This window comes from Cygnus olor, chromosome 8, assembly GCF_009769625.2.
Source record: "Cygnus olor isolate bCygOlo1 chromosome 8, bCygOlo1.pri.v2, whole genome shotgun sequence".
In the NCBI taxonomy this organism is placed as follows: domain Eukaryota; kingdom Metazoa; phylum Chordata; class Aves; order Anseriformes; family Anatidae; genus Cygnus; species Cygnus olor.
The window spans coordinates 27577964-27998854 of NC_049176.1; the positions used below are offsets into that span (position 1 = coordinate 27577964).

At 44.8% G+C, this 420891-nt stretch overlaps 3 protein-coding genes, 2 long non-coding RNA genes and 1 other non-coding gene across 10 annotated transcripts; 3 read left to right on the forward strand and 3 right to left on the reverse strand.

Moving 5' to 3' along the window:
• Window positions 1-1167: 1167 nt before the first annotated feature.
• DHCR24 (24-dehydrocholesterol reductase) lies at window positions 1168-11052 on the reverse strand. The gene is made up of 9 exons (XM_040565416.1): window positions 10711-11052; window positions 10142-10297; window positions 9598-9703; window positions 9205-9323; window positions 8851-9114; window positions 7906-8049; window positions 6738-6935; window positions 5787-5965; window positions 1168-3498 (listed from the first exon to the last, which is right to left on the reverse strand). The coding sequence occupies exons 1-9, from the start codon at window positions 10939-10941 to the stop codon at window positions 3345-3347; spliced, it is 1551 nt and encodes a 516-aa protein (XP_040421350.1). The 5' UTR covers window positions 10942-11052; the 3' UTR covers window positions 1168-3344.
• A 21010-nt stretch (window positions 11053-32062) lies between these two features.
• TRNAG-CCC lies at window positions 32063-32133 on the forward strand. Its single transcript has one exon. It is a non-coding gene; the product is annotated as a tRNA-Gly (tRNA).
• Window positions 32134-32763: 630 nt separating this feature from the next.
• On the forward strand, window positions 32764-39244 carry PCSK9 (proprotein convertase subtilisin/kexin type 9). Its single transcript, XM_040565259.1, has 12 exons — window positions 32764-33063; window positions 33150-33338; window positions 33523-33646; window positions 33792-33925; window positions 34120-34261; window positions 34342-34538; window positions 34626-34809; window positions 35169-35339; window positions 35419-35567; window positions 35648-35813; window positions 35907-36088; window positions 36200-39244. The coding sequence occupies exons 1-12, from the start codon at window positions 32899-32901 to the stop codon at window positions 36365-36367; spliced, it is 1971 nt and encodes a 656-aa protein (XP_040421193.1). The 5' UTR covers window positions 32764-32898; the 3' UTR covers window positions 36368-39244.
• A 258-nt stretch (window positions 39245-39502) lies between these two features.
• On the reverse strand, window positions 39503-100633 carry USP24 (ubiquitin specific peptidase 24). 2 transcript variants are annotated; one of them, XM_040565257.1, is made up of 68 exons: window positions 100197-100633; window positions 88793-88958; window positions 87763-87830; window positions 86350-86493; window positions 85682-85804; window positions 84784-84819; window positions 84139-84204; window positions 82726-82791; window positions 81708-81782; window positions 80718-80876; window positions 79391-79505; window positions 78774-78877; window positions 78118-78225; window positions 77509-77604; window positions 77245-77406; window positions 75974-76018; window positions 75325-75432; window positions 74549-74698; window positions 73871-74002; window positions 73219-73330; window positions 72904-72980; window positions 71907-72047; window positions 71701-71754; window positions 71392-71507; window positions 70712-70778; window positions 70437-70547; window positions 69963-70061; window positions 69716-69886; window positions 68959-69044; window positions 68717-68810; window positions 68302-68457; window positions 65909-66006; window positions 65065-65160; window positions 64681-64909; window positions 64183-64342; window positions 63770-63925; window positions 63131-63201; window positions 62205-62365; window positions 61302-61363; window positions 60382-60573; window positions 60065-60182; window positions 59049-59193; window positions 58516-58635; window positions 58066-58191; window positions 57788-57886; window positions 57484-57566; window positions 57120-57261; window positions 56592-56711; window positions 55982-56202; window positions 55457-55581; window positions 54699-54840; window positions 54201-54351; window positions 52837-52932; window positions 52074-52177; window positions 51832-51945; window positions 50980-51076; window positions 49448-49564; window positions 48769-48861; window positions 48321-48423; window positions 47310-47431; window positions 46673-46786; window positions 46386-46451; window positions 46036-46102; window positions 44378-44456; window positions 43701-43776; window positions 42555-42641; window positions 42116-42226; window positions 39503-41950 (listed from the first exon to the last, which is right to left on the reverse strand). In XM_040565257.1, exons 1-68 carry the CDS (start codon window positions 100527-100529, stop codon window positions 41888-41890), a joined length of 7866 nt encoding a protein of 2621 aa, XP_040421191.1. In that variant the 5' UTR covers window positions 100530-100633; the 3' UTR covers window positions 39503-41887. The 2 variants fall into 2 exon arrangements, with proteins under 2 accessions (XP_040421191.1, XP_040421192.1); XM_040565258.1 differs by lacking the exon at window positions 75974-76018.
• Window positions 100634-100742: 109 nt separating this feature from the next.
• On the forward strand, window positions 100743-419975 carry LOC121073763. 4 transcript variants are annotated; one of them, XR_005821924.1, is made up of 6 exons: window positions 100743-101391; window positions 101530-102626; window positions 137492-137679; window positions 170466-170568; window positions 342240-342305; window positions 419717-419975. It is a non-coding gene; the product is annotated as an uncharacterized LOC121073763 (long non-coding RNA). The 4 variants fall into 4 exon arrangements; XR_005821922.1 differs by lacking the exons at window positions 342240-342305; window positions 419717-419975 and adding exons at window positions 172790-175727; window positions 177071-177697; XR_005821923.1 differs by lacking the exons at window positions 342240-342305; window positions 419717-419975 and adding exons at window positions 172790-172873; window positions 172976-177697.
• Window positions 146236-147446, reverse strand: LOC121073764. The gene is made up of 2 exons (XR_005821925.1): window positions 147379-147446; window positions 146236-146793 (listed from the first exon to the last, which is right to left on the reverse strand). It is a non-coding gene; the product is annotated as an uncharacterized LOC121073764 (long non-coding RNA).
• Window positions 419976-420891: the final 916 nt, after the last annotated feature.

Below are 420891 nucleotides of genomic sequence, written 5' to 3' on the forward strand. Positions count from 1 at the left end.
CGGTGTAATCACTCCAACTTTTGTAGGGTATTAAGACCTGGAGGCAATGAACAAAGTGAAATGAACAGAAAGTTGTGTCGGTTGTAACAAAGGATGGCCATAAAGGTATACCATGAGTACGCTGGTTCACTTAGAGTTAACCTTTACGAAGTCTCATACCAGTGTTTAGACCGGACTGGAATAACTAAATTTAGGTGTAATTACATGTTAGTTGTGGCTGATTAAGCATGCTAATTGCAGATTAATTACCCTTTGGTGGGAGAGAGAATTGAATGCAGGTAAAACTATAGTAATTTAAAGAAATAGTGATTATTGTAAGAGAAAGGCAAGCAAAGGAAAAAGGAGGCCTCTGAAGGGAAATGCCTGAGCAGTGATGTGGGTGAGTACAGGCTATACAAATCCTGCTGGGGTAGAAAAACAGAGGATTGCGAAACACAGCGTAAGTCAGGGCTAAACATTTATTTGGTTAAAGGAACATAGGACTTTAGCACCTAGAGTGACGTTTCAGGGGACTTTAGGCATTTGGCAGCCTGGATTTTCAGGAGAAAGCACAGGAACTTCTGCCTGGAAGGAGCACAGGAAGAAGATGTGAAAGCTGTGAGCAAGGTGTACCAGCAGAGGAATAGCTCCATCCACGCTTACAGAGTTGCTGTAAAGGCGTTTTTCAAAGAAACAGAAGATGTGGATATAAGCTCCTCAGGCTGAAGAGGGCACTGTGTCTTCATCCTCACCTCTGCGGCTGGTCCTTCAAACCAGGGATCAGTTTTAACAGTGAGAAGAATGAGATAGGTGCTACAGCTAAATCCAAAATGTAGTTTTGTTCTCCTGTGCCACGAAGTCACAGGCAAAGGGTGAGGCAAGGGGGAAAAAAACACTCAGCATCATGAGGATCTTAGAAACATTTAAAGTTAATGTGACATAATCAAAGGGTTAAGGCTCAGCTATAAGGCGTGTCTTGGGGCAGAGATAAGGGGTCTTCGACGATATTCCTCCAAAGCTGTTTGCAGCGTTAGGCTGCTCACCTAACAGCCTCACAACACCTCTGCTTTCTGACCAAGACAGCAGCTTTTCTCTGTAATTGCTGAGCACTTGTAACAATACAATAAGCAAAAGAAAGAACAAACAAAGCTGTTAAAAAGTTATAATTCATTAGAAGACACCACTTTGGACAGTACACGGGCGACATTTTTATTTTAAACAGTTTTTACAGCCAAAAATCAAGACCAGCAGCAATTATGCATGTGCGGGACTGGTACGGTTGCAGTACCGAATCACACCATACCAAGTTTGCCAATAAATAAAGGAATGAAAAAACAAGTACAGTGCATACCTAAAGGTGATCAGTACATAAGTGTGAGAAACACAGCTTAAGTAAAGGTATTTGCATATTCTCTAGCTGCTTTAACGTTGCCCTTTAAAAACTAACCAAACCAATTCTTGCTCTGCACAGATCATCTCACAAGCACTGGGCTAAATCATAGCTTTGCACAGGAACAAAGAAGTTGCTCTTGTGCCATTCCCTCGCAGGGATGGGAAGAGAAGATCACAAGTCTGAGGATCAGCGTTTGCCTTCCCAGGTACCCCGAAGCCTGGAGCGGTGTAGCGGACACTCCTGGATCACTGACACAGCTCTGCCTCCTGCCTGGCCAGCTCCGTGGTGTGGGCAGCACCGCAGGCTCTGCGCTGGCTGTGTCTCCCCTTGGCAGGCTGCTCCTGCTACCAGCCACCCGGCAGGGCTTTCAGGGGTACCTTATTCGCACAGAATTTGCCCGGCATGCATCACTGAGTAACAGGCCGAGCTTAATCTCGTTACTGCTTTATCATTGGTTTCATCTGGACCATAAACATCCATCTATCAATAAATAAACTCATTGGTTTAGCACTCAAATAAAAATTACAAAGTTTCCCACTGCAAACCATTTAAAGAGGTCTTCACGTTATCCTCTGTGCCACCCTCAAAAAAAATTACTCCCTCAAGCTCAGCAGGGTTTAGGATAACAGATTTACGTACTGCTTGGACAAGACACGGGCTTAGTTTGGCACCACGTTTCCAGCTATGGAGTCAAAGCACTTCCACGCCCCTGCACCTGACTGCACGAAGTGCACATCTATGCTGTTTTCACCAGCATGCATCAAAAGGGGAAATCCAACAGTGCTTACTATTGATTTCCTCCCCAGGTGACGGAAACAGTCCTTTTACAAAGCCTATCAATCTAATCTAGCTAAAATTCAAAGCAAAAACGTTCTTCGAGTCAGAACCAATGCCTGTGTAATACTGAGCTTCCACAGCAAGATTTCTTCTTACCCACAGCCACTTGCTCTAACAAACCTTGTAAAAATAAAGCCTTAAATTGTGAGGACACACTTCCTTTTCCTGCTGGACAGGACAGAATGGTCTCAAATGACCCATGTCCTCCTCCAACTGAGTATTTATAAGGCACTAAAATTAAGCAAAAGCAAAAAAAAAACCCAACAAAACCAAACCAAAAAACAACCAACAAAAGGCAAAACCAAAAAAAATCCAAATAAACTGACCCACAACAAGTAAAAAACTGAAATTAATACTTGCCTATATGAAATAGCAGCATTTTTTTCAGCTGTACAAAGCCAGAACAATGACAGTTTGAGGCAAAAAACCAATATACTATTAACCATTAAAGAAGGAACCCTATATCCACTTACATTTTATAATCAAAATCAGCACAAATCTGACAGGCACAAGTAAAAAGCATTTGCTTCACACCTCAATGCTCAGTTTTGGAACCGAACCAACTGTTGGGGAGTTTAACTGAGACTGCAGCACGGGATAACCCAAGCAACCCAGTACCACGCAGCATCATGCGGCGCTGCACAGCCAGGTCGCGGTACTGTTACTAAGCTGTCCTACAGGTTACTGACTGGGGGCAAATGTTTCCAACGTCATGATTAATTTGACAATTAATTCAGCTTTGGCACCTATTTCTGTCACCTCCTTACCATTTTCAAAAGTAATTTTAAAAATAGCTGTAGTGTATAGCCGGTGTTGCTTCGGTGTCATCTTTTCCAGTTATTTTTCTGGTGTTTGGAACTGGGTGAATTCACCCATGTTACTAAATTAGATCCAAGATACAAAGGCTAGCACTTCAGATCTCTTAAAAACGATCACTTCGAGTTTGGAAAAATGGTTTTAAAGCATCCTAAGAAATACTAAATGTAAGTTTATAAAGCATGAATTCATATCTTTAAACGTCAACAAGAATGAGCTTATTTGGAGGCAATAAAGCTTTTCTTTAAAAAGGATATACTGACTAGCTAGCTATAGGTAAATTCATCTTTCCCTGATTGCTTAATTAGGTCATTCAGGCTCAGTGCCTGGCAGCTTTGCAGATTTTGTCATATACTTCTGGAAAGGCATCCTTGCAATTCATTTGCTCCCTCAGCTTGTGGTATAACGAGCCATCAAACATATCCCAGAACTCCTCACGGGTCATATAGCAATCTGCATACAGCATCTGGAAACTGAAATGAAAAAAAAAAAGGAAGAAAGAGACAGATTCAGTATTAATTGTGCCGCAGGGTTTGAAACAGAATCAAAAAGAAAACAGGGCAAGCTATGAAGAGCAAACATTCAAAAAAAAAAAAAAAGGCTTTTTAAAATCAAGCAAATCTAATTGCTCACATGGATTGTGCTGGGACACTCAGCCAATTATATTTTGCGGATTTAATGTTATCATGATTTCTCTTCCAAGAGTAAATAACATTTGATGGTGTAAACAGCAGAATACTAATACAGTCATTTTGGTAAAGATGGGAAAAGAAAGCAACTGAAATTACTGCTGCTTTTAATATTTTGGTTCAGAAAATGTCTTCAGCCATCAGTGTACCGCCACTTTTATTAGTTTTGCTACTAAAAAGAGAAAAGGAGAGGAACTAAAAAATGTATGTAAAACAGTGGTTCATGTTTAGACCTCCTAACTATCTGCAGCCAAATCTTCCAAAAACATGTATTCTCACAGCTTGTGCTCACAGAAACACAAGTCTGGAGAGAACTTCAGAAGTTGCCCCAAACCAGGAGTCTGGCCCCCCGCACCAAAAACCACACATGACCTAAATGATCCCTAACAAATACTTTTCTATCTGCTTTGGAAAGCCTGCATTCCTTTTTCTTCTGTTGAAAGCTTTTCAATTTCAGCTTCAAAAAAAAGAAGTTTTTTTTTTCCTGCATGCTTTCTTATGATCCATGGAGATACAGTCATGGCATCTCATACCAGCCAGCATTACAAAACGCATTCAAGACAGTGGTGTGTCCTTTTTGTTTTTAAGATTTCTTTGAACTCAACACCGAGACTAGAACTGTGAAGGAAGAAGCCTGCCAAATTAGACTAGGGCAAGACTATAAGTTTATAGGGTAAATGAGGCACGGTGTAACAGAAGTCCATTTACAAAAACAAACAGAATCATTATTTAGCTGTGGACTCTTTCTTACTCACTCACTCTTCTCTCCAAAATGCAGCTAGCATCAGAGTACAGCAGTAAAATACAGGTACATAAAAGCTCTGTTGTGGTTATAAACTGTGAGATCAAGCTTTTATACATTGTTTATTTTCCAGTGACAGGTACAGAAGACACTAAACTCGGTTAGTAAAGAGAATTGAATTAAAAGCTTAATTTCAAGTTAATTAAAAAAGCTTAAAATTAACTTTTGGTTGCTTTGTTCTCTGGCAGATGTAAAAGTAAGAGGTAAAAGTTATTTACATTCTCCAAATCACGTAGAAGCAGACTCGCCACTGTTACTCAGACACATGGGACAGAATCACTGTTAGACTGAGGAATAGGTCAAAACAGAAATGGAGTTATCCTGATGGCGTAAAAATACGACGTAGTTGGTTTTTTGTTCCTGAGAAACAAGTAACTGCTTCTCTACTGACACTACTACAGCAAATTAGGCTGGCACGAGTCACTGACAGATGGTGGGTGCATATCTCACTGTGGTCCTGTGTAACGAGGAGTGGGGCAGGGAAAAGGAGGCTCTGAGAGTGCCACTTGTGAGAGGGAGGGCTCCCACCGCCGCCTAGGGATCAGGGTGAACAGTCAAGGCTCAGCTCCCTGCACGAGGACGCACCAGCCAAGGACAGGGCAGAGCTGCCACATGCGCTGCCAGGACCACAGGGAGCAGGACAGCCCCAAGGGCAGGCCGGGAAGCTGTCCAAGCTTTAACAGCCTGCGGGATTCCTGAAGGGCCTGTGGCCAGCTGCGGTCAGACCAGCACTTGTGCTGCCCCTGCTCTGAGCCGGCCTCCAAACCAGTCAGCCTCAGTGTGCAAGCTCAGCGGCTGCCTTCCCAAGGACGGGGCTAGCTAGCCTTGCTGAGTGGTCACCAACCCACGCTAACACCCGTTCAGCACGGCAACTGGTTTACAACTGGTTTACATACCCGTCAGTGCAGACCCGCTGAGGTCTTTCTGCTTGCGTGGACACATTTTGTTGCAGCACATTTTACTCCCAAGTAGCCCAGAGCTGCAAGGATGCACGGGTGACACGTTTGGAAGCTATCTAGCTCCCAAACACACTGCCAAGAACTTCAGCCAGCGAGCCCGTTTATTAGCTTGGTTTTGCAATCAAATCACTGAAGTCACAATTGTATTTAAAAATTGTAACATCAAACCTAGTAATTAAAGTTAGCTTTTCATTATTGTGGTTGTTTAATTATTGCGATATCAAAGTGCTGTACTGTGAAATAAATGCGATTAAACTCCACAGCTGTAAGTTATACGGCACTATTACCACGCTAACGAGTGGGAACCTTACCCATGCACGCTTCTTACAAACTTTTCCATTTGCCTCATTGAAGCCCTGGCTTCAAATTGTTTCCTTTTGGGCTCTCCATAAGCTCCGATATCCACGTAGAGCTCTGTTTCGTTCCCTTTTGGGTGGACCATACCAGGATTATTGGGCAATATGAAAGGGCATAACCAAAGAGGGTATACCTGCAGAGGTAAGAAAACATCCCGTCACTTAGCTTAAATGGCTGTTTTGTTGAAAATATCTCTTAATAAAGGTGACAAAATGAAGAAAGAATTAAGAGGACATTGTCCCAGTTTGGGATCAGATCTTACACAGCTCTTCCTTTCCCGTTCTCTAGCTGTGGTTTTTAGATCCACTTTCTAATGACTGTAACGCAAACTAATTAAGATGCCCAGAATATCTGCAGTGTGCTCCAGGAATTACATCCGCCCCTCGCCCCCCCAAATCCTCAAAGACCAGAATGTACCTTTAAAATAGAAATGACCCCCCCACCTCGATCCCAAAGCAAAAGCTGAATACATTCTGAATAAAAAGGGAACGAAGTGTTTTCTTTATCAGGTCAGTCAATTGAAATAGCCAAACTTGTACTTCTTATACAAACTAAAATAAATCCAGAAATAAAAACAAGAAAGGGAAAATAATTTCCACAATACGATTTTAGCATGACTGCCAGTGATTTACGTGAAAAAAAAAATCAATTCAAGTCTTCCTAAGTGTTGAAATCTTTTAGAAGTGCTGGCCTTCTACTAGAATTTGAATGTCATGTTTATATTCTTCAGAAAGCTATGTTCACTCCTTCTGCAGCCTTGTGTCATGGACTTGGAAAGAACAGTACCACCCTGATAAGATAACGACCTTTCCCACAAGCAGACTATTACGCTTTAAAACCAATAGTCACAGTCCTTGTGATGCGCAATTTGAAATTCACTGCAGTTTAAAAATGGGTGTTCTTACATTAAGGTCAACGTGGAAGGTTTGGATAGATTTTTCAAGGCTCTTCATCGGGACCAGCATGTCTTGTACAACGTGATGCTGCTCGTACAGCTTTCGGATCGCTTCTCCTTGGGTGAGTTTTAACAAAGAGATTTTTGGAGGAACCATCCAGCCAAACAGGTAACGGAAAACGGGGTTATTGCCAAAAGGAATGATATCCTTTAAAGAGGAAAGAAGAAAAGTTTGACTTAGGAACGCGTAAGTGAAGCAAAAGACAATGCCTAAGAATCCTCAGAGCAATACTAAATGAGATTTTCAATAAATTTAACTGCTGATACTTTTGCTGAGCTATTATAATACAAACAGGAACTAAGAGAGGTCTGGACTGAATTTAGCTATACAGCCCATTCCTAAGCCTCTTCTGCTTATGATGAGTGATTTTCAGAGCCATACGAATCCCACTACACAGTCAGCCCCAAATACTTTCAGAAAATGAAGTTCCAAGAAAAGTAGGCTATTATCTTAAAAACGGGTGGAAGGAGCTCATAAGAAGCTAAACTTGCAAAACTCCTGCAAGAGCTGACACGTGCAAGATCAGGTCTTAAAAGAATGTTACAGCTGTAAAATGTGAAGTACTTTCTGCAGAGCAAACTCCTGCTTAACTTCTCCAGCAGCTGAAAGGATTTGGTATCTCACTCCGAAGATTCAAAATGTAGCAAAAGTAATATTCCAGCATGCCAAATAAAAGTTTTGCATAAATGCACATCACTACAAATGCGTTCATGTAATTAAAATTAATGATGCAACTAAATAATGAGCATTATGAGTTTAGCCAGGGCACATTTTCAGCCACAATTGACACATTCATGGTTTTTCCACCGTTTGTCTTTGGAAATCACTTAGTAGGTGTAAAATCTTAATGCTTAAGTATGTATTTACATTTTAAATTCAGAAAAGCACTAAAACCGAAATTAGGAAGTTATGATACAATGCCTTAAATATAAAGTAGTGACTTTGGATTTGTGTTGCCCAAATACAGGACTTTACATTTGCCACGGACTTCATTGTTTTTTTTTCTGCCATTCAAGACAGAAGTGTTGCCAAGGGGAAGAAGGCACATTGTACCTACACGGGGAAAGAGCGGAGTAGCTTTCCATAGATGTTATTTTAATTTTGGAAGTGGTCTTACCTGGAGTTCCCAGAAGATGCTACGTGTATGTCTATGGTAATAATGTCTCGAGGGAATGTATTCAGTTCCAGTCCTGTCAGCTTTCAAATACTTCTCCACATGCTTGAAGAACCATGGCTTGTAGTAGTTGCCAATTCTGTTTATCTACGAGGAAACATACACTCATTAGCAAATCCCAACATAGAAAGACAATGACACCTTACCAGACAACATTAAGTACGTTCCCGAAATTCCTTTACCATGAAGGATCAATGTTATATCTTCTGTGACAGTTCAGATGAGATTGTCTCAAGAAATCTAGAAAACCTTCATTTCTCCTTCTTCCAGCCACATGCGTGGCTCCCTCTTACCATTCTTCTCACGATGGAGAATTTAAACAAGGCTTGCATGTTATGACACGGTAATAAGAGACCATGAATGTGACAGAACCAGATTCCTAAGACACTGACCTCTCAACCCATCATTAACCCAAAGCCCCATTATGGCAGAGGAGAAACATCCAGGTTGAGCGATGCAGTGAGCAGACAGCACGTCCATTCTATAAACATGCCTGATTTGTCTTACTAGTAGTATTAACTGCGTTAAGAGCATGCTGGGGAAAGAGTTACTCTGAATTACTGCAGGTTGAAACAGAGTATATGTAAAAAGATACTTCTCTTCCTCCCTGGGTACTGCAAAGCAAAGGCAGATTAAATTATTTGCAGTAATAAAGGAAATCAATGGGTCGCTTCCCATCAATTGAAGAGATTTGGAGTACAGACTCTGTTGTAATAACAAAGAGCTGCAATTTAAAACATCCTGGCGGACAGACCTAAGTTTTCATCCCATATTAAGAGATTGTTCTAATCTTATAATGATTCTAGTTTTATAATGTCATACGGTAGCGTAGCTCCAATTAAACCTTGGGGGCATTGTTTTCATTGTGAGTAACTTCCCTTTAGTTACCTTGCTTTGTTCAGCTTCATCAGTCAGGACTCCTGTCATGATGACTGCTTCGTCCAAAGAATATACAAGTCCTTCCACAAAATTATTCTCCTTTTTCTTAGACTCTTCGGTAAACTTTTCACAAATATTTTGCAGTCCTCTTACAGGCTTATAATGGATTTTGACGTATTTCTTGGCAGGAATCATTTTTATTTCTGCTGCAACCAGGAAACCCAGAGTACCACAAGACCAAGGCACTGCATAAAATAGGTCTGAATTTTCAGTCTGCAAAAAGTATGTCATACTAAATCATATATCCATACTGACAACGGTCAATGACATTGTAAATGATAGCAAAATAACATTTTGTCTTACTGGTGAACATCTCACAAGGCTTCCATCAGCAAGAACAAGTTCATAGGCCACACAGGTATGTTGAAAAAGTCCATAGATATGGGATGAAGACTCAATGCCGGTTCCCATGATCAAACCACCTTGTTGAGAGAGCACATAACAAATCAAATGAAACACACTTCAAAATGAACATGATTTACGAGAACAAAGCTTTGCTTTTAAGCTCTGGGTGTGGCTTTTAAGATTATTTGGAAAAAGGAAAAAATAAGTGCTTGTAACACAAATGCCTTAACAGAACACAGAGTTCAACAGAGTATTTCAGGAAACTTTTAAATAATGCAAGGTGTTACTGCATAAAAGCAAATGAAAATGCAGCAAAATCAATCAGTTTCTTGTCAACACAACAACCCTTACCTACTGTAAGGTCATCGAGCTCTGGCACCACAGGAATAGTCCAGCCCATAGGATTCAGGTACGCAGTCAACTGGCCCATGGTGACCAAAGGTTCCACACGAACAACCTAAAAAGCCAAAAAAAACAATCCTCCCATCAGGCATAAGCTAAGTGTTTGGCATTAATGATGACAAACCACAGCTAACTGGATTGTACACCCATCTGTTATCAGAATTCAGAGACTTACTTCCCCAAGAGTGCTACTAAAAATAGTTGAAACTGTTTAGTGATTCCTCCTCTGCCTCAACATCTTGTTGCTCAGTCCCCAAGCCCATAAATCAATCTGGGCTTTTAGACTTCAGCACATAAAACTAAGCAATGCCATATGCTGTTTTTTTGGACAGAGTGATCCAAGCGCACGTTGTAAAACCTGAATATTGGTGGGTCTACAAAACCTACCGCCACAAAAATCCTTTGTTCTTTATGGGATCCTGCTCTTGAGCTACAAACACAGTAGAAAACGCTGTAGGCTTCAGTTTTGTGGAACCGTCGCGAGGAACGTTACCTGTCTTTCGCTGTCCACTTCCAGGACATCCATGAGGTTGATCATGATGTTCTTGTGGACCTTCTTGTACTTCCCCACACGGAGCGACACAGTCAGCCAGCCGGGCCGGCCGGTGCACATGTACCTCTTGCTGCCTTCATTTTTCCACTCCCGAACCTGCAAGAAGCAACAACGCAGCAACGCTTTGAGAACTCAAACACCCCCAACAGCGTATTTTTCCTTCAGCGTGAAAAAACGTTTATAAATATTGCCATTCCCCAACGGGCGGGTGACCGACCCCGGCTGCCTCAAAGCGGTGAGGTCCCCCTGCAACCCTAGAGACTCAGAAGCGAAATACCACCGGAGGGGGGCAGTTATGAAGGGGGAGCGTTTCTAAAGCCCTACAGCTTTGGGGTTTTCTCCCGGGGCCCCAAAATCGAGCCATAAACCCATTTAAGCCCCCCCCAGGGCCCCCGGCACGGGGCGCACAGCCCGTTTCACGCCCCCCCCCCCCCCAAGCCCCGCGGGTGCCGTGCCGGCCCTGTCAGCCCCGGGGCGCTGAGGGGCCCGGTGCCGCCCCCCGGCCCCACCTGCCCCTGGATGTGCCGGACCCGCTGGGCGTGCAGCCGCGGGGCGCTGTGCAGGCGCCGCACGGCCCAGGCGCGCAGCTGGTAGTACACGTCGAAGAGGATGGAGAGCGGCAGGAGGAAGAGGCAGACGAAGACCCAGCGGTGGTGCACCAGCACGGCCTCCAGCCCGCGGTGCCGCACCCACAGCAGCAGCAGCAGCAGCCCGGCGCACAGCGACCACAGCGCCGACATGGCGGCCGCCCGACCCCCGCCTCGCCACCGGCCGCGATCGCGAATCGCGCCCCCGGCCTCCCCGGTTCCCCGCTCCCCGGCGCTAGGACCCGGCGCCGGAGCCGCCCCCGCGCGCCCCGCGCGCCCCGCGCCGCCATTGGCCGCCGCCCTGAGGCGAGGGGAGGGGAGCGGCCAATGAGGGCGCTGCGGGGAGATCGGACCAGGCGCGGGGGGCGGTGATTGGCTGGGAGGGGGCGGGCCCCGCTCGGCACTCGGCGAGGCGGGACCGGGAACACCCCGGGGGGGGGGGGAAGCGGGGAGGGGCGGGGCTGGGGGCGGGGTCTGGGGGAGGGGGCGGGGCTGGGGAGGGGGCCGGGGGGGCACCCCCAGGGGAGGGGGCACAAGGCGGGGGGGGGCACTCTTGGGGGGGGGGGGGGCACCGTGGGGGGGCAGGGATGGGGAGGGGGCGAGGTGGGGGCACCCCCAGGGGACGGGGATGGGGAGAGGGCCCCAAGTGGGGGCACCCTTGGGAGACCAGGAATGGGGAGGGGGCAAGGTGGGGGCACCCTCAGGTGCCACCCTGTGCCACACACCTCAGGTACCACCCGAGGCAGGGGCACCCCCAGGGGGGCGAGGCTGGGGTGGGGGCTCCAGGTGGGGGCACCCATGGGGAGATGGGGATGGGGACGGGGCCTGAGGTCCTGGGACCCCCCCCGGGTCAGGGGCTGGTGCCATCGGGGGACAGGAGCCCAGGCCCATCAGGTTGCAAACAGCCCAGGTCCACCAGGTGACAGACGAGAGCCCAGGTCCATCAGCCTCCGTGCCAGGGAGCAGCCCCAGTGGCACAGGGACAACCCCGTCACAACGCTGCGGGGTCCAGAGCCCAGCCAAGGAGGTGCCCCGTGGCCCCCCGCCACAGAAACACGGCACTGAGGTGTTGCATGAGGATGCCACCAGGGCTGAGAACGTTGTCACCCCACGACATGGCGTGCTGGTGTGTCGGGTGCTGCCTCTTCCCCTCTGACAGCAGGATCAGCGCATTTGGCTGCCGCAGGAGGTACCGAGGAGCACCAGACAGGGAGGGGTTGGTGCATCATGGTTCAAAGCTCAGCTGCAGCAGGCAGCCACACCTTGTCGTCTCCTTCGGAAAACTTGGAGCCGCTGTTCTCAGCCTTGTTTGTTCTTCTGTCCCCCTGATTTTATCAAAAAAACTGATCTGCAACTTCACTGCTCCGACGTTTTGAAATGGCGTCCCGATTTCCAGCCTAACTTCATTCACAGACAAATTGCATTTATTGCATTTGTGGCCAGGCTGTACATTGGTGCTTTTCCTTCTTGTGTCTGAATTGATGTTATCTGCTTTTGTTTACCGATTTGCCTGCTGGCTGGAATTATGCATGACAAAGAAGTTTCCCGTGCTCTAGGAGAGGTTATTTTAACCTCTCTGAAGGAGCTAAATAATTGTGCTTGATCTGAGAGTGATCAAGTGCAGGGCTTATTGGGTAACAACATCATTTATTCATAAGGAGATATTTATACCTTTGGTGTAAATACTACTTTGAAATTGTTTTTTTATGAAGATCCATTAAAAGCGTTTATAACATTTTCCATGCTCTGCTCTTGTTTTTGTAAGGCCCTAGGCAGCGGGAAGGGAGCAGGTGAGCTTAAAGACTGCAGTGCGAAAACGTGCTTTGAAATAGAGAAATGAATCATTGTTAAGATCACAGTGAAATTGCCTGTGTACATACCGATGCCAAGCACAGAAGATACAGGAATCGGGAGGGGATGAGGGAAGGGAAGGGAGATTTTTTTAAGGCTGGTATTCTTCAGTTTTAGTTATTTTAGGCGTGAGCAAAACATCATCCAACAACCGATGTAGGCTTAGTAAAACATCATCTACAAATATGGTCTGAAAAGCTGAGATTCCCCTGGTATCTTCTGTAAGACTAAAACCCCAATTCTCTTCAATTACCATTTTATGTGTGCTTAAGCTGTTGCTGCTTCTTAAAAAAGCAGTCCTCTTCCCTTCCTCCCCGCCCTCCCTCGCCTGCCATCCCTTCCGCCCACTCATGCTGTTCTGGGCATGCTGTGCAGTACAAATGCTTCTGCTGTCACTCTGTACAACGGGTTGGAGAACCGATCCGACTGAAGAATTAAACTGGTTTTTAAATTAATCTTTTCCTGCCCGGATCAGCTCTCTGATGGAGTTCAGCCTGCGTACACACTTGTGAGGCTGGAGCGCAGGGAGCAGAGCAGGGGCTTCTCACTGCCTGCGTGGGGTCACCTACATCCTTGGTGAGAGCTCATCACAGATCGCTCTGGCAGGACTTTGTTCACTACAAAAGCAGGTCTTAGCAATAACTATGCAAAGGCTTTTGGACAAAGAATTAAAAGATGCAGCTATTTTTCGAAGGAGACAGCTAAAGAGACATGATAATAGTGTACAGAGCATTGGAGCTGCAGAAAAAAGTAGGCTGATAACTTCTGTCTCCGTAAGAAAAGTATCAAGAGGCATTCAGTGGTAGCAGAGAAAGGCATTGAAAACAGTGAGAAAGCCCTTTTTTCATGCGATCTCACTTAGCCCTGGTACTGGCTGCCACGGAGCTGCTGTTGGGTGGCACCAGGACATCGAAAGGATGGGCATTTTAATAGCAATTACCATGAAAACCGAACGAGAATTTTGGAAAGGCTGCAAGCCTTCTTAATTCAATAAATAAACTAGCCCATGGGTACTAGGGGCTAGGAGTACATTTCCCTAATCGCCTACCACCACATTTCCTGCATGTTTGTTTGTTTGGCACGGGGTTGGTACAGTCAGAAATGGGACGTGGTTTCAGAGGGTTCGACCACTGCGGCGCTCAAACTGGTATGTGAGAAGCTCCCTCTACTGAGAAAACCAAAGTATTTTCAGTCGCCTTGAATAAAAAGTCTGTCGGAGGCCGTAGCTGCAGTGGGGCTTTCTGTGTGACACCAGCAGGCTGACACGTGCTGTTTGGGCTATGGGCTGAATGAATCCTGAGCAGCTTTCTTTCATCCTGCAAATGAAGGTAAATGTAAAATTTCAGCCTCAGGGCTTTAAGGAAAAAAATACAGGGGAAAATTATCAGCTGTTTTATAGACTGACAATATCAGAACAAATGCCAGAGTATTCCAGAGGGATGACTCGCAGTGCTGCATGACTTCTGAAAGAACAAAATCACTTTATGGCACTTTTTTAAAGCAAAATTCAAAGCCAGCCTGGTCTGGGGAGTGCTGTGTGCGGGGAATGTGTCTTTCTCAGGGCTGTCCGGGCAGGGAGGCGTGAACCCCACCTTACACCTGACAGCCGCATGCAGGGCTGGGGGGCACTTTCCAGGGCAAAGAGCACTAAACCCTGTAGACAGAGTAGGTGTAAATGGAAAACAGCCGGTGTGAGGGGCCAGCCTGTCTAAAGAGCAGGGACTTAGGAACCGGAGTGGCTCCGTGTGAACCTCCTACACCTGGATGCACATTTGGGAGGCCCAGTAGGGCACAGGAGATTTCAAAATATAAGGAGACATAAGGACCCATTTTCTATTGATGTTTGATTCATCAAACCTACATGCTGCACCTTAGAAAACCTTCACTTTAGAGAATCTATGTGAAGAATGTGGTTTATCTTACGTTTCACTCATACTTCAGGTGAGGGAGAAGAGATGCCCGACGACTTGAGGAGGAGGAGGACAGCAACTGTGGTGGCTGTTGGAAAGCCCATCAAAAAGGGACAATGGGATTGTAGTTGCTTTATAAACTGCTGAGTACATCTCAGGGAAAGTGAAATCTCATGTGAAGACTTAGACAAGGACCTTTGGGGTGATTAGGCTATTTGAGGTGTCAGTGGGTTGAATGTAACATGGAAGATCTTGTCTGACACCTGTGATGGCAATGGAAGAATTGGGATAGGGTCTTCAGGTGGCTGTAGCCCGGCCTGCTCTGTACACCTAGACCTCAGGTTGACGTTGCTCCTTCTTCCTTGTGTTCCCCTTGTCCTGTGAGGGCTGCACTCACCCTGTTTGCACCGGGAAGGGCTTCACCAAAAGAAGGAATATCGCTGGTGCTGCAAGGCAGGACAAAGAACCAGAGATGCCCGGGCTGTACCCTGTGTGCTTATGTATTGGCTGTGCTCCTCCAGCAACGAGTTACCGGGGATGGCTGGTGGGATCCCGGCAGTCGTCCTGGGAGGAATCAGACGTAGGATGAGAAGTCTGGGACATAAGCAATGGGGCCCAGCCTTTGGTGGCCGTGCACTGTGGTAGGAAACAAGGTCAGCTACTGGCCAGCACGTTCACGGAGCTGCTGAAAAAATGTGCCACAGAACTTGCGAGAGCTCTCGTGTATTGTCTCTGACATGCATTAAATCCGGCTTCATAACTGCCTGTGAAAAGATACTCTGCCTGGGATTTATAAAAAGAATCACTTAGCAAAACAGAGAGCTGGGCTGGGAAAGGAATTCAGCCCTGCCTTCATTGTCACTGGGGCCGGTGTCCTCAGCCACAAAACCAAAACAGCTGTGACAAGGTGGCTGCGTGGTGGTGGTGGTTGGTGAAGGAGCTGGGGATCCGGCTCTGGAATTGCAAGCTGGGGTGGGCCACCACGCTCCTTGGGTGTGAGTGGTGGAGGAGAGGCAACTCTCAGGCAGTGCTGGTGAACCTCGAGCTGGCTTTGTGGCCCACTGGGCACGCGGGTGCCCGAGGGTGAGCAGGGGCAGCGGCTGGAGAAGCTCATGATATAGCGGACACGTGTGCCCATGGCCTCCAAGATGCCCAAGGTGAACTTTCTGTGAAGGCAGTTGTGGACCACAGCTGGTGGGCAGCAGGTTTGGGGGGAGCCTCTTCCACCGCTGGCCTCCAGCCTCCTCCTGCCTGCAGGGGCAAGCGCTGTGGGAACACACAGAAAGCATTCAGGGCTAATGTGATGACAAAGGCTTCCAGAGGAAAACACTGCAAGATATTTTACTGCTAAGGCCAAATTTTTCTCCTGTTCTCAGCTCCTAGCACGTGTGTTTAGCCTCCTAGTGCTGGATGTACTTGTGGGCCCTTTTCCTCCAAATAAAGCTACGACTTTTGCTGCCTTGGCTGTTGCTGTTCTCCCCGTCTGGTGCTGTCACTCAGTCACCTGTCTGCTTTCATTTATTTCAACATTTTAAACATTTTATGGGCCCACTCCCAGATGATGTAAAGTGCTAAAACTCCAGGCCACGCTCCAAAAACATCAAACTGCAACTCAGTGTAGGATCTAGACCTTTGGGTTTACTTACCTAGGCGAAAGAAAAATGGAAATGTTTTATGGAAAGCAAAAAATGGAAAAGAAAGCTGAAACCAACAGTTGAAAATGTTGGCTATATAAGGATTGCATAACTATTATAGCTACCTCGCATATCCTTTTTATAAGTGAAGCCATCACAGCCAGATAAGTTAATAATTAAGGGTGACAAAAATATACCATTGTTCCAATGATAAGGAACTGTATTAGTCTTATCAAGGATAAATGGAGGCATATTTAGTACGGTTCAGCGTTGTGCTGATGGACCACAAATGCCCTTTTTTCACTAGAGAGCTCAGGTTAGAACCAGGCCAGAAGCTGATTACTGGTATCTGTTAAGTCATGTCACTTCCCTCTCAGTTGCTCATCTTCTTTCGATTGCAGATGTGCTTTTGTCACAGCCCACGTTGTGAAGCAGCTCCCAGGGCTGTGAAGCTGAGCAGGAGGAAGCAGGAGGCTTTGGGAAGAGGGTTATGCCCCTTTCTATCAAGTGATGGGACACTCTCCTGTGTGCACATCATCTCACAGAGATCCAGAACTCAGACTGAAGACTGGATAAACAGGCCAGCCCTCACCCCTGCAAATAAATGATTGGCAAAGGTCTGTGCGTGGGAAGGTGATGACAGTGTGGCTGATCGGTCTCTTAATACAAGAGCTTCCTGTAAAATTCTTGGTTATAGCACTACCTACTAAAGCAAGACAGCAATTCCAGTACCTCCCAACATGATCCAAAACAATATTTTCATACCTTTATCAAGTGCACAAATGTGATGGCCACAAAATAGTGCCTTTTCTATACCCGCACTCAAATTTTGTGACTCTCGAAACAGCTCTGAGGATGGGTGAGCACATGGATCCTGTCTCCAGCCCGTGTTAAAGCCTGGGCTCACTTCTCAAGTCTTGCGTACTGAGCTGCAGACTCACACAGCCGTTTTCTGTCTCTTTCCGCCCTCTCCATCCACAGTGAGGCCCATTTATTTTTACAAAACACTTAAGAAAAGCCAATCAGCCTCTAATACCAACCAAGAGCCTGTAGTAAGCTCTGAACTTCATTGTATTCAGGTGTCCGACCGCATCCACATGAATGCTGATGGCAGGGCTGGCTCGAGGCATGTTGTGCTGGGGGTGGCACAGTGAATCACCGGAGGAGGAGAGCCTTCTGTCCAGAGAGAGCTGACAGTTTCCTGGCACAGCGGTATTTACACCTCCGGGGAAGTGAAACTACACCACACTACACAACAAGATGAACAGCCAGACTAGCTCCTAGCTAAGGAAAGGACAGGGTATGTTTTGGGGAGGGATGTTAACTCTCAGAGTCCTGGAAGGCTTCATATGGAGATGGAGCAGGGAAGCCCCTGAGCTCCATCAGGAATGGCACATCTCCGGCTCAGGGATGCCACTTTCTGGGGGGACTTTCCCTTGCTCAGTCTGGCTCTGACACATTTAATGCCATTATGGAGAAGTTTCAGCTCTTTATTTCCCAAGCTATCATTTTTGCAGGATTTAAAACTTGTCTGCAGTTACCTAGAAATACGGTTAAGAAGATGTAAATGCTCCAGGTAAAAAGCGAGGCAAGGTGTGCAGGGAGAAATTACAGCTTTTAGTAGGCCAAGAGACAAGGCTGCGGGCAGGCTTTGAAGGCAGCAGACAAGCTCCTGGTCACAGCAGTACAGCTGGAGCAGCTTCACTGCTGCTGGATGGAAGAGGGTGATCTTTGCTGTTTGCAACAGAGACCACGCAATGTGAAGAAAAGAGAGCCAAACGAAGCATCTACTGCCTACACTTGTGGAAGAAACAGCACCTTTCCCAAAGGTCTCGCCCCCTGTAGCCTGCAAACTACCAGGTGCTAACCAAAAAACTCCGACCTGCAGAAGGGCTTCCCTGTCTGAAAGTGTGTTTGTTTTTTTTCCAGCCATATATTCCTCACACTGATAAAAGGTGCTCCCTCTCCTTTCAGCCATACTTTGCTTATCTCCTCAGGCCACCACGGCTAAAACACAAGTTTTTCAGCATTCACTGGTGGTGTGATATCCCTCTGCAACCACACAGATCATCACACCAGAGCCAGCAGTGCTTATAGGCAGCCCGACACGAGGCCAGAAGGTGAGGTAGTGCAGGAGGCACTGGGCAAGGAAAGCAGCTGTGGAGCATCTGGGACTGGTTTTACTGGGTGCTGAGGTCTTCACACACTGTGGCAACCAGAAGAGCTAGATGGCTGCTTTATAGATTTTCTAAAAATTGTAATTAATGCTGCTTTTAAGCTTCTCTTTTGCATTTCTGTGCTAAAAAGAAAAGAAAAGAAAAGAAAAGAAAAGAAAAGAAAAAAGAAAAGAAAAGAAAAGAAAAGAAAAGAAAAGAAAAGAAAAGAAAAGAAAAGAAAAGAAAAGAAAAAAGCCTATTACTGGCTCCCTGGAGTCTGCTGTAATGGTTGAGTGCTGGGAGACATTCAGACCTCACGGGGCTCTTGGGAATGTCCGTGTAGCTGGAGCTCATCCCTTGTGTAGTGCTGCATTTGCTGGAGCTCCGCTGAAAGCAAAGTTAGCCAGTTTTGTCTTTGGTTGTATGTGTTTGCTGCTATGTTGAACATTAGCATTTTAATCAAGGAAGCAGAGAAGCTTCAGCCTCATTTATTCACCATGTGACACAAAGCTAACAGTTGCCATGATTTAGCAGCCAGCGCAGACCTTTGATGCCTTCTCTGCTCAGGTGGCATAGCTGTGCTCACGGCCAGCCTCAGGCATGGCTGTGGGGTTTCCAGTGCTGCAAATTAGTGTTTTTTTCACCACGAGCCCAATATCAGCTGATACTCCATCAGAGCTGCAACATCTGCAGCATGTAAAACACTCCGGGTGGTGGGGCACATGTGTGTTAGCCCAACTGCTGTGCCTCTTCCCAGAAAAAGGAGCTCAGACCTGAAATGTGCAGAGTGTGTGGGGCCTCCCTATGGGAAAAACTTCCAGCAGCTGAAGAAAAGCTTTGCCTGACTAAGAATTGAGCAGGGACATGATGATTCCTCTCTTCCCTACCCCTTCTTAAGGCAAATTTAAAATCCTTTCTAGGTTTGTAGATTTTTCCACCATTTCTTGGTGGAAAGAAATGCTCCTAGGAAGCTCTTACCGTCTTCCATGTTTGCAAAATGGAAATTTCCCTTACAGGAATCCCACAGCTTTGACATGCCCGCTTACCTACCACAGCACCAGCAGAGGGCCGCACACAGGCCTGGTGCTGCTGTGCTAATTCCAGTCCTGAATGAAGAGCGGATGGAATTTCAGGCCATTGCTCATCCATAAATCCTTTTGTGGATGAAATTATCAGTACTTCTCCTTTTCTAGGACTTCCCACCACAGCCATGTTCCTCAGTGTGGTGCAGCTTTACAAACCTCTGGTTAGGACCACTGCAGTCCTGTTAGTGCATTACAGGCTTCAAAACATACAGGTTTTGGGGCCAGAGTCTTGCTAGATGATGGGCATTGCTAGTGCAGAAACCACTTCAGAAACTGAACTTTAACAAGTGATGGAGCTGAAAATATCATAGGATGTTTATACACATCTTGTTCTTCTATTGTAATTCAAATCCAGTAAAAGCCATTGGAACTGAAAAATGTGTTATGTAAAAAATGGGCTTTTGGAGTAAGTAAAGTCCCAAGGGAAAAAAAAAAAAAAAAAGCACTCCACAGAAAGAATACCTGTTGGTGAAACTGGAAATGCCCACAACAATCAAACACCATTTTGTGGCTGTAGGATTGATCCCCTTTCACAGCCAAATGCTAGGCTTTTCCTACTGGAGAGCGAGGGTGCATGGTCCCAAACCCTCTGGTTTCCAATACAGCAGAACCACCAAAGTGAGAGCTGTGGACATTTGCAAGTTCAACCCCAAATAAACCTAAGGTCACAGGTGAAAATTTCATGATTTGAAGAAGTAGAACAAATATTTTCCGTGCTAAGATTTACTTACTGGATTAAGTGGGAGTGCCTGAGCCAGTATATCAACAAACACATCTAATCAGGCATTTTAAGAAGATGCAAATTAAGGCAGAGATAAACAGCAGGAGGTTTCTCCCTTGCTGTACGCGTGCTGGGTGTAGGAACGCCTTCCCTTGTGCGCACTGTAGGGTGCAGCGGCTCAACAGGCTGCACCCTGCTCTGCTGGGCCACCTATGGGCACCTCACGCGTCCCCGAGGCCTCGCCAGCGGCTTTTAGTGGCCCCTCTATGGGAAGGCAGTGTCCTGTTGAGCAATTCTTGCATGTAGAGAGCCCAGACCTCCCTCCCTGTACAGGCACCGGGCGTGTGGGTGCATGGCACGGGTGCCATATCGCTGGTGGAGGCCTGCGGCCTGGCCCGCGCTGTGGACGCTCCTGGCCTGGTACGAGGGCCTGGCAGCCTCACCCCAGCCCACAGGGCTGACAATTGAAATGTATTGAAAATTCTGGCTTATTTAGCCTGACTGTACAGCAAAATACACTGTTTTACATTCGATTTGCTGCAGCAGCAAAATGCGGTGAATGGAGAATCAAGCAGCAGCACTTTCCCCAAGCAGCGGGAGGGAGAGCTGCGCTGCTGAAGCAGCACGAGGATCGGGCTCAGCAGCCTTACCTGGGGGAGGCAATTACAGGAACAATCTCGCTTTCTCTGTTCCTCTTTGTTCCTGTTCTTGCAGGGGGCTGAAGCTGTCTTTTATATCTTCTTGTTTCTTCCACCGTGTTCTCACCGTGCGCGGGATGTTTTGCATATATTGCCCAGAGATTCTGCCTTTATCACAGAGAATCCCTTTGTGCCCTTACCCCAGCTGTGCTGCAGCACCTCATGCACCAGCAGGAAGGAGAGGAAAGATGTCAAGGGGCCAAGGCCATCCAGGAGTTGCCAGCTCTCTGCCACTTGTGTCACTGGCACACTCAGCACTTACAGCCTCTAACCTCTTGCAAAGTGTGTGCTTTGGGTTTGTGTCTGCCTGTAGGGCAGCTCTCAGGGAGCGAGGGAAGATCCCAGCTGGTTGGGGGCTGGAGGAGCAGTGTTTTGGCATGGAGGGGCCTCTCTTACCATGTCTCCCTGCAGTCCCGTGCACACAGAGCCCTGCGCAACAGCTGCCTAGGAGTGCTTCAGAAACCTGTTAACCAAATCTCAGTTAAAAATAATACTGAGCAGGTGACAAGCAGAAGAACATGTGTCATTGTCCTTTGATAGGGGAGCTGGTGATTCACAGTGCCCGCGTTGCTCACCGACGGCAGGCGCTGATACGGGTGCCTGCGGCAGAGGAATCCAGGTGTCCTCTGAGGCTGAGCTATGTCCTGTCAGGGAGTGAGGACCACAGTGTGTGGAGAAGGACTGGGGTCTGCTACTGGGGGGACTGGGCCTCGGGGTTCGAGGCTCTTGCTGCATCCCAGCCTGGGGGGTGAGGCTGTGTTGGGGCACGGCTTTGGGGCCCACCTAGTCCCTCTGTTCTCTGGCACCACTTGGACAACTCCTCTGTGTCTGCGAGCAAACAGGGTCATGTACCCACACGTGTTCAGCCAGCCAGAGTGGCTACCAAAAGATGTGAATTACGTGATGGGGCTTTGCAACAGCCCCTACAGCCCGTGCAGATAAACCCAGAGCTGCTTTTGAACCAGCAAGATGAGGAGCTGCAGGCAGTGCAGGAACAGCAGCCCGGTGCAGATGTATCCATAGAAATGTCTTCATCTGCCAGTGAGGTGCAGCTGTAGCTCGAGAGCAGCACAATGGATCTGTGAGGGCGCACGGCAATAGCACGGAGCGGCGTGACAGCTGTTAATGAAATCTACCTCCACCTGGGTGATTAGGAAGCGTGCACAAACCCAGCTGCCAGTCATACAGCTCATCCTGAACCTTAGATCAGAGCACACTTGGCTTGTTTAAAATCCAGATATACCCATGATTGCTGCAGGGCAAAAAGATCCAGCTGGAACAGGGGAGAGGGGAAGTATTGGTATCTGACAGGGAGATGAGAACTGAAGAGGTCACAAAGTGGTGGGGATCCCCCTGTGCCGCAACGTGGGTGTCCCACTGTACTGGTTTCAGCTGGGATAAAGTTGATTTTCTTCATAGGTACTGGTATGTGCTGTGTTTTGGATATAGGAGAAAAGTAATACTGGTAAGTATTATTATATAAGTAATATATAATACTCCTCTCCGCAGCCTGATGCTGTCTTTCCAGGTTCCCCGACTCCTGCGCCCCAGGGACCACTGGGTTCTGTGTGCTCACTGCGCTGTCTCTTAGACGCACATGCAGCACTGTGCAAACCCACCCAAAACCCACAGAGGAGAGCACAACTCACAGCCCCAGCCTTACTGGCCCTCAACTCCCTGGCACCCCCCAGCAGACCATGACATTGGCCCCCCCAGGTGTCTGCCATAAAAACCACAATACTCTGCATTTCAACAGATGTTCCTTTTTTTCCCTTTATTTTTTTCCTTTCCTTTTTTCCTTTACCTTTTTTCTCTTTTCCTTTTCCTTTTTTTCTTTCCCTTTTTCTTTTTTCTCCCTCTTCTTTTCCTTTTTATCTTTTGCTTTTCCTTTTTTTTTTTTTCTTTTTTTTTCTTTTTTTCTTTTTTTTCTTTTTTTTTCTTTTTTTTTTTTTTTTCCTTCCTTTTCCTTTTACTTTTTTTTTTTTTTTTTCTTTTTTTTTTCTTTGTTCCTCTTTCTTTTTTCTTTGCTTTTGCTTTCTTTTTTTCCTTTTTTTTTTTTTCCTTTTCCTTTGTTCCTCTTTCTTTTGTGCTTTTGCTTTTTCCTTTTTTTTTTCCTTTCTTTTTTTCTTTTCCTTTTTTTCTTTCATTTTTTTTTGCTTTTGCTTTTTTTTCCTTTGTTTTTTTTTTTCTTTTCCTTTTCCTTTTTTTTTTTGCTTTTTGCTTTTTTTCCTTTTTTCTTTTTCTTCTACTTTTTCCTCCTTTTTGCTTTTCCTTTCCCTTTTCCTCTTTTCTTTTCTTTCCTTTTATTTATTTTTATTTATTTTTATTTTTTCGGGGGGGGGGGGGGTGCCTTTCCTTTTTTCCTTCTTTCCTTTTTCTTTCCTTTTTTTCCCCTTTTCCCTTCCTTTTCCCCTTTTCCTTTCCCTTTCCCTCTTTCCTTTTCTTTCCCAGGCGTTCCTCCTCTCCTAACCCGGCAGCGGAGCAGCCCCGGGGGGGTCCCGGCAGCGCCCCGCCCGCCGCCCCCCGCCCCGCCCGGCCGCCGCCCCGCCCGCCCTGGGGCCGTGCTCCGCGGGAGCCGCCGGGCGGCCGGAGCGGGGCTGGCGGCGGCGGGGTGAGTACGGGGGGACCGGGGGGGCAGGCGGGGGGCGGCAGCGGGGTGCCCGCAGTCCCCGTGCTGCGGGGCGGGGTGGGCTCGGGAAGCCGGGAGATGGAGGCGTGCGGTGCTCCGGGGGGCTGCGGGTAGGGACAGGGCATCCCGTCCCGTCCCATCCCCATCCCCATCCCCATCCCCATCCCCCATCCCATCCCATCACCCATCCCATCCCATCCCATCCCATCCTCATCCTCATCCTCAGCCCCATCCCCATCCCCACCCCATCCCACCTGCACTGCCTGTGGGATAACATCAGGGCCGTGCAGATGCTCTTAAAAAACTTATTTAGCACAATGTTTTGGGGCAGTCCAACCCCTAACTAATGCCAGCGGCAGCACAGCAAAGTCCGAGAGAGGCAGAAAGGAGTCTTAATTACACGCCCGTGCCTCGGTGTGTCTCCGTGGTGTTCCTCCTGGCACGTCCGCGTGTGGCTGCAGGTCTGCAGGTGTAAAGGTGGCTGGGAGCGCCGTGGAGGTGGATTTCTGCCTGCGGGCGCTGGGAGAGATTCAAAACTCTTCTCATTTCTTGCGTCTCCGGAGAAGAGTGTTTTTCTGAGTAATGCTTAGTAGCCCCTATGAATCACCGTCTGCATAACTTTATATGGGGGCTGCTATTCTCAGCATCTCCCTGGAACTATGCAAACTATTAACCTTCCTATCTGCCTGGAAGCTAAATGTGCAGACCTTTTTTTCCCAGGAAAGCCTGCTGCGGAGCGGGTCAAGGAGATGGGGCAGAGCAAAACGCAGCTTGGCAGGTGGGGGTGTGGGCTTGGAAGGAGACACTCGCTGTTTTCGGAGGGGCAGCACCCCCTGGAAGCCTGGGCAGGAGATGTGCAGCAGGAGACCCGATGTGCCGGGTGCTGCCTCCTGCCCCGGCGCACCCCTCGCACCCACCCACGCTCCTCTGGCCTCTTCCTGCAGAAGAAAAAACCTCACGCCTTCGAAGGGCTTTCGAAGATGCCCGGGAGAGCCGTGCCAGCCCCACAGGGGCCAGGAAGGGTTTTGGCAAGGGGACATTGGCGATGGCAGCACGGAGGAGCCGCCCCTGCACGGGCACTGCGGGAGCACGTGCCGGGTGGGCTGGGGGAGCTCTCAGCGCTGCTCCCCGTGCTGCGCTGCTTGTGTCAGGAGAGAAGGGTTTATTCTCCAGCTGTCACTCTGCCACCTTCCAGAGGCTCTCCCTCCGCCTTCCTCTGCCTCCCCCTCGCTCCCAGATGTGTGCAGTGCGGGGGCCAGAAAATTCCCCGCACCCGGGTGGGGAGCTGCAGCATCCCCCAAAGCTCCCCACACCGACCCCAAGCACGGGGAGGGTGCTGACTGCAGGAGCATTTCAGCACTTGGTGATGCTCCAGTCCAGGCTTCTGGCTCGGAGGGACCTGTAATTTCCACGCAGTTGGATCAGGAGCTTCACTGGGGGGGGGTTCTGGGGCTTTTTATTATTATTTTTTTCCAAATGGCATTGGGTGAAAAATTTCCAGGAAAATGCAGTGTTCTCAAAGGCACTCACAGGTCAGGAGCGTCCTTGTGCCCCCAGTCCTGCGCAGGTCCTGCGAATTTCCAAGCTCCCCCTTCTCCTTGGATTTCTTCATTAGAGGTAGATCAGATCAGATGGGGTTTCTTTCACTACCAAGTAATTCAGCTTTCCATGGAGCGAGCCCATCTGATAAACGGGGTCAGCCAGAGCTTCGTTTTCTCAGTGCTTTGTGGCCTCGGCCCCGCTGCCTGGCATAGCAGAAGCACCCACGTCAGCGGCAGGTCGTGCCCTCTGCGAGGGCTGAGCTCGTGTCCAGCAGATTCCTGGCTTTTAACGCAGATGGGGACTGATTCCTGCTCCCATCCCTGCCCCGTGCTGGGCGGCAGAGGGGAGCAGCTCCTGGGGGCTCCCACGGGACAGCTCCTTGGGGACCCCGCTCACGTGGTGCCTCGGGACCAGACCTTCGTGAGCTCGCCTGGTTTGCCAGGGCTCTTTGGCTTCCAGGGGTGTCCCTTGGCCACCTTCCCTGAGGACCCTGAGGATGCAGGAGGCAGCACAGCCCCTGGTCTCCGGACTGGGGGCTTTTGAGCAGCGATGCCGGGCACTCCTGGCACCGCAGGGCTGGTTTGTGTCCAGCCTGAGATGAGAAAACATGCGCTGATAATTCTGGAGTGGTGACATCTGAAATTTACGTCCCTCCCCTAACCCCTCTCGTAAGCCTTGCTTTGATCAGAGACCCAGCTGGCGTTTTTCCGAGTCTGTGAGGAAGGCTGGAAGAAAACCCAAAGACAAGAGCTATGCACGTCCCTGGGGCTGCCTCCTGAGCTCCCCCGGCTGGGATTTTCATCTGCCGGGATGGGAGCGCTGGGTCATTCCTTAAAAACATTTTTATGGGAAAGGTTTTTTGGTCCAAGGGGGCGGCTGTCTTTGCTCTGCACGAGGGCTTCCCATCGGGGACAGTGGAAAAGCCCCTTCTGGTGGTCGGTGGTGAGCAGCTGAGGAGGACGCACCGCCTTGCCCCTCTCCAACCCTTCCCTGTGTTGCAGGACGCGGCGTCTCATGCGCTGCCTCGCTCTTCTCCCCTCCCTGCCTTGCTGAAACCCGAAGGATGGCAGCCGCCTCGCTGCGCTACGGCGTGACCATCACCGGGGCCGTGCTGCTGGTGACGGGGACGCTGTGCTTCGCCTGGTGGAGCGACGGCGAGGTGGGCTCCTCGGCCGGGGCTCGCCTCCTGCCTCCCCGCGAGGCCCAGGCGGTGCCCAGCTCCTCCAACGCGCTGCTGCGCTCCGTCAGCTTCTTCTGCTGTGGCATCGGCGGCATCCTCCTCCTCTTCGGCTGCTCTGGTCCGTCAAGGCCAACGCCAGGGTGGTGTCCCGGCGCTACCAGTACCACTTCCCCCGGGACCTGCAGTACTTCACCGCGGAGCCCCTGGAGAAGTGGCACTGCAGGTGGGTGCCGCGGGTCCCCCCGTGGCTGTGGGATAAATCAGGAAAAAAAAAAAAAGACTAAAAGAAACTAAAAACATAAAGCCACAAATGTTCTGTCGGGGCGGGAGGCAGCATTCCTGCTTCTCCGGGGCTTTTGGTGTCCATCTGACCCCAGGGGTGAGATGGGGAGCTGCTCTGGGTGCTCCGTCAGGCTTCGCACCAGTTTGTTCCCAGTTTGATTCCTGTGCTGGTGGGGTGGCATCGCCCCGGCACTGCTGGTGCTGTGAGAGCTGGAGCCAGCAGAAAACACTGCAGTGAATGCCTTGGCATCCTGCACGGGGAGAATCAGCCCTCTCCAAACCGCCGGTGCTGCGCAGGGCAAAGGTTGAGCGGAGGTTTTCCCTGTACACATGCTGTGTTTGCTCAGCACAGAGCGGCTGGAGGCGGCAGCAGCGGGGCTGGTGCGCGGAGGGCTCGGGAGGGCACGGGGTGGGGTGGGACTGCACCGAACCAGCACGCCTGGCCCTCGCCCCGCCGCTCGTGGCAACGTGCTGCCCGGCTCCCGGCAGCCTCTGTGCTTTTTGGGGGTGGTTTTGGGGCTGCAGGTGGGGTTAGGCAGGTGGTGGGGATGCTCTTCTGCCCGTGGGTGTGGAACGGGGGCTGAAAGCCAGCCCTTCCGCTGCCACACAGCCAACCTCACGTGTAGTCATAGCCCTCGTGCCAGAAGTGGCAGCTTGCCTGGCTGCCTTTCCTCTTCTTGGGTGAGAGCTCAGTGGGAACGGGGTGACACTGCCTCGTTGCAAGGTCTCATCGATGGCTCCTCCTGCGTGGCTCCCGCTGCGTGGCTCCCTGCCCTCCTGGTGCCAGGCAGCACCTGGCACGGTCTCCGCTTGTCTCCAAGCGTGCAGAACCTGCCCGTGTGCCACCGCTGGCACACACATCCCCATGCTCAGGGCTTGTCTGTCAGGGCAGGAGGATGCTCCAGGTGACGGGGAGCTGGGATGCTCCAGCTGGTGGGCACTGGGATGCTCCAGTTGGCGGGATGCACTGCCGGGTGTCTTCTCCTTCCCTCCCAGCTCCTGGGACTCCAGCGCCATCCCCACCTACGAAGAAGCCCTGACCTGCAGACCTGCCCACGGCGCCCCAGCCTTGGTGCAGCCGGCGGCGAGGAAGGAGGAGCGGACGCCGCCGCTGTACCACTACCTGCAGGAGGACGAGCGCTGGCAGGGCGGCCGCCGCCGCAGCTCCTCCGACAGCGCCCTGTTCCGCCCCAGCCCCTCCTGGCTGGAGGCCCAGCGCCCCGGGGAGCCGCGGGCAACGCCACCACCCAGCTACGAGAACATCAGCGGCCGCGGCGTCTGAGAGGGTGGCGGCGCGGGGCCGGACTCTGGGTGGAGGCGCGGGGGCTGTCCTGATTTCCGAGCGATCGGCCTGGGGCTGCGGGTCCTGCGGGTGATGCGTTTGGGTAGCGGCATGCTGGGAAGCCTTTGTATTTTTAATAAAACCCCTGGGGAGCTCTTATCGGTTTTTGGCGGCGCACGTTTGTGACACCAAAGGGCGATGGTGGCTCCAAGCCTGTGCCAGTCGCTGTGCCACGCATCGCTTGGGCACCCACCAGCACCGATCCACGCTGGGGGCTGCCCTCTCAAAGCAAGAGCTGTGCAATAAAAACTGCAGCAAAGAACAAGGGGGCTGCCTGGAGAAAACGCAGCCAGCAGCTGGGACCGAAGGCAGGCCAGGACCCGAGGTCTGGGCTGTTCCAGGGAGACCAGGGGCAGAGAGATGTGGAGCGTGCAGTGCCTGCTGCCTCCCCTCTGCTTCTTTCCCCTCGTCGTTTTGCTTTGCACGTCCCCATCAGCCAGCCACGTCCCCGTGGAGCGATGCTGCTCGGGAAGAAGCACACATCCCGTGCCCACGCTGCCATGCTCCGAGCCCCCTCAGCCTTCTCAGTGCCCTTCCACCCATATCTCTGTCTCTTCCACCTCGCTTTCCCTGCGCATTGACATCCCATGCCTCGCTTCATCCTGCTTAGAGATGCTCAGTGGCTCGTGCGTGCGCTCAGGGCATCCGTGTGCACTTGCTCTTTCAGCCAGCGCCCTATAAAAAAAGACATCCAGGGCTGCTCAGCCCCCCTGCCCTCAACGAGCAGCTTTGCATCTGTGCCCAGCACCAATATCTGCACGCACACACACATATATAATGTAATACAGCCCTTTGAGGCTGAGGACACCCCAGTGCTGAGTCCGCAGGGGCTGAGCTCGTTGAGCAGCCCCGTTATTTACCCTGGGCTGTGCAAGTGCTCACGGTGGTTGAGCCCCCATGCTGCCAGCAGCGCCGGGTCCCCTTCCCACGGCCGTGTGCCCCCAGGGAAGGTTAGCCGGGCACGTGCCGGGCAGCGTCGCTGGAGTGTGACCGGCGGGCCGGTGTTTGCATTCATCACAAACCCATTAAAAACTGGCTGGCTCAGCCCTGGGCAGGACCAGCCCCATGTGCGGCGGCTCCTCAGCCCCTGGCAGCCTCTGGAGGAGGAAGAAACCACTCCTCGCCCTGCCCCAGAGCCGTGCTCAGTGCGGCCGGGGGGAACAAGGGCTTCCCGGCCCCCCGCCCCACCGCCGCCCATGGCCGAGGAGAAGACGTTTCGCTACGGGTTCATCATGCTGGGCTTCTTCCTGGTGATGACGGGCATGTTCATCATGAGCGTGGAGAAGCCCCAGATCTACATCACCTTCTGCGCCGTGGGCGTGCTGCTCGTCGCCGTGGGCATCACCTGGAGCATGTGCCAGTGCTACCCGAGGGTAGGGCGCGAGGGCCGGGGAGGCTGCGGGCTGCTAGGTGCTGGGCTTGGCCGCAGGGAGGGGAAAAGCTCAGGGGGCTCTGGGTGCTTTGGGGAAGCTTTTCAGAAGCCCCAGCACTTGGGGTGGGGGGCGTTGGGGTTTGGTAGCCTGGGAAAAGCTGCCCCCCCCGACCTACAGAGTCTCCTTGGCAGAGGGCATGGCCAGCACGGCGGGGCAGCCATGCGTCCCTCCCCGGGGACACAGACCTGGCACAAAAGGCTTTTTTTCCAAGCGCTGTTGCTGCTCTGGGAGGTGCAGAGCTGTTCTACATCAGGGCTGCAGAGAGGGGTTGGGGGGCTCCCAGGACCCCAGCGGGGATCCCCGGCACCGGGGCGCTGCTGGCCCCATCCCCGCAGAGCCCCCGCGCTCCGCGCAGCCCCCCGGGCTCTGCCTCTCTCCCCCCCCAGGTAACGTTCGTCCCCGTGCACCCCGAGGCCGAGTGGTTCCTGGCTGACAAACCCACGCTGCCGCCACAGAGGGACAGCCCGGGGAAGCTCTGGTACGTCCCGGCGTTGCTTTTGGTGAGGGTTTCCAGCTGTGCTCAGGGCTGTCTGCCTGCCACCGGTGGCAAAGGCAGGGGCTGAGCATGCCAGCACAGGGGACAGGCACATGTTTTGGGGCACAAACCAAAAAAACAGCAGGGGAAGTGGTGAGGGGGGGCAGGGCCCCCACTTAATGCCGGGCAGGACCTTCCCATGGCCACTGGTGCAACGCTTCCAGCTGGATCCCCACGGGCATCCCGCCCCGGGGATGCTCTAGCCGGGTGTTGGCCACAGCACTGGGGGCAGCCCCATCGTGCCGCAGCTCCGTGGGGCCGGATCCTGCCCTACACCCTCTCCTCCTTCACCCCCAGCCCGCAGGCTCCCTACAGCAGTGCCTACGAGAAGAGCCTGCCCTCCTACGAGCAGGTCCAGAGGCAGGCGTCGGAGCAGCCCCGGCCCCGCAGCTGCTCCCAGCCGGCCGTGCAAGCAAAAGCAGAGGTGCACCGGGAGCTGGGGGGCGGCCAGGATCCCCCCCAGGAGCCACAACCTTGTCTGGAGACCAGCAGCTGGTACGTGACGGTGGCGGGCTTGGGGTGGGATGCGCGGTGCCCACACGCACCAGTAAAACCAGTGGGGGGGGGGGTGTGAAGACGTGCTGGGAGGGGGGACCTCAACGCCAAATTATTCACCGCGGTGAAATCAGGAGGAAAAGGGGCTGGCTGAGTGATGCTGAGACCAACACCGCGGGGCCCGCCTGGGGTGGGGGAACCCAAAAATTAGCGTAACCCCCCCCCAGCAGCCTTCAGCCTGCTCTGTCCCCACAGCCCCCCCCGGCCACCCCCGGGGACTGCGCCGCTGGCGTCCCTCCTGGAGGACATGGACACGGCGTCGCTGGAGGGCTCTGTGCCCGGCAGCCCCGTGCCGCGGGGCCGGACCCCTGGCTCCCCCCTAAAATCCACCGGGCAGGAGGATGACCTCTACTACGGGCTGAGGGAAGGGCCGGACACTCTGCCTGAGGACGGCGATCGCCTTTTTGAGCCCGAGAACTGATGTCCTGGGGGGGGGGGACGGCCGCTTGGCACGGATCCATTGCGTGGAGGGAACGCAGCGCTGAGGAGAGGGGCTGGGGCTGACCCCAAAAATGCAGCTCCAGTGGTGTGGGGGAGTCCCAGCACCCACCCAGCTGCTCGGGGGGGGCTGCAGGGTGGGCGCGGGGAGGTGTGAATGCCAGCCTGGGCAGGATCCGGGCTGAGGAACGTGCTTAGGAAGGGGAAAGGAACCTGGCTTCGCTGCTTGAAGCAGGCGCAGCGGTTAGGTGGGCAGCGGCGCATTCACCCCAGGTGGGCTTTGCGAGGCAGGGATGTCAGCAGAGCCTTTTCCCCACTTACCAAACCCTCCCCCCAAAATTAAAGCCAGATTCTGAGACTCCGGCAGCCGGCAGCGTTCCTGTTTGTGCCCTGGAAATGCTCTCCTGGTCATGTGGGAGCCAGAGGAGGGCAATGGGGCATCCCCGTCCCTCCTGCACGGGGCCAGCAGGAGGGCTGGCAGACCCCAAACCCCACCCTGGTGTGTTGCTGCCCTTTGCCACTCTGGCGCCAGGCAGCAGCAAGGTGAAAAAGGGCAGGCATGTGTGGGGTGGGAGTGGAGAAGCTGCTGTTTGCTAAATATTGCCAGCAGGAGTGTGAGCAGCCCTCCAAGAGGACGTGTTTGTTGCCCAGGTGTTTATACATGATCCGCTCCTGCCCGTCCCTCCTGGCTCTGTGGGGTGGCTCACATTCAGTTTAGGGCTCTTCCCCATCTCATGTCGCAGGGCTCACCACCGCCTTCACCTTTGAAAACTTCACCTTTGAAAGCCCCTGCCCCAAAGCGGGGGGGGGGTGGATCTGGGTCCCTGCACCCACCAGCAAAGAACCCCGCGAGGGAACACTGTGGGCACTGGGTGGCCGGAGCCGAAGGCTGCGCCCTCAGAGCCTGGCTGCGGTTAAACATTGCGAGACGCGGGACATTCCTGCATAGCATTACGAGCTCCGGGACCTGCACGGTTGCAGCTGGGGAGCCCGGCATGGTGGGGACGTGGGGAGGGCACAGAGGGCACAGAGGGGACGGGGACACCCCAGCTTGGTGGCAGCACTGCTCAGCGGGGTTTGCTCCCTGAGCCCCGCACCGACTGTGGCCGCATGGCACATGCCTCAGTTTCCCCATACGCATCCCCTGCCTGCACGCGGACTGCACTGCACGCAGTTAACCCGGTCCGTCGCAGCACAGACGTCTTTCCCCTACTACACAAACCTTTTTATCCCCTGGTGCTGTGGCTGTGCACCTTGTGGCAGGCTCAGCCCCACAGCGCACAGCACCAGTGGTGTAGTGGTATCATGCAAGATTCCCATTCTTGCGACCCGGGTTCGATTCCCGGCTGGTGCACGGGATTCCTGCAGCTCCTCCGAGCTTGTCCCCGGGGAGAGGGGCTCTGGGCTGCTTTTTGCATCCTGGGAACCAAGATCAGACCCCTGCAACTTTTTTTTTTTTTTTTGGCTTTTTCTAAGTGATTTTTTTTTTTTTTTAAACAAAAACCCATCTTTCAGAAACTGATGACGCAGAGGCGGGGAAGGGCTGTGCTGAAGGACACATACACACACACACTGCACACACACATATATCAATATTACACACAAGCATATACATTACATATATCACACACATATATTACATACACACATATATATATATATATATATGCGTGCTGCTGTGACAGCTCTGTAAAAAATGCCTAAACAGGATTAGCAGCTTTCTCAGAAATCCACCTCCGACCTCCGTCAGCGAGAGGCACATAAAAGCTGCCAGCCCCTTCCCCGCACAGCCCTCCAGCCTCAGCGCTCGGCTTGCTGCAGCGGGGGGATCTGGGGGGGGGGATTTCTCTGCTAAAAAGGGCTGAGCCTGACGGATTTACCGGCTCAGCGCCTCTCCCCAGCGCTGCCGTGTCGCTGCCCTCCGCGGGCTGTGGCCCCGTTACTGGTTAACTCGCCCCGGTGGCCCGATGGGGCTGGCGGTGGCGTGATCCTCACCGCACCCGCCCCGTCGCACCGGCAGCGACCGTGCACCCAGCGGGAGGCACCGGCTCCGAGGGGCTTCGGGCTGCCCGGTGCTGAGGTTCCCGGCTGGGTCGGAGCCATCGGGGCCGTCGAGGCCATGGTGCTGGTGCTGCCGCTGGTGCTGCTGCTGCTGGCGGCGAAGGCGGTGGCGGTGGAGGAGCTGGCGGAGGAGCTGGTGCTGGCCCTCGGGGCCGCCGATGAGGTGGTGGCGGCCGTCGGGGCTGCCCCGTCGGGGCACGCTGCCTTCCATCGTGCTGCCAAGGTGAGGAGCGGGGTGGTCGGGGTGGTGGTCGTGTGCGTCCTCTGTCCCCTTCACCCTCCCGACGCCGAGTGCTCGTGTCCCCGCAGGCATCGTGGAGGCTACCCGGGCGCTACGTGGTGGTGCTGCGGGAGGGCAGCGGCGAGGCCGAGGTGCGGGGCACGGCGCGGAGGCTGCAGGCCCGGGCGGCACGGCACGGCTACCTCACCGAGCTGCTGCACGTCTTCCACCTCCTGCCCGCCTTCCTGGTGAAGATGAGCAGCGACGTCCTGGACATGGTACGCAGCAGCACCCATCTGCTGGGTGTGTGGGTGCTGGGTGCTGGGGTGATGGGCACCCACCTCCACCCCCAGCCCTGGAGCTTTTCTGAAAGGACCTGGCTTTGCCCGGGCTTTTGCCACCTTCATGAAGCCTTCAAGGCGTAAGCTGGGTGGTGAGGGAGGGTCCTGTGCCTCCCTGCAGGCCCTGAAGCTGCCACACGTGGAGTATGTGGAGGAGGACGCGTACGTCTTTGCGCAGAGCATCCCCTGGAACCTGGGCAGGATCGTGCCACCGCAGCCCAGCTCGGGTGCCTACAGCCCTCCCAGTAAGTGTTGGGGCACGGGCAGGGCCGTGGGGCTCTGGGGAAGGATGCTGAGCTGTCTGCTCCCATCCCGATTTTGGGAGCATCCCAGAAGGCCCGGGCTGACCGTGCTGGTTGTTGCCTTTTCTCCCGACCCCATCCGTGGCAGATAAAGGCGACCAGGTGGAGATTTACCTGCTGGACACCAGCGTGCAGAGCACCCACCGGGAGATCGAGGGCAGGGTGCTTGTGACCGACTTTGAGAACGTCCCCGAGGAAGATGGCACCCGCTTCCACAGGCAGGTGAGCCTGCGGGTGCTGCGTGCTGCAGCCTGGCGAGGTCCCCGGGCACCCACTGGGCTGGGGCACTGCAGTGTCGAGCTGTCATTGCCATGGGGAAAAAGCAAAGCACAAGGGGAGGGATGGGGAGGGCACTGGGGTGTTACAAACCCGCTCTGAGGCAATGGGTCGGAGCGTAAAAACCTTGCCTGCGCCAGGCCAGCAAGTGTGACAGCCATGGGACCCACACGGCCGGGGTGCTGAGCGGGCGCGACGCCGGCGTGGCCACGGGTGCCAACATCCGCAGCCTGCGCGTGCTGAACTGCCAGGGGAAGGGCACCGTCAGCGGGACCCTCATCGGTGAGTGCCCCGGATGGGACAGGACAGCGCTACCTGAAGGCCTGTCCTGTCATTGTTCCATCCCTCATCCCGTCCCCCAGGCCTGGAGTTCATCAAGACGACGCTGGAGGCTCAGCCCTACGCGCCGCTGGTGGTGCTGCTGCCCTTCGCCGGTGCCTACAGCCGCGCGCTGAACGCTGGCTGCCGCCGGCTGGTGCAGATGGGGGTGGTGATGGTTGCGGCCGCCGGTAACTACAAGGATGATGCCTGCCTTTACTCGCCAGCATCTGAGCCAGAGGTAGGGGCTGGGTGGGTTCCCCGAGGCGTGGGGACACGTGGGGATGTGCTGCCAGCCTGCATCCCCCTCTGTCACCCCCTCCGGCAGGTCATCGCGGTCGGGGCAACCAACAGCGAGGACCAGCCCGCCTCCATCGGCACCCTGGGCACCAACTTCGGCCGCTGCGTGGACCTGTTCGCCCCAGGGGACAACATCATCGGCGCCTCCAGCGACTGCAGCACGTGCTTCACGGCGCAGAGCGGCACATCGCAGGCGGCCGCACATGTGGCAGGCGAGTGGGGCACTGGGGGGGTGGGCCAGTTGGGTTGGGGGCATTTATTTGCCAGCCAAGGTTTTGGCATATTTGGCTCGTTTGGGTGCTGGGGCCCACATGGACCTCTGATGCCCCATGTGTGCAGGTGGTGGGCTGCAGCAAGTTCTTCTCGCATATCACCTCCTGTGGTCCTGTAGTCCCCTTTCTGGGTCCCAGCTGGGCCCCCATCAAGTCCCTGGGGGCCCCAGCCCTGACCCCCGTTGGTCAGCGGCGCCGTGCTGATGCCCACGCTCCTACCACCCCGGCATGCCAGCATCTCTCTGCAGTCACACTGCATGTCCCCCCGGTTCTCACCGCGGCCCCTCGGCTCCCTGCAGGCATCGCAGCCATGCTGCTCAGCGCCGAGCCCAGCCTGAGCCTCGCCGAGCTCCGGCAGCGCCTCCTGCACTTCGCCACCAAGAATGCCATCAATGCGGCGTGGTTCCCCGAGGAGCAGCGGCTCCAGACACCTAACACCGTGGCGGGGCTCCCCAACCGGCTGGGTGCAGGTAAAGACCCCGAGGTGTCCCAGGGCCTGAGCATGGCTCCAGGTGCCACTAAGGGCTGACACCGCCTGCCCTGTTGCAGATGAGCAGCTGTACTGCCGCTCAGTGTGGTCGGCACGCTCGGGGCTCACCCGGCACGCCACGGCCGTGGCTCGCTGTGCCGGCGACGAGGAGATGCTCAGCTGCTCCAGCTTCTCCCACAGTGGCCGGCGGCTTGGCGAGCATATGGAGGTGAGGTGTGGTGCGTGGCACCCCAAAAACGCTGCCCGTGGGGGGCACCCCGGTGATGCTATGTGCTCTCTCGGCCGCAGGACAAGGAGGGGAGGAAGCAGTGCGTGGCCCACAACGCTTTCTGGGGCCAAGGCGTCTATGCCATCGCCAGGTGCTGCACGTGGCCCAAGGCTGAGTGCCGGATCAATGCCAGCTCGCAGGCGGCCGAGGGGGCTGGCTGCTCCCCGCAGGACCACGTGTTGACTGGTAAGGCCTGAAACACGGCTCACAGACCCTTGGGGCTGTGGGCATGGGTCTCAGCAGGGACATCCCCTCTGACATCCCCTCTGCCCTTGGCAGGCTGCAGCTTCCACTCCCCCTCTGCCACCCTGGGTGATGGCAGCAGACCCGTGCCGGGGCCAGGGACTGGGCCTGGCCGCTGTGCCGGGGGAACGGAGGTGACGGCACACGCGTCCTGCTGCCCTGCTGCCGTGCTGGAGTGCCGGGTGAAGGAGCACGTGCCTCAGGGCTCTGCCGAGAAGGTAGGGAGGGCGTCACGCCGACCACCTCACCCCGAGCCCCAGAGACCACTGGGGACGGGCAGACACCCCCACTTTGGTGACCCGTGGAGGGTGACATCCTTCCCCGGCTAGGTGACGGTGTCCTGTGACGACGGCTGGACGCTGACGGGCTGCAACGCCTACTCCCAGGGCCCCGGCACCTTGGGGTCCTACGCTGTGGACGACACCTGCGTGGCAGTGAGTGCCGCCGGCAGCTGGGCAGCCGCGGCCGTCGCCATTTGCTGCCGGAGCCGGCAGTAGGGACAGGCCGAGCTGCCACCAGGGCGGCTGTGCCATGCTGCGAGACGTGGCTGCTCACGGGTGCCAGCCTGTCACTTGTTTGGTGACAGGACGGGCTCCTGCTAGTGCAGGGCATGGAGGAAGGAAACACCACAGGAGCACAACTGTGTGGCGGTGGAGGCCCAGCCAAGCCTCCCGGTACAAGCCATGGGGCAGCTCTCCAAGCAGCCACCATGCATCCAAAGCCCTGCTGCCCTTTCCCTGCCGCATTTCTACACATTCCTATACCTATACCGACTGTATAAGCTGTCTTGAGGCTATTTGTTTGTGTTGTCACACAGCGTATGACAAAATCCCCACCTTTATATATATATAAAAAAAAGTGAGGATTGCTCCTTTCTCTCCTGGCTGGTTGCTCCTTAGGCTTCAGCTAACACAGCTTTGCACTCTGTGAATCATCATCCAGCCATTTAGGGTGGTTTTAAAATTGTGTGCTCAGGTATTTGGGAGACCTCTTTACTTTTTAGCCAAGTGTAAGAGTTCTAGTTTAAAAAGTCTGTTTAATTAGATTTTAATCTGCATTGCTACAGAATCAGCTACTGCTTTGTTAGTGTGGCTTTTTGTTGATGTTGAAGTCAGAGTTGATGACCTGCTGGTGCTATGTGTTGCTTTAGTGGTTTCCCTTTCAGGGCTTCCCAAGTCATACAGAACTGGCTGCAAATTTTTTTTTTTTAAAGAAAAATGAAAGAAGAAAATCTTTCACAGTACTTCAGTTTTTACCTTTGTACCTTATATATTTATTCAGAGTTTTATAAATAAACATTTATAAAGTGTCTTCTAAAAATAAAACTCAGAGACCAGTGCTTAGTAGACACAGTCCATGGTCTGCCTTCACGTACATCCCCACGGGGCAGCGGGACACGGGGCTGCTCACCTGGACGGGGGAGCTGGCACCCATCCCGTGGGACATGGGTGCCTGGACACCTGCATTGCTCCCCCAGACAAGCTCTGCTTTGTTAGTGAGACAGCACCTGGGGCTTGATCATCCTTGGACACCCACTAAAGGATGGCCAGCATCCTCCGAGGCCAGTGCAGACGGCGCGGGCACCCTCGCCTTGCCCCTGGCTGGCCCGAGCTGCAGCAACCAGGGGCCGGTTGGTGTTGCCCTGTGCAGATGCAGGAACTGCACAAGTTTGTTTTCAAACAGGGGTGGAACAAGAGGCTCCAGTTATGGAAATAAAGTGTCGCCCAGCTTTGGGGAATGTGTCCTTGAGCTTTCTTTCTGCTGCCGGTATAAACACTGGGCTTCCCTGGGTGAGGCCTGAAGCCCCGGTGGGAAGGTGAAGGGTAGCTGCTTGGAAAGGGACAGCAGTGGGCAGAAGTGCCAGGAGCCACCAAAGCAGCGTCACGCTGTTTGGGGTGATTAGCAGCCTCCTGTTACCTCAATACCTAATTTGTGTGGCGTTACCTGAGGAAAGATGAAAAAATAGAGCTCACCAGCACAAGCCTGAGGTTAACCTGTCAAGCTTTGGGTGTGTTTTCCCCCGTTAAGAGGCCCCTTACAGAGAGGAGCCGTTACTCCAGCTTTAATTGGCCATAGCAGGCAGAGGCCCGGCAGGAAGCACCACTTTGAAAGGCTTAAACACCTTCTAACTCTTTACCTAAAGATGGCAAAGATACCTCATGTAAGCATGCAATTACATAACACGTGTATATAATTACAACCCGTAATTTTATCAGCTCTAACCTCACTTTCACGCAGGGGGACAAAAAGAGAGGGCTGTTAGCCTAAGAGGAGCTCTGACAGAGCCAGCACTGCTCGGATGAGAGGTACGAGCTACTTAAAAACACACACAGCTTCTTCACCACTGCTGGCTTCCCCAGGAGGGCAGGTCCTGCTCCCCACAGGGGTGAGGATGCTCACACAGCTGTACGCCAGATGCAGCTTTCACGGCTCAGGTCAAGTCTGCTCACGTAAACCCAGTGAAGAGAAGCAATATTGAACAAGATTAGCTCTTGCTTAGGACCCCGTGTGTGGATAAGCAGAAAGATTGTTCTTATTTGTTCTGGAGATCAAGCATTAAAAAAGCAAAGTAAAGCTGAAGGATCCTGAGCTCCTGCGGAGGGATAACCAGGCAGCCTTTCCCCTTCACTGCCCACACAAGGCCAGAGGCCTGAAAATGCTTTTTATGGAGGGGAAAGCAATGGACCACAAAAGAAGGTGCTAGGCCATAGCCTGTGGCCATTAATTAACCCCCAATATTTGTGCTGCTTGCTGTCCTGATGCTCTCCCAGCGACAGCTCTCAGGTCCTGGCCTACCTCTCATGACGAGCACAAAACATTCATGTACTGGGGTTGGAGGACCTTGTGTTGGCTGTGCCTCTCAGTGCCCCTTCCTCAGCCCCCATAACAGCCCGTGCTGTGGTTAGCAGCTGGTAGCATGCAAAGGCCACCTTCTGCTCCAGGACGGAGCTCTCTGTTAAAACATACCAGCACTTTTCTCCGTCTCCTGTCGTGCAGGAGAAAGCAACATCAATCCCCAGCAAGCTGTGGGCAGTCCTGCCAGCAGGAGCAGGAGCACATGTTGCTTGCAAGCCCCAGCCCCTGCTCCCAGGACAGGCACTGCCAGGGAAGATTACAAGCTAGGTGATGCTTCAAATACAAGCCCTTGTGCTTAGACTGGAGGACAAAGCTGCCAGGAGGGCACAGCTGGGGCTGCAGCCTCTAGTTCTGCTCACAAAGGGAGGGAGAAAGGTGACCAAGGGATACCAGCACAGCAGCTCTGCCAAGAGACAAGGTAGTACTAGTGCGAGCCCAGCTCTCCTGCTAATCTTGCTATCTGACACACAAAAGCCAGTCTAATCCCTGACTGCAAGCGCAGCCAGGGTAAATCTTTCTGCTAAGAATGTCAGGAGAAGAAATCACACATGGTACAAATCTGATGGCACATCAGAACATGCCGTAGCATAAGGGTGTGCAGCAGCGCAGCACTGGAGACCACGCAGCTGCTTTGCTTTCCTCTGGGCAGGCACCGAAACAATAAGCAGGGTAACCCCTCAGAGCTCCTTATCAGGAGGAGCAGCTTAAGTAGTTCTGAGATAAGAGGATCAACAAGACAGTGGTGTAGTGTATGTGCGGTCTAAAGATTACACTAGTTTTCTGTGAAAGGAATAACTTTATTCCATTGACCAGGAATCCCAAGACTGTTCATCAAGACTGCCTAATTTTTCCAGTGCCAAATGTCTATGTATTAATCAGACAGTATCTCCCCGACTGCTCACAGGCAGGCTGCGGCTGCTCCTCACTGAACATTGTGTAAGCTGTATAAAAACATTTTCATCCAAAAAGATTGGCAGTAAAAATTACAACATAGAAATGCATCACAATTTACACAAAAACTAGTTTTGTTGAACTCTATTTTCCAAAAAATAATCTTCAGCAGGTTCAAATGACAGCAGCTGGAAACCAAAAGAATTGACCAAGTATCATCTTATTGCAAATTATAACCATCGACTTTGTACAAGCATGAGCAGAACCATGAAAAAGTTTGTATTGGTTTCAAGTATACAGTGGTGATGAGCCATCCTGATGTTGTTCTCCTAGCAATGCTTCTCTGGGCCTGCAGTAATCGAGGATGTCGTTTCCATAGGAAATAACAGGAACCTGAAGTGACAAGTGGTGCCAACCCATAGGAACGGTACCAGCTTCTTCCATCACCATCACCGCTGTGTACTGACTACTCGTGATGTTTTATGACCCATTACAAAGTATTAGGGGTGGGGGAAGGAAGAAGGGGTATCTGTAAGAAATGATTCATTCAAAATTAATTTAAAATATCACATTTAAAATGTCCCAGCACATTATCAGAAACATTTATAAAATGCTAACTCTGCCATGTGTCTATGAAGACATTGTTTGGAAAAGAAAGCGAGAGATTCACTACAATGCCACCCTTGCTTCTTTGCAATTTATGACAACAGTTCTCCTAACCCGCAATAAGTTATAAAGCTGTACAGCTGAAATCATATCAGATGTTTACTTCCAACAGTGAAATGACTGGTTAATTTCAATATTAGTGCACAACAGTGAAAAGCTGGCTGCTGCCTCTTGGTTCAGCAGCAGCATGTAGAAAGAAAAAAGGCACTTTTTGGCTGGTTGTGCCTTTAACTTGGCAAATTTGTCTATTCTGGAGGTACCCAGGCACTCCTTAAGATGCCCCCCATTTCTGTGCATGTTTGTTTACATAATTTTTAAAGTAAGGCAGAATCTATAAATAAAGGCAAAAAGCAGTGCAGAAAATGTGACAAACGTAAAATGTACAAAATATGAAGTTAGTTGGCACAAAAGAAGCTAGCATCCAGAACCAGAAGTCACTGAACTAAATTTGACATGGAAAACAAAGCTGTGCTCAAGTTATCCCAACTGGTTTCCAGTTGTTTATGAGCAAATCAAAAGAGCCGTGATATTTTAAATGTTGCCTGGTCAAGTGAAAATACAAACAAAGCCAAATCATTCTTTCCCCGTGTTAAAATTGCTATAAAATCTGCACAACAGTGTCCCCACCTCACGCAAGGAATTATCATATACAACCAATACCAACTTTCTCAGTAATTTCAAAGCATAAGCAAGTGATTGCAGATCACATGATTGAGACTACATTTGATTCAATATGTCTCCAAAAGGTAAAAAATTTAATGAGTAAAACTGCAACAGAATTCCATTTTAAAGTGCTTTTCTTTTAAAACTACTCATTAACTTTTTTTTGTTAAATCCACCAATATCCTTTAATAAACACTTGCATACCTAGAGAACAAAGCTTTTCTTTTATTGCCCTTCCCAGTTGTCTGTGGTTTTAGGAAAGGTACCAAAGAGACAACCCATTCCAGAGCTCATTGACCAAACCTTTCTGTAAGGAGTCACTCTCCTCACAGAGCAATCTTACTGATCCTTCTAATAAAGAGCTTTATAAATGAGCAAGGAGACATATTAAATACAGAAGTCCTTATGTAAACTGATTCTTTAACTAATATTTTACAATGAAATGTAAGTCATCACACATCTTTACAGAAATTTGAATATTCCTATTCAATATTATCAGAAAGATTAAAAATTTGCCCTCCATACATAAGGGCAGTCTGGTTTTCCTCTGTATAAAAACCAAAAGAATTTTTTTTTTTGCAGCATCACAGAAAAGCAACAGTTTTACATTCACTCATTTAATGTTCACATAAAAATTCAACCACTAGCGTTTGTGTATTTGATAAAATCTTCTTGACAAACTGTTTTCGGTGTCTGGACTGTCATAAGCTACTGCAGGTGAAGATGCAGTTTTCTAGAGCGTTTATCAATCTGAAGCCTTCGTGGCTAAAAATGCTTTTAGCTTTCAGGGAAACAGCCTCCTCCTCCAGCGTTGCCACCGACCCTGTAAAGCCATTTCTCTTCCAGACTTTTCTAATGGCTTAAGCAATGGGACTCCAGTTTCAATAGGTACCAGGCATTAAATGTTTGAGTTGATCTGCTCTTGTGTTCATTGGTATCCTTTATGGGTCAACATCATCAAGGTCACTCTTAGACTCACCAATCATCATAGGAGACTCTGAGCCCTTCCAATACAAAGAAGGGGTGGGGGAGAAAGATACAGTACATTATTTTTTGTACAGCACACAATTATTGTGTCTACATTCAGCGATGGTCCTGACCCAAACCCCAGGCACAAGTTGTCTAACAGAAGGCACCAGAAGATAAACATGCCCTTATTTTATAGTTACCTGCTGTAGATGTCTGTCTCCGTTCTCGTTAGCTGGACTACTTTCTGACCCGTTACTGCTTCCAGACTGATCCTTCTCATTCAGCAAGGCTGTGGCATAGGCCAGCGTGTCCTGATTTGGAAACAGTTCAGCATTCAGTGTCAGAAGCCCTGCTGATACCTTTATTTCACAATCACTTTTTTTTCCAAGCTTATTCTAAAACAATATAGCTGCTGTAGTGAGATAACTGATTCACCACAGGTAATTGTATGGTATTGACTAATAGCCTTTAAAGGTTAGTTTTTACAGAGAAAAACACAAGATCTAGGCTTGTCAGGGAAGAATGGCCTTAAGTGCACTGGAATATAGTAAAGTTGCCACAAACAAAGCCACTAACTGAAAAGTGAGAGAAGAAAATACCCACAAGTTTAACACCATCTCCCAGGACTGACACACTTACCTGTGCTGAAATAGTGCGCTGGAAGGTTTTTGCAGTTGATGTTTCATTGGATACGTTACTCTGTGGAGCCCAGTAATGTTCAGACATCTGCATAAAAAGCCAAGAAAGCCACAAAAACGTAGTATGAGTTTTACATGTGTAAAACCTCATCCACTTGTGCTGGTAGGCAAACTACAAGTCTTGAACAAGCCTCCTGAATCATTTGGCAAACAGCTAGAGATCTGGGGCATTGACAGGCAGGCACTTCGGGATGTAGTTTCAGAAACTACTGCCCTTCAGCTGAAACCTACTAACCAGCTCCCTTTTTGGCACCTGTACACGTGTGCAAGTTACTGGATGCCAGCTGAAGAGTGGTAGATTCAATTTTTCAACAAGGGTTCATATGAGCTTGTACAAAGTAAAAACAGGTACAGCAGGGCTATCCACACCCGTCAGCTTACTGTATTTCAAGAGAATGGCAACAAGTGCCAGCTGCACTGCAAGAATCCCAATAATGTTGCTTCCAGTATTCAATACAGTGCTAGTTTACGCATCTGGTATCTTATTGCCCGGCAGCAGCTGTCAGGACAGAAAGACAGCCTAGATCTGAGATGATTTCTCAGACAAGCATAGAGAGAACAAGCATGGCCCTGCTTGTCAGCAGACCTGGGCCGCTTCTGCTGAACTTTAGGTTTTATAAGTGTTCTTGGATATTTATTAAGGGATGTACTGGTCAGCCTACGTTAAGTTTAGAGGGAAGAACCAAAAAATGTATGTGGGAAGAAAAAGCTGTGTCAACAGCTGTGTTTTGTGCAAAGCTGTGAAGATTCCATAAGAAATTCACCTTGCAAGGTGTTCCCTTGCATCAACACATAAGCAAAAAGAAGTGTAACCTTCTAACATGAATACAGTGACACAAAGTTTCCCACATGCAAAGGAAAGGTAATCATAACTATTCACATTTAGTTATATTTACTGAAACACTTGGTGGCTTAAAGTTCTTGAATGCACCAGATTAAACTTCATTCAAACTGTCCTTGTTAAAAATAAAGTAGCTTGTATTTTTGTCTTAAGCCTCCTCTCAAAGAGCAGTAGATAGAATGGAGGTTTCATAATTCTCATTGTGACTAAGGTGTCAGTTTTTCTGTGAAGTTACAGACAAACTACCTTTTTCTGTAGCCACTGCACAGCCCAGCTCCAGTGGTGGGAATTCTCCTTGAAATAATCTTTTGCAGTAGGGCACCTAGGACGTTGAAATTATATTCATTATTACTGGACAAAGTATTCTGGCAAAGTTAAAAAAAGAATAATCTAAAGGCTTCGCTTTCTTTATGCTGCTGCCTTCTGCATGCACTGTTATCATTGCAAATGCTGACTTAAACTAAATAGCTCTGTTATTAACCAGACTAGCAAGAACAATAATGTTTAGTAAAGTTTACTCAAAGTAGTCTACTATACAGATACACTTATTGCAGAACTATGCTTTAGCAGGACATGTGCCAAGTTCCAACCAAACAGAATTTAACAGTCACAGTATTTCAAGAAAGCTGGGACAGTTTTCTTATATTTATCTTGGTCTTAGTACTAGGCATCTACTCCATGGAATGTAGCTGACCACTGCCTTTAAAAACAGCAATTATTGGTTTTATATAAGAAATCCATTTCAGATACTACTTGGTACAGATTTCACACTGAGGCACACAATATCAAGACCTCTGAGCACCACTTTCATCACAATAACAGAAGCTAAAGCTGATCAAAAGTGGAAAAAGCAGCAGCCTAAATAGTAACAGAGGGCTCTAAGGTAGGGATAGAAGTTAAACTCTGAAAACCTTAGTACTCACTTCTGAGCCAAAGTAACGAGGAACTTGACACACTGGTAACACCGACTGCTGTCCACATGGTTGCTGTGGTGCATCAAGGCTGTAAGGAAAAACAAGTGGATTAAAAAAAATAAAAATCAGATTTCTGTGTACCAACCAGGCTGAAAACATAATGAAGATGAAGCTAACATTTTAGCTTAGGTGGGGAAGTTATTTCTACAGATGTTAGCATGAGTATGTGTTAAACACACTACTGTATTGCTGGCAGTTTTGACTATTTCCGGAACTCTATTGGATTAAAAATAGATCAAAGTGAAAACGCAGTAATTCTTTCAAACATGGTACCTGAATTTTAAATAACCCTCTCCTAATGCAGTTTTCCTCTCCTATAATCCATTCTATATTAGATAATTGCTATGGTTACATGTATCTGAAGTTGAAAAAAACAAAAACCGTTCAAACCCACTATAAACAGATCAGACCACCAGCTTCTCCTGGATCAAAACTTGCTAAGCTAGAAGAATGTTTGGAGCTTCTTCACACAAACAAGCATAGCAAAATTCAGTCATGAGACTCTTCTATGGGAGATCCAGGCAAAACAACAATGTTCCTAGTCAGGAATTTTTCTATACAATGAATTCCCATGTAACAAAATTCTTTGGCTGAGAAGCAAATTTTCAAGGAGCTGCCACAACCAGATTTCCCACTCAGAACTCAGAAGTTGCTCTGTCCTTTTCACTCCACATCAAGGGATACTGCAGTGAAACCTCTAAAGAAGGCAAACAATTGCCAGGGACCTGCAAATTGCTGTGTTTTACCCTCAAAGCACAGCAGATAATTAACATCTCAGTACTGGCATACTGCAAGTTAAGCACAAACACCCGTGAGGGCCACAGAAAACTATTTGCTGGTTTCTTTCCTTGGAGTAAGACCAGTCAATGTGACTGATAGATCTTGGGCCACGTGCAGTGAAACTGGAAGCTGTTCAGTGCTGTTGCTAGGAGACAGCAAGGTAAAACTACAACATTCACTCCCAAAACTCACAGCAGTTCTTGTAAAATATGTATGATTTAATACCAAAACACAATAAGCCTTCAACATAATCTAATTGAATAATTGCATCTCTCCTCTGTAGAGGAAGAGCAAAAGGTCACATATTGCCCAAATTACAGAATAGGATCAGTTCAAATGGGACCACCTAGAAAAAAAGATAACCACTTAATCCCTGACACTACTTCATGTTACCTTCTCTTCTATCAGTCATACATGGAAATGAGTAAACAGAAGAGCACTGAGGCGTAAGAGAAAAAAACTAGATATCATTTCTCACTAAACCAGAATCCAAAATAAATTCAGGTAAAAGCCACAGTCTGAAGCAGCTCCTCATCCAGACAGCTATGAAAGAGATACCCAAGCTGCACTCGTTGATTACATGTGCTCTTTGAGCTCTATGTGGCTAATCTACATTTGTTACACACACAAAGCCTCTTCTGATTCACATGAAATAAGCTCTCATCATTCTGGGCCTTCTTTTATCAATTTTAAATGCTTTGGTAACTTTGCTTCAGTAAGGTCAAATGGAGATGCAACGCTTTTAATGAGAAGTAACAAACCAGCATGAATTATCAACATACAGGTCAGTAGGAGAGACAGTAACATTCACACACTGGCTTACTTGCCTATTAATCCATTTTCCGTTTCAAAAGCAAATTTGATGCGTTCTACTTGTAAGGGGTCTTCAATAACCTGGCATGAAAGAGAAAGGTCAATAGAAGTTACGCTTGATACCTGAGAATCTATACTATGAAATGCTTTTAATCACCTCAACATGAAAAACAGGAGACTTATGAAGTTTCATATAACACCAGATTATCAAGAGAGCAATTTAAAAAGTAATAAAAACCTCAAACTGAAGGATCAAAGATACCTGGATGTTAAAATTATCAATGCAGTCCTGTTTTTTTTCCATCATACAGCGATAAAAATTTGCTCCTGTACTTAAGTGTACAAGTCTTTACCATTCACCTACCAGTATCTCATGGAGTAACTGGAATATATTTTTCAATTCATGAGGTGGAGCAGTTTCCAGCTGAGTCTGCAAGTAAGAAATATAGAATTAGATAGTAAAACGTGTGGATGACAGAATTACTAGACTTTCTGAAAATTAGTTACTTTAAACAGCAGAAGTTAAACAACCACAAAAAAACACCTCAAATCCCGTGATTTGTACTGTTCTTCTGCAGACCCTAGCACCATTTTAACACCTAAGACACAGTATGACGAAAGCCTAGAAGAAACAATCTTGATCATCTCTACCTTGATGAAGTGTAGCACAGTAAAGGAGAAGTGCTCATTACAAAAGCAGCAGTACACCACCATCTCAATGACAACTGACAGGGATCCAGTTAGCTCTCGTAACGCATACATCACCTAACAAAAAGATAAACAATTTCAGACACAGCCATATAATTATTTTCAAGAGATGGATCATGTTTATAATAGAATGTTAGGTTTTTCCAGAAATGGTTGCTTTTTCTTTTCTTCCCAGCACCTGCATGGCCCAGTGAGCTGAACCTCTTCACGCACAGCACTCCACTCAGCTCCTGCTGCCCGCCTCTAAGGGTCTGAGTCAAGCATGACCCATTAAGTCACAGCGATCCAAGTTAGCACCTCCAACTAACATATGGTAACTGACTGCATGGACACTTGTAAAATACGTTCTTTGCTAACTTTGTAAACACTCATACTAGACCTTAAAGCTTAGGGATTTACTAGAGTAAGGTGTCAAGAAGAAACAAACCAAAGGTGCTTTCTTCTTTAGGCTCAAAATAAAACCCACATACTCCCAGCTGGCTGCTTTTTAACATTTAGTGCTTTTCACATAAAGATACTTCAAAGAACTAATGGCAGACAAGCCTTTAGGTTCAAGCAGGGTAGAATTTAGAACAGATACCTCCATTAAGTAAGGTTTTCCTTCAGACAGGAATAACAAGGCTTCCACTTCCCCATGGAGCGTCAAAAGTGGACCTGAAGTAGTTATGCTTAGAGGTGGACGCTGCTTAAAGAGACCAGGAGCTGTAACAGCAAATAGAAAAACAATCCAGCAATAAATCAGACTGTTCTATACACCTTGAAGACACTGCCGCTCATCTGGCATCCTGTCACGTCTAATGACGGTCACCTCAACTAGCCTGTATGGTACCACTCCAAATAAATTTTTTTTTTTTTTTTTTACACTAACGTGCCATTTACATTATTGACAACACTGGGAGATGAACCACTAAAAAAGCAAAGCAGGATGTTCATATTTACTATCAGGACTTTGAGTCTTAATTTCACTCCCACTGTTGCACATTCCAAACATTTATTATTCTTCTGTTACTTTACAGTGTTTGACTGCCCCCAACTCCAGAAACTTTAAACCTTTGAAAAAAACATCAAATGATTCTTTCAAAAAGAAAACTTCAAATGCTTCCTTCAGAGCACTGAAGATCTGAACTCATTTCTTTATTATGAGTATTTAGATATCTGTCTCTTGTAAAAAATATCCAGGAGAGCATTCTATTGCTTATTATTCAGTAGCTTGGTCCAAATATTCCCCTTAAAACTAGCAAAAGACATAACAAATGCAGGCAAAGTACAGCCTGGCAGGCTGCAAGTCTTTCCCAGACAAGTTGATTCATCCACATGAAGAAAGACCTTTTAGGCAAATGCGGCTGTGTGTGTTGGAGGGAAGGGCATAATAATGTTCATCTCAAGATTTTTTTTCCCCACCCAATGCCTGTAAATGCTGTTTGCTACAGCCTCTCAGTACTTGTACAGAAAAATAAAGAGTAATCAAAGGTACCTGCAAACCAGTGCCTTAAATCTGAAGTGATTTTATTTCTCCTTGCTGATGCCTAAGTTACTCCCATTTAAAGTAACCAAAATGAAATGTCACAGAAGGCAAAAATGCAATTCTTACCAACATTTCTTTGTGAGGAGACGTCAGAGTGCAAAACAAGTAGCGCCACAGTATTGTGAAGATATCCAAACTCACGTGCTTGTGCTGAACTCCATCTGCGGTTCTGTTTGAGCCAAAGGAGAGATTTAATTAAGTTTCAATTAATTGATTTAGTCAACTCCTGTTAAGTCAAAACAAAGCAACGTCCTTAACAGCCCACCTCTATGTTTCAAGACTTTGAATGCATTAAAAATTTTATTATCCCAAGAATGACACTCACTTCTGTCCATACAGACATTTCTCCACGTTAACTACTATGTTTTCTATGTTAACTACTATGCACACACGCAATCTTTAAGACCTGCATGAAGTTTGCAGAATAATCCATGGAAGAGTCTATTTTATCACATGAAAAGTATTTGCCCATAATGTAAGCATCTTAAACCCTGAATGACTACATAAGCTTTACCTGATTACTCTGACGATTAGGACCAAGGAGAAAGTTGATCATGTGCCTCAAAGCAGAGTGTCTGAGAAGAAGACTGCTAGCCCTTATGCCCTGCTGTTTAGACAATAATAAAAAGTTACATTCCTATCCAGGCGAAGAACTAGTGCTGTAAGGCACAAAAGAAAAACAGTGCTGAACACTGCACCTTCCCTTAAAAAGGTGTCTCGTTATATACAGCACATTATATAAAGTAGACCAGAACTGCCACATGCAAAATAACTGTCATATAAAAGAAAAAAGAATAGAGGGATAGAGAGAACTCATACTGGGGTAAACAGCACAGTTCAGTCGTTCATTCTGCTTCCTATACGACAAAAACTATCCCAGACCATTAATATGTTTTAGAGGAGACAAAGACCAAACAACCAAAAAAATCACCAAGAAACAACACCCCAACATTCAGAATCTGGACATCTCCAATAAGCATGCACTGCTTGTATATTTTTGGATGATTTTATCCTAAATCAGTGTTCAAAGCCACTTATTAAAAAGAAAAAAGCAACCCTGAAACAAAAATCAAATACTCTTCTAGAGGAATTCCACTGTGCTGTTGAAACCTTCTACTAAGATGGATGACTAGCTGTTTTACTACAGTTCGTTAAAATTAAAGTAACATGAAAAAATATAAATGGTTGCTTACCTTCTGCACAAAATTGTTGAATAGCAAAAAGTACTGAGCACAGTTTTTGCAGTTTTCAGGAACATCTTTATCCAGTAGAGCAAGTAGCACCTCCAGTAACTGATGTAGACTTTTTAACTGTGAAAACAATTAACTTGAATTTAAATGTTTGTCTCCTGCTTAAAATACAAGAATTCCTACGTTTTAAATTTTGGGTTTGATTAACAAAACGGTATGTATCATCAAATATGCTTGCTGTGATTAATATTAATAGTTAACATAGGACTGCAACCTTACCATTTTTAACTCTGAGTTAATGTACATATATTAAACAGGAAAGTAAGGAAAGCATTAGCATGCAGGTTAACTTGCTTAAAGAAACGGGACTCAGTGGTTACATAAGTGTGCAATATTCTTAAAGCGATTCAAATTACTCATCAGTCAAGTGGTAACTGATGTTTAAATGTTCCTGTCATTATAGTAATATAAAATAAACCGGATTAGAAGTAAATCATAACTCAGTATCTCAGGCTAACATAGCACCACATTCACATATGCAGAAAGCAATTTTAGTGTTTACTTTACATCAAAGCACATGAAAGGCATTAGGATATTATTACATCTTAGTTAACAGATAGCAACTAACAGCCAAGAGGAAGTAACCAGAAGCTCTCAAGCTATACTGTAAGTGTTCATCTCCCTACTATCCTACTCAACTTGGAGGACTTTATAGCAATCTTTCCTTAAAGCTCTAAATAAGAAAAACTTTATCACAGCCTGTACAACAGCGGTGCCTAAAATCTGATGCAAGAAAATTACTTCAGACTAAACAAGACTTGGACACTCAAAAGTCCCCACTGAGAGCTCAGTCAGTAATGTTTTCTGTCGTCTACTATATTTCTTTGCATTCTTTATACAAATGGTCAGGTGTCCCAAGGGCAACAGATGAATCTCAAGCTTTTTTTTTTTTTTTTTTTTTTTTTTTTTTTACAAGTGACCCCTTTTCACATGTTTCCTGCTGGGTTTTCCTACAATGCTAAAATGAGCCAAATAGAACAACGCTACACTTCCCAAACTTACTTGCCAAGATTTTCTAACAGAAAATTAAACCTTTGAATAATAACCATAGTTCTAATCTCTCCTTGGAACAAGGTGCCCAGTTACTACTGCTATGGGCTTCTGACTGAGTGAGGAAGGAGAAGTTAAAAATTAAAGCTGATTTCTAGGATCTCTGAGTTACAGAAAAAGAATAAATTTCATGAAAACAGTTTCCAAACTTTCAAACAGAATGTGATGTCAGTTTATAAAACAAGCTGAAGTGAGGCAGAATTGTTTACACCTTCAAACTTAAATTCTAAGAATAACAGCAGCATATTACCTTACAGGGTAGGGACAAACAAGAATTAACTTATTCAAGAAAGAGCTACAAGCCTGTCAAGTGTGTGAGCCTTCCACCTTGTCATTTACAAAGTCATATAGCATTGCCTTCAAGTGGAAGCAAGAGCTGAGGTAGAGACAATCAACAGCATCACTGGTGGGGAGGTGTCACTAACCTTCTCTTGATAAAGCAAGGCACTGTCGAGAGTTTTTTCGAGAACAGTGGCTACAGCAACTCGCACCTCTCTCACACTGCATTCCAGGAGGAAAGTTCTGGAAAATAAAAGGTGAAGATGCAAAGGGAACTGAAATCAACGTGTACATTCAATTGCTATGGTTAAGCATGGTATTTATCATTTAAAAAGGATAACAGTTCAAATACTCCTGGATCATACTTCTGTGGATAAGCTTTAACTTATTTTCCTATACTCCCGTTTGTCACAACTAAAACCTATAATACTACTATATAATTACTTTCAAAGAACAAAAAATCTAAAACCAAGAGGTACCATATCTAAGAGGTACCATATGATCCTGTCTTTCAGTGAAACTTCAGAGATACTTTTCTTTAGATTGACACATCCCTCTCTTTTATCAGTTTTCCAAGAGTTTGACATAGGAGTTTTGAAAACACCTATTAGCTGATCTTGATGGTGAGAAAAACGTTGTAGTTTGTGATATGTCAGATATGTATTTAACTTATCTTACCCCAATTCACCACATTCTCCTTTCCCTCTATTTGCAGGAGTGACTAGACACACACACTCCACGGCACTCCTCTGAATTAAACACCTGCATCCTTCACATACACTGCACCATTTTATTAGATTTTCAGAATCACTGAAAAAGCTGGACAGAGGAAAATACTAGACATAAAAACCTAAGCGATAATTTAGAGTGCCTGTTTAAAGAATGCACACAGTCAACTCCTTGGCAATGCACCAGTGTAGGCCAGATCATGTTATTATGAAGCTTCATCCATACACAAGACACAAAACACCACACAAGTCTGAATTACCAGTACTTACTTCACAAGCTCCCGTCCCTCTGTCCCAACGAAATATTCAACTAACCACTGACATGCATCAATGCTTTTGGAGAGCAGTGCATCTATGGTTGCAATCCACTCTTCCGTATCAGCCCTTTAAAAAAAAAAGGGGAACAAAACCAGGGGTAGTAATGAAAATCACCTCCAAAACCTAAGCAATGTTTCATATTATGTATTCCTTTTTGGTAAACCAGAAGTGGCTTTCCCACAGTCAGCTCTTACCTGAGTTTCTTCTTGGTTCGGAGATAGGTTTGGAAGAGGAATTGGACTGCCAGCTGTAAGCTCACCTTTGCCATGCATGGATAATAAGGATGTTTTACCTTAGTCTGAAAGAAACATTAAATTTACTCCAGAGCATAACTATGCCTGCAGCACTTATGCCATCTCCTATATATACATGAACATGTTCTATTCAAGTAATTGGCTTCATTTGGAAAACAAAGCAAACCATATTCTTCTGTGCTAAAACCAGTCTCCAGTGCTGACTATGCTAATCTGACATATGCTAAAACAGGAACAAACTTACTGTAAGGCCCACTAAGTCTGTAGATTTCATAAATTTAATAAATGATGGTTTGTTTATTAATCAATAACTATATTCAGAAAAACTTTAGTAGACTAAACTGTATTGAAACAAGTGAAGGTCTATCAACTTCGAGCTGACTAACACTGGTTTTTGGATATTCGATACAGAGGGGAATTTCTGTCCCTCTAGAGCTTAGTTTGCATCAATTTAAAAAAGTATTATTTCATAAATTTTACTATGCATTTACACAATGGCATTTTCCCACTTCTGTAACAAGAGGCTGGAGTCAGCTTTGAGACAGATGCTATCAAAGTGAAGAATTATAGGTGTCAAGGAATTTCTCAGCTGGAAAAGCAAAGTCACAAAATATTTCTCGTTTTCTTCTTGTCATGGCTCTTCTGTGGCCCTGTCTACCCAATATTTTCCCAAGTACTCCAAGATTAAAATCTAGTTACTTACAGCATTCAGTGAAGCTAATGATAGAACAAAACTGAAGTAGTCACTACTGTATACATCTCTATTCTTCATAAATTTCAGGTTTTCGTCTCTCACCATCTGTAGAATTTTTTTTTGAAGTAAAAGAACGCAAAAAAAAGAAATTAAAACAATGCCAAAGAACATTTCTCTAATGCTTCATCTTACCCATAAGATATGTGTGGTGTCTAAAAACCAGTATCAGACCTATTCTGTTAATACTACTGTTCTGTTATCACTGCTTCGGTGGAGGGCAAAACCACATGGGAAGCTTAGATTCATATAAACCAGTGATTTTCTTCAAAGGACATTGCAAAACACAGGATAACTGACAGACTTAATCACTGGACCATTATGGGAAAGGAAAAGGAAGAAGCTGCTGCTAAATTCCATTTTTTTGCTTGCTTTTAACAAAATACCCCCCAAAAATACTTCAAATCTGAAAGCCTTGCTTAGCAAATTTACACGTACCACGGTATGCCAGTGATGTACTAACATGCCAAGACCCCCATCAAACAAGATCAACAAAAATCAAACAAGATTTTGCTGAAAGACTCTCAATAAATTTGAGCCAAGTTATGTTTATTGTAGTAACACAACCCCAGATACTGGAATGCCTAAAGTGAGTACCAGTGCCCTGGTACAGGTGGAGGGCCGTATATAGCCGGCACAGTTTACTCGGTGTAACATTGGCATTCCTGCACCCAGATCAGCAGGGTGGTCTGTGCTCAGAAGGCCAAATACATGCAAGATTGCACCCCCACCACACCTGCAGGCCTGCAGACACAGACCTTCCTCCTCTCACTGCTCTGTTAGTGCCATCACACCTCCGTTATCAGCTCTGACTTGTAGTGCTGTCTTCAATATCTTTGTTCTCCCATTGGAGAACACAGAGAGGATTACGTAAGCTAACAGACAGAATTAGCTGGCTGTGGTTTCTCTTAGTTTTCCTCCCTTTTACATTGCTGTGAAACTTGAGAACTAGAGGATAACTAATTTGTGAATTCTCCATTCTTCTTCAAACATACTTTAAATGAAGCATCTTCTCTGCTCTCATCTCTCCCTGTCTGCATGCTAACTGCTGCTGCATCTTATGTTTGACTACTTTGCCTGCAGTTTTTTCAAAGCAAGGAATGATTGGTCAATATTGTGAAAAGGGACAGCAAAATGTACAGTAACGTATCACTGAACAGCTTGTTAAGAATTTCATATTAGAATCTAGAGTTACTTTCTAGCTTTGTTTTCAATAACTGAATTACTTCAAGGCCACCTTCAAAATTGTCATCTTCTTCCTATGAGCTTAAGTTTTGTATGAATAGCATTTATTTGCAACTTGCAGAGTTCTCTACCTGATATATCCGTACAGGCATTTTCTCTACAAAAAGCCCCTTTTTTTCTCCTTTCCGAACCAGCTTGGTTAAGATGGATAGGCGATCACTGTTGGGCCTGTGAGGTCGAGGTGATGACTGGGGTGAAATTTCTGGTGAAGATGGAGCAGATCTAAAATATATAGAAGCTCAAGGTCAATAATGAAATTCTATGACAAATCTGCAGTTCAAGTTTTAAAATAACAATAGAGCCAGTATCATCTTAAAGCAAATTCAGATGACAGTCTAAGTAATTTATGAGGCTGTCAGTCAGCCTGAATTTCTTATTCCAATGGTGACAGGAGTATGGAAGAGGAACTTATAAAACCAATAAAAGAATATTCAATTAAGCAGCTTAAAGAAAACCAGAAGGATTGGTACACTCCTGTGTTGAACAAGAATTATTCAATTCCTTAGCTCTGGAGATAGGGTCTAGACATCAATATAGGATAAGTCTTTACAGACACAAGAGAAACTTACAAGGAGAGGTCCTCAGCTTCCTGACGCACAACACTCACTCGACTTTTCTTTGGTAAGACTGGAGAGTTCTGATCAGACACTCTCTGGTAAAACAGCATATAGGCATTCCAGTACCGCCGACGTACATCAGGGTAAGGATTAGCTGATGAGAGAAAAGGCATTCAACAGAAGCCTTTGAAGGTTTAGCACCCTCTTCACTCCTACAGGGGAATGAAACTGGGTGTGCGAGCAATACAGACTGTGCCGTACGAAGTTATTTCTCAGATCAAAGCATCAGTCTATGTTAGTGAATAATAAAAAACAGTGCACACACAAAGAGCATATGTATTTTAAAAAGATAACTATTAGAATTACAAAGTAAGTGAATAATGGTGGAAATACGTTTGGAATTAATTCCTTAAAGCACTGCAAAGTTCAACTATACAATCCCACACCATGTTCTACACGCATTTTGACTAGCCTAAAATAAGGCCTGTTTTGTGTTTTCTTTAAACCATTTTTAATAACATGCCATTTTACTTCTGAATCTCCTCTGCTATTCAGTTCACAAAGAGCTGAACAACAGTGAATATGGTTCAATATTTTAGGCCATAGCAGAACATATTAGGACATAACAAGTGATGTCCTTCAGTAAATCAGAAAACAAGTTTGGGAAGGATTATTAGATCATGTCACTCTAAGTAGATATAATCAACTTAGCTCTATTGAGAACTAATATGAAACAAAGCTACTGTAAATTCATCTTCACTTCTGCTTACACTGATCATAGACTTTAGGTCTGTACTCTCCACCAAAACATTCATATTCCAAGGTTTCATCAGTTAACTCAAATTCTTCAACAACGGTGTCATTGAATTTATACCACTTTCCTTTTCCACATCCTCTGTAATAAAAAAAGAACAGAAACAGAACAGAAGCAATATTATTTGATTGTCTAGCAAAAAAACAAACCACCCCAAATACCCTAGCAATGAGAACCTTGAACTCACATTTGTTTTGACAAGAAATAGAAAGCTTAACTCAATGATAAAATTGGATTCCAAAAACCAATTGATTAAAAAACAACAGAAGCACATCACCCACAAGTAAGTGTCACAGGAAGTCCTCATTGCAATACAAGGCACATAACAATTCCTGATATTTTGATAATGTGGACAACTCTGCTAGGTGTTAAGAAAGACCAGTGCTTCCAAAAGAGCTCTGAATGGCTCACTATACCTTCCCAAAACAAGTAGTCTTTAGACTGCTCTCAAAGCCATTATGCGAGTCTTCTTGGACATTACCTCCTGTCCTTTATAAAAGAGTAGTAATGCCCTGCATGTGCCTGGCCACTGTGAACAATCACACCAACAAGCTCATAGTTTTCTGTAGGTGCAACTTTCTTCCTTGGGGAGCCTCCGCTTCCTTGATCCGCATTTCTACCATTGTCCCCCACTTCCGAAGACGAATCCTGACGAGCCATCCCTGACACAGTGTAAGGCTCCATGTTTAGCATCCAGGGAAACTGTGAAGAGATATTTTAGATTAAACAGAGATTTTGACATGCACTTGCTTAATGTAATTTTTTTTTTTAAGAGTTGTATTAATACTCCCATATTGGAAGTGCTAAGGGAAAGCATGGTAGTACAACTTTTAATCCTTATGACACAGAAGTTAAGATGTCTTTGCAGAGGCTTTTGCTTTCTGAAAGTACTCTGAGAATGCTGCAGGCAAAGTTTGTAGAAGTACTTATTTTCTGTACCGTGATCATATTGTAAGCGTTCTACATATTCAAGAGTCCAGCATTGAAATGTGGAGGAAAGAAGGGAATATGAATAGGAAGGGTGAGTGCACCCCACTCCACTGAGTGGAAGGGATGGTGGGAATGGGGAGCATAACCAATAGTTTTCTTACCCTTATTTGTTCATCATATTTAATAGAACGACCGCTCTCCCAGTCAAAGCCAAATCTCATCAGGTGAATCACCAAAAGGCTTGGTAAGACCTTAATGCATGTGCGCTTCACTGTAGTCCTCTTAAAGAGACAAAAGAATATCACCTCTACCTATATAGCTCAAGCAAGCTCTAACATTTTTCTATAGAAGCCTGATTCCAACCATCTTGAACTGATGCACAATACAGCTACTGAAGGTAGGATGACCATAGGATGACTGTTAACACCTACAGACAGGGTACTGTGGCAGTTATGTTTGTGCAGTGGTCTGGTACATTACAAAACATTGTACCATCCTGCCATCCCTCTAAATGTTTAGTCCACAGTATGAGTTACAAGAAACGAAGAAAGCTATTTACATGGAATTTGGATTTAACTTTTTAATTAAAAAGAGTAAGTTGTATTTAAATACGGCTTCATGTGACCGTGCAATGCTTAAGAAAACATCAAGCTACAGCTGAATACTGTTACATACATTAAAAACAATACCTTTTCTTTGCATTTTTCACAGTAGTATGCATTACTTCCTTCCAAAACTTCTCCTCTAACAAATTGATCCAACGATATTTCTAAACTTTGACATGAAGTCACACCTAAGTTGAGAGCCATGAAGGCTTCCTCACGCTCATACCTAAAGTAAAGAAGAAAAATGGTAAAGACATTGACAGAGAAGAGCCTATGTGAAGCGCATTAACAAGACATGCGTAGGAAATACTGTGTTTGCCCAGTAGCTATCAACAGCAACGATGCTTACAGTCAAAGGCATATTACTTTTTGTGCTATTTTGACCTACATATTGTAATAGTTATGGCAGCACACAACAAGTTACCTAATGCACTAAAATTAACATTACCTGTGAGGACAGTCCTTGCAGATCTTCTGATCAGAAAAGATACCTTGAAAAGTATTCTTAAATATTTGGTCTCTTCCTATTTTCTGTTGAAGATAAAAAATTAGACATCAGTTATATATATCTATTCAGAATAAAAGACCAAGTATACAGCATGAAATTTAAGCCTCTGAATATTACTTAGATCACAAAATAGTCAAGTGGTTCTCTGCCTTCTTTTCCAAAGAAAAAAAATGACTGACAGAAATGAATAGACTTGACTACCAAGAGAAACATGTAAACAAGGAAAGAAACCTGAGGTTTTTACCTTGAGGTACTCATCCATTTGATCTATAAGACTGGTAAAGAACTCGTAAGCATCCTGTTGCTCTCGAACATAAAGTTCCTTATTCCACATCTTGAAGATCTATATCAAGTATAAAGAGGTAGCAGTTCCATATAAATATTAAAAAAAACTTCACCGATAAGCGTTATTTCTACATATTGACTTTTTGAGGTAGAACTTTATCCCTAGAAATTCTGCAATGAGAAAAGGGTAAAAAAAAGTTTAAGTAGGAAAGTATATATTCTAAACAAAAATAATACCTTCCAGAAGTTCTCAGGTACATAATACTGTAGCTTGCTTTCCATCAAGTGACCAAAAAGAGACTGAACTTGATAGAACACATTGTCATCTGGATTGTCTGTATCATCATCAATGGAAAGCAGGGCCTGGGAAGAAACAAATAACTTTACTAACTTTGCCAAGAACTAATACTTCTAATATTCTACTCCTGCTCGTACTAATATTCTCCTAATAATACCAATACTAGGTTTTCATGACACAGCATGACAAGTTAAAAGCGATCATTTGTGTGAGTGTATATGTGCTATGTATATGCACTATATATATTTATACATAGACACTATGTATATACACACTTCTTTCTTTAAGGAAAAAGAAGAATTCATGTTACAAATAGGGTGAAATGAACTTGCAGCTCAGTTGACAGTTAATTTTGAAAAAAGGACTTTACAGGACACTGAACCAATCACCTCTGGGAGACCAGGTTGCATATATAGCTGCTGGAAGACGGCATTCATGTAACAAGTAGCACCACCATTCTTCAGTCCCACAAATCCTGAAATGGAGCGACTATCCACTGGGGGAAGATACTAGAATGAGAAACATTTTTTGTCTTAGTTACAGGACACGTGAGACTCCAACATTATCTCTTTTTATAATCACCTTTATAAAATACTGTTGTGCTATTTTATGGAAAACCAGGAAAATTCTGAAATATCACAAGAGCTGTATTTGCTCATTTATACAGTTAATATTCAGCATAAAACTGAAAAAGCAGCCTAAAACATATCTAAATGAAATTGGTGATAGTTAGGCAACACTTCTTTCTTATACAGATAATTGACAAAGACTCACAAGAGTATTTGCTTCTCAGAAAGATCAACTGGGTCTTCATTTACTCGTCTGCTTTTTTGTAATTTTAAATTGAAGACCGTGTTCAGTAGATCATACAGTACTAATGCTATCACGCTAATGCAAATTAAAAAAAAGGCTTCTTGCTTACGTCAAACTCCTTGGTAAGTGCAGGGTCACACTGGTGATGCATAGAAAGCAGCTCTTTTGTAATAAGCTGAAGATTGGAAGGTGAGCTATCAGCCAGCATTACCAACACTTCATAGGCAGCTAATCGGCTATCTGCTGTACTGCACCTAAAAAGCAAACCACAGTTGAGATCTATTTTTAAAGATTACTCAATTATTTCTAATTCTAGAAAGCCATATTACTCAGAACAAGTGACAATTGTTCCAAAGGACTAGTTTAAATGCTAAAAAAAACTCCTCAGAGACTGCAGAGTGTTTTCTTCCTTCTTCTTTCTTGGGGAGGCAGAGGGGAAGGAAAGCAATCAGAGGATGAGCAGCCCCAGAAACACTCCTTTAAATAAGCCTTTCTTACTGACATGAAGATGTCTGTGCTTAACATTCAGTAGCAAGGAAGCAAGGTGCCCAAAAAAGAAGACAGTTTGTTCCACCTCTGAGGACTAACAATCAGATTCTCTCTATTACTGTAACACTGGTGGAGACAAAATGACTCACGTACACTGAGATGAGCTTTGGAAGAGCTAGACCAGACAGCTTCCTTGCTTGGAAGTGGCGACCTTAGACCTACAGTGTGCCAAGCCAGTAGAAAACACTTTTACTTAACTCTTCAATGGATCAAGCACACTAGCCCTTTCTTCTGAAGGCCGAAGAAAAGACTTTATTTAAGCAAACGAGAGAATGCTTGAGATGAACAGCAATGGAACAATACATTAAGGTATAGTTAATAAAATGTAGTTATAGTTAATAAAAATGCCAGTTACTTACATGAAACTTTAAAAACCTATTAAAGATACCAAGAACATGCAGCTTACAAAAAAACACTATTTGGACACTTATGTAGGAAATGTATAAATTGGGAAGGTATGCTCTGGAGAAAGCTCCGACATTGGTATGAACTCCATGTATCTACAGCCCCAGTGTGACATTTACATTCATGAGTACTTGGACAAAACCCATGGCAAACAAAAAAAGCAATTTTTACTTTGGATGAAAGTCTTGTTGACTGATTGCAGCACTGCCTGCCGGGGAATGGCTGTTCAGAATAATCCTGGACGCTCTGAAGAGGAAGTCATCCAACAACGGCTTAATCAAAGATGAACCTGTAACACAGTAATCCACATCTACTGTTGAACACATTACATACTGAACTGCCAATGCTATTCCTTTCAGCTCTGTCACTTCTAATGATATATTATTATATCTTCTACTTATATCTTCTACACATTTCCTACGTAATTTTTAACACTGTGCAGAATTCATGCTGGTCTAGCCACTTTAGAATGAAAAAGGAATACTTACCAACCATTTCCTTCTCTGCTCCACAAAGTGAAAGGAGAGTCTTGATGAGCCTTAAGTGTCCTGCTAACAAGATGTTATCAGCCTCGCTGGTCTCACACTCAGCTGTGCGATTGGGTTCAAAGTTGTCTAGCCAGGTGATCTCATCCTCTAACATGGCAGCCGGGCTTATCTTTAGCTGCTCCATTTCTGATGCTACAAGATAAAAAGGGACACCCCCACAAAAAAAAAAAAATCAGCAGTTCTATGTATGTATAAGTGTAGAATTTAAATACAAAGGTCTCAAACAAGAGTAGACAGCTTTTGAACTGGACTTCCACTCATGTGCTGCTATGTTACCGACTAGGAAAGAATCAATGAGAGAATTTCCCAGGAAAGGGAATAGATTCTTGGAAAGGTTTCTTGAATTAGGTCAAACTGACTTCTGAGAGGGTACAGGCAGTGTGGAGCGGTAATATGTTTATATATATATTCTCCTTATGGGGAAGGTGCTGCAGAGATTGATTTACTCTGCAAGCTGAGTATACAGGTAGGTATTTCATAGCTCCTCATGGGGGAAACTGACATAAATATAATACCTAACTTAAGGCTCTTGATTATCTTACTATAATTTTTCATCTCTGAACTTCCATCTGAAAGCCTAACAGATGGTCTAATTTCCCCTCACAATATGTAAAAAGTGCACCTTCTGCAAAGGAACTCATTTCACTTTCCAAGAGGAGTAATTGCCTTGCAGTTACCGAACACCGAGAATGGCCCGCGTCAGGCATTAACAACACAGAATGGCCAGCACACTGGCAAGTCACAACAAAGTTAATCCTCATAAAGTCTACATTCTGCATCTTGTCAACAGAAGGAAGACATGTCTAGAAGCTGCAATCTGAACAGCATGTTTGTCTGGGCAGTAACCTAAATGTACTTACATGTCAGGTCATCCAATAACTGACATCTCAGGTCAAAGTATTCTGTACACTGGGACAAAAGTCTAGAAAAGATACAAATAAAAGAATATTTTAGAAAAAAGTTTCTAATTTTAGTTTAAGCAGTTACCTTTAAGGCCCACGTGCTCTGTCCATCTAATCCAAGCATTGTAGCTGTCTCAGTAGTGCTTCTTTATGCATGTGCTGCAGCTTTAAAACAATTGCTTCTGATTTATTTATTTTTGGAGTAACATTTAACATTGCTTTCTTCCCTCACCTCATAACAGTTAGATATCAAATGGTAACACCAACATATTTTAGCTTCACAGTTACTCCTCTACTCAGATTCTTCTAGAAATTCTTCTAGACAGGTATAATCAGTAGTCTTTGGCCAGTCAGGGACATGTCAACAGGACTTGAGTCTTTGCAGGTATAATGGTTAACAAACAAGAAAACAGGTGAGGTTGGTTGTTCAGACATTATTGAAAAAGCTGGGCCCTTCTGCATCAATTTCTGTTCTGGATCTATACAACGCTATCAAAAAAAATTCCATGTTACTGTCATACATCCCATCACCTCTTCACCTCATTCAGGACTCTGGCCTCATTTTGACTACCACAAGAAAATCCTAGAAAGAGAATGCCTATTTAGCAACTACAGCCTCCAGGACGTTAAAGAAAAACAAACTGTATGAGTTCACAGAGGAAGAGCTGTACATTAAAAATCCAGCTTTACTTCCCTCCAATTTACATACTTCCTGAACTTTCTGGGGTATGACAGGCATGTCTACTTTTCAGAGAATTGCAAAAACAAAGTCCTATTCACTTACACCTCAGAGCTTCCAAAGCACTACTGATTTAAAAAAGCAATAGGTTTCCTTCCTCAGTAAACACACATCTGCCTTACCTCTGGTTAATTCCTCTCATGATGCTGGTTGGTGACCAAAGAGGCAGCTGGGCACTGAGAATCACACTCAGGAGAAACTGGTTTGGCTTCTGTACATCTGGGTGAGTTGACGTGTCAGTCTGACTAAGGGTGTACAACTGGTCACAGGCAACACGACGAATCTGAAAAAGTATCATTGTCAAACACTAGACCTTACTCAAAGGCTGCCAAAAATACACTTGTTTGGTTAGAAATCTGACAAAACCCAGACACCGAAAATCTTGCGGAAACTAGAGCATGAGCTCCACACCCACCAACCAGGGCTTCTCTATTTATAGGGATGCAGCAAACCACTTTCGTCCCTCTGCTAACAGCTCTGATGCTTTATTAAACACAGACTATCAATTCAGATAAAGGGTGAAAAGATGCAACAACTTCATACAAAATAGGTGGGATGCAACGAAATGAAATAAGTGTGGCTTGAAAAAAATCTCTGAATTTTTGAATATCCAGAATAATCTCAAATCAGAAAAAATAAATTTTAATAGGGTTCTGACATTTGGAAGATTTTTTCTAAAAGTCCAGAAGAGTCCATTAGATCTTACCCAAATCTTTTGAGACAATATTCCCTCGCGACTTCCCCTTGTTGAGGAGGTGAAGGTACTAGTATTATAGCATCTGTCTTACCAAAATTAAAGTTTTTTCAGACTATTCAAATCACAGCTGTGTGCCTCATGGATTATACAAGCCTAAAGAATGCAATACTTCAGCATTTGTTATCAATACAGCACTAAGTACTGGAATCGCTAGTCATTACACAAAGTAAAATTATGCAAACAATATTGGAATACTTGTAATGAACAATTTTATCTTCAGACCACATGAAATGGACAAAGTGTACACATTTCACTGAAACATTTAAGAAGTTTTCAGACAAAGACCCTTACCTCAGCACTTGGTGATCCAAGCAGTATGTCAATGATAAAATCAGCAACACAAGGCAAATTGTAAAAAGATCCTAGAACAGAAGAATACGAGGTTATCTTTTCTAGAATAATCATTTAAAATCACTCAGTTACAGTCTTACATTAAAATACCATATAGCACTTATATGAAATACCCTCCTATCAATACCGAAAAGCAGGAACGGGTATTTGCATGTTTCTCTATCTCCTGCTGTCAGAGATGGGCACTACCTCATAACAGCATTTTCCTTCTCCTTCCACCACCGTTTACATTTCTTGTACACAAAGGTTCAAGTACTAAACATTAGCTGTGCAAACAGCAGCATGTGCAGAATTATGTCCTTCAGAGCCAGTACAAATATTTATATACTGGCAGTAAGTTAGTTTTCCCAGTGCATTTCACTAAGGCACAGCACCACATGCCTTGTTTCATGCCACCTAGTGTTCAGTCCTGGGTATAAAAAAATTGCATTTTTTAAATGAAATTGTGTTTCTCACTTGAGCTGAGAAGGTAACTTATAAATTTAGGAGTTTCTATGTTTGTTTTTTAAACCATCTTCAAAAGCCTTTTCCCCCCCTACTTATACTCCAAATACCAAGCAATCCAATTCTATTTCATACCTAGCTGTTGACTGCGTAGCTGAAGGCAGGTTACTAACAGAGACAGGGCTTCTCCAGCAATCAAAGCATCTTTGGTAGATACAGACTGCTGTCTCACACAGATACCAGCATGCAGGGCTGTTGGCTCGCCTTCACTTCCTGAACTGCAATTACTTCCTGTATTAAGAAACGAACAAGTGCTATAATCCATTACATTTTTCAGTTATCTTCAGCCTCTGGTCAGTTACCTGCAACTTAAGTCTTCTCTAAGAGAGACATGAACATACAACATTTTTCTCAGATTTACGTAATTCAGCTTCACACTCCACAGGTGTTAAATTAAGAATAAACCAAGTACTTTCATCCCTAAAGATGGCTTCCAAATGCTTTCTTCAATAAAGATGTTTTAAAAGATGTTAGGCACAGTAACCTACCTGAGCTGCTAAGTCTGTTTCGAATCCCTGCAGGAAATAAAGTGTTACTTTCTTTTATTGGCTGACTACTTCCTACGAGGTCCAGTCGTCCTGCAGCAGCTGCCCACGAAAGTCGCATGAAGCAAGCCACTGTGGAAGTGAAGTCATTCACCTCCATAGTCTGAAGGAACAAGAAACAGTGTTAATTCTATGATGGTCGACAGCCTTTGTTAATCATAGGGATAAGAGGAATGTATCTTCTGGATCATGTCAAATTCACATTTGGATTTGTTCTTCTCTCTTCTCTAACCAGGCTTAAGGATGCCTTAAGTTAGATGTTAAAATCCAGATAAAGGTAGGGAAGACAGACTGATAACATGGATTTTCAGAGGCTTTTAAATAGAGCCCGGGCAAGAACTAGTATAGAAGGTGGACTTTTGACTGAAAATCCAGGAGTTATACAGCTGCCACCAGAGATCACACTGCTACATCACCATAAATTATCAAACGCTTCCTTACTTGTATGGCAACTCTTGCTGCTGGTATGATTTCTTCTACCCTAATGGAGGATCTATCAGACACAGAGAGCTGTCGGTAGGATGACTTCTCAGGTGTTCCACAAATGGACATCTGCCTACTTCCTTGCCGGCTGACGTTACGGAAGGGGCGTGAGGACAATGCTTCTACCCCATCTTTAATGAAATCCTCATCCAGTAAGGTAGGCATTGTCTGGCCAACAAGCAAGAACCTACATTCACAGAGCAGAAATGTCAAGCTTATTTTTGAATGTTCACAGCAAGTGAATAACTGATACTTTGAGTTCTATTTCAAACTTAAATATTATAAGGGACACTCCAAAAGCCAAGAAAGTAGCACTCAATCTGATGAGAAGCAATTACTTACCTTGCAAGTTGCAGGCAGATGGAATAGACTCCCTGTCTGGTTTCATAGTCTACTTCTGATGGGATGGAATCTCTCTGCATCACATTCACCACCAAACTTAAAAACAAATCAATAATACAGGCTCTGTTTCAAAGTATTTTACTTAGGAAAGAGGTGCAATTAATTTATCTCCATCCTTCCCTCCTCTTATTCACTCAATTGAATGCCAATTAAAACTGCCAAACTGGCAGCTTTGGAGACTAACATCCCTATTTTCCCCTCCTGCATTTACAGATTGGAGATTTCTGTTCCTGCTGGTAAATGCTTCAGGATCTATGGGGTACAGAAATTGAAGAGCAACTCATACTTGACAATTTTGACACAATTATAAGCAGTGTTGCCAGGTCTTCCAAATGCCTGTACCTTACCTGAAGGGTCTGGATTTTGGAGATGGTCAAATTTAATTTGGTTCCCAATACACAATCTACGCTTTTGACTGCTAAAAACTGTCTGCTGGTGTATATGCAGGACATAGTATGTGTAATGTAGCCACTTACAAATTTGAACTGAAATAACGGATATTTTAATAGTTAGCATGTAACTACCTCTGTGTAAGCTACACTTCATAGGCTTATCTGTGCTTATCTTTATTTTGGTGTTAACATGATATACTCAGTTACATTACTATGGTAGCTATGGTATCTTTCCAGGCACTCGCTAATGAAAGGATAGCTTTGGATGGACTTTTCCTCTAAAAATAGCAGCTCAAAACCATACAAGCGTGCTACAGCATGGAAAGCAGAACCACAGAGAACAGCTAACTAAATGAAGTGTTACAAATAGAGTCAAGATTTTGAAATCTAACCTCAAACCTCCTGCTCTGAGGAAATTTTCACAGAAAGACTTGGCACAGTTTCTTGCCATTTCGTCATCTGCAGTTGGCATCAGCTTGGAGCTCAGTACCTAAAATAAAGTATCCACACATAAATCTTAGTATTCCTTTACTGCTGAAGGTCAAAACTATAGCAGAAAAAATCCACTACTAACGGAATTAACAATACAGCTCTATGAAGCTCTAGTTTGTAAAGAAATCATACTAAAAATATCCAGGACAGCAAAGACTACTACAGATATTTATCCTGTATCAAAGGGCATTTTTATCTTCACTGCTGTTTATTTACTAAGAGGATAAAGTACATACTCTAGCCTGTGAAATGTGTCTTCAGGCTCAGAAGGAACTCCTTAAGAGCACAAATCCTTCTCCTTTCTAGACTTTCAGTTGACAGCAGGCCATAAGCAAGCCATTTCTAGGGTATTTTATTAACTCATGTCTTCTGAAACACAACTGTATTATTATTTACTTTTTTTTTTAAGAGATTGTCCAGATAATTCTACAGCCCTTGTGAACTTCACCTCTGCATCATCCCTCTTGTTTTAAGTCAGCACTGAACTTCACAGAATCCACTTACACTCGGAAATATGGACGTAGAATTCTGCAGTCTGTTGGTACATTTATAATCAATTTCACTTTTTTTAAAACCAAAATAAATAGAAAAAAATATAGGAGTTATTTGGTTTCTTGAAAAGTCCCTTCAGCATGTACAGCCAAAAATGCTGCTTATGGAAAAACAAAATATACCATTTCCATGCTCACATAACAGAAGCATGGCTTACAGAGTTCCAGGTATGAAATCTTATTACAACACTGCATGATACAACATTATCTGTTTCAGAGGTTCAATTTTCATCTTTCACATGCTCTAAAATTTGCTGTGCACATTCTTCAGAAAGCAGTTACCCCAATGTTCCAGACTGGTTTCCTCATGTTTGAACAGGTTACCAACTGGGGGAATAAAACACCATGACATCTTTTTCTGACAATACGCATCTTCCAACTGGCTTGACTGGATTTGAAGAGCAAGTCCACTCATAAAATCTACGCATCTAATCCAATTTACTACTACTTATTCCTTGCCAGAAAAAACAAACAATTTATTGCTTGCTTTCATTATTTTCTCTGGCATAGAAGTAGATAGCCATCTTGTCACACTGTAAGATAACCTGCCAGTTCAACAGAGTATCCTTGCTGTGATAAGTTAAGCCATTTGCTTTCAGTTGTAGAACTTAACACATTTTAGAGACAAATATATTTCATTCCAGCTTGACAGAAAAAGGAGGAACCCTACCACTGCAATGGGATGTCAGAGCGTAGGATGATCAAGAGTGAATGTTAAGACTGCAGAAGTCCAAAGGAAGGCAACTATAACAAAATTCCTACAGCAATCTTGGCACACGCTGAAAAGGACAGAACAGTAACTTTGTCCACTGTTTTTGAAGCTGCTAGCAATGGTCCTGCAACTTCACATTGTTCAGACTGCATTTGTAACGTGTCCTTATTAACAGTGGGATCTGTGAGCAGAACTAGACACTGCCCAGTTTCCTAGAGTGTGCAGATTAATGTGACGTAAGAACACCACCAACTGAACCCTCTCATTCTCTTTAAAATCCATGCACTGAGCACTTGGAAAGAACCTTTTTACAGTGTCCAACCCAGTCTTTCAGACTTCTGGATAAAGAACTTACGGAGGAGAATACTTAGGGTTAAAAAAGTTGTATGCATTCCACTCACTTTGCATGCACAGTTAAAACAGGCCAGAAGCTCCTGGGTAAAAGCCCTGCGCATTTGGATAGTGAAAATTCTTCACAGCTGAATGCTTCAAGAAATATTCCTCCTTAGCCTCTACAGACAGAATATGGTAGACTTATGTAGAAGGAAAATTAGCATTCTTTTTGCCAGCTCCCTCTGAATCTCTAGTATTATTCTCCCTTAAAATAATCAACCTTTCAAAAGGATTTGAGTAGAAACAATTAAACTAGACAACTACTCCCTTTCATTTTTAAAAGGACCAACATTTTTATATGACAAAAAATTCATTAAGTATCTAGAGATTCAGGCAGGAATTGTACCTAAACGGTAAGGATTTCAACATTTCTCTGCTTCTCTCCACATAAATTAAAATACTCCTTCCACCTTACGATCACAAGAGGCATGGCTTCACAGTAAAGTCTCTAAAATGGAACTTTTTTACCCCTTCTGTTATGGGGAATTTATTGTATACAGAAAAACAGGCTACAACTCGACATGTGCATTTTCCATAACGTCATGGTGAACTTGAGGCCTCCTGCCCACGAAAGTTTGATCTACTTAAACCTTAGCACTCAGAAACAAGTATGAAAGAAGAAAATTTGTTTTCTTACCTCTAAATTGTAGAGTACTCTAAAGGTGGACATGCCTGGAGCAAAAGATCTGAAAAGACTTTCTAGTATTGAACTAGCACTGGGCTGATGTTGGTGTTTTGAAGACAAGGAAGGGGATTTTGAAGACTGAGAACTTGATTCTGAGAGCAGTGTTTTCTAGGAGGAATAAGTCACAGAAAAAAATATTTTTAGACTACTGCAGTTTGTTATAATTGGCAACGTTATATTATCTCATATAATCCCTATAACAACCCTTTCATCTCCACATGCTCAGAAACATGTCATTAATCCTTAAGATGAGCATTGTTTTGCAGTAGCTTCAAACCCAAAGATTGTCATTTTACAGATAAAATAAATCTGCTAGTAAAACCCTTTTTGTTAAGCTCACCAGCATTTGGTATTGTTTAATCCATACCTTCCTTCCCAGGGAATCAAGCTGATCAAGTGCCTCTTGAATAGCTGGGTCAGTAGGAATTAAAAGCAGAAGTTTTCTCACTCGCAGAGTTATTCTGAAAAGTTATCAGAAATTACTTAGGCAAAAGAGGGCTCAGCCACCCTGTGGCCAGGTGAATACTTACACACTATAAAATAAGCAACTATTTGAGCTTTGCAACGTGAGCATTTCTTCAATATTTGATAACCACTTTGCTTGCTTACCTTGGCTCCTCTAGATTGGCAAGCTGGTAAAGCATATCAAACACATTACACACGAGAGCCATGACTACTCCAGGGAGGGATTTCTCCTGAGAATTAAGCAAAAATACAAAGGTGTTATTTTTGTCCTCCGCACTCTGTTGTAAGTAATTTAATAGAGCTCTTCATTGAAGCAACTGACCCAGACGTCAACCTGGCTCTGTGAAATCCATCTACCTTCCAGACTGAGACTATCTGAATTTTGCTATTACCCCATTTCCCTTTTAATAAGCAAATTTTGACATCAACTATTATTTAACGTCCACATACAAAGCAGGCTAGGAGTGGTCTGAATATGCTAGTTGATACTTTCTAGTTTATTTTCATACTGCAGCTTTATTAATGGTGAAGGATGGTGAAGGTCTGGAAATCTCTGCTCCAGTCAAGTATCTAACCTCAAAATTAAGTCAAGAGTTGCTTGTTCCAGGATTTAACAAAAAAGACTCAGAGATTAGTGTAGCCTGCTTGGTACCTAAGTGATGAAATAGTTTTTAAAAGTCAAATCCAAATGTGTAAGACAATTGTGCATTTAAAAGCTTTGTTTCAATTGCTGTTGGAAAGGAAACCTAGGCTAAGGACTGGATACTGAAGCTGATGTAAAAAGCTTCTGTTCCAACTTCCTGTATCTGTTCCACCACCCAAGCTGTGTACTGCCCTACTACCCCCTTGCTACCTCATCCCCTTCAAATCCAAGGGCAGTTTTCAGACTACTACACTGTACCTGTTCCATTGCATAGGATGAACTAAATACACCACTGCTGTTGCTGGAAGTGGTTGAGGAATCTGCTGAGCTCCCTGATGGCGTCCCGCTTCCTGATGTTTTTACTGTAAGGACTTGTTCATCAGAGAAGCCCAATTGGTGGAGTAGTTTCTGATCTTTATTTACTGTTAGCTGCAAGAAAATATCTATCATTTAGTTCTGAAAGAGATTCGATTTTTATACATAGTGAGAATTCTAGTTAACGTACCAGGCTGTCATTGGCAAATATCTGTATATTATCCACAGGAGAATTCAACATCTTTGCTATCTTCCACCTGACGCTCCCTACAGTTTCATTGCTATGAGCCTGTAAAATTAAATGGCATTTGTTTAGTATGCCTACTCAAGAACTCAATCCTGAAAGCAAAAAAGAAACCTTTCAAATAAGTTCTCCTGCTTCCCTGCATAGGATGGTAAAGGTATTAAGGCATAAAAGAGACTACTGGGGTAGGACAGTACTAGAAATGCTCTATCATTAACAGCAAGGAAACAACTTTTCCTCCTTACAGCGACGACCAAAACCATTTATGCTACAGACATTTCCATTACTGTAAGCTTATACACACATTTAGCATTTTTAGATAGATTTTGCAAGCTGAGTCCTTAAAAACAGCTGCCTCTATTAAGACCAAGTAGCTACAAGATCAACATGGCATGAAACACACAACCTGTACATACATACCTCTATGGTGAAGGTATCTTTGGTAGATTCATATGTAACATTAAGAGTTAAAATATGTCCATGAAAAGAGGCACCATGAGGTAGAATAGTTCGGGGAACAGAGTAAAGGTCCTGCCAGAAGAGAAGGACAATGGTAAATACCATCCTCGAGAACAAAGACATTTTTATGATGACATGTAACAAATTTACTACAGTTACATAGGTTTAAATTACTTTCACTGTTTTTAATAATATTGAAAGTTGCATTCTTGCCTAGGAAGAAATTTTTATCTTACCTCTATTGTTATCACATAACGCTCTGCCAATAGCAGCAGTCTCTCAATTATTACAAGTTTAGTTGACCTAGAGATAAACATCCAAAATAAGTTACTTGTCTCGGAGATTAATTTTCAATGCCCACGTATAGCAATCATGAATTAACTGGTTTCAAATGCAGCTCCTTAACATTAGGAATAAATCAGTTGTAACAAACTAGGAAAATAGGTCAAAAATCTTGCATTACGCTGCTTGAGACATACTGAACTTCAGAAGAAGCTTCATGTTTCCAGAGGTCACCTCTATGCTCATATATTTAAGCTATAGACATTTAAGCAAGCATAAATTAAGGGGAAGGATGAAAAAACCTCCTTTTCTCTCCCAAATAAAAAACACATTGCCCCAGAAACAAAACCAGTAGGACGGCAATTTTGAGAACTTCAGCACTCAGGCTTTCAGTCTTTTTATTTATATGTTATTTTTTAAATACTATTTTTTTAAAACAGGTTTTGTTAAAATCTTTTTGGAACTCCAATTACATTGTGACAGAATACACAACTACCAGTAATGAGAAATGAACGCTGAACAAAATATTGCTGGCCAACAATAACTCAGCAATTTTGATTATCACTCAAAATCAGTCAGGAAGTTGCTGCGAGCAAACATATGGCCATATTTGCCTTTTTGAAAACAAGCTTACCTGTAAGGAGATTGAACTGATGTTGCTACTGTAGGCATAGCAGTTGCTGTAAGCATTTTTGTAGCTCTTGTAACAGCGTGTGTTAGTGTTGGACCACCGAGTGCTGAACTGGCAGCCTAGAATACAAAGTGAAATATAAGTGGTCGTTTAAATGGACCATTAGTATGTGCCAGAGAGCTACAAGGACAAGAAATACCTGTGGAATTATTTTTTTCTTTAAATAGAATTACCATAGTCAATTATTCTAATCCTAAGATAAAAAAATGGAAGAGGACATAGGTACAAGAACAATTAAAATTTGTCTTTTACCTCCAATCGTGTGTAGCAATCAGCAATGAATTTCTTGTGCAGTGATACTGAATCCTGCAGATACAACAGGCAAATGATTTAGAACTTAATACAAAAACATAGAAATTACTTATAAACTGAAAGAACTCAACAAACTATACATTTTAACATGCAGAGTGTCAAATTGCTCTGAATGTCAAAGCATTTTCATATACAAATATGCTTACCTTTTTCAATCTAGGAGTTAGGTTAATATAGCTGTAATTTATTATCAATTGAATAGCTTCATTTGCTATTTCTTCATCAGGTGATTCCATTGCAATCTTCCAAATGAAATCCATTCCTATTAATTCCAGTTTTTCTACACTCTATGCGAAAAAGAACAACAGTAAAACATGACTGATTTCTTAAGTAAAAATGAGTTCAAACAGGGGAATGAAATAATTTTTCATCTGCTGGGAAAGTACCTTTCGATTAAATCTTAATTTTCTTTTCCAACATGTTGCCAAGTTTTGCCACATTGCAAAGTGACATCAATAGCTGGAACCTTACATATTTATACTAGAAACAAAACATTTGTTTACAGGTGAAGTTCCAAAGAGCACTTCCAGTCAAGCCATGTGAAGAATTTTACAGTACAAAACCACTGAGAAATGTAATTGGGAATGGAATTTGTTTCATAGAGGTCAATGTGGTAACTAACCACATAATAAAACATCATAAAACCTACTAAAATACTTGGCAAAAAAAATCTGCATTTGAAGTAAATTAACTCTGTGATAGAGATCTAGAATGCCTACGGAAAACTACTTAACATAAAACCATTAGTTTAACAAAGCCAGTCAAGGATCACAAAGTTAAAAAAGAGCTGTAGGCTAGAACTTGACTATGATAAGCCTAAGTCCCTTGTAAAGAATTAAAAAAAACATTTTCCTGCCAAGGAGAAGCAAGAGAAATTCACACTAAAATTCACGATTGTTACTAGACCTGTGCAGAATTTTAGAAGCTACATACCAGCTTCTTGTTATCAATGGCTGAATTTCTCATATAGTTATTTCAGTGTTTTAGCTTCAGAATTTAACAACATTAATGCTAGAAGGACGATCTGAATACTAACACAAACACGACCATATCAAACTGCTGATACAGAAGCCTTGTCTAACCTCCTCCCTTCGTCAAGATGCCACAAGTAGTACACAAGAATGAACTTGACAGAACACTCACCAACTGAGTCCCTTGCCTCTTTAGTCGATGGTCACACAGATTCACATTTTCAAAGAACGTCTTAAATAAACTAAAACCTGAAAGTGAAAAGTGATGCAAGCTTTTTATTCAGGTCAAGACAAGTTTCTATCCTTTTTTAAAAGGGATATCAAATGCAAGAGATGACCTTTTTTTTCTGTAACTATTAAAACTCAGAATGATAGAAAAAGACCCCTTTATTTATAGAGGGGCTTGATATTTAATTTGAAGACTTAGAAAGCAAAGTGCTGGTATTTATTTAAAAAACAGTTCCGTTGACCAACATAATTTTCATACCATTCATAGTAATTTCATACGACTCCAGTTTAAGAATTTTCTCTTTGAAGAGCTGTTGCTGTACATCACTCTCTAGATCATGTTGTCCTTTGGTAAACCACTCAAAGCACATCTGTGAATGAAAAGCAGATATATTTTTACCCCATTGTCATTGCAAGTATTTTAGATTGTCATTGCTGTATAAAACTACGTCAGATGATATAGTAACTTATCACACAAAAGTTTGATCTGCAGCAAGAAGTTCAAAATCTCACAGTAACTTTATTATACCAGCTGTACTGCAGCATTGGGGTACTTAATCTTGACAGTCATCTCGGACCCAAATATCACTGAACATCTCTTTTATGACTCTGCAAGCTTTCAGGCAGTAATTTTCTAGCTAGCATCCATAAACCTGCAACTAATCTCAGCAGCATTTCTCTTCCAGTCAAGTTTAATGTTCAAAGAGCATCCTGGTCATAAGCAAACAAGTAACACAACAGTGGTTTCATTAGCTTACACAGCAAGCATGTAATGCCTTATTACTTAACATTTACTACTTCCATGTATCCATGTATCAAGTTCCATGTATCTCCACAAATAAAGGTTCATGAATAGCATATGTAAGATTCACTCTGCAACCACAGACAACAACTTTTTGAGTATTTCTTACCTCTCGATCTAACTCGCAAACATCCTGGCCAGTTACAAGGCATTCCCAGATCTCCCTGGCACGATTCCAGCCCAAATAAAGAGTGGCTTCTTGCAGAAAAAATGCCAAAAATTTTAGATGTGCTTCCAAATACTGAAAAAGGAAACAAACGCAGTTTTAAGATATTTCTTCCCATAACAAGAACTCTGAACATTCTTTTTAGTTTTGACAAACTTAGTGATTGAATACGAGTACCCTTTGCAAAGCCCGAGGACTAGAAACTCTCTGAAATGAGCTTTGTTTCTATTTCACACAGTTGTTAAAATTACTGCTTTTTAATTATCTTTCTAAAAAGGCTTCAAACTGAAGCTTGCATAGAAGCTAAAAGCTGCACAAGCTTGGAGACAGGAGCTCCTGGAATAAGGAGATCATATTCTCAACACATTAGAGACTCTGCAAAGGAACTTGTAGAGTGTGATGTTCCATCACCCTTGCTACATAATATAACAAGGCTGTAATAATTCCCAACAGATGAGTGTCAGAATTATGAATAAAAACTAGTGCAATTATTCTCCAGACAGAACATATTCCAGTGAATTCCCAAAATGAAAAATCAACTAATTTTATGAGACTTGGTCAGTGATACACTACATCATGTTTTCAGTCCCCTAAGGTAGTAAGAAATGCAGGGTTCAATACCTCCCGGTATGTGTATCGGCCATCCACCAACGTTCCTCCAACAAGCCCTCCAGGACCTGCCACAGACGCAGCCAAACGGTGGCATGATATTAAGCTTCCTGTCACCAACTTCACTATTTCAAAATTCTTCTTTAGATCTTGAATAATGCTCTTTGTAAAAAAAACAAAGATCAATAAAAGAGGTTTTTAAAGAAAATATATAAACAGACACATGCATTCAGCAGTCTGGTCTTTTACAGAGAAGTGTTTTTTATGGAAAGGATAATGATCCCCTCTCACTAAAGTCAGCTGTACCCATTCCAAATATCCAAAGCCCTCTGGCAATACCATTTTCAGCATGTGCTGAAATATGCGTGCTGCAGATTGCAAACAAAGTCCCACACCTCCACTTAGCCACAGAATAGCACACATGAGTTGCTGGTATTTCAGTCTGTTCTCCAACTGTCAGTGTCAATACAATTACAAATTAGCTGCTCTAAACATTAGCCATGGTAACTTCTTAACAGAGACATACTTGTTAATTATTTTACAAAAAGCTGAGAATAAAATAAACTAGTCCTGACACAGCCAACAGATTTTATTTATACACATACGCACACACACACAAATGGACAGCACACAACACAGCCTCTCTACTTGTACATTTACTTTATGCTACATCTCTAAGCTGTACTTATCAGTGTTTTTTTTTTTCTCTCCTCTTTTCTAAACTCTAGAGAAGCAGAGCCATACAGACATAACAAGGGTGTCAAAACAATCTCAGCACATATTCTTACCTTGTCTTGTTTTTGGTAAGTTTGCTTAATAAATGAACGCGTGATTTCATGAAGCTGACGTAATGCTGGCACCACCCACACAAACTGAGGATTGTTGTGCTGGGATGACTAGTAGTAAGAAAGGTAAAAAAGAATTATGCATGCGTACATGCTCAGCAATGTATTAACTCTCCTCTTAGACTCCTAAAGAGTAATGATTTCCATTAATACCCCTGTTTCAAAACAACGGTTACAAGCTCAGAAGGGTTCAGTGACTTGTTCCTGGTTCCCTTCCAAACACCGAAGGCACCCCTTTATCTTCAAGCTGTCCTTTGAAACATTTTGCTATGATTATTAAGCCCAAAGTACCACCTCCTTGCTAGAGAACATGCAAATTTAGTACACAAAAACTCAGTTGCACCAGAGGGATAATAACCACCACCTTCCTCAATTACAGGAGACAAAGCGGGCCAGTTAGGGCTTTAAAGGGCAAATACAGTCAAATGAGGTTACTTATTGTTAAGGTGAGAATAACAGAAGAAAAAAATCTGAAGTACTACTGAGGGTTAAAAGATAAGAAATTTCTGATTTGGTGCTGCAAGGAGCCCTCTGATAGGAAGCAAAGGCTATTTAAGCTGCATTTTGAAAGAGATCCTACAAAGGATCCTACCTCATTGTTAGAACTGCTCATCACTTTTCTGGGAGGCTTCATGTTCTGTAAAGTTTGATCACACAAACCAGTACTGAAGTGTTTCGTTCAGATAAGTGATGTCTGGTTTAAATATCGACAACAACCAATACCACCTGCTCACTTAGAGACATTAAAGTAACCTGCCCTTAATAGCGCTCTACTGAAGACTCCCTCATGTAGCTGAGAATGCTGTCTTAATATTACATTCCCTCCCAATTTGTCTCCATCTTCCCCTAACACAGGGAAATAAGCAAAATGATGTATTGTATTTTTAAAAGTGTATTGTATGTTTGCCCCATTTTTTTCCAGCCTATAGTTACAGCTTTCCGTTAGCGTTCCCCACTGCAGCACCTTTGTTAAGGCCCTCGGCAGAATGCAATTAAAAAGAATGCAAGAACAGGAAAGCATAAGATCAGAGAAGACTGCAATTTTGCAGACATTAAGAACCCAAACTTCGAAATCTGTATTCACAAACACAGGCAAAAAAGAAAAAAAGTGATCAATATCAAGAAACAACATACTATGCTTCCTAAAGAACTAACATCCTCTACAGATGCTGCATGACAGACAAAACCTAATTTACCATGAAAGAAGTATATGAAAAAAGTATAAACCTTTAGTATTATGGGCATATTTCCAATTTAAAAAAACAAAATATATAACAGAAGATAGAATTCTTGCAAATCTCAGAAAATTGCCTGCTATATGAACAGTGCAGGATAGAGTAGGTACAGTCTATTAAGCGATACATGTGTCCGCTGCTGCCAGACCCATCTCAGCACAGGCATGCCCAAGAATGGCTTCTTCCATGTTAGATGAAAAGCTATTTTTTAAAATTGAAATACAAAATTCCTATGATTTAAATATTGATTTGTATTTTGAGACTTAGGGGACGTGCTAGAAACACATGCTTAACTCAAAGAAAACTAATTCAAGCTTTCACATGAACGGGACAGTTAAAATACTGACATACCTTTTTAGTGGTTCCATTTGCAAATTCTAACCTTGGGCCCATCCTGGTAGTTTCCCATAAACTGATCATTCCTTGTGCTGAAAATTTGTTTAAAACAAAGGCAAGAGACTTACTACAAGTCTCAGGGTCAAACTGGCTCACACAAAGCCTACCCCTCTCATGGACTCCCCAAGGTAAGAACTTACAGATGGGACACAATTTGCACATCCTGAAAGAAGAGGGCAACATCAAGGCTAAATAATGTTTCATTTTGGAAGAGACAAAATAATAAACCAACCCTTTTAATATCCTCTATGCATTTAATGATGTAACTTCTTTTGATCGCCTCTTTCACTGCATAAGCATCACTGAGGATTGTCAGGTGTTCCTCCAAGGCCTGCTGTATAAGACTACATGGTAATGTTGGAAGATGAGCCAGCTCCCAAAGGACCTCCAGAACCTACAGGAACAAATCCAGAATTGATCAGGACCTGGAAAGTGCAAAGACTACAAACCCTATGTTTAATAAAGGAAAAAAAAAAAGAAAGTCACATCCACATGCCTTTCCAGTGGTTGTCTCCACCCGCGCTTCTCGACCAATGCGCCCTATCAGGCTCAAGAGCTTCTGTCGCACTCTATCACTCTCCGTTTCCCAGCTCTGCACAGCAAAGAGATAACGTTTACTATTACAGCAGCAAAAACTGTCAGTCTGTTAAGTCTCAAGTGGATGCAAAAATATAGTTTACAATTGTTTTGTGTTTTGATTGTCCTGCAGTAAAACAAGTATGTTTCTACCACGTGTAGTTCCTCATTTTTGTTACTGGCAATTACAGTACTATTTTGCCCTATTGTTTTTTCAAATACAAGCTGTAAGAGCTCAGATATAATAAAATCTCATTTTTTAAGTGTTTTTTCACTGAATATATAACATAATTAAAATCTAAGTCAATTAGTAATATAGTAGCAACCATGTTTTTGGGTTAAAAAATCAGTATTATAAGTGTTGTTCTACAGCCAACTTTTTTTTTTTAAATATACACACAAATATATTTTACGTTACATTTATATCTAAGATATAAATGTATGCAAGGCACTTGCCTTTTGGTAGGCTGGATGTAGAAGCATTTTTAAGTACTTCTACTAAGGAACGTAAATTTATGTTAGAACTTACTTTTTGAATTAGAACAAATAAATGATTAAGCTGGTCAGAGCTAAACTTCACAGCAGCTGCAGCAATAATGGTATGTATGTTTTCAATCACAGTGGAGGATTGTCCTGACTGGAAAAAAGAAGGAAAACACAAGAAGGTAGGTTTTAATCCCAAGTGAGGTAGTGAAAAGTCTTCAATGTAAGCATTATTCTACTATTTCTATTAATGAGAAAGGATAACAGCTTTGGATGTGTTAGAAACAAGCCAGGAATAACTGACTCTGCTCCTTGTTCCGATGGCACAGAGGTCATTCATTAGAAGCAACTCAAAAGCAGGAAAGAACAATGGTCCAAACTGGTCCACCATGGCCCCGCAGCAGGAGCAAAAAAATAGCTTCCTTGCAAAAAGGGAGGAAGGTCAAGCCTGTAAGACTTAGAGTAGACAGCCCAAGGCTTGAAAACATTAAGTCTTGTTTCACTGATTCTTTAATATACAGATTTATACTAACGTTCAAGCACATTGACCACCTCTTATGTCTCTCATGGAAGGAGCCAAGCAAATATAAAGCACAAAGACAAATGAACAGCTAACATTCCACCAGCTAAAGAACTTGGTAATAAAACGTACTTATTTTTCCAAGGCAGCCTAAAAGCATTGGCCTAATCTTGATTGCTTACCTGTATTCTCCAAATTTTAGTAAGCTCGTCTAAAGATAATTTACTGCCCAGCAGTTCAATAATTCCCTTTATACGGTCACAGTATTGCGCTTGGTCTATATTACCTATGAAATAAAGAATGGCAATTGAATTATTTTAAATCATTAGACACATTAAATGCATAAGAATAAACACATTACATTAAAGGGGACAAGAATAAAGTTATCTTTATTCTAAAATTCTCAATCTACTGCTACAGAAAAATCCAGTCTAAAGAAGGAAAAAGAACAAGCTTCCTTCTATTCTTGTTTTACTTCATACATCTGATAGCAATCTACTCCTACGTGGCCTTACTGTTCGGAAAAAAAAACTTTTCTCGCTCTTCTACAGGTTTAAAAATATAGGTAAGCTGAGAGTAAAAACCTCAGGTACAGAAGATGTTTGCACAAATGTCAAAGAGAAATCTAGATGATAGTAGCAGAAATCTGCTGGGTTTCCTCACTCTGTTTTGACAGTGACAAAATCCTTGAACTCCTTTGATAGTAATGCTTCACTAAAATGTATTAAAAAGGACGGACCAAATTTTTAAGTTTAAGACATTCAAAGCACATGCCAAAGATCTCTGTGAAAGCGCTTACCTTCTAGAGCAATCGACAGGACAGAATTTTCTACTAGCCAGTTTAGTAAGCGGTCTGTATCTATTGCATTCTTCACCGACTTGGACACAGTGCTGTCTTCTATTAATTTGGTTACCTAGAAATTGCAAAATGTGAGATTCTAATGATGCACATGCATCATAAGTGCTTATAATGAAATCTATTCAAAAAGCTTTCTATGAAGCTTAAGTGTGAATCCTGAAATATTTTGAGAACAGGAGAATTTTTCTTTCAATTATTTTTTAAGTAAACTGTTTAAAGGTAAATTCCTAACCCACCTCCTAGGAATCAGTCTGATGCAGCAGATTCTTGTTCCCAATCTGACACAGAAAAGCTTGCCTGTGCTGCATATTGCTACAGATATACCAGAAGTGGGTTATCTCAGGCTTCTGCCTATGATACTCAAATTAGTGTCCTATTTTTATCAAACACAGAACCAATACAGGCTCATCGCTCTAGGGAAAAGGTGGAAAAAGTACATTTATGCTAGAGCCTTCAAAAGCTGTGCTTTTATAACTTCAAAGATACACAGTGCTTAAGATTAAGAACCACAGAGCAGTGAGGCTTAGTATCTCAATTTTCCCTTAAGTAGAGATGCAAAAAGCCCAGAAGAGGAAATCTAAAACACCTTAGAATGTCTGCATACTAAAAAGGTCTTTTTTGAGACACTGAAGTTGAACAATTTCTGAAAGGAAGAAGTGAATGAACTCCTCTATACTTAAACCACAGGTTCCAGGAAAAATAAAATGTTTTCTCCTACTTTTATCTAGGAGCCTAGCAGAAAGAGCCCTGCTCCATAAACTCCAGCTCCTAGACACTACTACAATGCCCATACACAACCATAATAAAAAATACAACTACATAGTATAATGATCTGATACATCTGGCCTGAGAACAGCAATCTAGGATTAAGTTGCCTCTCCCTGCCCTTTTTTCCCTCCCTTTTCCTCACAATGGGAAAAAGAGAAAAGCAATACCTCAGAATTATGAGCATGATCTCAGAGTGCCGAAGGAATTGTATACACCATTGCTTATAAACGAATTTTTAATTGTCATTCTTAGAAAAGGTTCAAATTATGTGTAGTTTTCTAACTAGGAGACCACAGTCCTTTCAGTAGCTACTAATATTACCAGCAATTCCTGTCACATGAATTTGTTTTGGTATTTATGAGCTTTTGCTAAGGCAACATAATTTGTAAGATGTTGCACCCTCTTTTTAAGGTTGTGGCTTCAGCAACTTACTAACAACCCATCCCACCCACACACATGCATGTGTGCACACAAACACACCCACATGTAGCAAACCTACTTCTTTGAGGGAATTCATTTTTGCACTGAAGTGAGGAGATTTTAGCATGCGCAACAGAATGTCCAGCCGTAAGTCATCCACTGCAGTTACTAAATCGGGTTGGAAGCGCATACACAGCAGTTTGATGCCAGACAAGAGCTCAGGGATACTGACTAGTCTCTGTTGAAAATGAAACAAACAACAAAAAAGGACAAATAAAGGCAGTGCTGCTTTTAGTATTCTGTTTCAGACTTCAGTGATACACAAAGAGTAGGTTTAGTGATCCAGCACAGACTGTTTAAGCTAGATATCTGAAAGTATTACTTATACATCGGGAATTCTAAGACAACAAAACCTTCCGTTCAGTGACCTCTCCCGCTACAGTTTGGTGCACTGAATTGCTCCGCTGTTATGCACAATTTCCAGTATGTAATTAACAAAAGTAAGTCTAAGTAAAAAGTCAGTACTCAAATTTATTACAGCCAGATGCCAAATTCAGTGCAATATGAGGCAGTCACAAGTTACATGTATATTTTCAGAGAATTATATGGTTTTGGTTGAAAGGGACCTTAAAGATCATGTAGTTCCAACCCCCCTGCTGTGGGCAGGGACACCATTTTAAACAACAATTACCAGATTTTTAGAAGCAAACAGATAACACAACAGTTGTATGCACAGAAGTTATAAGAATTTAACAGAATGCATCTTCAAGCAAATTAGAAAAGTGAGCAATCAGTACACTGCAGAAGGGGACCAACAAAGATGTATTTGATAGTAACATTGGGAAGATACTTTTTAAAGGGTGAAAACATTAAGTATCTAATTAAAAGGGATTTATGAAAAATTGGTTAAATGCAGGCTAGCTACTTTTCAATGTTTTGAGCTAAGTCACTCATAATTCAGAACAGGCTGTATTTTTGTAAGTGAGAATAAGATTATGTTCTAGTCTACACAGACACCATTTCCACAACATACGGGAAGTTCTTAAGTATTTAATTTATAAATCATTACCTTGTCTTTCAAGTCCTTCTCTTCTACATTCTGTACGTATTTAATCATTTTATGAATGACTGGGTCAAGCATGGGCTAAAAAGAATGAGAGAAGAAGGCATGATGATCATTTTATGTTTCCTGAAAACAATTACATTACTCAGCATATCTGGCTGCAGCAAAATGAAATACTTAGCTGAAAGTCCAGTTATCTTAGACATAAAGCAACACATGCAACATATACAGAACTATCCTGCTAGGTAAGTCCAGAAAAAGAAGCAACTAGACTAAGAAGCTACTTGAGACCACAACAGGTTTACAGATGACCCCAACCTGCCCCAAACCCATTTCAAAGTGCATCAATTATTAGATGCATATGCCCCTTTGACCCTCATTAACTCCTAAAATATATCCTTTTCAAATAAAGGCTTTGTCATTTATTAAACCAGTACTTTGTTAGTGAATGCAGATGTGAAACCTAGAGCACATTTGCAAGTTTACAGAGATCATGGTGGTTTTTTTCTTGTACCACACTTTTTCCAGTCTAAACTCTCATAACCATGAGCTCTTTCTCTGCCGGAAGAAGAAATTAAAAACAACAATCTATCCATCATGTTATATTCTTTCCCTGCATGCTTTACACTGATGAAGCTTACTAAGAGCAGTCCCAAAATTTCTCACCATTGCAGATGTTGATAGACAAAGATCACTGTGCTTGGAAAAAGAATTTGAATGTTGTCTGAGCCCTCTATTCATAGCCTTCAGGATTCTTAAAATGGTTCTTGTACTTTACTCAAAGTGAATTTGGGAGGCTTTTTAGAATTGGTCACCAGTTTCACAGCAACAGTCAAACTAATTTTCAGTCCTCTTATTTTTCAAATTACTATGATGAAAAAACAGATTCTCACATACTTGCATTTCTGACACTATACTGCCTAGGATTTCTGTGTTAAAATAGATCTAAATCTGAGCAAATGACCAGTCACATTTTTCAAGGCTTTTATGTTTGCTGAAAAAGAATTTGTAACACACATTTTACCTGTACTACAGAAGAGTTAAGATATTCTGCACAAACTCCAAATGGTTGAACTAATGCAGAGATTGCCTGAAGAAAAAAACAACAGTACATATAAACTGATTTTAGCGTGCAACTCCTTTACAACAATACATGGTTCAGGAAATAGACATTACTGTATGCTGTAGAATATAATACGTATTTCCGCCTGAAATTAAAAACACCTTCCCATTTTTCATTAGCATCAGTCCTCTCATCATTCTGTCCAGTCTTCTCTGTCTAATCCTGCTTCCACCAGAGAAATAATCAGACACGAAAAGGACACATCACATTTTGGTTGCTTAACAGCAATGAGAAGTGTGAAGACAAGATTTAAGTTTAAAGCCATATGGTGAACTTCATTTCCAAAGAAAGAAGTGGCAGAAAGCTTTTGCAAGTGTGTCATATACATGTCAAGCTCCTTTCAACCCAAAGTTTTCAACTGATATCCATCATCAGGAAATTAAACATGTAAAGACATTTGCCAATGACAAATATCAAAACTAGCTTCTTCTAAGAGTGGGTCAAAAATTATGAATGAAATTGAATATGCCCTACTGCAATCAAAGGCCTAAGTTTAGTGATGCTGAACGAGACTCCCTAAACAAGCAGTTATTACTCATTAAACAAAGTCAAAGTTTCTATTGGAGTATTAGGATTTAAATTGAATTTTCTTACTCTTCTTCCACGCTTATATAAGAACTTATCTTTTCTTAGAGTATTAATACTTGCTGCTTTATGAAAAGAAATTCAATTCTCCCAATATGACAGTTCATTGAAAACAGACTAATTTTATACTTGGAGACAAGATTCTAGATTACATTGTTTTCCCTTGGCCTCCTTGTTCTTCACAGCTTAAAAAAAGATACAAAGTCAAGTTAGGAAGCTGAAAACAAGTAAGTTAGGCTTTGCCAACAAAAAAAATAGTTTAGAACTGTTAAGACTGGTTTTAAACACAGCTCTTGAAAAGTTGCTTAAGATTAGACAGTATCTGTCTTCCTAAGGATTTTTTCTTAAAAAATGATTTCTATAATACACAACAGAAGTTAATTCACTTCCAGCTAAATGCAGATAAAGCTGAAGTAAACAGAAAACCAGCGACCTACTGGTGAATATACAGTGAAACTAGACTGATCGATGTCTAACTGGAAGGCTGAACATTAGAAAAGCATGCTAACCCTTCCCTCTTTCCTCTGAAGTCTCAAAAGGTCTCTTTAGTCAGGGCTCTTACACACAGCCTCATGTGACCTCCAGTGTGACAGCATTTCTCCAGGGCTATGTGGGAATATTGCTCTCGTACCAAAGTAAAGGTAAGAGCACTGCCAAAAGTGATGTTACTGGTTCTATATGAAGTGAGTAATGGAAAGAGAGAAGCCTAGTGACAAACAATGAACTTACCCCAAGCTCAATATCTTCTGAATTGAGTTTGGACTGAATTGCTGAAAATCCACCCAACTCTGCAAACTGAAATAAAATAATCAATATTATATTAGCAAACTACAGCATTTTATCTTTCAAATATGCTATTATAGAAAATACTCCACTAAAAGTTCCTGGGGTGACAAAGAGTATCCTTCACCATATAACATCACATGCAACATAAGCTTTACATTTTCATGAGAATTCAGGGACACAGTGGGAATGCAATGTAATTATATGTGGTCCTGGCTTAAACATCAAGCTAGTAAGCGTCCTGGGTAAAAACGGATATAGTGACGAAAGCTAGACCTTATAAAGCACTAGTAGATTGGCCTGGCACATTTGACTGAGAAACATCACTGAAGCCTAAGCTGAACTCTAATCTCTTTTAGTGATAGCTATCATGTTATGGTAAAGGTGCTCAAGGAGAAGGCAGCAACACAAGATCTATTTAGCAAGGTCCTTTCCCTAGATGCAGACAGCATTAAAATTTTAAACCATTTATTGTGGTTGTCACTCTGAGGAAAGAAGGGAAAAAACAAGGGTGGGGAGAGGAGGAAATTACTTGGAGAGCAATGAATTCAAGTGACAAGTAACATTTCTGCTTGGTTTGCATTTACGTACCCTGTTTACCAGATCCACCAGCCACCCATGAGGTTCCTTGAAAAATTAAAACATGAAAAAATTAGTAGCTGCAACAAACATTTGTCTTCTGGAACAGATGTGGACAGACACATTCAGTGCATTAACCCACACTCTAAAAGCACGCACTGTTATTTCACAGAACACAGTGTGTTTACAACAGCTCCTTTGCTAAGTGTGTAGCTGGAGCTCTGGGAGGTTCTCATTAGCAGTATCCGTTTTTGGATTCTACCTGACATCACTGACCATGTGCTGTGGTAACAATACACACTGTGGCTGCTGACTCACAAGCAACTGTATTTATAGCACATTAGCAGTGTGGAACATCACTAAAGGATCTTTTCCAAAGCAGCAGATGGAGAATTTTCTTTCTACAGCCACAAACATGTTTCCTTCAGGAAACAATCAACAACATCGAGGCTCTTTTTTAGACCCTTTTTAGACCCACCTGTCTGGAGCAACCACAAGACAATGCAAACCTCAAAAACTGGCTTCTCACCAGTGTTTGATGAAGATATCCCAAACTTGGGTGACAGAAAAGCATGAATTCTCTGCTGGAACTATACACCTTGAGTTATCCCGGTCATTTCATACTCAACAGATGTCAGTCCTTAGATACAACAGATCTACCCATCTGATTGTTGTGTTACTTGACAGGATAGCACAGCAATTTCTAAATCCAGTTTCCAACAGAGAACTGGGACAATCTGACAGGAAAAAGGGAATTCATTTCTACAGACCAACATAGACTGAAGATCTGTTTGTTGTAATTCTTGATCACACTTTTAAGCTTTCTTGAGTTACAAGTACCTACTAACCAATCTTTTCTGAAACAAAAGCATCTACCCTAAAAATAAGCATAGGGCATGGCCATGCTCACCTTCTGAAATGTGGATATGGGTGAGACAGCATGCATGTTGCCCTCCCCGAAGACTTCTGCCCAGTTTCTCTGGCACACCTTCATTCGATTTTTGAAATGATATTCATTGTCGGGGTTAAATGCCTTGAATGAAAAACACCGTGGAAATTAACAGCACAGCTTACACCACAGTCTCAGAACTTGCCCTGATAATATTTGACTTTTTCAGTTGAACATTCTTCTAGTTGGCAATTAAAGATCTAGCAAAAACTAAAGTTCAACAAATGACCCCTGCCTCCTGCCCCTCAGTTCTTACTGTACAAAGGATTCTGAAGTTTCAATTCTATGTAGACAATATCCAATATCCATGTGAGCCAGCTATCCATATAAAGGGATAGATGAACTCAATGTACCAGTTTTCAAAAAATAAACACTGACTTGACAGCAGTTTTGAAGTATTTTTGACAATATACAATTTAAATAGGATAAAAAGAAGCAGCAGCTTAAAAATGAAATACCCTAATATTGCACACAAAACACAGGACAATTTATGACAGTTATTAGTGGAGACTTCTACATTTTGAGGATATTCACCAATGGACTAGTATACCCTCATTCACCATATTACTTAAACAGATCCCAAAGTTCAAAACACCATAGTTATTAAAAACTGCATCAGGGACAAATACCATCGTAAGCACACCGAGCAGGCCCACGGGAATAGGATCTTGTTTTACTCTTTCTGCAACCAGGTCTACTAGCAGCATAAGCATGTTGTATATTCCTTCATGGATTTCAGTTCCCCATTTGTGAACAGCACTGGATGTCAACAGCTACCAAAAAAAAGAAGAAATTTCTTGAAGTTTGAGCAAAGTCATGTAAAACGGGAGAAATTTATCCACCCCCCAGACTGTTTTCAGAGCAAACGTTTCCTTAGAGTGTAATAATCAATGGGTGGTGTGCTATTTTGTATCTTCTTTCCACATTAATGGCTTAAGAGTTAATTAAATTTGTAATTTAATTGAAGAATGCCTTACGCCTTACATCAGTTTGTGACAGAAACTAGTATGTATCGAAGCAAACTGATTTCCATTTCCACTCACTGGTAAGATTATAACCTTTGTAAAGAACAGCCAATATGCAACTGTTTGCAGCATGAACATATGACTATTAAATCTTCAAGTACACGTTCTGCAGAGCTGCACTGATTCATCTGTAATAACCATTTACCAACTCACACTTTTTGAGCAGTTTCTGTTGGAAAACAAAGAACATGTACCATGAAGAGAGAGCTATTATTGCTGCTTTCCCACCCACTGAAACACGCTCTTTAAATCTGGTCTAACCTAGCTGGTTAAAGAGGACCTGAAGCTTCCATCTGCAAGCATTATTTAATTTCTGCTAGCTCTGAGCATTAGCTGTCTTTACAGTTAAAGAGCTTGATATTTTAAATACCATTACTTTTTGTACCATTTTAAGAAACAATAGAATCAGGCTCAATTACTGACTTGCAAAAAATTCAGCAAATTGTAACTTAGCACATTCTGAACTTAGATTTTTACAGATTCTAGACTGTAGACTACATTTTTATTTAAAGTGCAGAAAGTGTTGAGTGAAATGAATGATATGCAAGGTTATTACTCTAATAGCCACATGGAAAAAAGATTTTTTCGCTTAAATCTTCATTTTCTTTAAATATACTTATGCCTCAGTATTTTAAGATTAGGACTAATTTTTTTTTAAGAGGTGTATGCATGTTTTTGTACGTGATGTAGTCTAAAAACTGGGCAGTGTCCAAAATGGACAGAATAGTGGGAAGAAAACTGGTTTGGGGAGCTCTGTAGAGAAGATGCACAATAACCCAGAGAAGAACAGCCAGAGAGGCACGTTAGGCATTAAGCACTGAGGTGAAAAGTAGTGAAAAAAGAAAAAATACATATAAGAGTTGCAGAACTGCAACTTCAGAGTATGATTTTAATTTAGCAACACACTCACTGGTTACCGCAGTTTCTAAAGTATGTATCAGTCTGGATTACAAGACACTATTTCCACCATGAACAACTCAAAGACAAGCAGTGAATTAGTGTACTGTACCTACTTACCTTTTTGAATGCTTCAGGCATGCATCTGTCCATAAACCTCTTGCAATTCTCATCAGAATCAGAAAGACCTTTACAGAAAGGAAGAAGTAAATGTTTTAAGACTACCTCAGAAAATTCAGTGCAAGTTTTTGGGTACGCCAACCAAAACCAGCAGCAACAAAATAGCTACGATTAATTGATTATTAAGCATTATGCTATTCTGAGTCACAAAAGAATGTGAACCAAAAGAACTTGCCTTTTAGAAATAAGAAGTTTCAAAATGTTTAACCTTTTACAACTTCTTAAACTGTGATTAGTACCACACACATTTCTCTCTTCAAAATTTAATACTAAGTGGAGATCATTCCTGATGCTTCATATCCCTCCCCCCCCCCAAAAAAAAACCCTACAAATCTACACACAGCCTTTTAACACACGTTAAAAATCAACAAAGCAAACCAGAATCACTAACCACTTTTATTCTTCCTCCATATTATAACCTCCCTTTCGTCTGCTGTCAGGCATGTTGGAAAAACTGCCCCATACTCTCATTACACCATGAGTTGGGCATGTCATCTCCATAACACTTAACCCCAGCCAAAGTACTGAATACAGAACAGTCAAATTCAGGTCTAATGCACTATAAGCACTTCACTAGGGAAAAACAACCAGTTACACAAGCTTGGTACAGCATGAATTTAGATGACAGCTTGTTTTTTACAAATGGAAAATTACCAGCACAATGAAAAATGAGTCGGTAATTCAGCTCTGAAAAAACAGTAATTCCTACAATCATTAGAACATAAAGAAACATGTGCTCCATTTTTTTCCCCTCCAAAAAAGCTTAAGTAAACAAATTACTTTAGAAAAAGAGATCAACACTCCTTTTACAGCATTAGATAGAATAATTCATTGGTAACCACTTTCACAGAGATGTGATCACTCTGCTGGGTGCTAACGACTGCAAAATTAATACAAAAGGCATAACTGTGCACCATATGTCTATGAAATCCGAGCAGATTATCTTTAGGTGTGTAGAAATAGAACTTACCTAGTCTTGCTAGATAGGTGGATGCAATTAGGCACTTGCCTAGAGATTCTTCCCGCTTGTAGGGTATGGACCAGTGATCTGTTAGAACTCTGCTCTCCAGCTCATACAAGTTGGTGGTTGGAAACTCAATGCCTTCTCCAGAGCAATTCCCGTTTTCATCATTTTTCTGTGAATAAAAAGTTCAAGTGAAGCAATTTTTTAATCCATCCTTGACACTTTAAAGGATTTACTAGCTTCAGAAGAGATGGCTGTGCTTATAAGCAGCATGTCAAATTCTCAGCAACCCTTAGGCTGCTTCTGTTTTTCAAAGTAGAATTTAATATTTCTATTTGAATTGATTACATACCTTTATTATCTCGTGTAGGTGATAACTGCTATGTTTACACGACTAATTGCTAATCATCTCTAAGTGGCAAGTTTTCTTCCTTAGCATATCAGATCCTAGAGCCAAGTGCTAAGAGCTTCTAGTCCCTGAGAGACTTTAGAGTACAAGCCCTGATCTTCACAGAAGTGCGCATATTAATCTTCTGTTCAACAACTGCTGAAGATTATGAAATAGTTTATTTTAAGGGAGGCCAATTTTACCCCTTCACCCAATCACATTGAAAATAAACTAGACTAATCCAGTTGATCAGGATTTTTTTAGTAGCTAATCATGTAAAGAAAATATCAAGTCTCAGATATAGTTGCCCAGCAAGGAAGCTGCTATTGTCCTTCTCCTGAAGTCAAAATAAGTTACTGGAAAGCCTTCTGGAAGGCGAACGGGGAAGAAGCAAGTACAAGCCTGCAGCTCAGTTTTTCAGGTTTGTTGCCCATGTCACTAACGGCAGCTATTTCTGTGCACAGGCAGCACTCAGAATTAGCCCCGTTCTTCGTTAAGCGCCAGATGAGGTAACTGCCTCAGGAGCGCCAAACAGAATGCTACACAAGTTATGTCTTTTTTTTTTTTTTTTTTTTAACTTCACGTTGATGCTGGCTATCCCACGTGTCAAAGACATCCCATGGGCTCTCTGTGGCTTCCAGAAGGCCGTGAATCCAGGTGGGAGGAAGGAGCACGCCTGGAGCAGGCCTGGCAGCGGCTGCCAGAGGCCGAGGAAAACACGAGTGTGTGGTGGTAACAGGAGAGCGGCCAGGGACACGCCGGGAGAAAGGACAAGCAGGAAACACATCTGAGAGTAAAATATAGCATCAGGAAAGCGAACGGAGCGAATAGAAAGGAAAAAGTCCAAAGAAACAACTGAGCTCGGGAGGATGTGGTGCACAAGGAAAGAGATTTATATAGAGAAGTGTGCGTCCAACTCTTCCTGCACTTGCTATTGCAGGATTAGACCTGTTAATTAAGACATAAATGCATCATACTCACTTTCATAATGACTCAAGAACGTGACACCAAGGGAACAGCAGTTGTATAGAGCGCACCCCATACAGTTCATTAGCTCAGGTGACAACAGCACACGGGCTGTACCTAATAACAGGTTCTGGAGAGCAGCAGTAACATTTACAGGAGTAACACCAAATCGTACTCAGGCAAGAAAACACAGCTGGGAAACAAGGTGCCACCTTCCCCAACCCTCTACTAAACATTCAGCCCCAAGTTTGCCACTACAGGGTGCCGTACTTCCTTTGAGAGAGCTGGATATCCAGCTTCGTTGTTTGATCTAGCAGATCACCCCTTGTTTAAATACATGAACTTTTGGAGAAGAGATGTCCAAAGGACCAAATGAAATGACCGAGGGTATTTAAAAGCAAAAGTTCTCCAAGAAATATCCCGTTGTAGTGATTAAACAAACACTTAAGTCTACAGCTTTTGTAGAGGGTACCCAACCAGAACATGAATCAATTTCTACAGAAAATGAATGCGCATTTATAAAGAAAGCCCTTATGGCATCAGTACAGAACACAACAATTAGTTTAATAAAGGAAGACTGACTGGAGTGCGCACATCCAGTCACTAGGTAACAGATAGCATTTCAGCCTAGACTTGTGGCACAGCAAAGAAGCATCTCAACAAATGGTGACATTAACGTAGCTATGGTTTCTCCAACCCTTAAAGGAAGGTAACTGTGTTAAATAAAAATATCTGTTATTTGCGTTAGTGTTGGAGAGGTGCAGCCTAACAGCAGCGCAGACCTTCTACTGTTGCTGAAAAACTCCACGTGTTGTTGTTCTGCTTCCCCATCTGCATCTCAGGGGAGCTGCTCGTTATTTCTCTCCCCACAGGCCATGGCCAGTGCCTGCAGTACTACGGAAATTCGCAAGGAGTGAAGTAATAACTCTTCTTCGCTGTGCACTCACATATACGGACATTACCAAAACAGCTGGGCTAAGAACACAACTGGCCTATCGCTGTATTGAGTCTACCAGCTACATAGCTAAAAGATCTTTTACACAAGCAATAACAGTGGGTGCAGTACTGGAAATATTGCCCTAATAACAAAGGGAACCGTCTGCACTGAAGGAGCATGTCTTTGGCACGTTCTGTTAATTACAGATGACAAGGCATTCTTACACATCAGTTTTCTGCTACTAAAATCCTTCCCAGAAAGCGTCAAGATTAATTATGGATTAATTTTAGAACGTAACACATTAAAGCAGCTTCACAGCTAGCATGAAACCTGCAGCGTGCTCAAATCCATGCCCAGGTAGTCTAAAAGTCAAACTCAAACTCCACTTCAGACCATTAATAACGCTAATGCCCCTGGAGATTATCTCCATGTTCAGTGCATATTTCTGCGGACTGAATCTCGTTTCTTACAACATACCTAGTCTGAGTAAGTCTCTCTAAAACATATTGCTGCTCTTTCATAATTAGTGTCTTTCTGCACAAAAATCAAGCAGCTCCCCATCCAACTTTTAAATCAATTTGTGCACCGCTCTTTAAAGTGAAGGATTTATTAAGGTTGCAAGGTGCAACATAAGCTTTTCCACAACTTTATATTGGCTCACTAACCAACACCCACTTTTCTTCAGAGAAACTGGCACCTGACAAGTTCAGGATTGGTAGGGATCCTTTCCAACAGCAGAACAGTACAAAAGCAGTGAGACTAGTCCTGGCAGTTAACTGGTCATCCAAAGACTGATTGTTCAAAAATTTTCAGGAACCATCTGTTTTCTGAGATAGAAAATCACGTTGCACATCACACGCTCTGCAATAATTCTCCCTTCTGCAGCTCAAGTCCTGAGACCAAAAAGCATTTACTGACAAACCTTTAACATCATCTTCCATGCCTGTATCTCTTCCTACACAAGAGCCCTGAAGATTCCTCCATTTTAGCAGGGTCACACGGCTATTTTTGGCTTATTTTCAAGGTGTCCAAATGCAGTTATACCCACACATGCACACAGACTCCCAAGAAAAATATTCTCACTTAAACAGTTTCAAATGCCGATTCACGACTGTCACTCTGGGGGCCTGGCACCTCCCCAAGTTGTTTGCAAGTCTGAATAAAGATTGTTAAATACCTGATGAACAATGTGTTGCCCAAGTTTGAGCATAAACCCTTCCAAGGCAAACTAACACAGAACAAAGACTAACCCTCACATAAGAAGTGAAATATAAATTAACTTCAATTGCCAAAAGGTCATAGTTCAAAGCTTCAAGATGTATTCCCGTAGCATTCAGCTAATTAACTCATCAAACAGCGTTTAACTAAAGCCACTGACGCTTACCATGCCGGTCACTTTACATAAAATAACAAGGAGTTTAAGAGAGTATTTTGATGTTAATTGGCACTCTTAGCAATGAAATTACAGTCAAGTTACAAATTAAATTTGTTAATTTGATTTTGATAGAAGGCTACCAGCGCAATCTAGTGTCACTAGAGCCAAGTTCCATTAGGTGCTCTTGAATCTAGTATAATTTCTGAAACGGAACCAGAAAGCCGTGTTTCTTTCAATAAGAAATAGGACCAGGGTTTGTAAGATACCAGCAGATCTGTCTCCTTCCCTCGTGCTTCTCCAGTAAGTGATTTTCACGTGATTTCAGATTTTGCAGCCAAGAAAACAGGATTTTGATGTTTCACTGTATTGCTAAAAAAAACTTGTATATTATTATATACCAACAAACAGAATCAAGTTTAATTGCTCTGAAAAGCAGCAATGAAAAACAAAATCCTTAGAGCCAGAATTAGAAGACAAAAAATCCTAGATCCGCCTTTCACTTTTATCACAGATATACTAACCAATAATGAGGAAATCAATTTGTGAGTGCTTCAGCTTCCCCAGCAGCAGAGTGGCAGTAACGACACTTCCCTCTGCCACAGCAGGTTGATGCACGATTCACTGGTGTTTTGCAAAGTACCACAAAATGCTCAGACGGAGGCAATACAGAAGCAATACATCAAATATCCATAAAAACAGAAAGAGCAGCTCTCTACTCCCTGATCTATTATGTCCATCAACTTCTGGGAGAAGCTATGAATCCTGAAGTCATGACTTGACAGTCCTGTCTGCCAGACTGCTGATTAAAGCAGCTTTTACTTTTGTACCTGGATGGCATTTTTTCCCCTTCATTTTAATTAACTGTTAGGAGGAGGATATTCTGTTGCCTAGAATTGATTCACTGGAGTACGAACATAAAGGTTTTCAAATAAATCAAAGCCACTGCTTCGCACTTAGGCTGGAAAACACCAGCATGAGGTAGACAGTGATTTTTAAACTTATATTTTCTTATTTGAACAGAAGTGTTTTTTATAAACCGGTACTCCCAGAGCTTCAGGAACTTCTTTAAACTCCAGTTAAGTGGCAGATCTGGAAAATATCCCTACATATTTTATTGAGGAACCGCTATTTATTTTCAAAGCACAGTAATAATCTTTAACTGTTTTATACCTTAAGCAGTTATAGTATCTTGCCCTTATTTTTTTCTGCAGATAAAAACGTATGCGTATGCAAAGTTTTTGAGTAAAATGACAGAAAGGAATGTTATTTGTTATTTATGTTCTGCTAAGAGAAAGTAACCTTGTTGGTTAGATATATCACAGGTTTTTTTTCACATAGAAATTAAGTCATTTAGCTTGTATTTCTGCTATGCACTACATTACACGAAGTGTTAATATTAGTAAATAGTACTTAATCATGTTAATAGGAAGTAATGATCCTAGTCTACCACTAAAGGAAAATAAATCCTGTGTTATGCACCCCATCTAATCAGAGCTGATTCAGATTCTCACCTCACTGTAAATCCCTTCCAAAAAAATTCTGATTTATTTAGTGACTGTTTTCACACAATGTTTTGGAACCTGATCTCAACTGAGAGTAATATGAGTGCATTGTCGGGAATGCCTGGTTGGACTAAGCCCTCCTTAGTACGCGTGAAGGATTATAACAAATCATCTAAAACAAACACAGCTTCCTCCCCACCTCTCAAACCCCAAGAACTACAGAAAATTGGGAAGAAGAACACAACGTGAACTGGATGTTGGGAGGGGGAAATCAGTAAAGCTAGAAACTAACTAGGATTTTCTAAAAATAGTGCTTGAACTGTACCCCTGCTTTCCAGAGTGATGCAATGTTACCATGCAATATTCCCCAATGTACTTGCCTAGTTGTTCGGAGATGAACTCAGCGCTAAGCGTTACAGCAACAAGAATCAAGGCTCTGTAAAAATCCTGTTTAAATTAGAAGATCCATTCAACTTAAAACAAACCAGAAACCTTTTGTATTACAACTACCCCAGCATTCAGTGGAATCAGAGAGGTTTGTTACGAGCACTTTCAGCAGTGCATTTCCAAGCTCAATAACAAGCTGTAGGCCAGGGAAAGGTCACGGAAAGCTCTGTTAAGAAAGCCACTCGTAAGAAATCAAGGAAAAACACACGCTTATCTTACACGTGTTTGCAGTATTGTCTGAAATATTTAAATAATTTATTCCCTTGGCGTAAGTACAAACATCCAGGCACTGAGTTGATACCATTATTCCTCCCAGCCCTCGAGTTTTCATAAGCACAAAAACACTGCTGATTTCCAAATACCTCAAAATAACTTTGCGTGGTATCAGATAAACATTGTGCTTTAATACAATAAAACAGTGAATCACAACTGTTTGGCATTTCAGTGCCTAAAACTAAGTCATTCCTTCTATTCCCCTTTGCCAGAACACCAGGCATTAACAGAGCAGTGCTGCAGAAGCACGAGATAAAGGATTTAGCACAACACTTCTGCGACCAGTGTTCAAGATCTGGAAGGGAGAGCTCGTTCCCTGACACTGCGTACAAGGAGGTGTGGTGAGACACAAACTAGTACCACAAAAGCAGCTGGCAATGAGCTTGAGTGCAAGTTCCGCAGCGCACCATTCGTTGCAAAGTTGTGGTTAACAGCTAGGACCAAAACCTTTAAGCATCTCCCAAGACCACTCCGCCGGGCATCGGAACAAAAGAAGTGAGAACTGCTGCACAGCAGCGAGCAGGAAGGGCAAGCAGCGAGAAGCACTGAGCACACCGGGGCTTTAATTTGGCCCACGAAGCATAACTGAAACGCACATACCAAAGGCTACTCCTATGGCAGCAGAAACGCGTGGTTTTTTCGAGTTGAGAGTTTACAAAAGAAACAGGCACTTCCTTTCCATCTTTGCCCTCTTCATACAAAGAGCTACTGTGCCTTAACCCAAAAGCAATCCAAATGATTTGCTGGAATTAACTTCTAACACTGGCTAATTTGTTTTTATTCTCGTTCTTCCTCAGCATTTCACTTCCTTATTAAACAGCTGCCACAGAACAGCACTTTAAACTGGGAAGATGACCAGCAAATGCCTCCAGAGAACATTTTATCAGAAGCTTCCTGCCCAGCTGAGGAGCCGGCTGCAGAGCTGCCCGCTACCTCCATGGGCACCACCAATGCTCCAGTAACCGCAATGTGCTGGTCTCAATCTAAAAATTCCTCCAACAGCCATATTACATGGTAAGGGGCTCATAAAGTATTCAAAACAAAGCTTGCTCTTAAAGTTAATGAGCCATCCCTCTCAGTATTACCCCCATTCTCGCCACCTTCTTGTAGCATCTCTGTTACTATCGTGCCGGATAAAACACTGACAAAGCAGTGATTTTTCTTTCGAAACCCAAGAAAGCACTGATGTAGAAGCAGCACCTCCTTTCAGGTTCTGGCTACCCCAGGACCACGGGTGTCATTTTTGAGAGCAGAGATGCTGAAACCCAGGAGTGCTAAAGTACTAATTCCACTTGACGTTGTGGTGGCAGCCCGCCAGGACCCAGCGCCAGAACGCAGCACAGAGCTTTATTTGATTGCTTAATTGCTTTACAAGGCCAATTCCTAGACAAGCCACACTGTAAAACTTCCACACGAGAATGCCAGCAGCAGTCACTTTTGCGAAGCTCAACTCTACTTACAGGACAGGAGACTGACTTTACATTTATAAAGCTGCACTGTAAAGTCCATCGCGTTTCCTAAATAGCTTATTTTTGCCTTGAAATAAACACAGCTCCTTCCATCCAAGGACCAGAGACTGTCACAAGCCCAGTGTCTGCAGTATTCCCACACGGCACGGACCATTATCCTCATTTTACACCCTAGAAGCTCAGAGAGGTTCAGAAAGAGGCAGAGGGTTCGCACACCGAAGTCCCGCAGTGTGAGCAGTGAGTGAGAAGCTGCTGCCGGTGCCAGTACTCGCTGCTGCTGCTGGCACGCTCCTTCCACACAGCCCCTTCTCCTGAAATCAAACATAACTTCTAAGAGCGATTTCTGACAAGTTTTATGTTAAACATTATCTAGTAAAATCTGGTGTATGTGAGCTTTTGATCCCGTTCAACTAAAATAAAAAAAAAACACATCTAAAGAGCACATGCTGAAGGAGACAGGAATAGCTGGAAGGTAACACAACCCGCTAATCACAATTTACCCAAAAGGTCAGAGTAATGACTCGCAGGAGCTGTTTAAAAACAAGTCAAGATTTCTTTTCAGGAAGGGTTATACAAACAGCGTAAGTGGGTTCCCACCCTTAACACAATTTTAGGCTCTCTGCTCTTATTTGCCTGGCCTGCCCCTCTCCATCCTATTCCTGCCCAGCTTGTGAATGTCAGCACTTAGTGCCCTCGGGACAGTTTGTGGACACTGACAAACATTGTCATCACGTTCATTTTTAGTTTCATCATAAATTTTAAGGACTTAGCAGCAGTTCACAGAAGAGCTTATCTGTCAGTCACATGAAAGATGAGTATAACCTTCCATCCCACTCCAGAGATCACAGTGTAAAAATCTGTACGTTGCCTAAGGAATAAACACAAGAGAATCCCAGATTCTTGCCAAAACGTACTTATCAGATTCACTTCAGCCAACAGACAGAAACATAAAAGTTGTGTCAAACAGGCAAAGTAACCTCCTGGAAAAGCAGCCTGTCAAAGTGGTTTGGCACCGCAGAGGGCAAAAACATCAAGCCAACTGGAAACCTAACGCTGAACTTCCTGAGATTTCAGGAAGAAATGTGAAGCCCCCTTCCTACTTGCAAATTAATTAAGCACGGTCACACCAGCAGCACCAACTCCACAGACCATGGTATTAACTCAGAACTGAATCAGTTGTGCGCTCCGTGGAAGACATGAGCCTGCTGAAACTCAAGTTTCAGCCCTTGTGAAAATGAGTTTATGCATGTCCTTCCCTCAGGTCTCATAAAATACAGAGCGCATGCTGGGCCAGTTCACAGCTGCTGTCTTCCAAATTCAGCCTCCTATAACACCTCCAGAAGCCCCTGAAGCAGCCTGGACCACCGAAACAGGATTTGTGATGGCTTTACTATCCTATCCAAAGGGAAGATGATTTTATTAGTAAGATACATACCGGGTTGCTGTGATACGCTCAAAGAACACCAACAGACAAACCCTTCTTTGATCACCGTGCTTACTGGACGGAACAGGCTAACATTATGTAACAGAACCAAGCATATGCAAACATAACGGTTCATTACTGATTAGAGAAAATGTAAAGTGTCCGATCATTCATAAAGCTACCCTTCTTTGCACAGTAAATTGCACTCAGCCAAAAAAAAAAACAAAACACGTACAAAGTATAGAGCTGTTACACACACATCTTGGAGCACGGCTGAAGTTGTCCTGTTATTTTTAAATTAATAAATCCAACCCTAACTTTTGTTCATTTAATGATGAAAAAAGATTACTAGACCAGAAAAAGTTATTTAGGGGAAAAGTAGGGCTGTGCTCTATTTCATTTATGTTTGTGCACATTATTGATATATACAATCTAAAAATCAAACCAAGAAACATCCCCACCTCCCCATTAAGCAAGCATTATAACTGGCATTACGATGACAGGGAGGAACGTGTGCTTTCAGAGCATGGGAGAGGATATTGACAGGAAGATAAACAGAAATAACATCCGAATTGTGTTGCCACAAGATAGTACGGGTGTACTACTCACAAGGTTTCAACATGATGTGCGTGACTACAACAAGTAATAGGGGCGTCTGTGCGACGGGCTCTCTGTAGGGCTTCACAGGCCACGAGCTCGTTCTGAATGGAAAACTTCTTACTAATTAACTACCTAAATAATCATGCAGTTTATTAAATACAGTTCCACGTTACATTTGGAGAATAAAAAGAACAAGAACTGATCATATACGATCTCTCTTTTCCCCTTTTTATGAAGTATGTCAAAAGCTGCTAGGTTGCACTGCAATATTAGGCAAATAAACAGAGGAAATAATCCCAAGTCTTAAGACTTTTACATGGATAACTCTTGCATGACAAAAATGTAATGCATACACGTGCAGGAGTTCACAGATGTTCATATGCAAATGGATCCAATTACTAAACTGAGGCCTGAATTCATATAAAGGTTCATGCAGTAAGATACTTCAATCCTTCTATGCTTATTTTGTGGACTTGCAGTCATTTGCATATATTCAAATATTTTGGTTTCCCTCCTGGGGGTTAACAAGAGCACAAATCAAAGCAAACAAGAACACGGGTGGCAAACGAAACTGAAGTATAAGTAAGTTTGATCAGACATACAAACTGAAATAACAGAAAAAAAACTCTTATAGCTGTCAGCGTCACTTGTAATAGGAACAGAAGGGGAAAAAATGCAGTTGTCTGAAGCTTACACTGACAGCTCCTCTTTAAATGTCACACTGACAGCCCAGATAGTCCCATCCGGAACCACGAGATACCTGACATGGAAATCCACCCTCTTCACAGCTAACAAGCCCTGAACACCAACCAGCAGAACTCTCATTCACTCACAACCCTCCAAAGCAAAAGCCAGAAACTCATTCCCTATTACTTCAGTCAGGGAATTTAAAGCAACTCCTCTTCTGCACAGCACACGTGCAGCCCTACAGATCAGCTTACTCCACAAGCATACATCGCTATCGTACACCAGCAAAGGATCTAAACCAGTTAATTCAGCGAACAGGATCGCGTATCGCTGTTCTGCAAGAGGGGACTTCAGGTAACAAACCAAGACTGGATGTGGATGATCCGTGCAAGTGTAGCTACGTACAAGTAGATACGTGCATGTATTCTTCATACATGTTTTTATAGGTAAATGCACAGAAAGATATCCCTTCTGGCTCAGTATCCCCAGGATACTGTTCGAGGTGCATGAGTCTGTTGTTATTCACGTGCTTAGGCATTTGCTATGGGCCACTGAAACAGACCGTGCAAGGTGGCCCTTTGGTACCACACAGCAGGGCTGCTCTGTTCTTCTGCTCTCACCCCTTGGGCTCCTGAGTTGGACTTAGCTCTTTTCATAGGCACCTGGGAAATTTTGGAGAAGAACAGACCTGGAGGCGGAGAAGGCTTTACAGGTAAGTGCTGCAAGCGCGTTCCAGGCAGCGCAGCAAGAGCCATCAGCGAATTTGCTGGCCAAGGAGCTCCGAGTTCTGGAAAAGCGTGGAAGAGGAGGGAAAAAAGCAGAACAGGGAGGAAGGGGAAGAAGCGTGAGAGGCTGACATTTGCCAGCCCTCCTGCTTCAGGCGTCTTTTTAAAACACAGCTATAATTAACGAGTTAAAGCCTTTGTTTTAAAAACACTTGAACTGGTTGTATTTCCAAGGGCAAACTCGTGGCCTACCCAAACAAAACCCAGGATTTGCACCCTCCTTCGCGTCGAGCAAACGGCGTTTAAAAAAAAATACGCTCTGCAGTCAACTATGGGGTTATGCAAGAAGGCACGGGACTGGGGGGGGGGATTGTGGGGCAGCGATGCATTCCTTGAATGCCAAGAAAAATAACGAGACACCGGGCGCTCTTCACCTTGCAAAAACACACAGAGAGAGACAGAGGGACACGGACAGACGGAAGGACACGGACAGAGGGACACGGACAGAGGCCGGGGCACCCCAAGGGGCTGCCGGGGGGCTCCCCGCACCCCCCCCAGCTCTTCACCCTCCGCCGGGAGGGCTCGGGGACAGCCCGGAGCCGCCGTCCCGGGGCTCACCTCGGTGTCCACCACTTCGTGGTAGGCGGGCGGCGGGTCGAAGCCCCCGCTGCCGCCACCCCCACCGCCTCCGCCACCGCCGGTGCCGCCGCCTCCGTCCCCGTCGCGGGGTCCCGGCCCTCCTGCGGGGGAGCCGTGGCCGCCGGCCGGGCCGTGCCCGCTCTCCATGGGCTCGTAGCCGCCGTAGTGGAGGCTGGGCCGCTCGTTGGTGAGCAGCGCCACCGCCTCGTTGATGTCGTTCTTGGCCAGGCGCAGCGCCTTGCGGATGGCGGAGGCGTCCGAGAAGCCCATGCAGAGCAGCGTGGTCATGTGCTGCTCCTCCTCGCTCTCCATGGCCGCGGTCCGGGGGCCGAGGCAGGCGCCGGGCTCCGGGCGCTGCCGGGCTCCGGCCTCAGGCGCTGCCCGCCCCGCGCGCCGCCATCTTGACGGCAGCGCCTCGCCCCCCTCCCCGCCCCTCCCCTCCCCTCCTCGGCCCGGAAAGGGGGGGGGGGGGGAGCGCGGCGGTGCCCGCGTCACGTGACGGGGGAGGCTCGGCTCAGGGGATGAATGGAGTGTGCGGGGCGTTGTCATGGCGACGGGAGTGGCCGCGCTGGTCACGTGGCGGGAGCGGCGTTGCCATGGGGACGGCAGCGCCGGGGATGGGGTCGGGGCTGGTCGCGGCCTGGTCGCGGCCTGGTCGCGGGGTGGCGGGGGGCTCGGCCCGGTGCCCGCTGCCCTGCGGGTGGCTCCTCCGGCAGGGAATAAACCCCGTAAATAAGTGCAAGAAATAATAATAAAATTGCTGCTGCCCAAAGCAGAAGTGAATTGAATTTGTGTATGATTCTTAAACGTACTTGCCCAAACTCTGGCACCGTATGGAAGAGAGTAGATCTGAATCTCTTAGGCTATCTAGGCAACATTTACCACTCCATTTTAACAAACGCTTTAATGGCCACAGAAAAGGAGGAAGCTGATAAAAGATTTGTGAAGATCGGTGCTGGTATCTTGTGTTAGCAGTGGCTGGCATCACTAAGAGCACCGGGGTTAGGAAACTACAAATAATTGCCTGAAATCTGAGACACAGATTTACATTCAGCGTAAGGGAAGCTTTCTAGGGAACACCAACAATATTTGAACTTTCAGACCTCAGCGTCCATCGCTGCTCCTGATGGCGTTTGTAGAAAGAAACAGACTGACGGATCTGCCTGTTTGACTGGTAAGGTTTTTGATTAATTTTTAGATGATAGTATGCCAACAGTGGTCCCACGTTCTTTGTATGCTGACCCAAAAGGTAGTCACGACTCTTTCATCTTGCTTATTCATATCCTGATTTTTATTTATTTATTTTCTGTAGGCGACATTCAGTGGAACGTAGGTAACGCGCCCGACTCAACTTCAGCGTCTGGATTGAAGGAGGGTTCTTCAGTCACGCTGATCTCCAGCTATAAAAGTAACTGTTATGGCTCAGTCTTGCCAGGCTCAAGAAAAAAAAATCTATCACTTCGAGTGCATTCAGTTAATACGCTGAATATTGACTCGCTGCTTACTCATGTGCTCAACGTTTAAATTACACTTTCTCATTTTTGAAACATAAGTAATGATTTAATCCTCACAGGCTGATGAAGTCAGTTGGCATCATTTTCCTTTACTAGCGGAAGACAAGAGTGTACGAAAAAGTACTATCTTTTATTGGATGTCATTATTGATTTCAGATTGATTTCAAGGAAGGGGTGCTGTAAATTCGCACTGAGCTAATTAATGAAAACATACCAAAAGTAATGGAGGAACTGATTGTAATCCCAGATGACTGAGCACAGAAGAGAATGCTTTACAGTTAAGTTACCAATGCTTTGCTGTCCTGAAAGAAGTTTGAAGGGAATTTGAATTTACCAATATGGGATGGTAGCACTTGGACACAGGAGCTGAAAATAACCTTGGCAGTGAGGTATACTGATCCTAAGGTTTTCACAGAGTTCCCTGACAGCATTTCTCTTGAGACTGCATAAAGGACAAGACTGTATATTCCAGTTTATTGAAAGAAGGGGTTCATCTTTTTCAAAGTTATTCAGCCTGAAAGTCCCAGCTGCAAATATTGTTCATGCATTGTTATTTGAAGAAAAGTTTCAGCGAGACGCACAGCAAACTTTTCTAACTGAGAACAAGAAATGTAGAGTGAGTCTTTCCTGATGGGGCATCACAAGGTGCAAGGAGACAAGGGAAGGAAAGAAGCTGAAGGAGGGAGCAATACCCTCAAGATCTGCTTTTGGATAACTTGGAGTTTACAACTGTGTAGTTGCCAGTTTGATAAGACGTGTTTACTATGACTGTGTTACTTTACAGAAGGTAGTGACTTTCTACAAAATTCATCATTTATGTATCCTAAAGTACCTCCGGACATGAATAACCCCTGTATTACAACAGAGACATTCTGGAACAGAAACTACTTTTTTGGTAAGTGACTTTCAGTAAGTTCAATGCTGTAACATCAGACACAATTTTTGGGTTGACTGTGGAGTTTCCAGGCAGCCTGAAAATAGGGTTTGATGGAACATTGCAATGATTTCTGTGGAGATGTTACAGTAGGAGTGCTTGGTTAATTTGTGTTTAACTGAATATACTTTTATGATTTTCTTCATAAAACTGTTTTAAAGCCAGTCCTGTGTTTTACAGCTCACTGTTTAAACAGTGAACGCAGTGTTTTCACTCAAAGAGAAACATCTGTATTGTTCTGGTGGAACATACACGTGCAGCCAAACCAAGAGTTAACTCTGGCTTGTTGGAGATTTCTCATGTTCGCAGCTGTTAGGGAATTCTGACCAAAATCTCTGAACTATTTGGAAAACATCCCTTGCCACCCTGATTCTGTTTCCCTCTTTGTTGCATCTTCTCAGCCACAATTATTACATACATACTTAGAGACTCTGCTAGAAGGGAATGGGAAGTTTGTTATATTAGCACCAGGTCTTAAATTTGACGCGTGTTTTACTCAAGATGAAAGAGCATCTTTCTCGTCATTTGTTAAGACATTTCAAAGCAGTATGTTACTAAGGGAAGCTTTGTACGAGCTAAAACTTACTGTTCATAAATCTTTTATGACTAAATGTGTGAAATCAGGACAAAATTTAATCACAGTGCCACACCAGTAGATGGTGCATAAGCACAGAAGGAGCACTATGAAAATGGGAGTTGCAGTAGCTAGAAGAAACTCATTTGCAGTCGTTGCATGAGTTGGTGTGTGTCTATATGAAACACAGCTCGTTTGTTTGAAAGGGAAGAACCCTGCTTCTCTCACTGATGTTAATGGCTTAGGATTAGGCAACTAGTATAGTTGGATCTCATGATGATAAGAAGAGGCTTCTGTGCTGTCTGCCAAGCGAACAGAAACACTCTCCACAGGCTGCAGGGTAAATATTTTTTGTGGACTTGAATTACAGTACCAGAAAAGGCAGCAAATCAAATGGCATCGCCTTGCAGGAGATCTCACCACCCAGTGAGTGATGAGAAAGTAACTTTCTGGTGAGAAATATCCTGACTCTGTACCTCTAAACATACCAAGCACTAACACGAGGAACATATTTATGAAGGTTTCCCCCATCTTATGTTTTTGGTGGACGAGATGCTTCTGGCTTTTAGTATAGCTGGCAGTTATGGCACAGGAAGTCTTCACTGCTTAAAGAAAGAGTGAGTATGTGAGATGTTGCAAAATCCAGCTTTATGTATAGCGTTGTGCAGAACTAATTTAACTTTTCTGAAATGTTTTTTTCCTTCCTTCCATCTTTCCTTCCTTCCTTGTCCCACCCAGTCTCTTCCAGTTTCCCGCTTCTACTTTATTTATAGCTAAATGTAATAGGTGGGATTTGAGGAAGGGCCTCAGCAATCAGTTAGTGCAAATTCACCTGAATTAATGAAAATCATAATTATGTTATCATACAGATAACAGAGCAGATGCGTAAATGTACTTGACTCCGCAGAGAGAGTGCAGCATCCCAGAAAACAATTTTAGCAAACACGTGTGAGTCCATTCACAACCACCAGCTGACAGATTCATGTAATATACTTTTAGACTTTGCCTGCACTGGGGATTTTTGCTGCCTTCACGGCTTTTGGCCAGCTAGAAAGGAGATCTGTACTGGGATAACCTCCAAGGCAAAGCCTGCTGTCAGCAGCAGTTTGCAAAGGGGCGGCTTACCTTGGTTTCACGCCGACATTACTCGTGTATGCTACTAATCATAATGACAATATTTAACTCTATTACTGTGCTTTTAAGATGGGTATCTAACACACCTCATAGGGGGATGGGGTGGTATCCTTGGCTCCTCAGCATATAGTAGTTTTTGCACTGCTACTAACTGTAGTGGGACTAACAGGGCAAACAGGAAGGTGAGCAGATCTCGTGGTGTTGACGTGCCTCCTCCAGTAATCCCTGTCGTTATTCCGGTGTCCAAAGGGAACAGGAGCTGAGCCACGACTGTTTTTCCTTCAGCAGCTGAGTACCTGCTGGTCTCCCACATACAAAACTGAAGTTTCATACTGTTTCTCTTGAATGGAAGCAGCATGACGTGAGTGTGAAAAGAGCGGAGCAGCATGGTAAGGGCAACACAACCAAAAGGAGAGAACAGCTGACTCCAGGGTCGGATCAGATTTGTCCCCTCTGCTTCACTGCGTGGGTTTGTTTTCAGCTCTTCAACTCAGACCGTCCCGTGGGTCTTACAATGCATCTCCACAGCTCTGGGCTGAGAAAAGGAACCAATTGCAAGGGGCTTGTTCATTCTTCCTAAAACAGGCTTCACAAGCTATGGGAAATGAAGGCTGAGGCTGAACTTTAAAGCAAGCTGAAAGCACTAAGATGCAGAAATGCAGAGTGAAACCATTCTGTAGAGTAAAATTTGGAACAGAGCCCTGGAAAAATCTATAATTATGACTAATCCATTTTTTATGTGTGTGGTTCCAGGTAAATTACTTTTAAAGATAATTTCTCTACCTATATTAGTTACAATTCTTTACTGTCATTTTAGATAAATGGCACGCTGACGTGTGAGCCCAGTATCAGATGAACTGCAGTGACAGAACTATTTCTGATGCCGAGTGGCCCGAGCTGAGCTGCTGGTGGTGCAGAGAAACAATACAAACAGGATATTCAGAGTCAAGCCGCAGCGGCACCCTGAGGGACCCACCCAGAGGCAGGCACTTGAATGCAGACTCTATCCTTCAGCCAAGTTAGCTGAGGAAACTTGACATAATGGCAGGCTGTAAGCTCAGTTTGAGCAGGGGCAAACACACTCAGTCACATTTTGGAAGTGGAAACAATCCGGAATGCAAACTTCAGGTATTCCTGAAGCACTGAACAAGGCTGGGAGCTACCGCAGAGTTTTAAACGATAGCCTTTGGGTGCTTTTATTTTGTCAAATTGTCCCAGCCTTGCTTGCCGGTCCCTTCTCATGATCCCTCCCATCCTGTGATAGAGGAACACTGAAGTTAACACACTGCTGGAGGGAGGGGAGCGGTGGTAAATAACACTCCTTGTGTGTGAGGTGGTAAATAACACTCCTTGTGTGCGAGGGCCATGGCTGTTGTGATACAAATCCAATCCTTTACAGGCTTTGCAGTCCTTACCATTAGTAGAGCTGTAAATAGGAAGGAGCATGAATTCAGTGCAAACCAGGAACAGACCATGGAAGGGAACAGCGTGGAGATTGCTTAGGCAGGTAGGAAACAAAGCAGTGGATCCAACACCATGGGATATGTTCCGTTTACAGGGTATAGCAGCCTAGCTAAGGGCAGGGCAGCGTGGCAGCAGAGCTTGTAGGAACACGCAGTGCTGAGGGTGAAGGCTGTTTTCGGTGGTGTGTGTGTATCTGAGAGCCAGTCGGCATCTCCCTGGTGTAGGCTGTGATGTGGTGCGGTGCGATAGAGCAACAGGGAACTCCTTGCTGGCTCTCTGCCCGGTGCAGATTCCTTTTGAATTATGCCTTGACCTTTAAAGCAGGACCTGCTTCTTTAGTTTCTCATTGTCTAAGCTCTGCGCTGAAGCTTGAGAAACAAGGCTGTAAACACAGCAGGTAGGAAGGAGTCTGCCGAGGGAGAGCCACCAAATGGACCTGAGAGGTGAGGGAGTGCTTCACAGCAACACAGGCCTGGTGGTGCCAGGCTTAAATCAGCACAAAAGACTGGTTTATATTAAATACTGGTCCACAAATCCTCTCCTGCTCTTAAGAGCAAGCTCTGCCTCCTGACGGGAACACTACCTGGTCTGTCCTCAGTGATGTGGAAAACCTGGGGTATGGATGTAGAGGGTCTGGGGTGGGACAACCTCTCTCCCATCCAGAACTTCTTTAACGTTGCCATTGCTTCAGTTGTGTTTGCACAGGATTTCTCATTTGGGCAGTCTGTCACGTGCAGATTATTAAATGCAGACTGACGGGCAACTGGAGCACAAACTGGGCTCTGGCCTGGGAGGCAGCAGCCACTCTGTGCCGGACGAAGGCCTTGCTGCTGCTTTTAGGGATACGCAGGAGTGTATGCACGTGGTTAAGGTTCAAACACATGGCTTAAGTTCTGAAATATCAAGAGGTTCTTCAAGGCTGTGAGAGCCTAAAGCCTTGGATTTCTCCTGCCTCATCTGCCTGCTGGCACTCGCAGCCGTGTTGTCCCTTTAACGATGCACTTGATCTGTGGTGACTCATTTGAAGCCTCTCTTATCTCCACCAGGGAGGTGCTTCAGGGCTGAGTCTCACCCACGTATCAACTTGGTTACTGTACGGTGTTATTAGCTGCTCTTTTCACTCCTCGGGTGCTCCCAGCCTTTGATCTGTTACCATATTGCAGCAGAAACTCCCTCCCCTCCACAAGATTTTTTTTTAATGCTGCATTACGTTGTGCAAGGCCATCGGCACTGCAGGAATGGCGCAGTCTCTACTGCCTGTTCGCTGTTCTCACAAACAGATCCATATGTTCATGTGTGAAATCAGCTCTGGTCGATTTCCTCAATATCCTCAAATATATTAATAATATTCCTCAATATCCAACAGTCCTCGGATAATCACAGTGGAAGTCACTCTCCGTTCTCCTCCTGCAGCATTTTACCACAAGATGGCAATTTCCACCAGACACCCAAGTAGCCTACAAGTAACGTGGAGTTATAAAGATGTGGTTAGCTCTTCCCTTCCTTCTCCCTGATGCATTTCTCTGGCTGTTTGTTGCTTTTAGAAAACCGTGGGGCAGGAGCTGTTTGCTCCATCCGTACAGCAGCTGGTGTCGTGGGCCCTGACTAGTCTGTAAATCCCGATGTTACTGGGCAGTGATGAATCCTGCCCAGCAGCAGAAAGTCTCCTCTTGCTGGTCAGGCTGGATCTTGTTTAATTTGAGGTTGGTTCCGTCAGAGCTAGGGACCTCGATGGGAAGAACGGTGCTGTCTGTGCAGCAGGACTGATGAAACCTTGTTTTGCCTGTTGTACAGTGGTTTTCTTGTTAAGCTGACCATCCTGCCTGATGCTGGAGACGTTAGAGAGGCCAGACAGGAGAGACTCCCTTCCTGAGAACAGGGGGCTCTGCTGCCCAACACAGCACAAGCGTCCAGCAGAGCTCTTCTGGTAGCTGACTCATTCGGACATGTGGCTTCCTTCCACACAGGTTTTCTGGTGCCCAGTAGCTGAGCTCACATTGCAGCCTCAGTTGCAGCCTCACTGCGTCTTTGAGGCTACCTCAACAAAATATATTGGGTAGCTTATTTTCATTATATCTGTCAGTGCTCGGTAGCTCTAAGACCTCTATTCGTGTGTCAAATTTGGCTGCAGCTGGCGAATGGATTAAGAAGTTATTGGGGCATGGGGCAGTAAGTGACAAAAACAGAGGCAGCACACTAGTTCAAAACATAATCGCTTGAAATCAGCTAAAACCCAAACAGCGTTGTAAGGAAGACCAGTGGCAGCATCTGAGCCATTTCTGCTGGGTCAGATGACCTAGCAAAGCCTTCCTGACCTGTAGGATTTGGGGCAGAAACTGGCACAAGAAACACATGCCACCCCACAGCCCGTGGAGCAGTCAGTCCCTGCTGTTGTGCTGCGGCTCAGTGATTCAGCTCGTTTCATCTGTATGTTCAAGGATGGGCCTTGCTGGGCTATGTGGTGGAGGATATCCCTGCTGCACCTTGATCATGCAATACAGGGAGGGCTGTGGCTGTAGTATTTATCTCCTATGGGGTCTGCCAAGTGGCACAGCCCTAGCACTGCAGGGTCTGACCACAGGTGGCTGATCTTAATCTGGTTTAATAATGACAAATCACTTTCCTTCCACTGGCCAGGTTGGATGCATTTTATTTATGTCTTAAAACCTCTCCTCTCTCCCACGTTGTGATCTGTGCAAAGCTGTTTGGTAAGTTAAAAGCTCTGTCTGGTGTGTGGGCAGGAGAAAGGCTACAGCATGGTGCTGCAAACGCATGAGATGTGGTCCAGGCTCACGGGGGAGAATGAGGCAGGGATTAGAGGTGCTAGTCTTGTGCTGTGTTCATGAGACTTGCCTGGCCCGTTTCACAGATTCATAGCTACTGATCCTTCACTGTGTTCCAGGCCTGGCCTACAGGCACTGACTGTCCGTGTCCTGGGGCTTGCGCCAGACTTTAATTGTCTCTATTAGTGTGATGGATGCTGGAAGGCAGGGCAGCCTGCAGAGGGGTGGCGTTTCACTGCTGCTGCTGTTGCTGGGAATTCCTTTATTGGAAGTTACTCGCATTTGCCCTCTTGTGAAACGTGTAGGTGAGCTATTTATAAATGCACAGAGATCCCACATCTCTAGCTCGTACTCACATTTAAGGATAATCCCCGCAGGGAGGGGAGAATTTGTCCAGGACTGCAAAGCAGTTTAGTGACAGAGTTGAAAATAATTCACTTCTTCTGAGCCTCAGCATCTTCTTTACGTTGGGGTGGATTTATGGTGGTGGGAGCGGGAGTGGAGAAGAGGCATTTTGTTCCCCTGTTAGCACTGCCTGTTGCAGCATGATCACCCAGCTTCTGGCTGTGGAGAGGGACTTGTCCTGCTGCACGGCCCCCTCTTCCATCTTCCCCTTCCTCTGCACAGCAGAGGCACACTGCTCTGCTCTGTGCTGCGTTCAACCTCAGCCTTCGCTTGCTCGGAGCAATGAGTCCTCTCCTGGAGCAATCCAGCCCCAGACACATGGGTATCAGCCTCTGTACTTCTTGAATATTCTTCTACAAGTAGATACAGCTACTCATCACTTTTCTCCTGCAAAGTGCAATTTTCCTCGCTCTTTAAAGCATGCGGTTTCTTGTACTGAAAGATTAACGTAGCTGGGTTTCCAGCATCTCTGATTGTCACCTTTCACATGTGGATTTGCTGATGACCAATAACAGGCAAGCTTCTAAGCCTGTCCTCAGTGGGAACACGATTCTTCTGCCTGACTTCCAGTTTTCGTGAAGCCGAGGGCATTTAGCTACCTTTGAGGCCTGCACCCCAGTGTTGGATTGACCAAAGGACCCAAGCAGGATGAGGCAGACATGGATGCTCCCCAAAGGAGAAGCATGAGCCTAATTGCTGTAGAAACAAGGCTAATGCCTTGTGGCTGCAATGAGGAAGAGATTTTTTCCTCCTTCACAGAGTATCTGACAGCTCCTGGCGTGCTGGCTGTATCTGTAGGACACACTGCCCTCTTTTGGCCCTATGTGGGCTCTGGATCTGAACTGAGAAACTCGCTCTTCCCATGTCCTTCCTGGAGCTTTGTGGGGGAATCTGATTTATGATGGGATTTACAAAGTCAGGCAGCATTACAGACTCTGCAGGCAATCCAAGGACCTCTTGAGGGGGTTTATGTGGAATTTCAGCATGAAATCAATTGTGAGAAAAATAACCTGCTACTGGTTTTATTATCTGCAATACAAGCAATGTAAGCATCTGCAGAAACCTGCTGTCTGGGTTCTTGAACACATGGTGGAAGACTTTCCTCTAGTTTCTCTTGTAGATGAGAGTTTGATGTAAATGTTGGAAAATCATCATTATGATATAAAAGTTTCAGGGAATTTACGTTTCCAGATGTCATGGAGTTGTAGGAGAAATCTAGGAACAGAGACTTGCTTGAAAGAGACATTTCTGCCTTGATCTCAGCGGTGCCCTTTGGGGTTACGCGAGCTCAGAACCTGTCCCTGGCTGCTGAATGAGTGATTTAGTGTGAAGCTGGGCTTTGTTTGAACTGTGCAATACTGGTATTTTAATACACGGGATATAGTATTTTAATACATGGGATGTAATGGTTTCACATCTGCACTTTCTTGCTACTTGTGCTTGTGTGGATTATTTCATTCTGGCAGTGTCTGACATTGTTCGCCCTTCTTAATGTCCTGGAGAACCTCATTAATCTGATCTGTTTCTTTTCTGTATTAGTGAAAATCCTTCTTACAGCAAGATGGGGGTACAAGGAAAATTTAGTTGTTTTTCAGAGAGATTGTGTCTTTTTGTTTTGTCTTTTATCAAATGATTGTTGTCAGCAAGAAAACCCAGCGTGACTTGGAAGTGTACGTTCCCACTGCACGTGCTCTTGAAGGAGCAACAGATGGAAATCGTGCTGGGTCAGAGCGTCCCAGAACAGTGAGAGTCCTGGGGCTGCACAAGTCGATGGATATCTCCTTGTTTGTGGAAATGCACGTGGAGCCACAAAGCTAGGTCAAAAAATCAAAACAAAACAAAAAGATGCTGTGATCCTAAACATCTCACCTATCTCGTGCCGTGCTTGAGGGCTCTGCTCTCAGCCAGGCTTTTGCTAAGATTCTAGGGAAGTGTGTCAGTTTTAGGAGCACACTGTCCTGGGGTGCAGGACACCCACTGAGTGCTCTGGCAGGTGTTCCTCCTTTTAAATGGAAAAAAAATCAGCTCTGCTCCACAGTGCCCCAGCCTGACAACTCACATCTGGCACGTGGGATCAGTGAGCAGGAGAGAAGCCCCGTGCCTGTCTCAAAATCTTGCCTTTTTATCTCAGGCCATAGGCTACCCCTGGCATTTTCAGCCTGTGGACCACCACAAGTCAGATTATGGTGGGAGGGCAGGTGACAGGAAGGGGAACCTTCCCACGAAAATAAATCAGCACAGGTTTGCCACCATGGGAAGAGATGGCTCTTCTCTGACTGCATCTCCCTGCCTCTGGTCCTCCATCCCTCCTTTCGGGAGATGTAGATGCCACCACCGTGGTTTATGGCATCTTTTTGGGGAGTACAGTGAATGCTCACACATATCAGTGGTCTGCTTACTGTGTTGTGGTTTTCCTCTCCTGTCCAAGTGAGAAACCAAACCAGCCATCTGAAAGTGGAAAGTTTCTGACTCAGTGCCCAGACTCACCCCTTCTTTCCGTGGCCCTGTAACCTCGCTGCTGGCAGTAAGCTGCTCTGGGCTGGTACTGTCTTGCTGGGTTAACTCGAGGGAAAGGCGTTCATCAGTATTTTTATAGTGATTTACACCTTTCTGAGGTTAGGCCTTTGAACCAGAATTTTCCTTAGAACCGAAATAAAAAGGAAAAGCTGGCAAAACAGCCAAAGGGTTTTATTTTTTATTTTTCCAATGCAAGAAGCTGGTTTTTGAAGACATCCTTGGCTCACCGTCAGCCAGCTGCACGAAATGCTTCGACCCGTAGCAGCTGGCCATGGGCTTGTGCGGGGCTGGCTGGTGGGGAGCAGCCTGGGCAAGCCCACGGGTACCCCCGGGAAGTCGGGAGCAGGAGTGTGAGTGGGCACGGCAAATATTTGCTCACGCTTCGGCTTGACCGAAAACATACCCTGACCCTATAGCTGCAGGCAAGGTGAAAATGACTTCGCAACTGTTGTTTATCCACTTAGATTAGTCACTCCTAATTAGAAGATGGGGAGACATGCAGCTTGTGTTGGTCTGGGCTGACTGAGAGGGAAGGCTGTCCGCCACGGCAGGCTGGGGCTGCTGCCACCAGGGGACACTGTAGGATCGCCTATAAACCTCTTGCCCTGGGCTGGCCTTCCCCTTCTTGGTTTGGCTCAGCCCCCCTCCATCACCAGCCTCTGTTGACCCTCTTGTCCTTGGCACTCCTTGCTCTGGCACTTGGTTACTTGGTTTCTCCTTGTTCCCTGCAACGTCGGCGAGGCGTTTTCCTCACGTAATTTTATCGTGCAAGGTCACCGCAGTATCTCGGGTTTCTTTCTGTCTCTCCTTCCCTGAGGCAGGTAGCCGGTACGGCAGCTTCCTGGGAGCGTGCAAGGACCCGCAGGGACCTGGGAGCGTGCAAGGACCCGCAGGGACCTGCAGCGCTTGGCACGCTTGGGACAAGAGGCATAAGCCAGGCACAGCCTGTCCTGAAGTTCGGGAGTGCTCGGAATGGAGATTTGGGTTTGGATTATTAAGTTCAGTCTAGACTCAGACCACCCCAGTTCCCCAGGGTAAAAAAAAGTCCTCTCTCTTATTTTCCATAATAAGAGTGAAGTGTAAGGTTCATGGATTTTGAAGTTAGTGCCCTGATACTTTGTGCAATAAGACAACATCATTACTTGCTTGAACGTAAAAAAAAAATAAAAATGTTGTCAGGTTGCTTTTTCAGACGGAAAGAAAAATTCCTTAAGGAACCTGAATAGGTGGGCATATGAGTGGTGTGGGTTCCTGCAGGTTTCCTTCTGAGGAAGGCAAGCCGCACAACTCGGGCCTAAAGAAGGCCTCCCCTCGGGGCCGGCCACTGAGTTGGGGCTGAGGCAAGGCCTGGAGGCCATGTCCCTGCCTGCCTGTGAGACTTTCCTCCCTGGTCCGGGCTCGGACAAAATCAATCTTGATTGATTCCCCGTGGTTAAACCCACAGTTCACACCTTCCCTGGGGCCTGCTTGGGTACTGGCTGTCCCTGGCCTCAGTTTCTGTGGGCTCTTGGAGTCACTTGGCAAAGTGGTGGAGAGTTTGCCCCTGCCCCAGACAGCGCAGAGACGTTTTGCAGGGTCTTCTACTGAATGGGAGGCTGCTTCGTCTCTGAGAGGTTATGGGATGACTGGCCTTCTGGAGGGGAAGCTCTCCTGTGTTTTAGGATCCTCCATGGTACAAGGTATGTTCTGATCCGCAGCATTGCCTGAGGATCGAGGCAGGGGTGTTGTTATCATCTACCAACATGTCCTTCAATGCTAACTCACCTATTAAGAAGAAACATGGAGCTGTATCTCTGCTCATGTCATTTTGCATAGCTGCCTTGCATTCAAAAAGTTTAGTGCGGCTGAGAGTCAGGTCTGTCTTGCACACACAGGGCTTTCTTTTGTGCACCGCTATTTCAGGAAACAACTTCACCGAGTGCTAATACCGCACCGGACAGAAAGCTCACACTTGTGCTTTGGTGGGGACTAGCGTGTGGTAGAGCTCCGTGCATCATGGAGCGTAACAAACACCTCTGTGACAGGAGGCAGTTTCCTTTCTGTTCAGGAGAAAAGGTGCCCGTAACAGTTACTGGGGGGGAATTCTGGTCAGCTCACGAGCACGTTTATATTTGAAGTGTTTAAAAAAGGGGATGGCGATTTTCGAAGTGAAGAGTAAAAATGGTCTGGCAGTCAAGCGATGTTTAAGGATGGATGTAGTGCAGGCAGCGCTCCCTTGTAATACGTCAGGAGGCGGGAGGCAGCAGTCTGTGTTAATTACGCTTACAGTTAGCAGCAAATGCCTGCATTTCAGCCAGGCCATACTGTGCTGATTATGATGGATTGGAATTCCAGAGAAGACTCAAATTCAGTGTGACTCCTCAAAGGGGGGTCACAAAGGGGGATAAGTATGCTGAGATGATAACAATAATTCATTAATGTTTTATATTCTTTATGGTGCCTTGTCCCCTGTGATAGCAGAAGCATTTCTGTAATCTAGAGTGTGTTGGAGTGTTCTTGGAACCCTTCTTTCCTGAGGAGTATTCTCTTTGGGAGACTGCTTCAGCTCACTGCGAATGACACTTTGCTGCAGAGCCCCAGATTTCATGTTTGTATGTAGCCTGGGAACTGATGGAGAGAGAAAGAAGGTGCAGAAACTCCTAAGGGAAAACTCCTTGCTTCCTCCCATCCCACATTGCTTCCTGAAGTGGCCAAGGAGCTAGGCAGGGCTTCCTGGTTCCCATGGAGGCATGGAAGGGTCTTCATGTCACCCGGGTTTAGGCCAAGTTTTGGAAAAAACAGGTTCTTCCTACAGTTGAAGGAGAAAAGTATCCTGACATGAGAACGGGGGCCAGCATTTCACTGCCATCTCATACCCGGAGAGTAAACATGTGGCAAGAGTGGACATGCTTGCATTTTTGGTGAATTACCCAGAGCCTCATCATCTTGCAGGGAGATGCAGGGAGACAGCAAGGTCCTGATCTAACACAGAGCCTGCCAAAACAAAAGGTAAACCTGTGAGCTTTTTTACTGCAGAGTGAATTTCTGTTGGATCTTCACTTTTATATCACTGGGCTCTGTCTTTTTTGACCCGATAGTAGGCGTCCTAAAGCTGGGTTTACTGTTTCAAAGAACCATGGCTTGAACTACTCACATTTGGAATTATTTTCTACAGAGTGTTTTTACTCTCACTAGCTCCTTGGTTGACTGGATTCCTAAGCTGAGCATGAAAATTAGGAGTCAGAAGTGGTCTGAATGCACTCTTCTGCCCCTGCATCCTCTCTGGTATAGCAGGGTAAGCCAGGAGCAAGGGTGGGTTTTTGCCAGTGGAAGGCTGAGATCTGAATCTAGTTCTAGTTGTGGGTCCACTGATTTCGGTGGATTTCCTCATGCACTGAATCGGTCCTTGATCCTGGCAGGATCATACACCTGCTAATAGGGCTGGCCTGGAGATAAACCTCTGGAGCACTGGCTTGGGGTTAGCATCATGTTGTGGAGCAAGCCGCTACCCCCCTTTTTTAAGTAATGCCTTTTGTCTGAGTTTACCTCTTGTAAGCATGCTCAATGTAGATGGAAGGTGAGACGAGGGCCTTGTGGCTGGGGTCTGGTGCCGAGGAGCAGGAGGACACCAGCGATCTGCTTTCATGGAGCGAGCACATGTGAGTGCAGGCTCTCGTGCCTCAGTTTCCCCCTTTGCAAACCGGGTGACAACTGCCTTGCAGGACGCCTCCTGCAGGGTGGCAGTGGAGTCTCTCTGTCCCGCTGGGCCCCAGCAGATCAGCTCTTGCAGTAAGATGTGATTTAAATGATTTAGGGTGTTGTCATGTGATCAGACCTGATTGAGTTCCTGTGGCTTAACAAGTTGCCATCTGTTATCAGCCCCATTATGAATTATGCATTAACTTAAATCAAAGCTGAAACCAAAACAGTTCAAGCAAAGTCCTCATCCCAGTGATACCGTAAATCTGTCCTTAGAGCTGTTAGTACTGGATCCAAAGCACTGCAGCCATGTGACAGAGCATGCTGGTCCAGCACAAGCTCTCCGCTGGTTCAAACCATCCTGGCAGACCCACGTGGCAGGGTTTATGCCGGGCCAGGTGTGGACTGCCGTCGTCATGTAGGCTCATCAAGCTGGTGAGAAATCCACGGCTTGTGTCCTGGCTCAGTTGGCAGAAACAAGGCCGTGGGCCCACACCACAGAGGCCCAAAGGCCTTGAGGTCGTTTGGCCATGGAAGTGCTGCTGAAGAAGGCACAGTGACCACACTGCTGGCTGACTCTGCATGAGGCTGCGTGAAGCTGCTGGCCCTGGAAGTGCCGTGAGCCCTACAGCCTGCAGTACACGTGCAGGCAGAGGTGTCAGAGTGGCTGTTTGTGGTGGGATGCTCCCAGCCCACCTCAGACATTCACCCCAGTCCTCAGGCCTGGGAGCACTGCGGCATCAGGGCACAATCCCCTCATGTCCCATCATCTCCCAAGCCAATCACACAGGCCAGGCTCTTTCGGCCTGCAGTCTCCCAAGGCAAGGTGCCCAGGGGCAGGCCTGGCTGTTACTGCACTTCTGGAGCTGGCTGAATTCCCGTGTGCTTGCCGAGCAGCACACTGGGTCAGCACCTTGGTTCTGATGCAGAGGCAGGCTGTTTGGTAGCAGCTGTTTGAGATCATAGCCTGTAAAATAAACATTTCTCTCTGGGAACAGGCAGCGGAGATTACTGTGGCTAAATCAAGACTTCATTGGTGAATGTGCTTAGTAGGGAAGGCAGAAAATCCGTGGCATCCGCTGAAGCCAAGTGCTCTCGCATGGGTTGCATGGCAGTCTTGAGAAGGATCCATGAGCCAAACAGGATGGGTTGGCAGGGAACGAACACCTCCTGGCATCAGCAGTGGTTGCAGTGATAACTCCTGTTTGGATTTGGGGCCATAAATCTTGATGTGGCTGCAAGAACGCTTCCAGTGGCTCCAGCTTTATCCCCGTGTTCAGAGGTGTTTATTTATAGCTGGAGGGTGGTTGTTCCATCAGCTTTGGCTGGCACAAAGGCTGACTCTGACTCCTGGTTTCTGCTCTTGGATATCTGAGGGCAAAATCCTTTGGATTCAGTGGGAATTACTCACACAGTGTCCCTGCTAGAAATAGAACTATGTCCCTCCTCTTTAAAATAAGGCCAGATTCTCTGTCTTCAGCGCGATGTGCTAAGCTCTTCCTGTGGGAGAGAGCCAGCCTGTTTTCTCACCCAAATTCACAAGAGTCTTTATCCCCTGCTGTTTTACAGAGGGCTGAATAGTCTCTTCAACTCAGACAGGAACTGAGAGAGTCTTTCTTAAGTTCCTTTGCAAAGAGGAAGGTGGGTAGCAAAGCTCCCAGCAGAAAAATAGTGCTACCATTATGATTTCTGTAAAGCGAGGTGGTCAGATTGCAGGTCTTTGCTCACATTTTGTCCCAATGGCTTTGCAGTCTAAAGATGAAGAAAAAGAATGGTAAAGCTCTGGATGCTGTGCAACAGCAAATTAAGAAGGAAGGACTAACAAAACAAAAGAGGATTTAGGATTTAGGATTTAGTGTGGACCACCAGGATGGGAGAAAAGTGAGATAATTTCTTGGACAAAGTCTCAAATTGCCCCAATCCGCAGGGTGTTGTGCTTGGGAGGCTGGGAGGGAGTAGTTAGGCAACTTCATCCTTGACCATGCAAAGGCAAAATTGTTGGACAAAAGGATTTTATTAGATATATTGTAGTAGGAGCCTCGTAAAGCATTTGATACAGGGTATTACAAGCTCTTGCCCTCAGTCCAAAATTGTTTGGCTTGTCTTGGATAGCAGCTCAGTCATGTGGGTTAGTAGAAATAGCAAGTGGTACATGGCTCTGATCACACAGATTTTGGACCGGTGTGACTGATGAAAGTTGTTGGTGCATCCGCTTTGCTGAGGGCTCCTTCTGTGCATTAGCAGAGCAGCAAAGAGCATTTTAGTGACGTTTTTAGATGTGATAGTTTTCACAAGCTTTACCTAGTACCTTGCACATGAAGTGCAGAAAGAAAGTAGGAAGTTTGGTAACTTCAGAGAGGTGAAAATAATGAAAGCTACTGAAAGTTAGAGGTAACTGAAGTCACAGTATTGGGCCAGACTGTAAGCTGGGGTGAGCAGCATAGCTCCAATGAAATCTATCGAGGTCTGACAGCTTATTCATGCTGAGGTTACAGCTGGGGTAGAATTCACTGCTGAGAATTTACTAATCAACTGGGTTGAAATCAGAGCTGAAAGAGGGATAAGTTAAATGATTTTACTTCTCCCCACATATTAAAGAAGAAAGTCTGCTCACCCCAGGCCAGAGGAGAAGGAGGGAGGTTGTAGAGGAGCCTGCCAAAACTGCAGAGGTATGGGAGGATTACTGGGCTGTATGGGAGGACTTGGCACACTTGATAGGAAATGGGGTATGGCACTAAAGCCCATTGCTCGGGAGCAAGACTGCTGCTGGGGAGGCAGCCTTGATGGCCAAATCCATCTTTCTGCCTCTGTATAATTGGACTCTGTGGATTCTGGCTAAAATTTCACTACAGGCAGGTCGTGAGATTTTGCCCAATAGTCCCACAGAAGAAGGAATTACTCCACCTTGTAATAGACGTGAATACTGCATAGCCCAACCAATTGTGGCTCAATATGAGATTTTCTTTCAGAGCTGACCACTTGTGATCCGAGCAGTCCAGTTCTGATGACTTTACCATTAATGCATAGTCCATACTAAGCTCCTATTCTTGGAGACACGCGCCCATGCAGGTCATTTACGTACTGCAGACAGTTCAGGAAGGACCGTGCATGCCTCACCAGTGTATTTCTCTGTCCAAACGTCATCCGGTAGAGCTCAGACCACCTGGCTGGAGAATAGGAGTGCTTTGTTCATCGTTCCCCCCAACTCTGGGTGAGTCTCCACCTGCAGCACTGTCAGTGCTGGAGAACAGTCAGCATTGTGAGAATGGACGGGCTAAACCTGAAACAATCCTGCAGCCGTCAGCTTGGCTTGCTGCTTCTGGGACTGGAGAGGGATGAAGGGTTTCCTCGTCTGATTTCCACACAGTTTGCATCAAATGCTGCCTGTGCCCTTCTCAGCAGCCACCAGTGAGGAAATTGCAACTTACTGCTACTCTTCGGTGCGTTTTGCTCAAGGTATGGCTTTTTATAGTGTTTCATGTGGCATCTGGCAGTCTGGTCTTCTGGAGCATCTGCTGATAGTGGTGTGAATCAATGACTTAGGGATTAGAGCATTTAAAATGAAGGCTAGTCAAAGAATGTACAAAGCTGGTCAGACTATAACCTTTGCTTTAGCGTCAATAATGCTAACTGGAGATTCTTTTGGTGTGAAAACCTTTCAGTTGAAATCTTTTGATCCAAGTAGTTGGTTCATAGCATGATCTTATCCTGCAGCATCAAACTTGTGTACCCATGGCATTGCCTACCAGGTGCTGAGCTTTAGCTACACCTAGTTGTCCTTTGACCTGTCTTGTGTGCACTGCAGAGGCTGAGTTCATGTGGTGGAAAGCAGAGCTCTGTTCTTCCTCTCTGCAGTCTCTGTGCAGCTCTACTACTTGTAGTGATGTTATTCCTAGGTTACACCAGACTTGGGCTTGCTGTTTTTTTGATTTGATAGTAAATCAGGGTGAAGAGGAGTGACGGATCACTCTCCAGTCCATTTCAGGAGAGAATTGGATGGTCAAAAGGTTACTTTAAAAAAATGCTTGGTCTTCTGTCTGCGTGTGATTCCATCTGTAAAAATATCTCTGTAATTGTTAAAGGCTATTCTTCTAGATAGTAGCATACAGTAGAAAAGGCAACGTGCTTTAAGCAAGGAGTAAGCAGCTAGGTTTCAATCACTCACTAAATTTGATCCTTTAGGCAACTCGTTAAGAGTTTTGCATGAACAGAAAATGAGAAAGTGGAAGGGAGAGTTTATATTGAAGTCTTCATTTAGTTCCAAAGGCCTAGAGCAAAGCATCAAAACATGAGTGCCTCATACAAGCCAAGACAGAGAGTAGAATTTCCATTTTATTCCAGATGAGAAGTAGGTCTTGTTATAAAGGGCTTGGGTGACAAAGCTAAATGTACTCTGAATTTCTACTCCCATCTATTTTTAATTATTCATGTGTAGATTCTTTTGTAGGGTTAACAAGGAATTTGCCAGAAGCTGGCCCGCAGAGGCTTGAGATGCAGTTTTCCAGCAGACATCCCGAAAAAAACACTGTCACAGGCAATCAGCATCCTTGGGGAGGTGGCCTGTTAGCAGGGTGTTTACTAATTGGGATCATTCTGCAGTGGATAATTGTTTGTGACACCCACACTGATTGGACTCACAATATCTTCCCATCCTGCAAATGGTCCATGACAGTTTTGATGAATATGAAGCTTGGACTCTGAATAAATCCACGTAAGGAAAAAACTGCTTCCACTGGAAAATATATGTAGAAGGGCAGAGCCCTGCCCTGGGTCAGCCTCCAAGAATAGAGCCACAGGAGCACGCAGAAAAGGAGGCCACTCGGTGGGTCTGGTCCCACTTTCTATTTTTTCCTCTTGCATTTAATTACAAGATTGGGGGAAGGCCAGCCATGCCAAAATAAAATTGGGAGAGATGGTTTAGTCCTCAGAGGACAAGGGATGTCCTAACAAAGGACTTCTGGGCTTACTGGGAAACTGCAGATTTATTGAAATATCTCTGGAATGAGTTCAGATGCAGGTCAGGCCTTCTCACTGGTAGACAATAGCAAAAGTGATGCAGATGTCCCCAGCAAACAGGCATTGCTCTGGTCATGGGAGCAGAATGTGATGGTTGCAAGCATCATTTTGCAGAAGAACTTTGGAGTTTTTGTTGTTGTTGTTGTTGTTTCTGGAGCAGTGGACCAAAATGTGTTCTACATTTTTGCTGCGTTTGACTGCTACTTTGATATGGGGTAGAATTAAGAATTCCTCAGAAAGCTGCTTTGTTAGGCTATGATTTGGAGCACCTTGTACCAGATCAGTGCTGTCATAGCCAAACAGAGAAAAGCACTGAACAGGTCCCGGATTACACTCTTTTCTCAACTGGGTCAACATTTCAGCATTTTTTTCTGTCTGGATGAATAACTTCATTCTGGCAGATTGCATGTGTAATAAGCCAATTATGTGTCTGCAGCACTTTAGGTTACAACCAGATCTCGGATCACAGAATTGTAGGATCATTCTAGCCCAGTCCTCTGCTTGAAGCTCATTTTTCCTCCCGGCCCAAGCATAAATTTTATAGCCAGGCTAAGCTCCATCTTGTGTGTTTCCACTTATTTGATAGAAATGTATTTGTCATGCTTTGTCTGGATTGCATCTGTACTGCACCAAGGTGAGCTGGAGATGCAGCGGGTTTAGTCTTTGCAGTTGAGAGATCAGAGCTTCAGCTGGATTCCTTCAGGGCTGTACGAATGCACAGCACTTGCCAGATTTCAGGGTGAGGTTGAAGTTGCAGAGCTGATATCAGGCCATGCATGAATCAGTGATATGATCTGGGCTTCCCTGTCCCTAAAAGGTCCAACTGGTCAGTATTTTTTCTGTACGTATTTCAAGACTCTAGCAAAAATGGTACTGGACATATATCAGGTCTAAGAATTGCTGTTACAGTTCCCATATCCGCTATCTAGATGTTTTGGTTGAGAAGCAAAGAATTAAAGAAACATTCCTCTCTAATAAGCTTTGACAAACCAAAAGAGTCATTAATGCTGATGGGATCGAACCATATGTCTGTCCTGAAATCACAGGGCTAGTAATGGCTAAAACATAGGAGACACCGATGCAAAAGTGTCCCAGTGTGACAGAGTTCATATTCCTGTTCAGAACAAAGGTCAAGTCATCCTCCTGAGCCAGAAACTATTTCTGGAGACAGAGCTCTCCTTCTGCAATAGCCCTGCTCAATTCCGCAAGCAAATGAAGTTCCAGATGGAAATTGTTGTGGAAAACTGTGAGAAGCCATCTAGGTCTGAGCTTTGGAAAAAGAGAAGTCTTTGTATCATCTCTCATCTCTTCCAGATCCTCGCTGTTCAGCCTAGTGAGAGACATCCCATGAAAGGCCAGCTCAGTCTGGACATTTTGATGGTGGAAATTAATTGATTGTAGAATTGATTAATTTATTGTAGAATTAACCATAACAAGTCAGGTGGTGGTACATGATACAACTGCAAATCTGTCTTTCCAGTGGTCTAGTCAAAATGCAAACAGTTCTCTGAAGACCTTTACTGAAGACCGACCTCAACACCTTTGTTGATCTTGTGTTATGCTGTGGTAAAGTCAGAAGACAAGTCAAAACCATAGAGAGGATAAGAAAGTCCTGACTGGAAGTGTCTAAGTGTACTTTAAATTTGTCCCTCGTACGTAACGAATGTGGTTAATTAACCATTTCTAAAATTATGCTGAACGTTTCCCCAGTAGTAAAATGCAGGATACTCTCCTGGTCATGCAGCATCCCCCTGAAGCCAGGAAGATCACACAGGAGTGATGTGGTCCAGCTTTCTGGCTCCTATCAAGGATTATGACTGAAACGGGATCAAGGAGTCGGTCTTTGAGGCAGAGCACTGGTTACAAGAGATGATCATTTTTATGACTCTTACCAGGGGCAACCCATCTCCTCAAACCCAGCATCCTGCACATTAGCTTAACTCTGATAATCTTCTGGAGCTTTAGCAGATTCACAGGAAAGGGTGAACCTGGAAGGGTTCCTAGAGGCTGTCAAATAAGTATCCAGCATTTCAATTGCAATGAGCTCCAGTGAATCTTCTCTAAATCTGTTTCAAGTTGTTTTTTCGGGGTCAGTGGAACACAGTATAAATCCCAGCTCGCTCAAGTCCTTCAGGCAGAGAATGTGGGAAATACATATGGAAATACTTTTGCCTGGTGTTGTCTGTTCTGTACCCCTCCCAAACGGAACATACATTTGTGCTGCAGTATAAAAGGGGAAAATCTCCAAGCCTGGAGTAATGTATACAATTCAATAATACATGAAATTCAAAGCTGCACATTAATCACATTCATGTTTAACTTTCAGGATTAAAACCCTGCAGGTTGGCTGGCCTTTGTTCTGCTAAGTGGAAGGGGGCATTCCAGCCTCTCCGTGCAGAGTTCAAAAGCTGCCTCGGGGAACAAGTGCAATTGGCTTTATGGGCCTCATTGTATTCTCCCTCCGGGGCATGGTGAGAAGCTACTGCACAGGTTGGCCCCTTATCAGGCTGTTCAAAGGGAGAAAAGTTTGGATAGCAAAGGTTTGGCAGGTCACTGTGAGGGGCTGCTTGCAGGTTCAGGAGGCCAAGACCGGAAAAGCGATGATGCTGCAAGTCTGAATCCAGCTGCATCGGCAGGTCTGGGCAGGGGGAACAAGTTATACAACAGCCTCTCCTTTCCTTCCGCCACCATCCAGGTTCCAAGGCCCTTGCTTTCATTAGTGTTAGATTGTCTGCAGCTTTTTGTGAACCACGTTTCGTTTTGGAGTGCTTGTCTCTGATGTGTCCCTGTGTGATGGATTATTTACTGTTCTCAGTGTTACCTTTGTCCAGGATTAGCTCACTCATCCAAGTGCTGCAGCTTCCTTGCCTGTGGCTGTTCAGACCCCATTCTCTTTCAGTCTGTTCAAAATGCTGTGACGATACACTTTTATCTTGCCCTTCTCCCAGCCAGCCTGGCTTTCCAGGGCCCCACACAGGAAAACTGAGCCACAGGGGGCACAGACTTTTCTGCTGCCCTTTGGCAGCCTGCTGCCATAGGAACCTGCCGACTTGTTAATATCTACTCTGGCCTCAGGGGGCTGTGGCTAACTAGAGAATAAATTTCCTTGCAGTATCTGATTTGCATCAGGGTGTTAGTCTTGGGTGATCCAACCGCAGCAAGTTGTGGCAGTAATGACGGCTGTGAGATGGAAGCAGCTGCAGGTGGATCAGCCTGGGGGCTGGTAGCAGTCCAGCTGTGGCATTGTGGAGGTTAAGAAGGTAGCAAAATCCACACTAGAAACCTGGCAAATAGCATTAATCTACAGCATGTTGGCCATTGGGTAATTTAAACTGCATCTGCAGAGCTGTAATGACATGTTCTTCAGTTTCCAAATTCCAGTGTATCCTCTCAGGTAAGACCTGAACTTAAGGTGTTCTGTCCGAATGGGGGAAATGCTATGAGCATCCCAAGAGTGCTTACAAACATCACAGAAGACAGGATATGGGACAGACTTGTTAGAAGTAAACAAATTGGTTGACTCAGTGAGGCTACCCATTGCCAGCAAATGAGCCTGAACTTTGAAGTTAAATGGTCTAAATTCCAGGGAGCCCAAACACTTTACACAGTGGACTGAAATGCCAAATTCTGCAGGCATATCAGAGGTGTAGTCTTGGATTAAGAGCTGTATATACAGTGATGACTTGTTGCTGGAGGGTCATCCAAGAACATTTTCTATGCTAAACAGCTTCTGGTGGTGCAAATTATTAATAGTCATCAAAGCAACGGAAGAGTTTGGTCCTGTGGGGTCCTTTCTAAAATTTAAGCAGAAGAATAAAGATATCTTTTAACAGGAAGTGGAATTCACATGCCTGTTAAGATCAGGTGGTAAATTCATCATTCGAACTTGCAAAATTGTAGGCTGACAAGCTGAGCCCACCACCCGACAGTGGAGCATGGCCTGAAAGACTTTCATGCAGAACACAAATACAGAGGTGCAGTGGAGGGCACAGTTTTCCATCTCTGTCGGCTGGAGAGAAAATATTTTATGCAACAACACAGAATTTAACTTGCAGTTGTAAAATATACGTTGTTCTTGTAGGGCCACACGGGGATTTAAATGAAGGAAATGCAAAGCTCCCACTGACAGGGTTTGGCTCTCGGCAGCCTCAGTTGCGGAAGTCATTCTGATATATATTTCATGCAGAAAGAGAAAAGTTTCCAACCTATCCAGCTTCGATGCAAACAACTTTTCCTAGTTAGTAAGCAGCATGCAAACATTTCTGGAAGGATGGTTAATGGAGTAGTACCTTGGAGTTTTAGTGATAAATCACACAAGTGACTTCCCAAACTTATTTCCTGTGCCTCTGCGCTATCCAAGTATATGACAGAGTATGGAGCTGGCTTTTCGAATTAAGCCCCCAGCCCCCATTTACAGGCCGCATTAACTTGAATTCATTATAAAGCCAGGTGTCTAACTTAGACAATCCCCAGTGCTTCATAGTTAAGGGTTGCCATAAAGAGCAGTGTTCTTTAGGTCACAGCGAAAGCTCAGAGAGGCTCTGTTGACTTAAAAAGGCACGGGATCAGCTTAGCTTCTGATCTGAGGGGTCTGACACACAAGGCAGCATCTGTCAGCTGCCCCGTAATAACTTGCTGTTGGTAGATCCTGACCTTGTGACAATCCGCAATAAATGGAAAATAATTAGAGCTAGTGTTTTTCTCTTTAACTCCTGGGAAAGCTACCCTGTATTTAAAAAATGGTCCCCCAGGGATGTGAGTGTGCATGTGGGCTGAGAGGAGCTGGTGTGTGGTAGTTGCAATCACTCGTTTGTGTGTCACAGCTCCGTGATCCAGCAGCTTCTTGCTTTCTCTAACTTCTCTCGTCTTTTCTGCTACTTTCTTTAAACTGCTATTTTCCCTGACAGAAAAGAGTTTCTGTCGCGGTATTCGTAGGTCGATACTGGAAGTGTGAGTTTGATGCCTATATGCCATTTCTTCGTTTTCCTGGCTGATGGAGATAAGCTGCGTCCCATTGCTCTAAGGGAACAAGACACACGCGTGCTTGGCCTCTTGGTTACGAGTGGTCGCATTTAGTGGACTGTGAAGAGGAGCTCAGTTCCCACCCCACAAGGGGCAAACTCAGAAAATAACATTTTTTTCAGCCCAGAGGCTGGGAAAATGGAACTCCTCTGACATTGTGGAGAGGAGAGACCAGTGGCTCTTTGCTTTACAGCCGGGCAGGAGTTATAGAACATTCTGGAAAGCTGTGCGGGGCCTAGCTTGGGTGAGGCTCGGGCCTGTGGCGCCATGGCAGTGCTCTGGCAGAGCAGATGGGTTCTTACATGCTAAACGATTAAAACTAGAGCTAGGAATACTCCCTGAGAGAGCCTGAGGTCAATGTGAGGCAACAGGTTATATCTAAAAGGCCTTTTTTCTTAGAAAGCAATGTCTGATGAAAGGCTTGCAGTCTCTCCTCAGTTCATATGGTGGCTACAATCTTTTAGCCACACTGGAAGCAGCCAGATAGTTCGTAAAAGACTCAGTAACTTAACATGATCTTACTTGTATAGAACTCGCTGTTCTTTGATCCAACTAACTCAGTCCAGGAGGGCTGTAAAAGGAGAGAAATAAAGTGTTTCTAATTAAAAATATGAAAAAAAAAAAGTTTTCAAGAAAAGAAAAAAAAACACAACAGAAGAGTATCGATGTAGAATTATTTAATTTAAAAAGTTTCCTAATTCTCTCCGTGTTTTGACATGAAAGGTAGATCTGTGGCCAGACTGTTAAGCGGAGCCGCTTGGCTACTGGCCCACACACATGGACAGCAAGCCAACTTCTGCCCTACCTCCTGGCTGCGCTGCCGCGCTGCAGCGTGGCAGGAGGCAGCAGATGGACGTGAGCAGGAACCCTGCAGAACTGGCAGTCGGTGGTTGATTGGGTGCCATTTTTACAGCAGCTGGATGTTTGAGTTTGGGAAAGTGCAGACAAGTTGTGACTGTATGTAGGACAAGGCTGATTCCAGACCTCTAGGGCCTCGGGAGGGGAGCGACCGGGGGTGACAGTCTCTGAGGTTTTGCAGGTTGTGTGCGTGCTTCTTCTTGTCAGCTTCTTAAGATGAACAAATTAGGAGAAAGGTTTTTTTCTTGTTGTTAAATCTTTGGCGGGTGGGGAGGGGGAGAATATATGCTATTTTGTAGGTAGGTTTAGGTAAAGGCAAAACTTACTTGATCTCAAGTTTCACTGCAATTTCGATCATTCTCTCTGGCATCTGGTGCCCATTTATAAGGTACAAAATAAGGAATCACTTAAAAGCATGCGCAAGCAAATGTGAAATTTGTGCTAAAACAATGCACTTGCGGATTTTAATACAATAATTGACCTCTTCCTTGTTTGTCTGTCTAATGCTCACTTTGTTCTCTCTAGATCTCACAAGATATTGAATTTACTGGCTAGAGAAGGGCTGCAGAGAAAATAGAAAAATTTGCTGAGAAAGCAGAAGACGTTAGTGGAAAAAATCTTGTTTTCTCTGGGCAAGTAGTACTTATTCTCCCTGTGATCAACACCAGATACTCTCCAGAAATCATTTTTTGTTTTTCACTCCACCCTGAAAGAGTTCTAACGAGTAATGTTGTGCTTTACTGGTTTTACAGATTTGATAAAAAAAAATTTGGAGAGGCATACAATCCATTTCAGATAACAGCAGATCAGTACTGAAAACCTTTCACCTCACAAATTCCCAGTTACCAAAGAGATTTACAGACAGTGGTGACAGCCCTAAGCTCTCCTGCTCTTGTACCGCATGCTTGTCATGCTGGAGGCTTTTTATTTCTTACAGGTAGATCTTAAATTTGTAATGTAAACAAAAGCTGGTGAGTGTTTTGTGGCTGGCAGGCTGGGAGGGAGAAACAACATGCATCTGACTTCTGGACAAGTCATTCAGTACAGTACAAATGGTCAGAACTGCAAAATCCCTGTGCTTCTCTGTGACATGGATGAGGTGAAACCTGCATACCACTACTAGAGTTTGAAGTGCTTGTTCTTTGGCCCAGAATACACAACTTTTCCTGGAAGCTAAGAATTCAGAGTGCTCTCTACGTGTTTGGTCCCATGCCTCAGCGCCAGGAGAGAGCTGCTGGTGTGCTTCCCTGAATTGATCTGAAAGTGGAAACGGGCAAGAGCCACAGTTTCAGTGGTGTCTTTTTGGTGGTGCCTCCTCGTCTGCATATGTTGCTCATGTTCAGTCATCCCAGACCCATCTCTTCCAGCCAGATCTCCCTGTTCTGGATGAGACTACTTGAATCAATGAATGCAATGATTTCAGTATTTATTTTAGTTCTTGGACTAATGCTTAGGCCTGCCTCTGCAAGACACAGGGCAGAGACTTTTACAGAGCCCTCCTGAAAGAACTTGTACCTAGTAGATCCTAAAGCTGTAGCATGAATCAAACTATTAATTTCGATAGACAGACATTCCCAAGATTTTGTCTGCATGACCTCTGCACCTAGCTTTTTTGGCTTCCAGATACACTGAAGCTAGAAACCAAAAAGTTTTTGTAGATTTGGTCCCTTGCAGTTGCCAAGCAATTATCTGGATGCTGCTGTATCCGGGTTTTCCTTATGCTAGGAGAACATGTTACCAGCGTGGCCTCATTCCTATCAGAAAGCATGCTTTCTGCAGCTTCTTTGTTTCTCAGCCTGCTGGTTTTATCTGTCCCCAGGAGCAAGTGTTCAGCAGAGGAAGGATTGCACAGCCAGGCCCTGATGCAGGACATCCATTTGTCTTGCTTGGAAATCCTGAGTTTTGAGGTCTGATAATTAAGTGTTTCATTAAGCCTGACACTGTGGTGGAGCCTGGAAAAGTACGTGCTGTGCGTTAGAGCACTCTCACATGCTGGAGCGCAGGCCTCTCCGTTAGAAACAGCCACTGAGGGAGAGCTGTGGCTGCTGCATAGGGGAAAATCTTTGTCTGAAAGGATCCAGCGGGTGTCCGAGCAAGGAAGAGGTGCAGCTGATGGCAGCGTGAGTCCCGGTGACAGGCCGAGCCGTGCACACACACTGCGCCACCTGCGGCCTCTTCCCCAGGAACCTCCTGGCAGGAGCAGAACAGGCAAGGAGAGAAAAACTGTTCTGGGAGAGGAGGAGGAGGCAGAGAGGGATGTTCAGGAGGACCAGAAAGTCCCGGGGAGCTGGAAGAGTGTCAGAAGGGAAAGGCATGGCTGGAAGAATCCCAAAGACATTAAACGTGGGAGGAGATTTTCTCTGCATCTTTAGATGAACTGGAAGGCATCTGAGTGTGGCTGGTTCCCTGTCAGCTCCTTATCACCATGTTCAGGCACCTCTCCAGAGCTGTATCAGGGAAAATAGGTTTCTCAATGTATCACTTGCACTGAGCAGTTCTGCTGCACAGATTGTAAGTGCAAGGCACTCTGTGGTCCTGTGGTTCGATGCAGTTACACCGACCTACATGAGGCCTGCACTCAAAACCATTTTGTCCCGAGAGACACTGCCCATCATGATCAAACCAGTCTTATTTTTGAAAGAACAGAATGAGAATTGAATGGCAAACGCTTCCAATAAAGGGAGTTAAATCTTAGAAAAAGACTTCTTCTGCCCCCAGAGTGCCTCACTGCTGCCAGGCTGGGCAGTCAGTCAGGTCTGCTTTACTTTGCCAGCCTGATTTTCACAATTGCCAGCTGGGCCTAAGGGTACCAGTGAAAGCAAGAAAAACTTTGTGTGACACTGAGAAGTCCCTGTTTAGGTGCCTGTGGATGGACAGAGATGTATACAGTCATACTTGGGTAAAGGATATTCTGTGGCTGGAAGAAAACGGCATAGCATTTCTTTTACACCAGTGGGAATGACCTATGGTCTCTGCTTTTCTATTCAGCCTGTTGTTTATTGCTCACAAACTATGGAAATAGCTTGCATTTAAAGCGTTTGCTCATCTTAAAAACAAGACCCAATCAAAAAGAAACTCTTTGAAAGAAGTTTTCAGCAATAATTTACTTCACTATAATATGAACAAGCTTGAACTGAAACTTTTATGACCTATGACTTGTCAGATTTTTCTTCACAGACCTTACCCTTTAGCACATTTTTTCATGATAATACAAGCCAATCTGTTTATTATTTTCAATTCTAAAAAGTAAAAAAAAAAATATTGCATCCTCATGAAAATTGCTTCACTGTTGGGCTGTTTGAGTGGTCAGTGTAATATATCATTGTTTGATCTGGCAGAACCATCTATTTATAAGCTAGTATGTGTCAAACTATTTTTTTGGCAAAACTGGGAAGACACCTGGTTTAGTTTAGATTCCTCGCTATGTAATTCCAAACATCGCTCAGTCCTCTTGGATTGAAAACTCAGGCTAGGGTCCAGACTTAAGAGTGCTGCTGTCATTCACAAGATGCTCAAGGGCCTCTGCTCTCAAGGTTCATGAGATCATAAATTCTTTTTTAATTTTTCTTTTTTCATCATTCAAGTCTAGGCAGGAACACAAAATAGGGTACATATTAAATGGAAGTGAGGTGCAGCGAGTTCCGTTCATTGTTTCAGAGAGAGCTGCCTGTGTTGACCAACAGAGGTAGCAGCAATGAAGTTAATTAACGTTTGCTGATGAGATTAAGAGGAGTGGGCCACCTTTGCGGAGTTGTGATAAAACTTGGGAAGGTAGCACAAGATTTGGGAACAGGAATTATAAATAGTGTATCTCTGAAGTTAAGTAAGTTTAAGGGAGCTGGTTGACTTGTTGAAAGGTGCTGCTCAATAACAGTGCAATGATGCCGCTTTACAGGGATGTCTTTTTGTTTCCTAGCTCCCTTTTGTTAGAGTTGATATACAACATACCGTACCAGTATTATATTTAACACAGTTCCCATTTTCAGTCAGCCAGATCATGCTATTTGACAAGACTCAAGATGTGTGACTCGGTTGTAAAGTTCAAGAGCTTGTATTGATGGATTCATATTTATTTCAACTATAGTCATTTACAGGTCTCATCAAGGGCATGGGGATCATCATTGTCAAGTAACTGGAATGATGAAAGCTGTAGTATGCAATACAGTGTGCATGCTCAGCACTTACATTAACTTAATAGTAAAGATGACAAAGAAGACAAGGTGAGCAAGCGAGAAAAAGGATGAGATAGGAAAAAGAAAGGTGTAGCTCCTGATCCTACACTGTGTTCCTTGTTAAACCAGTGATGCCGGCCCTTTCCATCCAATAACATCATACCATTGCATCATTACCATGTTGAGCTTTTTGCAGGTTTTGTTTTTCCTCTGTGGTGGATCTTCTCTCTTCTAACCGGGAAGGAGCCCTTTGCAAGAAGCTGGCCAGTTGTCTAAATAGGCTCCAGCCCCTCTTGATTATTTTCTCTTCATCCTCCTGGTGAGGGAGATAGGTGGTCTGAAAAACAGAGTCCAAGTGAAATGGTTCATGCCCAGAGCAGCTAAGCAAAACTATGCTTTGAGGCCAACTTATTTTTCATAATTTATCTTGTAACGTAAGCCAATGCAGTAGTTTAAGACAAATTTATTTTAAGCTTTAAAGGGCAAAGGACCTGTATATTTAACCACAGGCTAAGTCTGACTTAAGTACACTGAAGTCAGCAATGACTGTTACCCTCCGTGACCTCCTGTCTCCTACTAGGCAAAGTCCTTCTGTTTCTGCTGCCTGTGTCTTGATGCTCCTCAGTAAAACATCCTTGACAGTTCTCTGGGAAGAAGAAATGGAGCTTGATTATGAGTGAATGAGTGGTTAGTAGTGACAGCTGAAAACTTATCGATGTGGTGAGAAACCCTGCATCATCATTTCTAATGCGTTAGGAACTCAGTTGTGCATGAATGAAGAGTTAGGCACCCAAAACTGGCACTGACATCAGCCGTCTTGCTGAGGGCTGTGAGAGGCTGCCAAGAGAAATGTCGAAGAGAAAAGGTTGTCTGAGATATTCCCCCTCGCATTACTTCAGGTTGCTCAAAGTACCTGCAGGCTGGATTTAACCAACTGGGGCTTCACAGCCCGAAGTGCCTGGTGCACGGTGGTGCCGAGGCGCTCCCGTGGGTAGGTTTTTTGTTAAAATACAGCCAGACAGGGTCACAGTAGTGACAGCCTTCTGTGGAACAGACCTCAAGTTACAGCACCTGGTGAAGTTAAAGAGGTAGGCTTTAGCCCAAAGGATTTCCAGTGCACCTTTTCCATTTTGTATCAGAAGATAACTTGGGATGAGGGAAGGTGACTCTCCAGCTTTCCTGCTGAAGGTGCCAGGGCCAGAGGGAGCGTTACTGTAGCCACAGAAGAAGATATTCCTTGGTTTTCCCCATGGTTCCTGTTCTTCATTCCTTTATTAACTTGTTTAGTACCAACTCCAGCTATTTAGATGAATGGGAGTTGCATGGGTATGTGACAACTACTTTCATTTAAAATCAGGTAGGAACTGTGCCAGCCCAGTCCCTGATGGTTTCTGAAAAGTTAGATAGCCTAAGAATCTGGGGAAGGTGGACGAAAACATTATCAAGAGTCAGTAAAGGGGCTACATTTTCTGCTTTTGTATTAGAAATTCTTCCCTGTAACTCTTGTAGCAGCAGTGGGACAGACTATCCCCCACTGCATCATTTCTTTGAGCATACATTAGGTTTGAGTTGTTACCAGTGAGAGAAAGCACAATGTAGAGAATTGGGAGCATTTCACGTTGACTGCATGGACTGAGAATTTGGTCCATGATACAACGACACATTTATTTTTTTTTCTTATGTTAGCAGGTGACTGGCATAAGTAGTATTTCCACAGTTTTTACATGTAATATTTAGATTTTAAAAGGTTCTATTTATGTGTGCTTAGGACAATTGTAGAGTTTAGCAGTTAACATTCCTTAATAAATGTGAACACCTCGAGCTTTTTCTTGGACCGTTACCTTCAAGTGTCCTGAAGGATTTGAATGTCCTTCAGTTTCCCAAGAGGGATGGCATTTTATTTTGGGTTTTGCCAGTTTTCAGGACTACAAGCTCTTTTATTACCTGAACCCAGAGTTTCTGAAACACTGAAACCTTTAATACTGCAGGGCTTTGTGGCCAAAATATACTGGCTTTTAAACAATGTCAGCATTTACCCAACAGTCAGGGAGCAGGGATTCCTAGTAGTAGAAATAAGATTCAAAATTCTTGCATCAGGCTTAAGATTGTCTTTTTAACCCGCAGTAAGCACTTCTCGCCTTCCTATTGTACCTACTTGCTACAACTAATGAGATCAGTCTTTTGTGTTTGTTCTTAATATCCTAGGGGTAAAGAGGATGCAGGGCACTGGAATGTCTGTTTTGTCTTCCACATGTAATAAGGAGCCTGAACACGGGATCCTTGCTGTTCTTGAAGTTCTGGCAATGAATGCTACCTCCAGTTCTGTACATGTCATGGCAAAAAGGATGGCCTATTCCAGTGGTGGAGGCATAGATTTGTTTTATGGGTGTGTTGCACACAACAACACAAGCTAGTAGATTCTGCTTTTTATTTGGTGGTAATCTTCATCAATAGCAGCTAAATCATTTACAGAAGAAAAATAAATAGGAAGAAAAATTCACATTTATATTCCAGCTGTGTAAAGGGATCTTTGGGTTTTCCCCCATCCTCTCCTCGCAGAGCTTGTCAGCAGTAGGAATTCATACTAATAAAAGCCAGACTTATTTCCAATGCAGGTGTTTCTAGAGTGATTGTAATCTTTCTGATTAACTGCATCTGTAAGAGATCTCATCACGACAAGCAGGGTAGAAGTTAGGAAAGAAGGTGCTCCTAAAGCAGTGAACTGGCAATTAATATTATAGGCTCTGAGCCTCATGGGATTGCAGGGGGAGTTTGGAAATGCAGCAAAGACAGGTCTGAAGATGTCATTACGCCACCAAGATCTTAGAACCCCGCAGCAGGGTAATGGACTGGCGAGGGCAAAAGAGCCTGATGCGATTAGGTAGTGCTGAAATCCAGTTTTTGGAGATTAAGCTGCATGCCTGAGATTAGGGTTCCTTATCAAACTCCGAGCCCCAACAGACTGCCCAAAGTCATCTGCCCTAAGCCATTAAGGAAATGGCTGCAGAAAAGTAAAGTGCTGGTCTTGTAAAAATACCATTTTGCTGCTTGTGAAAGTCGCTAGGACTTGGAGACCGGGGTCTTGTTTCCTCACGCAGAGCAGCAACATAAGGTTTGGTACATTGCAAACTGCGTGGCCTCACCCTGTATTTGGCACAACAACATTTAATTGAGATGGAAATTGATTAACAGATACTAATCAAGGCCACATTTCCTTCTAGCTTCTACGCTGGGGCATGTGAAACATTTGCAGATGGTTGTAATTCCAGGCTGAAATTCTGGGGAGAGCAGGATATATTTACACATGTAAAATGGCTTTCTGGCTGCAGTCTGAGTAGCGTTGTCACAAAAAGGTGACACTGGGAGAGGTAGAGGACCTCAGCTTCTTGATGGTCAGACTACCCCCTTCTGCTCACCCTTGATGCTGCTGGCAGATCTTTCATCTTATTTCAGGTCTTACATCTTTTTTCAGATCTTGCATCTTTTATTAGATCTTGCATCTTATTTCAGATCTTGCTTGGTCACCTGGGACAGAGATCCCTTTCCCTTAATGCTCATCGCTAATCAGAGCCCTCCAGTCGTAACAAGATAGGGCCCTTACAGCAGCCTTTTGGGGTGAGAAGTTACCTCCATGCAGTCGGAAGCAAAACTAGGTGTTTATCCAGGACATTTATGAGGATTTGAACCCTTGAGTGCCAGTCTAAAAGCCTATCTTTGGGATGATTTGTCCTGCATCCTGCTTTGTCGTGTGGGTCCAGCTGACATGCGGATGTGTGGCACAAACAATTCAACCCCACCTTCTCAACTAGTACCATGACAGTCCTCTGGTTTTTGCATCATCACTTGTAGAGAGACAAATGGAAGGAATCCTCCAGTGTCATACATCCGTGACCTGAAGTCAAAAGGCTGTCTAAGTTGTTATTGGAGGAGATCCAGTTGTAGAAAGAAAAATTCTTGCCAAATCAGCCAGGGAAAGTTGACTGAAATATGTTTGAACAGACAAATTGTTCAGTCATCTATGCAGCTGCCTCAATAGAGGAAACTGTTATTCCTGGGTAATTTGAAGCAACTATGTGTGTATATGTATAAATATATGTATTGAGCAGTCTTCCTAGTTGTCACCATTTCTCCCAGAAGGAAGTCTGAAATCCAAGGGTAGTAGAGAGGGAACTCAAAACTACAGATTCAGTGCCCTCCTTGCCCCCAGGATAATCTCTTGTTCCTGCATAGGAGTCTCTGGCTCTGGATATTGCTGAGCCCTTGTTCTGTGCACTGGGAGACGGCACTTCTCATGCTCTAACCATCTGCCCCCGTTCCGTCCTGCCTTAGCAAGCCACACCAGATTTCCTTTCCCTCATCACGTTCCACGAAGAGCGGAGAGCCATTTGGTGTAGCGTACCTGGTTGCGAAATCCACAGATGGGATTTCATCAACAGCTAAACATCGCCGCAGAACCATGGTATGTACTTGTTAGCAAAAACATTTCAAGTGCCCCGTTCTGCATTAATTTGCATTCTGGGACTTGGCAGCGGCACTGCATTTTGTATTTGTTTTGGGACAGCATGAGAAGAAAATCTGTTCCCGTCAAAGCACTCACCCATCCCTGCCACCTGTCTCTGGTGGGATAACAGGACACAGCTGCTCAGGATCCGGCCCTCCCAGCAGTACCTGAAGGGTTAAACCGAGTCCCAAGCACTTGTTCTTCCAACATACCCTGCACTCCTCACCCTCCGGGATTTATGGTCATCTAGTCGCATGTTAAAAAGATTATTGGAAAAATATGTAAATGGAAGTTAATAAGTGTAGCAGAGTGGTGTAAAAGCAGACTTATTAGCAACAGGATCCAAGGCTCTGCATATGCTACGTTTCTGTTGCTGGAATTATCATCAAAGAGCTTTCCAAGGCTGCAAGGCCCAGCTGGATTTTACATCTTTGTGCACCAGCCCTGAGCCAAAGCCGGATTTGCAGGTGAAGCAGACACTGCAGCATGGATGGAGGTGCCTGGGCTGTGTGTCTGTCCCTCACCCAGGCTGCGGTGCTGCCTCCTGGGACAAGCAGAGAAAGGTGGTTTTGGGGAGAGCTTTGCCTCAGTCTTCTACCTTTGGTTTAGCAAAAAATAAAAATAAGGGGGAATTTAACAAGGCTTTGTCCTTTAGATTGAGAATACACATCAGAGCCCTTCCTTTTCCAGGCCCGTTGCAGCGTTTTCCCTCTGGAGGCTGTACATCTTTTTGCCAGCAGCCCACAGGGCAGCGTTGTAACCTTGTTCTTTTCTCCCGTTGCTGGCAAAGAAGTGTGAGATGTAAATCGCCAAACAGCAGTGCTGCAAGACTTGTCTGCTTTCAGCACCTGAGTGGCTTATGGCTAGGGTTCCCGTGGCAGCTGGTCTGGGCAGCAGGACCCCAAGAGGAAAGAGCAGAACACGGTTTTCCCCAGGCTGTCTGCTTTCCTGAGAGCAATGCTGATGGGGAGATGGCGCACACCTGGAGCCCAGGAGGAGAACCAGAGCCACACCTGTGGGTGTCCACGAGCTCTCGGGGAAAGGGACTGCAACAAATTTGGACTGCAAAATTTGGGAGTGAGTGTTACTTAAGCATCAGTTAGGTATACGTGCCTATTGCTGAGCATGGCCTGCAGGGTATCAGGCTGGATCCCACTTTGCGGCCTAGAGGTGCAGCCAGGGTCTTCACTAAATTCATCTGTAATGACATCCCCGCTCTGATTGCACAGCCAACACCGACCCCTTTTGCAGCACAAACAGAGCTTTTGGGGCTGCTGCAGGGGTCAGCCCAGCACACGGAGAGCTGTGCAGAGAAAACCCCGGCGCCTGTGCAGAGAAAACCCCGGCGCTGCCAGCGGGCCCCGTGCCCAGCTCCACGCTGTGCATGCGTGGGCCAGCGATTCTGCCGGGCGCTTTCATCCGCTGGATTGGGAACCAGATGGACCTATTCAAGTCACCTTAAATCTGGTCTTTGGAAACCTGAGACTGAGAAAGCCCTTAAAAGAAAAAAGCCCTCAAACAATAACAACAAAACCAGCATGTGACTGAAAGCTGGAATGAGGCACTGCCAGGATTTCTCTTGGCAACCTGTCATTCTAAGAATCTGCTTCTTGCCGCACTTGTGCGAGGCACATTATTGAACATTTCCTGACTATTTGCCCAGGATGCTATAAATGCTGTCCAAATAGCAGGGTCTTGCCTGCCGCTTTGATACATCTGGCTAAATTGCATTAAGCAGCACGCCAGAGGCTGACGGAGTCCCCACAGGACGTGCTCCGTCTGTCAGACTCTCCGAAGAGCACGGGTGATGAATGATAGCGCTAACATTAAACAGCTTGCCTGTGATGTTTTTTAAGTGTCCCTCCCCAACAGCTCGCCTGCTGCCCTGTCTTCCAGGAGATAACCCAGCACAACAGAATATTACCTCATTAAGAAAGCTAGCTCTAATTAAAACCAGGCAGGGCATCACCTCCCTTATATTAGCTTGAGGGGTCCACCCTGCCATTTAAATTCCTCTTTAGAAGATTAATGTCCACGCACGTTGAGGAGAGTGACGTTCTTGGAAGTAGTCAGTTCAGACCACATACTAGACGTGGTGAAAATGAGCATCAACAACGAAAATTGCAATCGCAGGTTCTTCCGCTGTTTGTGCCATATTCTGGAAGTCGCGTGTGCGCACGTGTGTCTGTGTGGTTGGGGGGTGCCATACAGATACTGGCTTAGAAGAAATAGAGGAACATGATTTAGCCCAAGCCTCATATTAATACTACACAGGCATATTATTTAGGCACAAGATCTGTTTGGCCACAACATGCCTGTCTGTACTCAGAGAAACAGGACACCAGCTGAGGAATATTAAGAACAATTCACAGGACACCCATGGCAGAGCCTTCTACAAACATGCTGTCACATTAACTCCTCTGTTCCTCCCATTACTCCAAGTTTCAGAGTAAAGAATGGCTGGGTAAGAGATGGATTTTGCTGGCCCCTGAATGGATGGAGAGGAAAGGGGAAAATGAATCATATCCTTGAACTCACAGCTCAGTTTTCGTGGCACTCAGGTTTTTCTTCCCTGATGACTCTCTGGTTTATTTTAAACCAAAGGTTTTAAGTTCAAAAATGACTTAATTTGGAATAATTTGAAGCAAGCCAGTAGCCTCACTTAAGTCACTTACTATTTATTTTGCCTTTTATTTCTACAGAACATTTGGTGGAGAGCACTGCCATGATTTGTACAGAATTCCCATCGCAGGGGTGGCTTGACACAGCAGAAGCACTTTTAACTTCGGGATATTACTGTCAACACCTGACTGCCAAATCTAAGGCCCCCAGGTGATGACCACTGCCCGGGACACAGGCTTCAGTGGTCTCATTCCACGCTGCTCCTCAGGTATGCCGACACAAATAGTTACATTTTCTATTTTCTGCTTCACGTGGCTCAGTTCCTTCAGATGGTTTGTCACCCTGACACCTCCTGCAGTGGTACTGGCCTAAGTCTGGTGGGTGAAATAATGAAAATGAAAAAAAAAAAAATGAAGCCACAATAAGTGTAGCCTGCACATGATCTGTAGGACACTGTTTTCAGCAGGACAGTAGAAGAATAACTTTCCAATGGTCTTGGCTGTTCACCTCTAACCTCAGAGCATGAAAGCTCACTGCTTTTCCTTTCAGAGGCCCCAGAACCAGCCTGTGTTTCTGATGGTCCACCTAGGAGCCCTGTGTTTGGATGGTGTGTTCAGTTCATATTAAATTGGTCAGCAGCCAAGCTATAAGAGTACCTACGGAGTCATATTTCTTTCAGGGAGCCCAGAGGTCCAGCAGCGTTACAGTTATATTCAATATGTGTACAGCTGACAATAGCCTGTTTTAAGAATATGTACTAACCTTATCAGGTGCTGCTTGCTACACTGAATAAGAGTTTCCCAGTTATTCAAATTACAATTGTCATAAGTTATGATGATTTGTGTACTAAACAGCTTTAATTGTTTACTGATAAGATGATCCCTGAAGCCATGAAAAGCATGTTTAGCAGCCCACTATACTGGAGAACCTTTATAGCACAAAAGATGCATTTTCAGTTTTCAAGCATCAGATAAACAGTCAAATGCAGCTGTCTCTGGATCAGTAGGCTGAAGAGTTTTGTTTGGGGAAGGGAGGCATGACAGGAGAAAAAATGCATTTAAGTTATCTGTGGGTACAGCCTAGGTTTAGATTTAGAGTTGCCGGTGCTCCATTTCAGTGCAGACTCTTACTGAACCACTTTTCATATTCTTTTCCCATCTTAGACATCCTTTGAAGCAACTCCTCCAGGACCTAAGCTGGGCTTAGACTGTGACCTGAAGAAATGGCTGTCTAAAATCCAAATAGCATGGGCAATAATTTGAGGTCATAGTGGCAATGTTTTGTGAAGAGTGCTGAACAAAAAGAAATACGCTTGGTCAGGGTGGGGTTACATTGCTGCTTAATTAGCAGGTCTCTTGGCCAAAAATGTATAATCTTAAGCTTCTTCACACATTTAGTGGAAACAGGTATCCTGAAAGAAGGCTGCTGATCTGCTGTGCATGTCTATTCCCTAGCAAGAGTTTGGCCCTGAAACTGAGCAAGGGAATTGAGATTTAAAACTGAAACACTAGACTTAATGCTCACCTTGATGTGCACATAGGGACATAAGAATGGATTTCAAGGGGAAGAGCCAGTTTGGAACCTTGCCCAAATCTTTGTCCCCATTGTCAAGATTTGAGAATGATCAAGTGCAACCAAAAAATAAAAAAAAGGTTTCTTATTTCTGTGCTCTCCATTTCCTGGTCCCTCATTCAAAGTGAGATTGTCGAGGATTGTCAAGTACTCCAAGCACATCTGTTTTCTTGCAAGACCTGAAGTATCAGGAACATCTGGAAGTGCATCAAGAAATCCTGTTATCAGGACATCATCAGTCTAGTTAGAGAAGGTCACCTGAAGAGGGCAGGGAGCCTTAACAAAGCTGGCAGACTTTTGAGGTACTTCTGTCAGTAGTTACAGGACATTTTCACTGGGCTCTCAGCGCCATAACTGACCTTACAGCCCCAAGCGGACTCCTACACCTCCATTTATGGTGGTGTTTGGACTTGCAGACAAACTGCTTTTTTCCCATTCTTCCTGTTGTGATTATGATCCAGAACTCTTCATGATGCTTTAAGATGTTACAGGTTTAAAAAACAAAACTAACCCAGGCAATAAATAACTTTTTCAGTTTTTCTTTGAATAATCTGCAATAGTCATAAAAATCAAGAGGAAATCATAAAATCCAATATTCACACATGCTAATAACAAAGTGGAAATGACTTTTTAAAACCCTCAACCTCAGTCTGTGTTGCATCCTGCTTGCTAATTCCTTGAAGGATCCCTTAAGGGATATAAGTGGCAAAAGCTCTGGTAGAGCAAACTGCAGCATAAACTTCTCTACTTCAGTGGTAAAATCCACACTTCATCCAACACTGACTAATGCCATAGTCTCATCCTCACCTGCATACAAGGAGAGGACTACGAATTAAACTGTTTCCAGCAATGGAAATTGCTGAAGGAAAGGATGGAACTTGCTGATTTTAGCACTGTGTTCACGTAGATCAATTGATCTTGCACTACAACTATCATAACTTACACGTCTGTCCCTCAGAACTAGGTGCCTCTAGTTTCCAAATTAATCTTGGATTACTAATAAACTGTAGCTCTCCTCTTCCATTCTGCCCATCATAACCTTCTCAGTCACGATATGGCTGGCAATTCTTAAAACATCCTACCTTCTTCCTTCCTAGAACTAGGTCATCTTCCACCATTCAACTGTTTTTCCTGTCAAAATCTGAAAAAAACACTTTTGATCAAGACATTGTTTCTTCATTGCTTCATCAATTCCTCTAGTAGATAAGTCTTTTATTCCCCCCCTCAGAACCTCAGGAGAGCACCAAAGAACATTCCTTCAAGGTACTGTTTTCCAAGCTGATTGCTTGCAGCTCTGCTTAGTTACAGAGCACTTAAAGCATATGAAGGCTATAACTCCTTAATTTCTTACTCTCTTTAGATCTAGTGTAATGGATTGGATCATTCAACTGTTCTCCCCTCAAGGAAAGCTGCTACATGGCTCTGCACATACTGCAAAAATGAAGGTTGTAGACTCTTTTACAGTTAACCCAGACCTTACTTTCCTTCTGAGATGACTGTGCAGCAGAATTGACCCCATAAACTGCCTCAATACCATACAATACAATGGATTTGCAATTTCAGAAGGGCTATAACAGCCACAGCTCAGGAATATCTTACCTACAGACTACCTTCCTGTTGAAGTTCACATTACAGGAGCATCTTATTGCAGCAGTCTTCAAGAAGCTATCATAGTATGTTAGCATGTCCTTGTTGTGCACAAGGTGGTGTGATGAGAAGTAGAAGTAAGGATGAAACAAAGCAAATGTTGGCTGACAGATGTTTTCTGACAGCAGGACATGGATGATGCACCGTTCTACAAAGAGAAGTCTAGCAAGTCATGGCAGGTGGTAGGTCATCTTATATAGATCTGTCCTGACAAATGCAAATGTTGAGCACATCTGACTTTCTCATGTAGTAGGAGACAGTGTTTTTCTAGCTCTAGTTACCTCACTCTTCAAGGTAATTAGTTTCAGCTGAAAACAGCTACAATCCCTCATGCTGACCTCTTGGCAGACCAAGCAAACACCTGCACTAACCAGTCAGGGTCTTTTTTAAAAAAAAAAATAGTTCCCGGTAGTACATTAGGCTATTATCAAGATCCAAACTTGTAGGAAAGCTGTATTAGCAAGACCTCCAGAAGTCCTGTTTCTCTGTAAACGAGTAACATCTCACCTGAGCCTCTGACACCAGGGCAGTGCCTGTCACACATATGCACAAGGAGGCATATGAACACACACGCCTTGACCTGCATGAAGATACCTCCATTACATCATGACACACAAGCTCCGGTCATTCTCCATTACACTAATGCAGAAACTGCTCCACCCCACTTAAGAAAGCTTGTTTGAATGTAGCCAGATATTTGTGTTAACTTATGCTGCGAGCCGAGGCCTTTAAATAACATGAGACTTGCAAACAGAGCTGAACGGAGAATGTTTCTCTCATTCCCTGAAAACTGGGAATCTCAAGCATTTTCCCTGCTGAGAGTCATTACAAAACCAGAAACAGCTCACAATAGACTAAACTTATTCCCCTGGGATGTGGTAAAGCCCATCTTCCACCCTGGCCAGGCCTCATTTAAGATATTCTGAGTTGTCTTGGCGTTAAGGAATAGACACATTTCTGTGGAGTTTTAACTAAGACATTTTCCAGCAGAAGACATGTCAAAATGTTCCTAATGAGACCTTACAATAGAGTCAATCAGTCATATTGTTTGGGAGGTTCAATGGTTAATTCCAGCTTCCACTTCTGTTGCAGGCCAGATTTGACACAGCTGGGACTGGTTAAATAAGAAACTTGAGACTTAGGATGACACTACTGCAGGCCCAAACATTAGCCAGGGCTAATGACAACAGATTTCTCTCCTCTCAGTACCAAAGGTGACAAGGAAAGTAGTCAGGGATGTGTCTTGCTCATTTGCAAATCCAGGACGTTGCAGGCTGTACTGCACAAATCCCCTGCACGGACAGCCACGATCTCTACGTACAGTGAATAAACAGGGCAGGCTCTTGACCTCAGTTTCTCCCCAGTGCTTAGACAGCCTGTTTTAACAGTAACCTTTCAATTCCCACAATTCCCCTCCAAAAGGAAAAGGACTCTTAATTCCCCACAAGTTTCCAGAACATAAACACAATGCTAACCTTCAGATAGAAGAATTTATTTGCTTTAGAAAGGTTTTCCAGAGAACGAACTAATTCCTGACTATAGAATTAGAGTTTAGCCATATAAACTCACTTTGGGGTCTGTAGTACAGGATATGAACATGAATGAAACATTAAAAATATGAGTTGAGAATAAAAGCTCTCCCTAAATCTCCCTTATTGTATAAGCTGCTATGAATTAAAGCCCTTTCAGGCTGATTTTTAGTCATCAACATAATTATTTAGGAACATTTTCCAGACCAATGTTTTTTACAAGGATTTTAACAACCTGCAAATCAGGAAACTGTAAATCAGAGAAATGAACTGAAATCAGCAATCACAAGGCAGGAGGCCCCTGGCTTGGACTGTGACAGCATGCCGTGAGTAGCGGCAGCTCTAGCTTGCGAACGCTGGGAACTGTTGCTGGAGATAGGTCTGAGCTAAAAGCCACTGGAGCCGGGGACTCAACAAGGCTAAAAGGGTTCAGCTCCAGCACTGTGAGCTGGAACACTCTTAAATCCTGTTCTCACTGTGAAAGATGGGACGCACCAACACCCTGGCTTTGGATTCTCTCTTCTCTCCAAGCAGGACAAACCTAGAACCAAAAGCCCTTTGCAAGGATCTTCTTCCTTTCCCCAGAATTAATCAGTTCTGCTTTCATATGCCCAACTTGAGGTGATAGGTTTTTGAGCCTTAGGAACAGCAAAGCTTAAGTCTAGTGCCAAAAAAAGATGCTTTCTAGAGGTGCACTCCATCACCTGCGTGGGTCAGCCACACGTTAAAGCAGAACACAGAACCCTCTTTCATGGTGTAAGTATAGCCTCAGTTTCTCTGGAAAGTTTTTTTTTTTTTTTTTTTTTTTTTTAGCCCACTGAGGCAGTTTATTCACAAGTATTCAACACCTTTAATTCAGTCTTTAAGTAAACACAGTTGAGAGGCAGCCCTTGGATTCAGTGGCCAGCAATCTGTTTGAAAGGCAGATGTCTAATCTTTGATAAAGGATTCGTGTGCCAGAATCCAAAATCCGTCCTGTCCCACTCTTATGACATGGAAGAAAAGTGAAACCAGTGAAGTCCCTGCTCTGTTCTGCCTGGGAATGAAGTGTTATGATGAATGGCTTTCCTAGGAGCAAGTGCCAGCATGTACAAGTTTAAAGGTGAAATCTTTCATCTGGCTACGAGAGGCTGAGAGACCGCATTACAGGCCTCCGTAATGTCCTGCCATTGAGAACATGGTCATTTTTGCTGACTAAAAGATGCCACAGCTCTCAGATCTCTACTCCAAGATATTCAATACTTCTGACAACCGAAGCATGGATATTCAAAGCCATTTGTACAGATGTCCGGGTTCCTGAAAGTCAGGGCCGTGTACCTCGAAGCATACTACTGTCATCTCCTTAGATCCTGTCTGCAGCTTTCTGGGCTTTAGTTTCATCATCTGCAGAGAAACTAGGGTCTGCTTTGCCAAGCCTGAGAGGTGGTTTTGTGCAAGGAGTTGCACTACCGAGGTGACTTAGAGCTTCAGGAAGTTAGTGGGACACGCTGTGCCTGGAGAAATGCACTAGGATTTGCTACAGGTATTTTAGCTAACAAGGAAAGAAGCAGTGTGCCTACATGAATGCAAAGAGTTTGCTAGAGCAGGACAAGCGAGGAAACCACAGGCCTCTTCAATAGTGCAAGATAATAGAGAACTCTCAGTCTTTTGCTCAAAAGAAAAGGTGTCTGCAGTTACAGGACCTCCCCTGGGCTGGACTTCCAACCTTTCCTATGAGACAGAAACTAGCCACGAGTCCAAAAGCATTAAGGAAATATAAAGTTTTATGGTGAGATGTATAGGTCTAGCAAGATTTGAGATTGCTTTTTCACAAGCTCACAGCCCTCAAGTGTCACAAATACAACACAGAGCTCGTCCTGTGAGAAGAAAGGGAAACCATATTAAGTCTCAGGCGTAGTCTTCGATCCCGCAAGCATAGGGATTCATTCCCATGGTGGCCTGTCTGAACATAGTTATCTAGTAGTTCAGCAGCTGTTGTTCACTACACTCTTACCAGGGCAACCTACAGCAAAGCTTAATTTATTTGAAAAGTTTTCATAAATATATGGTACAACTTTAAAAAAGCTTAAGCAAAAGTAAACAATAGCAACATAAAATTCCTATATTTAATTTCCTTTCTAGCTAGTACTTATGTATAAGACATCAAAAGAGCTTTCCCCACAAAAAAAGAAAGAAGTAAAACCCTGCAGAGCTTCTTAAATGGCCAGACCTCTGAGGAAGTCCCAGTGATCACTCACATTTGGTGGTAACCACATACAGGGGGTGTATGAAAGGTGAGGTCCAGGAGCTTCTTTCTTATAAAACGACTGAGGTAGGAAAAAGGATGAGAGGAAAATAAATGAGCTTTATGAGTTTTAATCTTTTCTCAATAATAATGTTTTCATATGACTTTGAGCAGAGTCCTTCTGTCGTTTCTGAGAGGCTGTGTGTTTTTTTTTCCTCATTCTATCTCCAAAGTTTCCCCCAGGCTTTGCAAGTTTCTGTTGCAGCACAGAATAGGTTAGTGTTCTCTGAAGCTAGGAGTGGTGGCTCTCACTACTGAACTTCCTTCCATAAGGAAAATGCAGTAGGGTTACCAGGAGGGCTGGCAGCAATTTCTTAAACAGTCTTTTGAAAGTCTTTCTTTTTTTTTTTTAAATCATAGCAAATAGCACACACAAAGCTATTCAGTCCTCCCATCTCCTTGCACAGGCTGTCAGAAAAGCTGGCAGCTGCCACAAGGAGCTGAAAAAAAATCATCGTTATACTCTAGGCAGCTTGAAATCAAATAATATGCGCACACAAAAGGTTTTCATTTTGGAGCTATTGTGCCTGGCTTATTTTGGAGGAGGGGAGAAAGAGACCTATTGTCTCTTAAAAAGCAAAATAGTGGCCTGGTTTGAGTTCTGCAGGAATGGGGTGATCTGTGTGCTATTAGCCGACAGTAAAGACATCCTCTTTGCAGAGCTTGCTCACTGCTCCACTTAGTTTGCAACTGGTAACTGCCAAATCCCCACAGGGTAAGAGGCCTTGCACTCCAGCTGTTGGAGAAGTAATATTCCCCACTGCTCAGCATGATAGGAGAGTAATAAAAACATCATTTCTAATAGGAAAATGATGCTTGCAGAAGCAAATGGAGACTGGCTTGCTTAACAAGGAGGGGGCTTTGGGAAGGACAAAGCCATCCTTAGCAAGCTTGCAGATGAAACCTTGAACAGAGCAAAAAGTGTCACAGAATCCCCCAAATCTAGGCAGACAGTGAAACTTTATAGGCTTTTGTAATAGGTTTATAAAGTCCTGTTAAAATTTTAATTGACCCTCCAATTCTTTATGAAAAAGATGTTTAGGAGCTTTCTAGAAGAAAAATACTCCTATTTTCAAGGAATTACTGCAACTTTGCTCAGAGCCTTCACTTTTGTCCCTGCCTCTACTTTTATAAACAAAAGTGGTTATTAAAGAAAACTACTGGCTGTGGGCACAAAGTATCTACGGTATCTGAGTTCTGTCTTTGTCAAGGGCTTAACGCTGATCAGAACTGTGAGCACAGAGCAGTTGAATGACACTTTTATAAGTCAATTTTTCATTATACAATCTTGCTTGGGTGCTCTTAAAAATATATAGGAAAGATTGTACCAAACTGTAAACTTCATAATTATTTCATCATGGCCTATCTTGCTCAAGCCTGTTCGTAGCAGCACTCTTCCAGTTACAAAGAAATGGATTTGTTAGGAAAAAAAAATCCACAACAAAGGAGAAAATTTGAGTTTGTTGCATCTGCTTGGTACACAAGCTTAAGGTGTTAATTCTGAAATGATCTCTCTCTGGCTGCCTCATGCACTGAGCTGGTCTGCAGGAGTTGCTCAATATCCGTATGTTTCTTCAGTTAGGCTTTGAAAAACAACTACACGGTAGGCTTCTTTACCCTTATCTGTCCTGGAAGCCCCTTTGCAAAGAATTGCTCTTGGCAGGAAAAGTGTCAGCATAGTTCAGGCCGATGAGATCACTGCGAATTAACCATTGGCTTTGGTGATATCCCATGCTGCCTTTTTGCAAGAGGGGAAAAATTTGCATCCATTTCCATGTCTTCTTCTTCTTTGCCTTTTTTTTTTTTTTTTTAAATTTGATTTAATGGAAGTAGGTTAGATAACAATTTCTTGATTAAAAGAATGGAATTATTCAAGGGGCCTTGCCAAGTCTCTTTTGGGTAAAAGACATAATTGAAAATCCTTATTCTTGAGCTTTTCCACACCCTAACAGGATCAGAGAACTTTAGGTTTGAAGTGGTTTGGAGATTTGGATGCAATTTCCTCCTGCAGTAAGTGCTGCTTTCTTAAACTGCAACTCTTATGGACTAGGAGGTGCAAACGAGTATAAAGTGAAGTGATTCAAACTAGTCTGAGTCTCTCTGCTCAGGTGCATATAACGCCAAAAGCATTTTTAACATCTTAAAAAATGTTCCCCTTTTCCCACTTAAATAATCTCAGGCATTAGGGAAAAAAATCACTTTGTTTGTGTTCAGTTGGTTTTAATGAGGAATCTTAAGCATCGTATCTGGAGCAGTTTGGACTCCCTATGTGTGTAAGCACATGGTGCCTCTTTCCAAGCGAGGCTCACAGAAGCTCTCTTAGTTGAAACACCAGGACAGCAAAAAAATCCTGTAGAGAAAATGAAAACAACTGTAAGATTTTATGTTTTTCATCAGTCAAAACATGATCAAACTAAGAAAATGGAGAGATTGAAAACTAACATTTCAAACTTCTCAATACCAGAATAGAACTTCTTTCTCTGTAGGAATTTGTCATTTGAAAAAGAAGTGACTGCTTCAGCAATAAGCATTAAAGGATCTGTTATGATACTGAAATGAACTGGTCTGCTTCCATTCAGCTGAGCACAATGGTATAGGCATGCACTAGTTGTTCATTGTAATGTTGTTTCTAAACCCAGATTTATGTGTAAAGCGGCCTGAAACATCCCCCTCTCTTACTTCTGGGAGATTGAAGCAAAGCTGGCCTTTTTTCACTTGTGGAGAAAAAAGTAATCTTGTTGGATTTCTGATATCTAAGGCGAATGATGTGAAAATATCTTTGGATCAAGCTTTTCACTTACTTGCTTCAGACTGTTTCATAGTCAAAAGTTTTGTGAATCTTGGATCAGGCATGTTCCATTTCAGACTATTTCTAAGTTGGCTTTAATAAACACTCAGCATCAAAATCCTTAAAGATTAATGACAGATCTCATACCCAGGCATCTGTGAGTTTCCTTCCTTGATGTTCTGAAGGGTGCTCCCATGACTGCGAGGATAATGTTGATAGGAATGATGAAGCCAGAAATGTCTCCCAAGTCAGACATACTGAAGGATAAAGGAGAAATAAAGCTCAGTTAAATACTGAAAAAAAGCCCCTCAAACCAGCCTGGTGCTGGTTTGAGCCCCAAAGCAATGGGGTAATATGGATAGAGGACCTCCAGGGAGAGAGGACTGGAATTTGGAAGCATACAACTTCTGAGTTGAAGTAGCCAGAAAGCCTCTAAATTATATGAAACAAGTAAGAAAGTCTCATACGCAGCCTTGTTTATTTGAAAAACGAGTATCTCCTACTTATTTTTGTAATATAGGAAAGGAAGACCAAGTCAAAGGACTGGGCCTCCATAGTATCATGTCGTTCCAAAAGCTCTCTGTGTAATTCCCTGCAGAAACATACTGGATTGTAAAGACTCAAAGGCATGAAGTGGGAAAAGCCTTTGTATAAGTGATAGTGTTCAAAAGTTCTTATTTTTGAAGCTATCATTGAAAATCTCTTCTTTTCAGGATAAAAGGAGAATGTACGGTTTTGATCACAATGATTTGTATGAACTTACATTAGAAGCACACAATGAAATTAAAATTGCATTCTATGAGGAATGTGAAAGGATAAAGGGTTACCTTCTAAAATACGGCACCAAACTTCATGGCTTTAAATACTACAGTGATGAGTTAGTTTTGCAATACCTAACACAGTTGTGGAGACCACTAGAAGAAAATTTGTAAGCTTAAATGGAGCTGCAGTCAGTCAGTCTGACACTGTATTTATTTACTTCCCTACTGTGACCTTCTGTGATAAAACGCACGAGCCCATGAGACGAGACAGAATACTTGACATATCCAGAAAACCCAGGTATTGCTGATCAGATCTGGGAGCAGGTTTAAGAGGTTATAGAAACTTGTTGTTAGTGATTGGGAGATTTCTTAGAAACATGGAGGGGAAACTTGCAGCTGAAACTTTAGGTGTAGAAGCCAAGAGGGCTATTGCAGAGACAATTATTTGTGTTTAGAAGGAGAAGCCACCTTATGCTGAGAATTGCAATAAAGCTGAAGGACGAGTTAAATGACGCACCAGATAATAAAACACAGTAGAGATGACAGGAGAGAAGAAAAGTATTAATAATGTGAATGCATTTTACAAGAATATCCATGTGTGGAGGAGTGAGTGAGCATGATTAAGGACAAAAGTGGAAATTATAGTGTAACTATAAAAAGATAGAGAAAATACTGTGATCTCTTTAATAGTGAGGTGGAAAAAAAGAGATACTGGCTGTAATCCAGACAGCTCAGCTGTTTTGTAGAAATACCACATTTTGAGGAGCTTTGAGAGACAATTACAATTCTCAGGACCAATAAAGCACCAGGGTCTGATAGTGTTCCTGCTGCATTATTGAAAACAGGAGGGCCTACATGAACTCAAAGACTTTAGGAACTGATTTGGTTTGGAAGCTTGAAAAATTTCCAAGTGAATATGCCCAAGTCTGAAAAAAGGAGAAAACGGAATGGAAGAAATATTGCAGCATTTTTCCTTCTCTGTACAGCCTAGTTTGTCCAATCTGCTTTGTAAAGAGACTTATTTTTCACAGAGGGGAGAGACTTGATCCAAGAGCTGCTCAGGAGAGGGCAGGAATGTGATCAAGATATACATATCTTTCTGCGTACGCATATATGTTTGCTCTGTACATGTAGCTTTTACGGAGCTTTAAGAAAGTCCTTGTATATTTCATAAACTGACTCTCAGCAGAAAAAGGATTTGCATAGCTTGAAACAAATAACAGGAGGGTGCAAATGTGAACTGGTTGAAATTGGCAGAGGTTACATATTCTGCTCTATTAGACTTCAGTGAAGGGTTAAGCTAGAGAGATGTTTCGTTCCTGATACTTTTAATGTGACTGCATAGGGATTAATATGCTTGTTGCAAAATTCTCAGATTGGTGTGAATTTAAATGGCTTACATTTGCTATTTGGCCATGCTGGTTAGTTAACTATCGCCAGAGGAAATATAGCTCAAAAGAGAGTTGGAGACCTGAAGGTACTGCAAATAAAAAACCCAACTCCAAACACGGCTTAAATTTGAAGAAAATAAAACCCAATTGTTAGCTTAAGATCATCTTGGGAAAGCCTCTCCGGGAATCAATAAATACTCTAGATTATGTTGATGTTAAATGCTTTGAACACCTCAGAGGAAACGAAGGCTTGTTAAAAGCCGGAATGAGGTTACTTTTTTTCTGCCAGTAACTCTTAAGTCCAAAATAAGGAGAGAGACCAAGCTGCAGAGATACAACAGTTGGACCTTTTTTAAGATGGAACAATGACAACTAAATATCTTAGACGAAGTACTGAGATAGATTTTCGGAGAATGTGGGGCAAAACTTGTAGAGAAGATTTAATAAAGATGAGCTTGAAGTCTATAAAGAACCTAATATAGTAAAGGTAGTGAAATCCCTAGCCATTTTGCTGGCAGCGCCTACATTTGGGATGATGGAAGACAGAACAGCTGAGCATTTCTTGGAAGGCTGTTCTCATGGTATTTGACCTGGGTGCTGATCAAAGAGACAGATATTACTGAGCATGACCAAGGGCCTTTAATGTCTATTAGTAGCGATGGAGAAGGAATGTCCTTGACAGTCTTAGCAAATCATGAAAAGAGCCAGAGATTTTTGGGGTGTGTAGAGCTAGTAAATAAGTAACTAGTACTGTATTAAAAGTTGGATGTCACAACAGTGTTTCTGTAATAGCAGATGGGATGCGGTAAGAGTGCACCAAGGATTTCGTATGGAGGAGGCTGGAGGATAGATCTGACCCAATTATTTTGCATCGATGTAGATATGAAAACCAGGCCAAAATGCTTGGGAGGATTTAAAAAAGTTAGAGCTGTTGGACTAACAACTGTGAGAGAAAGCAGTTTGGCTGAAAGTCCGGACACTGATCTTTGGAAGGATTCTGATGGTTGGAGTTGTTTCTACAAGTTTTGAGCTGTGTTTTGGTTTTCATGTGAATTCTTAGATAAAAAGTGTCATGCTGTAGATAAGGAGCTGTAAATGCAAAAGACTTGGATAATTCTGATATGAAAGTTTGGCCTTGAACCATTTCTTCACTTAATTCTTGTATTCTAACCTTCTCAACTGCTAGCACAACATTTTTATGACTTGGACTAACTCTTCATGCCATTCACTGATTTAAGGGCTTCTGTCCTTAGCTAGCCTGAAAATAGCTGTTCTAGGATATGAGACGAAGTTCTCTAACGCACATGGAAAGACTTGTGGATGAGGCTTTGTCATATGGCTGGTTCTCAGGACCAAAGATTTTCATGTTGCTCTGCTAGGTTTGAACTCTGGATGTCAATCTAGTTTTTCATTTGTTAAAACTTTTTATTTTACACTGACATTTAGTCTGGTCAACGTTCAGTGATGCCGCTCCAGGTGACTGCCTTGTTGTTCTGGGAATGTCTGATTACATCTTTTGGGAGCAGATGTGTAGACATTTCCCAGCTCCACAAATACTTTGGTTTAAATTCCTTAATGTTCTGTGATTGTATGTCAGTCTTCTTTCCCAGTATCCTTGCTTGGCAAAAAAAAAACCCACAAACTGTTTATAGCTACATATATAGGTACATGAAGTTATTACATATACATATACATACATATGTAGATACCTGTATATATGTTTATAGGTACATATAAAAAAATTGTTATATATATGTGTGTATATGCATACACGCATATAAAGTCTCAATTCATTCCTTTGTGATCTCCCTCTCAGCTCATCATGCTGTCTCTTTGCTTATTCTGTCACAGTCCCTCTTGCAAAGGTTTTCCAAGTCAGAAGGTTTCTCTGCATCCTACTTCCTCTTTACAGTTTTAAAAAACAAGTTGTTCTTCCTCCAGTGGCTTTTGTTCCCATGACTCTTTCTCAGACTTTTGCATTAGCCATTAGTATCCTGTTGCCCCTGATAGCTCACTGAACTTGGTCTTGAGTCAATGGTCTTGTTTTGAGCCGATTAGAAAAGATTTCCTTTTCTTTATCAAAGCTAAACAAAAACAAGGAAATTAAATTAAATACAAAAGTATGTTTAAATAACAGTAGGGTTGTGACATGAGGCAGGAAGCTCAAAGATAAGGCTGATGATCTGCCCAGAACTTCGGAGTGGAGAGGCACTGTTGCAGGAACGAAGGGCAGAATGTCAGCCATCATATAGCATTTTTGTGGGGTTTAATCAGTTGTCTATCGGAGCAGTGATTGTCTGGAGTAAGTAAGAAAATAGCATCTATTGACTGGTCTGGGAGGAAGGGGACGTGTAATCTTCCATTGCACTTAGCACTGTCATTCTCTGCAGGCTGAGATCTGAATACCTTAATGCAGCGGATATAGCATGTGCGCTGTGGTCAAAGATGCAGGAAATACAGCCACAAAGATTTAAAAGGACCTATGAATGATTATCCTCACGTGTTGCTCATTCATGAATTGATGAGATAATGTCTGTTTGACATTTCAGGTTACTTCTACGGCAAGAAACATTGCTAAACTGGGCACCTTTTGTTGACTTTGCTCAACAACTCGATTGCTAATCCTTTTCAGATAGTTACTTTTATAGCCTTGTACAGAGACAGAGTGAAAGCATTAGTTTATTCTTCCCTTTCTTTCCATGATTTCCATGAAAAATAAAAATTGTATCTGTACTTGCTCTTAAAGGAGCTGGATTATTGTTGTGGTTGAAAACCTCATTTTAGTAACTTGAGTCCATCTATTGTAGATTCCTTCAGATTATAAATTACAGTTATTAAGTGACCATTCATCCTGACTCTTATGGAGATTTTTCATACTCCCCCTCCATGTGGGTGTTTGCTAATTTGTGTCCGAGAGCTTGATAGAGTAGCAGTTGAATGCTGAACAGCTTGAAGTGTACCGAGTTGTCCTGGTAGGGATTCCGTGGAGGAGAAAGGTTCAATGTTAGCTGGAACTCCTAAAACGCAAACACTTCAATGAAACAGTAAGAGAAAAAATTGAGCTTCAGTGCTCCAGAAGCCCTCGTCTCTCTGGTAGCTGTTGGCCAGTTAGCAGGATGCTTGGAAGCAGCTTAAAGAGTACAGGAAGGAAGAGAGTTGGGAAGCTGACAGCTCATAGGAAGATGTTGCTTGTGTGAAAGATGTGTTTGGCATTACAGGAGTTGAAATGTATGCTCTGCTAATCCCCTGTAGTTTTGGTTGTTACAGCTTCTGTCCTAAGCAGAAGTTAGGATGCTCACGTGTTCATCAGCAGACTGAGAACCAAGTGCGGAGTTAAAGATGGCCAAAAGAAAACCGTTCTTTATGCTAGCAAATCTTTGGGCATGGACACATAGGAAAAAGTGTGAATAACACACAGTAAGAACTGCAGGTCTTTTGACCTCCATCTACTCTTATAAGGCCTATGGTAAATCTTCCTTTCTAAAACCTGAGCCTGAGTAATCTGCGCCCCTAAATTGAGCATCTCCATCATCCTGCTTTATATGAGTTTGTTTAGATTGCACTCACTCTAAATATTTCTTTGGGTATGTTTTTATTTTTAAATAATGTGTTTAAAGTTCTCTCAAAAACCAGACTATAGAATAAAAGTTCAAGGGGTGGCCCTCAGGGCCATACTCGTTGTTGAGGTCCTGCTGTCGGATGGCTGCAAGGACAAAAATGCCTAGCTCTGGTAATAAGGATAAAAGGAACTCAAAATATGAACTAAGCCCCTGACTTACTATACATTCGGTGTCGTTTGTTTCTTTCAGGTTAGCTGAGCACTGGCAACTCCCAGCATTTTCAGTTTGGAGGTATTGCAGATGTTGTGTCTTGGGAAACTTTGACTCAATTACCCGTTTTGGTAAAGTGCATGGGCCTGAAGGGACTATGAACATAGTCAAATCTCATATAAAAGTATGTTGAGGTCCTGGGATGCAATGTATCCCATGCTTTAAAAACTAAAAGGGTAGATTTAGATTAGATATTTGGAAGAAATTCTTTACTGTGAGGGCAGTGGGGCACTGGAGCAGGCAGCCCAGAGGAGCTGTGGGTGCCCCATCCCTGGTGGTGCCCAAGGCCAGGCTGGGTGGGATTTGGGCAGCCTGGGCTGCTGAGAAGGGTCCCTGCCCATGGCAGGGGGTGCAACCAGGTGGGCTTTGAGGTCCTTCCATCCCAAACCATTCTCTGATTCTTTGATTATTTATATATATAAACAAAAAATGCTTTAAGAATGAGAAAGGTAGTTGTTCTCCTGGAAGGCTGACCAGTCAGAACACACTGGGGCAGGTTTGGTGGAGAGATGCATCTGGTGCATCAACCCCACCTGGATCTCTAACATCACCCTGTGCAAAGCAGGTGTTGTCAGGACATAAAGGTTCTTTCCCTTGCTTATCTGTGGCTGTTATCAGGTGAAGCCCCTGCTGGAATGCTGGCTAGTGGGATTGAATGCATACCAGTGACCTGTAAATTATAAAAATGCCTAAGGCTTGGGACCACCTGGAAGAGGATGTTAGGGAGAAATAGAGATGACTGATGACTTTCTCTGGTTTTTTTGTGTTTTTTTTTTTCTCCTGATTGTTGTTGTCACTCCAAATGCCAACCCTCACAGCCTTATCCTGCTCCATCTCAGCGTTAGTTTAACAGAGTGGATGGTTTCCTTTGCCTGTGGCAATTCAGGGCTCATCCATCTGGAAAGACGTGCCACAATGTGTGTGAGAATTCGTCTCGGCAGGAAGGAATACCAGTTACTTCGCCTTAATGATTGACAGAGTCCCTGTAATTATAGCTACACCAGCTGATACCCTGTGTGCTTTCTCCTCCCTGCCGCCAATTTGGATACATCCTGTATGTTTGTATTTGCATTTTTTCCCTCTCATTGGAGCAGAGAGAGGGTTATTGAAAAGGTGTTTTGATTCACTCTTCTTCCTGTGGAAACCACTATCTTCTTTGTGGCATTTGTTCACAGGAGATCTTTTAAAACTGAAGGTAGAGATGCTCTTTGGCAGATAAGGCCACCTTGTTGTTCTTTGCTTAGCTGATCCCCCCCAGTCCCAGTGGAGGATCCCTGATTCCTCTCTCTGACCGCTGGTCCCTCTTTTGCCAGTATCAGATTTTCTTTGCATGACTGGAAGTTCCCTCCTGCTATGCTGCTTCAAGTTTTTGTTCTCTTATGGGCACGCAGTGCAAAGAGGTGACCAACAGGAGGAGCACCCGGTGGAGAAGTGGGGATGGCTGACTCAGGAGCAAGCACACTCCTTCCTCTGTCACAGTCATAAAAAAAACAAAAGGCATCATGGGGGAAGTGTCCCAAAGCATCGGCAGAGAGTATTTATGAATTAGATTCTCCAGAATACTCTCGCTGTGAGGTGGTGACCAAAAAAAACCTCTTTAAACAGCAGAGTCATGTGAAGGCCCAGAGCCTGAGACTGTTTCCCATTTGGTTTTCATTATTTAATACAAGTTAGATTGACAGAAAGCTCTTTAATGAAAGACCTTAAGAAAGAACATATTGTTGATCTGGAAAAGCTGATAAACAACTGGCAGCCATGCATGGCATTTTCATGCTAAACCAACATAAAAAGATTCCCTCCCCTTTCCCCGCCATGCCCCCTTGTTTCTTTTTGCAATAATGCGAACACATGTTTTGTCCCCATGAAAGGGACGTGATTTTGATCAAGGCTTTGGCATGTCCAGCGAGCCTAGAGCAATTTTTTTGTGTTTGCAAATAACAAGAATGATCTTTTTAAGATTGGCAGACTCCCACCCTCACACAGAAAAAAACAAACTCACAGCTTTTACTGTGACACACGGGCTGGCGGCTGGCTTCCCAGTGAGCCAGAGGGAGTCTGCATAGCACTGCTGAAACCCGATCAGCTCCTCAAAAGGAGGTTTGTAACCAAAGCAATGGCTCACTTCCTCGGCTGGTGTGTGCAGTCAGATCTGGAGAGCTCTATTGCTTTACACCAAGCAATAACTAGCCTGTCGTGGACCGTGCGACACTTGAAAATGTCTGCATCAGTACCTTAAGACTCATCACCGGGTTTCTTTATTTTCAATTAAAATAAATAGAAGGAGTAAGCAGATATTCACTGTTGAGTTCTAAATGTCTGTACTACTTGTCAGGCCTTGTGCTGGTGCACGTTGCATATGATCTACCCATGCGTTTGTTACGTTTTCCTCTCTGTTCAGGATATTTCATCAATCATGCATGCAGTTCCTTTGTTGTCTTTCGAAAGAGTGATGTGGTTTAATTTATAAGAGCCATGTTGAGAAGATGTTTCCTGTTAAAAAGTGAAAGCTCTTCTTACCAGTACTTTGTCTGGAACTATAACAACTGAACAGTAAACAACTTTAGCTGGGCTTAAGGACTGTTTTCTCCTCCAGAAAGTTTATCACTTCCTCAAGTAGCCAACCAAGGCAGCCTTCACGAAGAGGTCAGTATAAGAGTTAGGTCACTGTACGTGGATGTCACAAACTATAAGAAGCTCTGCCAAAGTCTAGATCCAAAAATTTGGTTGGGAATTTTCCACCATCCAGAGATGAAAGGAATCATTTCAGTGATCTAGAATGTGCCCGAAGATACTGAAGATGATTGTAAGGAAAAGATGTGAGGGAATTACAGTGTTAATGAGTCGTCGCCACACAGTATTCGTGTGCCTGCCCCTACACATTGTGTGGGCAGTCCTGTTCTGTTCTGAGCCTCAGAAAGCTTATTCTAGTCTGTTACCTTGCAGCATCGAGAGGTCAAAAAACTTCTCAATCAGACCTGTTGCCCTCATCTCACCACACATGCTACGCTCCCATCAAGAAGGTAGTTACCTTGCCCACCATACTTTTTCATGCTCTTTTTCCATGTCCAACTTCAAGGGACATGAACTGCTTCTGAGTCGGGGAATCTCCACTCCTTACTTATACATCTAAATCACCGTGTAACACAACTGCAAGTAGTTGGCCTTTGAAATTTCAAGCAAATCTTACTGACTTTATGTCTTTTCAATTCCAGATCTACATGCATGGTAGGCCATTTGGGGAATGGATTATAAAGACTAGCTTATAGGGAAATTATTGCTTAAGAAGTGAGCAAATCAGGCACCTTCCCAAGCAGTGATTGTGAACCTTCTCTGATTGTCCCTTGACCCTGACTGATTTTTCAACCCAAAATCTTGATGGAAAACTGGGCAGAACAGAAATAGAAAATAAAAGGTGCTGTGGGACGCCACATGCCCTGGCACATGGTTTTCAATAGTGGCATTGAGACTGGGAGGCTGTGGCTCACATCACTGTAGCTACATGAGCTCATGTCTGTGTTGTTCACATGCTCCCACACTTTCCAGTGAAACGGGAGAGGATGCACTGGCATCACATGAAGAAGCTTTTTTGTCTCTTTCAAATGTCAGCTTTCTCTCTGGAGACTTGTTAAGCACAAAATGACTGTGTCCCCAGGTCATGCATTACTCAGCAGCAACATGAGGCCCCCAGATGTGCTGTGGCTCCAACTCACAGGATGTTCTTTGTCCGGGGGACAATGTTCCAGGTTTTTTTTGTTGTTTGTTTGTTTTAATGCATCTGGTAGAAAAGGCTGGAGCCAGTGTACTGATTTGACTTGAACTTGGGGCATCATTTTCAAAGACAAAGATCCTCCTATTTCCCATTCTGTCGTCAGCTCTTGAGAAGAATGGCTCTTTTTTCCCTTCATGTGGGCATTAGAGACATGGTCCTGCACTGCTGTCCTTCATGCCTGGAGTGTGCATAGAAGCTTGGATGTATTCCATGTCCTAAGTGGTCGTTGGCATCTTCTCAGGCTACAGCTGATCCTTAAACAACAAACGAGTTACAGCAGACCAAATATGTAAAAGGTAAATTTGACCCCTGCTCTGACAATATCACAGCAATTTCCCGTGTTGAGATGGCTTTAACTTGTCACAGTTTACAGAGTGAGCAAGGCTGAGATGTGGCAGTTTTACAAAGATCTTATTTCACTTCAGTTTGAAATCGTTGTAGCATATGGACATGTTTAGGGATGGCAAGAAGGATCGTTGTGTTTTGTAATAATAGTAGATTTAAAAACTGAGTTTTATTCCAGTTGTACACGTGTGAAAGGCTGCCCCAACTAATGATTTATCAGGCAGGAGAGCGCATAAAGGGGTGTTTGTACTCCATCCAAAACTTCTCATAAAGCAGTTTAGTTGCTCAGCTCCGAGCCTTCACTATGAGTTCATATAACTACTCTGCAACTTTGCACACAATAGTTTATGCCAGTTTGACTCCGTTGGTTTCAACAGAGCTTGGTTGCTTTTCCCAACACCAAACATGTCCATATGGTATAAGCTTTTTTTTCTTTCTTTTTTTTTCTGTTGCATAAATATAAAATAATGAAGTAAAGCCTAGGAATATGCCAGGGAAAGCACAGTGTGTCTCATATGAACTCAAGACGTCAGCTGTCTTTACAGCAAAGGAAGAGGGATTTTGGCCCAGTTAAAGGTACTCCATTAAGAGACGTGAGGGATGTTGCAGAATCACTCTGGGTTACCATTGAAACTGAGAAGAGAAACTGATGTCTTCTATAAATGGGACATTTCTATGGGAGGATGAATCTTGAATTCATAAAGGCCTATGAACTACTCATGACTCGTTGGTAGGTACTTTTGGTCTCAATGTTACCATCAGCTAATGGGAATCATTGTGTAAGAGGTTAGCAGTGTGGTCCAAATGTGAGCTGACTCACAAATACTCTAGAACGAGGTGTTTTTACTGTCAGAGCATCCTTGCAGAGCACATCTTTCTGCAGACGTCTTCAGTTGTAGGTACATTTTTATAGGTCCTTCTTCCAATGTCGATGCTCTGCACTGGGGGGGGTCTCTGTAGACATCTTTCATCACTGCTTCCGACTAGCTTCTGAGGACATCAAGCATGGATCTGTGCTGACAATGATATGGAATCTTGCAACTTTCCATGCCCAAGAATAGGAGTAAAGTTGCCTGGATTATGGGAAAGAATATTGGACCAGGAAGGAAATGGAAAAGTAAGAGGAAAGGACTGAGAATACAGTTAAGTCTTCCAAGAGTTTTAATAGCTTTAAAAATTTATTATTTTTTCAGATACAATAATAGCATATTTTTAGGAAATATTTTTAGGAGTTTGATAAAATGAGGACAGGAGGGCACTAAAGTTGGAAAGAAAAGGGTCATCTGAGCCAAAAAACATACTAAAATGAAACGTGTTTCTGTAACAGCTAATATAGCCAACAGGATTTATATTAAACTTGTGAAGAAATATGTCCCTAATTCAGGTAAGTGTTTTTTATCCCTTAGTGGAGGAATGTGGTGAGATCTTGCCTAATAATGATTGCTGAATTGTATAAAATAAACCATTAGTGGGGCTACAGGCAGCAGGAACCAGTCTGTTTATGAAGCCTCATTACGATATTGACCCAATGAACTGTGCAACAGGTGCTGTGTTAGGCCATCCCATCAGCAACAGGCTGTATTGACAATGTTCAGCTATCTCAGTGTTCTTGACTGGGTGACAGTCTTGACTTGTCTTTTTGACAAGTCAAAACACTTTTGAAAATCCTGTAGGAAAAAAAAAAAAAACAAAATGTTTTTCTAGACCTGGGTCCGTAGGGAAGGTGGGCCAGGGGTTTATGTTGTCTTCCACATAGTCCATCTCTACAGAGTGGTACTGCAAGATAGCTTTTATCTCTCTTTACACATCCCACATTTGAAGACTAACACCCAGATCTAGAGTTTGGAAATAAAATGGGCTCATTTAAAAAAAATAATAAATCATTACAATGAAAAAAATCATTAACATCTCAACTGTTTTGTACCTGGTCATTAAATGATCAAGGTAGCATCGTATTGTTACAGCATTAATGACTGCTCTATCAAAATATCTAGTCTCAGTTGAATTATTGTGCTGGATCCCTTGGTTTTGAGTTCTTTTATTATTATTCAGGGTGATCTCTCCCAGCCTGGCTGCATGAGTTCCTTTGAACGGTGAAATGCTCAGTTGAGCGCAATTTTTCACATCATTTTTATCAGGTTGATTCATGACTTGAGCTGTAAGTGAAAACTATGATGTGTTTAAATGTCAGTGGCTGGTCTTCATTCAGGCTTAGGGATGCTGATGGGCACAAGGAGCTTACCTCCTAGGAACTGTGGAAAGAGGAGAGAAGTGTGGCTTCTGTCCAGCAAGGACATGTTATATCCAAGGGCGAGGTAGTAGCTGCCATATGATACATCTGACATAAGGATCTCCAAAAGGAAATCCCAGAAAATAGGGTGTTCTGTCCTGTGCTTCTCTTCCATTTTCCCTTTAAGGGCATATGAGGGCTACAAGAGCACAGTCTTTATTAGATGTAGGACATTAATCACAATTTTCTCTTGAAGAAATTGGCAATAAGAACTCGGAACAAACTGATTAAACACCGGTGCAGCCCCTAGGAACATTAAAGTAGACATCCTCCACATGAAAGATGGGTAAAACAGAAAGGGCTGTTTTCCTTTTTTACAATGTGCGTAATTCTGAATTGAGTCTCTCTTTGAATTAAACTCCTATTGGGGTATGCCTGCTTTGGAAAGAATTTTGTCCGCTTTTGAAATATATATATACATTTTAACTTGTTGATTAAGTTATATTTTCATCCCTGTGGAAACTAGATTGGTGTCATGGGAACCTGATGTAGGTCCGGCTGCCTAAATCTATTTAGATCTGCTAAACTGTAGAGCACACGGGTAAAGTAAAAGGCAGTACTAGAGCTAGAAAAGAGGGGAACTTGTCTGTATCATTTCAGTGCTCCTAGAAGTGGGTGAGGGATGGATATTGAGAGTCAAGGATGAAAAGTAGTGGAATTCAATTTCTTTCTGAGACTGAGCTTTGGTACTAGTGAAGTCATACACAGAGATTTCTGTAAAATTCTGCTCTCTGAGCGCTGGGTGTGCAAAGAAACTCTGAAAGTGAGTACCATGAAAAGCAGCCTCCAGCCTCCTCAGGCCTGTGCAGGCACTGAGGTTTAGTCTGAAATCTATGCTGGTATTTTTTTTTAAACCTTCTCCAAAACCTACAGGAAAAGTTAGGTATTTTAACAAATATTATTAAACATTTTAAAGGGAAGAAAAGAGCTTATAATTAACATCTCTCTCAATCTCCTGGTTTTTGTCCTACTTTAAAGCATCTGGGCTCCCGTGTTGACAGATAAAGTCCTTAATCTCTTTACCTCTGTTATATGTGCTCTCCAAGTTATATTTTTCACTTCTAATTTAGTGGCATCTGAGCAGTGTGTGTGGGGAAGTGAGCCAAAGGCTGAAGTGTTTGCAAGAGAATACGGGAACATTTTTTTTGTTGGAAAAGCACCTGAATGACGGATGCCCATGGACCAACCTCATTTGGCTGCATCTGCCTTGGCAGCTGCTGGTGCTGAAGTCTTCTCTGCTCACTGAAATCAGGCACGCCAAACATGCAGGGACCTAATGTGCCTAGCGCTGTCGGAGGCACCAGATCCCTAAGCCGTGGGATTTGGTCATATCTGCTTTCCTCCTGAGCCTACCCGGAGCTGGTCTGAAAGCTTTATGACTCACAGTACGTTCAGTTCATTTTCCTTCTACAGATTCCTGTGCAAAACTGGTGCTGTGTGGAGAATTCCTCACTGGCCTTCAGAGAAGATGAGCTGTTGTGGGTGAACCCAAAGCATCTCCATTCTCATGGGAATCACTTGAAACGTGGCCAGGAAAAACAAACTGTTTGTTTAGTGGCAGTCATTTTTTCAAGGGTTAGTTTGAAAGGCAGTTTGGTATATGACGCTATTAGTGTCTGAGGTTTAATGGAAGGTTAGATGTCAAAAATCTGGCATATAATTGCATTTAGAGCTGTGAAATCCAAGATTACTTGCTAAATATAAGCCTGTTTTCTGAAGTGTTTCTCCCATGACAAGCAAACAATATGCTCTGTTAGGAACCTCCCACGTCTCTTAAGATGGATTTTGTTCAGTCATGTTTGCTTGGTGGCAATCGGCTACTAAAGTGACTTCGGATGCAGTAAATCTGCTTTGTCACTTAAATGGAGAAAGGCACCATAAAGTCCCTATTATGAAATGTCATGGACACACTTCAGTGCTATTGCTGGGGCTCTGGGTCTCCTTTTCCACTTAGGGAGTTGTTTTTCTTAAAGCACCCTCTCCTGGGATCAAGTGATTCCGTGGCATTTTTGGCTTTTGGAATTAAAAGTTTGTTGTTCTCAGAGTTACAGGGATTTTTAAATTACATCTTAAACTACAAGCCCTGTGAGCTATATAAAACAAAAGACCAGACTAAAGAATGTGGTTGTTATTGTTTTTTTGGTATTCTTTAAACCAAATGATTTTCTGGGGAGTTGTAGAAGGAGAAAGTGTCCTGAAGCTTGGATGCTTGGAGCTCCCAAGGCTGAGAAGGAGCTTCTTCATGGATCCGGGGTGACAGCACAAGCCTGTGCCTGGGATACATGGCAGAGAATGAAGATTGTCAAGACACCTGCAGTGACATTTTTAAGGCAATCTCAATTTTCACTGTTCTGTCCCACACTTCATAAATGAATAATCGCAAGACATTTTAAAGAGTCTTCATTTCTGCTTCAAGTCAGATGATGTGTCAGTAAGAAATGGTGACTAGAACTGAGTAAATTGGAAAAAATCCTTATGGATATTATTTCAAATTCCACAATGAATTTGGGTTGGCCTGTGTTCAAAAGCCTCTCATGTTAGCTTTGTGGAAAGATTTGGGTGCCAGCATTTTACTAGCACAACTATTAGGCAAATAGGATTTTAAAGCTGAAAGACTTTGGTGAGTCATTGGAAGTGAATGTGGTAATTTGGACTATCTAATTCAAATTTTGCACCACAAACATTCAGGTGGCAGCATCATGAACCTGAATTCTTTACACTTCCTTGAGAGTGTAGTGGAATGTTGGTCAGTAAACAGCTTTTGACATTCAAAGGAAAAAAGAGTCAAAATTTTCTGTTTTCAAATAGTGGAAGTTCAAGATAGGGAAACCATTCCAGGAAACAGTGAGCTACTGTGTTTGCAATATTTATGTTTAAATGGATTAAGAAGTGTATGTCTGATGCATCTAAATCTGTTACCAAGAGCCTGACAATGAGAATGTTTGAGAAGCTACAGGCAGGTTGTTTTTTCTTTACTTTAGATAGAAATACATCTATTTCAGAGAGACATACATCTCTTGTTAGTATCCATGCAGCTCAGATGTGAAGAACAAAATGCTGCCCATCCAAAGGCACCCTTCTCAAACATTTGGCTCTGGATGGCAGCAGATTCAGCAGGAAAGTCGGAAGTCTTGGCAACTCCAGGTTTATCAAGCAACTAACGCTTAATCTTTGCCAGCTGTCTGTGGTTTCCTTCCTACCACTGCCAAACCAATACTAAATATGGGTTTCATATTAGAAATAAATCTTTTAGTATATTACAAGATGGTCATGTTCCTTGAAGTATGCCAAATGGTGAGGAGCAAGACAAAACTTTAAGCATTGTGGGCAGTTTTCTCTCAGAGTAAAGTACTGTTTGTCTGAATTCTGGCCTTTCTTAGGGTTGGTTATCACCATGACTTAATGGGTCATAAACCTAAGAAGAAAGTTGCTGTCTTGGGCTGTGCTGAGCTGACTGTAGACAGTCCAGAGCTGAGCACTCTTCCCAAACCAGGCAACTCCTTGCTGGCCAGGAGGGAGAAGTAGAGGTGAGGTGAGGAGTTGGAAACGGTGAGAAGTGAGGGTGTCATCATGAGAGCTGCTTCACTCCGGGCTTGCTCCTTATTATTGCACTAATAATACTAATTACTGTTGCACTGCTCTTTGGGCAAGGAGACGGAGTTTTCGTTTGTAATTTCCAAAGCAGCACCCCCTGCGTTCAGAAGGGGTGGACCTAGCACAGGATCCGTGTGATGGCACAAGGGTGGAGCCGGAGGACCGTGGAGACCATTGCCTTTTGTAAATCTTTCTATAAAGCTGTGTTACTGCAGGTTACATAATTGTTGTGAGCAGTCCTGGTGTTTACACGACCCATTACAAAGTTCTTTGGCAAGTGCCCACCTGCCACAGCTCAGCCGGTGTAACCAGCCAAATCCTGATCTCACATCCCCACAGCCCCACTGAAATGGCTTGGATTTACAGGGATCTGAATGAGGTCAGGACCTGGCCCAGGATCCGCAGGGATGGTCAAAGTTGGTGTGTGGAGCTGCACACAAATCCCTGCCTCTAAGCTGGTCATTCTGACTGCGAATCCCTTTAAGGTTTCATTGCCTTAACTTTTTAGGTTGATCTAGCAATTAAAAAATATTATTTCTAGTTGTCAAAACAGAAAAAGGTACAAGAAATATGGATTTCACATCCTTGCACAGAGCTTCTGGCAGCTGGTATTCTTACTGCATTTGTAATGACAAATAATGTTAACCTTAGCCATTTTGCTTGGCACTTGGGATTGTGTTTTTTACACTCATTATTCCTCTCAGAACAGGGAACAGTTTGTGATCACTGCTTCAGTTTTTCACCAGCCTCATGTCCAAAACCAAGGCTGAAGCCAAAGATTATTTTTTTATTTTTTTATTTTTTCGTCGGAACAAACCCCACATCAATCACGGGATCCTCCAGATCATAAAACTCCTTGCTTCAGAAGACAGTAGAAAATCTCCCTGCTCTCTCACAAAAATGGCCTGTAACTGTGAGCCCTGGCAGATTCCTACCCCAGGGTTTTGGGTCAGCCAAGCACCGTCTTTGGTTTTCTTCAAAACTCGCTTCTCCTGCCTGTCTTCTTTTCTTCACATCTGACTGTCCAGATTTTGCTCCCCAGAATTTGTTTTCCTAAGGGCTTGCAAACGAATAAGAAAAAGGCATAAGAACAGAACAGGCAAGAGTAGTTCCCAAGTAGAGGGTCTGCCTGTGCGTGATATCAGTGAAACCACAGAAGTTATCAAAGCAGGCCATGGAGGCAGGCATATTATGATAATGATAGCAAGTAAGACTGCATTGCCTGCTACTCTGCCATTTGTCACCTTCCCGAGAGACCTGAAGTGGCCCTTCCGTCTCAAAGCTTTTAGCGTGCCCTTCTCCACCGATGTGAGCAGGCACATCAGTATCGGTTATTCTTTTGGATGGATCCTTTATGAACTCAGTGGACAGGTAGACCTGCGGCTCTAAAGGGACTTCCTTGCTCACTGGGGATGTTCTCTGCTGTTCTCTGCATACTCGAGGATAAACAGTCACACTCTGCAATTTCATTCATAAATTCATCAAGCTGAAATTAGTGCGCGCAGTCAAACGATACCCTGCATTTTCAGTGCAGGGCGGTCTTTTTAGTTTTTTGTAAGAATACTCCGGAGAGCTTTTTACCAAAATGGATGTGATATAAGCAATTACTACAATGAATATTTCATTGCTAGACTTGTGAATATGCAAACCCATCTGGTTCAGCCTTATTTAAGAGAGTATAAATACTAGCTTATGTTGTTACAAGGAATAGGAACATTACGATATGCCACAAATTAAACAGTGAGATCCCACACAAAGAACTTTCCTTCCCCATCATGTCTAGGAATATTCTGTACACCAAGGAGAAAATAATACAAATAATACTAAACCTAGAAAACCTTCACTGAATCTGACCTAGCTATCACCCCCCAGCTATCAGATTTTGCAATAAAACAGAAGCTAATCAAAAGCCACGGAGCTGTTCAGGGTGCAGGGAAGTCTCCCATGTATCAAGATATTTACTGAACAACCTTAATATCTTGAATCGAAACAAATGGGGCAGCTTTATCAGTAGACCTTCACTGCTTTTCTAATCCTGTTTCTCATGCAAGCTCATTGTAATAATCCAGGCTGGATATTGTCCAGGCAGCTGGTGGATGTTGTTATTCTTCCATTGACTTGACAATGAAGGTGCAGGCCAAGAGTGAGAACCTGGAAGAATAATTGCCTTGACCACAGAGGGGTGGGAAAAGGCATCACTGGCAGTTTTGGAAGTAGCAATTACTAAAAGTCATGCAAAATCCTCTCCATCTCTTTCTGCATGATTGGAAGGATTCAGTTCTGCATGCCATCACTTGTTTTTTTGGCTTGGAGAGGTATTTGGAGGTTCATTCATTACTTGCTATAATCCCTCCCAGTTCAGCTGTGCTGAAAGTGAAATATTTACATTAGAAATAACATCATCACTGCCAATAACTGAACTGCCCATTGTAGAACCTGGGAGGGAAATGAAGTCTTTATAGTGCACTTTGCTATGCCATTCTCTGGATCACTCAGATTTTTCTCCCCTGGTACCACAAAGTGTGTGTGACCTTCGGAATAAACTATGAGCACAGCCAGTGTTATACTATATAGAAGTAGGTTTTTGAGTACTTCCCTTTTGAACTACCTACCACTTGAATCTGACCAGGTTTTGGGGCTTCTTGGCTAGGTCTACTCTCTTTAGACTTTGTCTTACTCTGTGCAGATTTATATTGCCCTGTTAACACAATTCAAGTCCAAACACTACATCACAGCTGTGGGCTTTTGGGCAGCCCTCCAGCAATGAGCTGAATCTTTCTCTTTTGCCTTGCTTTTAATAATTCTATTATATGTGGACAGAGCTGCTGCTGCTTTTAATGCATGTCTTGTTGAAACTTTGCAGGCTCCTTTGGATTTACACAGGACTCTGTTATAAAAGGCGAAACTAAATCTCTTATCCATCCCACTCCCAAATCTATGTGTTTCTCTTATTTCCAAACACTTCATTTAGAAAGCTGGCCAGAAAAGCCTGAGCTAATGTCACGTGCCTCATTCAGTTCAGTTGTTTAGTCCAGACAAGCTTTGCTTTTGTAAACTTTTTTGGAGATATAGAATTAAATGTGAAACATGAGTCAAACAGTTTTTGGATGTGTTTAGCTTGGAACACTTTGTAGTTGTAATGTCCTGATTCAATACAGGAGAATGTACTTTTTTGCCCTCCAACAGCTTTCTAAGATGGCTTTCAACTGGATAGATATGTACTTACTCATCTTGCTCCTGATTCATTTGCTTTGGTTACTCCATCTCCTGCAAGGCAAACCAAGAAACTGTGCCAAGAAAACTCACATTTGTGTTTCTGTGGTTTCAGAACAAGAAGAAAGCCTCGATCTGCAGGAAATGTTCCCATCCTTGACAGATTTTAGAAAAGGCAGGCACAGAATCCAGTTTAGGCAACCACTGTAGCATAAATGCTTTACACAGACCAGGTATGAGCTTATGGCCAGGTAGTCCTTGAGCATATCCATGTAGTGAAACTCTCATGTAATCCATAAGCCTGTAGGCAAACCCCATCCCTTTTTAATATCTGAAGGGCTGCCGGGGGATTGGAAAGACACTTTGGTCCAGGTTTGAGTAATTCTCTACCCTGGTTCTTTCATCTCAAAGGCTTCTTTGTACGGGACTACTCCCATTGATATTCCAGTGTCTGGTATACCATTTTGCATCTCTCTTGATATGGGCTGCCTTTTTATCCCTCCAGCTGGGTCTGGCTGCTTCTGAATGGCCTTACTCTTCCACTGCCAGGCCTGGCTTGCAGACCTCAATACATGCAGCAGGTGAACATCAGCAGAGCATGCGTGTCCCTTCTGGACAGTCCTGCTTGGCGTTTAGGGCAGGGAGACTACGTGACTTCTCAGGAGGCTTGTCTAGGCTAAGCTGGTGTTTCATCAGTTGGTACCTGATTTGAGCAAGAAAGGCTAAAAAGGGAAAGAGGCAGATCAGACTGCAGCGTGGAAAAGTAATTCCTGGCTCGGTTTGGTTTCCAGAGACACGCAGGCTCCTGACGGGAGGCAAACAGAGCTCCCCTCCTTGCCCTCCAGCATGTTTTTTTCCCTTTTTGTGCATGTGCACCTGTCTCCTCGCTGAGCTCTCCACCTGTTTAACCCCCTGTTTTACAGGCTGAGGGCGGTTTGCCTGTGACTGATCGCTTTGCAGCTGCCGAGTGCCAGAGCAGGTATCAACAGGAAATCCATGCACTGAGCTTTCCACAGCAGTCAGAGAGCACATTGTGCCCCTCCTGGCAAGCTGTCTTGCAGTGGTCCCTCCCAGCCCTCTGGAGCTTGTCTGTGCTGGATCAGGCAGAGGTGCCAATCACAGGCTGTGCCCTCACATTAAAGCGTTTTGCACTTCATGTAAACATTGCTTATCACTGAGTTCCTGTCTTGCAAGCACAGCATGAAGAATTAGTTTTGGCATGGAACAAATAATAGTAATCTACAGCCACCTTATCTGTCCTGTATCAAGGTCAGAGCATTCCTGACCCAAGCTCTGGCTTGGGCAGCTTGGAGCTCTGTGCGTGTTACGTGGCTTAAAGGTTTTCTGGAACAAAAAGCTATTCAAAAATCTGATGGAAAACACAGAAAAGGCAGGGCATGGGTTGTTATCCTAAGTCAGCTCGTGGAAACTTGTTGCCAACTGAGCCAATATTTTCCACTCATCTGAGATAGTGATGGAGGTCAATGTTCATTTATTACCTCAGCTGGCCTGAAGTGTCACCAGTGGTTGTTTATCTCAGCTATGCACCTCATGCAGCTACAGGCTGTAGCCTTGGCTGCGTGACAGTGCAAAACCAAGAGGGACTCTGTCTGAAGTCATGTTTTATTCAGTTACCTCTGGCCAGATTCATTCCGTTATACAGCACGGTCATGATGTTTGCTGGCCAAAGATGCGCCCGTGTAAATCAGGAGTGACTCAGAGAGCCACGGTGGATGGTGGAGGATTAGCAGAGGCCTGGTGTCTCCATCACGAGAAAAGAAGTTGTGTCCGTATGAATGGCTCCGTGTTAGCTGTCCCCAGGTGCTGGGTCTCTTTGCGAACATTGGAGGCCGTGCCTGGGGTCCGCGCCGTGTGAAAGAACAGTGCTAATACGATCAGCTTTGGCAAGTTATTGAGTCAGACCTCTCGTCATAATCCATGTGTTTAGTTCAGCAGTCACTTGGCTCTCAAACTAGGCTCTACTGTGGGAACAGAGTTTTTGTACAAAAGGTCCAATTAAAGATTTTTTTTCTAAAGTAACCTGTAATTGGTTGTTACGGGAAATTATTGAAATTCACGTTTCAGCCTAAAAGTAAGCTTAGAAGCATTACATTTTGGAATTTCATAATTCTTCTCCCACTAGCAAACTTGGAAATCTCATTCCCTTAGCTCTGGACCCAGACACGATTTCTTTTCATTTCTGGAGCTGTAGACATACTCCAGACTCTGAACATGCAGTGTTTGTTCTGTTCTGGAAAGCTTCAGATGTGGACAAAAATGAAATCTACAGTTCCTCCAGATTTTGTCAAATCTGGAAACACAAACAGAAGAGCTGGCATTTTACTGTTGCAACTGGGCACTGGTCTGTATACCTCCTCATGATTCTTGTGCATCATACTGCTGAGTTGTGACCCCCTGTGGCCAATATGCAAGACCATTGCTTTGCGTTTTTGACCATCACTCTCCAACCCTCAATTCTTTGGTTTCAGCAGCTCTTTAATCTCCTGTAGATTATTTTAACATTTTTCTTGTTTGCTTTGTTTAATCCTTTTGATGGTTTCTTTCTTTTTCTTTTTCTTTCTTTCTTTCTTTCTTTCTTTCTTTCTTTCTTTCTTTCTTTCTTTCTTTCTTTCTTTTTCCTTCTCTTTCTCTTTCTTTCTCTCTTTCTTTGTTTTTCTTTCTTTCTTTCTTTCTTTCTTTCTTTTCTTTCTCTCTTTCTTTCTTTCTTTCTTTTCTTTCTCTCTTTCTTTCTTCCTTTCTCTTTCTCTTTCTCTCTTTCTCTCTTTCTCTCTTTCTCTCTTTCTCTCTTTCTCTCTTTCTCTCTCTTTCTTTTTTCTCTCTTTCTCTTTCTCTCTCTCTTTCTTTTTTCTCTCTTTCTTCTCTTTCTCTCTCTCTCTTTCTTTATTTCTCTCTTTCTCTCTTTCTCTCTTTCTTTTTCTCTTTCTCTCTTTTTCTTTTTCTCCCAAGTGATGTAACAGTTTGTGACCAGATCAAGTCATCATCAAACCAGTCTGTGGTTCTGGATTTGTCATGTACCTTCACTATGGAAAGTAATAAGCTGCGGAGCAAGCTGCTGAACGGATAAATGGTTGTTTATCAGATCAGCCTTAGCCAGTGATTGTAAAGGGATGTTTTTCTAACCTTCTGCTACCTGGGGTTGGAGTTCTGCAGGGGTCACTGATGGGATGTTTGCCAGCCTTTATGTTTATCATCCAAGGTTTTTCAAAACAGGGTGAGAATCTCCATCGTCGGAGTTACAATAGTATGTTTGTCACTCTCACCTGCTGACATCTATAGTATGAACAAGACAGGGCATTGTGGGTGGGGTTGTTCTCTTGCAATATTTGCTGTCTTAGTCTTGTGTGGTCTTTGCCAGTATGCATTTACATCCCTTTTGGTAGATTATGTGTTTTTATTCTCAATTTGGGAGAATGGCTGGCTGTTGAAAAGGGTTCTCTTTTCACCTTTTGTAAGTCAGAGAGAGGAACAGAGAGAAAGGTAAGGTGAGATAGAACCTAAGTTTTTTACTCCACTACCTTTGCTTTCTTTCGGTGATCCTGAAATTCATTATTGAACTTTTGCAACACAGTGAGACAGAAGACATGAGGCTTAGTTCACGCACACACAGACAAGCATGGGTAGTTAAGTCATGTAGTCTTTTATTGACATCCCCTGCTTGTTGGCTAGGATATTGGTAGCAGACTTATTTTCCTACAGATTCTTTTGCTCACAGGCTTTTGTGTGTGTTATGGGAGGAAACACAAGGCACTTCCCTGTGCAGAGAGAGATTGAGATAAAGGGTTGATCCAGTTTATACTAGATGTGTATGCTGTGAACGCAGTGTCAGAGGAGATAATCAAGCCTCTGGGATCTTCTGATGCAGCCTATGCAAGACCATGGGATGTTTCTTTTGGAGTTTTTAAGGGATAGGTAATCACGTTTCAAGTGGAAAGAGCATCTTTCTCTTATTAAAACTTCTGTATTATGAATACAAAGTCCAAACTATAACCCTACTTTTGTTTCTCTGTTTTTTGGGTTTAGAAATGGACATAATCGGAGAAAGCCAGCACCAGAACTGATCTCTTGCATTGCATGATGACCTAGAACAAAGCTCAAGATGTTGTGTGACCTCAAGAAAGATCAGGTCAGGACTGACATGCTCAATCATTCTCCTTCCTGATATAACATTTCCTTGGTGAAGCATTTTTTTCTCCTTGTTTTGCTTTCTTCTTCATGTATCTAGACAAACTTGCAACCACAGACATAGGGAGAGAGCAAAGATGCAAAATACTATGCTGTCTGAATGGTGGCTGTACTTGGATAACCATTGATTTGTCTCAGAGCCCTGTGTGTCCACTCCTGTCCTCTGAGATCAGGCCATGTAAAAATCCTGTCCTTTCCCTAAAAGTGCACCTGTCTGGCTAATGCTTAGGACGTAGGTGCAAAATGGAAGTACGTAAAACTCCTGAGAAGCAGGGCTGTATCAGGTACTGATAAATGGTCTATTTGTAAATTAAATGTGGGTAGAGTAACCCAAGATCTTTACTCCAAGTGGAGTAAACCCCATTTACTCACATTTTTCTGTAGGTATTTTTCTGGTATTGAATGTGGTCTCTCTCTGCTGTGGTAGTCTTACTGGTGAGGGAATGAGAGTGGGGAACTGTAAACCCATTTGGTTCAGATAATATGTTACACGAACTCAGTTGTTGGGATTGGAAAAACAGACAATATTTGTTTAGGAAGTGCAGCTTGTTCCAATTTGTGACCAAGCAAATTAAGAAGATTGAGTTTTGTGGGGGTATTTTTAAATGTGGCAGTGTAGGGGTGGGGGGGCTGCCTGTAATCATGAAAGCCTATGAAATAAGATTTCTTTTTTCCTAAAGAGAAGAGCCCATTAAGGAATTTTAGCGTATAAGCCATGTAGTACCATAACACCTCTGCTCTTGGCGTGTTCAGCTTACCTTCTCCTGCAGAGTTTTTCTGCCCCAGCATCCCAATGTCTCCTCCCGCTTTCTCCTCCCTATCTTCTCTTCCTCTTTTGCTCCATTTGGGGTATGACGGGAAGGAGGTGAGGGGTCTTGCTTAACGTTCCAGCTCACTTTAACCTCCCAACAGAGTTGTCTCTCAGCTTGGGTAGATGCAGCTGTCATCTCAAGCAGGGGACAGGGATCAGCAGAGGGGTGCAGGGCACGATGGGCTGGACCTCTGCACCAACATGGGAGGTCCCAGTCAAACCAGATTTTGGTTGAAAACTTGCAACAGATCAACCAAAATTCTTCAGTTTGCAGCGGGAATTGTTGGGTGAAAACCTATGGTCTGGATTGTACAGGAAAGTAGATTTTGACAGACAAAATGTTTCATTTGGTCTTAAAACTCTGAAGCTCTTCACTTACTGGGGAGAGGCAACTTCCAGTCATATGTAAAAATGCTAGCTGCAGGGACTGTCAAAGGAGTTTAAAAGAATTAGGATCTTGACTGTCAAATAACCCTTCATAGCTGTTGCAGGAAAAAATGGTTGAACAATTTATTTTCTGGATGTTTAAAGTTTTGCTCTTATGCTACTAGGAGGAGTTAACATTTTTATACTGAGTTAGGGTGTTGCCTACTAGAGAGGAAGATATATATGGACCTCATTCTTGGGAAATGTACTCCTCTGTGCACTACAAATGAATCAATTCACTTAGAATGGAACTGCATAGGTGTCCTTTGGTGACACAAAACTGCCACGAAACTCAGCAAAAAGCTGGGATTGCAAGAAATAGATGTCATAATGAGTAATTGCTACCAAAAGGGAGGGCTCTGTTTTTGAGCTAATTGGGAAAACTGATGATGTGTTATGGAAGGTGGAAGAGGACATTTCATGAGATATTCCCATAATAGGTTTGGGTTGGGGTGGCCTTTTTAAGGAGCTGGTTTAACCAATTCCTTTGTCCCCACAAACATTACATAAGAGCTGCTGGCAAAACTAACACACACACACACACTTCTTGTACAAAGGACTAAAAAACCGGCCCAGATGTTTACAAAGCAACCACAAGAGACAGGAAGAAAAACAAACATACAGAGATGTTTTAAATGCAGAACAACCAACAAGCATAGGAAAAAAACATCCAAGTTCCTGGCAGTAGCTTTTGAACATGATGAAACCATTTGGGACAACCATCCTTCAAACTTGCCCCATCGCAGGTTTGAATTATCAGTTACGTTTTCATTCATTACTTAAGGCCAAAGACTTCATCTTTCAGTATAGACCTACCCTTCTCTTCAAAGACACATGGAAAATGTAAGGCACATCTTCATCTATTTCTTGATTATTTGTCCTAATGGAGTAACCCGGCTTGCCCCTACTTTGCTTCCTCTGACAGAAGCTCTGCAGCAAGGGCATAAAAGAGGATGCTTGTCTCCCTGCCTTCCTCTTTGAGCAAAACGGCACTGCTAAGCACTTCCTGGTGAGCCTGCAAGCTACCTAGAGACATAGGCAGCCTAGACCTTTGCAGGTCCACAAGTGCGTTGGACTACTGTGTAAATTGTTGCATGTCCACTTTCTTCAGGCAGTGCAGTGAGGAGTCCGGTTTCTGCACCAACTTGTTGGACTTCTTTGCCCAAAGCCACAATCCTCATGATTTTTAGGTCAGGAACAAGAGCTTTTTTTTCTTGGAGGTATAATTTTGCTTGTCTCCTTTGTTTGCTTAAGTGAACATAGTTTGGAAATGTAGTGCATTTGGACAGACACTTGAATTCATACAGTCACTCCTAAAATGCAGCTTACATTTTCCAGATGGCTTAATAACAAAGCTGATGTAATATTCTTTGCACATACATAAAAGTATTAAAGGATCTCACCAGCTCACGTGCCTAGGTGAGGTAGTCCTGAACTACCAAACTCAAGGCTAGTTTAGATCTGTACACAAATGGATGAAGGTACCAGGAGCAATGCTGCTTTTTGTTGAAGAAGACCATGCACTGTACTCCTAAGCACTACAGAACTCTGTAAAAGCTGTTTACTTCAGCTTCTGGTGTCCTGAATTTGCTGAAGGAGGGCATGGCTTTTGTCCTTCTCTACCTACAAGTCAAAATGCTTGAAGAGAAGACGAAAAATGCTCCCTTCAGGCAGGAATGTGGAGGTTGCAATTTATCGTTCTGGACTTGAAAGAGTAATTTTCAGTTCCAACTTGTTTGAAGAGGAATGGGCTGGTGAAAGAATTTAAGGGCACTTCTGAAATGCAAAATGTTGCCTGTCTATGGAATGGCCCAGAAATGAAACATCCGTGAGGATCTATGGCTCAGATATTCCACACTGCCTGGACAGAATAATGAAACACTTCTCCTGAGATTTATGAGCTTGGAAAATAGACTGCAGACTTCCAGCAAGGCCTGAAAATACTACAGACTATATAGTTGGAGTCTCTTTTCGCATAAACACTACAGGGTGAGAGTATTGGGAAGGAATCAGAGATGAAGTGTAAATGCAAACACAGAAAAAAATATATTCTTTACTGTCATGAGACTCTCAAGCTGCAATTGTGAAAGAGATTTTGTCTTTCTAGTGTAAATTCCCTGTTCCTTGTTTTGTTTTCCTAACTAGATACTGCATCCAACTTCCTACCATTGCGCTGCGAGGTGAGGTGCAGGGGGGGAAGCGTGAATTCGGGTGGGAGCTTCTCTCTGTAGCAAACGTGCAGGCAGCAGAGATGGTGAGTTCAGGTTCCTTCACCTTCCTCCGCGAAGGCCAGGGACTGGCAGGCACATGCTGTGAACGCTGTTTCGTCGCATACTGTGAATGCTGATCTGTCCCCTCCTGGCGAGTAAAGGAGGAGCAAGGCAGTGACTCGCCCATTTGAAAATAATGCCGTTTCCTATGAGAGAGTGGAAATGATCAAATCCTAGAAAACAGGAACTTGAGGTTAGCCAGACCATCGCAGCCCCACCGCCGTGTCAGCTCTAGGAGGTGTCTGACGTTGCTTCTCTGTCCTGTTCCTGAAAAACTGCAGCGATTGGGATTCCCAGTCCCGGTTTGCATGGGCTGCACAGTTCAATTTTTTTCCTTGTCTCTAGTGCCAATCTCTCTTGCTGCGAGTGTTTTCTATCAAATGTCTGTCATAAAGTGTGAGGTAGGTAATCTGGCTTCGCAGTCACATCTGCTGATGGTATTGTTGGTATTATTATTTTATCATCACTGTGCTTTTTAACCGTTCAAACTGCAGGTTTGAGAGTGATTTTGGGTGCGAGAAAATCTTTGTTACGTGATTAGATGTGTCAGCTCCAGGAATGAAATCTCACCCACCAGTCCCAGCTCTCCGTTCTGAGAGCGGGGACCAAAACCTCCCGCATACACACCTAAAGAAGGACCAGTTTTCGCTGTCACCTCTCGGATGCTTTTCATGCGGCCGAGTTCTCAGTAAAGCTTTAGGGCACCAGCCCTGAGCTCTGCTGAAAGCCCAGCTAGCAACTTGGGTGCCACGGTGGGGAGCTGAACTCCTTTGAAAATCTGGTGCTGAGCCCTGCTGTAAAAAGAGCCAGCTTTGCAAGGTTGCCCCAAATGTACCCCAAAAGAGCCTACAGTCTAAATAAAGAAAACAAAGCCGGATCTATACCTGCACAGCCGAACAGGACCTGGAATAATACAGGGAAGAGTGTTCAAAAACTAGGAAGGGGAGCGCACGCCCATCACCGCTGTTCCCCTAGGTTACAGAGGAGGCTTTTTAGTCGTTACTTAATTTGCATTTGTTTGTTTTCCCAAGACTTCTACAGAGCGAAAGAAATAGGTTTTAGTGGCTGTTTGGAAGAATTGCATGTTAAGGGCAAGGACCGCTCCCTAGATAATCCCTGCCTGTTATTCATCATGCTGTAGATTGTTATTAGCCTGATGGAAACTGTTTCTCAATGGCTCTGCGTTCCTGGTGGGGACCCTGTAAACTAACGGGGCATGGGGCTTGGCTGGTGATTTCCTAATAAACGCCATGCGCAAAGACAGAGCAGAGAACGTTTTGGGGGTGGAGAATGAGAACAAGTGCCTTGTATGTGATGATTGATACTGCCAGGCGGACAATAATTATGATTTACACACGATTTCTTTATTCTTGAGGGGAAATCCCAGTTGCCAAGTATGTTAACGATGTATGTAATGGTGTGTTAACGGACACCATTAGTTTGCTGGACAAAACTGAGACCTCTGCCAAAACAAACCTTCTCCAATGGTACATTTTATGGATCAGCAGATTCTGCAAATGCTTCGGAGTGAAACTGAATGGTGGGGCACACGCTTCAGGAACGGCTGGCAGTTTCCTAACCGCAAGTTTAAAGGTATCTGCTAGCAATTAAATGCACTTGAGCATTTTCTTAATTTCAGCATCTTACCGTTTCTCTATGAGGTGCAATAATTGCAGTCTGGAAATAGTTTGTTTTAACATTATGACAGAAATTAGTACAGAAAATAGCCCCAGCTTGTGTTAAGTTCTGCGCCGGCAGACCCCTGGCTCGGGGTGATTTCGGAGCACCAAGAGGTGCTTGGTGCCACAGCTTGGGGAAGCACTGGTGGCAGGGCTGGTGTCCTCCTGCACCAGTGGAGGCAGGGTGGCTCGGCACGTGCTGAAGGCGAGTCAAGGTGTCACGGGCTGGGGCAGGCAGAGTTAGAAACACAGATACAGGTGTGTGCTCTCTGGGGGAGCTGCCTGCAGCTGGGCAAGAAGAATCTGTGCTGCGGAGGCATGCGATATTGCGCACATGCCCAGGCTGCAGCGCTTTCCCTGGAAAAAGCTGAACACATTTTGCAGTTCGAGTTCCTCCATTTGATGCATGGTTCATACAACATTTTGTGGGCTGGGGGTTTTCTATTTCCAACAAAACTGGTTTAATTCAAACTGCGGGGACTTCTGCAGGATCAGACGCTCAGGGCAGCAGAGGACAGAAACATCCTCAGAGCGTTGTGTTGTAGTACTTCCACAGGGTTTGGATCAATCGGCAGATGCGAGCTTCCTGCACTCTCAGAAACCTCCAACATTTTTTCCTAAAGGCCAAACCATGCAATCCATTCACTCCAGAGCAGAACTTCTAGACTCTCCCTGTACTTGTTTCTGCTCGGCCTTTTGGAATAGATGTGCTCGGTAAAGCTCATTAAAGCAGTTTATTGCCTCAGTTATGAGTCTTCCTGTATTAATACAAGAAGTTTGGAGCACAAATATGGGTTAAATAAATGGCTGACAAGGGTAGAGTGATCCAGGAATGATGCTGGTTCTTCCTTTGAAAAGTTTCCATTCATCTCAGACACGATAGCCTAATCTTTGACTGAGACAAGAGTTTTACCTGGATAGTTTCCAGTCATGTTAATGGGAGCTGTGAAAACCCAGTGCATATCAGCAGAAGAAGTGGCCCCTTTTTCAAAGGAATGGTTTTGGTTGTTTCTTCATGCATTACAATAACCAGCCACCAGACTTAATTGCTTTTTGTACCACTTTCCCTCCCCTCCTCGTATCTTTATCTCCTCATGCCATAAAAATACTGCACTTTAAAATGAAATCAAGGAGACAGAAAACAGAAGAGCCACGTTTTGCATGAAAGAAGAAACACATGTTAGGAATAAAGACTCAAAACGGGCAAACATATTGAAGACATACATGCCTTCCCCTCCCTGTTTTGCACCCTCGTAGGCCAGCAGGCGTGAAGCTGCCCTCGTGCCTCGACATGCTGCGAGGGGACTGAGCTATGGCTGTGGCAGTGAGCAGCCATCGTCCCCAGCGAGGGGCCTGCCATCATCCCCAGAGAAGGGCCTGCTGGGCCCGGCACCAAGTGGGGAGGTTCGCTGGTGGGTGAGGATGGGAGCAAGTTGTGGTGCTTTTCTTGGGGCCGAGAGCACTGCTGGCACAAGCAGGTGAAATTCCTCAGACAGAGCCAGAGATGGCCCGGGATGTTTGTGAAGGGGGTAGTTTGTTCGCAGTGCTGCCGGGGAAGGACAGAGAGGCCTGGGTTAATCATGTTCTGCAGTGATCCTGCTTTGGGCACCCAGTGTATGCTTGCACTGAAATCAGACCCGGGTCAACTTCAAGCAACCCAGCCCAGGTATTCCAGCATGGATTATGCAACTTTCCCATGGAAATGCTCAGCTGACTCGCTTACAAACATCTCCATACTGCTGCCCTCACCTGAGCTGGGGTTTTGAGCTGCTGGGGTTGTGCCCGTGCTGTCCAGCAGTGATGCTAGTGCAGGCAGAGCTGGAGAACAAAGGGCTCTGGGGGAGCCTGACTCCACCTGGGCCTTCTCCTTCTTTTCTTCCTTGCCAAGAAAAATAAAAATATATTCCCCCCCTCCAACTCCTTGGAAAGGAGGGGGGGAAGGTACAAAAATATTTTAAGTACTTGTTGTTTTTCCTAAGGGGAAAAATGCAATGTGGTTTCATTCTAGCCATGCAAATATTTATGTGAGCAAGGGAGAAGCAAGATCAGAGAGGAAGGCTGGGTTTGGTTGTGACATGAGCTTTGGTGCCAGAGACGTGGATTTACTCCTGGCTCAGGCACAGATCGCCTGTCTGACCTTGGGCCAGTCACGCTCACCTCTGTGCCCGCAGCTGCCCAGCTGCTCGAGCCCCCATTTCTGTATTAGCTGCCTAGGGCTAGGACAGCTTCAGGGTAAAAAGTAGCCTTTTCAACTCAACAGGAACTCCAAAGGAACTCCTAACACTTTGGAAATGTAGTAATAGTGGAAAATGATGGCAATTTGAGCTAGGGAGGGTACCTCCAAAATTTGTACAGTACCATGCACACTGTGCTTGATTTGCTGGCGTCTTCTGAGTGCTACTGTAATGCAAACAATGGTCTGCATTCAGTAAGTAGCTCCTCAAATTTCCTGTGGATATCCTCAGCAAATCTGTATTTAAATAAGCAATAGTTTCTTAATCCGGGGCTGCAAGTTGCTGGGGCAATTTGTTCTCAAGGTGAATGCTGAGGTTAGGGAGATGTTGAGATGTATATGAGAAGCTTGCCATCCAAATTGTTTCCATCTGTTTTCATCATGCCCCACTCCTGCAGAATAAACCAAACATTTTAGCTTTCAGCCATTTCCTTCTGGACTCTGTAAAGCTACCTGTGCTCAGAAGCATTATTTGGTGTCTTTAAGTGCTTTAGTCTGATGTTTTTACAGTTGTATTCAGCCAGTCAGGAAAACCGCCTGTAAATAAGCAGACAGTTAGGAAAGGCGGCTGAAAAAAAAAAGGAGAAGCAGTTTCATTAAATGAAAAAATCCATCAGTTTGTATTATTCAAAGCATAAAAATATTTTGGTAATACATTTCGGATGTACTAGAATTTCTTGACAATTTTGTAGTTTTGCCCTATCTTTTTTTCTACTTCTTCCCTGCCAAAATTTACAGGGCTGTAGAATTTGGTAACCCATATTTCAGCTCATGCCCAGTTTCCTCCATGTTTCTTGTGTCATATCTGACTGCTTGGACACATCAGCCCAAATATCCCAAGACTCAGACCTGTGTTGTTGGGACTGAGGGTGACATGTGCACCTCCAGTGTGCACCTATCAGAAAGGGATAATCGATCTCCGTTTTTGCTTCTTTTGATAAGATAAATGGCAATCTCAAAGTTTTGCTAAGTATTTTCATGTAGAGAAATGGAAGGGGGAGGTATGTCAAAAGTGTTTTAAAGAACAAAAGCAATTAGTTGTCTGCTGCAGTCATGCATTACCTTCTTCAGATCTTGAAGACCAGAAAGGATCAGAAAGAATCTGTCTGGTAACTGAAAATATTTCTTCCCAGAGGAGTGAATATATTCTACCCTTTCTTTTTTAGCTAATCTTATTTGTGTTTAGTTCTGAAGAGTGATTTTTATTTGCTGGTTGCCCAGTTGCCCAGATGTATATGTTACCTTAAAAAAAAGTAATTGATTTTTAGCCAAAAGGACAGGAGAAGGGTTAGGAATGTGCAACACAGTTTCTCATAACTTTGGAGGAGGCAGATGTTTCTCTTCTGGTTCCAACCTTCATTTTCTTTGCATGAAGAACGAGTTCTTTAAAACCAAATAAATATCCCTTTGAGAAGAGCATGGTTCCCACTGTTATTCTTTAAATTAACTCTTTTGTGGCTAAGGCTGAGCTTAGCTTGTTGGTTTTGTATTGCCAAAAATAATGGAGCAAAAGAGGCAATGTAGTGTGAATCTTTGTATAAATAGCTTCAGTTATTATTCTCAAGAAAAAAGTAACAACAGCAACAACGAAACCTCTGACATCTGACAATATGAATTTTCATTACTCATTCTTGGTAATGTAAATATGACTAAAAATATTTTTTCTTGCAATTAAGATTTCATTTAAGCATTCATAATTGCAAACACAGCAGCACATATTTCACATCTGTAATGATAACAGAGAGTGCAGTTGTATCTGCCAGCAGTAACCCACTCTGGGCATTTACTGAGGCAGGCAGAAAGAAAAGACAAGTGAAGGTTGTTACGGATGGTAACAGTGCACAAGATGGATGTTGCCTGTCCCAGGCTGGAATGACTTGTCTGTGCCATGCTCGTCTTGGTGATGGAGATGGTGGGATGCCATTCTCCTTGGGCACTGGGACCAAAACGTCAGGTAGGCTTAGAAAAGTCTCCAGTAGAAAGAAGAGTGGAAAATGTCTAATTTCAGGTTAATACTCTCCCTCTACTGACACTGGGGATGTCCTGAGGCAAGGACTGTAGTTAATTCCGTGCTCCACAGCCCCCGATTCCCAGGGAAAAGGACCGAAATGTTTACCAGGGCAGAAGGCCTGGCAGGGGAGTGTATCTGTGTGTGGCTGGGAATGGACACTCCGAGATCTCTAGGGCCTACTGAAGCAAGGCCAGAGGCTGGGGGTCACTGATAAGGTAACCTCGGCCACAGTTTGGATTTAGTCATTTGTCTTTGTAGAGTCTGACTGATGAGAAATGTGGACAAAAGCCTTTGTGAAGCTCTGCTTGCCATATGGAGCTGTACAAGGCTACTATGGAGGTTGGCGTGTTTACTCACCAGGTCTGCAAGAGGCATTTGGTTCCCTAAGTTTATAAATCAACACGGTGACCCCTTTCCAGAGGATGGGGGAACGGCTGAGGAATTGCAGAAACCAGTGTCTGAAGTGTATGTGTGTTTAGCCATCGTGGGACCAATGACCTTTGCCATCTTCCTCTCCTCCCTGCTCCATCCTGAGTCCTGGGCAACACAGGCTTTCAGAAGTCCTCACTGGGAAATCCTGGGAGGAAAGAGAAATGTGAAAAACAGAATAAGGTAAAAAGTGCCAAGGAGGTGTGAGACAACAGCTGCCTGCCAGCGCTAAGGAAGCTCGTCGTAGTCGGTGAAGCACAGCCAGTGTGCTGAAAGACGTGACAGTCCATGCGTGTCCTGAGTCGTGGTGGGAATTTGGGCTAGCCGATGCAAGCTCTAGCGGTGTAGTAGTCAGGAAACAAAGTGTGCGTGGAGTTGAGGCTAAAACCACATCATCCAGGCAAGATCAGACCTGAGTGATTCACCAGTCGTCTCATGGACCCAGTGGCTGCTCGTGGGTTGTGAGACCCTTCCCAAGAACCTTGATAAGGTGGGAGGGCAGGACTGGAGGTCGTTCCAGAGGGGAAGGAGGGCTTTTCACATTCAGAAATCACAGGTGGCTCTTCAGGGTTGCCCGTGATTTATTGATTCCACATTGTGTGAATGGGGGGCTCTCAGCCCACCCACACACAACCCTTCTTTCCTATAACAAACAGAACACAAAACACATGAGTGAGTCCCACATGTTCATTCTCCACTGGCATCTTCCTCACCTCTCAGATTGGCCGCGTCCATCTCCTGGAGGAGTGCTTGGCAGGAAAGTACGGAGTGTCCTGGGACACCTGGGGCATTCATGTGCCTTTGCAGAGACGTGCACCACGATAGGACAAAGTGGTCCGGTACTCTACCCAGTACATCTTTATCTTATCTTTTCTTCTTATAGAAGACTTTTTCATGCTGGCCTTAGTTCTGGAGGCCCTAGGGTGACCATTTACAGTACTTTCCCTCCCATTGTGCTGGTTAAGCCCTCCTGAACGCATGGTGTTTCACTCCTTTGGCCTGATCAGTTGGCTGGGTACCAGCCCTGCGGTTCCAGGGGAACCTGGAGCTCGCACCATTCTGCTCAGGGTCAGCCTTTAGCATCCAGGGCTTTCCTGTGTTCTCACCTCAACTTCTGGCATACTCTAGCTGCATGTGAATGGGGCGTTACTGCCAATTCTGGATGATATTTTTCATTGAGCCACTTGAGAGTGAAGAGATTGTTTCCTGTTTATACCTTTAGAGAGCTCAGCCCAGCCATTTCCTTGCTGTGGGTTTTGGAAAGGAGCACCTTTCATGTCCTTTCAAGCACTCTCAAGACATCTGAGTCCACATCTGCACAGTCAGATACAGATGGATCTGCCTGTTCCTGCCTGAGCGGGGCTGGGGATCCTGGCCAGACCCACTGCTGTGTAAGAAGGTGGATTAGCACAAGCGTGGTTTCACCCTGCCAAGCTACCGTGCATCCAAAGAGCCGACAGGAGGCCTGTGGTCACTTGCATGTGTCCTAAATAAAGTGGGTTTGGAGCCCGTATGCTCCCGTGTATGGCGATGGTCAGCAATAGGCCAGGTCCTGCTCCAGTTGTGTCGAGAGCAGTTTTCTATACAATCAGGTCCAGCAGAAGAGAGAGGAGGGTTACATCTGAGGCTTTTGCATATGGCTGCTTCTGTGTCTGTTTAAACCTGGGTCGTATCTGGCTGGCTTACGTCAATGCATTCTCAGAGAGCACTAATTCTTTATAACCAACGTGAAATATGTCTGTATGTGTTAAACCAGCGTTTGTATTAGCTTGCCCAGAGAGGTTTGCTGAGTGCTTTGCAAGGTAACTGGTGCAACAGAGCGATGAGAAAAGCTGAAAAGGTGTCTGGCTCTGGATTTGCTTTATGCACGGAGTCTTGCCAGAGAACGTATTTGTAAGGGCCAGTACAACAGACTGAAATGCCTTACATGACCTCTCCTGAGAAAGAGAAGGCAGTCTGTTTTCTCAGAGCTGCTACCAAGGGACAGTGCTCTGTGATCTTACTCTGGAAAGCTCTCCCTCTTCTGTTCTTGTGTCACTGTATCAAGTTGATGCTGCTGTGAAGCAGTGACAACTTTTGTTCTCCTTCAGACCCCAGGAAAAAAAAGCGGTGGAATTAAGGAGAGCATCTGATAAACTTTTGGGTGTTGCCACAACCTAACCAAAAACAGGCCTGCTCCCTGCTCTGACTGTGAAGAAGTGCATTTCAAATGTTTTACAGAAGTCATTTTTATACAACTCCACCAATTTAATTCACTTTCATCCTAACGGATATTTCTATTTAAGAGTATTGGTGATGCTGAGTAGGTACAGAGTGTTTTGGAACTGGAGGAAGTTCTTTAGCATATAAAAATCTTATTAAACCTTAGCACACATCTCTGCGAGCGAAATGTCCATGTCCTAAGATCTGAAAAAACATCTAGGGAAGGATATTATATTCAATAAATCATATGGAACTATTTATCAGCAATCACTTCTTTAACTTTTCCACAGTCTTCAGTTTCAAAGTGCATTTTGAAGTGACTGAAGTTTGTACAGAGCAGTTTATTTAAAAAATTATTTTAGGAAAATTACCTCAGGGTTGATTGTGTATTTATGAAGGGTTTCTCTTTTCTTTCTTTCTTTCTTTCTTTTTTTCCTTTTTTTTTTTTTTTAAATATTAACATAAAGTAAGAAAATGGCTTTATTAAGAACAGTGGAAAATGTGTAAAGAAACAGACAAGATTTTGTGGCAGACAGTCTGCAGTGGGAAAGGTTTTGCTTGTCATGCACTCACAAACAACAAAGTCAGTGGAAAGACCTTGATTTCCATGGGCTTTGGGTTAGGCTCTTTACCAGTGGGGGATTGTTCACTGCAGAACCTCGAGATGTTTCTGGTTATGTCTGTAGCCTCCTCAGTGAATGTAGATTCTATTTTGTACTGTTTTTTTTTTTCTTTTTTTTTTTTTCCTGTCATCATCACTGATTATTTTTATTAGCCCATTTGAGCCCTGCCTCATCTCCTTGCTTGCTTCCTCCTTAACTTGAATAGAGTTCTGATTTTCAGTTACAAATGAAATTAAGATGCTCAGGATAAAAACAAACAAATGCTTTTACCCTCCAGCAATCATTGCATGATCTCTTGCAAATCCATGTTGGCCACTTTATGTTCCTGACATCATTCATTCCTGGAGCAATTATGGTCTGCTGCAGTTTAATTATGGTGTCTTTCAGTACACAACACAGCATGGTGCTAAGTAATGCAATCACTAAGTGATTACATTTTCTAAATCATGAAATAAATCTGATTGTGAGTATGTGGTATGCAGTTTACAGTCAACCGGATGATGACTTCTTCCAGTGCAGTCGGCCTCTTTCGTGATGAGCCTATAGGCTGGAGTAGAACTAAGTTTTGACTGTCAATTGTTGTGGGCTTTATGGATTTTTATTTTTTTTGTGTGTTTGAAACTCAGTGTTTTCAAAATATTTGGCATCTGTCTGAACTGTAGTGGTACTCTAAGGCCTTAGCTTGGGGTCTCCAGCGACAAGATGAAGTAAGAAGGCTACACGAGCTAGCAGTGGCCGTGTTTCTAGAAGGTCGGCTTCATCTCACGGCCTCAGCCAAGAGGTGTACGAAATCTGCTGGCTGCCCTCCGAGCTGGGAGAGTGGGAAGGGAGCAGGGAAGAAGTGGCTGCTCTGGTCAATGGATACGTGGGGCTGGAGGAGCACACAGGAGCCCCGGCTGTGCTGGGAAGTCAAGGTGCACTTTGGATCCAGGCAGACAGGAGGACCTTTTCCCAGGCATCCCTGACTGTTGAAAGGGAAGTTGTTTGCAGTCATGCAGTCACTTGGAATGGATTAAGTAGGCAAAATAGGAATGTTTGAATAAAGTAGTAGCCACAGCTCTTGTGTAGACAGTAAACAATGGTTTATTGACAGTAAACTCTTGCTGTTATGGTAAAATGTCTTGAATCACTTATTTCTTGAAAGACTCAGGCAGGGTGTCTTTGGTCACTCACACATGTTTTATACTTTATCACAAATCAAAACATCCTGATTTCCAGGCTCTGGAACACATTACTTGTCCACGCTTTCCCTGTTTGAATAGAAGGTGGCAATCCCGGCTGTGCACTCGTCAAGGCTGTTTTTAGGTAGCATCTAAGAGTTAGGAACAAGCTGTGGATAGATGAGACCCTAGGATTTGTGCAGCAGAAAACATCCTCAGACTGGGCTTGGCAGAAGGGAGTTGTGCTGATGGATAGCTCTTCTTAGTCCCCTTCTGCTTAGACTTCCTTGTGTTTGCTGTCAAGGAAAACAGTATGTTTTATTGCTCAGGCAGGAGCCTCCAGTCTCTCATGTGGTCTGGTTTAGCTTCCACGGCTTGAGGAGCCTCCTCGAATGTTTCCATTGCATCTTGCCCCTGCAAAGGAGACACCACCTGAGTCCCTTAGCACTAGGCCAGTTTGGGTGTGCTGTGAGTATTCACCTCTGTGTGGCGTGCAGAGTACAGCAAGGTCACCTGGTGGCTGCCAGGGGGAGCGTGAAACTGGTTGGTGCTGAGCCATGAACATCTTCTGAGACTGGGTTGTCTCTGGTCTGGAAACTGCCACTCAGGTTCAAGAAGGCCAGTGTTGGCTGGTGGGTTCTGAGAAGTGCTCGGTCTGGCTGTCACCTTCCATGAGCCCCAAAGTTTGAAATAAAAACCTTGGACAAGCCTTACACCCAGGTACTGTACTGGGTAGAGGGGACTGGTCAGATGTCTGCAGGACAGAGTTGTCAGCTGATATCCACGCGCTCCTCGCTGCAGCTACAGCAGGTATCCCCGTCTAGGGCTGTAGCCATGTACCATCATCAAAGGCATGCTTTCGACCTGCCTCCTCATCAGTATGTGGAGAAGGATGGGGGAAAGTAAGTAGAACCTGATTTCTACTTGCCCCAGCCTCAAATGTGCACGTGACTCCACCACCGGTGCTGTGCAGGTGCCCCGTGCAGTGATGGAGCTCTGATGCTGTTCGTCAGGAGGAGAGCACAGGGCAGAGGTAGGGAGCTGGAGCTGGAGCTGGAGCTGGAGGTCAGGCAAAAACTCCTGGGCAGTGGAAGGGCAGCGGGAAGGGATCAGAGAGTGGGGGCTGCCTTGGTCCTTCCTACTGAGGAACAACCAGAGAATCTTACCTGTGGTCCTGAATAGCTCAAAGCCTCGACTGGTTGCTTCAAAAGTCCTTCTTGCAGCCCTCAGTGTCCAGAGGACTCAAGCCCACAATACTTCCAGATTTCTTTTTCCAGTGAGGGACTTGTTGTGACCCTCTCTCAAGGGCCCTGGCCTCAGGGGGTGAAGATTGCCGAGCCTTATGTCAGCCGTATCCGAAGTGGGTTTTGTTTAACGGCCTCCGCTGCTGTTTATATTTTGTAATGCGCTGCGGCTGGCTTTTGTTGCCATTAAAACTTCATTTGTTTGGAGGATCTTTTCAACAAACTGAAATCCAATAAATCATGAGTAAAATATTTATTATTTCAACTGGATAAGAAGGGGAGGGAGGAGTGGACAAATTTGTATTCCTTCAGCAGCATGTTAAATGGGAGACCATGGGGACACGTTAGCCACAGGAGCCTGTCCCCAGAAGAACGATTAGTTGGCTGGACAGGGCCAGCTGAGTGACAGCTTCACTTTGGAAGCAGACGCGGAGCAGAAATACTCGGAGTGCTCCAGCTTTATCCTGTCTACCCATGTAATCACATCCACAGATGATGGTAGGGAGTTCAGGGCTTCTGGATTAAAACTGTCAAAAATACAAGCCTCTAATGCTTGAGTTGGAAATTCTGGGCTAATAAACTGGTGCCGTTTATGTTGGTGGCAAAGCTGCTATTGTCTGAGGTCGGGGTTTCACTCCAGGTCTGCTTTAGTTCACAGGCCGTAGCAGACTCCACACTCTTCGTCCTGCTGTAGGGTATGTTGCACTAGCTTGTGGCGGGACAAATGACATGGAGATCTGGAGCAGGATGTGGAAAATATCATCACCAGCATCATTACATTAGAGCTGCCTGGCTTTTTTTGTTTGTTGAACAGCGAACTCAGTTAAAACTGGTGTGGGATTTAGAGCTGTTCATGCACTTCTGCGTTCAGCCAGTGGCTCTGGCTGAAAAGGCAGAGGCACAGAGGGGAAAGTCAGTCTGATTTCAACATCTAAAACACAGAATATGTTGCCTATTCACTTGGAAATGATGTTTATTTTATAAAATGGCATTTTTCAGTGCCAGAGACACCAAATAATTTACTTTTGGGCTGACCTGAACAGAAATGGTTCTGAAATCTGTCCGTGGGACTAAGGCAAAATTTGTATATCATCTACTGGGAAATTCTGAGCACAGGTATGGAGCATGGATCCGAACATTTATAGCTTGTATATTTGGATGTAGCAGGCTCCATAATAAAATGGATACATATATGTAATATTTCTATGGAGAACTGTTGCAACTATGACAGAATCTGTCTTTTTAGTGAGGAAAATGCCTTTCTGTGCCTGTCAACCAGACCCTGGCTGAAACCAGCTCCAAAATACACTAGCAGGGAGCTGGTCTGCAGTTTTTCACATTAAATCCCGTTCCCTCAACCTGTTCTCCTGCACCATAGCTTCTACCCCACACAGTCCCCAAAGCCATCTCCTTCACTACTAAGGCCTCTAGATGCTACTATAATACCATAAAAATGTAGAATCTTAGATAAAATAAGTTAGTGTCCCATCTGTTAAAAACAGGACGTGCGGCAACCCTTCCCAGTGAGTCATCTGTTCAGCATTCTCAAGTCTTTGAGACCTCTGCACTCACCAGGGAGCTCTGACATTTACCAATGTTATCTTTCTTATTTCAGTTTTGGCACCTTCTTCCTTTCCTCAGAGACTGTGCTGGGCAGAAACCACGTGAAATGAGCAGCAGACATCATCTGTCATTTTTCTGAAAGGTTACTGGGCTTAAGTGTGTTGTTTGGCTGCAGATGGTGGTAACTTCACCAGAAAAACAACAAAAAAAATAGAGTGAAAAAAATGTTAGATGGGCAGGCTTTTACTTGAGGGGTCCATTTGCTGAAAGGAAAGAGTAATCCTTATTCATGCTGACTTTTGGGATGACTAAACCCTCAAGAATCAGGTCAGAAAACGTTACAGAACACTTTTCCTACTATCATTTGCAGTGAATCAGCACTAAAGGAGTCACTCCTTCGGCAGCATTCCCATCAGGGTCAACAGAGCCAGGGTTTCACCCCTGGAAGTCCTGCACAGCAGGAGGGGCTCTCCGGCAGCCTGCATCCATCCGCTTTCACTTCTGTGGGCAGCTGTGAGTCTACTTGCAGTGTTTCATAACACAGGAACAAAGAGGTTATTCAATGAACACGCAGGAGGAAGAGTTTTAAAGCAGGTCAGTGTAAATACTTGCCGCACAATAGTGTCAACACCTGGCTTTTTATCCCTGGTAGGTGTCAAGGTACTGTACAGGACTGGTCAGCACCGGTATCTCTGTTTAGCAAAGAGACAAAGAAAGGTAGCACTACCTGTTCCAGGTCACCAAGCACGCGGACAATGGCAGAGACAGAGTGGAAAATATCCCCCTACACTACGCAGTGGCTTTTGGTAAAAATGAAAATGCCTTTATGTTAGGGAGCTCATTGCTCCAGGTCAGCGTGACACCAAGAGCTCAGTGGCTTTGGCTGCATGGAGAACAAGCACACAACACTGGCAGTTTTAAAGAAGAGCTCGGGTCAGACAGCAGCTCCTGGTGTTGTACGGATCTGTCTGATGCCAGAGAACAAGAGGATCTCCGGCTGGGTAACACGTTGTCATTTTAATGATGCTGCAGGGCGCAGAGCTGGTTTGTGGCAGTCAGGGTGTGCTTGAAATCCCTGCTGGCTGTCTCGAGTCGTCAGTGGTCCACGTAGAAGGGGAGCTGTCATTTGGCAAGTGTACTCTCTTTGAGGTGAGCAAAGGTGTTGTGGGCTGCCACCAGGGATACTGCACACTAGGGTACAAAACAACCCTGTTTTCCTGAAGTTACTCAGGAATGAGCAACAGAAGGAGCCCAGGCTAAGCATTCTTGTGGGGCCCCAGGGCTCACCCCAAAAAAACCAACCAGGACTCGATACCTTGCACTTCCATACCAGGTCTGAGGCTGTACTTTCAGGTGCATTCAGGGAGGCTTTCACCAACATCCAGGGGTGGTCACGCAGCGAGGGTGACATTTGTTCTCTGTCTGAGCTGCTCTCCCTGCTCTTACCTCTCCGCGAGGGGAAGGAGCCCCCAGCAGCCTGTTAACCCTTTCCAGACTCACATGGGTGTGCACATGTGGTTTTTAGTGGCATAATTCTTGGCAAGAGGCGTGACTGTAATATTGCTATTGGACCTACGTGCGTGTCTGTTGTTCATCATGTGTAAATTAGATGGACTACCCTGAGCTGGAGAGAGAGAAGCTAATGATTGCCATATTGTTTCCAGCACTCGTCAAGCAAAAGAAGCTGTTTGAACTTTCCCCCAAAGACGCTTCTGCCTCTTGCAGTGATTTTTAGGTTTTGGGTTTCTACCTTGCTGGAATCCTTTTTCGACGTGATTAATTTCGTAATGATGCTTTTGCTACCTTCTCCTCCCCAGGGGAGTGGGTGAGCAGGGAGGGGAGGAGAGGGACGGGACAGGGAGAAGGAACTTTTCAAAACTAACTCCATGTGCTGCAGTAAAAGGCGTGATAGCTGCTTCTCTTCCTCTCTCCTCTGGTTTCCAGCAAATTCCCATGTGCTTTCAGATATTTCAATGTGCATTGCTTTTAATTCCTCCTCAATGCACATATTGACATATTTCTTTCCTGTCTATTTCTGTCCTCCCTTACCCAGTAAAACGATCCCAGTAGGAAGGCGCAGGTCCAAATAGAAGGTGGAAGGGAGGAAAGCATCTTTCCCAGTGCTAGGAGCAGACTGATCGATAGCATGTGAATCTGAGGCAAAGATCCTCTCTGGGGTGGAGATCATAGCCTCGTTAGTGTAAGAGCAGGCAAGAAGCTGGAAGTGAGAATGATGACTGTGTCTAGGTGCGACTAATCATGGTGCTTGTTTTTCCCCAACAATCAGGAGAAAAATGCTATAGCAGGCATTGTTTTCATCCTACAGGGTATTTCAAGGGCCATGCTTTGTGACTAAGGGAAAGACTGTATCCCACTACAACTGGTGATTAGAGCTGACTGTGATCAGGGCTAACCTTGATGTTCCTTTTGAAATGTGAACCCAGGTGCACCTTGCTGCATGACCTTGAAGTGGACAGTACGAAAAAACAGCAGAAAAATGAGAAAATCTCCCATGTTGTTTGGATTGTCAGTAATAAATGAGAGGGAATGGAAAAAGCTTTCATTGCTGGCAGGATGATCCCATAATCAACGTGTTGGCTGGCTGGGTGGCTGATGCTATTGCAGGTTTAGAGGCATTTGGGAGTCTCCTTAAGATTGTCTACTGGATGCTGGCTGCTAGACTTTTCTCTCAAATATCTCATTTGAGGAAAGTTGGGGCAGAATACAGAATATGCTGCTAGAAGTTCCTAGGACAGCTTGATTCAAAACACAAAATTACAAACATCACTCCTGTCTTCAAGTACATCAAATTAGCTATTAAATCAATTGGAGGGTCCTTTAGTTTGCACAATATGGAAAGCATTCTCAGGAGAGAAATGTTGGAGGACAGGGTCACGAAAGCCGAGACACTATGTAAAGGGTGCCATAAACACCAGTATCCCGTTCCTGCAAGAAGCTTCTGAAATAAAGTAGGTCTCAGCAGAGCTACCACTGTGAACGTTTCAGCAAGGACCTCTGTTCTTTAAATTGCAGAGCGTTTTGAAACCTATCACAAGAGATGTCAGTTGTCTGACTGGGTTTTCAGATTTTTGGTATCATTGTTTAATTCTATTAATATGCCTTGCAAAAATAAAATGGACCAAGGCTCAAAACTGGTGAATCCAAATGGAGGCAAAGATGGCAGGGAGAGATGAAAAGCATTGTGGAAAGAACCACATGAAGGGAAGAAGTGGACAACACTGGAGGCAACTATAATATGGTCTGACAGCTTAGGTGGGTAAAGCATGTGCTTGGAGGGGCCATGGGTTTCCTGGCTTCACAGGAGAATGTGAAGACAACATCACTCAAAGCCTTCTCTCCTTCAGGGCTCTATTTCCTCCCCACTGTACTGACGGATCCTTTTCTGCTGTGTATATTTTTCTTTCAACCAAATCAGAAAAGTACTGAAAACTGGCAAGGCAGCTCAGAACAGTAAGAGATCTTGTTCAAAATCTTTCTTCCTTCACAAGTTGTTGGGACATGCTGTAACATATGATTAGAGATAAAAATGGCATTTTCTCTCAAAGGTAACAAAATATTTCCATGGCCAACCAACCGTACTGCAGCTGGCCTGGCAGGTCCTGAAACCAACTTTTTTGTAGTTCTCTCCAGAGAACCAATTAGCTCGAATACTGGCATAGCTAGCACGATAACCTTGACTTGCTGTTAATGCAAGATGGGCTCGAATAAAAGCCGTAGGCTATATTATTCATCTCAGAGGCTATATACTGCAGTCTTCCCATTATTTAGCCCAAGAGTCAGACCTGTTTATGAATCCTTCCTCACCCCTGCAAGACAATACAGCCCCTTGGCAGACTCTTACAAATTTCAGTGGGAAATGGCCACAACAGGCTGACTTCCAGAAGTCATTCCTTAGGGCAATTCTTCCAGCAGGAATATCTGCTTTATAAATGTAACTCGTGTTAGGGTCTCGTGGGCAATAAAGTCATTGTTATTTCATACTCCTCTGTTCTTCCTCAGCCTGGCTATTTGCTTTTCAGAGATGTTACAAGAGCATTTTCCTCAGTGGGTGTTTTTGTAGAGTTATGTCCCTCTGAGGGTAGAAACACCAATCATTTTGCTTTCATGGATCAGGATGCAGAGAGTGCCCAGAGACAAGGACAGATGATTGCTTGGAGATCAGCTGTGCTGCTGAGGAAGTACCAAGCTTTTAGCTCTTCTGAGGGAGGAATCATTTGGCTTCCCTTCTGAGTACTTCAAAAGTAGACAGTAGAGAAGAGTGGTTTGCTGTAACCTCACTAAGTTAGTCAACCCCATGTAACTACATCAGTGTGTGGGGTCTCTTCTGCCATTCTCACTGTGGGCAGGTTGTTTACTGGCAAATATCCTTGAACCTCATCAGAAAGCTTTGAACAGACCTGTCTGTCCTTTGGTACCAGTGAGACAATTTGTAGATGGAGCCAGTGGCTTCTCAACAGAAATCAATAAGGTGAGGTCTCACTCCTGGCCTCATGGAAGGCCTTACATCGTGAGCTCATCTGCAGTAATTTCAGATTGGCCTTGCTTCCAGCAGGAGGCTGGATGAGATGACCTCCAGGGGTCTCCCCCAACCTATATTTTTCTGTGATTCCGGGAGCGAATGGTAGCTCAGGACCGCTGCAGCACAGACTGCTTTTATTTGTGCCTACCATGAATAGGCACATTGTGTGGATAGCCAAAGGCCCTGGTGGACAAGCCCTGGCAGATTAACTGCAGTGATCTGAGCTTTTACTGCCCTCAGCTATCGTCCTGTGTCTGCCAGGTGATACCGTGCTTGTAGCAGCACGAGGGAAGGTGTGAACTGGAGCAGCTGAGGATGCTCTCGTGATTGTTCCCACAAGCTGTGTGTGGTGTGCTAGTCATGTTTTAGACCGTGGCAGCCAATTACTCAGGTAAGGGGTGACAGAGCTCTATCTTCATGCAGCCAGGCTTGGAAAATGGAGTCGAAGCAACTTGAGGATGGCTTGAATGTGGAGAAGGGATGCTGCAGTCTTCCATCCCATCAGAATGCTAAACAAAACACAACATGGCCCCGAACCCAAATCCTTCTGCAGCCTCCCACCTCTGAATATTAGCTTTGAATCAGCTTTGATTTTTATGGCACGGCAGCTGTCAGAAAGTTTAAATGCTAAAATTGCTGCTGTAATAAATCCATCCTTCCAACCCCTCGCTATGGGTCTGCCCATTGGGAGTTTAAGTAACATACTGAGTGGTACCAAAAACACGCAGAGAGAACATTTTGCTTCCTGGAGGTTTCAGCTTGGTTTGGCAGCTCGGTGCTGACTCACGGGCAGGACCTGGGTTTGTGCCTTGGTGTTGCACTGTACTAAAGCAGGGAGGACTGCTGCCTGGGAAGTACAGCTATCGATGTTGCCACAAATGGATGTGAAACCAGGCTGTTACCATCCTAGGTGATTTTTTTTTCCTTCGCAGTGCAAATGCTGTGGCATTCAGCCAGAGGCCAGCTTACAGCAAAGGCAGCTTTCCCATGCCATTAGGTGAAGAAGCAGAGAGGACCCCAAGATGGTCTCAGAGCGCTATAGCAAGCTGAAGATTTCTCTTAGTGCTATTTTTGTCTGGTACTCTTAATTTTATCTAGTTTCCTTACATAACTTTCAAAGTTGCAGCTGAATAAACTTTCAGGGAAGAGAAATGTTTCTAACAGAGCTCGAACTTTTTCTAGACTTGTGCCCACTCTAAAACCAACCACAAAATGCTTCCAGAGCATCATGTGTGCAGCTGAGGACCTCTGTGCGTGAGGGGTAGGGCAGAAGGAGCTCCAAGCCTCCAAACACTTGAATTTGCCCCTCATTCTGCAGATGGCAAGAAGAACTTATTTTCCCCTCGTTGTTTCTGGCAATAAAATGCAGTGACAGTGATGGAGCAGAGTCAGGTTGGTTTTGCCTAGATGGGTTTAGCACACCAGGAGCACTCCTGCACCCTGCCTGCCATGCTCCCACCCGTGCTGCTGTCCTGTCCTGCTCCCCCTGCTGCATCTCTGGGCGCTGTCAGCAGACAAAGGCAGGGCCAGCTCCACCGCTGCCCCACGCAGATGGCTGCCCTGGGCAGACTTTTGGTGCTGGGAGTGTCAGGGTGTAACGAAAGCTAGCCGTGCTCTGGCTTTTCTCTGCTGTCAGTGGCCGTATGAGGCGGATCACGAGTGAGCAGAGTGCTGAGGCTTTCCTAATGCTCTCCGGGGAGCAGGTGGGTCCCTGGCTGCTGCAGGATATGGCCTGAGAAAGGCTACCTTTCCTTTTCCCAATTCCCTCTCTGCGTTTACATCTGCAGGAAGAAAATCACTCGAATCCAGGCCAGATGTCTTCTCCAGCCCCTCCCTGCATCAAGATGGGAAACGTTCGCTGCGGCGTTCTAGAAGAGCCAGTATGGGGACTGGCCAAGCGTGAGGGATGGGGAAAACAAAGGCGTGAAGAGATGCAAATACAAACAAAATGAACGTAACTTTAAACAGGAAAAATGGCTGGAAAGGCAATGCACCTGCACGCCTGTAGCTATTTTTACTTTTTTTTTTTCTTTTTTCTTTTTTTCTTTTTTTTTTTTTTTCAGAATGGAGGGCTGACTGTCTGAGGGGGGCATTTGCAAGAAATTTTGTTGGTCAAACTTTTATTTTTAGCAGTTGAGAAAAGATATTAGTGAAAATATAAAGCAAAAATCACAAGAATCATGAATTGGAGTGTTCTCTAGCTGTCTGTCTGTCCCCAAAACAGAGGCTACATTTGGGTGATAGTTCAGGGGCTGCTTTATGCCAAAGGCATAAATTTGGCCAATGCACTCCAATAACTAATGACCAGATAAAGAGTCCAGAGAAGCCAGTGGGAGGCTTTCCATTGGTTTCTTTAGAATTTGGATGACTTTTATAGGCAAAATAACACACAAGGATAATCAACATTTGCCCCTTCTTGGAAACGCGTTGGCCCAAAGGGGCTGTGTATTTGTATTTGTTGTTGCATCTGACTTTGACACCCTGTGAGGAGGGCCCAGATCATCGGAACGTGATGCGGCAATGTTTGCGATCTTGGACATGGAACTGTTTATCGAACAATGACAGGCTGCAGCACATCGCTTCTAATAACGATAAGGAAAGGTTTATGCAAGCGCACATCTGCACTTGGCTGGGTACAAAGCGCATTAATAATGTCATGCTCCTGATTAGCCATAAATTTCTCCAAAGCACTTGCTGAAATAGGAGAGCCCACGGTGACTGACTTCTGCTGCACAGCTTGTATTGTTTCCACTGCTCCGAACGTGGTGCTCAGCAATGAAATATAGCCCCGTAGGATTGCCGGTCCTTTTGCTTCCACTCTGTTTCTGTTACACTGCTTTACTGTCTTGATGCTGCTTGGACTCTGCCAAGAACTGGGATTTTTTCAGCCCTCTGTAAAGATAGATACGTGAGAGATGTTTTCCTACAATCTCCTGTTCTCAAAGCCCTGGGTCTTCCTTGTCATGTCACGACCTGCAGCATCTCTGCCTGGTGAAGCACACTAACAATGTTTAAGACTTAAGCAGCAAACAAAGGGAGGTTTTTCTCACTGTCACCATGCTAGGTCTCCCCGTGGTTGTAATGGAGATTTCAACAGCTCTTGTGATGTATAATCCAGAGAGGTTTTATGTGTAAAACGTCTCTCTGAAGACCAACAGTAATTTCCTCGGGGCCAGAGGTAACAAAGGCTTCTTGCAAGGAATTCTAAAATTATAAACTGGGCACTGGTATTAGATCTTGCGCTAGGAATGTAATTGCAAAATACATACAGCTATTCCCTGTTGTGTCCTTGTATCTAGATTATTTCATTTTTCACCTATATTTTTTTCACGGTCTCTAAGTCTCCTGGTACCTCCCAGATTTTGTAGGAGACCTAAAACATGGCCAGGTCTTATGACAGAAGGAAATGGGGAGCAAAGAGCAGCGATGGCTCAAAGTATTCTTCCCTTTATAAAGTATATTTACTTACCCTGAATGCAGGGTCATAGCTAGTCTGACATAACGCTAATATAAGCTGACTCTCTGCCTTTTCCAGAGTTTTCTTATGATCCCAAATATGATTCCTGCACAGTGAAAAGAAGAAAGCATCATTTCTGCTTGAACGTGCCATGCCATTTATTGAAGCAAGTCTGATACAGCTACAGCTAATTCTAACTTTGACCTTTGAGATCTGAAGAGTGCCCCGAAGAGTCTTTTGAGGTGGGAGGTGCACCATGAGCAGAACCTGCTGCCTTCTGGGGAGAAGAAATGGGACAGTGAGTATCATGGCAGTGTTTGGAAGCAGGGGGTGAACCAACATATTGTGCATCAATACTTTATTCCTGCAGAAGACTCAGGAAGCAGCTGGTGGTATGTGCAGCCCTTTCTGCGTTTGGAAGGAAAACTCAGAGCTCCTCTGTATGAATTAGAGCAGTCAGAGGGAAACTATCAGCTAAATCTGCGAATGAACCGAGGATCACAGACAGTCCCCCACAGCTCCTGTTCAGCAGCACTGTATATTATTTTAAGGGAGCCTGATGCAAGAATTATGCTGCATTCTGAAAGAGGAGATTGTTTTACTTAATTGATGTGGGAAGGTCCTCACATTACAGACCTTCCTGCTTATATTAGTACATTCTAGGGTTCATCCTGCTACAGTTACCCTGTGCTGTATGACAGGCAGGATCCATGGCAGATATATGCACAGCCAGAGCCTGCTTTTGCAACAGAAGTCTCTTGCCAGCGAGCCGGAGCTATTTCAGCCTTCTCATTACAGCTGAATGCAATTAATAGCTACTGGGTTTTGCTCTGGAAGAGATGTGGGGGGGACAGGTCAGAGTGTCCTGGGGCTGAAAGTCACTGCAGGGCCCCAGAACAGGTACAGCTCCAGACGGAGGCTGTGGAAATGGGATGGGCAGAGCAATCCTGGCTGTGTTCTTGGAAGACTGAGCCTTGTCCTGCTCTTCCACGACAAAGCGACCTGCTTGCCAGTGAGATGGATGGGAAGAGGCAAATTTCCTATGCAGGAAACGGAGTGACCCAACCAAAACTATTAACAGCAAAGATGAAATATCGGTGTCCTGAAATTCCCACTCGTGTGTCTTCTAGTCCCAGCTGCATGTCTGTGTTCCTCCTGGAGGGAACTCCAGCCACTTGTGTCACTGGTGGGTCAGCCCTGTCACTGCCAGGGGGGGACCACAGCATGCCACAGGACATGTAGTCCACCACCCTCCTCATCCACTGAGAAAATAGGGGTGTGAGGCACAAGGTACGCTTCCCACAAGGCAGGAACGGCACTCTGGCTTTGAAATGTTTTTATTTTGCCTCAAAAAATGTTATTTTGAGGAGGAAGAGGAGTTTCAGAATGGCTTTCTGACCCACTGTGCTTGGACGCTGAGGTCGGTGTATGTCCGTGCAGGGCGCACGGCACTCCTCAGGCCGGGCTCTGGCCAGGCCATGCTATATTTAAATACATTCTGCTGCTGCGGGACTGAAGGGCCTCCAGAGTTGTAACTTCCTAAGGGCTATTCTGCAGATTCCTTCCTCCTTTTTTTAATTTTTTTTTGTTTTGTTTTCCTTTAGAGGAAACTCTCAATCTTCCTAGGAAATACTCCTTTGTTTATGGCATGAAAAAACCTGTGCTCTCCTGGCTGGGAGTGGGGAAGAGGCAATAGGATGAATTGCCACTTGTGAGTTTTGATACAACCAAGCGTGTCTTAAATAAACACTTGTTTATTTTTCTACCTTTCTGTTCAATTGCCTCGCTGCCAACATGGAAGGTAAAAGTATCCAGTTCAAAGAAGGCAACTGCGAGCGGAGGCTGACATCCTGTCGTAAATATAGAACTGGCCTCGTGACAATGCCCTGCTCACAAACAATGGGAGCGGGGCTGGGAGAAAGAAATTTATGAATTAACACAGCCCAGGCAAATGATTAACAGCTGATGGAGGAACAGAGCTGTGGGCACGCCTGCCTGCCCTCCGGGTGCTTCGGAGCGGGGCCGTGCCCTGCACAGAGCTGTGCGGTCTCTTCCTCGCTCGTGTGCCATCAGTGATGCCCCTGGAATCCCCTGAATCCCTGCCCTTGGGATGGCCCTGGACAAAATCCCGGTGGGCCAGGCGGTGCCCACCTCCATCGAGCTGCACTGCAGACCTGTATCCACAAGCAGGAGGAGAGCCCCAAGCATTTCCAAGAGAGAAACGAGAAGCTTTTGAAGGAATGAAGCCCCCGATTGACTAGGGACCTTACTGGTGCTTTCTGTGATACCTGAGAAAACCTGCAATGGCTTTTAGGAACCAGACTGTGGCTGTCAGTTGTTCCCGGCTCTGGCTGGGGCTCCCACCTGGCAGAAGTCACCAGCTCGTGTCCTCACCAAGGAGGAGCAGGCAGGGGGGAGTCAGGAGACGTGGGTGTCTGTGGCTAGTCTTTGCATTTACAACACGCTCATGGGAAGGGAAGCGTCAGTCCTGGTTTGGGAAGGGACGAACCAGGGCCCAAGCACAGTGACTTTTTTGAGAATACTTGGGAACTGGTGGCTAAAGTGGGCACACTTAAAGTTTAGTGAGCAAGCAGACCTGTGTCTGCAGCAACAGCACGTGCCTGACACTCATTTATCTTATCGAGCACACGGAGCATGGCATCCCGAGGCTGAAGCACTGGGTTTTCTTCTTTTCTCCTTCTGTACAGCACAGGGTGTGCCCCGTTTGACCTAAATATTTGTGAAGTTACATCCTTGGGACAGGCTGACAAAAGGTTATAAACTCATTTGTTTTCATCTTTTCCTAAGTCGGGCGGGCTGCAGAGGCAGGACATCTGCCTCGCGCGGGGTCCCTCGCACCTTCCTCTGACGCATCTGCTGCTGGCCACCGTCTGAGACAGGATATCGGGCGAGATGGGCCACGGACCTGGTCCACCCGAGCAATTCCTGCTTCCTCGACACCTCCCGTGGGCCCTGGAGGCACCTTTTGGGGTTAGGAAGCAAATAGTGTGACAGGAGATCAGGTGTCAGTTCTGCAGCAGAAGGGCTCTTTACGCTCATGGGCTCGATCCTCAGCTTTGTTAACCCATGTGAATTAGCTCAGTGTGATGGGATTGGGGTTTTCCCCCTGAAATTGGTGCTGTTAGGTTGCTTTGTACCTGAACCGTTAGCTGTGCTCTTCTTGTTTTGGAGGAAAACGGGAAAGTTTTGAATGTTAGTGGAAGGGAACCAGGCAGTTTAATCCCAGGGGTGATGTGTGTGTGCATAACAACACCGGTTTTTACCCGATCCCCAGCATTGTTTGACACCGCCTGCATTTGATTATGGCTGTGGTGCTGTTATTTCTTTCAGCAGCAGAAAATAGCAAGGCACACTCTCAGTATTTGAGCATCAGGCAGAGAGGAAGGGATTTCCCCACTCCGCTGTTGACTTTGACATTTTTGTAGAATATTTCTGTTTCGGGGCTGCAGTCCCTTTGTGCCTGGCTTTAATTGTACACCACTCCCTAGCATATTTAGAGAGCTCACTCGTGCTGCCCTACCAAGCAATTTCTCTTCCAGGAGAGGTGCACAAATCTGCAGCCGGCAGTTTTGGAATCAGCACACAGCCTCCATGAGACATCCCAGCCGGCTGGACATTGGAGTGCCTGCTCTGAGCAGGCACTGCCCTGCCTCAGCCTGCACAAGCTCCACTCCCTTCTCTCGTGCCATTTCTTTGGTGCCCGGACCACCTTGGCTCATTCCCCATGGTCAGCGCCTTGTCCTGGGGAGCCCAAAGCTGGGAGCAGTACCCAGCCTCGGCCCTGTGCATGCTGAACGCAGGGGAAGAACCATTTCCCTCAACCTGCTGGCTGTGCTCTTGCTGTTGCAGCCCAGTATGGAGCTAGATTTTGTCCCTGGAAGGGCACACTGCTGGCTGAAGCTCAGCTTCCTATAATGGAATAAATATCCTTCTCTCTCACTGGCAATACGATGTACAAAATGTCCCTGTCTGACCCCGAATGAATCTTTGAGTCTCTGTCTGCGCGCAGGCAGTAGGGCCAGATAAGGGCTTGAGCAATCCTGTAGAACTTCTCTTTTCTGCACAGTTTCACCTTGCATCCAGTTTTTGAATGACTCTGTTGAAGCCTTGCTTTCAGTGTGTGTAAGCTTACAGCAAAGTGAGCAGCAACAGCAGAAATGTGTCTGTTCAGTGAAATTACTTTCCCAGTATCTTCTGTGCCCTGAACACTGGTTCAGGTTTTGGGCAATACAAAGCTCTGGGAGAGGTTTCAAGGGAAAATTCACGTGTAGCACTGTTTCATGATATCTGAAGTCAGACTCTTCTTGACCACTTTGCTTTCTACTGCACAACAGGAATGCAGCCAGAGCAAGAAGTGAACAGGCTGAAAAGCTCTCGTGCGAAAGCTTTTGTCCCCAAGGATATTCTCCCCAGAGAACCTAAGTGTTGATAATTGCTTGAAAAATACATTATTTGCATTGCTTAGAACAGGTGAGGAATGCAGGGGGAGCTGATTGCTAGGAGGAAAAGAAGGATGAGTGGGGACCACCGAAGCTTTATAGCTATGTCCTGAATCTGCAGCTGCGGGTCTGCAGACCATGGCGTAGGGTCTGGTGCGACCTGAGGCACTGGGCAGCTCAGCAGGAGCACGGGTGAGAGGCAGCAGCACAGCAAGACAGTTTGCTCTGTGTTTAGGAAGGTCCTTTTTGGGTTGTCCCAAGGCCGTTCATGTCATTTGCCATGTTTCCTCCATGGCCATAGCCCCGCACGTGCTGCAGCGGTGCCCTACTGTCACGTCTGTCGGTACCCCAAATGGGGTCCCACCACCCATCCCCACCCACACCATGGGGCCCGTGACCCCATCAGGGCCCTGCTGTGACCTCAGATCACCTACGCCAGCGGGAGCAGGAGGCTGTGAGTATGAGCCAGGGTCACCAGGTGGCTCTCGGCCCAAGCCCTGAACTTTTGCCCCACGCCAAGGGGAAGGTGGATAACCTGGGGGTTGCGAGAAGCCTGAGAATCTAGCAGCATTCCTGTATCCAGACTAGGTGGGGCAGCGACAAGGGGATATTAGCTCTCCCTAGCAGTCAGTGTCTGAAACTTCCTTGTATTGTTTGCCCATTGGTAAGAGTTTCCCCCCCCCCCTAAAAATAGCTTTTTGTTTGTAAGTTCACTTTGCATTCAAGCTTCCTCTCTTGGTTTTCTCAAGAGGTTCCTTGGTATCTTTAAATTTGCTTCAACCACAGGAACAAAAGGCTGCAAACTTCTCACTGCATCAAGATGGGGAGGTTTTCACCTCGGAAGGAGAGAGGGGGAGACAGTTTTTTGTACATTCTTATATTTAGTTCAGGTTTGACTGGCAAGAGCAAGCATCACGCTCAGCCTTTGTTCCGTTTACCCAGTAAGAGCAGAATTGTCCTCCCGGGATCCCAGGGAATAGTTGGCAGCGATACCACACAGCTAAAAAAGTTGTTCTCAGAACTAATCGAGCAACCACCAAGCATCAGCAATCGCTGTGCTCTTAGCTCTAGCCCTTGGCAGCTGTTATCTGGACCAGATGTTGTCTTAAGTAGAAGGGAGATGCTGTGCTCTGGGGCAGAGGGATAGTTTTTTTCTTCCTGACATTGTTGCTCGATTGATTTCTTTTTAAAATAATGCCTTGTAGAACATTAATAAATAGCTGTTTATTTTGACAGCAGTGTCAAGAGCATGCTAATGTGTTATTGTTTGTACTGTGGACACTTAAGACATATAAAGGGAGTTTGTGTTGCTGGTTCCAGGGAAGCAGGAGGGTTTTGCTAGTGGTGGATCCAGTCCAGAGAATGTGCATTACATATGGGTGTTTATATCTCGCTCCGTCTGTAAGAGTTCATTTGGTTGATGAAAGATTGTTTGCTAGCACTCTAGGAGCTGGCAGGATGGTATTTATACCATTGTCAACTGTGATAAAAGTTTCAGATGTTACAAAAGCTCTCAGCTTAGATCAGAAAAAAAAAAAAACAACAAAAAAACACAATTAAATAAAACTAAATTTCTTCTAAATTCTTTTGTGTCCAAAAGTGATCTGCCTCGTGGGCCTTTGAATCTGGGCTGATCTACTCGGTATCTATTGCAGTGAATCTGATCTGAAACCAGCCAGTTTTGCACGAGATCTCAGTCTAGCTGCAGCCGCGTGGAGCTTAGCATGGGATGGTGTGTTGGGTATAGCAGCTCGTGCAGTACTTGCTGGTGGTATACAGCACTGTAGATGTGGCTGGTACCTTGTGCTTCCTGCAGGTAGATCCCGAAACTCAAATCCTGTGTGCAAGGGTAAAATTACAGGGCTAGAAAAGCCCTCTTCAAATGTCTCCTCCTCCTTCTCCCAGCTGTGGAGCTCTGCCCACATCAGCCCTGGTTCGCAGTGGTGATGGAGGTGCTGCAGCCTTCCCAGGGTGTCCGTCGCAAAATTGTACCTAGGGAACTGCCTGGGAAGTTCCCTCTAAGGTACAGGTGGAACCTTTCTGGCTTTGGTTTACTTACCCAAACTCTAGGGGATGTGATGCTGCTGCACCTTGTGGAAAGTGTGGAATGCTCTGGTCTTTTGGAGTGCTAGCGAACAGGGCGGTGTAACACCTCTATTTCAGTATGTGTGATGTCCTGTGTGGGAAGGGAAATTTGATCTGTGAAACAGAGACCTTTATTCATGCAATAAAAGTCATGAAGACATGTGAATACCAGCTCCCTGGTGAAGGAAGATGTTCTCAAATCGACGCTCCTGCTGGGGCCGGTGCACAGTGCGTGCCCGAATCATCTTCACCGCTCTGAGGCTGCACCCAAGGATACCATACCCCGCTTTACAGCAATAGGACAGGTTGGGTTCCTTTGCCTTTGTACCGCATTCTGCATTGAAACAATAATTCCTATGGAAAGGTCATGGAACTGAGTCCTGCTGCAAGACGTATCAACAAGTGGGCATATTACGCATGAAATGTTAGCGCTCGTACGTGTGAGAATGTTGCTTGAGACAGCATCTGAATTTATGTAGTGTTAGTAATAGGTGGATACATTTTCCGCTAGCAACAACTATAATAAAATCAGATTACAACAGAAACTAAATGCTAAAGTGAATCATAAAAATAAAATAGAAATGAAGTGCTGGTGGACTCCCATCTAAATCAGATTCAATTAAAGAAAGAGTTGAGGCCAAAATTGCACTTGGAGCGATTGTGAAGGACGGGCCCATAATGTCATCTCTGAGTCACCCTTCAAGTGAATTACTGGTCCCTGGAGGCGACCAATTCCCCGTGAATTCACGCCGAGGAACGGCTTTTCCAGTTGTTGTTTCTGAATTATTCTGCTCGTCTACGTGTGCAGTCTCAGGTTACTGTGGGCTGTTGGGGGCTGGTGTGAGGCCGGCATCCCTTGCGCCCTTCCAGCGCCGTGAAGTCTGGGTGCTCTGCTGGCCCCGGGACACAGCTCTGCTCCTCAGGCTGTGGACCAAGGGTTTTGCCCAGATAATGACACAAAAATGGGTGCTGCCGAGGGCAAGTGGTGCTTAGTCCTTCTGGCACACGTGGCTTAGGGATGAGGTGTCTTTGCACTGAGTGTGTATTTGCTGGGGCTCCTACCGCAGCCTTGAAGCGAGTGATTTCTGGCTTCCACAGGAGCCACACCTCATCGTAGCAATGCTTTGAAATACTAATTTTTATTTTGAGGGAATCTGCTAAGAGCTTTTCTTCATGCTCTGATTTGGCATTTTCTTGCAATTGTAGTTGTCTTAGTAATATGTCTGGTCAGGAATTCTCTGATTGGGTTCTTCTAATCAGAAAACAGTAGTCAAGGATGACCTCTCTGTGTTTGCATGAGGGTTGTTTTGGTAAATCTCTCCTGAAATCCTGAAAATGTTTCTGAATGGTTTCAAAAATAGAAAACCTGGGGTCTGGATTTTTTTTACAGTTTTTTCTTGCTTCACTGTTGTCTGTAGCATTAAAACCACAATGAACATTTCAGCTGATTCATGCCATTTCCCCTCTAGAGATGATCCCTTTGCAAGCATTTTGAAGCTCTGATTTTCCAGTCCGTCTCAGGGTGATAAAGTAATCCCTGACTCTCATCTTGTGTGAGCACAGAGACTTACTGGAGTTGTCTGACAGCTCATTCCAAGTTCCAGTTAGGTGGAGGAAGTCCTTGTCATACGGAAGACTCAGCTGGCTACATTGCCATTTGCCCCTGTATTTTTCCTGTGTTTCTGGCTGTTGTAGTCACAGCAGTTCTGCACGCTTTCAGGCATTTTCTACCCCTGGAACAGAGCAGTGGCCCTCTTTCTGGTAGGAAACCCACCCTTTTCCTTTTAACCCAGCCTTTGTCATGCTGCCTAAAACTGGGTTTGATGGACCTCATCTGGCAGGAGGCCATGGGAGCAAAACCAGGAAAAAATAAAAAGGCTAAAATGTGTTGCACGGGGGTGTCCTGGCTTTACCTGTCCCATGAAGTCTTCAACAACTGCTTGGTTACCAGAGGACAGAAACAGAGGTACAGAAAACAGCAGAGCACTCAGCAGAGCACTCTTGGACCCGTGTCTAGCAAAGGGTCAAACACCTGCACCCTGTCGAAGTCAGTGGCCACGAGGCCCAGCTCGTGTGTGCGTGCTGGTGCCCACGCTGCAGTCCCCGGGCTCTGCGGAGCAGGGAGGACACCGCTGCCTTCGTTATCCGGCTGTGCGGATGGCTCAGGTCATACCGATTGTCCCAGGGAAGAAAGATGAACTTGCATTTTTCTCTGGTGATGATGGTGATGTCATGGTATGGTAAACAAAGTATTTCATCTTTTCTCTCTTTCTTCGCTCCGTTCCAGGAGCTAGTCAGGGTTTTCTGCCAGAAAGCTGACTTTTCTCCTGGCTGAGGCTTGAGCGCCCATCAGTGCTGAAACATCGCTGGAATGTTCTGTCCCGCAGACACGAGGGAACAGAAACCTCTCCGGAGGAGGAAACGCTAACCCCAAGAGCTGCAGGCTTTGTTTCTGTACCTGTCACAGTTATTTATTATTGCACGCAACTTCTAAATTTATATAGTGCTCCTGAAAACCAGGGCCGAGTTCTGAATAAGAGGAGGAACAGACTCTTCAGCACCTGACTGCTCATTTTGGCCAGCAAACGGGAAGCTCTGTGGTGGAGCGGAAGGTGAAGCCTCTGAAATTACCAGGTCAAGTGGCAACAGCTAGTGATGCTTTTAATTCCCACTGGTACAGCTTTGAAAGCAGCTGTTTTGGGGGGCTGAATGTAAAGGCAGTTTGTTTGCAATTAGTTTTTGTTGACTTTGCCAAAATGCCTCGTCCAAACAAAAACGTGTGTGAGTATGTGCATGCACACACAACGTGCATACACACGTGCACACATGCTGACACACACGTGCACGCGTATTCTGGCATAAGCCCACTCCAAAATATAATCCTTCCTCCCCAAGTATTCTGCTGGGGTTTGGGTGTCATGGTCTTTCTCTCTCCTGTCGCAGCCCGACGCTCACGGAAGCTGTGTTTTCTGAGTCCTTTTCCCACCAGTAACACAAACGTCAGAAGTTCTGGGACGAGGGCCAGGTTGGTGCCCCCTGCTCCTGCTGCTTACCCTCTCCTGGCCGGGCTCCCTTGCTTCCTCCTCCTCCTCGCTCCTGCTTTGGAATAAAGTGACTCAGCAGAGCACAGCAGAGAAGGAGCCTGACTCAGAAACAGCCGTCAGCACTCAGGAAAGGGCTCAGACTTCTTGGAACCTCAGTTTAGTATCCTCTAACTATACCTAATATGGCCTTGAATTTGCCTCTTGGTTTTATGGAAGCTGTGTGTAGCATTAGGGTCGGTGCAGCAGGAGGCTCAGGATGAGAGTGGAGTTAGTTGTGGGTCAGATGTGTGTATGGGGAGCGGATGCGGACCTGTAGGACCTCTGCACTGCAGGGTTATGGAAGCCTCGAGACCTGTAAATGCGCTGGGAGGTATTTCTGATGTGGTGGTGGTCTCCATCCCACCTACAGAGCCAGCCTGCCTCTGCCTTCATAGCAGTTCTCAGTAACGGGGCGTTTGTGATCAGGGGATCAGGCAGAGAAAAGCTGGCGCCGTGGTGCTTCTTGCAAGGTTATGAGGCAGAGGAGGAATCCAGGAGTTACCAAGGGATAAATCCCAAATACGTGCACATTTCCTCGCTGTGTTTGCTGGCAGCTGCGGATGTGCTGCTATCCATCAGGGAGGTGTGAGAATACCAGAAAGCAGCCCCCCTTCTGAGTCGGATGATTTTGAGATCAGGAATCTTGTTTTCATAAAATTCTCTGAAACTGGCCCCTGACAAGTTCAGTATGGCCAAGAAAACTGTGTCTACTTGCACATCTTCACGTCTTCTCAATGTGGAACAGGCATGTTAAAGATGAGGGTTTTGGTCAAAGCCTCTGTTCGTTTGTGGTTAGGGTGGAGGAGCTGAAGCTGATTATACCCTACAACGTTTTTTCATGTCATACAGCTGCACAGTGGCAAAAAGAAATATATTTCAGGTATATATGACAGATCTTAATTCATCCTCGGTACCCCTCTCTCTTGGGTTGGGACAGTGGTTGGAACTGTTGCTGTCAAATTCAGACCTGCTCCAAGCACACAGCTTGGACAGAATGTGTTAATTTGCTGATGACTTAGGCCACATCCTAATTGGTTGGTCCAATCCTAGGTTGGTCTGAGCTCCTTTGGGGCCTTTGGCATTCCCCTGCCCATCAAGCTTTACCGGCTGCAGATGCTGGTGTCAGACCAGGGCTGGCTCTGTTCCGACCGCACCAGCAATGGACACTGCTAGGGAGATATACAGTCCTGGGGATGCTGTGCTGCAGTTTGGTTTGGAGGAGGCTGTTTTAAGGACCAAAGTGGCTTCTTTTCTGCCTTAAAATAAGCAGAGTTGGGGCAGAATTGCTCCCTGGGAATTACAGTTTGCCCTCGTATTTCCAGAAAGCATGGATATCATGCACGCAGGGTGCAACCCTCTCTGTCACCAGCTCATGTGTAGAGCATGCAATAAATGTTTCCAGATCTGTAGGGCCCACTCTACCGAAAAGCAACAGTCGAGTGTACAAGGAAACAAGCTATGTGCTTAAGAAAGGAGAACTATTTTCTTGGAATAATGTCATATTCAAGTAAACCCTCCCTTTCAATAGCTCTTAATTACGCAATAGAAAGCTAACGTAGAACAGTCAAGGAGAGTGAGAAAACCATCTACAAGATTTTTCGAGTGGATTGGGCCCTTAAAACTCAAGCTGAAATGTGACCGAGGTGGGAAGTCCAAAAAACTCAGACTGAAGAAAAATCCTGGAATTTATTAATCAAAGCCTTTTTTTTCAGGAAAAACACAGTTAAAAATATTAAACCATCTTGAATAAAAAAGCCTCTCAGTCAGCCAAAAGAGTGAAATGAACCCTGTGATACTATTTGAAGTATGCAGGTGGTGTGCATAGACACTTGTATTTACCTTTCTACTCTAGTGAGTTCATAAAATAATTAAGAGGTGTGCTAGAAATACTGAGATGAAACATGGCCAATGGATAAAAAACGTTGAAATAGATTTATTTATTTTTTATTAAAAAAAAAAAAAAGGAAAGTACAGGAAAGATATGTAAGCAAGGGAATGGTTCCTGTTGAAAACTGATGGAAGCTCCATCATTTGGTTCATTTGAAACTGGACTGCATACATCACTAAAAAAATGCTAAGGGAAACAGCTGTAGGTTTGTTTCTCTAGGGAGGGGCAAGACGATCTAATATATCTTCTTAATTTCATTTCTAATTCCTATGCTTGAAATAATGTAGACAAATCTTGAAATATAACATACAGTGTGCTAATTCCTTCCTTTCTTCCTGTCTAGAGAGAGATGTTGAGTTGAAGGCAATTACCCAACATTTCTGACTATTATTTTTAGCCTGGTTTCCTAAGGAAATGAATCTCATGTGAACACGGTGTCCCTGTGTCCGCCTGCCAGGCCTTTTCTTTCCTCTTCCCCCAGGAACTTCTTGGCCAAATTTCAACCGAATTTAAGAGAGGGCTGGGGTCTGAAGAGATATTACAGTTCTTCAAGGTTTACGAGTAGGGGTGGCTATAGGGTGCATGTAGCATCATTAGACAGAGACTGCGTTGAAGTTTGGCTTGTATTTGGCATCTGAAAGTTCGTGGTGAGCTCAGCCTAGGGGTGGGAGCAAGGAAATGGGTGCCCTTCTGGTCAAGGCCAGCCCATGGGTTTGCTCAGACACTGACAGGGACGGGGCTGTACTGGGGCCATTTGTCTGAGCTGGAGGAGCAGTGCTGGCAGCATCACACAGGTCACAGCCCTGCAGCCGCGTTGGCGTGTCTGCCTCTGCTGCGCTTTCCTTTCCTCTTTTATTGTCTCTTCGGGGTGTGCTGGGGTGAACCGCTGTGACGGGACTCCACCACGGGGCCTCAGGGCCAGCACGCAGGCCTGCCCGGCTTTCACAAGGCCTTTTCCCCTAACTCCTCCTTTGAAGTCCCCTTGCCCCACGCCCGAGGAAGCTGATGTCATTGGAGGATGGGAGGCCGTGGCGGCTCCGGCCAGTTCCCACCTTCGGAGGAAGGAAATTCCTTGGGGCAGAGCTGTTTATCTGTTGGCCCCCAGAGAGCCGGACTGAGAAATGATGTGGCTTTCTGAAAGCCGATGATTTTTGGTTCCCCCCTCGCCTCCCCGCGCTCGCTGTGCCTTCATTGTGAGGGTGGCTGCCTGGGGACGCCCCGCTGATTGCAGTGTCAGAAAGCTGAAGCCTGGCGCCTTAATTACTTTTACACCTTGCTTGTGGAATTCGCTGCAGAAACACAAAGCATCGTGCAAGCTCATTTCTGTGAATTGATTAAGGAAGAAAAGCCCAAAAAACTACCCCCCCTGGATTAGTGAGGGCAACGAGCCAGTGCGGCTCTGCAAGAAGGAAAAGGTGGGACTTGCTGCTCCAGAGGATGCAAAGGAAGGGGCCCTGGCCACAGCCTTGAAGCCCTGGTAAATGGAGCACTGAAATTGCCTGCTGTGTTGGGGAGGAGAGCGGTGGCAGAGGAGGAAGGATGGGGAGGGTCTCAGACAGTCCTGCCCAAGGATACTTACAGGTTCCTTACCCAAGGCTGCAGAGTATGGCTGAGTATGTCCTTGGGCATCTGCTGCCTACATGAAAAACCAGAGAGACCCTGTTTTGCTGCTAGGTGAAAAGAAACAATTTCTGCCTTCACAGCTCCAAGTGTGGAGTAGCTACAACCGCAGGCAGCCATCTCGCAGCCCACTGTGGCCACAACAGGCAGCACCAAAACCCACAGGGTCTGACCGTAAACCGCACACGAAGCAGAAGCTTGCCATGAATGCAGGCAGTGGGTCACACTAGGAGCCCAGAAATGGCTGTGCATTATCGCAGAGCAACCTCTGGCTGGGGATTGTCTCTGACAAGTATCTCACTTCGCAGCCGAGAGGGCGCATGTCAGGCAGGAATGTGCTGTCTGACGTCCTGGCCTCCGGTCAGCACAGCCAGAGCTTTCCACCCTCAGTGTACTGTCTCAGTGTCCTTCTAGATATCAAATAGTCTGATCCTTCTTTTAGCCTTCCTCTGTCTCAGGTGAAGTCTTCACAGAATCCAGTGCCGGCGCTCTCCTCTGCAGCAGGAGGAATGTGCTGACACACAGATATCACTGGACTGGCAACCTACGCTGGAAACACGGTTATTCGAGCCAAGAGGTTTCTTTTGCTGGTGTAGTTTATCAGAGCTACCCAAACAAAGTCAGCTATACTGGAAAGAAAAAATATCCCTCCTTTTGTAGCACTGCATCCACACCAGGGCTTTTTGTTGGCATAGCTCTCTCTCTTGCAGGGATGATGTCTTTGTTTGTTCACACTCCTAGCTGACATAATTAGGCTTGCAAAACTTCCAGCCCTAACAGAAAAGGGGTCAGCTTGCTTCAGGAGCACTTCCACACACCACTGAGAAATGCTGTTGTCCTGAGGTAGTCCATTACAGCTATTTTCCATCAGTGTAAAAGATCTCCCACAGCACAGAGAAAAAAGCAATCTTAAAAGCTTTGTTTTGTCCAGTCATTTTTGTTAATCCATTATACCTGCTCGTGTGCAGACCTTGCTCACAAATTGCCACAGGGTAGATCTACAGGGCGTTGGTGAAACAAGTACGTGGAATTTGTTTGCGGTTATTCAGGCAGATGAAGAAGCATGGAAAGAGAACACCATGATCCGATAATTGTGCTTGTTTCGATCCACTGATTGTGTATGTTATGTACAAATCAGGACCCATTAGCTGTTGTAAGGAACACTGAATCGATGTGCTTAAATTACACGCTGCCGTTCATCCTGAACGGGTTGTACAAGTGGGGACTTTTTGTCCTTCTGCTGAAGTGCAAATACTGCTGAGAAAAAAAGCAGCAGTGGCTGGGAAGACGTGTAGTGGTTCACGTCAGTGAGGGAAGAGCGGCCAGGTCGGGATGGGTGGGTTTGGGAAGGGGGCTGTCACTTGGTGCCTGAGGCAAAAACTACTGCTGGAGGATGCTATTAATGGTGGCGAACAGACATGATCCCAGGGTGAAAAGCCTGCATATAAGCTGCAGTGTTTGTGGTCTGTGGATAAAGATAGTGTCCTTTCTGGGAAAAGTATCAAGAAGTCACTTTCTGCATAAGAACAGGAGCCCTGGCTGGATGTCCCTTACCAGCTGCATGATTTCAAATTTTCTGTCCAGTCACAACAGTTGGCTCAAATTAGAGCCCTCCAGCCAACTTACAGGATGGCCCAGATCTTAATTCCCATCCCTTCACTGCTCCTTTCCTTTTGTGTGACCAAGCACCCCATGAAGGCCACCAGCGAGGGCTCTGAGGCCTACTGCCGGCACTCCGTGGTGAGCAGTTTCAAGCCTAGAAGCTATTGCCTGTCTTTGAAGCTGAATCGCCAGCCTTTGTGTACTGAGATAGAGAGATTATTTAGATAATGTGCTACTGGAAGGAAAAAGTTTATTTCCCCCTCCACAGACATAGTTTCAGACTAACTAAATTATGCTCAGAATGGGTATTTAGGCTAAGTTCTGCAATATAGCATTGCACCCTGAGGTATGGTGCCTCCCAGTTTGTTGTGATATTAATCTTGGAAGCAAAACAAAATCCTTTACGAAAGATCAATTTAGTGCATCTCCTTTGTCTTGGCAGAAGACAAATTGGAGCTGCAACATCTGTTTTTTTGAAGAGATAGTACTTTTCCACTCTTGGTTTTCTCTGGCAGCTGCATGCTGCCTGAAAGGCTGAAGTGAAGTACTTGTCAGTGGTACCTCTGACACTGAGCAGGATAATGGGCCTTAGAGATGAGCTTAGTATTTCAAAGCACTGGGCAGATTTTAATTATCTTTGCAATTATTGCCCTTAGCCCACCAAGTCGTGTGGATAAGCCACGGGGAGAAATACCGTGTCACGCAAACACTTTCATTTAGGGAAAAAAAAAAGGATCGTTAGAAGTACTGACTGAAAGAAGAATCCCAAAAAAGTCAGATGGGAAATGAAACTTGAATGCTCAGTAGGGATGGGAATTAATCACAGGGGGAAAAATACCAAGGGATGTGCTGGCTTTTCTCCATCTCTTGATGTTTTCAGATGAAGATAAGTTGTTCTTCTGTAAGAGATGGAGAGATATATATTGGTCAAACATAAGCAATTGGCCTCAATTCAGGCACAACTGAGTGAAATTAAAGGTTTTTTGATATAGAGAAGCCAGACCAGACTCTTCTTTGTAGAGCTTTAAGCTCTATAAATCCATGATGTTAACTATTTTCCCTTCTTTATCTAAGGAAAATCCCAAACTGGCAGGTGATACAAGCTGCCCAAGGCCATATAAGAAATTAATGGCAGAATCAGGAATATAATTCAAGCGTTCCTGGCTTTCTGCCCAGTTCTGCAGTCATGCAGCCCTGCGAGATGCTGGTGCTGCAGGGGAGAGGCCGAACCACTTGCTGTCTCTCCCCAGCCACAGCTGCCCACCATGCCCCTCGCTTAGTGCTGCTGCTATGGCCTGGCACCTGCGGGCAAAATTTCCACCAGTGTTTGGGCTCCTGGTGTGCTCATGTGGCTGCCTGGCTCTGAAGGCTAGAGCAGGGACCTCAGCCCCATCTTTGTGCTGGGCAGTGTAGGCAGATCTCCCCACAGGGTGACTGCCTGATGTCCTCAGGGCACTTGTATGCTTGTCTAGAGGAATTCAGGAACAGGCAAAGACTGTGGCCAGGATGAAGGGCTGCTGCTGGGGACAGTGAACATGCACCCGAAGGGGTGAAGGTCTCCCTGTGTAGGTTTGGATATGGCCAAACTGGAGTCCCGATGCAAAAAAGGACGAAGGGGCTGAGGGCTGAGAGCCCCGATGTCAGCAAAATGGTTGAGTATATCCTTCAAAATGCGTCTTGCTGAATCCCATTAAACACATTCTTCATGCCACACAGGGGCTAAGAGCTTAGCTGAACCAGGGGTTGCCTAAGCTGAGGGCTGTACGTCATTTAAGGTATTTTTAAAAAGTCACCTGCAATAGAGTAGATAAGATCAGCTGTTTCCTCATTGTACCTAGGAAATATTTTTTTCCCAACAGAAATAAAATTCCAAATGTGAGAAGAGATCCACCAGGAAACAGCGCATCAGGAAATTAGACAGACAGGGTATTTTTGTACTTGTGAGATGATTTGGTACATTAATAGCTATCTGGCAGCCCAAATGTGTCTTGGTGCCATTGGACCTGGTGACTCTTGTCTCTCTGATGCTTCTGCCAGAAAGCTGTGTGCTTCGGGTGAGTGGGGAGGACTGGACCCATCAGAGAGCAGCATAAAGATGAGCCGTGCCCAAGGTTTGCCTCTGCTGGGACATCAGTTCAGTGTGGCCACCTCACTTAGCTGCTGTGCTGCTTTCTGGGACGTGACTACCATGTTTTAATTCCGGGATGGAGATGTTTCAGCAGAAATCGATCTAGATGTTTACTGTGGTTTTTCATCAGGATATCTGATACACAACCAGCCCCAAAAACATTTAGCTCACTTGATACTACCTAAAAGCTTATGGGCACAAGCTCATGTTTTTTTTATGGAAATTATTCAGGCATATGTGAGAGTAGGTCTTACCTTGATGTAGCACCTTTGGATTTTTTAGGTTGAAAGCAGTGTAAGTTGTTATCAGATGGATCTCATCTCCTGTGTTGTGCTGGGACTGTGTTCATACAAAGAAGGCAGCTATTTTGTCCTGCTGGGGTGAGAGCCAATCTCAATCCAAACAGAAATTTATGTCTATTTAAAATGGTTATATCGAGTCATGAACCTTTGAATATGGTCCTTCAAAGGTTTCCTTCAAACGCTTTCTTTGAAATGCAATTCTCCCCTTCCCTTTTTCCTTGAAGTTTCTATTCCGAGGTACCTCTAATCTTCAGCAGCTGATAAGAGCAGTCACAGGGGAATTGCCGGAGGGGATCTCCCGGCACAGAGGCACCTGTGAGAGCAGCAGGTGTGACCTCCTGCAGTCCCACTCAGGGTTGGAAAGTCCTCCTCTGTCCCCCTTGCACGAAGGGGAGAGAAATGCTTGCAGCCCTTAATAGGATAATGCAGGTTCCTGGTGCTGTCTATCCGGCTTGCTCCTCTCTGTTGTCCCCCTGAAATCATTCAAATTTCTGACAAAGGCTCCCAGATCGGGCCATTTTAGTAAAAGAAATTTGAGGGTTTTCTTGTTCTTTATAGGATTCTTTGGGTGTGGAAGGAGACCCCCCAGGTACTTGTCTGAAGGATGGGGAAGGTAAGGAAAGGTGTTGGGAATAGCGGGAGGTGGTGATGGGGCACAGCATCACAAACTGGACAGGAGGGAGGGCAGACTGGGAAGTGAGGTCAGGAAGAGCCTGCTTCAATGCAGTCCTAGTCCCTTACAATTTACTGAGTCCTCCCTAACCCACTAGCTGACTGCTAAGAAAAACTAGATCTGTGGAAGTGGAGAATTACTGATTCTTAGGATTAATCCTGCAGATCCATGGAAATGTGTCTCCATGGCACTGCTGAGCTGTAGTGTCCCAGACTGGAAGAGGGCAGCATATCCTCACGGGTCAGGAAATGCTGTCTTGAGCTGGAAGCTGCAAAATAAAACTGCACAAAGAAGCTATTGAAGCTGTTTCTCAATCCTCTTGGAGAAAAAGCAACAGCTTTCTGCAAGCCAGTTATTCAGAAAGAGGATGGTCAGGCTTTTCTGTTTGTTTGTTGTTGTTTTATTTCTTATTTTTTAATTTAAAAATCAGGCAGAAGAAGCCAATAAGATACTTACCTGAAACTGCTGCAGTAAAAATGGGGAGCTGGCTGCTTGTTGCATGCTGCGTTCACCATGCAGCCTCTGCCAAGTCATTTGTCTTCTCACTCCCATCCCTAAAAGTTGGAGCAAACCAGGCTTGAAGGGGAAGACATAAGGCTCAGTTCCTCAGATGTCTGGAAAATCCAGTTATAAAGTAATTAAATGGACACAGCACTGTGACATGGATATAGTTTAATTCCAGCAGACAGAGTGAGGAGGGCTATGTGGCTGTGAACGCACCCAGCCAAATGGTGGGAATAGCACAGTAGAAATCCAGGATTAGCTCAGGACCACAGCCCTGAGATATGAAAACTGGGGCACCACTTTCTGGCAGCCTCCTGCAGGGCAGCCCATGACCAGGGGTGATAGAGGTTCTCCCCTGCAGCAGGATGGTGCTGTGCTGCGATGGCTGCAGCACCACCGTCCAGCCCGTTATGCCCATCACTGCCTGCTGCTCCCCTCTGAGCTAAAATCCTTTCCTGGGGTGTGAATCCCCCATATTTGCCCCATTAGGATGTGGGGTGAGGCCTCCAAGAGTCGAAAGAGGCGCAGCAGAACCTCACTGAGTGGGGCCAACAAGGGCACAAGAAGTCAGTCAGCTCTGAAATGGGCCCTGCTGCCAGAGAACTCACCGTCTGGAGTCATTGCCTGTCTAAGTGGAAAACCATTCATTCATGCAATTAATTAGTGGGCCTCATAGAAGAGATTGTCAGTGCTGGGAAAGAAACATAAGTGGAAATATAGGTGGCATCAGCTGGGCAAGGGCAGACCGGCAAATCCAGGCCTGCAGTATTAAGAAAGAGGCTTTACTCCAGTTGTATATGAAAAATAAAACAAATGTTTACTGTAGCATGCAGTGAAGAAGAGGGAGATATGTGGGGTACCTGCAGCAACCCCTCCAGCATCCTGCTAAAGGGACCCTTCTCGTTTTAGGGAGCAGGGTGCTGAAATTACACCCGTGGCTTCAGTGGTGAAATGTAAAGGAAAAGTGACAGAGAGGTCGTGTGTCATTTTCATGTTGACACTGCCATTGTAAGTTGGATCTCTATTTGCTGATAGTGTAGAAATGAAAGCAGTATTTTTCTATTTTTTCTCAAACCAGAATTTGCCAAACTGTTTGAAAAATGGCAAGGACATGTCTGATCTTGATTTTTTCCCTACAAAACCATTGGAGCTCTATTTGCTTGCTGGATGTCCGGAGACAAAAGAAAAGGAGTGCCTTGGAGTGTGGGGAAATCACATTTCCCATTTTTGGGTGCCACCAAGGCTTGAAATGAATTGTATTTTTTTTATGACTAAATAGCTTATTATCCTTTACCCAACCCAAGCCACACTTCCCCAGTTCTTGGCGGAATAACCAGACATGTCATGGGCCAAATAAGGGTCAAAGCATTACCTTTTCTTTCAAACAACATTACATCGACCCTGTTGTGTTCAGTGTTTTCATTTATTGCTCTTGAAGCTGAAACACATTCCAGATGTGATTTGCAAGGGCTCCTGAAAGGTCACAGCCAAGTCGAGGTGCTCTGGCTGGCCTGCAGTGACCCCAAGGTGTCCTAGGGTGGGGGGCCCCGCTCCCTGCTGCTGGCCTGGGCCGGGGGGCTGTCGTTGCAGATAAATCCTGACTTCTGCTGCTGCAAGGAGCTTCTCCATCTTTCTGTGAGTGTGAGGAATGTGGGGGTGTGCAGACGCCTCTGCCAACACCTGGTTCGCTTCCTGATGAGTGTGTTGAAGGCAGAGGGTGGACAAAAGGTGCCAGGCCTCGGGACAACAGCTGACGGGAAGTTTGTGCATTAAGGAAGGGACAGCAGACAAGATAAATGATGTTTGTAATCTTGATAGCAAGCATTTCGGAATCTTAGCAAGGTTCTTGTACTGTATTTCTGCATGAGTTTTTTTTTTTTTTCTTAGATGAATGAAAAAAAAGTAAAGAAATTACTTCCTTGATGATATCATTCCCCTCTCAATCCTTTAAGCTCACCAGACCTAAGTAACGACACTGGTGTCTATTAAAAATAAATGGCTGTTTTTTCTGCTACTGTTCCCTCAGGACAAATTCAGGCTCAAAGCATGAAGACAACATAAATTCCCTTCTTCTATGTGAGCACTCTAATAGCCTGATTTTCAAAGGTCCAAGTGCACACAGTACCATGAAAAACCCAGCTGCAAATTCCTACTCCTAGAAACACTTAGGCAAATGTTGTTTCAGCCAGCCTGCTCGTGTGTGCAGAGCTGTCACATCCCTGACTTTGTGGGACTGAGGTTTAGTCCCTCAACAGCAGCTTTAAGGGCAACGCATGTACTGGTTGTGTTCAACTCCTCAAGCAGTTGGGCAGATGAGTGGAGTCCTCTGCTACGGGCCAAAGTTTCTGAGTCCTGCCTCATTAGGCTTTGCTGCCCACGCTTGTCAGGCAGGGCAGAGATGCACTGAGCTTCTTAGAGGTTCCGCTAGAGAATTTCTAGTATCCAGGATGATTGAACAGGTCTGTAGGAAGACCAAGCTTGATAGGCAATACTTAAGACTCCTTAAAAGATTTCTTTTTCTAAGAATTTGTCCACTTGCCCTTTGATCCCATGTAAACTTTTATTTTTTCTATTACATCTTGTGGCAAGGAGTCCCTATGTGTTGTGTGCTGAGCTGTCTCCTGTCATTGGACCTGAACCCGCCACATGAAAATCTCTTCTGATAACCTTCTGTTCTTGTTCAGGAAGATGATCATAAGTTTCCAAGTTCTAGGCTAGATCACAAAATCTGGGGTAAATTCTGCAGACTGAAGTCATAGCTGGAGATTCTTTTTGATAGTCGTGCTGCACGATCAGCTTGGGGGGCTGAACAGAGGAGCCAGTTATGAACTCCTGAGGAGGTTCCTCAGGAGAAGATTCCCCCAGTGGTTTAGCCAAGGTCAGATGCAGCCACCAGCTATGCCCTGCCCAGTTAAGTACCTCAGGCTTCTTCTTGGGAGACTGCTGGGCTCTGTTGGAGTGAGGCCTTCCTGGATCTTAACCTCCTGGGCCTTTTCCATCTCCGTCTCACCCCCCTGCCCCCTCAGGATTGCTCCCTACAGCACATTTGTGAGATTGCTGCACTGTTAAGGGCTGAAATGACCCAAGTGATTGGGAGCGGGGAACTGCTGTGGCCTCTCAGGAGTGAAATATGGCTTTGTGTCTGCAAAAAGGTTAAAGCTGCTCCCCAGCAAGAGCAATGGAAGGAAATGCCCTGTAGCTAAATTTCATTTTGGTGTACAGTATGAGAACATGTGCAACCCATTACAATAAAGCTCTTGCTGGAAAATGCCTAACCTATGCACTGTAAAACCTAATTAAGGGATTCCTTAAAAAACAAAGTTACCAACCAGTATCAAGGAGTGGATAACGAGAGGCTGCTTTGTGTAATCCAACCCTTTATCTTTAGGCCTTCGGGGTGTCCACGGCCAGGGTCTGTCCCCTTGTTGTTGCTAGGCCTTTATCGTAATTGCAGGCCCCTCCAGCCTAAGAACAACTCAACCATTGCTTGTAAAGTCGACCTGCTCCACTTAGGTTTCCTAACGGGTACAGCTGACAGTCTCTCAAGATGGATCAGCTCCCTGTGGCCGTGGGGATGGGGTTCCTACAGGCACTGGCTCTGGGTTCAGAGGCCGATGGCGGTACCGTCACTTCCAGTGGGGTTTTTCTCCACCAGAGGGAAGGAGGACACGGAGAAAGGAGAAAGATAGAGGATGTCTTTCTCTGAAAGCCTCCCCCAGGCCCAGACTGTGCTGCCTGCTACTTTGCCATCCAACATTAGGTTCTCCAACATGGGTGGGAAGGATGGAAGACCTTTCCTCAGCACCTGCTGGGGTGCAGTTCCCAGGGGACTTTGGCTCTGAGGACCATGCAGGAATGGAAGAGAATGAAGAAACCATTGCTTACAGTAACTACACTTTTCTAGATGTGTAGACCCAAATCAATTTTCCCCTGATAATGGATGGGTGCTCAGTGCCTTCAAGTCTTCATTTATTTTTGGTCCTTTTTCAGAGGGGCCAGCCACAGCGCAGTAACCACCTAATTCCTGTGTGTGGTGTTGATGCGGACAGGCTCCATCCAGGCGGGTCCCAGCTCCTCACCTAGTCCTGTGCTGCTCTTCAGAGCCTCTCAGGAACTCCCTGCCTCCTTCACAAACCGGACAAAGCCACTTAAAGGAGCCTGGGATTTTGGTGTAGGGTCTAACACATCCTAGTGCCCCATCTGAAGAAGAGAGGGTTAGGTCTACCCTGAGGTCCTTGGCACCAGCTGAGCCGGGACTTGCTTGGGACTTCATGGATGGACACATGCCAGAGATGTGTTGCTAGCAGTGAACAAGGGCAGATTTATTTGCAGGCCAGGTAACATGCAAGCACTCTTCTTGCCCTCAAGCTCACAGCATTATAAAGTGTTTCCTGTTGTGGTCATGGCTGTTAACAGCGGGCCAAAACTAAAAGCTCCCAATTTTTACACAGGGAAAGCCAACAGGAGCAGAGGCCGAGCCCTCTGTTATCACTGTCTGCATCTCCCCCTTTCCAGCCCAACGGCTGAGCCCAAGAGCTAAGCTGAGTTTTACAATATCTGTAATTAGTCATTTTTATGGCGTGCTCATTTGCAATATTCTAGGTAAAGATCTGTCAGTGTTTCCATTATATACCCTTCTGTTTGCAGTGGTTTATAACCAGGCTATAAAAACACACTCTGGGGCAAAGCTTGCCACATAAATTCTCAGCAGAGAGCCTATTTTTGTTTTGGTTTTGTTTTTGTTTTGCTCTGTCACTTATAAATATGACTTTTAAATGTCCGGTAAATATAGAAAAAATCAGGTGGCTTCTTCAGGCATGTATTTAACCAGGTTTCAGTTTAGCAGAAGCATAGTGCTAAGGGGATTAATTTCTGTGGCTTTTGCGTAGCTGAAGAATGAGAAGTTTACTATAATTGAACTGAAAGACTATCTGTAAACTAGCATCTGGATTTAGAGCTCTATTTACCACACAAACTGTGCTGAAATCGCTGACTCTTTATAACTCCTGGAGGGCAGTTACTTCGCTCTACATTCAGCCCTGATACTGCACATACAGACTCTCAGCTCCAAGGACTATATCCAGTGCTCAGTTTTTACCCCTGCACATCCAAAGAAGGAGTAAATTTTAAATGAAATACAAACAGCATACAAACAGAAGGCTTGGTAGATAAATAGAAGAATAGATTTTCAGTGGGGATTTTGGGTAGATGAGCATTTGACCATGTCCACACACCTATAGGGCTAAAAATCTTACTAATTTCTAGTGTGATTGGAAACATAAATTCAGATCAGTGTTTAAGGTTTTCTGTAAAATAACAAGAAATTTGAATGCAAGGAGTTTTATGACATAAAAGCATTACACTTCATCTGTCAGGCAACATAAACGATCCTCTCACTTGGTGGTGGCATTGCTTTATAGAAAGCTGTCTCCACTTCCAGCGATTAGGGGTAGATGAGCTACAGCGCCCAGCTACTTATCCCCGTGGTGTGCCAAAAGCTGCCCTGGCACAGCCAGCCAAGTGCCAGGAGAAAAAACTCCTGGTTGCAAACAGCAGCTCCTCACAGGGGAAACACCGAAGGAGTCAGCTTCAAGGACACAAGATCAGTTAAGAACGTTTTCAGTGTATTGAAGGCCAAGTTTTGCAACTCTTTCCCTACATAAAATATAAAGAACTGATTTATCTCCCTCAAGAGCAAGGGCTACAAAATCTGCTCCTCATCTTCTTTTGATGATTTTGTGGTGTGTTTCTCTGATCCTCAGTCTGATCCTTTTAATTTCAAAAGCTTTAATCAAAACCTCTTAACAATGCACTCACTTACTGGTTTGTGGTTCACATTTAATTCTGATTGATTTTTTAAAAGGATTGTTGCATTAAGATGCTATGGCTTCTGTTTGAGTGATTCATTAATATATGCCTGGGATGGCACAACCCCAGTCAGACTGAAGCTTTGTGCTGACAGACCACTAAAATAATACCCCGTGTGTGACTTCCCAGGGAGTAAATAAAGAGAGCTTTTACCAGGGAGACCTTAAACCCTTATCATATCATGCAAGAGTGCTCAGTTAAGGCCTGGAAACCCATAGGTATAACACTTATGTGTCCAATGGGCTGTTCACCACTCGCTCTGTGCCTTTCTGCTCACAGCTTCGGAGTGGAATTTGGGTTCCCTGGGTCTGGGCTGAAGCTGCCTATCAATTTGTATCGGTGTGCAATTAAACTGGGGCGAGCTACTGCCAGATGAATTAAAATAATAGGATCTGGTTTTCAGGTTTAATGATGGGATTAGTGAGCGAGGACCAATTTTGCAGGAATGCTGCCTTGTCAGATGGAGGAGAGGGGCTGCATGTGATTGCGTTTAACTGGGCTTTACTAGAGGCAGTTGGCTGGTGTCTGAGAGCTGGTCTGCTAGCTGCCCTGAATATAAAAAAATTGAGTAACTGCCTTATTTTTTATTAACTGAAATACAGATCTGATTGCAAAAGTCCAAACAATGCAGAAGATCAACAGTTTAAGCAGTTTAAAAACCCAGCTTCTTCCTTTCACCAGGGCTCTACTGTCACAGCATCTCAACAAACATATGAGTCAGTTGAAGTTGTATTATCCTTTCAAAATTGACTTTTGGCATTTGTTTCTTTAGAATCAAAAATATCACTCATTTCCTCCAAGCTTCTCTCTTAAGCACATTTGCCAAGAATCATGGCTAGCATAGGGAAGAAATTAGATTTACTTAGGGAAAAAATAATGTCTCTGTCTTGGTTGATCTAAGTGCAATGAGCTGATGCTAAAGGAGGGGTCAGAAAGGAACTGCCTGGGACCAAATTAGTCTTGTTTTATCACGGAAATGAAGCAGGTGGCAATCAATTTTTATACGGAAAAATAAAAATGGTTATGAAAGTTTATCGTCCTTCATCCTCATAGTGATAGGAAAGGCCATTCCAGGAACCACGGGGGAAGATCTGGGGCACTATGTAGAAGTGAGGTAGCAAAACCGTCTGTGCAGGTTTCTGCACGTGGAATACATGAAATGGCAGGTGCCTGCCAGCAGCCTCCTGCCCGCAGGGCACCAGGCACCGGTGTTTGTGCTGCTGGGGATCGCTCACAGGAAGCCAGGCAGCCATGGAGCTGAGAGACAGGGATTAGAGCATGCACAGAGCGGGTAACGCTCTGCAAAGGGTGCCCAAAGACATCTTTTCTTCCCTTTGTGGTGGGGTGTACTGACATAATGAAGTATCTGTCACTCATGGTGCAACTGTTGTCTTTACAGAAACACTCAGCTGTGGCCTTTTATCTCAGCTGGATGGCTCTAGGGCCCCTTGCAGCTCTCTTGCAGAGCAGGGTGCTATTTAAATCTGTCTGCAGTATAACGATGGAGGGGGAGGAGGAGTTCTTACTAAAGGTTTTCTAGTGATTTGGGGAGAGAAATCCCTGAGTTGCTGGGGAAAGTTCAATTTTGCATTTTCTTTTAGTCTCTTGATCAAGGTACTTAAAGGCCTCTCAGCACCTTCACACCTGAGTGCCCCTGACATTGCTGCACCACGGCTGCTTGGGCAAGGGAACATTGCACAAGAGGGCAGTGTGGCACGTGCAGGTCATTAAAAAAAGAGCAAACAGTGTCTGTTTCTGCCAAATGTAAGGACTTCTTTTAGAACAAATGATTTTTTAAAAAATATTTTGCTTTAAAGAGAGATCTGAACATTTTTTACAAAAGGGTCAGAAACTTGAGGTAAGGAGACGTTCCCTTTCAGCTGCAGCTGAATGACAAACAATTCTGTTAAGCGCTTCTGAAAAGATGTCTTTCTCTTCCAAATGCATCTCTGCTGTAAGTTCATGTGAGAAAGGAGCTGGCTGGCTTGGAGTGGGGCAGATCTGGGAACTGTCTTCTCCACTTTGAATTTTTTTCATTTTACCCCATGATAGTAGAAATTAAAACCTCTTAAAAGTCCTGTAAAATGAGTCAGTCTCAGCCCAAATCCCAGAATAACTTTGTCCACATCAGTAGAAAGTGATCAAAATCGGTGCTCTTGCTGGCTGTCCCTAAAGAGAAGTCCTGGACTAAATGAGCCGTGAAAACAGAGCTCTTTCACCATGCTTCATCCAGCCAAGCACCGCACCATATTTTTTAGCAAAGCACTGTGGAAGTTTGTTCTGGGTATCTGCAGAGTGCTTACATCTTCACAACTATCCAGCAAACCCCTTTAAGGGGGCCTAAACTCTCCATATGCAAGAAAATAATTCCCTCCTGTACTATACCTCATGCCACAGACCTGAAAGATGGAGGGAGCATTGCACCCTGGAAGCAAATGAAAAGATTAAAAAGCATTGAAAAGGTGTTTGTGTAGGATCTTCTCTGATATTTCTGTCTCCATCACGTACATTCGTGACTTGTCAGTGCAAAATTATTCACCATGGCCCTGCTAAAATCCTGATCCATTTCAGATTCCCTTTTCCCCAAAGGACTCTTCATCTCTGTTCAGCTCAGTAGCTTGAATTAATATTCAGATATTCTTGGTTATATCTGTTAACTTGGAATCTGTTAACTTCTCCATCATTTTTAAGGAAGTTCACTCTTGGTCTTTCGATACACCAAGCTGCTGCGGTAGTGAAGTTTAAAGAAGCCTGACCTTCCTTGTTAAGATCAGGGAGGGGAACACAAGCTCAAAGGAGGAAGGTGGTGGCATTTTGGATACTCTTCCTTCCTAAAACGGGAAGCAGCTTTCAGCTGGGGATGCCCCAGAAAAACCACGAGCACGCAGCTGCACCCTGGGGTGCACCTTTCCCTTCTGCTTGCCCTTGCTGAGCAGAGAGCTGTCAGGTGGCTGGCGGGACAGCTTTGGGTGTAACAAAGAAGTAGCCTGGGAAAACATCACACCAGGGCCATTTTCCGTAAAAAGGTTCTTCTGAGGCTCCAGTCCGGGAGGTGAGAACCGATGTCCTGTTTTCCCGGTGACAGGCGACCCACTGGAGAGAAATGCTGGGTAGCACCAGGCAGCTGGAACGGCAGTCGTGCATTCCTGGTAGGAGCAAGACAATAAAACTTCCTCGCGTCTCCAAGGCTCCGCAGCTTTCTGATGTCAACAACAGCAGCAGGAGGCTTCAGGCACGTTCCCGGCAGCTGATCATATTTATCAAGTTCATGTTCTTCTTCTTCTTTTTTTTTTTTTTTTTTTTTTTTTTCTCCCCCCTTAAATACCAAGGTCCAGGAGCCACGAGATGGCCAAGTTCCAACTCCGGCCCCTTTGAGCATAGAGAAATGTGTGCTGGGGGCTGGAGCAGGGACATGCTTTCTCCATGTGAGCCAAAGAACAAACAGCAGAGCCCTCCACGGGGACAGATTGTTGACATGTTTATGATGATGAAGTGGGGTAGAGCTCTCAAAGGGGGATGCTAGAAATGAAGAAGTAAAGTGTGGCACTGCTGAGGGCCTATATAATGCTAAATATTGTAGGAAACTGCAGTTTCTTCCTATTTGTGACCGCTTCACTGAGCAGTTGGAAAAGTCCCTTCCCAGCCATACATCACGCATTCCCCATTTGGAGCTGTAGCTGTAACAACAACAACAACAACCCAGCAGGCGCCAGGAGTACGGAGTGATGGGGCTGAAGTTACAGGGACTGTCACCATAATTTATAGCCCTGCTCAAAAAGTGTGAAAGATATGATGCTATGTGCCTGGAAATCCTACCCAGAGGACAGCTTGCAGATGCTAAGTGGGTATTGGAATACCCTGGCTGGCTGGGGCTTGCCATTACGCTTGGGGTCACAGGCAAAAGCGCTTCATCTTCCTCTGCATGTGCACATGTGTGTCTGCACTGTGGGACGGTCCTTGGATCTGCTGCCCAAGGTCAAACCTCCCACCTGGCATCTGAAGGGGAGGAAAAGGATGAGGGAGCTGGGTTAAACTCTCCCTTGTGGCGATGTGCATTCTCCTGTCTGCAGCAGCCCTGATGGGCCATTCATGGCTGGCTCAGTGGCCGGGCTTCCCCTAGGACCAAGCTGGTGAAAAGACAGCAGTCGAGTGCTCACCTCAACCCTGGAGCTCGCCCTGCTGTGCTGCAGGCTGGCTCGGTGCAGCCAGATGGGGTTTGGGTACCGTTCTGCAACCACGAAGCACCTCGTGTTAGGTGTGATGTGCCAAAAAGGGAGTGAGTGGCAGTGCGTCCGTAGCCAGGTCTGGCCAGAGGTGGTCAGCTGGGACAGTGTCCAAGCTATCATGACTGTAAGACTTCTGAAGAAGTCTTAGCTTGTGTTTGGTCAACTCAGAAGGTGAGAAGGGGAAAATTCGGATCTGTTTCCTCTTACCTGTGTAGACATGAGTTTAGAAAAAGCAAGGGACTTCTCCCAGAAGCTCCAGTTCCTTCTGTGGGGTTACGCACAAACCGAGCAGCCCCAACCTCTGAGCCTCTCAGCCTGCTCAGTGCTGCAGAGCAGAAAAAAGAAAAGCAAAGCAGAAATGCGTGTTCACAGGCATCACTGGAGCTGTTATCTTTTGTGAATCCGTGGTGGCTGAGTCTGAGCACACCTTGTCTGGGGCCAGAATGGATTTCACCCCGAAGAAAAAAAAAAGAAAACATCTTTCTCAGACAATATTTCAGTGTCTTAACCTGCCGCGGGCTTCCCTCTGGGCCTCTTGGATGTATGAGGTGGGAGCTGACGGCTTTGCCTCGGTCTGAATTCTGCTGCTACTGTGCTGGGGGCTGTGTCCCCCTTGCTGGTCTCATGGGCTTTGGGCTGACGCTTTTGCTCTAAAAGATAGGGGTGTTTTTTTTTCAGAAAACATGTTTCTGGGCTTTTTCTCCCTAGGAGAAAATTTAACTTCTCAACAATTAAATGAAATTGTCTGTGGGAAAGGGTTGTTGGAGGGGGGAGCTCTCAGAATAACAGATGTCCCCACTTGGTTGTCTTTGGTTCTGGAAATCTTTCCTGACACAAATACTTTTGTCTGGACCAAAAAGGATTAGCATGACTTTCTCATTACTTATGGAATTGAACTGTTTTTTGATGAAATCTTAGAAAGGAATACCATTGAGAAAGTTCATGTGTATTATATGGTAGGACCACAGTCCTCCTGCCAGGGCACACAGGGGCTCTTGGGGCCAGCCTTGTCCCCGTCTCCCTCTCTCCTGAGCCCAGAGGTGCCTGGTGTCTCCTGAGCCCTCACTTGGATGAGCCCTCACTGTTTGCTGCCTGTCTCTACTGCTGCTCTCTCAAATTTTACTCAGTCCAATTCGTTAGGATTTACAAAATCACCATAGATGTTTACCAGATGGAAGATCTGCTTCATTTATGCATGTTATCTTCATCTCCATGTTAAGGAGCTTTATCCATTTCCCATAGCCCTTTAGCAGGCGTGTTCATGCTGAGGATGATATCCTCCTTCCTGTACAGTAATATTTTCCCAATACTTAAACTCTCAACGTGTCCCAAAGGTATCAGACTCATCTTTCAGACTCCGATACAAGTGCATTTGTTCCAGCTTAAAACTTGAGGATTGATCCTTGGTGTAAGTGCATGTGACAATTTCCTCCCCTTTCTGGGCAGCAGTCAGATGTTCTTACCGTGTTGAACAACAACACATTATTCCATATAGCAACATTTGCCCTGCTAATTAAACACTGTGGATAACTGAGTTGGGAAACTCACTGCCACAGGAACTTGGTGTGGAGGCCAGTAGTTTAGATGTGTTTGGAGGGACTGCACAAATTCTGGACACAGGGGCACTAGAAACAAGCACTCAGAGGGCTCCCGGTGGCAGATTACTGGAAGGTGGCAGAGAGAGAGACATCAGGACCATGATCATGCCATGGGCATTTGCTGTTGTTGACTGTCGGGCCTATATCTGAACCAAAGAGCAGCACTTCTGTTTTCAGTATATAGTCAAGTGATGCATTTTCCCCTGAAAGCAGAATAAGCTATGGCATTTTATCCTTACTGCCGTGTGGCAGCTCCTGTATTTCTGTCTCTGCCTTTGGTCCACTGATGTGTTATTCTTCATTGGTAAGAGCACATCTGCCTTGCTGCAAGCTACGGTGTTTGCATTGCCACTTGCTACCTACCAGCATCTAGCCCCACTGCATGGCTCCTGATTTTCCCATTTGTGGCTTCTTCCAACTCTTGAACATTCCCGAGCTATCGACTCAAGGTCCAGCCTCACATCCCAAAGCCCTACCTAGTATCAGCAACCACCAAATTGTTTCAGTTCAGTCCAGCTCTTTCCAGGGCTGTGCATGGGAAGCAACACATGAAAGGCTATAATAAACTCATTGTTTTCTTTTCCTCTTTCCCTCTGCCTTTTGTGGCATCTCCTGTTTTATGATCTTCTTTGAACTGTAGCGTTTCTCCCAGATTTTTTATGATTTAGACTTACATTATTTTGGTAATTCCTTTACCTTTTAAGAAACATGACTGCTGAGGACTCTGCACCCTCTGTTTGTAGTCCTATCAAGCCAAAATCCTCCCACACCTGCCTGTATGAGTGAATTTCTCAGCTGTATTTCCATGCCATTGAAGGCTCTCTATGAGCCCCAGAGGCACAGAAGTGTCACTAACCATGTGTCCAGTACAGAAGTGTCACTAACCATGTGTCCAATGTCTTGCAGGAGTGTGATGCAAGGAGAATGCAGACCTCCCATAGGGCAGCAAAGGGCATTTTAGCATATCCAGGTATCAGGCCAGGAGCCCGTAAATCCAGCAGGAGTGGTGCTCCAGGATGCCCGTCTGGCTCTGTTTTCTCCGACCCCGCTGGTGCTGGTGGCTCCATGTTACTCTGCATGTTTTAAATTTCAGACCTGATTTGCTAGAAGAAAGTCGCCAAACAGAAAATCTGACAAACAAACCACAGAGAACATCTGATCTGATCAGAAAATACATACGCCTGTTAGTGAGTGTAGGCACGGCAAGGGCTAGCATTAATGGGGAACATATTTGTTATTAAATCCCATCCACATAAGCCAATCTGAAACAGATGTGGATGTTAGTGGTATTAATAAGTGGGCAAGCTCCAGGGATCCTGAAGGTACTGCTGCATGGGGGGAGAAGGGGCAAGGACACATCTTTGCTGTCACATGGGTTTTATAAGGAAGGGCTATATTTTTACACCATGCCTTGCTTTGCATTCCTTGCTGGGACTGAAAAATGCAGGATACAGAGAGAGGGGTGCTGGGTTGGAGCGGAGACAGCTGCCTTTGGGATGGGAAGGATAGAGACGGGTGGGAAGGGAACCAGGTTCTCTGCCCTCCCTCTGAGGGCAGCGGGTGTCTGGTGGAGTGGTCCCAAACAGTCCTGCCAGGGCCAGGAGGGTGAAAGGTTAAAGTGTGCTCAGGAAATTGCAGACAGTAAGAGCTGCAGAGATGTAAGGGGCGTTGCTTGTGTATAAAAAGGGCTTTCAGAGCAATTCGGCTTTGTCAGATCTGACAAAATTGCCAATACATGCATTGTCCAGTCCTTTCTCTAAAGCAGGAGGATTCTGGACCTTTCCAAGACAATGTTACTAGGGTTTTGAATATTGCAAGCCCCTAGATTTTACCTAGCCACCTTCTGTGAAACAGCTGACCACTTTTTTGGCTGATAGTTAAAAAAAAAAAAGAGAAGCAAAAACTTCAGCCCAAGGCAGACACTTGGCATGGAAAATTGCAGCCCAAGTGGTTTTAAGTTTGACAAAGTTATTAGCAATTGAAAACAGGGCCTTATAATTGGAAATGTTTGGCAAGCTTAATAATAGGTTGTGCTACCAGCCCTGCCTCTTAGATGTGTGCATGTACGGGGATGTGCGTGCACCTGGCACAAAGGCATGCATTTGTGTTGGGTTACTTCTGGCTGCAAACAGGCACACACACAGCGGCACACCGGTGTCCTGCACTCCCAAGACACCACTTTTATTCACCTCTCTCTTCTCAACCTTAATTCTTCAAGTTTCGGTTGTCCTTCCTCCTCCTACTGTAATTAAAAACAGACTGCAAATGCTTCTTGTCCTCACTGGAACAAAACACTGACTCTTCTCATGCTCTAAGAATTAATATTAAAAAGGAGAATTCACAATGGCTTTGCGGTGGCACACAGCCAACTTCCAGGGTGCTGGGAAAGCAGCAGAGATGCTTCATACCTCCGTTTTCCTCCGGAACATCGCAGGGAGAGTGGGATTTGCTTCTTTTCAGTCTACGTGCATGTGCCTGGGGCTCTTTGCGTGCCAGCAGCTCATCGGGCGGAGATGGCAGCTTTTTGGACTGCACCTACCTGGGGTAAGGAGCGTCCTGGCTGGGCTGAGCCAGCCGGCCCCGTCCGCTGTTGGTCTTCATTAGGGCTCTCTGCGGCGTGTGCTGCTGCTCCATCGGCGTCCCAATAAAGGTTCAACTCTCGATTACCACAAGCCCCGCTGCAGCCAGGAAACGACGTCAAGTTGAGTCATCATATTGTTTGAATTACACCAATATGAAAATACATGCAAGCCACAGGGAGCCAGCATTTTCCCTTCTATATAAAATGGGGTTATGACCATATTAAAAAACACAACAAAACCTACCAGCTTTTAACAGGAGATGGTGGAACGGAGGGCTTAAGTGATGCCGAAAAGTCCAAGCACAAAAATAATTACATTGGAAACAAGGGCCTGCTCTTTCTTTTGCTCAGCCTCGTTTTGACCCCTGCTCCTGTCCTCCCTGCATCTTCTCCACTGCCTTTCATTTTGGGGGAGGGCAGAAGAGCAGCTTTGGGCTGCGGCTGCTGAGTGGCAATGCAGCACTATCATCGTTCACAAAAGGGAAACAAAGCTGAGATTCAGGTAGCAAAGAAGTGGCTCTTCTCCAAGCCTCCAGGTGTTTATGCAAAAGACAATGTCACTATTTTCCCAAACTCTCCTGTAAGCTACAGAGACATTTCTCTGACAAGGGAACATTTCTAAACCAACACAGAGCGGATCTCTGGCTCTTTACACCTGGACAACCCAAACTCTTTTTATTTTCCCTAGTATTGGCACAGAACAATGGGGTGAAAAAGAAGCCTTCATCCTGCTCGTTGAGACTGTCAGACCTGGTCTGTGCTGTACAAGACCATCACCAGGGCACACTGAGACCAAGGGGAAGAAGACTCATTTGTCTTCCTATTTCACACGCAAAGAGGAAGTCTGGGCACCCTGGTAACCGTGCCTTTTCTCGAGATGACAAAAAGTGCCTCTGCTAGGCTGGACTTCACCATCCTTGCATGCAGGTGAGCACAGCTCACAAGTTGTGTTCTTTGCACTTTGCTACTTCTCTCCTGACTTCCAGTCAGACCTACTTGCTGAATCTGAACCGACTCAGGCTTTTGGATGCTGCTGAAATCCCCCGAGAGTCTTCCTACTTCTTCAGAAGCACAGCAGCTTGTGCACTGCGCCTTATACTGGATATTAATCATTTGTTTTTAACTCTGTCCACAAGATTCCGATAGGCTCGCAGCTCTGGATTTAAGGCGAACATGCCCTGCTGAAAACCAAAACAGCGCCTTCATGCCTTTCAGGCTCCTTGTTTGTTTCAGTGTTATGAATGGTGTTTGCATGCTTTTTAATCATCTCGGCTCAAGGAGTTTGAGTCCTTTGCTGTTAGTAATTTTGATATATTGCTACCATGCTACACACCGAAAGTATTTCTACTTTCTTACCTCCACATATGTATGCAGTCAGGAACAATTACTAATGTCAATCGTGTCTGCTTGCTAGCTTGCTTTTTTTTCCCTGTTGGTTGTGCTGTAAATCATTTTCACATTTACAACATTAAGAAGGCGCTCTGAGCAATCATTCTTGTGGTCAACAAACTGTTACTGCTTCTCAAGTGTCATGGGTCACTACTTAATTACTGGATTTCACTCCCAGTTAAAACCATTAATCTTGTCTCCACCACCTTTCTCTGGGCCTCTCAGCCCAGTGTGTTTTATGTTAGGCACATGTGACTCAAAATGATTTTATTTTTTTTTTCACAGCAGCAGCAGTTCTATAGCCAGTATTTCTGGGCTTGATAAGCAAAATCATCCAGCAGAGGCTTTCTCTGGGCTGAGCTGCTATAAGCTGAGCCTTTCGGCAGAGAGCAGGGTTTTTCAAACGGATGCAGAAATGCCGAATGCAGTGAAAAAGAAGTAATGGGAGAGCTCAGCAGTGGTGCTGAGCTTGCACACAGCGATGCCACCTTGGCCATGGGAAGTCCTCAGGCTTCGCGCCCTGGGAGGAGAAGGGATTTTTGCTGTGCACCGTGCTCTCAGCAGCTGCTCTCGGCCACTGCCTGAGGCTGGCACAGGCAAGAGCATGAAAGGGGAAGACACAGCAGCCTGGGGAAAGCAGACATTAATTTATGGGTCCTAAAGGTTCATCGGGAGTTGAACTTGTATGTGAAAGATTACTCATGCCGTCACTTCAAGAGTCAGCCTCTGCTCTCGTAACTCTGCCCTCGAGCAGGCTGGAAGCCCCTCTGGATGGCCTGGCTCCTCCCCATCTGCTCTGGCATCGATGGGGATTCATAGGTGTTATGTGAGACAGAGAAAGGCTCCCCTGTTGTTCCCTACGTGAAACTGCAGCGAAAACATATTGAGAATTATAAGTACAAAAAAATGGAACATAGGGGCTACAGAAACCAAACAAAGCTTGTTTCATGGGCCACATCCACAGTGTGTTCATACAAAATGCCACGTGAATCGCACTTAATTTGCTGCAGAATATATTTTGCTATTTCAGCAAAAGAAAAAAAAAGGAAAAAAGAAGAAATCCTGTGGAGGACAAGAGCTTTGCTGCATGCTAGCTGTAAAAGTTCCATAAATGTGGAATCTATTAAAACCATTATTTGTTTATGATGTGAAAGTGATTAGTCTGTTCCAAAAGCAAAAACATGAAAACACCAGGCGTTGGGACTCTGGGGCAGAATAGCCACTGATTCTTGATTATAGTAATTTATATAATGTGAATCTTTATTATATGTATTATTACTGTAGCACTCGGTTGCCTTGGCTGAAATTGGGGTCCCCTTCACGTCATCTAGGGAAAACATTCCCTGCCCTGAAGAGCTTCTAAGCGGACAAAAGCTGGACAAAGGAGCATGAGAGCACCTCTGGTTTGCAGCTGGGGAGCTGAGGCAAGGAGGTAGCCCTGCCTGCCCACGGTCATGGCCAAGGGGCCGTGCAGCAGCCCGGGTACCTCGGCTCGGCCCTCATGGTGCTGCTGAAGCCAGCAGTTCAGCACGGGTGTCGGGACGTCCATGTGGCCCCAATTACAGGCCCAGGGCCTCGGTTTCACTTCCTGGATTGGACACAATAACAGGATGCTAGGATATTTGGGCTGCGTTCGCTGCAGGGGATGGTTTTTCTTTAAAAACAGAAAAAAAAAAGGCTGTTTCCCTCTAAGAAGTCAAATCGTGGAAAGGTGGGGATTGGGGCTTGTTCTGAGAAACCTCGCCCAGCTTTGGCTCCTTACCACTTCCCTTCACAGTGCTGTTCTCTTTGGATTGTAACAGCTTGCTGGTGTTAACGTACTTCGTGGCTTTCCGGGGGGCTTATATTTGCTGCCGCCCTCCCTGGATGACCCTCACCTGGCTGTTTCGGCAGCTTCACAAACCTGCAGGCAGAGCCCCCGCTCGGTCCCTGCTGTTGGGCCCTGTCATCAGTGGCTTGCAGGGCCTTTTAAAACCAGGCCTGCAAAGGGTCCGAATCCCCAGCCTGCTCAACCTTTGGGTGACAGCACCAAAGCTGCTCCTTTACCTTTGAAGCAAGGGGCTTCAATTTCTAACAGGAGAGGAGCACTCAGCTCGAGGCTGGGTTCAGCTGGCTGCGAAGGCCGGCAGTGAAGGCTGCTATCAGTGGCAGGAGGGTCTGGTCCTTCACTGGTGGGCCGATGACCCAAACAAGCATCTTTCAGTTTAGCAGCCTGTTAGAGCTTTTGTCTGGTCAAAATTATTCTGTTATTCCCAGGCAGAACAAGACACTCCTGGAGGTTTTCTGGCCTGTGTGCTTCAACCCCATCGCTTCCTTTAAACCACATTTGATTTGGGACGCAATAATTCATCAGTCATCTTTCATTACCCAGGAAGAGCGATTGTGGCTTACTACTGTTTCCTCTGCCTCAGTAACTTGCCTGCTCATTTAGTGTATTGCTAATGATGGGCGTGGACTCGAGAAGCACAAAATCCCGTTGGTCTCACCCTGGGAGGGAGGCCTTTCCTCTCTTTTGGAGGTCTGCTTTGGGGAGGAGACAATTAACAAAGCGAGGGCAGAACACTTAGTTTGGGAAAGTTTTTGTATTTAAATTAGATTGAGTACTCAGCTGCTGCAAAGTAGTTAGCCAGCCAGGGCACTACTATCTTAGAGAATAAAATCCCATAAACATTTACTAGTTATTCAAGCTCCATCTTCTGGTTTCTTCTGCAGAAAGTGCTTCCCACTCCTGCTCTTCCCAGAGCCCTTCCTTTCATACATTGCACCGTGAATTTATTTTACTTGCAGCCAGTCGGCCACAACGCTTTATACAATAGTGTTACTGCTTCCCTCCATCTGCGGGATGTGGTGTTCAGTGTGTCCGGGTCTTTCCACTCATGTGAAATTACGGCAATACATTGCCTCACACCTTGCACCTCAAATCTGTGTGCGTTTTCTGTGACTTCTGGTCTCAAGATCATCTGGTTTGTGTTAACCTTCTTGCTCTCCTCCCTATTTACAGAATCTTTGAAACTGGGTTGATCAGCAAGTTTCGTTAACACATTTCTTACATGACATGCCATGGTCATTAATGAGAGAACCCTGCAAGATAAATTTCTAAGACCCAACACTGAAGAGCTCCAGCAGTCACTCCTTTTAGCCAGGAATTTCCTTTTCACATAATGTGTTGCCTTTCATACACATCACTACTTCACATACTTTTCAGATCTTGTACAAATTCCCATTTTCTCCTGTAAAGAGCCATTTTCCATGGGGCCCTATATGACATACTTTACTGAAGTCCAGACCAATAGGATTCATTGCATGTCCTCTAGGAAATCTCTAGCAAAGAAGCCAGATGAATTAGATATCTATCTTTGGCAAATCCATGTTGTACTCTCTCCCAGTTCTCATGTATACTTATGTCTTTAATTATTCTTTCCTTTGACTGTTGTTTTAATGCCTTGTGTGCTCTTAAAAATGGCTAATGGCAACAGACTTTACCTGCTGTTTCAAAGCAAGCTCTTTAAAATGCCTGTCAGAAGTGAATCTTGGTGTGCAGGATGCAGGCTGCGTAGGGTTTGCAAACTGGTGAGAGAGCAGCTTGTCTGCTTCACTGGATCCTGTCCACAGTGAGCAGAGCCAGCAGGGCTCCAAGGACATTGGGACATTGCTGGGTCTAGTCCTGGTGTTCAGAGTGGGGTCCTGGGCCACTCTCATTCACCTGAGTGGTCCTCAGGCAAAGCATGGTGTGTGGGTCATGTTTCTCCATGGCACTTTGTCCTCAGAAAGTCCTTGAAAATTCCCTGGGAATGTAGGAATTGTATTTCTCCCTTTGCCCACTTTCCCATCATGTGAGGAAAAAATGGAGTTGGTTTATGTGTTCACTCTATAAATTACTGTTCTTTAAATGGGGTTACAGTTAAGTGGATATGAAAAGGGGAAATTTATTGTTGTACTTCTGCTCCTGCTTGGAAATACAAGCTTTGGCTTGTATCTGCATTTATATTAATACAAACTCAGGCACGTGCACACAGGTTTATATAAAGCATGTGAAATGCCTGTCTGTGTTTGAAATGAAAGAAATGGGTAGTTTGTCCAATCTGGAAAATACCAGCCAAAAAGAGGAGGGGGGGTAATATGGGTAAAGCGTAAGAAGAGTCTAAATAAACTTGTCAGAAAGGGGAAGATTGAATCTGGCAGGTGGAAACCTGAATGCAGCAGAAGGGAAACGGGAACCTATGTGGAGTGTGGCAACGGGGAAAATGAATAGCTCCAACAGGAAGGTGGGGGCTCGGTCTGAAAAAGCAAGCAAGGAGAAGAGAAGAGAGGGAAATTCAGCTTTTTTCTAATGGAAGAAAAGTCTTCTGAACAGTCTGGCATGAAAAGAGGCCTGGAATGGATGAGAGCCTGGATCTCCAAGTGAAGGAATGTATGAAAGGAGTCAAGAGAAGAGGAAGACTTAAGGAAGAGGAAGATTTACTTCTGTGTCACAGATGGGGGAAGAGATACTGGAAGAAGTTCTTAATACCTCAGGAGATTTCAGGCTGACAGGATGAAATTTTCTCGATTAAAAAAAAGGAGCTAAATGTAAAGTGGCTTTCTCTCTTGTCCATCATGAGATCTTTCTTCACTCATTTTTGCTACAGGTTTCTGCAAAAAGAAACGGGTGACTGGTCCTGCTGGTGATGTGAGTCCTGGACACCAGGGCACCTGGGCGGTTGTCTCTTTTTCCCCCCAGCCAAGGGCCGGGCTGCTCTCTTAGCCTACCAAAGATGCATCTCTGCCTGATTTTCCAAACCTGCTCCTGATTCCAGGGGAGGCAGATTCAAGGGCCTAACACCTTGACCCACTTAGCTCTCAAGGCATGTGTGTGACCATCAGCACCACCAACTGGGGAGCTAGTTCAAGCTTTCATATACAAATGGCTTTGACATAGGTGGAACTGTGATGATTTTAGTGTAATCATGGCTGTAGAAATACTTAAAATGAAAGAAAAGCTGGCATTTCTTAATGATGTCATGGCATCCCAATTTTTTACTTAATTTTGCTTCAGTTGTGCCCAGTTGGGGTTAACTTTCTGCTAATATCCCAGTGCTACTTTTATTGCTCTGGAAGCCTTCTGAATGCTAATTTCAAGGTCACATAGCTACATTTGGAAACCAAATTTAAAAGCTGTTGAGGCAAGTATGTATTTTCAAGTAATTTGGCAGCTCCCCCAAACAGGAACAAAACCAAACACAACGTGGTTGCTGTGACTGGTCACAACTACGTGGCAAAGCTCTCTGATGCTAATGTCCAAATCTCACGTGTTGCATTGAGGCCAATCTCCACAAACATACCATAGGCAGGGAGAAAGGTGAAAGGGGGCCATAAATCACCTGTTGTGAGCTACCCACTCAGCACTGCTGCGGAGGAAAGTGAGAGCTCATTTTGGGGCTCAGTCTGTGGATCAAAGTGAGCCAGCCATGCCTTTCATCTCCCCTGCCTCCCCAGGTGGCTGGCAGTGCGTTTGCAGAGCTGCACGGAGGGAGAAGGTCTGCAGTGAAGGGCTGAGCTGACCTGTGACATTGCTTGCACCTGTCTTCCCTCTGCCTGGATCCTTTGAGTCTCCCTTAATCTGTGCATAGCCTCCCAGGGGACCTGGTGTGGGGAAGCAGCAGGGTAAGAGGAGCTGTGCTGCTAACCCAGCTGCATCGGCTGTGGCTGCGCAGGAGGGTGATGCTGCGTTCACGCAGGGGAGGTAGTGAAAACAAGCTCAGTGTCCTCCAAACTTGCATATAAACACAGAGAGGAAGGCTGAACCAGACCTTTACGTGTGGAAAACCACAAGACCCTGGGGACAGACCTCCCCCTTGACGTTGGGCAGGGTGCTGTGTCCCACTCCATGCCTCAGTTCTCCCCAAGTGAAATGAGACAACAATCTTGTCTCCCAGAAATTTTGACTGACAGGAAGCTGGATGAGGTGACAAGTGTCTTGACAGATGCGTGATACTACATTTTTTCCCCATATTTTTAAGTCAGAAAGATTTCCCTTTCCCTTCTAGCTTGTCAGAGCTGTGAAGTTAGCCATGACAGCATAAATGGTCACTAAAATGGAAATTTCTAGTGAAAAAGAAGACAGCTTTATTTTTTTTTAAATGAATATCTTAGTCTGAAAATGTTGTCTGCAGGTAGCAGAACTCTTGGGCAAAGTTGGAGATGTGGCTCACCTCGGTCTCTGGAGTTTGGCAGGGAAAGAAGTGTCCTTCAGCATGTCAGAGCAGCCCCAATCTGTGTCTTGGATGTGTTCAGCTCGAAACAGTGAGTGTGTCAGCTCGCCTGCTCTGCAAGAGCACAAAGTGCAGGCTTCAGGAAAACTGAAAAGGGCAATGAACAGCCTCTCCCTTGGTGCAGTTCTGCAGCATCAGTCTGAATGAGCGATGTGTACACGCGTCTGTGGTGCGTTTGTGGGGCTGAAGCAGGTTCCCTCGGGTGTGTCCATTTTGTTCCAAACAGTTCATAAATCTCGTAATTACCAACAAAGGGTATTCTGTTAAATGTAAATAATATCTGAAATATAATCTCTATAAATGTGGTTCATTTAACCATTAATTTTATAGATTGTTGAAGTAATTAACAGTGCATAAAGAGGACTTCCTGCAATGCAAGTGTGATCTTTGGCTGAATGAACCTTTATAGTGATCTCTAAGACAGTCTCTCGGAGTGGAACTGGAATTTCATCTTGCCTTTATTTCCTTATTTTAGTATTTTTAAAGTGTTTCTAAAATGAAATTCTTGGGTACGTTGGCCTTTAGTTATTTAACTCTGCTTTTGTGGGTCAGTATAAATCACGCAGAAATTCATAAATTAGAGTCCTTCTCATGGTAACTTACATAAATTCTCAAATATATGAATACCGTCTTCCACAGAAAGGCTGTGGCAGAATCTGCAGCATGATCAGGGTACGTTTTAAGGCAATTTCCACTTCATTTGGTTTCTTCCCTCTCCATACACCCCTCAAACATGCCTTTTTTCCTTTGTTTCTGTACGTGCCCCATCAGCGGCTAAAAGCAGCTTAGCACCGCAGGAGAAATGAGGCTCTCCATTTATTCTTGCTGTCTCTAAAAGTTATATTCTCCCGATGGGGAATTGTCCAAAGAACATTCTCTCCTACATTGCTGCTGCTCTTTGATTGCTCTCTTTCACCTGTAGCCTCTCCTACCATTTGTATTTGAACAGATCTTCTGCAATTTCATAGCCACCAGTTCATGAGACTTGATTGTATCTCCCTCCTGCTGGTGGAGGACAAAGGACCTCCAGGAAGGAAAAACAAAGCTGGACTCCTATTTCTACTCTCTCATAACAGCGTGAATCCCCCAAAAGACAGAGCAGCTTCTAGGTGTGGCTTTTACATGGCCACAAGAGGATTTTCTTGCAATGCCAACGTTGCAGGCCTCGTGGGCCCTTTCAAGAACCATGCACTTAGTACCAGTTGGTGAGAGAAGGAGTTGTGTGGGCAAATCTACATCTGAGCTCTCACTTCATTTTGCTGGGAAAGTCAAAAAAAGAATAAAACCCATTAATAGTGAGTTGTCTGTCAGGACTGCTCTTTTCTTCCACTCCATTTGGATTTCTTTTGCAAAGAGTTCCTCAGAAAGGTGGTGGAGTTTCAGGTATGCCTTTCTCCTGGTAAACCTTATTCAAGTAAATCGACGTCTTTTAGTTCCCAAGATGTTCTTGAGGGTCAATACCTCAATATCTTTTGGTAAAGATTTGTTTAACAGGTAGCTGGAACTCAAATACTTTTCTGTCATAATCTCCTTGTCCTTACAGGAATTAAGAGGTGCCCATTTGGCATTTATTACAACAACTCTTCCTTCCTTATGTGAAGGAAACGATACCTTCCCTCTCTCATTAGAGTAAAATATAACCCTTTTAATGCGTTGGTGTATCGTTGCATAAATTATGAGGACTTCTCTCTGTTTTATATGGAATGCAGACATTTCAAAACCGGCGCACAGAGATGCTGGGCTACAGAAATAAAAAGCAGATGTTTTCTCCCTCTCTCTCGGGAGGTTAATGCTTATCTGGGTACTTTAACTCTTGAGGTCCTGTTATGGGCAACATCTACTGAGCAGAGGGAACTGTCACTCTCAGGTGCTAGATGGGACATACAGTTAGTCCTGGTTTGCTCTTGGGTTTGCCGTGGGGCTGAACTGAGCAGGATGAATATGGAAATTTTGGCATTTCTGGCTTTTCTTTCATATAAATGAAGGGAAAAGGTGGCCTAGAAATACCAATCTGGCTGTGTCACTGTCCCTTTCTGCAGCCCACATGGCAGACTTTCTCCTTTAGATGCTTGCTTTGTTTTCTTATCAATGTGAAGTGCCTGCACCCATCACCGCATGGCTCTTGCCTATCACCCAAAGCATCCAAGCAAACCCAGAGATTCTCTCCTTGTGAGTGGTGAAACACTCAGTCTAGCACAGGTGGGCTGAACAGGGGAAGAAAGTCAAAAATCAAAACTATCAGTATCTTACCCATAACCTCTGTGCAGAGCAGCACGTGACACAAAGCCGTCTGTGGCATGTTTGGGGATCTCCTGGGCAGGGGGAGTCCTATATGTCCCTTTAGGTCCCATTTCCAGATGGCTGGAAGCACCAGAGCTGCACCTGCAGTCTGAGCCCTCAACAGGCACGTAGTGGCTGGAAGCGGTTGCAGTTTTGTCATGGGAAAATGAACTCAGGGCATGGATGTGCCTCCTCAAGGTCTCTGGGGTGGGTGTGGAGGAAGAGTGACATTAAAAAGAAATCTGCAGAAAGCAGATATTTGTCATGAAATATTGATTTTGAAAGTGTGAGAACCAGGCAGATGACTCTAAAATGTGTGGCTGGCCTCTACTTCGTGGTTTTGCCACAGTGTTTTATAGTGTTTGGAGGGAGAGTTATGACGCAGAACAAATGAGATAAAAAGCTGGTTTAAGTGCGGTTGTGTCGGTCTAAAAGCTGCCCATTTTATGGGAAGGAGCTGCCGGCATGATGCCAAGCTGTAGCATGCTGCATGGTTTGCCAGCTTGTCATATCCATATGGGCTGCCTCAGAAGAATCTGTTTAAAAGTCATCCAAACAATTTATGCATGTTTTCATCGCAGGGCCTAAGCACATGAAGGGAAGATACACCCAGCGAGGTCATAAAATGGTACCAAGATCTTCTGCTTTTAAAGACAGCAGCTTAGACGTTCAAAATTGTCATCCACTGACATCACCCCAGTAACCATTAGCGCTGATGGGGTGGTCATCGTCTTGACATTTCCATGTGGAGTCACATTTGTTGGCAGCCAGCTTAAACGGGAGAGGATCCCTTGGACTGGACGCTCATGCAAGGCAGTCACGTTGCAGATGGATCAGATACCCATGCAATGAAAACGCTCCATCAGCCAGCAAGCTCCTTCTTCGAAGGCTTATCCCAGAGAACTGAGCCGGTCAGAAGTGTTCCCATGAAACATCGTTCCTTGAGCTTGGCTCGTTTTGCTGGAACGGCGCTGAGCACGGTTGCCTTTCCCGATGCCTGAGGAAGAGTGCTTGAGGAAAGCCACCTGTGCTCCTGGCAGATCCTATCCGGGACAGGAGGAGCACAGCGCGTACAAATCCCTGGCTCCGCAGCGGATGCACCTGGTGGATTTGCCCCAGGGCCAGGGGTGCTGGAGCTCCGCAGCTGCCCGCTGGAGCTGACAAGCTTTGACGTGCATTTCACCGGGAGGCTCGGCAGGGCCTGGGGAGCTTCTGGCTTCCTGGAAATTGCTCTCTTTTCAAAAGAAAAAACTGTAAGAAGTTTCTGTTCAGTTTGGATCAAAACCAAACTATATATGTATTTTTTTAAACCCTACGTTTTCAATGCGCTGGAAACGCTGTGTTTCAGCCAGCTCTACTTGATAGTTTTATAGGGCTTTGCCATAATAAAAGCGAAGTGAGACGAAACAGAAAAGCCCTGCTCAGTAACAACAGGGGGTGGGGGAGTGGGAAGGGAGGCCCGAACCAGAGACAGGCCTGCTGGGCGGCCGTCCTGCCTACAGAGCACAAAACGAAGTGCCAGAAGTGTGGCTGGGATCTCCTGGGCACAAGCCTTTGCAAACCATGGTGCCTCGTTGGAAAGTGGGGCTGCTCGGCCCTGAGGGTCACTGGTTTCTTTGGCTTTTTTTTTTAGCTGAACACCAGGTTATTTCTCAGGCATATCGGAACAGATGCCTTTAGCCTCTGAGGGCTGTCTTCTCACATACGGCATTTTGCTTTGTCACCAGGCCCTGCCGAAGAGCCAGTCCTCCTTTTGACAGCAAAGAACTGTTTTTATTTACAATGAAAGCCAGTCTGGCTGGGGTTCTCAGTTTTGTAAATTATTCATCTCATGTCTCTATTAGCAGAGATCTTCTCACATGTTAGTAACTTTATTTCCAGTAAGCTACCAAGTCCAGGTTTCTGTGGGGGCAGTAAGGCAGAAGGGGCTTTAGAGCTCACTGTCCTCGTTACCATTAACAAGCCAGGTGACCAGTTTCTCCTTATGCAAGGTCCCACCCACCCCTTGCACTGGGATTAGCTCTGTCCTGTCCTGTTTATGTATGGGGGACTGAGGGACAGATGAAGCATTTATAGCCAGGATCCAAAGGGCTCTGTCCCACCATGCTTTTGCCTTCCCACGTGTGGAAGTGAACTCCAGTGGATGTACTCTGTGGTCCTTCCAGGAATAGAGAGAAAGCAGCTGTCCAAGATTCTTCTCTCACCTTTCTTATAGATGGGGGTAATATCAGCCTTTTCCTGGTTGTTAAGGACTTCCCCGTAATCAATGTAATCTTTTGCAGGTAATAAACGGTGGCCTCACAGTCATATAATCCAGCTCTTCCTGTACCTTCAGGTGAAAACCATCCATCTCCATGGATGTGAATATTTATACCTTCCCTGCGTTACCTCTACCTTGTTGCTCCTCTGCTGTTGCTTGTCCCTTTCTTCCCCAAGCAATTCTTACTTGTGCAGAGGTCTAGGAGGAAGATTTGCTGGTGAAGACAGAGGGTAAAAAAAGATGTTTAGTAATTTGACCTTTCAGGTCTGTCAAGAGGCTGTCTTCTCCATGAATGACAATTTTTTTCAGTGACCTTACCCATGAGAACTGCAAATAATGGGACTGCAGGGTAAATGTTGTAATCATTCAGAGCTAAGTAAAAGTGCTTTGCTTTGCTGAGTATCCGAGTTCTAGCAGATCAGCAGGGTATAATGTGAATGTATGTATGACCTCTTTGCAGGAGCCTGTATAAGGTCATTTCAAAGACGTAACTCCCCAACAAATAGTATTTATACTACATTCAGCAAGAATGTAGTAAAATCGTTTCCTCTAAGACTAAAGTCCAAGGGAGGATGAGTTCTCTGTGCGACTTTGATATGTTTGTATCTCCTCATATTTTCACAGATATTCTGGGTAGTAAATCCCTTATCTCCAGCTATGCAAACAGTTTACCAAACATCTGTCAGTAGCACCAGTGCCCATCTTGCTAATCTCAAATGCCAGGATGCCTCCAAAGCTTGAAAAATGTTAAATGAGCTGTATCTCAGCACCAAAAATGCAGCGCCGTTTAAGTCAAAATTTTAAGCGTCTGTACTTCGTTCGTGTAAACTTTATTTGCAAGACAATCTTTAGGCATAAGAAGAAACACATTTCCAGAAGGAAAACATTAGTGATGGGTGCAGTTGTGAAGGGTGGGAGACAGGGTTATGATTGAATTGGGCCTTGGAGGTCAGATGGTTATCGGAACCAGCTGAGCTTGAAAAACCAAGCGAGAGAACTTGGATAAGTAGGTCTGTGGCATCTAGGCACTGTATTAAGTAGGATTTGGGGTGCTTGCTGCTTCAAGCTGTACCAAGAATAGCATGAGCAGCCTTTCTTCTTGAAAATTGGTTCATCTGGTCCCAGTCCAAGTTGGAACCAGTAGGGCAAGAAAAAGTATGCTGTGTTACTAGTATTTGTGTTGCAGCCTCTGCTGGAGGATTCGGTCCAGGCTGGACATTCACAGTGTTGTGTGAGCTCTGCTTTCTTTCTCAGCCGCCATACTCTGCAGCAGACCAGCTCACATATCAGGAAGCCTTGATCATCGGGCAATGATAGGCTCTGCTCATGTATAGCCCCGTGCTCAGTTCACTCATAGCCCCTGGGCTACCAAGCTCTCTTCAGCACTGTCTTAAAAAGTAATACAACCCTGCACAGAGGAGGAGCTAAATTAGTCAAGCAACAGGAGGAGAAATGGAGGAAAAAATAATTTATTTGGTGAGGCAGGCTGATGACAGCAATGGCAGCAGAATTTGGGTCCATGCTGGCCCTTTTGGGTCCTTAGTCCCATGCCAACTTCCCTGTTGCTGGCTCATATGGCCCGCCGTACTGGGAGCGAGGGCTGGTACAAGAGAAATGGGTGGATTTAATTCAAACTTTCAAAGATGTTGCTGCCAGGTTTGCAGATGGTGGCAGCAGATGACAGAAGTGAGCTCTTTTTCCCTATGACCATTTTTCTCATCCCTAACAACAACAAAAAGATCTTAAAACAGTGTGCTCCTACAATAAACAGAGTTTTCTCCCTCTCCCTCTCCATTTTTCCCTCTTCTTTCTACTGGAAGAAGGTAACCAGAGCAAAGGAGGAGCAGATTCTTGCAGTAATTCCTGGAATACATTTTCCAGCCATCCCAGTAATGGGCTGTTTTACACAACTCCCTTTTAGAATATGCTGAGGCCCAGGACTGAGGTAATCTCTGCATTTTAGCCCAGATCATCCCTCTCCAGTAGGACTGCCCTTGACGGTGACTATTTTTCCTTCTCCAAGCCCCTGTCATCAATTCTTTTTATTGATCTTGTCTGTGAAAGGGAATTTCTGCACAGAAATCTGTTTGTTGGGTTTGAAAGACCTAGAATCCCTCTTGCTACAGGCTGATGCCTGGCAGGACAAGGCAGATGCGTGGCAGGACAAGGAGTGATGACTTTTCTTGTCACTGTCTGCAGCTGTTCTCCTCTCGGTAGCAGTTCCTGAGTCTGGGTTTGCCAGTGACTCCTTCCCTTTCTTCCAGAGGGATAGAGTTGTTTGGTTTCCCCACCCCAAAGGCAGCTGCTTGATTCAGACAGCATCCAGACAGCAAGGCAGAAGAGCAGAGACTGAGCTAATAGCATGAAGTGAGCCGTGCGTGTCCTGGAGACCTTTCTGATTCTTCAATCCAGTCTTGTTCAGCAAGACAGCTTTGAGATGATGCAGAGAAGTGGCTTCAGAACCTGCATCCATGCAATTCTGGGTGACATTAATTTCTCCCTGCTCTGTCCAAACAATAAAAAGGCAAAAGAAAATGTAGCCATCAGATACACTACTGTCATGATGCTCTCTTCTACCTCCGTTTGCTTTTAGATTGTGCTTTCCTGAACCAGGCAGAAGTACTGCCAGTACCTAAGAATCACCACCCGCCTTGATTTTAGGAGGGATACAACCGTGGATATTTTTCCCAGAGGTAGCTCACCATGCACGATTCATGGTCTTCAACAACACCTCGTCCTTCTGCATTCTTAGTTTTCCACTGTGTGTTTCTGGTGGGATGATTAGTGCTGATCTTAGCTCAGCAGGCTTTACAGGTCCCCTGGTTACAGCCTAATAAGTGGAGTGAACTTATTAAAGGGAAAAAAAAGCAAAATGAAACAAAACCCATCATGACATTTCTTAAAATAATATGAATTGCCCATTCAGCTGTTCACACACTGCAAAGTAGAGCCCAGACCCCTTCTCTAACTGAAATCCTTCTTGAAGCCTGGATCCCATTGAGCATTTAGGACTGGATTCTCATTTATGCTAAGGTCTCTCGAGCCAGCAAGCACAGGATGTAAATTATTTTTACTCTCACTTTCACATGAGCATTAGGCCTTTAGTGTCAACTTGAGTTACCTTGTGCTGGCTGCATCAGTCACTTACGTCCACCTGTTGTTTCTTGTTTTAGCTTAACCGTATTTAGTTTTTTTGGCAGGAATGCTTCCTCCGTGTTTTCATAGCCCTGGCCACTAGGTGCTACTGCAACACAGACACAGGGCTCGTTGAATGGAGGCAGCCAGATGGGGGCCCTGGCAGCTCGGCATGGAAGGGTCTTTCTGCAGCTCCTGCTGCCAGTGTGACCCCTGGGACGGGGAGCTGGTGGCACCGTGAGCTTGGGCTGGGGCTAAAGCAACCTCCTCCAGCTGAGCCCCGTCCTACGTGAGAAGGGCATGGAGGTCTCCGAGGTGATCTTCTAGGCTGGCATCCTCAATCTGTTGTATTTCACTGGGTACCCTAGTATGGAGACCAACTAATTGCGCGTTAGTGCAGGATCACCTCTGGAAAAGCATCTACTCAACGTCAAGACATCAGGACAAAACACCACCAAGTTTCCATTGTTGTTCATGCTCCATGTCTAAGCCAGCTCGGGCCTTGTGCCTTCCCACTTGTTCAAATTTGTCTGCCTTGAAATATGGAAGAGGTTCTCCTGGGATGTGTGTGACCAGGAATCAAAGAAGGAACAAGAACACATGAGATACATCTGCTCTGTATTTTTCCACTGCAAAGTTTCATTCTGGTTTATGTTTTGGGCTTTTTTTTTTTTTTTTTTTTTTTTTTACCATAAGAAAAAGAATCCTTATTAAAACGGAATTTTTAATTAAAACAACAAAACAAAACTTGTTCTTATTGAAAACCTCAAAATTGAAAAATCTGGGTTTAGGAAAATCCTGTTTCTCAGGCTGGCTTCATTTGATATCTTATATCGTCAGCATGATGCTGACTTTCATAAGACTTAATTTGCGTAATAGAAGCCAGCAATAAATGCAGCAAATGTTCCTTTTACCCAGTTAATAGCATTGGTTTATCTGGGCTGGCTTCGGCACCTCTAAGAAGGCAGCAGAGGGACAGTTTGTGCAACTTCGCCTTAGAACAAATATATTAAACGGAGACAGAGGCTCATTCTCACGAGCTTTTATTTGTCCATCTGAGCAGTCTGCTTGCTGCGATACAGCCCAGGGACCCACCGGTCTTACGAGTTCCTGCCCCTGCTTGGTCCCCGGTGCTTCTCCAGTTCACACCATCGCGGTCTGGGGCTCCGTACACTGAAATCTTTGTGTGATTTTTTTTTTGTGGGGAATGGGCCATCTGCCAACGCGGCCAGGGCAGTGTGCTGTATGTTTGGTAGTTCTGAATAAATCTGCTGCTGTCTTCTGTAAAACAAGTGGGAAGGCTTAGATTTTTGTAGCTGTCCTATAATGCTCTGATAGCTTTACTCTTAGCTTCTGGGAAAAAAAACAATCTTTATCTATTGAGCTTGTAAATTTTGATTACTCTTGACATGGTCTACTGTTTTATGCTGTTTTAATTACTCCCCTGCCTCGTATCCAGTTGGGGCAGGAATTCAGAGCTGATTCAGTTTATCATGCATGTAATGCAAGTTACAGAAAAGCATTTCACTAGAGAGCTTAGACATTGTTCAGTGGTGTTTGGTCCTTATTTTACTGCTAAATTGTGCTTTACACTTTACTGCCTACTGCTAAACAGAGCAGACATTTGTGAGAAATCCCAGCATGTATTATTATCTAGTTAGTTGTTATTTATTTATTATATATTGCCTAAGAAGCTTGACTGTATTGCATTGAGCCCATGCAGAATGGGAGCGTGCTTGCCACAGCTTACTCCCTCCTCTAACACAGGGCATCCCAGAAAGGATGAAGTTACCAGTTAGGGGACCTCAGCAGATTTACACAGGGAAATCTGTCCTGTGGTTACAGTAGGGTTTGACTTGAAAAGCTAAATCTGAAAATTCATTCACACCTTTTCCAAAAGTGGTGTGCTGAATGCAGATAGTGCCAGGCCATGAGGAGACATGCACAGCTGGCACTTAGTTGCTTGTTAGGTTGCTACTCTTTGATTTGATCTGTTTTATGCTGGGAGAGTTTTTTGTTGTTGTTTTTTTCCCCTTTATGTTGCCTTTCAAGGACTTGCAGAGTTCCCAGCTCACTGGATGACCACTGGTGCTGGTAATCACTCAAGGACAGAAATAGCTGTCTTTAGGCATACATCTAAAGTTGCTGCTCCATAGCATACATTCAAATGAGAGTTAGCTGACAAATGTTCTCCCTGTCCACCCAATAAATACCTGAGATGCTGATGTGTTTGCTTCACTGTCAAATGCTGAACCTCAAACCTCATCCCAACCTGAAAGCCTTTAAAACAACTCCCCAGACCTGGTATTTCTGTACTGCTGGGGAAGAAGTATTAAGACAGCTCAAAGAAACAAGTCTTTGGAAGCTCTTTAAAATGAGGGTGAAGGAGGAGGGAAGTTTGGCGAGGCAGGATGAAGCAGTAGTATTACACAATTGTAGTGCTGTCTCTTTCTGAATCTGTGCTAAATGATTTGTAGCACTGTGAGAAGAAATGTGCACCTTCAGCATTAATAAGCTTGAGAGAGTTTGGCCAATACTGCAAAATTTAGATTTGTGTTTGATTGAGACTAATTTGCCTTCAAATATTGTGTATTTTCCTTGTACTCAGATTGCACTTATTGAAGCCACTAACGCAGACCAGTTAATTCTTGCTGCACTGGTAAAATTTTGCTTGGATGCTCTCTTACCCACAGCAAAACACTCTATTTGTTGTCCCGTGTCACCTCTCAGTTAGCCAAACAGACCAATTCTGCTGCAAGTATCAGGATATCGTTTGTCAGGGTGCCACATTGCTTTCTTTTTGCTTGAATGTTGCTTTGGGAGTGGATGGTTTGGAAGAACCATTCAGTAGGTGCATTTTCAGGCCTGGATATTTGGAAAAAAAAAAGCAAGACCAAAAATACTTTGTCAGATTGTTCACTATATTGTAGTGGACTGGCTGGTGAATATGTGTGTCACCATCTTCTCTGAGTCAGGGTATGTGTCATGTACCTCACAGTGCCAAAGCTTACAAGATATTTTCGTCAAGTCAAGTGGTGGGTCATGCTTTTAGAATATGACTGCAGGGCTTAGTAAAGCGACAACATGACATTTTTCATGGTCATAAAGTGGTTACAATAGATCTGAAGTCTTGTGAACCACAATGGTTAGGAACAAATTTTATCTGCTACTCAAAGTTCCATGTAGATTGCTACATCTTTGCTTAAAACAATTGTTATTGTGCTTTTTGTGCAAACATTTGCTTACCAGCTGAGCCTGGAGGTTACAAGTTCAGAGTTTTCCCTGGGCAGGAAAATGGTCTTATTGCTGATTTGGCAGCGGACCCATTAGGTTCTCCTAATGGGCTTTTCCTTTGAGAATGTTATCTTCAGCAATGCTTTCTTTATATGAGCAAGTTTCTTCCATCTCCTTGTTTTTATTCTGTGCCAGAGCAACCCATTTTGCTTCCGCAGTTATCAGGTACTCCGTCAGATAGCCGCTCTAACCCAAATTAGCCCCTCACGTTGAGTTCTTGCTCAATACGTGTTTGCAACTATACGACCTTCTGTCATGAAGATGGCTGAGATGATGGCTGTTGGTGTTCAAGAGGCATTTGGACAACACGCTCATTAATATGCTTTAACTTTTGGTTAGCCCTGAAGAAGAGGTCAGGCCATTGGACTAGATGATCTTTGAAGATTCCTTCCAACTATTCTATTCTATTCTGTTCTGTTCTGTTCTATTCTATTCTATTCTATTCTAAATTGTATTCCAAAGCACACTTGTTGAGGTAGCTGTTAAAAAAGCTATTTGGCTACAGGCAACAAAGGATCTTACTGAGACAATGATCTCATTTATATAGTGCTTATTAGCCCAGCACTGCACACCTGCAGCTCTGCTGCTTCCAGAGGTAGCCTGGGTCCAGGAGTATTACGTCCACGTGTGGAGTGCAGAGTATTGTGGCCAAGGTAATAAACCTTCCTGGAACCACAAGAGCTGAGCAGAGCTGAAGGGAGTCAGCTGGCTCTGTGGGATCCCAGTGTGGGGGTCCAGAAATAGTAGGCATCATGTGCATTTTTACTTTGTGTGGATAATCATTAATCTTCATTGTCTCAGATGATGGAGGGCCGAATGTACCCTGAATGTATGAAGTACTGTGCTGTGAACTAGACCCTACAACATTCGGTACTTGCATCTGGCCTTTGATATTTATCAGTATGCATAACAACATCAACATATATGCACTGCTTTTGCATCCAATGATTCAAGTTAGAGCAGGCTCGACTTTGGTCACAATGCTGTGTTTTGTTCTCCTTGACTCTTTCTTTCTTCTCTGCATTGACACCTTGATATTTGTCTGCTGGCTTGTTATATTTCTGGCAGTGGTTTCCTCTCTTTTAAGGGCCCCTGGAGCAGTACACAGTGAAAGACCCAAGGCTGAAGAAAGACTTGGAAGACATGCAGCAGAGCACACAGGTGGAGCAATGGGCAAGGGCTAGTCCAAAGGAAAGGAGCCAGCTTTCATCCTGAAAGCCAACCAGCTGTCTGCACTCACTGCCTCTGCTGCTGACTGAATTGTTCCAGCTTCAGGTTGGGAAGGCTGATGTTGGTTGGCCTGCAGGAGCTGTGCTGGGTGGTGACTGCAGTCTGCTCCCCTCCACCTCCAAGCTTCTGAATGGTGACGTGATGGCAGGTATTACTCTCGATAGCCAACAAACTGCGTAGGTTCCTTAGGAACTTGCTAAGGTTCAGTCTTCTTCCCGTCCTCAGATCACTAAAATAGGGAAATATATGGTGTTAGAAACCTCATTCACCATGCCTTAGTGTGCTTAGGTGGTCCATTCCGGGCTGTGCTGACAGCAATGGATTGTTTCATAGGTGTTGGAGAGAGGGCAGGGGACTGAGCACTCAGGCAAAGAGCCTATGTTTCCTAAACATATCAGGAATTAAGCCTTTGTACAGTTCATCAGATATATCATCAGAAGCATCAAAAAAGAAGGCTGGTCATATGTTTATAAAATAATACTGTCTCTGTAAAAAGCCATGGGACTTGTGCCATTCCAGTTCAAGGTGGGACTGTCCAAAATTCTGTCTTGTCTTAGAGCTTCTCCCAGCTGTTCATGCTGCATTTTCCCAGCTCTGGATCTCTGATGGGATCCTACAAGAAAGGTGTACATCAGAAAGAGAAGAAAGTCCTGACTTTGAATAGGGGTCTCCAAGCAGTTTTATCCAGTGTTGAGAATGTGTCCAGTTCATCTACCTTTTCTGTTCAACTTTTGGTGTTTAATCTTACTGGTACCAACTGAACAGTGCTTTCAGCAAAGCACTTCAACTTTCCACTTTCCAACAAAGTGCTTTCAGCCTCTTCTTTTTCTGGTGATGACCAAATGTTCTCCAGAAGTAGGAACAGAAAGACTGTGATTGCTATGGCAAGCACCAACCTACCTGGCCTTCCTGCAATGACAGCAGCAGGCACGTCTGCTCCTTGCTTCATTGCCCAGTGTAGAAATATCCATTTACCAGGAAGGGTTAAGGGCATTTTGTGTTTGGCGTGACCAGGCACATGCTGGCAGTGTTCAAATTCATACATCCTCTTGCTTCAGTGAGGACAGCTCTGAAGTGACCTCATGGAAACCTCTCAAGAGTTTCTGTATGATTTCACACGGCTTTATCCTCTTTGTAGATGCAGAGGGCCGAAAACTTGCCCTGCAGCCAGAGAGGTTGTGCCTTTTATGAGCCCTCAACAGATGAATGAATTTGGTAAGAGAAGGGATTATTTGTTCTACCCCCACATTTCAGACATTTGGACCACGTACTGCACAATTTTGACAATGTCTTGTTCTCCATCCAAAGCTGCTTTCCAAGCATTCTGTATAGCTCAACATTACTCATCTGGGAGAGGCAAAGAAACCTGAGTAAGACTTTTACAGGGCAGGACCGAGTGATGAAAAATGGAGATGCGACAATGTTGTATCAGCTCAATTTGAAATAATTCAAAGCTCCTTCTCTCCCATGGGTCTTGGAGAGCTTGGGCTGGCCACCACCACTTCGTGGCAATTTCTAGATACTAGCTATGCACCCAGGAGGCCTCAGGACGTTGCTATCCAAATTTATAGGCATGTGTGTGGACCCCAAAGCAGCAAGCTGTACATGCAAAGTGGCAAGAGCAAAAAACATCTGTCTATTTGGCCTGCATGTGGGGTTTAATTAAAATCTCCTCGAAATCCCTTGACATCCGTGGCCTATACATCAGGGCCAGAGTGCAAAATGCACTTTGTGACTGGATCCAAAAAATATTTTGAAACTTTTTTGCTAATTTAAGGCCAGCTTCTCTGATCTTCTCAACCATTTGCCTTGTACAAAGCCATAAACTGAGAAAAGTGAACGAGTTGGAAGACTTAGTCCTTGTACAGGAGAAAGCAGAAAGAAATCTGAATGCATTTTAGGAGTTGAATATTCTTATTTATCTGCACCCAGCAAAGCAGATAGGAAATATCCTCCCTCTGTGTGTTTCATTACCAGAAGAAGAAAGTTTCCCCAAATGAGTAACTTCATCTTTTGAGTTGCAAATATTCAAGTTTACACTCAACAAGAAGACAGTCAGCATGCAGCAACCTCAAGAGGGAATGAACATCACTGATGGTCCTTTTCAGTTATGGCACCATATAAATAATACCAATATTGTAAAATTTCTCTCTCCTCTCCCTCTTGCTCTCGCCCAGCTTCCCAGCCCACGCCACACGCGAAGCTTGCTCCACACATGTGTAGCCAGCTGAGCTGGACTCCAGCAGCAGGCAGCAGGCAAACAAGGCAAGACTTCTGAAATCAAAGATCCTTGGGCATTGTGCAGCCTGCTGAAATGAGGAATTATCTTTAATCTGTGTGCAAAAGCCCAGGCTGTAGTGGGGCAGGGTGAATAAGCCTCCATTTGCTCACAGATGTCAAGGGTCTCTGTTGGTCCTTTGGCAAGGATGGCAGCAGCTGCAGCAGGGTGTTTCTTCTACTTGTGATAAGAGGTGAAAAATACAAATGTGATGGGGAAACAAATTAATTGTGAGGCTCCTAATTAAAATCACTGGGAGAGGTATTGCATTACAGCGCAAAGAAGTAGACAAATATGACCTTTCTGTGAACTTCTCAACCCTACTAGAAGCATAAATTTAAAGTCTCTTAGCGGAGAAGTGTTCTGGCACTGAACTGGTGTCTACAATCAGGATTTTGTCTGCAGGTATCAATGCACAAAATCTCTGCCTCGTGGAGCTCGGAGTCCCCCGAGGCTTCTTATGTTTTGCCTTCGTTTGCTATAGTCCATGGCGGAGGGTTTCAGTGGGCTCTGGCTGCCTCCCTCTCCTCTGAGCCTAGAGCATTTCCTCCATATGCAGGGAAAAGCTCTTGCAAGAAGGTGGTCGGAAAGGCCGCGGCCACTGAAGCGGAACAGAGAGCTGCGTACTGCAGAAACACTTGCTGAGGATATATAACTTTTGTCTGCTACCAGTTGTCACAAGCAGTTAAGGCAAGCAATTTATGGGTTTGTAGCTCACACTTATCCCACTAGATTTCTGTCTCTGGCTCCTACCTGGCATACTGCACTGATTTCTCTTGCTTTTTGACTCAAGGCAGGGCAAAACAAGCGTTATGAAACAGATCTATGCCCTTTCTTTAACTTTAAGGAGGGGGTTTTGTTTTTGTGTCTCCCTCATCATTAAGCAAACGCTTTCTCTGAGTGACAGCTGTTTCTGCTCAGAAACAGGACATGAAGTTTGGCTTTGTTTTATTCCTGGGATGTTTATCGTGGGACTTTGAAGCATATACCCCTCACTTTCCCCTTCTCTATCTCTCCAAGGCTTTGGGGTTGAGAAGCAGCAGGAAGAGGAAGGGTTTTCAAAGGGATGTTTCACTGCTAAAAGTTCAGTGTTGCTCTCATATGTGATTTTCCTGGTTGGCAGCTTTATGGCTAAAACCTCTGTTTTAAAACTGGTGCACACTGGTGATATCATGAACATGCCACATGGTGTCTGATGTCCTTTAGTGACGGCAGATTTATAGCATTTCCCTCATAAAAACCCTCTCCCTTGCCAAAAGAGGTCCAGCTGGAGTTATGAAATCAGTAAACAGAGACCCTGCTCCAGTGAGGAAGCTTGGCCTTTTCTTGGTCTGTAGCATGCAGTGCATAACACAGCCTTGCACGCTGGAAATTGCACAGCATCCAGGAACCCTTGGAAAACCTCCTTTACTCCTACGGAGACGTGGGATCTGATAACACCTGTGGCCCTCATGTGCTGCTTTGCAATTAATACGAAGTTCATCTTATTAAGTTATTATCGTGTTACAGATTTATTAAAGCCTATGCCCAGGATGTAGTTAAAAGCCTATGGTCCAAAAACCCCCGCCCTAATTGTGAGATATTGCACCCTTGAAATTTGGCTGCCTCTAAATAGACATAATCCCTTCTTGAGTGTTTGGGAAGTGATTAGTGGAGCTTGGATGTCACCATGAACAAACCCTAGTTAATAATTCTTTCAGTTGGAAATGTGTTCTGAATCTGCCGTGACTATCTGACCACTAATCGTTTTCATGTTGCTCACTGTGAAATTCATAGGCAATTAGGGAAATGGAGACAGATCTGATAGCTAATTGGTACAAAAGTCATCCTCAGAATGGCTGAAAACCAGAATTCCTCAGCTGAGATCCACAACTGTCTTGATGCGGAGTGAAGAGGTTCCTCAGCAGTGCCTGTGGGGTGAGGATTTGGGGGTGCTAGAGTGGTACAAGGGGGTTTGGAAGGAATCAAGGACAGAGGCAGCATGGTTTCCCCATCGCTCCAGAGACCCTCAGCTGTCTCCAAAAGTTCTACCAACTCTCCTGGCCATGGGGCCTTCACAGAGCGTGTTGGAGACCTACACTCAGCCCTGTTGCCTTTGGAGAATGACCGTGTCATGAACAGAGAATGTAAGGGCTACATTTGCAGGGGTCTAGAGAACAACTTCAGCTCCAGATCCCTTTGTCACTTGAAAAGTCCTTTTTCCAGCCTAGGCCCAGGTGCAAGCCATATCTCAGTACCACTTGGGTGAGTAGGAAGCTCTCCTAGAAGTGTGCTGCTCCCCTCCTTGCAGCACTTACCGATGACATGTGCATGACAACACAGTGAGAGAGTGGCCGAGGCAATGGCCACCAGCCTTGCGTGCCAAACCATCAGCAGAGATGAGCTCAAGAGCTAAAGAGATCTTTTAAAGAGCACTGTGGGCTTTAAGAGTCGGCTGAAAAAATGCAATGTGTAGAATTGCGCAGGCCTGTTCCTACATGGTGTCCCGTGCCATGCTGAGGACCTGTAGCTCATTCTCGTCTATTTATTGCTTCAGTTTCTGAGGCAAAATATCATATGAGAAAAGTCAAAGTCCCTGCCTTTTTATTTACAGTGCCACCATGGCCTATCACACTGAAAAAGCTACGTGGCTGCCCGTCATGGGGCACATCTGCCATGCATCATTCAAGGCGTGTCCATGGATGAGCAGCTCCTGAGTGCACCGTGAGAGGGAGATCTTCACATCCATTCCCAGGCACAGGTGCCTTCTGCAGTCCCAAAGACATTTCCCATTCTCAGTTGAGTGCTCCAGCAAGGAAAGGAAGCCTAGCCACCCTTGAAAACAAGAGGGACTTGATTTTGATTCAGTGTGCACAGAAGTAAATCAGAAATAACTGCTGCTGAAGTGCATTGTGTTAGCTCTGGATACGATGGGTGTGAGATCGGAGAGGGGTCCGATCTTGTCTAGTTGCTCTCTTGCTGTAGTTTTTGGGAGGACATTTCTGTTTGGAAGGCTGGTACTTGAAAGATGTTTCTGAAAAGCTGTATAATGCATTTGTAGCTGACACCCTGGCTTGGAGTCAAGGGAGTGAAAGGAAAAGTGGAAAAGAAAATGAAAAAAGAACAGTGAAGAAATAAACATCCCAGTGGATACGGGATAAGTCTAAAGAAACCCAGGGAAATCATTGTGTGTCTTATAATCTGGAAAAAATTTCAGGGAGTCAGCATTTTTCGTTATGACTTTACCCAAGTGTTAGACTAACAGAACGAGAGGACGTTCTAGTTGGCTTCCTTTCTGCACAAACGCATCACACCTGGCTCCGCACTATTTGTGCTGACCTCCATCAGCCATGTAAAGTGGAAATTTAGGGACCAGGTCTGGGAAAAAGGAAAGAAAAAGTAGAAAATTTGCGCTTTGATTGCAGCAGCCAGGCGCGGAGCTGAGCCGGGGCGGGCTCGTTCACCGAGGCCCCTCCAGCAGCAGGACACAGAGAGGGCTGTGTTAGTTTCCATGCCGCTTAACATTTGTATTTATTTATGCACCACGTTTAATTCTTTATTTATTCTGCATGTGAGCGTGGATTTAATGCTTGGCTCCGGGCAGTCGTGTGTTTATCCACAGGGCTGCAAATGTTCAGACTGACAATAGGTTTTAACCCCAAGTGGAAAGGCCACCAGTAAGTCATAGTGCCTAAGTCCACCCATTTGGATGCCAGGGAACTTTGAGGAGCTGCCAGTGGCTTGGCCAAGGGGATATGTGCTCCTGGGGTCAATACTGAGGTCACTAAGCCCATGCCCAGGGGCCACCTAGGACCCCTCTCTGGTCAGCTCTGGCTTCTGAAGCACGAGGTGCAGAGCCCGAGGTGCAGTGGAAGCGGCGCTGTGCTGCAGTTTGCTTGCTCGATGGAGTTAATGGGACATTTGCACATTGCTCCCTTCCTTGGTGTCTGTTTAATGTTCTTGCTATTGTCAGCAAGCAAACAGCCCTTGAGGGGCAGATGCCACCAAGTGTAGCAAGGGAATATCCCTGTGGATGCTCTGGCTTCTGCTGTGTGCTGGACAAAAAAGGCAGGAAACCAAAATACCCTGTCCCAGAGCCATGTCCATGCCCTTGGCCCCATTCGTGCACCACATGGAGTGCAAAAGCAACAGGGAGTCAGCGCGTTGCCATTGTTCATTGTTAGCAGCTTCAGATCTGAAGCAGCAAACGGGGAGCCAACGTCCCACTCCCCTTTGCAGAAGCCATCCAGTTCCCTCTTTGTTCGTCGGCAAACACAGGGATAACAAAGGGCGCTGCTGAAATCCAGCAGTGTTGCAAGATCTGTGCATAATAGTTGCAGAGCTGGTTGAAAACAGGGTTTTGTGAAGAAAAATTGCAGACCTTCAAGTTGCCCGTTTCCCAGGGTGGTATCGCAGCTGAAGGTGGATCCTGCAGGGGTTCACACGGTTTTCTGTGCATTGCAGAAGTTGGAGAAATTCTGTGAAGATGTCAAAGGAAAAGGAAAAAACAAAAAACCACTAGCCAAACAGCCTGTCAGTGCATTCAGTGATGAAGGGAAGGTGGGGCAGGGATGAAAGAGGAACAGCCATCAGTTAAAGGCAGGGAGGAAAAAAAGCTTATAAAACTTCTATTTTCTAAAACCCGAGGTTGCCTGGACCCTAGCTTGTCTTTGTTTTAAAGAAAACAAAGAAAAGTTTTGAAAGCAAAGTTCTCATGATTGAAAATTGTACTTTCTCTCTGAATCTTCTGGTTTTGGGAAAACTCCTTTTTCAGTAATGAGTTTCACACGAAGTGTTCCAAAAGGCTGGAGGTGTTTGTGTGCAGAGCTGCAGCTGCTGATGGGGATTCCCAAACCGGACACCTCCGCGTGGCCTTGCCATCTCTGGGGACAGTCTGATGCCCCCTTCCCTTAGAAATGCATCCACACGAGCAGCTGTCGCATATTGCTGTGATGGCCACAAAATCCGAGCTCCAGACTAAGGCCATGGTCAGTGAGAGATGACAGCTGGGTTACATTACTTATGCTCAATATGGTACCACATCTTTCAGCATTTGGAGCCAGGAACTCCAGATGCGGCTCCGGGCGGCCTTTCTGGAGAGCACACCATGCCTCTCCACCGGGGACCAGAACCACAACCAAATGTGAGACCTTGAATGTCACATTTCCATCTGTGCTATTGATGGACGGGGCATAAACACAACCTGTGGGGGTGAAGGTATCTGCCAAGCCATGCAGAAACAGCACGCTGCTTTCATTTCGTTGCATGCCTGTCCCCCCTCGTCCTTTCGATCCAGATGCTGCTTTTCATGCTGATGTGAGAGAGGTTAATATTTCTGACATGAATCGATAATGTTGGATGCGGAGCTCATTTCTTGGCAAATCAATGCAAAGGAAGTAAACAGTACGTGTTTGTTTTGACTTTCTTCCCTCTTTAAGTCTGGTTTATTTTAGTAGATGGTCTTTTGATTTCATTAATTAAAATATGGCTGGATAGGGAATGAGAATGAATACAAAGGACTTACAACTGATATATACAAGAAGAGAGGAATATCCTTTGTGTTCCTATTGCCGCTAAGAAAGTTGTAAGAGGTAAAGTAGATCTTCATCTTGGCTCCATGGCTGCAGGGAGGAGAAGTTGGTAATTTTAGATCTCCACAGTGGTTTGCTAGAATTCGAGCTTGAGATTCAAGGTCTTTGGCAAAGCTGGATTAATTAATGATAAATAAAACATGGCAAAGATAAGATATAGCAAAATAAAGCAAAGCAAAGCAAACATATATACTACAAATTAATTATTACAAAAGCATCCAATATGTTCTGGTATGGCTCCTTTTTTTTTTTTTTTTTTCTTATTAGCAAAACATTTGAGAACAGTTTTCTTTTTTGTGTGTGTGTGTCTATTTATATTTCAGCAAATATTAATAAGCAGTTGGATTTTCAATTTATGGACTCTCTTCAGATTGGTTGCACTGATTTTTCTTAACACTTTCACCAAAAGTACTATGCTGTTGTATTTCCAAGACAATTTGCCTACCTCATACCCCACTTGCTATGCTGAAATGGAAAATAGGTAACCGTGACCATCACAACTGGAATAGTAAGTGCATCAAAAATTTCATCTTGAGCAAGACAAATTTGAGAAAACAATTTCCTTCCTGGAGCAAAAATAAAACTTTCCGACAGATTGTGCACAACAGATGATCTGGAGAGAAAACAGAATTGCAGTTTCAAGTTTTGGACCTCAAAACTGTGGGTGGTGGCTGTTGGAAGGCATGTAAAAGATAGGATGCATTATTAGAGAATTTTGAAAAATGAAATGTCTGTTTTGGAAACCTTGAAATATTTTTTTCAGTATTTTACTTAGAGATCATTTAAACTTTCATTGATCTGTTCAGTTTCACAATTCACATACATATTTTTAAACAAATGTTAAGTAACACCATCTTTCCTTTCTAAGTCTTCTTTAGGGCTGCAAAACATCTCATTCAATCTAAATCCAACCCTACATGGGCCAAACAAATGTGTTCCACTGACTCAAAACTGTTGCTGGCTTGCTGGTGATGGGGGCAAGAGGCTGCAGGCTTGCCCTGGCAAATGCGAACAGTCTCCATTCTGGTTTGACTCCAACCAACTTTTTCATTAGATTTTCCTGTGTGTTGCCAATGACAAGAAAAACCTCTGATTCACCCTGGGCTGAGGTCTGTGATAGGAAGCAGCAGTTAAGCCAGGCCCAGTGATGGGACTGCTGGCTGCCAGGATGCTGCATCTCCATGTGCAGGAAAGCTCAGCAAGAGGTCAGCACCTACAAATCTTGGATCTGCCCGTGAAGTGTGGGGTGAAGACCAAACCCATTGCTTCTGGCTTGAACGTTGGAAACATTCTGTTTTCCCTCCAGGTCCTCTGTTGTGCGCAATCTGTAGGAAAGTTTTATTTTTGTTCCAGGAAGGAAATTGTCTTCTGCCCTCCCCAAATTTCCTGCAAAATACGAATTCTGTTTTTTACTGGCTTTCCTCACATGCCATTCTGAACAGGGCTGGTCTTCAGCATGTATGTTGGGTTTCCTGAACTTGAGAAGAAACGTGAAGTGCTTATGACACCACGGAGCTCACGAGAGTCAGCTCACCGCGTGTTTCCATGACAAGAAAGAGATTTTATGAGCTACGCTAGCTCAGGAGCCAGCTGAATTTGCAAATCCCTTCACCATAAGATTTGCTAGGCAAGCAGACAGGCTTTCTGAGTATTTTTCCAACTCAGGGTTTCCTGCTGAGTACCATTAAATGGCAGGTAAAATGTGGTGATGACTGGGCGATGCATAGCACGGGGTTTTGTTTGCTGCCTCCCAGTGATAATTTATGCTTTGCTAGGAAGCTCCACAGAGCTCTTATGCAACTGAAGATCTTAAACATGTGTCATAAATTGCCTTAAAATGAGAGGAAACTTAACTTTCCCTATAAAGAGAGTAAGAACTGTAATTTATTACTGTAAACAAGAATAAGAAGATAAAAAAAATTAGTTAGAAAAGAAAATGTCAAGCTCTTTTTATTCAAAATTTGAGAGGACCTGAAGTCAATTGTTTCCTCCCGTGGAAGGTCTGGTTTCTATCAGCCAGGCAGAAAGGCTTTTGTTTCTAGCAGTCAAATCAACAGGCCAGTAAGAGTAGCTTTGAACTGCAATTTGTCTTTATGTATTTTGAAAATGTTCTTCCGATGTGTTTACATGTTGGCTGGGGCGCTTTTGCCAGAGTCAGCTCTTTCTGAGATGATTAATCAAACGATCAAGTCTCTGATTAATCAAAGCCCCTCCTGACAACACAGTCCTTTCGTTCAATCACCTGCTGAGTCTCTACTAAAAACCAAACAAGCAAATGATTAAACATTTTTTTTGAAATAGGAAAGAATGAAAGAAAGAAATTAAAAAAAGTCGGCGTGTCTCGCAGATTTGGCACTTTCTGAGGTACATACCTCAAGGAGAGAGAGATCTTGGACTACATTTGTGATGCAAACTGGAACCTTTGGCTACCAAATGCAGGATGTGGTGTATCCTGTTCAAAGAGGCACATATTTTGCATGTTTGTGTTGGCTCCTTTCAATCAAAGCATGCTGTGATTCAGCTACACTAAAAATTAACAATCTATGTTATAGCCATGTATTACATTACGCCTCATTTTTTTTTTTTTGGAAAAATCTTTTCCAGAAAGACATCTTCTAAAAAGAAGGGAAGATAGGTAACAAAACCCTTGCAAATGTTTTCATAATAATTATTTGATGGCAGCCAAATCATGGCGGTATAAAAGATCAGCTGAAATATCTGTAAATATTTTCTTATCTCTGTCAGAGTGGTACAAACTCCTAATAAAATGCATCTGTCTCTATTTCTGCATTATATTGGAGGTAGATTTTCATTTCAATGGCTCTTCAATGTCACTGCAAATAGAAGAGAAGAGGAAAAATAAATTAGGGGATGCTGTTTCACAGCAACTTGGGATTTTTATGGAGCTGGTTTTGCTTGTTTGCTTGTTTATTTGTTTGTTTGCTTTTTAAGGAAAGAAAACAGGCTGCATTAAATGAGTTGATTGCAACCAGTGATGTCAAAAATGACTGAAGTCTCCTTCATGACTGGCAACATCATCTGAGTCTGCTGGTAGCTTAATTAGTGCTCCAATATTGTCTTCTTTTTGGCTTCTGGATTTCAGACTCTATTAATAGCCATTATTGACATCTTTCATTCAAAGGTATTTTATAAACCAATGAATGAGGTGCTACAGAGGTGATACCCAAATACAAGTCACTCTGTTTTCAGGTAAAAGCAACTTACTGGAAAGTTTGGAGAAGAAGGCATCTGTGCTGTGCAAACACTGCCCACAACCTTGAGCTGTTCTTCCGACCATGGAGCCATGTTTTTTTCTTCAAAACAATCCCACCTGCTTCTGCAAATTAGATTAGAGGGGTCCCCCACTGAGTGTACACACAGAATGCCCCAGGGCTGGCCAACTGGGTAGGAACACAGCTATTTTTGCATACTCCGTTTTGACGTTGTTGGTATATCTCCAGATTTCACCCAAGTTATTCCATACTCTTGACTTACGAATCCCTCTGACAGTCCACTGTTTTGTTGCCCTGCCACACCTATTTCTAAATTGCTGATTACTCTTCTTGCTCCATGCTGATGATCCAAATATGTTTGTGTTTTTTTTCCTTCCCCAGGGTGGCTATAAAATTCCACAGTTGGCTTAATTTGCTGAAGTGGCCCCAGAAAAGGATCTAGCCCAACACATCTAATGACATTTTCTTAGTATTTCATTTTCAGCAGGCATTTCCGAAGAAACCCCATTTTGTTTCAGGCAGAGCTCTACATTTCAGATAATGTGGTTTGCAAGCTTTGTAAAAACCCCAATATCATGTTTCTTTCTTCATGGCCTTTAGAACAAAGTCAACCAATGTTCATGCTTCCAGTTGTGAAACTTCCCCTCAAAAACAAAATGCAGAAAACATGTTTTTCTCCCTGTTTGAATTTATCTTGTTCTGTTTTCAATAACCTGTGCCTGGCATCTTGGGTATTTCTCACCCTAGAGAGATTTCAGGACATGAAAAAACCAACACAGCAACCAAGAAGAAGCTAAATCCTGAGAGAAATGATATTCCGAGGAAGGCAATGGCATAAAGAATTCTCTCAGTTGTTCTGGTGAGAGAAACAGTTGCATGTCAAGTTGTGGGTGACAGAAGAACACAAAACCTAATGTCTTAAAAGTAACAGATCTCTTCTGAACTTGATTATTGAAGAGGCTGCTGGTGGTTGGCAGATTCACGAAATCAGTTTAAAATATCTTCTACATAGATGTCTCTGGCTGTACACCTAAGCCCTGATGTTAGTGGGAGATGAGATGTCAGTTACCTACACTGAACTCAGAGAGAAAAAATATAAAGAAATAGATAGCGACATATAAACTAATGCTGCTAACATTAATCTGCCATAGTAAAAACACTGAGCAGCACTTTCTCGTTCTGTACAGTTTAAATATTTAAACAAAAGGGGAAAATTCATCTTATTCTTGGCATAGGTCTTATCCATTTTATTACTCAGTATCTCCAAATATGCTGAGATGCCAAGTAATTTCCCGTTTTTATCAAATTTTAACTTTGGAGTATGACTTTGGGATATTATGTTCAGAATTGCATGGAGCTTTTGAAGCAGAATTTCCCTGGATTTGATATATCCCTTTCAGAGCTTTGCCTTTAGATGGAAATTCATTCTGAGCCAGTAATGCTATATGTTATTTCTAAAACTCTTAAGTTTATAAAGCACATAATGAAATTTAAGTCTTCAGCCCAGGTGGAATCATGAATTAGCATTAAGTTCTCTGAGCAGCAGGGCGCATTGCCTTTTTCATGCCTTCGCATCGTTCCAGATAGACCATGAAATATGGCATAAAACATCTATGAAGAGTCATGATGGGCACCAAGGTCACATCACCCCCTTCCTGGGAAGGCAGTCCTTCCTTGGCAGGGTGAAGATGCTCACAATGGAAGTACGGGGAGAACATTGACTGTGACCTGGAAATGTTTTCTGAGAATCCTCGTAGTTGATGTCCATCTGCAAACGAAGAAAGGAACTCCTTCTGATGTGGTTTTTTTCTGGACCATAGCAATGGCACAGCATTACTCACAGCAATAAGTGCAAAAGAGAATATCTATAAATACATTGGAGTTGTTATAAACCTTTATGATTACCATTCTTTAATTAGGAAATTTGCCATCTTAGATCCTCAGGCCAGTTCTGTACTCATCCAACGTTATCTGACTTCAGAGTACCAAATAGCTTAACTTAAACTCAACATGCTAAAACTGCGCTGCTCATTGATTTTTTTTTTTGTCTTGGGTGCAGAACAACGTGAGATTCCTTATAGTTTCTTTTGCAACATATGTATTCTGCAGGCTAGTTTTCTCTCCAGCTCTGAGCTAGATAAGACCGTTGAACACAAGAACCTAAACTGAATTAACTCTGTCCTGCGTGATATGCGGACAATGAGAGAAAGAAAGTCACAGTGGAAAGAGTTAAGCCATTGATACTTAGAATCATAGAATCATTCTATGATTTTATGGTTAATTCTTGCTCATTGTACCCATATTACAGTGAAGGAGCAGTGTTGAGGAACATCATCTGAATGGCCAGGAATCAGAGCAGATTCATGGTCAGTGTGGGTCAGCACGTGCCTGTCCACACTGCGGATGGTTTAACTGGTTGTTAAAGCAGATGAGGAACTCACTGGGGTGCAGGCGTTGCCAACTGGGCAGCCTTCAGTAGCTCCATCACACCTCTAACTGTGTTTGCTCACACAGTGGCTGCTCCTCTGTATTTCAGGTGGGTCTGGCTCGCCAGAAGGGAAACTGTATTTATGTAGCATGTTATGGAGGTGACACGCTCTTTGCCCTTGTTAGGAAATGTTTGCTTTTCCCCCTGAATCTAAACCAAAAGTCACACCAGCTGAAAGAATACAAATGCTCTTTTTATATGGGAAAATACATAGCAGGAGTCAAGCGCTTGCACCGTCCAGTTGCAGGTAAAACCAGGGTCCAAACTGGCACAGCAGGGAAGCAGGCAGGAATTTCAGCCTCGCTGTGACTAATGGACACTGTATGCCACAGGCATCCCAGCTGCTGACCCCTAGAATACATCTTGATTGAGGGGCTGAATTTCAGAGAAGGAAGGCTTCAGGTGCAACTGCTCAGGAGAAGGATTTTCAACAGCCAGTGTTTTCTGATTTATATCAATCTGACAATCAGACATTTGGCCTCGGTGCTTGTTGGTACAGACAAAGTGTATTTCATACTTATTAGCCAATTTTCCTCCCAGGAACTGACTTGTCCTGGAAGCTCTGCCAAGTGGTTTGTGTGCGAGTCCATCACTGATGTGCAGCTCACGCTGCCCACGAAGCTGCAGCTAAGCCTGATCTGCTTTATATTCAGTTTTCACACTTGACAGAGCAAGCACCACGATTTTGGGAGCCCAGAGCAAAAAATGTAAAACAATGGAAGCGTTCAGAGCTGTTTCCTTTGGAGATGTTCAGCGCTGATTAGATCTAGCTGCACAGCAGGTAGCCACCTAGCAAAGTGCTTAGCAAGAGCTGCCTCGTAGCGCCAGGGCGTGCGTGCAACGCGAAGGGGTTTTTAATTCTAGCTGTCACACACAGCTTCTTGCGAGGCTTCCAAAAATCACATAACCCCGTGCCCACTCCCGGCTCTGAGAGCGAAGTCCTTTTGTTTATTGTCTTTGGGCCTGGTGTGCCTGCAGCTGTGCTGGTGGCAGCATCGGCCCCTCCGACAGACCCCCTCGGTGGGATGAGTGGTGGCTGGGATCTTCCCACGTCCAGCAGTCATTTCTCGGGGTGACGGTGGCAGAAGGTCATGGGCGGCTCTTCCCTTCGCCTGGTGTGTGCTTCTCTTGGAGCACGGTGATGGCCACCCCCTGTTAAACGTCCCCTGAGTGAGGGGCCAGCTGGGTTTTTCCCACATTGCAGTCACCGGAGGGCTCGCTTCATGCCTGGGCTGCCGAACGTGATGGCATTTCTTATGGTCAAGGTCTTTCCCAAACTGCTCATCTGTTCTGGGTGTCAGAGAAGATCCCAGAACAATTGTGAGAAGTTCCTTTTAATGACTGGTAGCATCTTTTTTTTTCTTTTTGCCTGCTGCACAGCTGCTGCTCCTCCTGCCATAACATCTGTGTCGCAGCAACGTGAGCGTTCCTGGATGGCAGGAGGGGCGAGAGGGAGGTGGAAAGGTGCACATCTCATCTGTGGGTATCTGCTACCGAGGTAACTGCACAAATTAAACACACATTGCACAAAATAATAGTGGAAGTCCATTTGGGGTCACATCTTTCTTCCAGTCATAAAAGAAAGTCTGAAGCAGAGTACCTCTGAGGTCTGTGCGTGCCGTTAAGCATGCGAAAACAGGCGAGGGGAAAAGATTCCCCTTTCTAACGATGTAGCAGGCTCACGTTTGCTGGCTTCCCAGCACACGTCCCCGCAGCACGGAGCTGGCATGCAGCAGTGGCACACACACACTGGAATGTGTCTGGCACAGGGGGCTTTTTCAGCTTTTATTTTCCTAGCTAGCCATGCCAGGAGACATATTTGTGTTTATTGCAGGGGCTGGGAGTTTTCTACAGGTGCTAATTATTGACTGTTCCACCTCCACAAGGGAGCCAGTGTGCAAGCCACCCTTCACCCTGCCTCAGAGTCCCTATCCCATTCCCCGCAGCTGGACGCGAGCTGTTTGGGTTGGAGATGGGGACACAGATGGTGCCACCTGCGGCACGCTCTGCCAGCCACAGAGGCTCCTCAGCAGCTGCTACCGCCTCTTAGGAGGTCGTTCATGGGACAGGGCAGCCAAAACCCATCTGCAGTTGCATGAGGCTCCCCCTTTGCACATCGGACGGCTGCTCCAACAACCTTCCCCAGGGCTGATGGACTTGCAGACCACAGAGGAGGCCTGTCCAGCCCTGAGCATGGCCCAGTCTTTCAGGTTTGGGAGCAAAAATCCTTTGACATCCTCCAAAAGAACGGGAGCAATCTCATGCTGAGGTTTCATGTTGCCTACACAGCATCTTGCCTTAGACACAGCAAGTATCTCCCATCCCATGAGCAGGCCATCAGGGGTCTCACCTCTCCCCAGATGGACATTTGTTTTCTGCAGGACTTTCCTCTGGCAGCACCCAGAAAAAGGTGCAGGAAAGATGAAATCCAGAATTTAAGCTGGGATCTCTCCCATCTGATGGCTATCGGATAAAGAGAAACAACTTCTGGCTTTCTTCTGCCCTCTCTGTTCCCAAACAAGAAGTATTTATTATACAGTTTTAATTAAGATTTAGGCTGATATAGCAAAATTGCTGCCTCTCCCTGTACTGCTTTTGTTGAAAAGACAGCTGAATACAATTACTAAAGGAAAAGTCTTGCCTTAATGATATATTATCAGTTTTTAACTGTGGTCTTTCCTGATGTCCAATAAAATAATAGAATATAAATCACAGCAACCTAAAGGCTCAGGGTGTGATTCTCTGACAGGTGGCCTTGAAAAGGCAGAGAATTGAGAAGATTCCCACAGAGTGGCTAAAATTGTCACGTTTTACCTTCATCAAATTTATGTGAACAAGAAAGTCTTGGAGTCTTTGCACCTGAAGCTATAAACTGGCCCTTGCTCCTTTGAAACACAGCCAAGACTTGTTGGAAATTTGGTCCACTTCAGGGACTGTCGTTTGAACTGAGGAATAAAAGCCAAGTTGAGGCCAATTCTCCACATGCTGGGAGTGTACGTGCAAGGTTTGTGTTGTTTGTTTCATATGCATGGTGTGGTTGCATCTCGTGGTTGGAAGGACTTCATTTGGCATGACCCTCACCCTCACCAGGAAACCCACAGCTGTACATTTGTATTTGAAAAAATGGCAGAAAGACATTTCCCAGGAAAGCCTTCCAATTTGCTGGACCATTTTCTGTGTTCCTTTAGGAGAAGGAGTTGGGTTTCCTAGGTTTTCCACCTAGATTTGAAAGTTTCTTTAAAAATATTGAATTGTTTTTTACTTTTACTCAAGAATACTCCCAAGAAATATAAAAAGTAATGCATATAATTCTTCATTATTTTTTGGTGATTTTTTAAATCAACACTGGTCATTTTCAATAGTGCTCTATGAGCCAGTTCAGCACTAACATGCTGAAAATTAAACATGCGCTGAAGTGCTTCACCAAATCAGCGATCAGAGCTCCTTATCCACATGTACATGCATACTCTACCAGGCAGCACAAGATTTTTTTTGCATCTATTTATGTCCCTTTTTCCTCTAGCACAGAAACGATGCCAAGGTATGTTTCCCTAACTCGCACAGGTCAGCCACACACTGAGATTTCTCCCGCTCCCAGCCCCCTTACAGACAGCAGTTTTAATTTCATGGCATACTCTGATATCACTTTTTTCCTCCCGTGTTTCACAACATTGAGCAACTTCTCCCTGGCTGTGACCGCTGGGGCTGCTGGGCATCACGGTGGAGGAATGCCAGGCATGTCCCACCAGTGCTCAGCCCCCTCGCAACACGCAGGCAGGCTTCGGGCAGCTGTTCACACCTCTTCCCATCATTTATTTGGTGTGGGGTTGGGTGGAAACCATTTTTTCCAGCTCACAACGGCACTTCTCATCGTGAACCTTAGGTCTCAGCTGAAATGAATGAGTGGGAGAGAGAAAGGAGGAGAACAAATACCTTACAGTCCCCTCGTGAGGGAAATACTTGGGCTGCCAGCGCTCCAGGCTCAATTCCCAGCTCTAAAGGCAGTGCCTTTCATATCCCAGCTGGCCTCACCACCCCAGGCTGCAGGATGCTCTGGACTGGGGCGAGCACATACTCCCTTTCTGTGCACGACCAAACATTCCTCTTTGCACAAGAAGTGGGAGCAGGCCCTACCGTGTTCCTCCAAACAGCTTTCATCTCAGCGCATTGGTATTTTTCCACCTCCAAAAACATTTGTGAAGAGTTTTCCGGCCCGATCTCATCTGTGGCTTTTAAAAGCATGTCAGTCATTGCAGTTGTTTCAGTAGCTGGTCCCATCAGAGCGGGTTCAACTCTATTGATTCCAATGGCACCTAATTTGTATGAATGAGTGTTTTCGTGTGTACAGATACATGTAATGGTTTGGAAGACATTTATGTGCCTGATATAATTAAATCCAGTGGTTTTGTATTCCTTCAGATTTGGACAGCGGAGATATTATGAGGACACCAGATCTGTCTTTATGGAAAAGCCTTACAGAATTTAATAAGAAAACAATAACCATTCTTAGGCTTTGGAGCCTTTTGAATAGGGTTTAAAAGTGAATTACATCATAGCGATTCTATAGAAAGTCTTAAAAACTCTTTGGAAAGGGGGATCATTCTCTATCAAATTGTAAAGATTACACAGCCATTTCCATAGATTATTTCATTTCTCTCCAATCCTCCTGATTGCACTCCTATTAATTTTCTGTGGGGCTTTCCCGTATGGCACGTATTATTTTCTCCATAAAAATGCTCCCTGAGGCAGACCAGGCTACGAAAGACATACAGCCGAAGTTCAGCCCAATGAAATTGCATTAGCTTCCTTCAAGGCTGAGTCAGGGTTGCAAAACTGTTGCCCCTGTTCCTTACGAGTACTTGAGGTCTCCTCTCACAAAGCTGTACAGTGTTGGATGGGGGGCTCCTTGCCCCACGGAGTACACTGTCTGCATGATAGAGCTTCACATCTGATATGTCTGAGCTCCTGCGTGTGATCTAGTAAGCTTGCTGGAGGCATCATGCTTGGGAACTGTGGGATGTTGAAGAGGTTTGTGGTGTAATCAATCAATGCTTTTTAAATTCTGATCAGCTTTTCCTTCCAAGTTTCCACTCCTTTGTACCTTTCTCCCCGCTCTGTCCATCCCTGCGAGCTGCAGCCAGCAGCAGATGGTGTGTTACAACCCTCTAAATGCCCCCCACCTCCTGCTGCTGACACCGGCCGGTGCCGCTGCGAGGGTCGGCATCATTGCCATTTCATCCCCCTGGGGCTTCACCCATGCTCCTGTGAGGTGCTCACCCACAGGCAGTGGCCCTTGGTGGTCGCTCTCCATCCAGCTGCAGCACCCCGTGGAAGCCTGTGAGGTTAAATAGCATCACTTGACCATTAGCCTTGGCCGGGAGCAGTCTGACCTATTTACTTATCAGAAGCTATCTCCAAAGAGCTCAATCAGCCATTGCAGCCGAAGGGACTAAATCTTACGGGCTCATATGTCTCCCTTGGCCTTTGGGATACCAAGAGTGCACTTTCTTGCTTGCTGCTGGTGTACTGTGGTGGGTGGGTGAGATGCCTTTCTATTTTCACCTTACCATTGACCTTATGATTTATTTTGCTTAACCTAAGCCTACTGAATTCCAACCTTTCTTGTACAGCCCAACGCAACCTGCAATATAACCTTACACCTAATTAGGTAAGCACACCGTACGGCTTTGCTTACGTTCATTTGCGGTGATTTATTTTTCTTTTCATACCCTTATGAAAGTGGACACCACCAGTGGATGGCGGGGTCAGACTTCACCTTTTCTTGCGTGAGCTTAAGTAAGCAAATGTCTTTGAGGGAACTTCAAAGCAGAGGAGGGAGAGAGGGGCAGCTTTTTAGCCCTGTAACTAATAGCCTGGCATGTTGAGATCAAACCCCAGCACGATGCTGAATGTGCGGGCCACTTGGATATACCAGCGTGTAATATTAGCCCAGAAGAAAGCGTGATTCAGACATTGACTGGCACAGCTGCAGCGCTGCCAGTGGGCTGATTTTAATTTCCAGACCTGAAGATCTAGTCTTCTGAGATTTTAAAGTTATTCAGTGTAGAAAGTAGTGTGTATCACCCTGACTACATTGCACACAGTATGGACAGGCCCTTGATTTTGATGAAGCTATCCCATTTTCTTCCAGAAGAGCATCTGCCCCTCTGCGTGGACCTTTCGAAGCCTGGCTAGAAATCACTTAACAGTGGGAACTTCCTTCTATAACAGCACAAATAATTTATGGCAAGGCCTTTGCCATTATTATTCTGCTGCATTTCTTCGACATGTAAAATTATTTTATATTGCATATTTTCCCATGCCCTTTCCCCGCTTACACTGTCTGCCTCAACTCGTAGCTAATGACGTTTGTTGACAAGCTCAGCGCATTTTGATAAGTCTTCTGCCAAAGTGCCTCTAATAAAAATAAGAAGAATGACAAGTGGAACAGTGCAAAAAGGATTCCAACAGCAACAACTGAAGGTTAAAGCAGCATAAAACAGGGGGAAAACATAACAGAAACAGAACACAGAGAGACCAGATTGCCTTTGTTAAGAACATTTAATGCTTAATTTTGTTTTATAGCTCTGGCTTTCAAGTTCTCTGTGCAACTTAGATTCCCATCTTTCACGGTTGTGTGACTCTGCCTTCAATTCCTGTTGGAGTAGGGGCAACTCTGTGTGGATTTTACACTTCCAATGTTTGGCCTCATCTGCTTTTGGTCATCCAAGAGCGGGATTGAAGACATGTCTCTCTCCTGTCCATAGAAATGTGACCGCAGAAGGCTGGTTGTTCACAGCCCTGCTGCCAAAGGGCACAGATGCAGCAGCAGTGAGGTGGGACAAATACAATGGAGTGAATGTGGCCAAGCATTTGGGAGATTTCCTGGTTTGGCATATCTAGCCCTGCACCGGCTTGAGGTCCTTATGTTGTACCTCTGCACAGCTGGGGAGAGTGGGTGTGAAGTCGCTTTGAGGGTGAAGTTCCCAGGCATGGCACCAGCTGCTCCCAGCATCTGAGCAGGAGGTGGGAACAAACCCCAGACCTTGCACCTCAGTCCATGTGCCCCTTTCCCTAACTCTTCCCTGTCACTGCTTGCTTGTGGAAGAGACCTGGGGTTTCTCAGCTATGTGCCCCTCTCTCCTCCAAACCAAAGAAGAAAGTCCTGAGAGCATGACTTTGCCTCCATTTGGGCTTCACTGAACTATGATGCTGCAGTTGTTAAATGATGACCACTTCAAACAGGATGGTGTCTGAGGATTAAGGTAGCACAGATGCACAAGTGAAGTGGCAATGCATGCCCTGATGGGTGATTACAGTGCACGTGGTAAATGAATCTCCTCATGTATGGCTTAGTGCAGTCAGCTGGGATCGAGTGCAGGGAAAATCATTGACAATACCACATCTCCCGTGTAGAAAAATCCCACGGAATTAATACACACAAAATAGCCTGTTTGAAATTCTGAGGCTTTTCACAGAATTTAATAAAAGTTTTCAGCTGTTTTGCAGAATGCTTTGACAACCTCTTCAAGGCACTTGAGGACCAAGGTAGCTTTAAAGTCCTTGGCCCGAGATCTGGTCCGAACACAGCTGCATCTAACCCCACCGTGAGAACCAGAATAAGTGTCTGAATTCTCCATTTGTTAGCTCTGTGAAGGTCTTGTTTTGGCACTTGTCCACTGTGAAAGCCCCTCTTTGGCGCAGCCCCCATTTCAGGGACCAGGGCTGAAGTTACAGGTGTCCCCCGAGCGGAGAGCAGGTGGCCTGGATCAGGGGACAGCAGCAGCTGCAGGCCCTGTCACTGCGTCCCCGGTGTTTTCCACAGACCCTCGCTAACGCTGTTATCTGAGACAATTTTAGCAGCTCAAGGGGGAACCACCATTTGGAAACACACTGCAACGCCTTTCAGGCAGGAGGGAAGGATTAGGGGAAGATCATATCTGGATTCCTCCCCTCGTGTCACAGAAGATATTTTTAGGCCCCTTGAAGTCAGCTGGAGCTTTTGTGGAGGGGAAGACTCTATTCTTCCCTCTAGGGGATTTTCCAGCCTTGCCCACATCAGTGGTGTAAATAACTGCTTCTGCTTGACCAATAATGTCCCAATGGGACTTTTCAAACTTGTTCAAGCAAGTTTATTTTTTAGGGGAATTTAGGTACTCAATTTTTCCTAGCAACTAAGCTCTTGAACTCCTCTAGCAGTCTGACACCAGCTCCCACTGAAAACCCGTGGGGCGGGTGTACAAAAGTCCCTGGGCTCATGAGAGAGTCTCAGGCCCTGCAGCTGAGGTGTGGGTGACAGGATCCCTGGGGGCAGGTGGAAAAGCCAGTCCCCACAGGATGGCTTTCTGTGTGCTGCGGGACCGCGAGCGGTGGTTAGGCCGCAGCATGGCCGGCTTGGGCCTTGCCTGGGATGTCACATTTGGGATCTCTGACGGTGTTTTTTTTTGAAAGATGAAGGGTAGTGAGGGCTTGGTTCTATCATCTGGGCCTGAGAAAGCTGTCTCCTGCACCCTTAAAAAAACACTTTTTAAAAAGGGTGATTTTACCCAAATCTATCTATCTAAAGAGATACTGTTCTCTCATAAGATATATCACTATACTCTGGGAGTTTCACCCTGCTGCCTTTCACAACAAAATCCTGCTAATCATAGGCTTTAATAGATGAGGTATTTTTACCAGCACCCACAACTTGCAACACAGCATTGCATTAAATACCACATCAGCTAAGGAACTCAACCCCCCTCACAGCATTGGCTAGGAAAAAAAGGAGGAATATATTGCTGCTTCTGCACTGGGATGGGTTAAAGGGTCCAGCATGTGGTAATGCCCACCAAAACACAGAGACATCAACTTGGAGGACTTTAGGAGAAGCCTCCAGGGTGAAATGTTGTGGGGACTAGGCACCTCCACAGTGCTCCCAGCCTTTCTGTGGGGCTCAGCCCCACGCTGAACTTAGCCCCTTGGGGACGGGGGTGTTGAGGACTCAAACCATGAGTTCTCGGCTGAACCCTACACCCACAGGCATTAATTGCAACTAGTCTAGATTAAACACTACCCCTTGCAGGTCTCCATCCTGGGAAACCTCCTGTTGGCACAGACCCATCAGCTCAACGCTTCCCATCTGCCGATGCATCAGAGCAAATGATGTCTTTCAGACACCTGTCCTCACAAAGGAAAGCTCCGTCCTGTAGGAAGCCAATGCTAGGAAGATATAGCATGTCCCAAACCACTCCTGAGTAATACACAAGGAGCCCTGATGATCTGGAAGGATTTTATAGTCTAAATATCATGCCGGGGGCCCTGGAACGGGAGTGCAATCATCCAGCAACTTGGCAGGTAACAAATCTCTGCGCTTCGAAAGGCGGATGTCGTCATTGCTTGGCTCCGTGGCACCAGCACCTGGAGGGCTGGAATAGGCTTATGTGTGCTTTTCTTCTGGCTCTTCAGAGGGATCTGATGGATGATCTCAATCAGGACTCATCCCCCACCCCAGCAAATCCTACTTTCTCCCCACCTGCAGTGCCCCATGCTTTCTCCTGCCTCGGGCTGGTGGCATTGTGCACCTGCTGGCACGGGGTCTTCATGTCCCTCTGCTGACAGCGGGGTGTGTGGGCTGGAGCCATAGGGCATGCGGGGGCTGCTTGCTGGGAGAGGGGCCCCGCACCTCTGTGCTGGTCCTGGCTCCAGCGGGGCTCAGCCCCATGGCCGGGCTGAGCAGGACTGTGGGGCTCCCAGGTTTGGGTCCCACCACCCACCCGGGCACAGTGCAGTGCTTTCTCCCTTCTTCTCCTCAAAATGGGTTGACTTGGTTATTTTGCAAACATTTTGTCATATGCCTTATTTTTTTTTTTTTACCATAAAAACGGAATTGCCAAAAGAAGGACAAGAAAAAAAAAAGCAGTATTTCAATAATTTTGAATCAGAAAGCTTTCTCTTTTTACTTTGAAATGTCTCCTTACAAAGTCTTCTGAAAAATTCTGCTTTTCAAGCCAAAGATTTTTTTTTTTTCCTGAAATATCTTTCAATTTTCCTTATACAACCAAGCATATTCCCCCTGCCTCCCCTCTAAAAATAGTCTTTAGAGAAAACAAATAATCTAATGTTGGGGTTGAGCAAAGTCATCGATCGGTCCCAACAGAAAATGCTACACATTTCTTGGTTCTCCAAGGAAAATCTCTCCCCCCCCCTCCTTTTTTTTTGTCCCACGTTTTTTTCCTTTGTTCCATGAGGTCAACTTGGGACAATTCCACCCCTCCCCAGTTTTCAGTATTACACAAGTGGACCAGAAAAAACAGCCATTCAGCTGCTCTAACCACAATCTAATGAGAATGAGAAGATATTTCAGCTGTTTCTCTTGGTTTCCATTTTTCTCAGTTTCTGGCTCAGTAGCTCCCAAAACCTATTACACTAATTGTTCTTTTCCAAAATCCGACTGTCAACAAAAAGCAGGGAACCAGCCTCACATTTTCAACTGGAATTTCCACTGCTTTGGTTTGTCCCTGGCTTTGATTTTCGCAAACTCGTTTGCCCTCCAAGAAGTTTGACATTTTGTGATATTTCCCAAACTGAAACTCAGTTGTATAAACTCTTCATCTGACAAACACAGAGTTCATTATCACAAATGACATGTCATAGTGGGGCAGGAGCAAATGTCTTCCTCATTATGTTGTTTCCAGTCTGTGATGAGATAATGAAGGTGTTTATGTGGAGGTGTAAGAGAATTGATATGAGGTCAAGCCAACTGGGTGAGCTCTTCAGTGCAAAACCACCATCTCAGGGTTCCACAGGAACTCTTCTCTTACAAGTATACCTAATCCCTGCCCCAAATGTCCCTTCTCCACCTGGAATTAATCCCATAACTGCCATTTACAATGCAATTGTTCGTCAATTTTTTTTCAGCGTTCTCCTACTTGTAAAGATGTATCTGAGAAGCATTTTAACTGGTTGGTTGTGTCCAGGACACCGAAACATAGTGCATGTGATAGAAACAACAAACAAGTAGAATGGCATCTTTATATTATGGGCCCGGAATTATCTGAGAGTTAATAAATAAAGTAAAAACAGTGTTTACTGATGTTTCACCTCACCCATTGGCAGACCAGGCTCACAGTCTATGGGATAAATCAGGTGCTTAAAATTCAGCGCATGCTTACGGGCTTTGTTAAAATACAGCCTAGGTGCTACTGCAGGTTGAGGAGGGACTTAAATTCCCCTGGTAGAGAGAAATGGGAGTGGGAGATGGGAGCCCCTTCTTGGATTTAACCCAGTAGAGACTGAACTAACCCAAGCAAAGCATTTCTGAAATATTCTGTTCCTATTTCCCTTCAAAGTTCTCTTTCCCCCTCTTTTCTCTCGCCTTGTCCAGGGGCTTTGATAAAATGGAACAACTGAAAAGCCCTGGTAATTGTTTGCAGCACTGGGGAGCTTTTCTCTGACGTGTCCCAGAGCTTCTGCTGCGAGGCGGCGGGAGCCCAGCGCGGGCAGCTGGTTTCACTTTGCAGCGATGTACGGGGCGCGCAGCTAGCGCATTTCTTGTACGTTTACAAACCCCCGTGGCTCTGCAGCTCCATCTCTGCACCCGCATCCCTGCCGGCCTGATTTTGCTCCCAGCATGCTGGGTTCAGGTCTGGTTTTCTTTGTTCTTTCTTCTTTTTTTTTTTTTTTGTTTATTTTTTTGTTTGCAGAATCAGTAAACATCTTTTCACAAGCAGGAGGATGGCTCTGGACGCTCCTGGCTGCTGCTCTCCCTGTGCTACCACTCCTTTATGTGTATAAGTGTAGCAGGGGGTCCAAGAGCTAAAATGGAAAGCACATGGTTTTGTGACTTTACAATTGAAATAAAGAAATCTAATATGACAGAAGAAGCATGTTGTTTATGGAATTATGGATTTCAGCGAAGGACATTCCTACCAAATCATAATTAAACTACCATAATGACCTCCAAGTTTCATTTGCTGGGCTGGGACAGAGGAAAATATAGATATTTTCAGTGGGTCCTGCTGAAACAATTTATCGAGCCCCACAGCTGGTTTTAATGTGCTGATGAGCTGGGAAAACAGTCAGAATTGTACTCCAGTCAAGTGACTGTGTAATATCCGAGGGCTGAACCAGACCAAAATCTCTGTCATTTTATTTAATCTAACGAATAGTGTTTTGTAACTGAAAAACATAATTGCCCTGCACATATATTACATGCACACTTCACTAATAAAACCCACAGTGCCACCGGTGGAACAAATGAAAACACTTTTACTTTGATTTATTTAACTCTTTTATTTTTTTTAAAGACTTCTTCAGAATAAAACAAATATTGGCAATAAAATCTTCAGCAACGTCTAGAAAAGCTATAGGGAGGAAATCTATGTACCTTAACATATTCTTTTTTTTTTTTTTTTTTCAGGAAAAGATGTTTTAGCAAAATTATTTTCTACCTTTTGAAATACATTTTAGATTTTTCACTGGAGTTGTCTTTGAAGTTCAAGACACAAAAACAATCAACTTTAAAATTAGCACATAAAATTAATGATTGCTGGAGTTGGCAGGCTTGCTGGAAAACCAGGACTCTTCTGGCATTTTCATTTGGAAAAGCTTCAAAGCTGCTGCCTGTGTTTGACATTAGAAGCAAGAGCTGAAAAGTGAGGGAGAAAAGAGGAAAATGCCTCCCAAATATCAGGTGCAGAGCAAATTTCAAGGGACAAAGCACCCAGTGCTGCACTTGTGATTGCAGTCTTAGGGACATGACTTAAAACCACTGAGTAGCTTTATTCTTTTTTATTTTATTTTATTTTATTTTATTTTATTTTATTTTATTTTATCTTTAGCATTCATGGGTGAAAATAAATAAGGGATGGGTTCTGGGGAGCAGTGGAAGAAGCGACTGATACGGTCATGCACAACAAATCAGTTATCATACTTACCCTAGAAGAAATATACATACATAGCGATGACCAGATTGGGTTAAGAAGTCACAGTTGGATTTGGCTAAACTTGCTTAAGGATCTGAAAGCTGTTCCTTCTTTAGATGGCACATATTTGATCACCTACCCTAAGATCAGAACTAGCAGCCCAAGCATTTTGTTGTATTTTTTGTTTTCCCAGCGGCAGCTGTGAAGCAAAAGTTTCTGGGGAGCAAAGGACACAAAATTACTGCTTTATGCCTTCATTAGTGGAAAATTAAGTTTTCCCTCTCCTGTGAGAAGCCAGCCAGGTGTGGGGCTGGTGATGGAAGACAGCTGCAAACAAATGTGTTGAGTGAATTAATGTAGTGTGCGGCAGTGGAAAAAGAGTTCAGCTCTTCAGGAAGGACTTGGTTATCTCAGGTTGAGCGAGGCTGGAAGAAGATTGGTACGGGCTGCCCGAAAGTCCAGCTACAAACTGCGCGTTAGTATTTAAAAAGAAGGAAAGGATGTCTTCAGGGAGGAAAAAAGAAAGAAAATATGCCTTGAGAGCAGCAAAATTGGCAAAATATGACTTGCTATAAGTTGGATTCTTGTCTTCTCGAGTGGATTTGGCTTCAAAAGTAATCAGCGTCTTGTCACATGCTTGGGCAGTCATGCCAAACAGCTCAACAACACATTATTTTTGTCATTGCACAAAAGGTGATATTGAGCCCAGAATAACTGTTTCTATTTATGACTTTGGCTTTTGGCCTAAGCTCAAAGGAAGTGAAAAAAAATAATGATATCCTTTTCTGAAGGTCTTGGGGCACTTGAGTTTCAGATGTTAGTGTACAAGAAAGTTTACCAGGGTCTCAGAATCAATAATAAAGGCAGCTCCCCACTAGATTTGTTTGAGTCATTTGGTGTTTGTCAGAGAGAAAACCCAGCAGAGCAACCCCATAGGATTAGCAGCTGAGGCCACAGTGATTCGCTAATCCTACATCTACCAAAGCTTTTCTGAGGTGTTGGCAACTTCAGGAGGAAGAGGAGGACTCAAGAGCCAAAACTTTGTGCCTGCTACAAGCCCACTGCCTCTAAGAGCTATTCCAGTGGGGCAGTGTCTTGGGAATGTACCTTTGACATCCCAGGAAAATATTTCAGTCCCTTAGTGCATTGGTAAAACATGCCTAGAAGGGTGGTAGAGTTCCTTCCTTCTCAAAGAAATTGTTGTTTAACCTGAATATTGATTAAGCCAACAAATTGTGTTGGCCAGGGTGTAATAGCTGAACAGGTACCTGCAGGGACAGACACCAGGTAAAAAAGGGCTTTGCTTTGCAGGGAAATGGGGAGCAAGCGAAGGGTGGGTATATATGTGGAAATGGGCTTAATAAACACCTACTGAGTCTCCTACTTCCCTGCCTGTAAATACCCACTGAGGTATTTTAATCTTGACCTTTTTAAATAATACATAAAAATCTTATTAATAATTACGTTTTGGAATGCTCCTGGTTAGTCAACTCCAGGGCAACAGTTTAGCTTGACACAACTGTGTTTGCTTTAAACTGTGTGGACTGTGCCAGTCTGTGGGGGTGATTCATTTGCTGGCTAATTAACAAACGTCTAATGTAAATTTAACATTCACTTCGCCTTACATTCCTTCTACCCAAACTTCTTTTTGAGTGGGGTAGCTGCAAGTGGAAGCCAAATATTTTCGTTGGTGGAGCCAAGGGGATGGCATATGCTGCTCATTTAGATTTCCATTTCCTTTGCATCTTTTCTGGGGCTGAACGTTAGGTGTTAATATTTCCAAATACAAAATCATTTTTGTATGAGAGTTTGCAAATAAACCCCCAAGAGTTTCTGGTACTACAAAAGCTTAAACCTCACCTTCTTTACTTTGCAAAAATGATGCCCTGTGATGTTCCCCAATTCCTTCTTTCAAAGTGTTCTCAGAAATAAATGCAAAATGCATGCTCAGTTTTGCTCTAAGAGGTGTCTGTGCCTTCCCTGTGCAGAGTGTTTCCAGCTGATGATGAGCTGGAGAACCAAGCCAACACTGCTCAACTGAAAGGTGCTTTGGCTGCTGGTCACCTCTCTGCTGCAAGCAACATCTCCATTCTCCCCGATGGTGCTTCACTACTTCTTTCGGACATTAATATTTCTGGAATAAGGCGACGCAAACCACGATGTAAACAGGATCAGAGCTTTCCCAATGGCCCACATAGGAAGGGAAACAACTTAATCCTGCAAACAGACTGCAGGCTCCGGCAGCCTACCAGGAACACGCTCACCCGTGGCTGCATTGTGGGGACAAGCTGGGGAAACAGCAGCAGAGATGAAAAGCAAAAGAATTCGGCATGTCTGGAGGAGTGAGGGAGAGCCCTGGGACTAGCATGATGCAGTGCAGATGAATAGTTTGGGCTCAGATGACACTCGGCACCGCGCTTTGCGCTGCCAGCCCCAGGTCCGTTCCCCAATGGGTGTTTTGGGATGGAAACCCAACATGTCCCAGCACATGCAGTGCGCCAGGACTCAGGCCCCAGGAGGTGCCTGGAGGCAGCAAACCCAGCCACACGCAGAGCCCATGCGAGGTCACATACGGGAGCTGTGCACCGCTCCTTCCACCTGCTGCTTTAGCATCTCGCCCATACCCTGAGCCAGGCTGGGCCGGACAGAATGAGATGGGTTTGGGGCCTAGGCACTCATCCCTGTGGGTTACAGCAGGAGCCTCACCAATTTTAGTGCAGGGAACGCCTATGGCCAGAATCCGTCATTTCAAATGTTTTATTTTAAGTGGAGGACCATGGTTTCTTGGAGCATTTTATGATAAATATCCTCTTCCAACTGGCTAGATTTTTTTTATTATATATTTATTTTTTTAACCTCCCCCCCCCCATGGGGAAACACTTTTTTAATGAAGTGGGATATGGGGAAGCCGGTCCTGGGGAGCTGAGCACAAGACGAGCTGCTGAGACCTCTCAGTGCTGCTCCTGCTGCTCCACTTTACAAGTCTGGAGGAGGGACACAGCCCCTTTTCCTCAGCTTCCAGCTCAGCAATGCAGAGCAAAGGCTGCTGAAGTCCATCAGGGCTGTGAAGTGTAATTAAGTCACGTTCTTAACGTGCTTGGAGATCATCTGATGAAAGCCATATGCTGATACTAGGCTCATCGAATGCAGGTTTGATTTCAAGATTATCTGGAAATGACCCAACAGAGAGAGGGCGTTTGTGACTACTCTTGAGAAACGCCTGCACAGGATCAGCCATCATCCTGTTTCTCCAGGAGAGAGCTCCAGGCGCATCCAAAGAGATTTATTTTAGAAGTCGCACTGTAATCTCACAATAACATCATCCCGACGTGATTTCCAGCACCTCCTCACTACAGCTCCATTTCAATGAGATACAGAGATACTGTGAGAATATATATATTTTTTTTCCCCAGCCTATTTTGCAATCTCTTAGTGATATAAATGTACTTTTCACCTGGTTTGGTTGAAGGTTTGGGCCAGCTCTGTAGGTTGAGCTTGGACAAAGATGAGTTTGGCTCTGGGCTTTGCAGCTCGGCCCCATTGCTGAAACTCCATGGAAGAAGGGCACAGGCCATTCACGGGGCTTTCACTCCTGCGGGATGCAGAGCTCTGAGCCATCACCTTGCTTTGTTGGCCAGCAAGGCCATCTGTGTGCATTTATGTTTGCTACTGTATGGACTGGATGTATATATAAAAACTTCTGCCTCTGCTGCACATACACCCACTTGGCGAGGCTGTAGCTGAGCAAACACAAGTGAAGTTTTTCTGCAGCTTCCAGGACTTGCAAAAACAGAGTGCCCTTTTCAGATGAAAAATTCAGACCATCATCAGGACTGAAAGATGTCTTCTCAACTCTCCTGTGCTCCTTCGTGGCACAGGGAAACCTATATAAAGAAAATTGGCCGGCTCTTGAAAAGCATAAATTAGAGGAACTGGCTGGGGGAGAGGTTTCGGAGTCCGTTAGGGCTCGAGAAGGAGTTCAAACGCTTCGTTCTTCAGCTGCTGGAGATAAAAGTCCTGGTACATTCAATTCCCACTTTCTGCCGCTGCCAATAAGCAGGGGGGCTTCTTCCTCAGCCTCTTACCACTGCAGAAATAACAGAGATAAAGCAAGCAAAATAAATAAATGCTTTGTGGCTAGAATAGATAATAATTTCACCAGCTGAATATTAAAATATCAAAGCTCAAGGAAAGGATATATAATTATGGGCCTTTGAAGTTCAATAAAGGTCTGTTTCATCAACGTGGTAGCTACTATTTCAAATGCAAAGATAGAATGATAATGCTATGCTGGCATTTCTGATCCATGGAGGATATGTTGGGAGAAGAAGGAAGCCCTTTAAGACAGAAGCCATTTAGACCATGGCTGATTAATTATGCTACCCCAAAAAGAGCTGTCCCTGGCAGGAGAACACTGCTCAGCATCATTTCTCTCCTTTTTACTCTTGTCGTAGTTTTGATTTTCCTTTTTAAGAAGGATTTATGTCTGGCCCAGTAAGGGGAGACGACATGAAGCACACTGAAATGAAGGGACTCTATGTGCTTGGGTAAGCTGGAAGTATCCCCAGACGAAACAGAGGATCCTGATTCTCCAGCCCAGAAAAACATGGCTGCACTTCGTTTGATCCCAATTACTTAACCCAAGTGTGGGTTAAAAAGGTTAGCAGAATTTCTGGGTGGTGAAGATTGTTGACTTTAATTCCACCCTACAACAGATAGAGAAAAGCCGTCCTCAAGACATCTTGCAGAGGGCATAAGGTCCTGAAAAATCTTAAAATCACCTGTTTTCCCCCAGGCCCTCACTGCAGTGGCAGTGCCTGGCTGTGGGAACATCCTGGGGCACCCCGGGGCGAAGTGCTGGGCCCTGGGGCACTGCCCCAGCTTGGGTGGAGGAAGGAGAGTGGTGAAACCTGTGGCAAGTCATGCTTTTATCTTAATGTAATTTGTATTTGTTGCTAAAGACGTTTCACTGTCATCACAATGAAATAAAAAGATGTAGCTGTTAAAGCTACGAGTGCCAGCAGTGTTGATATCACACGGTTCTCGTGCTTAGACAATTTTTTAAGTTTTTTTTTATATTCTCGTAGACTGTAATCACATTTGGATACATTTTCCATTTTGGATTTACATCCAATGCAGTTCTGTGGCTGGGGGAAGACGGGTGAGAGCCCTCAGCTACACCTCAGTGGGAGGGGGGCTTTTAGCTGCAGGACTTTCCCACCCAGTCTTGGACAGAAAGTTGAACTTTTATTAGGTCTCTGCTTGAGCATACAAGTGTAAGAAGAGTGTACCGTATCTGATTTCATAGGTAAAGTGTGTTATACAGCTTTTGATCCAAAGTGGAAAACTGTGGGGAAAAAATGGTCTTCGCAGCCCAGCCCTGCCAGCTCCCCGAGCCCAGCCTGAGCCGGGGCATCGCCTGGTGTGTGACAGCAGGGAGGTCAAGGACAGCCGTTTTGCCAAGGCTTTTACAACGGTGAAACATAATCCTTCGGATTAGTTCCACTTCTCATTCCGCCTGGTTTTATATCAACACACTGGGGTGGGGGGGAAGGCGTTGGCTCAGCGCACAGAGCGAGTCTGGGAGGAAGGCACAGATGGGTTTCTCCCAGCTCCAGCATCCGTGAGGACGTGCCCCCTGTTTTTGTGGTGCTGATCCAGGTGCGTTTGTATTGCAGCTCAGCTGTACCTCCCTTGCTTTTTGTCTTGTCTGCTTTTGTCTGAAAACTGGTATCTCTGCGCTGTTTGGTGCACGAGGACTTCTGCAAAACCCTTGCAACAATCCAAGTTCAGTGCTGACTTGAAGGTTATAAATATCTTGTTTCTTTCCTTCAAAGCAGACAGCTTCAGTCATGAGCTTACACGGAAAGGGATGGGTAAAGAGGACTGCTTGCCCATCGCTGGGTGTGATTTCTCTCGAGACCTGCTGTTCTTGTTCCCTCCCTGCTTTCTCATGCTGCTCAATTCAAGGTGTCCCAGGATCTCCCACCAGGGGTGGGGAAGCTGTGCCTTTCGGGATGATAAATAGGGTCACCCCAGTTTTGGGGCGGGCATGGGGACATCCCTAGCCACCTCCTGTCCCTACATCCTTTTCCACCAGCGGTGTCCATTCATCGAGGATGCAGCTTGGGGTGGGCTGCAGGTCCCCAGGAGAGCCTCTTGGTCCCCACACCTGAGGATGTCAGCTCTGACCATCCTCCGGGGGCTTTCACAGAAGGCAAGGAAATCACTCAGGAAGTACCGTAAATTGAAACCAGAATTATTATAATGGAATCTAAGTGAAACCCTAATATAAGAGAAATCGCAGACAAGGATTTCCTCTCTTCTAGTGCAGAATAGGCAATTTAAATTTTAAAAAGATGAAATTAGGGAGTGATATACAGTTCAGTGGAGAGCCAGCTGGTGTCCTGGTTCTGCTAGAGAGGCATTTGTCTTCAGATTCAGCCCTGTAGGCTTTTATTTGCGCATAGATCCTTTATTTTTTTTGTCAGTCAGCTGCTTCCACTAAACCACTTTAAATTAAGTCTTGGTCAGTGTCACAGTTGAGAACTGTTTTATAGGGATGAATTTGCGGAAGATCACCCAAATACCTGCCCCTGAACTTGTCAGTTATAACTATATTCTCAGCAGACGCTGAAAGCCATAAACCTCATGCTGAGGGCTTTGAATATCACTTAAGAGCTTAAGCCACAGCCTTGGGGTGAGTTTATGAGAAAAACCCGGAAGGACCCAGCAGTGGGCACGAGGAGCTGGAGCTCTCCTTCCCTTCTTCTGGCAGGGAACGAAGCCCCACGGAAAGAGGTGGCAAAGCTTTCTGCAAACAGCACAGCGCTTACCTTGCGGGAAAACTCCAGAAAACACTGGAAAAACAAACGTTGTCGCAAGCTGAGGTCAACATGACGGAGTGAGAGGTGGGATGGGTCGGTCAGAGCAATGGGGGAAGCACTTTCTTCACGTGAAAACAGCTTGTTAAAGCCAAACTAATTGCTTGGCCCTCAAATTATCTAATAGCTGCTTGTCCTTTCTTTGGCTGGCTCTGTTCCCTTTCTGACACCACAGACAAGAGCAAGCATGCAGCTCCGATTTAGAAATGTCAACGTGGTTTAGGTTAGGGAATGTTTATAATAATTACGAATTGCCTTTACGGTTTGTTTGCTTTCCATAGCAATTGCAAGAAGACAGCAGCTGACAGCTGTGGAAATTTCTGGTGTTGTTCCCTTACTATAGAAAAACATGGATCTAATTAGTGTGTACCAGCAGCACCATATTATTAAATTAATAATAATTAGAAAGCTATTTGCACCTGTGCTAATGTAACACCATTTATCCCGGAGCATGCTAAATCATTAAGTGCTTTGGGTCTCTCATGACACTGGCTTTACAAACAGGCAGGCAGAAGGGGGAGAGCCGGAGGCTTTCCCAAACTCCCAGAGCTACCAGTCAAAGGAAAATTCGTCCCTGTGCGGGGCAGTGGGGGCTGCCTAACGCATGCAGGCTGCGATGCCGTAGGCACCATACTCATATGTATGTAAAAATACCTGTGAACAGATATTAAATGACCACCAAAAGCCCATGTGGAGGGAAGCAATTATTCAAAATAAACCAGAGATTACCAGGGCTAGTAATAACTTCTGCGAGCGCGGTGCAAGGCGAATTCTGCCATTTTTAACATATCAGCCAAGACTTCTGCTGTCAAAAAATCCTTTACGAACCCACCAAGATTCCTTTTGCCCCTTAAGCAACAGCAGAATAGAGATGTTTATTGAGCTGATATGATGCGTTAGCCTCGGCTGTTGTGGAGTGATTATGGTTGATATTTTTTGAGGAAGTAGATAGACCATAAGGAAACATGTTGGAGTCTAAACTATACCACATCCACACAAAATATTTGTGTGGTTGAATTTGTGCAGCTTGAAACTTGACTCTTTCAGTTAATTTCTATTTATTTTTGGCATTGTTTATGGTAGGAGACAGCAACATCCCTCCTTAAAGATTGTGTACCATTCTTGGAAGCACAAAGGAAATAAACTTCTGCCAGGGTGACACCATTTATTATTATTACTCCTAGTATTTGTTTTGATTTTAGTGGGATGGAGAAGGGCAATCAGGGTCAAACACACTGTGTGAGACATCTTATAGGAAAGATGGCCCCTACCTCTGAAACAATTGCAGTTCAATGAATGCCTGGGTTCAGCAAAGTGTTTAAGCACAGATTTAATTGTAACCACATGCACGAATCCCTTTGATGCCGCATCATATCGGAAGCTGTGATACAAGACAACAATTAGGCCCATTGAGCAATCATATGGAACATGGGTAGAGAGGGAGCAGAGAGCTGAAAGAACACGCAGTTAAGCAGGCCAAATAGATAAAAGATGATGCCCTTTTTCCCTCTCACTACGTATGGATCTGTGTTTTGTTGGCAGGGAGGCAGGAGGTTTTAGATCAAAAGTAACCCATGTAATCTCATTAGACCTCTTGGTCAACCCTCAAGCATCTTGAGTGCTCTCCCATGGCTGTCAAAGGAAGCAGACGTGCAGATGTGGATGGCAACGTGACCAGGACTGCAGACTGAAAGCACCCTGGCCATGTGTAGTGGTTGTGTAGCTATAGTCCTTCTTAGCCCCCAAAGTGGAAGAGGTGATTGAAAGCCTCACCCCAAAGCTAGGTCCGCACCTCCAGCAGAGGTGCAATAGCTCCGCAGCCCACTGGTGAGTTTGCAACCATGACAGCAAATTGTTGTGCTCCCTGGTCCACCCGCTTCGACTGCGTTCTGCTAACGGGGACTACTTGCATACACGAAACTTCTCCATCCGCTGTTGGAGGTGGCGAGCAGCAGAGTAGCCATCTGGCATTTCCGTGCGTCAAGCTGAACTGGAACAGATTGCTAACATCTTCCACTTGTGGATCGGAGTTTTGCAACTGTCTGCGTTAGCTTGTGATGTAACATTTTGTAGGGAGAAAGTTATTCCAATTCTGTGTGTTTTGTAACAGATATTGCTGTGCTAGTAAATCACTGCTGAGTGACTGCCTGCTCAGATGTTAGATGGAATTGCTGTTACTGCACACAGTGCACGCAGTAGTACCTGATCAGTGTTCAGGGTTGGCCGAAGCCTCTGAGAACATCTGCCCATCATTAACTAAAGACTTTTGAATCCCTTTTTCCTTTCCTGCCTTTCTCATTGTATGAAGGCCGAAGGAAATGGTGATTTTTGTGAAAGCTATTTGTCCTTTGTGAACCTTCTTTGAATGAACTAATGTGCTTTACTACACGCACACCGAAACTTCAAAACAGTGCCATCAGAGGGACAAATTCTGCCCTCAAATGAGTGGGTGGGCAAGAAACTTTAAGCTCTGCACATGCTTCTGATAGCCTTACATGTCTCATCTGCAAAGTATTGAACTTGGGGGCATAAATCCACAGGTTCAGCACTGAGAATCTGTCCTGCAATATTTATGGCTGTTGTTTAGCTTTAATCTGAGCCATTCATTTGCTTCCCAGTTCTCGTATAATTAGAACGTATTAAACAGGAGCTAACCACAAGAAATATAAAAGGTTAACGCAGTTTGGAAATGTCAGTGGAATGAACGCAACTCACTAGTTCACGGGTTCTTTCCATAAATATTTCCACCAGCCAAAATATTGACTTTAACCTTTTCCATCTCCTGCATGTGAAGCTTTGTATTCCCTTGTTGCAGCAACAAACGCCTCGGAGTGTGCGGATGGCGCTCAGGACGGCGCAAACCACTGCAGCACGCGGTTATGGTATTAATTAAGTGGCAGAGTCAGATTTCACGATTGTAAGGCACACCCAGGGACGGAAAACGTGGACATAACGAAAGGAGCAATATGTTGTTGTGGGAATGACAGAAAGCGTTTAGGACAACTGTTTGGAGCTGGTCCAGCAAGCATCTCACCCCAAATGTTTTGCTGTGAGTAACACCAGCGTTTGGACACTGGGCTGAGAGATGCCCTGGGTCACTGTCCTCAGCTGCTGGAGGAGCCCCTGTCTTGGGTCTGTTTTCATACACTGGTCAAGTCCTATCTTAAAAACTGTTATATTCTCCTAACCACTGTTCCCCTGTGGAAGGTGGGTCCATCACCTCCTGATGGTGATGGTTAGAAGTATTTGTTTGTTGGTTTTTTGGCAGCTCAGGGTTCCTGAGTGCCCCAGGTGGGGCTGGTCAGCACATCTCATTGCAGGGTGCCTGTCGTGATTTACCACAAATCTCCCACGGCCTGAGCTTCATTCAAGAAATCATCAGCTCCCACCGGTGCCCATTCCACGTGGAAATTTCCTGTCTGTCCAGGCTTGCTCGGGATGCTACATGATGGAGGACCCACTGCTGTTTTCCTTGTGTCCCTCAAACTCTTGCCTGTTTGAGGACCTGAGATCATTCTAGTACTACACCCTAGCAGCTGTGCTCAGGGTTAACTGTCCCCTGGGCTTTTCATGGTCTATGGCTGCCTGCAGGCTGCACATGCAAAATGTGTTATTCCCTTAGTGCTACCTGTGGCTTCAGCTAATAAGTGTCGTGATGTTTCTCTCTGGACCATCCCTAAAACCTGCCTGCACTGTTATAAAGCAGTGGGCTGCATTCAGAAGTGAAATCAGTCCTTTATACCACAGTGCACTGGAATGAAATATTCCATATTCAGTATTTTTTGACAGATTTTGTATCTAATGTCCTGGTGGGGTACCTGCACATCCTGAGAGCAGGTACTGGATGTGTTTCTATCAGAAGATACAAACCATAAATTCACATTGTGCTACAGCATGTTATAATGAAGCTCAACAACATTTTACAGGATTGCCTCCACCAAGGAGGCAGGTAGTTCCTGGAGGGATGTCAGGCATCTCTGCCAGCTTGCTTACACCAGAAGCCCCGCACCATGTCGTGGCAGGACTCTGCACCAGATAACCAGCTTTGAAATGTGAAATAGATAGCTGCATCTTTAACTCACCTTCAGCACCAGGCTTCCTGCATCCTGCAGACTCGCTCGGAGCTGGCTGGGGGATCTGCGCAGCGTGCGCTGGAGCTGTGCAGATTTCGAGGTCCTCCAGACCCCTTCTACTCTTTCATGGTGTTTGGTGGGATTATCCCATTCAGAGAATTTTATCCCGTAGTTTGGCTTTATAAAGTAAATGGGATTAAGTGTTGCTTAAAGCTAAGCCTTTGCCTAAGCACTACCCTGAATTAGATGAGAAGCCACAGACCGCAAAGAACCGAGGAGGGCTCACTGCTTGGTGCTCTCATTACTTATCCTTTGTCCTGGCTTGTATTCAGTCACCTGGAAAAATTTTCCCCTCTATTGTAAGTCCAGTTGCCCAGGCACTGGTATTTTTTTCCTGAGGGTGTATGCTAATTTGAACAGGAGGCGTAACTGCAGAATACAAAGCCAAGCAAGCCAAAAGGAGATGTGTCACCTTGTAGAGCAGGGCTGCAGGTGGCACAGCACTCAGGAGGGCTTGGAAAGGTGTTTGCATCCAAACTATGCATCCCTGCAATGACAAAGGATGAAGGCTGGACCTGAAACTGAAATCTGAGATGTATACCAACACCACGGAAAGACAATGCTCCTGTAATGATGCTAAACAGAGGTACTGCCTGGAAAGAAGGGAAGAAGTCGGTGCCTTTTGCCCCAGCCACAATGGCTCTGAACAGTTTGTGCAGCTGTGGTGTCCCGCTCAGTGCGGTCAGCACCTTGCCTTTATGCTTGTTGCAGTTTTTGCTGCTGGTACGCTGAATTCAACATTTAGTAAATATAAAAAGTGCTTAGTTTCCTGTAACGCCGACTATTTAAATCTGGGTTCAATATACATGTGGGAGTACATAGGATGCATTCTTTATGACTTACTGTATCTTTAACACCAATTCACAACACTTGTGTAATAATGGGCTCATGACAGAAATCATGAATTTAAGCCTTTGAATGAGTATATCTTTTATAAAAGGAACCACAGTGAAGCAGCCCAGTGAGACATGCACTTGGTTTTTATAAGGTTTTATGCAGCTTTCATCCTCCTGGGATGTGTGTGCTTCCCATTAGTGCATTCACCACCACCCCTGCCATCTGTCACGACTGATTTGCTCTTTCTCATCTTATCTCCCCCAGAGGAGAACTGTTTCTGAGTGGAATTCAGATCTGTGTTTTTGTGGTGGTGGTTCATTTTATTTATTTTTTTTTGGGGGGGAGGCGTAGGGGGGTAGTGTTTCTAAGTTTCTTTGCAAGTACACCCTGCCCACTGCCTATGATGGGGAAAGTAAGGTTAAAGGTATGTCCCTTGCCCTGGTCATGGGGACAGGTGGCATCTCTGCCCTGGGGAGATGCAGGGTGGCACTGGCACCTGGGGTTTTTTTGCACACAAAAGCATTCCCAGACCTTGCCAGTACCTTGTAAAGCTTCTGGTTTTGCTGTTCTGTCCTGGTTTAATGGGCTGGGCTTCCTAGTGGGAATGCAGCAATTCATTCCCCCCTTACCTGGGGGCATGGTGGGACAGGAACGAGCTGTGGATTCTCAGCCTCAAACCCTTTGAGAAGGAGCAGCAGTGGGATTTGGAGCCTGAGGTGGTCCTGGTTTGGTGCCAGCCTCTCCCCAGCATTGCTTGGCAGCATCGTGGTTGAAGCCCTCGCATGTCATCTCACAGGTGTCAGTGGCAAAACTCCAGTCAACCTGTCCGAATTACCCATATGGAAAATTTTATTTCTGTGCTGGCTTTTGCTGTTGTGGTTGGCGCAGGAGTGATTACAAGGGCTGCATGGCACCACAGGGGCACCGAGCTGTGCTGGGTGTGCGGCTCAGGAACGGGTGCGAATGGGGAACAGCCCCACTGGGTGCCCCAGTAGCTAAGGAATAAAGTCTTTTGCCATGTCTTTGCCTCCAAAATGAACCAGTCACAGAGGAAGAAGAGGCAGCTGCAAAGCTTGGTGCTCTGATGGTTAACTGAGGGACTAAAGTCAGGATTAAGGATGGTAAACTGCACGCTGAGGGATGTCGGCCCTATTTCTAGCCAAGCTGCCAGCCACCGGGAGATTGCTTTGATCTGTGAAGTGGGGAAAAAGTCCTTATATAGAGCTTTTAGACTCTATGTGGGTGGGAAATCTGGGAAATGTCCGGGTGGAGGAATGTTAGTGTTGGTATGTTTCATAATAATATGAAATAACTTAAATATGAAAACTTCTACTTTTGCTACAACTGGCATAATATTTCCCTAAATCAAAATCCTCTGGATCTGGTTATCGTACAGGCCTTTTCATCTTAAAAAGGCTTTGCAAATTTTATCCGACTGAATTGCTTTAGAAACGCGTCAAAATCGAGGGCAAAATATTACCTTTCTCAATTTCCTCCAAGGTAATATGTTGCGCTTTCATCCTCATTTGAGATGGATGGCTCTGGTTCTCTATAAAATTTCTCTTAGCATCCTGGTAAGAATCCTCTGCGGGATAGTTCATCATGGGCTGTAACATGACTAGGAGCCTAAGTTTGTCTTCCTTTCAAATCTTAACCTCAAAGTTTTCGGCTGTCTTGGAGACTTCCCTTGGCAGCCGTCAGCAGAGACCCCGTCAGTGCCTCTGCTGAGCTGGAGGCGAGGGTTGCATTACAGCAGGCCCGGCCTAGGAGCCGATGCTAATCTCTCAGCTTCCCTTTAAGACGGGATCTGAGCATTTGTTAAGGTTGTGGAGTTAAACCTGTGTAACAGATTATGGATCCTGGCCTACCCACTATCACCTGCCTGTCTCTTTCCGAGGAATGCAGAGGCTTTACTGCCTCCAGGACCAGACAGCATTTAAAAATACTGCCGGCGCTCAGCTCACCGGCTGATTTATCAGGAGGAACAGGCAGCAAAAGGGACTGGGGCTCCCTTCTCGCCTTTTCATTGCCCGGAGGAATACCAGGACTGTAAGGAATATAATATAGTAGCTGCAGCACATCAGGAGTGCGTCTGGTGCCAGTTCAAGTAGAAGTCATGGGGCTTGATACAGAAATTATCAGCTGAGACTGTTTGGCTTGTGTTTCACAGGAGACTGGATGGGACTACAACAACAGTCCCTCCTGGTTTTAAAAGTCTGCTGAAGTTATAAATGTGCAATCTATGCGAAGGTCTCTCATCTTTGTGGGAAATAGTGGTAAATGAAAGTCTGAGGGATGGAAAGAAATGCATTGGAGATGCCGTGCATTAAGCGTAGTGCATAAATCCTGGCTCGTGCTTTTTTTTCTTCCATGGCAAATGAACTTACAAAATATTTCTTTGGCCAAGATTCCCATGGTAACAAGAAGGCTGTTTTGTACTGGGAGACATTTCCCTCTCTGAGAGTCTTTGAAAACCGGCGTGCTCTGTAATACGTAGGTGCAGCAGAGCTGTCACCCTAAGCAGAGGAAGGGTGCTGTGGGCCAGCACTGAGGGCTGGAATGCAAAGACAGTGTAATTTAGCAGTCCTGTTGGCAGGGATTGAGTTGCTCAGGGTTTTGTACCTGTTGCATCCGCTGTCAATGGAAGCACTGCCATTAGATTGATTGTAAGACAGCAATAAAAGTCTTGAGCAATTGCAAATGGGGCTCTGCGCATCTTTCAGAAGATGCAGGGTATGATCCTGTGCTGACACCAGGTGAGGGCGAGTCCCCTGGTGTGGGACGAGGAGGTGCAGGCTTGGACAGGGCAGCTGCGTGCAGCACCCAGGAGGGTGTCTGGGAGCACGAAGGAGATGTGCGTGTGTGGTTGTGCAAATGTGGGCCCATGCAAGGGAGGTTTCTGCACCCCTGGAAGACCCAGATGCTCATGGGAAGAGCGTGCACACGTGAACTGTGTGGGAGTTATTTGTGGAGCATCACCGTGTAGCGAGCGAATCTGTAACCTAACCTCCTCACCGGCTGGGCCAAGCTATGAGAAAATGGTTAAAGTCATGGGGAAAGAGGATACACTGTCTGCCTTAGAGGTAAAGTTTTTCCGTCTGACTTCAATTGAAGTTTGAACCGTGTCCTAAGTAAATAATATTTACACCCATCTAAGGGAGGAGGCCTTTGGTTCCATAATGAGTCTGCAGTTTGTTCTGCGATACCTTTTTACATTCTGCCATGGAGTTTCTCATGCTCTGTACAACCTTGGATGGGTATTTATAGAGCAAGAACGTGTGAATCCATCACCCTTCAAACATGTGCTCAGCCCTAGGAACTGTAGTGATTCATATCCTCTCCTAATCACCATTGATTATATGCGGAAAACTTGGATAAACCTTCTGAGAGGCTTAAAATGCAATGTATATCTAGAATCCAAAATAGCCATATGGGTTGTGACTCACTTCTTTAGATGCTGTTCATAAAAATCAATTATATGGTCATTTTGGCTACCAGAAGGGATCTTTTCCATTGGCCATTTGTTTCCTAATATCATATTTTATAACTTTTTGAAAATCATGAAATGCTTACAAATTAGATAATATGTCTGGCAAGGAACGTCTTCCATAGACACAGATCTGTCGTAGTTTATTCTAAAGCAGGCTGGAATCCTAGAACATGCTGGAATTTTTAGCATTGATGTGCTAAAAACACCTGGCAGAGAGAAGGGAAATGCAAAGCATCTGGAGACGAAGTGAGGCTGGGGAGTTGGGGAGGCGGCTGTTTGTCCGGCGGCTGAAGCACCGCAGCTTGCTTGAATTTGTGTTCCTTGCCCAAGTCATGTAGACCAATGTTTTCAAATCAAATGGCTAAAATTAGAAAGCTCTGGCACTTCTCTGAGCCTCCGATCCAGGATGGCTTTTGGTGGTGTCCAGAGTGGTACTAGCCCAGATAAGTGCACCTGCTGGCGTTCCAAAAGGATTTTGCAAAATCTCTCCAAGCAAGCCTGCAGGAGTCACAGGTTTAGGCATTTTTCTTTGGAAGTTGCTCGTGACTTAGAGGCACTGCAGCGATCCCTGTCAGCCTTGCATCCATTACAGTTTGAGCTCTCAGAGGTCTGCAGGAAGTTTTTAGGGCGTGGGCACCTTGATAAGGTGCTGGGAGGATCTACAAAGCCAAAGCGTGAAGGTCTGATGCTGAGATGGGGCTGGAGGCAGCCTGGTGGTACAGCTGGCCAGGGAAGGGAGATGCGAATAATGGTCCTGCCTGTACCTTACTGCAGAAAATGCCAGTGCTACAACCCTGGGCTCTAAGTATTAATCAAATATATTAACTGAAAAGGAGAAAATCTGAAAGGCATCCTTGTCAGAAAGCATGGCAGCTGCTTCATATGATAAATGTTGCCTACTGAACGTGAAAAAATTATTATCTTTTAGATGCTCAGTGTGAATTAATTCTGAATAAAGTACAAGTTAACAGTCAGCTGCCTGTGCCTGCACATGTCAACCTGACAGACCCGCTGGCCTTTCCTGAAAGCTTTTTGATGTCCCGTGCTGGTGAGTGGCTTGATTAGGAGTCCCTCGTGAGATTCAGGTCTGATCCTTAGATAATTCTCTTTGTGCATCCCTCTCTCTTATTTGTCCTGCCTGTTCTGTGTGCAGGACATCCATCGACAGAAACCCAGTTGAGAGCAAACGTTGCCCTTAAACACATTGCTAGATTTCCTTATTTTATTTTCTCAAGCTGTATAATAATTTAATTTTTTTTGCCCTTGCTCAGCTCTTTGAAATGTTGCTCAGCTGCTCACCGATCTTACGTCACACAAATATTTATGTGCATTTGTACTTTGCAAAGCATGATTTAGATCACCTCTGATGGGCAAGCGAGCACAATTCCTGCTGACTTGGCCAGAAGGCTGCCAGCATCACCCAGAAGTAACCGACCTTGCTTTGTTAAGCAGCTATATTGATCATGTCATGTGCTGATTGCATGAGCCCTCAGGATGGATGGGGATGACTGTATGAGCCATGCTGGCTCTGGACATCCATGCAGGTGGGATGCTGAAGGTGCTTCCTACCAGCTTTGCCCCAAAACTCTAAGCCACGTAGCTGTGAGTATGTAAACAGCACATCGCTAAGGGATACCGATAAAAAATAATAATTCTTGGCATCCCTGACTTAGACTTTCTGAAACAACAGAAAGAGAGGGATTCTGGTTTTGAAGCATTTCTTCTGCAAAATGTTAGAAGAAAATATGTTGAAGCATTCCACTGTGCTATTTGGATGCTTTCACTCAAACAGAAGCCATGGATTTCAGGCAGAAGTTGCTGGGTGAGGCTGCAGTCTCCAGAGGGCCAGGCTGAACATTTGTGACGGTTCCCCGGCCTTAAAACGTATGAATTTGTGCATTTCCGTATTTATTAATACATTTTTCTGTGCATAAATCACTGGGCACTATTTAAAGTGAGTCATCTGAAGGGAAAGACGCATCATTGCTGCGAGCTCGCTGGTGGCTCGGAACTGACAGGCAGAAATGATGGGGAGGCCACTGGGTCTGATGCTGTTCCTACTGTTTAACTCTTTCTTAGGTGTCCCAAATATCAGCCCTGGTGCTCTAATAAAGTCATTAGCAATTATCTGGCCTGACTGATGATTCAGCTTCTGCTTTTTTATTTTTATTTTTTTATTTTATTTTATTTTTTAATCCTGAAACACAGAAAGAGTATGGGGGAAGCACTGGGGACAAATTGGATCCAATTGATGGCAAAAGCAGCTCAAAGTACCTCTGGTGATGGGTGATGCTGTTTTTATAGAGGCCAGCAAAGTTCACCAAAGCCCATTAAGGCTTCTGAGCCAGGTCAGCGGGCTGTGGATCAGGCGCTTCATCAGGACGGCTGCGTGGTGAATTGCACGCCTAATGCACTTTTAATGAAAATGTTATCCTCTGGAGCGGGGCCAAATATGACTAGAGCAGAAGCAAAGACCCTCTGCTCCCTAGCAATCATGGGAAAAGATATTACAGCTATTTCATAAGCCTTCATGTTTTAAAAGTCTAAGAAAGCCAGCCCACATCAACAGCCGAATGAGCCGACTTCTACGCGGACACGTCATTTAATCACAATTTAATAAGGCTCCTGTATCAGCCTTTCGTAATGAAACTTTTGGGTAGACCCTAACAAAGGGTTCACTGTGGGAGAGAAGAATGCAGCCTTTGATTCACAGTTTCTTTTTAGGGTTCGTGATGTTTCGTTTTCAGCAAGCTGCTGGCGAAGTGAAATGCTTTCCGCATGCCAACTGTTACCTCATAAATGGTCCTTATGAAAAGTAATTTGTGATCACGAGATGATTATCAGCCTTCTCGGCCCAGCTCCTGTGGGGAGCATGGGTTCTTCTTCCCTACAAGAAACCCCTGGGTATTCAGGCCTTTAACAAGTGCTGAATAGAGGTGTTTAGGGCCTGGATGACAAAAGGGCATTATTTTAATGGAGCGGTTAGCTTCTGGGAGCCAATAACTTGTCCCAGGACAAGCACACACGGCCTGGTGGTCTTGGCTGTGTTGGGAGGACACGAGGGTGGTTGTGCACCAGGCAGGGGCGAGCTGCCAGAACCTGGGGGACCAAAACCTGCTGTGCCAGATGATGCCAGAGGACATTAACCTCTGTTAAAGATCCCCCAGTCTCTGTGCCTTGGGAGACTGCTGTATGAGCCAGTAACTACCAAGAGGTGAAGAAGGTGGTGAATGTTCTGGAGAAGGTCAGTGGGGTGGGTGCGAGGAGGAGGAAGGTGTCTTTGCTGCGTGTCTGAGCCTCCATGTGGTCTTGCTTTTGCCAGGTTTCTGGTTATAGCATGGTCCCCCCCTTGTTCTTCAGGCCTTTGGAGAGGGCCCAGGACCCATAGGGTAGGGACATCCCGCACCCCTCTCCTGTCTATCATGGACAGCATGGGCTGAAGGTATGCTGACAGTCCCTGGAGGCAATAAAATGCAGCTTCTGAGGCTTTCTGAGGGATGACTTTAGCAGGTGCATGCAGCCTCCTGGAAAGCTTCAGCCCAAAAGGACAAGCTGAAATGTATTTCTGTTAAAAAAGCCTCACTTGCCTATTTCAGAGTGCTAATAACTTGGTTTTATCCAGCTCCTGATCTGGTGTGTGGTGAAGCTGGAGAGGTGGAGTCTTGTCTTCAGCTCTTTGCCACAGAAGGGTTAATTGCTGCTTTGTAATTAGCAGAACTCTCCTGGTGTGCTTCGGCCATGGCGGCCATGTTCCCAAGGATTCCTGCAGCCTGTTCCTTGGGGAGCTCAGCTTTAATTTTGTCCTTCATCTGTTTTGTTCTCACTAGATATTGCACAGGCATTGGGCTGGATGGTTGCTCTTTGTGTACTGGAAAAATAGCTAAATGCTCCAGTGATTCTCACCACGAGCAAAAATTTATTGGAGAAAAAAGAGAGTTTAGAGTTGTTTATGCTTGCAAGGCCCTTGGAGGCTGAGCTCCATGTTGCCACCATCCCTGGCATGGTGCTGGGGAGCCGAGAGCAGGTTCTCCACACGGGTGCTAATCGCCACGGTTGCTCGTGGCCAGGTGAACTCTTTGTTCATGCAATACAGGCATAAAAGTAATGGAGCTGATGTGAGCTGAGCTGGGTTCATGTGATGTGTGATCCTGTATGGCTTTAGCTCCCCATCTGACCGTTCCAGTCTGTCTTTCTGCCTGGGTTTGTTGGTGGGCACCACTGAGGCAGGACTTCACTTTGCTATGTGCTCCTGTTGGACTTCTGAGCTGGAGGCTCAGAGCTGAGTGATATTTGGCTTTGCTCCTTTTCTTTATTTCATTGCTTTTACATATCTCCGTGTGTGTGAGTATCCTTATAAATATATGTATATGAGCATTTAAGCAATATGTATCCTTGCACACAAACCTACTAATAACTCAGTAGTATCAAAAAAAAAAAAAACACACCACAAAACAACAACAACGAAAAATCAACAACAACAATAAACCCCACTATTTTAGTATAAAAATCCTATCAAATCCTTACTGTGCCTCACAGTGACTGGACAGCTGACAGGCAAGGCAAATGCTGCGCTGCCTTATTTTTCCCTGATGCTGGGCCTGCTTAGGGCGGGGCCAGTGCTGCTTCAGTTCAGCCTTCCTCAGCTCTGAATGTAGGCATTAAACAGAACGAGTCACCTGCACCCAGCTGTGACTCTTCCAAGTGATGGACTTGCTGGCTTGGCAATCTTACACAGTGTACACTTAAATTAGGCAGGTGTCCTGACTCCTAAAGCATCGCAAATATGTTTCCATAACTGTTATCTCATAAACATTAAGCAAAGACAACTTAGATTTTCTTTATTGTGCTCTAATGCTGCAGATATATTAGAATTATGAAACTAGCCACTCTGTTACTTATCTCTTTCCATTCGCCAGTTTGTAATGATTAAATGATTAAAATGCTGTCCAAATGGAGCACTGTGAAGAGCTTTCTTTCTTTTTTTTTTTTTTTTTTTTTTTTTTTTTCCCTATAAGAAAAAAGCACCAAGGCAAAGACAAATTAGATGGCCATTTTTCTGCATCCAGGGGCCTTCATGGCTTTAAACTCCTCTCAACAGTGTGCTTTATGTGTAATAATAAACACAGAGCTGATGCAACCAAAGTGGTCAGGTTTGTGCATTACTTTCCTATGTTATGTTACATGAAAAATTGGAGATGTTGCCGTCTCCTGGTTTTCAAATAAAAATGGCCAGCAAGGAAAGGATGCTCTGAGTTTCTTCCCAGAGTTTTTGAAGAAACAATGCCACATGCAGTGAAGTGATTTCTAATGATGAGTGTCACTTACGGGTTGCAGGGTGAAAAAGAGAGCTGGTTGAGGGGAGAAACTAATGTTGTCAGGTAATGGTACACGTATTTTGTGCTTATCTGTTCCTGGTTAAACACACAATGCTGTACATCTTTCCCATCACTCCATCTCCTGCCAGAGCCTTCCTTTCTTGAAAAGCTTTGCATGTTATCTTTGGCCACTCAGAGGTAGGGTAGTATATCCCTGGCTGCTTCTCATAGTAATAAAATGTGGCTGAAACAAAATAAAATAGTTTTCAAACTAATCCACATTTTCTTATATTTTTTACGTCAGAAGCAGGGCATTTGTCCATCAGTGGCTCCGATACAATTGCTGTGAATTAAGATGGCCCTTTTGTAGGGTGTCCATAAATATGGATCGCTGCTATTCAACCTAGTTTTCCTGGCAAATTCTTCTGCTTTCTTATGTGTCAGAAGATCTTCCCAAAGCTGCTGCTGCTGAGGTGCAGTAGCCAAATGCCTCTGTACAGACTTTTGCAGAAGCTGAGGTTATGAGGCCTATCCTTAAATCAGAGCTGAATTATTTGATGTGCTTCAGCCTGCTGATGTGACAGGTTTCCAAAGCGCCTTTCTGGGTGCTGCAGGCCTTAGCAGAAGGCCACCAAAGCTCAGGGCTGACTGCCCTCAGAGACCACAGGCCTTTACGTGCCTCCTGAGCCTGAAGTCAGGCTGACTTTCAGCGTGGTTGAACACTGCTCTTCCAGCTTCATTTGTGCTCATTAGCCTGACAAATGGGCATCGGGTGTCCCATGGGGCAGAGGACATGTCCCTTCTCCTGTTTGCCAGGGTTAGGCCTACTCATGACTCCAACCAGCGTCGTATGCAGCTGGAGTTCTGGAGAGCTCGTGTGTTACCGAGGGGTAAAATAAATAGCCAGAAAAGAGCACCGATATGGTAGGGAATGGTTGGTCTTCACTGGTGGCTGACGCTCTCAGTGCGGTGAGGAGGAAGAAAGCTTTCCTCTTCGCCCTGTCGAGTTGCTGTGGAGGCCCAAGGGGTGCAGAGGGCTCTGCTTTACAGCTGGAGTGGTGATAAAGCTGCTTGATGCTTCTCCCTCAGGCAGGGAGGGACCTCCCTGGATAATGCTGTCTCAGGCTGAGAAGGGGCTGGATGTTGAGGTATAATGCAGGTATGGAGAAGCAGTGAGAAGCCTCTCTGTTCCTTGCCAGCTTCCAGGCTTGCCACTACCTTCCTCCACCTTCGCAGGAGGAAGAGTGTGAGGGCTGCACTGCACCTGGCCAGCAGCAGCCCAGTCCCAAGGAAGCATCTCTTTCCATCGGTGCTGGCTGTCCAGGAATCCCTTCTAGGAAGACAGGCCCGAGGCGGCTGCAGTCAGCACAAACAGCAACTCTTGCCTTCAGCTGACCTTGTCTCGAGCTCTGTGGGAATTCCCCAGTAGAGAAGGAGGCAATCTGAGGACAGAGGCATCAACAAGGGTGCAATCCTCATGGAGACCAAGGTGGCTGCATCCCCTGCCCCTCTGGCAGAGGACAGTCCTGCTCCCCAACCACCTCCACTGGCATGGGTCTGGAGCAATGATTGCAGTGCAGAAGCTCCCCCTGACCACAATGCTCCTTTCGTCCTTGACTTGGGATCAGTGAATCCTTCCACCTCCGCTGCTGCCTCTTGCAAAGCTGAATGTTGGCTCACCCAGGCGGGAAGTGGCCTGCACTCATTGCTTGGCTTGGGGGGGGGGGGGGGGCGAGGAAAAAAATGCCGAAAGCATGCCAGTACCAAGCACAGGAAGGGTTGTTTTTCATTTATTGTTGAGATATCAAAGATAGGGGAAACATAGAAGCAGCTCTGGAGGAGCGGGCGGAAGGCCTCACACTGTAGGAAGCGTTAGTCAAATAAAAGTGGAGGATGTTTATGGTGTGAAATCGGGAAGTGTTTTCAGGAAGCTGGTAGGAAAATTCAGATGAGATAGGAGAAGGGGAAACAAGAATGCAGAGAGCAAGAGGAGAGAGGCTCTGCGTTGTTTAGCCATATTTATAGAAAATTGGACCATCATCAAATCTTACGGCCACTCGTGAGCTGCCACCCTTATCCCTGCCCCCCTCGGCCCTGAGGTTCACTGTCAGGAAATGGTGCTGTTGTGTGTGCAGGGCTATTTCGGGGCTGGAGGCTATTTCAAGAACCATCAGCAAGGCCAGCTCATCAGCACTGCTGCAGATGGACTTCGGGGGGGTGAACTTGGCTCACGGAATTCATGCGTCTGGGCTGTCTCACAACAAAGAGCAGTGGAAGAAAGCTGGCATTTTTTTTTTCTTTTTTTTTTCTTTTTTTTTGCCACTGCATCTCTCAATGCATTGCATGGAGACATTTTTATTTCATATTATTTGATACAGCAGCAAATGGGACTGTGGGGAGAAGTGCTTTGCTTGGGGTGGCAAGTGAAAACAATCTTTTTAAACAACAACAACAAAGTCCCGGATATGATCCCTAGGCAAAGCTCAAACCCTACAAATGATTAAATACCTGGGACAAATGAAAGGAAATAATCCTTCATGTATGCTATGGTCACTCCAAAATTCACTGCTGCAGGAAATCATCTATGGTTATAACTACATTTTTTTAAGGACTGTTTTAAATTGACACTCATCAACAGCATGTTCAGTTTAGGCAGGCAGTACAAGAAGAGTATCCTTACTCACCTTTCAAGGCATTGCATGGTTCGGGGGAGGAATTATTCCTCATTTGGGAGCTCTAATGACTGATTGTGGGCATTGCCGGAAGGGAAGAAATCTCCTTTTCAGCATTGCATTTCACCCACTTACAATGAGGAAAAGTTGCTCAACAAGATAGACTTACAATTTGATTGCAAGCAAGGCCAGTATTTCCATATATTTGATTTAAATTTTAATCAAAGTAAATTGTTTTTCAAATGCAGATAACACTGCGAATGGCTCCAAAAATAAAACACGAGTAAGCAATCTATCAGGCATGTCTGTCAGCAGAACAGACGCCATCTCATAAACCTGCCAAAACAGTCCTTTGCTTGAAACAATAAAAACTGGATGAAATCAAAAGCCTCAGCTTTAGAAATCACTCTTTGTACATTCTTAAAGAAAAAATCCCAGCTCTAAATTGGTATAATTTGGACTAGGTTAATGTAAAAACAAAAACTATTCAATAAATCTTTTAGTGGAGATCAAAAGCAATGAGTGTAGGAAACCAGAAAATTGATGATATGACATTTTCCGACACTCAATAATGCTCATATTATTCAGAGAACTGCCAACTGCAATTGTTCAAGTACTCTTTTAACTGATCTTGTTCCTTGAATTCATAAGCCAGCCACTGGTTTCCCCAGGGAAAAACATATGGGAAGACAGTAGCTCAATTAAAAGTAATACGGTGTGTGGCTCTTAATCCTTGGTTGAGAACTTATGCCAGAAATCTCTTAGGTATATGTTTAAATTTAAGCCAGTGCTCAAACTTTATCTGTTTTTATGTGCATTTTTTTGAGTGAAAAGCCCCGAAGTACTCTTGAGTCTCCTTTTGTGAGGGCCTCTCAGGCTGCCCTGGCAGTGATTGGAGGTGGCACTTTCTCCTCGTGCTTTGGGCTCTGCAAACATTTCCAAGCATTTTTTGTCATTCATAAACACTGGTTTCCGATTGCAAAGTCTGATTTGAATCCTGTCTCCCTCTAGTGATGGGAAAACATTTGGAAGGAGGCAAGTGGGGTATCAGAGGTCTCCTGTCTCAGTGAGCAGAGAGCAGGCATCAGCGGACTCTCCCCATAACCATGCATCTCACCAATAACCAGAGGACAGGGCTTGGAGGGATTTTGGAAGGAGAGCATTGTGTTGTGGGCTGACGGAGCTGCCACTGGCTGCTTTTGGCTGATTAATCAAGCGCGCTTTGGCTGGGTTGTGCTGTATCTTCTGTTCCACTGCAGGAATAGATTCTCTGTTGCGTGCCGGCGTCTGTGCTTAGTGCGAGTCTGGCATCCTCTTGCCTGTCCTGAAAATTAGTGACATCTGAAGAAAATGAATGATGAAAACAAGATTATGAAAAGCTCACTTGCATGGAAAAGAAAATTATTGGGATTGAAGCCTTCCTGGATGGATCGTGCAGGTTGTGCTGTGCCCTCAGCTGGGCTGTACCCTGGGGCCGGTGTCCGTGAGGTACAAGATGTGCCTGGCAGAGGTGGCAGCACGGCCTCATTTTCCCTGGTTGGGCTCTGGGAGCTGCATTCAGCAGATGAGGATGGCGGGTGGAAAAAAAAAAAAAAAAAAAGAAAAAAAACAGCTAAAAGCTGTTTATTTTACTTGTATTTTATTTTCTCTCCTCTTTGATGGGGGGCAATGCAACGTGCACCTCGGCTGTAGGCTCACAATGGACAATGCCCAGTGGAAGACACGCCAGCCTCTTTCTTCCCATGGTGTTTTACCACTTATTAATCCTTTTGATTTTAGCCTCTTTGAAGCCCAGGGCTTGGACGTTTTTCAGCACACACTGAAATTGGACATGAAAACACTTCCACCAGTGCAAAAGTTTAAAACCCTTATTCATACACCCTGGAAAGGCTTTCAGTTGATATGCTGACAATGACTGACTTTATTATGTTTATCTTTCGGCAATATCTCCTTCTGCAATTGATAGTGTCTCATGTTTTCCTGGTGCCAGGTTCAATTTCCAGCCTCAGTAAATGAAAGAGCCTGTCACGTTTCTCTGCCACACGGCGGCATGCTCTGTGCAGCCCGCGATTTCACTGGTAAATATACAGAAGAGTAAAATAAACATGTAACAGAACAGCACACAGAGACACACATATGATAAAAAGTCTGGTCTTTCACCTAATTTAGACCAGAAAATTGGCATCTGATTTTATTGTTCAGGCTGACTCCAAGAACACAAACATATTTTTTCCTTCAAAATGAGAACTGCCAAAGTATAAAGAATGATATCTGCTGTTTTGAACTAATTGGGATTAACTGTTTCATGGCTGCTTGATGTGAAACAAGTGCCATTTTGCTCAGTTGATAGCAGCAGCAGCACCAAGAACGATTTATGGGAATGAGGGGTGTGAGGGGCCTCGCAGCATGGCCATAACCCAGCAACCAGATCCATGCAGGAGGCACTTTCTGGTCTGCACCTTTGGGTGTCTGAAACAGAAATCATCTCTTTTCCCAAATTCTCAGCCCTAGGAGGCTGCTGCCCAGCTCCCATTACAGCATGGAAAGCTGAGTCGGGAGCAGCCACACTGGACAAGGGAGCTTTCAGCAGATTGGTTCCATTTAAATTTGTGTTTCTGCACACTTTTTGATTTCCTATTTTTATGTCAACTGTTGATACTACTTGCATTTATACAAGTGCTTCCAAAAGGCAGGAAAAAATGCACGATCCCATTGAGAACCCAAGTACTTAATTAAAATCGTTGGGATTTGGAATAACACTGCAATTAGAGTTGTGTCTATTTGTCTTCCGGGGTTTAGGATCCGTGTTTTCAAGCCTTTTGCTGTAAACATGGGCCTGGAAATTTATCTTGGGGTTTCAAAATCGCCAAATGTTGCAAAACCTGCCAGAAGGACTGAGAGAGCTGGGAATGCGGGGCTTGCAAGAGGACGGGGGAGCAACCCACCCTCTGCCTGTGGCTGTTTGGGATGTTGAAATAGGTGCAGAAAAAAACACCAGGTTCTGTTAGGGGCTGATCTGAAGAACCGCACAGCAAAGGCTATGTGTAAAACATGGCATTTTTTATGGACAAATCACACAGCATATTTTTAACCACATTTCCTGGTACCTTGTGTATTAACTGCTTGCAGATAGAAGAGCTGGGAAGCTTGGACTGGGATGGTCTGGCTCGCAGGGATCTCTGTGCTGATTGTGCAAGGCATGTGTGGGACAGGGTGGCTGAGACAACTGCAGAGCAGAAGTCCAGGAGGAGAAGGAGTATTTTTGATGCAGCTCCCAGGGGACCTCTCGAGGCAAAGATGCCTGCGCGCTGCGGTACACCACTCGCCCAGATGTTTATACCATGGTGTGAGCACAACAAACCTGGAGACAAGCTGTTCCTGGGAGTAGGCACGGGGACAGGCACGCAAGAACACCCCAGGGTGCTGCGTGGGGCCACCAGCCCTACCAGCCTTCTGTCCCCCTCAGCTGGCACACTGCAGCTACCATCTGCAGGGCCATTGGCTGGACCAGGCCACCAGGCTGGAGAGGTCCCGTGTGGTCGGGGTGTCACCACGGTGGGTGATATTTGCTGTTTGAATAATGGATCAGTTTATCAGGATGTCCCTGGGATGTTCCTTAGCCTAGACATGCCCCAAATATCTGAGAGGGTTCCTAAGAAAATAGATAAGACAGAGGCCAAACAGAAGAAGGGGTCTGCTGACTTTGCTAATTTTCATGTTTCATTGATGCTTTCATTAAATCAACATTGGGGCACAGATATTTCTAGCCAGTGTCTCAGGAAAAGGATGTATGTGTATGTATGTAAGCGTAAAACACTACCAAGTGCACATGCCTCCCACTCTCACAGCTGTACTTGCAATGGCCAAGTGCTGCCTCTCAGGGACTTCTGTACGGGGCTGCTGCTCTCGTTCCTTCCCAGTGGCCAAACTGCTGTTTGGCACATCCACATGCTGGATGGCAGAGCATGTGCAAGGGTCCCAGACCAACATTTCTTCATAGAATTGGTTATATTTTATTTATTCTATATTATACAGTTTTATAAAATGTTATAAATACCTGGCAGTCAGTGAGAGAAGCTCCTTTGCTTCATCTCTGTGCATCATTTGAGCATCACCTCACCTTCGATTTGGGTTAGGTGGCCTTTGGGAATACCTTGAAGGATCTATGCAAGCAATAGAGAGAGGGGCAGGGGAACCCTGCTGCCCAAGGAAAAGGCATGTTTTCCCCTAGCTGTGGCTATTTCTCCTTCCCAATGAAGCCTGTTTGGGTGGGTACCAGGGGGAGATCTCCCCAGCCCTACCAGTCTGCTTTTGCTGCTTGGTCATTGAGGAAACCACTAAACCAGCTGCGAGAACATTGATTTGGGGTTGCTGGTTTGTTTGTTTAGTGTTGGAGTCTGCCATGAAAATCTGGGGCAAATTAAGGAAAACAAAGCAAAGCTTTTTCTTGGGAAGTTAAAAAAGACATCAGAAACCCACATTGCATTTCAAAATTCGCCAGAGAGGAAGAAGTAAGCGTATGGACCCCCGACCTGCCTGAGACTCCTGAACTCCTGAGACTAGAAAATAAGTGATCCCACAAAGAGACCCCCACAGGGTGATAGGTGCTCCCAGGCCATGAAAAAATATCCTTCTTTTTCCCCCTACTTGGCTGCAGAAGACCTGGCTGGGTTCACCCTCCTCAATGTGATTTTCCCTTCCCACTGCAGAGGTGAGGAGAGATGTCCCTGAACCCAGCAGCCTCCTGCCTAGCTCTGATTCACCACTCCCCCCCTGAATTGATGATGTGCCACGTGTTGAGGGTCTGGCTTCAATCTGGGTGTCAAATGGGGAGAGGTGGCTAGGGAAAGATGGGCAGCTGTGGCGCAGGGCTCAGCATGGTAAAACATGGGTGAGTGAGGGAAGCCTGGGCTGGAGGGATGGTGGAGAATTTATGTGGTGGGATGGAGCATGGGGAAGCCTCACATCACGTCTGCAAGCAAGAGGCTGGTACTTCTGGGGCTGCAACACCCTATCTCCAAAAAAAAACCCCAACATTATAAAGGCTCCTTGGCAGCTCACATCCATCCTGGGCGCCATGCACGTGCTTCAGAAGCCGCAGCTTTCCTTATTTCTACCCCTGCTTCTGATTTGCTCAGTCACCTCAGGCAAGTCATTTAACCCCAACTTCAACCTATTTTACAGGGATGTTGCAAGGCTTAATTAAGGCTTGTAAAAGGTCTTGAGTTCCTGAGAGGTGCCTGCTGGAGGGAGGTGATTAATCACATGCTGATGGGAGGGATATTGTGGAGGTAAAATCCAAGCAGTCAACAATAGGGCAGATGATATTTTTCCCTGGGGGAATAAAAAACAGAGGGGGTTGTAAAAGCACGCACATATCAGATTTATTCATTCTGGATATCAAGTAGTTGAAACTGTAGGGAGATTGTGGCCAAAACCACAGAAATCTGACTGTATGGCTGTGATAAAGACATTGTGAATTTCAACAAAAATCAATCAAAGATACATAAATTAGGGTGTTTCTCCCTAGACTTCAGAGTCACAAAGGCAAACAACTTGCAAAACTTCAAGTTCTAGAGATAGAGGCTTGGCACTTCCTCCAAACACCGTCCTGACCCTCTGAAAACACCCCAGAATTACCCTGTTAGCATTCTTACTGCAGGGCAAAAGGGAGATTGCTCAGAGAAGGAGGAGGTGGAGGGAAAAAATAGAAAACCCTTCACTGGTGTTTGTGCAGTTGTTCACATGATTGCCCAATTGCAGTTCCATATGGAAAAGGAGAGGAAGGGAAAAAAAATGGACTCTGAGCAGTTATTTTCAGGATGACCCAGTTCTCCTCCTTTGTGGGAGAAGAGGCAGAAAGTCGCCTGCTGAACTCTGTGCGTGTTTTTATTCTTTATGTTTCGTTTTAGCCCCATCCTTCTCCTCTATAACTTCATCTCCTCCAATAGACTTGCCCCTAATTTACTCCAGTGGTATGAAGTGGAGCTGGGGCTTGGGAAGGAAATCAGGACCTGCACCAGGCTGTGCTCATGGCCATTTGCCTCTTGTGAGCTCTCCGTGGCCCTGGTGGATGGGGGGAATGCAGCGAAGCCTCGTGCATGCAAACTGCGTGATTTCATACGCTTTTCAGAGAGGGAGCGTAAATCAGTATTGTTTTCTAGATGGCTTGGCTTGTCACCGATTTTTTTTCCTTGGGGAACATCCAGTATCCATGTGCGATGAGGAAGGAGAGGGATGGCTATGCCCTCTGTCTCCACCTCAACGTGCAGCTCAGTGAAAACTGGATTTTATTTTTCCAGGGACCAAACAGAGCCAGCCAAAACCAGAGATTATCATCACTGAGGAATCCTGCCTGGGGAGCTTCCACCAACCAGGAGAGCAGTTAGTCTGAGATTTTTTAAAGCATTTTTTTATGGCATGGCAGTTTTAGTTGAGCTAAATGAAGCTTATTGCAGTGGGGAATTCAGCATACACATGTTTAAAAATCTTTTAAGATTGGATATTTTAACTCCAGCAAATAATCAAGTCCCAGGAACAATTTAGATGAGTAATATATTAAAAACAGGCTTATACAGATCCAAGAAAAACGTTAGAGGATCCATAGGGGTCATTGTTATGCACTGCAGGCTTAAATATATTGACTTTTACAACTGCAAATGGATGGTTGCATAGTGGTTTCCACCGAAGAGCAGTTTCAGTTGTGATAACTCATACAAAGTGAAATTCAGCCTTGTGCTCAGAGCCTGCATGAGGTCTAAGAGCTAAGCGAACTTAATCTTTATCTCTCTACAAACATTACATCTCTTTAATCCTTGAGGCATGCCATTCCTGGGAGGATCCTGCATAATGGATGCAATAGAGCAGAGCAGGAATTGGATTTGTTATTTATGGAAAAATCTGAAATTAGAGAAAACACGTTCTGAAATTACAGGAAAGAAAACATTTTCCAAAGGGGAAGAAAATCTGAAAAACAAAAATAAATGGATTTTGTTTTTCACCAATAGAAGTGTTTTTCACTTCTTTAAAATTGTATCATTGTATTTCAAATGAAAGAGAATATTTAAATGTGTATCAGCCAGAGCAATGACAACCATTCAATTCCAGGAAGGTCAAAATACTTTCTGCAGGCAGGATTTGTTTTTGATACAAAATTTGCGAAGTGAATGGATTATTATGGAATACTCTTTCTTTTCTAATGGAAAAAACAGCAACTTTCTTCTGGAAAATGTGCAAACCACAGTATTAAACCCACAATGCCTGTGAAAGCTAATGAGATTTGGTAGTGTACAGATAGGAAATGTTCAAGATGTTTGGGTAGGTGGGATGTGGCCACAGATACACAGGCTTCTCTGTGGCACCGTGGTCTGTTTTTTGGGGCTATTAGAGGAGATGCAACAGTGAAACCAACTGTCAGAGGGTGCTGAGCACTGAGAAACACCACCTTGAGAAACAACACTCAGCTTCATGAAATGAAGGTTTCAGCCGATATCGCAAACCTTCAGCTCCGAATGCTGGGTCTGAATCCACATGGTCTTCACTGGAGTGGTTTGAATTGATTTTAAATCAATTTATATTTTCCATCCAGAAAAAAAACACTATTGATGAAACCAGGTTTCCATTGGCACCAGAACCTAAATGCTCAGTGAATGAAAGCGAGTATTGGAGCAGTAATCGGTGCATGAAAAACAGCCCCCAGTGCAGCCAGGTGACCCAAAGATTGCTGAACGGTTACGTTTTTGTAATGCTTCCTCCAGTGATGTGGTGTGACAGTAGCTATTTCCTCCCCAAAGATGAATTTGTCATTACCAAAACCAGGAGAGGTGGCAGCGTCAGCAGCAGGGCTCATAATCACCTTCAGTAGCAAGATATTGTGCAGGAGCCCAAACATCTGAAGGAAAATATTTTGCTTATTCAAATTATTCATTTCTGGCCCATTGGAGGAGCTACACAGTTTACTAATTAGGGAGTTGGGAACAGGGGGTTCAGGAGCTATAATCCTTGGCTGAGGGAAGTAGTGTATTCATTACAGCTGTCACTCATCTCCCTCCTGTCTCATTTTTCTGATCTGTAAATTGAGGTTAATACCCTCTACAGACTGCAGGTACAAGGAGGATTAATTAAATGGCATCTGTGAGCACTGCAGCCTCCTCTTTGGGCAGCAGCTGGAGCTCCAGAAGAAATGGAAATGGCTCAAATTTTGTTTTCTGTTGAAAAAACTGTATATTGACGCTTCAGCTCTGAATCACCGAGATCTAAGTTTTCATCCAAAAATTCCCAGCACATGAAACAAAAGTACCCGACATAAAGAAAACTGCCCTTTTGGAGAAGGTTTAATAGGTTTACCTGTGAAAGGGAACAGGGAGGCTTTTCTTACTGAAAAAAAATCCCAGCCCTAGCATCCCAAATACTTGGCACCAGCATAATCACAACCTTGACAGAGCACTGAGTTTTCCTGTTACAACAAACGAGATCTGCTCTGTGTTAAAAACAAAGCAAAGGGGAAGCAAACAAACCAAAACCCCAACCCTTGAAGCAGTCCAGGGAAATTGGTTCACTACTGGGCAAAGCTCAAAACCTATCCAGGAACTGTGTGTTCTCAAACCCATTAATTTTACCCACTGGTTGCTTGTTGGGCTACGTTAGCAAACAAAACAAGCTGGCTGACAATTTGTGCTGCGCTGCAAGGCGAAAAAAAACACCCCTCCCGACGGCTTTTCCAACTCTGGGGCCGGAGCAGGCAACTTAACTACTTATTTACTTGGCTCTGCTCACCCCGACAGGACCCAACCTGATGGATGGCCCCTGACCTCTCCGCTCTGCAGGGCCACCAGCCAGGCTGCCACTTGGGTGTCTTCTGTGCATGGAGATGCAAGCCTCCCACCTGGCAGCAGGCCAGCTGATTTTTTTTTTTTTTGTTGCACACCGCGGTAAGAAATCCTACACTTCCCCGAACGGGCGACCCACAAGTCACACGTGAGTTAAATGGAAGCATAAGTTATTGGGACTCGCAGCCATGGAACTGTTCTCCGGGAGGAAAGGGTAAATAAACAAATCATTTATTAGCAAGTAAAATTGTTTTTTCTTTGAAATGCAAAAATGTGCTCTCGAGTGAGTGATGCTTTGAGCTTCGCCCTTCGCTCTCACCAGGCAGAGTCCGAGCATGTCGTGAGCAAAACCGCTTTCAAGTCACCCGTCCAGCTGCTCGCCGTAGGGTGCTGTTTGTCTGGTTAATCACTTAGGGCAGCACTCCTTTGGGGGAATTAGCCACTGCTTGGGGGGGCAGCAGGGATGCAGCCTGGCTGTGGATATAGGGCGGCACCCACCGAGATACCACGTGCCCCGCAGCCGAGACGCTCGGGGCAGGGGCGATGAACTTCATCGGCACCAAGGTGGAGGGAAAGCCAATGCAGAGCCAAGGCCAGTGCAGTGGAACAGATCCACGGGCATTTTCTAGTCATGAGACATCTCTTTGGGTGCTTTGGCTCTGGCAGACAGGATTGCGTTCCCATATGGGAATAGTTTTAAGCATACACTAAGCCAGTGAAGAAAGGCAGCTATTTTGTGTGTTCACAAGGAAAATGAAGTGGGGAGATAACGACATGAAGGAAACCCTGGTGAGCAATGACCACATCAGCTTGGCAGGCGAGAGCTCCTGATACCTTCAGGAGGGTGCGGGTTGGGGGCAAAACCACCTGCTTCAAACCATCCCCCTTCAAAAAGGCTTTCAGGTCCATAAAGCCTTTAAGAAATGCTGACTCAGAACAGGAGGAAGCTGCTGCCACCAAGGCCGTTGGCAGGGAAAGTTCCCCATTCCTCCTACTGCCCCATTTTCCTACGTCGCCATGGGCAGCTCATTCACACTTGCCACTCTCTCAGGAAAGAGGTAAATATTTTCCCACTCACATAAGGGCTCAGGCACAAACCCCCTTCCTCCAGCATGTGGCTTTGAAGAGTTGTTTGTGGTGCTTATAAAGCACACCGAGGTCCTCAAATAAACTGTCCCGTAAGAGGCACGGACCAAGGGGAACAGATCCAAGCACATCTCGCCACGTGTGCCGGAGCTGTTCTTTGGGCTGCGTCAGCTGTGATTTATGTAACTGTTTTCGGGATCGTATCATCGGGTATTTCTTAAAAACTGCCTTTTCCCCAAAGACGCGACTCTAGAAATGAGATTCCTCGCATTCCTTGTCTTGTCCAGCTGAGACGTGTGGCAGAGACAGCATTTTTGTAAGGCAGTTGCAAGGCTGTTTTGGAAAAGCGAGCTGTGTTTGTTATTGAACCCTCTCTGTTCGTCTTATTTAGACTTTTCTTCTCTCCCTGCCGTTGTTATGTACGAGCATGAAACTGGTGCTTCTGTGAGGACAGTGATTGCTTCACGAGCAAAATTGTGGGTTTCAGTGGTCTGCTGCTTCTGAATGGGTACTTTGAGTAAATAAATGTGCTACCACAATTTCATAACTTGCCCGTAGGAGGATTAAAATAAGCTGAGGAAAACAACTAAACAAATCAATTTATTTTAGCTGGGACTACTCAAACCTTTCTTTGAGAGAAGTAAATCTTGCTTTCTGATTTAAATAGCACCGATTTATTTTTAGCCCTGTGGCCAGTGTGGGAGCTTTGGGTTGAAGCAGGGGCAGGGGTGCTATGGATCTTGGTGGGAGAAGTCATCTCAGGGCTCCTGGGCTGCTGAGTCCTTTTTGTGGCAGCCCTAATGCTTGTTTTGGACAGCAGCCCAAATGAACGGGCTCCGGTGTGGTGTGATGGGGAAAAGTGGGAAGAAATGGGGGTTGGTATCAGCAGCCTCATGTGCAAACCCCAAATCTGAGAGTGATGCAGTACATGCAGCGGAAAGCTTTTGCAATATGTACTGGGGGCATGGGAACGGAAACTTCCACTCAAAGCTGGTGTCTTCCCCTTTGATGGACATAGGCATCTAATATTGTGTAGGGACCCCAGTGTTATCCAAATCCACATGGGACTGAGAGGCATACCACTCTGATCCATGGAGCTGTTTGAACCCAGAGCTACCTATCCCTTAGTGTGGGATTTTGAGGCCTTGTAAAAGAAGGAGCTCTGCCACCAGAGCTTTCTGGGCCCTGGCTTTGTACTTGATGTTTCTCTACGTCAACTAAAATGAAAAGGCCATGAAGACATTACCTCTGTTTATAAGACAACAGAAACAAACACTTGCATTTGCGAAAGCAAATGTCAACACCATTGATCCAGAGCTGGGTTGTTTATGATAAAGAAAAGTTAATATTTAATGGAAGGTTAACTTTTCTTTTTTTTTTTCCCAAGGTGCCTAAAATCACCAGGCTTTGCAAAGAGTATGGTTTTGATTAAGAAACATCTGACTTAACAAAAGCAAAGTCAAAGTTAATACGTGCATAGTTTTGTATTAGCCTGCCTTTAATTTTGGAGTAAAACTGTAATGATTACAGTAAATTTGTTCATTTATGAAACAGAGAGGAAATGCGATATGCAGAAGAGATTAGGGGCAAGAAAAACAACCCTTCTACTGAAACAGAGCCGAGTGTATTGCAACTATATCCCCCGCACTGCTTCCTCTAGGCTTCCTCAGAAAAAGGGACTTGCATTTTTTAAGGATACAAAAACTTCCACATCACAAATGGAAAGAAATCAGGATGGAAAGAGAGATTCGAGGGCTTTTCTGTGCAGGAGAACATTTTGGTTCAAACTGAAAGAATGAAGTCAGGCCTTCCTGTAAGTCTGACGTTATCAAAATGAGAAAGCAAGCGAAGAAAACAGATAATGAAATTCTGCAGCTTCTTGGAGAATGAGCAAGCCATGACTAACTCCTGTGAGTCCTTCCTTGTGTATCCAGGATCTCATCCAACAGGAGCATGAAGAGCAGCCCAAGCACCCCAAATGTGGGGTGGAGGACGACGAGTGGGAAAAGCTTTGCTGGAGGAGGATAAAGAGGAGAAGAGCAGCGCTACAGCGTGGTGAGTCTGCCTCCCACTACCTGGATGTATCGCACCCCAGGCTTGCTGAAGCGGTATTTTTAAATAAAAAAGTATAAATAAGATGTTAAAAAGGAGTCTTTTTTTTTTTTTTTTTTTTTTTTACAACAAAACTTATGCAAATACCTCTCTTCTTCTGCAAGGACACTGACATCCCTTCATTAACCATTTTGCTGCTGCAAAATCTGCATCCTGGTGGGATTTTCCCATCCCAGGGCGTGCAGGGGCCGGGACCTGCCTGCACCACGCAGGAGCAGCAGTTTCACCACTTTCCAAGCTCTGGACATCCCTGGGGATGCGAGGCAGGGGCTGGCACTTTGTTTCCCAGCCAGGCTGCTGCTCGCAGGCAGGAGGGACTGTTTGATCTGGCAGCCATGGGAAGAGCTGCTGTGCTGAGATGCGTTTGGAAAGCGCCTGCTTTGGCGGTGGCCCTGATAAGGCGGGCGGTGGCTTTGAAGGTGGAAAGGGGGGACCGGCTGGGCCCCGGGTATTTGGATGACAGCGCGGGCACGGGGCTCGTAACACACTCCCCTCAGGTTATCTAAATAGCATATAAATCACTGTCAGGGCTGCCATTTCCTCTGACGGGGACCCGTGTAAGTGATTAATAACACGCAAACAGTGGTACTTTGGTGAACCGCAGTAAATTTTATTATAACTTCCTTCCACTTGATAAGCGCTTCCAAGGAGACACCCACTCCCACCCATCTGCCACCCGCCAAAGACCCCGGCAGCCCCCAGGTTAGGGAGGGCTCCAGCCCTTCAGTGACCATCTGCAAGCCATGAAAGGGAACATTTTCAGTTTATTTTGTTTTCTTTGACTGGACATAGCCTCTCATCCCCACTGGTTGACGTTGGGTTGGATCTTTCACACCTGCTGTTTTAAGAGTCCCACTGCATGCCCTGCGACATGCTGATGGGATGCACGGGGGCGACAGCAAAAATAAATGCTCCTTTGCAAGAGAGAGAGGTGGAGAAAGGCCATAACTTGTTGCTTGGGGTTTGGAAAGCCATAGGAAAGATTGCTGATGCTCTCACTACTTTGCTCATTCTTGAGGCTTCGTATGCTCTCTAAATATTTACAGATAAACATGTCTTTGTGTATGTGGAACGCTGTTTTTTTTGAAATGATACGTAATTTGTTTCAAGTGGGAGGGGAGGCTGCTGGTAGACAGAGCACAGCACATAGCAGCAGTGATCCCAGAGCAGGACCGGGGTAAATACTCACTGGTCTGCAGCCCCGGGGTTTGGTTGTAGTTACATTAGGGATATAATTTCTATGAGCTTTATATCAGTAATCAAGTATTCAGTGAAGGAGGATGGGAAAAAATCACTGCCCTGCTCCCCTACGATTCCTTGAAATACCAATGGTTTTGTTTTCTGGGTTTTAATGTGCTACATGAAGGATAGGAGCAAGGTGCGCATCGTGCACCAGGAGCAGGCAGCTGCCGTGAAAAGCTGATCCAGGTTTTGTGTCTCTCTGTAGAGCCATGAGCCCAGAAATTTGGTTTTGTCCCTTGAAGAAGCATCTGTGTGCATTGGGCTGGTTTGTTTTGGCTTTTTGGACAGCTGGGGAAATTGCAGCAGCGTGTGGGACAGACTGGAGCTAAGGCTGTGCCTGTTTGCAGGCTGAGATGCTGCTGGGGCTTGCCCGTGACCCTGAGCGGGGTCCAGGACAGACACAGCCCTTGCACCTCCACTTACAACTGTGTGGTCTGTGAATGAACTTCCTTCCTTTATTTTTTGGCTAAGCACTAGTGAGGTTCGTGCTCTGCTGTGTGCAGATGGCCAGTTGTGGCTGGCACGGTGCCCCGTGGATGCACTGCAACAACACGCGTTTCATGGGAAGGAAACAGCCTCTGGAGAAACGAAGCCTCGAGCCATTCAGTTTGTAACGGTGCAACACTGACAGCAAAAGCTGTGAATGAAAACCTGTGGGACACCGTGAGCCAGTTAATCTGGATGGGTTTACTTTTTTGTTTCTCCTTGTAGGCATGGAGCATAGGCTGAGTTTTATTCTGACAGCCCAATGCAGGCACGACTGCACAGCAGCGTCTGTATGCCCACACTTCTGGGCTCTTGGCAATCCTGACTGCAAATAAGATGTAAATGAAGGCATTTCTGCAATTCCTAGAGCAAATCCAAATGGTTTGAATGAGAGATCAGGGCAAAGCAAACAGCGTCAGAGGTCGGCAAGAACATGTCTGATGTAGGTTTTGTTTGGGCATCCCTGTCCTGAAAGAAGCCGGGTACCTGCTGAGAGGCCACCAAAACAAGCTCCTTCCCTGCCCACAAGGAGCAGGAGCTGTCACCAGCAGCAAGGTGGTGGCGGTGTCCACTGTCAGATTTACCAGTGAGAGGGAGGCTTTCAGGGCTTTCTTGTTGCAACTGATGTTTTCCAACCCGAGCTTCCAAAGAACGCTGTGGTTTCGATTTTTGTTTTTCTTTTGTTTGTCTGGTTGGTGGTGGTGGTAGTGGTTTTTCCCACACCTCATTAGGTGTGAAAGAATTTTGGAATCAAAATCTTTCCATTCCAGCCTCGGAGAGCTTATATACCAAAGAAACATGGCTGGAGTAGCAGAAGAGGAGGTTGAGAGGCTGCTGCTGTAGCCCAGGAACTGGCATACGGTCATGGGAGGGATGTCCATCTCAGGCTCTCGGCATCTCAGTCCATCCACCTCAGACTCGACATCTCAGTCCATCACACTTGTCAAGAGAAAAAATGAAAAGCTTCACAGGAAGAAAACAACTTGAAATAAAAATTGGTGAGGAAGTGAAACTCATCTGGATGTTCAAAGGTAGGGGGGATGCCCAAGTTTTCCAACAACATGCAGTGGTCATGGGGGATAATACAGTATTTCTTCCTGTTGCCTCCATGTAAATGGATTTATGAATGTTCAAACTAATAAAGCTTTGGCAAGAGAGACTTCTAACAAAGTCCAAGCCACAAATACATTTCAGGGAAATGGTAGAACATTGATTTTTATTTTTAATTTTTAAAGAATTTCCCAGAAAATACTAGGGAATTTTCAGTAACTTTTCTAAGTGCTTTTCTGAAGCCTTTAAAATTTTTGTGGGTTTTTATCCTTCTATCCTAATCTTTACACAACTTAACAGAAACTAGCGTTTTTGATGGAGTTCTCACTCAAGTATGTCCACAGGAAGTCAACCCATGAAGATTTATTACAAATAAAAATTCCTTAGACAGTTTTATGCTCAGAATTACTCAAAACCCCACCACAAAATACTGAAAAATCTGCTGATTTTTTTTTTCTTTCAAAGAGGGAATCTGAAGGATCACGGAGAAATAAAAATCTACTGTCCCACAAAAAAGGCTTTATGTTTGCAGACCAGAAACATTTGTATCGTAATATATTCTTACACAGAACAAAGAAAAGCAAGCAGCTGACAGATTTGCCTTTTGCACGTCTGCATGGAAATTCAGCCCCTCTTTCGGGATTTGGTTAGGAGCGCATGTCCTGTGGTGGATCTTAAGGGCTTTGGTCAACACAGGCAGGGGAAAATCCCTCTCCTCTGTGGGCTGGGCCACAAGAGACCCCAACACATCTCCTCTACTGCAACCCCTACCTGACCATTGGGATGGGAAAAGGAGAAGAGTGGAGTGTTTTTTCAGGCAAGGATGAGGTTGGAAAACATCTATGTGTGAGGAATGCATGACCTCTCCCCAACTCCTGGTTATTATATCCACCACACTTCGGGGTTTAAATTCAAACCTCTTCACGTTTTCGCTGTTATCGTGGCTTTCTGTAAATGCTCTTTTATATTGCATTGCATCATTTATATCAAAACCAGATCAGAAAAAATTCTCTTTGGCCCTTTTTTTTATGACTGTTTGTGAATTTCAAAGCACTTCAGGATTACGCAGGGAGAGAAAGGTACTTCCAGCCTTTATCTAAAATGGATTCATTCCTGTCACCAAAATGCATTAAAAATGATAAATAAAATACAAACTAATTCCAGACAAGACAGATGGATGTGATAGTTCTGCTTTGGATGATATTGGCCATGCTGAGCCCTTTCAGTGTATTTTGAGTGGGTAAAATGCACATGATGCTGAACAAAATGTGACTTTCATACAAACACCTTGTGTTTGAATGTATGTATATGTGTATATTTTTATCTTCCTCATGAAATATTTGAGGCTCTCCCCCAAGAAAAAATGCCTGTGCATCCAGCTGTATCTTTAAGCAGACCTGTATTTACTAGAGGCAGAGGAGGATCCCCATGGACCCTATCTGCTGCAGCACATCTTCTGCCATGGTGTGCTCTACTCCCACCCCATTCAGATGTGGGCTATATTAGTCACCAAGTTCCTGGGAGATCATAAAGCAATGATGACTGCTTGTCCAGAAGAGATGATGCATTGAAGAAGTCCACATTAGAAATGATTTCTTACATACCCAGGATAAAGGACGGATTGTAAATGAGATGGTCTGGATACTCTTTGGGCTCCACTATTGTTTTCAAAAAACTTCACAAGGCAACCAGTGGAACTACGCACTTTTTTAAAAGTGGCCTCTTGTTCAAGTGGACTTCCTTAAATCTTTTAAGTTCTACCAGTCCCCAAGCCCAACTGTGATTTGGAAATGTCTTGAAGCTCTATTGAAAACTGCCCCATAGTTTGGGTTTGGGGGAGGCCATCAAAAGTAAGAGCATTTAGTCTTTCTTATTCCATAAAGCTGTTGTCCACTCATCCACAGTGGGTTTCTGAAGAGGTTTCCATACATTATACTGGTACAGCTGGAGAAAAGCAAGTGGTACTTCCCAAATTCAACAATTTTAGTCTTCTTAAAGATTATTTTTTTTTTAATAAATCATTAATTGTAAGGAAAATTCTCTCTTCTGGCTGGCCTTCTGGACCACATCATAGTTATCGCTGAGCACAGAATATGCTTCTTTATTGCTTTGGTTTCCTGCCTGCACCTGCTCCAGCGTTTGCACTGCTGTGGTGTGCAATCCTCTGAGAAGTACTTTGCATGAGTCCTCTCTGAGGTCTTCACTCACCCTTGCTTCTCCTTGAGAATATAAACTCATTTACCCCTTGCACATGCTGTCACATTGCTGGAGAATGGACTATGCATTTATTTCCTTACTCTGTTGTGTTTATAACGTTTGCCTTTTTAATTGCTCCCTGGTACAAACTGGCCACTTGCTGCAAATACAAGTAACTGCTGCCCTCCTTGACATGCTCTCCTGGTGGCTAAACCAACAGGGGAGCGAAGCAGGTCAGCTGTGCTCTGAATTACCCTGGCAAAAACTCTTGGCCTGAAGTTCACGTTACCTCTTTGACACAATGTGAAAAAGGAGCCAAATTTTGGGGATGAGGCAGTTCAGGTTAAAGAGGGCTCATTTTCTTGTTGTTAATGGTTATAGTTATCACTGCCTGCTTTCAGGGAATTGTTTCTGCATGCTTTTGTTCAGGGGTGCTTACACTAAAGGAAATATGCATAGTTGAATGAAGAGGAACAATACAGAGATTTGGTTGAGTTCTCTGCCCAGTGCAATGTTGTTAGAAGAAGAAAACATGAGGAGACAGATAGACATTTATATTTGCTCTGTGAAGTCCCATTGTGCAGGGCAAATGGGAATAAAAGAAATTAAAACCCTTGCAATAGCTGAGCCATTTCCACTTCTTTGGGACTTGCTCTCCTGCCTTAAAGCATCAGAGCTTTGAGTGCCTTTATCTTAACTAGTGGCTTTAGGTAACATTTAGGCAATCCCCAATCTTTTTATTAGTACTGAAATGCCAAAAGGGTATTGAAAATTGATAGAAAAACTATATTTTACTTGTACTGTATTTTACCCAAATCCCTGAAATCTGAGCAGTGCCTTGCACCCCCCAGGTGGTGTAAATCAGCAGTGGGCTAACGAGGGGAAAGGAACCGTGCTCATTTAGGCCTTGGGCAGCCAGCCCATCCTGATCAGAGCCGCCAGCAGCCCAGAAAGGGCCACAAAGGCTGGGCCTACTTGGGGCATGTCAGGGGCTTGAAGGTAATGTAGTTGTTCCACCTTGTTTTTTTGGACAAAATGCAGCTCATATCTGACAGTAACGTTCCATGGACAATTTGGGGGGGGGGGGGGTATAGGTGCTGTTTTGTGTCTTTTCAATCTGTTGAGCGTTGGCAGTTGTTTACACATGATCTCTGAAGTGATTTTTGGTGGTTGTGGCAGCTGTGTGTTCTTTGTGATTATGAAGCATTACAAAGCATTTACCCCTTATTTCTCCAGCCCCTTTGGAGAGCTGTGTGGAGATGTTACCTCAGTAACAAGGAACATGTGCAATGCGAGGCTCAGGTGCTAGGAGGGAGCAGTGGTTTTGAGAAGCCTTGGCATAGCTTGGCCTGTTTGGATAGGCCTAGCGGTTTGGACAGTCCAACAACATCCATATGCAATGATTTTCCTGATTCACAATGTTGAAACTAAAAACCGCTTGGCTTTAAACTTTAAGCCTCTGCATACATTCCCCTGAGAATGAGCATTTCTGGCAAACTATAAGTTCTTAAATATCACTTCTCCAATTACATTCTCACAGGTTAGTATTTATGCAGGCCTGGCTTTTCAAATCCACAGAGCTGGTACTGGGCTGAGGCTTAATGCATTACAGGTGGCTTTTGGTGCTTTGGGCTCTCTGACCAAACTGGTTCCAGATGGCCACACAGTATGAGTAATAACATCAGCTCATTAAGTTGCAAAGTTTCAACTACAATCACAGAATTATCAATGAAATAAAAGCTAACAGTGTATCAGCTGCACCCTAAGCCATAAATAGGATTTACAGCAAAACAAAAACCTCCTTTTGAACCCGCTCCTCTCATCATTTCAGTATGGGGTGTCCATATAATAGGTTTATTCAGTAGCAAAAGAGCAAGAAAATTGCCCCACCCTCTCCAAAATGTACTCCTGAAGGCTACTGTACTGTGGTCCTGTGAGCTTCTGATTTTGGAAAAGCCTTTGATTGGGGTTATTGAACATACACAGCAGTATTTATCTGTGCTGACTTAGAAAAATCTGGAGCAAGTCAAGGCCTCAGATCAAAGAGATAAGTGGCAGAAAGCCTTATTACCTTCTGTTTCATGTTACACTTGCATATGTTATTGTTTGTGCAAATTGTTATCTGTCTGTAATGTGTATATCACATCCAGCGGGATGGCTCTTCTAATGCGTGCAGGTGACTTCTGATGCTTGCAGTTTTGTTGGTTTAGATGTCCTTTTTGCTCAGCATCACCATGGTGAAATGCTCCTCCAAGCTCCTGAGGAGGCTGGGCTGATTGACCACTTATCTTGGTTATCGGGGGAGAACTTTGTGCCAGATGTAAATAGAGTAGAAAAATATATTTAATTTAAGTAATACCTTTGTTGAATTCTCTGAGCTGAGCAGGATGTGTTAGCTGCTGTTCAGTCCATGTTGTATTTGTGTGCTGAAGCAGATCCTTTCTTAAATTCTCCTCGACTCTGGTACTTCTGGCTCTTGGTTGACTTAATAAACCTACTGTAGCCATTCCTGAAACTTCAGTGCAGCAAACATTTAGTATCGGGCACCTGATTGGCCTCTCTGGTTCCAGTGGGATTTCTCATGCACGTGAAGTGATGTGTGTATGTGAGTGTTGGTAAAACCTGCTGATGTGGCCAGGCTGGAGCTGCAATGTGGGGTGCAGACTTGAGGAGAGCTCCCCTGCCTTGGCATGGGCTGGAATAAGCTGATGGGGGTACAATAGAGAGGGCTTTTCAGTCCCTCTCACCCTGTCTTTCATTCTGCTAATCTGACCCCTCTGCCAGGAAATCAGGACTTCATTAGCAGGAAAACCTGAAAGTCATAAAGAAATCACATTAAAGGTATAATGTCACAAGGTTTGGAGCAAGGTATCTTGTATGCTGTGGTATATATTACATCAAACCGAATAAGGAGCACTTCCAACCCAGCTGAAACCACAAGCAATTTTTCTGTGCTCTTCCATACCAGGCATCCTGAAAACCAGTATGTTAGAAGAATGAAGACATCTTGCTTGGTGCACCAGAAAAGCCCTGTCCTGTGAAGTCTGGGAAGGCAAATAGTTTTCCCACATTTTCGGGAAGCTTGGGTAAGCTTTATGTGACCCTGGTTTGGTTCCAGAGGTCCTGGCTGTGGTTAAAGCCTGGATCTAGCACCCTGAGTCATTCTGATAACTGGTGCAACACTCTGCATGAATAAGGGACTTGAAGTCAGTCCCTTGGTATGTGTTTTCTCCAGTTATTTTGATTTGTCCTACCTGCTGCCCTTCTGTTACACATGTAGGTGAAATTCCCAACTATTTCTACCCCAAGGGCTGTTTACAGCAAGCAGCATTGCATATGGGTCGTGTGATAGTTCAAGCATTACAGTGTTAGGCAAGGTGAGTACATCAAGCATCCTGCTATTTGGGATTTAATTATCAATGTAAGTAATCCTGTAGGTACTTCTCTCTCTGTCCTGTAATTGCAAGGGTCTTGCAGATGTGCAGTATCACTGCTTCCAGATGTTGACGGCCTTTTCAGAGTACTGGGCACTGGCCCAAGAAGGGATTTGGTATCGGGGAATTCTGGCACAAACTGTTTCCAGTGATGTGTACACCAAGGAAATTATTGTGCGCAAGTGTAATACAGAGACGCTGCTGGAGGCTGAGCTTAAGTCCCTGGGCAGGCATAGTACTGATCAAAAATCAGGGCTGTGGGCAAGCGTGGACAAAAGTAACATGGTGATTTAGTGACTCTTCTCAAGCCACTATTACCCCTTGTGCTTTTTGAGATGCAATGCTTCCAGCATTGCTTTTCTACAAGGAGCAGGTTTTCAGTGATGCTGCGAGTCTGGAGGGCTGTGTTCAGACCTGCTTTAGATGTGTAATTTTGGCAAGGTGATGCTTGAGGCACAGGATGGTGTCTCAGCAGGGTTAAGACCTGTGTTTCCTGTCCATGGATCGACCCATCAGCTTTAAACCCGGGAAAGTCTTTGAGATATCTCCAGTGGGGTCTGGGTGCTGGGAGAGGCAGGGCACGGGTGTGCTGAGCTGGGAGCTGTCCTACACCATCCTGGCTTTGGTTGTTCTGGGGGTTTTTGGGTGTAGGGCATGCCCTGACAGGAGAAGGACCTCTGAATGCAGCTCACCCATGGCTGTGTCTCTGAGAGGGTGCCAGGATGCCAAACCTTTTGGGGTGAGGTTTCTGCCCACCTGTCCCACCAAAGTGCACCCTAGGGCCACGAGAGCTACATGTCCTGGAAGGAAGCCTTGATACCATGGGGTCAGCACCTCATTTTGGATATTTGCTCCATGTAAGGATGTTTTACGGGCTCTAAGCAGGTGGGATGCAGCTCTCCCAACCCCTTGAGGCCACCATTGGGTGCGTGAACCCGAGTCTCACGCAGCATGGTGCTGGAGCACATCTGTGCAGGGCGAGGAGCACCAGACCCACCCGCTGTCTCCAGATCTGTCTCCCCGGCCAGGCTCTGGATCTGATTTGGATGTGGAGAGATTTATAAGGCATTCTCTTAATTGGGGGGCCCTGTAATATTTTCAGCTGAGGAACACGGGGAATGAGGAGACCTAACAGAGAGGCAATGGCAAGCAGCGGCCTGGAAGGGAATGCAGAGGGCCAGGGAGACTGGTGGCGTGTGCTGTAAAGAAGTAGGGGCAATAAAATACACCAATAAAAATGATGTGTATGGCCATAGCCTCATCTAAGAAGAAGGAACAACAGCAGGTCTCTTCTAAGGGCAAACAAGAGAAAACCCTCCATCTGTAAGCAATTATCGGAAACACATGGTAGAGGTGGACAGGGCAGACAAATCCGAAAGCCATATGATATTGCACAGAAGAGTGAGGCTCATGTAAAGCCTGGGAGTTCATATATTTCACAGCTCACAGTGCACAGAGACTTTGGCTTGCTCCAAAAACTGCAACTGGGATGGCTCTTCTCATTTCAGCCTTGAGGTCTGTGCACAGATGTCTCAAGCTGGGATGAGTGTGGGGCTGGAGGGGCTGGCATGCTGCTGAGGAGGGCTGGGAGCCTGCTTGGCTTGGCTCTGTGCTTTGTTTCATAAAACACTTGCAGCTGGCTTGTGCCACCAAAACCAGAGTGCTGAGCTGGGGTACCAAGGGCATTGTAGGTATGCCACAGCCGTGCTGCTGGTGAACCTTGAGGTAACACTGGGAAATCTGTGCTCTGGTTGGTTTTGCAGTGTGAGTGTCTCCTTATTGTCTTTAAATTGATTAGATCCATGTCAGGAATGGGAGCCCCTAAAGCACTGCACACATCCTCTTTCACACCTGTATGAAGAACAACCAGCATCTTAATGAGTTCCCATCACTGCAAGGGCTGTGGTGAGGTCTGTGTACCCCTGAGCTGCCTTTCTGCTGACTGGCCAGCTGTAGACAATTGTTTCATATTGCAACTTTCATGCTGGCTTCTTGCCCTTCCTTCAGAAGAGGAGGGATTGGGGACACCAGCTTTGTCTCTGCATGATATTGCTTGTGTCTTTGTTCTGTGCATGTTTTCTTGATAGTGAAAGATGTTGTCCCAAACGCAGAGGGCATCCCCGCTCACAAGAGTGTGCTGAAAGGGTGCTGATAGTCATCTGTAGCAGCAAGATGAGCAAGGAGCAGTCCTGGAGCAGCATGGCTGGACAGACGGGCCAATTTTATTGCTCCTGTCTGAAGTGTTTCTATCTATTAATGAAATAAAATGCAGAATTGGCACACTTGGGAAGCCACCTTGCCATCCACAGAGAGGAATGATGAGGGGCTGAATAGTCAGGGATAAGCAAATCTCCAGCCAAGGAGTTTCTAGGGCAGAGGAGTGGGCACATGGTGCTGTTAGCTGTTTGTGGTCACTTCCCTATGCCTCTCTCCCATCCCAAGCCTCCAGGGCTGGTGAGCCTCATGGAAGGCAGCCCCGGTACAGAGCTGGTGTGCCTGGGACCATGTGGTGCTGCAATATATCAGCCCCATATGCTGAGACCCAGCCCCATAGCCAGGTCAGCCCTGTGGGGCACGTTTGTTCTTGGTAGCTGTTCTGAACCAGCTACCTGATCTGGTCACATCCACTTGTGAAGAACGTGCTGCTGACTAGATGCATGCCATTAGTTCACCAATTCAGGTGTATTTAACTTGTGTTCAGTGCAGCAGGAGTCAGCTCAACCACCTCTTTCTCACGCGTGCCCAAACTTGACTTAGCCTAACAGTGCCCTGGATCAGACTCGTATACAGGTTCGTTTTGCAAATGTCTCGTATAACCAATGCAGCAAAATCCCCAGGATATGTGGAGACCAACCTCATAGGGGTCAAACTTATGGCACTTGGTTTCCCACCGGAGGCTGGGCTCTCCTTCCTGGGGACCACAGCAATCTGGCTTTCACCAACAGTAATCAAAACAACCTTCCTCCATTTAGTTTTAAAAGTTGGAGCAAGGATTTAGAGAAACTGAGCTTTAAATTTACAAATATCCTATCTGCGCTCGTCTCCTCTAAAACCTTGAACACTGCTGCACTGTACTGCTATTGAATTGCTATTGTCCACCTAGGGTGGACAGCAGAATGGGGAAAGAATAGCTTCCAAACATGAGTTTAAGCCTTGCATAAAGGCTACCCTGTTTTCAAATGCACAACTCTTTGTTCATGTTATGCTGTGAGAAGAGCTGGTATGATTGCAAGATGTACTCCTGTGTGTGCTACTGGTTATAGAAAACTATTCTTCCTTGTAAGAAATGGAGGGGAAAGTTCACTCTGCTCCTCAATGTGCCATTTTTCTGACCATTAACATGATTCTTTTTTCTTTTTTTTAACTGACTGAGCAGATGTTTCAGTGCTCTGAGGATCACCTTTGCTGCAAAGGGTGGTGCTTACACCTCCAAGGGCAGGGGTATGTTCAGCCTCAGTAAACATGTTCTGCTCCATCTCACTGAACACTGAAAGCAGAAACTGCTCTTGGATTTCATTGCAGAAGGGGCAGCTTTGCCAATATAAAGAACAACTTGTTCAGAGTCTGCTTTCATCTCTGTGCATTATCAGAACTACTAAAATGAGGAAAGAGCTCTTTAAGCCTCATTGGACAGTGACACTAAAAACACCCCAGCAGCCCCCTCAATCCCAAGCCCCAAACAACTGAAAAACAAAAGCCAGCCCCTAAACCCTTAGCCCCCGAAAACCCTGGGGTATCCATCACTGCCATGCATAATCACAGCTAGAAATCCAAATGAAGTCTGCAGCCTGTCAGCTCTGCAGACAGATTTGGTGGTGATATGAGCAAAGCCAACATTTAAAAATGACTGAATTCTCATTATAAAGATACATGATCCTCCTTCTCATTGAGAACAGTTGGGCTTTGCTTCCAGTGGAGAGCCAAGCCATTTATTTTATAGCTCCATTGTACGCTGCACTGGGAATTGTTCTTGCAGATAGAGGTTTCTAGCATGTTTTCCCTATGTACTTTGTTCCTCATGCACTGTGCCCTTTGCACATGCTGAGGGCTCTCACATGAATTACACTTTGCCTGATTTGGTTGGATGGGTTTCCTACATTTGTGTCCTATAAATTGGCATAGTGATGTATTTATTTTGGTAATCAACCAGTTCTTTGTAAATCTATGAGCTTAATCCTCCAAGAGAGAGAAATAAAAGGCTCAGTTCTTTTTCTAACAATGAAGATAAATACCTTTATTTTCATAACTTTTGGACATCTTTTTTCATGGCATCCTGCCAAATCACGAGGTCCTTGCTCAGGCAAGAGCACGCAGATGTCATTAAGTCCTTCACCAGGCTTGTTAGGGCATGGAAAAACTCTTTAAGAGGAAGGATGGTCTCGTGGTTTTGCTATTGAGTGAGAATGTAGTTCAACTGGGCTCAGTCCTTGTCTCTGCCATGTATTTCCAACGTGACCTTGCGTGACCTCTCCCTACATCTGCTCCCCCAAATCTCCTGCTGTCGACCACATAAATCTCGTTGGTGCGGAGGCCCTCTCTCGTTGCGGGCTGGTGCGTGCAGGAATTTTGGCTGAAGCCACGAAGTGTGTTGGAGGCAATGCAGACAGGAGAACAGCAGTGAGCTTTCTGCTCCGTCTGTGGGTCAGGGCTGGCTCCACCTTGCTCCAAAGTGATGGGATGTAGTCAGAAGCCACCTGAGCCTGGTAATGCACAGCTATGCCTGTAATATTATGCATTGGTGCTCAGCTTATTGGAACAGTTGTGAGCAAACTTGGATGTGGTAGTGGTGGTGCACCTGGTGGTGAAGGTGGCTCATTGGTCTATGTGCCCAAAAGTAGGGTCTGATAGAAACTTAAAGGAACCAGGCTGGCAATTTTGGGATCTGCTGTCCTTTATTCTAGCATCATCGTTCATCTGCTGATCCTCAGTGCTTTAGTTACCTCCTGGTGAGACTGGGCTGTGCAAGCATTCAGTTTTCACTCTTGTCTGCCAAGGAAGACTTCCCTGCCCTCCCTGCAGTATTGTACATAGTGCTGGGAAAATGAGCATGAAGGCTGAGAGTTTGAGCAGTGTGATGGTGTAAGGACCTGGCCTCCATGCGAGGTGACACTGGTTGGGAGTTGGTGGAGGTTGTAGGCGTGAGCTTGGGTCACCTGGCTTTTCTGGCTTTAGGCACAATTTGGCTAGGACAAGCAGGCTTCAACCTTTTTGGTCCTTCCTTCCCCCTGCCCTGCTTGAAGGTGTCCATCAGGCTGCAAAGATCTCTGTGACCACCTGGGCTTTCATCTCAGATCCAGGTGATACCAACCCCTTGGAGACTTCAGCTGTGGCCACCATCCCTATGGCTGTGGCACATGTGCTCTGTCTTTCTCTGGGAGTAAAGTTCACAAACCACTAAAGTCATCCCTTTCTCTATGCCTCTTTCAGGATCTGTTTTCTGTGCTGTTATTAATTAGAGAAGGAAATTTTGTAATTTGGGGGGTGGGGAGGAGAGAAGGTTATAGAAATGCAAGGGTTTCCTGAGTGACTGTTTCCATGGGCAAAAAAATGCCTTTGCAATAAGAAATGATGTTCTTTTTTTTTTTTTTTTTTTTCCCTCTTTATACCAGCCTTTACCATGAAAGCAGTATGTTGGCCATAAATCTTAAGGCTGCTTAATTCCTATAAAATTCTGCCAGCAGTATTGAATGATTTTATTACCCCATGTCAAATTAATAGCTGGGTGTCTACCAGTGTCACTTCCTGCTTGAAAAATGACCATAATATTAAACAGATTTTATTTAGGCTTTCCTGCCTGATGATCGAGAATAGTAAACTGAACCATGATGATGAGGAAGGATCAGTGCTCATTTTATAAATAACATCACCACCACACCTCTCTAGAGTAAGCCTGTGGTGGTACCCATGCTGTGGGACTCAGTGTTTTCCCTGGACATGTGCTGACTCCCTTTTTCCCCTTTATTCCTCGTTGCCACAGGAAGGGAGTTTGGGTTCATGGCCTTAAAATCAGCTCTGATCCTGCTCTAGATGATCACCTGATCTGATGAGAAGGGTGATACAAATGGGGCATGTCCCACAGTAAAAAGTTGACTGAAATTCTTCCTAATCCATATTTAGATATGGGAAAAACTGAAATAAAAAGAGCATAAATAAAAAGGTCTTCTGGCTGATGTCTGTCTGAAATTCCCACAAACTGCAGCAGGATCTGGTGTAGTCCCATACCACTGACCTCAGGTGTGTTGATGTTGCCCAGAGGAGGGGCTTTGTCTTCCTCAGTGCACTGGTGGGCCCAGAAAGTGGTTGCACTTCGTAGGATTGGGATTCCAGTTGAAACCTCTTTGTTAGCTTTACTGGAGTAAAATGTTGCTTGCTAGTGGCTAATTTTTACAGTGACACCCAAAATGTGCATTGACTGCAGAGGTGCAGGGCCAGCTGCAGTCCAGCCTGGAAGCAGTTCACTGACTTTTTCCCAAGTTTTTGACCAAAGCACAAAGAAATCCCATGCAAACAGCTTTGTCCTGCGATTCTGTGCTGTAATGTCCTTGTGAGAAATCCTTTGCCAATAAATGGTGCTCTCTTGTGCAAAAGGACACGGACTCAGGAGAGGCTGTCCTTCTGGGAGACTTGGGGATTCAGAAGGCAGCTATCCTCTACAGGCCATGGGCAGCTGGAGGCAGTGGCTCGACTGAATTTGCCTCTCTGGATTCCTCCATCCAGCCCATGCAAGCAGATGGAAACAGCAGCTGCCAAGCACACCACACCTCCCAGCCTGCAATAATAATCACAGATCGGCTCACCTCTGGCCCACAGTAAGTGTCTGGAGAACTTTTTCTCTTGCCAATTGCCCCACGTTTGAGCCCAGTCTCTTTGGCTTGACCCAGAGCTGGGGACTTGTCTTTCAGTCTGCTAGTGAAATGCATTAACAGAGGCCAGGCGAGGACATTACGATCGGCAGCATAAAAGAGCTTTGCTTTCTGAGTCAGCTCTCAACTTCTCTAGCGCTGCCAGCACTAGGACTTGCTGCTGTTTCTCTTGTTGCTCTGGCTGTAGTCGTTCTCTCTGAGCCCAGCTCTTTCCACTGTATATTTTGGGAAGAGCTGGAACATTCCACTCAGCCTTCCAAACTCTGTGTATAGCCCTCCCTAACACTTAAGAGTCAGCCCTGGACATGCTACAGGTTATTTTTATCCATCTGAAGTTGTCATGGTCCACCCAATCTGGCCAAACCACCTGCAGCTGGGTTAGCAGTGGTCTCCACCCTTTGAGGTGTCCAAGAGATGCAATAGGGACGGTCCTCATCCTTGTAGTTCATCCTGTCTCAGGATCATTTGGGACTGAGTTGAGATGGGAAACATCCAATGCACAGCACAGAATATCACCTGGAAGTTGGGTCCTCATGGAGCCTGTTGTAGATCCTCTTTGATCATTTTCCTGGGTCTTCTTACAAAGAAAATCAAATTCCATGTAGAAATGGCATGGAGACAGTATGCATACAGGGTTTTGTCTGGAAATCAGGACTGGGATGTATTCCAGATGACACTTTCCCTGCCCACACAGGCAAAGCCTTTCCGTCTCTTCCTCATCTAAGCAGGACAGCACACCCTTTCTGCCTGTTTCTCCACTTCATCCCTTGGTTTCCAGGTCGGTATCATGACCCACACAGTCCCTGAGAAATGAAGACTTGATTTCATCACAACTACGGACCGTGTGTCATGAGATACAACCATGCTCTGCTTGGATAATTCAGCCTGCAAAGCAAGGAAGAAATGAGGACAAGTAGGGAGGATAGGGGTGTCTCTATAGTGCAGAATTATCTAATCCATACTCCAAATTCTGAGCTCCTTTTTCCTTTGAGCCCTGTGCTCATGACTGGAGGAATTTTGACGTGCATACCCCTTGCAATCAATCAGCCAACCAGTCAACCAAAAAGTGTCTACAATGTTCATAATCCCCTGTAATTACCAGGGGAGCAGCCGCATAATGAACCAGGAGGTTCGCTCGGTTTGATTTACTTCACCAGGCTCTTCAGCCCAGATGTTGGGAGATGCACGAGCCTTTGAGCCGAAGAATAGCCCATTTGCAACAAGTGGCCATTAGGTGCTAATATCCCTTTGCCACAGGTTTGGCAGCGCAAGCTATGCTTACATGGAAACTGCAGCTGCAGGGTATGAACATCTGAAAGCACTGTTAGAACATAAGAGAAAGAAAACAGTTCAGACACATGACCTCAGGGCCAGCGTTTTATTAAAAATATATATTAATGCTGTTCCCTCTGATAAAGAACTTATTTAGGCCTTGCTTAAACTGAAACCTAACCTATTGCTTAGAACTACTGTATCTTCCTACACAGGGGTTTATTTTGTCACCAGGCCAAATACAAAGTCATGTAGTTAAAAGCCTTTGGCACCTGCCTGCACATTTGCATCTGGGAAGAAAATATTTTTGTCCTTTTTCTCCCTTTCTCTGCATGCAGTCAGTTTATAGAGCCAAAGCTACCCCTAGGGCTCACTTCTCATACTTGCTCTCAGAACAAATCGATTTCCAAGCCACCAAGTGTTGGGATGGCTGCAGGGAGCAGAGCCTGATCAGTTGGTTTCTGGTGGTAGTCTGCAAAATAGAAGTGCGACAAAGCATTCACGAGGACACTTAATGATATTACAAGGCATGAGGAACTTGGAACCATAGTATGGGGACCGCTATAGAGATTATTGTGCCTCAGATTTTCCAGTGTGGTGAGCTTATAAAACATAAGCTTTTTATTTTATACCATTTTTATATTATATTTTAACTCACACTTTTAAATGTATAAAAAGTACTAATATTTTATAACCTTGCTGAACTGGAAAGTTTGAGGCATGTGCGTTTGGAGATGATGACGGCTTGATGCATTGATTTTATGGGGGAGGGGGGTCAATCAAATGCCCCCATCAAAATTCCTTAAGAGCATCTCACCCATATTCAGGATTTTATACTCAGTCCCACCAAAGTCTTATTCAAGACCTTAAAATAGAGTTTAACTGATTCACAGGGGTTGTGTCGGGCTTCCTACTGAGTTGATTCACCCAAGCTTCGTAACAGTAATAATAAATGATTCTTAATGACATCAATGTGTTATTTCTGATTGTTTTCCCCTGGGACTCAACCATGTTACTAAGGAAGCTGGTGTCACTCTCCTAAAGATAAAACACACCCAGCTTACCAGTGGGGATGTTAATTAGACTTTGGACATCCATGTTTAATCTTCTTGCTTTTATCCTTTTCCTACATGTGAAATGTTTAAAAACATGTGGAAGCAAATTAGTTAAACATCTGCTCCATGCTGGACTCATCCATCCAGCCCGTAATTCAGTGTGTGGGAGGATTTTAGGGGTGAACTTGGCTGTGAAAAGGGCAGAAAAGAATAGCACCAGGCTCCGAGAGTGTGAGGCCAGCTGGTGTGAATCAGGGTGTCCTCTCCTGAGCTGTCAGTTTGAGGCATGGTTCCTCTTCACCAGAACTTACTGCTTTGGTTTGGGATGTTCCAAGCTGAGTTTTCTGAGTGTTTCTCCTCCCATTCAAGTGTAGTGATCTGAGGAATGAAGTTGTAAAGCAGAGTTACGCTGTGGGCTTGCTCTGGAGGAAAAGGACGATAAATTAGGGCTTCTTGTTTACCTGCCCTGGGCTTCTCAGGTCCAGTGCTCAGTGATGCACTGAGTAAAGGAGAAACTTTGGGTGAACGCAAGCTGTCAAAATGGGGCCCTGAGCAGCCACGTGCTCAGGCTGCTACTCTGGGAGGTGCTAATGGAGGACTTACTGTTCCTTTACTGTCCTCCTGGGTGGTAAATCCATTCCAGCTCTTTTCCATAATCAATTTCAAAGGTAGCACTGAGCACAGGTTTTCCCAGGGGTGTTCCCATTTGCACTGTTCGCAGCATAGGAATGCTGTGCAGGTGGCTCGAGTAACTGATGAGCAGGACCAAGGCTGTGGTGATGTGGGTATTCAACCAAAAAACAGCATGGCATCTCTTGTACAGGAGGCTCCCGATGGTGTCTTCAGGACTTAAAAAAAGAAGTGATTGCATTTGGCGAGCCCTTATGGGAATGGAAAAGCAACCTGTCCCGCCTGGGCCAGGCTTTTTAGGTGCACTGGCCTTCCAGGCGGTGAATTAGGCCAGGTAGGATTTACCCCTTGCTCTTGCCAGCGTGTAACCTGGTGGGGCCAAGCTGCCTGGGTACAAACTTCTACTCAGCAGGAGGCCAGGCATGAGCAGCAGCTTTCCCAGCAGTGCTTGATGGCATGCCGTACCCCAAGGCGACTTGCATTCCCTGCTGTGAAAAGCTGTAAATCACACGCCAATAACTGCATGGAAATGGCTGGGCAAATATTTTGAGAGATGGAGAAACTCTGTAGAAATCACTGCTTTGTGAGTCACTTACAGGCGGAAAAAGGTGAACCCAAAAGATCTCCCTGGCAAACGATTTGCTGGCTGTTACTCGTCTTAATGGCACAGCTCCTTCTTCCTTCCCCCTTTCTTATCTGCTGCCTTTTTAAAACTTGCTGTTCAAAGTTTCCAATGTGATTTTTTTTTCCCTCCCAAATTTCTAATGTCAATAAATACTTCAAAGGTGGAGAGAACTCACATGCCAACTTCTAGCCTGGAGCTTACTTTTACAGCTCTGTAATAAACCCGCTTTAAAAAATGTTTATAATGGCCATGACCGTGGTACTTAACTATTGCAGTGCTTTCTATCACCCTCATAATGTTAAGTGCCAATAAATCACCTGGACTGTCGTGGCATCCTGTATTTATTTACAAAGCCCTTAGAGGGGCGTTTTTTGGTTTTATTGACCGAGTGGAACAAAAGCTGGGGGCTCTTTTTCTTGCACAGGAAGGCAGATTAAATGCTGCCTAAACCTCAGGCTGGCCTCTTGTACCTGAGGCAGGCTGTGGTACTCGAGGCTGCTATTTTTGGAGATATTTCACAGGAGATCCGATGCCGTTTGGAGGCGAGGCTGAGCAGTGGTTGCCTGGTGGTCACAAGTAGTGTGCGTTGCTTAACCTCCACCCAGGGCTGAGCTGGTGGCTGAAAATGAGTTTTGAGGGGAGGCACCAGGAATGTGAGGCCTGAAGTGAAGCCCTTCTGCTTGTAGGCACTGCTCCAAAACCTCCTGAGCTCTACTTATAGCAGAAGGGGATTTTTGGACTCCAATTTTTTAAAAATTTCTAATTTAACTCAGGGTGTTGTACTGGGCTTTGTAGACTCAACCATTGTCTTCTTGCAAAGACATTGCTCTTTGACCTATTGAGTATTCACAGACTTTCTACTGAGAAGCAGAGGAAGTAAAACCATAAAACTTACCCTTCATCCTAAACACTTGTTTCCTGCATGCTATCATCCCTCCACTATAAGTTTTTGGAGACAGCTCCCTACTGAAGAGAGGGATGAGGAAGCACGACAACTAGCGAAGAGCAGAATTAGAGCTTACTGTATGTATATGGACAGAGTCTTGGTTTGAAATTAATGCCTGAAAAATAAACTGTTCTCTCAAAAAAAGTAAACATAGTAAATTTTCCAACTGTGTCAATAACCCCAGGGCAAAATGGATTTTGAGGCAGAAATGGATCATAAAGAAAAACAAGATTTAACTGTTGGTAATTAAAAGTCAATATTAGAAGTAAAAGGCCAAACGGCCTTGAAAGCCACCTGCCTCCTCTTGGAGTGTGTTTTGAAGATCCTCACTGTGTACTGCTGCCTCTCAGTGTATCACCTGGTTGGAATTTTTCATGGGGCTTGAATTTATTAGAAAACAGCCCCAGTCAAGCAGAACTGTGCAAATTAGATTGGATTTACATGACAAGGTAGAGCCAATGCACAGCAGCTAGGAAATGCCTGAGAAGAAAAAGACAAACCAGAGGGAACCAGGGAGAAGGGCTGCTCTGTGTAAACAGTGTTTAAAAAAAACCACCTTGGACTAACGGAGCAATAAAATTAAAATTCCCACTTTAGCTGGCCTGGGGGGAGGGGGTTCAAAATGAGACACTGAGGGGGAGTTTGAATATTAGAGGAAATAAACAGATTTCAGCATATAATAAGCAGGAGGCTGGGATATTATTGTAGGATAAAGTGTTCTGGGATGGAGCAAGCTGACCGAGGACATGTTCCTGTTGTGAAGAAGGGTGAAGACTTGATCTTCGACCCTGCTGAAGCCTGGAGGATTTAATCTATTGGCTTTGAAAGACTTTGAGTGAAGCCTGAGTTACTGGTAGATTCTAGGAGCTTCATATTGTCTTCTCTTTAAGAAATAAGCATGTAAGCTTGTGTTCTTGCCTATTATCTTATCAGAATATGGTTTCTTCATCAGTAATATGTAGGCTTCATCTAAATCTGTAAATACTGAATTGCTTCCATATGCCTGATGTTTCACTGGAGAGACCCTGCACTTTGGGAATGTCATTACTGCCCAGCGTAATCTTCTGTGAGTCATAATGTAAACTCAAAGTTATTGCAATTTATTAGCAATCACAATTTGCCAGGAAAATAGCATCAAGAGTATATCAGAGCAAGTAACTCAATTGCAAAATGAACATGCCCTCTATTGCAGTCTGAGCCCATTAATGTCGACTTTCCAAATCCAAAGAGTGATTTCCTCTTGGGTCCATATAATAATGTGGTGCAGAATGCTTTCCTCTGAAGGAAGCAACGGGGCTTTATTGAATATATGGAAAAGAATTGGTTCTCTGGCTTGTTACTTAACAACTGATCCTTACTGTCAACATTCGTGATGAGTAAACCTTGTGAAATAGTACAGCTAAGGGCTTAATCTGGTGCCACTGTGACTTGTGGAGATGTGCTGGAGATGAAGTGACCGTTCTGGGGACCAGGCAGGCAGGAGTAGCGTGCAGGCACCCTGTGTCCTGGTCGTTTTGCCAGAAGTGCACTGTGGTGCTCTGAAATATCAAGGGATTTGCTTAGAGATCCTGTACTGCTGTTGCCATCAGCGGAGCTTGGGAGAGGGGCACGAAGGAAACGTGGTGAAAACAAAGCCATGAAACAAGTGCTAAATGTGCCATTTCCTGCAGGAGCTGTTCAGAAATCCTTATGAGAAATCCTCCCTTTTGCATCCCACTGTTTGGAGTGTGGATTTGGGAGGGTGAGAAAAGGCTCTTTATTGGTAACACTTTGATTCCCCTGATCCCTGGGATTTCTTCCAGCTAAATGCTGATGTGAGCTGCCTCAGAGCCTGTTCCTATAGGAATATCGGTCTGTAGCAGATCCAGCTGTTGGCCACATAGGGCCAACTTGTTATCTCAGAGCCCTGACCTGATGTGAAGCCTTGCCCAGACAGCAGTGCCATATCCCCTCAGATGCAGCTGGTCTCCTGCCCTTCAGCATCGTCCAGAGATGTCCCCAGGACTGTCCCCATGTAACGGACAGCAGTGGCTTGCTCTGGTACACAGTCATGCTGGGCGTCCTCACAAGTCTCAGACATAAAACAGTAATAAAAACCTGTGATATTTTTGTCATCCACAGGGGTTATGAAAGCAGTCAAGTTTTCCTTCAGTGTGGGCTGCACTGGGGCTTCAACTGATCTTTTTCCCTCCTTCCTTTCATTTTTCTTCCTTTCTGGGAAAAAAATGGGTGTGAAATTCTGTTCTCCTCTCCTTGAATCTAACAGCAATTTTTTCCATTAATCTCAGTGGGGTCATTCAGGTATTTGTGCGTGTTTCCATCAGCTAGTACCCAAGTGTAACAGCTGAGCTGGTCTGAAAAAGAGGGATTTTCATATAGAGGAAAGAAGAATGCAACTCTGCTGGAAAAGCTCTGGTTTGGCAGTGGCTGGAAAAGGTTGTTCTGGGACTGATTTAAAGAGCACTGGGTAATCTTATGCAGATTCCCCCAGGGCAGCCATAAGTTAAGTGATGAAAATGTGTGCATGTTTTACACAGCTCCACTCTGGGACTGGGGGAGAGGCAGCAGTGCTGGAACAATACGCAGAGCCCCACGCGGACAGTGTCGCTGCCGAGGGGATGGGGTGCTCCCCGTGGGAGCAAGGACAGTCAGGGTGAAGCATCTGTGCCGTGGAGCTGGGCACGTGTAGGGCTTTTGGAGTGGTTTTGCTGTGAAGTGCATTGCTAACACCATCCTAATGCCCCAGAGAGCATCTCTCCAAAGGGGAGGTGCAGTCCCCATCCGGCTTCTTGCATGAGTCCGGCTGCCCTGAGCTGCCTCATGGTGCTGAGCAGGGACCTACGTGGTGTTTGGGGACTGAGCGGGAAAAGCAATGGTTCTTCTGGCTCATCTTCAGGAACAGCTGCTGTGGGGTACCCCTCTGTGCCACCCCTTGCTGCCCTCGTGCTGGTTCAGGGAGCTGCACGGAAGGGTGCAATGCTTCACCCAGAGACATCCACGATCCTGATGGGAAGGCTGCAGGGCTTATGTAGGGCTGCAGGGCTTGTGTAGGGCCTGGGGGTAGTCAGTGCCAGGGAGAATGACTTCCACTCTACACATGTTTCTAATTTACATAATTTGCATATTAATTTGCAGTGCATACACTGGGAAGGGGCGAGGGCTTGGAAGAGTTGGAGGCTGCTTGTTTGCCATGTTTGATGTGGCTGCCTCTTCGTGCTGGAGTCTTGCGTGTGTGTGACATAAGTGGTCTTAAAAATACAAGGGGTTGGGTGGGAGGAAGAGAAGAATGGAAACTGCAAGTCTTTTACTAAGCTAGACACCATAATAATCCTGGCAATTAACTATGGGAAAGCTCCAGAGCTGGATTTTTTTATGCCATACATTTGTTTTCTGTGTAACAGAGAGACCTTCCCACTTGCTGCACAGGAGCTGTGCCCAAGGGGACTTGGCTATAATGAGATCCAGAGCAGGGTGTCTCTTCTGGGGTATCTGTGTGTTTTGTCCGTAAAACTTGCACCCCACCCCCCGAGATAAATGTGAAAAATTGGAAAGTGAACTCCAGAGGCTTCTCTGATGAATGGGCCTTTTGTTCTAAAAGCAGTGTCACCCAAAATGGGGAGACTTGCAGCAAGAGTTCAAGTCGCTAATGAAGAAAGGCTGCTGTGATTGTTCAGGTGGCAAAGCACTACAATGCAGCAGTCCCTGCTCAGGGAGCAGCATAATAAGGATGGCCACACAGGCAAGCCTTCAGGTATGTGTAAGAATCTGGGTGTTACCATGCTGTACGTAGCTGCTGCGTCGGCGGGAAGGTGGGCTGCCAAATCCCAGCACGTCCTGGGGGCTGGCTGTTGCTGAAGCAGTCCCAGGTTGCCTAAGATCCCTCTGAAGGTGCTGGGATATGGGACTGCAACCCTGCTTCAGTGTAGTCCCAAACGGGGTTTATCCTCTGGCAGAATTTCCTTACAATTGGTTAATTCCCTGTCAGAGGAAGGCAGGTTTATGGCATGCATTCACTCTGCAGTGCGCGCAGTGCTAATGAGTTTGAGTAGTTAATCAATGTAGTGTGAGTCCTTGCTTAAAAAAAAAGAAAAGTCCATCAAGCCATACAATTTCTGCTTACTCTTTGCAGAATGTTTTCTATTCCATCCGTCTAAACACCGAGTAGTATTTTAAACAGATGTAGGCCATCAGTTTCTATAAACATCGTAATTGTTTGGCACCGCCAGCGCTTACATTTAAGGATGCAGTTTGCAGGGATACACACAGACACCAGGCACACACTTTCTGCTGTGCACAGAAACTCAGTTTATGTTCCGTTAGAGGCCCGTAACTCTCCTCCTGTAAAACTTGCTTTAGCTTCGAGCCTGGCACCAAACGAGGGCTGTTATCCTCGCAGCTTTATACGGCTTCGTGCTGCACGCTCGGCCATTTTAGCAGCCTTGACAGGAGGATGTGGTTTGGATCCCACCCCAATAGCTCTTAGCTCTCATTGCCCTGCTGCAAAGTAGATGCAACATTGCTGGCACCTTGATCTTCTCAGTCTATCAGGAGAAAGTAATATAATTGGCCCCAGAGCTCGGCTCGGCCACCTTCCCACAACTTTCTGTGAGCTCGTCCTGTTGGACCCATGGGTGATGGTGGAGCTGGTGTTCGCATTGCCATCCCCCGAAAGCAGAGGAGGTGTGGTCCTCGCGTCGGACCGCTCAACCTCTTGTAAAAATGATGAACTGAGCTGGAGAGAGGGAGGTGAAAGGAAGGGATGGATAATATTCACGCTAATAAATCTAGTGCTGCAATTAACATCGCCTTTAAAAATATGTGTATTATCAGCACAAATGGAAATCCAGACAAGAGCAGCGGCCAAGTGCTGCTCTGTGTTTATAATCAAACAGGATGGACTCGGCATTAGCTGGGACTGCTGGCCAAGCCCGGGGTTCTCCTGGACCGGGGTGAGCAGCTCTTGCTATGCAATCTTTCATCTTCAGCTCATGCTCAGCTCAGTTGCTCTTACTCCGTGTTAGCCTGTAACGTGGTGGCGGGGTGATTGCTCTCATCTCTGGATCTTATTGCAGTTGCTTTTGTCATCAGTGATTCCTTCCGTTAGCCCTAGCTGGGCAGGTCAAAACCGGACAGCTTTTTTGGACTTGTGGCAGCAAGTGGCCCAACGATGTCAATGAATTCAGGGCTTCCTTGTTCCCGTCCCGAGAGCAGCCCCATGTGCGTTCCCCTCCTGTTATGAAATAGTAAGTGGCAACAATAAAACGAGACCTCGCTGATAGCATATGTTCAACTCACGGGCCCGTTGCTTAATATACTTTGGCTGCAGACTCTAGCTGAGAAACCAGATTGTTAAAGCATCGTGAGTGTGGATAGATGTACGGTCAGGGTATTGCATAATTTTTGCCTCAGTGAGACACAGAGAAAACTGTGAATATCACCACAGACCATGAAAATGACTGCTTCTCCCCTCTCTGACCTTCTGGAGTGAGAGTTTCTGGGCTTTTAGGTTGCTTTTCTATCCAGTATCAGTTCTTGGTCAGTTCGAGAAAGATGTGGCCAGATTTTGAAGCACAGATGAGGCATTTCCCACTGGAACTGAGATACAAGGGGCAGAGCACGAGAGGAGTGCTCATCTCATCTACCTTCAGGTGTCTGCTTAAAGCTTCTGACTTAGGTGCCTGGCTTACACAGTTCGTCACCCAACAGCTCCTCTATACAGTGGGGAGGTCACACTGTAAGACCCTTCCCTGCACACGAGGTTAGTTCCTGCTCTGAACTGCTCACTGGAAGAACAATCTCTCTACTGAGACTATGAAGAGATCAGAGGAAGATCAGCCACCTATTTAGTTGCTTATGCAACATGATTAAAGTTTGGCTGGGGGCAAAGGAAGAGAATATTTGCCCCAGTGGCAAAGGTTTCTAGGGTAACTTATAGGCACCTCCATGGTGTAAGGGACGGGTCCCTGCAGCAGCAAAAAGGAGCCATTTTTCCCAGAAAGCACTGAACTTCTCCCAGAAGAAAGCTTCCAAATGTGTACAAGGAAATTTAAGGCTGGAGCAAAAGGTTGGAGTTGGAAGTGGTTGTGGTTGTGGTTGCTCAGTGGTCAAAACAGTTTGCTCGTCCATCTATGCACAAGGGTCCTATTCTAGGAATTCCTGGTCGTGTCACTAGGAATTCAGCCCGAAACAGACTCCCTGGGTCGGAGGGGAACAGGGAGCATGGCTCAGGACACAAAAATGCACCAAACTTGGCCTCAGACACCTCTTACACTCTGTGACCAGGGCAGAATCTGATGTCAAGCTTTCCCCAGGAGTCGCTCTCCTAAATGGAAAGGAGCCCAAAGTGATTACATGTTGCTTGTTCAAGGATGACTGGCTCTTACTGCAAACGAACTGGTTGGGGAGGTCAGCTCTTGGAACACAGACTGTCTCCCGCATGCTGATTTTCCTCTGGAGGACAGGCATTTCTCAATCAGGGCTGAGCTAATAGCTCTTTCGGAACTCAGGGTTAAAGGAGGCATCCACTCTAGCACTGTCTCCATCTGCACAGTGGTCAGAAGCTCAGCAGCAGATGCTCTGCCACTCTGCCGTCCCTTCCCTTTCAACCAAGGATGGTGGCTGAAACCTCTCAGATGGTGTGGGACTTTCTTCAGTCCCTGCTTCTGGCAGGAGGTCCATGGAGAAATATCTTTCTTGGGTGTCTCTGCTTTGACCGTGACCTTCTGGTCAGCACACTTCTGGTTCTTGGTCAAACAAGTGTAAGAACCATCCTACTCTGTATCTTGACAGTTACGTGACCATTTTAAAATAAAGAAAACTAAATTAATACCTCCCTTCTGGTCTCTCTTGAAGGTAATATTCATCTTGTTTATGTATCTGTGCCCTGATCTGTTATTCTGAACGGATTTGCCCAATTCTACTAAGGAGAAGAGCCCATCACCCGGAGCAGTGGTGACCCCTGCTCCCAGCATCCTCAGAGCTTGAGAAAATCCACATCGGGATCTGAATCACAAGACTTGGCCTCTGCCAAACTGTAAGCTGAGGCCCAAACATCAATAGCAGTTGTTTAAGAAAGGCTTATTCCAAGATAGGGTTTAGCAATGCTTGAGCATGTTTCCATCCTGGTAGACAGGGACCAGAGCACACCTCCCAGCTGTTGCTCCTCGGCATGGTCCCAGATCCTTGCGAGCCAACTGCTGACCCCGTTCCAGCCTGCCTGGTGGCAGCTGTGCACAGGCAGAGCAAGTGAGAGAGTTTGGAGCCGTGCTGGAGTCATCTGCAGACCCCGCTTCCCACCATCCTACAGCAAAATGCTGCCTCTTCCCTGCTGCCAAAGATTTTGCCAATGGCCATGCAAAAATCCAGCTCTGGAAGCAATCCCCTCCGGACCCTAATATTTCCACCAAAAAAAAGGAAAAAGCAAACAAAGCAGCAGAAGCAGCTACTTGTGTGCCTCTCAGGCTTGCAAAGTCCCTTGCCCGGCAGCTGCAAGAGGCATGCCTTGGGAAGAATGGCCTCTTTTCAGTCCTTGGCACTTTGTTGCGTGCACATGGGGCAGCAGCAAAGCCCTTCTGTTCAGTGCAGGCCCTCGATCCATTACGTTTTCACCGTTCCCAGTAACCCAAGATCCAACAAGGGGTCCTTTTACCTCTTTTGGGACTGAGTTCGAGTAGGGCTGGGCAAAGTCTTCCTTGTTGAATGGGAGGAGGAAAGGTGTTGATGCGAGTGCCTGGGCGCTGGTGGGCATCTCAAGTCTGCAGGGAAGTCACTGAACAGTCAAGTTAATTATTTTTAATGAACTGGGCCAAAGCTGATTGTGTTATTTTGTAACATATTAGTTTGGAAAGCAGTGAAAATATTTGGCATCCCTCCCCAGCCATCACAGGGACCTCTTTGTGCTTTCCTTTTCCCCACTTTTCTCTCATGTGCATAGCTGGCTCCCACATCTCCACTTGCTGACGCTGATTGATTGCATTAATATCACTGTAAATATTACATAATCTCCACTTACAATGCTAGAAAGAACCGATGAGTTTTCTGTTGCCAAGGGCTTTCAGGCTGGAAAAAATAATAAAAATAATTCAGAAAAAAAATAAAATCTTTATTTTGTTCCCCCCACCCTGCTTTATTTATTTATTTATTTATTTATTAATGCCATTGGCCCTTTTGGTTGCAGACCAAGAAAAGACCAAAACTTTGTGGCTGTTGCTTCAATGAGGCAGTGAAAAAGAGGTGGGAAAAGACAATCCGGGTGTTGTGGTAATGGGGAGAGGGAGCAGTAAAGGATGTCAGAGCAGTTATAGAGAAAAAGAAGGCTTCAAAAAATGAGGTTCAAGTCAGTTAAGGAGGATGTGGATGTGGAGGGAGGTCTATACCCTATTCAGGATTTAAAAGCCTTGGTTTTGCTTTCCTGCAGCAGTGGCAGCTCTCTGGGAGTCTCTCGGATGCTGCCCTGGGCTGGGAAAGTTGCAGTGCTGCAGGGAGGGACGGAGCAGGGGGGCCCTGCAGGACGATCCTCCCCACCGCTCCGCGCAGCTCCTCCTCCTCCTTCAGCACCAGCCCAGGGTCGTTTGACCTCCTCCATGTAGCACATCCTCCATCCCGACCTGACCCTCGTTCACGCCAGTCCTGTTTCTCTTCTCTGTCTCCCTGCCGCAGACAACTGAGTATCGGGTTGCGTTTTGAGGCGGGCGGGCTGTTTTCAGCCTCCATAGAAAATCCATTTATCATATCAGCCTTACATTAGCCAAAGTACAGGAGATAAAAATTATCTTGGAAATCTAAACATAGATTCTAATCTAAGGTACGGCAGCATCTGGTTCCCATTACTTTTTTTTTTATATACTTGCAAGATTTGAACCGCATTACTCCCGCGGTGAGATATTTCTGAGAGCGGAGGGCTGCGCTTCCCAGAACTGTGAGTCCCGCTGCTGATGGCTGCTCCTCTCCCAGGGCTCATCTGCGTGGGAATTGCTGATTGCTCTGCCTGCAGTGCTGGGGAAGCGTGTGTCCTGCTCACAGGCAGGGTCTCCGGGCAGCAGGCTGGGCTGCGTCAGGGTTACGCTGACTTCAGCACTATCATCACTGCAGCTGGGTGAAAGAGGTCTGCTCGGGGACCTTTTCATGGAGAAGTTTGCCGTGCCAGGCTTCACCGGTCCGAGCTGGCTGGGGAGGAGCAGTGGTGTGGATGCTTGGACACAAAGCCGTGACTTCAGGCTCCCCTCTGCCAGCTGGGCTTTTCCTGAGCTGTGTGCTGGGGGTGATGAGCTCCCTGCAGGGTGCTGCCAGGAGTGACCCAAACCTACCAATTCTTCTCACCTCAAGGGCTAAATCCTGCACAGCTTAGCCACAGGGCAAGCTGCTTGACCTGAAGCAGCACAGCCAGCCTTGCCAGCACCCCACAATTGGCTTCATGGCTTGAGATGCCTCAAGGTACAAGTCAGGTGGCCGTGTTTCAGGGATATCCATGTACCAGGTTAGGGTCCTGAGGGCACTGATAGATCTTATCTGCTCTGACCAGCCACACCTGAAACCTTTGATGGGCCCCACTCAGTCTCAGAGCTTGTCTGTTCATCCTGCCTGAGCTACTTTGCAGCATCACCTGCCCCTTGCCCTGTTCCTGAGCTGCTGCTCGTTGTTGTTTTTTCTGGATTTTCTTTAGGGAACAGCCTCACTCTCACTTCTGTCAGATGCCAGAAAGCTTGCTGTTATTTGCAGCGCATTGGGCACAGCGGAGGGGATGAGCTGCTGTGAACTCAACCTTGCCCTGCTGCTTGGAGACAAGTATGCAGCTCTGCAAACTACTGTTTGCCTCTTGAGACAAATTATGGCATACTGCAATAGCTGAGGAATAGCATAAGAGGAGTATGCAATGAATCACAATGCATATGCACACGAGGGGAAAAGTTCAACCTTCTGTTTGCCATTATCTCACTCTTGAAAGCTGAACTGTTCGATTCTTGCATTTTCCTAGCAGTTGATTTCTGTGGCATTTCCTAAGTCTGTCTGTCTCAGGGCAAGCGAAAGAAAGTGCATCACCCCTCAAAACCCTGCAGTTGTGCTGGCTTGCAACTAAAAATCAAATCAAACTGAAATAGGGTGAGAGAGCGGCAATATTGTGTAATGTGTAACTCTGAATTGCTGTTATGTGTTCAAGCAGCTGAGTGCGTTTCTCCAGCTCACCCAGCTGGAGTGGCCACCATGCCCCCGAAGCTCACCACCACGGCACAGCCTCCTTCTGGGGAGGAGGTGGGAACAGGCACGGGAACCTGGGGAAGTGCTGTGGGGTTATAAAACTCACGTTTCAATTAGCAGAGGAGATATCGAGTCATTTTTTTCTGATTACAGCAACTGGAGTGGGTTTTCTCTGATAGAGACGGGGAAAGTAGAGCGAGAACCTCTCCATTAAGTGACTCAAAGTTGACTTTGCCTCTCAAGGTACCTGCTTTTCCCCAGTAATGATAATGAGAGCATGTGCTGACTAATCTCCTAAATTAGCTCCCTGAGGGTGTATGACTTCGGGATTTTCAGGGCAGTCTGAAATCCCATCAAACTGCTATTGCCAATACAGGAAATTTAGTCTTTAATTAATTTCATTGTCAGTATGTGTAATTAGTTCTAAAGAACTGTGTTACCCAGGACTAGATACGACTAGGGGATCTGTTAGCCTTTGCTCAATACATCAGATTTTGTCAAACCTCCAAACTGCATAGTGGATACTTGTCCTTCTTCAGGCAAATGTTTAACATGCAAAGAGCAGGCCAGGAGGTTTTCAGTCATGTCTTAATCATCTACTCTGTTTCACATGACAGGGGATTTTTCTGGGGAAAAAAAAATAGTATCTCCTCAATCTAGTGGAAAAATTAGATCCAGAATAATGAGGAAACAGAAGCTGAACACATTTAGAGTGGTGACAAGACATGGGTTTTCAAGAGTGACGCTAATTACACATTGAAACCCATTAGCTCGGTGGCTGGAGGAGTCTACATTCCTTCCTTCCTCCTCTCAGCTGCCAAAACTCTTCTGGGGAGCATGGGCAGAGGTGGTGCGGGAGGTCAGCACTGCCTCTGCTCCTGCAGCTGGGAGGTGGCGGTGTGGTGACGCTCCCGGTGCCCTGGGGTGTTAACTCTGAAGCCTAGGGATGGCTATCTCCACTCCAGAAGTACTTCAGGGCCAATTCCTTGGGCAGCAACATGTGCTTTTGCTGGGATTGGGAGCAGTGGGAATACAGCCACCCTGTTTCACCCCTATTCTCCTTCCTGAACCACCTCACTCTGCCCTAGACCTGCTTGTGTGAGCTGCTTTTGTCGCAGCACTGTGTACATCCTATAGAAGCATGTGTGGTTTGTACGCCTAAAACTGCAAGCTGGGTTGTGTAGCAATGTAAGTAGCTAAATGAACCATTTCGCTTGCATCTGACATGACAAATGAACCTGACAAAAATATGATGACCTTTTCAGTGTTTATAGAGATCTGATTTTTCTGGATATTCTCCTGGAAAAAAAAGAAAAAAGGCAAAAAAGGCTTAATTTCACAGTAATATTTGCTTTCTTACTGTGTACTCAAAGTGGCTGTGCAATTACCAAGCGTAGGAAACTGTTTGTGCCACTTCTCTTTTTATTAAAAAAACAGATTTGACTTTCTGAACTGGCTGCGTGGAACAGGGAAAGGTCACTCCGGAGAACAGGGGCTGAAACCATGGTGTGGATGCTAATGCGGCAGGAACTGTTTGGGATCAGTGTTTTGGGGTAGGATTTTGCACTGTACCTGGTACAACAGAGCCTGGACCTCAAAATGCGCCCAAAACACGGTGGGTAAGGACTGCCTGCAGGGGTTAATTTTGCCCATCCATGCACTGGAGGAAATAGTGCAGCACTCTTCCTGTATCCACCCCCTTGGGAGCGGGAGGAGGATTTAGGTCAAAGTACAGAGGACCGTGTTACCGGCATTAGCACTTATTAACCAGTTTGATTCTATTAAGGGAAACCTACAGTGAATAATGAGAACCAAGTTGGCCCTTTCCACAAGTGCTTTAACAGCTGGTGGCCTGAGAGCTGTTTTGATGAAATAAATCACCCCAATGGAAAATTCTCCGAAGCCGCAGCCTGTGGAAAGTTGACCAGATCTTTACTGGCAATATTTAGGGATGCTCTAAACAATGAGACAGTTGTTTTTCGTGTATCATGCCTGGAAAAACACGATACCCCTCATCTGGCCTGCCCTTTAATACTTGGGAGGTAGGGCACTGTTAACCTGATGGCAGAACCCCTGGAGGGGCTTCTATACTTGTAAAGATTATAATGTATGCAATTATTAGCAGGATTGTTTTGTCCTCAGTTGGAGATGGTGGGGCTGGCTGCAGATGAGCAGGGTTGGAAGGATTTTTTCTCCTGGCGAGCATCCTTTACAGTGCTGCACCTGCCGTGAATTTCTAAGGAAAAAAAAAAAAAGAAAGAAAAAAGAAAAAAGTTGTTGCAATGCGTACTGCTGCTGTAAAACCTGTGAAAGGTAAATACAGAGGTAGGCACATTGCAGGGTATCTGTAAGGTGTCAGCTCTCTCCCCATGCATGCATGGCAGCATATCCTCCTGGAGCCATCTGGCCTCTGGATGGCATTGCAGCGAGGCAAATCCAGCCTTTACAGCTGCTAGCTCTGCTTCAGCTCCGATCTAGGTGGAGATGTGCTGGGAAGAACATCATGTGGGTGGGATTCCTGCAATGTCTTATGTCTTAGCGTGAACTTCATAGCTCATTGAATTTAGAGGAGGGATGGTTTTTGCCTACACATGGAATATATGTTCTCTTCATGTCCAGGCTATGTTAGGCTTACTTGTTCCATTTAATTAAATAATTTATTTATTTATTTATTTATTTTCAGATGAGGCCAAGTCTGTATGAATTTTACAACAGACAGTGAGACCTGAAGTGGCTGGCTCAAGTACAGGTACGTGTAGATAACTGAGCAGACAGCCAAGTTCCTTTTCACCTCTTCACCCTGACCTCTTCCTTTCCTGACCTCTTCCTTTTCACCTCTGGCTGCAACTGCTTCCTCAGCAGTCTGTGTGGGGGAAAACAAAACCTACAGAGCAGAAATGAAGAGAAAAGTGCAATCAAATGCTGGCTCAGCACAAAAAAAAAAAAAAAAAAAGAGATTTCATTTTCACGTACCACTCTTGGGAAGGTCTTCAGTTCAGCCTGCGAGACTAGTTGTCCTTTCAACATGGGATGGGCAAAAAAATAATCTCATCTAAGCTTCTCTCAGCTTAGAAATGCCCATGTAGCAGGTTACTGAGCAGCAATAAATTGGGTTAAGGGCGTACCAAAGAGGAGACTCTTCCTGGCTGGTTGTCGGTGGTGGCAATTTCTGAGCTAGGTTTGACCCTCCACAAACACCTGCACACTGCAGAGGAGCTTAGCGTCGGTGTTAAGTGGTGAGGAAGTAAAATAGAAGCAACCTGTCAAATTCGTTTATTGAGGTCTTTCTCTTTAATTGGGTGTTTGTGGAAGTGGAAGCGGTGGTTTACATACTGTGGAGGACATCAAACTGTCAGGAAAGTGCACAGGTGGCTGGTTGAGCTCTCTTGGGTTGCCCTCCATGAAATATCCTCTGCTGTCCTCCCTGTTGCTGGCACCAATGTTCCTACCAAGGCTTTACATGGAGCTCAGATAGGAGGGAGTGTCACCAGTCCCCAGATATCCACTTGCTTGTCCTGTTCAAATTAAAACCTAATTACCTCCTGAGATTTTGTTACTGGCACCTTTTTGTAGTCAGCACTTTGCGTCTGTTTTCTGCAGCCTTTCCATACCCTGTTGTCTTGGCCTCTCCCATTCAGCCTGATGTCCCACTTACCCCTTTCAGTGAGACAAAGGATCAGTCATGTTTATACATTGTCAAATTCAGCTCTCCTCCTGTTCCCTTTCTCATGGGCAACCCAGAAAAGCCTTTCCTGAGATCAATTCCACATTATGGAGCACGACCAGGAAAATAAGTTGTTGCAGTCAGAAAGTCCTCACAGTTTACAGGGAAAAAAATTAGATTGAGCCCAGCATGTAATGCAGTAACTGTGGGCTGTGAGAGAAAAGATGTAATTGTTGTCTGTGCTAAACAGAAATCTAAACAGGATCACAAGTAATTAGCTATTTAATAGGTGACTAAAGTAAATACTGCAATTAAAAAGCCTATTAAAAATAATATTAAAAAAGAAACCTCACAAGAAATGTAGCTTTGTCCCAGATTGCCTGTCAACAAAATCAACAAACCGTTAAAAAAAAAATTGTCCATACATGCCCAAATCAGTAAAACACATAATAATTACTTGGCACATTTTATCTTCAAAGCCCTCTGCAAACACTAAGTAATTAATCCTCCCAACACCTCTCTGCGGTATGCGCAGCAGGCACTGGTGAAAAGCGAGCCTGTGTTGCAGCCAGGTATAAATACCTTGTTGTGGGGCACATTCCTGACAGAGGAAATGCCACTCGAAAGTCAACAACGGGGAGTAGAGCATGCTTATCACTTCAATGGCACTCCTTGTAAGCCCCGACTGCCTTTGTTTCAGGGAGGGGGAAATAAAAGCCCCCATGCCAGGGCTGGTGGAGGTGGCAGAAGGCTGCTCTTGGTTTCTGCACCAGCCTCCATGATGGTGGAGATGGTGATGCCCTGTCATTTTATGCAACTTTCTTGCCTCCAAAACTGAATTTGAAGGTGTCATCTGAGGTCAGGTTCATCTAAAACCTGAGTCTGAAACCACTTGTCAACATGAGCTTCAAGTCAGTTACGTTGAAGTTAATTTATTTCAGTGTAATTGTTCCAAGGCAGAGGGATGAGGGAGCACCCCTTCCTTCGCAGTGCCTGCTGTGGCTCCACCAGCAGCCTGGGGAGGATGGATAAGATGCAGATGTTACGGTGTCCTGGTCCTGCGGTGTCCTGAGCCCAGTTCTACGCTCTCAGCCAGACAGAAGACAAGTGGCTTTCTGCTCGGATCCTTCCTTCTGTTGCTCCATAGGGTGACTTTTGCCATAAAACCAAAAGGTGGGAAAAAAAAAAAAAAAAAAAAAAAAAAAAAGGAGGTAGATCAGGTAGATCAGAGCCGAGTAACATGTGGGGGAAAGAGAAGCAAGAATGCAACAGTGGGGCACGGAAAACTCACATTGACATCAAACCATGTCATAAACACTTCCACGCCTGAGCTCTGGGAGTGCCAGGAGAAACAAAATACCTTACAGAGAGAAATCAAAGATGATACCCTCAGATCCCATCCATCCCCCGTTAAACGCAGCAAAGGGCTGTGTAGAGTTTGGCAGGTGCTGCGTGGAGCAAAGCAGGAATGACTAATCCCACCCTGGCTGCCTTTAAGAGACCTTTTTGCAGCAATGGCTAATTGGGCTGAGCATTTATACTCTTGGCCAAAAATAAACTTTCCCACAAAGAAGGCTGAGCTACAAACGGAGAACTACCTGCGCTGAGATTAATTTTGGTGTGTGAGGGAAGGCACTTTGTGCAAAATGAAAGGCTGTATTCAAGAAAGGACTTGTTTTCCCTTTGATCAGAGGGGCACCTGCACCACAAGGAGGCAAATGGAGGGTTATTGCTTTGCAGCCAGCAGAGAAGAGCATTTTCACCCAAACAGATTTTTGTAGTTCCCTTTGCAGGTGTGTGTGGAAGACTAACATCGCTGTGCTTCTGGCACGGATTAGTAAGGGTTGGATGACACTGAAACGTGGCTCCTCTGGGGAGGGAGAGGTTGAGCTTTGTGAGCTGGTCCCCAGTCCTGCTGCAAGGAGCTGCTGAGTGATGCTTGGTCACCCCTCTGCCAGCCCACGGATCACCTCCTCCTTCTGCCACAGATGCCAACAAAGCTGTGACCTGACTAAAACAGCTACTAGCTCCTCCTTGTCTCAGACTCTTCCATAATCCTAATTCCTTGGTAGGATTTGGGCCGGTATTGTCTACATCCATTTTCCTGTTGTTCTTATGTGATGTCTCCTGTGGAGCACAGAATTTCTCTGTCTTCATCTCCTCCCTACAGTGCACAAGGAAGGTCCCATCCCTTTTTTTTTTTTCTCCAGACTCCCTTGCTTCTTGGCTCAGATGAGCCCTGTGTCTGTCTCTGTGCCCCAGCCCAATTTGCTTTGCCTACTGGCCAATTGCTTGGGGAGATCGCTCTCCTTGGGGATGCTCATCAGTGTTATTAGCCAGGTTGTTTCTGTATGGATTTTCCATTTGTCTAGGAATTAAAATGACAACAGAGAAGACGGAATTCAGAATCTCAAACAGATTTAATAACACGTGAAACGTTTCCCAAACCATCACATCATCCAGGCATAAGCCACACAGTGTTTTTCATGTGCGCACAAGCCCTATCTTAAATCCAGAGTAAATTGCCAAGTTATTTCCCCACAGGACATGCTCCGTGACGTACATCAGCTGGATCATCAGGATAGTCTGACCCTGCAAAAGAGGATTTAAACACATGCTGAGGTTTAAACAAGGAACTTAGGCATGTACTTTAAGATTATGTGCTATCCTGATTTACAAATTAGACTCCTAACTCTGATGATGACCATGGTGTGGAGCTGGTCTCTATCCTAAGATATACTCATTTGTCTGTTTGCAGTTTTCCAGCCAATGTCACCTTCCTGCTTCTCTCGTTGGTGCAGTTAGGATTTCAGACTTAGCTGAAAGAGGCGTGTGCATGTTTGTATTGGGTGACTCTTCTTTGAAGGCCGATTTGATAGCACCAGGTGGAAAAACTCCTATTAACACTGAACAAAGCCCAAACCATTATTTCAGCAAATATGTGTTTGATTAATATAGAATACCCACTTATTTTTGCTGTTCCAAAATAATGCTGTATTTGGAGGGGATTTCCTTTTGTTACTTTTCAGTGAGTCTGTTTCACGAGAGTATGTGCTTTGCCTCACCAGTTTCTTCTGAAAGAACATCTAGGACAAAAAAAAAATGTGCAAAATGATCATTTGAGATCCATCTTTTCTGGAAGGCAATGGGCTGTTCATCGTCCGTCTAGGAGCTGCTGGCTGGCAGCCCAGACCCCAGCATGCCCGGAGGAAAGGGCATCCAAAATGGGCCACGTCTCTAAAAGCAAAACCATACATGCAGAAGTGAGCACAGGTGAAGAATTGGAAATGACACCTACTAGCAAAGCAGAGAAATGCAGTGGGCAGCGTGGAAGTTAGGGGATGGGATGCGTGAGCTGTGCCCATGCTGGCCCTGGGTGCGGTGATGTGAGATCATCTCCGTGTCCTACACCTGCGTGCTGTGGTCCTTGGAGGTGCCTCCTGCAGGGGTCTTCTGGGGTTTGGGGGCAGTCTCAGCTCCTTGCACAGCACCACGGGACGGACACGTGGGACGTGGTGGATGCAGCCTTCCGTGATGCATGTCTGAAACCTCTGGACCAGAGCGCCCCGAGCACCTGGACCAGCATGTCAGGACTTCTCAGCATCATCCAGGGCTTGACCTAATTTCTGCATCTCCTGTTAAATGTTGAAAACTAGCTTTTTTAGTATTTTAGCATCTCTGCTTTACCTGCTTTCCATGCTCACAGCATGGCCTTGATATGTACAGTACAAAGAGTTAGCCTAGTCTGCATATAACTCAACCTTTATTACATGCTGCAGTAACCCATTAACCCCCTTTTTTCTGAGTAATATAAGTAATATTACTTATATTACTTATAAAAGCCTTCTTTAATAATTACTACATGTTCTAGCACCTCAATGCCACAGGCATCAGCAACCAACCTCGTGTTCCTTAACATTTTTCTGAGCAAATGTCCCAAGCACAGTACTTTCTCTTCTGCCTTTTTAGGGAGCAGGAGGCAGCATTCCCAGCCTCCGCACGTGACATTCCCCTGCCTCCCTCCCTGTTTATCCTGCAGGGTCTCTCGGATCAGACCCGCTGCCATCCATCATCCGTTCAGAGATACAGATTTCACTAATGGCCACAGTGTAAATATTTGCAGTAAACAGTTTTAACAGCTGACTTTTAGTAGCCACTGTGCATATAGAATTGCATAAACAGGAAGAACAATTATAGTGATGGAAAAATTGGCACAGGAAGAGGGGAGAATAAGATATTAAATGTTGAATTCCTACAGGAAGGTAGGAATTATAACCTCTGTAATAATTAATTGGTGATGAGCCTTCTCTTCTGAAGACCCACATTGCAGGCCTGAAATGAACATATAGAATTATTTCATCCTACAAAATAATATATAGTGCTGAAATTCACATTATGTTACTTTTTTGACCCAAGTGATTAGCCAGGATGTGGGGTCTCATGGCTTGTTTCCACTAGAAGTAGAAATTAATGATGGTCTCAAGTATTTCTTTAACACAATCCTGTTTATTTCAAAGACTGTACAAAATCCTTGTTCCCTGAACTCATTAGGAATTAAATAGCAGGAGGCAGTTTCCTTGGGCAGTGGTCCAAGCCCCCTTTTCCAGCCAGCACTCAACCCAAAAAGCTCACTTCATCAGTCTCATTTCAAGGTCACGCTTCATGTGCTTCTTTAGTTATCCTTGACTTTTTCAGCTGCCTTTTCTCTTTGCTACTGTGATATTTCTCATGATGTTTTTCCTACTTTTTTCCCCTCCTTTCCCCAAACCTCCTTCCCCTTCCCACCTTTCTCCCCACCCCCCCTGCATGAATTTATTCATTTCTTTAAAGAAAATTTAAATCCCGGCCCTTAGCACCTGGGTAGCTCATGCTACATGCTGTAGGCAGGAGCTTCTACTGCTTTAGAGGACTAATTCTCCCCCAACCCTCAAAAAAATAACTATTTTTTTGCCATTTATTACTAACAAAAGTAGCTATTAGGTATTCAAGCTTCAGTGAAGCATCTCCTTCTGCCTCTGGAGAAACAATGGCTTTGTTTCTTCAGTCATTGTCACTTGATCTTCCCAGATGCTTGTGATTCTTATTACTTTTTTTTTTTTTTTTTTTTTTTTACTTTTTTTCTTATTCTTCTCCTTGTATCCTCAAGAATCTTTCTGAGGGAAAGGCATAATTTGTTCTGGTCTTTTAGACAGGCTTTGCCCCTGAATGGGATTTTGTTTCTGCTTTCCACTTGAGCTGGTAAATCCTTGTCACAATGTAAAACACAAAACGATGAAAAATTCCTGTGTGCGCTTTATCTGTATGCAGACATGCTTGCACACACACGCTTTGGACCTCAGCAGTGAGATGTGTTAGCTCTTATTCCACCCCCCTTGCCAGAGTAACTCTTCCTCTGTGTATGTTTATTTAACAAATCGGTGCTAAAAGCAGTATAATGCGATAACAGAATTATTCAATATTCTGGTCAAAATCTAGGCTCCATATAATTTTTATTATTATTTGTGGTGGTGTTCCTTCCTTTTAAATTTAGGTGGGCATAGCCAGTGGGGTGTTTAAAAGGCTAATTTCAGCTATTCAAAGATTTTCAACAGGTTTTTAAGGGGATGACCTACAAACTAGAACTGAGAGTGAGGCTTAAGCTTGGGTTTATACATCCCAAGTGCCAAGATTGCTCAGATATAAACTCTGTATTCCCTTTCTTGGATCTGCTTTATCCTGCAGAAAGGTAGGAGGAGAAAGGTTATTTGACTTGGAGCTGGGCAGACGTCTGACAAAATAATGTCAGTAAATTAAGACAGATGAAAAGTGGGGACAGAGAGGGAGAGAAAAGTGAATTTCTTTTCCTCTTCTGGAAAATCCAAACAGTCCAATATCTGCTGCAACCCAGGTGGCATTCATTTCCCCTGTTTAACTAATTGGGGAGACTGGGATTTTTATTTTATTTAATTTATTTTCTTTTTTACAGTTTTCTTGAAGTTTTCTTTTTTGTCTATATTTTGATTTTCTTTGGAACCACATGTCTTCCTGCTATATGGAAAAGAATCAGTAAGCCATCACTTCCACTTCCTAAAACACTTTTATTGCTGATTTTTTTTAGTGGATTTTTTTTAAACCTGCTGTTGTCTTAAAAAACTTGTGAAATGAAAAGAGTAGTAAAAGAATTAAGAATTCTTCTAATAACACTGTGGGAAAGACATAGCCCACCATGATTGGGACACAAGAGAAAATCAGGCCAGGTCCTCCTCGGAGGACCAGTGCAGGTGACTCTCAGCTGCAGGGTGAAATTGGTATGTCCTTCTTCAAGACCAGTTTTTGCTGGGAATCCATGCACCCAGCCCCAAAGACTGATTTGGGGATGCAAGACAAACCGACAGAGGCAACCACAGGGAATCAGTGACTCTGGGCCATTTTATCAGCTCTCTGCACCAGGCTTGTGTTTGTGCATATGAGGAGAGGGTACTGGGACAAAACTTCTCTGATTTCCTTGGGAAAATGTTTATACAAACCTAAATGCCATGTGACATCCACACAAAGCAGCACCACAATGACACCAGCCTCCTGGATCTCATGATTTCTTGGTATTTTGACTCCTGATCCTAGCAAAGGACAGAAGTTTTCAGCTCACTTGGGTTCATATTCAATGGGAGACTCAAGTGCAGACAACCCCAGCCCTTAATCTTCAATTAATGCTCAGATCATTAAATAATTTCAGCCCAAGGCATGCTGCCAAGGAAAACACCGTGACGATTGTGTTATCATAAACTGATTAACAAACTGTGAAAGAGAGACTTTTCCTGCCTCAGAGGAAAGATGGAAATATCGAAGAGAGCAGGAGGGGTAATGTAATTATGAAAAATCTGAAGCTACAAAGTAAATACAGGAATATACTCCCTGAGTCAGCAGTGTTCTTAAATATATATGAAATTTAAAACTCACAAAATACACCAATTAAATCACATACATGAATTGAGTGCTTAAAATTAGGCATATGCCTAAGCCCCTTGCTGAGTTTGGGGCCAGGTGAGACACTTGTCTACATTCTGTTGACATTTTATTGTCAACAAACTTGGTCCCAAATTGTTTTTAGCTTGACATAGTTTGGGTTACTTTTGTCTCTGCTTTGGGGTTTTCCCTTCTTTGCTGTTATTCATAGCAATATATAATTTCTACTCACATCTTGAGTCTTTAAGAAAGAAAGTTAGAAACTTTAGAGCACCAATAGAGACTGTTGCATCTCTTGGGTTTTCATTACCCACAGCCTATATTAAAGTATATCCTTGATGCAAAAGAACAGCCAAATCCCAAGGCTGGCCCTAACGTTCGCACCTCTCTGAAGACCAGGGCTCAGTAACACACGGCTTCGCAGAGATCCTCAGCACATGTTTGTGCACATGTATGTAACCTCTCTGGTATGCAGCTGAACAGAGACATTTAGCACGCCACTCACTCGTTTTACAGCTGGTTAATGATGCTAATTTTGCCTGCACCTGTTCACTCAAAGGGCTTATTTAAATGAAGTGGCCTAATCCATGCAAGGAAATGAGGGGCTGGGTCTGTGGCTGATGCTAATCCACCAGTGCCCCTGAGCATCACCTTGGGTTCACAGGGAGAGCCTCTCTTCTCCCAGGATTAAACGTCAGCACTATACACTTTTGCATTGGTATTCCATAAGCTGAGGATTTGAGCGAAATCACTTAAAGAAAAGATGTTTTTATACATCAGAGGTATTAAGAGCAAAGCTCTGTAGGTAACCTCTGCCAGGTAACCTCCATCCATCCTTCATGATGATGGAATCTGAAAACCATGTTCCCAGCAGGCTGGCCAGGGGACTGCTGACTTCAGCAAGTCCCTCTGCACCTTGCTACGGCCTTTGTGCACATCATTACCCCCTGCAGTACGTCATGGGTGAGATTGTGACCCACACTGCTGTGTCATCCCCCCCCTCCAAAAAAAAAAAAAAAGGCTAAGACTAGCTAAAATTAGCAGAGCTAATATTGCACCCTTGGTGCACTATGTAGAGTGCAAACCAAAAAAGCAAAAAAAGCAAGGTGAGAAGATGTATAACAGGGAAGAAAAATATTTATGCCTTGATAACTAATTGTACAACGATGAGGATAGGAACACCACAGTAGAATACTGAAAGGGAATAGCTCTGGAATAGAATCGCACCGGGTAACCTGTTTGAGGAAGGATCCAGCAAGGATGAGGTTCCAGTTTTGGTGAAGGGAAACCTGCTGCTCACAAAAGGCATGATTGGGCTTCATACAGTGCTGTGTAAATGACTACATGGTTATTAATTTGGTTTCCGTATAGAGTTGCAGATGAATTTCATGGTATTTCTTTTAACAAAATCCGCTTCTACATCAAAAATTAAACTAAATATGAGAAGGAATGTTGCTGCTTTCAAAGTATAGAAGAGTTTAAGTGAGGAGATTTCAGCAGGCTTCATGGTGTTGTTTTTGTTTTAAATTTGTATTTTATTCACATAAAAAAAAAAGGCGGTAAAGATATGAGAGGCAGCATCACTGTTTCAGAGCTATCTGAAAGCTTGACCAGCTGCATCACGTTTCACCTTCTGATTATTGCTTCCTTCTGAAATATGAACTTTGCATCATAATTCAAAGGAGAAATAATATCCCACTTTCCTTCTGTTCTTGGGTCTCTTTATTCATATCTCTTTGCTCTTTGCATTTCCTCCTGATGTTGTATGCCCATGCAACTGTCTGTTTTCCAAACTCAGAATAAATCAGAGAGGAAATTTAGTTCTCATGTACCACCACCACCCTGAAAATGTCAGTTATCTCCAAGACCAGGAAACCTCTTCTCCATCTGCAACCTGTCAAAGGCTTGCTTGGTTTGGGGATGCATTTTTGGTCTCAGACTTTAAAGGTGGCAACTTGAAGGTCTCTAAAGTGTAACTACAAAGTACCATACCAGTTGGTTGGAAAACCACTAGCCATTTAATAAATGCCTTAACTTCCTGCAATCTTATCAATAATTTTGGCCACAAAGACCAGTTGCCAGTGAAAAAAAAAAAAAAAAGACAAAAAACCAAAAAAGACTCGTATGGTTCTACTCCAAAATTCTGATAAAATCAAGGAAAAGGTTCCTGTTAGTTTTAACGGGGTTTGGCTCAGAGCTTATCCGTGTGAATCCATATTTCATCCCGTCTTTATGAAGTTTGCAGGAAAAGAAAAGAAAAACTGCACAACTTGTCTAGGTTACTCTTTAACAAATGGTTTTAGTGTTTTTAAAATTCTGCCTCTGGGATGTTCATGCATCACTGAGCACTGTTAAAATAGAATTTGACATTGGTATTCACAGCAATACTAAGAAAACTGCCTTTCTTTATAAGAAGAAAAAAACTAACCCTAGAAGGAACATTAAACATAAATAACATGAAACACGGCTGTTTCCACAATAATTTGAATGATTCATTTATTTGTTTTTAGTCCAGGGCTTTTAAGATAAAGATTCATCATATGAATTATTTTTTTAGGTAATGCACACTATAAACATATTCTGCCCCCCCCCCCCTCCCCCCTTCCCTCAAGATCCGATCTTTTTCATTTTTATTTTTTCCTGGGGAAAGCAAGATTTTTCCAAACTTTTTGTGAATAAGTGATGACGACTGGAAGTTCTCTAATCTCTTGCCATTTACAAGTGAGTCCACGTGGAGTTTTTGGATGGAAAGCTGTAGCAGAAGGTTGCAAGAGCTGCAGGGCTCTCTAGCTGTGAGCTGGGCTGAGTGTATGGAGATGTAACCCAGGCAGCAAAATCCAGCCTCCCAGAGTACACTTATTTTTTCACTCTCATCTTTGCCCTCTAAAGAGCAATGGTAACCTTCCTTGCCTGCAAGTTCCTTACTACCTATGTAACCACTTCCCTCTGGTGTTGGTAGGGGAGGATTTGGCTGCTACAGGATTAGGGTGGCTCATTCCAGGCTGAGGCCCTTGCTCTGATTGTCCCTGTTTTGTGTGCTCAGAGGTGTTTGGAGGCAGGGCGAAATTTACATTCTGGCAGCCCAGCCTTCAGTCCTAGGATTAACTCCTCTCATTCCTCTCGTATAGAGAAGGGGTATCATCTGTGTAGGAGCTTAGGGTGCAGAAACAACTCTGCCCAGGACCTCTGATTTAATAGGGCAGTTTATTCCATCAATATATTATGCAATGGGGCACAGCCCTGTGGAGATGATGGCAATCTTTCCAGTTGGTTTCCATTAACTAACTATAAAATGGAGGTGCAGTTTCAGAGACACTTAGCTATGGAAAAACACCAGCACCCAAGAACCTGAGGCTTCCTCTTGGGTGCTGGAGAGAACAGATCATAGCCTTGGGTGGCAGGTGACTGCTAGCTACTTTGGCTGTAAATTTCAGCTTCACATCATGCAACAGGACCCAGTGACTGTGAGCTCCGTGCTACATACTGACATTAGAGGATGCTCTTCTGTCTTCTCATGGTGCCTTATGCAGTGTTTTACATACCAAAACAGCTCCACTGCACCAGGGGTGTGAAGAAGACAGCTTGAAATAAAAACTTGCATTGCCCCCTTAATGCAGATATATTTGTGATACATATTTTTAGTTCATACACTTTTCACGACTGGAGCTTTTTGGTATCAATATGGGAATATAGAAGAGCATTTTTTATAGTGCACACACCACTGACTGGTACAAAAAAGGTCAACTGTGTTTCAGGATAAGATTTGCTGTAAGAAAAATATCACAGAAGGTCTAATGGAATGGCTGAATATTTAGAAGAAAAAAAGTGATTGATGGATGTTGAATATGAAATAGGGACTCACTTCTAGAATATTTTGAGAAGTTTCTGTTTTGGAGAGAGTAGTTGCACTAAAATTTGAAAGGCTTGCAGTATTTCTTTTCCACAGAAAGGGTTGCTGTCTAACTATGTGGAAATACTATCTATTATGCCACATAGTAAAGCACATTTTTTTCCTCTTTTGCAAAAAGTGGTCAGAAGCCAGCTTTCTTCTTATTTATCCAACATTTGTCGTCCCACAGGGAAAGGACTGGAGATTTAGTAATATCTTGAAAAAAGGTTTGCCAATATAAATGCAATTGTTTCTTGCAAAGGCCTGTTAAGAAGACAACATTCAGTACTTCCAAAAAGGAAAAAACAAAGCTGAATGTAAAATAGTTTGAGAGGAATTTACAGGAAGTCAGCAAGGAATGAGTCTATGCCTGCTGAGATGATAGATCGTTAAAGTATAACATGACTTATTTCTCCAGAAGACAAATATTCTGTGCAACATATCTCACGATGCCCAAGGGAAGGAGCTGTTGGTGGGGAGTGGGCTCTTGGGTGATGTGCTTATGGTACAGGCTCAACAGGAACCAGACCTGTTCCAAAAACAGAGCCATCTGCACACTTGAGCCATCATCTACAGCTGTCTGGCTGGGCAGGTGGGTCTTCTTATAGGTACGGCTGATAAAACGTGGAACAAATACTGGGATGTTCACCCCTGAAGCAAAGAGGGATCCAGGCCCCCTGTGCATGGGGCTTGGCAGCTTTGGCTCTTTGGAAATAGCTGGCAAATTGAAAGCTCAGATCCTAGTTCAGCTACATACGTAAACACACCTTCACATTTCCAGCCTCATTAAATGCGGGTTAAACCGTATTAATTTTAGTATAAACAGGACGTGTTTCATATTTATGCATGACTCTGGCTCGGGTTGCTGTCCTGAACCAGAGCCATGACGGATGAACATCTCTGCTTTAGCCTTGTTTTTGTTTTGCTGGTTATGCTTACAGCAAACAACCATGTCTGGGAAGCCTGGGGTCCGTGGGATCAACTGTTTAATCAGCTGTAGCAAGAATGTAATTGTCTTTGTTGTTAACCGTTCAGCAATGAAAAGCGTTAATAGTATATGTACATTTGGAAGCACTACACGAGTAGTTTTGTCCCTGCTTTGCTCCCTCCTACTGGTCAAATGCTCAAAATAACTTAAATATTATGGAAGTTAAGCGTTTTGCTGTTTTCCCCAAAGTTGGTGTTTTCACTTCAAAGAGGTAATTGCGTCTGTAATGGCTAGATGTTTTCTTCACTTGGCTCCGTTAACATCATAAAACACCTGCTAGGACTGAGCTGCTTTTAGCTTTGAAATGCTCATTTTTATCATTTCTTTCACTAATAAAAACATACTTCAGTATCTCCAAAATTTTAACTTAAAAAAAATAATTTGGAAAGCTACCCTCCTTCCCGCTGAATACACGTACTCACTTTCTACATTTTGTTTTTTTTGTTTTGTTTTGTTTTTTTCTTTCTTAACTCCCTATAGCATTATTATTTTCCAGCCTTGCGTATGAAAAGAAAATATTTCAACCAAATTGAATGTAACAGTTAAGGCGCCAAAATGCAATCCTCCTGTAGCCATAATTCCCGAGTACAGAAGATGTAGGGTGAGGAGGTGGCTCCTCCTCCCAGTTTTGCATCCCTGCAAAGGGGACCTCGGGCTGTTTCCCTCTGCCCATAACCCAGCCCCAGTGCTTTCTGTGCTTTAGGGACACCCAGCATCCAGCCCAGCTGCCCCCACTGAGCTGTTGGGGTGGGAAGGGCGCTGCCACTTCACTCTGGATCCAGGTAATCCATAAATCAGGGAAGAACAAAGTGCTCCTGGTTCCGGCTGGGCTCTGAAGCCAGCCTTGGGCTGAGCTGAGCTGAAAACCAGCTGGTGGGGGTGATTGCTTCACCCTGCCAAGAGGCTGGATGTTGCAAGACCACTCAAGGTTTCAGTTGTTTTCCTGCACTCCGGAATGTGTCTCCGGCTGGGGGTGTTGAGTCATTTCTCTGAGGAGCAGCGAGTGGCTTCTGGCCCGTGATACTCAGAGCAGCAACCGTCGGTGCACTGGGGAGCGGGCGCAGGGGGCAGCCCACAGAGCAGCACCCCCTCCGGCACATGGAAATCGGGTGTTGCAATGCCTGCGTGAAGCTTGCCAGTTTTTAAATGGAAAGTTAATGGAGGGCTAACCTCAAAATGCTGGGAGCTACCTAAAGGGTTACATCACTCTACCACCCACAAGCATTTCTTACAAACTTTTCCTGATTTCACCCGAACTTCCCAGCTGTCATCTCCTCTGCACTTGGACAGGCAGCAGCATTTGGGTTTGGTTTCAATGCTCTGTGAAAGGCATTTTTTAAGGTGTTGCTGAGTGCAGAGACAGGAGACTGAAGCAATATCCCGTGTCACCAAGCACAGCAGAGACACGCTTGGGCACCCTGCTCCCACGCTGAGCCCTGACTATGTTAATGTTAATACCAAGGAGCTGTGGGGTAGGAGAGGGTCTAGCCCCCTTTCCCTCACTATTGTCATATCTGAATCTTCCTTGAAAATAATCAGAGGGGAGCAAACCACAGGCTCCTTTTAAATCATTTCCAGGATCGTTGCGTCCATGTCATGCTTTTGAAATAGGAACCCGAGAAATGAAGAGTCCCTGTTTTCTCTCCCTCCCCTCTCACCCCCAGCACCCCCCTTTTCAGCTCTAAGTTCCAATTTCAGAAAGAAAGTTAAAAAAACAGGACTGATAAACATCTTGCCATGTTGCATAGCTCTTGCCCTAAGTGCATTTTCCATGCTCCTGAGCCAGACAGGTTATTCATTTCGACTTTATAGTTATGTCTCACTCGGTGACAGTTCTATCGCAAAATCTCCATCTCGTATTTTCTAAACCTGCAACTATTTATGTTTGTCTCGCTTTCAAATTGTACTTGGTCCCTTGCCGTGCTGGGGTGTCCTGGAGATGCTGGTGGAGCGAGGGGGAACAAGCGCTGGCTGCAAGCGGGACGCGGCGGTGGTGGGTGGTCTGCGGGCAGCTGAGCCAGGGCTGGCTGTGCTCTGAGTTAGCCCTCCACAAGAGCTCGGGCAGCCAACATCCCACAAAACCCATAAATGCCTTTTTCTTTCACGTGTGACTTCAGGGTACGGGTAAAATTGGAGCTCCTGGATGATGAACTTTGCCAAAGGTGGGCAGGTTGCTCCTTCCTGCCTGCATAGGTGTGCCCACCATTTCCAACTGCACAGAAATCAGAGGGAGATCTCAGGTATTTTGACTCTTTTTCATGTTGATGCACAGCAGAAAGTGGTGCTGCAAAACTGAAAGGATCCTGAATTTTCTGCACAGTAGGGGATGGCACAGAGGCAGCGGGAGAGAAATCATCTCTGTGTTGCCTTGAAGGCTCTGCAGTTGTGCCTGGGATTGCATCTCCCTGCTTGCAAAATGTAACCTGAGTCTTCTGCATGAAACCTGCCCAATTTAAAGTTAACACAAGTCATCACAATGCTTCCAGCTTTTCTTAGCTCTTGCCTCAGTTGCTTTGTCTGTAGCCCTGTTCTTGGAGGTGGGTGTCTCAAGCAGCTGCCCCCTGCTTGTGGGGCAGGGAGAGGCTTGGGGAGCAGGTTTCCCACCTGGAAGATGCCCAGCATCCTCCAGAGCCCAGGGAAAGGAAGGGACACTTCATGGGAAGAAAGTGAAAGAGGCTGGCTTTCTTATCTGTGTAGAAGGGAGGTTGAGAAGGTGTTACAGCTCTGCAGCTGCCTAAAAGGGGACCTTGCCAGGAGGACACCTGACATCCTGGTATAAATTTCAAGGAAGTTTAGAAGAAAAAGGACAGTTTTCTGACAATCAGAGCAGTGAGATTCTGGGCACATATGGAGGCATAAAACCTCTCAGGGTTTTATAGGGATGCTAGGTGAATTTGTGAAAGGTACCGTATGGTGAGAATTGGTTGCAGAGCTCCTGTCCTAAATGTCCTCTCTGCCTGGGTACACCAGGTCCGTGTACCTTTTCTGGGTTGTTTGTGCTGCCCTAATCCTCTCCAGGATGCTGGGCTTTATATACATTCATACTACGAGGCCATCCCTGTTTGCTTTAATGGAGTTATTTTCCCCACTCAAGCACTATAATTTAAACCAATGTCTGCTGGCTTAATATGTACTGAAGCTTTTTGTTCTGTTGCTTTCAATTTAATTGTATTTCTTTTCATTTATTTATTTGTTTATTTATTTCTTTATTTCCTCCATCCTCTGCTGATTCCTCCCCTCGGTTTTCATCTCCCAAGGCCAGAGCTAGAGCAGATTTTGTCGTGATTATCACTCATCATAACCGAGTCAACATAACTCATGATGTCATGATAAGACATCAACTGTCTCAAGCTGTTTTGTAGACAACTCATCTCAGTAATTCTCCCTGCCCTCACTCAGACAATAACCTTACATCTTTTTGGCCTGCGTCTCTTACTAGCATAATTGTTTTTGTCATGATGGTAGTAGTGCTCTCTGTGCCAGAAACATATCCCTGGAGAAGCTGTGATGAAAAACACAGTAGCAAGTTTTGCAAGTCATTATTAGTCATTTGCCAAAAACGAGTGGCAGCTCGGGCTGGAAGTGTGTTACCCAGATGATGCCCAGGAAGGCAACATCTATGCTGCATGCCAAGGGCCTTCTTCCCACACGGACACGACTGACTTTCACTGAGGGTGGTCAGAATGACTCACGTCCTGCCAGGAGAGAACTGGGACCCATTTGTTGGAAGAAACAGGAGTGGAGGCAGAGCCTGATTCACAAAGTCTGATTTTTCTTGAAAAACTGCTTTTGAAAGCTCTTAGTGCTGTCAATACAGATTTAGCAGTCTGACGGTGCCAAAACTGTTCTTTCCTCCTCACTTCTTTCCCTAAATGTAGTTATTGCATATTACACATCCATGCTTCTGACTTGCAATTCCTTATGCCTGTTCTTTTCAGACCCCAGGGTGGAGATTTCCCAGTCCCTCTGGATTTCCCATGTGAAGCTATGGCTGTGGTTTCCTCTCAGCTCCATCCTTTCCACCTTCAGTCCTGCCTTCACCCTACACTCTGCAGCAGCTCATCGCTGAGCACCAGAGGATGGGTGGCAGGCTGCCTGGAGTAACCCTTGGTTCTCCTATTTTCGCTCCATTTTTACTGCACCACAACCCTTTGTCCCCTTCCAAGGTCTAAATGTTTGTGGCTGGAAAACATCTGAAGCATTTTTCCTCATCAGAAGGTCTAGATAGGATAATTTTGACAGTTCTCCTTGAACCTCTCCTCTCTCCATCCTCTAAGATGCCCCATTCATTGCTCTTGTGTCCTTTTGTATGCTTGGCAAGGCTCCTACAATTTTGCCATCATAAGATATCAGTGTAATCAGGTATATCAGATATTCACCAGGAATATCTATAAAGGCATTTTTGGTGCAGTTCCCTAACAGAAGTCCCACCTCCCTTCATCATGGCAGTCACTGAGCCCTTCAGTCCCACTGGCTCTTCTAGCTTTGCTTCCTTTTTGGTACTGAAAGCTGTAGTTTTGCTTAAAATGCATAAAGTTGCAATCACTCGTTCCAAGACTATTTTCTATGATCTCTGTGCTTAACCAAAAGCAAGTCAGAAATAGTCACTAGTGAGGAAGCCTGTCCATGAATAAGTGGGCTCCACCAAGAGAGTAGAACATTTTCTCCAGTTTCCCCCTGTGAAATCTCCCTCAAAAGTACAATTCCCAGCAGCTTTCCTCTATCCAGCACCATGCAGACATCACTGCCAATGCCAAACTCTACCTTGAAAAGTCTTGGTCAGCCTCTGGGTGTCACAGCATCACATCCCAGCACCATTCTGCCCCAGGCAGATGCTGACTGCTTCCTGAGGAACCTTGCTCCTGCAGTGCAGCAGTGGTTTGTGATTTATCACAGAGCACCACACCATCACTCTCTGTGGAAATCCTGCCAGGGAGTCTGGACCAACCTGCATGATAATCTTAAGGGCTTTTTTGGTCTTGCTGGGAGAATGTGTTTCTTTAAGTGTAATACATCTCCCATCCCTGAAGGCTCTGTGTGAATTTCATGGACTTATTTGGCTCTCCAAATCCTCCCTCGCAGGGAGGATGTTACCCGTGAGCTCACGGACGGCCGTGCTCTGGCCGGCTTTCCGTAAGAGCCTGCTTTCTTGGTCACAGTTCTCTGAAATCTGCCTTTATCCTCTGCCACTTTTGATTTGTTGGTGTTTTTTTTCTCCTGCTACTATTTTTCAAAGCCTGGTTTTAAGTCCAAGTGAAGCTTACATATATTATGTTATTCACAGCAGGTATTTCTCCTTTAGTTTAACTTGAAGCGCTTCAGCAAGGGTGGTCCTTCCTTCAGTCTAAATCACCTTTTAATCTCCTATTGACCAGGGATCATAGCCACTTTCCATTCAGTGCTACGTGGGCAGGTGACCTTGGCTTTGCTTGATGGCCAAGGGCTGAGCTAACCGGCCCTTCTCCAAAGGCAGATTTTCCCCCCAAAGCAAAGGAACTTGCCATTCCCAACCTGGGGAAAAAAAAATACAAAAACAAAACAAAATAACATGATCTCATCAGGTATGAGAAATTCCTCCGGGGACAGATATTTGGCACTGTCATGTCAGACTAATGAACAAACAGCCTGTTTTGATGAGCCCCAGCGGGACCTCAGATTTGGGCGATCTCCAGTAGATGACAGGCTGCTCAACCAGAGCGCTTTCAAACCAGCTCAGCCAGAAAGAATCATTTCAGTTCCATCAGACATGTCCTTATACCCACCCCTTTTGTGTGGGATTTCTTCCTTCTGATGTCCTATTCTCAGTGGGCAGGGAACTTCGAAAGGATGGGAAAAATTATCTTCCTGTGATGCTGTCATTAAATGTATACTCTGGGAACTGACCTTTTGGAGAAATCATATATTTTCTTTGTTTTGTCTTGGAAATACATTAAAAAAATACGAAATCAATCACAAAGCTATATTGTTATCAGTGAGTGCTGTTTGGGGAAATCTTATTTTCCTGTTTCTTTTCCATACATTTATATGTTTTGCTTTGTTTGTTTGGCTGCTTTTCTCTTGCATAGGCTGTAAAGTTCAAATGATTGTAGGATTTGGAGATTTTAGTCCAGCTTCACTTACAAAGGAAGTCAGAACTTGAGAAAATGCTCACAAATGGAGGTGAAAAGGCTCTCACTGACTTTGAGAAACTGTGGCTTATGTGTCAGAGAAAATCCAAGAAACTTTTTTTTTTTTTTTTATGGTTTCAGAGTTAAGGAAACTGTGATTCTTTGAACTAGGGGAATGGATGGATTCTGTCTCACACTTTTGCACAACTCCTACGCTCCATACTCCTACAGCATCACTATTTGATTTTAGATTGGGTACTGCTGAGGACAAAGTAGTATGGGAATGTGGTGGGTTTTGTGTTTCTTTGTGTGTGTGTGTGTGTGTGTTGTTTTTTTTTTTCTCCTCGTCATTATAGACTGCTCAATAAGCTTAAATTTTATATGAAAAGGTCTTGTCAACCTACTTGAAATTTTGGACGTGTATTTGGGAATGGGATCTCCTTTGCATATCAAAGGAATACAACAAGATACAATGTCTGGAAGCAATGTCCAGACAAATCTGGGCTAGAAACAGAATGGAAAATTTTAGTGGTGAAAGTAGTTAGCCATAAGATACCTTAAAAAAATTAGATCTGGGGGTAATGATTTTGATTTGTAGGATTCTTCCTCGCACATGTCATGGTTGGGTTCTTTCCTTCTAGAGCCTCAGCATGTCTCAGACACACCCTGGGGACCAGATGGAGAAACTCTTCAGGACAAGATTCAGGACAAAGTGAGACAGAAGGTGACAAGAGGACAAGGCTCATGCCTGGTTTAGGCAGGAGGTGACAGCAGACAGTTATTGCAGTCTCCCTCATCCTTAAACCTAGTCATAGGCTTGTATTAGGTAGGCGATTATCGACAATATGCACTCAATCTCAGGGGTCATGTAGGTGGGAGATGAGTTCATCTAGAGAGAAATTTAATGCCCCAAAGACTTTTGCAGTTTTGGTCTGAAAAAAAAGACTGTTGTGGTGGTTGTAGATGGAGCTGCCATGGCTCATCAGCATAGCTGTAAGCTTGCAAAAAATACTGTATACACGTGGTCCAGGGGAATTCTGCCACAGCCTCTGGGCAGCAGCGTGGTGTGTCAGGCTGACAGGAGTCAGAGGAAGTGGAAATGTAAATTGAGGTGTTTGGTGCAGCTAAAAGCAAATGTCTTGATTGCCTGGTGGTGCTGTGATGACAGTCAGACTGTCAGGATGCAAGTGTTATCCCAGGGGCTGTTTGGTGGCTCCACTCACTGAAGGAGGGGTGCCTCAATGTGCTGATGGAGACAGTGTGGTTTCTTGGGCTCCGATTACATTGAGCAACTTCAAAGGAAAAGAAACTGTGAAGTTAATGCTAAAAAAAAAAAAAAAAAAAAGAGAGAGAGAGAGAAAGAGAGATGGAAAGAAAGAAAAAAGAGTCCCATGTTTTGTGGTTAAAAATCAATGAGTGACACAGCTCTTTCCAAAGTGGAGGCGTCTTGATTTTTGCTTCTGTCTCATTTAATTAAGCTCAAAGAAGCATACTTATAAGCTTCAGGAAAAGGAGTCAGACCTTTACAATGAAAGACATGAAGTGCATTTGTGAGTGCCAGTCTCTGGTTCCTGCAGTTCATATGCTGGAGAGAGGTTGAAATGGGCTGATGCTGGGACTGACAGGTAACCTCCTAGATGCTGTGCCCACAAGCACATTGGTAGGCATCTACCAGTCCCTGTTCACAGCCAGCCTCTTTCAGAGTGTCTTAATAAAGACATTCCTGATGGCAGATTAATCGGGTTGCCCATTTTCTTGTCCTGGATAGAAATTTTGGAAGAAATGCTCCAAATGCCTGAATGCTTTCTTTGCCAAGACACCAATTCCCCAAGCATCTACAGCTGAGGTCCTTAAGTTTTGAGGTCAAGCGGAGTGGACCTATATGACTTGTTCTGAATGAGTGTTAATCTTCCTCCTTGTACTTTGTGAGCGGGTATAAATATGTCCCGTTTATTGACATATCTCCTCTTCATTGCTTTGAAGGTCTAAGACCACCAACCTACTCATTTCCTGGGACTGTGATTGAAATGCTTGAGTCAATTCTCCCAAGCGCGTTAGTGGTTAGATGTTGGTGGATACTTATGTCCATGTCTTTTTCCATGCTGTGGCTTGAGTTTCTTGTTGTGATTCTTAGGATGGAGCAGCCGGAGCTACTGCAGTTGCTGCTTCCTTCTTGGTGCACCCAGGCAGAGGCTCAGCGCCGCACAGGCTCTCACAAACATTTCTCAGACTCTTGCATGGCAGGCATGTCTCTGGGCCTACTCTCATTCTCTTATATTTACCAGGATGCAAAAAAAGTTACACAGACAACTCTGTTCCCACTTCTCTTCCAGCTACATAAAATGGTGAGCGCCTCCCTTGCATTTTCTGATTTTTTTCAAAGTTTATTTGAAGCTAAGGGCAGGCAAATGGGTTGTAAATGGACTAATGCTGAGCCTGGACTGGGATAGTGAAGAACAAAAGTTCTCAGAGGGGAAAATGGGTAAGCAAATGTGTTGGACCATTCATCAAAAATAAATCTTCCTCCAGCGTCTTGCTTCTCTAAATAGAGTTCTAACAGATACTCATTTACAGTTTGGATATATGCCGTGAAATGTTTGACATACGGTTAACTTCATGTTGTTCATTATTTGAGGCTTTCTAGAAGTCTTATGTGGGATTTGGTGCAGAGCTATGTGGCCGTGCAGGACGCATGGCATCTTTTCCTGCCGCTTGTGTGTGGCGATGCTTGCTCACAGGCTGTGTCATCTCATCAGCTGGGATGTCAGCGGCTGCTCGGAAAACCCATTCCCATCCATAACTCAGCCATGTGCAGTAGGCACAGGACATACATATTTTGGAAGAGAGATTGCATCAGGGAGAAGGGTCAGCAGCAGGGGCAGCGCTGCGCGGGTCTGCAGGTGGTTTAGCTCACTGCCCCCGAGAACCCACCCACAGCAGCTTTTGCCTTTCCCATGAGCAGAGCGTGGTGAAGAGATGCTCCTCTCTGGTGCTGCAGTGCTTCTGGAGCCTTTTTTTTTAACCAGCCAAACTCCGTTTTTGAGCAATCTGCAGAATTTTGCTGTGTGTACACGGGAGCTGGAGCTCAGGCTAAGCAGCAATGGCGACATAGCTAGTGGGAGCAGCGAAGCTTTAAAATTCAAGCTCTGCTTTGTTCCCTGTGAAGCCAGCAAACGTTAGATTCTCCTGCTTGCTGGGGAGGCAGGAAAGACAGGAATTTCAAAACTTCATTCCTTCAATTCGCCTTTCCCTCAAAAATGCTGTTCTTCCTTTAACTTCTTCCCTGGTCTCCAGTCTAAGCCAAGTTTTCATAACTCCTTTTTCCCCCACACTCTGGTTTGAATTAGTGCAGTGTCTATCACTTTTAGCTGACTTTGTGAATAAACTCTTACAACGCAGGGAATGCCTTGCTTTCTGAATGACCTAAGTGATAATCAAATTTAGCGAGATGAATTAGAGCCCAGGAAGTTTGGAGGGTGTGTTTATTTTAGTAGAACTTGTGGTGCACATAAGTGACCGTCCTGATGGCTGTCCGTGTGAAGAACGCCTCATGGGAAGTACTGTCCATTTTGCCTCGCTATCTGATTTTCACTTTTGTGGTAATCTGAAGTTTTGGAAGGTGCTAAAATCACAGCTATCTGCTTTTGTTGCCAGAAATGGACTAACACTGAGAAATCCCAAGAGGAAAACGTGCTTTCATCCAAGCGGAGGCCAGACAGCCAATTATCCTTCCTTAATAAGAACAACAACTGCTCGATGCTGCATCATACTTGAAACTAATAATGAGTTAAATAAAAACATCAACAACTGGTGGAAAGTGAAAGAATACCAGGAAATAGCTCCTCAGGCATCTTTTTAGCTCATGGAATTCATTGCCGCAGGAGATGGTTGTGATGACTGCTATTGTCCAAAGGCCACAGCCTTCACTCAAGAAAATCTACCACTTTTCTGTGTGAGAAATTTTGGAGGGAGGTTTTAGAAGAGCTTGTCAAAGCAGCAAGGTGGGACAAGAATGACGCTATGCTTTGCTTTGCAAGGTGACTGCTCACAACAGCTAGGAAACTCTGTCAAGGCTTCCCGGGAAGCCTGGCTAGCTTAAAATAGACAACCTGGGAATAGCTGTTCCTGGAATCATAACGCTTAATGTGCCACGTTTCCTCATTTCCCCTCTATTCCCTCAAATTAGTGTCCAATTTAATAGAAAGGGGTTTCTGTGTGCAACAGCTGTCAGGTTTCCATCGCAGGACCACTTGTCAACCATACCCGCTTCCCATCTGATTCTACAGAAAAAAATCTCATCCAGCCTTGTTTAAGATCTTAATGAATGCCTATGAAGAAACCCTGGAGTGCCATGGAAAAATGGTCCGTGAGCCCACCACGTGTGCAGGTTGGCAGCCTGTCCCCAGCCCCAGGTTTCCACCTCCGCACTGACAGATTCTGCCCAAGGCTGCTCTAATTAGATGGAAGATTGTGTGAGGACCTGAGCAGATTTATTCAGTTATTCTGCATATCTTGACACCAGCGAGGTTTTCTCCAGAGCCTGCATGTTAATTTTGACATTAAATGTCCTTTATAGGTTTGTAAGTTTATACTTCTGGCAAACTTGGCCGGTGCTTTTTCCACTGATGCCCTTAATGGGCTTCATTTTATGATCAACTGGACAGACTGGGATTTCTAGCTATATTATTTCCAGAATACAGTCTGGAAATTACACAATGAGCTAAAGCATAGCCGTGAACCTCTTATCATCATAATCAGATATATATCACAGCGCTACATAGGAAGGGCTGTCTGTACAACAACTGGGAGAAGGTGTGAGTCATCGGTTCTTACTCCATATACGTAAGTGAAACATCACACCACAGCTCATAAGATGCGATTACACGGGAAAGGGAAGGTTTGAACGATCAGGGGTTATCACTGAAAATTTGCAACAGAAATGACCTGTGATTCACTTCTAATTTCTGAGGGTTTTGCATTTTTTTGGAGCTAACCTAAAGCAACAAGGAGCACTTCCCGTAACATCTAGTGCCATTCACTGTACAAAGGCACTGACACACCATTTTTGACACATAAAGGGCAAAGGGCTTGCCAAACAGTTGTGTCCCAACACCTCACCATTGGCTGAAAATTGACATCCACATGTTACTCTGTATCGGCTCCGCTGTGTCTTGTACTCATTATATTGGCTCAGGAGCTGCTTGTTTGCAGCCATGAATACATACATAATTTTTGTGTGCCGTTCAAGCTCTCTTGCTGGAGACCTGCCATCATCTGGGGAGGTCACACGGATCTGATGGCTAGAAGAACAAACAAGTCTGAGAAAATCGATAGAAACTCTATAGAGCAGCACAAGACTCCTTCCAAATGATGGGGAGCTGCTGCAAGCCCTACCTTTTAAAGTGTTTGGTGTAATTTCAGAAAGCTCAGTCCATGAAAAACAACTGCTTTGCTAACTAAATCAAAATATTCTATATCTTTCCTATCTCCTAAAGACAAAATCCATTCATAGCAGTATTGGGTGCAGCAGAAAACCTACGGCCTCTCTTCTTTGTGCTGTTCCCTTCTGCCTGGACAAACTTTCATCCTAGTCCTTTTATGAAGTCTCATTCTCAATAATGAGCAGCCAAGCCACAGCCAACATGTGTCGTGGGAACATGACCAGTAAGAGACACTTAGAAGAAAGAAGAATCCATGACTACACAATATCTTGATAGTTAACTTGATTAGAGCGATTAATACTAACACAAACGAGAACAAAATGCAAAGTTTTGGGAGCTTTTGGGTGAAAGCAAACAGTGCAGTTTCCCATGAACTCTTTTGCTCCCTCACTGGCTTTAGTCATACCCCAAAAGTTCACATCGCTTCCTCTTTTCAAGACCTGGATAGTCATGTTGACCAAATACTGGTTTTACAGTTATAGTTAATATTTTTGTTCTTCTTACTCAGGACAAACAAAGAGCAATGATGGAAGAAGAAACCTAGCTGAAGTCATGGCTGCCAAGGAGAAATGTTTGTCTAGAGGATAACTCGAATCAGACATGCACATCTGAACTACCTTCTGAAATATTACAGTTGTGACTTGCAGGAGGGCAGCTGGGTAGTTATGGCAATGCTGTCTGGCTTTCAGATCCATGACTCTATATGTTCTCTCTTTAAAAATCCTTTTCCTCAGTATTTAAGAAGAAGCTGATTTTCAGGTGCTGATTCCTAGATGGAGTAACAACCTCCACCCATCGTGAACTGTGAAGCTCCTCTTTTATTAATATAATTACAGCTCTTTTCCAAAGGCCACTGAACTCCGCAGCTCTTCACTGACTCTGCCTAGCCCTGGGTTAGAGTATGTATATATAGAAAATATTGTCCTGCAAAGGTTTTGAGACTTGGGTTTTGCTGCCACTTTACATATTGAACATGACTGAGGTTTCAGTAATTGTTCCAATGGAGAAAAGCAGAAGAAATTTAGCTCACCCCAACAATCGCTCTTGTCTGATGATCTGGGTTTGATTACGGGCCTTTGTAGATGCCTGAAAATCAGTTCATATCCTTTGCTTCAGAGGCAAACCCTATAAAATGCATTTAGTATCCCACTGAGTATTGCTTACATTTAATTCTGTGCTTATTTTTGGTCACAAACTCAGTGGGAAACTGCGTAAACAAAGCTGCAATAAGCATACACACGCGCACACAAAGAGATTGCCAAGCAAACGGTGCCAATCTGGGTAAGTCTAACATAAACATCGAGTCTAGACAAAATGATCTAGAGACAGAATCCAACTCTGATGTCAAAGGAGATCAAATGTTGATAAAATTGCTTGAACCAGGGAGCCAAAGAGGTTTGTGTTAAACTTGGATAGTGGTTGACAGTGATGTTTTTACTCAGCTTGAGTTAATGGAGTTTTTGACCTAATATATTACTTCAGACTCCCTGAATCTGAGTTAACAGGTCTGAAAGCCTTTGCTTTGGTTAGCCCATCGATGCATGGTACAAAGCCCCTCTTCCAGCCCTGGGCAAAGCCTCCACCATGCTGCCTGGTGCAGATACAGTCACCCTACAAACCCTCATGTGCTACCGACAGCATGCCAAGTCCTCGCCAGCCTCCTGTGACACAGGATAAGGTAGATGTGGTACATGGGTACATGGTTTACTGGGCAATATTGGTGGTAGGTGGACGGTTGGACCAGATGATCTTAGCGATATTTTCCAACCTTAATGATTCTATGATTCTATGATGTGGCAAATGCAACCTCAGGGAATCTGGTCACAACAGGGTGCTTCAGCCCCAGCACACAGAGGAACCAACAGCAAGAAGCTTTACGTCTGGCAATACAGATTTTACCAGCAAAATATTTAATTCTATAGTGATTAACCTCTACAGGTGTACAGTCTCAGGGACAGACCAGCCCACCTGGTCCTCAAATCCCCTTTCTGTGTCTGTTGGTTCCTGTGAACATAGGGGGTCCAGGCACTGCAGCAGCTCTGCGCAAAGGGGTGCCATCCCCTTTTGTTCTGCAAATAGTCCTGAGTACGTAATGCAGAGCTGGCTGCAAAGAAAGTGGCTCAGAAACTTCTATGCATTTATTTGCATTCCAAGAAGGGCTTCAAGGTAAGCAATAGTCGTAGCCTGGCAGCTGGGCAATGCTTACCATCTGGACATATGCTCCAGTAGAACTGCAATGATGAAACAAGGCACAGACTCCGTGTGATCTGTGCCACACTACTTCACTGTTAAAACAACGGTATTGCTTCTTGAGGTCGTGTTAATACTATACAACATGAAAGTTAAGCATTCTTGAATGATCTGGGCAGGGGCAGGAGCTGCTGTCCCTGCCCAGATCATTCAAGAATGCTTAACAATACCCTCTCTTTGCTTCACTGTTTTTATTAGTAGATTTTGCATGCCTTATCTGAGATCCGTATCACATACTCTGCTGGCCCATTGTGTCAATTGGTCTATTTGCAAGAGTGCTTGGTCAGATCCTAATTTGTCTTGAGGTTGCCCCGCCAACATCTGCATGCACTCTGTTCTAGATGGGAAGCACTTAGCCTGATTTCTGGAATAGAGCAACAAAGTTTCCGAAAACCAAAATAACTTTTAGAGCAGAAAGTGAACTAACAAAAAAGTTATTCATGGGAAATGACTTAGAGCACAGAACAATACGTCAGTTACTAAACAGGTTAGGGTCAGTGGCATGAAGGAAATAAGCACCATGAAAGAGAAAATCTGCTCTGTGGTTCCTGTGGCGGGACAGATCTCCCACAGCCTGTGTCCTCAGCTGCCTCCCTCTGTTCCCAGAGCATGGTCTTGCTCCAGTTGACTTCCAGGACTAGCTGCAAGCCTCTCCCAAAAGGTGATCTTCATCTGCCCCAGTGAGTCAGAGCTTTAACCTGCCGGGTGCTGCTCCTCTGGCTCCTCAGCCAGCCACGTGTGAATGAACACGTTGGACTAAATCATGGCACTGACATGCCTGGAGATCTACTCAGAGGAACCAACAGGGATGTCACAGTCCTGGTGGTACCAGTGCAAGGGCCACCGCCAGCTCTGGCCCTTCCAATGCTCCAGGGCCCTCTCCTGCCTCCTCCACCACTCTAAGGAAGATGCTCTTTCATATTTCCCCCAGCTGCCCCTAAAGGCACAGAAAAACCCTGAAATGAGGGAAGTCATATAATCTGTGTTTTGAATTTTGCTTAAAAGCATATTAAACCCCCCCTCCTTTTTTTTTTTTTTCTTTTTCTTTTTCTTTTGAGGGGATTTCCTTTGTTTTACTGAGCAGCTGCAGCCTGCAAGGTCCCAGAATTGTAATTTTGGCCTGCAACAGCACCATATACTGTCACAGTGTGTATTACATATCCAATAAAGCCTGACTATTGCGTCCTCTGGGCATACTTTAAAATAATTGCTTGTAAAAGCACATACTCATCTCAACTGCGCTCGTCTGAGGGACCAGAGACAGAAAAGGCTTCCCACTTTCCCAGACTACACATTCTCCTTGTCCTCCTCCACTGCCCCCCAAATCAGCTTTTCCTAGGGAACTGCTCAAAGACTGAGTCTGCCCCTTCAGCCTTGCCCAAGGCTGCACAGAGGTGGCCCAACATGTAGAGGAGGAAACACCTTGGGGAAAAGGGGGTGGCAGAGGAGATGGAGTGGGAGAGTCCCATCTGTCCTGATGGAGATGGAGGGAACCCTTATTCCATCTCCTCTTCCCTGAGGCAGAGGAGAAGCAGGGCCCAACCATGGCAGTAGATGTTGACTTGCCTACAAGGACACCATGCCACCCTGATGGCTGCCATCACTCTCTGCCTTTGGCCATTATGAACCTTACGGTTCAAACATCAAAACTCCAGCATAACACCTAAGGAAAGCAGTTTCTCCTACCACCATGGCTTACAACCCTCTGAGACTGTTCCTTTCCTCTTTCACCTCTTAAATCCTCTGTGCAAACAAGGAGCCCCTAACCCTTTCTTGGCTATTTCACCCTGTCTCAGAGTGACTATTAGAAATTAGTGACGAGTGAACATCCAGTGCTTTGCAGTTTGGGGTCACTTCACTTTAAATAAGCATCCAGACATTCACAGCTGAGCTAGCCAAAGCTCATTTGTCTCAAAATTTTCTCACGCAATTTCAGGCGCAATTTCTTCTGGCCACAGCTGGGATTGTCAAGAGAATATTCCTCTTTGCTTTGTTTTGGGATGTTTGGCTCAAGTGGTAGCCAGAACTGGAAGTTAACGGAAAAAAAATACTGATTTTGTCAATTTATATATCTATCTAATCTATACTCTATGTGAGAATATTTATGAGAACTTAAAACCTTCAGAACCCAAATTAAATTTTATTCAAAATGGGGTTGAGTTGGATATAACCTTTAGGAAAAAAATTGGTTCTTATTTTTATCTTGACAGACACAAACTCATAGGATTCAACATTTCAGTCCATTTTGAAAAGGAAATCATATAATCTGACTTTTTTTTTACTTTTTTTTTTTTTTTTGGCTTGTATATTTTCAAGGCTACCCACTTACGGAAAGTAACAGCGAAAGTTTATCTGCTGACAGCTCATTGCCAGAATTCCAGGCAGGGGCTTGTAATATTTACACAAGGTGTTTCATTGTGAACTTTCTGTATGCAAGTGTATTAAAACTCAAGAAATACACACAGCAATTTGCAGAAAATTAATTCTCTTTCCTTCATTCCTGTACTTGCAAGCAATCTTTGCCAGTCCTCTTTCCATTCCAGAGCACAATAATGCCCATAAAAGACCAGAGAGTGTCTGCTCTATGCAACATTTCTGCTTGTTTATAACAGGAGGGGAAAAATGGATTGAATTTATTACAGCTGGTGGGGGAAGTCTGTTTTTGTCCATTTTACCTGATTGTTGCCGAAACCATATGTAAAAAATAAGTGAAAAGAAGCATACCTGCAAAGAAATTCAGCTGTTGAGCTTTCTGCAGGGTTTTCCTGAGGTCTGACCTTTGGCAATCATGGTTTTGCCATGCTTTACAGAGATCTAATTGTTCCTAATTTCCTGTCAATAAATGGTACAAGGTGTGGAGTTGCACTTTTAATGTTAAATTTCAGTCATTTGTCTGACTTAATAGACATGAATAGCTCTTTCAAATGTAAGTGCTTTCAGTCCATGTAGGATATATTTGTATTGAAAACCTATTTTGAGTGGATAAAGCCATTATTCAGGATGTAGGAAAACATTTCCTACCTATTGCTGTCAAGCTCTGGGGGAGCTGTGAGCTCAGGGCTTGGATCTTCTGATCTCGGAAAATAGACTCTATAGTAAGGGTATTTTTTTCCTTCAGTGAAAATCACAACAGGTTCCTGCTTGCCATGGGGAGATGTGGCCATGCTCTGTCCCAGGCATGTCCTGTCACATACACATGCATCTGGGTGGCATGCAGGTGTCCTCCCACCACCAGGCTATTCCTGGGGGCACAAAACCAACACTTCTTCTTGGAAACACTGTTTCTCCCTTGGCATCTTTCTCCTCTTCCCCAGGATTTTGGGATTTGGGTCTTCAAGTGTTTGCTTTTCCCTGTCTGGGAAGCTCCCTCCATCCCTGCCATGCCCGTGATGTGTAGTAACTGCAGCGTGGGCATGCCCTGAGTCACAGAGGCAGTAGCAAAAGCCACATCTAATTCTGGGAAGGGAGTGCCAACTGCCTGACTGCAAGCCTCTATCAGAGCCCATCTGAAAGCCTTCATCTAAAATACACAGCAATATTTCTGCTGGACCTTGATCTGGCTAGGTGTGATGAGAAGAGTAGTGCTTCTACAGGTTGATACTTCAAAGAGGCAATAAAGTCCTAGGGAAAATTGCTTTTGACTTGTGATGATGCAGTTAAAGATTTGCAAAACTGTTTTAACAGGATGTAGAGGAACTTAGAGCTATTAGTGATAGGTGATAAATCAGTTCAGCTAAAGTAGTTTGTGTGTAAAAGATCAGTACTTGACTTTACTGTAACCATGAGTAACATTTCAGTAAATAACAATTTATTGAAATCTTTAAGTCAGCAGTCATCCATCCTGTAAGGTTTCCACAGGTGAACTTGTGGTCTATGTTGATAAACACTGTTTGGGATCAGATAAAAAAAAAAAAAGACTCACCATATAATTTACCCAGCCAGTCCCAACCCTGAATCAGAGCAATTATTACAATTACAAAGTCCTTGTGTTTGGTATTTTTCATTCAGCTTTACACACTCATCTGAAAGTTCCTGGCAGGACACTATATTCTGTTGGTCTTCTATCACATTCTAAAGCACTCGATTACACCAAGAAAACTAGTAATTTCGCTATGTTTGAAGCTATTCTTTCCTCTGTTGTGTACGATGCTGCTTTTCCAATACTGAATCCATGAAAAATGGCTGTATTTTTCCTATGAAAAAAAGATATGTGTTGTAACTTTTCCTTAACATAGACTGTGTTTTAATATAATTCAGCTCATAACTAATCCCCTCCTACACAGATAACATTTTATACTTGAGTTTTGCTCTTTGAGCTTTTCAGCTTTTCAATTCCAGCACTGGATTCGTATCAGGTTTCCTCTCTTAAATAGTTCTCCTGTCTGTTTTGTATAACTTCCAGTGGTTTGCAGAGTATCTTTGTTTCAAAATCTGTTGGTCTGCTCTACTGGGACTACATATGTCTCTGTTGTGTTTAACTATCCCCTGCAACCTGTTAATATAGCATAATGGGTTTACGAAGATAAAAACCTTACCAACAAAATAATACTCCTTTCATTAGAAACGGACCCTGAAAAAAGTAGATACTTGAAATGAAAAATATTTCAGGAGGAGAAATATCTAGGTCACAGCTTTTCTCAATTTTTGTAATTTAATGCAGCCTGGAATAATTGCTGCATGCATTCTTTTGAAATGGAGTCCTATAATGTTCTTATTGCTCAATCTCTATTTTCGAATGTTCTTGGTACTGTACATTGTTCTGTTTTCCAAATAATTACATTGTAAAAAAATGCTAAAAAAGTAAGTTGAATCAGAGTTTATCCAAATATTGAAAAGAAATGTAGCCATCCACATCGGCCTGTTAGCTGTTGGTTTCGTTGTGGGAAATTAGCTCCACCTCTGAAGACCTCACTGCCACAAAGCCTGAAGCTCTGGAGAAAAATACACTGTTGTGGAGCTGTTGGGGGGAGTAAAAGACTTATGGCTCGAGACTCAGGTAATCTTAGGGAAATCTGAGGAAATTAAGTAGTGTGTAAATGGTGCATAGGCTTTCTGCATCATGCATGCTCTTCCCTTTGGAGCAAACAGTGGGATCATGCACAATTTCCTACTCAGGATTGTGCCCTTCTTCTCATGCATATGCTACAGAAGACATTTTGACAGCATTCTAAAGTCATTAAAAACTATCTGATGGAGGCAAAAAGGTTAAAGTCTCTCTCCACACTTTCTAGGAATTACCTGACAGACCCAGGTACCTTACCAAAAAGCACTTCCAGTCTGGGCTATCAGGCTCAGAAAATGGAAGGTGGGCAGTAAATACCCTCATTTGGGTACAAAAGCATTTTCCTTTCTCTTTAGCTTGGTGTTTTCTTTGCTGCAGTGTGCCAAACCACTGTGCACCAGTCCACATGACACCAGCTCAGCAGAAAGATAAAGTAAGAATTGAAGAAAGTTTTCTAATCATCCATTAGGGGAGAAAATGTTGGCAGATTTTCAGATCAGGCATAAATATTTGAAAAGTTGGGCTATTAAACTAAAAGATTGTGTTCCTCTCTGTAGCTAAAAATAAGGCACTTGAAAGAATCCCAACATGCTGCATGAATCCTTCATGAAAATAGTTGATGTAAGTAAGAAGTGGAGCTCACAAATTACTTTTATGTGTTCTTCAGTATCTTTGCACAAGTGTCCTTTGAAACGAATAGATTTAACCTCTTTTCTCTTTTGTTGTGCCTAAGAGAATCACTTTTTAAATAACAAAAGGAAGAAAACTTAAACCGCTCTACTGAATAGTTACTTATCTGCCCTCTCAGCCACTGCAATCCATCACCATCTCTTCTCATAAAGTCAAGAAGTGGGCTATGTACCACGCTGTCTTTCAGGTAGGGTTTGTAACTGGGCCATTTCTGCTGCTGAACAGCCTCATATACTTCCCAGCGATGAGTTCAGTGGCATGAGAACGAAACTCAGGAACATCCGTCACAGGTGGATGGGATACTGCCAGATTTCTCGTCTTACCACTGATGACCAAATAATTTCTGTTACGGATGATTTCCACCCGTTTCTGTTACGGATGATGGCAGCTTAGCTGGATTTATGCCCAGCCAGGTTGTCATCACATTTTTAACTGGAGAGAGTTTTGTTTTGTTTGTTTGTTTGTTTGTTTTTTTCTTTTCCGTCTTTGATTTGATACAGAGATCTCCTGGCACAGTGACAGAAAACCTAAATTAGAAAACCTTTCATCGAGGTTTTGCCTATCAAACCAAATAGTTGTCTCTCCAATTAGTCTTGTAGAAATAGAGGTTAACCAGCTGAGTTCAGTCATTGCTGACATTCTCCAACAACCTAGCTGTTTTAAGCGGTGTTTTTGCCAAATATTTAATTACACTGCATAGACAGCACAGATTTTCTATTTCTCTAGCCCTGTTCAAATTTAATTTTTTCTTTTTTGAGGACTCATCACTGTGACCATATTAAAATATATATATATATCTGTATCACCCTTAAGAGTATTTCTAAGGTATTTAATTCTTAGTTTTTATTCTTTATGGTGATCACTGCAATTGGATTGCACTTCTGGCTTTTTTGGTTAGTTTAGTGGGATCTTTTTTTCCTGATTCAGATTATTAGTCATAATGACCATTAATAGCCATATTTCCATGTGGTTCAGCTGAGGCACACTGGCAAGTGCAGGAGTTCTTTCGTGGCAGATGCAGAGCTATCGTTATGGATAAGGATATCATATCTTTATATCCTTATCTTTTAATAGCTTAGTGTTGAATAACCAGCATTCAGTGTGGTAAAAGCTCCCATCCCTTTTCCATTTGGCATAGCTGTGCACTGCTGCCTGTGTCTGCTTGCTTTAAGCTGTGGTGGTCTCACAGAGCATGCATAATACATACACCCTCTTGTCCCCAAAAGTCTCTTCATCAGTTGCAAATAACATCAAACAAATCAGTTCTTCTTATCAGTATTCAAATGCCAACCCTTTTTTTATTAGCCGTTAGATTTACAGGAGAGTGCAATATGACTTTATTACATGATCAAAGGAACTTTGTTCCAAGTTTCCAATGTGAATATTTGAATTATACAATTTCTTCCCATTAATTTTTTGCTTCTGTAATTTTTCCTGTCAGTAAATGTGTTCGTTATTGGAAAAAGAAACTTAAAAAGAACATAAGCACAGCTACAGCACATTCAATAAGGCATTAAAATGAGTATTCCTGGGAACTGTTTTTGTAGTATTTTCCCAGCTGCATGTCTTCCAATGGACAACTCTACAGAAAACTTAAAGAGAAAAGGAGCCTAGGTCATTTTCCATGGAAATCCTTGTTCATTTAGCACAGGGACTGCAAGACTGGACACTGGCAAGAAATAATTCAATAGCAGGATCTTCTCTGCCTGGGAATATGATTCATTTGCGTGGTTTATCTGAGAAGTCTTGTCTGACTTTTTAAGTATTGAAAGAAGCAGCTGGTTAAGAGGAAGATTTGAAGCACTTTTGCTTGAAAATGTGGCCCTTTTCTAACAGCAAAACCAGTCTATCCCTATTCTTTTGGAAATCTGAGATGACTGCTTATTTGAGAGAGCTTAAATGTACATCTATTCTTGGTGGTAAGCCCTGTATTTTCATTTACATTCCTCTGATGAAAAAGAAACTTGAGACCAGTTGCAAAGAAGGGCTCTTTTCCCCCGTTTGCAGAGGGAAGGCAGTAGGATGAAGAGAGCCCAGACGTTTTATTGGATGGCCACTTCCTATGAGCAGCACTGCGGTATCCCTTCATGTTCCCAAGAAGACAAAGCCCCTTCTCTTCCTCTCACCTTCACCTGATGTCTATGTGGCAGCTACAGCAACTGCTCTGATAGCAAATATAATTTCCGCTTTGTTTCATGCTAAACCAAAGATGTTAAAATGGAGAAATCATCAGTATTTGGGCCTCCAAGGAGCAATTAAATAGAGGCTTAAAATTGGATTAGGAAGCCCTAATCCTAACCCAAATTTCCTTGTTTTAGACCCATTTACAAGGTTAGGTATTGAAGGAGTGCAGAAGTAGAACAAAGGAGCCTGCTTACAGCAGGAAAAATCACATCTTAAACATCTGAGAGGCTTCATTCCACTTCGGTGTCATAAATTTAAACAAACAATGTTGTTACAGATTCATGCACTAAATCAGCTCAGCAGTTGGAGACCGATACATCTTCTGTCACCTGTAGAATCACACAGACAATTTATAGTTGCACGTGGTACTTTACCAAGAAACACAATGACTTACTGAGTTTTATTATATTTCATTCCTACCAAAGCTCAGACTTTCTTCTTTCGGTCATACTTTACGTTATCACCTCGCTCATCCTGGTGAGATACCGCTATGTATTCCTATGGTTTGGAAGAGGTGGCACGCTTTGCTCCAGTGCACAACCAGGCTCCAAGCAGAAAGCTTTTTCCAGCACCCAACCTGTTCATTGAGCTGAAAACAGCATGTTTCACCTGTCCCAGTGTACCCTGATGTCAAAGTCGGAGCTAGTCACCCTTAGACTGAATAAAGAGAAAGAGACATAAAGGACCTCAACCATCTCGCTCTGCAGCAGCCATCACACCGTAAATACGCCTGTTCCTCCTCATTGATTCATGAGGGGCCCCAGGGTGGCTCTCCACCACATTTAAGTCTTATTTGTGTATAGTTAAAGCAAGGGGAGGTGAATCCATTCACAAAGATCTGCCTCATACATGACATCAGCCCTTTTTACCTTTGTTACCTCTAAATGCTTACTTTTCTGGCTACCAGTGGGTTAAACGGAAAATGCACACTGCTAAAGCTGCAGGTTAGTGCTCTGAGATTTGGTAGGGTCTTGCTTTCTTATTGTGTTATTCTGTAGAAATAACTTCACTGTTTGCTGGAAAAACAAAACAAAACAAAACATCTGTTTTACTCTTCACACCAAGAACTACAACCCTGCGAAAGCTACTGAAGCAGGAGACCGTCAAAATAAGAGAACTGCTATAATGTCCAAAGGGAATTCACAGCTTTGCTGTACCTGGGAAGAACATGAGTCACAGTGTGCTTGGAAAACGCAGAGACGGTGGGGAATAGGTCTTGCAGAAGGCAGCAAAGCGATGTCAAAGAGAGCAGATGGATTGCATTGCACTTGGCAGACTGGAAGACGCTCTGTTGTCTCCTGAACTGGAGCTGTGGCTCTGAAACAACAGATTTGTGCTCTCCCAGCACACTTTCTGCTGATGTGGTGGTCACTCTGCACAGGAAATGTTCTGAGTCCCTTGTAGCACATCCAGCCACAAAGCCTGAGTATCCTGATGGTGCCATCAGTAGTGCGGGTGAGGACCAGTAATGACAAGGTTAAGGTGGTTGATAACCTGTGAGCCCAAGTGCACAAGTGTTAGATAAACAGTGGTAAAGAGGGGAATTTGGGGCAACAGATCCTTGAGGGCTAGAAGATCTTTCAAAGTTGTTTTATTTAGAAAGTGTTATTTTTTTATTGCAACATTTCTATGGAAGGAGGGGACGCTGTGCTGAGTGGGATCCTTTGCATTGCAGATGCCAGTTGCTCCGTGGAGAGCAGCAAACCAGGCTGCAGGTGCTTTAGATGAAACCTTGATTCAGTGCATTGCCCCAGTGACTTTTGCCATTGGCCCTAAGGCAGGAGGGCTCCTGTCCTCCCCAGCACAGTGCCACCGGGAGCACAAGGACACCACTGAGCTATGTCTCACAATGGTGTTTAACGGAAGGACATAACCCAACAGAAAAGTTCTCCCAGTCCCCTTGCTTAGGAGTGAAATGCCATGCCCCCAGAAATCATGCGGGAAGATTACAACCAGATTTTCACATTGCAATGTGTTCTGTTTATGAATGGAGACCAAACTATGCGACCGAAGAACAACCCCTTATTAGAGGGGAAAGGCTGAGACGACGAAGAGCCTTGTGCTGTGCGGATGAGTTGGAGTCACTGTGCTCTGCCTCAGCTAATTGGCACAGGACCCAGCAGCGTGGGTACCCAACCAGTCGTTTCATACATAGAAACTTGTAATTGTGTGAGCATTTCTACTCACTTTTAATTCGGCTGATGAAAACACACAGATGTGAGGGTAAAAGGTTGTGTGAGATTCAGGATGTCGCCAGCTCCTCTTAACTTGCCTCCCTAGGCTGTTCAAATGGTTTTCTAATAATAATATTAATAGCAATCTTAATTTGCTGTGAATTGGAAAGGAGAGTTAAAGCAAAGGAAGGCTGTGCCATGGTCCTCCAGGAGGATACAAGAAGCTGAGGAACGTTTTCCTCTTCTCTAAACTGGAAAGCCACCCTCGGGGAGGCGGGGACTGTTCACCTCTGCTGTCCACCCTGTCCTCTCCATGCCCATTTTCATGGCCCATGGCTAGTGAAGGGGTTGTACCAGCCAGCTCTGTGGGCCATGCCTGGTTGGACACGGGTGCCTGGGGCACCTTGCACCACCAACATCAGCCACGAGCCTCAGCTGCAGCCACCTCTGTCCAACTGGCCGGGCTGGCTCACATGAAAGTGATTTGTCAGGAGCTCCACTGAACCCCCCCCAAAAAAACATTCTTGGCCAAAGTGCCAAGCTTGCCCTCAGAAGACTCTCCCTGGGCAGCTGGGCTTGCTCTTCCCACACGCCAGCCCCCCTCGGACACATTGCATGGGCATTTGAGCAACTACCCAACCATAAAATAAGCATAAATGTTTTCTCAGGGAGAGGATGAGGAATGTGTTTGCAATCCGCTCCAAGCTTTCCCTAAACTAAAGACTGCATGTCCGTGGACAATAATCATATTAGCACACCAGGAAGTTAGAAAAAAATGAAAAAGAAGTTATTGTGTTGGTCACACACTGCTGGGTTTGTCCCTTTCTGGACATACTTGATTAGACTCCGTTACTGGTTTGTAGGCACCCTAAATCTAGCAGGGAAGGACTGAAGCACTGACATATGTTTAAGATAGTAAAACAGCCCAAACCTTTCCAAGCATTAGCTGAATTTCATCCAAAATTCCATTAAAATACATGCTGAAATAATGTGGAAAAAGAGGAGTTTTTTTTTGTTGTTTTTTTTTGTTGTTGTTGTTGTTTTTTTGCATAGCCATTTATGTATTCTTTGGTGTCTTAGTGTCATCATGATCCTTAGCTCAAATTCCTCAAGTTCACACACCCAGCACAACACTCTGCATTGACTTGGGGCCACAACTGAGATCTATTCAGGGAACTTTAATCTCATGGACCCTCGAATTTAACACTTCCAAATTAACACCAATTGTGGTTAGTTTCTTCATATGCACTCTCTTTAGATATCCATTTCTGGCTGTGTGCAACTGCCAGCAGCAAAAATGTGTTAGAAAGATTTAACTCTAACCTCACCCAAGCAAAAGATGTTCCAGAGCATTGATGCTTTGATGGGGTTCTGGACACTGGTGGGTAAACGAGGACAAGTTGGAGAAAAGTCTCCAGTGTGTTCCTTCCTCACACCCTGTCCTCTGATCACCAGGGCTGCATCAAAAACCTGCCTCGCTTCCCCAGATCCTATTCTAGCACCTTAAAAATGTCAAAAGCATTCATCCTTCCTCCTAAGCGCCTTGACGGGAATGATGCAAAGCAGTCTGCTATGGGTTCTGGTACAGTCAGAGAACATTAAGAGATAGCTGAGTCGCTACTTGTGTCAAGGAGCTCCAAGAAATCCTTATTGGGTGAGTTGGTAGCAGTTCAGTGCACATCGTTTCTTGATTTCAAGAAGATTAGGAGGATTCCATTCCATTTTTCCTGTTTTTCTCCAAGACGTACTGCTTGGACAATAACAGGAATAATTCCAAGAGAGGCAGATGGCATTAGATGATCATGCTGATCCACTGAGGCTTAAGTACTGAACTTCTTAGCAGTCAAGGTGGGCTAGGAACATGCACTGCGATCAGCTGAAAGGCAAGGAGACATTGCTGCATCTGTGTCTGATTTTTGCGTGCCCCAAGAAGGAAATTGCATTTCAAAAGGGTTTTGCATTCAGGTCATGTTATTTTATTCCAAGCTGGTGAGATTCTGCTCCACTACCTAGCCCTGAATGTCAGGTGATTTCAATTTGTTTGACATCTCTAGTTTTGCACTATTTTATTCATTCTGAAATAGTACATTTGCCCAAGTATCACTTCATATTAAACAAGGATTGGAAATTTACTGGGGTTTTCTCTGAACAGACAATTTGCTAGAATATCATTTTTAAGATGAGAAATTAGTTAGACAGTTTCCAAAGAACTTTACCTGCAAGCCAATAAGAAAATGGAATCGGTTTAACAAATTTTATTTATTTTGTGTTTATGTTGTTGTATTTTTTTCTCTAAACAGATGTTTTTCTCTCTTTAGTTTGGAGGCAGATTTTTTTTTCATGAAAAAGCAAACTGTTTTTTTTCTAAAGGCTAGGAAAATAGCAATCCAAGTCTGAAAATGAAACAGAATTATTAACTTATAGTTGCAAGATCGCATGAAAAAGATCAGTCAATATGAAATGAACTTTTTTCTGTTTTTTGTTTGTTTGTTTGTTTGTTTGTTTCTGGTTTGGCAGGGAAAAAAAAATAAACCCACACAGAAATAAAACAATCCTCTGCACAGCTCTAGATAATGTGTTTTAAAAATAGTCCAAAGGGATACATTCACACAGAAACAGATTCTTTCATTTCTCAAGCCATCCAATAGTGAACGAAAAAAGGGACCAGAACTTCCTCCAAGTTTCCTTCTGCTGCTCCTCTTAAAACAAGGGAAAACACATTTCTGACCACATTACATGTTTTAGTTGGACACCACTAAATGCAAGGCTTCTGCTGAAATGCAGGACGCCACCCGACCAAAGTTCAAAGTCGGGCAACCAGCCATGATTATTTGTAAAATAAAGTGGATTCAAAAGCTGTCAGAAGAGCGACTGCAATGATAACTTGGAGCATCTTCCTGGCTGTAAACACCCTCCTGTGGTGGTCCCTGTCTCATTTACCCCAAGATATACCCTCCCCGTAACTCAGCCAGAAGTTAGGTGCAGGAGGACTTTGGCTCGGGGTGCTGGTTGTCCTGCCTTTCCTTCCTCCATCTTCCCTGCTGTGTTTTGGCTTGGGCAGTACTTGAAGGCAACACAGTGATTTTCATGGAGGGCACTGGGATCTACGTGGTCCATACAGAGGTGGAAGGGCGAAGTAAGGACGTGATATTGGAAAGGGACAATGCTTTCCTCTGAAGGGTTGTTATAGCTCCTTCACCGCCCTCTCGCTGGGAAAATCTTGGTCATTTTCACCTCTGCTGGCCCTCCCCAATGTGCCATGCCATGTTCCACATGCTGTGTGCTGTGTCTGCAAACCTGGCCTCCCTCCTCCATGCACTGTGTCATGCCCCGTCAGGAATAAAGCTCTGGGGGCTCTATATCATGGCCCTGATATCGCTTAATGTAGGGACCTTTAACTAAATGTTGTGCTTTAATTCTTTAGTTCCTCCTTTCTGGGGTTGTGTTCCGGTTCATCTGGATGCAGGAATTCAGTATTTTATATATTCCTTATTCTTTTGACTCGTAGGGACATTTCTGCCAAGCCCATGGTAGATTTTGCATTCTTTGAAATACATAATTGCCTTCACGCTCTCTGGTTAAAGCAAGTGGCTGTTAGCTAGCTTGCCAGATTCCCATATCTACCAACAATTCAACTAGCAGAGCACCTAGGGGTGCAGCAAGAAGCGCAGGAGCAGAGATTTTCCGCTTTCCCCACTCTAGATCTTCATCTAGCCACCACATCTGTGGAGCATGTCTGTGCAGCTGGGTGGGAAAAAAATATATCAATTTTTAATAAAGCAGCATCAAATATTTACACTTCTTTCCGTGTCCAGGAGCTGGTCATCCCTGAACCTTTCCCCCAGGACTGGTTTGGACAACAGAAAGCTCTTTGTGCCACCCAAACCTCCCTGAGCCAGGGAAACCAGCTTCTAAAGCCAAGAGGATCTGAGAGAGCAATGCTGCATCATCTGCAGCTGCCCTGCCCTGCTCCAGCCCAGATGCCAGCTGGTGTGACTAAAACCGGCCACTGGCATGAGGCCAGCCACACACAGCTCTTGCCCTGGCGCTGGTCGCTACTGCAGTGTGTGAACCATCCCACCCCAAACCTCCTCACAACTAGTCCTACAAAACCCTCCTTGGGCTTGAACTCGCCTGCAGTTCAGATGGTGTCTGTTGCTGTAACCAGAGAGGCCCTCAACCTTTTTTTTTTTTCTGGCTGAAGCGGCTCGCCAAAATTCAGGGCTTAGCGCTATTTTTTTTGTCCCTCTTTTCTTTCCCTGTTTGGATGGTGGGAGGAGAATTGCCTGGCTGGGTTGAGAGCCAGCGCTGATGTGGGGCAGCTTCCTCCAAGGGCTGCTGTGAAGCCCCATTTCCCCTGCACACCAGGAACCAAAGAGCCGGGAAGGTTCTTCTCACTCGGAGAGCCAAGCGCTCTTCCCAACCCGTGCTTGGCCCCAGAGCTTCCCCTTGGCGTTTCTCAGTTCCTGTGCTTTTTTTGGCCTCGTTCTCCACTCCTCGCTGCTGCTCCCAGGCTGTGGGCATGCTCCAGGATCTCTTCCCACCACCACCAGGCACTTAGCATCACCTCCCTGCTGAGCTGGGCTCACGGTTCTGCTGACCATGTCATGGGAGCGCTCCCTCACCTGCCACAGGCAAAGCCATGGTGCAGAATTGTGATGCAAAAACTCGTCAAGTGATGGATGAAAGCATGGTTAACTCCTGGGGCTTGCACGGATGTGCTCCAAAGGTCTGTAATTTAATGCACAGCACTGTTTTGCAACAGGAAAATTGCTTCAAAGTGTGTCAGTCTGCATGATAGCTGTGCCTATGAGGATCAGCATGGAAGGGTTGTGTGTTTACTTGGTGATATGGCTAAAACTTCAACAAACTTGGCTAAAACTTCAGCAAAATCATTGGAGGATAAAGCGGAGTTAGGTCATTGTCACAGGCCACTTTTTATAGTATGTGACTTCTGGGTCTCCTCAGACATGCATGTGTTTCCATTACAGCTAACAGAAAAATATTCTGTGTCACCTCAGACCAATCCTTCAGGAACACTGAGAAAAACCGTGTCCACAGCTGGGAGATCTACCCCTCAGCAAGAGATGTCAACAGCAAGAAGCACCGATGTGGCATGCCACAGGATCCTGAGGGCAGCAGGATCCGGCGTGTGTCACCTCCCCGTGCCATCCTCAGGGCAGAGCATCTCATGGCACTGGGGCTGGGGAATTGGGCTTAAGGATCAAACACAACAAGAAAATCAGCAGTGAGTTATCAACAGGCAGTGATTTCCACTAGGCAAATCATACTCTGCAGCACTGATGGCACAAAGCCTTAAATAAGACCTGTTCTGTTGTAAATGGTGAACCAAGTGGGTTTCATGGGTGTCATGCTGCACTTTTTTAATAATAATAACAGCTATACGGCTTGGGGCTTCCTCTCTGAAAAATACAGATCCAACGTGATTCTATGCATATATGGCTGCTTTAATAAGTATACTTATGTACGCTGTAAAAATAGAACATTTTTCTGGCCGTAAGGATGTGGATTTGTCTGCAAACAGTGCTGTAACAAGAAATTTCAGAATCCTTTTCTGCAATGGAAAAGGAGATTTCAGTAAGCACTTGATAATATATATATATGTATGTATATATCTCATTGGAATTGTCTGCAACACAAAGCTTTGCAACTGTTGTTATTCACATCATCAACAAACACTTTGAAAGAAGTGGTGTGCAGGGGTGTGGGAAAAAGAGCTTTGTGGTTTTCAGTTTCAGCTCTGCCTGTGAATCACTTTGCAGTCTTGGGCAAGTGGCTTAACCTCCTTGGGACTTGGTCTGTTTAGCTCCGCAGTGAGCTGAGCTACATTTGGTGGACCTCGTTCAAGGGGGTGCTTGAAAATATCCATGGGATCAGAGAAGGTAGTATATAAATGAAATATAGTATTATACTAGCTGGAGTATCATAGCTTTTTATCCTTCCAGAAATCCAGATGTGTTACATGAAAAGGGTGCTATTGTTAACATACGGATGGGTTTTTCTTCCTCAGGCAAACAATGCAACATCTTCCAGACAGAGACCAGGATCCTGACATCCTCATCAAGCAGACTCCCACTGAAGCCAGCTACAGCTTTGCCTGAGCTAGAATTTGGCTCTTTGTGAATTATCCAACACAATCCATTGACTCTTTAACCCATAAATTGTCAAACTCAATTATTTCCAGCTAGGCAGATGGCTGAAAACAAATAACCTGTAAGATAAGGTACTCTGGCTCCAGTTTTAAGTAAAATTAAAGTTTGCTAAACACAAATGTTACAGTTACATAAATAACAAAAGAAAAAATCACCACGAAGCCAAAAATCATTTTTCTGAAAAAAACATAGAGGATCAATTTCTCCAGTTTAGTATTACCAAACTTGGCAGTAATTCACATTTGAAGTATAATGATGTCATCTGGTTGGCCTTTTCCCATCGCAAACAGTAAATCTTAAAATCTGGAGAGATCTTTTATTTGGTTATTCATATTGTACTGCATCAAGGGGTTACAACACATGTGCCTGGGCTTATTAAAATCATCTGGAAGAGAGGAGCTTGTTATTTAAAGGCGCAGTGCTCGAGACCAGTCTATTTTTCCTGAAGACTCTTTTTTTTTTTTTTTTTTTTTCTGATGTCAGCTGCACTTCCAGGCATACACTCACCACCACTTGTGTCACGTTGAGAGGGCCCTTTGTTTGGAGTGGCTCTTTGTAGCATCTGGCAAGAGATGCTCTAACCCATGGACTTGCATATGTCATCCAAGGGACCGGCTGTGCTCAGTGCTTTTCTTCTTCAGAGAGGACTTACACCGTCATGGTAACTCTCCTCATTGGCTTTTGAATGGAAAGTTACTGACGTTTGGTGCTGAAGTCCACACAAAACCTCCCATCTAGGGGAACAGGCACGTTGTTGTGCTCTCACCAGCCACATCTCTTGCTCCCAGGGCCAGTTTCATCACAGGTCGGCCACGTGTTTACCCCACTGCAACGAGCAAATAGCAGGCTGGTCTTCTGCAAGTCCCGCGGTGCCTTCAGCTGGGCTGCTCCTTCCTTGCTCTCCCAGATTTCCGAAGGCTGCTTTCTCCTGCTCAATTTTATTTACGTTTCTGAGGTTTGCGTTGTTTGGGGTTTGGTTTGGGCTGCCGGCTGTTTTTCTTGGAAAAAGCTGTGGTGCAGCGCAGGATGTCCTCGCTGTGCTGTTTTGTGGAACATTCCCTCGCTGGAGATCATTCTGTGTTTCTCCAAGGCGTGGAGCCAGCCCAGCAGTACCAAGCAACCTGTGTTTTTTTCGGTCAGTAGATTCCTTGCTGTAGATCCATGCAGCATCTAATAACACCACTTAAAATCTCTGCGTAGTTTTTCCCCATTTGCTTAATATTGCAGCATGTTTGCACCAGTGTGTTCTGCCCTGGCTCCCCCTTGAGCCCTTCTCTGTTGCCTTCTTCTTCCAACCTGTGTGTACGGAGGTTTTGCTGGTTTATTAATCTCCTCGTGGTATGAGGGAAAGGCCCATTTTGTAACTTGGCCAGGTAGGAAAGTTTAGTGCTGAAGTACCCTCATGAAATTTTGCTGAACTCTTCTCTGCAGAAGTGTGGTTGAAATACTTCCAGCCAATTGTGAATGCTCAACAGCCACTTATTAGATAGCACAGCAAAGATTGCCAGGCACATAAAATCATCCCACAGCTGGAATTAGACATGGAAAAAAAATAATAAACCAACCCACAACATTTTTTTTCTCATATCTGGGGAAGGAAACAGTGTCTAACACCTGAAATTGTAAGATAAACTCAATTGAGAATACTCTTTTATTATTTTCCCCAAGTGTTTGGCAAGATCTGGCACTTGGAAAAAAACAGCTATAGCTTTGAAATTAGCTGATGGTTCCCCACATTGAACGCCACCATGAACACAACATTTCAGTTTCTGGAACGGGTGACTTCAATGGGCAGCTTGGGGCAATGGGCATGAGGCTGTAGGATCTGCCACCAGAAGCCCACTCAGGTAATTTTCTGCTTTTCCATGCAGCTGTTACCATACGTGGTAATGCTCATTGAGTACTTCTCTGAATACATTTCTGTCCACAGGAAGGATTCCTACATCATCCACATTTGTGTATATTATTTCTATCCATTCATCTATATAAAAAAGTGAAGGAATAATATGCAGATTCCTCTGCTGTCATAATAAATCTAGATTACCAATGTATTTCAAGGGCTGACTGTCGTGTTAGGACTGTGCTGTCACAGTTTTCTACACTTAACGTGCCATCTGAAGGGCTGTCCTCGTGCCTCCCCTTTCTGGCTGTGAATTAATTTTCTGTATAATGACTATCAGAGCAGACCTGCTATAGATAACATTAAATCTTGTCCCAAGAGATATAATAGTCTCCTCATGTGTCTTTACACCACATTGCAGTCCGCAGCCTCAGCCTTGCTTGCGTGATAGTGCAGGATAATATAATGCAAATGATGATGATGAAAAGTGTTGCCAGGCGTTCAGCTTTGCAGCAGCAGCTGCTGTGGCCTCGTATCTTAATTTCTTCATCTGTGTAAGGGATAGAGCGCTCGCCTTCCATCTCAGAGGGCTGTGGTTGGGCCCCAGCACAACCAGTTAATGTTTGTAGACGCAACGTGATTGCCAGGCAGCGCAGGAGTAACGTGTACAAGAACTGCTCACAAATTCCCCAGAAGGCTGCTCCTCAGTGGGAAGTGGGGCCCGAAACTCACAGCGACTTTTCTTACAAAAATGCCTCCTTTCTGTAGGGAAAAAAAAAAAAAAAAAAAAAGGCATTTCCTGAAATCACTAGAAGTTTTCATCTGACGATGAAATATTTACTAGCCACAGTTGAAAACTTCATAATTTTTATTTTATTTTATTTTATTTTATTTTTATTTTTATTTATTTATAATGAAAATGTAACAGTCCTAAAAAGAAAACTCTTTTTGGCTGGTCCTGGCCAGGACTGCTTTGTCCTGTGTCCTGCCTGATCACTGCTCCGCTGACTTTTTCTAAGCCTAGAAAAAGTGGTTTGATTAATATCATCGTAAAGGCCTAAGTTAAGTGACAGTGAATATTTTGGAGTTACTGTACCTGCTTAGTCAAACAGAACGTGCTTCCAATTAGTGTTGGCCTGCTGTGTTTCAAAATAAATGTGTAACTCATTATCAGTTGGTATCACAGGTTTTGAGCTGAATGCATCCCAAAGGAAATGTACAACAAATATTTCATATCAGTTGCATAAATCATGAGAAAATGTGCATTATTTTTTCCCCTCTCCTTCTTGGGATGCCGTATCCCTTAAAACAAGCCTGTGTGTCTGAACGCAGAGCTGGGTTACCTTGCTGCCAGCCTGAGCCTTGCTTGATGCAGGTGTCACCCAGAGCCCAACCCAGCACCACTGCCAGCTGCCCTGACCCATACTGGTGAAAATTGCACTTTGGAATTGCTGGGAATGGAGACATCTCACACATCTCCTCCCACGGGCTGTCCCACTGCTACCCTACTACTGTCAGTGAATAACGTGGATTTTTTTTCCCTAAATCTCTCTTGTTACAGTGTAAGTCACTGCCTTCAGAGAATAAACTTATATAATAAGAGAATAAAACTCAGTCCTAAGGTCCTTTCTCTGATCATCTCCAGATTTTTCTCTGTTTTGCTTAGAAATCTGAAGTCAAATTTCCCTTCTTTCCTTGGAAAATAAAAATTCTGCTTGGTTATTTTTAAATGCAGGAAATGCATAAATACTCAGCACCAGCAAAATAAATGTGAGTAATACGTGACCAAGTGCAAACAAGGAGTTCAGCAAGAACATCTTTTGAGCTGCTGAAGAAAAAAAAAAAAATGAACAGAAATGCAGACTCCAAAGGGACAGCTTCTCTGATGGCACGACATGACATCGTGCCACTGGGCCATAATACATCTGCATCAGGACATGCAGAAGGAGCCGCTCCTGACAGCAGTGTGCTCTCTGGGAGGCTGCAGGGCTGGAAGGCACTGGATCCTCTTTGGGACTCAGTAGCAGAGGATGTGAGGGATATAGGAATAGGAAGGGAAAGAGGAAATATAGGTATAGGAAAGGAAAGAGAGGCTTTTAGAAAAAAAAATAAAAGAGTGCTGTTTTTATGCATTTTATGAGACTGCACAGGAACTGGTCAGAGGGATGCTACACAGACACTTTGTCCAAACTGGAGTGTGTTAAATGCTTGGATGACATTCAAGTATGCATATTCACTCTGTCTCTCATTGGCTTCTAGTAGCAGTCCAAATCCCCAAGGATCCCTATTACTAATTTATCTTTGATTCTTAGATAGGCATGGGCTATTTTGATTAAGGGAGGAGAGCTATTGTGACTTTCCTTCCTTTCTTGCTCCACCCAAGATAAAGCAGACAGGATATTTTACAGCATTGTGCCTACAGTCACTATGTCGTCTAGCAAAAGGTGCTGGGCCTCAGAGACCAGGCGCCCTTCTGCACTGGGATCTTTAGTTCATAGACAAAACTGGAAAAGCTTGGTGTGTCATGACTTCCTCCTTGCTCCTAAATTGCTCAGTTCAAAAGTTTTGTTCAGATCTTGTTACAGAGCTGTCTGATGAAGACACACACTTGGTCTATATCTATCCTCAAGCATAATGCAAAGGAATAAGTCCCCATTCAGTTGAATATTATGCTGGATTTTTTGGATGCTTTCTATTGCTGCCTTATCGCCAGAGGTACAAACTATTCATATACAGTCTCCATTACTAAGAGGATAGACATTTGTCATCTTCATAATTTCTACTTCTACTTTTTTTCTTTTTTTTTTCTTTTTTTTTTTTTTTTCCTTCTGTCAGTTCTGCAGGGTCAGCCAGCAGCAGCCAGCACTGCCTTGAGTCCTGCTATTTTGCAGCAAGAGGTTCTGCCCAAACCATTGATTTTGGGGCCGTAGCACAGACAGCCGCCACAACAGCCTTCAGACCCAATTCAGTCAAAATACAGCCTTATCCCCTCAAAGATTCTGTCCCAGAAACTGTGCTAATGTTGTTATGGGATTGTTATGACCCACACCTTTGGAAATGCAGGCTTTTGATCACTCTCACTTCTGGCTTATCTCTGTTGTGTCTCTGCACAGAGCTCTGAGCCGGCTTTGCAAAATGTCCTGGGGGCTGTGCTGTGCACTTGCTGCCTATTGCATCCCAGCACCCTGCCATGTAGGAAGGAGAAGGGGTTTCCACCGAGGAGGGTTCCTGCAGGGAAAAGGCACAATGCACTGAAGGAATCTGCTTTTTTACACGTTTTCCTTTCACAAGAGCTGTTCTCCTGTCCCCATGGGTAGGGACTTTACCAACAGGCAGAGGAGGAAGGTCTCTGTAGACCTGAGTTACCCTTTTACAGCCCTGGCAGTAGGAAATAGTTCATATATTTCTGGTATAGGTCACAGCATCACTCCTGCACAGCTCCAGGCACGCACTGCACTGCACAGTGGCTGGGTGCATGCCTGCATCCTGATAACCAGGCCCTTATTTATCCTTTCAGTCACTTTTCATTCCCACCCACATCAAAATGTTGACCATCTTCTGAGAAAAACAATTCAGGAGACATGCATGGCCAGAGGGCTGCCAGGAAAGTCAGCCCAGGTGTGGACTGGGGACACCAGAGAAGTGACTTGTTTCATGTCTTTTCCCATAAAGACCTGGTATCAGGGATGCAGAACTGGTACCATGTTTACCCAGGCAGCTTGAGTAAATCCACTGCATACCAATGCAAACCACTCCACCAAAATGGATTAGTGGCCCTGTTAGCCTTTGAAGAAAAAAACAATCTTAAAATATGAATAAGCCGTGTTTTTTTAATGAGACATGGAAACCAGTTATCACTGCCAAAGCACAGCTCCTTCTCTCGGCGTCCTGTTCTGATTATAGGAACGGTAATTTGCCAGCTCCCGACTTCCTGTTATTAAGCCGATTGTTCAATTTTCAGAAAGATTTGGGATCAGAGGCTAAAACCCAGGGCTTGCATTTGCCCAGCACAGATGACCTCCTCCTCCTCCTGCTCCTTCTCTTTCTTCTCCTTGTTCTCTTCTCCTCCTCCTCCCGTTCTCCCAGGGCAAACCTGGGCAGCAAGGGACACCTTCATGGCCCCGAGCACTGGGGAAAACCTCCTGAAAGGGGCAAGGAAGTGATATCCACATTCAAAGGAGCCATGGAAAACATGAGCCCCCTGGCACTGAAGGCAACATGAAGAATGGATCAGCTCCTGAATTTCCTAGCACACTTGCCAGGACAGCCCAGGCGTTGTTTTTTCCTTAGAGAGCTGAATGGGCTCTGAATGAAGCAAACTTTCAGAGGTGAAAGACATGTTTTCTTTGCAAAAATAACCTACCTAGCATAATAAGATTACTGCATGTTATGACGTTTATTGAAGGAGAGAGTATTTACAGGGGAAGAAAAGGACTTTGCATGCCAGGGCAGAGAGCAAAGTTCCTGTTGCAAAGAGAAATGCCAGGTTTCTTCTAGTGATGCCGTTTGTTCTTTAGCACAAGAAAGATGCTAAGCCTCTGAAGCTCAGGGCTGTACTCTCTATATGAATGATGCAGCTATATATATCCCCAGTGATGATATCAGTGGTTTCTGGTACATCTTCTGATGCAAAGAGTGTTGCATGTCACTCACTGCTCACCAGGTATTAAAGAGACTCTCCTCTGGTCTGCATGCACCATTCCCTACAGCCATCAGCACTGGTAAGAGTAGTTAATCAAAGTCACGTTATTCCATGGGGGAACACTTAATAATTTTCTGTAGTTCACATGACAGACTTCCCTGTTCTTGGACAGCATTAGAATAAAACAGGTTCTAACTTTGCCTGTTTGGGGGATTTTTTTTTTAAGGCCTGTCGCCATTCTGTCTAAACGTTGCAGGAGATGTTTTCAAAGACACATATAGCTGTTCAGCTTCCAAATCCCATCAGCTTTCCAAGGGAGATGACCATGAAATTGCCCTTTGTATCATTCAAACCATTCCTGCCTATACTGCACTATTAGGTTACACGTACCGGCTTCTCCTGCTGACCTCAAACCCCCGTGGAGCTGGCGTTCCCAGCTGCTGGCAGGACTGGCACGCGGATAACAGATAGCATCCCCACCTCCTTTGCACCCTGCATATTCCACTGTTTCACTTGGGTGAAACATGTATGTCAGTATTAAATGCTTGTATTTCTGTGGCTATATATTTATATATTTGTGGAATGTTCTTATATTATACTGGAAATTTGTGGCAGGCAGAATCTATATTTTAAACTTTCTCTTTGGTAACCAATAGCAAAGTTAAACTTTTCTAATGTATTTCATTATGTTATCTGCATAAGAAATCTGATTGAATTCTCCTTTGGCTCCTCTTCATTTTCCTATCACAATATATATTCTCTCTCTCCATTCCCAGAAAAATACGGATGCATTATACAAATGAAATCTTCTGAATGTTTTTCACCAAATGCAGAAATTCCCAGTTGTTGATTTGTTTCTGCATGTGGGGTATGCTCAGATACAAGCAGAGAGTTCTCAGTACACACAGTTCCTTTCACAGCTATAAAACATCACTGTTTACGGAGGTATATTTTCCCAGATCTCTGCTATATTAATCACTGCTGTTACCCAGAATGTTTATTCTGAAAAGCAACCACCACCAAGTCTCCCTTCGGGGATGTGATATTAAAGAATGCAATGGAGAAGGCCAGAGCTCAATCGCATGGAGGCTCTGCACCCTCTTTATGCTCTTATTTACCCTAAAGTCATACCCTAGATACTGGCCTGCACTTTCAGAGTGTAATTTCAGTCCATTGATCACAGAAACCGTGAGTCAGCTCTAACCAACGTGGCAAAGCTGTTTGTTTGCTCCCCCAAACAGATGTTTGAGCAGTCTCTCCAGCCTCCAATAAAATATTGCGGACAACTGTGAAGTTTACTAACCCCTTGCTAAAGCAATCTCCTTGAAGTCTTTAGCTCCCCAGAAGACAAACCACACCAGCAGGGCATGCTCCCACTCCCAAGTACATGGAGCCATTTCCACCAGCAAACGGAGATTGCGTCTGTAAACTTTTGCACTGGAAATTGTTGCGCCTCTGGCTTAGATCAATGACATTAAAACAAAGACAGATGGAATATTTCAGTCTTATCTGGGGCTGTGGTTAATTGCCTTTCTCATGGCACACATCTCTGTCTCTTCTCTCCCCCCAGTTCTTGGTGCTGGGCTCAGAGCCCCAGTGGGTTGGCAGGCGACACGTGGCCTGAAGTCCTGCAGCACTCGTCCATGTGTCCACGGCTCGGTTAGCCCCGGGGATGGCAATGGGGCAGGAGCAGAGCACAGAGCACAACCTCCTGGAGTGGTCTTCCCCGCAAAGGCACCAAATTGCTGCACTCCCATTCCTACCGTGCCATGTTCGTGTGTCCCTCCATGCTCTCTCTGGCCACCAAAAGAACAGTTTTGGTCAGTCCATCCAACAGGAGAGGGCAGCAACATGGCAGGCAGGTCTGAGGCCACCCAGCACAGAGCTGGGAAGGGAGGGGCTGCCCATGCCCAGCTGCATCTGGGGTATCAGCACATGAGCATTAGTTGAGGTTGAGATGATCAGGTCAGGCACAGTGTGAATAGAGGCAGACCAGGGCTTTTTCCAGCAAGATGCATTGCTTCTCTAAAGCAAAGGGTGCAATATGCAGCTTACATTTTATTTTTGACAGCCAGGTTATCATCTTTTATTCCCTGCCCTTCCAAGGATTCACACTGCGCATACTTCTGCAAAGCGAACTTAATGTTTTTTGTTTGGTTTTGTTTTTTCCTTTGAAGTTATGGAATAGCAATTCTGTTCCTCTCTTCTTCTTTTTCTCTCCTTCTATTAAAGCTTATCATTGTGTACTGCTTCAATAAATATTCCTTACAAGCTGAAAAGAATGTCCTGAGCAGCACTGGGAGACTGAGTTGCCCAAGATGTTCAGTGTCAAGGGCCAAATCCCTGAGCATAAATTTTAAATACAAAGAGAAGACTAAGTATCTGCTTAAGTATTTGGTTGGATCCGGACAGTGGATTTTCTACGCCACCCATCATATGATATTGGGTTTGTGATTTCTCTTGGTTTTCTTTGAAAATAAAACCTAATGACAACTCTACCTTCACTCACTCCAACACAAAATGGATGAAGGTTATGTGGCACTGATGCTTTGTGATGGTAAGGTCCCTAGTTTGTGTCCGCAGCTCGTCTAGAGTAAGGGAATGCCCCATGGCCCTTTCCCTCCCCGAGGAATCAGGGCACACCAGGCAGACAGACCACACTCAGGTCAGTTCCTGACAAGGACCCAGGACATGAGCAGCCAGTGCACCTACAGACCAGGAGGGCGAGCATGCATGTGACCAGAGCCCTTCTCTTCCATCATGACCATTTAGCAGAAAGCCATCGCTTTTCCAGATATGTCACCAGGTCAGCAGACAGCATCATGACAGCATATGGCATCAACGGTGTCAGCTCTGCTGCTGTGAACAGCCAGGGTTGTGGCCTCAGTGAGAAACAGGCGTGGGATCTGGGTGACCAAAAGGTGCAAGCTTTTGTCACCCGAGCGGCAGCAGCTGGTGTCAGTAAGAGCTTTCTGTCCTCCACATGCAAGGAGCACATGCAAGGAGCACTTGAGAGAGATACCCGGATTATTAGCACAGTGCATATACATAACAGAGCATCCCGGTTGACTGATGAAGGTTTTTTTCTCATTTTTAAAGTAATTCTTTCATGCTTCGGACCTCGTGAATTATATATGATAATAAATAGCCTAGAAAAGATGGAGCTTCTATATTCCAGACAACAGACTCCATAAATGCATTTCTAAAATAATTCAGTGAGAGATCATCTGTTACACTTGTGCACGATGAGAGGGAAATTGTCCAAAACGTGTAGTCTAATGGGGAAAATATAATCCTTGGAAGCAGAGAGAGGGAATCTGCTGGCTAGGAGACCCCAGAAAGCTTTGAGTGTTTCAAAGACTGTAACTGATACTGAGACTTTTGGGCAAGTGGACAAAGAAATTCCTGAAGGCAGACCTCTCTCAAACCCTAAAATGCACTTTATTATTATTATTATTATTTTCTGAGGAGACATCTTTAATATTTTGGTGGAGGAGTCTGTTGGCCTGTCAGGGCTTCAGGAGGTTATTTAACTTCTTCCGTTCACAGTCCTGGACTTCGTGGTCTTCTCTCTTGCTTCCAATGTATTTCTGTCTCAGCCCTGAAATGTCTGGTTCCCATTCCAAAGATGTAATTTGACTTCTCCTATAAGCAGTCTAACTATATCCATGGTTTTTGTCCAGCCAGAACTTAGAGGCACTTCAGTTCCTCTTCAAAGCAAATCTGAGGCTGAACTCCATTGAATCAGAGTGCACTCAAGCCCTCAGAAGACCAGGCCCCTTGTAACTTTGCTGCTTCTAAAACATAGAAAATAAAGTATTCTGCATCTCATAAAATAAGACCAAACTGGGAGAAAGCTCTAACCACTTCAGAAGATCCTAAAAGCATTCACCTGAGCTAGAGAAGTAAATAAAGCCGATATCTGTGTTGATGCAGCTCTCACGATGCACCAGCAAAGTCACTTGGAGGCTGTGGAACAAAGCGGATCCTTGGGTTCAAGCCTCCCACAGGGTAAAATCTTGCATCCTTCAGCAAGGCCAAAGTTTGTCTATGGGGGTGACATGTTCCACTTGTGCTCTGAAGCATGTCGGGTTACGCATTTACCTGCTCATGTAGCTTTGGGCACAGCTAAATGGAAGCACCTGCAGCCCCCACCCTGGTACCCAGATACCAGAGGTTTTAGGTGGTGGTTGTTGTATGTAACACAAACATTTCTGCTTTCCAGCAGTGCAGTGGTTCAGCGAGATGTAAAAATCCCCATTTTTATTTAAAAATAAATCCAAGTGTGCTTGTGCTCTCAGTTTTAGAGGGTGGAACCACTGGCGATAAGGACTGCCAAGGGATGCCCATCACCACGACAGGTGGCACAGCCCAGGGCTGGTTTGCAACGTGCCTTCCTAGCTGGGGTAGGTGTGTGCCAGGCCTGGCAGCACATCTGACAGAGATGGTGTCTCTCTAGTGGAAAGAAATGGTGAAGACCCATCCCTAAATCTTTACGTGTTGGAGCTACTCCAGGCTGTAGCTCTGGATGCAGTGAGCGCAGCAGGAGCAGTTACTTCCATGCAGGAACTGCAAGCTCCCATGTTCCTTGGTAGCCAGAGTTCATTCATATCAGTGAATCTCGCTGGAAGAAGAAGCCTTATTAGAGCAGAACATTGTACTTGTTAACAAAAAAGGATAGGAAGATGGGACAGAGCTGGATTCCTGAACTTACACAGCAGAGCTGTGCTGGGAGATAAACAAACTATTAAATCACGGTGCTGTGCTCTTGCCAGACTGCTATATCTCTCCTTTGAAAATAGTGTCTGTAAGGAAATGACAAATAATTTTCCATATGCAGACCTTGCAGACACTCTGAAGTGAGTAACTTGGAGGCCATTAATATTTTCAGTATTCCTGTTCTTCCGGAAAGCAATAGCCAAATCCCCACTGAGCACAATGAGAGCATCTCACTCCTGGAAATGGAACTGAGAACTCGGAGAGCACCGTCTAGTAAATGATGAGTAAAGACCCCGAAATGATGTGTAGGATTCCAGCAGGACGTGGGCTCGCATCTGGACCGCTGCCACGTGGAGGTCACGGAGGGAAATAAATCAGTGGCTAGTGAGCTGCGCTGGCGAATTTGGCTGTGATTTCTGCCCCGTGCTCACTGTCGTGGCTCCAGGCCCTGGGACTCCATTCGTCAGCACGGCAGCGGAAATGCAAAATCCAGATCGTTACAATGGAGACCATTGAAAGAAGGCTCTTAGGAGAAAGGCTGCTGAGCAAAGGGAGTCATCAGCCTTCGCAGCTGCAAATATGTTGTCTAGGACAAGAAAACACCAGGAAAAATAAATAAATACAACCAAATCCTGCACTAATGTCTCAGACCGTATGAAGTCACTTCCAGAAAAACATTGTCAAGCTCATGTAACACATGGGTCTGTGTGTGTGTTGCAACTGCAGACTGCAGTGGGCTCACCAGGAGCTAGGAGAGCTGCGTGTCCTGCCTGGTGTGGGGCAAGTTGGGGTGAAGTGGGGCAGCAGAGATCCTGCAAGGTGTTTCAGATGTCCCCAGGTTTGTGGTGCCCACTGAATATGCTGGATCCTGCTACAGCTTCACCTGGGGAACCTTGAAACACAAGCCTGGAGGTCTCCAGCTCTTAAAGAAGCCTACACAATGCTCATTACCTGTTGGACCAGCCAGATCATTAGTCATTTTTTGCTTCCCTTAAGTTTTCCCTGACCCTGGTTCTCCCAGATTTATTCTACCTTTCTTTCACACCTTGGGTTTTGAAGGCAAAATCATTGCTACTTTTGCCATCACCCCAGCTGCTGTCATGTGTGAAACACTGCATTTGTAAGAACTCATTGGTGAAACAGTCTTCAAGAGAAAGTAAGTTTATAATAGCCTCTTGAAAAAATATATATATATAAAACAAACAAACAAAAACAAAACAAAACAAAACAAAAAAAACAATCTCCTCTGAAAACTCCAACAGACATGACAATTTGGGAGGTTTTGATGTATAATTATTGATGACCCCTGAACACAAGCTGGGCATAGGGCAGTAAACCAGGGCCTGAGCTTCTACCCGTAGACCTAGCTGCAAATTGAGATTTTACAGGTGCTATATCACTTTTTTTTTTTTTTTTTTTTTTTGGAACGTCTTTCTAAGGCAGGGAGGCAGTGAGCTGGCAACAGCTTTACCAGCCTCTTGGTGCCCTGGATGAGGGAGCCAGTGTGGGAAGGTGCTGTGCTCCTGCTGTGCTTCCTGAGCTGGGAAAAGAGAGCTTTCATTAGAAGTATTCTACAATGGGAGGGATATTGGCTCAAAATCCGTGATTTTCTTTTATGAGAACTGCTGTAAATTTCTGCAGAGAGCATCAACATTTAGAATCCAATTTCCCTGAGATAAACCCATTCTGGCAGGTTTTATTTGTCTCTATTTTTAGTAACAGCAGCAGTGATTATTCAGATTTTTGAAAGACTCTGAACGTGTTCATCCCCACTTGAGCTCCAGCTTTGCAGCTGGACCAGACTTTTCTCTTCCTACCCTGCATGAAATTCATGGGTGGGCTGAGAAGAGCCGTGCAGTTTATGGAGCAGTAGTGCTTTCCTTAAGCCCTCTTTTCTACAACTTCAGTGAACCATAAGCGTACAGCAGGTACCCAGGGCAGAGCTAAAAACTCTGTGGTTTGCAGAAAGCGAATGAAAGCCAGGGAGTACAAACGGGGCTCTCTCAGGAGGGTCAGTCCCATCGAAGCCAGCTCTGGCTTGGCCAGGAATACATCCTTATTAACACTGCTTGCAATAACACCCTTCAGCTAGCTCACGCCTGCAGCAGGTGAAGGCTGCTGGACAAAGGCTCTTTGCCTTCATTCTTTTGTCGTGGTTCCCATTTTTGGGGGAGGACACAAAGCCTGCCCTCCATTGCATCCTCTCCATCAGCACTTCTGCTTCCTTCCCCTAGCTTGCCTTGGGCTCCTGTTAACAAGACCCAGATAGCAAGATGTTCAGGATCACCATCAACAGAAAAACACTGTGCTCATTTATTTTATTTACACAGCTGCCATGAATTTCATTATGCCTAAATCCTCTGTCTCTTCCTCTCTCAGTGGGCCAGGGAGAGAAGAATGGGCTTTTTAGCTTTTGTGTTTACTTTTATTGCTCTTTAAAATATTTTATGGCCTTTTAACAGAGTGGCACAATAATATTAAAATAACTTCTTAAAAAAGTACAAAAAATGTATTAAAGCATCATAGACATGGGTTTAACACTTCAAGTACCCCTTCAAACTGGCACCATGTCCTTGCTTTGAAGTGAAGCAATAAATTCACTTTATAAGTGTTTATTGGAAGTTTTATTGGAAATTAGAGTACATGTACTAAACAAAATGTCAGCTTATCTATATACAAATATTTGCCTAAAACTTGGATGCAAAACAATGTATTGTACATTACAATGCAATTCATATTACAGAAGCCAGCAGAGATTCAGTCATGGTCCAGGCCCATGCTTGGTGCTCCATCTCTCTGCGTTAAAAGTCAGCCTTGCTCTCAAAAATAAGCAGAGAGACGGTGTCAAATGGGGAAACGGATAAAGCAGCTTGCTCCTGGTTGTGCATCAAGGTCAAGGCTGATGTGGAGCTGGGACCCAGGACCCAAGGCTGTGCCTCTGAGCATCCCTCTGGTGCACCCAGCGCTGCCTGGGGTGTGCAGAGCCTGTCAGGCACAGGCGCAGATAGTCCTAAGTGATCTTCTTATCTCGCTGGTGGCTGGAATGACAGCAATGCAGTGTACAAATGCAGGCGATTATCACAGAGACAGCAGACAAAACAAGGAGAGAGGAACAAGACGCAAGCAAGGCATCTGTCTCAGAGCGAGCACGAAGCGCAGAAAGGCAAAAGGTGGATGCCTTATTTTAAGGCATGGGCACTTTCTTGGTGCTTTTGGGCTGCATCACATCCTGAGGAGCACAGGGAGGCAGCAGCACCTCCCCATTTGCCCAGCAGCATAGTGGCAAGCGGAGATGTTCAGCCAGGAGCGGGGCAACAGCTCGCACAGAGCCCTTCCCTCGCTGAGCGCCGATCACTTTCCTTCGCATTCCCCTTGTGTTTGCAAAACTCATCGAGGAACTGGTGAATTAAGAAGTGGGGAAAGATGATTATGCCAACATATGTTATTGATATGACATAAGTCATCACCGGGGTTGTTGCAAAGGAGACTGCCGCTGGGGAGTCACGGGGGGAGGAGACCGAGTGGCAATTACGGCACTTGGAGCAGCGACACGCTCCCAGTAGCCCAGAGAGATAAATCTCCCTCTGGAGGCTCCTCCTTGAAGCTATGGCATCCTGCATCTCAGGGCCAGCACAAATGTGTTGCTGTAAAAAGCTTCCACCCTTCTGCCTGGTCCAACAAACATCCTTTCAGGACCGATGGTGAACAGGTAACTGTTTGACATGCTTCTGCCCATTCTAGGGAGCGCCAGCAGGGCTGGACGGATGCTGTTTGCCTCTGCTTGGTGCTGGGCTGGAGGAGGGCACAGCTTTACACCCGTGGACAAGCCTCCTTGCAATACCAGCTCCTTCACAACCATCCCTCATCCTCCTTCAATAGTTCGTTGCACACTTGGCATCATGTCAGGGTGCAAGGGATGAAGGTGTTGTGGTAAAACAGCAGAGCCTAGAGCCTTTCTCTTGGCACATTTTCTTGTTCACTACAAACCTGTGATGTCAGAACCTGGCCCCCTGGACAAAATAAGGTTACATCTAACCAGAATCAGTGTGCACAGGGGCCGTTTTTCTTTGCGGAGCCTTTCCCAGTGCGGCTTTCTGCTGTTGGTTCCATTTGATGTCTCTTCAGTGAGGCCAAGTGTTACAAGTCAGACCCAGTCCCATTCACCTCCCCGAGCACCCGTCCCTCTGTTCAGAATCAAAAACACTCACAAGATGCCAGCTTTGTCCTACTGTACTAGCAATATCCTGATTAAGCTGTAAATTTACTGCTAAAAACCCATTGTCATGCTCAAGTTCTGCAGGGTGAGCACTATCACACTACAAGGTAGCAGAAGGTGATTAAATATTGGAGCCAAATCAGTTACAGATTTATTCCATAAACTTCTCACGATTTCATTGTATTTTTTCTTCCTTTGATGAATGGATTTTCCCGAGTTTGACAGATTTATTTTTTGTGGCAGGCATTTTTTTCTCTTGCCACGCTTTATGCCAGTTTTCCATTAAAACCTAAGGAACAAGATGAGGTGAGAAGTAGGTTTGTTTGTATCTGCATTTTGATTTAACTGTATGCAGTTCATATTTGAGAACTTTTTTTTTTTTTTTTTTTAATGACACAGGGTCTCTGTTTCCAAAGCCTTTGTATCACTGTTTGGAAATACTGATGTTTTTAGGAAAAGGAAGAAATCTGAGGGAAATGATAGGCTCTGCAAATGGCATTAAAAAAAATTAAATTTTTTAAAAAGCCTGTTTTAAGCATCATCTTTAAATTGGAGATTTTCTAAAAGATTGTGGAATATTTACATATCGTTAAAAAGGATTTTTGTAAAGACCTGTGGAATATTTATGCATTACCAAGAGGAATTTCACTCCATGTATGAAGGCAGGCTTTAGATTTCCTCAGATTTCTTTGGAGATTTCCAAACCTATAAATGCTGTAAATATTATCAGTCATTGCTCTGTCTGAATTCTGTTAAAATGGCACTTTTTTTTTTTTTTTTTTTTTGAGGGTATGATCCATGGTTTATTTTGCTTGAACCATATTTGATATTTAAGGAAATTAAACAGATCTCACATATAGTCTCCCAAAATAATACATGGTGTCCATTAACACACGTTAAAATTAATGAAAGCTTGGTGGTGAATGTATAAATAGCACAGCTGCCGGCCTATTTTGTGAAATTAGAGCTGAGCTCTCCTTGCTGTAAAATGTTCAGAGTGGATTCACAGAGATAATATTTGTTTCTATTTGCAATGCTCTTTTATTGTTACTGCGTTATGGGCTCTTTGATTACACAGTGGCTGGCTCTGCATCGCGGTGCTCCATCAATGTCCCATAGTGCTATGATGCCTGCAAGTTTCTTGGTGTTTCCACTCCCAGCCCTATCAGCAAACAGCAGGCACTGTCTGCTCACTTGCACAGCGGTGTCTTGGCATAATTGCATGGTGCTGAGCAGGGGGACTTGCAGTGGGCAGTCTTCACCAGCAAGCATAGACACTGAGTGACGTATTAAGTCAAGGAAAAAAATTAATTAATCTGACACTTTTGAATGTCCCAAATTCCAGTTCCTCTTCCATTCCCACCTCCAGCCGTGTCTATGGGGCTGACCATAATTATTTGGCATAGCACCATGGTTCTCCAGTGGCCATGCTGGCTTATGCTGGGCTTTACTAGCACATATTGCAACAGAATCTGGCCCTCTGCTTTTCTTTCACATTGTTGTTTAATAAAAAAGCATGGCACTGTTGACATGAGCTTAACATGCTGATTCTCCAAAAATCACCATGACTTTACCTTACCCCAGGTCTCCGCTCATGCTCTGGCTCCAAACAAAGGCAGCTTGAAGCAAGTCTGTGCTCATATAAGTGCTGCATGCATGATGCTGAAGATGTGAACTTCTCTCATCACCAGTGGCTGCAGGCTGCAGCCCCAGGAGCTCCCCAAATCTCCTGGGGAAGGCTTGCAGGTGCTCTGCATCCCTTACTGCTGCTCTCCCCCCAAGAAGCCTCCCCCTTTCTCATGGGGGCAGTGAGCATCCATTACTTGCAGACAGGCTTGCTCGCAGTAGAGAGGCAGTGGGGGGGAACCTAAGGCCAAAGTTTTGATTGAATATCCAGATGAAATCTTGAACTGAAGCCTCCTTCACATTAGGAAGCTGCTACGGAGATTAAAACATTAAACTTGATCTCACATAAGGTTAGAAAATTAAATCCCCACCTCCCCAAAAAAAGTACACTGCCAACAAGTAGACAAAAGCAATGTGAGAGTTTTCTACAGAAAATATCAACGGATTTCAAGCAAGCATGTGCACCCCCTGCAAAGGCTGTGGTCATCCAAAAACCTTTTCCTTACCACCAGCCCCCACCCCCATTAAGTCTGGAGATTTTTTTTCCATCAGGCCTTACCAGAAAGCATCAAAAGCTGGTTCCAAACTCCACTGACATCACAGGGAGGCTTTCCAAAGGCTAATGGGCTTTGGGATCAGACTGCTGGGTTTTATTCCAAACTTTGACAACAGTGAGCTTAAATCAGCCCACGTGCATGTGCGCCCTACAAGATTTTCCTACATTACGTTCATTTGGAACAAAATCCCCACCCCCCCCCCAACCCCCCACCCCCCCAACCCCCCCCATGTGGTGGGCCTGAAGCGAAGCCCATCGATCACTTGGAATGGGGTGCAAGAAGAGGCAGGACAATGAGCAGGAGTGGAGATCACCTTACAGGAACCCTTATCAGTGCGCCCCTGGCAGCTGATGAAGCAGGGGTGCTAGTGGATTTGCTTCCCAGCCCACAGCACGGCACAGAGATGATGGCAAAAAAAGAGCCAAGAGGTGTACAAGGGATGGACTGGAGGAAAACCCATGGAAAAAAAGACCCCACAGGGTCTCTGCTCTGCTCAGCAGCTTTGCCAGGATTCATGAAAGAGGCTGTGCAAGAAGGGAGGACCTGAGTATTTCTGTGCCTTCCTTTTGGTGGTATTCATCCATCCAGTGTTAGACATTAATCTCTGCTTAATTGACCAGAAGGCCACAGATCTGTGGTACGTGAATATGATCCTAATTAGCTCACATCAGGTTACACATTGATTTTCTGCCTGTTGCCTTTTGGAGCTGTGGAGCAGCTTGTTTTTGAGGAGAACATAAAAGAGAGAGGGGCAGGGGGGGTGTTAGTTACAGCTATAAATTTTACAGTTCACTGGAAACCACATTAAATGGCAACATCAGTTTATAGATCAACTCTGCAACTGCTTGGTCGTTAAAGTGGTGGTGGTAGATTATTGTGTTGTAGCCTTGTAAAATATGGGCACCGTATTTGCTGGGAGAGAACTTAAAAAGAACAATAAAAGTCTGCAGTGTCTTTGATTTCTCATTTCGCTTGTGCTACAGCCGGCAATACGATACGATCTCTGTGCGCTTTTCTGGGGTGTGAGCATTTGCGAGGCTTTTCTCTTACGCTCCAGAGGGCAAACCTGATGGGCTTTTCTGCTTCAAGGAGTCCTCTGGATAGGTTATACTCCCTCTGTGTCTCTCTTTACCTGGCCCAGACAGTCAGGATGAGGCCAGGCCACCCCTAAGCTGCAGTGGACTTCGAGGGGCAGCAATCAGCAGTGCCACAGAAGCAGCAAGCATGGAGCAGGAGCAGGAGCACTCATCAGGAGCCTCTGCAAACCTGCCAGGCGCCAGGACGAGACTCAAGTGCATAAATAAAACTTGGAAACAACAGAAAGTGGAATCTCTTCCCAGACAGTGCCTAATCTTTGCCTGTCTTCTGAAAACATAGACATTTGTTTTGGACTATGAAGAGCTTCTCTCGAAGGCATGGCCACTGCTAGAAGCACTGAGCTCGCTGGAAAATTCCAGCCACAATATGCTGCCCGATGACCAATAAATTTTTTCATTGATTTTTTTCCTTCCTTATCGGAGAGAGGGAGCGGACTGTGGGACTGGTGTGCTGTTTGCTGGAGGAATTAGGGTTAATAACCGTGCTTTAGGCAGCATGTGTCACTAAGTCTCTTCCCACTGAGGAACAATAAGTGCTGCCTCACCACAGAGCTGGCTGATCACAAAGCTTTTCTTTAAAAAAAAAAAAAAGGATATTTCTAGCTCTAAAATGTAACATTATCGAGTGAAATTAATTAGCTTTACTGCACAGTAGACAAATGAGAATTCTTTCAGAAACATGGTAATGAGGATTGGGAAATTAATTCTGTGGAATTAAATGTTTTAAAAATGCTACTGCTCACCACGCTTTACAGAATAGCTTTGGCTGCCGCTGCAGGGGCTTGGTGGGGGATAACCCTGAGATGAGGAGGAGCCCACGGCTGTCATGAGCCGCTGTGGTGGGTCCAGGTGCAGAGAGGGAAGCAGACATGGCCCCTCGTGTTTGTTGGGATGCAGGCTCTGAGCTGGATGGCCGCAAGGATTCTGGGCGCCTTCCTTCTCCACAAAGGGCAGTCTGCTGCAGCCTGTTGGGCCGTTTCTGCAGGACTCACACGGCCATGGGACTGAGAGCCAGAAGAGCAGCAGAGAGCTGTCATGGATGTGTGAAGGACCTCTTGTCCCTTTCCTGAGAACAGCAAGAGCTTTTATGGCCTGTGTTCTGAGAAGTGCTATAGTCTTGTGAATGCTAAAATCCAGTTGAAAAGTAGCATAAAACCAATTTGGCAAAAGTAATCAAACACGTAGTGTTCCTGCTAAGTGTGTTTGGTTGCTTCCTAGTGGAGAGGATTGTGAAGGCTGTTGTAACTCAGCCTCTAAGTAGCTCAGCCTGCTGCATGGTTGCAATTTCCTCAAGAATTTCCTTAAGAAAGGAAAAAAATAAAAATAAAAAAAAGGAATGAAGCGGCTGTTCGTCTAACATCTAAGGGCAATGCCTCTCTGCTTGAGATGTGTGTACTGACAGGTTAGATGACCTGACTGCTCTGCAGTGAAGAACATAGATGTTTTCATGGTGTTTTGTTCTATAGGTTGTTTATTGTTATTATTATTATTGTTGTTGTTGTTGTAGGTTGTTTATTATTATCGTTGTTGTTGTAGGTTGTTTATTATTACTGTTGTTGTTGCCATTATTATTATTATTATTATTATAGCTGTTATAGTTATTATTATGGTTATTATGGGGGAGCTTTGGTTGGTTAAGGGGATCATAAGACCCCATCTCCCACCAGGCTGCACCCCTCTTGCGGCACTCTGACACGTAGAAGTGCTCTAACTAGGCCTCAGATCGTCCGTGCTGACGCAGGAGCAACTGCTGGTTTTTGTAGGATGTCATGGGCACATCACAGTCCTGGGGAACCTCATGGTGGGAAGGAGTGTGGTGTCTCACCAGTGCTTTGATACTTCGGCAGGGGACCACTGGGGACCTCCTGTCAGGGGACGAAGATGAAAGATCTGGCAGAGGCTTATCTCAGCGGCTCAAGTGGCACAGGCCAAGGCTTACTATGCTGTCCTGCTGCAAGGAAACTCATTCATGAATTGCCCTTTGGAGACAAGAAGCTCAGCTTCTCTTCAATGACAAATGCTTATAAGTGCCTGTATAGTTCAATCTTGTCATTATTTGGGTGTTGTTCTGTTTACTGCCCCCTTTTTAAAAATAAAGGCCTTGTCAGGAAAATGTTGTAACACGCCCCTAGAAAGACATTATTTTCAGTTTAAAATTTCCTATGTTTCCAACCAAAATCATGAATCAGAGATAAAATCTGACGTTCTCACCAGTTGTTTCTCTGGCAAAAGGAAAAGAGGGGTCATTCAGTTCTGGGCCTGACGTACAGGATGCCACTCAAGCCGTCATCCCTGATAACTTCAACTTGAACTTGTTCCCTCATGTAAATGGGGTTGATTTATAACCTTGCAATAGAGACCTAAAGCTTTGTGTGATGTTCTGTGTGATGCTAAGCTGCCCTGTTGTAATGGCATTAAATGCACTGTTTTTTATCTCCAAGGTGTTTAGCACTAGGGACCAACCTGTTGAGGTCTAAGGGACCCTCCTTGTGCACAGAGCACATTTCAGGCACAGCATCCCCGTGACAGAGGGAGTTCAGTGGCTTTGGGGAGAGATTTGTAGTCAGTCCTGGTCTCTAGTATTGCAAAAATTCCTCCAAATCCCAAAAGAAAACTGCAAATTCAATTTTCCTTTCCCCCTAAAGTCATCATAAAGAAATGTTTTTTAAAAACAAAGCAGAACAAAACAGAACAAAACAAAACAATAACCCTATACTAAATAACACAATTGCTGCTAAAGTCCAAGGAAGAGCTGTCCAAACCTCAGTTTCTTGGGATTTTTGTGTAGTTCCTCTGACAGATTCAGCTATAGTTAGACTATTTATATGTCCTTGCAGCTTAGTGATAAAATGTAAGCTTGCAGCCACCAGCAGTAGAATCTCCTGCAAAGCAGAGAGCATAAATTAGCATGGATAATCCAAACCACACTTCCAAACTGAATGGCTGGTTGTGAGCCCATCCTGGATCTGGACTGCAGTTGCAAGGCTGGGCCATCCATCACTGAAACCAGGTTGTTCGGTCCACCAACAGGTATACCGTGATAAATCACAATGACCTCTCTCCTCCACAACAACACTGCCATGGCAGAGGTGATATTATAGGCAACCATCATCCAGTAGAGTCCTGGGTGAAGGAGAAGTAGAATTTCCTCCAGACCTGCAGCCCACACCTCATGGCATGGACGAGGATCAGCCACGTCTGCCAGCTCATCGGTGTTTCAGCAGTACAGGACTGCAGGATTTCAAAGGCTGAGGCCGTCTAAAAATGCCAGCTCTGGGAGTGCTCTGACAATGCCTTTTGTATTAGTCAGAGAAGAAACACATTATTCTCACAAGCCACTCTGATTTCTGTTTGTTTGTTTGTTTTTAATTTCATATATTACGTATAATTTCACGTTACACAACAGACAAACAAAGCTCTTTCAACCTTTATTTACAAAAGATGCGTTTGGCTTGATTTGTGAGACTTCAGATGGCGCAAGAGAAAATAGATGAGACTACTGGAAAAAGCAGAAATTAGCCTTCATTCTTAAGATGATCCCGGTGTCCAATTAACCATGTTTAAAGACTCAGGGCCATTTTGTGTCTGATGTTGCCATACAGAGACCATCCCACAACTCCATTTCAGAGGGGTAATGAACCACTTTTTTGAGGCAGGGCAAGACTGACTTTCAGGAATGGCAACACGAGCTGGACGGTGAATAGAAATCTGTGAGTAATACAGAAAGTGGTGTCCCCATAGCCTGCCGCCTCCTCCAGCTCGGTGCGCCACGTGCCGATGCCTTCTGCTCCTGTAAAAATAATGGAGTGCAGAGAAACACCCACTGAAATGATGAGCACACCACCAAACTTCCTGCCTCGCACGTGTTTCTTGCCCATCTCAGCCCAGTGAATTCTGCTATAGCTGCTAAAGCTAAAACCTGGATGTGTTTATAAGTCACAAACAGATGCCTCAGGGCATCTGACAGGTTGCGTGCCTCCTGCTGCAGAGCTGAGAGCTTGGCGCTGACTTTTTGGGACCATACTTGGTGGTTGTTGGCAGAAGACACTGTCCAGCACTCCATCCCTATGCCCCACTGCTGCATGTGTAGCTGCGATCCTGTCAGAGGTGTGCTCGGTTATTTTATACATTTACTTTATAGGGAAAATACGTTCTGAATTGTAAGGGTAAGGAGAAAAATAACCTGTATGTTCCTGGCTGCAGTTTGTATCTTAGCTCCTAACTTTGACTCCATTTTTTCCTCATCTTTCATTTCCCCTTTCAAACAGGAATGCATACCAGGGTTATTTGGAATTGGTATGTGTGTCTTATATCAGAAAGATTAATTATTCAGAAATGTTCTGCTTATAATAATACTCCCTTACAGCGCTGTGGCTATACCAAGAAAGCTTAGAGCTGGCACACAGTAGAGTTATTTGCACTTTTGGGGCTATTTATAGCACCATAGCAATACAAAGGAGGCCCGTAACACCTATGTATTTATTATTCATCACATACACACTTATTATATAGGTATGCATGAGATAAAGAGAGAGATAGATTTGCACAGCACAATGCTTAAGCTGTGCCAAAGAAATAAAATTCCATCCCCGGAGAGTCTAACTGTGAAGGCAAATAGGGTCTAGCAATGAAATCACAGATTATGATCACATCTAAATGGCTTCTTTGAGCATGGAGATGAGTTGGCGTATTTTCCCTGGGAGGCTGCCTCTGATATGCATGACATTATAAATAAAGAGGCGTAAGCAAGATGCCAAGGATGTGGGCCAAAACTGATAAAAGTCAGTGGGAGTCCCCCAGTGTCAATAGGTTTCAGAGCAGGCCTGTGATGCCACGAGCTGCCTGAAAGGAGCTGCTGCAGACTGGCACCCCACATCTCCCTTGGACACTGCTCTGGTCTCATTGCCACAGGGTTCAGATGCCTCATTCATTGCCCTCGGCATCCTCCACCATACCCACAAGGAATTATTCTCATTCCTGCGTGGCAGCGCAGGTGCTGCAGGACAGCTTCTCGAGACACCTCTGCCTGTGATGTGAAGGCAGCTGGATCAACAGGAAGGGCCTGGAGGCTCCAGGAGGAACCCCTGTGCTAGATTAAAACTTTCTCTGCAGTGCGGCTGGGAGGAAGCAGTGCAACAATTTCATGACACCTGCATTTGTGTTGTAAGCCCTGATTGTACAATGTGAATATCTGAGGACCAGTCCTTCTCCAAAGTTTAAACCCAGACCACGCCTAGCAGAGGCAAAAATACTTTTTGGCACTCATCAGGTGGCAGTTTATGTTAACCAGATCCAGCATGAAATCTGCTTGCCTCCACCCAGTCGCTTCCCAGCAAGCTGGTGAGGTATTAGGTAAAAAGCTCATTTCAGAAGTACATTAATTTTCATTAGGGATTTTCTAATAAATTCCTTCCATCAGAAAGGTACACAGGGGCTTTCTTTGTTGAAGAGTGCAGCTCAAACTGCCTCGTTACCCATGGGAATAGGTGGCGTCCCTTTCCTTACTCATCTGTGAGGTTTCCAGCTAAGAATGGGGACACAACTAGCCAAAGATGAGTCCACCCAACTAAAGTAATGTCATGTCATTGGAAAATGTTCTGGAAATACTCTTATTGGTTGTGTATTCTCTAGAAGCAGTGTTGTGCTTTTTTTTTTTTTTTTTTTTTTTTTTTTTTCTTTTCACAAAGAATGTTCCCACTAACAAAGAGCCTGTGAACAGTTCTCTTCTGGTTCCACCTTTTCCCTTTCTGTCATGTTCCCCAGTCCCTAAAGCCTCCTGGAGCTAGGATGATGAGTAACAATATATATTCACTTCTGGAAAAAAACTAAATACTTACGGCTACTGCAAGAAGATTTCTGCTACCTTCAGCATTCTGGGGGAATTTCTGAGGAGATCCCATCAGCCTTAAAGCTGTGCTGGTCTGGCTTTCCTCTAGAGAGCAGAGTTCCTTGTACGTTTATGTAATTATGGGTATAGATTTTACTCCATCCTTCTTGCACCACATTTATTCTTTAAACTAAAACAATGTGTCATTGTTTTGTTGCCTTTTTTTTTTCCTTTGCATTTCTCTACTCCAATATATTCCTAGATAGATAATGTGTCCTCGTCAGATTGCATTTCAGTGGGTTGGAGGTAGCACAGCTTTTATGTTTCTTTTCATAAGAAAGGCTGCTTATTGCCTGGTGGTTCTAGTTGACTTTTTTCTGAATTTCTTCTGGGATTTACCTGGCCTGGAAAGTGCACAGAAATACACACAGGACCCCCAATGAGCCCATGAGGCCTTTGCAAAGGCTTCCCTGCCTCTTATGTCTGCGCAGTCCATCCTGTCAGGATCAGATCCGCCTTTCTCATGATCTCGCTGGTGGAGGTGAGTCATCCTGTGATTAATCAGCATAGCTGGGTCTTTCCTCTCTTGCCATTTCCCTCTGGTGACTGTACCTTACCAGGCTGCTGTGGTGCCCTGAGCAACACAGCTCTCATTCGGGCTCCACTCTGGGCGTTCCCAAAACTCTGGGATGCTGGCATGCCCCCTCAGCTGCTCCACAGCCACAGAGCAGGAAAACAAGGGCTCCCCAGGACCAGCATAAACCCAGGGGCTCTTCCCACATTTCCCAAAGCTCCCTGAAGCAGATGCAGTTCTGGAAAACAGTTGAGTCCGACGAATCTCCGGTTTTCAACAAAAAGCCATTTGGTCAGAGCATGATCATCCAGCTGTACTCAGGACACAGCTTGCTGCTTTTATGGATGCACATATATCTTTTAGGACTCGAAATCAGCGTTGTTTTTGTCTTCATGTGTAATGTTTGACATATGATGTAAATTTACTTTTACAACATACAGACATAAAAGCTACTGTGACTTGGACTTAGAATTTATTGATTGTAGAAAACCGACTACCAGGTTTGTCGATTAACATTTTGTTAAACAACGGGAAAGAAAGAATCAAAATATGCGAGGGCAAATTTTGCACTCCATAAAAGTTATTCGGTCTTTTAAAATTTCATTGCTGTAACTGAGCAATGAGGTTTAACACGGCTCTCCCTTGTAATTCTTAAGATGTCCTCAGTAGCCATCTGCTTATCCATAGGATCAGTTCAATTACTAACATTTCTTAAATAAACTCCTACATGCCCAAGTGGTAAGTTATGAATTTAACAACGATAAAGCAAGAATTGCCTTTTCTCTAGTACAAAAAGTCCTGTGGATTTTTTTGCAAAAGCCTAGAATGCAATGGCAAACTCTAAAGCCAATGGAAGGACAGCTGGATGGGGAGCTAAGCCTGTGGTCAGATGCGTTTGTGTTCCCACAAACTGCTTCTTTGCTTTGCTTTACACCCACATCTTGTGCAGTTAATGGCAACCTTTTTCTTAGAAGCAGGAAGAGGGGACACAGAACCCCTCTGCTCTTTGTCCTTTTCTGTTGTTGCCGCTCGTCTTTGGCTCATACCTATTGATTCTTTCTAGCAAAACTTTCAAACTGTCCTTTACACATTAGAGAAGTATTTAACAGACAGAACCTGGCCCCTAGCTGTTGTCATGGTCAGGTTCACAGAGCATTCTCTAGCCTGACTTTATAATTCAAACCATTTTCATACTGCAAACACATAAATAAGGAAGCTGGAGGTATTGAGCAAGCCACGCATGCAGCTGAGTGAATGTGTTTTGCTTAAAAGTATCATTAAAGCAATTTCCCATAATGTCTGGCAGGGAGTAAGTTTCTTTTAATGATTTTATTAAAAAGTGAATTAAAGGCCAAAGGTTGCTTTCCTACAGCCCTTAATTTCCTGTTGGAGTGCCAAATGCTGTTTGCAGAAATTGCTTGGAGCAGGAGACAAAGAGCTCTCCCGCAGGATCGACCCCCGGCAAGGCTGTCGGAGCTTCGGCTCGGCCACCGCACTCGTGTGCAAGTCTGCTCTCACGGTGAAATTTAGCATCAGCCAACACAACGACAAAAGCAGGTAGCTATCGATGGCAGATACCAGCCTGTGGAAGTGGGGGAATGTGGTACGGACTCAAAACAAGGCGTAAGTTTTCTGTTTAATATCAGGGATTTGATTTTCCTCTCCCCAACGTTAATTTGTAAGTGCAGGGAGGGCAGCACAGAGGACAAGCGGGTCCTGAAGGTGAATTTGCCTTTGACATAACTGGGATAGTGACACGAGTTTGCGTTTTTGTTGCATCTTTACGCAGCCTGGATGTTGCCAATGCTTTATTTATGATTTGCAGTTTGGTAAGCATGTGCAAGTGCTTCGAGGTGAAGAGCTCCTGGTGGGCCAGTCCCTATGGAGAAGCAGGGCCACTCGCAAAGAAGCAACCAAACTAATGCAGGAAGAGTAAACCAGTAACAGAATCACAGACTCACAGGATGTTAGGGATTGGAAGGGACCTTGAAAGATCATTTAGTCCAACAGGCTACAGTCCCTTCCTCCTTGGGTCTACCCATCTCCCAACACTCCTGGGAGAGAGCATACAGCATTGACAACACAGATAATGGGTGCTAAAGATCAGAGGCTCAGAGCTGGAGCTGAGAGTTGCTTTGTGTGGCATCCCTGTATTTGGAAAGCCCAACAGAAATTCCCTCTTGGTGTGCAGGAGACCTCTGTGAGATGCAACTTGCACCTTTGCAGCCTGGCCAGCTATTGGCAGCGAGCAACATGTCGGTAAAACTCCAGTCTTTAAAATTCTTTAATAAAAGAGCCATAATTTACCCCACTGCAAGAGCTATAAACTGTAATTTAATAATGTGTTTGTAAGGGGATGGCTTTTTAAAATATATATATATATATAAAGTTTTATTATTATTAAAGAAATGTAGTATATAAAAATTTCTAATTGCTGGGGAAGCAACATGATTATGATTTTCAGATATTTGGTATAGGTAAATCATTCTAAGGAAGGGATCTGAGTTTTTATGGTGAACTCTTGCACTACAGGTCTCTCATTAAGTTTTCTGGGAATACCGTTCACAATCTTTACTATGCATGCAAATCACATTGAGCATGGGAGCTTTTATCCTGCTCTTACTGTGGATTCACAAAGGTAGATGGTATTTCTTTGCACGTAATATAAGCATCTTTCAAGTAAAAGGAGTCTATTTCCCCCAGGACAAATCTTCATGCTTTGGGATCTTGGGCATCTCAGTTCAATTCCCATAAACTGACCCCAAAACATCAGTTTTATGATTAGTGCCTGGAATGGCCCAAACTCTCAAAAAATCTCAGGCCCAAAACAGACGCAGCTAGACAAAAACATGCAATTTCTGCTTAGTCTTGCTGCAGTCATCTGCTCTGACACAAAATAGGATTAAGAATCATATAACTGCTTCCAGCTAATAGGTTTAGGCTGTGGTTCCAGGATTATTAAGACCAGATCTGTGCACTACCAGCTCGCCCAGGACTATAAATCTAATGTGCATCAGGCATGGACACATGATTGTGTTTTGTCAAATTAGCCGAGGGACATGATATGGAATTTATACCAGCTTTATACTTCTGTGCTTGCTGCACCCCTGCTGTGGAAAGGCAGAAGATAAAGATAGCTGGTCCAACATGAAGTTAAGATAATACAGATCTGCTAAAAAAATGCTGTTATAAGGGTATTTTAGGGTTTTTTTTTTTTTTTTTTTTTTTTTTTTTTTTTACAAATGTGAACCCATTAATTAGAGCTTGCCTATGCTCTAGCAGCATGATGCTCATCTGGCACATGGCACTGGTGGTATGACACCACAAATCTTCCAGTTGGGTGCAAACCACAGCCTTAATAAGAATTAGCACTTATGCGCCTGTCACGTAACTACCCCTTGAAAATTGGAATCTTTTTCTAGGGCATCATTTCCTTATCACATGTTAGGGGATCAAGAGGATTTTGCTGCTTAGTTGTACACCTGTGCCAGGTCTTTTATCTTGAAAAAACAGCATATTACAGAAGTCTCTCGTGCGTGTTTGCTACAAAGTAGAGAACGCTCAATTTTCAATGCTTAGCTTTAAAAGCCTAAAAGGAGATCACATTTCCTCATTACTCTGGAGATATATTAAATATCAATCCTCAGTGTCATTGCAGGGTTGGGACTGGAATCTTACCTTGCCAACAAGTGGAAGCAATGGGTAGGGCAGTGTGAAGGAAATAGCATGGGTGTGAGATCTGTGTTCTTGGCTGGAAGATCACACATGGTAGCACATCACAAGCATATAAGTCTCTTTTTCTGTTCTACATGATTTTTTGTGATGGGATATGGTCTCTGGTGTGACTGCCAGGATATGGACAGGCCATTAGGCTGGGGAGGCAGGGGTGACCACGCAGCCACTGTCACTGAGCAGAGGCAGGAGCACAGCCAGTGCAATGTCCGTGGGCAGTGGGGAAAGGAGTGAAAGGGTCACAGCTCTTCAGTTTCTGGGTAAATCCCTACCGAAGAGACTATTTTATCTTTGGTGTTGGATAAAGAAAATAAGAGATCAGAGTGATGTGATTTGGAGAGGATCAGCCACTCCTCAAATAAATGAACATGGGATTTTTCTAAAGTAGGGAGCCCCACTCTACAAAACACATTTGTTTTTGCCAAGCCTTTTCAGGAAGACACAAAGCAGGTGAAGATTTGCTCCAGGGAGGCCACTTCAATGTGCTTGAGTTCTTCCATCATTCCCAAGCAATACTACAGATGAGCTTTTCACATTGACATGACAAATCACAGCCCCCCAAGTTGCTGCTTCTATGCTCAAATCTCTCCTTTCACCTACAGGAAAGCCCTTGGTCCTAAGGACTTCTACACTGTCATACATGAAATACATCAGCAGCATGTCTGCTTTGGATATCTGTCTGTGTTAGAAATCAGGAAAAGGTGAAATCCGGAGGGTCCTAGGTGCTGTATAAGGCCTGGAGGACAGGATTGACACTGGAGTGTAACTGAACTCAGGCTTTGACCCTTGGAAATGCACAGCTAAATTCTACCCTCATTTTCCCTCTTCCCAATCCTCCCCGGTTCCCTACATGGCTGTTCTGTATTATGATCCCTTTAAATAAGCAGCCTGTCATTAGCTTTTATCCCAGTGCTTGCTCAGCCGGACTAAAGTCTAGGTCTCTTTGTTTTTAAGACTTGCATGGTGTGTAAGTGCCAGATGTTTCCCATCTCTTGGCTCTTGGTGAAATAAACACGAACTGCCATAACCTTCACCTTTCAACTCTTACATTACCTATTCCTAAAGTACAAAAAATGGATGTGTTTATGCTGCTAGGCTTTGAACTACCTTCCAGGTTTATGTCAAAAGTCCTATTCTCTAGGCAAAGATAACATATGAGAACGAACCTTGGTGCTGCTACAAAATTCACCTTCTGTACTAATGAAGTGGTAGTCTTCACAGAGGAAAGTAATCTGGGGGGATTAGAGGCCATGTAAAGCTGATCTGACTGTCAGGGCACAAATGGAGTTGCTCAGCTCCAGATTTGGCACTCCTGGAAAAGGGGAGTCTCTCTGTGGTGGCAGCCCAGTTATTTTATCTGTAAGTACTGTAAACAGGCGGAGAGTCCCTAGGGATTTATCTTATGTGTCATGGCTTGTTGCACAGGCTACGGAGTTAGTCCCTTTAATGTATTGCAGTTATCTTTACAACTTTCCCCTCCCCAGCAGAACCAAAGCTGCCTAGGAGGGGTTAATAAAAGGATTTTTGTTACTAATAACAGCTCATCTACATTCATCCTGAAGTTATTTTTCTTCCTCCCCCCCTTCTCATTTTGTAAAATCTCCCTTGAAGGCACTTGGGTGACTTGGCTCCTGGGGAGGCACAGGGGTATTTAGGATTTCATGCTCACGTGTCCTAAGGGAGAAGGGGGAATGCATTGCCCAGAGAGGCTGGGGCCAGCTGCCTGATGACACACGCTCAGAGCTGCCCAGGAAGGAGCCGTCTGGGCTTAGGTGTCTCATGGAGAAATCACACAGCGGCTCTTCCTTTTTAACTCGATTCAGGAGCATTGAGCAATTGCAATTAAATGAGAAACAAATGGTGTAATTAAGATTGCAAAAACATTTCAACTAGAATTCCAAGTGAATTATGCAAATAGGATTTTAATTTGCGTTAATTCAAGTCTTCCCAGAAATAAATTACATTTTCCTTTGGGGATGGCATTTTTTTTGTTATGGTCTCAGCTGAAAGGTGAATTAACAAGCACGGAGCAATGAAATACTTCAGCCGCTACTCACACATGCATGCAGAAAAGAATGAGTTTTCCTCGCTGTAAACAGACTAGCGGCTATGTTTTTTTCCCCATCTCAAGCTCAAAACCAGCTTCCCTGGAGATCAGGGATGTCCTTGCAGAGGGTAATCATCACTGAACTTTCTTTTGCATTCTGAATCATCAGGATATTCTCCTTGTTTTGTTTCAGTCCCCAAGCCAAGTATGTGGAGACCATCTATTTAAAAGAGTGCCAATTTTAGTGTGGCTGTTCTATCCATGGAGATAAGACAGAAATTGTATGAAACCAGAGCCTGAAGGATGTCTGTCTCGAGACACTGGTGTGTCTCCGCAGAGCTGCAGAGGGCCTGGCCTCTTTTATGACCTCTCGGTGCATATTTCCTTAACTAAGTTGACTCAGGATGCTGGGGTCACTGAAACATGAGTTATTTCAAAGGCTGCACTGAAGTGTACATGGCATGATCTTCTGTAAATTCATACTAAACCACAGCCCTCGGATCAAGAAGCAGTTACTGTTATTTCTGGGTGGGAATGAGAAAACTGCACATTTTGTACATATTCTACTCCTCATTGTGTGTGCTCAGACCATTTATCCATTTAAGCACTTATTGCAGGTAGGTTGGAGTAAACTCAGAAGTGTCAGCCATGGCACATACCCAGGTTCTTTGCTGAATGACAGCTTCCATCATTTCCTTATCCCTCATCGGTGTCTGGTGCCTCTATGTCTAACCTCCCATCTAAAAACCTATATGTGGGTTTAGGAACAACTTTTTCTGTAAGTTAACCTTGAGCAAATCACAGTATGTTCTAGTGATGCTGTAAAAATGCAAGGAAAAAGTTAACACTGAATTATTCACCTAATGCCAAGCTGCTCATTGTCCAGCATGGATCTTATTAGAAGTCACTGTAATTTAGTATATGTCTATGTGTTTCATGTACGTCATGTTATATTACATGAACATAAACATATGTTTAAGATATCTATATGGGACTGCAAGAATTTGTCTGTATCCTTATATTCCAATGACCTCATTCCTGCTGGACAGTGTTTTACTTCACTTGAGGTCCCCACTGAACCTAAAGACTTATGTCCACTCGGTATTTCCAAATATTCTGCTAGGTAATTAGGTGCCTAACTACAGGATGGTGGAATTTTTTTTTATTTATTTTTATTTATTTATTTATTTTTAGTTTAGATGATGCCTTAGATAGCTTAGAAGATAGACAGACAATGGAGAACCCACAACCTCTTTGGGCAACCTGGTCCAGTGTCCATCCATCCTCACTTTTTAAAAGTTTTTTTTTGTTTGTTTTTTGTTTTTTGTTTTTCTGTATTTCAGCAAATCTAATTTGCTGTATTTCAATTTATGCCCATTACCTCCAGGTTGTTAATGGAGTCGTTAAGCAGTATTGGGTCCAGCATTAACCCCTGTAACACTCTCCAATGCTCATGCTGCCCCTGTTAGCTTCCTGGTTACACCATTTGTCCCACTACACCATCACTTAGCTAAAGCTCTTTGCCCAGGAAGTCAGCGATTACTTTGATAAGAACCAAATAAGTCACAAAATCAGATATTCTAGTTAAATTAACAGTAATTTTGCTCAAATAAAATGGTATTTAAATTCCTTCTTGGCATCTTCCTTGTATATTGCAAGAGCAGAGCAAAATAAAACACATTCTGTTTATTCTTTTTTTTTTCTTATTAGCTGAAGTCAGTAAATCACAGAGTTATACATGTTACCTCAGTCAGGAATAAAACTATCACCTTTAGCATTGGTTTCAGTAAAAACACAAACACTTCTGCAGTCAAAAGACAGAGTTTTATGGCTGTGGTTCTTTGAAACAACTAATAAATATTTGTTTGCCATTTCTCTCTGGAGCAACTGTCCACTCGCTAATTTACACATCACCAAGAGGCCATTTAACTCTTGCCTGTAGGTATTAAACCCTATCCATTACTATGTCACTGAAAATACAAACGGTCTGGAGGTTAGGAAGTGCTTGGAAAGGAATGGGAGCAGCTCAGCCCATGGCAGGTCATCCCAAAGCACAACTCAGCATCTCTTGAGAGCCTTATGGTTTCTGATTTGAGTTAATAGTGGTGTTTCTGCCCTAAGGATTGTGGGCAGTGCTGTGGGACACTCCTACATAGCTATCACTGTCCAGTGGAGTTGTCTAATACTTGGCCTTCACATTTCTATATATTCTTCAGCTTTTCTTTGCCCCCCCCCTCTTCTGCTGTCACACCCAGGCCAGCAGCAGTCACTCTCACTAACATTCTGCCTTATCAACAATTGCACATATCCAAGTTACCTCCCCAAACACTTACAGATTTTAACTGTGTGAATCAAGAGTCTGAAGGCTCTTCTTCCAGCTTGTAAATCTCAGCCTGGGAATCAGGTGTCCTGCTCTTTCCTGGATTTATTTATAAATGTACATCTTAGGGTTTTATGTGTTTGTGTTCTTTGGAAACCTCATCTGTTTCCCTGGAGTTATGTGCTTCATCAGTTCCTGTCCCTGGGTCCCTGGTTGATAACCTGACTTCTAAAAGCCTGTGAATTAGCTGCCTGTAGTTGTTTGTTTGTTTTCCTTCCTGTTAGGCCTGAGAAACCTGCTCTCCATGATGTTTGCTACTAAAAACATTAAGAGAAATGCTTTTGAGTAATTTACTTTTGTTGTAGCTAATTACAGTCCTCCCTTTTGAACCTCTTTATGTCGCTTCTCTCTGCTTATGCCCAGCCCTTGCAATGAATATTTCTCTATAGATTTAGCAGCGAAGCAAGTGCAGTAGAGGCAGAAATAACACAGACTTTCCACACATGAGGGTGCACAGGAGGACACATGTGGGTACCGTCCCCTGCTGTCTGTCTCAGGCTGTCTTTGCACAGCTTTTGCAAGTCATCCCAGGTCACCCCAAGCTGGCTGTCCCCATTTGGAAGATGCCAACAGTATTTAGGCAGTGTCAAGTGCCCAGGCCTTAGTGTAACTCTGGGACTTCACCAGATCCTCTGGAAGTGAATAGAAAATGCAAGGAAGCTGCAAGTATGAAATATCTGCATGACCTGTCCTATGGGCTGCTCTCACTGGTGTCTTAGACAAGTAGGGATGACTTGGTAGGAGGTACAAGGAGGAAAGCTCTCACCAGCTCCTTTCACACAGGGGTCACCTTGAAGCTTCTTCCAGCTTTACCAGCAACGTCCCCAGCAATGTCAATGGCAGCAGTCAGCGTGCGGTGGATTCCTGTGCCTGTAAACAAGTGTAAGGCCTTGAGCAGAGCTGTAGATAAGCCTCATGCAATAATGCCCTGCCCTGACAAAGGCTTGTCCCAGCTCCCTCCTGCACTTCTGGACACCAGCCTTTTATTCCTGCATGGACATCGCAGAACATTCACGTATGAGCACTGCAAAACACTTGAAAGGTGATGTTATTTATGGCTTCTCAGACTGGCTTCCTTCTGCTGCCAACTTATGAATGCACCTATAAGCTCAAGAGCATGCATTTTTTTTCCAAAGGACAAAGCCTATTTGAGCATGGGAAACCATCTCCCAAACACAAGCATTTCTCAAACAAACCCACCAAGGCCCAACAACAGCCCACCAGCTCCAGATTCGGCCCGCGGCCCATCGCGTTTTGTCAAAAAAACACCAACACAAAGTAAAATAAAGAAACATTCGTTATGATTTTTTTTTTTAATAGCTCCCAACTACTGTAAACTGTGGAGGAATAGAGCTGCAAAGCTGGCCATTAAACTGTCTGCTCCTTCCTGTTTGAACAGGGCCTCTCCAGGGCTTTTGCTGCCTCAACCACCGTGGGTCAACCTCCAGGAAGGAAGACGTTTCTAAGGAAACCGCGGAGGCCTTCCACCAAGGTGGCTGCATGAAAGCGCTGAGCTGGTGAGAGTGACAAAAAGCAGTTCATTGGATAATGTAGAAAAAGGTAAAAAGTTATTGCACGCAGGCTGTTTTTATAATGAGGCCATTCAGGCAGAAAATCACTTTAAATAGGTAGTTTGTTTCCACATTGCAGAATTATTTTTGTCCTACTCTTTCAAGGGGGAGTTTATCTAGGCACGGTGGTGTATAAATAATAAATAGCCCTGGGGGCGAGGCATTTTTACTTTTTTTCCCCCCACCTTGTATCCTGTTGCAGTTGGTCTCAGGCTGCAAAATGAATTTTGTTTTCTAAAATAATATTATTTACTTTGAGTGCAGTCCTCTGCGAGAGGCCATGAATTCTCCTCTGCGGTTGCAATGTCCCCGACCAGACAGGAGCATTTCAGCCCAGCATTTTTGTTAAATGGCTTTTCTGTGGGTTGCCATGCGGCTTGCTGGGAGGACGGGTAGAGGCCCATTAGCTTACAGACCTCCAAGAAAGCCGTGTGTGTGCATCCAGTGTTTGGACCAGGCACTCGTGTGGTAAAAATAGTCCAGGGATAACCCCATGGAGACCAGAGATGCAGGCTCACCATAAGGGTGGTAAGGTGAAAGCAGGAGGTGACAGCTGACATGCTGTGAATACACCACTTTGAGACTCTCTGGACATAGACAACAGGTTCATTTCTTCTGTTTCCTGGGATGATGCACATCTCCAGGCATGTTTCTGACAGTAACTGCCTCCAGCAACACAAGCAGCAAGACCCAAAGGCCATGCCAGGCTCTGCTTCTCCTCCGATGGGGTCTTCTGGGATCCTCCAAGCTGGGACCCTGTGGTGGCATTGGGAGGGTCGGAGTAAACCTGCCATCAACACCTGCTTGGAGGAGCCAATTCAGGGCCTGACCCACCAGCCCAGCTCTCCTCATGGATGGAGGTGGTGCCTGGCAGCCCTGGGGAGATCCTGTGGCTGGCTTGACCCTAATGCGACAGGAGGGAGGCTGGAGTGGTGGTGCTCACCCTCTTCACCATTGCTCTTGCACAAGTTTTGAAGAGTAGTTTGGGCACATTACATTACTG

What these genes read in the sequence shown, in the direction of transcription:
- DHCR24 (XM_040565416.1), bottom strand. Translation starts at nt 10,941, where the DNA reads ATGTCGGCGCTGTGGTCGCTGTGCGCCGGGCTGCTGCTGCTGCTGCTG. An exon ending in AAGTGGACAGCGAAAGACAG is followed by an intron (nt 9,704 to 10,141) that starts GTAACGTTCCTC and finishes TTGGCTTTTTAG; the next exon opens with GTTGTTCGTGTGGAACCTTT. An exon ending in GCTCGATGACCTTACAGTAG is followed by an intron (nt 9,324 to 9,597) that starts GTAAGGGTTGTT and finishes TCTCTCAACAAG; the next exon opens with GTGGTTTGATCATGGGAACC.
- PCSK9 (XM_040565259.1), top strand. Translation starts at nt 32,899, where the DNA reads ATGGTGCTGGTGCTGCCGCTGGTGCTGCTGCTGCTGGCGGCGAAGGCG. An exon ending in CCTTCCATCGTGCTGCCAAG is followed by an intron (nt 33,064 to 33,149) that starts GTGAGGAGCGGG and finishes GTGTCCCCGCAG; the next exon opens with GCATCGTGGAGGCTACCCGG. An exon ending in CTCAGGGCTCTGCCGAGAAG is followed by an intron (nt 36,089 to 36,199) that starts GTAGGGAGGGCG and finishes TTCCCCGGCTAG; the next exon opens with GTGACGGTGTCCTGTGACGA.
- USP24 (XM_040565257.1), bottom strand. Translation starts at nt 100,529, where the DNA reads ATGGAGAGCGAGGAGGAGCAGCACATGACCACGCTGCTCTGCATGGGC. An exon ending in TGCTCGGTGTGCTTACGATG is followed by an intron (nt 85,805 to 86,349) that starts GTATTTGTCCCT and finishes TTTTCATTCAAG; the next exon opens with GCATTTAACCCCGACAATGA. An exon ending in AGCAGAGAAGGAAATGGTTG is followed by an intron (nt 60,183 to 60,381) that starts GTAAGTATTCCT and finishes ACTGTGTTACAG; the next exon opens with GTTCATCTTTGATTAAGCCG.